A 438,279-nucleotide genomic window follows, 5' to 3' on the forward strand; every position below is an offset into this window, starting at 1 on the left:
ATTCCTTCTCTCAGGTTGCTGAGCCCTGGGGTGGGGTGGATGAGTGGGCCGCATAAGTGTGGGGGAATTTCCAAGGGTGTTGGGGAGAGCAAGAACATGGAAGGCGCCCCTTCCTTTCCATTCCCTCTTTGCCCACCCCACTTATTTGATGAAAGTGCCCCAGGTGGGGGCCTACTTCCTAGAACAAGGATTCTGCAGAAAGCCTGTCGCCACAAACCCTAGCTCCTCTCATCCTTCACCATTTTTGTACACTCCCATCTTCCTGGGTTCAGGTGCAATACTAGATTCTGCTTCTCTTCATACTTGGCCCAAACCTCTCTCCTCTGCCTTTTTAGCTTTTTGGTCATTTGGTTCACCTGTGTTGTAGCTTGTATTCAAAGCCCCAGATGCCAATCACACCTCACTTAAGGGTACCCGTAGAAACCATTCTCCTCCATGAGCTGAGGGGGGATCCCTTCTCAGGAATCTCCTCTGTTACTCTGCTCAGGACCCCTACCCGCAGCTCCCCAGGGAGGATCAAAACTGGCTTAAGGGAAGTGGATGGAATTTGAGCCCAAGACGGAGTAGTCAGCCCAAACCCTGAGAAGCCTAAGATCCAGCATGCTGCTGACCTGGCCTGTTCTATCAGAACTGAGATCGAGCAGATCCTACATGGTGTATTACCCAGCATGAATGTTTTATGAGTTTTCTCTTCATTACTGAGGGCTGATGCAGAAGCTGGGAGAGGGAGGGGGTAGAGAAAGCCCAGGAGAGACTGGGCAGAGGTGAGTTGAGATGGAGTGGAATGTTTGTTATGATGGGATTTCTCTGTGGAAAAAAATTAATGGGATTAAAAACAGGGGTGATCTACCACTTAATTTATATCCCCAGCCCTTTTTACTTTTTATCTTGAGACAGGACCTCTCTAAGTTGCTGAGACTGGCCTCAAACTTGGGATCCTCCTGCCTTAGCCGCTTGAGTCGCTGGAATTATAGGCCTGTGTCACCACAACCAGCTCATGAAGAAAGATTTTGCAGGATTTGGTGATATTTGTCAAATTAAAACAATTGAGACTGGAGATTCGACTTAGTGGTAGGTAGACCATATGCCTAGAATCCTCAAGGCTCTAAATTTAATCCCCAGCACAGGAAAAAAAAAAAAAAAAAAAAAAAAAGCAACAGTTGAGTTCAGAGGCTGGAAACAGGGAAGAGTCCACAATGGTAAAGGATTCAAAACATGGGTTGGGTGTTGGGAGCCATGTGCATGTGGGTAGACAGAGAGACAGCTGTAATTTGGTGGTGGCCCTGGCCACTTCCACCCTTGAAAGTCACTGACTGGTTCTCCAGGCAGCTGCCCTGAATCTCAGGACCAACGTATCATGGCTCCTTACAGGCTCGCTGTTTTGTGATTCCTAGGCCTTGGACTTAGGTGTTTATCAACCCTCTGGGCTCAAGGAAAGGGGTGGCTGCAAACCAAGAAGAGCTCTGTCCAGGCTTTTCGTTACTTGAGTTCAGGTCTGGTCCCTTATTCTGAGCACCTCCAGCCAGGTCCTAAGCATGGTCCTTTACAACTGGGGGCCTGACCATGATCTCCAGATGCTAATGCTAGGGAACTTATTCAGCATCTTCTCCTCCCTCTGTGTTCCCCCCTCCCACCATACACAGCTAAGGAAAGAAAGGAAAAGAAATACCAGCCCAAGGGCTCCAGTTTGTTTCACTATTGCTGAGAGAGGGACTGAGGGAGGAGTCAGTCTGCAGGACAGAGCCAGAACTTTGCTCAGCATCTGCCAGCCAGTGTAGGGGGATGGGGCAGGGGCACCTCATGAAGGGTCAGCTCTGGGGCCTGCCCAGATGGACAGCTACTTCTTGAGGGTCAGCAAGAGATCCAGATGGGGAAGAGGGGCAACCAAAGAGACCTTATTGGCACAACCCTCCAGAGTAACATGACTTGGGGATCCCCCTGGAGTTCCTGCCAGCTCCCCATCTGTTTTGCTACCAGTTACTCCTCCTCTCTCCTCTGCTCTCTCTGGCTCTTAATTCCCCTTCACTCTCTCCTTTGAAGTCCCCTGGTTGCCATAGAAACCCAGAGGCAGCAAGGGAAGCAGAATTTGGGGAGGTTCTGAGATGTCCAGCCCAACAAGTCCTGCTTAGATGTCCATTTGTCCAGGCTTGGGAGACTTTTACTGCAGCTTGAGAAAACAGACCTTGGGCCTTCTTGAGTGAGTGAGTGGATGGGCTAATCCTGCCTGTCTCTGGATACCAAGTACTCCCAACGTGCCCTCTCCACTGAACAGCTTCAGCATCATTCTTACTTTATCCACTGATTATGGAAAGGGGATGCTTTCCCTGACTGCCCACAATGTGCTCTGTGCTGTTCCTCAGGGAGCAAGTTACACAAGCTTTCTCCTTTCTTGGAAGGTAGAGCAGACAGACCAGAAGACAGTAAATCAATAAAAACCAAGAAAATATCAGGCAGTGGTGAGGATAATATAGAAAATAAAACAGAGTGACAACAGAGAGTCCCATCGGGTAGTCAGCCATCCACTGATCTAGAGGAAAAAGAATTCCAAGTGTGGAGAACATCAAGTGCAAGGGCTCTGAGGCACAGATGGGCAGATACAAGCTGGGAACAGGTGTCAGAGTGCAGCAGGAGACAGGGAGAGTGGGTGAGCAGTGAGGCTGGATGGGCAGACCAGAGCCAGTGCATGCAGAAGACCATCTAGGTGTGGTGGGAGTAACTCAGTCAGATCTGTGTTTTGAAAAGTCTGGCTCCTGAGTGTGGAATGGATTGTGAGAAGGGTATGAAGGGAAAAAGGGGGAGTATGTTGGTGCAGGGGCTACTTGCCTAAGTAGATGACAACTTACATTGGCTTGGAGCAGGAAGGAAGCAGCACATAAGTAGGGCAGCAAATGGCCTAGACTGAAGAGATGTTCTGGAAGAGAAGCCAGCAAGACTTGCTGGCAAGAGGCAGGGGTGGGACTGAGGGAAGAATCCAAGAGGCTCCCAGGTTAAACCAACTCTTGTTTTTTGGCAACTTCCTCTTGGCCCTGGGGCTGGTGGTGGGGAAGACAGATGATGATAGTAAAACATGTCCCTAAGCCTACTTATAGCTGCAGGCTCAGAAATTGTTCTTTCTCCTATGTTGTCAGGATATAGAACTCGCCTAGTTTTCCTTCCCTCTCTGGGCCACACTTCCTCCAATCTTTGCCAGGGCTTCCCTTCCCTCTAATTTTTAAATGTTTTGAGCACATCAAGGCTTAAGTGTGGATCTCTTCTCTCCTCTAACTCCACCCCCTCCCTAGGGAATTCATTCTCTTTCCTGGCTTGAAAACCACCTGTGTGCTGAACACTTTCAAATTTGTATCTTATAAGACCTCATCTTTGGCTGGGGATGTGGCTCAAGCGGTAGCGCGCTCGCCTGGCATGCGTGCGGCCCGGGTTCGATCCTCAGCACCACATACCAACAAAGATGTTGTGTCCGCCGAGAACTAAAAAATAAATATTAAAAATTCTCTCTCTCTCTCTCTCTCTCTCTCTCTCTCTCCCCTCTCTCACTCTCTCTTTAAAAAAAAAAAAAAAAAACCTCATCTTTGAATTTCAGATCCAAACAACTACCCACTTACCACCTCCTCTTGAATAATTTTTTTTTTAGTTGTAGATGGACACAATATCTTTATTTTTATGTGGTGCTGAGAATTGAACCCAGTGCCTCACATGTGTGAGGCAAGTGCTCTACCACTGAGCCACAGCCCTGGCCCTCCTCTTGAATATTTAATCAGCTCAGACTTCACATGTTCAAAACCAAACTCCCATTTCACTCCTCTACATCTGCTCTCCTAAAATCTTCTTCACTTTAGCAAATGACATCTTCATTCTTTGGTTGCTCAAGCAAGAAACCTTGGAAATCCCTAGACTCCTTTCTTTTCCACATCCCAACCCATTAGCAAATCATATCACCTTTGCCTGCAAAAAAAAAAAAATGTCCAAAATTCTAATCTGCTCTCACTACTCCCAATCACTAGCATCTCTCACTATTCCAGTTACTTTATAACTAAAAAAATAATCTGTGGGCCAGGTGTGGTGGCATATGCCTGTAATCCCAGAGGCTCAGGAGGCTGAGGCAGGAGGATTTCAAGTTCAAAGCCAGCCTAAGCAAAAAGCAAGGAGCTAAACAACTCAGTGAGACCTTGTCTCTAAATAAAATATTTAAAAAGGGCTGGGGGGGCTGGGGATGTGGCTCAAGCGGTAGCGCGCTCACCTGGCATGCGTGCGGCCCGGGTTCGATCCTCAGCACCACATACAAACAAAGATGTTGTGTCCGCCGAAAACTAAAATAAATATTTTAAAAAAAAATAAATAAATAAAAAGGGCTGGGGATGTGGCTCAGTGGTTAAGCGCCCCTGGGTTCAATCCCCAGTACAAAAAAAAAGTGTGTGTGGGGGGGGTGGTGCTGCTATCTTACTGAGAGGCAAAGCTGAAATCTTTTTAAGGGCCCTGTATGATCTGCCCTTCACCACCACCTCTGCCACCTCTTTGGCCTCACCTCAGCTTCTAGCCTCCTCCACCTTGTCCCCCAAAACTACCCCACCATCCTCCCTTCACTTTGCTTCAGCCACACTGGCCTCCTTCCAAGTCCACAAATGCAATAAGCCTTTGCACCTGCTGTTCCCTCTACCTGGGTTGTCCCTGCCCGTATCCGAACGCCTCACCTCCATCAGGTGTCTGCTTCAACACAAAGCTATTATGGAGGCTTCTGTGATTACCTGATTTTAAACAGCTGCTGCCCTTCATCTTCATTCTCTTCTCCGAATTTCTCTGTAGTGACTATCAGTGTCTGACACTGTATTCTACTGGCTCTACACCTCCCCCTTTCTACTAGAGGAGCACCATAATAACAGGAATTTTTGTCCTTTATTGTCTGCTCTGTCATCTCTGCCCAGCACAGAGCCTGACACATAAGAGACACTCAAGAAAGATTTACTAAATGAATAAACAAATTAATAGAATTAGGGTGAGACGTACAGTCTTTTAGAGGCAGCCTGGGGGGGCTGGGGTTGTGGCTTAGTGGTAGAGCACTTGCCTAGCATGTGCGAGGCCCTGGATTCGATCCTCAGCACCACATAAAAATAAATAAAATAAAGGTATTGTGGATATTGTGTCCAACTACAACTATTATACACACACACACACACACACACACACACACACACAGCCTGGATCTGGAGATCTGACTTCTAGTACTAGATATGACACTAGTTATGTGACTTCTAGGCCACATGTTGTCCATCTGTAAAGGGTAGAGAACTGAGGTCCTTTACTGCAATAGCAACATTCTAGAATGATGTTCCACCATGGCCACACCTGCTTTCATTTGGCTGAGAACACGAGGGATGGACAGGAGCTATTGCTGCGGAAGGAGAGAACTCTCATCCTTCTAGTTGAGACCTAAATTGGATCTTTGCTGGCTTTGAAATAACAATAATTTTTTTGGTTTGACTTGGCAATGTTCTAGGAGTCCTGGGTGAGGAGTCCAGCCTCACCTGCTGGGTGGAGACAAGTAGAAGTCTGACCACCAGAGCTGGGCTCCTTCCTGTGGGGAGTCAAGGCTGTGAGGGAATCCTGAGGAGCACCAGGAGAGGCCAGGCAGGAATTATAGAGAAGGGTGGGCTAGAGAGGGGCTTCTACCCAGAAGAACTGCCCGCACAGAGCCCTTGAGGATGCTGGGTGGTCAAGCCTCCTTGTGGACCACAGCTGGCCCCCAGGCCTTCTAAACCAGCACCAACTCAGGACACAGTGGCCAGCCTTTTGGCTGAGGGCAGCCGGGTCCTCCTCCCTTTTCTGGGTCTTGCCACAGCTCCCTGCTTGTTTTCCCCGAAATAAATGGGCTGAGCATATTGGGCCGGCAATAACCCCTTGAAATCAGTTGTTATCACAGTTAACAACCAGTTTGGCTTCAGTTCAGGCTGTTAACTATCAAACCACTAAGTGCCGGTAATGATTGATTCTTGGCCAGTTGCAGCTTGAGTGGGCTGTAAAACCCCATTAGCGAGGGCTCTGTGGAGGCAGCAACTCAAAGATAAACAAGTTGGTGGGTGCCTTGTCCCACTGCTCTAGGCTCAACTCTCATGGGTTCTGGCATGGGGACCTGCTGGAGTCATTCCCAATGCCTCTGGCCACCATAAGGACCCGATCTCTACCTCCAGTCTACCTCTCCTGCCCCCTCTCTGGAAGGCAGGTCTGTTTTTCTGCACAGCCCATCTCTTCTTCCTAAATGCAAACATGGCATGATCCTATTCCACAACACCCAAGGACTCAGGACTCCCAGCTTGGGAGCTAAAGGTTTAGCTTTGGCCTAGCCAGTGACCAGCCTTGGCCCAGTCCAACCCCACTTTGTGGCCAGGATCACAGGCAGAGAGCCTGACATTCCACCCCCATTCACCCCCCCACCATCCCCGCCCCAGACTCCCTCCTACCCTGTAGCTTCCCCCAGGAATTGCTCCCAAACAAATGAAATGTGGGTAATTACTGGGCTGGGGGCTGGACAGGCGACCCGTGCAGATGAAAGCGTTTCCTGGACGGTCTCTCCATTTGCATGGCATCAGAAGCTGCTCAGAAGGTGTGACTTTTCCCACAGTGAGACCCTAGCTCCTTGCACAATAAAGCCAGGCTGCTCACCCAGAATTAATTAAAGGGGGAGGGGAGCAGAGGAGGAAGCACCAAGAGCTGAGGGAGCTGGTCCAGAGATGTCTAGAGCCCACTCCCCACATCCCCAATGTCTATGAACCAGGAGAACCCTACTCTATTGAAAGCCCCTCACCCTTTCCTGCAGGCCAGAGGAGGGGTGGGCAGAGCCCAAATCTTTCCAGTGAGCCCTAGAATTCCTGTTCCATTTGGATGGGTCAAATCTGGGACTTAGACTGTACCTCTAGGAGGCCCACCTGGCCAGGAAGTCTTGGGATGCCCCCACCCATACCAAGTGAGTTATTAAAGAACAGGTATATAGGGAGGAGTTTCCAGACTAGCCTAGTAGGTGGGCCATGGGTGCAGACCAGGGGCATTGTCAGAGAAGGCAATTGAAACAGCCAAAATGGAAGGTCTCAATTGTGAACCCTGGGCTGGCTCTGGGCTTCAGACCTGCTTCTGGGCCTGGACTTTCCTTAGGTATGTTGTGATGCCAGCTCACTGCTCCACATACGAATATATCACATGTCCCTTCCCACCATGGGCCAGTCCTGCCTACATGGTGACCTGCATCTCTGCTACCATGGCGCAACCTGTCCTTTTTAGAGCTGTCCTCTCTGATGGCCTTGTCCTTTCAATATGGCTGATGCTTCTTCTTCAGGCCATGACTGGCTTGAGTTCTATTCTAGCCCATGAGCCTCCTTTCTGGTCCTCCCCCTGGACCAGTTTCTCTCCTGTTAGGCCCATCTTTCTGAGACCCACAGCCTCTACCTGCCCTGGGCTGGGCAGCCCCTGAGTGCAGTACTTTCTGTTTTCAGTTCTCTACCCTGATCTCCCAAAGAAAACCCTTGTTCCAGATCCAAAGTGCCAGCAAAAGCTGTGGTTGCCCCTCAATATGCCCTTTCCTTAGGCCACAGCAGCTGTCTTTATTTCTTTTCTTTTTTTTTTTAAGCTTGATTCTCAAAGAGAACCAGTTCTGGAATCTGGGACCCGTCTCACACGGTCTAGGCACACAGGCACATCCTCAAAGACTTGTATCTGGATTGCCTTGCTGGTCCTAGCCTGTCCATCATTTCTGACTCTGAGGTGACCTAGGGAAGTGTTAGCAGTTACTCCTGTGAAGAGCTGGGCAGCCCCTGTCCAAGAGCTTCCAGAACCAGCCAAGAGCCTTTTCCACCTCTTTTCCTGCTTCTATGCTCCCAGGAAACCACTCCAGTGACAGTGATGGGAATGGCTGACAGGCAGGGGTCTGCTGGAGGGAGGCTGCAGTCAGAGCTGGTGCCTGACTTGCTGTGTTCCCCAGTCACACTGGTCAGCTGGGGCAGCACAGGGGGAGAGGTCAACCCTGCCAGATTCACTCTATCATATTGCTAATATGCAAGTTAAATTAATATTTCAATCATTTAATAGCAACTAATATACAACTACCCCCAATGCCACCCACCACCATGCTAGGTGACCTATACTGCACCTTTTTGCTCCCTGACCCAACCTGGAGGTGCAGGGGGTCCCGGCTGCCCTGCCAGTTGCTCTGCAGGTGCTGGAACCTCAGGAGTACTTCCCCCAGATTAGAGAGCCCTCCACCCCAGGGAGCCCTGATTAGAACCCAGTCTGCGCTGGCCTTTAATGGACCTTCTTGAGAGGTAAGAATACAGACGTCACAGCCAGTGGAATACAAAAATAGAGCCTCTTTTTTGTTAAAAAAAATAAAACAAAACAAACAAACAACAACAACAACAACAACAACAACAAAAACCCAACAGCAAACAATATCAACAACTAGAACGCGGGCTCCGCCAGCACCTCCCCCGCCCTTGCGGCGCAGCTCTCAGCTGACAGAGCTGCTCTCCAGTGTCCCCGGCGGTGACTGTGGGAGGGGCCAGGCAGGCGCCTATCGGGGCTCGGGGGCCCAAGTCCTCTGGCTGCCGCGCAGGCTGCGCGTGAAGGGCGGGTAGTTGAGGAACTCGAAGCGCAGGCTCTGCTCAGTGGTGTGGTGGCCACGGGGCAGCCGCTTCATGAAATGGACCTCGCGCTGGTGCTGTCGCGTCTTGGAGCCCTTGCGGGGCCGGCCCTTGCGGGTGAAGGCCATGTACCAGCCCTCATACTTGGCATTCTGCAGGGCTGTGTAGTTGTTCTCCAGCACGATCTCCGTGAAGACACAATCCTTGCCTTTGCCGTTGCTCTGCAGGTAGGGGGGCAGATGCGGTGTTATGAGCCCCCCATGTGAGGCAGAGGGCCAACGGACCCAGACAGCAGGTGGGCACCCCAGCAGATGGTGATGGGGGCAGAAGCCCAGCCCCACCTCCTGCCCAGGCACCCGCTCTCTAATCCCTCACAACCAGCAGCCCACCCGGCAACTTCCTGTCCTCCTGGGCAGCAGTGACACATGGCTGTCTACAGAGGGGCTGGACCCAGGACAGAGAGGCAGAGTGAGGGGCCCAGAGCCTGCCTGCTCTGGCCTCCTGCCCACCAGTCTGGCCTGGGCTGCATGCGCTTCCCCACCTGCTTGCCTCAGCCCCACAGGACTCCAGCTCCCAGCCTAGGGCAACCACCCTATGGGGGAGGGGAGCCTGGGAGGAGACTGAGTCCCAAGCCCCAAGCCTAGGAAGCTGGGGAGCTCGAGGCTGGAGAGGAGCCGTGACTAATGGGGCCATTTCAGAGCTCGGCTGAGGGGGCCGGGCCTGCGGCTTACTGAACATTCCAAATGCTGGTACCATGTAATTGGACATAATAGCAAAGCAATTTGGCGATTTGTTAAAAAGATATATGGAATTTACCAACCCCCCCCCAGCACCTTCCCTAGGCTTCCCCCTTGTCTTTATAGTTTTTCCTCTCTTAAGCAGTTTCCTTCTTCCTTACCCCCCACCCCACACCCAATCATTAGGTAACCCCAAGGTGGCTACGTTTCTCTGCACACTTTGTTGAGATCACAGCACAAGAATGTCCTTAGAGGAGCTAAACCAGCCCAGGCTGCCCCTCAGGCCCAGGGCCCACCTCCCTCCAAATACCTCACCTTGGCAATCAGCTTCCCCTTCTTATTCATGCAGATGTAAAGACCTGTCTCTGCTCCACGGACTCGAACCCGGCTCCCAAAGGTATCTGTTTCCACGATGAGCTTTGCTATCAGAGAAGGTGTGGGAAGGTCACTGAAAAGCCCCTGACCCCACCCCACCCCCAGAATCCATAGCCTCCCCCTCTCTGGTCCAAGGACTTGTCACATCCCAGCAGCAACTGCTGGGCCAGACAGGCCAGGCACTCAAAACATGGGCTCCAGCCCCAGCCCGGCTACTGACATGCTGTATATCCCTGAGATCTCTTGAGTTGAGAAGGGATGGGATAAGCGTACAAACTGGGTTCCACAGAAGGGACTGGGACCATCGAATTGAAAAAGGTGCATCTCTATTCCTTCCATTGTCTTTTCAAACCAGACTGTGATAACTTGTATGTTAAGGTTCCAAGTAAAATTTAATCTGACCAGAGTTCCTTGGCTAATCAAAAGATCCCTAAGGATCCCTCCAACTTAGATTATTTTGTGTACATGCCTCAAGGTTATTATGTGAACATCCAGGTGTAGTGGTGACCTCCAGTCCTGAAGCCAAAGGTAAAAGCATCCTCTCCTGTTCCTGGCATGTTGGTTGGAACTCACAGGCTTGATTACCCCTGCCTCAACCCTTTGGGCAGCCCTGCTCTGCTAAGAGATGAGAACAGTTCTCCCTACACACAGCCCAAAGCAGATTTTCAGAACCTCAAACACCAGCTGGGAGGATTTTGCCGGCATCTTTCAGCTTCCCAGCCACCAGACCACAGCCCCAAGTTCCAGACAGCAACAACTCAATCTTTTCTCTTTCAACCTCCATCATTACTGGGCTTCACACCCCTGTGACCAAATTCTTTCTGGGGGTGAAGAGGAGAGAGACTCAGGCAGAGCTACTTGCAGTCTAGACAGCCAGAAGCAGGGTCTGACTTCTGTGCCTTGTTCCCCACCCCTTCTCCCCTTAGAGAGCCAACTTACCCCAGAACCCATCCACATTATCTTTTCATGCAACTGCTCTCTTAGAAGCTATCCAAAAAGAGAGCAAGGGCTGACCTTGCTGATGGGACAGAAGGGGCTGGATCTTCTGCCCTTCCTATGGCAGAGTCCAGCCTTTTGTGACATGGCTCATTCTCTGTTCCTGAAACCAGTACCAGAGGTGGGGGAGCACTGAGGTTAGCAAGGCAACTCTCCCTGCCTTCACTATGACTATACACCTCTTCACATAGACATAGAGCTGGGAACCAACCAGTGGCCAAAGTCCCCAGTCTGGTCCCAAGTCAGCTAGGAAATCAGCTGTCATCTCCTTCTGACCACTTCCTCTTCAACCTTGCCAGTCTGCTCATGCCTCTTTGGGTCTGCCTTGCAGAGGCAGGAACATCTGCTTTTTAGGGAAGGATACTGGCTGGAGAAGGGATAGAGGAAACCACTCTGAAGATTCTGGCTAAATGGGGTAGATAGGAACAGAGTGGGTGCCTTTATCCCCTCCTAAACCTCTAATGAAGTAATTGGGATCTCTCCATTATTCTTCCCAGACTCTTCTTTTTTTTTTTTTTTTAAAGAGAGAGTGAGAGAGGAGAGAGAGAGAGAGAGAGAGAGAGAGAGAGAGAGAGAGAGAGAGAATTTTTAATATTTATTTTTTAGTTCTCGGCGGACACAACATCTTTGTTGGTATGTGGTGCTGAGGATCGAACCCGGGCCGCACGCATGCCAGGTGAGCGCGCTACCGCTTGAGCCACATCCCCAGCCCCCAGACTCTTCTTTCACCTTTTTCTATATCTTGGCTCTTGGGACTTCCCATTCCTACTCCTCCCTTGCAGGCAGGAACCAGAGAACCATGGGTCTAACGAGAGAGTAAATGGGCAGCAGACTTCCTTGATGTCTGATTGGCCTTCCCTCCCCAAAATCCAAGGATGCTGGGCCATTTGCTCCAATGGAGTAAGCCCTGAAGGAGCCAGGCATTCGTACCCTTCCTTGGAAGCTGAGAAGGGCAGCAAGCAGCCAATTTGGAGGGACAAAAGGCCCGTAGGCCAGCTCTACCAGCCCAGCAGGGGAGCTTGGCCACCGGGCAGGCTGCCCCCACCCCCACCAAGAAAGCCCTCACTCTCCTTCCCGAATGGATCTGGAAGCCGGGCTGCAGTTCACATCGACTTTCCCAACTGAGCTTTTGGAAAGCTTAACATTTTCAAACCTATTCTTCCACCCCAGTGACAGATTTATCCCAGGAAAATTATGTCTCCTCCTCCAGCTTTGAAGGGAAGTCAGCTACGTTGATGCAGAAAAAATGCAGCGAGACATACTCGATCCCCCAAACTGGCTCGAGAAGAGGAGAAAGTATTCAGGAAATGTTAAAAAAGGTGAAAGTAAGAAGAGTTTTAATCGCTCTGCCAGACGCGGGGGTCTCTCCAGAGATTCATAGAGAACAATCTTGAACCTCTTTTTTACATTTACAGACTTGCAACTCCTTTCAAACTCCACATCTGAAAAAAGGCTGGTTCTTTTTCTGTTTTATATCATTCTTCATTTTTCTTCTTAGCTCTTAAAATGCCTCACCTTTTTATTACATTTTAATAGAGTCTTCCTCTCTCCTTTCATGCTTGTTTAACTTGGTCATTATTTAAAGGTTTTTAAACTCACAATAATCACTCTCTAAAAACAACACCAGCCGCCCAGAGGGCTTGCTTTTCTCTTGGTACATCCAGGACTCTGGAAATTGGCTACGTTTCAAGGCAGGAATATTGAATGTTTTAGAAATCAATCAGTCCTCAGTCTCTCTGCCGGCAGTAGCTCCCTCTACTCACCACCCAACAGGGAGTAGGGAACCCTGGCCATAGTCCACCGCCACCCGCTGCCTGCTGCCCCACAGCCTGCCTGGGTTCTCCGCAAGTGGAGCAAGGAAGGCCCCTTTCCAGGCTTAGCCCCCAATGTGTAATTGACCCTTCTGATCAAAGTATTTAATGGTTCACAGTATCTCCCTTTTCTGAGCTAGGAGAGCTAGAGGGATTTCTCTCCCTTCTCTCTCCCACTCTCCTTTTGTGGGCCCTGGCGACATATCCTCTTTCAAGAGCTTCCCTTAAACGTGGGCCCCCTCCCCCTGAACCCCCAGCCTCCACCTGCATCTGGGGAGGGGTGCATAAAGGGGGAGGTGTAAGGGAAACTCTTGAATTCATTCATCCGCTGGGCAGGGAAGGGGGCACCTGTGGGCTAAGTCCTCCCCAGGGTCCCTTCCCCAACACTGTCTCTCCAGCTGACCCACAAGACACCCTTTGGTTCTAACCCCTACAAGCCAGCCTCTGGCCAGTACAGCTGGGGTCACCACCTTCCACAAGCTACTTTCATTGAGGTGGTGCCACCAAAAAGTCTTACCAAAAGGATCCCCGTCTTCTGCCATGGCGTTGATGCGCTTGTTGGCCAGGACCTGCACGTGCTTCCCGCTGGTGCGGCTGTAGAGCTGGTAGGTCCGAATGAGGCGGCGGCTGAGCTGATCCGTCACCAGGCTCTGCTCCCTCACATGCTGTGTAAAATTAGGTGAGGACTGAACAGTTACCTTTAGGAAATTGAAAAATACACAACACGCCATTATAATGCTACTCCGCCCAGGGGCCCCGGTGGCCCCCACACCCCGGCATCCCCCTCCTGCTGCACCAGGCAGCCAGCAGAAGCTGGGGGGATCCCCCCCAAATGCCGGCTCAGGCCACCAACCCCCACCCGGGAAAGTCACCCAGACCCAGCCCGGGATGGGGTAGAATCTGGACCCACCTGTTGGGAAACACCCTGGGGCTCCCGGCCAGCTCGGAGCAGGGAAGCGGGCACCCTGCCCAGCGCAGGCCCCCCGCCCGGGCCTTCCTAGAGGAGCAGGGTGCTTTTAAGTATGGAGGCAGCGCTACCCGACCGGTGACATTTATAAAGACAAATTTACAGAGCAAATATTGAGCGCACAGGGCCTAGGCACCCCATCATTGGGCCAAACCAACCACAAGTCTCCCCAGAGGGCCGCCGAGAGGGTCCTTGCTGGATTCACCTGGACTTCCCTGACAACAAGCGTCCCCTGGCTCCAGCTGTCCCCTTCTTCAGAGGTCAGGTGTGGCTTCCAGTAGAGTTCCCGTCCACCCAATCTGGCTAGCGTATGTGTAAGACAGTTCTATACTCAAAAAATCTTGGGTTCCAGCCTTGCCACTCACTAGCTGTGTGACATTAGACAGGACACTACCACTCTGTTCCTTAGCTCCCTCCTCGGGCTAGTTCGGGGCTGGATTTCTAATGTTTCTTCCATCCCTGAAGCGCTGGTCTTGCCCCTGCCCGACTTTGCCAGTCGGGTTCCCCGCCAGCCCGCCTGGCCCCCGCCTCTGCGCTGCGCTCCTTACCTGGGCTTGGAGGCAGAGAACCAGCAAGTGCAACAGCCTGTGGGAGACAAAAGCGGGCGGGAGAGAGGCGCAGGGTGAGCGGAGAGCGCGCGGCGGGCGCAGGCCAGGCTGGGGACGCGGGGGCGGCGGCGGTACTCACAGGCAGCTCAGCGCGGAGCGGGGGCTGCCCATGGCGCGCGGCCCCGGGAGCACCGAGAGCCCTGACCGGATCACGCCGTCCCGTGGGCGGTCGCGGGGGACGTGCCGAAGGGGCGGAGGCCGAGGAAGTTTAGGGTGCGGGAGCTCAGCTGCGATCCCGACGTGGCTCCGCGGGTCCCGTGGAATGTCTTGCTCGCCGCGCCGCGTTAAGTCGCTCTGAGCCGCTGCCGGAGCCGGTGACCGCTGGCTGCTCAGGAGCCGGAGCAGGCGGGAGGGTAACGGGCCGGCGGGGTGGGTGGGTAGGTGGGAAGGGAGGGGGAGGGGTGGGGCGGGGGGCGCCGCACCGGGAGCGAGGGGGGAGTGCGGGGCGGGCGGCCGGAGCCCGCAGCTCCCGGCTGGGAGCTGGGGCCGGGTCGCAGCCCCGGGCGGGGGCGGGGCAGACTGGGGCGGGGCAGCCCACCGGTCTGGGATTGGGGGTCTGGACTAGGGGAGGGGTCTGGGGACCCGCCAGAGGGGCGGGGGAGGCTAGTGTGGGCGCCTCCCACTATCCCCTCGCGCTCTCCTGGGGCATGGATGCGCTGGGATGGGGGCGCCCAGGGCAGCCTCCTAGTTGGGGTTCCTAGGCCCTGGGCTTGGCCCTCCTGGACTACCCGGTGCGTACGAGCCTGGTCTGCTTATACCTCTGGCTTCACGTCTTGTCAATAAGCCACCTACTGTGTGCAGCGACCAGGCTTGCTCTTTAGGAGAGGCCGCTAATAGCGGAATGAATGGTTGTGTGCCCATCTCTAGTAAAAGAACATGTTTCTGTGACTGGGGGCCTGGCTCTTGCATCTTTCTGCTGTGCATACAGCCAGTCTCACCAGTTTTTCTCAATCTCCAAGAGGCCTTAGAGAGAGAAATGCCTTCCCCTACCCCATTATCACCATCACCCCCCCACCACCAGCAGCCTGAAACTTGAGAGGAACCAGGGGACACCTACATGGAAGGAGGATCCCAGAGGTTCCCAGCAGTACTCACAGCCACTGCCCCCCACCTAAAACTCAACAGGCACCGGGGGCAAAGGACTATTCTCAGTAGCATTTCATGGGGAAAGGGACTTAGATGAAGGCTACCCAGCCCTTTCCCCCTTCAAGTTCCATTATTTCATTTAGCAGGTATTTACACTTCTGTACTAGGCAAGGACTGGTGTCTTGTGTCAACTGAGGGGTCGTGTGTGTGTGTGTGTGTGTGTGTGTGTGTGTGTGTGAGAGAGAGAGAGAGAGAGAGAGAGAGAGAGAGAGAGAGAGACTTGTCTAAGCCTTTCCCAGTTCCTCACCTCATTGCTTCCCTCCTGGGACTTCTGAAAACCCTGATCCACCATTCTGTTTCTGTGGGAGCAGCCTGGGTGGGCAGAGGTGCCCTGAGGAGCAGGTGGAGCCATTGATCTCCTACCCAGCTGCTGTCTTTATCCACAGCCTCCTCCCCACTGGCCCTCCATGACCCTGTGGGTAGGGCTGGAGGGGTTGGGGTGGTCCTAGGAGGCCATCAGGCTAGAGGGAGGCAGGTGGGCCCTTGTCCAAGCACAGCCAGGTTCTGCCTATAACCTTTTTTTTCTGTGTCCCACATTTCCCCATTCCCAGTCATACATGCAAACACTGAGAAATATATAGAACAGAAAAGAGAGAGGTTCATTTTTTTTAAACTTCTTTTTTTTTAGAGAGAGTGAGAGAGGAGAGAGAGAGAGAATTTTTAATATTTATTTTTTAGTTCTCGGCGGACACAACATCTTTGTTGGTATGTGGTGCTGAGGATCGAACCCTGGCCGCACGCATGCCAGGCGAGCGCGCCACCGCTTGAGCCACATCCCCAGCCCAAGAGAGAGGTTCATTTTAATACCTCATCCCTCCTCAGAGAAATAGGCTTCCCTAGCCCGCTTGTTATTCCCATGTAGGAGTCTGTTCACTCAGTTCTTGTTCCCACAAATCCAAAGGCAAGGACCATGTCTTACTAGCTAAGAAAGCTCATGGCAGAGCTTGGCAGAGTTGTTCTGCAGTTAGTGTTCACTGCATGAATGAATGAATAATGAGGAAACTGGCTGAGTATTTAGACTTCAGCCCATAGGCAACTTCCCAAGGAGACTTGCCTCCTCACCCCCACCAATAGAAAATAATCATGAGCACCAACATTTACTGAGCACTTGTATCTTCTAAGATCTTGGCAGGCACTGTCTCCTTTAAATCTCACTAGGAAGTGGGCACATTAGGGGGTGGATAAATCAGATGGGGCTCTAAGGCCCACAACCCAGGTTGGCCCTTTTCTTTCACTGTGCTTGGTCTAGGGACCATGACTTCTTGTCTGCCTCCCTATCTGTGTTGCTCAGAGCAGGCAAGGGAGATGTCTGATCAGTCTTAATACTACTCTGAGTACATAGTAGGCCCTTAAAAGTGTTTATGCATATGTATTAGTGAATGAATGGAGAAACAGGGAGCAAGGGATGGCATTTTCTGAAAATGCCTCCTTCCCACTATGAACTCAGTCTGAGAAAAGAGCAGGAAGCAGCAAACAGAATCCAGGTTGGGGTCATGGCAGCCAGCCCACTTAGTAGTGTGTACATTGTCCTAGAGTCAAAACCAAAATCATTCTGAGTACCTGCCCTCCATGAAGTGGAGGCAGAGCATCTGGCTCAGATCAGCATTACGCCCAGATTTTGGAGACCCCAGAAGGATATTTATTTTTGTGGTGCTGGGTATGGAACCTGGGGCCTTGAGCACGCTAGGCAAGAACTTGATGGCTGACCTACACCAGTACCCAACCTTGCAGAAGGTTCTGAAAGCTAGACGGAACCTCAATGATCTTCACCTATCTTCTTTCTTCTCCCCTAGAGGAGATGGGCATCCTGGGTCCTAGAGAGTCCCAGGTTAGGTTTTAGTACCACTCCTAACCTCTCCTACCTCCTGTTGAAGGACCAAATTCCTTTACATTTGGAAACTCTCTTGCATCCAATTCATGGTGATTCCTCTCATCTCCCAGAAAGTTTGTGTCTTTGGGGACAGGGGCAGAAGGGTTATTCCTGTAGCAGGCACCCTGTTACCCTGTTAGGCTGGGGCACACCCTTTGACTGACAGATGCAAATGTTCCACTGCCTCCCCCCCCCCCCCCCAGGCCGCTCTCTCCCTCCCTTCCTTGCAGGCCTCCCAGCCAGCTCCCTCCTTCCTTTATCTTATCAAAGCCCCGTAATTACAATTGCTATTTTGTTTCCTCGAATCTGCAATCAGAGCTCCCGGGTCCAGAGGAGGGAGCGCCTGTCAACCTGATCGCTGAGTGACAGCCTGGTCACCTTTCCCCCGCAGCCCCCACACTCTGCAAACAAAAACACACACACGAGCGTGAGCATGCTCTCTCACACACGCTCACACACTCCCTCTCCCGAAAACACAAACACACTCTTTGCCAACATGAATGACTCCTCTCCACAACCCGTTCTCTTCGTCCTCTTCAGTACCCAAATGCACCCCTTGCCCTGCGACTGGCTCCAGGGCCCTTCACACCAGCCATGTGGGCGGCCTGGAGTGCCAAAGATTCAAATGCAAATCACCGAGACAGTGTCTTGTGCTTTGCAAGTCCCCTGGGAGGCTTAGCTTGTCCTCTAGGAGTGGCACACCTTCACTCCCCAAATACAGGGCTGGCCTTTCAGCCGTCTGCAAACACAGGTACATTTTCACATTTTCATCCCCTAACCCCCAGCGCTCTGCTCTGGCATGATGCAGGTACAGAAAAAGGGAATTGAGAGGCGGGGAGCAGGAGAAAAAACAATTCCCAGCACCATCTGTGAAGTGCCAGATCAGGCTGGGGAAACTCCACGACTAAGAGGATGTGGATTGGGCCCCTACTGAGGGCAGGAAGGTGCTAAGAGCCCTTCCCCATTCTCCACCCCAGACCTACCAGCAAAACATGGGAGAAATACAATGGGTGATGAGCTGTCCTTGCAGGGGCGGGAGCAGGACCAAGATCACAGCAGGGGGTGGATGGGTCAGCTTGGGAAGCTTCCTCCACCCCAAGAAATGACTTGGTGTTGCCCTCAGCCAGTCTCCAACCAAGCACCCGCTGAGGACTTTGAGGTTGGAGCCCAGAGAAGGGAAAGAAGGAAATGTTGCCACCCAGCCCAATTCCTCTACTCTAGCACAAGCACTTCAAGTGAATGAATGAATGTATGTATGCATGCAAGCCTTAGTTATTTATTCTCTCGCCTTCAGCCTAAAATTCGGCTGCCCAGACAGCCCACAGGATTAATAGGGCCCGCACCATGCTGCACACCTAGAGCCTATAGAGGCAGCTTGGGGAGTGGGTACGCCATAAAGTTTCGACCTTGTCCACCAGAGGGCACCAGTTCTACTTTCCCAGTTCTCACCAGACCCTAGTCTGCCTACTGGGGTGGCAGCACTTTATAAGGTCATCCCCCGGGGAAAAAGGAGGCTGAGACCCTAATCACAGCAACAGACAAGACAGCTTCCTTTATTCTTAACCTGAGGCAGGGAGGGTGAAATCAGGATCCCTAACTCCTCAACACAGCAGGGATGTGTGTGTGTGTGTGTGTGGTGGTGTTCTCTAAGAATGTGAAGAGGGGCTGCTTTTCTGTATTGTGGGAACTTTCCTCAAAGTCAATCTCACCTGCCCTAATAACAACACCTTTGTTTTACTTATCTGAGGAACCCTTCCCCAAGCCTACTCACTAGCCCAGCAGCTGGTGTGGGAATAAGCCTGACCCCCCTCAGGCCCTGTTCTCTGTCCATCCTCGGCTTGTCTGGCCTCATGCTGTCTGGAGAGGTAATGTTTTGTTTGTTTGTGGGGCAATGACACCCCCTCATCAACACAGCTGCTGAACTGCTGACCCCAGAGCTGGTAACATATATCTTCACACTCATATAAGTACATCCCTTTCTCTCCTAGCACAGAAAGTCAAAGCCCAGAACCACCTGAGTTCGGGCACCAGAGATCCCTACACCAGGCGGTATGCTAGGGGATAGGAACCCCTTAGCCTAGGAGGATGATTCCCAGAGGCCCTTTTCTGTCCCCATATGCCAGGCCACCCGGATTCTGGTTTCCCTGTCACCCAATCTGGCTAGTTCCCTCCATCTGGCCCTGGGAATCAGGTTTCTAAGGGCCAGCCCTGCTCAACCTGCCTGAAAGACTGAAAGAGGAGCAAAGACTAGTCTCCACCCCAACCCTCAAAAGCCCTCTCTGGGTCTGAGTTCCCTCATGGGGCTAGGGATGCACATTCCTCAGGCTGCTTAAGCCTGCTTATCAGCCCCCCTTCCCATCAGCCTGAGTGCTGACAGAGGCCCAGACCCCTTGTTTGGATGTTGATAACCTCCTGTGATGGCCCTCCCCCACCTGCAGAGGCTGGGAATGGGCTGGCTGTTGGGAGATCCCTCTTGGCAAGGCAGTTGAGACCTAGACATGGTCCTGGCGCAGGGTTCTGGGGATAGCAGGATCCCACATAGCTCCCCACCCCAGGCCCAGGGCCACCCTTTGTGCTGCCACAGTGCCACCTGGTGGTCCCTAGGGAAATGTCACTGGCAAGGGAAGAAGCCACACAGAGCAGTTGCAAAAAACCCCACACCACTTTATTTCAATCTTTATCTAAAAATGTAAAAAGTGTTACAAATGTGTAGTTCTGAGATTCAGATAATAACCTTTAATCGTCACAGGCAGGTGGGGACATAGAGTCAGCATAAAAGTTCAAAATTCCCCTTATGCCTATAGGAAAGGGAAGCCCCAGACATGGTACAGGACCAGAACACCAGGACCCTAAGGAGAATGCCTCTCTCCTAGCACCAGCACAAGACCCTTCTACCCAACCCATGCCCCAAACTCTCCTCTTCAATGGAGAAGAAACATTTAAAATTCTTGAAACTTGTCCACGAACATGGTGCATGGTGATGCAGCAGGTAGTTACCTGACCTGAGAACAAAAAATAAGCAGTCAGCATCTAGGCTCTCACTTGCTCCTCCTGCCCCCTCAGAACCTTCTGGGCAGCCTTCCCTTCCTACTCACCAAAGGCTAGCGCCTACTCCCCTGCTTTTTGGCAGGAAGGATGGGGCACAATTCAGCTTCCTCCTCTACATTATCCTCTTCTTCACTCTCCTCTTCCTCAGAAACATCATTGCTTATAGTAACTGGTAGAAACACAAGCTGTATAAGGAGGAGGTTAAAAACAGACCCCTGTCATACCACGTCACTTGTTCATACACTCTGGTGCTAGGCTGGCCTCCCAGACCTCATGGTCGAGGTGAAAGAAGCCTCGGACACTAAACTAGGTGAGAAGAAACTAAATGAGTCCACATCACTTGAGCTGGTAAAGATGGGACAGGCTGCATGGATTAGGCAGGCTTGAGTGGGACAGCGAATGGAGGGGACATCATGCCAAGGGACATAGCTTGGGAAGGCATGCAGGTCAGATTGAGCTACACTGGGAGATGAGGCTGAATGGTGCAGGAATTTGGAGTGTGGGAAGCGCGGATGCAGAGCCCATTGCAGGCAAAGGAGAGGGCCCTCCCCTCCTCTCACCAATCTGGTGCCGCCCAGTGATTCGCACAGGGCCAGAGCCCGACTTCAGGCGGAAGGTTACAGGTGGTTGAAGCTGGAAGTCATCTAGACTGAGCTGGGAGGAAGACAAGGATGAAGGCCTGGACTACTCCTAGCCCATCTCATCTTGAGATGAGCACTGATGTCCTCAATCCCCATCCCACCCAACCCAAGACATGGCTGGGGAACTCACCATGGGCTGGCAAGACAACTTGAGGTTGGCCACAGGAACTGCAATCTCCTGGTGGTCATGGTTTCGGGCTACAACTTCCACTACATTACACTCGTCCTTGGCCCCCTCGGTGAGGCAGAGCTGGGAAGGATATACAGGGCCTCAGGATCTCCCCAAGACAGGTTGATACCACAAGTAGAGGCACCTACCCTAGAACTTGCCTGGTCTCAAAGGTCCCTATATCAGGGAACCAGGGGAGCAGTCTATGACTCCTAATAAAGGAGTAGCAAGGCAATTAGGTTGCCAGCCCCCTCTACCGCCCCTCACCATGGTCAACGCCAGCACGTGCTCTGCATTATCCTCTTCCTCTACTTTGAAAGTGAAGGAGCGGGTGTGGCCAGAGAGCTCACAGCCTGAAAGAGATATCGTGGTAAGTTTGAGTGTTGTGTGCAGAAGCGGTGGGGTGCGGTGGCGTTTCACTAACCCATCACGCATAGTCATGGACTAATTGGCCATTTAACACGCCTACCAGACATCCCCTCAGAAAACCTCGGTAACTAAACCCTGGGCCTGGCCCAGCACGTCTGGGGCATGGGTCTCAGCGCCCGCTTCGGCTTTAGCGTGCTAGGGCCCACCTGTCCGCCGCGAATAGTGAGAATCCCTTCCGCCCACATCCACATCGTGCAACCATCCACATTCCAGTTCTTCATCCCTACCTCTTCCTCCCCCAGGGCCACCCTCAGCACCTTTCCCCAATACCGAAAAAGAAACTGTCCATAGTAACCGGGGCCGGGACTCGCAGACCCCCGACACCCCCGGCCCGGGATAGGCTCTCTTGACTCAAATAAACTAAAGCGGCGGCAGTGCCGGCGGCCATGCTGCAAGGGCCGTCTCGGAGCTCCGCCCCCAGCACGTAAGGAGCGTGGCACCCTTGGCCAGTTCCGGCCCCGCCTATTAAAGGAGACACTCCTCTCAGGGAGAGGAAAGGCGCCCGGATTGCAAATCTAGGGTTTCTCCTGCCCCTCGCTCTGTAAACCGCAGCTCCTGCTAGCACCCGGCAGGACTTCAGAGGAAGTAACTTCACATAAAAGCATAGATTTAGCCTTAACGTTAACGTTTTTGCTAACTTACACGGCCATGAGCGCGCCCATTCTCTCCGATTCATCGCCCCATATATTGTCTCCCTTCCAACCCAGAGTAAACTTTCGTTGAAAAACTTTCTATTTCCCCTCCTACAGAGATGGGATTCAGAGCGGCACTTTTCTTATAAAAATACTCTGGAAGGGCGTAAAGGAAGTTTCAGCTCCAGGAACTTCCGCCCACCATTCCGTCCTGTTTCTCTTCTGCATATTCTTTCCAAACGCTGCAATTCACTATCCAGATGGTCTATCTTCCTTAAACTTTAGGTGACAGGACGCGGATGCTTGCTACCAGAGGACTAAACAGCTCAGCTGGGAGATTCAACTGCTGCTCCTGGCGGATCCGCTATTTTTTTTTTTTTTTTAAGTTGAACACAATACCCTTATTTATGTGATGCTGAGGATCTATTCCAGTTGCTAGGCGAGCACTCTACCGCTGAGCCACAACCCCAGCCCGGGATCCGCACTTTTTAAGGGCTTCTAATTCTCAACCCAGGTACATACTTGTACTTTGTTTGGATCCCCTTCCCTTCTTCTGTAACTGGGATTCAACTCAAGGGGTGCCCTACACGGAACTAATCTCTAGCTGAGGTTAGCCTTGAACTTGAGCCTCCTGCCTAGATTCCTGAGTGGCAATTCCTTTTTCTATCTCAAACTGCATTTCTATCCCGTTACTTGAGAGAATATGAGCAGGTTATAATTGTAGTAAGCTTTGCTAAAAACTAGTCTACTACTTTTGCCTTGAGGAAAATCTGGAAGGAAGAGTTTTACTGGAGATGGGAGTAGGGGAGGGCTGCCTTTAAGAACCAGTCTCTAACTTGGAAGAGCTGTGGAGAGAAGTTCGGTGTGCCTCCTTGCTCTAAGGCAAGGCATTATATTTCAGAGTGTGGTGGTGGTGCGGGGAGTGGCAGACAGAAGTAGGTGCACGCAGTAGACACCACACACATTCACTTCAAGTTTTATTTAGCCTCTTGCATGGTCTTCAGATAGTTTTACAGTTCGTTTTCTACAGGAACTGAGTTGTGATCTAAACAATCAATGAAATGTCATTCCAACCTTAATAAATATTCATAACCATGGAAGATAGCATAGCACTTTATGATCCTATAATGAAGAAGGTATAGACCTGGACATCTATTGCACAGTTAGCACGTGTGACCAGAGGCCAGCCAAAGGGATTACTAAAAGCCAGGATAAAACCAAAAGCACTTGTTTTAAAATCCTGATTCCGTGAGGATAACTCCAAAATCCTCCAGATAAAATGCTTGAGATGTCAAAGAGAAGACTAACATTCAACTGTCTTAATATTTAGTAGGGATCTTACCTTCACCTCAGCCCTCAAAAATGCAAATTTGTTTTCAGCTTGCCAACACATTACATTTTATCAGTTAAAAGAGTTCTATCCTAAGAACAAAGAGACTTCCTTCCTCCTCACCCACAGGGCACACACTTGGGCCTCCACTGGAAGTCACTAGATACCACTACATACAATGCTTTTAAGAGTCACTCAAAGCCCACACTAGTGGAGATCTACCAAGGCAACCAAGGCAAATCTGTTTCTAGTTTCCTTCTTTATCCCTCCCTCTCCCCCGATTCAGCTGAAAGTTAAATAGCTGATGCAAAACTGCTGGGAAGCAAGATAACAAAAATACTGTTATGAATCTATGGAGAAGTCAGCCAGCCATGATGAAAAAAATGAGTCCTGCAGAGATTACCTGCCAGCCTCATGCACAGAACCCTTAAAAACACCAATTCTAAATTAAAATACATGAAGCTTTCAGAACCTGTGATTAAAGGAAAAACAGGGGTAGCCATAAATCATTGGTTAAAGTGTGCTCATTCTTTTAAAAATTAGATAAAATCATGCAAATATTAAAGACTGATTTAAATCAGTAGTAACAAGTCTTGAGATTAAAGGACAACTGATCTAGGCAAAAACCATTCAGTCTTCTTACCCTATTTGACAGATGTCAAAACGAACATTTCACATGCTGATTTCCAGAAGTGACTGCATTTTGCAACAGATCTAAGAAATTAGGCTCTCGTACCCAAAAAGGTTATGGCCTAGCCCTAAGTGGGAGGCACTTTAAAACTTATTATGGTGTGGGGGGGAAGGAAAATTCACCTTCCATTGATTTGCTAATTCAAAGTGCCATCCTAAACACCTTTTCATTTTAAAAAAACAAAACAAAAATTACCAAAAACAATAAACAAAAGGATAGTCAAGTTACAGCTAGTTTATATACAAATTTACAAGTTTGTCAGTTTTAGGCTTTTACACAAACAACTGCACATTTGTCCCTACAAAGTACAACATGCCTGAACCAATGGTTACTACAGGAGACAATCGGCCATAGCTTTACAAAAAGCAGAAAAACTGCCCCAAATTGAAATCATTTATTCATCTTAAACTAATGCCAAAACCATCCCACCTGGAAAATCAACCCTGAAGGCTCTGAAACCCACTAAAATCTTTCTCAACTCTGCATGTCTCCAAAGAATGAGACATTTCATTCAATAAACCAAAGAGGATGCCAGAAGTGATTTTGATTACTCTTAGGTGAGAAATGCAACACTGGATACAGAAAAATAGTGCTGACTACATTTATTGAAGACCCTCCCTATAAGCCCACCTAAGGTGTCTTGGCACCTAACACAAGACCCAGAAGAAGGGACCCACATCTCTGTTTCATACAGAATTTGCAGCAGTATACTATCTTCTTCCAACCAGTAAGGAGTCTGAAAGTGTGATGGGTGAGTTTTACAAAGTTGTCTTTGTTTTCAATTCAAATGGACTGATATGTTGCTGCTCCAGACGCAGAACCGTATGAAGACCCCAACCACCAACCACAAGGTGGAGTTAAGAGTTTTGGACAGTTCATGGTGCCAACAGTGTCACAGGCTCCGACCAAGTATAACCACATCCTTTGGAAATCCTTCCATTTTTGCAATTTCAAAACAGCCTAACTTGCTGTAAAATTCCAGAATTCTTTTATCATCTGGTCTCACTTCACAGAAAGCCCCCCGGGAGCCTAAAAATGAAATTCCAAAACATAAATAAGTCACTTATGAGGAAAATTATGGATATAAATTAGAAATAATCATTAATGCATTTACTACAAATGATAAGCTTGTTTATACCAGTCCCTAAATTTCATACAATTTTTAAAATTCTTTTTTTAAAAAAATCTTTATTTTATTTATTTTTATGTTGTGCTGAGGATCAAACCCAGCGCCTCGCACATGCTAGGCAAGTACTCTACCACTAAGCCACAGCCCCATGCCCTAAAATTCTTAATAATAATATTCAACAGTGAGTGAAACTTGTCCCAAAATCTTTTAGGGAACAAGGTATAAGAAACCTCAAGACTGAGTCAAACATGGTGATGCACACCTGAAATCCCACTAGGGAGGCTGAAGGATTCTAAATATAAGACCAAAACTAGACAATACCATAAGACCCTATAGCAAAATTTTAAAGAAAGGGTTGAGTGTATTTCTGTGGTGGAATACATGCCTATCATGCACAAGGGGTTTGATCCCTAGTACTACCAAAATTGAATTCCTAAAGGAACTTTCTCCTTTAGATTAATTTTGAACCATTACTTATGATTCACTCCTCCTTTAATTGGGGATCAAAATAAGTGTTCATAGTAATAAAAGAAGAGTAGTATTTTTCAATGAGTAATATACATGGAATTCTTACACACTAATAATTCAGAAAATAAGTCATGAGTTAAAAATAATAGCAAGTGGCTATAGTCTCAGGTACTCTGTAGGCTGAGGCAGGAAGACTGCTTCAGCCCAAGAATTGCAGGTCAACATAGTGAGAAAGACCCCATCTCTCTCTCTCTCTCTCTCTCTCTCTCTCTCTCTCTCTCTCTCTCTCTCTCACACACACACACACACACACACGAAACAGTAAGAGAGTACAGATTAACAATTCACTTCTTTCCCTTTCTAAAATTCCCTTGCCCAAACAATGCCAACTCCACAAATATGTACTCACCATTAGCTTTCAGTGAAGACAGGAGGCAAGCCATCATACTCTTGGCTACACTTGGGTCAGTTACTTTTTTGTGAATATCCATCTTGATCAGAGAAGGGAAGTTGGCGAGGAAAGTTTCTGGCAACACTTCCTGTTCTTCATGGAAACTCAACATTATTTTCTGCAAAAATTAGAATCTTTTCACTTCCAATTTCAAAACATTATGTATCTATATCCTAGAACTCACCAACAGGAAAATGACAATATTTAGTAACTCTTACAGACATTACAAAATTATCACACACAGAATTTGTTAGCTTTCGATTCCAGCTGAAGCATTTTCATGTTCAAAGCTTTCTAGGGAGTTGGGGGGAATAGCTCAGTGGTACAGCACTTGCCTATCATCAAACAAAAGCCCTGAGTTCAATCCCTAGCACCACCAACTGCAATACAAAAAGGAAATTAGTGGAAAAAGTGGTGAATAAAATGGTACACACCTGTAATCCCAGTGACTCAGGAGGCTGAGACAGGAGTATTAAAAGTTTGAGACCAGCCTCAGCAACTTAGTGAGACCTTACTCTCAAAATAAAAAGGATATAGCTCAGATAAAGCCCCCTGGTTCAATCCCTAGTTAAAAAAAAAAAATTATATATATATATATATATATATATATATATTCTTCACCTTATGATGGGAGCTATAAATTCAAAGTATTGCAACTCACAAAGGAGTTTTTGCTAAGTTGGCAGAGTGCTTGCCTCTCATGCACAAGTCCCTGGGGTTCTATCCCAGCTATACATACACACACACACACACACACACACACACACACACACCCCAATTAGGGTGCCTGGTGTGGTGGCACACACACCCAGCTACTTGTAAGGTGGAGGCAGGGAAACACAGTAAAACCTGGTCTCAAAATGTAAAATTTGGAGTGGGTGGGGGTTTCTGTACAGATCTTTTCGCTTGTTATTATTCCCTAAACAATATAGCATTTACATTGCATTAGGTATTAGTAAGTAGAGACAATTTAGAAGTGTATGGGAGGAAACTGGGTGTTTTTTCTGATCCTAGTAATGTACTTACCTGTAAATTCATTTTTCTATTTTGTATTTTGGGTTATTTTAGCACTTCACTCATTGGTGTGCTATATTTTCCATACCCCCTACTCACTTAAACCAAGGGTGGGAGGAAGCCACACACACATTAACTAGGCAGCATATGGGAGGGATATATGTGGATTACATGCAAAAACACCATTTGATATAGTGAGCTTAAGCATCAACAGATTTTGGTATCCTATGGGTATGGTATGGTTGGAGTAGTCCTGGAACCAATTCTCTGTGGATACTAATGAATGACCATACATTTTGAAGTATCAGTTGTTTTCCATCCTTCATCAGGTGACTAAAACCTGTGGCTTGCAGCTACCGCCTAGCTTCATGATAGCATATCAAACTGTTTATTGGTAGCTAGGAAAAGATCAAAGTTCAAAACTGAAGTATTATTTCTACTGAGTGTATATTGCTTTTGTACCATAAAGTTAAAACAACAACAACAAAAACATCAGACTATTATCAGTTGGGGCCATCCGTATGTAATACACTCTCAGAAAACTGTACTCCACTCACATTCTATAGTAAATCTATTCTTTTATTTCTTCCACCTATCTTTCCCCCACCCCCACAAAATGAGATCACTCTGCCTTATCTTTCTGAGTTCCTGGGATTACAGGCATGCACCACTGCATCTGGCCCCATTCCCTATTTTACATAAGGTAATTGATAATATGTACACAAGCACACTGCCAATAGTATGCCTGTGTAAACTGCAATGGTGTGCTCAAGTAAATTGCCAATGGTATATTTTGATTGACCTCAAATGGAGATCGGATGGGAAAAAATATTGGTTTTATAAAAAAATAAACCCTTTCTCCATTACTGGCAGGCTCACATTTAGCTCATCTTTAAATTCCAGTAAGTTGTTTTGCTCAAACAACAAAAACATAAAAATCTTTTTTTTTATAATTTTTAAAAATATTTATTTTTTAGTTGTAGTTGGACACAATCCCTTTACTTATATATAGTTTTTAATGTGGTGCTGAGGATGGAACCCAGGGCCTCACACGTGCTACGTGAGCACCCTACCGCTGAGCCCAACCCCTCATATATCATTTTTAAGCCAAGGGCAATTTTTACATATAGAGCAATCTAAGTAGATAGATTATACTAAAAAAAAAAAAAAAAAAAAAAAAAAATTCTTAGTTTTTCCAAAGCTAGCATCTTGTTTAAACTTCTTGTTTAAATTTTTTAAAAAGTACTAATATTTCTGTAAGAAATTAACTTGAAGAGTACTGAGATTTTATAACTCATCCCTTCATTCACTCAGGCACAGTTCTGGAGCTTGAACCCCCAGGAGTACTGTACCACTGAGCTTTAGAAGCCACCACACCAGGCTTACTTTTATATTTTATGGAAAAAATAAAACAAGCCAGGCACAATGGTGCATACCCATAATCCCAGTGACTCAGGAGGCTAGGCAGGAGGATCCCAAGTTCAAGATCAGCCTAGGAAACTTAGCAAGATCTTGTTGCCAAAAAAAAAAAAAGGGGGGGGGGAGGGAATGTGGGGCTGGGAATGTGGCTCAGTGGTAGAGCGCTCATCTAGCATGCATGAGGCCCTGAGTTCAATTCCCAGGAAACATACACAAACACAAGGGGTGTGGAATAGGGAAAGAATGCTCAGTAGCACACACATGACACACCGGGTACAATCCCTACTATTGCAAAGTAAACAAAACAACTATCACCATAGTATAATTCTAAACCAATACATTACCTCAGCCTCTGAGAGTTCTTTGTCACCATTTGGCTTTGTGTACTTCTCCTGCATGAATGGAATCCAGGAAATTTTACATTTTTTAATGAAGGGGGTCACATCTACAGTGCCCAAGGCATAACCACATATACCATCTTCATCTTCTAGGACAAAACAGTAATCCAGGCTGAGGGAAAGCAGTCCTCCTACTAATCTGCTCAGAAGGAAAGAGGACAGAGTGAGCTTGTTACGTGACTAATACAAAATTCAGAATATACTTGAATGATCTTATTTCCAGAAACTACATTTGGTATAAAAGCAAATAGAAACTCATACATACTGATTTTCAGATTTTACTAAAACTAAATTAAAAAAAAATTTTTTTTCCAGTCATTACCTCCCCTCAACCAGATAAACCTGATCATAAAATGTCTACTCCCAAATCCAAATAGTCACCACATACTTGTCTCCAATAAGGTCAGGTTGACTTTGAAAAGGCAAACCCACTCCATCATCATACATTTCTCTGCAAATCTTGTACACGGAAGCCTGAAAATATAATCTAGTTAAGCAACACATCAAGAAAAATGGCAATAGAATCTATCAACAATATGATTTATATGTCAGTCTGGGGAGGGAGTGACAAAATGTCTGTCCTGTCAGAAATATCACCTGTGCTTCATTAAATAAAGATTTATTCTTTGGTTCAGACCTCTAAGACCAGTAAAAAACAGCATGGTTTTAGTAAACTATGAAAACTGTTTTGCAGGAGATGGTTTTGGGTAGTAAACTGTAGATTTAAAAGCCAGCAAAATCCAAGCAACTTGGAGGAATGAAGCAGGAGGACCCCAAGTTCCAGGCCAGTCTTAGCAACTGAACAAGACTCTGTCTCAAAAGAAAAAAAAAAAAAAAAATAACTAGGGATGTAGCTCGGGAGGTTAAGTAAAGTACTCCTGGATGTAATCCCCAATATTAAAACAAAAACAAAAAAAACCCCAGCATATTTTGAGTTTGTGTCTCTCAACTTTCTAAAACATAAGAACAGTTCTTATTTTTAAGCAATGAAATGTTACTGTTTTAATATTGCTATCTTTAAGCAGGCTTGCTTTTCCCCACAGATGGTTGTCAACCACCTACAGGTACAATAGAAAATTACAATAGAAAATTACTTAATATTCAGTCAAGGATTAACAGTCATTTAGACATAGCTGCGGTGCTGGCACATGCCTACAGTAACAGCAACTCAGGAGACTGAGGCAAGAGAATCACAAGTTTGAGGCCAATTTCAGCTTGGTGAGACCCTGGCCAACTTAGCAAGCTCTTGTCTCAAAAAAAGAAAAAAGGGGTGGGGACATAGCTAAGTGGCCCCTGGGTTCAATCCCCACTACCTACCCCCCTAAAAAAAAAAACAAAAAAACAAAAAAAAAACCAGATATTAACCGTTTAGTAATTCTGATGTTACCTGTTTTGTCATTCCAACTTTTAATACATTTCATTTGACTTTTTTACAGGAGGAATTAAAGGACTGAGCACAAGATGACAGGAGTCCTTAACTTAACTCCTTAGGTTTTGCCTCAAATTTCTCTTAGCTTTCCTCCTCAGGTGTTCATTATTTTATTTAACTTCCCCATGTAAAATTTGTACTTTAAGGGTTAGGGGTATGGCTCAGTGGTATAGTGCCTGAACAAAGCTCTGGGTTTGATCCCTAGCACCACAAAATACAAAGTACTTATTTTAAGACAGAAGAGATTTTTTTTTTCTTAACTAGGAAAGTTGTGAGCATATAACCACCATTCACCAAGTTGATAGGCAGACAATTACCTCATCTTTAGGAAAATATGGTCTGATAGTATAAACTTTGGAGGTAGGAGTCAGTGGGGGTGGTTGGAAAAATAGATCATTTGCCCCATCAATTGGCAGCAAACGCTGTGGAAGGAAAAAAAAAGGAGATGGATTAGCGTTGGGAAGATATCCATTTATTTAAATGAGTGTGCACTGCAGATTACCAACTTAACATTAACTGGCTACTGCAGGCAGACCTAAAGAAGAGGGGTGTACTATGCTTTACTAATATAAACACCTCTTTGCTGGGGTAGGGGAGTGCTTCTGCACAGAAATTACCCAAACTGACTTATACAGCTTTTAGTGGCATAGTAATGGGAATTTAAATTTACAATAAAAAACAACAACAAAAAACTATTCTAATTACAACTATGTTTTTTTTTAAACCAATCTTAAATAGACCATCTTCCTATTAAAAGATGGCAGAACAGAATGTCAGGAGGAGAGGTTTGGTCTGAAGAGGGTTATCTGTCCAGGAGACGCTTTATCCCCAAAGCAATGCGCTTCAGTTTGCTGTGCGCAGCAGAGCACCTGTTGGGGGGAGAAAAGTAGAGCACCTGAAAAGTCCATGAACAAATTCCAACAGCAAAAAAATGTTCCTATTTTGTTCAAATTTTCACTAACAGACTATTCTTTCAAACACATTATATTTATAAACTAACTGGAAAATTATCCAAAAGCCCTTTCACTTTTTACACATGCATAATTATCTTTTTTTGCTCATGGAGTTTTCACTGGCAGACAAGCATGCGCGCATTGTGCATTGCGGGCGCAGATTAAAATGCTGTGCGACCTGCAAAGAAACAATGTGAAGTGTATACCTAGAGCCGCTGCGCTTCGCAGGCGCGGGGGGGATTGGCAGCATCTCCTTCAGAAATTACTGTGAAAGAGGAGGAAAATTTGATTTAAAATCCAGCTATGTAACTAAATTGAATTTGGGACTAGAAAGCCTTCGGCAGACCAATCCTTCCAGCCATCTGATGCGCAACATAAGGTTTCTCATAAAACAAAGAAAATGTCAATTCAGTTGTGAATTCATATTGATACCTGGAACTCTCCTGCTAGACCACCTCTAAAGGCCCAGGGTTCTTGGTCTCCAATTAAGAACTGTGCTGAAGAATGACTACGACACCCTGTTGAGATCAGATCCAAGCGGAGAACGTTACGAGAAAGGGGATTTCCTGGGGTCTCAAATGTCCAACAAACTAACAAACACTGTGGAAATAGCTCTCTAACAATAATATTCCAGGGTTTCAGGGCAAGGCTGTGATAATAATTATAACAATTTTTAATGGAATTTCAATACCTTTATTGATGTTCCTTCCTCTGGTTAATAAAAAAGTGTTGCCAGTTCTATTTGATGCTTAATTACTAGAAGGAAAATTAAGTCCCAAGTTTGTCTGGGTCAAGTTTGAAACTATTTCGATAGTTATATAAATCAAGCCATCTGACATTAAAGTAACCGTAAACTGAAATGAACGATAGATTATTTTATTATCACAGCCCATGAAGGAATTAAACCTGTCTGAAGTCACATTTTACATTTTGAGGAAGGGTACAGGAAAAGGAAGGGGGGGGTAATCTTGTCAGAAAACTAAGGTTAGCAGAATAAATAAAAGAAATTGTTATTAAGTTGACAAAATAAAACATGATGAAGAAAAAAAAACTTTTTGGACAAGGATCATCTAAATTTAGACACGGCTAGTTATAATACTAGTCAGGCAGGTATTGAAAAATGAGAGCCAATTAAAGCTCCTAATTTGTCCAGTGTTAAAAACATTCTTTTCTTAAAAATATGACACTTTCTGGTTCCTCTGGTCAGCCATTATCATCTTTATAATGCACTGAACACATGAATGAAATGGCAGACTTTGAGGTCCAGAAATCAGTTGTTTAAGGCCACCACTTAATCAACTTTATTTAAAAGATAATAAAGGCAAAAGTTTGGAAGCCAAATCAAAATCATCTGCCTAGTCTTCTGACAAAATAAGCAGCGCAATATAGTTCTTTTCCATTGGAAGACAGCATTCTACCTCCTGTTCAAGTTAACAGTCTCATCAGTACAAGATACAGTGTGCTAGTCAGACAGTCCCAAAGCAAACCAAATTTTTAGTTGACAATTCAGCCCATTAAGAGATTATATCTGTTTGTCATGTTTTAAGGGTAGGGGTATTTAAAAAAAAAAAAAAAACACAGAATATTTGTAAAATAAATATGAAATAGGGCCAAAATTTAGACTATAGAGAACTTGCCCTATTCAGTAACTCAGTGTGATTTACACTGCAGGGAAAAAATCTATACTTCTCAAACTTTAAATTCAGCCAATTTCCCCTACCCCCAACTTTGAGACTACAACATAACTAGCACTTCCAACTATTACAATAAAAAAGCTGCATGTACGAAGAGCTGTGTAAATGAAAACATGGTTAATGCCTCAGTCGCTGCGCAAACGTGACTTCAGTTCATGCCTAATGCCCTTAAATCTACCTGAACTACCTCACAGATAGAACCTTTCAATTTAAACTAATTAATCATGACGCGCTGTGAACATCTGCCGCTGTCCATCCAATAGTAGTAGACACTTGTGCTGAGGATTCTCCCATCTGTACACAATGGGGAAGAAGATAATAGAAGTCGTTAGTAATCAAAAGTACTGCATAGCCACATTCTTTAAAGGACTGAATGCCAGCTGGACTGGAGAGCAAGAAAACAAAGGGTTCTAATCATTAATCCCCTGAAGTTACTATAGAACCGTAAAGATATTCTCCCTGTTGTGAGCTTTTTTAGAGCTATGTTAATACCAAGATGGTTACTGAAAACTTTTAAGAGGCTCTGACCTTGAGACTGTACACCACTCTCTATAAACTGGGAAAGTTATCCTAATAATTGCATAACACAGAGATAAAGCCTGAGAAGAAAAATAAATGGTACTGTACATACTCAAGAATTAAATTTTTAATAATTCTTGAATTAAATGAAAAACATTTAAAATCATATATTCTTTAAGCTCAATAGTCTATACTTAAGGTTCAAAATTCGTAAGTGCCTTGGAAATTTTTAGATTTAAATTCCTATAAGGATTAATTGTAACTCCCTGGCTAGAAGCCTAGAAGGCAAATGCTGTCATTCAACAACTAATACAGAGGATTTTCCTGAGCCTAAGGGTATACATCTCCTACCTACAATAGGTATCCTAGAGTCTTATAACAAGAGATTTAAAAATTTTTTTCCTACTTATTGCACTAATTTATATTCAACAACCCAAAGTAAGTCCTATATTGCCAAATAAACTTTTAGAAACTCAATTTTTTAAAAGTATTTTTTTAGTTGTAGATGGACATAATACTTTATTTTATTTATGTGGGGTTGAGGATTGAACCCAGTGCCTCACATGTGTTAGGCAAGCACTCCACCACTAAGCCATAATCCCAGCCCCAAGAGAAAGACTTAATTTTTAACAGTCCATTACATAACAAGAAAACTGTTTTACTTTTTAACAGCCCAAAGGTTTATGGGCAGAAAATGAGACATCTCACACTACTACCTGTTAATCTAAGCTCACAGTGTTTCAGACCATCTATTTCATAACTAAGACCATGATACCCATCATAGTATTTGTGACTACTATGAAAACTATGACATGTCAGTCAGCTTTGCTGCCTGCTGTGTGCCATATGTAAGTTCATTACATATTCCTTATAGCTGGCTGAAACCTGGAAATGAAATGAGGTCCCTGGAGAAACTTGGCCATGCTGGTGCTTTTTACCAAGTTTTGAGAATTTCCAGAACAAACATCACTGTTTTCAATGGAGACATATGAAAGTCTAGTGAATGACGGAGAGTTTTTAGGGGACTATAATTTCTATCCCCTGCTAAAACCAATTACTTGGTAGAAGGATAAAGAAAAAGTCATGTGAAATAATACTGAGTAGCACCAGAATAGCCTTCCACTAAAGCTCGCATGCGCACAGGGCTGGGAGGATGGCTTCCTCTTGCCAAGCCCCTCGGGTCATTTCAGCAATTGTTCTATTAGACAGAGCATTAATGTTACAGAAGACACAGCAAGCAGCAGAAAGCTTAGAGAGTCACATTTCATAGTGTCTCATCTCCAAATCAGACAGTAGTAGTATATGGGGTCCCATCCAGGAAGCATTCAGTCAGAGCAAGTTAAAGTCAGTACTTTCTAACATATTTTCAATATATTTATGTTGAATTAGCCCAAGGGAGAAAAATTAGTGTGCTCGATATATAACGAGACATTTCTCCAACAAATGCCTACCTTTGAAAGAAACCTAGATAAAGAATTAAACAAGATTTGGAAATTCACCAATTCCCTAAAATGTTTTTCTCCCTGTGGGATAATTTTTTATATATATGTATATATTTTAAGGGACAATATATTTTAGGAGAAGATACTATTCCTGGTGCACCTACCTAACCACTGTACAAAAGACTTCACCATAGACATTATACTCTTGATATCCCAAACATAGGAGTACATGTCATAAAGGATTGTCCTGTTGGCACAATTGGAAAGCCGAGTAAACATTCCCATCACTAGTCCACACATCTCTTCAAACTTGGCCGCTCGAGACCTCCATTCTTCAATCTATAGAAGATGAACAAAAATACTTAAAAAATTGTAAGCTTAACAAAATAATCTAAGACTGATACAAACTAAATTATTTGTTGTCAGGTACCTGGAATTTATTCTAAACATTAAAGAATCCCTGGCTTAAACTCTAGATAAACAATTATATAGTCGGTCTCTCCAAACTGACAAACATGCCTAAAAAAATCATCACTGACATTCTTTCATTCCTAACTAAAACGTCAAACTATGAAACAACATTTCAGATTCAGCAGAGTCCCTGTCAAAAACTTTTTTTTCTTTTCTTTTTTTGGTACCAGGGATTTAACAGAGGGGTGTTTAAACCACTAAGTCACATACCCAGTCCTTTTTATTTTTTATTTTAGAGACAGGGGTTCACTAAGTTGCTGAGGCTGGCTTTGAACATTCGATCCTCCTTCCTCAGCCTCCTGAGCTGCTGGGACTACAGGCATATACCACAGCGTCCAGCTCAAAAACAGATGCTTAAAAACAACAACAAACCTCCCCACATATTTTATTTATTTATTTTTTGAAAGTTACCAATATACTCATTTAAGAAACTGAACCTCCCCCATGTTACCAGCACAGGAACCAGATTGGCTAGAAAAGAAGGTAAATTATGTATGCTTACTTTTTCAGAGTCTTTGCCTTTGCAATTGACACTAACAACACTGCTATTTGCTCGAAGCCACTGGAATTCCCGTAACATTTGTGCTCCTTTAGGTCCATGCTCATAAGGTAGGTAGAACAGATCAGCAAGTAACTGCAAATCTTCTAGAGTCACTGGTTCTGCAGTGTACAAAGGCTTTTCATTTGGACCTGGCACAAACTGCTCCTTGTTTGTCTGTTCATCAGTCTGCATAGGAGCAATATCACTAATACAATCTTCTTGCATAGACATCTCTGGGGATTTTGATTCAGCTATGCTTTCTTTATCAGTATCCATCGGTTTCAATTCCTCCGCCATTTTAGCTTCAACAATTTCAGTTAGTATTTGATTGTCATTCTTGTGATCTGTTTCTTCTTGTTTCTCTACTACCATGTCCATGGGTTCCTCATCTAGCTGTTTCTTTTCTTCTTCCTTGGTCAGAGGTGTAGGTTCACCACCCAGAGCTGCTCCCTGACTCATAATGGGCTCCTGATAAACTGTTGTAACTACTGTTGTGGCATTTAAAGAGGGAGCTGCGACTAAGGGAGCCCCATCAACTACACTTGCTTTAGCTCCACTGTGTGCAACTTGCCTACCTACAAAAAAAGAAAAAAGAGATTAACTGGAATCTCAATTTGAGTTCCAAACACTTTGAAAAACCCCAAGAAAAGTGAAATTTCTCTAAACTACCAAGGAGGCAGGGAAGAAAGGACAGTGGGGAAGAAACAGGTAATAAACACCCTTAAACATGTAACAACTATTATCTTCTCTTTTTAAGATCTATACTTAAAGGCAAACATTTCAAATTAGCATTTCATCAAGACTAAAAAGATTTTAATATTAAAAAATTCTCTCTCTCTCTCACTCTCTCCCCCCTCTCTCTTAAAAAAAAATAAATAAAAAATAAAAATAAGATTTTAAAACACATACTCTCTAGATCCCTAAATTTCATTTAATTTTACTATTACTGGTCCTAAGGTAAGGAAAAGAACAGTGTTCTTCACTCCTGATTCAACCCAGTGATCCAATCCCCTTACAAAGAATGACCAAACTCACTGCTATACTGATGAGGTACACCGAACTCTTGCAACCATTCTGTTAAAGCTAGCTTTAGAGCCATCTGAGGACTATAGAGTACATCAGTTTCAATATCTTCATCACTGCCTTCATTTTCTAACTTTATCTGGATTGATACAGTACTGTCTTCACTGTCAGCTGAAAAACAACAACAACAACACAAAGTAGTATTTATTACAAAAGCCTTTTGACAAGGGGGAGGCGAAAAAGCAACTACTAAGGGGAGAGGAGCAAAAGGGGAAGGGAAAAGGGAGAACTGTGAGCTGAAATCAAATTCCATGCATTTATAATTTTTGTCCATATGAAACCAACTACTATGTGTAACTATAAAGCTCTAATAAAAAATAAAATTGGAAAAAGCAACTAGCTGTTGTAGTACAACCACAGAAGCAAAGAACAACAAACCTTAAATGTAAAATGTAAAAATGCAAACACAAGTAAGACCATTTCACCTAAATAGTCATCTAAATGTACTGTTAAATGTAAAATCCCAATTGAAATAGTAGTTATTTTAGAATCATTAGAAAAACTTATCACAAATATCCATTAAGTATCAATTATTTGGTATGCAAGGTTAAAGGCATCACGATTTCCATAAAAAAACAACATTCCCTAGTCTTCAGGAACTTATAACTTCATTATTAATAAATACATGGAGGAAGGAAGAATAGAAAAATCAACAAAGCCCTCACATAAATACAGATAAAGCAATGAGCTCAAAAACAGTAGAACCAGGTAGAAAAAATGAACTCTTTGGGTTGGTATTCAAACATCCCTTATTCTTAGTTTTCTGTATTTCCCTGCACATAGTCCAGTTCAGCTAGTGTCTACTGCTCCTTAGCATGCTCTATTCTTTTAGCTTCATCTCTTAAGGCAAAGAAATGTCCTAAATACAGAAGGAATTGTGGTCTTAATCCTAATTTTATTTTTTATTGGGAAGAGGGGAACAACAATGACTGAACATAAATGGAAATACTGATTCAATAAACAACTGCAAATAGGAGTACAGAATGGAGAGACCACAATAACATACAACCAAGTATCATGATACTTCAATACCCCAAATGGGCCAAAATTCAGATAACTTTAAAATTTCAATGTCCAGCACTTTCCCCTCCAGCCCATGATGAGCCATTAATGCCCAACAAACTACGCTTGTACTTCAACCCAGCTTAAACATTCATGAAATTGTTTTCTGTGCTAAAGATCAAACCTAGGGGCTGGGGATGTGGCTCAAGCGGTAGCGCGCTCGCCTGGCATGCGTGCAGCCCGGGTTCGATCCTCAGCACCACGTACCAACAAAGATGTTGTGTCCGCCAAGAACTAACAAATAAATAAATAAATAAATATTTAAAAAAAAAAAAAAAAAAAAGATCAAACCTAGGAACTTTAGTATGCTAGGTAAGCACTCTACCACCAAGTTACAACTCCAGTCTTTGTTTATTTATTTATTTTTTACTACTACTACTACTTGCTAAACTGCCCAGCCTAGCTTTGAACTTGCCGATTCTCTTGTCTCAGCCTTCCAAATAGCTGTGATTACAGGTATGCACCACCCTAGTAATGTGAAATTACTTCTTAACACCATTCTTCATTTTTCTAGTGGTAATAAGGATTGAACCCAAGGGCATCATCCTATCACTAAGCTACATCCCCAATCTTTTTTATTTTTAATTGTAGATGGACATAATTTTATTTATTTTTACATGATGCTGAGGACTGAAACCAGTGCCTCACACATGCCAGACAAGTGCTCTACCACTAAGCCACATTTTAAAAACAAAGAACCTCAGCTCCCCCTTTTTATTTTCCAAGACATGGTCTTACTAAATTGCCTAGGCTTATCCTTCTGCCTCAGCCCTCTGAAGAGCTGGGATTATAGGCATACAACTACCACATCCTCTTCTTTCTTACTGGACACTCTAGTTTAACAGAAGTGACCACTCCCTTCTCTGTGTTCTCTCAGCATTTATAGATAACTTACAACGCAACACACTACAGTACAACTGCCTATATGCCTTATACAACCCAGAGACTGATTTTTCAAAAGACCAAGACTTTACTCCTCTTTGGGTCCTCAGTGCCCAAAAAGATGTACCTACCACATAATAGTCATTAAAATATAAATGAACAGTAAGCATTCTCTTAGAATTCTATTAGGAATTTCATAAATAAAAAATTAGTAAGCCAATGTCAAAGTGTAAATGTGTTCCACAAATCTAAGCTGAATGTAAATGATATATGAAGTAACTCAGAATATTTAGTTATCTAGAATATCCCATTTTAAGAAAACTGCCTGAGCCAGGTGCAGTGGCAGGAGGCTGAGGCAGAAGGATCCTGAGTTCAAAGCCAGCCTCAGCAAAACAAGCCAGGCGCTAAGCAACTCAGTGAGACCCTGTCTCTAAATAAAATAAAATACAAAATAGGGCTGGGAGTGTGGTCCTGAGTTCGAGTGACCCTGAGTTCGATCCCTCGTACCATCCCCCAACAAAAAAAGGAAAAAAACTGCTTGAAAATACAAATAAAATGAAAATTATTCTAGGAATAATAGGAATATAAATGACTCTCTTATCTGGTACTCAGACTTCAAAAGATTGAGACACATTTTAAAAACAAAGAACTAAGGCCAATAGATTAAGTGACTTAAGGTCACTTAAGGTCACTCACCCTTTCTTCTCATTAATAGAAATGAGCATTTCTTAATAAAACCTTTCTTTTCCTTTTTTGAGATGGGGTCTTCCAATGTTGCCCAATCCTAGAATTTGTGAAACTTCTGCCTCAGTTTCCCAAGTAGCAAGGATTACAGGTATACCCCACTGCCCACCTGCTTAATACAACCTCTTAAAACTAATAAGGAATAAATTATTTGCCAAAGGTTCTATTTAACCCCACCTTCCAAGGTCAAAGATCAAGTATAAGCTACTTACTCATCACTACATCTTTTCTCACTCCATTCATGTTTGATTTGTACCAAGTAGCAAGGGTGTGGATAGCAACATAGTTGGCTTCAAATTCACAATTTGGATTAGTCAGGACTCCTTTTAACCGTGGGATGAGTTCTGTAGATCTTCCTTTGTATGGGCCCAGAAATAACCTCTTCTGATCATAATCATTAGCATGAATGTTATCCCAGATTACTGGAGCTCTCTTAATAATCTTAGAAACCTCTTCAATAGACTCTACTGGAATTTCTTTAGAAACAACTTTGGGACCTACAAATAATGATAATCATTTGTTAAAAGAATTTTCTTTAAAAACTGCTATATATAAAACTCTTTATTGTACTTTCCTTTATATACACTTTATAACAATTTGCAGTGTTGAGGTTCAAATGCAGGGCCTCATGCTTATTAAGCAAGTGCTCTACCACTGAACTAAACACTCCCAAGCCCCAATTTTTCTTTTTAAACTAACATAGCAATATATATGTCTTTTTACTTATTTATTTCTTTCATTCACAAAACATAAGTTTTCTAGGGCTACGATCAATATCTCTAGCCCAGTTCCACAAACCTTTATTGAAATATTCACAGTAACAGATAATTAGTCTTGACAAAAATCTTTCAAGATTTTTCCTTTTTTGAGGTACTGGGGATTGTACCCAGGGCTTCACATATGGTAGGCAAGAGATGTACCACTGAGCTATATCCCTAGCCCTTTTTATTTTGAGACAGGGTCTTGCTAAATTGCCCAGGCTAGCCTTGAACTTAGGATCTTCCTGACTCAGCCTACCAAATAGCTAACCAGGATTATAGGTATAGACCACCACACCTGGTTTTTAAGGTGTTTTTTACATGTCTGTAATCACTCATTCAAGAGGCAGAAACAGGAGAAACATCTGAGTTCATAAATTTAAGACTACCTTGGGCAACACAATGAGACCCTGTCTCAAAAAAAATCTTTTTATGTATGGACAAAGATCAAAAGAAGAGTTGCCAGTTTGAAGAAAGTTCTTTTTCAACAGACTTTATTTGAACTGTAAACCAGATTTAAAAAACAGACTTAGAAACTTTGGGAAATTTGATGTGCATGGGGAGATAGGTCATTTATTGAATAAAGAACACAGAATCGTGTATGTATATATTATATTTATACATGTATATATGTAAAAGAATTACCTGTCCAAAGGACCTCAATTCCAGGTAGAAGCTTTTCACCCACAGTCCTTAAATAAGGAGACTGAGACACATTTGGATAACAGAAAGTGCCACAATATTCTGAATGTAAAGAGAAAAAATTAGGTACAACAGTCATGGACTTTACAATGGGAAAAAATGCCTACCAATTCTAAATTCTTTTCATCCTAGTGATAAAAGGCTTCGATATCATACCTAAAAGGGTGTAAACTCAAGTAGGTAATTCACTTAAGAACCAATCAATTCATAAAAGTTGATAATCTCCCTCCAACAGTAGTACCAATCAATCCTTACGATTTTATAGTCACTAGAAATATAGGATTACTAAAGTAACAACAACTAGAATATTATCATTTTCTACATAATCCCCTACATTTTAAATTCACAGAGGTCAAACAGAATAATTGATAATAAAATAAAACAAATATGACAATGGCTTAATATTCAACTATACTTTAAATTATGACTTAGTGAATTAACCACCCCCCCTTTTTTTAACCAGGGATTGAACCAAGGGGCATTTAGCATTGAGCTACATCCCTAGCCCTTTTTATGTTTTACTTTGAGACAATATCTTGCTACCTTGCTAAGGAAGGTCTTGAACTTGGGATCTTCTTGCCTCAGCTTCCCAAATTGCTGGGATTATAGGCCTGCACCAGTACACCTGGCTCCCAGTATCTTATTAAAAATAACATCTGAATATTCATGTAGTATCAGACCATTAAAATACAGTTCATGGCTCACAATAGATATACACAAAATTAAGTATATCTGTTCCAGAACAAAAATAGTGTCTGGGAAAAGAAGCAACTAAAAGAGACTAAAACATTTTCAATGGAAGAAAACTGGAGGAGGGGAATGAAGAAAATGAGAAAATTAAGCTTTCTATGCTGACTACTGTAAATAAGAGCCCAGATGGGAGTGGGAGGAGTGAAAAAAGGAACAGATATACATGGGCAGAAAAAAGAGAACAAGTAGGAGGAAATGAAAAGTGACTAAGTTAAAAGCAATGTAAATTTGTTTTTTCCCCAGTTTTCATTTCAATAATACCATTTCTCCTTAAATCCCAACAATGTAATTTTTTTTTAAAGAGAGAGTGAGAGAGGAGAGAGAGAGAGAGAGAGAGAGAGAATATTTTTAATATTTATTGTTTAGTTCTCGGCGGACACAACATCTTTGTTGGTATGTGGTTCTGAGGATCGAACCCGGGCCGCACGCATGCCAGGCAAGCGCGCTACTGCTTGAGCCACATCCCCAGCCCAACAATGTAATGTTTATATATTTTCATTACTAAATACATTTTTTGCCTGTCCATTGTCATTTATAAGCTCCTAATTTTCTCTAAGATCTTGAGAAATATTTTCCAGAAAAAGGATTCCTACTTTTATACAATAAGGAAAGGGTATAACAAGGCTTATACAAAGGGTCCTTTGGAAGTTACATATTTCAAAACTAGTTAAATATAAAGATATTATATACAATACCTGTAGGACAGAAGAGGAAAGTTTCTGGCTCTCCTAGATACTGATAAATTTCATTTGTGATGGAGACTTGTGCATGAGCAAAAGAACTGAATACCTCTTTGTCTGCTGCACACATATTATGGTCAATATCATCAAAAAGCAAAGCAAATGACCTGCATCCAAACTGAGAAACCTGGGGTGAGGGAATCAAGATGCTTATCAGAGCTCATTTTAGAGTTAAAACAAACAAACAAAAAAAAAAAAACCCAAAGGATTTCAAATAAAGTATATTCTCAGTGATTATACTTTTCCCCTTGGTACTGGGGATTGAACCATGTGGCTATATTCCCCAGTCCTCCTTACTTTGAGACAGAATCCTGCCAAGTTGCTGAGGCTGGTCTTGAACTTGCAATTCTCCTGTGTCAAGCCTCCTTAGTTGCTGGGATTACAAGCCAGGTGTGCACCACTGCACTGAGCTTAGTATACTTAAGTAAATATCTTCCTTATAACTGTTCAAAGCCTGACCTATTGTTACATTTTTTTTTTTGGGGGGGGGGTACCAGGGATTGAGCTAAGGGGCACTCAACCACTGAGCCACATCCCCAGCCCCTGACTTTTTTTTAAAACTTTATTTATTTATTTTTATGCGGTGCTGAGGATCAAACCTAGGGCCTTGCACATGCGAGGCGAGCGCTCTACTGTTCAGCCATAATCCCAGCGCTTCCGACATTTTTTAGATATATTTTTTAGTTGTCAATGGATCTTTATTTTGTTTATGTATATGTGGTGCTGAGAATCGAACCCACTGCTCACACGGGCTAGGCAAGCACTCTGCCACTGAGCCACAACTCCAGCCCCCCACCCTTTTTTTGTATTTTATTTACAGACAGGGTCTCACTGAGTTACTTAGTGCCTTGCCATTGCTGAGGCTGACTTTGAACTCATGATCCTCCTGTCTCAGCCTCCCAAGCTGCTAGGATTACAGTCATGTGCCATGGCGCCCAGCTTATTTTTTTTTTTTTTTTTACGTTTTCAATGGAAGACATTCTAAGTTAAATACTAGACAGTTTTGGAGCCTGTTTTTTCCTTTGGGTTTAAATACAATAAAAAATATGTTCCAACAAACTTTCTACCTCCTTGGCTGCTGCTTATAAAAAATTCCCCCCCCGAAAAATACAGAAACTGGGCTGGGGTTGTGGCTCTGGTAGAATGCTCACCTAGCATGTGTGGGGCACTGGGTTCGATCCTCAGCACCACGAAAATATTAAAAAATAAAGATATTGTATCCACCTAAAACTAAAAAATTCATATTAAAAAAATATATAGAAACACCAATAAGTAAACTCAAGACTCGAAAAATCCAGGATCTGTTCTAGTCCCAAAAGACACATTGATCCTAAGTATTACCTTTGCAGATAGATTTAACTAGACATGAATCACAAAGCACACAACAGAATTTGATAAAATAGGGAAATAACCTCTTAAAAGTTGTTGGGGTACCAGGGACTGACCCAGTGGCACTTACCCACCAAGCCACATTCTCAGCCCTTTTTATTATTTTGAGATAGGGTCTTCCTAAGTTGCTACAGGGCTTGCTAAATTGCTGAGGCTGGTTTTGAACTTGCAATCCTCCTGCCTCAGCTGAGTCACCATGTTTGGCCCATTCATAAACATTTTTAACTACTTTAAAATTTTATTCATTCATTCATTCATTCATTCATTTATTGTTTTTGGTGCTGGGGAAACACAGGGCCTCATACACGCTAACCACACATACCCCTGAACAACACTCCCAGCTACACCTTAAAATTTTTATTAGCTATTTTAATGTCACTAATATAAACCTTTGCCTAAAGAAACACTATACTTATTTAGAAAAATCAACACACTTAAAAAAAAATAATGGGAAAGCTGGGCATGGTGGTGCATGCCTATAATCCCAGCTATTTGGGAGGCTAAAACAGGAGAATCACAAGCTCAAGACCAACCTGGTAACATAGTGAGACCCTATTTCAAAATAAAAGTGAAATAAAATGGGTTATAGCTCAGAAGTGGCATACTCTTGTGCTCAATCCCCGGTACTGCCAAAACACTCCCAAAATCAATCAACAAAAAGAACCCTAAACCCAGAAACGGGGAAATGGAAGGACTACACTTTATCAAACAAGACGTACAGCTTTCATGTTAAGTACAATTTAGGCCTAAATCAGGTTCACCAAGAACTTATGTGTTTACCTTGTCTAGTTTTCTTCTCATCTTGGTAAACTATCCATTTCCAAACAGAAGTATACCTATCAATCATGAATTCAGAGAAGCACCCAAAGGTATGCACAGTTTCCCAAAACATGGTGAAGGATGATCCCTAATTACCTTGTTTGTGGTCCCTACTCCATATCAAAATTCTTTTAAGAATCATTTCTAGCCAGGCATAGCGGCACATGGCTGTAATCCCAGTGGCTCAGGAGGAGGATTGCAAGTTCAAAGCCAGCCTCAGCAACTTAACAAGGCCCTAAGCAACCAAGCAAGACCCTGTCTCTAAATAAAATATAAAAAAAGGGCGGGGATGTGGCTCAGTGGTTAAGTGCCTCTGGGTTCAATCCCTTGTACCAATAAACAAACAAACAAACAAATAACTTCTAAGTATCCCTAAATCCCCAGGGCCTTGCACATGCTAGGCAAGTGCTTTACCACTGAGTCATCCCTAGCTCCAGCATTCTCATAAGGCAACTAACTCTATGCAAACTAAAATTTGAGATTGGTATCTCTAGTAAAGTTCTTTTGACTTACAGAAACAAAGTACAAAGATGAATTCCTTTTAACATAATAAAAGCAATTCTGAAAACTTATTAGTTTAAGCACTAAACCAGAAAAAAAAAAAAAAAAAAGTAAGGAATTACCTGGTCCAATTTGCGTTTTAATGTAGATACTTCCTTAGGGTTAGAAAAAGTGATATCCAATCCAGGTGAGATAGCATAGATGAACTCTATCTCATATTCCCGGGCAGCAGAGATGAGAGTCATAAGTTGCTCTAAAAAACAGAGTCCACATTTTTAAAAAGCAAATAAGAATCTTCACTTTCCAAATGAAGAAATCAATTGTTCTAATTTACAAGAAAAGTTTATTTTGAAAATTATCATATTCAATGTGATAACAGGCCATACAAAATGGCACAAGCCTAAAGTGATTTAATGTCAAATTTGAAAAAAAAAAAAATAAGTTTCATTTTTTTTTTTTTGGTACTGGAGTTGAATTCAAGGGCACTCTACCATTAAGCACACTCCACCACACCTTTTTTATTTTTAGACAGTCCCTCCTTACTATGTTGCCCTAATTTGCTGTGACTGGACTAGAACTTGGGCTCCAAATGCCTCAGCCTCCCAAGCTGCTGGTAATATAGGTATGCACTACAGTGCCCAGTTAAGTTCCCACTTTTTTGATTTGAATCAAAAGAAAATAAGGTCCTTCCTTCTCACTTCCAAATAACTTTTTATCCTTTTTGGGAAACAAGTTAAAATCAATAAAGTATTTTTTCATTGCCTTTTGTTGAAAATCTTGTATTATCAAGTTTCTTAATGAACATAAACCATTTATACTCAACAGTGTTTGAAAGGTGTATCTCATCTTCAAGAAAACATTCATTACAGATTTAAGCCTTTAAAAAATATGTCAGGCTGGGGCTCTGGCTCAGTGGTAGAGCGCTCGCCTAGCATGCATGAGGCACTGGGTTCGATCGCTCAGCACCACATAAAAATAAAAAATAATAATAAAAAAAATAAAGATATTGTGTTCACCTATAACTAAAAAATACATATTTTTAAAAAATATGATAGGCAATTTTCCTAAGTGATTTACTATATTATATGCTTTAGGATTTTTTTGGGAGGGGGCATGCTGGGGAATGAACCCAGGGGCGCTTTACCACACTGAGCTACATTCCCCGTCCTTTTAAAATTTATTTTGAGGCAGGGTCTCACTAAGTTGCTGAGGCTGGCCTCAAACTTATGATTCTCCTGCCTCAGCCTCCACAGGTGTGCACCCCCACACTCAGCCAGGATATATTTCTGAATGAAGTTCAGTTATACCTAAAGTTTGACTATATCTTGATAATTGATCACATTAAACTTCATTACCAGCATCAACAGAAAACAATTTAAGTTAAAGGCACACTTAAATTACATAATTTAAACAACACTATACAGAGATAGTAAACAACACTATACAGAGATAGGTAAGTTTTACTTGCTTCTTCATAATTTAAGAAAACTCTCTGCCTGGGCAGAACTCTATAACCAAGTATCTTATTAATTACATGTGTTACATGTGTATACTATTTAATTCTAAACATGAAAATGTCTCCCCACTCACTAAATCACCTCCCCAAAAGCACCATTTGGTCAGACAAGGTGGCACACAGCAACTTGGGAAGCTAAGACCAAAGGATCACAAGTTTAAGGCTAACCTCAACAACTTAAGTGAGGCCCTCAAGAACTTCCTAATGCCTGGTCTCAAAATAATAAATAAAAAGAACTGGGGAGGGCTGGCATTGTGGCTCAGCAGTAGAGCACTTCCTTGGCATGTGTGAGGCCCTAGGATCAATCCTCAGCACCACAAACAAATAAATAAAAGATGTGTTGATAACTTAAAAAAAAAAAAAATGTTTTTTTAAGGATTGGGGATGTAGCTCAATGGTAAAACAGCCTGAGATCAATTCCCAGTACCAAAACAACAACAACAAAAAAATCCCACCTGTCTGATATACAGGGAGGTTCTATGATATAGTACTAACTTATGAACTAATATAATTAATTCAACATAACAATACACATAGCTAGGACAATTTTTATGGACTTCCACTTCACTGGATAGGATAAGATCTTTATTTTAAATAAAGACAGGATCACTAATAGTGGTCAAAACTAAGCAACGAAGGCTGGGGTTGTGGCTTAGTGGTAGAGCACTCGCCTAGCACATGTGAGGTACTCGGTTCGATCCTCAGTACCACATAAAAAAATACATAAACAAAAATAAAGTTAAAAAAATTATTTAAAAAAGACTAAGCCATGAGAGAGCCTGAAGCAGAAAGAATAATCAGTAATATAATCTTTACTTAAAATTTTAGTATTTCTTTCATCATGAATTTTTTGTAGAAATTTTGGTTTTTTTAAAAAAATATTGCATAGTTGGGTACAGAACACATGTCTTTAATCCCAGCAATTCAAAAAGCTGAGGTGGGAGGTTCTCAGGTTTGAGGGCAGCCTCTACTACTTAATAAATACTTACCCTGTCTCAATGGACCGAGGACATAGATTAACAGTAAAGCATTCCTGGGCTCAATTCCCAGTACCATTAAAAAACAAAAAAGTGCAAAACATCATTTATCCCGATTTTTCCTGGAATCATATATTCAATCTATATTAGCTCATAGAGTAAATGGTTAGTATATAAAAGGAAACTACCTTTAAAGTGGAAACAAAATACTTAAAATATAGCTCTTTTCTTCATATAGTCTGAATTTATACAATAGAAAGAAAATGATTACCAGCTTCCTCCACTGAATACATTTCTCTCCAAAACATCCTATGTTTATAGTCATCTTTTGGAGCATACAAGTATGTATTCAATTCCCATTTCTGGAGCCTAAGGGGAAAGAAAATCATATTTAAGTAGGCTACATTTATAGGTAACAAATCTCAATTTTCCCCCTTTCTTTTTTCTCCATTTCATGCAAAACTAATAATATTCTAAGATAACAGCTTTTAAATTTAAAAAATTAACATTGCGAAGTATGTCAACATGTTAAAGTCCTGAATAAAACTCAATTCTGGTGAGGTAGGTAAAACTCCAAAACTATTCAGCTCACCCAAGGAAAGTTTGAAAACCACTGGCTTAAAAGATAAAAGATCAAAGTAAAATTACTTCTATAACTAAGAAACTATACTTCTTTAACTAAGAAACTAGGGCTGGGCTGGGGATGTGGCTCAAGTGGTAGCGTGCTCGCCTAGCATGCGTGCGGCCCGGGTTCGATCCTCAGCACCACATACAAAGATGTTGTGTCCGCCGATAACTAAAAAATAAATATTAAAAAAAAAAAAAAGAAACTAGGGCTATTCAGTGTCAGTATTTTTTTTTTCAAATAAAAGGAAATGTCCAGGGCTTAAAGGTCTCCTCTCTACTTCTTTACTTCATATGATAAAAATTACCTTCTAAAGAGTTCTTTTCTCTGTTCCATAACCCAAGGTCTTCCATAAAATCCTGGATTTAAGGTAAAAACAGAAGTATTTTCAAGTTTCAAATATGGTAACATTTATTGAGAACAGCAAATTACAAAACATACAATTACATGTTAAAAAACGTGTACAGTACACCCAAATCTGAAGAGCATTAGTAAAACATTAAGATTTGCTTAGGGGCTGGGGATGTGGCTCAAGCGGTAGCGCGCTCGCCTGGCATGTGTGCGGCCCGGGTTCAATCCTCAGCACCACATACAAACAAAGATGTTGTGCCTGCCAAAAACTAAAAAATAAATATTAAAATTCTTTCTCTCTCTCTTAAAAAATAAAAAAAAAAAGATTTTTGCTTACCTTTGTATAATGACATTAAAGGTGACTTTCATTCCTTTTTTGCTCAGATAAATTTATAATACAGTGACATTTATTACTTACGTGGTAGTTATTTAAAAATAGCTAAACCTAAAATCTCTTTTTACTGTCAATAAAAACCAAATACACTTAAATCTAACTTTTTTTTGTCTTGAGCAGGCTAGGCCCTTTACCACTGAGCAATACCCTCAGTCCAAATCTAGTACCTCAATTTTACAATATCAAAGAGAAGTCAAGAAATCCAAATTGCTAATAATAACAATTAATATGTAGAAGGGGGATAAACTGCTTCCTCAGGGGTGAGGTAAGGTAACTCAGGGTTAGAATTAGAAAAGAATCTGACAACTTAATGATTGGCCTGAACTGCAAACTCGAAAACCATCATTAATTTCCAATGCCAAGATTTCAACATCAGAAAATTTAAAAACATGACTGATTTGCCCCAGAATGTCCACTGCAGGAAACAAGCCTTGCAGACTAATGTCCTAAATTGATGTAAAAGAACAAAACTGGTATTTGGAGTTCCCTAGTATGCTAATCATAGCTCTACTACACAAAACCTTACAGCCTGCCCAACCTTTACTTTCCACCTATTTCAGTCTAATCATCAGCAAGAGACAAGGACAACCACTTAAGAATGCCATGAAGAGGTCAATAAAAGCATTATGAGGGCTGGGGATGTGGCTCAAGCGGTAGCACGCTCGCCTGGCATGCGGCGGCCTGGGTTCGATCCTCAGCACCACATACCAACAAAGATGTTGTGTCCGCCGATAACTAAAAATAAATATTAAAAAATTCTCTCTCTCTCTCCCCCCCTCTATCTTTAAAAAAAAAAAAAAAGCATTATGAACACAAAATGGCCTCCTCTCTAGGCAGAATGATTAATGTGCATCACAAGAAAGAACAATGGCAAATTAAAGTAAAATTCATTACTTACCAATGTTACCAAGCTGGAGCATTTTGTCTTTTTTTGTTTTGCAGTACTGGGTACTCACACATGCTAGGCAAGAGCTCTCTCTGCCAATGAGCTACATCATTTCATTTTGAGACAGGGCCTTATGAAGTTGCCTAGGCTCAATTCTAAGATCCCCCTGTCTCAGCCTCTGTACCATGCCCAGGATAGCACTTTCATTTTTGACAAATCAGTATTTACTTCTTATACGTGGTTTTAAAATATTCTTGTTTTAATATTTATTTTTTAGTTTTCGGCGGACACAACATCTTTGTTTGTATGTGGTGCTGAGGATCAAACCCGGGCCACACACATGCCAGGTGAGCAGGTGAGCGCGCTACCGCTTGAGCCCCAGCCCCTAAAATAGTCTTTTTTTTTTTTTTTTTTTTTTTTTAAAGAGAGAGTGAGAGAGGGGAAAGAGAGAATTTTTTTAATATTTATTTTTTAGTTCTCGGCGGACACAACATCTTTGTTGGTATGTGGTGCTGAGGATCGAACCCGGGCTGCACGCATGCCAGGCGAGCGCGCTACCGCTTGAGCCACATCCCCAGCCCCCTAAAATATTCTTGATATGGTAAAATTTTTACAAGTCTTACTTAGCTTTCTTACAACCCTGAGCATTACTTTCCCCCCCTGGGCATTAGGGCTGGGGCTACAGCTCAGTGGCAGAGCGCTTGCCTAGCATGTGCAAGGCACTGGGTTCAATCCTTAGCACCATATACAAATAAAATAAATGCATACTATCCATCTACAACTACAAAAAAAAAAAAAAAAAAAAAAAAAGGAGTAGGCATTAAGGCTGGAAGTTGTGGCTTACACCTGTAATCCCAGTTATTCCAGAAGCTATGGCAGAGGATTCTAAGTAGGAGACACACCTTAGCAACTTAGAGACTTGTTTAAAAAAGGAAAAAAGTCTGGTGCATGCCTGATGATCTGACTCAGAGGTTCAATGTTCCTGGGTTCAATCCCCAGTACATATACATTAGGATTTAGCTATGCTCCAATTAAATAAATTAAAAAAAAGATTCTTTCAAATGTCTAACATGAACATTTTAATCTTCAGAAATCCTAACCTGGTTCTTTCAGAGTCAGGTTTATGGTTTTGGTTGGTTGGCACCACAAAAAAGAAGGCAGTGCTATTAACACAGTAAATGCAAAAAACAAAAAAGGAATCTTGGCAGCAACTATAATGTGTTTCCGATCCTCCTCCATTTTAGGAATGGTACCAACAAAGAATGAAGGAAGGAAGGAAGGAATAAATGTGTGCTGGCTCAGGTGTTCAGTTATCAATAAACTATACAAAAGAATGGGAGAAGGAAGAACAAAAGAATTAAAGACTCCTTTTTCCATACTATGCAAAACAAACCAGTTTTAACCACAGCAAGTTTTCTTCATTAATTACTGAAAGTATAATGGATTGGCAAATTTCCTTAGATTCATTCCAGTATAGGTATGAAATTTGGATTTCCCCCATCACTCCTTCCTCACCTTCCACCCCAAGATCACTGATAACAATATACAGATTGTTTTTCTAAATCTCCCTGAGCTCGAAGAAGCCCAATAAATACATCAACACATAAGTCACACAAAACAATCATGTTTTCATAAACACTGACTCCAACAGAATATGGTCTTCAAGGCAATTTTGCTAAATTGTTTCATGACTTACTAAGCTGTAAAGTAGCATGTTCTCCCCTGCAATTAAACTTTATCTAAAATACCATAATCACCACCTGTTTCAAAAGAATACATTAATATGGTGAACACGCTGGAAAAGCTGATGCTCTCAATCAAGAGAATAAATAACTCTCCTTTGCTTTTTCCTTATCTTAGTTGTTTTGTTTTGGGATCAGGGTCTCACTGTTGCTGGTCTCCAAGTTCCTGGGTTCAAATGACCCTCCTGCCTCAACCTCCCATAGGTGTGCATCACCAACCTTTTTAGCTTTTTTCCCAGAGTCATTTTTATACTCCTATCCGCACCATTACATAATAGGAGACAATAAGACCCGCAACTAGAAAACCCTGGGTAGACCATATTAATTAAAAAATTGAAATACATGTTGCACTCAAGCAAAGAGCACTAAAGTAACTGATTGGAACTCTGTAAAATTACTCGTGGTAATTTTCCCTCACTACCAAAATGTCCACTCATTCCTTTTATTCTCGCATATTTAAGCCTCATCTTCAGTCCCTAAATTCAGATTCCATATCTTCCAAAATGTTATTGTAGTCAAAACTTTATCCTTGGAAGACAAAATGCAGTAGTTGAAAAGCAGACAATTTTCTAGGCTGCAAATTAATCTTCAGAGAGGGAGAAGAAGTTTGCTGGCCAGCCAAAAATCTAAAACGGAAGGTAACTGTTAAATACTGTAAGCCTTAGGAGGCGGAGGCAGGAGGATTGCGAGTTCAAAGCCAGGCTTAGCGAAAGTGAGGCGCTAAGCAACTCAGTGAGACCCTATTTCTAAATAAAACACAAAAAATAGGGCTGGGGATGTGGCTCAGTGGTCGAATGCCCGAGTTCAATCTCGGATACCACCCTCCCCCCCCCAAAAAAAAACACCAATGGCCAACTACACTATTCTTCACTTCAGAAGCACAACAAGCACGTCTGTATGGGTTCCCCCACTCCAAAGGATAGGACGGGGGCACTTTTTTTTTTTTTTTTTTTTTAATGGAGACAGGGATGCTGACGCTGACCTACAACTTGATATACCTGCCTAGGTCTCCCGAGTCTTGGGATTACAGGAGTGCGCCACCGCTCCCGGCTTCATACATATTTTTCCATTAAAAAGCAGACGACTCTACAGAATAAGATCCCAATGTATAAAGACTCAGAGCCTAACAGCAGGCTCTTTACCACCGCCTCCTCGGGAGTCGACCTGGCTCCATGCCCAAACCGGGTGGGGTTAGGCACGTTAGTAGCCAGAGGGGAATCGGACGCCGTTTAAGGACGTGAGAAGGGAAAATTAGTCCACCGCCTCACCTCCCCACCCCTCATTGTTATCAAGTTTCGGACCCCAGGGAGTAACAGCCTTTTAGAGCCCCCTGAACCCCCCCCCATTCCCTTCCTGAAGAGAGAACATATTAATACCGGGGCGTGACGGGAAGGAACGCTCACCTTCCACCACGCCACACAAGAACCTCCGAGCCCCTCCTGCCGCCCCGGTCACTGCCGCTCCCCCAGCCCCGGTTCCTGGGTTGTCTTCCCCAGGGGCTGGAGCTGCCGGCGGCTCCAACGATGCGCCCGCAGAGGCGGCTGGGTTAGAACTGAGTTCATTCTCCCGCTCCTCCAGCGCCGCCTGGCTCTCCTTCTGCACCATCCTCCTGCCACCGGCCGCCGCCACCTCTGCGGGTCCTCTTCGGCTTCCGTCCGTTGGGCCACGGGACTGGAACCCTGGAGAGGGCCTAAGCTCCAAGCACGCGACCCTCCGGCTCCTTCCCCTCCCCCTCAGCCCTTCCCCCTCCCTCTCCGCAGGGGCCCGATTGCCCGGATGAGAAGGGCGGCGGCACCGGCGCGAGCCCTTTGTCAGCCGCTGCCTTAGCCTAAGCTGGGAAGCCGAAAACCTAAGCAGAGAAGAGAGCGAAACCGCGACTTCTCGTTCACTGGAAGCCGATGGCCAAGGCTCCTCTTCTCGCGCTCGGTGTCTGCTGCCCTCTTAATAATCTTAAGCCTTTCCGCTGCTGCCCCCGAAGCCCCTAGTTCTACTCTGCCGCAGCCTCTAGGACCCGCTTCCTGTTTATCCGCACTGCGCCTGCGCCGCAGACCGGCTCAGACCGGTCCTCTCTGCCCCCCTCCCCCTCCTTCTTTGGGGCCAGCCTATTACGTTTCATTCAGTAGGGGGAAATAGAACATAGGAAACGCGAAAAGCTGGAGGTAATGCAGGCGGTGGAATGTACCATTTTATGCTTGCCACCCTCCAGAAAGAGCCCAACACCTTGGTACGGACCATTACTCCACCAGTAGAAGGGGAGTATGGGAGGAGGCTACCGCCTTTTGGGGCAATTAGGCGAAGGTGGGTGGGTGTAAAGGAAAGGAGTTTACTCTCTCAAAGCGCAAGCGCGGAAACGAAGCCTCTGGTTCTTAAAGAGACAGGAAGGAACTGACCTACTTTCTATGGAGATTTTTGTAATAGTTTGGCTAATTACATTCACCTGACCAGGCTCGGTTCTGTGACTACACCATTCCAAGGAGTTCAGCTCATCCCTCTGCCTTGAATCATTTTTCCCTATCCACTTTGGAAGCTAACTTCATTTAACGATGCAATCATTTGTTCATTCCTTCACGCAGCAGGCACCGATTGAGCTTGCCTGGTTCTGGGCTCACCGGCCACTATGAGCTCACAGTATGGTGGTAGGCAAGCAAGTACACACAGAATTCCTTCATGATGTACCCAAGTGTTTCAGGAAGTCAGAAAAGGTAATAACTAACTCCTACTTTGGGGAGAGGCTGTGGATGTGGTTCCCTTTTGGCTGTGCTGGGGGATTGAACTCCAGCCCTGGGTTTACTAGGCAGGTACTTTACTACTGAGGTACCCTTACCCCGTGGCTTTATTTCTGAGCTGGATTATAAAGGATGAGTAGAAGTTAGCTAGAATAGGTGGTAAGAGAAGTCAGCACTTCTTAAACAACAGAGTCTAAAAGTAGGGAAGGCTTGAAAGGACTGGTTTGTTTCGAAATGGGGAGTACCCAGTGAATGTGTGTTATGGTTTAGATTTTTAATATTCTCCCCCAAATCTCATATATTCACACAACATGGTTCAGAAGTGAGGTTTTTAAGCAATGACTAGATCATGCGGGCTATAACCTCATCAATAGATTAATGAATTATATTGGTTAATAGTTTGGACTACTGGGTGATAATTGTAGGCAGGTGGGGGAGCTGGAGGAAGTAGGTTAGTGGGGATGTGTCCTTGGATTATATCTTGTCCCTGGCTCTCTTCCCACCCCTCACTACTTTCTCAATGCCATTAGTAGAGAGTGCCTTTCTTCCACCATGCTATTCCTCCAGAGCAAAGGCGCTTCCCAACCGTGGACTGAAACCTCTGAAACCATGAGTTCAAAATAAAACTGCCCAGCGCAGTGGGGCATGCCTATAATTCCAGTGGCTCAGGAGGCTGAGATGGGAGGATCACAAATTCAAAGCCAACCTCAGCAATGGCCAGGTGCTAAGCAATTCAGTGAGAATCCTATCTCTAAATAAAATACAAAACAGGGCTGGGGAAGAGGCTAAGTGGTCAAGTGCCCCTGAGTTTAAAACCCTGGTACCAAAAAATAAAATAAACCTTTGGTTTTCTAAGTTGTTCTTGTCAGGTATTTTGGAAAGCTAACACAGTGAGTGAGGAGGCATGGGATCCCTTGAGCTTCAGCATCAACATTTTATGAAGAAACCTTCCCTAAACTCTAGTTCAGCGAGTTCCCTTTACTGTATGCTCCCAGAGCTATAGTCCTATCATAATGTATTTCACATTTGTGTGGGTTGAGAAATGTTTCAACTTGTAAGGAATAAATACCTCATTCTCCTATTAAAACAGTACTGTAGCTCCAGGGACTGTTACAGTCTTCCTTCTTTTTAGTCCTGGAGCAAGAATTTTCAATATGGAACATTTCACAAACTTACACAAGGGCCAACCTAATCTTGTCTATATCAATCCAATTTTAGTTTATGTACTGATAAATCAAGCACAGAGCAGGCATTTTCTTAGGGGACCTCCTGTGAGGCCAGCTGGGGATCATAAGCAGTTTCACTGGATATTGTTGTCCCTTGGAGAACTCAGGGGCTGTCATTCTAGTTGACCCTAGCTCTTAGTCTCATGACATTTTTTTTTCTCTTTGTTTCATACTTCACACTGTCACAACTGGCAGAAAGTCAGCAGTTTCATCTATTCTTCACAGTCCAGACTCTAGATCCTGTGCTCCAAAATGTCAACATTCTGTTTCAAACTCAAAGGGTTCTTGTTACACAATTGCTACACATTTCTTTCCACATCACACCTCTCCCCCTGCTCCTAATCAGTGCTTAGTAGCTCCTTAATAAATGTGGAAAGAGAGACACCGTTTACATTTTGGTTGGAGAAACTGACAATAATAAATTCAGTATGTTATGGTTTGGATCTGGAATGTCCCCCCAAAGGCTCATGGTTGAAGGATTAATCCCCAGTGAAGCAATGCTCAGAGGAAGAGCTTTGGGCAAGTGATTGGATCATGAGGGCTCTGATCTCATCAGTGGATTTATAATTTGATGGCATTTTTTGGTGGTGGAACCTGTAGGAGGGGGAACACAGTTAAAGGAGTAGATCCTTGGTGTGTGTGGGGGGGTGTCCTTGGGGACTATGTCTTGTCTCTGGCCCCTTCTCCCCACCTCCTCTGCTCCCTGGATGTCATGAGGTGAGCAGCTTTGCTCATCTTCCCACGATATAACACCTCACTGCAGGCCCAAAATGAATGGAACAGAACCAGCCAACCATGAACTGAAACCTCTAAAACTGTGAGCCAAAAATAAATCTTTATTCCTAAGTTGTTTCTTCTCAGGTATTTTGTCACAGCAACAAAAAGCTGACTAACAGGGTTCTTACACAGGAAGTCTGTGATAAATGTTTTAAGGGGGGAAATCTAGTGATAGGATGAATAGTAAATGCAATAAGGAAGAGCTACTTTATATGGATTAATAATTAGTAACTTAGGTGAGTGATTATGGTGGCTTAGACTAGGGAAGAGATCATCAGTGGTGGAACTGGAGGACTAATAAAACAGGGGGAAAGAGAGTGAAGGAGAGGAACAAGACTAAAAAAAAATGTTATTCAGTACTGGAGATTGAACCCAGGGGTGCTCTCTACTACTGAAATACATCCCCAGTCTTTTTTTTTTTTTTTTTTTTGGGGGGGGGGGAGTACTTGAGCAAAGCTGCTCAGAGGCACTCAACTACTAAGCCACATTCCTGACCTTATTTTATATTTTACTTAGACACAGAGTCTCACTGAGTTGCTTAGCAACTCACTTTTGCTGACTGAACTTGCAATCCTCCTGTCTCAGTCTCCTGAGCCACTGGGATTACAGGCGTGCACCACCACACTTGGCCATCACCAGCCATTTTTAGTTTTTATTTTGAGACAGGATCTTGTTAAATTGTTGAGGCTGGTCTCAAACTTGGCAATCCTTAGCTTGTAAGCTTCAGCTTCCCACGTAGCGAGGATTACAGGTGTGTGCCAATTCACTTGGCTAAAGCTCTTAAACACTGAAGGGCTTGGAATGTAGCTTAATGGTAGAGCACTTACCTAGTATTTGTGATTTGTGGAACACTGAATTCAATCCCCAGCACTGAAAAAAGAAAAAAAAAAAAAAAAAAAAAAGAAAAAGAAAGGAAAATAATAAACTAATTCAAGGGAACTCCCCTCAAGCACTTTGTGATTAACTACATTTGTAAATTAGAAATTCTTAGAAATCAGAAATTCTAAATGTCTGCCAAAGCACAGCTTTCTTGGCATATTCTTTGAGTCATCAACATCTTGTCCTTCCTTGTCCCCTTGCAGGATATGGGAGAGTCCTGTAGGGACCAAAGGTCAGGTGGGTTTCCACCTATTCCAGAATCTGAGTCTTGGTCTCCTGCCAATGAATGGCTGGACTCAAAAAGACAGGCACTTTCTTGGGGATCTTTTTTAAGTTATAGATGGACACAATACTATTATTTTATTTTATGTAGTGCTGAGGATTGAACCCAGTGCCTCACACGTGCTAAGGAAGCACTCTACCTACCACTAAGCTATACCCCCAGCCTTTTCTTGGGGATATAAAAGGCTGCAGGCACATGAGTTTTGGATCAGGCAGTATTTGTGGGGTAGGAAGGACAAAAAGGCAGAGACAGCAGCCTATGCATAGCCATTGTGTTTTATTGAATCTGGTGTATTTGTTATTTTACAAAATATACAGAAGAGTCAAAAATGCAAAGCAGTCAGCAGTGTCTGATGGGACAGGGAGGTCCCTGGGGGCCCTTCCCCTCAGATTCTGGCTGACTGGGAGGGTGAGCTGAATGGGACAAGCAGATATATTATGGAGTAGCAGCATGGCAGGAGTGCTGATGATGAGGTGGGACAACCTGGGTCCTATCGTCCCTGCACTCTCAGTGTGCTAAATGGCATCTCTGGGTGGGCTGAGTAGAGGAAAAGGAGACTCCGGGAGTTAAGGAGGCTAGATAAGGGTTTGGGGTGCAGCCTGGTTGATCAAAGGTTCTAATATATGCCCCCCCCCCCACTGGGTTCAAATATTATGCCTGCCTTCCTCCTTTGTTCTCCCTCTAAGGCATCCACTGGGAGGGGTGATGGGATCCATGTTCAGGAAAGTCCCTGATTCACTCCATGCCTCCAAATTTAGAGGATATGGCAGGTGAAAACTCAAGTCATAGCCATCATAACAGGCAATGAGCAGGAAGAGCAAGCTGAAACTTTGTTACGCATCAACTAAGACATCTCCCACCCACAATCCCTACCACCACTACCATACAAGCAGGAAGGAGGGAGAGGAAGGAATTTCAGGGATAAGCCAGATATCTGGTTCCCAAGATATCTGGTATCCTATGATACTGGAAGTGTATGGAAAATTTCTGGGACATAAGGCCTTCTGAAAACTTTGGAAATGCTAGTGGCCTGGAGTAGCATTCTGTGTGACTTGAAGCTTTAGCCCAACATGCCTGAGCTCTAATGCTCTTCCATGGTCTTTCTGTTCTTCACTCCAGTCAGATTAGGAACAAACCACTGGCTCAGGACCAAGATTTCTCCCTTAGTATTCTGTTTCCCTCCCACAAGGCTCTCAAAGGCGGTATGAAAAGCCAGCCAGTACGCCAAGGACAGAGCATTCTCTGAGAAGGGAGTCTTAGGGGAAGTGTTTGTGAGATCAGGGATGGGGAAGCACCATAGCAGGAAACATTCTGTCTAGTGTTGTGGTTTCTTAGAATTGGGGTGGGAGGTGGGCAATCATTCATTTCCTATAGCAGAGGCACCCTTAGCACTGGGTGTCAGGCAAAAAGGGGGTAAAAGCTGTTGGGAGTTGGGAACTCCTACCAGATGTACTTTGCCCACTCTCTGGCCCCTTCAAATCCAGGGTTCTAGACTACCGAAGCCCCAGGCTTTTCAATCCCTATAGCCCGCAGGGTAGGGCTTGGATGAGGATAGACCTGGGAAGAGAAGGGTGAGGTCTGCCTGAACTAGGACTAGAGCATGGTGCCCCCAGGACACACTAACTCCCTCTTCTGGGGAGCTAGATGACATTGTCAAAGAGCTGCATGGACCTCATGATGTTCTCATCCTGTGGCCATGGTGTGAGTAAAGCAGATTGGAGAGAAGGCGAGAGAGAGAGAAAAAAAAGAGACATTGTCAGGAAGAAGGACACTGAATCAGAGATGGGAACATTCAGAGGCAGAGAGGAGGGAGATACCCAGATAGAGATGGGGAAGGGATAAGACATCCCTTATCATGAAGGAACAGGATTGGGGAATGGGGGGGGTGAGATAGGGAGGAGGCACTCTGACCAAAGAAACTTTTTTGTTTTTTGGTACTAGGGATTGAACTCAGGGACACTCAACCACTGAGCCATATCCCCAGCCCTATTTTGTATTTTATTTAGAGACAAGGTCTCACTGAGTTGCTTAGAACCTTGCTTTTGCTGAGGCTGGCTTTGAACTCATGATCCTCCTGTCTCAGCCTCCCGAGCCACTGGGATTACAGGCGTGCACCACTGCGCCCGGCCAAAGTAAATCATTCATACATCACTGATTCAGGCCCTGAGTCCAGACCAGGGAAATGTAGAGGGCAGGGCCTGTACCTTTTGACAAGATTCAATGAATTCCTCAATGGTCACCACACCATCCTTGTTTCTGTCCATCTTCTACAAGAAGGTGGTCGGGCAGGGAGAACAATAGGGATGGCAGGAGAAAGGCATGCAGAATTCAGGTAAGTTCCCGTGTTGGTTCCTGGTCTCCTTCCCTTCACTCCGGCCCTCCAGCCTACCCAGTCCCAGGCACCTGGAAGAAGCTCTCCACATGTTCCCTTGGGGCCTCCTCTCGGAGTGCAGGGTATGTGTACTTGCCCATCATGTCATAAATGGACTTCATGATATCAAGCATTTCCTGTTAGGCCAAAAGAGAAGAAGATCCCTCTTCAGAGCCTCCAGATTCCAAACCAAGAGGCTGATGGCCTATGTAGATTTTACCCTCTTGCTGGTGATACATATATGGGTCGTTTTTTTCCCATGGCCCTTTGTACCCCACAACCCACCCCCACATAACCCTTCAGTTGCCCTGCACCTCCTTGGTGATACAGCCATCTTTGTTGAGGTCATATAGGTTGAAGGCCCAATTCAACCTGTCATCTATGGTTCCCCGAAGAATCACCGACAAACCAGCAACAAAATCCTAAGAAGGGAATAAAGAAGAACTGTGACTTCGGGTACCCGTCACCCAATCCTTTCTTTGGATATGACCTGGAGATTCTGATATGTAAACCCAAGGAAGTAGGCTTCTCTGACCTACCTCCCCAGCTCACCTCAAAACTGACAGAGCCATCATGGTTGGTGTCGAAGGCGTTGAAGAGAAAAGTAGCGTAAGTGCTGGAGTCTGTAGGATAAATGTGGGGAAGTGAGCCTGGCTTCCAGATGGGAGAGGACTTCCTACCTCTATGAAGCTTCCCCAAATCCTTCATGGCAATCCCAGCCCTTCAGCACCCTCTCTCCCCACTCAGCATAACAAAGAACAGCTGCTTTCTCTTGGGCCTAGTTTGCTCACCTCCTTGAGGAAAGAACTGGGAGTAAATTTGCTTGAAGTTCTCCTCATTGACAATTCCGCTGGGACATTCCTGGGAGGAAGGAGAGAACCATACTGAGGGCAAAGACAAAACCCACATTCTTTTCACTGCCCTTTCTCCACCCTCCATGGCCACCCTTCCAGAAAGGAAAAGTCATCATGCCTCCAGGGGGCTCACCACTTAGATCTTGGTATGGCAGGCAAGACTTCTTCCCCAGTACACAAATGAAAAGCATATAACTAAATCCCAGTCTACAGGATCAGAGTACATCTATTTTGGCCCCAGGCCAAAACTTCAGGCTAGAAGTTGGTCTCTGGGGCTATAGCCCTCAACCTCAAAGCATCTAGGCATTACTTTCTATCAGCTGGTGCCCTCCTGCTCCCCCACCCCCTTACCCAGTTTGGCCTCGCCTTCACTCACGTTCTTGAAGCCCCGGTACAGGACCTGCAACTCCTTGCGCGTAAACTTGGTCTGCTCTTGCAGCTGCTCCAGACCTTCCGGTCGGTGACACACAGTGGACAGTTCAAATTCATCCTCTACGCTGTCTGTGGGGAGCGGTGGGGGGTGGGGGAGGGACAGCCTCGCCTCAGGCCCGGCCCCCTGCAAACCCTGCAACAGCTTTTCAAAATCACCGACCCCAACACCCTCCTCCCTGTCCCATCTTCGGCGCCGAAGACTGCCTGCCAGTTCTCTGGACCCAGAGCCGAGGACATCCACGCGAGAAGAGAAGACGCTGGTCCGTTTATCAGCGAGCCAAAGCCACGCCTGGCCGGGCCCGGCCCGGCCCCAAAGACTGAGGTCGGACTCAGCCCTTGACTCTGGGCCTTTAATGCCTGGTTGCAGAAGAAGACCCCAACCTGCATCTTCATTTCAGAGAGGGAGGAGTGGGAAAAGCTGGTTCGAAAGCCGGTGTCTGAGGTTGGGCGCTCCGGTCGTTTTTTGACCTTCTCAGATGTGCCCCACCCCATCCTTGCCAAGCCCAGATCTTCCCCTCCCCCAACTGCGCTGTGCCCATCCCAGCCATGCCTGAGCCATGCTCCGCCCTGCTCCAGCCAATCTCCATCCAGACCCCAACCCAGGCTCCATCTCCCGCCCCACCTCAGTCCCGCCTGTTAACCAATGTTCAGCCCCCAGGCAAATGCCCCCACCCACACTCTCAAAGTCCCCCCCCCCAGGAGAGTAAGTCACCTGGGTCCAGCGGGCGGGGTCTGTGGGGGCGGAGGGAGGCTGGGGCGGCTAATGCTGAAGGGAGTGAACTGTCACCGAGAAAGCTGAAGACCCAGCCCAAAGCAGACACTCACCTCGCTTCTCACACACAGCAAATCTCACAGACCTGTATACAATGCACATACCCCAAACCCGCAGCAAAAGCACACGTAAAGAGCAGACATACACGAAACGGATCCCATGCACACAACCATGTCCCTGTTTTTCAAACCTACCCCGTGAAAGGACCTATCAGAATCAAACATCATGACAGTTACAAAAGGGGACTTCATAGCTTGCAAAATTCAGTATGATCCTATGAAGTGGGCACAGGGAGACTTAGGGACAAGAGATCCTCTCGAGGTTACTTGGGGACCAGGCTAAGACTGAAAACCCAAATATTGCCGGGCCAGTGGCAAACGCCTGTAATTCTAGTGACCCAGGAGGTTAAGGCAGGAGGATTCCAAGTTTGAGACCAGCTTTGGCAACTTAGCGAGACCCCTTCTCAAAACTAAAAAGGGCTGGGGATGTTGCTCAATGGTAGAGCGTCCCTGCATCACCCCCCCCCCAACAACAACAACAACAAAAAAAAAGGATAAAAGAAAACCCAAGTATCCTGGCATCTGGAGTAAGGCAATCTCCACTCTCTAAACCTGCAACCATCCTGTTGTGGCCACGGGCGAAATATATAGCTAAGCCCAAAACATACACAGTGACAGGCAGTCCACACAGTCACAAACACTAAGCCTGCTTTAGACCTGCTTAGTGGCCTGGTCCCGACCCCTCCACTGGCCAGGTGTCGGCCTGGGCATGGGCCCCACCACTCTGGTCATGCCCAAAGGCTCTATTTCTTAGACCAGTGATGCTCACAGGCACTCGGGACACCACATACATACCAGCTTCTTCAAGCACACCAGCCAGCCCCCCCACTCCGACCCCCACCCCACCAGCCCAACTGGCCACGCCAACGTCACTCTACCACAATGCCACACGCTCGGGCCCCGCCCCCGGAAGCACAGGAGAGGCACTTGCTTTCACTGACTGAGGGCAGGGCTTGGGGCCCGCAGCAAGGCAGCAGCTTGAGGAACCGCTGCTTCAGCGCTTTTTTAGTGGGCCCTGGAGGGTGGCCTAGGAAGAGAGAAGACCCCAGGAAGGCACGTTAACTTCCACTTTTCCCTCCATTCCCTGTCCCCTTCAGTCACAAGTCAAGCCTGGCTGGAGGAGGGCTAGAAAAGGAATGAATGGGGCGGAAGGCGGGCAAGGATAATTGGGGCCGGGTTAGGAAGCCTACTGGTTCTCACATGCATGCAGAGTGCATCAAGCAAGGCTGGGGTACTTAATATAACGGGATAGGGCCCAGCGACAATGAGGCAGCAAAGAGAGAGGTCGTACTGGCCTCAGTGTCTTTGCTCACCCAGTGCCCTTGGCTTGAGTGCCATAGCTGGACCTCAGGGTAATGTCCAACCTAAGGATTGCTAGGTAGAATCTCTCTTCCTTTCTCTCTCACTCTCTCCCTCCCTCTCTCAGACACACACATACACAAATATGCATGTATAGGGACACAGAATGATAAGTAAGACAGGTGCCAGTGACAGCTTGATCAACTTGGGAGGCTGAGACAGGAGGACCACAAGTTCGAGGCCCACCTCAGCCAGCAACTTAGTGAGGCCTTGTACCAAAATAAAAAATAAAAAGGGTTGGGGATGTAAGCACCCCTGGATTCAATCCTCCAAACTAAGAAAGCAAAATAAAGCAAAAACACCACACAATGACCCTGGAACACCATAACACTGTGTGTTAAGAATACCATGACACACATCCATATCATATTGTGAGCTAGATCCTCTATAGCAGACAGACACCTAAGGTTGCACCTTACCCACAGAAGCTTCATCTGTCCTGGGTACATCTACTTTTCTTTTCTGTTACTTCTTTTTTTTTAATATTTATTTATTAGAAGTAGTTGGACACAATACCTTAATTCTGTTTATTTATTTAATGTGGTGCTGAGGATCGAACCCAGGACCTTGCACGTGCTAGACAAGTGCTCTACCGCTGAGCCACAATCCCAGCCCCCTGTTACTTCTTATTTCAAGGCACCCAGAATCTTCCTGAGAAGGAGGGTTCCTTATCATCTAACATCTACACCATTAAGTGTGGCTGTTTCCCAGTCCTTTCTAGTGTGGTTGATTGCTCTTTGAAGGTGAAATGATAGTGGACTTTGAAGCAATAAAAATCTTGGAGATCAATATTTTGGTGTCCTGTGGGGTTATTTAAGGCCCAATGATCATAGCTCCTCTTTCTCCCCCCACCCTTTATTTCTGCATATATCTTATAGCTCTAATTGTACACCAGGAGGACCCTTAGCATTATTGTGTCTCCAAGCTGCAAACACCTCCAGATCCCTGGGCCAGAGCTCGCCAGACCTGACACACTGACTAAAGTTTGCCTCAGTACATTCCTGGAGGGGCCCAACTTCCTTCAGTCATTCCCCCATCCCAGTACCCCAACCCACCTCGCCCCCCCACACCAGACTCTACCCTCCAGACCAAGAGGTAACTGTGTGAGGTTATCACCTCTTTGAACCTCATCTCTCTCCCTCCCCAACCCACTCCAGGAGCTATAGAGAGATAAGGAGGCAGTGGGCCAGGTTGGTGGGGGTGGGGTGTGGGAATCGATGGTGGCCTGGCCCCTAGCCCAGGGTTCCATTACCCTGGACTCTGTTTTCCCAAAGCCAGATTGTGCCTGGGGCCTGTGGTGGTGTAGTCTGTGGGGTGGGGAGTGAGGTACAGAGCTCTCCTCCTGCCTTGCCTACTAGGTCCCTGCCTACTCTCAAGCCTTAATCTCCTCTAGGCCCCCTTAAAGGTAGAAGAGAAATCCTCTGCCTTTAGACTACAGGATATTGCAGCTTCCCAGAGTCCCACCCGAAAGTCAGTAGGGAAAATGCTACTGGAGGTGGAGAGGGAAACATTTCTGTCTCTTCCATCTCCCTCAGAGTTTTGATTTCCCTCTTCTCTTCACAAGAACCGTGCAGCTCCATGGCACAGCTGTTTCCTCTCTTCTCACCAAATAGTCTAAAGCATTTTCTTAGAGCCAGTTTCTTCCCTTTTTTCCCTCCCATTGCGATACTGGGGATCAAACCCAGGGCTAGGCAAGTGCACTATCACTGAGCCACGTCCACAACCCAAGTTAGAGTCAGCTTATTTCATCTTTTCCATAATGAATGAGAACCAGCTCAAACCAGTCTCCTAAGTCTAACTCCCAGTCTACAGCAGAGGATGAAGGGTGCTCTTACTGAAGGAACCCTAGAGCAGGCAATTCATGAATCTTCCTCTGACACCAGCTTCCTTCACATCTTTCCAGTTCTCCCAGGTGTCTAACCAATAGCCCCTGCTCCCACCCCCAGCCCCATCATGGTTCTTGCCTATCTTGCCTGCCTCCCCTGGTGCAACTGGGACTCTAGAACCACTCCAATTCCAAGTCTTGAACATATCCTCAGGGAATTGGGAACAGCTTCATTTAGCCTTATACCCAAAAAGGCTCAGCCACTCACCTTGTCCAGCTTAGGCATGATCATATCCACCATTACACAAGCCACCAATCCTATCATGATACATGTGATCATATATCTGTCATATACACAGGCTCACATAGTCACATATTGTCCTCGCTCACACACATGAGCACACACTCATATTCCATGTCACACTGAGTCCATATACACACCCTGTAACCTACACCTATACACATGGAGGTATGGAGAGTCACCCACATCCTTGAACTCTAAAAGGGACTCCCCTGAAATCTAGTATTATCTCAGGAACCTTAGAAATTTCCTCCTCTACTCCATATACCCCTTGCCTGCCTCCCCACCTGGTATCCTTCATATTCCCCTCACCTCACCTTTACACCCCAGTCCTCCCATGCTGCACCCTTTATTACTTCCCCAAATCCCCTCCTCCCCTTCCCCAAACCAACTCCTTAAGGCCCCCTCTTAATCTATCCCAGCTGTCTTGTCTCCCAGGCTGTGCTTTTACCTCCCCAGCTGCCAATCTCATCACTCACCTGCTCACCCTTTCCCCCAGTCATGAAGATGGCACAAGGCCCTCCCCAAAACTGCAGGGTGGCTGATCCTCCAACCAGCAGTTCAGACATGCCCAGACACCTGGGTTACCTTCCAAGGAGACAGGCTCGAAGAGGCCAAACTGCTCCAGGACCTTGACAAACAGAGCGAGGACTACAAGCACGGCGACCATCTCTAGCCCTTCCAGGTTCATGGCGGGTCCCAGGCATGGCCCCTATCCGGCTGAGACTGGGAGACACCGCAGGCAGCCTCAATCCACCTCCCCCTCAGGCTCCCCAGCCAGAGTAGGATCACCCGCAGCCCTCCCTCCGATTCTCCAGCCCTGGGTCTCCTCCCTCTCTCCCTCCCTCTCCTCTGCCCTACAAGCCTCCTAGCCACAGCCGCCGCCTCTTCCTCTTCATGGGGCCACCTCCCAGAGTCCCTGAGAATGCTTCCCCCAAACACCCTGTGACCATTCTGGGCCACAGGGATAGGGCAGCAGGAAAGAAGATGGCAGGGAAGAGCAGAGTGCATGTATTACAGAAACTACAATCAGCATATGGGTGATAGATGCCCAGATAGCTGGGTTACCTCCCAAGAAGATATGTTCAAAGAGGCCAAACTGCTTCAAGACCTTGACTGACAGCAAGGACTACAAGCACAGTGACCGTTTCCGGCCCTCCCAAGTTCGTGGTATGGGATAGAATATATTATAGGTGTATGGGTGTTTTTCTTTGGGTTTGCTGGTATGGAAGTATGTGTGTCCCCTCATACATGTGTCTGTGCACTTACACAAAAGTTTGTGTTTGTGTATCATTTGTGTGGGGTCTGGCTGTCTGTGGATGCATGTGTGAATGTGTGGGAGTATTTCTGAGTATGTATGCAGGAAGGTGTGTTTAGTAGAGTTGTAGGATGTGGATCTGAAATTTGGTAGGCATGGCTATGTTGTATAATGGGTCTATAGTTGTGTAATTGTATTAACAAGGACTATATGAGAATATAAGGAGGTGGAGAAGGTGGCAGTGACCTCTCAGGATGTCAGACACAACTGACATCGATTGCGGTTGCCATGGAGACTGAGGCGGGAAGCACTCTCTTCCCACAGGCCTCAGACAGTGAAACTGAGGCCCAAGGGAGGGAGGATTAGGTCCAATATCCTGGCCAGGAAAAAGGCAGCTTATCCACTTCATGACCCTCTCTGGAGAGGACTTATTGCAGCTGCCTTAGGGACTAAGAGATCTAAGTTTCTTGAGGAGAGAGGGGACTGTGTGCTTCTCTTCCTTCCAGGAGATGCCAAATCCCTTCCTGCTCTTCAGAAATTGCTGTTATTGTTGATGGAGAAGCCTAGGGTAGGAAGGAGATCTGAGCCCTCTCACCTCCATCCTCTGGATTCCCTCCCTTCTCTTCCTTGCTCCTTTCTGGTGATATAGGTATATGTAAAAGACTGGGGGAAGCCTGCAGAGCCAGTGAGCCACAAGACAAGGGCCCATGAGTTAATAACACCTGACATCATGACTACTACTGCTGCCTGACAGTGATTGAGCACTCACTAAGTGCTAGATGATGTGCTGCTATATGCTTACTGATGTTATCACTCTGAGTTTGTTAAATACACCTATTAAGGCAGTAATATGATCCTCATGTCAGTGAAGCTAAATCAAAGGTTAAGTAAATCTCTAAGATAAGAGCTTCAGTTTTTTTTTTTTTTTTGAGAGAGAGAGAGAGAATTTTTATTTTTATTTTTTTAGTTTTCAGCGAACACAACATTCTTTGTTTTAGGGGCTGGGGATGTGGCTCAAGCGGTAGTGTGCTCGCCTGGCTTGCGAGCGGCCCAGGTTCGATCCTCAGCACTACATACAAAAAATAAAGATGTTGTGTCCACCGAAAACTAAAAAACAAATATTAAAAATTCTCTCTCAAAAAAAAAAAAATCTTTGTATGTGGTGCTGAGGATCGAACCCGGGCCACACGCATGCCAGGCGAGCACACTACCGCTTGAGCCACATCCCCAGCCCGAGAGCTTCAGTTTTAATCCAGTCTGACCAGATCTGAGCTTACACTCTTAAACCACATATATACTTGCTCTCTTCTTAGAAAGCTTGCCCACCAAGGAGATAGATCCCTTTTAGGAGAATTGATCCCAGAGGGAGACCTCCCTCTCATCTAGTTCTGGAATGAGTGTGTCCTAATCCTAACTGTGGAGGTGGTGGCCTGGCAGTCTCTACAGCTCCAGTTGAGGTTCACTGGTCTGCAGTTCTCTACGACCACCACTGGGGGTCAGGCGACTATCTTACACCATATCTTATCCCTTCTCTCTTCCCCAACTCCCCCAAGTAGCAGGGTAGATGCAAGAAGAAGGTATGCCTCTTGCATGATGGGTGCTCTGCTTGCCCACCTCTTCTGAGGTTGCGGAGCCAATTCTCATACTCTGTGTATCCAGCAGATTTCTCCCTCTCTTCAAATTCCATCCTGGAATTTAATATCCTTCCTCTGCCTTCATCAACAGATTCCTTTGTTTTTTGTTTTTGTTTTGTTTTTAAGAGAGAGAGAGAGAATTTTAATATTTATTTTTTAGTTATCAGCGAACACAACATCTTTGTTTGTATGTGGTGCTGAGGATCGAACCCAGGCCACACGCATGCCAGGCGAGCGTGCTACTGCTTGAGCCACATCCCCAGCCCCAGATTCCTTTGTTTCACTTTGTTTCAGTCACCTCACTGTCTCCCAAACACAAACTCAGTTCTATCTCTCTGTCTTTGTTCCTGTCTGTCTGGGATGCCCCTCCTTTCTGCTTTCCCTCTATACTATAGTGTTGTGTTGTGTTGTGTTTTGTTTTGTTTTAATTAGTGATGCTGGAGATTGAACCCAGAGACACTTTACCACTGAGCTACATCCCCAGCCTGTTTTAATTTTTATTTTGAGACAGAGTCTTGCTAAGTTACTTAGGGCCTCACTAAGTTGCTGAGGCTGGCTTTGAAATTGGGATACTCCTGCCTCTGCCTCTTAAATCCCTGGGATTACAGGCATGTTCCACTGCCCCCTACTTCCTACAGTTCTTATCTATCCTTTAGAGGTGCTTAAATTCCTCTTCCTTTCAGAGGATCCTTTCAGAGCCTCCAGCCTACAGTGGTCTATCAGTTACCTGAATTCCTACAGAATTCAGCCTCAAAACTCAGCACTAAATTCTATAATGTTAATTAGATGGAACTGTAAACAGAAGTAGTGTAGCATGGGAATTAGTAGCATAAAGCAAGGTGCCAGAGTCCTTGAATTCACGAGGACCTAGCTTTTTTTATGGTACTGGGGATAAAACCCAGGGCTGCATGCATGCTAGGCAAGTGCTCTACCACCAAGCTACATACCTGGTCCTTTTTAAAATTTTCAGTTTGAAAATGGGTGCAATGGTACATGCTTGTAATCCCAGTAACTCAGAGGCTGAGGCAGGAGGACTGCAAGTTCAAGGCCAGCCTGGAAAACTTAGTGAGACCCTGCCTCAAAATTAAAAAGGGCTAAGGGACATAGCTTAGTGGTAGAACACTCCTGGGTTCGACCCCCAGTACTACAAATAAATAAATTCTTAAGTATTTTTGGTGGAGGCACAGGGGATTGAACTCATGGCCACTGAGCCACATCCCCAGCCCTATTTTATATTTAGAGAGAGGGTCTCACTGAATTGCTTAGTGCCTCACTTTTGCTGAGGCTGACGTTAAACTTGGAATCCTCCTGCCTCAGCCTCCCAGGTAGCTGAGGTTATAGGTGTACACCTCTGCACCTGGCTAACTGAGTGCTTTACCTCTGTGTGCCTCAATGGTTGCAGGGGGGAACAAATGAACTAATGCATGAAAAGATGTTGTAATAATGCCTGGCAAGGAATAACTGCTAAATGAGTGTTATCATTATAAATAATATAACACTGCCCCTCCCCCATATTTCTATAGCTCTTGACAATTTACAAAGCATTTCCACAAACATTATTATCTTTTTTTTTTCTTTTCTTTTTTTTTTTTTTGGTATGAGAATTGAACTCAGGGGCACTCACTGAGCCACATCCCCAGCCCAATTTTGTATTTTATTTAGAGACAGAGTCTCACTGAGTTGCTTAGGACCTAGCTAAACTGCTAAGGCTGGCTTTGAACTCGTGATCCTTCTGCCTCTGCCTCCCAAGCAGCTGGGATTACAGGCATGCATCACCATGCCAGGCCCACAAACATTATTATCTTGATAAAGTCTCATGACTACCACACGGGTAGGCAGTGAATAGTATTATGCCCATTTCACTGATGAGGTAAACTGAGGCCGGGGATATAAAGACGTTTACTTAGCTTGGAGCAGTGGTCCACACTTGTAATCCCAGCTACTCAGGAGGCTGAAACAGGAAAATTGCAAGTTCAAGGTCAGCCTCAGCAACTCATAGAGATCCAGTCTCAAAATAAAAATTAAACAGTGGGGGGATTGGGGATATGGTTTAGTGGTAGAGCGCTTGCCTAGCATGTGTGAGGCCCTGGGTTTGATCCTCAGCACCACATAAAAATAAATTAATCCTTAGCACCACACAAATAAAATAAAATAAATAAATAAATAGAAAAGGCTGAAGATTTACCTCAGTGGCAAAGTGCCCCTGGGTTCAACTCCCAGTGCCAGAAAAACAAAAACTTGCTAAAGATTACCCAGATAAGAGGGAATAATGCAGAGATATGAACCCAGATCTCTTTGGGTCAGTTCTGTTTCCTTAACTAAATCCCAAGCTCCTGGAGGGTAAAGATGTTAAAAAATTGTATTTACACAAACAGAATGCCAAGTGTGGAACAAAGGTGAACCAAACAGTTCTACCTCTTACTATCCCTTGCTCCTCTTCTGTCAGGGATCATGCTCCTTAACAGAACTATAAAGCATCTATTAATTTAAAAATAATTGTTTTATGCCTTCTCTGTGATAGAAACTATCCTAGGCAAGGTATGAAATGAGCTATAGGGGAGGCCAGAGAAACTTGGAGAGGTACCTTTTGAGTAGTTCTTTTAAATTTTTAAAAAATTCTATTTATTTATTATTGATTGATTGATAATTAGGATTGAACCCAAGGGCACTTTAACACTGAGCTATATCCCTAGTCCTTTTTATTTTGAGACAAGATCTTGCTCAGTTGCTCAGGGCCTCACTAAATTGCTGAGGCTGGCCTCGAACTTGTGATCTTCCTGTCTCAGTTTCCCAAGTCCCTGGGATTACAGGGACCACCAGCACCAGCACCACCATCCCCAGCAAGCCCTTTTTATTTTGAGTCAGGGTCTTGCAAATTGCTGAGGCTAGCCTCAAATTTGGGATCCTCCTGAGTAACTACTATTATAAGCGCACGATAAGTGCATGCCACTGTGCTGGCTGGGACCCTCCTTTTCCTCTTTGCTCCCCCACTTTCAATTCTCAAAGACCTCGACCCAGCTGCATAGGGATTCAAGGGCCTAAACCAATCAGGGGTCTGGTGGGAAGCTCTGTTAGAAGTGTAGTGGTGTATTCCTGTAATTCAGCTACTAGGGAAGCTGAGGCAGTAGAATTGCAAGTTAGAGGTCAGCCTGGGCAGGTTAATGAGACCTTGTCTCAAAAAAAAAAATTCTAAAAAATTTTTTTAAAAGGGTTGTGGATGTAGTTCAATGGTAGAGTGCAACTGGGTTCAATGCCCAGTACTGTAAAATTCAAAACAAAACAAAACAAAAAAGTGAAAGAATAAGTTGTTTCTTAGGCTCTCCCTTCCCCCTCAGAGCCTTCTCAAGTCTTTAGGGCTCTGTGCCACTGATATTAGCTCTTCTTCACCCAAGGGCGTGAAATCTTAATGGAAGCACTTCAATGAGAACTTAAGGCAGAACTGTCTTAGAGCATTAGTTTGGCCCTTCCCATGTCCCTTAAATCTCACCACAAAGATACTGCTATTATTTAGATGTTTACCTCCCACAGTACAAACCTGGAATAATATTGCCTTGTGGAGGAATCCACCCTATATACAACCCTTTTTAAAAAAAAAATTTTTTTTTTGAGACAAGGTCTCATTAACCTGCCCAGGCTGACCTCTAACTTGCAATTCTACTGCCTCAGCTTCCCTAGTAGCTGAATTACAGGAATACATCACTACACTTCTAACAGAGCTTCCCACCAGACCCCTAATTGGTTTAGGCCCTATACCATGTTATCCAGTCAGCGAAGACCCCAAAGCCCTTCTCTCAGTCCCCCAAACCCATTCCAACTCCAGCTAAATCAAAAGACACTGCAGCCCCCATCTGCATCAGGTGATTAATGACCTTCCTAGATGTTGGGGCTATTTTGGGTCTGGAAGTCATGCCTGCAATGATTGAGAGCTGGCCCTGCCTGGCTCTGGAGCCATCTGTCACTGGAGACAAGACCAAGGAGGAGGTTTGGGGGATGCATGCTCCCCAAGAGACTTCTAAGCATGTCTCTGGCTCAGCCCCAACTCCCCTCCTTCAGGGGGCACATGGCAAGAAGTGGCCATATACCCTGCCTGTACTCAAAGGGTTCAAGTAGGTAACCAAAGAGAGAGCTAGAGAACTACAGATCCTAAAATGCTATGGGGCCAGGTTGTTTCAGTCTCTTTGAGGCCCAATAGAGAAGGGATTCTGGATTCATAGGACTTGTGCACCTTGTCTGTGGACCACTTCCAGGTGGAAGTGTGCACGAATCTCAGCAGGACTATATGATACAATCCATACATCATAAACTCCACAAATGTCACACCAATGTACAACCTCATAAAAGCTGTACAAGTAACCTAGTGATTCAGGAACCCCCAACCAAACCCTACAGCATAACACTCTAGGTGATCCGAGGGATATGTAACCCCAGGATGCACAGCCCCAGTGATCACAATCACAGGGACACATAGCCTTAACAATGTACAATTTAGTAATGCACCATCCCATTAATACAGATTGCCAGAGATGGATAAAACATGGATAGACAATCTTCATGCCATACAAGTCTATCCATCCTGTCATACATGAGCTCACTGAGTTCATATTCTAGTCCTATCTCAGGCTTTTTTTCTTTTTTCTTTTTTTCATTGATCCTTCATCTTAAGGCTCCCTTAACCTAAGCAATGTAATAAAGAGCTGTATGTACTTTTCCCTAGCTCAGCTGCAAGCTTCCTTTTTGCATGTCTGTGTCCTGTCCCTTACTTGAGCCTCCCCCAGTACCTCCAATAAGAAGCCCTGTCCTCTCCACCATCATGAGGGACCATGATGCCCCCTTCTCTTTTCTTCTTTGAAGAGCCCTATCTCTTCTTCCTGCTCCATAAGGAATCCTATCCCTTGCTCCACTTCTGTCAGGGATCTTGCTCCTTAAACCTTTAAACCCTTTTCTTTGAGGGGTCCCGCTCCCTCCATTTCTGTGAGTGCCCTTTATCCTCCCCACTTCTATAAGACTCTCATCTCACTTCACTTTTTGAGAAGGCCTGCCTGCTCCCTTCCCTTCACCATACCTGGGGACAGGGACCCAGTCACCAGCTGGTAGAGGGATCTTGCTGCTTGCCCCAACGGGCTCCGGCACCTGCGGGGGCAGCGGTTCATGATACTGCAGGAGAGCTTTGTGGCCAAGCTCCGCCCTCAAAGCCCGGGGGCGGTCTGGGCTGTCTCAGCCACCACCCAAGTGGGTTCTGTGTGGGCGGAGCAGGAGGACAGGACTGGCAGAGGTTCTCAGACCCTAGGACTCTCCCCGCCTTCCCCTGGCTGTGGTAGAATGCTGGCCTCCCATTTGAAGGACCCACCCCTAAAGTTCCTAGAGCAGGTAAGGGCAGAGGGGCAGTACAAACTCCCCATAACCTTCTTTTGAAACATTTTGTGGAATCCTGGCAAGAAAGCCGGGTATGCAAGGGTTTGGAAAATGATCTGGTCAGGGAATAGACCTTTCATTGCCTCTTTTCAGCTCCTCCTCCTCCTGCGCCCCCAACCCCCATTTTGCTAAGGGTAAGAGAACAGAGTTGTCATGGCAACTCCCCACACTTCCACACTTCCTAAACCAACAGGAGAAAAAGCAGGAGGAAGGAGAGAGGCCGGTGAGTTTATCCGAAGGTAAAGAGGAGGTGGCAGGGCTTTGCATCCACTTGGTATTTGCACCTAAATCCAAATAGGACTTCACTCACATTTTTTTTTTTTTAACTGTGTGGTACTAGGGATTGAACCCAGGATTGAACTATGTCCCTAGCTCCACCCCTTTTATTTTATTATTTTTTGGGACAGGATTTTTCTAAGTTGCCTAAGCTGGCCTCGAATTTGCAATCCTTCCAGGATCCGAAAATACCTTCAAACTCCTAGGAAAACCTACAGAAGAGATATAGTCCCAGTGCTCTGACACATTTTTAGGGGGATTGAAATCATTATTTTTAGGTATTGGGGATTAACTAAAGGGCACTTTACCTCCGAGCTACATCTCCAGCCCTTAATTAATTAATTAATTATTGGTACTGGGGATTGAGCCCGGCGGCCCTTTACCACTGAGCTATGTCCCCAGCTCTTTTTTCAATTTTACATTTTGAGACAGAGTCTTGCAAAGTTGCTGAGGCTGGCCTTAAACTTTCAATCGTCCTGCCTCAGCCTCCGGAGTCACTGGGATTACAGGCATACGCCACCATGCCTGGCAGAAAACCCTATATTTAAGAGGAGAGAATTACTTCTGAATTCTGTCCAGACCTTGCTCATTCAGGATATAGTTCCCGCTCCACAAGCATGGTTCCTCTAAGACACACGGGGGCGCCCTACTCCCGGGAACGATACTCAGGGCCAGAGGCCCAGGAGCTTAGACCTGGCGGGTCAGGTCCCAACTCTTTCCTCATCTTATACTGTCCTGCATCTGCTTCTGCACTGACTGGGCTGTGCCTATCGCAGACTTTTCCACTCTGCGTCATTGCCAAACGGTTCCTCTGAGCCCAGAAGACCGGAAGTATTAGGTGGTATATGGGGTAGAACTCGGATTTTCTTCCCCCTAAAAAGGTTCTCCCAGTTCTGAGCTTGGGAAGGAATGGGGAAAGATGGCAATTGGGGGTACCCAAGACGCCTTGAAGCACAAGTTTAGGGCCGCTTCTGGCAGTCTGATCAGCCAGGATAATGTGGAGGAGGACAGGAGACTACTCCCACATCTGATCTCAAGAATACCTACTGGAAATCCCTTTGGGAAAGAGGCCTGGAGCACTTCAGCACCGCGGACAAGGTCTCCTTTCAGGCTGCAGGGAATACTCAGAGCCACCAGTCAAGGTTAACATTAGTGTCCCCGACTCATTTGACACTCATTATAAATCCTCCTTCAAGCCAAGTGCAGTGGTGCACACAAGTAAGTCCAGAAACTTGGTAAGCTGAGGCAGGAGGATCACAAGTTCAAAGCCAGCCCCAGCAACTTGAGACCTGGTCTCAAAAAGGGCTGGGGATGTAGCTCAATGGTTAAACTTCCCTGGGTTCAATTCCCGGTACCAAAAAATAATAAGCTCTCCTTTGAGAGGCAAGGCCCCTGGTAGTCCTATTTCTACTTCTCAAGTCATGTGTGTAGTGCTCTAAAATGAGGATGACCTTAACAGGATTCTAGAGGCTCATCAGAACTTGATCTTTTTTTATTTCTCTTGGGAGGCTGGCAAGTAGGCAGTCAGGAAGTTGTCCTACCCCCTTTTTGGCAGTCTGGGATTTAAACCTGGGGGCACTTTACCACCTAGCTATGTCCCCAGCCCTGTCCGCCTTTTAACTATTGAGACAGGGTCCTGCTGAGTTGCCAAGACTGGCCTCAAATCAGTGATTCTCCTGTTTCACCTCCTGAGCAGCTGGGATTACAGGCATGAACCACCATGCCTAACTAGTATTCCTACTGTACAGGTGAGAAAAGTGAGGGCCAGAGAGCGAAAGTCACATAGTACATTTCCATTCCTGACAGACTGTTATGGTTTGGATATGAGGTATCCCCCTCAGACTCCTCTTAATGCAGGAATTTTCAGAGGTGAAATGATTAAATTATATGAGGACTGTAACCTACTCAGTCCATGCTAGTTTGAATGGACTGACTACTGGGGCATGCCTGAAGATGAGTGACTGGGGGTATCCCCTGAAAGGGCACATCTTGTCTGCAGCCCTTTCCCCCTCTCTGCTTCCTCACCTTACCATAAACTGATCTATTTTCCTCAGCTGGGCTCTTCCCTCCATGATGTGCTGCTAACCTTAAGCCCAGAGGAATGGAGTCAGCTGTTTATGGACTGAGACCTCTGAAACTGTGAGCCCTAAATAAACTTTTCCTCTGGGGCTGGGGATGTGGCTCAAGCGGTAGCGCGCTCGCCTGGCATGCGTGCGGCCCGGGTTCGATCCTCAGCACCACATACCAACAAAGATGTTGTGTCCGCCGAGAACTAAAAAATAAATATTAAAAATTCTCTCTCTCTCTCTCCTCTCTCACTCTCTCTTTAAAAAAAACAAAAACAAAAAAACCCACTTTTCCTCCCTGAGTTGTTTTTGTCAGGTGTTTTGGTCACAGCTATGCAAAAGCTGACTAACACTGACCTAACTAAGGCTCTACCTTCAAATCCAAGTGCTTCTCCACCTCCACCCAAAGTGGAAAATCAAGGCATGAAACAAACCCTAATGTGTTAATGAGGGTCTTGAGCCATTACAATTCTCAAAGATCCTGAACTGGCAGTGGAAACTGAGTTCATAATAGAACTGGATAGCTGAACTTTCAGAGCCATCCAAATCTGAAGCACATCTGGGAGAGGCACATGTGTCATTGTCCAACTCTGGGGCCTAAGTGAAGGATGCCCCTTCTGTGATGTTTTGATATTACAACTAGGTCCTCCCCAGGGACAAAGAGCAGAGGAGACACTTATCCTTAAGGTATTACATCCTAGTTCCCTCCCTCCTATTCAAAGGTCTTAATCTGAGCTCATAAGGAAGGACAAAGATCATGGCTTCCCCCTAATTCCCTGCTCAGAAGGAACAGCCTCCCTCCTCCCATTCTCAGTTGGAGTTCTTAAACAGGCTGCACAATGAGAGAAACACACATATATGGAAACGTACACAAGGTGACACAGTCACCTACACAAGCACATGGATCTACCTATCAAACACAGGAATGCATACAAGCACAGATGTCCTGGTCTCACATTACTCCCCAAAGTGAGAAAGAGAAGTCTGGGCAGCAGAATGGTTTTGACGGATTTAAGAGGGGACATGTAGCACTTCCCAGGCCTAGAGTTTCTATCCCTGGTTCTGGAAGGAGGCAAGAGGATGTATTTTCTCTGGGGTTCTGGTGAATTTCTCAAAGGGCTGTTGGGGATTATGGGATTTTCATTTGTAAGAGTGATCTGAGTAATGGCGGGAGGGGGCTGATCCAGCACTAACCAAAGCCTCCCTATGGATGCCAGGTGCTAGAAACATAGGGTACACCTGGGTGTGAGTGTGGGCAGCTGCACACTAGAATCTCTCCTTGGGTCCACCTGGGCTATTTGCAGGAAACTTGGGGAAGCAGTGAGGTGCACTAAAGACTCCCTTCTGCTACAGGAAGCCAGAGAGGCAGCAGGATAAGGAACGGCATGGACATTCAGAGAGCCCCACAGCAGCCATCACACATGAAAGTACACAATCAGCACCAAATGTTAAAATAATCCACATAATCTCACAATCACAAAATATACAACAACCCACTTTAACAACTGTTCATTCCAGGAGGTTCACAGTCCATAGTCTTATAAAGAGACATACCACCGTAAATGAAGCCCTAATATATTCTGGTTGTCACATGTCACCTCACACAGAATCATACACTCAAAGCCTATAGTTGCACATACAACAAAGACACAAGGTCAAAACAACTTAAGTACAACCAGGGTCCTACATAGCCTCATTCAAACATCAGACAAGATCATAAATTGCACTGCCACATGCACTCACACTCATCCTGGTTGTCACCAAGCCCAAGGCACATGGCAACCAGCTGTGGGAGGTACACACACATACATAAAGCAGACACACATAGGAATGATAAGCGCTCACTCACGTAACACCTCCCACTCCAGACACACTCCCAGCCCTGTGTCACACACGCCCACACCTGCTGCCTCTCCACACCTGCCCCACTTGCCCCTCCACCCCTATGGAACTCAAGGCTTTGAACCCCAGTATCCAGTTGCCTAGACCAGCTGGGAGAGTGCCTGGGAATGGGATAGAGAGCAGGTATGGAACAAGTCAGGGTAGGAGAGGTGGAAGGATCTGGGGGGATGGAATCCACCCTCCCTCCCGTGACCCCTGCGCCACTGACTCACCCGTGAGCTGGTCATAAGAGCCGTCCAGATCTCGGGAATCGGACAAACTCTCCTTGCGGCCCTGGCCCCGCATGGCCCCCGGCGCCCCACTCCCGCTTGGGCTGTGGGAGGGGGCGCCGGGTAGCCGGGATAGGGCGCTCACACGGCGCCCCCTGGCGGCCTAGGGCACCGTTGGGGCTGGGGACCGGGAGAGCCAAAGGTTGGGGGGCTAGTCTGGGGACCAGAGGGGTTCTAGGCCCAAACTAGGGGGTCCCGGGGCAGGAGCAGGAGCAGGAGGCTTGGGCGGCAAATGAGCGCAGAGCCAGAGGTAGAGTGGAGCTGAGCTCTGAGCAGGAGCGATCCGCCTCTCTCCTCCCGCCCCCTCCCCGCGGCTGTCACTGCCGCCTCCCCTCTTTGGCGCTGCTGGGATTGGCTCCCCCTACCTCCGCCCCCCACCCTCTTCAGCTCGGGGGAGGCTCCGGTGAAAGGGTGAACTGCAAAGTGCAGGGAGGGAGACCATCTCTCAGCAACACCACCTCTCAACCTCAAGCCACCGATGTTGGGGTGCAAGAGAGAGCGGGGCCAGAGACCCCACTGTGAGGAAACCTCGCCCACAATTTTCAGACACCCTCTTCCCCTACCATCAGCACTGTCTGGTGGAGTCAGAGCCTGGGTTATGCCTCTGGGTCCCCTGTTCGTTTCTCCATGTCAGCCCCTATTTTGTTTGTTCCTCCTGCCAGTTCCAGCCAGTCCCCCGTCTCCACCCTGCTTCTCTCTGCTTCAAGTGGGAAGAGAATGCAGAGAAAAGTCCACCCGTTCTTGGATACAGGCGCTGTGGACAATTTTTTGTTGCCTCAAGTTCCAGCAGGATGCCACTCTCACTTAGGGCCCCCTGTCTGGATATCATCCATTCCCAGTGGGCCTTCTTCCCTGATCTAATAATGACCCCCCTCTGCCATCCATGAAGATAGGAAAAACAGTGAACCAGGTCAGTTTCTCAAGACTTCCTTGTTCTTTTGTTTCTTTTTTCCTTTCAACTTTTCTGCCCTTCTCTTTTGTCATCTACCCTATCTTAGATTCCTTGTTTTCCAGCAGATTTAGGGAGGTAGTGAAGGGTTTGGGGATCTGGGTGAGGACAGAGTGGACAAGTAATGCCCCTTTATGAAGCCCTCTCCACTTAAGATTATTAGCTCCTATTCTGAAAGCAGGGACAGCACAGAGCTGGGCTCCCTTAGTCTCAATGTGTCTGAATTGCCCCCAGGATACTTCCTGGGCTCCTAGCCAAGAACAAGTCTCTGCCCACAAACCCTGCCATAAGAATGGGTGGATGGTGTTTGGTGGGTCTTGAGAAGTGGCCTGCTGAGAACAAAAGCTTCAGCTAAAGTGACCCCAGCACATTTAATCTCTTCAACAGGATTTAATTTCCAACCATTTGTTTCAATCAACCCAGCAGGAATTGTCTTTTGGGAGCAATACCCTGCTCGTGGCTCTCCTCTGACTCTGCAGAAGCCTCCAAATACCTGGCACAGAGGCTGGGCATGGGCAACTCTTTTTGAGGTTGATTTCTGGGAGAGAATGGGAACTCCTGTTTGGAGTTCTTGGAATAGGTGTATGTGAAGAAACAAGGTCAAGAGATGGACTGTATCAAGGGAAGGCAAAGAGTCCTCTGCTTCGTGACCCATGTCCTAGACCTGCCTTTTTTCACTTTATACAAAATGCTGGCAGGAGTCCAGAAGGAGCCCAAAGGACTTGCTGACCTCAACACCATGAAGTTTGGAGATAAGGGAATTGTATTCTGCCTTCTTCCATCCAGAAAGCAAGGGAGGCTACAAGTGTCTGAGCTCAACTGTCCTCTACTAACGCCATGACACTCAGGAGGAGAGTCTGTTAAGGAAAGGCAGGGGTCTCCTAGCCAGATGGGACCAATACCTGGGAGATCACCTTAACTCTGTCTCTGAGAATTGAGTCTGGGCCACATAGATTATGGGGGTGGGGGACACTAAGAAGATTGTCCCACACAGATAAATTTTTAATAACTTCAATTTTCCACCAGCTCTAGATCCAGCTGTTCTGGGGTTTATCACCTTGGAAAATACTAATGTCACAGGCTGAGCTATCCATACAGTGATCAGTGATCAGAGAAGACCCAGTCCATGATCTCTTTAGATCATACATCTAGGCATGGGAGTTTGTTGATGGATTCTCTGAAACTAATGCTTATCTGCTCAGAGTTGGAGCCAAAACTCTGGTTCCCAGGGAGGGCAAGTATACCAAAGAGATACAGGGCTAAATGGATAACAGCTAGGGAGGTCTCACACCTGTTCTCACACCTGGATTTCTGCACTTTATCCAATTATTTCTGTGCCTGCTTGCTCCTTGCCATCCTAAGGGCTTTAGAAAGGGAGAGTCTTATAGCAGCAGCTATTTTGGAGGTAGCTATGGAGTTTAAAAAAAAACAAAAAACAAACCTACAATGGTCCTGTGGAGGCTATACAAAGGAGGAACCACAGACTGACTTCCTGAAGATCAGGAGATTTGCCCATGGTCCCACCCAGAATATGGGTAGATAGGATGAAGGCCCTATACATAATGCTCACCTGTCCTTTTTCAGATGGAGGGCACCCTGCTCCCAGCAGGTTCTCTCCATCCCAGGCACCAGACCATAGCAGGAACAGATTCCTCCCCAGAGGAAATTCTTAAGCAGGCTGGATGTAAACAACAGCAGGGTGAGGGGGTGGAACATGTGGAGGGGAGCTCAGCAGAGGCAGGAGAGGCCCCCAGTGGGAGGGGGTGGCTGAGAAGATGGGAAAACTGCTGGAAAGGGAACCAGCAAATAGGCACTTTAAGGGCTCCAGAAAACCTGTCAATGTTTATTTTGTGCACACCCTAAAGACAGTTTAAACCAAACTAAAAATGCAAAGCTAAGGTTGTAAGCCTTTTATGCTGATGAGTCAATGGGCTGGAAGGCAAGGGAAAGCTAACAGGTATTTCTGGTGCCAAAACTAAAATCCAGAAAGTGGTGGCCAGACAAAGTGAGCATTGATTCCAGCCTCCAGTTTCTTAGAGGAATCGACTTTGAATTGGGAAAAAAAAAAGTGCCCCACTCCTATCCTATCCTATCCTAAGCCTGACCTGAGGGTCCTAATGACTGGACAGAGTCCTAGCAGGGTAGGGACACAGATGTCAAACCCAGCTCAGCTCCAAGCTTAAAGGGAACAGGATATGGCTCCTGGTATGTCTGAAAGTTGATCTATTTTCAGAATACAAGGAAAGCCATTGGCCTTCAGGGTCCTGGCCTCTCCTGAGGCTTGCCCCACCAGCTTCTGAAAATCAGCCAGAAGTCACAACTTGTAAAGCTAATTGGAAATGTGAGGGGGTGTCCAGGGGACCCACCTAGAAGTCCCCATGTTCTTGGATGTCTCTCCTTTTGCCCACCCATTCCTCCCCAAATAAGATCATCCCTGGCTTGCCCCTGCTGTCCAAGCTTCACTGAAGTGTGGCCTTCACCAGGAGAACTCAGTATCTGTTTCTCTCCAGTCTTGGAGGCAGCCCCCTCTCCCCTTGCACCCCTCCAGCTCAGGAGCCTCATGAGTAAGGGCAGTCAGTGGCTGTCAGGTGGGCATGGCCTCAGGAGATAGTGGAGAACTCCTTTAGCAGGACCTCCTGGCTGAGTGTGTGGAAGGCCAGGTTCCTCCGGACATTGGTGCTAATGGATCGAACCTGGGAAAGGGTAGGGGTAAGGTGGGAAGGCACAGAAAGAGAGAAAACAGGACATAGTCAGTTACAAAGAGCAGACAGCAGTGCCTGTGGCACAGTGATAAGGAAGTATCCACCATGCCATCAGGGGAAAGACCTATGGAGAACAGCTGAGAGGGCCAAACTCTCTATTATGAGAGGGTTCCACAAGGAATCTAGCAGACTCTGCAAGGAGGTTCATCCATGTGTATGTTTATGAGAAACAAAAGGGTCGGGGGAGGAGATAGTGTGTGTCCTGAGCCCTAAAATCTGCTTTGTTGTAGAAAAGTTAATAAAGTTGTTAGGTAGGAAACAGGAAAGAACAGCGTGGCAAACAGCAAGCAACTCAAGTTCATTAACTCCCAACTGGACCAGACTCACTTTGCATCCCTGTGCCAGAAGTGCAAACAGGAGAGCTGAGTAAGGCAGAGGCTACCACCAAAGAGCCTAAAGACAGAGCTCCTCTAATTCTCCTTCACAATCTTTTTCATCTCCCAATAGTTAATTGCTGGTCCCCAGTAATTCCCCAACATGGACATAAAGACTCATCAACTACCCCATAAAAATACTCTTACTTGCTATATCCTTACACTATTGGCTTCTCTGTTCCCAACTAACTCACACCAGAGAAATCCTGAGGAGGTCATATCAGGGTCAGATTTGGGCTGTGTTTAGCACAAGACATGATCTAAAATCTAGCACCTTCACTGTGGATGGATGTGGTGTGGGGAAGTAAAAGCTAGGCCACTGGAAGTTATACTCCAGCAGAGGGAAGTCTAAAGACATGGGAAGTAGGTACAGAGGCCTCAGTGTCCTGGTCTTAGTTCCCAGCCAGAAAGTTTATGTAAACCAAGCAGGTGGTGTGGTAGGACTATAGGGAGGCTGAATTTTTCCTGAGAGCAGCTCTGATCACAGGGCAGAAAAGGGACAATTAATAGGGAGAGATCAGTTTTGTGGAGATGCTGACTGGGAGGTGGAGTAGGAGGCAGAGAAAATGCTTACTGGCTCTGGGTAGCCAAGGGTGGGGACTGTAGGAAGCTGAGTGATTGGAGAGTAGGAGTGGGTGTAGGGAGTAAAAACCTGAGAACTATATTAGGAGGGCACTCAGACTAGGAACCAGTTAGGAATTTAGGAAGAAGTGAATTATTGATTCTCATTATCCTCATTAGTTGCTCTGAGGCCTTGATAAGGAGCAATGAGCCAGAACTACCACTGGGAACACACGTCAAAACCCAGGCCCAGTTGGAGCTGTGCAAGGGCTGTCTCCATGGCTGCAGAGGAGGTACTGCACTGGGAATATTTTCTTCTCTCACTGCCTCCTCTTGAACTGTTTTGGTAGAGAAGTTTTATATTGGATCCCAGCAGACCCTTCTAGTCTTAGCCTGTGGCAAATTGCAGCTGTTCCCTAAATGTCCACCTACAAACAGAACCTAGTAGCTGGGAATGGGCCCCCAAGAAACATAGGCAGAGCCAGGGGCAGAATACTCACCAGCTCTTTGAAGAAGGCAGCTTCCTTATGCTGCTCTGAGTAGCGCTCATACTGGTCCAGGCCATCCTGCAGCTTCAGTGTGAGTGTGTCATAGTTGGCTCGTACTACCTCTAGCACCTGAGGGAGGTAAAGAGCAGGGCATGGACCATGTAAATCATGGGCCTTAGCCCCACATTGCTACCTTATTGGGTTGGATTCAGTCTAGGGTGATACCTCCAAAAGACCCTGGCTCACTACTTATCATCCAGAAAAAAGCCAGGCCACAGGGAACATTACTTCCTAATCGCTTCTATTCCCCTCCTTTCCTTACCAACCTAGCCTGGCCACCAAGGATGTTTACTCTGGGTATGATAAAAGAACATGAGAAGAAGTAACAGAACTGTGAATGCCTGAGGTCACTCATATTCCTGATACTATAATTTTTCTCTCATCCTCATCCTGAAGCTTTCTCTGGCCAGGTTGTCAGTGTCAGACTTTGCCAGTGTCTTCTTGCTTCTCCCTTTCTGGGAACTACATTTCTTCAGTCCTGGGATATTCCTTAGCACCACTTGCCACTTGTTTTTAATCTCTTGATGCCAACTCAGCCTTCCTACCCATTGTGTGGATGAAACTTTTGGACATCCAAGCCTTTGGGTATAGGGCATACTTTCAAGACTGAGCTATAGTTTCTGTTTTGATGAGAGATCTCTCTCTTCAACAATGTCAGAAAGACATTGTTGAATGTCAGGGGGAGGATTCAGACTTCAGCTGACTCTGGGAAGCTTGGGTACCACTGGTTAAGAAGGAAAGGACTACTATAGCTAGGCCTGATATGACTTCAACTTATAAGACCATCAAATAAAGGCAAGGTCTGACAGGGGAGAGGCACTACATCAAGTAGGCAGAAGTGAGTTGAGCAGAAAAGAATTACCAGGAGAGGGAATGACTATTCACTTTGGTAGTTTAAGGGCACTTATCTGACCTGTATGAAAGCCTATGACATCATGGAGAACTCCCTGCTCAGGAGGGAGCTTGAGGAGAAGAAATGAGTGATGAGGGACTATTAGCTCTGCAGGGTGATAGAGAATAAGCCAGAGTCAGGGTAGGTCAGAGGGATTGAGGATAGATTCCAAAGGAGTACAAAGGTACTTCTGGACTGTTCCTTTACCATTCTAAATTTGTGTTTGGGCTGACTTTACTTGGTAACAAACACTTCTGTCTGCCAAGAATTCCTGAGGAAAGAGATGAGCTGGAGAGCACTGGTAAAACTTGTGTCCCTAAGGGAGAGTTCTCTGAGTTTCAGTTCAGAAGGAAGGGACAGCTAGGGCACAGCTCTGGACCAGTTTTCTTCCTTCCAGACATTCTCAACTCCATAAAATAATTTTGTTGGCTCTTTCCCACAGACCCTAATACAAGCTGGTTCCTTTGCTTCTAATTCCAATTGTCAGCTCTGTAGGTAGGTAGACCACAGCCCAGCAAGAGCAGTCACAAAATAATCCAGTCTTACCAAGAACATGGGCTATATACTTGAGCCAGAGTCTTGGCTCAGAAGTGAATGGCTCAAACCCACAAAAAGGCAAAATTTTCTCCAAGATGGAAACATCCCCCAGGAACCAAGCAAAATAAAGTAATACATGTTTTCCTAAGTCCTGAAACATGGGCAGCCTCAGCAATGCCTATGACCCAGCAACCTGGGCTTGGCTTTCCTTAAAAAGGTGTCAGGTACTAAAAGACAAAAACCACGTCAAAGCCAATTTCTGAGAAAAAGGTGCAGTATGTTAAGAGATGTCTCTACCTTCTAACTATGCCCCAAGAGTCTAAGGCCTCCAAGACTCCCTTGATCACCTAGACATTCTCCTCTTGCCAGGGAAGAATGGAATGTCTAAGGTCTTACTTAACAGGGAATTTTCCTTTCTCAGTAAGGCGGGCTTTTCAAAGTATACCCTAGTACAGTTTGTTACAGGAAGTTCAAAGCAGAAAAGGCTCCTGAGCTACTAGCTCCTTAGAAGGAAACCAGAAGCCTGGCTGGATCATTACGCAGTGCATGATTACGGCTCCACTCTTATCTGGATATTGCCCAGTGCTGCCTCCTCCTTCCCTGGTCTTTCATGTGGGCTTCTTTCCTTTCTTTCTATTTTACCTAGCAAAAAGTTGCCCATCAGCTCATCTAGACTACTGTCTCCTGCCCTCATCACCTCTCAATTACTTGCAAGAGAACACACTCTAAGCTCAGGTCTGGGCCTCAACTCATTCAGCACTTCAGAGCACTTGCCAAGTCTGGGATTTTGCTTTCTGGAGCTAAAGACTTTAGGAACATGTGCCATTTGAGCTTCAACTCTGGATTGAGGTGTGGCAAGAGCAATTTCTCAGATTGTGTTTAAAGGCCTTAGGCTTTATTGGGCCCGGTGGTGCATTCCTATAATTCTAGCAACTTGGAAGGCTGAGGGCCTAAGCAACTTAGCCAGGCCCTGTCTGAAAAATAAAAAAATAAAAAGGGTAGGGGCTGTAGCTCAGTGGTAAAGCACTCCTGGGTTCAATCCCTAGGGGGAAAAAGAAAAAAGAAAAAGAAAAAGACCTTAGACTTTACCCTAATTTACAGCTTTGGGATCTGGCTTCCTGGTAACTCCAATTGCCCCTATCAGGTTGAGATCCCTTCCCAATTCATCAGGTAACAGTCTAGTCCCCAAGCACATACAAACCCTCTTTCATCAGCTGTTGGGCTTGTGGGATTCCTAGAACTAGGCCCACTACCTTAGCTCAAATAGCTTCAAAGTCAGAAATCACCTACAAGACATAATTAATCTTTAAGGAACCCTTACATCTCCACTTATGACCCTTAGTAGACAGGAACTTGGGTCCTGGTAAGAGCCTGATAGAAAAATAACTTACTTGAGCCAAGAATGGTAGCACATGCCTGTAATTTTAGCAATTTGGGAGGCTGAGGCAGAAGGATCAAGGCCAGCCTTAGCAACTTAGTAAGACCCTGTCTCAAAATTTAAAAAAAGGACTGGGGATGTGGTTCAGTAGTGAAGCATCTCTGGGTTCTATCTCCAGGACCAAGAAAAGAGAGAAGAAAGAGAAAGGAAGGAAACAAACTGAATTGGAGTTCCACTCTGTGTGTATATGTGCTACTGGGGGTTGAATCCAGGGCCTTGTACATGCTTGGCAAGCACTTATTAACCAGGTAAATTTATGTAATTTTATGTAATTTTCTTTATTTTTTTGAGTTTCAGTTTTTATATCTGTAAAAGGGGATAGCACTACCTTAAAAGAATGATGTGAAGATGAATGAGATAAGGATTGTCCAATGGCTGGCACATAATGAATAGTCAATAAGTGGTTCTAATTTTATAATTACTAATGGTGTTTGGAAGTTCTGATTGTCTCCAGATAGTTCTAATCATAAGCCAAGAGCTAGGGTTTCACACATCTTCACTTAGCCAATGTCAGATTCTGGTGAAGCAGAAACATTTCTATTTGATGTGAAAGGAAGCCTGTAATAAGGACCACACTGTCCTAAGTATAACTAACAATGCATGAGCCGGAAGACAGAGTGCCCAGTATGCAATACTAACCTTTACAACTTTGGTAGTGCACAGGACTACAGGTTATATCAAAGAAAAATGAGCAAAGAGGCTCCTAAAGACTCAACTTCACATGATACAGACTGTGAGGCTCTTGGCCACATCAGGATTAAGATGTCATCAATGATGTAAAGTAGATGATATTCCAGTGCATTAGGTTAGTTCAAAATTGTTGATGAGGTTTAAGACACATGTACTCCTTGGGGCTGTGGTTGTAGCTCAGTGGTAGAGTGTTTGCCTCACATGTGTGAGGTACTGGATTTGATCCTCAGCACTACATACAAATAAAAAATAAAATACAGGTATTGGGAAGGGAGAGGGCATAGGGGTAGGAAAGATGGTGGAATGAGATGGACATCATTACCCTAAGTATATGTATGAAGACATGAATGGTGTGACTCTACTTTGTGTACAACAGGAGATATGAAAAATTGTGCTCTGTATGTGTACTATGAATTGAAATGCATTCTGCTGTCATGTATAACAAATTAGAATAAATAAATAAATTTAATAAAGGTAGTGTGTTCACCTACAACTAAAAAACATTAAAAAAAAAAGACACACTCCTTTCCCTGAGAACATTCAATATGCATTCTTTAGACTGTTCAGTATCCAATGTATCAATGCTCTAGCACCAGGCTCTATCCTCAGTCCTTAAAAATAAAATAAAATAGAGAGAGAGAGAGAGAGAGAGAGAGAGAGAGAGAGAGAGATAGGCACAATATCTCTATTTTTTATTTTTAGATGGTGCTTGGGATCGAACCCAGTGCCTCACGCATGCTAGGCAAATGCTCTGCCTCTGAGCCACAACCCCAGCCTTCCCTCAGTCCTTTTTTACATTTTATTTTGACACAGGGTCTCACTAAATTGCCCAACCTGACCTCAAACTTGCAATCTTCCTGACTTAACCTCCTGAATATCTGGGATTATGGGTATCTGCCACCAGGCCCACCCCACTACCTCCTGCCTTTTTTTCCCCCCAAAATAGGACCTTTGAAACAGGAAATATCTTCTAGCCTGAAGACAGCCACAAACAAGAATTCCCAAGTTGAAAAGTTTCTGGTGATGGCTATCCAATCTTGATGCCAGAAGGCTTTGCTCTGGGCCTGAAAAACTGCTAATTCTCAAATTTACTGGCCTGAATTCCCAGCAGAGAAGGACAACTAAGTAATAGGATGTGTCCTATCAGCAAACTTGTTTTCATTATCTTCTCTCAATTTAAACTAACATCTAAAGTATGACTTATTTCTCAATCAGGGCAACATGTATGGTCTGCCCTAGAAGCCAGACTGCCAAATAAAGATGAGCCCACGAATAGCAACAGAAAAGACTTCCTTTTTAGAATAGGAAATACACATAGGCCAGGAAGATGGCAGTGGAGGTAATGAAAAGAGATTATAAGATCAGAAATCTAGATTCAAACTTGACCTGACTTTTAGTCCTTAACTATGAAAAAGTCATAATATTTTCTTATAATATTTTAAAGATTAGAGATAATATATAAAAATAAATGTAAAAATATAAATGAAAGGATCTAATAAATAGAAGGTGCCAAGTGAATAAAGGCAATTAAGAAAACAAAAGAACAGAAAAAAGAAAAATGGAAATAGAAAGTATATGATACATTCAAATAAGATGAATCAGCTGGTTAAATGGTGGCCAGAAGAACATTAATTTTCCTAGCATGTAAGGAAAGTGACATGGAAGGCAGCCACACTTTTTTATGCCAAAGTGTTACCATAGGGACAGAACAACAGAAATAATAGTTCCAGAAGGAACCTTTGAAATTGCATACTAGTTCATGGCCCTCATTTCACAGAAGAAGAAATAGATGTCTAGAAATATTACAATTTCCCAAAGTCACAAAACAGGATTAGACAACCAATTCAGTGTTCTATTTGTATTAGCAGGCTAGTCTAATCTGGAACATGTTCTGGGACATGTTCTTGGATTTATAGATTAAAGGTGTTCTTCAGAGGAGGCTGGGGTTGTAACTCAGTGGTAGAGCGCTTGCCTAGCATGTGTGAGGCTCTGGGTTCGAACCTCAGCACCACATATAAATAAAATAAAAGGCACATTGACAACTTGGAAAAAAAAAAAAGGCGGTTTTTCAGAGACCAAAGATTCAAGGAATTCAAACTCACTCCTTTTAAGAAATAGGAAGTCTAAATCTGTGGAGAGCTGGGAAGAAGGCCTGGTTTCATGTTTGAGCTTTAATGATGACTAGGCTCCTCAGAGTTCTAGGACTTGTTAATTTCTGCCAGTAGCCACTGAAGATCCACTCAACCCTGTTGATAGTTGGTATAAACCACGAGCAAAAGTTTAAAACTCATAATTAGCAAAATCTGATTTGGGTTGCTATTTTTTTTTCAAATATTTTTTAGTTGTTGATGGACCTTTATTTTATTTATTTGTATGTGATGCTGAGAATCAAACGCCTTATCGCATGGTAGGCAAGCGCTCTACCACTGAACCACAACCTCAGCCCTTGGGTTGCTATCTTAATTATGCAATACTCATTTATGTTTTATTTTTATGTTTTGCAGTGCTGGGGATTGAACACAGGGCCGGGTACATGCCAGGGAAGTACTCTATCACTGAGCTGTACCCCCAGTCCTTTTTTTTTTTTAATTTAAATCAACTCTGAAACCTTAAACAAGAACATTATCATGTGTAAGTCTAAATCATGCCCTTGCTTCACTTAATTTAGCCTCCAAGTAAGTAGCTGCAGGTAGTTTTTGTGGTAAATGCACTGGGGTTTTCTTATTATCTGCAGAGGAATAATATAACAAGTCAAATATACCCCTCTCTCTTACTGAGGAATGAACCCAGAGACTCTGCACATACTAGGTAAGCAATCTATCATTGAGCTTCTTCCTCAGCCCTTTTTAAAATTTTATTTTGAAATAAGGTTTCACTAAATTACCAAGGTTGGCATTCAATTTGCAAATCTTCCTACCTCAGCCTCCCAAAGAGCTGAAATTATAGGCATGTGCAACCACACCCAGCACAATATTCATTTAGAAGCATGAAATTCAAGGGTCATAAATCTTCAGTTGGACTTTTGGGGCCACAGCCATCCTGGACTTCATACTTGGGGTAAGTGTTAAAAGGATTTAATAAATTCCTTCTATAATGAATGCTCATACTTCAAGGCTAAACTTCTATTCTCCCAAAGAGACTGTAATCATTCTGTTCTACTTCCATGTAGTTCTGTTTGAATCCTGTCAAACATAATCAAAGAAAAATTTATGTCTGGATGGTATGACATAGGGCTGGGGATATAGCTCAGTTGGTAGTGTGCTTGCCTTGCATGCACAAGGCCATGGGTTCAATCCCCAGCACCATGCACACAAGCACGCGCACACACAAGACATGTATGGTTTGATACAGATATAAGAGGGAATTAAGAGGAATAAAAGATAAAAAGGCTTTTTAGAAAATTTTCATGATAAACTTTGACTATCTCTCCCACTGAAGATGGATCAACTCTGAAACCTTAAACAAGAACATTATCATGTGTAAGTCTGGATCATGCCCTTGCTTCTCTCTCCCATCAGTTAAAAAGGGCCAAGCAGATATTGCATGTTCTACAAGTTGATGATAGAGACATAATGAAAAAATTTAGTCTAAGGCAGGGGAAATGTCTTTCCTCATGATGGTTCAGGATTTTGGATGCACCCATCCTGGCACCCATAGAACCAAGGTCTGGATATTCAGATTTGCTCTCTAGCACACCCCTAAAAAATATTCACTGTTCTGACCTCTTGGTCATATCATAATGTCCCATCCCTAAAAGAAACAGTGCCGAGTGCACAGTAGGTCTTCATAAATGGTCAGTAGCTTATCCACTGGCCTGCACCCAAATAGACTGCTATAAAGAAGAAGAAGGTCTAAGTAGCTACAGGTAGTTTTTGTGGTAAATGCACTGGGGTTTTCTTATCATCTGCAGAGAAATAATATAACAAGTCAAATATACCTACCATTTCTTAGCAAGGAAAGATAAAGCCTTTCTTCTTTTAATACCCAGTAATCTTCCTCCAACTTAAAGGAAATTACCTTTTCCTATAAAAATGAGAATGACCTACTTAACTTGCTCAACTTTCTTCACTGGATTTGTTATAGGGCTGAAATAATCTATACTTTGTCAAGAGACTGAAAGAAAAATAGAAGGTCCGATCTTTCATTTCCTTTGAAAATACTTAATTTAGCCTCCCACCCTTCCTTTACTTTCCTAAATCCAGACCTTCCCCAGACTGTTAATATCTCCCAATGAGGAGCAGCTCTGTTTTCTCACAGAAAGTACAAAAGGTCTGTATTAACCTTGTAATTTCACCAGCCTAAGGACAGCCTCTCAGTGGCATGATCACAACTAAGTTAAGTGGTAGCCAGGTGCTGGACAGCTTGGAAGAGGAATTCTGATCAGAGAGAAGCAAAAACCGATTGTTTTTCCATAATCCATACTTACTGTTCTAAATTCAGGACTATAGCTAGATAAGAAGCACTGTAAAGACATTATGTAAGCAAGACCCTAGCTGTTAGGTCTACTTGTACCTGGGTGCTAAAAAAAAGTTTTATCCAATAGCTAGTATTTCCAAAACAACATAGTGGTTAAGAGTATGGATGGAGCTGGATGTGGTGGCACATGCCTATAATCCCAATGATTTGTGAGGCTGAGGCAGGAGGATCGCAAGTTTGAGGTCAGCCTGCACAATTTAATGAGACCCTCAATAACTTAGTGAAACTCTGCCTCAAAATACAAAATAAAAAGAACTAGTAATGTAGCTCAGTGGTGGAGTACCCCTGAGTTCAATCCCCAGTAAAAGAAAGAAAGAAAGGGCTGGGGTTATGGCTTAGTGGTAGAGTGCTTGCCTAGTATGCATGAGGCATTGGGTTTGATCCTCAGAACCACATAAATGTAAAATAAAGATATTGTGTCCAACTAAAACTAAAAAATAAATATTAAAAAAAAAGAAAGAGAGGGAGGGGGTAGAGGGAGGAAGAAAAGAGTACAGCTTAAGAGCTATTCTTCCTGGACTCATATCCCATCTTCACCATTTACCAGCTGGGGGAGCCTGTTTCTTTATCTTTAAAATGGGCATAACAATATTTTAAACATATAGAGCTAGTTCTGAGGACTAAATAGGCAATGAATACGAGGTGCCAAGTGTAGTGCCTGATATACAGAAAGTGTTTAAGAACTGTAGCTGTTACTATTATTATTTTCTTTCACCCTGATATGACCCTATGACTATTTTTTAGGACCTGAAATTGGGAAAACTGGCCTGTTTTCATAGCTTCTCTGCTAACTCCTGCCATAAACAAGCAAGCTCTCCCATCTCCCCTTTCTAGAAGATATCTGTATCCTACAGGCTTTCTATGGAGGAATTTACTTTGGAGAAAAGAACACAACTGCCCTAGAGCTTGTGCACTAGCAGGTGTAGGCAGGTATAGTGGCAGACTCTCTTCTGGAGAAACATTCTACTACTACTACTCTACTACTACTACTACTACTACTACTACTACTACTACTGATTTCCTCACTGAAATTTGTCATAGTTAGATGCTTATCACCCTAAAGGAAGTGACCCTGTGTTACATTATAGATTTTTTATAATACCTAATAGAGTCCTAAGAAATAGTAAACACTTAACATTGTGGACTAATTTAGTAACACAGGGTCAACCAAAAAGGAAAGGAATCTCTCATAAAGGTCACATGGTAAGATTAGAGATAGACCTTGACAGTCTAACACTAAGCACTGTTCTTAGCACCCTGATAGGTCTCTAAAGCACTCAGAGTCAATACTGCCTTTATTAAGCAATATAAATCACCATGAATAGGGTAATTGAAGAATCAAGATAAAAAACCATGAATAGGCACACAAAACACGTAAACACATACAGGGGCACCAACAGCACTACACATGGTTTCAGCATAACCAAACAGTGAATGAGCAGAGAGGTTGAAACAGTGTCACAATTTTTAAGACAGAGACAATTAAGGAAGCCAGATGTCTTTTGTCTCCTACTTCTTCCACTTTCTGGGAGCTAAATCTGAGTACAAAACTCTCCACTAATATAGTAGAACCTTTGAGACAGCAGCTGTAAGGACTACCAGAGCCAATCACCTGAAAGGCAGATCATTTGGGCTCAATACTGACACTAGGGAAAAAAAAAAAAGTCCCGTAGAAAGGATGAACAAAAGATGGGAAAGAATATCATTTTACTTCCCTAACATACAAACTATAGGTTTACTTCCTCAGAAATGATGCATTCTGAAATGCCCTTCTGCAGTGGGTTCAATTTAGAGACAAATTTTAACTACTTAAGTTCACCTCATCTTTAATATCTATGCAGTATATTCATTAGCTAACTGTCCAAAACAATCTAAGCAGACACACATAGTGATCTTTCAGCACACAAGTTCAAAGTCTTGCTAAGCTATTTTTAGTACCTGTTCAGCATAGCAACCAAAAGATTCGTACCTCAGAAGACAAGAAGAAACAATCAGATCTATGAGCTCCAAGTGTAACTAGCCCAGGGGAGACTATAAACTTCCTTTAGATGCTGTCTGTTTACTCTTATACAGGACAATGCTTGGTCCATGTCCTCATGGACAGTGAGTATTGGCACATGCCTCTAATCCCAGTGACTTGGGAGGCTGAGACAGGTGGGTAGTGAGTTTGAGTCCAGCCTGAGCAACTTAGTGTGCCCCTAAGTAACTTAGTAACCCTGTTTTAAAATAAAAAATAATAAGGGCTGGGGGTATAACTCAGTAAGAAAGTGCCCCTGAATTCAGTCCCAAGTGCCAAAAAAGGAAAAAAGTGACAGTTGAAAGGACAAAATAGTAGAGACTATGTTGCAAAAAAAACAAAAAACAAAAAACAAACAAACAAACAAACAAAAAACCCATTCACGCTCACATATATATGTGGGGTTTTTTTTTTTGTGTGTGTGTGTGTACTGGGGGTTAACTCAGTGACCTTTTAAAAGACATAAAAATAGCTGGGTGTGGTGATACACACCTATAACTTCAGGCTACTCAGAGGCAGGATGACTACAAGTTCAAGGTCTCCCTAGGTAATTTAGTGAGGTCACATCTCACTACTGTGTGTGCATTTGTGTGTGTGTGTGTGTGTGTGTGTGTGTAGAGTTTCTAATATACATTCAAGATTTTCTCTTGTAGAAACTAGAAAAAGAAGGAAGAAAGAGAATGAAGTAGGAAAAGACAAAATAAATAGTTAATGCAAGGGAGAGTTCTCCAAAAGTGTATATGGAATTTTAAAAAATTCAGCTGGGTAATTCAGGGAATATTGAAATACTTTAAAGTAGTTTAGGAGTTCCACTTCAGTCATGCTGGAGTAACTGATAACTGGAAATGAACCAACTGTTTTTAGACACTGGATAGCAGACAGTACAGGACAGGAATTCTGAGAAAAAGAAAACAAGGCAAGCATGAAGTTCTGGCTGGGCTAAAGAGGTGTATGACTTTGGAGAGAGAAAGGAAGCTGAAATCTGTGACATAGATCATAAGAGAGGAAGGAGATAGAGAAAAAGCTTCTAAATTTTGCATACTGTTTCTCTTGGAACCATTGGTAAATAATGACTATATACATGTAGAGTCTAATTCAATCAGGTCAGACCAAAAAATTTTTAAAAAATTTTAAAAAGACTGAAGGTCTATAAGCTGAACAATTCTCAGAGTTCATAAAGGACTGGGAGATACCTGAATTGTGACCAACCAGAATGGAGAGCACTTGACTAGGGAATCAAAAGAGACACCATGGTACAATAATTGCCCAGCATGTAATGTATAAGACCCTGGTTTAATCAATCCTTAGCTCAGCAATAAACACAAACAAATAAATCGAGAGAGACAGAGAGAGAGACAGAGACACAGACACACCCAAGACCAATCACATCTTAGTAGTAGCACTAAACTAGCCCTATGGCAAAGGCTACTCTAAACTTACCCCAATGAAGATTAAGAAGTTTTGAAAGGATTATGCTGTTTCACAAACAACTGAGCTGCTTTCCAAGGTTAAGTCCAACACTATTTGAAGAAAGACAACAAAATCTAACACTTAACTACATAACAATTACAAAGTTCAGTATCCAATAAAAAAATTACCAGATATATCAAGAAGCAGAAAAATGTGATATATAACCAAGAGAAACATCAGTCAATAGAAGCAAACTCAGAAATGAGAGAGATGATGGAATTACCAACAAGAATATTTTTTAAAGAGTTATCATAAAAATGTCCAACTATTTACAGAAAACCATTAACATAATGAACTGTAAAATGGTAGATAAAAGGCACATATCATAAAATTGATGAAAACCAGATTTAAAGAGAAAATATTAAATGCAGCTAGAGGAACATTATATACAGAGGAACAAAATGAGAATTCACATTTCTTGACAGGAAGTATGCAAGCCAGAAAACAATGAAATGATATCCAATAAAACTGTTAACTTAGAATTCAGCAAAAAATATCCATCAGATAGCTGAGTTAATGGTACATGCCTGTAATCAATCCCAGTAACTTGAGAGGCTGAGGCAGGAGGACTCCAAGTTCAAAGCCAGCTTCAGGAACTTAGCAAGGCCTTCAGCAACTTATAAATTGAAGAGCTTTCTAGTGTCATGTACAACTGATTAGAGTAATAATAGTAATAATAATAAAAGGAACATTCATAAGTTTTAAACAACAACAACAAAAAAATTCAAAAATTAAAAGGACTGGAAATGTAGCTCAGGGGTAAAGCACCAATGGTTCAATTCCTGGTACCAAACACACAAACAAATCCATCAGAAAGGAGGATGAAATGCAGACCTTTTCAAACACTCCAAGAGAATGTGTTGCCAATGGTCCCTGCACTACAGAGAGGTTAAAAAAAGTTCTTCTGGCAGAAGAAAAATTATATTATCTAGATCTATAAGCAGGAGCTAAAGCACTAGAAATGATAAATATATGGGTAAATAGAAAAAACAAGAAAAAAGACAATTGATATTTTAAAACAAAAAAGAATAACAATGTATTGTGAAATTTACCAAATTCATAGAAGAAAAATACATGACAATAACATAAGGGGGGAAATGGAAATATACTACTGCAAGGTTATTACATGTTATAAAAGCATATAACATTAGTTTGAATTCACAAAACAAAAAGTTGGTTCTTTGAAAAAAATGAATAAAATTGATAAACTCTTTAGCCATGCTAACAAAGAGAAGGAGAGAGAAAACTCAAATTACTGACATCCATGATGAAAAAGAAATTATCATGACAGACTCTACAGAAATACAGAAGATAATTAGAAATTATTTTGAAAATTTGTACTCCAATAAAATAGAAAATACTGAAGACATCGACGAATTTCTAGTTATATGATTTGCCCAAATTGAACCAGGATGAACTCAAGTTAAACAGATCAATTTCAAGCAATGAAATAGAAGATACAATCAGAAGCCTACCAACCAAGAAAAGCCCAGGACCAGATGGATACACAGCTTAGTTCTATAAGACCTTCAAAGCAGAACTAATACCAATACTCCTCAAATTATTTCATGAAATAGAAAAAGAGGAAAACTTCCAAACTTATTTTATGAGACCAATCTCACCCTGATTCCAAAACCAGGCAAAGACACATCAAAGAAAGAAAACTTCAGACCAATATCTTTAATGAACATAGATACAAAAATTCTCAATAAAATTCTGGCAAATCAAATTAAAAAACATATAAAAAAGATAGTGTACCACGATCAAGTGGGGTTCATCCCAGGGACGCAAGGTTGGTTCAACATGTGGAAATAAATAAATGTAATTCATCACATCGATAGACTTAAAGATAAGAATCAACATAATTCTAAATGGAGAAAATTTAAAAGCATTCCCTCTAAAAACTGGAACAAGACAGGGATGCCCTCTTTCATCACTTCTATTTAACACAGTCCTTGAAACTCTAGACAGAGCAATTAGAAGAAAGAAATTAAAGGGACACGGATAGAAAAAGAAGAACTCAAACTATCACTATTTGCCAACAATATGATTCTATACCTAGAAGATCCAAAAATTTCTACCAGAAAACTTCTAGAGCTAATAAATAAATTCAGCAAAGTAGCAGGATATAAAATCAACACCCATAAATCAAAGGCATTTTTGTACATCAGTGATAAATCCTCTAAAAAAGAAAGTAGGAAAACTACCCCATTTATGATAGCCTCAAAAAAAAAAATACTTGGGAATCAACTTAATGAAAAAGGTGAAAGTCCTCTACAATGAAACTATGGAAGACTAAAGAAAGAAATTCAAGAAGACCTTAGAAGATGGAAAGATCTCCCTTGTCCTTTAATAGGCAAAATTAATATTGTCAAAATGACCATAGTATCATAATCACTATACAGATTTAATGCAATTCCAATCAAAATCCCAATGACATTCCTCATAGAAAAAGAAAAAGCAGTCATGAAATTCATCTGGAAAAATAAGAGACCCAGAATAGCTAAAGCAATCCTTAGCAAGAAGAGTGAAGCAGGTGGCATCACTATACCAGACCTTAAACTATACTACAGAGCAATAGTAACAAAAACAGCATGGTATTGGCACCAAAATAGACTTGTAGACCAATGGTACAGAATAGAAGACGCAGACACAAACCCACATAAATACAGTTATTTTATATTAGACAAAGGCGCCAAAAACATATATTGGAGAAAAGATAGCCTCTTCAACAAATGGTGCTGGGAATACTGGAAATCCATATGCAACAAAATGAAATCCATATGCACAAAACTCAACTTAAAGTGGATCAAGGACCTAGGAATTAAACCAGAGACCCTGCACATAATAGAAGAAAAAGTAGACCCAAATCTCCATCATGTCGGATTAGGCCTGACTTCCTTAATAAGATTCCTACAGTATAAGAAATAAAATCAAGTTTTAATAAATAGGATGAATTCAAACTAAAAAGCTTCTCAGCAAAAGAAACAATCAGTTAGATGAATAGAGAGTCTAAAGATTGGGAGCAAGTTTTTACTACACGAACATCAGATAGAGCTCTAATTTCTAGGATATATAAAGAACTCAATGGGCTGGGGATGTGGCATTTGCCTGGCATGCGTGCAGCCCAGGTTCGATCCTTAGCACCATATACAAAAAACAAAACAAAACAAAACAAAGATGTTGTGTCCGCTAAAAACTAAAAAAAATAAATATTAAAAAATTCTCTCTCTTAAAAAAAAGAACTCAAAAATCTTAACACCATAAATAAAAAGCAAAAAAAACAAAACAAAACAACAAAAAAAAAACAATCAATAAATGGGCCAAGAAACTGAACAGAAATTTCTCAGAAGATGATATACAATCAATCAACAAATATATGAAAAAATGTTCAGCATCTCTAGCAATTAGAGAAATGCAAATCAAAACTACTCTGAGATTTCATCTATAGCCAGAATGGTAGCTGTTAAGAATTTTAAAAAGGAATGTAGATGTATGTAGCTAAGTGGTAGAATGCTTACCTAGCATGTGCAAGGCCATGAGTCCAATTCCTAGTACTGAAGAAAAAAAAATATATTCTATAAACCCTAGAGGAGTCACTAAAAAATAAATAAATAAATAAAATAAAGGAGGATAGCTAAAAAAAAATAGAGTAGAGCTGGGTGTGGTGGTACCTGAAATCCCAACAGCTCCAGAAGCTGAGGCAGGAGGATCGCAAGTTCAAAGCCAGCCTCAGCAATTTAGCAAGGCCCTAAACAACTCAGTGAGACCCTGTCTCAGAGTAAAATATAAAAAAGGGTTGGGGATGTGGCTCAGTGGTTAAGTACCGCTGGGTTCAATCTCCGATACCAAAAAATAAATAAATAAAATAAAAATAAAGTGGACATAAAATGGAATCATTAAAAAAAAAAAACACAACAAAACAATAAGAAATACTGGAGAAATAGTGAAAAGCAGATAGGTCAATTTTAACTCAGCTATATTGTAAATAAATATAATACTCCAATTAAAAAGCAAAGATTGTCAGACTGGATTAATAAAATCAAGACTCTATCCACCCCCCCCCCTTTTTGATACTGGGTATTTAACCCATGGCTGATCTATCACTGAACTACATCTGCAGCCTTTTTATTTTTTATTTTGAGAGAGAGTCTCTCTAAGTTGCTGAGGTTGGATTAGAACCTGTGATCCTCTTGTTTCAGCCTCCCAAATCAAGACATTACTATTGCTGTCTAAAAGTAATCCACTAAAATAAACCAAATTAGTACATCTAAAATATAAACATACAAGTTGAAACTAAAAATATGTAAAAAGAATCACAGTAACTCTATACCATGTATGACCACAAGAATGAGAACTTAAATAGAATAAGTTATACTCTATGTATGTATATTCTGCCAAAATACATTCTACTATCATGTATAACTAAAAACCAAAAAAAAAAAAAAAAGATATGGTATACAAATACTAATTAAAAGACAGGAGGAGGGGCTGGGGATATAGCTTGGTAGATATAGTTCTGTGGTAGAGTATATGCCTAGCATGCTCATTAAACCCTGGGTTTAATCCCCATTACTGCAACAACAACAATAAAAACAAAAAAGGAAGTAAAATTGCTATATCAATTTCTGACAAAGACGACTTAAAATAAGGAACAGGTTGGGTGCGGTGGAGCCTGTACTCTCAATAGCTCGGGAGGCTGAGACAGGAGGATCAAGGGTTCAAAACCAGCCTCAGCAACAGGGAGGCACTAAGTAACTAAGTGAGACCCTGTCTCTAATAAAATACTAAAAAACTGGGCTGGGGATATGGCTCAGTGGTCGAGTGCCCCCTGAGTTCAATCCCTGGTACACTCCCCTAAAAAAAAAAAAAAGTTACAGTGTCAGGCATAAAGAGTAAAATTTATCAATAATTGGGTCAATTCATTATGCAGACATAACAAGCCAATATGTATCTGTACCTTATATTTATGTGAGCTTCAGAACTCTGAATGAAGCAAAACTGACAGGCCAAAAGAAGAAAAAGAAAAATCTACAATTATAGTTGAAAGTTTCAATACTACTCTCAGTAACTGATAGGACAAGCAGACAGAAAGTCAGTAGAGAGATTTAAACACTATCAACCCAACTTGACCTAAAAGGTATTTATAGAAACTCTACTCAACAATAGCAGAATACATATTTTTCAAGTACACATAGAACATTCAACCAGAAGACTCTATGTGGAACCAGAACCAAATCTCAATAAGTTTCTAAAAATTGGAATCACATCAAGGTCTGACCACCAGGGAATTCAATAAATCAGTAACAGAGAGGTGTGATGACACACAACTGTAATCCCAACAGCTTGAGAGATTGAGGCAGGACTATCCCAAATTCAAAGCCAGTTTCAGCAACTTAGTGGGGCCCTAAGCAACTCAGTGAGACCCTGTCTCACAATAAAAAATAAAAAGGGCTAAGATATAGCTTAGTGGTAAATACCAATAACAAAACAAAACAAAACAAAAAAATCAGTAAGAGAAATATATCTGGAAAACCCCCAAACAATGGAAATAAACAATGCATTTCTAAATATCACAAGATAAATCAAAACATATTTTGAACTGAATGAAAATGAAAACAAAACATATTAAAACTTATGTGATGGGTTGGGGCTGTGGCTCAGCGGTAGAGCACTTGCCTAGCAGGTACAAGGCCCTGGGTTCGATCCTCAGCACCACATAAAAATAAATAAATAAAGGTATTATGTCCAACTACAACTTAAAAAAATAAACATTAAACAAATTAAAAAAAACTTATGTGATGCTATTAACATGGGAAATTCACAGCACTAAATTTTTATATTAGAAAATAAGAAAGATCTCAAATCAATGACCTAAATTTTTACTTTAAGAAGTTAGAAAAAGGCAGGCATGGTAGCACACACATTTAATCCCAGCAAATCAGGTAGTTTAGGCAGAAAGATCACAAATTCGAGGCCAGCCTTGGCAACTTAGTGAAACCCTGTCTCAAAATAAAATAATTAAATAGGGCTGAAGATGTAGCTCAGTGGGTTAAGCACCCTTGGGTTCAATTTTCAGCATACACACACACACACACAAAGGTTTGGTTTTTGAAAGACATCATGAAGAAAATGCAAATGGGAGCTCTTGACCCGGAGAACATATCTGCAATACAATATATACAGCAAAGAACTTGTATCCACAGTACACAAAAACTCATGAATGACAATAAAAAAAATAATCAAATTTCAAAAATAGGCAAATGGTCTGGACACTTCAGATAATCTATGGGTTCAAAAGAAGATATATAATGGCCTTATGTATGAAAAGCTGCTTATGGTACCAGCCATCATGCCAATTAAAACTAATAATAGCTGGGAGCTGAAGTGCATGCCTGTAATCCCAGAGGTCTGGGAGGCTGAGGCAGGAGGATACTCGGGTTCAAAGACAGCCTCCACAATTTAGCAATTGTGACTACATCAGCCCCCACCTGATCAGCCTAAGGAGGAAAAATACACCTCCTTTTTCTCCTTTGAACCTCCAGTGAAATATTATCTCATTACAAATCCATAAACAATTGTCTAATGACCCTTATTTAGAGTGTGTTCCCTCTAAGACAGCCATTATCATCTCATATTAATCTTGTATCTAAATAAAATATAAAAAAGGACTGGGGATGTGGCTCAATGGTTGAATACCCCTGGGTTCAATCCCTGGTACTCGCCACTGCCCCCCACAGAAAGAAAGAGAGAGAGAGAGAGAGAGAGAGAGAGAGAGAGAGAGAGAGGGAGGGAGAGAGGGAGAGGGAGGGAGAGGGAGGGAGAGGGAGGGAGGGAGGAGAGAGAACTAATAATAAAAAAATGTAGGGGGGGGCTCAGGTTGTGGCTCACTGGTAGAATGCTCACTAGCATGCATGAAGCACTGGGTTCGATCCTCAGTACCACATAAAAATAAAATAAAGATATTGTGTCCACCTAAAACTAAAAAATAAATATTTAAAAAATTATTTTAAAAATGTAGGGCTGGGGATATAGTTCAGTTGGTAGAGTGCTTGCCTTGCATGCACAAGGTCCTGGGTTCGATCCCTAGCACCATGGGGGGGGGGAAGTAATGGCCAGAACACAGTGGCCCATGCCTATAATCCCAACGATTTGGGAGGCTGAGGCAGGAGGATTGCAAGTTCAAAGCTAGCCTCAGTAATTTAGCAAGATCCTAAGGAATTTAGCAAGACTCTGTCTCTAAATAAATATTAAAAAGGGCTGGGGATGTGGCTCCATGGTTGAGTACCCCTGGTTCAATTCCTAAAACCAAAAACAAAACTGTAATGAATGTATGTACTACATGCCTATTAGAATGGATAAAATTAAAAGACTCATAATTCCAAGTGTGACAAGGATATGAAGTAGTTGGAAACACTATATGCTATTGAGTGGAATGAAAAATGGTATAACCACTTTTGAAAACAGTTTTGACAGGTTTTTTTCCTTTTAGAACTTTCATAAAGGTATAATTTACATATCATAAAGTCATTCATTAGTTTATTTATTTTGGTATTGGGGACTGGACCCAGGGCCTCACACATGCTAGGCAAGCCCTAGATTACATCCAATTTCTTTTCTAAATTTTATTTTGAGATAAAACCTCACTAAATTGCTGAGGCTGGTGTGTGATTCTCCTGCCTCAACTTCTTGAGTTGCTAGGACTATATGCACCACCATGCATATAGTCCTATGAACATTTTTTAGTTCATAGAACTTAGTTTTTACCTGGACCTTCTGACAAATTTAATCATTTGTAAAGCTCAGGGACTTGATTCCTGCCTTTGCTAATATTCCTAATGATGGTTCTCCTTTTCCTTCTTCATGAAAGATTAATATGAGATGATAATGGCTCTCTTAGAGGAAACACACTCTAAATAATGGTCATTAGACAATTGTTTATGGATTTGTAATGAGATAATATTTCACTGGAGGTTCAAAGGAGAAAAAGGAGGTGTATTTTTCCTCCTTAGGCTGATCAGGTGGGGGCTGATGTAGTCACTCCAAATACACCAGTTGAGAGATATCTACAAGAGCACATAAAAACAAAATAAAGATACCGTGTCCACCTAAAACTAATCTACAGGCCCAGTAGAACTGGTTCTTTTTCAGAACACTTTAGCTCAATGTGGCTTAAAAAACAAACAAAAACCATCAAAAGAACACAGCAGTGGTGGGGCACAGCTGTAATCCCAGGAGTTCAGGAGGCTGAGACAGGAAGATCTCAAGTTCAAGGCCAGCCTCAGCAATTTAGTGAGGCCCTAAGCAACTTAGTGAGACCCCATCTCAAAATAAAAGACAAAAAGGGTTGGAGGTATGGCTAAGTGATTAAGCAATCCTGAGCTTAATTCCCACCACCACCAAGAAACAAAATAAACAAAACAAACAAACAAAAAACCCAAAATATAGCCAACAGCACAGGAAGTAGAATAAATAGCAACCTGTAACAAAACAACAGACTTGCACTGAGTGAGTATCTCTCCCTCCACTGGATGTTTACAGTGACTTCTTATCCAAGGTAACCTGAATCTTTCTCCTGAATCTTTCACCACTGGATATAATTGTTTGGAAACAATGATCCAAAAGGTAAACATAAACCTCAGATTCCAGAAAGACGATCTGCTATTGGTGATTAAAACCAAGGTCTCATGCTATTAGGCAAGTGGGCTACCACTGAGAGATATCCCCAGTATCCCTCCCCGATTATTTTTCACAGTACTAGGGACTGCATTCATGGTGCTCTACCACCAAGCTATATCACAGCCCTTTTAAAAATTTTATTTTGTGACAGGTCTTGCTAAATTCCCCAGAAAGCCTTGAACTTGCAAGGCTCCTGTCTCAGCTTCCTGAGTGGTTGGGATTATAGGTATGTGTGGTCATACCTGGTGATGACCTGCTTTTTAAAAGGTAGCTGTTTCTTCTATATAGCTTCTCTGCATACAATATGCAGAAGTGTGTGTGCATGTGTGCGTGTAGAGGGGTGTTTTTCTTTCCCCTTTCTATTTTCATCTCTTATACTTCAGGACCAAACCCAATTTTCCGAACCAATTTAAGCTGGCCAGTTCTCTCAGTTCAGGCCAGTTATCACAGAGCTCTCTACTGCCCTGAGATTTATTGATCTGACAGGCAAGCTTTGCCCCTCAGCAAGGCAGACCAGATAATGAACCTCACAGTGGGTAATTAGTGAGAGGCTATCAGTTGGTTCAAGGAGTAGTAACAGTGACTTTCTTTAATTTCCCTGGGCTGTCACCCCCTACCCCAACCTTATTTGGTTGAAGCCCGAGACACCCCTTGTGAAGTTTTTCTTTACACTAATTACAGATCCAACACACACTGGGCCCTAACTTGTACAACAAAGGCATCCGATCACACTAAATGGCAACCAAGGTAATAGGAAACACGACACATACAAATTCATATCAGACCCTTTCCTTCTCCGACTTATTGCAGGCAGGGCACTCTGCCTAGCTCCAATCAAGAGGCTAATGTCTCTGCACTCTCCACCTGAGGTTTCTTTCCTTGGAAACATATCACATCTCAGAGAGGGAGAGTAGAAACACTATCTCTGATGCTAACTCACTAGCAACTCAACATGAAGTCTCTGCCTCCTCTCCAGGCCTCATTTACCTATCCCTCCCTAACAAACAGGATCCTTAACAGAAATCCCATTTGTGGGCTATGAATAGCTTCGTTTTTTAGCTGGGTAGGTCATTTCAAGATTGCAACATCCTTCAAGCAGGATCACTATGAAAAGTCAAAATACTGTTATGGTACTTAGCAAAAAACATTTTCACAAAGCTTATAAGAGAGATAAAAGTTTGCACAGTGATACTAGAGCCTGATATTACCACAGATGGCAAACCATGCTTTTGCAACCACATCTTAATTTGAGCCACTTCTTGAGAAGAGATTGTAGTGGAAATAAAACAAACTTTCCAAAGATCTATTGGAAGAAAAGAGGTGGCTAAAAAACAAACTGAAAAGAGAAGTCCTACTTGAATATGCCTATCTAATAGGAACAAAAAGTCTAAGCAAGAAAGCAAAGACTGCCATCTCCTATAACCTCTTCAAAAGCTGAAAAGTACCTACTGGAATTCCTACTAGTTTTAACACTGTTCTTCCTGTGTGCTCCCAATGAAACTTCACAGTTGCCTGGAGATCAGAAGTTCATGTGACAGTCATTTCAAAACTCCTACCTAATTGGAGAAAATGCTAACAATGACAGAGATGAATAATAAGCTGACCTCTTCTCCACCAGTGACCTCTGTATTCATTCTGCTTGACAATGAAACATTAATTGTGAGAGTTTTTGCCTCATGAACAAAATGGACCTACTACTTTAAAAACAATTAAAATCCAATCTCGAACCATATATTATCTATTAAGTAAAAATTTAAAAAGAAAAAAGTCACCACGTCCCTTTGGTGTGTAGGAAAAGCTTTACTTCTCACAATGCCCTTTCTGAGATATTTGGATGGAATAAAAAGACTATTCTCTTACTTAGTAAAGTTATCATACTGTGCCAGGATCCTCTTCTCAGGCATTTCTGCCCAGCTGGCAGGCAAACTCTCCAGGCCTGTGTTTGGTACTTTCTGTTCTCAACTGAATGGGCCTGTCTCAATCTAGGACCTTACCCCATCCCCCAGGAATAAGCCCTGTTATCTTCTCTCTCTGCTTGTTTTTCTGCTTTCCTGGCTTACTACTTCCTTCAGAATATTAGACAGACTCACATTGTCACACATGACTCTGCCTGATAAAATGGCTTTGGGAGTCAGACTGACCAAGGTTCTCATTATTTTAACACTAGCAGCTGTGTGACCCTGGGCAAACTGTTCAGTCTATTTAGTGTCCTCAGCTATAAAATGATAATCACACCTGTCCCAAATAGACAATGTAAAAATTAAGTAAATAAATCATATAAATTTGCCTACTTTGTAATTATGAATTGTTTCATTTATTGGCATCTGTTTCAAATCCAAGATACTTTCTCCCCTAAGGTCCCTGATAGTGCAGCTGACCTTGTCTAAGTAAGAAAGGTCAACCTAGCAGCACATAAATCAGCTGACCCTCTTATGTGGACCTTCTCAAGATGCTGACATAAAGTTCATTAGAAGGATAAGTAGCTTACAGGAAAACACCTCTGACATTGTTTCTTTCTTGCTTTAACAAATCTAGGGAACAAACAACTAATGCCATTTTTTTTTCCTGCTAAACAGCTCAATTGAAATTGCCCATTGTGGTGGCACATTCCTGTAATGCCAGCTACTCTGAAGGCTGAAGCAGGTGGATTGCAAGTTTGAGGCCAGTCGGGACAATTTAGTAAGACCCTGTCTCAAAATAAAAAATAAAAAGGCTGGGATAGGGGCTAGGGATGTGGCTCAAGCGGTAGCGCGCTCGCCTGGCATGCGTGCGGCCCGGGTTCGATCCTCAGCACCACATACCAACAAAGATGTTGTGTCCGCCGAGAACTAAAAAATAAATATTAAAAATTCTCTCTCTCTCTCTCTCTCCCCTCTCACTCTCTCTTTAAAAAAAAAAAAAAAGGCTGGGATATAGCTCTGTGGTGGAGCACCCTTGGATTCCACTCCCAATACCATGAAAATAAAAAAAAAAGAAGAAGAAGAAGAAGAAAGAAATGCCAGAATCTAAACAAATACAACAAGGAAGGCAGGGGGCAGGATCAGTCAGTCAACACTTGTGTCATGTGCTCACACTCAATTGGCATTCCCACAACAACAATCACACATGGCTACGGATAGATAGTTCAGGACCACAGACTGTTGTTGAAAAATGTGATGCCAAGTACAGGAAACTGAGTTACAGCCATCATGGGAGTCTTTAAATCTCTGCCCTCTAGCGTATGTCTCTTCTAAGGCAGTCTTACATGATGGTAAGGGACCTCTTCTAAAATGAGAAAACATCACAGGGGCTCTCAGAGTGGGCTGCTCACAGGCCTCAATCCTATTTAAGATCCAAAGTAAACCTGAAGATACTTTTTATAGAGGTGGCTCCAGTGAAAAAAGTAAACTATATTCACTTTCTGCTCAGAAAACCCTGCCACACAGTGTCACAGACCTTCTCCCAGCTTCCTTAACAACAAGTAGTGTGCTGGAGCTGGCTCACACAGGCTTGGTTTATGAGAACTGACTGTTCATGTGAAAGCCAGCTGGCTTCACATTAGCCATAGTGGTGGGAACACAAATACCCAACACTACCCATCAGCCCCCCTCTCAACACTCACCCTCCCTAGTGCTTGTTAAACATTTACTAACACACCAAGGGCCAACATCTCTAAAGCTGAAGCCTCAGGCTCACTTTTCCTCATAAAACTTTTTTTTGTCTCGATGTACAGTGCTGAGGATGAAAACCAGGGCTTCATGCATATTAGGCAAGCACTCTACCACTGAGCTACATCCCTAACTCCCTCATAAGGCTTTAAGCTCTTAGGATTTTCCCCCAAGATCTTTGTGCATTTTTTTCTACAGTAGTGAATGCCACCCAGAACACCTAACAATGTTGTGCTTCACAAACTAGGGTTTTCCTCTTATTGGTATCTCACTCATCCCTTAGAAAATAAAGTGAGGTTTCATTTAGATCTCCAACACCCAACAGTGATTTGTAATGGCTCTTAGGATCAGGATAAAATAAAAAGATGTAGGAAGATTACTAATAGATGGAAATAAATAATATTTAGCAGCTTTCAACAATATCCTGCATTGCCATAATACTTATGAAGATATGCCCTTTGTTATACAACAGGCCTCCTCTGTATCCAAAGTGCAAATTCTAGTGAGGGAGGAAATTTAAAAGAAACAAAGGGAAGTAAAACTCCATCAAAATCCCTAATGTAGAAAACTTGGAATCTGGTTGCGCTGTCCTATGGTCCTATGACATATGGTCGAGGGGGAGGGTACCAGCAGAACATTGTTCTGATCTTCACAAAAAAATTACTAAATTTATATGTAAAAAAGTTTTTAGTAATATCTGGGTTTGGTGGCACATGCCTGTAATCCCAGCTGCTCAGGAGGCTGAGGCAGCAGGATCATGAGTTCAAAGCCAGCTTCAGCAAAAGCATCTCAGTGAGACCCTGTCTCTAAATAAAACACAAAATATGGCTGGGGAAGTTGCTCAGTGGTCCAGGGCTCCCGAGTTCAATCCCTGGTACCACCAAAAAAGAAAAAAAAAAAAAGTTTTAGCAAGCTCCGGGACTATTGAGTTGAAAGGAAAACTAGCTTCAAGATAGATTTGTACACTCTTACAAAGTGAAATACTGGTTGCCAGGGCAGAAAGAGGAACAGGGAAAGGGAGTTATTCAGTGAGTATAGGGTTTCAGTTCTGCAGGATGGAAAAATCCTAGAGAGCTGAGGCACAGCCATGTGTGTGCTGTAAGTCTACTGTACTATACGGTAAAAAAATGGTTTTGATGGTAAATTTTGATGTGATGTGTGTGTGTGTGTGTGTGTGTTTAACCACAATTTAAAAAGCAAGCTTGCCTCTTATGTCTCATCACTTGGCTAGCAAGCTAGCAATGAGGTTGGCTCAGGCTAGGCCCTTAATAAATGGAACCAGAAGGAAAGCAGACCTAGGAATGGAAGGAATCAATGTAGACTCAAAGTTCCTTATGTAGAGAACCACTGATATTGCCATGCATTCCAAATATTCCAATCTTAGCTTAGCTTTATTGTTTTAGGAATCCTTATTCCTTGATGATCAGGTTTGCCTGGCATACCAAGACAAACTAGATAGGGATGGACACTTATCATTCTTTTTTTTTTTTTTTTTAAGAGAGAGTTAGAGAGAGAGAGAGAATTTTTTAATATTTATTTTCTAGTTTTCGGCGGACACAACATCTTTGTTTGTATGTGGTGCTGAGGATCGAACCCGGGCCGCACACATGCCAGGCAAGCGCGCTACGGCTTGAGTCACATCCCCAGCCCCGGATGGACACTTATCAATGAGCCATATAGAGAGAGAAAGGAGCTAAATCTTAGTTGAGAGTGAGAAAATGGCCTGAAGGACATTTTTTTTCCCTTTTTTTTTTTTTTTTTTTTTTTTGTGGTTCTGATCTGAGGACTGAACCCAGGGCTTCTCATACAGCTATACCACCAACCCCTGAAGGTCCACTTTTTAAAAGATGTGGTAGAAACAAGCCAAATCCAGTAGGGTAAAACTGAGAGTAGTTTCATAGTTCTTGGAAAAGTTCTTAATCATTTTTTCTCTTAATCTTTTCTCATAAAGATATGTTAAATATAAGCACAGGTCAAAATGTCCTTACATAGGGCAACATAGGGCAAAAGTTTCATGACCCCAGATTTGGCAATGATTTTTTGGATATTAAACCAAAGTACAGGCAACAAAAGAAAAAAAAAACAGACAAGTTGAACTTCCTTGAAAATTTTAAAAATTATTATTCATAATAGCTAGAAAGATGGGCTGGGGATGTAGCTCAGCGGTAAAGTGCTTGCCTACCAATGTGAGGCCCTGGGTTCAATCCCTAAGACTGCAGCAGCGGCTAGGAGCTAGAAGATGGAAACAAGCCATACACAATGTTGCATACCTACAATAAAAGCTACTCAGGAGGCTAAGGCAAGAAGATTACAAGTTAGAGGTCAACCTCAGCAATTTAAATCCTATCTTAGGCTGCGATTGTAGTTCAGTGGTGGAACACTTGCCTGGCAAGTGTGAGGCACTGGGTTCAATTCTCAGAACCACATAAAAATATAGATATTGTGTCCATCTACAACTAAAAACATTAAAAGGAAGAAAGATTCCATCTCAAAATTGAAAAAATAATGGAAAGGGCTGGGATGTAGTTCAGTGGTAGAATGCCCTAGATTCAATCCCTAGTACCTAAATAAATAAATAAATAAATAAATGGTGGAAACAACCTACATGTCCATCAATGCAATGAATAAATTATTATTCAGTCTTAAAAAAATAAATTCTGATACATGCAACAACACGGAAGAACCTTGAATACACTATGCTACAAGAAATAAGAAGTCACAAAATATATGATTCCACTAAGACACCTAGCATAGTCAAATTGTTTAATGGCAACAGTGGCTACCTGTTGAGGATCATAAAGAATGGTGTTTATTATTTGATGACTAAAGAGTTTCAGTACACAAGGATGAGAAAGTTCTAGAGAGACAAATAGTGATGGCTGCACAATGGTGTAAATATATTTAATGCCACTGAACGTATTCTTAAAATTTTTAAAATGGTAAATTTCTTGTCGTGTACATTTTAGCACATGTAAAAAAAAACAAGTCAAAATGAAAAAGCTTTACAGACAAATAAAATGTCTGCATATACACTATAAAAATGCTTGCAGTTTATTATGCTAGAAAATGCATGACTATTGAGTCATACTAAGGGCATTAACTCATTAAAAAAAAATTTGCACTCCTTGAAGTCAATGAAAACTGACAGAAAACTGTTCTCTCTCTTCTGGATGTTTGAAAAGAAAGCCTACTGTGAGAGACTGGGCTTTATTTAATCAGCAATAATGTATAGCCTTTGATGTCTTAGAAGAGAGGCTAAATGTATCTGGGGTCATCAGGAATCAAGAATAAACAAATCTCTTGCAAGAAGAAAACGGCAAGCTGGGCAGGCATATGTTTTTAAAAAGCCCTATATTGTCTACTAGCTAAGTGCTATAAATTCCAGTTAACACCTATCCATGGTCTTTAGGTTTTATTTTAGGAGTACTTTAGAATCTACTAGGAATAAAATTCTTAATTTTTTTCTTACTCATTCTGTGGCTAACAGCTGCAGGGCCCTACTACATGCCAAAGCCAGCTCTTTGAAAAGCTGCGAATACTCTTAACATTAAGTGACATTAGCATTAATGTTCATAAGTGAAGGGAGAGAAGTGCTCCAATAATGTTGGAGATAAGCAAGGCAGTCAAATAACTCTAATCTGATGGTGCTGAGAATAAAAACAAGTACACTATAATGCTGTCTGTCATTCAGCACTCTTCAAAGACAGTTAGGGAACAGAAGCAACAGCTATTTTAAGGGTGGTTTTGAAAAGGGTCCCAGAATAGTGTCACCCTCCCTGCCCCAACCCCCAAGTGAAAAGGAATGTTAAAAGGAGGTTTACCTAAGTATACAAAAACTCCATGACAGAAAGAACTATACTTATTCATTGTTGATCCCTACTACCCAGCACCATATCTTGTATTACAGCAGGCAAGTAATTATTATCAGTTGATTTACTTTCCCATTCTTTTATAGGTCCTCTTCCTCTCCACAGGACTCACTTCATCTCTGGCTCATGGACTCTTTTTGAGAGGCACTTTCATCACTTCATTTAACTTTGAAAGAAGTTGGAGGAGGGTGAGGACATGTGCTTGCTAATCATCCTTTTCCAGATTGTCTCATGCACCAGAATGAGCTTTTATTATTGGTCTGTGGCTGCTTCTGCTGGAGAAAGATTTCAGCCTGACCTTCCCAAGCTGCTAGGGATGAATGCTGCACGTGGCTGACAGTGAAAATGTGTCTTCCTATTTTTTAAAAAAGCTTTTAGGCTAACCAGAGCTCACTGATGTAGGAAAGTCATCCCTTTTCTCACTGTTCAGAATTCAAGGTGTTGCATTCTTCTGCATAAAAAATGACATAGAAACTGACACAAATGGGTCCAAGAGAAAAAGATAGCAGCATCAGGAAGCACCTCACAGAGAGCACAGCATCAAAGAATAGGACTCCGGACTGCTCCATAGGCAGAAAGGAAAAAAATAAAAAAAAATAAAAGCCATTTATAACAGAGTTTTAAATGTGAGGATGGATTCGCACAGCTGGCCTCACAAAAGAGAACAAATATGTCAAAGGGAACAACTGACAGACTAATAGAGTACTAGCCATCTGGCTGAGGAAAGAAGCACTGGGGAATACTGAGAAGGCTGTCTGTTAGGAAAAAACTTGCCTTGTGCTTCACTGGGTGAACTGAATAGCTTTTAGGAACACTGAACACATGGTCATACCATAGCTGCTGGCTGGTCCTGTCAGGAAGAAGCTCAGAAAAGGGGTACAATGATGCATTGGCAAGCAAGGGAGAAAGGAGCATATGTGGTCTTCTTATTGGCTTGGAATCCATACCCTGGCCCCTCCAACTTGGGAGAAGGATGAGAAGAAAGGAAGGGGAATCATGTGAAGAAGATATCTTATTTTCTGCTTTTAAAAATGGACTCAAGTGTCTCAGAATGAAACATCAGGTTCAACCCTATGCCATGCTAATGCCCCATCTGTACTTTTATATAATGTAGAGCTGAGTGCAGGCACTTTGGGAGAAGGGGAAATCAGGCCAGATTCAAGTAAAGCAAAACACAAGCTCTCTGCATTTCCATCTCAGTCCATACCATAAAACAGCCTGCTCAGAAAATAATTGCTCAAGGCAAAGGGAACTCAATTACTAAGGAAAATCTGTCCCAAAAAGGGCTCATGTTTTAACAAGCCCAAAAGCTTCAAATTAAGCTGAACTAAGGGTTTTTCTAATTGGCAGTTTTATACATTTCTAAGATCTCATTTCTTACTTTCAAAAATCAAAAATGACTCTAAGATTTTAAAAAGTAATGATTTATCACCCACTCTAAAACAATAATTCACCAAATTTTCAACCATATTTCTCCTATGTAATTAAACAAACCGTGCAGATGGCACAAATGCAGAAGATATTACTTGCTATTTTAAGTACTATCAAGCAATCCTGTACTAATTCCTCTCAAACGGCCTGGCTCTTGCCATTCCCCATTCCCGTTCAGTCACAGAATCACCTGCCACCATAGAGAAGGCAACTGATTGATCCTAGCCACCAACTAGGTCACTCTGAGAAGAGTAATGGCTTACCTGCTCCTCGGACAGTTGGGATATGTGATTCACAGCAGCATAGGACTCAATTTTGGGGTTAAAGTGGTTGATGATGGCTCTGAAACAAAGAATTAAAATTAATATAGTACCAGATGGGAGAAGAGGATAAACTGGTTAAAAATAAGGATTGAGTACCTTCTGGTTTAGAGTACTAGATACTAGATCATGGGAGTGATTGTCAGAAGGTAATTGTCTTCTTACTAATCATGAGATTACAAATGGAAGTGAATTAACAACTTTGAATAGGAAGAGTTTAATAATTTTTTAGAGGACAGAATCAAGCATCTCCGCTATGCAAATGAAGCAGAAAAATCCACCACCAAACAAGCTAAACAAAGAAAAACCATGTGAGTCCTTCAGATAAGAAACAGGACCAAGGGTGCTGGCTGCCAGAGGGCCCTTATGTTTCAATAAAAAAGGGAAGTTGTGAGGGGAGTGAAAGAAGGGGTGGGGCAGTGGGGATGGGAAGGACAGTGGAATGAGACAATACATTATTACCCTATATACATGTATGATTACACTACTGGAGTGATCTGCACCATGTACAGCCAGAGGAATGAGAAGTATGCTCCATTTGTGTACAATATGTCAAAATGCATTCTACTGTAAAAAAATACATAATAAACTTTTTCTCTTTACAAAAAAAAAAAAAAAAAAGAAGAAGAAAAGAAAAGAAAGGGAAGTTGTTTTTCTCAGCTCTGACTTGGGAGAACAAGACTCTGAGAATGTTGGTTCAATATATAGGCTAAATACAATCTCTCAAGAAACTTACCTTCATCAAGGCTACAAACAATGTTCACACTTTTTAGTATATAGTTTTTTTTTTTTTAAAGAGAGAGTGAGAGAGGAGAGAGAGAGAGAAAGAGAGAGAGAGAGAGAGAGAGAGAGAGAATTTCTTTTTTAATATTTATTTTTTTTAGTTCTCGGCGGACACAACATCTTTGTTGGTATGTGGTGCTGAGGATCGAACCCGGGCCGCACGCATGCCAGGCGAGCGCGCTACCGCTTGAGCCACATCCCCAGCCCCTAGTATATAGTTTTAATCTCTGTTTTCCACCCCCTTGGTCATTACTAGGGATTGAACCCAAGGTATTCCACCACTGAAGTACATTCACAGTCCTTTTTATCTATCTATCTATCTATCTATCTATCTATTTTTTTTAGTTGTAGATGGCCACAATCTCTTTATTTATTTATTTTTATGTGGTGCTGAGAATTGAACCCAGATCCTCACAGGCGCGAGGCAAGGGCTCTACCACTGAACTACAACCCCAGCCCAAGTCCTTTTTATTTTTTTTAATATTTATTTTTTAGTTGTAGTTGGACACAAAGGTATTGTACCTTTATTATTATTATTTTTATTTTTTTATTTTATTTTATTTTTATTTTACTTTTTTACCATACGATTTATTTTTTTTAGTCATACATGACAGCAGAATGTATTTTGACATATAATACACACATGGAATGTACATACATCCATCATATTGTCTATTCTATTCTGTTGCCCTTCCTATCCTTCCTACTCCTCCCCTCCTCTCCCATCCTTTCTCTCTATCCAATCAATTATTATTTTTTTTTAAAGAGAGAGAGAGAGAGAGAGAGAGAGAGAGAGAGAATTTTATTTATTTTTTAGCTTTTTCGGTGGACACAACATCTTTCTTTGTATGTGGTGCTGAGGATCGAACCCGGGCCACACGCATGCCAGGCGAGCGCGCTACCACTTGAGCCACATCTCCAGCCCCTCAATTATTATTTTTAATTATATTTTTAGGTGGTGCTGAGGATCGAACCCGGGGCCTCACATAGCACTCTACCGCTGAGCCACAACCCCAGCCCCCCTTTTTATTTTTTATATTGAGATGTGGTCTCATTAAATTGTTGAGGCTGGCTTCAAATCTGTGATTCTCATTGCCTTAGATTCCAGAGTAGTCAGGATTAGAGGTGTGCACTACTGCATTCAGTTCAACCCCAAATTTTAATCCCAACCATTCAACCCAAAATCTGAGTTATCATTTTTCAAACACTCCTGCTGCATCGCTCCCTAGCTTCCAAGGTTACCAAGTCTTATCAGCCCCACCTCAAAAATGTCTAAAATCTGAAATAAATATATTTCCCTGAAACCAATATCTTGGGATAAATTCTTGTCATTTCTAGCCAGGTGCAGCAGAAAGAATATTGGGTTTTAAATCAAGGTTTCACAGGAGTTCATACTGATATAAATAAATGATTAAGAAAATGGGTAAAAGAACCAAGTCTTTCTCTCTCTCTCTCAATCTCTGTACTGGGGATTGAGCACAAGGCCTTGCAAATGCTAGGCAAACACTCTACCTCTGAGCTACGTCCCCAACCCAAACCAAATCCTTCTAATATAATAATTCAAGTAACATGTGTAGATATTCTCTCCTATAGGAGGTAAAGTTTAAATTCCACCCTTAAGGAAGAGCTAGATTTAGTGCCTTATTTAGGATAGCAAAAGGACAAAACAGTAATTTTACAGTAAAGAAACCTAGCAAATGCTAATTTAATCAAATGATAAAGGTTAACATCACCAGTGATATCATGGGAATTTCACATAACCCCTATTATAATATCATGAGAAGGGCACTTCACCTCTGCTGTTTTCTTCCAAAAGCTATAACCCTAATCTAAACATAAGAAAAATATCAGACAAATCCAGGCAGGGGACATTCCACAGCATCTCAGTCCTCCTTAAGATTGTGAATGTCCTGAAAAATAAGACTTGAGAAATTGTCACAGACTAGAGGACACTGGGGAGATATAACAACTAAATACAGCATGATACCCTGGACTGGATCCTGTACATAGAAATAGAATATTAATAAATAAACTGGTGAAGTCTAAGTAAAATACAGAGTTTTAGTTAACAGTGATGTAACAATGCAGTTTCTTTTGTTGACAGATATACTATGTTAATGTAAGATGAGTAAAAGTAGACCGGGGGTACATAGGAACTCTGTACACTATCATTGCACTTTTTTTTTTGAGAGTACTTATTATATTTTATTTTGCATGCTCACAAATTGCGGGAATGTTTTTAACAAAAAATGTAGTAAAACACTCATGAAATAGATGTGTGGTATTTTTAAAAATTTTAAAAATAAAGTACATGAAGTATAGTATCAATTTCTTTTTCTTTATAAATCTAAAATTATTCCAAAAGAAAAAGTTTATTAAAATGTGTGTGCATGGGGCTGGGGATGTGGCTCAAGCGGTAGCGCGCTCGCCTGGCATGCGTGCGGCCAGGGTTCGATCCTCAGCACCACATACCAACAAAGATGTTGTGTCCGCCGAGAACTAAAAAATAAATATTAAAAAAAAATTCTCTCTCTCTCTCTCTCTCTCTCTCTCTCTCTCTCTCTCTCTCCTCTCTCACTCTCTCTTAAAAAAAAAAATGTGGGGCTGGGGATGTGGCTCAAGCGGTAGCGCGCTCGCCTGGCATGCGTGCAGCCCGGGTTCAATCTTCAGCACCACATACAAATAAAGATGTTGTGTCCGCCGAAAACTAAAAGAATAAATAAATATTTAAAAAAATGTGTGTGCATGCCAGTGGCACACATCCCAGCAGCTTTGGAGGCTGAGATGGGAGGATTGAGAGTTCAAAGTCAGCCTCAGCAACAGCTAGGCGTGAAGCAACTAAGTGAGACTCTGTCTCTAAATAAAATACAAAATGGGCTGGGGATGTGGCTCAGTGGTCCTGAGTTCACTACCTGGTACCCTCCTCCGTAAAAAAAAAAAAAAAAAAAAAAAAAAAAAAAATGTGTGTGCATGACAGAGCATAACAGAAATCAACATTTCCTTTTAATATGATATCCATTGATAGTAAAAAAATTATAGACCCATTTTATATAATGCAAGTAATAATAGTAATAAGGCAGAAGCTTAAAAAATATCATAGCTTGTTATTTTATTTTATTTTCACAATAAGACATGGTCTTATTATGTTGCCTGGGCTGGTGTTGAACTCCTGGGAAATCCTTCCATCTCAACCTCACAAGTAGTTGGGACTATAGGTGTGCACCACCATGCCTGAAAAATAATAATTTGGCTGGTTGACCATTTGTTATTCTGATTCTTGGCAAACCATGTATCTCACCAAAGGAAAAAGTGGTAACAATCACACTTAGCATAGTATCTGGGAATAGTACATTATAGGCATATAATAAAGGTATGCTGAAAGAAGCTGGGAGCAATGGTACACTCCTATAATCCCAGCTACTCAGAAAGCTGAAGCAGAAACTTCGAGTTCAAGGCCAGCCTGGACAATTCAGCAAAACCCTATCCCAAAATAAAAAATAAAAAGGGCTGAGGATATAGCTCAGTGGCAGAGCATCAAGGTTCAATTGAAACCTAAAAAAGTATTGGGGGAAAAAAAAGTTTGCTGAAAGAATGACTAAACTTTGAGAGGGTTCTTACAATATTTATATGATATATAAAATAAATATATAACATTTATGTAACTGTATATACTATAATAAAAACCTGGAAAAGCAATGTCAAATGTTTGGCACACAGCTGGTGCTCAATAAATATTCAATGAGTGAATAAATCAAACAGGATAGAAATGGGTCAGGAGAAGAGTTCTGAAAACTAATTTTTCTAGAGAATAACAAGAGGAGCAGACATAATATCTGTCTGTTAAGACTGAGGCTTGGGGGTGCTGGGTTGTGGCTCAGTGGTAGAGCACTTGCCTCCCATGTATGAGGCACTGGGTTGGATCTTTAGCATCACATAAAAAAATGAATAAAATAAAGATATTGTGTCCAACTAAAAAAAAATATTAGAAAAAAAAAGATTGAGGCTTGGGGGCTGGGGCTGTAGCTCAGTGGCAGAGTGCTTGCCTAGCACGCGTGACCACTGGGTTTGATCCTCAGCACCATATATTTGTTATTATAAAAGTAAACAAATAAAATAAAGGCATTCTATCCATCTACAACTACAAAAAATATTTTTAAAAAAGAAAAGAAAAAAGATTGAAGCTTGGTGTAAATCCAAGGTGGAAAAGAATTTTATAACCAAACATTTTGTCAAATATGTTTTTCACTCAGAGAAACACTCAGAGGGTGAAGTTTGAGTTTACTGTCAGGGATGACCACAGCCTAGAAGCAAATGAACCTGATTGATGCTTCAAAATAAAAAGTGATCTATTTGGACTTCGTTGAGTTTAAAAGATTTTGTGTGGCAAAAACCCATCAAGAAAGTGAAAAGAGGACCTACAGAATAGGAGAAAATATTTGCAAGTCCATTGTTTGATAAGAAATTTAAAGCCAGAATATATAAAGAATTCCTACAATTCAACAATAAAAAGGAAAGTAACCTAATTATTTAAAGGAGGAAAAGATTTGATATATGTGAAAATACGCTCAACAACATTAGTCATTAAGGATTTTAAATGCAAATCAAAACCATAAGATAGCCAGGCATAAGGCCATTGCAAATCTGCCCCAGAGGCAGAGGCGGAGGCAGGAGGATCTTGAATTCAAAGCCAGCCTCAGCAATTTAGCTAGGTGTTAAGCAACTTAGTGAGACTCTGTCTCAAAATAAAGTACTAAAATAGGGCTGGGGATATGGCTCAGTGGTTGAGTACCCCTGGGTTCAATCCCTGGTCCTGAAAAAACAAACAAACACCAAAACCCATAAGATACCATTTCATACCCACCGGACACTAGCATAGTGAAAAAAAAAAAAAATAGTAGGTGTTAGCAAGGATTTGGAGAAATTAGCATCTCCTATATGACTGGTGGAATTGTAAAATGACACAGCTTCTTTGGAAAGTGGCTCAGCAGTTCCACAAATGTTAAACAGAGTTATCACATGACCTAGTCCATCCCTAGGAATATATCCAAAAGAATAAAAATATATGTCCACACACAAAACTTGTACATAAATGTTCAAAGCATCATTATTCCTAATAGCCAAAATATGGAAATAACACAAATGTCCATCAACTGAGGAGCAGATCAACAACAATGTTATAGAAAAAATAAAAAAGAAGGGGGACTAGGGGTGTAACTCAGTGGTAAAGTACTTGCCTCACATGCAACAGGAAGCCCTGGGAGGAAGAGGAAGAGGAGGAAGGAGGAGGAGGAGGAAGAAGAGGAAGAGGAGGAAGGAGGAGGAAGAGGAAGAAGAAGAGGAGGAGGAGGAGGAAGAGGAGGAAAAAGAGGAGGAGGAGGAGGAGGAAGAGGAAGAAGAAGAGGAGGAGGAAGATGAAGAAGAAGAGGAGGAAGAGGAAGAGGAGGAAGAGGAGGAAGAGGAAGAAGAAGAGGAGAAGAGAAAGAAGAAAAGGAAGATGAAGAAGAGGAAGAGGAGGAAGAGGAAGAGGAGGAAGAGGAAGAGGAGGAAGAGGAAGAAGGGAGGAAGAAGAAGAGGAGAAGAGAAAGAAGAAAAGGAAGATGAAGAAGAGGAGGAGGAAGAGGAAGAGGAGGAAGAGGAAGAGGAGGAAGAGGAGGAAGAGGAAGAAGGGAGGAAGAAGAAGAGGAGAAGAGAAAAGAAAAGGAAGATGAAGAAGAGGAGGAGGAAGAGGAGGAAGAGGAAGAGGAAGAGGAGGAAGAGGAAGAGGAGGAAGAGGAGGAAGAGGAAGAAGAGGAGGAAGAAGAAGAGGAAGAGGAAGAAGAGGAGGAGGAAGAGGAGGAGGAAGATGAAGAAGAGGAGGAGGAGGAAGATGAAGAAGAGGAGGAGGAAGAGGAGGAGGAAGATGAAGAAGAGGAGGAGGAAGAGGAGGAGGAAGATGAAGAAGAGGAGGAGGAAGAGGAGGAGGAAGATGAAGAAGAGGAGGAGGAAGAGGAGGAGGAAGATGAAGAAGAGGAGGAGGAAGAGGAGGAGGAAGATGAAGAAGAGGAGGAAGAGGAGGAGGAGGAAGGTGGAAGAAGAAGAGGAGGAAGAGGAGGAAGGAGGAGGAGAAAGAGGAAGGAGGAGGAAGAGGAGAAAAAAGAGGAAGAAGAAGAGAAAGAAGAAGAGGAAGAGGAGGAATAGGAGGAAGAGAGGAAGAGTAAGAAGGGGAAAAGAGGAGGAGGAAGAGGAGGAAGAGAAAGGAGGAGAAGGAAGAGGAGAAAGAGGCAGAGGAAGAAGAGGAGGAAGAGGAAGAGAAAGGAGAAGAGAAGGAAGAGGAAGAAGAAGAGGAGGAAGAGGAAGAGAAAGGAGGAGGAGGAATAAGATGAAGAGGATGAGGAGGAAGAGGAAGAGAAAGGAGGAGAAGAGAAGGAAGAGGAAGAAGAAGAGGAGGAGGAGGAGGAAGAGAAGGAAGAGGAAGAGAAAGGAGGAGGAGGAGTAAGATGAAGAGGATGAGGAGGAAGAGGAAGGAGGAGGAGGAAGATGAAGAGGAAGAGGAAGAAGAAGAGAAGGAAGAGGAAGAATAAGAAGAGGAGGAAGAGGAAGAAGGGGAGGAGGAAGAGAAAGAGGAAGAAGAAGAAGAGGAAGAAGAAGAGGAGGAGGAGAAGGTATGGGTAAAAAGGAATGAAATACTAAAACATGCATAAATCCTGAAACCATGAAAAGAAGCCAGATATATACATGTAACTTACAGATCTTAGGGTAATATAATCACCATGGGAACTTCTTTTTAAAATTTAAATTAAAAAACTGGGGGTATATGGGGAATATAACCCAAGGGTACTCTACCACTGAGTTACACCCCAGTCTCTCTTTATTTTGAGATGGGCTGTCACTAAGCTGCTGAGGCTGGCCTTGAAATTGTAACTTTATGCCTTAGCTCCTGAGTGACTGGGAGTGCTACCATGTGCTACCATGCCAGTGCCAAATGCTGAACTTTTTTTTTTTTTTTTTTTTTGTGTGGTGCTGGAGATTGAACCCAAGGCTTTGTGCATGTGAGGCAAGCACTCTACCAACTAAGCTATATCATCAGCCCTGAACTTTTAATTTAAGGAAATTTCCCCCAGTTCTCAGAGTGGGGGGAAAAAAGCTCAGCATGTGCAAAAGATGTCAAGTTTTGGTTCTTGGAATAGAACGCTGGGGGTAAACTTAGTGGGAGGAAAAAAAATGAGGGAGGAAGAAAGGAAGATTGGTTCTAATTATTCTCAACACCCTTGACTTCTTTTTTTTTTTTTAAACATGAGGTGTCACTATATTGTCTAGGCATGTACCACCACACCTGGCTAGCTTCCTTGTTTTTTGTTTTGGGTTTTTTTTTTTAAAGCAGTCATTGGTGCTGTCCACATTATTCAGAAAGCCAACCATCCAGCATTACGAAGAGAACTTAAAAATACAAATAACAAGGCCCAAAGAAAAGCTCAAGGGGGGCTGGGACTATAGCTCAGCAGTAGAGTGCTTGCCTAGCACATGTGAGACCCTGGGTTCAATCTTCATCACCATATACAAAGGAATAAATAGAATAAATGTATTTAAAAAACAAAAAGAAAAAAAAAGAAAGGCCCAAGGAAAATACTGAAGTAGAACTTATTGAGAAACAGAATATAAATTCTAGCCAAATCTCCAGCTTTCCTAAACCTGGGACTAAAAGCTCCATGAGATCAGGGACCAAGTTTATTTTGCTCATCAATATATTCTTAGGTCTTCAGCAAAATGCTTGGCACATCAGGAGATTCAATTTTACAAACTGAAGGAAGGATAAACAAAAGTCTACAAAGGTTTCTGTCTAGTCTTATAAAATTAAGCTTTTGCTTCTGAAGATCCATGATCATCAGCTAGTCTCCCACACTAAGAAAACAACAATAATATTTTATCTTCATCCTAGGAGATAAGGTGGTTCAGAAGTGAACAACAATGCTCCAAAGAAGGAACAGAACTGTCCCTGAAGACAGTAAGGTTTTTTCTTCTTCTTTTTTAAAGTCATATGTCATACCAGGGGGCTAAAGGAAAGCTTTCTGGTTCTTTTTATTTTTTATTTCTTTAGTAATCTAATGTCTTCTAAAAATAAACCTTGGCTTTTATTTATTTGTTATTTGGGGGTAGAAAGGATGAGGTAAGAAATAAAAGAGTGTATTATGTATTGGTACTGGATCTCCTAATCCTAATGCTACTGAATTAGAAAGTCCTACAGGGAAAGGGACAATGTCATAGTAAAGGGAAATTGCTAAAACCAGCCACAGTGAAGGATGGCTCTGAGCCCAAAGCATCTTTAAGGGCAGGAATCTGGGCCACCTTCCAATGCTAATGTCAACTTCTGACTGCTGAAGACAGGGGTCACTTATACAAACTGAAATAAAATGAAGTGGACAGATGGACTAGCAAGACTGAGTAGCAAACTAGCTGGAGATTTCTTGGTCCATTTTTAACTTATTCTCTTGACTCATGATTCTGCAAAACACTTCTTTTTTCCCAAGTGTTGGGTAGTTGATAGCTGAGGCAGGGATGTTCCACTTGATCAAGGTGTGTGTGTGTGTGTGTGTGTGTGTGTGTAACCTTTAAAATGTAAGCAATAGAGCTTAAGAGAAAAGTGAAGATTTAAAATGTAAGCAATAGAGCTTTAAAAGTGAAGATTCTTCCTTATAACCAATACACATCTATAGCAAATCTTCCAAAGATGCAATTTTTCATGATCTGAGTGATATCTTATGGACAGAGGCATCTAAAGGTCTTTAATGAAACAATAAATAAATAATAGTTTCATCTGGAAAACCAGAACATAGTGACTGTTTCATTCATGAGATATCTGCAGGAGGCAGTCTATAAAGTCTGCTATGTAAATTCTTCAGGCAGAAGTGGGGGAAAAGGTAAAGTTTGTTTATAGAAAAAAAGTTTCTAGTAGTTCTCATTTCAAGGAAGAAGGAAATATGACTGGTATAGTCATCATGGCATAAACTGGCAAGATAAAATCTTAGAACATTTCACCCTAAACTTATTCCTTGAAGGCTACCAGAATTACATTAAAGAATCTGATTAGGCCTGGTAAAAAGTTCGGGTCTTTTTAAAAATTTTTTTTGACATTTTATTTTTTAGTGGTAGTTGGACACAATACCTTTATTTAATTTATTTATTTTTATGTGGTGCTGAGGATTGAACCCAGGACCTCTCATGTGCTAGAAGAGTGCTCTATTGCTGAGCCACAACCCCAGCCCAAAGTCTGGGTCTTAAGTTCTAACCTCATGAGAATCTATTATTCTCAAATGGGTGTTAAACATGTTAAGTTGGATTTTTTTTCCTTTTTGTTTTTTGCAGTACTCATGATTGAACCCAGGGTCACTCTACCACTGAGCTAAATCACCATTCCTTTTCATATTATGAGACAGGGTCTTGATAAGTTGCTGAGACTAGCCTCAAAATTGGAATCCTGAGGGCATATGCCTGTACTCCCAGTGGCTCAGGAGGCTGAGACAGGAGGATCGAGAGTTCAAAGCCAGCCTTAGCAACAGTGAGGCACAAAGCAACTCAGTGAGACCTGTCTCTAAATAAAATACAAAATAGGGCTGGGGACAGGAGGGGAGGGGAGAGGAGAAGGTCGAGTGCCACTGAATTCAACCCCCCATACCCCGCACCCCCCTACACACACAAAAAAAGGAATCCTGCCTCAGACTCCTGAGTAGCTGGGATTCCAGATGCCCAGCCTAAGGTGTCTTGGTTTTGTTTACCAAGTTGTCTTCACATAGGATGCTATTTCTCTTCACATAGAATACTATTTCTCTTCACCACTAAAAAGCCTAAGACTTACCTTTCCTTGAAGGTCCAGTTAAAATACTATTGCTTTCATGAATTGTAACATTTTTTTTTGCATGTATAATAGGAAAAGCAAGGAAATAGGTAAAATCCTGAGGTAAAATCCTGATCCTTCCCTTACTAGCTATATGGCTTTGGGCAAAAGACTAACCTCTTTCTGAGTACCAGTTTCTTTATCTGTTGCATTTCCTCTGTAAAACTTTCCTCTTTGTTTTCCTACATACTATCTAATTTGCCCTAAAAATATTTTTTTGGGGGGGCACCAGGGATTGAACTCAGGGGTACTTGTCCACTGAGCCACATTCCCAGACCTATATTGTATTTTTATCAGATACAGGGTCTCAATGAGTTGCTTAGCACCTGGCTTTTGCTGAGACTGACTTTGAACTTGTGATTCTCCTGTCTCAGCCTCCCTAGCCACTGTGATTAGAGGCGTGCGCCACCACACCTGGCCTAAAGGAACTTTTTTAAAGCAACTTTTTCTTTTTCTTTCTTTCTTTTTTTTTTTTTTTGATATTTATTATTTAGTTTTAGGTGGACACAATATCTTTATTTTATTTTTATGTGGTGCTGAGAATCGAACCCAGTGCCTCACGCATGCCAGGTGAGTGCGCTACCACTTGAGCCACATGCCCAGCCCCAACTTTTTCTTTTTTTAGACAATTTCAGTAATATACTACATAATACACTACAGAGTATATTCTCAGGTATCTAGGGATTAAAGACAAAAAACTATCATAATTGTTTTTATTGAAGGGGAAACCTTCAAACATACTGGCTTCTGAGAAGGGGTAAAGGTATGACTGAGTGGTATGTGGCAGTGGTGTAATGTCATCTGAGGTTGCATTATTTAATTTTACACTAACATTTCTTTTCATCTTCAGAACTGCCTCACATACTCCCATTTCACACAGTAGTAAAGCTTTCTTCTTCATGGAGCCAATGAATCTTCAGCCCAACCAATTCAAAAAACAAAAAAAGCAATTTCCCTTGATGTCTGTTAACAGCAGTGCATTACAAGCCTCAGAGACTGTGCTGATTAACATTTAACAAAATAAAACCTCAAATAAGAATTCCTTCTAACCTTTTCACTTTGAAACTATCTATTCAAAACTTTATCAACTAGCAGGACAGAGTGTCTGTAATCCTAGTTCTGGAGATTGAGGCAGGAGGATCACAAATTCAAGGTCAGTTTTAGCAATTTAGCAAGATCCTCAAAAACTTAGAACTTAAGGAAGGGAGGGAAGGAAGGAACAGAGGGAGGGAGGGAAGGAGGGGACGAGAGGGGAGGGGAGAGGAGGGGAAAGGAGAAGGAAAGAAAAGAAAGAAAAACAGACAAGAGATGTAGCTCAGTGGTAGAGCAACCCTGGATTCAATCCCCAGTACAAAAAAAAAAAAAAAAAACACTGACCTGTTAGGGTGTTCCTCTAATTTATTCTATAAGTCCTAGGTCTCACCCCTTTCGTGCCAATTAAAATTCCCTTTATTATACTACTATTCCTGTAGCCATTCTTTTCAGGACCAAAGACACAAAAATGGAACCTTATTATAGGGGGGCATTTTGACAACCACCCAGAAGGGTGAGCAACTTACTACTAGCCGGTGTATCCTAGTTGCTTGCTTTACTCAATGATCCAATTTTGTAAACTGGCTTAAGAAAATACTAAAGAAAATTTGATTCATTTGTGCATAACTTTTCTGGTTGAAGGGAATGAATGAATGATCACTAACTACATCTTAAGAGCCTTGGTATTTTAACACAGAAATAATTTGAGTTAGTGTTCCCTTTGATTTTTAGGAGAAAAACACATGTCACACCTGATAAGTTATTTACCTACTCGACTACATTTTCATAAAGGCTCTGCATTAGATGGATAAAGGTTCATAATTCATTAAATTAGAGAGGAATAGGAGAGGGTTACAGTGTATGAAATGTACAAGAACATGGCCTGAGAAGAAGCTGACTCCTTTTCTGAACCTGTGTGCATGAATATGTATTTTGGCAATATGGGATTCCTACCTTGATGCCTTATTCTGCCCAATGTAGGTTTCTATCTCATCACCTACTGAAAATTAAGCAATTGGTGATAGCTACTTTACTTGAAAAACAAACTAATGCCTTTTTTTTTCCTATTGTTTTGAGACACTGTCTTACTATATTACCTAGACTGGTTTTAACCTTCTGGACTCCAGTGATTCTCCCACTCAGCCTTCCCAGTAGCTGGGACTACAGGTGCATACCATCACACTGCCCTAAAAATAAGCTAATTTCTAGTTACTGTGGGCCAAATCATAGATTCGAGCCAAGTAAAATGCCAAGAGTTTTGCACTTTGGTTAAATTAGCCTTCCCTGAACTGCCACAAGAGAGGAATAGAATTTCTTCCTCGTTTAGGACACCAGTCTGACATTTTTTCAGTCCAACAAATATAAAGGGAGAATGGACCACAGGAATTGAAAGAACCACAAAAAGTGATCGGGGCACACCTGTAATCCCAGCTACTCAGGAGACTGAGGCAGGAGACCACAAGTTCAAGACCAGCCTGGGCAACTTAGGGAGACCCTGTCTCAAAACAAAATTTAAACAAATGCCTGAAGTTAGCTCAGTGGTAGAGCAAGTACTTCAAGTAGCATGCAGTAAGCCCTGGGTTCAATTCCTAGTACCAGAAAAATAAAGAAAGAACCACAAAAGTAAAATGAACCAGCTACATTCCATAAAAGGCATGACTTAATGTATCCCCCTTGATATGTCTGCTTTTTATTAAATATTTCTCTCAGTGAATGAACAGAAGCTCCAAAAGTTTCCTAAAGACACAATATCCATACCTACCCATGCACAGATTCCATTACTGTGTGCTTCAGATTCCCTTTTCCCTGTCTATAGTGGAGGTCAGAAATTGCTGATAGAGTTCCTGGGACTACAAAATGAAAACTTTTGGCATTGGTTTGGCCCAGGGTTTTCTATCTCCAGAAGCAAGGTCCCTCTACACTCTCAGAAACACCTAGAGAATATAAAGGAATAAAAGAGGTCATGTGAAAAAATGGGTATTAGATTTTTCTGCCCCTCTTCAGGACACAAGAAAATCCTAATGCATACCTAGGAAGAATTCTAAAGCGGTGGAGATCTGCTTGAAATCTCAAGAAGTAATCTAATCTTAATTAATGAGAAACATTTCTATATCTTGAATATGACTTGGAAACTTCATGAGAGTCTGGTGCAGTGGCACATGCCTTTAATCCCAGTGGCTTGGGAGGCTGAGGCAGGAGGATCACGAGTTCAAAGCCAGTCTCAGCAGAAGCTAGGTGCTAAGCAACTCAGTGGGACCCTGTCTCTAAATAAAATATAAAAAAAATAGGGCTGGAGATGTGGCTCAGTGGTCGAGTGCTCCTGAGTTCAATCCCTGGTACCAAAAAAAAACTGGCATGAGAAAAACTGGAAATATTTTAAATACATCTCATTCTCATTAGCCCAATTAATCAACTTATTTACATTTAAGATAAACATTTAAAATGTTTTATCATTTACGTTTAAGCATAGGAAGGATAGAAGGGCAAAACTTTTTCTATCAATTCAAAAACTGAGGCAAATTTTTAGTGGATCACACACTAGACTGGGAAGGAAAGGAAATATTTTGTAGATCTCATACCAGCCAGATATAAAGGTATACGGATCCCACACACACTAAATTAGTAGAACCACACATATACTTCAGTGGTAGAGAAGAAGAGATAAGGATCTTGTGTGCACAAAAGGTGGCTGCCAAGAGTTCTGAGTGGTCCAGTATGGGAAATACAGATCCCATACGAAACAGGAATGGCCCTGATGTTCATGCACAGGAGAGATAGGCCATATGGATCATGTACTGCTTTTCAAGTAGTCCAAGAAAAGAATGAAATTAAAAGACATGGAAAGAGGTTTATCCTCCATCCCAAGGGAATCTTTAAGAACTCCTCAGGAAAGGCAATCAGCAAGACTGCCAAAGCAATTAAGCAGGCGAACATTTACCATAAAGTCCACATCAGTTAAGTGAACAGAGATGAATCTTATTACAGTGCACTGTTAGCTCTGAGCCTGCAGGTGCTAACCACTGAGATGTGGTATTGCTGGGCCCTGGCTGCTTGCCTGCCCACTGTGATTGAGAGCATCACCATTCTTGTCAGCTTTGAAAATATAGGCTGCTTTCACTTGCTCTGGCAATGACCTATATTGTTCTGAGACCTAAGACAAGTGTTTTCCTATAAGAACTTGGTGTGTGGCTACTGAGAGCAGGTAGTGAGGTTGGCTAGAGAAAGAACCCTTAAGGGAGGAGAGGATGGATGTGGTAAAAAACAGGGGAGCTGAGTTAGTTCCATTAGTAAGGTAAAGAGAATGGGACAGTTTACTAAATAAAAAATTAAATATTTTGCCTTAGTGAAATTGATGGTCTCTCCTCAAAATGGTAAAACTTCACTTCTCTTCAGTAAAAGAAATATTACCAAGGAATGATGCTTTTCCAATGTTAAGGGCATCCTTAGTATCAGTTTTATTAATGAGTTAGCATCAAGGCTAAAGGGTAAGATTTTCTTAACAATCTAGTCAGTATCTATTATTTAACAATATCTACTGTTTGAGGAAATGGATATTTATCCTAAGATTTACAAATAGCTCCTGAGCACCTTTGGGCCCCATTTCTTTCTGCAAGTAATTTCAAAAGACAAAATGAAATTCCCAAACTGACTAAATGCTAACCTACTAAGTCAGAGACCCAGAGAGTGTTTATTCAACCAAACATTCACAAGGGGAAGGGTGTAAGAATAGCTGTGGAGCTGGGTGGCACATACCTGTAATCCCAGCAGCTCAGGAGATGGAAGCAGGAGGATCAAAGCCAATCTCAGCCTCAGACACTAAGCAACTCAGCAAGACCCTATCTCTAAATAAAATATTAAAAAGAACTGGGGATGTGGCTCAGTGGTTAAACACCCCTGGGTTCAATCCCTGGTACCAAAAAAAAAGTAAAAACAAAAAAAAAAAAAAAAGAGTAGCTGTGGAGACAAATTCAAAAATTATATAAGTTATTTTAAAAACTCATCAAGCTGGGCGAAGTGGCACATGCCTTAATCCCAGCGGCTCGGGAGTCTGAGACAGGAGAATCATGAGTTCAAAGCCAGCCTCATCAATGGTGAGGTGCTAAGCAACCCAGTGAGACCTTGCTCTAAATAAAATATAAAATAGGGCTGGGGATGTGGCTCAGTGGTTGAGTACCCCTAGGTTCAATCCCCAGCACAAAAATCAATCAATCAATCAATCCTCATCATATACCACATTCTATCACTCCAAGGAGAAGATAAGAATAGACAGAAGGGGGGCTGGGGATGTGGCTCAAGCGGTAGCGCGCTTGCCTGGCATGCGTGCGGCCCGGGTTCGATCCTCAGCACCACATACCAACAAAGATGTTGTGTCCGCCGAGAACTAAAAAATAAATATTAAAAATTCATTCTCTCTCTCTCCCCCCCACTCTCTCTTAAAAAAAAAAAAAGAAGAATAGACAGAAGGGGCTGGGGATGTGGCTCAAGCGGTAGCGTGCTCGCCTGGCATGCGTGCGGCCCGGGTTCGATCCTCAGCACCACATACCAACAAAGATGTTGTGTCCGCCGAGAACTAAAAAAAAAAAAAAAAAAAAAAAAAAGAATAGACAGAAGCAGGTAAGGCTCCTCCTGAGTCCAGAAACCAATACATTTCTAACTCATTACAGAGGGGATATCCTGAAGATATTGATGGGTGACAGCCATACTTGGCCAATTAAAGAAGTGCCACAGAGGGCTGGGGCTGTAGCTCAGTGGTAGAGAGCTTGCCTTGCAAGGGTGGGGCACTGGGTTTGACCCTCAGCATCACATTAAAAATAAATAAATACATATTGTGTCCATCTACAACTAGAAAAATATTTTTAAAAAAGAAGAAGTATAAGTGACACAAAATAGGCCTGCCACTGAAATTGCCAGAGGTTTTATAGAACATGTATTCACAGGCCCTTCTCTGGAGGACTAGAAGAAAGCAAACAAAGAGCTGTGGTAGAAAGTGATTTTCAACTGTACTTTCTCCCACAGCTCTTTGTTTGCAACAGGACCTGCAGTTCCCTTCCATTCAAGGGCAGTGGGAGGTGAGAAAAGGAGGGGTTTGAAACTAGATGGCTACTACTCAGAACCAAACAGTGCTGCCCAGGAGAGGACTTAATGGGAGGAGAAATTTGGGGCCCAATTCTTTGACAGCACCTCCAGTAATAGCTAGTAAAGCAGGGGGTGAGAGCCAGCCCCAATCATTCATCATAATAGTGCAACAAGATGAAGGTCTTTAAGGGAGAGTCTATGAAATTCCAGAATAAGAAAATGAAACCCGTGTGGAGGGTGAGGCAGTGGCTCTAGTAGACTGTCTCTACAGGAGGCTGCATCTGATTGTTTTATGCTCACAAAGAAGTTATTAGTTGCTTTGTCTCCAATATACTAGAAAGAGTCATAAGTTTCCCCCCCCCCCCGCCCTGAAAAGGTGATGTTACAAAAGGAAAAATCTGAAGTGATTACAGAACTTTGTTTATCCTATAAATGCCCTTTAGAAAAGAGAATTTCCATATTTTCTCTTCTTTCCTTACTCTGAAACGTGACTTATTTCTCATATAGTCAAGGAACATTGTGTTTCCAGAAGAGAGTCCTATGGTATCTTAAGTGATAGGTTTGCCAGCACCACCTATGACTCTTGATAATTCAGGTTGTTTGACAAACATCTGAATACCTGTCATATGCAGGCATTATGCCAGACAATGGGGAAGATGAATAAAATGGGATCCTAGATATAAAGGAGCTTATAAATTAGCAGAACAGACATTACCACAGATATAATTTCATTATGAAATGGGAAGGACTAAGACGAAGAATAGATAAAGGTTGCCAAGGAGACACAGAGGAAGGGTACTCAGCCCAAGCTGGGTGCTCAGGGAAGGTATTTCAAAGATGGTGCTTGAGAGTTTGAAATATCAATGGCTTTAATCAGGCAAGTAAAGAAATGTACTGGCACATTTTCTTACAGAGATGGAGACTAATATCCACAATTCACTAATTATACAAACGAAGTATACTAGTTAATTAGGTTCATTCATTAAATAAACAGCTAAAACTTTCCAGTAACTAAAGCAAAAAGGTACATCTCCTTTTCTAGGGTTTCATTTTACATTTTTTTTCTGGCTAAAGGGGAAACAGGACAACCTTTGTTACTGTTGGTGTCCTGTCTGCTCACGCTGACTCAAAGATGCTTCTGGAGAGAGACTAAGGCAGGTTCTGTATCCCTTCTCCCTCTAAACACAATGTAAACAGGAAGTAGTTTTCTTAGTTGAAGGCAGGCCTTTAGGTCTCCCAGGGGAGTAGAGGGATCTCACCTGTGCTGTGCAGAACTCTGCCGTGTCAGTCTCTAGCTGGTGATGCAGCTGCCTCACTGAAAGCCACACTAGTCTCTGATCGCCACCAAACACATTGAAGGTACTAAATGGCTCTGCTTTGCAGCTGCTTGTTATTTATAAGAGTTTCTTTGGTTCTCTTTTGGCTTATAAGATAATAATATCCATTTGGGAAGATCCTCAGCGAGAAACACAGAAAAGAACCTTTAATCCCACAAAGGGGCCTTAGCAAAACACCTTACTGCCAAGAGCTGTAAGACATGTAAACACCTACTCCAATGGGGAGTGAAACAGCATCAAAATGCAAAAGTTCTTTCAGCAGGGCTTCTAGTTTACATAAATGACAGCAGTCCACCATTCAGCCAATGAGAAGGTTTTTAAAGGCATCCTTAATGTCACTTATAATTCAGTAAATTTGCAAGGATAAAAAAACAGCATTAATTGCTGAGACTTGTTACAAAAGAAAGAAAGGAAGGAAGGAAGGAAGGAAGGAAGGAAGGAAGGAAGGAAGGAAGGAAGGAAGGAAGGGCATAAAGCTATCAATAATTCACTTCTAAGTGGCTTTAGTTATCTCAAAATCCCATTTTGGATAATTAAAGTCTTTTGGCTATCCTCCTATTATTTTGAAGAGAATTAGAAATCAGTAAATTCTACTGTTTGGGGATAAACAATTAAATTCATCATTGAGAAAAGGGATTCTGGTAATAAATAATTCCAAACCATACTTCCTGATTACACTAGGTTAATCTAGGAGCTGCTGACACTGTACTTCCTATTGTCTCCTAAGATCTGAAGCAGGGCTAGGGACGTAGCTCAGTGTTAGAGGGCTTGCCCACCCTGTGCAATGTCCTGGGTTCAATCCCTGGTACTAAGAGAACCAAAAAAAAAAAAAAAAAAAAAAAAGATCTAAAGCAGACTTCTTTTTTTAAAAGCAATTTTTTTAAGTTGTTGATGGATCTTTCTTTTATTCATTTATTTATATGCAGTGCTGAGAATCGAACCCAGTGCCTCACATTGAGCTACAACCCCAGCCCCTGAAGCAGACTTTTATGATGGGACTCTGTAGACACATTGGGGTGCACGATCAGAGGGGAAGACCTTTAAGTACTTCTCAGACATCTCAATATCCAACTCCCTAGTTTACAGCCTCAGGTCAGGTGATAATTCTGGAAGACAGTGATGGTACTATAAAGGTCTTGTTAGATTAAATTATGCAGTCCAGCTATCCATTCATCCACTCATCATTTATTGTACTGTACTGTACTATGCCAGGGGCAGAGATTACAGAAGTTTAAAAAAAAATCATAGTCCCTGTTCTTAGACCTTACTATTTATGATAAAAGAAAAAAAAAGGTAAACAACTATACCACAATGTGATAAGTGATGTGAATGAGAAGTGTTGAAAGTCTTGTGGTAATGCAGGTATGAATCATTCTGCCTCAAAGAATCCAGGAAATGTTCAAGGAAGGTGATATTTGAGCTAAATTTTGAAACATAAATGGAAATTTGCTAGGTGAAAAGTGGAAATTTGCTAGGTGAAAACTCAGGCACAGTGGCACACTCCTATTAATGCCAGCTACTTGGAAGGCTGAGGAGGAATAAGTGTGAGTTTGAGGCTAGAGTGGGCAAGTTAATGAAATCCCAGCTCAAGTAAGAAGAAAAAAAGGAGAGAATAAAGAAAAAACATAAAGGAAAATCCTGGATATTATCCAATGATAGGGAATGAAGCAAGATTAAAATCTGTGGTTTTCCTACTAAAATATTTAAGATGTACAAAAAGGTATAGAAAAAAATATACTGAATGCTGTGTATCTACCATTCAACTGAAGAAAGCGTTAACTACCTTTGAAACCTGCCCTGATCCTTTTTTTTTTTTAATATTTATTTTTTAGTTTTCGGCGGACACAACATCTTTGTTGGTATGTGGTGCTGAGGATCGAACCCGGGCCGCACGCATGCCAAGCGAGCGCGCTACCACTTGAGCCACATCCCCAGCCCTGCCCTGATCCTTTTGTTAGTTGTCCCTCTTTTACCAAAAGTAAACATTCTTCTGAATTTGATATTTATCACTTACATATGCCTTTATTCTTTTATTATCTATAAACATGTTTCTAAATACCACATGTATCAATTTTGGGGTCTTTAAACATTATGTATATGTTACTTTACCTTCACCTCGCTCTTTTATTGAGTATTAAATTTGTGAGGTTTATATTTATTTGTATAGTGGTAGTCCCATTTTTTTTGGTGTCATATAATAATTTATTATATAAATGTAATATATAGTCTAGTCCATTGTAAGTGGTTTTTATTTTTGGTAATATAAATAATACTACAACAAATGTTCTTCTTTTTACATCCTTTTTTTTTTTTAAAAGAAATGGTAGCTATTGGGCTGGGGATGTGGCTCAAGCGGTAGCGCACTCGCCTGGCATGCGTTTGGCCCGGGTTCGATCCTCAGCACCACATACCAACAAAGATGTTGTGTCCGCCGAAAACTAAAAAATAAATATTAAAAAAAAAAAGAAGAAATGGTAGCCAAGCCTCCATTTCACCAGTCTTTCTTTCTTTCTTTCTTTCTTTAATATTTTATTTACATTTTAGTTTTCAGCAGACACAACATCTTTGTATGTGGTGCTGAGGATCGAACCCAGGCCGTACCCATGCCAGAAGAGTGCGCTACCGCTTGAGCCACATTCCCAGCCCTGATTTATTTATTTTTTAGTTGTAGTTGGACACGATATCTTTATTTATTTATTTTTATGTAGTGTTGAGGATCGAACCCAGAGCCTTGCCCGTGCTAGGTGAGCGCTCTACTGCTGAGCCACGACCCCAGCCCTTTACATCCTTGTTTGGTAAAGTTTCTCAAAAGAAATACACCTGGGATTGAAATTATTGGGTCATAAGGTTTGGGCAAATTTTGATTTTATGAGCTATTGCCCAACTGCCCTCAAAGTGACGCTACCTACCAATAACCAATAGATACTCCTACCAGCAGTGTAAAGGGTTACACTTCTGAAATCCAACTCTAATAACTGAATAAACTGAAGAGTGGTTGGGCACAATGGTGCATGCTAGTAAATCCCAGTCATCTGGGATGCTGAGGCAGAAGGATCACAAGTTCAAGGCCAGCCCTAGCAAAAGTAACCTTGTGAGACCCTGTTTTAAAAATGGAAAAAAAAAAAAAAAAAGTTGGGGATATAGTTCAGTGGTAGAGGGCCCCTGGGTTCAATCCCCAACACCACAGTACTGCAAAAAAGGGGTGGGAAGGAATAGTGGCTGCTGTTAAGGGCAAAATATGAAGGTGGAACAGTTAGGAGGTGCTTATAATATGAATGCAACACCCTGAGCTAAGATAATGGTTGTGGGAATGGAGGGGAAAATTAACTTAGGGAATATTTAGAAGGTAGACCTGAAAGAACACTGACTAGGTGGGTGATAAAGAAGAATCTAAAGCAACTTTGAGATTTCTACTTTAAGCAACTGTGAGATAGCCAACACAGGAGGAAAGGCTCTTAAACTGCAGGGGTGAAGGTAGTAATCAGGCCTATTATTCAGAATGTCAAGTTTGAGGTGCTTGTGGGACTTTAAGTAGTATATGAAGTTCAAGGGGCAAGACCATTCTGGTAGCAAAAACTGTGAAGCTTGTTCACCTGGAGAGTTACAAAGAATGAGATATGTAGACTCAAAACAGTGAAGGACAAAGTAGAACAGCACTTTCTACCAGTTAATACTTATTTCTCTATTTCAGGGGGTTAAAAAAAAATACCCAGCCAGTTACATGCCCCATGATACAGGTACCGTCCCCTTGAACTAATTCTGTATCTGTCTTTCTGCCTGTCTAGACTAATGCCTTCAACTTAAACTGGAATAAGCAGGGATGAAAGAAGACAATTTCATAACACTAGACCTCACAGAGCTACCAAGCTGTGCTTTAAATGTCTACCAACAGGGAGAGTCTGACATCCTGTTTGAAAAAGGAAATAAGCCTTGGTTCCTCTAACTGTATTCTACCAAGATACACTTAAATATTTCTATAATTTACTGTATTTTGAATTTCTTGCTCTTCTAGATCAATGGGAAGGTGCTTTTTAAGCAAGAAGGAAGTATAAAAAATCTGATGTTGGAAAACATAAAAAGTTATGGTGGCTACTTGGTTTTGTTTGATGGAGGTGTTCTCACTATGTTGCCCAGGCTGACTTCAAACTCTAGGGTTCAAGAGATTCTCCTGCATAATCCTCCCAAGTGAATGGGTCTATAGGCATGTACCACCATGCTTAGCTATGGTGAATACTATTCCTATTCTTAATTTCAATAACATGTGCTCCGGAACTGGGAAAATACTTTTGATCCTGTAGTTTTATTTTAATGGTATACAGGAATACTTAGGCATCTATTACACTACCAGTGTCAAGCCTGTTTCTCAGCAACAACTGATGTTGAAAAACACAAGGTTAAAAACCCAGAGATATATTCTAATAAAACAATGTGTTGCTCTCTCTACTGTGAGAAATCAAACAGAAATAATGGTTTTGGAAATCAGGCTTACATGCAATATTTCAAATCTTAAAGTGAATGGGGCACAGTAGTGCATGCCTGTAATCCCAGCAACTCAAGAGGCTAAGACAGGAGGATCACAAGATTGAACCAGCCTGGACAATTTGGCAAAAACTTTTTTCAAAGTAAAAAAACAAAAACAAAAAGGTCAGGGCTGGGACTGCAGCTCAGTGGCAGAGCACTTGCCTAGCAAGTATGAGGCACTGGATTTGATCCTTAGCACCACATAAAAAATAAACAAATAAAATAAAGTCATTCTGTCCATCTACAACGAAGGAAGGAAGGAAGGAAGGAAGGGAGGAAGGGAGGGAGGGAGGGAGGGAAAAGGGATTATAGCTCAGTGGTACAACACTCCTGAGTTCAATCCCCAGCATTGATAGATTAGATTAGATAGATTTTAAAAAATGAAGGCACAGTGTTGATACAGAATTGAATAGATATCCAAAAGATAATATTATGTTCAGAACAGTAAATTAAGAGAGAAAAAAGAGAGAGAGACTGGAAGAAGATAAGTGGTAGTTTCATGATGAACAACAATTGCAATTTTGTTTTAGCATGGCAAAATGAAATGGCTGCATAGTATGTAAAACCATGTTTTTATGCATTACTATCTTATGTTTTAAGAGAAAAATAAACTATATAAAAATATTTTTGGAGCCAGGAGTGGTGGTGCATGTCTATAATCCCAGTGGCTCAGGAGGCTGAGGCAGGAGGACTGCAGGTTTGAACCCAGCCTCAGCAATTGTAAGCAACCTAGTGAAACCCGTCTCAAAAAAAAAAAAAGGCTGGGATGTAATTTAGTGAGAGAGTACTTTCCCTGGGTTTGATCCTTAGCACCACAAACAAAACATTTCACTCAATAAAAATGAATTTAATGAAAAGTTTTTTCTTAACATTTAAAATGAATTACAAATGTTTGAAATCAGAATTAAATGTCCAACAAAAAAAATAATGATTTTTAATAGGATCTGAGCTTGTATCTTTCATTACTATAATCACTTGTAGTGGGAGACATGGTAAAAGAAATTATTATTTCAGTTATGGATCTTTTGTCAAGAAGTAAGATTTTAAAAGATACTTTATAAAAAGTGAAAGACCTTCAATTAAGCCACCAAAAAACTGCCCATAAAATAGAAGACATTTCTGGAAGGTCACTATGGGGTGGCCATGGATCAGTTAAGCAGCTTGGAGTTCCATTCTGCCTCCTCAAAAAGAACACAGAATCAAAGAAAATCTTCCTCCAAGCAGTGACAGCAAGAAGGTAAGACCATCTGCTCCACCAACCTCAACTGCTCAGTGATTGCAGACATGAGGCACTAAAGCTCTGAGTCCTGCCTAGATGTGCTGTTCAGAGGGGTAATGCCTGATTATGCACAGTGCTCACCTCACCACATCCAGACCTGGGGCCCAAGAGGGGAGAGGGAACAAGCCAGACACTGGTACTCAGTGCTGACACAGAAAAAAGACTAACAAGTAGATTTTGAATGGGAACTATGACCCTTAAGCATGACTTAATCATTCAAGTCACTATCTGGAGAGCCATGGAGCAGGGTGGGGTTGGGGAGCCTGCCACTACAATGTTTCTGGAATAAGACAAGATGAGGTGGAGAGAGTTTTGAAGGAACTTAATTTTTTTCTCTTTCTTATCATGACTTACTGCTTAACCCTGTCTTCATTACTTAAGGTACTGTGTAATCTTACTTACCAAACTAGTCCTGTTTTCTCAATGCTTAGTTTTCTATCTCAGTAGTTTTTTCTACTCTTAATTCACTTCCTTGTGGAATGTTGGCCCCTCCTGAGTTTTTTCCCCCCTCTGAACCATAAAGGCATATATACTACTCTCATGTTTTTTTTTTCTTCTTCCCATGGCATCCCATCCTTTGTCATAACTTGAACTGTCTTTTCTGGAATAAAGCCCTACATTTCTCTTTGTTTTGAATTCTAATTTCTATATTATAGAAGGTTACCTACTATCAGCTTCCTCCAAATGCTACCTACACATCCTTTGTCTAAAATAGAACTAATGCCAGATGGGGCTGGGGTTGTGGTTCAGTGGTAGAGTGCTTAACTAGCACGTGTGAGGCCCTGGATTTGATCCTTAGCATCTCATAAAGATAAATAAACATTTAAAAAAAGAACTGATGCCTGACAAGGTGGCTCACACCTGAAATCCCAGTAACTGGGAAGGCTGAGGCAGGAGGATTCAAAGTTTGAGGCCAGCCTTGTCAACTTAAATGAGACTCTTGTCTCAAAATAAAAAATACAAAGGGCTGGGGATGTGGCTCAGTGGTAAACCTTTCTTGGGTTCAATCCCTAGTACCAAAAAAAAAAAAAAAAGAATCAATGATTTTATGTACACATACCTGTGCCTTCTTCCCTGACTTCCCTATTCCTGTTAAAGACACTTTATCTGCTCAGTCTCCTGGGTTGGAAAACAGTGATACCTCTCCTTTTTCCTTTTTCTTTCTCCCTTTTCCTGAATTCCCAATCAATTCAGAATATTCTGTCTTTTAAAAAGGCTCCACGGGGCTGGGGATGTGGCTCAAGCAGTAAGTAGCGCGCTTGCCTGGCATGCGTGAGGCCCGGGTTTGATTCTCAGCACCACATACAAACAAAAATGTAGTGTCCACCAAACACTAAAAAATAAATATTAAAAAAAAAAAAGGCTCCTGAACCAGGCCCAGAGGCACATCCCTATAATCTCAGCAATTCAGGAGGCTAAGGCAGGAGAAATACAAATTCCTCGCCAGCAATTTAGTGGGACCATGTCTCAAAAATGACTGGGATGGAGCTTAATGGTAGTGTCCCTGGGTTCGATCCCATGTATGTATGTATGTATATATGTATGTATGTATAAATAATAAAAAGCTCCTGAAATGAACTCTCCATTCTCACTTATTCCTTTGTACCACTACTGCATTCTCCTGCCTCATCTCCTTTTTCCTAATCACTTTTGCTGCTACTTCATTTTATTCTCCCAAAGCACATGACTACTTATTTCCCACCACTACCTGTTTCAGAAAACTTACCTGAAGTAGTCTTATATACTGGATTAACACTTATCAGTGTGGATAATGAAATCAATTTAGTGGATTAAGTCAGCTTGTTTAGAAAAGTAAAATAAATTATCAGAGTGCATGTCACATGGAAAAAAAGAATACATTTATAATGGTATCAAAAGTTAACCGATTAAAAATTTTAATATTTCCTTTAGAGTCTTCAGATTTAAATGGTGCTACCTAACTAGTATTTCAAGTGCATTCTTTTTTATTTTATTGGTTCTTTTTAGTTATACATGATAGTAGATTCCATTTTGATATAATTATACAAGCATGAAATATATCTTATTCTAATTAGAATCCCAGTCTTGTGGATGCCCACTATGGTGAGATTCACTGTGTTTTATTCATATATGTACATAGGAAAGAAAGTTTTGTTAAATTCATTCCACTCTTTCCTTTTCTTACTGCCACCCTCCTTTCCCTTCATTCCCCTTTGTCTAATCCAATGAACTTCTACTCTTCCCCTCCCCCATTAGGTACATTCTTTAGGTATAATATCTCTCAAAGGACTTTTGAATACACAAAGAAAATTTGACAGGAGCCTAAAAACCTGAACTCACAGCACTAATAATTTTGAGCTTTTTCTATTGTTGCAGTGAACTTAGGGATGTTCTTCCACTGAGCTACATCTGCTGTCCTTTTCTATTTTATTTAAAGACAGGGTCTTGGGCTGGGGATGTGGCTCAAGCGGTAGCGCACTCGCCTGGCATGCGTGCGACCCGGGTTCGATCCTCAGCACCACATACCAACAAAGATGTTGTGTCCGCCGAGAACTAAAAAATAAAAAAAATCTCTCTCTCTCTCTCTCTCTCTCTCTCTCTCTCTCCTCTCTCTCTTTAAATAAATAAATAAATAAATAAAGACAGGGTCTTGCTAAGTTTCCCAGGCTGGTCTCAAACTTGCAATCCTCATTCCTAAGCCTCCCAAACCTATGGAATTATGTATTTTTGAATCATATACATCTGCCAAAACTGGGCATATAGATCAAAGGTACAGTACTTGCCTAGCATGCCCAAGGCCCTAGCAGGCCCAAGGCAAAACAAAACAAAAACATTTCTACATGTGCCAATGAAGAATTTAACAAGATATAAAATTTTCTGTCGCATGATTGGTATTCTAGCTATATTAAGCCAGAGATTCAGATTTATTGGGATTTTAAAATAAGACTGATGTTCCACTCCTGCTTCATTATACTACCTGGTACATACAAAAATATTTGTGCACAGTGTTTTGAAGTAGACTCTGAAGTGTCATGAATACATTTACTAAAATCATTTGGTATATACCTGCAAATTATATGAACATCACCAGTGTATGTAGTGGTTAAAAAAATTATAAGACAATAAATCCAATGAATCCTGAGTTTTCTGCTACTCCTCATTGGTTGAGTTATGAAAGTTTATAAAAATTTGCTATATGTTGGGCTGGGGATGTGGCTCAAGCAGTAGCGCGCTCACCTGGCCTGCGCAGGGCACTGGGTTCGATCCTCAGCACCACATAAAAATAAAAAATAAAGATGTTGCATCCACACAAAAAAATAAAAAAATAAATATTTAAAAAAATTTGCTGTATGTTATCAGAACTCAAGATTTTCTTGAAATAAAAGAAATGCCAGGCAGGCACGGTGGTGCACGCCTGTAATCCAGCAGCTCAAGAGGCTGAGATAGGAGGATCGCAAATTCAAAGCCAGCCTTAGCAAAAGTGAGGTGCTAAGCAGCTCAGTGAGACCCTGTCTCTAAATAAAATACAAAACAGGGCTGGGGATGTGGCTCAGTGATTGAATGCCCCTGAGTTCAATCCCTGGAATCCCTCCCTGAAAAAAAGGAATGCCTGCCAATATTCAAGACAAAAATATCAAATGTTCCAATATCAAAGACACAATATTTAAGAATCAAGCAAATATATAACAAAACAGCTTTTCTCATCTGTATTATACCACATATAAATGTTATATTTGAAGTCCCAAGGAAAGAAAACCTTATTTGTGGCCATTTATGCTGAAATTGAAACTTTCTATAATATCAATTGCTGAGGGCCATTACCAAGTAGGAAATTTCCTTGCCAGCGTACCCCATGTTAATTTCGCTGTTGACATTGCATGTTAGGTGACCCTGCCCAAGGACGAGGGTGGATCCAGGATTAGGGTGTATCCTGCAGTTTGAGGAAGTATCCCGGTCCTTGGGTTTAGGGCGTTCCCAGTTTAAGACAAGCTTAAGGGCGTTCCCAGTTTAAGACCTTGGATTTTAGGGAAGTTCGATGTTGAGGATTATTGCTGCTGGAATTAGGGCGTTCCTGCTGCCTGAGCTCTCATTGAGTTCTCGTGAGATTCAGAGAGGATTTTGGGAAAAAAGCCTCGTGGAGTAGGTGAATTGGGTGGCAGCAGAACTGGGATTGCCCCAGAACGTGTGTGGAGGCCGGTGTGAGTTCGGGAATAAAGAATTGCTGTTTGAATCTACAAAGCTGTGTGGTGGCTCGTGATTCTGTGCCCAGCCAAGACTGCGGCATTTGGTGGCCCGTACGCGGGATGTCTGAAGCTTGGGGGTAAGTGAATTTGCTCGCTCCTGAAGGAGAGCAAAAAAATGGGTGACTATTTCGAAAAACAATGTGTTCTTGTTTTGATTTATTTTGTTTTTGTTTCAAGTTGCCTGTTCCTAGAACTTTCTCAGGCAAACTGGGGAAAATGGTTGACTCGAGGTTTGAAGTTGTTCGCCTCCGAGGAAGAGAAATTGTTAGAGAAAGGAGGCACCCCAGTGAGACCAAGAACAGTTAGGGCATATGTTGATACAATACAAAAATGTAGCCCATGGCTTTTTAAAGACGAGTTATTAAGTCTATCAATGGGCCCATCATGGTATCCTGTAGAAGGATTTTTCTTCAACAAGAAAGAGATGCTAGTTCTGTTTACTATACTTGTCTAAGATCTTGGTTTTTACAGACATCTGATTAATTTACAAAGCTAAAGTGTTAAAATATCAACCACTAAATATAAAATCAAGTGCTCTTTACTTATTAAGTTCCATAAAGTAATATATTTAAACATTATGTGTGTTTTCATAAATTAGTAAATGGAAAAAAGTTTAATATTGCTTTGGTCTGTGTCTTTGCTGAAACAAGGTTACTAAGTCTTAAGATTCTATCGTGTAGTTTATATACAAAGAGTATAAGAAGTTTCAGTTGGGTTTCAATTACAATATTATAGTACCTTAAAAAACATGAAAGTATTTCATCTTATTAAAGTGGAGTAATTTGTCTAAATTCAAAAATTTTATAAGGGTTGTTTCAGAATGTGAATTTATAAAAAGGGTTAATGGTTGAAAAAGATATAAAAGGATTCAAGATGTGGAAATATATTTTAATATAAAAGGTTAAAGGAAAAAGAAATGTTTTTAGATGAGATAATCTCTGTGTGGTAAAGTAAAAAGTTGTAAAATGCCATTTAAAAAGATTTTGAGGAAACTAGACTTAATTTAAAAGCTTGAGAATGGTAGAAAGAAGAGAAAGATATTTGTACATGGCAGATTGAGACAAAGCTTCTTAATGAAAAAAAAAAAAGCCTTTGGTTGAAGGGCAGCCATGTAAACTAACATTAAGTGATTTAAACAGAATCAAAGCCTCATTTAAAAGAGTAAAGCTGTAGGTGGTGAAAAGGTACATTTAAAAGTACAGTATAGATGATAATTGGAAGGCTTTAAAAGGTTAAATTGAAGGTGGTCGAGATACCTTCATGGCGGAAAAAAGATTGCTTTACTCATCAAACTATTACTTATTAAACCAAAAAGAGGGAGATGAGATAATCTTTGTGGTAAAGTAAAAAGTTGTAAAATGTCTAAATAAGTTGCAAAAGGCTTTAAAAGGTTAAATTGAAGGTGGTTAAGATGCCTTCATTATGGGAAAAAAAAACCATGAAAATGGGAAGATAATAAGAAAAGATATTTAGATAAAGAAGATTAAAAATTTGAAGTGAAAAACTTTAAAAACAGAAGTACAGAAAGGTAAAAAAAAGAGAGAAGAGGTAGAAAGATAAAAAAGATATAGGAAGATAAAAAAGATGTAGAAAGACAAGAATTTTAAACCCACAAAATAGGAAACAAAAGAAAACTAGGAGAGAAAAAAGCAACTAAGGGTAAATATAAAAACCTTAGAAGAAAACTAGAAGATAGAAATAAGATAGAAAATGGTTGAAAATGTCAAGTAAAGGTATTTCAGATAGAAAATGCAAGAGGCTAAGACAACTATGGTTTAAAACCACATCAAAAATTAAAAGGACTAAAGTAATTCTAAAAACTAAGGCAGAATGCTTTTGAATGACTTAAATTTAAAAGGATCTTATAGGGGTATATATCCCCCAAAGATAAAATAACCCTTTTTACTCTAAACTTTTTAAATTTGGATTCATCAGGACTTAGTGCTGCGGAAAGACATATGTATCCGAAAAATGTACATAAGCCTAAGGTACTTTGGAAAGATATTCTAACAGGACAATGGAAAGGTCCCGACCCAGTTATTGTCTGGAAGCGGGGTTCCGTTTGTGTTTGTTTCCACAGGGAGAACAGCAGCCGATTTGGATTCCAGAGAGATTAACTAAAGCAATTTCTACAGAAAAAGAAGATGATTTGACTCAAATCCATAACAGCTGATATCCGGAGCTCCAGCTTGGCTATTCTTACATCTGCGACAGTGATTAACCAAGGATAATGTCTCTTTAGCATCATTGCCAGAATTCCCATCTCCATCCCAGTGCCGTTGAAGACTAAGATAAAACCAAACTACAGCTTCTATGATAGTCATCCCAGTAAACTGCATAAACTGATGCATCAATGAATATAACTCAACAAGTTATGCTCAATCAAGGACTCGATTTACTTTGGGAGGAAATGGACATATTGATAGACTCCTCCGATTTGAACTGCCTGCAGAACTTGCCTGGACTATATATCAGTTGCATGCATTGTGAAATATCATCTGATGCAGCGAATTGTGGTACTGCTGGCATATCTTTGCTGATGGTGTCACCAGTGATGCAATTTCCTTGCCAGCGCACCCCATGTTAATTGTGGTAATGCTGGCATATCTTTGCTGATGGTGTCACCAGTGACGCAATTTTTCCAAAGGAGCCGTCAATTGGCTTGGTGTCGTGGCATTTCTGTATCCTCCTCCCTTCTACTAGTGATGGTCTAAAATTTGGGGGCCAGCAGAGGTGAGGCAAGAACCTCACCCCCCCACTGGCACCAAGGATATTTGGGGGCCAACAGAGGTGAGGCAAGAAACCTCACCCCCCCACTGGTGCATAGGCCTTTCCACAAGCTTGGCTGAATGCTGGACCGGTAGTCAGTGACGGGTTGATCTGATTGCAGTGGATTCAACCTAAGACAGGAGGCTGACGCCTAAAGGTCAGTTTTCCCATGACGGGTAAGAACCATATGTTGAATTGGACAACCTACCAGGCACGGTCCTTAAGCCACATTGCTTGTTGTTTAATTAATCAGAAGGGGGGAGATGCTGAGGGCCATTACCAAGTAGGAAATTTCCTTGCCAGCGTACCCCATGTTAATTTCGCTGTTGACATTGCATGTTAGGTGACCCTGCCCAAGGACGAGGGTGGATCCAGGATTAGGGTGTATCCTGCAGTTTGAGGAAGTATCCCGGTCCTTGGGTTTAGGGCGTTCCCAGTTTAAGACAAGCTTAAGGGCGTTCCCAGTTTAAGACCTTGGATTTTAGGGAAGTTCGATGTTGAGGATTATTGCTGCTGGAATTAGGGCGTTCCTGCTGCCTGAGCTCTCATTGAGTTCTCGTGAGATTCAGAGAGGATTTTGGGAAAAAAGCCTCGTGGAGTAGGTGAATTGGGTGGCAGCAGAACTGGGATTGCCCCAGAACGTGTGTGGAGGCCGGTGTGAGTTCGGGAATAAAGAATTGCTGTTTGAATCTACAAAGCTGTGTGGTGGCTCGTGATTCTGTGCCCAGCCAAGACTGCGGCAATCAATAATAATACATTTTTCTTTGTGAATCAACATGTAGATTTTAAATGTTGCTGACAATATAATGTGAAACAGCTACAAAAATTACAAGTAATTTTTGACAAATGCTTTTTTGGTATTCATAAATTTAGAGTTGCTATGTCATACCTCTTTGAATTTGATGTTGACACAAGAATCAGTGAATTTACTTAACCTGGAAAGAGGTAGCTTTGAAACTAATATTCTTTTGCTTCAAAGTCAAATTAATTCTAGAAAAAAAACATGAATCAGTTTTATCAATGTGGAGCAAATGTTAAAGGAAATTTTTTGGGGGGCGGTATTCAATGCAGTACTGGAAATCTTTTAAGTATGTTTGGAATAACTAGGGTATATTATTCTTTTTCAACTATAATTTTTATGAAACCTAAATATACATTATTTTCAATAAAAATTTATTATGTGAATTGAGATGTAGTAAAAGTAAAAAATATCTCCTTGATTTTAAAAAGAATGCAAATGTTTCTTTTAATAATGTTTTGTTTCAATTAGATGTTAGAGCAATAATATTTTAGGTACTTTGGGTTAAATAAAATTGATTTCACCTGTTTGAAAATAAAGTTATATGTGACTCAAAATATATTTCTATTGAACCTGCTATTTAGACCTTGTTACAAATATTTTCCCTTTTATTGGTCCACCTGCTTTTCCTGTAGAACATAATGTAAGAAATCATTACAATGATAGAGCCCTGGTAAGTTAAAAACACTAGAGACTGAAATGATCTTCAAAATGCCCAGTCCTTGGTGAATAAATGTTGTTTCTGACTGCCTGTTTCTGACACCAGAAGGAAGAATTATAATCAAACTGACTGTCATCCCTGAAATTTATTACTGAGAGAGAATAAGCTTCTCTTCTCTAATACCCACTGTTTGATAATCTAGCTACCCGAAATGCAGCCTTCCAGCACTGAAATGGAAAAATAAATATTAAAGTTAGCATTCATGTTGTGCACTTCTTTTCTACTTCACTTCATGTACATTTTGAAACAAGAGCATATAACCTCAAGATTAAATACAAGAAAGGTGATTTTCTGTCCATTCAGGTCAAGACCAAGTCCATGTCTACACATTTTCATAAAACAAAAATAATAAGATAACAGTTCCTTTTTGGTGGTGGGGATGGGGTGGGGGTAATGAATGAGAATCTGATCAAAATTACAGATCCAGTCCTCAGAAAATGAGTGTGTACAGAGTTTTGGGTATAATTTCAGGGGATTTATTACAGACACTGTGAAGGCTGTGTATGGGCATCAGTTTACATTCTCTCTCTCTCTCTCTTTTTTTTTTTTTTTTAGCACTGGGGATTGAACTCAGGGCCTTGTGCATGCGAGGCAAGCACTCTACTAACTGAGCTATATCCCCAGCCCCCCAGTTTACATTCTCTACTCTACTGTTAAAAATAGGGCTGGGGTACCCTTTCATGATAAAAACATTGTGAAAATTAGGAATAGAAGAAAACTATCTCAATATGATAAAGGCTGTATATGAAAACCCAGAGCCAATCTCATAGTAAATGGGGAAAAACTAAAAGTATATTCTTTAAAATCTGGAACAAGACAAGGATGTCCACTCTCATCACTCTTCTTTTTTTGGATGGTGCTATAAGGATTGAACCCATAGCCTTATACATGTGAGGCAAGCACTCTACCAACTGAGCTATATCCCCAGCCCCAACTCTCACCACTTTTATTTAATATAGTTCTAGAAATTCTAGCCAGAGCAATTAGGCAAGAGAAGAAAATAAAAGAGATACAAATAAGAAGTCAAATTATCACTGTTTGCAGATGAGGTAGAAAATCCAAAAAACTCTACAAAACACTGCTAGAGCTAATAAACAAGTTCAGCAAAGTAACAGGTTACAAAATCAGCATACAAAAATCAATACCTAACCGGGTATGGTGGTGTATACATATAATCTCAGTGCTGGACGCTGAGACAGGAGGATCGCAAGTTCAAGACCAGCCTCAGCAACTTAGTGAGGCCCTAAGCATCTTAGTGAGAACCTGTCTCAAAATACAAAATAAAATGGGCTGGGGATATAGCTCAGTGGTAAGGCACCTCTGGGTTTAATCCCTAGGACCAAAAAATAATAATAATAAAATTCATTTGGCAGAATATAAGACTCAAAATAGACAAGCAATTCTAAGCCAAAAACCCAATGCTGGAGGCATCACAATATCTGAAATGAAATTATACTGCAGAGCTATAGTAATGATAACTGCAAGGTATTGGCATAAAAATAGATACACAGACCAATGGAGACAAATCCACACAGATACAGTCATCTGATTCTTGACAAAGTTGTCAAAAACATACAATGTTAAAAAGACAGCCTTTTACATAAATGGTGCTAGGAAACCTGGTTACCCAGATGCAGAAGAATGAGACTAGATCCTTATCTCTCACCCTGCACAAAAATCAACACTAAATGGATGAAAGACCTAGGAATTAGGCCAGAAACTATGCAACTCCTAGAGGAAAACATAGGGTCAATACTCCAGCATAGAGCTGGAACTGTATAGCTCAGTTGCAGAGTGCTTACCTAGCTCGTGTGAGGCACTGGTTCGCATAAAAATAAACAAATAAAATCAAGGCATTCTGTCCATCTACAACTACAAAATTAAAAAAAAAAATACTCCAGCATACAGGCACAAGCATTGGCTTTCCCAATAGGACCCTAAAAGCTCAGGAAATAATGTCAAAGGTTAATAAATGGGATGGTATCATATTAAAAAGCTTCTAAACAGCAAAGGAAACAAGAATGTGAAGACAGAACTTACAGAATGGGAAAAAATCTTTGCTACCTACTCTTCTGACAGAGAATTCATATGTAGAATGTATAAAAACACCACCAAAAAACCAATAATTCGGGCTGGGGATGTGGCTCAAGCGGTAGCGCGCTCGCCTGGGATGCGTGCGGCCCAGGTTTGATCCTCAGCACCACATACCAACAAAGATGTTGTGTCCGCCGAGAACTAAAAAATAAATAAAGATTAGAAAATTCTCTCTCTCCCTCTCTCACTCTCTCTTTAAAAAAAAAAAAAACCAATAATTCAATTAATAAATGGACAAATGAGTTAAATAGACACTTCTCAAAAGAAGAAATACAAATGGCCAATGAATGTTCAACATCATTAATAATCAGGGAAATGCAAATCAAAACTATACTGAGATTTCAGCACTAGTCAAAAGGCAGTCATCAAGAATATAAACAATAATAAATACTGGAGAGGATGCAGAGAAAAAGGAACACTTTTAAAACTTTTGATGGGATTGTAAATTAGGATGACCACTATGGAAATCAGCACAGAGGTTCCTTAAAAGATTAAGAATGGCTGGGTGAGCTGGGGTTGTAACTCAGGAGTACAGTACTTACCTCACACATGTAAGACCCTGGTTCAATCCTCAGCACCACATAAAAATAAATAAATAAATAAGTGAATAAAATAAAGATATGTGTACATCTACAACTAAAAAAAAATGGCTGGGCAAGGTGGCACATTCCTGTAACCCCAGTGGCTTGGGAGGTTGAGGCAGAAGGATTGCGAGTACAAAGCTAGCCTCAGCAACTCAGCAAGACTCTGGCTCTAAATAAAATATAAAAAGGCTGGGGATATGGCTCAGTGGTTAAGTGCCCCTGGATTCAATCTGCAGTATCGAAAAAAAGAAAAGAAAAAAAGACTAGTAATGGAACCACTACATGACCCAGCTATACTACTCCTCAGTATTTATCCTAAAGAATCAAAGTCATCATACTAGTGATATATGCATACCCAAGTTTATAGCAGCAAAATTCATACCCAAACTATGGAAACAAGCCTAGGTGTCTATCAACACATAAATGAATAAAGAAAATGTGTTATAAATACCCAATGTAGTTTTATTCAGCCATAATTAAAAATGAAATTATTTCATTTGCAAGAATATGGATAGAACTTGAGACCACTATGTTAAGCAAAACAAGCCAAACTCAGAAGGTCAAGGGTCATCGTAAGTTTTCTCTCATGTGGAATCTAGAGAAGAAAAAGGAAAAGAAAAATCAGAGTGGAGGGTTATCACAAAAATTAAAGGGAGATAAGCAGGGACCAGAGGGTGGGAGGAAGGAAGGGAGTGGGGAATTGCAGGGGAGTAATATTGGCCAATTTGTATTGTTATATTATGTTCATGTATGAATATGTAACAACAAATCCTACCATATGTACAACTATAATGCACCAATAAAAAAAAATGTGGGAAACAAATAATGCCAGGGGTAACTTAGTGGTAGAGTGTGTGATACCATGAGAAAGGTTCTGGGTCAAGTCCCCCTACAGAAGAAGGGAGGGAAGAAGAAAAAAATGAAGGGAAGGAGGGAGGGAGAAAGGAAGAAAGGAAGAGCCCTCACTAGTAAAAGGAACCAGGGCTTCACGAAGAAATATTTGATTCTGCTGGGTGCAGTAGCACACACCTATAATCCCAGTGACTCAGGAGGGAAGAGTGCAAATCAAAGTCAGCTTTAGCAATTTACTGAATCCTTATCTCAAAATAAAAAAAAATAGAAGGGGAAGGGCTAGGGACATAACTCCATGGTAAAATACCCCTTGGTTTGATCCTCAGTAACAACAACAACAACAAAAAAATTCATTCCATGTCTGGAATAGGAAAAGCAGAAGATAATCCTGGGACATTTTATGCCCCAAAGCAAGAAAAAAGACATAGAATCCACATTAATCCACGAAATGTCTAAGAGGACAATCTGAGTACCAGCCTATTATAAACTGAAAAACATTAATATATAAAATGCTGAGTTCATACTGTTACCAAATATAGAGAAAAAATCATTAGATAAAATTTCTGATTGTTTATTGCTAGACTACACATACAAATATTCCTTCACGTTCTCTACATAATTATGTTGCCTGCGAGTAAACACAGTTTACATCTGTTTTCAATCTAGATGCCTTCTCTTTTTCCTGCCTGATTACACTGTTTAGAACCTGAATAATGCTGAATTGAGGTGTGTGAACATACACCTTGTCCCTGATCTTAGGGAAAAGCATTCAGTCTTTCACCATTAAGTATGATAGCTTGTGGGTTTTTCATTGATACCCTTTATCAGGTTGAAGAAGCTCTCCTCTATTTCTAGTATGCTGATAATTTTTATCAAGAATACATGTTGGCTTTTGCAGTTCCCAGATGATTGATAAATACAAACAATAAAACACACTTCCATATATATGCATGATCTCTGGAAGGATACTAAAGATGGGATGGGATTCTTGCTCTAGGAATCAGCTCTTGCTTTAAAAGACAGAAGAAAGCACATTGTTTGACCAGAGTCAAAGGCCACCAGACTCTAGTGGGTAAATATTTTCAGCAGACCTATTTTATTTAGTGCTAACAGCAGCCTCCTCCTTCCAGTGCTGCCATGATTGGGACTCAATCCCTTTTGGGTTGACAGGCACACAAAGACAGGATTAAGATATAATACACTGATGATATGAGCCTTTATATTATAGTGTTCCATTATTTTCTATTTGACCAGTCAAAAATTTAAAATGCCATCTTATAGCTTATTTACCTACTAAAACTTATGATTTTTACAAGGCTAATTTCAGCTTTTAAATTATTATTTGCACCAAGTGTGGTGGCACATGCCTGTAATCCCAGCAACTCAGGAGGCTGAAGCAGGAGGATCCCAAGTTCAAAACCAGCCTCAGCAACTTAAGCAAGGCTCTAAGCAACTTAGCAAGACCCTGTCTCAAAATAAAAAATAAAACAGGGCTGGGGATGTGGATCAGTTGACCACCTGACCAGTGCCCTGGGTTCAATCCCTAGTACCCCCCCAAAAAAAAATTGTTTGCTAGACACTATAAGTATTGGTGAACATGCTGAGTTAGGATAAGAAAATAATAAACCAGCTGGGTATGGTGAGTCATGCTTGTAATCCTAGGGACTCAGGAGGTTGAGGCAGGAGGATCACCAGTTTGAGGACAACCTTGGCAAGTAATGTACTAATACTACCACCATATAAATCCCACCCATCTCAAAAAATAAAAAGGGCTGGGGCGTAAATCAGGGATAAAGTACCCCTGGGTTCAATCTCCAGTACCAAAAAAAAAAAAAAAAACAAACAAAGAAAGAAAAAAAGGAAGGAAGGAAGGAAGGGAGGGAGGGAGGGAGGGAATAATATGCCACTTGATATATACTACTATTTGAGAAAGTTCCATTTCTGATAAAATTAGTTTAGCTCAATCTTGAGCAATAGGGTTAAAAATCCTGCTCCAACAGCAGACTCATCTAGTACATCTGCCTTATTTGTCACACTAGAAGGAAGAGAAGGGACTGATTTTTATAATCAGAAACACAAGTCAATATGAGATTTAACAGATGGGGTGTTGGTTGGGGGCCACAGCAGCCTCTTCAGGTCCAATGATAAAAATCATTCAACTGAAAACACTGAAAGACCCAGGGATATTTGTTTGACATCTCACTCAGGGAATCAGTATCTTGTTAAATGTAATCCCAGCAGTCTGGACCAGAGTGATGGTCACATCTGTTCAGGGTAGTTAGTATAATAAGCTATTGCCAAAGAACTATATTCAATGTTACTACTGCAAGTAATGCACTAATACTACCACCATATAAATCCCACCACCCTGAGCTATTTTTAGAAACTGAATAGAGATCACAGGGCATTCAGGGAGGTGCTTTAAATTGAACATGAGAAACAAGCAGCATTTACACACAATTCAAATCACTGGAGATGTGGAAAGGTAAGAAAGAGGCACAATGGCTATCAGCAATGGATTAGTATTTGTGATTCACCTATCCTTGGGTCCCTGACATTGTACAAATTCATCTTACAAGTCTTAGTGTGACTAAGCTGTTCCAGTCCAAGCAGAGGGGCATAGAAGTTATCTCTGAGATTAGTTCTGGAACAGAAATACCTTTTGGCACTACACCAGGTCTACAACAAAGTGGGAAGGCCCAGACACTACAAATAAACTAAGGTTTAAAACAAAAACTAAACCACAGAATCCAAATAATTGAATTCAACTAATAAATTGGGGATAGCATTCACTCATCTAATCTGATGGCTATCAATAAGGTCCAAGAGCTCCTTAACTGTGTTTTCTTTTTCAAAATAATCCTCTCACTGTACATAGGTTTACATAATGCTGACACCCAAGGAAAACCATCAGCAACCTACCCTCTCACCCCTATTCCCACTTAAAAACAAAACCTTGGAATTTGGAAAGAACATGAAGAAAGTCCAAATCCTCCAATTCTAACTCCTGCCACTCATGTTATTTCAAAAGTTAGTCAAGCATCAAGCATGGATGTGATAGTTAGAAGTCAAGTCTCCTTACCTTTCCCTGTGAAGGTCTATTTTTCTTTTCTGATTTAAAAAATTAAGGTATAATTTTCAGATAAGTAAAATTTACTCATTCTACTACTGTGATGGTTTATGTTATACGTCAATTCGACTCAGTTAAAGGATATTCAAATAACTGGTAAATTATTATTTCTGGGTGTGTCTGATTAGTGTTTCTGGAAGAGAGATTAAATTTGACTCCATAGACCAAGTAAAGAAGATCCATCCACCCTCACCAATCTACCTGAATACAACAAAAGGTAGAGAAAGGGCAAATTCTGTCTCCTTCCTCTTGAGCTAAATATTCCATCTTTTCCTACCTTTGCACATAGGGAGCTCCTGGCTCTTTGATCTTTGAATTCTAGGATTTTATCAATAGCCCTTGGGTTCTCAGGCCTTCAGCCTTGGACTAGCTCCTCAGACTTTTGAATTGGGGCTGAATTATACCACTGACTTTCCTGATTTTCCAGGTTATAGCTGACTATTTATCATGGGCCTTTTCAGCCACCATAATCAAATGAATGAATTCCTGTAATAAATCTCCTTTTGCACATCTATATATTTCTTATTGGTCTGTTTCTCTGGAAAATACTGACTAATGTAAGTGCATAGTTCTGCAAGTTTTGAAAAATGCATACCCTAATGTAATCACCACCACAATCAAGAATAGAATAGTTCCTTCACCCAAAAGTTCTCCTGCGCCCCTTTGTAGGCAACCACTCCTTCATCTCCAGCCCTGGCAAAACCTGATCTGAATTCTGTCCCTACAAATTTGCCATTTCCAGAATGTCATATAAATAGATCATATAGCATATAGCTTTTTTTATTCTGGATTTCTTTAACATACATAATGCAACCGAATTAATCCATGTTTTTGCATGAACCAGTAGCTTGTTCTTTTTTATTGCTAAGTAGTATTTAATATGGATATACCGTAGTTCAATTATCTAATTCCCTAGCTGGAGGCACCTAAATTCTTTCCAGTTTTGACAGTATATGAAAAAAGCCACTGTAAACATTTGTCCAAGCCAAGTTTTCATTTCACTTGGATAAATACTTGCAAGTAGACTTCTAGAAAATATCTTATTTTGGAACATATCTGCCTGAATTTATTCATGCTATTTTTATATTGCAGAGATGCATTTTCCCAAGGGAATAGTGGAGTTATTTTCTGTGATGCTTCTCTTCCTGCTCCATTTGTATCACTTCTCTGTCCTCCTAGGTGTAGAAAACATCTCCAAATCTGTATCACAAACTTCATTCACATTTTGTGTACTTTTAGTCCTAGATAATGAATAAAAATATTAAATATGTCTGACTTCCCAATCAGCACCTTGCAGCATCCTAGGAAACAATACTTTCTCCCATCTCAAATGTACTCTTTTTTTTTAATATTTATTTTTTTTTAGTTTTCGGCGGACACAACATCTTTATTTGTATGTGGTGCTGAGGATCGAACCCGGGCCGCACGCAAGCAAGGCAAGCCCGCTACCGCTTGAGCCACATCCCCAGCCCTCAAATGTACTCTTAACATTTAGCTTTATATATACACATTTTACAGCTCATTCTGCACCAATAGCTACTCTTCTATATTTTAATTAATTAATTTTTCCAAGAATCTTCAGTAAATCATTTTTCCTCTCAGAGCTGAGGCCTAAACTCAGGGTCTTGTGTGTGCTAGGCAAGCACTCTGCCAGTGAGCTAAATCCCCCAACCTCCCTGTATATCATTTTTAATAACTGTAGGAAAACTAAATGGAACTTTTCCCAATTCACTGGCACTTAGCATACTCCCTGAAAATCATGGATACACAAAGGACCAATACAGAGTACACTCAGAAAATTTGAAGTTTTAATCTCAAACACCAGCTTAAAAGCAATGCTGGGCTTTGTTACCCCTAAAACAGGCAATATCCTGTCCTAAAAAAGTCTTTCAAGTAAATGCTGTATTAATTAAACTACAGAAAAGGAAAAAAAATCAGCATAATTAACATACAAAGCAACAGTATGGCCTAATTAATCACCATGAAGAGCAATCGAATAAAATACTACGCATTTTTTTGAAGCAATTCAATCTGGCAAGTAATTAATCACAGAAACACTAAGCAAAACAAATGGATTTCCCTTTAAAGAAGTCACATTTATCATCTCTAATGTATCCCAAACTCTAATTTGTTATCCCAACTCGAAATTGTCTAGGATACAATGAATCCTCAGCCTTAGTAGAACACTGATTTCTGATGAAAAAGAACTTTGAGCTTTTTAAATCAAGTTGTAGTCCCAAAGCACCCAAAAAGCTAAGGGTTTGGGGGCAGAGGTCTGGGGCAGTAGGTGTGGAGGTCTTACCCTCAAGAGTCCTAAATCTATGTCAGCTCAGAGAAGTCCATAAATAACTGCTAAATGATTCACGAAGAGAAAACACTAACTATTAGGAATGACAATTATAGGTCACAGACATTACCAAAAACCCCAAAGGAAGGACCCGCAGCAGAGGGAAATGGCTTTGATTTTCAGATCAAGAACGGGGAGAGGGACAGATTAATGCAGTACAATTTAACTCAGAGAAATTCTTCCTTCCTTCATTTCTCCCTTTCTGTTTCAAACAATGACCCATTTCCCCTGAGCCCCAACAGCCTTACCAATTTGAAAAACACCAACAGGTTGATTTTTTGAATGGCCTCAATGTTCAAGGACATAGTGACACATATTATCTAAGAAGGTCTAAAAAACTATCTTCATACTTCCTACTTCCCAGCTGCCCCCTCTGAGTAGCTAAATATGAGACTAAATGAACTGCCCTTTCTTTGCCAAGGAAGCTCATGGTTCTAACAAGACTTTCCTTAAATATTCCCATGTTTTGGGGCTGGGGTTGTGGCTCAGAGGTAGAGTGCTTACTTGGCACACGTGAGGCACTGGGTTTGATCCTCAGCACCTCATAAAAATAAAGATATTGTATCCACCTATAACTGAAAAATGAACATTAAAAAAAATTCCCATGTTTTGATGACTTTTTTCGTTCTGTACTGATCTTAAAGTGCTTTCCTTTTCTCTTAGCATACTCCTATAGACTGAGGTACCTGGCAGAGTCTCAGGCTTCTGCTGGCTACAACCACTGGGGTTTTCCTTTAACTGACCTGCTCAAACTCTAACGCTGGATCCTATGAAATAGTCAATACTTATTAAACTGCACAGGGAAAACTGTGCTTTTCACACTTTCACAATTTGAGAAAAGCTGTTACAGATATACTATTTGTCCCAGACCATTTTTCTCTAGATTTTAATCCTTACCCCTTTCTTCAAACTTCCTTTTGCTAATCTCTCTAATTTGTACCACTGCCTTGACCTAGATTAGAATGACAGAAGATTCTGCAGGGCCCTTCAGACCATTTCTGTTTGGAGTATCTGCCTGGCATTTTTATTTAGACTTTCTCTGAGCTATAATCTCTGAACCTTCCTTATTGCCTCCCTCTATCAGCCCAACATCTGAAGAACCATTTCTCCTTACTCATTCCAGATCAGGCCTGGTCAGTATCTTGAATCCCTACTTTCTAAGACAGAGGAACTCTATGTCAACCTACTATGCTCAACAATAACAACAACAAAAAATCACTAAACGCCAGGACTGTGTTTCTAAGGTGAATAAGACATGGATGCCACCTATCTTCAAAAGTTTTACAGACTAGTAAAGAAGACAACAGATAAGTGGATATTCACTACTATTGTATAGCCAGGCCTGGTTCTAAGGATGAGACAATGCTCAAGATACACTATTTCAAGAGACAAGCTGACAAATTGGGGAAGGACAGTCCAGGCAGGGAGGAGACATATACAAAGGACCAGAAGTATTAATAAGACAATTGTCCAGAGAACTACAGACATCTCTGGTTGTTCCAAAGAACTCTGGGTGGTCTGGTATAGCTGCAGTGAGATGACTTATCCTATTTATTTTTCCTAGAATATTAAAAATGACAATGTGTGTCATACTTCAGAGCTTACATTTTATTCTGCAGGTGGAAAGGGGGCAAATGAAGGGGACAAGCACTGGAAAGAGAATGAAACAAAGAAAGTGACAGAAAAATGATAAGTTGAGATCAGAGGCTTAGAGAATCCAGTAGAAAGAGAAATAGGGAGAATAATTAAACATTGGTATGGAGTTTTTATGCAATAACAAAACATTGCTCAGTAATAAAAAGGAATTAATTACTAGTTGCTTGCACACCCACATTCAGAGCAGCATTATTCATAACAGCCAAAAAAAGGCAGAAGCAAACCAAGTGCCCATCAACAGATGAATGGATAAATGAAATATAATGTACCAATACAATGAAATATTATTCAGCCTTAAGTAGGAAATTCTGACACAGGATATAACACAGAGAGAATATTAAGCTAAGGGAAAAGAACCCATTACAAAAAGATATTTTATGTTTTTACTTATATAAGGCAATTAAAATAGTCAAATTCATAGATATAGAAAGTAAAATGGTGGTTGGCAGGGACTGAGGAAAGAGGGTCACTGAAGTTGTTTAATGGGTAAGAGTTTCAGTTTTGCAAGATAAAAATTTTCTAGCAATCTATTCCACAACAGTGTGAATACACTTAACACTACTGAACTGTACACTTAAAAATGGTTAAGATGGGGGCTGGGGTTGTGGCTCAGTGGTAGAGCGCTCACCTAGCACGTGCGAGGCCCTGGGTTTGATCCTCAGAACTACATAAAAATAAATAAAGTAAAGGTATTGCGTCCATCTACAACTAAAAAAATAAAGAAATAAATATTTCTTAAAAATGGTTAAGATGGTAAATTTCCCATTATATACATTTTTTTTAAGAGAAAGTGAGAGAGGGAGGGGGGGGGAGAGAGAGAGAGAGAGAGAGAGAGAGAGAGAGAGAGAGAGAGAATTTTAATCTTTTATTTTTTTTAGTTTTCGGCGGGCACAACGTCTTTGTTGGTATGTGGTGCTGAGGATTGAACCGGGCCGCATGCATGCCAGGCGAGCATGCTACTTTTTGAGTCACATCCCCAGCCCCTATATACATTTTTATAATTAAAATCTTAAATTTCTTTTAAAAATGGAATTAATTAACTATGAATATACACCGAAAAGTGGATAAATCTCAAAAACCTTAGAAAATGCCAGAACTAGTGGTACACATTTATAATCTCAGAGACTCAGGAGGCTTAAGCAGGAGGATCAGCCTGGACAGGAAGACCAGCCTGGGGATTTAGCAAGGCCCTGTCTCATGGGGTGGGATTGTAGCTCAGTGGTTAAGCATTTGTCTAATATGTGTGAGGCACTGGGTTCAATCCTAAGCACCACATAAAAATAAATAAATAAAATAAAGGTATTGGTTCATCTACAACTTAAAAAAAAAAAAAAACTCTGTCTCAAAATAAAAAGGGCTAGGGCTGGGGATGTGGCTCAAGGGGTAGCGCTCGCCTGGCATGCGTGTGGCCCGGGTTCGATCCTCAGCACCACATACCAACAAAGACGTTGTGCCCGCCGAAAACTAAAAAAAATAAAAGATTAAAATTCTCTCTCTCGGGCTGGGGATGTGGCTCAAGTGGTAGCGCGCTCGCCTGGCGTGCGTGCGGCCTGGGTTCGATCCTCAGCACCACATACCAACAAAGATGTTGTGTCCGCCGAGAACTAAAAAATAAATATTAAAAATTCTCTCTCTCTCTCTCTCTCTCTCTCTCTCTTTCTCTCCTCTCTCTCTCTTTAAAAAAAATTCTCTCTCTCTCTCAAAAAAATAAAAAATAAAATAAAATAAAAAGGGCTAGAGATGCAGCTAGCTCAGTGTAGAGCACCCCTGAGTTCAATCCTTAGTACCAGGAAAAGAAAAAAAAAAGCTTAAGATCAAAGAGAATATACTATATGATTCAATTCAAGATTAGGCAAGGGACTTGAGGTATGGATCAGTCACAAGAGCTTGTCTAGCACCATATGAAACCAAACCTGCAAAATAAGAAAAAGATAAAATAATTTATGGTGAGAGAAGTCAGAAAAGGGCATAGTTCTGGGGAAAGGGTCTACTGACAGAAAAAGGAGGGTCACGAAGGAACTTTGTGAAGCAACAGATATGATCTGGCTGGTGATTTATACAGATGATATATTAAAAGTCCAGTTACACACCTACTATGTTACATTTTACCATACATAAATAATACCTCAATTAAAAGGAAACATAGATGAGGTACAGTCAATCCCTGGTCAGTAATCTTGGGCCCTCTGCTACCCTGAGTGAATTCCAACTACGGAGGCTACTCCAGGTGCCTTTTCACAAAGATGAATGTGTGAGAGGAGATACCAGTGGAAACCAACTCTCTTTGGAGTTTCCTTGAGACTGAGAATTCTTATCATATAAAAATAGTGTCCAATAATAGAGAAATTAATGTTCTTTGGTGTTCAGAGTAGCAAAAACGCATTAGCACACCCTGCTTGACATCCTACTCACATGTTATTGGTTTAAAAAGAAATTATATAGAAACCAATTAGAACAAAAATATCATTAAACCTCTTAATACAGGAGCCTACTTTGCTAAAGTATGCACAATATCTGAATTCCAGGGAGACATGTATAATCAGGGTAAAATTAATCAAAACCTCCATAAAAAGTACAGCAAGAGACAGCGTAAGAAGAAAAATCTTTCCTTAGAGTTGAAAATTTCTAAAGTCTGATCACTGAGTACATAATTTTGTTTATTTTTATCTTTTACTATGTAACACTATATTTATAATTAGGTTAATATCACAGTAAAATGACAGTAAAATGCAGACACAATTCATTTAACAATTAATCTACTGGAGCTAAAAATTCTTACCATGCCATTAATTGCCTGCTTAAAACACTGCTTCAGTTTCAGTTTCAGATTATCATATACCTCCTTTAAACACTCAGGGAAATGCAAACACACAGCAAAGGTTGTTTAGAGAAAAACTAGCTAGCAGCAGTGAGTTTTACATTTTTCCATCTATAAGGATCCCAACTTGGAAGAGCCTTTATTGTAACCAGTGAGCTTACTACTTATTAAAAGGGAAAAAATAATAAAGAGCATCAGACTTTTCAGTAAAGCTCTCTCATCCAGCCTCACTACACCCTCACAGTTGTTGTTGTCTGCAGTACTGGGGACTGAATCCAGGACCCTGTGCTTGCTGTAGGTAAGTGCTCTATCACTGAACTATATTTTTATTTTTAGACAGGGTCTTACTAAATTGCCCAGTCTGGACTGAAAGTTGCAATCCTCCTGCCTCAGCCTGCCGAGTAGCTAGGATTACAGGCATGTGCCATGGCACATGACCAAAACTGTTTATATATATGCAGTGCTGAGGATCAAACCCAGTACCTCACACATGCTAGGCAAGCACTCTACCACTGAGCTACAACCCCAGTCCCCAGACTGTTTTTTTTTTTTATTGCCTATTGCCCTTTATCTGTACATTTTTTCTCATTTCTTAATGAGAAAAAGGCATAGTGACACAAGGCATAGTGACAATGGCAGGAAGAAGCAGGAGAATGGCATGTTAAAGAACAACCTGGAGGGGCTGGGGTTGTGAGGTACTGGATTTGATCCTCAGCACCACATAAAAATTAATAAATAAATAAAATTAACAAATAAAATAAAGGCATTCTGTCCATCTATAACTACAAAATTTTTTTAAAAAAGGTTTAAGATTTTAGATGAACCTACTTTACTTTGTTCTTTTCATTTTCTGTATTAAATGTTTTTACAATAAGCAGGTAATGTTAAAATATCAGTATCACAATGCAAGAAAAATATTACTACCAACTGAACAAGTATAGAATGGGAGAAGGCTGATTTGAGAGCAAGTCACTCTAAAAAAATTGGAAGGTTTTTATTGGACCCCAAGTGTGCTATGAATTAATGGTGTGGTTTAGCTGCCAAATAATCTAAAGCAGTTAAAGGTTGTAAATAAAATATGTCCGATTCATGGGTGCTACAAGTCTCCTTATAATCTGAGCACATATCTAGATCCAGTTCTAGGTGTCCTTTATTCCAATAAACATTTGCTTGATTATTTATTTGGTAACTCTAATGCCATGCTTTAGGAGGTAAATTAATAAATCAAAATATTTCTAAAGGACAATCACAGCAAGCCAGAAGATTCTGAAGCCATGTCATATGAAGAATAATTGAGGGAAGAAAGGATATCTTCTCTATCAAAGAGCAGTACTACCTATAAGTCCTTTGAAGAAGTTAACATTTAGAAGACAGAATAAATTGTTTGGTGCTGAATCTGAAAGGAGAAATAGAACCAATCAGTTTATGTTGTAAAGAGTTAGATTCTAAACTGGGGCTGTAGCCCAGTGGCAGAGCACTTGCCTCACACAAGTGAGGCACTAGGATCGATCCTCAGCACCACAAAAAAATAAATAAATAAAAAGTCATCTCCAGCTACAAAAAAAAAGAGAGAGATTCTGTGTATCAGCAGTGAAACTCCCTATCATGTACAACCACAAGAATGAGATTCTAATTAGAATAAGTTATACTCCATGTATGTATAATATGTGAAAATACATTCTACTGTCATGTATATCTAAAACGAACAAATTAAAAAAAAATAAAGAAACAATAAAGTAGTGAATCAAATATTGGTGACAGGACATTAAAGTCAGTATTTTCTACCTCCTCTGACATCCTGGATGGACATGTTTGAATGATACACCTTGAGCCATTTCACTATGGTCATATGAAAAGTTAATCCTAAGGAAGCAGTCTGAATTCAGGCACATTACTAATCACAAGAGAAGAAAGAGGACCATGCCTGGATGGTTAGTTTCCACATGTTACAGAAAGATTTCTTTCCAGGTGCAATTCCAGGTGCAATCCATAAGTCTATAAAGAAGGCAGACATCACTGATAGATCCTCTCTCTCTCAGACACACAAATGGACATTTGCTTATTCTTCAATAGTGAACATTTGCTTATATATTATGAGAAGTGTCTGAATGAGTTTAATCACTCTAAATTCTCAGGTTCATACTAGAAGATTTCAGATTTCAGGTATCAGATTTCTTTTCTGTAGGTCTTTGACCTTGAAGGCTCTGTGTGCTCTAGGCACTATTAACCTTCAAGGTCAAAGTCCAGTGGAAATGAAAGGTCTGATGGCCATTCTAGTATAAACCTGAGAATTTAAAGTGATTAAACTCATAGGGATATTTCTCATATTGTTCACAATAATCCAAAAAAACTTTAAGTTGGCATTTGTTGAAGAAATGTCTGCTTGTGTCTGCTGAGTGGTAAAGCATGCCTGGGTTCAAAATTCCAAGTACCAAAATAAAACTTTAAAAAACAAAGCAAGCAAGAATAAAAACAAACAAGCAACAACAAAAGCCAGGCACCATGGTGTATGCCTATAATCCCAATGGATAGGGAGGCTGAGACAGGAGAATTGCGAGTTCAACGCTAGCCTCAGCAACAGCGAGGCGCTAAGCAACTCAGAGACCCTGTCTCTAAACAAAATACAAAATAGGGCTAAATAAAATACAAAATAGGGCTAGGGATGTGGCTCAGTTGTCAAGAACCCCTGAGTTTAATCTGGTACCAAAATAAAAAAAGAAAAAAGAAAAAAATTGAAAACAAAAACAAGCAAGAAAGAATGGAATAAGACTGTGGACCTAAAAAGAGGGGAAAGGGACTGGGGTGTAGTTCAGTGGCAGATCATATTGCTTAGCATGCACAAGGCTCTGGGATTAATCTCAGCACCAGAAAAAAAAAAAGCGGGGTAGAATTCATTCTCCTGACACATAGAAGTCATTTACTCTCACACCTGGGACTAAGAAACTTTAAGCTGGCATTGTTGAAGAAATGTCTGTGTCTGCTGAGTGGAAAAGCATGCCTGGGTTCAAAAGAACATTCTGGAATAAACTGACAATCATCATTTTGCTTCCACTGCTCTCAGCAATTTCATCTACAACTGTGTGCTCAATAATATCCCTTTCAATTTAGGTCAAAGCCTAGGACACTCAATTACTTGTAATCACCAGTAGCAACTATTCTTTTTTTTTTTTTTTTTTTTTTTTGAGGTGGAGCGGGGGTTGCAACTACTCTATTAAAGACACCAAAGCAATACCCTCCCAATCACCTCCAAAAGGCTCAAGAAAATATTTGACATAATTCATAATAAGAAAATATCAGTGCAATTAATAAGCAAAAAGATTATCTGTATGCTAAAACAACAAAGTAGGTCATTAGATACATACAAGATCTCTCCCAACTGACTCACAATGACAATAAAATGTTCTTAACAAGGTTCCTCAAGTTGGCTGTTCACACTGACTTTATATAAAGAATAAGACCCCACACCTACAGGGCTTCAAGTGAGGCTCTGAGAGCATGTACCTGGAACCCACCGAACAGATCCTTCTATTTCACAGTGCAGTAGTTTGATTGAGGACAGAGGGCTGAGCTCAAGATTGACTCCTTTTCCTCCCAGGAGTAATACTCCAGAAATAGCCCCTCATTTGAGCCAGTAAAAACAAGCTACAATCAGCAGCCCCTACATTACTAGAAGAAAATGAGATGCAAGAGACAAAGCATGTATCAAGATTATCTTCCACAAACTAATACAGACTCCAGACATAAAAAAAAGCACAGTTAAAAAGTCCTTCAGTCATTCCACATCAAAGCAGTATGTCCTCTTTAAATGTTATGCCCCTCAAACAAATGTTCATCAATTAGCCCTACTTTTTGTACCTATACTTTTCCTTTGTTATAAAGTTTAACATAAGGGCGTCAAAAGCCAATGAGCTGGTTGGGGTTGTGGCTCAGCGGTGGAGCACTTGCCCAGCATGTGCGAGGCTCTGGATTCGATCCTCAGCACCACATAAACGAACAAACAAATAAATTAATTAAAATAAAGGTATTGTGTTCAACTACAACTAAAAATAAATAAATAAATATGCCAATGAGCTCTGACTGCTTATATCTAGATATAGGAAAAGAAATAGCTGTGGGCTATTAGCTCACCAGGGAATAGTGCAAGATCTAAAATGCTGTGTTTACTACCTATATGTAAGAAAATCTCCCACAACAGATATATATATATATATATATATATATATATACAATCTAAACACAGACTTTTACCCCATTATCAAATATTCCTCAATACAGATATGAAAAAGTGGACAAAAGTAGAGTACTATTTCTGATAAGTACTCACTTTCTCGGAAAATATAAGGAATTTCCCATTTTAGTTTTTGGGTTTTTTTGCAAAGAAAGTGTATTGAGGGGCTGGGGCTGTAGCTCAGCAGCAGAGCGCTTGGCTAGCATGTGTGAGGCACTGGGTTCGATCCTTAGCACCACATAAAAATAAATAAAGGAATTCTGTCCATCTACAACTACAAAACTATTTTTTAAAAAGTTTATTGTGCATCTATGTTATTTAGAGCTTCAAAGGAATAATGTTTCTATATGTCCCTGAAATTAAATTATTATAAATCTGGGTCAGGTATGGTATTATGTGCCTGTAATCCCAGCTACTGAGGCTGGAGACTGAGGCTGGAGACTGAGGCAAGAGGATCATTTGAGCTCAGGAACTGAAGGCCAGTATGGGCAACATGGGCAATAGACTGTTTAAAATCAATCAATCAATCTGAGTCCAATAAATCAAGGTGCATATAGTAAGCCCTAGAGCAACTATTAGGGAAATAACTTTTTAAAAATTAGTGGAAAAAAACTTATTAAATAAAAACACTACATTAGGGGCTGGGGATGTGGCTCAAGCGGTAGCGCGCTCGTCTGGCATGCGTGTGGCCTGGGCACCACATACAAACAAAGATGTTGTGTCCGCCAAATACTAAAAAAAATAAATAAATATTAAAATTCTCTAAAAAAAATACTACGTTAGAAAATACTTAATGCAAAAGAAAGCAGTAGAGAAGGAACAGAGGAACAAAAAGGACACCAGATATATCAAAAAGGAAATAGCAGATGTAAATCCAACTGTATCATTAATAACATTAAATTTGGATGGAATAAACAATCCAATAAAAAGTCAGAGATTGTCAGACTGGATTAAGAAAGAATTATCCAACTACATACCAAAAATACATTTTAGATTCAAAGATACAAATAGATTAAAAAGTAAAAGTGTAGAAAATGTGGTATATATACATAATGGAGTTTTACTTAGTCATAAAAAAGAATGAAATTATGGCATTTGCTGGTAAATGGACAGAAATGGAGAAAATCTTGCTAAGTGAAATAAGCCAGACTCAGAAAATCAAGGGTCAAATGTTTTCTCTCATATGTGGAAGCTACAGCAAAATAAAGGAAAGAAGGTGGTGATAGGGGATCCAATATCATAAATATATAGGGAAAATCAGTGGAGTAGAAGGAGGAAAATGAGAGTGATGGGGGAAGAAAAGGAAAGGGGAAGAAATGTGGAAAGAATTTAAGAAAATCCTGTTATATGCATAAAGTACCAAGGGAATTTCACCTTTATGTATATGTAAAAAGTACCAATCAAATAAATAAAAGAGTGAAAGGAAGATAGGTAGAGTAGACAAAGGAGAATAAGGGGACAGAGGGGGAGAAGAAAATGAACCCGAATATTATGTATAATTGCAATGCTCTAATAAAAAAATTAAATAAAAGAATGAAAAAAATGACAGATTAACAAAGAAATGGAAGACCTGAACAACATTATAAAGCAATTAGACCTAACAGACTTTCACAGAACACTCCATCCACAATAGCAGAATATTCATTTTCCTCAAATGCATACGAATACTCTCTAAGATCATATGTGAGGCCATAAAACAAACCTCAATAAACTTACATCCCCCTTTTTTTTTTGGTGTGTGTGTGTGTGTGTGTGTGTGTGTGTGTGGTACTAGGAATTGAACTAAAGGCCTTGAACATGCTAGGCAAGCACTCTACCACTGAGCTCTATCACCAGCCCTACCTCAATAAATTTAAAACAACACAAACAATATAAAATATGTTCTCCAAATTTCTTTCTGTTGTTGATTTCTAAGTTCATTCCATTATGTTCAGAATTAATTAAATTTAATGAGTTTTTTTTTTTTTTAAATAGAAGATCAAATTAAGGGGCTGGGGTTGTGGCTCAGCGGTAGAGCTTTTGCCTAGCATGTGCACGGCCCTGGGTTCGATCCTCAGCACCACATAAAAATAAACAAAACAAAGGTACGGCATCCAACTACCACTAACAAATAAATATTAAAGAAATCAAATTAAGTCTAAAGAAAGCAGAAGGAAAGAAATAATAAAGACTATAGTAGAAATTAATGAAACAACAAAAAAAGAAAAATCAGTGAAGATGTTGTGTCCGCCGAGAACTAAAAAATAAATAAATATTAAAAATTCTCTCTCTCTCTCTCTCTCTTCTCTCTTTAAAAAAAATCAGTGAAACAACACTATTTCTTTGAGAAGATCAATAAAAATGGAATAATAAATTAGCTAGACCGGCAAAGAAAAGGAGAAGAAACTCTAATTATTAGAATCAGAAATCAAAGAAAAAATACTATACTATAAATAAGCATAAAGTAATACTATAAATGACTGTGCCAATAAATTAAGACAATTTAGATGAAATGAAAAAATACTTAGGATGACACAAATACCAAAGATAACGCAAAAAAAAAATAGACAATCTGAATAGAACTATAACATGTCTATGTCCATACCACCGTGAATGTGCCCGATCTCTTCTTCATAGAACTATAACAAAGAAATTGAACTAATAAAAGAAAAAAAAAACTGAAAAAAAAAAGCCCAGGCTCTAATAGATTCCACCATACATTTAAAGAACAATGAGTACAAATCCACAAATTATTTATGAGAAAAGTCTCAACCAACAAGGAATAGAATGGAACATTCTCAATTTGATAAAACATCATCTACAAAATGAATGGCAACCCATGGAATGGAAGAAAATATCTGCAAGTCAATAAAGGATTGATCTAGAGGGCTGGGGTCAGGTTCAGTGGTAGAGCACTCGCCTAGCATGTGCAAGGCCTGGGTTCGATCCTTAGCACCACATAAAAATAAATAAAATAAAGATGATATTATGTCCAACTAAAAAATAAATATTAAAAAAAGACTGATCTAGAGTACATAAAGAAAACCTAAAATTATAATATGAAAAATAAACAAATCAATTAAAAAATTAGAAAAGGACTTGAATAGACATTTCTCCAAGAAAGATACACAAATAGCCAAGAAATATATTGAAAAAATGCTCAACATTTACTAAAGTCATAGAGAAATTAAAACCACAAAGAGATAACACTTCACACTCACTAGGATAACTAGTACCAAAAAAAAAAAGGAAACAAGAGTTGGCAAGAATATGGAGAAATTGGAATGTAAAATGGTGTAGCCCTTTGACAAACAGCCTGGCAGCCAGGCACAGTGGCACATGCCTGTAATCCCAGCAACTCGGAGACTGAGGCAGGAAGATTGCACCTGGAGGCCAACTCAAAAACATATATAAACAAATAAAAAAGGATGGGGATGTTGCTGTGGTAAATTGCCCCTAGGTTCAATCCCCAGAATTGCCAGAAGGAAAGCGAGAGAAAGAGAGAGAGAGAGAGAGAGAAAGAGAGAGAGAGAGAGAGAGAGAGAGAGAGAGAGAGAGAAATGTCCTGACAGTTACTAAGAATGTTATACAGCTGGAGTTGTGGCCTAGTAGTAGAGCACTTGCCTAGCATGCATGAGGCACTGGGTTCGATTCTCAGCACCACATAAAAATAAATAAATAAAATAAAGGGTTTTTTTAAAAATTTTTTTTAGTTTTTTTTCGGTGGACAAACATCTTTCTTTGTATGTGGTGCTGAGGATCGAACCCGGGCCGCACGCATGCCAGGCGGGCGCGCTACCTCTCGAGCCACATCCCCAGCCCCAAATAAAGGTATTGTGTCCATCTACAACTTAAAAAATATTTTTTAAATGTTATACAAAGAATTGTCAAATGATCTAACAATTTCATTTCTGTGTATAAATCCAAAAGAAATTAAAGCAAGGTCCTCAATACAACAACAGAGAAACAAAATGTATACATACGATGGAATATTACTCATCCATTAAAAGGAAAGTCTGATACATGCTACAGCATGGATGAAGTCTGAGGACATAATATTAAGAGAAATAAACCAGTCACAAAGGACAAATATTACATGATTGTTCTTATATTAAGTTCCTAGGGTAGTCAAATAGAAACAAAAAATAGAATGATAGTTGCCAGGAGCTGGAGTGAAGAGGGAATAGGGAGTTAGAGTGTTATGTGAAGAAGAAAAAGCTTTGGAGACAGATGGTGGTGATAGTCACACAACAATGTGAATGTACTTAATACCACTGAACTGTACACTTAAAAATAGTTAAGATGGTAAAGGGAAGAGGTACGTAGAGTGTAAAAAAACTTCCAGGGAATTTCAGGATGAGTTCAAGATGGGTTTTATATGCTAAAGTCACCTAAAATCATAGCAGTCCCCAAATAAAAATCTTAGTATTTCATTACAAATATCTGTGTCTCCTAAACTAAGACTTCTTTATTTCATAGCAAATCACCAGGCCTAGCTATGAGCTAAAGCAAAACCTGAAGATGTAGCATAAGCCAAGCTAAAGCAGATCAGATGATTAATCACATGGGATTCAGCATTGGCTTTTTGTTTCTATCTGTAGTCTTAAGAGATTAGGGAAGAGCCATTATTAGGATAGTAAGTAATGCTCCCAGTCACTGAGCAAACAAGATTAGAGCAGCTTCATTTTGGTGCTTTATTGTAATCTACATAATGCTTTTCATTCTCTCTAATGGAAGATCAGCAGAATCTGATTAACAAAACAAAAAGGGGGAAAAAAAGGTCACTATTGATAAATTCTACCTAGAGTGACAATCTAAGCCTACCTACCACAATAGGGCAGACAACTAGAATAGGTTATGTTCACAAACTTGTCACTAGTTAAGAGTCATCAACTCAATGCCTTTGCTTCTATCCTTAATCACATTAATTTATATTTACTTCTCACTAGAGTAAGTTGCATCCTTCTGTTGAACTGCCTGGTATCAAACTACTCTTCTTCTCAACTCACTGGTATTCATTTTGATAAGAGAACTGTGGCTATGAGGCAAATATTGTAGCCCAAAGAGGATCATGGGCAAGAAGAGCCAGGGAGATTTTAGTTGGCTGAGAACTCACATTCTCTTCCCAACTCTAACTTTACTGTCATCAACAGTGATTACTGTCTGAAGTCAAACTTTCTGTGACATTCAAAATTTTATACACAGCTTATTCCAAAAGGTGATTAAATGAATACCCTTATCTAGAGACAGCTAAAAGCTACTCTTATTTCTTAGTAGTATACAGTTAAAGTTTATTTATTTATTTATTGATGGTCAAGGAAAACAACTAAATAAGCACATAAGCAGCAGGAAGGGTGCTAAAACCACTTCATCATTTGAATAAAAAGATCATGCAGGGGCTGGGGCTATAGCTCAGTGGTAGAGCACTGCTTTGTATATGTAAGGCACTGGATTCGATCCTCAGCACCACATAAAAATGAATAAATATATTATGTCCCTCTAAAACTATATATATATATATATATATATAAATAAATAAAAATGCAGTGAACCAGGGAGACAGGAGGCAAACTTACTACATGAACAATTAAGAAACTTATAATAAAGAAATGCACTAAATTCACATTCCATTCCATCCCCCAGGTTTGTAACTAACTACAACAATATCTAAAAAGTAATTCTGAAGCCAAGTGTGGTGGTGCATACCTATAATGCCAACAAGTTGGGAAGGTGAGGCAGGAATATCACAAGTTTGAGGCCAACCTCAGGGTCTCAGCAATTTAGTGAGACTCTGTCTGAAAATTTAAAAAATAAATAAAAAGATTTGGGAGTAAAGCGCCCTTGTATTCAATCCCCAGTACAAAGGTGGGGGGGGGGAAGAAAGAAGGAAAAAAAGAAAATTACAAATCAAGAGAAACACCTATTTGCAGAGATTCAGCCACTCTTTCTGTGAGCAGAGAACAGATTTTGAAACTGATACTAATAAAATGCTCATTAAATGAAAAGCACTTAAATATTAACTTGGAGAGATATTCATTAAGAGCCTCAAATTACTTGTCTTGAAGTTGTTTGGTCAGACAAAGGTCAGATTTTAGTATAACATTCTTCCTTTCCTCTTTGACTAATTAGATTAATAATCAACAAACATGGGCTGGGGTTGTGGTAGAGTGGTTGCCTCACATTTATGAGGCACTGGGTTTGATCCTCAGCCCCACATAAAAAATAAATATATAAAATAAAGGTATTGTGTCCATCTACAACTAAAAAATATTTAAAAAAAATAATCAACAAACGTCTTCCTAAAATACAAGACCTCCTTGGAATAGCCTGCAGGAAATATTTAGTACAGAAGTCTCCAAGCAAAACTTCCCAAACATCTTCCTTCCAGCCCTGCACATGACCCCCTCAAAGTATTCTTCCTTGTGAATTGTTAGATATGTAGAGGAAGCTGAAGCTAAAATTCCAAAAGTGGAATTTTAAAGGTAAAAAGTAGGCCGTGCCCCATGACACATGCCTGTAATCCCAGCAATTTGGGAGGATAAGGCAGGAGGATCTCAAGTTCCAGGCCAGTCTCATAAACTTAGGAACCTATTGGGGGTGTGGGGGAACGGCATAGCAAGTGTCATAGCTTAAGGATAAAGAGAGTGTCCCTATGGCTAGGGTTATAGCTCAGTTGTAGAGCACTTGGCTAGCATGTATGAGACACTGAATTTGATCATCAGCACCACATATAAATAAACAAATAAAAGGTCCAAAAAAATGAGAGAGTGTCTCCCTGGGTACTCCCTAGTATCTTAAAAAAAAAAAAAAGGTAGAGCACTATATTTTATTTTATATCAAAGCAACAAAACAACTCTCTTATAGGGAGGGAAGGAAAAACACAGGGCCCTGTTTGTTGGTGACATCAGGTGTTCCAATAAAAATAGCAGTTTCTAAGCAGTTGCATTTTAAGAATCTCACTGAAGGATCAAACAGGAAGAGAGAGAAATTGTTTAAACGCAAATAACTTCAACAATTAAATAACTGGCATGACTAAGCCAGAAAAACAAGTGAAAAGCAAAGAGACTGACATTTGAGCAATTTAAACCCTCCAAGCATGTGGAAGTACTTTTAATTTCCACTGCTACAATCTAAGTTCCAAAGAACAGAACAGTTTGCAGGCTTCCTGCTTCCCTTCACCTGCTGGGGACACTATGTGAAGATAGTTATTAGATGCACTACATTCTAGGCAATCCCAAAAACATAGTATGAAGCTGTCATCAACTTGCAAAACCGTCTGGGAGGCCACTCAGCTGTTAAATGTCTAAGTTTCAGATGCAATTCAATCCCTTCCCATGGCTATCAATGAACATACTATAAGATACTCTGCGTAAGAAATTCTTTCCAATTATGGGATTAAGACAAATAAACTTTATTGAAGAGCAGAAACAAGTTAAGCACACTATCACAATTTTCCTGTCAAACCTTTACATCCTTTATCTTTGATAACCAACTTAGTGACCAATAGTTAAATGTCCCACAGTATCCCTAGGAAACTTACAGGTCCGATTTTCTTCTTTTTTTTTTTTTTTTATAAAGAGAGAGGGAGAGAGGAGGGAGGGAGGGGGAGAGAGAAAAAGAGAGAGAGAGAGAGGGAGAATTTTTAATATTTATTTTTTAGTTCTCGGCGATACAACATCTTTGTTGGTATGTGGTGCTGAGGATCGAACCCGGGCCGCACGCATGCCAGGCGAGCGCGCTACCGCTTGAGCCACATCCCCAGCCCACAGGTCCGATTTTCTGACAGAGGCTCCTGTTTTCTCACTCACCCAAAGTTAATAGTGACATGGATATACAACATAAGCCCTTAGAGGATCTAGACAAAGGAGTATAAGGCAGCCCTCATAACGTGGCTCACTGTATTGGAGACTGCTCAGGCATACTATTTCTTTTGCCCTCAGCTAAGAGAACTCCCTGAACTATTCTCAGGTCCACCTACAAGGAAAAGCACAACATCTTTTAAGGTTAATATCTTAACTTTTACAGAACGGAAAAATGAAAATGTACTTAGGAAACACTCTAAGGAATGCTTGAAATGCTAAACCTAAAAAACACTGTAGGGTTGGGAATGTGCCTCAGTGATAAGAGTACTTGGCTAGCATGCTCAAGGCCCTGGCTTTAATTCCCGGCACTCCCAGTGGTAGAGTGCTCACCTAGCAGCACTGCAAAAACAACAACAAGCTGGAGATATAGCTCAGCTGGCAGAGTTCGTGCTTTGCATGCACAAGGCCCCAGATTCAATCCTCAGCACCAGAAAACACCAACAACGTAACAAATACAGGACTATCATATGATCCCGCAATTCTTATTCTGGGTAGATGCCAAAAAGAAGCAAAAGTGGCATTATGTGCAACAAAGAAAAAGTAGAGCTGGGCACAGTGGCACACACCTGTAATCCCAAGCATTTGGGAAGCTGAGGCAGGAGGATCTTAAGTTCCAGGACAGCCTCAGCAATTTAGCAAGACCCTGTCTCAAAATAAAAAGCAGAAAAAGACTAGGGTTGTAGTTCGGTGGTAGAGCAACCCTGGGTTCAATTCAAAGTATCCACTCACCCACTCCTCTAAAGAAAAGGAAAAGGAAAAAGACAATGAAAGGGGAACTACAACTAAAGTGTCCACCAACAGATAAACTGATAAACAAAATGTGGCACATAAACAAAATGGGAAATTATGTGGCCTTAAAAGGAAGGAATTCTGACACATGCTACAAGACAGATGAAACCTGAAGACACTGTGCTAAGTAAAATGACCAAAATTTTGTAGTTTCCTAAGAGGTTTTGTTTTGTTTTTTTTTATTGTAGTGGGGACTAAACCCAGAGGTGCTCTCCACTGGGTTACATCCCCGGCCCTTTTTATTTTATTTTGAGACAGGGTCTCATTAAGTTGCCCAGGCTGCCCTCAAATATATGATCTTTCTGCCTTGGTCTCCTAAATTGCTGGGCATGTGCCCCTGCACCTAGCAATAAGAGCTTTAATAGATATAATATAAATTTTACCACCCCTATCCTGTGAAATAGTTCATATCATCATCACTCCTGTTTTATAGATGATAGAAAGAGGTCCAGAATGGCTGGGGATACAGCTCAGTTGGTAGAGTGCTTGCCTCGCATACACAAGGCCCTGGGTTCAATCCCAGTACCACAAAAAAAAAAAAAAAAAAAAAAAAAGAGGTCCAGAAAAACTAAAACTAAGTAATTTGTTCAAGGTCATGTAGTGAATGGTAAAGACAAAAATTAGAACTCTAGTTTTTCTAATTCAAATTTCCATGCTTCTTTCATGATGTGTTCTCTATTTACCTCCATAGTAGCTTTTGCTGTAACTCTAAAAGAAGGAGGTATTATGGTATGGAAGAAAGAGCTCTAGGCTTAGAGTTGGATGGCCTACTATTATCTGTTTTACCACAATTCAAGATCTATAGGCTCAGTTTCCTCAGTGGGAAAAAGTATATTTTAAGAAACATATGACAAGGGCTGGAGTTGTGGCTCAGTGGTAGAGTGCTCACCTAGCATGCACGAGGCACTGGGTTCGATCGTCAGCACCACATAAATGTAAAATAAAGATATAGTGTCCACCTAAAACTTACAAAAAATATTAAAAAAAGAAACATATGACATAATCTATAGAGTTTGAAGATTAAAAAGATAGTATATGGGGCTGGGGATGTGGCTCAAGTGGTAGCGCGCTCGCCTGGCATGCGTGCGGCCCGAGTTCGACCCTCAGCACCACATACCAACAAAGATGTTGTGTCTGCCGAGAACTGAAAAATAAATATTAAAAATTCTCTCTCTCTCTCTCTCTCTCTCTCTCTCTCTCTCTCCCCCCCCCCTCTCTCTCTCTCTCTCTCCCCTCTCTCACTCTCTCTTTAAAAAAAAAAAAAAAAAAGATAGTATATGAAAGGGCAGCACAAAGTCTGGCAATGATAAAAACAGATGTTAGAAAGAAAAAAAGGTAAACTTCTGTGCTTAGTATTTTCCATGATCTAGACTCAGTGTGATAAATTCAAATATATCTTTCCAGTAATCTCTTGAGAAAAGTGATAGGTCTCTTTTTTTTTTTTTTTTTTTTTTTTTTTGCTACTTTAGGCATACATTCTAATTCATTAGCAACAATGAAAATGATGTGATTATTCTCTGCAGCAAGCTCATCAGAGAAGTTGGAGGAATGAAAATAAAAGTAGAGGCCTGACAGAGTGATGCAAAGCAAAAGAAGAGGTCATGGTTAGGGCGTTTTCCCCCAAGGTTTAGCCCAATTTTATCTCCATTATTCAGAAAAAGGAGAGGTCAGCCAGGTGTGGTGATGCACACCTATAATCCCAGCTACTCAAGAGGCTGAGGCAGGAGGATCACAAGTTCAAGACTAGCCTCAGAAACTCAGTGAGACCCTATCTCAAAATAAAAAATAAAAACGTCTGGAGATGTACTTTGGTGGGAAAGCGCCCTGGGTTCAATACCCAGTATCCCACCCCACCCTCAACAACAACAACAACAACAAAAAAAAAAAAAAAAGGAAAGAAAAAAGGAGAGACCCGGAGCTTTAACCATCAAGCAAACTGTTTGATGGGTCGGTGGAGAGAATAAGGACAGCAGCCAACCCAGAAACCACTGAAAGGAAAGCTAGAGATAAAGCAAGCATAGAGGAATGTGATCAAGGAAATAGGCCCCAAATGAAAAGAAGCTGCCAGAAAAGCCTATGTAAATACACAACATAAATTATACCCATATGCACTTCATTCTCTAGCACAGAACTTTGTGCTTCCTTCAAACACCCACATTTGTCATACTGCCCTTGGGGTCACAAAGAAATATTTGGAAGAAGACAGTTTATAGTTCCTGATTCTTACTGAAATTCACATTTATCATAAGACTTCACCACAGTGTCTAGATTATTTGCTAGATATAGATATGCATTTATTTGTGAGATTTATAAAATTGTGTTTGCTGCAAAATGTCTCTGGGGACAGGTAAGGAGTCCAACCTTCATTGCAATCTTGTTAGCACATCTCACCCCCTGCTCCCTCAGCCCAGCCCTCCTCACACACAAATTTTACACTTCTTCTTTTATTCTCAGAAGTGCCAAGCACTGTAGTAAATAACTGCAGGGACAGGACATTTTACCTTAAAAAAAAAAAAAAAAAAAAAGAGAGAGAAAGGAAAAATAAATATACAGAAACAAACATCACACCCCAGCTCTGTCACATTAGAATCTATAACCAAGTTGTAAATGTGCATTACTATTATGGGAATTTCTGGAAAGGCTTACATCTGGAGCTAAATCAAGTTCCCCATCTGTTGGATTTGCCTCTTTTACTCAACATTAATTTTTTTAATTGTTTGTAAAAATGATTTAATAACTATTGAGAAATGGAAAATCATAGGCACAAAGGGAAGAAGGAAGAAAAGTCAGATTTAGGTCTCATGATAGCAAAAGCACTTTCTCCTCTCCACTTATTGGCAGCTCACTCCTGTGAGTAAAATGCTTCTTCAAGACTGTGACCACATCTGACATAATTTCATCCAACATATACAGTACCATGTAACTGCCTTGCTGTTTCATAAGGAATCTAAAATCACTTAGCCCTATGTCCAGACTCCATTTGCTTCTCTTTACCACAAATAGAAACAGCACATATAGTAAAATGTCAAAGTTCTAGATCCCTATGAGTCATCCACTAAAGTCATAAAGAACAGCAGAAGAAATCTTCAGAAAAAAACTTTCAGATGACTTATACACAGAAAATACTTTGGCAGCTAAGATGCCTGAAAAGGGCTTGCAACCATCTCTTGGTAGAAAATTCACAGAACAGCCAGCACTTCGAGCTGTTTCAATATGATCAAATGAAAACCTCATGTACTCCTGCTTTTCTTGATCAAGTACCACAATTTCTTCCACTCCTACAGACACCAGAGCTTAAAATAGCAGTAGTGTTCAATGCATTCTACTTAGAAAGGTACAATAAACCTCAGAATGAGTCAAGAACTCTGAAAGAAAAAAATTTTCATTTCTTACCTGATATTAACCAATGCATGGGTCACCTTGCTAGCTGCTTCCTTCCATTGGCCTGCATTAGTAGAAAGCCTCAGGACTGTAAAGAAGCAAAGAACACAGATCTGTCAAACCCCTGATATAAAACACAAATATGAGGAATGAAAACAAATCTCAAAATAGCACTATTAGAATAACCAAACAAAGCCTGTGCCAATCTTCTGTTACAAACATCCTCAGCCTAGAGAAAAATATAAGGGCTTATAGAATCCTTTCAGCTATATTCTTTACAAATTTTCTTCTCTAACTTCTTATTTTCTATCAAAATACTCTAGCCAATCTGTCTTGGGTTGCACTCCATCTGCCACTCCATAATAACAGGGTTCCAGTAGTTTTTTTGGGGTTTTTTTTTGATGGGGCCGGGGGGGGGGGGGAAATGGGGTTAACTGGGGATTGGATTGAACTCAGGAGAACTTTAACTCTGAAACTCTGAACTACATCCCCAAAACTTTATTTTTTATTTTGAAACAGGGGTCTCACTAAGTTGCTGAGGGTCTCACTAAATTTCTGAGGGTAGCCTCAAACTTGTGATCCTCTGCCTCCCATCTCTCAGTTCTCTGGGATAATAGGCATATGCCACTGCACCCAGCTCCAAAACTTAGTTTTTATTTTCTTTTAAAATATAGTCTGGAGTGATAATTTGAGGGTAAACTGGCTTCCATACTTGTCATTTCTCTAGTGGCATGGGCTAATTTAGTGGAACTGGCTAAGTTGGTGTTCCCTCCAGCTCCAGGTATATCTTTCCAAACCTAAAGGCATACCCTCAAACAGGGAAAATAAATTTTCCAGATAGAGGGCAGTCATGTTTCAATCAAGGAATACTTTTTTTTTTGGTAAGTCTGACTTAATTGTGTGACCCGTAGAATGAATCAACAGGAAGATTCTTCCTTACCTGATTAAACTCTCTCTCTTTCCCAAACTCACCCATGGGAGAAAAAAAATAACAGAAATACAAAACTAAACATATCCTATGCCAGCTATTCTCTTCAGAGTCACATATTGAAGTATGCAACTTAGAAAAAAGACAAAACAGCTCAAGTGCTCCTTTTAAAATAACAAGAACTTGCTAGGTACTTCAATTATATATTTTAATGAATGACTCACTAAAAAGAAGTAAATAAAGAATTTACTACATGCCAGACACTGGACAAAGTTAGATTGTATGCAATATGACAAACAGATAAGGAAACTGAGATTCACAGGAAACAAGTAATTGAGATCCTTCACACAAATTGCAAGTGATAGAGGTAGAATTTGAACCTAGAGGGAATTACTCTAGAACCAGTGTTTATGCAGAGAAATTAGTAGTTAAAAAGCATGATCTCTGGGGCTGAGATTGTAGCTCAGTGGTAGAGCACTTGCCTAGCATGTGTAAGGCACTGGGTTCAATTCTCAGCACCACATATAAATAAATAAAAAATAAAGGTCCATTGACAACATATATATATATACACACACACACACACACACACACATATATATATATGTTCATATATATACACATATACATATGAAGAATTAAGTGAGCTAATACCTATAAAGTTCTTAGATTAGTGACTGCCATAGAGCCCTGAAAGTTTTAGACATTGTTGATTTCAATAGACTGCCTCCCAAATGAATGAATGAATGAATGAATGAATCTACCTAAGACTTTCCAAAGGAAGGAAGGAAAGAAAGAGGGCCTAACATTAAGAAATGTGTGATCAAGTAGTAGACACCTATAACCCTTCAACTTGGGAGGCTGCGGCAGGAGGATTAAATTTGAGGCCAGCCTCAGCAATTTGGCAAGACCCTATCTCAAAGTAAAAAATAAAAAGGACTGGGAATGTAACTCAGGGTTTTAAAGTGTTGCTGGGTTCAATCAAAAAGGAGAAAGAAAGAAATGTATGATCAGTTTGCATAGGAATGTCATACTGAATACCATCACCATATGCTCCTGATCCAGGATCCCAAGCAAGAAGAATAGCAGCAGTAGCTCTATCAGAGGGAAGGCCTGGGGCTGTGATCAGTTAACAAAACTCATCTGGCTGTTCTGCATCTGTTCTATCAATGCCTCCATTTTATAAATACATGTAATTTTATAAAAGAGAAGACAAGATGGAAGCCTTAATAAAACATTATCAGAGTGCTGCTTTTCTAATTTATACGGCTGACTGCAAGAAAAATTGGGATAGTTTCAAGTTAGGGTTCTCCATTCCGAATTCAGGTTCCACTTATTGTATATGCAAATTTATTCATGAAATGAACCACATTGCTTCAACAGGTCAGACATGTCTTTTTCAACTCAAATGTGAAGATTACTTAGATGCATTGATTTTTTTTTACTAGATCATAAGTTTTCTGATTATAGGGACCTAAACATATATGGAATTGTAGTACACACCTATAACCTTATATGAATATATATGAACTGAATTGTCCCTCTTCAAATTTTAAGAGGTGTTTAACTTGCCCACAAATTATTTCTCCAAAATATCCTGTCAGCTCTGTTCCTTAGTGGATGGGCAACCATATGACCTCACCATGAAATTCTTTTAGTAATGCCATTAGGTTTTTTGGGGGGTGGGGAGGAGAGTATCAGGGATTGAACTCAGGGGCATTCTACCATTGAGCCACATCCCTAACCCTATTTTGTATTTTATTAGAGACAGGGTCTCACTGAGTTGCTTAGCTCCTCACTAAATTGCTAAGGCTACTTTTGAACTCGAGATCCTCCTGCCTCAGCCTCCCGAGTCGCTGGGGTTACAAGCATGCACCACCGAGCCCAAATGCCATTGGTTTCTATGTTCTCTACTAAATGTAAAAAAGAAAATTATTTCAAAATGCCTTAAATGCCTCGGACTAAAGCAATCATTTGTGTAGTAAATTATGTTATACAAAAATTACATATTATGTAGCCATTAAAACAGAGACTTAGGGCTGGGGATGTGGCTCAAGCGGTAGTGCGCTCGCCTGGCATGCGTGCGGCCCGGGTTCGATCCTCAGCACCACATACCAACAAAGATGCTGTGTCCGCTGAGAACTGAAAAATAAATGTTGAAAATTCTCTCTCTCTCTCCCCTCTCTCTTAAAAAAAAAAACACAGAGACTTAAAAAATAAGTAAGGGAGTTGTGGGGTTAAGCATTGGCTTGGCTAGCATGATTTCAATCTCTGGTACAGCAACAAAAAAAAAAAAAAAGGAGGAGGAGAAGAAGAAGGTGGAGAAGAAGCAGGAGAAGGAGGAGGAGGTAGAGGGGAGGAGGAGGAGTAGGAAGAGAAGAAGGAGGAGGAAGAGGAGGAGGAGAAGGAGGAGGAAGAGAAGGAGGAGAAGGAGGAAGAAGAGAGAGAAAGAGGAGGAGGAAAAGGCAGAGGGAAGAAGAAGAGGCAAGAGAAGGAGGGGAGGAGGAGAAGAAAAAGAGGAAGAGGAGGAGGAAGAAAAAGAAGGGGAAGAGAAGGAGGAAGAAAAAGAAGGGGGAGGAGGGAAGGGGGAAGAGGAAGAGTAGTATTTAAGTTAAAAACACAAAATTTAAAAAATAAAGCCAGAATGATGGCACACACCTATAATCCCAGCAACTCACGAGGCTAAGGCAGGAGGACTGCAAATTGGAGCTCAGCCTCAGCTGAGACCCTGTCTCAAAATAAAAAATAAAAAGGACAGGGGATGTAGCTTAATGATAAAATGGCTCTGGATTCAATCCCCACTATCAAAAAAACCCACAAAATAATATATTATGATTACAACTATATTAAACTATGTGTGCATGTGAAGCAATATACAACATGAAAATTATTACATAATAGTACTAGAATCAGGGGCTGGGGTTGTGGCTCAGTGGTAGAGTGCTCATCTAGCATGCACAAGGCACTGGGTTTGATCCTCAGCACCACATAAATGTAAAATAAAGATATTGTGTCTACCTAAAACTAAAAAAAAAAATAAAATATTTTAAAAAATAATACTAGAATCAAAGGTTTAAAAGATTTAAAAATTTTTCCTGTGTTCTTTCTTTAGTATTGGTAATTATCCCTCTTTGTAAAAATGGGGAAAAAAAAAGGTTCAAAACAGGATGCGATTTATGGTTCAGGCCAGCTCCTATAGAAGTCCTTCCTATTACAGTAGACTGCAATAAAATAATACCATAGGGGGCTGGGATTGTAGTTCAGTGGTAGAGTGCTTGCCTAGCACACATGAGGCACTAGTTTCAATCCTCACCACCACATAAAAATAAATAAAATAAAGGTATTGTGTCCACCTACAACTGAAAAAAAAATTTTTAATAATACCATAAGAACATTAAGCAAGTGCCTTTATCAAAAATATCTCAGTAATGCCAGGCATGGTGGTACATGCCTGTAATCCCAGCAGCTTGGGAGGCTGAGACAGGAGGACTGAAAGTCCAAAGTCAGCCTCAGCAACATCAAGGCCCTAAGCAATTCAGTGAGATCCTGTCTCTAATAAAATACAAAATAGGGCTAGGGATGTGGCTAAGTGGTTGAGTGCTCCTGAGTTCAATCCTTGGTATACACACACACACACACACACACACACACACACACACACACCAAAAAAAAAAAAAGGTATCAGTAAACTGTGTTCTGCTAGCCATGATGAGATCACAAGACACAATTTACCCTCCTCCCTTAAAACACTGGGCAAAATATATGAAACAATGGTTATCAGACACTGGAAAACAGGCAAGATGGAGCTGTGATACCTGACAGATGGAAAACAAACATGCACCCTATGATTATCCCAACTAATTACATGGAGAAGTTTCCAAGTAGCAGGGAGGAGGAACCTAAACAGAAACCAGAAGTCTTGCCAAATTGAAGACAGAGATCAGCCTTTGGAAAGGACAAGGCATCTAGAAAGTATGGGGCAAAGAGCTGGCAAGGAGGGATTTTGACAGAAAGCTCTAGAGATCTGTGGACAAGTTACTTATGTCTCTTGCTGAGCCCTAATGTGTACATATGGAAAAGGAAACTACCCAAGGCTGAGGACAAACCATGGGAAAGGAGGGATTGGGGAGCTCATGGCAGGCTCCACCAGCAGGAGTGAAAAGACCTACTAATATATGGAGTATCAATCAGGTAGACTCTGCAAACGGGTACTGCATTAGTAACGGAGTCAAGTTATCCTACATTAAAAGTTGTTCTTGACCTGCCCTCAACCCTTAAAAACAAACCTTGAAAGAATCAAACTGTTTCCACATCACATAACCACATTCCAGAACAATGCCCAACATTAAAGTAACAATAAAATCCAGCATCCGTATCACAAAAATCACAATGTTTATGACCCAAAACAGGAGAAGAATCAAGCAACAGAAAACAGATTTGTGGTTGTTAGGGGTTGAGAGTTGACCTCATAAGAGCACAAGGGAAATATTTGGAATGATGAAACACTTATATTTGATTTTAGTGATAATTATACTACTAAATGCATTTGTTAAAATTTAGAACTGTACGTTAAAAAGGGTGAATTTTATCCCAGTGGCTCAGGTGGCTGAGATAGGAGGATTGTGAGTTCAAAGTCAGCTTCAGCAGCTTAGTGAGACCCTGTGTCTAAATAAAATATGAATAAGGGTTAGGGACGTGACTGAGTGGTTAAGTGCCCTGGGTTCAATCCTTGGTACAAATAAAAAAGTGAATTTTACTGTCTATATAAATTATACTTCAAGAAACTTAACTTAAAAAAACTTTTTTTTCTACCACAAGTTTTACCACATTTTAACATGAAATGGGAAGCACTGTTAACAAAATATCGATGGTACTTCAATTAGTAATGTTTTTCCCCCAGTGCTGGGGATAAAACCCAGGGGCACCCTACCACTGAACTACATCCTTAACCCTTTTTTATTTTATTTTTTGGGGTGTCAGGGATTGAACTCAGGGGCAGTCGACCACTGAGCCACATCCCCATCCCTATTTTGTATTTTATTTAGAGACAGGATCTCACTGAGTTGCTTAGGGCCTCGCTAAGTTGCTGAGGCTAGCTTTGAATTTGAGATCCTCCTCTCTCAGCCTCCCAAACTGCTGGGACTACAGGCATGCACTGCCATGTTCGGCTATTTTTTTATTTTGAAACAAGATCTCTAAATTGCCTAGGCTAGCCTCAAACTTGCCATTTCCTGCCTCCTGAGTAGCTTTGATTACAGATGTACATCACTGCACCCAGCGGTTAATGAAAAGTTTTACTTTGCTATTTGTGCTTCCTAATTAAATTTTCATTCCATTGGTAAATGTGGGAATTCATAGATATCATCTCTATCTTGTAGCTGAAGCTACACAAGGGCTTATCCCATTTGACTGGAAAAATGGCCAAGTTGGGCAGGTATGTGAGGCTTTCAAAAAATATCTCTTCCAAACTCACCCTTCCTTTCCTCACTGAAAGTCATTTTTATTCATCTACAGATGAATGCCAAAGCCTCTGAAGCAGTTCTTCAACCTTAGAAAATCCTACATTTTCAGAAAACAAGGATTTTGGTAAAGCCAAGCAGATACAAACCACAACAAGGTACACTGAGCACATCTGGCCAATGAGAAGTCAGTTGAAGGGTTCTCAAAGATGACTTCCTATCTCCTAAAAAAAGAGATGTATCTTGACATTACAACCAAAACTTGCTGTTTTGAGGGGAACTGACTTGATGCTAAAGCTCTTACTTTGAGAATGAGAGAGCAGAGAAATAGAAAAACCTGGGTTCTTGCAGACATTGCTGAGCAACTGATCATACCATTCTAGAATTCTTTCTTTCTTTTTTTGGTATTGGAGATTGAACCCAGGGGCGCTTAACCACTGAGCCACATACCCAGCCCTTTTTATTTTTTATTTTGAGACAGGGTCTCACTAAGTTGCTTAGGGCCTCACTAAGTTGCTAAGGCTGGCTTTGAACTCGTGATCTTACCTCAGCCTCCTGAATTGCTGGCAGGCATGCACCACTGTGCCCACTCACCATTCAAGAATTCTTACAGGTATGATAATTTTTGTTCCTTAGAGTTATTATAAGGTACAATAATTCTCCTATTGTTTGAGATAGTTTAAATCAGAATTTTCTGACACTTGAAGTTGAAACCAACCTACGAATAGCTCAGTTGGTAGAATGCTTGCCTTGCATGCACAAGGCCCTGGGTTCAATCCTCCACACCACTTAAAAAAAAAAAAAAATTCCTCTACTACTCCTCTAAAAGCTAAAGTCTATTATAGAAAAAAATCCTCTCAAGACAACTCATCTTTTCTGCTATTTGCTTCTATTCTTTTTCTTGGTACTTGTTCTAAATCCTCTCTACTTTTCTTATTATGTAGAAGTTCCAAGGCTGGAGTTTTTACAAATATTCTCATCATGAGGGATGAAGCAAACTAATACATAGTGACAGAAAAGAGATCCATGGCTGCCAAGGGATGGGACACAGCAGGTACTGGTAGGGAAAGGAACATTAGAGAAGGGACACAAGGAAGCAAGGACACAAGGAAGGCAATGAATGAACATAATGAATAAAATAATAAATGAAATAATGAACATAATGAATATGTTCATTATCTCAATCACTATGATAATTTCACATATATCAAAATTTATCAAAATATGTATATTTTAAATGTGCAACATTTATTATATATGTTATACATCAATAAAGCTAGTGTCAGGATTTTTAAAATAAGATAGTTTTACTGAGTGGCTTTCTGTTTTTGTCTACAAATATCTTTCCTTACCTTTCAAACTCCAGTTAGGATTCACTAGGCCTTTTTCCCAAATTTGCAGATACATTACCTTATACTCACTGTGGCTGTAAATTTTTAGCGAGCCAATTACTAAAAGCTTTACAAAAAAATGATATTTATCCAATGCCCACTCCTTCTTTAAGTAATACTAAAAATAAAAATACAAAGGTACAGTAAGATTCCTTAAAACTCTGTACTTTCTCAAAGGTGTTATCAGTGGTATGCAAATCGCCATCTCTTACTGGCTTGCAATATACAATATTCCTCTGGAATCCAAGCTCTTCTATTTGCTGGTATCAAATCCCACCCACTCTTTAACCCCCATTTCACCTGCATTTGCTGAATCCAAGACCCTCTTTATCCTCCCTTTCATAGACATCAACAAAATGCTGATAACCAGCTTTGCACTGAGATGAAATCTGAGTTCTAAAGGCAAAATAGCCCACGTGTAGTTTCCTATTGCCTAAGAAGAGGAAACCACTGTACTTCTATGCTGACCAAAGGCATCAACCCACTGGAGTGCAATCTTTTATAATATTTCCCTTTTATTCGCCAAAAAACAGACAGGAAATGGAGAAAGCAGAGCAAACAAAACAAAACAGAAAAATATAGCTTACCCATGGAGTAGAGGTTGTCAAAGCTCTGATGCATGCGGATAATCTCATAGTAAAGTTCATCATAGCTGCTGGGGGTTGGTAGGAATGTGTCGCCATATGTGATAAACATATTAAATAAGTTCACAATCTAAAAAAGAAGCAATAGCCCATATAGAGGCATCAGGCTATGAAGATCAGAAAGGTATTATCAGTGGTATGCAAATCGCCATCTCTTACTGGCTTGCAAGAGCTGACAGTCAAATTTTCAGGGACTGTAAACTGGTTGTAAAACACAGCAATTTATATTAAGAATTCATTCATATAAATGTACAATTAAATAAATTATATTAAAATGAATAAATAATATAAACTTATCACTTCCTAATTATTTTCTTTTACTATGACTTATGATCTTGAGATTAATTTACATCTCTTATAATCTGAGTGGTGAGAATACCATATAATGGTGTGCTACAGTACATATCTTCTCAACTCTGTATGACTCTAATGTCATGTAGATAGCTTGAAATTGGCCATGGTGGGTACAATTCTACAATGGAAATTAGCTTAGTCTACAGATCAGGACTTTTCCCCTTTAAATGTTGAATATCCATAAACAAATAGAGATAGTCAAAAGACATAATGGTATTCTTGTACCCAAAATAACCAACAAACAGGTATTTGTAATGTCCCTCAGAAACCCAGCACAGCCATGACAGAAACACTCATCTGGCTGGGACACCTCTAAATGCTTTGTTATTTACCAATGTAGAGACTACAGTAGTGAAATAAAGTCTCTCAGCTGGAATCAGGCTCACTATTCATACACAGAAATCTGACCTACCCCCATAGCTGCCAGGCAATATACTCTCATGAAGGAAAAAAGAGTTCTATGTTTGTCAAATACATAGGTAAGAGTAGGACACTAGTCTATAGAGATTCTGATCCACAAGGAAAATATATCCAAATTCTCGCTACAGCTCAGTCCCCAGACTACCAACTCCTGTTTCAAATCAGCCCATTTCTGACTTAGAATATGGCTTTCAAAACAGAAATTTTGTATTACTCACCATAAGGGCTAATGTAAAAATGTTGTGTTTGGCCAAAAGTACAGTTTCATTTGACATAAGGAACTTCAGCAAATTTATCAAGGCTTTAAGGGGGGGAAAAAAAAAGATATCAACAAACTATGCAAACCATGATCAATAAAGTTAAATGAAAGCACAGTAGATCTATAGATGTCCCTGTTGTTAGCATGAGTAAGCCTTAGCCACCACGGTGTTTTGTTTTGATTAACAAGTAATAATTATATATATTTATGGGGTACAGTGTGCTATTTCAACTCCAAAGACAGTGTGTACCAATCAGGGTAACCGGCATTTCTATCTCCTTATTATTATTTCTTTGAAGCTTTAGAGCTCCTTTCTTCTAATACTTAACAAGTTATTTTAATCACTCCATTGTGCCACCAAACACTGGAACTTATTCCTTCCATCTGTCTTTGGACTCTTTATACAATGACCCTCTGTCTTTCCCACATCCACTTCTCAACTTCTAGTAACTGCTACTCCACATTTGGATTGACTTTTTAAAACTTTTGTATATCTGAGAGAAGATGTAGTATTTGTCTTTCTGTGCCTGGCTTATTTCATTCAACTGTCCTCCAGTTCCATCCATTTTGCTGCAAATGAAAGGACTTCATTCTTTTTAAGGCTTAATAATAAGTCCATTGTGTATATATAACACATTTTAAAAATCCATTCAACTGGTAATGGGCACTTAAGTTGATTCCATATCTTGACTACTGTGAATAGTGCTGCAATAACATGAGAGTACTTTGGGTTTTTTTGGTGCCAGGGATTAAACTCAGGGGCACTCAAACCCTGAGCCACATCCCCAGCCCTATTTTGTATTTTGTTTAGAGATAGGGTCTCACTGAGTTGCTTAGCACCTCACCATTGCAGAGGCTGGCTTTGAACTCGATTCTCCTGTCTCAGCCTCCCAAGCTGCTGGGATTACTGGCATGTGCCACTGCACCTGGCTACAGGTTATCTTTTTGATAATGACAATTTAATTTCCATTGGACATATACCCAGAAGTAAGACAGTTGGTAGATCTATTTTCAGGTTTTTTTTTTTTTTTTGTAGTTGTAAATGGACAGAATGCCTTCGTTTATTTTTGATGTGGTGCTGAGGATCGAACCCAGTGCCTCACACATGCTAGGCAAGCGCTCTGCCACTGAGCCACAGCCCCAACCCCTATTTTCAGTTTTTTGAGGAACTCTCATATGATCCTCCATAATGGCTATACTAATTTACATTACCCCACAGTGTATACTAATTTACATTATCCCACCCCTCTTGTCCACATCCTCCCACCATTTGTTATTTTTTTCCTTTTGATAGAAGTTATTCTAATTGGAATGAGATATCTCATTGTGATTTTTGATTTGCATTTCTCTGATGGCTAATGTAACTGCGCATTTTTCATATATTTGTTGATCATTTGTATTTCTTCTTTTGTGAAATGTCTATTCAAATCATTTGCTCTTTGTTTTTTTAATTTGTTTTTTGCTGCTAGGAACTGAACCCAGGGCCTGGTGTATTCATGTTCTACCACTGAATTACACCCTTAGTCCCCTGTGCATTTTTTAACTGAATTACTTTATTGTTATTAAGGTTTTTGTTTGTTTCATTTTGTTGTTAGTTCCTTATCAATTCTGAATATCAATCCTTAACAAATGAATAGTTTGCAAATATTTTCTCCCATTTTGTAGGCTATCTCTTTATCAACTGATCATTTCCTTCTTAGTTTAACATAATCCCATCTGTCCATTATGCTTTTGTTGCTTATGATTTGGGGGTCTATTATCTCAAGTCTTTTAAAGAGCAGATTAAGGACTGGGGGGTATAGCTCAGCAAAAGACTGTTTGACTAGCATATGCAAAGCCTGATTAATCCCTAGCAACAACCAAAAAATAGATAACGTTGGTATAAAGTAAGCACTAACCTCCCCAGGCCCACATCTGCTTATCTGCTCATATAAAGTTTTAAAAAACCTACTTCGTTTCACCATTTCTTAAGTAGCAATTAAGCTCAGAAATCTGACTATAAAACTGACATCTCAGTGTTCCAAATTTACTCCTACACAGTGATTTCCTCATCAAATTTCCTCAATTTACAGGTAAAAATGAGGGTCCTCTTACACCTCAAGCTGCTAAGCATCTAATGTTAAAAAGTTTTAGTCATATTATCTGTTTCAAACATCATTGCTATCCATTCTAACTGGTCACCATATATGGTAACAATACTTAGAACTTCCACTCTAAGTGGTAAGGTAGCTAATGAAGAAAAAAAAAGTACTTAAGTGTTAAGCTATTCAAATAGAAGTGAAGTTTGCTCTATCTCTCTTGACAGTGAAAATATTGACTGAAAATATTTCCTCTGCCTTGCAACCCTTAGTGAGGGGAAGGGATTGCTAAAACTGAGTAATCTCAGTAAAGAAAATGACTTCAAGTCCCTAGGTTAACAGTACAGTTTTAAAGACATTTTTGCAAACAAGTGCTAAACATAAAGCAAATTCTCAGTTGCCTTACATTCATTCACCTAGGACATCTGTCCATGGAATGAATCCTGCTTCTGAACCTATCTTGACTAATGCTACTGTACATATTCCCCTTCTTGATAGGACACAATTCAGAAGGGGGTCAGCAACTTAAAGCATTCTGTGGTCTGTTTTCTTGTCCTCATACCTCCCTCCTTCCACAGATGAAAAAAAAAAAAAAACCTGATCTCTCCTTTTCTAAAACCATATCTATTTCTTTGCCAGCAAAAAATTCCATTCTCTGGGCTGGGGATGTGGCTCAAGCGGTAGCCTGGCATGCGTGCGGCTTGGGATCGATCCTCAGCACCACATACAGACAAAGATGTTGTGTCCGCCAAAAACTAAAAAATAAATATTAAAAAAAAATTCTCTCTCTCTCTCTCTCTCTCTAAAAATAAAAATATTAAAAAAAAATTCCATTCTCCCATGCTGCCTGAGCTTTGTTTTAAGTTAACTACTCTTAGAGATGTGTGCTTTGATTTGGAACAGCAGGGAAGGATCAGTAGGAGTAAGACTCCATAGACATTGCTGCCCATCATACAACAATTCTCTCCCCTAGTTACCTAACAGCACAGGTATAATAAACAAACAGCAGGCTGGCCAGTTATGATAGCACATGCCCGTAATCCTAGCTACTCAGGAGGCTAAGGCAGGAAGATCACAAAATTGAGGCAGCCTGGACAACTTAGCAAAACACTGTCTCAACATAAAATTTTAAAACAAAGGGCTGGGGATACATCTCAGAGATACAGTGATTGTCTAACATATGCAAGGCCTTGAGTTCAATCCCAGTACTTAAAACAAAGGAGAGAAAAAATATATATATCAGGCAAGGAAAGTACAAGAGTCTGGTTGTACCTACCTTCTGTTTCTAAAGCCTAAATTTTCCCCTCAAATGAAATAGGACATGCTAGAATTGAAGGAGGCAGGCATCCTCCTTTACGAACTTTTTACCCCTGCCCTGATGTAAGTTCTCTATGATTTTATGATCAGGCAAATGACAGACAGCTGCCCTTTTTTTTTTTTTTTCTTTTCAGTCCTGGGGATTGAACCCAAGGCCTCAAGCATGCTAGGCAGGCACTCTTAACACTGAGCTACAGCCCCAGTTGGCATTTTTATGGTATCTGTTAACAAGTGATCTTGTTAGATGAACTGCAAAAAAGAAAAAAGAAAGAAAGGGGGAAAAAAGGCTCCACAGGAATCCATTCTGGTTCACACATAGCTTGCTTAGCCTGGAGCAGGGAAATGAAGATAGATAGTTAAGAATCCACATAAAAATGACTATCCCTAGCTCAAATGTCTCTCCTGATGAAGATCACCTTGCTGAGTGAGTTAGGGGCTACTACTTTACCCCCTTAACCCAATGTTCTGACAAACTCTCTGAATCAGACTCCATAAACTCACAGGCACAGAGAAAGGGCTGGGTAGCTCACAGAGAAAGGGCTGGGTAGCACACACGGCTTTTGTCCTCAGCACGCACACAGAACAAAGATGCAGGCTCAGCAGTAGATATGTGGTAATTAAGGGGCAGGAAACCTGGAGAAAAGGAAGCAGAAGTAATGATTTATTACTCCTCTGCTTGCCTACTGTTAGTCTTGATCTCTGGGATTCAGAGTCAGAAATGACAAAGTGATAAATATGAGGAGGAGAAGAGAGCAATTTTGGCACAGGTCAAATGGCAACCTGTGTCCCAATGGCCAGAGACATCAGCAGAGTCAAAGAGTCTTGAGGAGGATCCAGCACTGTGATTCTCTAAGAGTCAATACTGTGGGACTTGTGTTCTGTGCCTGATAACTCAGGCCAGACACCACTACCCCTAAAAGCCACCTGGAAATAGTAACACTCTAGAGGGATTTCAACAGGAAGCTAAAATCACACACAAACACACACACACACACACACACACACACACACAAATTATCTTCAAGAGAGAATGCCCCCCAAATATTCTACAAAACAGTGCTTTTCTCTTTCATTTTCTCCCTCATTCACACTCATGATCATATCAACTGTTCAGTATCCTATATGCTACTATACATATTCCCTCCCTCCCTCCCTCCCTCCCTCTTGCTCTCTCTCTCTCTCTCTCTCTCTCTCTCTCTCTCTCTCTCTCTCTCTCTCTCTTCCCACTCTGACCTGATGATACAACAGAAGTTCTAATTCTGTGAAGCTCTGACAGCTGAGTATGGATTTTTAGAATTAGACCTTAGAGGTCATTCAATCCAATTTCCTCATTTTTGGATAAGAAAACCCCATACCTCATTACACTCCACCTCATCCTTGCTAGTGACTAAGCTGGGATTAAAAATTGGCTTCTTGTTTATAGTATTCTCTCTACCCTTTCCATTAAGAATAAATAAACACATTGGGGATATGGCTCAAGTGGTAGCACGCTCGCCTGGCATGCGTGAGGCACTGAGTTTGATCCTCAGCACCACATAAAAATAAAGATATTGTATCCACCTAAAAAAAAACCTAAAAAATATTTTAAAAAAGAATAAATAAACAAGGGTACTAGATCAAGTTGAATATAAAAACAGCTTATTATAAATGGTGTGCTCCAGGTTATTATCATGTTCTTGGTTCCTCTTTTCTGCTTATTAAATCACAGGTGTTTATTACCTTCCTACTACTGTCAACACTGGAGAACACCTAGTAGCTTAGCTCAGCAGGAGCCACTTCAGCAGGCCCTCTCATTTTTATGAGCCCTGTCTCATCTGTACATCTCCCCTTTCACACATCTCTTTCCCCTTCTTTGTCTATCTTTTGTTTAAGTACATAATTACCAACTAAAACTAGTCTTAATTTGCAAACTCCAGGGTTGCCATCTTCAAAATTATATGATGCACCCAGAATGTGACTGGATATGGGCTTTACAGGGAGCCTGATTCCCTCTTTTTTATGCAAAATCAGAAACAAAAGAAAAACAAAATGCATTTTAGCAATTCCTAACCAGGTTTATTCATAAGCTATTATACAGAGCTTTGCACAAGGCTTAGACAGCAGGTCAAAGAAGAATATGCCCTCGTGTCAGGGACAGTTTCAAGGACAGCAGAGAACTGACACTCAGGCTCTCAGTGGTGCCAACACACAAGCAAGACAAAACTCATGCTGGCTTGCTCCTGGCTCACCCTCCTCCACACAGACACATTTTTATAAAACTGCCCTTGATCAGTTTGTCCACTTAATGCCATGTGGGCACATGACCAGCCAAACTGTTTCAAGGATAGTCACAGAAGTAGCATTACACAGAGGCAAGAGTTAAGATAACTATAAAAGATAAGGTGTTAGTTGTATAAACATAGTATTGTTAGTCAAATGTCTGTAAGAATTTGCTATCAAGTACAGTACATGTTGTAGCCATTAAGAAGATATGAGGTGGGCTGGGGATGTGACTCAAGCGGTAGCGCGCTCGCCTGGCATGCGTGCGGCCCGGGTTCGATCCTCAGCACCACATACAAACAAAGATGTTGTGTCTGCCAATAACTAAAAACTAAATATTAAAAAATTCTCTCTCTCACTCTCTCTCTCACTCTCTCTTTAAAAAAAAAAAAGAAGATATGAGGTACAAGATGTACTTTCATTCTCTCTCTTTAACACTTTGTTTATCATGTTTCTCACTATTAAGTAATAGTTTTTTTTAAAAATCAGGAGGCTAGGGATATAGCTCAGTGGTAGGACTTGCCTAGCAAGCACAAGGCTCTGGGTTCAATCTCCAAAAAGGATAAAATAAATAAATCAAAGGAAGCAGTAGCTAAGGGGGTGAAACCTCTTCTCCACCAAAGGCCTGACTCTTTTCAAAGGAGGACTTTATGTTACAGGAACTCAATACTGGGTAAACAATTTGGTTCAATGGTGATAACTCCTCAAAAAAGAATGGCATAACTTATGGAAAACATTCTTTTGGATAAGAATGAGCTTATTGAATCTCATTATGGATAAGATCATCAAAGCTCTAAGAGACAATGTCCATAGGCCCCATATTCCATAGCCTAGGGAGTGGACTGCCTCCAAATACCAATGCCAGACAGATCAATCCTATAGGAATGCATTATTTCCTCCCAGAGCGACAACCAGGGTTAATAACTTCCAGAAGTCCACAAAGAATATCTCAAACCTTGTTCCTTTCTACTGCCTTCTACTGCCTACTTTAAAGAGACACTTAAAATCACCTGCTTTAGGGCTGGGGCTATAGCTCAGTGGCAGAGCGCTTATACCTAGCATGTGTGAGACACTGAGTTTGATCCTTATCACCACATAAAAATGAAACAAATTAAATAATGGCATGCTGTCCATCTACAACTACAAAAAAAATCACCTGCTTTAAAGTGCATTCATCTCTTCAAAGTAAGAAATATGGTTATAAATGATAAGAAAGGTAACATTTATTAGGTACCTCCTGGGAACTGGGCATTATATAAAGCACTTGAAGTACACTATTGTCACTGAACCTTCTAACTATCTGATGAAGTAGATATTATCATTCCCATTTTAAAGATGAGCAAACTGGAATTCAGAAAGGTTAAATAACAGTCTAACAGCTTGGGGAGTAGAGGCAGGAGGATGGCGAGTTCAAAGTCAGACTCAACAACTTAGCAAGGCCCTAAGCAATGTAATGAGCCTCTGTCTTTAAATAAAATATAAAAATGGGTTGAGTATGTGGCTCAGTGGGTTAGGCACCCCTGGGTTTAATCCCTGGTACCAAATAAAGAAAGAAAGGTTGGTGCTAAATCACATTAAAGGGGCTGGGGATGTGGCTCAAGCCGTAGTGCGCTCGCCTGGCAAGCATGCGGCCTGGGTTCGATCCTCAACACCACATACAAACAAAGATGTTGTGTCCACCGAAAACTAAAAAATAAATATTAAAAAATTCTCTCTCTCACTCTCTCTTTAAAAAAAAGTTACAAAAAAATAAATCACATTAAAGGCAACACACTGAGGAGAAGGTTGAAGACTTCTACTGAGGTCTGTGAAATTGTACTGGTTCCACTTAAACTTCAATTAAAAATTTTTTTGTTGTTGTTGGGAAAGGGTAAGTTAGCTATCTAGGGCCAATACTTACTTTGCTATCACAAAAACCATCATTTGTTCAGAATTCCACCAATCAGTCCCCTGCATATAAAAGTGGCCAAGAGAAAAATCCTATGAGCTCTGCATTCATCTCTTCCCTAAGTGTCTCAGGATTTCACTCCACTGGCCTGCAATACTTTAACCTCACACTCTCAAAATACATGAAGTAGAATGCAAGGACTCAGACAGACATTCTGTATACCTGTATTTATAACAGAATTATTCACCATAGCCAAAATAACCTAAGTGTCCATCAATAGATGAATGGATAAACAAAATAGGGTATTTATATTATATATAACAGAATATTATTCAGCCTTAAAAAAGTAAGGAAATTCTGACAATATGCTACAATATGGATGAACCTTAAAGATGTGATGAGTAAAATAAGCCAGTCTCAAGAGGATGATTATCGTACGGGTCCACTTATAAGAAGTATTGAGAATAGTTAAATTCATAGAGACAGAGAATAGAATGGTGTTACCAGGGGGTAGGGGAAGAAAACAATGGAGCATTAGTATTTAGTGGATAGAGTTTCAGTTTGGGATGATGAAAAAGTCCTGAAAATAGAAGTTGGTAGTGTTGCACAACAATGTAAATGTATTAAATGTCACTGAATTGTATGGTTAAATGCAGCTACACTGGAAATTTTTATAGTATGTTTATTTTGGTAATTTTTTTTTTAAAGTCAATGTTTTGCTTTCTTTTTTTTTTTTTTTTTTTTTTTAGAGGAGAGAGAGAGAGAGAGAGAGAGAGAGAATTTTTAATATTTATTTTTTAGTTCTCGGCGGACACAACATCTTTGTTGGTATGTGGTGCTGAGGATCGAACCCGGACCGCACGCATGCCAGGCAAACGCGCTACCACTTGAGCCACATCCCCAGCCCCAATGTTTTGCTTTCTAACAACACTATCTTAAGTCCCACAAAAATTTTAACCCAACTTTATATAACCTCTGTATATTGGCTGGCTGATACATCATGGTACACTGTACTGAGTATAAGGCCAAACAAAGTACTTCCTTATTGATAATATATTCAATCAAAGAGAGTCCATGGACTCTTGGGCAAGAATGCAACTCAAATGAACCCTGGCAAGGCAATATTATTATTATTCAGAATAATAATCCAAGCTCACAATCAAAGATAACAATGTTCTAAATACCAATGATACCCTATAAAATTCTCCAGATTGACTCCTTTTTGTTTTTAATATTTTTTTAAATGTTGATGAACCTTTATTTTATTAATTTATTTATATGCAGTGGTGAGAACGGAACCCAGTGCCTCACAAATGCTAGGCAAGCACTCTACCACTGAGCCACAACCCCAGCCTGGGATTGACTCTTAATCCTTGCTGTTCTCATCTACTGAATGAGGTCCCAGATAATTGACTCCAAATATTCTTATCCTGAACTGAGTGAAAAATAGAGAAGTTTTTGCAGTAAAATATTTCAGTTATTATATTAGCCATTAAATATGATAAAGTTGTAGGAAGTGTTTCATAAGTACTCATTTTGTATTTGTTCTAATTATTTACACATGATAGTAGAATGCATTTTGACACATAAATGGAGTATAACTTCTCATTCTTCTGTACATGGTATAGAGTTACACTGGTCGTGTAATCACATATGCACATAGGGTAATAATGTCCACTTCATTCTATTATCTTTCCTACCCCCATACCCTCTCCCCTCCCTTTACTCCCCTTTGTCTAACCCAAAGTACCTCAATTCTTCCCTAGTCAACCCCATTGTAATTTTGCATCTGCATATCAGAGAAAACATTCGACCTTTGGTTTTTTGGGATTGGCTTATTTTGCTTAGCATGATATTCTCCAGCTCCACTCATTTACTGGCAAATGCCATAATTTCATTCTTCTTTAAGGCTGAGTAACATTCCATTATGTATATGTACCACATTTTCTTCATCCATTCATCTGTTGAAAGTCACCTAGGTTGGTTCCATAGTTTAGCTATTGTGAACTGAGCTGCTATAAACATTGATGTGGCTGCATCACTATAGTTCATATACACTCATTTCTTCATGGAAAGTCTTCTCTACCAGGCCCTATGAAATCTTAGTTTCTGAATTTTTTGTCAAGTACTGCAAAGTGACTACAACTGCTGCCTATTTTGACTCTGTTCTAGAGGCAATTATAATCCCAGTGACTCAGGTGGCTGAGGCAGAAGGATTGCCAAGTTTAAGGCCAAACTCAACAACTTAGCAAGGCCTTAAGCAACTGAGAAAGACTCTGTCTCAAAATAAAAAATCAAAAGGTATGGGGATGTGGCTCAGTGGTTAAGCACCCCTGGGTTCAATCCCTAGTACCAAAATAAAAAGAAAGAAATAGTATGACAGCATTGTGTAGAAATTCAGACTTTTCTGCAAGCAAATGCAAGTGATATCGTATGTAGTGTCTAGGTTCTGGGAAGCTGAGCCAGGACAAAGTACCTTGATGGTTCCTTAAGTCCCAAGTGAATCCCCAGAAGCAGTCAATCTAATTTTCAAATAGAAAGAATTCAAGCTGGGTACAATGGAACATGCCTGTAGTCTCAGCTACCCTACAGCTGAAGCAGAAGGATCACTTACGCTCAGAAATTTAAGACCACCTAGGCAACATAGTGAAGCCCCATCTCAAAACAAAACAAACAAAAGAGTTCATTCAGTATCATCCGCCTCAGGAGTCCTGCCACCTTATACAGGCTCCCCTCATCCCACAAAGAATCTTGTTTGTTGAGCTGTTCCTAGCATTAAGATATCCTACAAAATAAGGAATTCCCCCATTTTTTTCTATCCTGCTTTGAATTGAGGAGGAGGGAAAGAAGGTAGCAACAAAGTGTGTTACCATGTAGGAGTAGAATGAATAATGGATATGGGAACTTCTCCAGGACTAAAACACGTACCCTCCACCTCGAGGTAAACCAGGTGCAGGGAGGAACAAGCCAACCACAGAAAGATGCAATTAAGTGGTAACTCAGGTGCCTGCCTCAGAGAGCAGAGGGAGGCTTAATTACAAAATCAAATGAATTATATTTAAATAAGATTAAAAACAGGAAGGAGGGGCTGGGGCTGGGGCTCAGTGGTAGTGCACTTGCCTGGTTTGAGTGAGGCACTGGATATGATTCTCAGCACCATGTATAAATAAATAAAAATAAAGGTCTATGAACAACTAAAACAATATTTAAAAAATAACAGGAGGGAGGCAGAAAGGTCAAAGAGATCTGTTTGTTTAAGTAGTTTTTATATACTGTAATGAGAAAGAGAAAGCAAATGCAAGACTCAGCCAGATCCTATTTTGTGGCCTAGCATGAAGCTGGAATGAGGTGCCACAGAACCCAAATCAAAACCTGCTCATTAGGGGAGATGGATAACTTTACAGTGACTGATAGAAGAGAAGTATTAGCATCTCACTTGCATAGGAGAGAGAAGTCAAGGAACTCAAAGGACAAGCTGGAAACAGTACAAGTATATTAAGGTAATGCCACCAAAACCCCAGAGGCACTATAAATTCCAGCCAATTCCAGAATCTCCGGACAAAATCATCAATTACCCAGGGACAATGCCAGCAATCAGCAGCTTATTGTCAACCAGCAGAGTGGTACAGAAAGGACTCAGAAGCCAATACCTGCCAGGAGAATCATTTAAAAATACACTATGTGGCTTCTCAGAATACAAACATCTGTCTGGTTGCAAACTTAAGCACCTCACTTACACAGAAGCCAATGAATCAAACAAGAAAATGAAATGACTTTGGTTATATATTCTGAGCTTCTCTAGGTGAACAGAGCAGACAAGTCAGTATGTCAACAGTCTACGCTAACTAATGGTCTCATACCCCACTAAATGAACCAAAAAAAAAGAATAAATCCTTTCTTTGAGTAGAAGGCAGGTTTTGCCCTTACCATTTTCCTTGCTGTTGATGTGTTTCTACTAAAAGAAAAGTTAATGTTCTCAATCATCTCCCTTTCCCCATTTACTTAAGGACAAAATGATCCTCTTTTTTCATTACCCATCCTTTTCTTTAGCATGAAAATGAGCTTTTACATGAAAATTCTCAGATCTATAGTTTGGAAATATAGGATCCTTGTGCTGCTGTCTATAACTAAACATGCTCAGCAGTCACTGCCTTCTTCTAAGGCCCTATACCGCCTGCTTATTTTTTTCAACATTGTCCAAATGAGTAAAAGCCAATCACTTCCCTTTCCTCACCTTCTGATGCTGGGTATTAAACTCAGGGCACTCTACCTATATACTACACCCCCAACCCTTTTTATTTTTTATTTTAAGGCAGGGTCTCACTAAAGTAAGCCTAGGCCAGTCTCAAACTTGCAAACCTCCTGCCTAGCCTTCTGAGTCGTCAGGATTGCAGGTGTGCCCCACAGGACCCAGGCAAAAATCACCCTTTAAGAAATCTAACGGTCGTTGGGCAAGGTGGCACATACCTGTAATCCCAGCAGCTTGGGAGGCTGGGCAGGATGATCATGAGTTCAAAACCAGCCTCAGCAATTTAGCAAGGCCCTAAGCAACTTAGCAAGACCCTGTCTCAAAACAACACATAAGGGCTAGGGCTTTAGCTCAGTGGCAGAGTGCTTGCCTTGCACATGTGAGGCACTGGATTTGACCTTCAGCACCATATAAAAATTAACAAATAAAATAAAGGCATGCTGTCCATGTACAACTACCAAAAAAAAAAAAAAATGAAAAGGGCTGGGAGCTGGGCACCATGGCACATGCCCATAATCCCAGTGGCTCAGGAGGCTGAGATAGGAGGATTGCAAGTTCAAAGCCAGCCTCAGCAACAGAGAGAGGCTAAGCAACTCAGTGAGACCCTGTCTCTAAATAAAAATACAAAATAGGGCTAGGGATGTGACTTAGTGATAGAGAGCCCCTGAGTTCAATCCCCCGTACCAAAAAAAAAAAAAAAGGGGGGGGGGCAGGGGGATGGGGATGTGGCTCAGTGATAAAGCACCCCTGGATTCAATCAACAGAAAAAAAGAAATCTAGTGATCAAAGTGACCATGTCTACATCAACCATATGAACTGACAACTTTACTTTCTGTCAAACTGAAAAAAGACCAATAACAAACCTGTTTGCTCACTAGAGACTCAGGGAAGGATGATACCTTCTCAAACCAAACTATATGTCCCTAGTATAGGCAAAGCAAAGAAAGCATGGCTACTCCTTCCCTCACCCCTTTTACCTGACAAGAGGCTGATGGGCCTATGAAAGTTGACACTTCTATGGAAAGGAAGTGACTTCATGTGCAGAGAAAAGAACAAAGAGCAATTTTTCACTTTTAGGAGCTTTTATGTGGGAATCTTCTTCTCCCTCTAAAGGCTAAAGCTGTTTGAGATTCTTATCTTTTGCCTCTGCCAAGTTTCTGAGAGAATGAAAGAGTTAGAATAGTATAAATTTTGGATTTGCCAAATGTAGTGATCTGAAGTGGAAAAAACTTCGTGGCATCCTTTTTCAGTCTTTGGACTTTCTATACTGCCATACAAAATCTTTCATAACTAAATTACAGAAAAGCTCCTATAATAGAACATTCTAACTTTCAGAAGAATTAATTAACCACAGCAGAAAACAGTATTTGTTTTTCTGCACATAGAAGCTAACTAATCTTAATCTTATTAATGTAATCTTAATCAAATTCATCAAGCCTAATCTATATCTTGTAACATACTTCCCTAAATCAGAAAATTTAGGGAATAAGAAATAATAATTTGAAAAGCAATTTTAAAAACAAGAAAGTAACAGCAGCTGCCCAAATTCCTTTTCCCATCTACCCTATCCAGCATTTTACTGCTCTGTTCTTTCTCACCTAGATATCCTTTTCTAAACTAAAAGAAGCAATATTGTGGTTATATAAGATATTACCCTTGGAGGAAGCTGGGTGAAGGGTATATGAAACTCTATTACTATTTTTGTCTACTACTATTTTTGCAACTTCCTGTTAAGTCTATAATTACATCAAAATTAAAAGTTTAAAAAAAGAAACTAAACTAGCTGGGTGTGGTGGTGCACACCTATAATCCCAGTGAATGGCTGAGGCAGAAAGATCACAAGTTTAAGACCAGCTGGGCAATTTAGTGAGATCTGTCTCAAAATTTTTTTAAAAAGCAGGAGTGGAGGGGCTGTGGATTTGGCTCAGTGATAGAACATCCCTGAGTTCAATCCACAGTGCCACAAGAACAAAGTAAAGAAGAAACTAAACTAAAAAAAGTAGATAATCAAAGGATAGTTTCTCAAAATGAAGAGGGGCTGCCAAATTGCCAAAGCTACAACTATATAAGAATTGCCAGATAAATTCATGGCTCAAGTCAGCCTTTCTCTTGAAAAATTTCAATCCTATATAATGCTTGCAGTATAACAAGCTTCCAATGAAAGGCTCTCAATTCCCAGTCTCGGAGTGTACCTAACCATGAAGACACAGGCTTCTGCCAGTGATGGGAGAGCCAGCTGGATCCAGAAAGCTGTGATACTCTCTGGATTTTCCATTTTTCCCAGTAGGTTTCTAAAAGGTCAAACCATGTACAATTCCTCTATTTTTCACAAAGCTGAGAATGCTTTGGATGCTATTCTGCACAGTGAAGCTGAACAGATTGTTTTGGGGGCTTTGGGGACCTTTCTTCCCGCAGGGAGGCATGTTGCCTAGTGATCTGCATCTGAGCAGAGGAGTCAAAAACTCTAAGTGCTAATTATGACTGTTGAGTGTCTGGGTTCATGATCCTCAGCAAGTCATTTAACCCTTCTATATCTCTACTCCCCCAACAAACAGGTAAAAATAATGACTTACCACCTAGGGATATGACAGAGTGAAAGAACGACTGTGATCCACAGATAAATGTCGAGTAAAAAATGTCAGTATAAATCCACTTTTAAATCAAACCATGTGCTGGGCATGATGGTGCATGCCTATAATCCCAGCACTCAAGGTTTAGAGGAGGATCTCAAATTCAAGGTCAGCATCAGCAACTTAGTGAAACTCTATCTTGAAATAGAAGTTTTTAAAAAAGCACTAGAGATGTAGTTCAGTGGCAGAGTACCCCTGGGTTCACTCCCCACTAACCGCCCCTCCCACACAGATACATGAACACACACAAATCAACCCATGTTTTCAAACCTTGAAAGTCATACTATTTAAATGCTGGCTGCCTCTCCAATATCCCTTCTGCCTCTAGTGGAAGTAAAATAATATAAACCCATGAGGCTCTGTTCAAGTAGTTCCCTTTCCAACAATTGCAGGCTTCTCTAAATAGTCTGCTCATTCTTTGGCTCAATGGCTTAGAACTCATCAAAGTTTCCATTTTTACTTGGTTGAAAGCAATCCCATGCATCTGTGGATAAATTTATAAAGTGACAAAGAAAAAACGGATTATGTACCCCTCACTTTCACAACAACAACTCAAATAAAACTAAGTTTGATGATTCGTCCTATCAAAAGTGATGAAATCAGCTCATCAGAAACATGACAACAACCATACTACTGGGTTCTGTTATGGGTATTTCCCTACATACTCAGATTCTATGGTGACAAGCATCATATAAATAGACAGGAGGCAGTAAGGAGTAGGTCAGGGCTTTATATTTGTAAAACAGTAGGAAAAACACATCAAGCAAGATTGAATCTCCAACTAATACAGCTACTTCCTCCTCATCCACAGATCACTCCTGGGAATTCATTATGGGAACCTGGGGAAACTCTGGCTATCTTTTCTAATAATGAAGAACAACTGTAGTCAAATAACAATGGAATATACACCAGCACTTGAAGTATACTGACACTAAATGTCCAATTCCAAATAAAAAAAGGCATCTGGATACTGGCTGATTGTATCCTAGACATCAAAGGGCTCCTATGTTTCCAATCTAACACATGGCTACTGTTTTATTTATAAATAAAATTCAGTTATAGTTTGCAGCACATGTATGGGCAAGCATATACCCACATGAGCATATTTTCCATGATGAATTTCACATACCTCCCTCAAATCCAAAAGTCTAGAAGGCAAAGAAAGAATAAAACATGGGTATTCCAACATAAGAGGGGTAGTTCCAGCCAAGCAGTGGGTGGATCCACCACAGCCACACTTGTATTCACTGAATGCAATATTATACATTACTTTGGGCTCTGATTGAAGTGGATGCAATGTTGTACTTTTCGGCTTTCATTAACACCTGCTGCTCTTTATCTCACTGTACATTCCTCGTATGAATACAGAGAACCAAGATTCCAGGATGGCTCACTCTGTTTATATAGGAAAAGAAGCTAACCTCTTTGGGCAGAGAACTCTATTTCAAGTATCTATGCCTTAGGAACAAGCAGTCACCGAGGCCTCACTAATGACATTCATATACACATCCCATCAACCCTTCAAAGGTCTTAGAATGCAAACTAATTAGTTCCGAGATAGCACATGACTACAAACAGCACTGAACATGAGGGAAGTTGTCCAAGACAAGTCAACCAACCAGCACAGGATAAAGGATGGTCATCTTCACAAGTTACTAGCCAAAATGGCAAAATGCTAAGAGTCAGAAAAGATAAATATAGGGGCTGAGGTTGTGGCTCAGTGGCACAGGGGGAGTGGTAAAATTGACACTGTCTGTAAACAGTAATAATGCCAGATGTAACAAAAAGAACAGGATTCCCCCCATCTCTCCACCCCCATCCCCACCCCCTCTTCCTATGACATTTCTCTTGAGATTACTCATCTTTTTTTTTTTTTTTTTTTTTTTATTGGTTGTTCACAACATTACAAAGCTCTTGACAGGAAACACACACTCGCCTAGCATGCATGAGGATGGAAAAAGAAAGGGATAATCATCTAGCTGTCAAATGCCTTTAATATCAGTTACTCAGGAAACTGAGGCAAGAGGATCACAAGTTTGAGGCCACCCTTGACAACCTAGCAAGACCCTATCTCAAAATAAAGAGGGCTGGGATTGTAGCTCAGTGGTAGAGTGCTTACCTAGCATGCCCAAGGCCCTACGTTCAATCCCCAGTACCAAATAAATAAATAATAACAGATAATAATCGGTTTCAGCAAAAATGATAGTAATGCACTCTGGAGTTTATGACACTTATACAAAGTAAAATGTATGAAGACCATAGCGTGAAGGAAAGGAAATATGGTTCACAATGATAAAAACTTCAATTTATCAAGGGGTCAGAGAATATAAGATGGAAGTTGGAGAATAACAGGAAGCCTTGGGAACTTCAGGGGGACAGAACAGGGCAATATGGAATAGTATGGAATAGGACAATGAGAAAGAGGACAATGGACAATGAGGATGGGAGAAATGTCAGAGAGATCACAGGGATCAGAGTTAGGATAGTCAGAACAGAAAGGAAAGAAAATAGGAAAAAAGAGAAAATAAAACCAGAAGGGACTCAGCAGCAGCAAGCAGAAATAATTACTTCCACCAATTGTTGCATACTACAACAATGTATAACTTCATCTCAGTTACAGATATAAACTATTTACATTTGCTTTAAGTCCTATGACTATACCAAATACACAGATTTGGATCATTTGTGTGCTTTCTCTTTCATTCTAGACTTTTAGAGCCAATCATATTATTATCTACAGGCAACAATAGGAGCCCTTTATATAAAAAAGAAATATTGGCCAGGTGCAGTGGCACACACCTATAATCCCTGCTGAGGCAGGAGGATTGAGAGTTCAAAGCCAGCCTCAGCAACAGTGAGGCATTAAGCAACTCAGTGAGACCTGTTTCTAAATAAAATATAAAATAGGGCTTAGGGAGGGGCGGGTGTTGTGGCTCAGCATGTGCGAGGCACTGGGTTCAATCCTCAGCACCACCAAAAATAAATAAATAAAATAAAGGTATTGTTTCCAACTACAACTAAAAAATAAATATTTTTTAAAAATTAGGGCTGGGATGTGGTTTTAGAGATCGAGTCCCCTGAGTTCATTCCGGATACCAAAAAATGAAAAAAAAAAAAAAAAAGAAGAAGAAGAAATACTGCTAAGAAACTCTACTAACTTAAGTCTTTTCAATCTCTCTTGATAGCTCTTCAGTACTTCTGACATCTCAATCTCAAACTTTCACACAATCTTACTTCTCCCTCCTAAAACACCAAAAGAATACGACTGCCAATTAGTATGATTCTCCTGTTCCTCTCCCCCTCTTCACCACCACAGGCAATAACTGCAAAACTTTGCTAATCCATTAATTAAAGATCTCTATTTCCCATTATGGAAGACTAAATTTAGATAGCCAAATTGGGTTGGGAGGAAAGCATGTGTCACAACAAATGAGATGAATTCCATGGAAGGGGGCTGAGTTACTGGCCTGTTTCTTATAAAGCCTCTGACATTAACATGCCCTCTTCTGCTTAGAATACAGAGAAACTCCCCCATGGGTGGGGCAACCATTCATCACTACTATCATCTAAAGACGTCTATTGTACCATTAGGTCACAAAAGCCACAGGACTATCAGCAAGTGACTACTTCAGAGAACATGTCTTCTCTGCTTTTCTGAAACCTCCAATTTAATCACACAAAAGAAAGGGTGGTAAGCCAGCATTAATTGCACCCTTAGAGAAGAGCCACTTCCCGCCTGCAGAGATGGCAGTGACTTTACTGGGCTACCAAATGGATATAAAGACAAAAGTAAACACTGTAATTTGCTGTTTTGTCTCTGGCACAGGGGGAGTGGTAAAATTGACACTGTCTGTAAACAGTAATAATGCCAGATGTAACAAAAAGAACAGGATTCCCCCCATCTCTCCACCCCCATCCCCACCCCATCTTCCTATGACATTTCTCTTGAGATTACTCATCTTTTTTTTTTTTTTTTTTTTTTAATTGGTTGTTCACAACATTACAAAGCTCTTGACAGGAAACACACAGAAGATTCCCTATAGTCCATATGCTGCTACCAAATGGAACAGAGTAAGAATCCAAGTTTACACTGACTCTTCATTTCTTACACAAAGGAAGAATCATTGGAATTCAGGAAATATTCAATGGTTTTTACCAGCTGACCAAAAAAAAAAAAAAAGAAGAGGAAGAAGAAGGAGAAGGAAGAGGAGAGAAAGTGTGGAATAAAGGGGAGGGGGGGATAGTAGGGGATAGGAAAGGTAGCAGAATACAACAATTACTAATAGGGCATTATGTAAAATTGTGAATGTGTAACCGACGTGATTCTGCAATCTGCATTTGGGGTAAAATTGGGAGTTCATAACCCACTTCAATCTAATGTATGAAATATGATATGTCAAGAGCTTTGTAATGTTGTGAACAACCAATAAAAAAAAAAGAAAGTGTGGAATAAATATGTGACATGCTTAGATCTGGATTTGAAAAATAAAAATGACAAAAAGGATAAATGAAAATAGAAGCATCCTAAATAAAGTACAATGTTATTAATAAAAAAATGTGCCTTAAGCCCAGTCCAGGTACTCATAAAACGCACAGGAAAAAAGGATGAAATCAAGGGAAGGTTACCTGACCAGAGTTCCCGCCAGGTGTAATGAAGGCGAACTCGACACTTCTTCTGATAACAAAGCAGTTTATGTACAACCTGAATGCAGCGTCTGGAACCAAGAAAGAAAAAAACTGAGGTAAACCTGAGAATACAGTGCAATTCACCACAGACACTATTTCTTTCTCTTTTTAAAAAAAAAAAAAATTTATTTTTTTAATTATAGGTGGACACAATATCTTTATTTTATTTTATGTGGTGCCGAGGATCGAACCCAGTGCCTCCTGCATGCTAGGGGAACGCTCTACCTCTGAGCCACAAACCCAGCCCAACAGACACCATCTCTCTAGTGGAGCAACTTTGCTAGGGCCACTAAAGACAATGGATATGAATAAGTACACATGCAAAAGAAAAGAACATACACGTTCAACTCTTCTGGTAAATAAATCTCAATCTTAATCTCTCTCATTCATGCTTGCGTTCTCTCTCTCTCTCTCTCTCTCACACACACACACACACACACACACACACAAGAAATGCTTGTGCAACCCATTTCCCTTATCAATGGGAAAAGGGGGCTACAACCACTTAGATGTCAACAGTCCTAAGTGACTACTCAGGCACCACCAATACTTTTCAATTGAGCATCATTCCAGAAAGAAAAGGGAAGAAGAATGTATCATCATTACTCTTTTGAAAGTGGCAGACACAGAATGCAAAAACAAAAAATTAAAGACTTTAAGTCTATAGATCTAATTAAATATTTTAAATAAAATTTAAATTAGTTATAATTAAATTTTACTTACATTAAAAGTAAAGTTGAATATTCATTTCCTCAGTTGTATTAACCACAAAACAAGTTTTCAACAGCCACCTGTTGCTAATGGCTACAACACTGGACAGCACAGATATATATAGAACTTTTCTATTTTTCTTTGAGGTAGAATCTTCCTATGTTGCCCAGGCTGAACTTCAACTCCTGGGCTCAAGTAATTCTCCTACCTCAGCCTGCCAAGTATCTGGGACTACAGTGCCATGCTAAGAACTTTCTATCATCACAAAAGTTCTTTTCAATATTCAAAGTTGGGGCTGGGGATGTGGCTCAAGCGGTGCCCGGGTTCGATCCTCAGCACCACATACCAACAAAGATGTTGTGTCCACCGAGAAATAAAAAATAAATATTAAAAATTCTCTCTCTCTCCTCTCTCACTCTCTCTTAAAAAAAAAGAATATTCAAAGTTATTCACAACCAAATTATATATTCTTTTGAGAGTATTTCAAAATTGTAAGCAATTAATAAGTTAAGAATAAGATGAAAGAAATTTTTAAGAATTAGATATCTAGTAAAAATATCTTTTTCATCTTTGATAATTCTGAAGCTTTATATTCAAAGATTATAATGCACCAATATATTTTAAAATAGAAGTAACTAATTTTTTTTAAAAAAAAGCTTAAAAGCTACAGATAAAATTAGAAAGGAAAATACTGATAGCCCTTACTTCCTAAAAATACAACCTTTTCTCCGATTAAAAAAAAACTTTAACAATTAAAAGTAAAAGGTGGGCTGGAGTTGTGGCTCAGTGGTAGAGCGCTCGCCTTGCACGTGCGAGACCCTGGGTTCGATCCTCAGTACCACATAAATGAATGAATAAAATAAAGGTATTGTGTCCAGCTACAACTAAAACTATAAATATTAAAAAAAAGTAAAAGGCAAGTTTGTATAAATATGTCAGAACTGACTCTATTGTCATGTATAACTAAAAAGAACGACAACAACAAAAAAAAGTAAAAGGCAAACAGCTAGGTGAGGTGGCACATTCTATAAAGCAATGCAGGAATCTGAGGCAGGAGGCTTATAAGTTCAAGGCCAGCCTGGGCAATTTATCGAGACCCTGTCTCAAAGTAAAAAGTAAAAAGAGATTGAGAATGCAGTTTAGTGGTAAAGGACCCTAGGCTCAATCCCCAGTACAATCAATCAATCAATGGCAAACAATAAGTCAGGTATGGTGGTGAATGCCTAGAATCCCAGCTACTGGGAAAGTAGGGCAGGAGGATCACAAGTTTGAGATCGGCCCTTGCAAAATTTAGCAAGAACCTGTCTCAAAATAATTTTTTAATTAATTAATTAAAAAGGCTGGGAATTTAGCTCAGTGATACAGCCCTTCTCTATTCATGAGGTGCTGGGTTCAATCCCCAGTACAGGGGGAAAAAAAAGAGGCAAACAATATGGGACATGACATTTATAACAATTCATAATAATTCACGATCCAAGGGAAATTGGTTACCAAATCATTTGTTGATTTTTAGAAATTGGGCTGCCATCTCCTGTTTGATGCAGTCATCATTGGCTAAATGATGCTGTTATTTGAGCTATGATTTGCTCAGTATTCTACAAACTTTTCTATCAATTTCCCCATGAAACTGACCATTATTGGGTCCCCAGTGCTATAACTTTATTGCAGCCACTAAGGGTGGCTAAATGCTGCCCACACATGATGACCCATGCACAGTACATCCCTGAGTGCCAGGTCTTCTCACATAGCAAGAATCTAGACATCCTATACCTTGGCTCCTGTTGATAATGCCATCTGACATCACTAAGCCACTCCAGAGCAGCAATGAGGTGCTAACCTATATCCACCACTTTCATTCACAGCCAATCCAACACTATTCCTAAACTCTGTTCCTGTCACCGGTTTCCCAAATGATGCCATCATTAGCCTTTTGGTCTCAGTAACTTAAACTATTTGCCAAGCAGAATAAAAAATATATATATTTTAATGAACTTAACATTTATTTTTTATTTATTTGTTTTTTATGTGGTTCCAAAGATTGAACCCAGTGCCTCACCTATGCTAGGCAAGGTCTCTACCACTGAACTGCAACCCCAGCTTGGAATGAAAATTTTAATAATTGTTATGTCCTTAAAAATACATACCAGGTACTCCCACTTTCTCCTGAAATCTTCTTCTAGGACCTACTGAAAAATGTTCCTCTCTTTTGGGAATATCTGACTTAAAAAGAGTCTAAGTTGTCCACATAGGAGTAACTTTAAGAATGCTTGGGCTGGGGATGTGGCTCAAGCGGTAGCACGCTCGCCTGGCATGTGTGCGGCCCAGTTTCGATCCTCAGCACCACATACAAACAAAGATGTTGTGTCCGTCAAAAACTGAAAAATAAATATTAATAAATTCATATTCTCTCTTTCTCTCTCTCTCTCTCTCTCTCTTTAAAAAAAAAAAAAGAGGCTAGACAAGTGCAGAGGTGCATGCTTATAACCTCAGCAACTGGGTAGGCTGAGGCAGGAGGATAGCAAATTCAAGACCAGCCTCAACAACTTAAGCCAGACCCTATGTCAAAATAAAAAATAAAAAGGGCTGGGGATGTCACTCAGTGGTAAAGCACTCTTGGGTTCAATCACCAGTATTGCCCTCTCTCTAAAAAAAGAAGAGTTTATTCTCCCTAAAGGCTATTTCTCACTCCCAAATCCTGAGGTAGCAATAACAATCAAGGAGTACAGTCAGGATTGGAAATTAATTGGCTAGGTTTTTTTTACCTCTTACTGCTCCAGGCAAGACTTTATTTCCTTCTTTCTTTATTTTGTATAAGCACCTTCCCTCATCATTACTTTACCTACAGCATTCATATACTGATATAAAATTGATTCACTTCTGACCCAGAGTCTGGCTCTAAGTATTAAGTCTTTCCATACTCCATATTTCTTCATATTTCACCAGGAGGATTACAAACTTATTTGAAATGGTAGGCATTTATTTTTGCTTTAAATTTATCATTCTACTGTATGCTGCTCAGAAGCTGTGCATAATGAGAAGTGAAAGCAGCAACCTGGCCTGATGCCTAGCTAGGAGCAGAGAAGTTCACCTAAAAAGGACTTGATACTCCAAATTCCAAAAACTGGAAAGGAAACTGGAAGTAGGGGAAGGAATATCTGGAAACAAGCCCATGGTATAATGAAGAAAATAAATTCAACCTGAAGGTGGGACCTTTTGCCTAGCCTCTGTCAATTTGATGCCTCATTATCTTCTCCATCTTCCCTAACCTCAGGATATTCCATTAGAAAACAGGTGGAAAAACCACCTAAGAAAGCAAGGTAATACAAAAACTTTTGAAGGTGAAGTCAGGAACTAAGGGGCAGAGGCTGGAGTACAGGACATTTAGTACAGGTTCACTGGCTAGAAATGTAAGGGTTGGGTAGACAGTTATCTATATCTCTACAGTACTAAACATACAATCCTGTCATGTCGTCCTTACCTTCAACTGTTCCCTATCTCAGGCAAATTTCTTTCTACTGTTACCCTTCCTGCATGCACACTACACTCTTATCAGCCAGAATCACTTTCTATTCTCCAAACATACACACTGTTAAGCTTCTAAGCCCCTGAACATGCTCATGCTGTTCCTACTTGGTATGTCCTTCCCTAACTGCACACAGAAAACTCTAGTGTTTCTTCATGACTCAGGTCTCTGATATCTTCTCTGATGGCCCATCAGCACAGCCACTCTATACAAATCTTTCCTTTGTTGTTTATCCCAAAAGTGCTTAAGAGTAAGCCTCTAAGGTTAGAGAGAAATGAGTATGAATCTTGGTTATACAATTTACTAGCTGTGCAACTATGGTACCAGCCTGAAAGATGTCCCCCAACAATCCTGACCTTCTGATATTTGCATCCATTGTCTCAGTATGTTTTGTGTTGCCACACAGAATATCACAGACAGGATAATTTATAAAGAAATAAATTTATTTCTCACAGTTATAGAAGTTGTGAAGTCTGATATCAAGATGCCAACATATGCAAAGGACCTTCAATGCATCATTCTATTGTGAAAGATGAAAAGGCAAGAGCATGCACACACAGAGATGAATGCACATACAGAAATATACATGAAAGAACAAGAGAGGAGGAGGAACAGAAAGAGACAAAGAGAAGGGGACAGAGGGAAAAAGTAAATGAATTCACTTTCAAGCCCTTTTATAATCAGCATTAATCCATTCATATAGGGGGAGCCTCATGACCTAAACACTTCTCATTAGGACCCACCTCCCTACACTGTTGCATTGGGGATTAAGTTTCCAACATATGACCTTAGGGAGACACATTCAAACCATAGCACACTCGTAGAGTCCCTTCCCAAATGTATCAAGAGTTGGTCCATATGACTCAAAGAAATGATATATCATGTAGGAGTAAATTAGAAAAGATACTTTGGCTTTCCATCTTGGGCTCTCACACTCCTTTTCTTTCTCTCTTGGATTACTTGCTTTGAAGAAAGCCAGCTACCATGTTGAAAAACCCAACAGAGAGGTTCCAGGTGGTGAAGAACTGAGGCCTGCCAATAACTATTAAATGAGCTTGAAAGCAGTTTCTCCAGACCAGAAAAACCTCAGATGACTATAGCCCCAGCTAACACTTTGATTCAAACACTATAAAAGACTCTGTGCCAAGCCTCTCTATCTAAACTTCTGGATTGCTAAACCACTGAAACAGTAAGACAGTGAACATTTGTTTTAAACCACTAGGTTTTTAGGATAGTCTGTTACACAGCAGTAGCTAACTAATACTCTTGGAAAGAATGGTAACAGCCCAAGAAAATTTGGTTCAAGTTCAGGCAATGGTGCTTACTAACAGAAGACCCCTGGGAAAAACACCTAATCTCCTGAGCCACAGTTTCCTACTTGTACAATGAGAAAACTGGAGCTACAGTGATCTAACCTACAAAGTAAATAGCATATCCTAAAACTAGAACATAAGCTAATCTCCAGGCATAGCGACACAAACATAATCATAACAACTTGGGAGGCTAAGGCAAAATGATCAAAAGTTCAAGGTCAGCCTCAGCAACTTAGTGAGACCCTATCTCAAAATAAAAAATCAAATGGGCTGGGGATGTAGCTCAGTGGTAAAGTGCCCCTATTTTCAATCCCCAGAATAAAAAGGAAGGAAAAAAAAAGGTAATCAAAAGAGGAATAAAGTTTACAGCAAAAATAAAGCTACTCCTTAAGAAACTAAGGTTCATCTAAATAAGTAGTAAGTTCTCCAGGTAAATGTTATAAAATAAATAAATAAAAGCTTCCTTGGTCTTTGAATTGAAATTAAGGACCAGACTTACTACTACTACTACTACTACTACTTCTTTTTAAGTCGTAGATGGACACAATTCTTTATTTATTTTTATGTGGTATTAAGAATTGAACCCAGTGCCTCACATGTGGTAAGCAAGCACTCTACCACTGAGCTACAACCCCAGCCCCAGACTTACCCAAAACACGTGGAAAAAATGCAAAATGCAAAATACTTATCTAAAAGTAAAATTTATATCATTACTCTAAAACTAGTAAAACAAGTCTATACAGTCTACATGTAATCTAAAAAAATGGAGATCTGCTCTATATAAACCCCTTTATATCTCTCTCTAGATCCTAGACCTGGCACAGGAATAGTACACAGAACTTGAGAGCCATGTGTGGTGGTGCTTGCCTGTAATCCCAGTGACTTGACAGGCTGAAACAGGAAGATAGAAAGTTCCAGGCCAGCCTCAGCAACTAAATAATACTGTTCTCAAATAAAAAAAATAATGTGGGTAAAAGGAATACAGCTCAGTGGTCGAGTGTCCCTGGGTTCAATCCCGAGTACCAAATAAAAATTTAAAAAGATATAAAAAACTTACTATGCACCAAATTGCTCTCTTTCCTCCCCAAACCAGAGGTTCCAACCCCATGTCAGACTCAACTAAGATGGTTTAGAAAGAAGAAAAAAATACACATATTTGGAGATACAATGTGACATATCATAAAGAAGAATGTAGAAGTAGCAAAGTACAGACAAAACTTAAAGACTTTAACTTTATTAAACTATGATGATTTTCAATTGCCTCCATCCAGCTGTCCTCATTGTAAAGAAATGTGATAGACAATCAGATCAGGACTCTCCCAGACAAGCCTAGGTAGTAAGAGAGGCAGGACAATGTAGGCTAAGAATGAACCAGAAACCCTCCCTTGACTTATTCCTATCTTAGTTCTATTTACCACTGACTACTCTAATGTTAATGCCCTGAGACAACTAAATCATCAGCTGGTATTACATATCTTTAGATTAAAACAGCACCCTATGTTCACTGCTTTAAGGCATCAGGCCAGGTCCCTACACAACGTGCCTAAAAGTGATTATGAAGATATGTGCAGAATCCTAACTGTGGTCTGTACTTTTTCGCCCTCTGAAAAGATACATAAAATGTTCCCTAACAATTCACATATAAATTTGTTTTTCTTCCTTTTTTTTAAACAGAATTCTTTTTTTAACTTTATTTATTTATTTTTATGTGGTGCTGAGGATTGAACCCAGTGCCTCACACGTGTTAGGCAAGTGCTCTACCACTGAGCCCCAGCCCCAGCCCTAAATTTGTTTTTCTTAAGAAAATATACATGGGCTGGGGATGTGGCTCAAGCGGTAGCGCGCTCGCCTGGCGTGCGTGCGGCCCGGGTTCGATCCTCAGCACCACATACAAACAAAGATGTTGTGTCCGCCGAGAACTAAGAAAAAATAAATAAATATTAAAAATTCTCTCTCTCTCTCTCTCTCTCTCTCTGTCCCCCACTCTCTCTTTAAAAAAAAAAAAAGAAAATATACATAACCATAAATTTCCCAACACTTGATTCTTTAAAATAGATGTGCACTCATTAAATAAATCATGGTACTTACACATAGAGATCCATAGGAAACTCCTTCATCATGTGTGTTACAATAAACTCTACCATCAAGTCTAAAAGGGGAAAGGAGAAAAACTAGATGAATTAGAATAAATGCATTCTTTGCCTCTGACTTGGGGCAAAAAATGTTTCTGAGTACCGTACACCTTCAATTCATGCTGAATGGTATCCTCTACCCACATCTGCAATCACACACGCCTAAATTTATTTTGTATAAGACACTTTTTGCAACACTGTTCACCATCTGCCACTTGTAAATTAACAACAACAACAACAAAAATAGTTTACTTTCTTAACTGGGGATACAGCTCAGTTGAGAGAGTGCTTGCCTCCTATGCACAAGACCCTGGGTTCAATCCCTGGCATCACAAAAAAAAAAAAAAAAAAAAAAGTTCACTTTCCTACTCCCTGAATAAATCAAATACACAGGAAATTTCATTGTACAGATAAAATTTATATCATTACTCCAGAACGAGGAAACCAATGGCACTAATACAATGCAAGAGGGAAGTCATACTAGAGAGTAGAGTAATAAGACAAGCAGAAGAAGAAATTATAGATCACACTGTGTAACCAGTCTCAGTTCTAAAACTATGTCTATCCCATCTCATTATCACATTGTTTGATGGATATCAACTGAAATAATCTGTGAAGCTCTGGTTCAACAAAAGTTTATTATATAATGCTTATTACATAGTCTTTTTTTTTTAATATTTATTTTTTAGTTCTCGGCGGACACAACATCTTTGTTTGTATGTGGTGCTGAGGATCGAACCCGGGCCGCACGCATGCCAGGCGAGCGCGCTACCGCTTGAGCCACATCCCCAGCCCTTATTACATAGTCTTAACAACGGTTTCTAAAATCAAGATTTTGAAAGAGTTCTACTGCTACGAGGCTGAGGCAAGAGGATCTCAAGTTCAAAGCCAGCCTCAGCAACTTATACAGGTCCTAAGCAACTTAGCGAGACCCTGTCTCTAAATAAAATATAAAAAGGGGGCTGGGTATATGTCTCAGTGGTTGAGCACCCCTGAGTTCAATCCCTGGTACAAAAAAAAAAAAAAAAGTTCTATTGCTAAGTATGGTGGCATATGCCTGTAATTCCAGTTACTCAAGAGGCTGAGGCAACAGAATCAAAACACTGGGCAATTCAGGGAGACCCTGCCTCAAAATAAAAAATGAAAAGGGCTGAGGGATGCTGAGTAGTACAACACTCCTGGGTACAATCCCCAGTATCTATCTATCTATCTATCTCTCTCTCTCTCTCTCTCTCTCACACACACACACACACACACACACACACACACACACACACAAAGAGTTCTGCTAATTCCCTTAAGGAAAATACAAGATTCTAGGCAGATAAAATTACCTGTCAGCTCTGTCAACCCCTTCTCAGCCTCATTTACTTAGGGGAAGTTTTGTATATGCCTGAACTTTAAACTTCAAGACTCCTGATCACCTGACACATCAATGTGGACCATGAAAAAAAGGGAAGAATTTTGAAATCTTGATCAAGAGTAAGATATTTTATAAACTTAAATCATGTATAAAGTTTAAACATAGTCATTTGTTTCCCTGGAAAAGCCTTTCTTTGAACAACAGCACCCTTTATTGAGTACTCTATTCACTAGGATTGCTATCAATCACACAATAAACATGGTTTCTAATGCCAGTGAAGAAACATAACTAATAACTTCTCTGAAAAAGAAACATATCAACCAGGATCTTATTCATGAAAATCTATCATTGCCTTAAAAAAAAATGCCAATTTTGATGATACTCACTCACCTAGTACCGCACATACTAAAGGACGGCAGGGAAGGTTCTTGTCTGCTGCCTTCTTCCTGTGTCTCATAGGCTTCACACACACAAAAAGAAAAAAGGAAATTAGACAAATGAACTGATATCCAATGTTTTATCACATATGTTTCTAATAAAATAAAATCACTTCTGCAGAGATGCTACCTTTTCTTTCTCTTTTTCTAGTGGTGGAGGTGGGAACAGGGAAGACTTGTAAATGCTTCTCAGTTACCAGCAAAAGTGGGTGACAAAAATACAATTCACAGCAAGGCAACAGTCCTAAAGGGCACTGATGCACACCAAATAGAAAAGTTGCTGTTTTTACTTTTATTCTATTGATACCACATGAACGGTATTATTAACATCAAAAGAGGTACACTTGTAATTTTCTTTGATAAAAAAATAATTAGGGCTGGGGCTGTGGCTACAGTGCTCGTCTCACATGTATGTATCTCACTGGGTTTGATCCTCAGCACCACATAAAAATAAACAAATAAATAAAGGTATTGTGTCCATCTACAACTAAAAAATAATTTAAATAATAATAATAATTAAGCAAAGAAGAGGAGGTGATGGTGGTGGTTATAGATGCAACAATGGTACCAAATGCAAAAACAAAAGTTTCAAATCTAAACCTCAAAGCAATATTTTTTAAACATACCTACAAGCTTGAGGATAGTACCTGATCTTCCATATTCTATTTGTCCCATCTTTCAGATGAATAAAATCATTAAGCACCTAGTCTTGGCCAATCTAAGATCACACTACATTTTGAAAACATAGGCTGAGACCCATCACTTGGTTGAAACTGGAACGTTACTGACACATTCTGATAACAATGCAGTGTCTCTATGGTTGTGGCTCTTTCTATCCTCTCTAGAGCAAGAAACAGTTCTCTGATGCACAAAAGTCCCAAAGATAGGCATGAGTCTACTGAACACAGTCATGCAAGAATCTTTTGGTACAATTTCCCATCCTTTCTTGTTCTAGTAGAATTAATTTCATGCCAACAAAAAATATTCTCTGAGAAAATAAGAAACAAAAGTAACACCTACCATTCTATGTAAATTCACTCGAAAATTCATATTGTCATCATGCAAAAATGCATTGGCATACTGATCCTGATAAAAATCAAGAAAAAGTAAGGAGTAAGAGCTATATTTAAGAAATTCAGTATAATCTATCACACCTTCTACAAATCCCTAGATTTAAAGAACAACTTTGGCCAGACATGGTAAGGCAGAAAGAGGAGTGCAAGTTCAAGGACAATCTGGACAATTTAACAAAACACTGTCTCAAAAATAATGGCAGAGGGAGGGGAGAACATGGGTGTTACTCAGTGGTAGAGGGCTCCTGGGTTCAATCCCCAATACAAAAAGAAAAAAAAAACAAAATCTATTTTCACAAATCAGTTGGAAAGCTAATGGGATCAGCCCACTAGAGCCTTTACATCAAACCCTATTTGAGTCATGAGATTTTATATCTTTTTTTTCCCCAGTATATTTTTAACTGGTAAAAAAATCTCTTAAAAAATTAAAACAATAAAAATTAAGACCCAAAGACTTAAGGCAAATACTAAGAAGAAACTGTTTTCCTATTCCCTTTTCCTTCCCATATGCCCAAGGAGTCAGCTGTTTATGACAGCTTGAAGGTTTTCTTAGGGGCTGCAGGATGCATGCACAGGCTCCTCATGAGACTCTAGGAATAAGCAGAAAGGTCTGTGCTCTACTAGGAATGAGCTCAGCATAGCAGGAGAAAAGTGCTACACAGGCAGTGTGGAAGCAGGTAAGACCTTTCTACTTCTGGCTTTGACTGATAGAAAATCAAAAACTTCTCACCAAGGATTGGTAATAAACATCCTTGGCCTTTTCCCAACACCTCTTCTGAAGATTTGACATGCTTACAGACTCCAATTACTGGGAACTGTTGCAACTTGTTAAAAACAACTTCTTTAAAGATTTTCTTCGAAAGATTTTTGAAAAGCAATTACACCAGGCCCACTGCTAATAAGCAGCACTTCTATAACCAGCTTTCTGTAGCCTGGTGAAAGGAGGTCATCTTCCCACAGAGAACATAAATAAGGAAACTATGAGAGATTGCTATTCCATGTGGACCACCTTGACTATTTTTCTTAAGAGAGAAAAGAGTAAGGAATAATGAAAGGGAGAGGTTGAAGCTATAAATTTAGCTCAAAACTGACTCAGGTTCTGCCACAGCTGTATATCACTAAGATCCACGATGAGTTAGAGCCTAATTAATCCAATCCAAAGTGCCTCTTCACAAACCATAAGCACCTCTTCCTTTTTTCCCCTCAGTCTTGTTCTTCACCAAACTGCAATCACTCCCCACTCTGGATATTTTCTCTACTCCTTTGTCCCCAGGAAATCCAAACTCCTCTTTTATACTGCTAAATGCAAGAGACCCAAAAAGAGCAGCTTCAAAGAGATAAGATTATTCTTTCTAAAGAGTTATAACTCCCTTGTTTAAAATTCCTTAAACAAAAAAAAAAAAAAAATCCAGAATCTTCTAGTTCTCAACTATAGCAGTTACCATATCACAATTCATTGTTAATGCATCTAGTAAATGCTGGTTGAACCTCTACCATATGCCTGATATAGAGAATAAAGTGTAAAAAGATGCCGGGCATGGTAACGTACACCTGTAATCCCAGCAACTCGGGAGGCTAAGAAAAAAGTTAGCTTTAGCAACTTGGTGAGGTCCTAAGCAACTGAGCAAAATCCTGTCTCTAAATAAAGTATAAAAAAGGGCTCTGGATGTGGCTCAGTGGTTAAAGTACCCCTGGGTTCAATCCCCGGTACCAAAAAAAAAAAAAAAATTGAAAAGACAACAAAGACCCTGTTGTTGGAGTTTACTTTCTAGTGGGAAGGAACAGACAATACAGAGAGGGAAGATTTTCTCTCCCAAGCATTAGGACCCTAAAAGTCGTGAAAAAGGAAGCAAGAGACAGGGCAAGGAAAAACAGCACTTTGTAAGAGACAAACCAATACCAGAAGGAAGGCTGTTGAGACCTACCTCTGCAATACACGTAAGGATGATCAGACAGAGCTTGCCACTGTGAAGCCTGTGTTCATCTGTGAACAAAAATACACCATTCTCTGTCCATCACACAGATCACATTTTAACAGAGAATAAAGGTATACATCATTAAAAGTAACATTCACAACTCTCTTTCCCCACAAAATTCATGAATGAAAATCAACATACTACTAGAATATATCTACCTTCCCTCCCAGGCAAGAGAATTCCCACAGAAAACCTCCTTTTTTTTCCTCCTTAAATATCCTGGTAGTATGTTAAACACTTTCCTGAGAGTCATCTAACCCTTGTAATGGCTCCTTATCGTCCTAAGACAACTCACTCTCTCCCTTCAGAACGTCCTCTTTTCCCTTTTCCTATCCCTTCAAATAACTTCATGCCTGCTACTCTGAGACATATCTGAAATCTTTCCAACGTGACCCAAGAACTGGTAAGAGAGGACTGCCCTGTAACCTTATCATGGGCCATTGCCTTTGTGTCCAAACCAGCCCTTTGCTTCTGAATAGTCAGATCCAGTCCCTTTCCCACTCCCTTGTCTACCACCTATAAGCACCATCATTTATACTACCTACCACAAAATCTAGAAAGGTTTCATGACTGTTCATAGTAAACCAACAATGAAATCAGAAAGAAATTAACTGGAGAACCAGGGTCCAGTCCATACTTCTCCTTGCACTGTGCACATTATTTATGACCTGGAAAGATATGAACTCTTAAAGATTTTTAAGAGTGGCACAGTACCATATGCCTATAATCCAGCAGTTTGGGAGGCTAAAGCAGGAGGACCACAAGTTCAAAGCCAGCCTCAGCAGTTTAATGAGGTCCTAAGCAACTCAGTGAGACCCTGTCTCTAAACAAAACATAAAAAAAACTGGGGATGTGGTTCAGTGGCAAATGCCCTTGGGTTCAATCCCTGGTACAAAAAGGCAAAAACAAAAAAAAGATTTTAACTCCTAACAAAGTTATTCATTCAACAACTATTTATTTAGCACCTACTATGTAGCAGGCACTGTACTAGGCACTAGAAATATAGTACTGATCTAACAAAGGTCTCCAGCTCCCAGAGCTCACATTCTAATCATTTAAAAAGAAAGCAAAGGGTGGAGGGGTAACTCAGTGGTGGAATGCTTGCCAACCATGTGCAAGGCCCTGAATTTAATCCCGAACACAGAAAAGAAGAAGAAAAGAAGAAGAATAGAAGGCAGTAACCTCCATAACAGAGCTCTAGGCCCACATACAAATGACCAAAAAAGACAGTGCCACAGTGCTTGCCTAGTGTGTACAAAGCCCTGGATTCAATCCCCAGTACCTGGGGAAAAAATTACTTCATCACTGCCAATTACCAAAACCATGAAAACTTTCTTCCAAGAACTTTGTAAGAGAGTGAAATGGAGGTAAGAAGAGGGCAATGCCTGTGCATCCAAAAAAAATAGCTCATGATTTTCATATTTGCTTTAATAAGACCCAGATCAAAATCCATTCTGGAGAGACCTCTTGACAGATTGCAGCGCCACAGAAGTTAGCTAATATTACTCTTCTTGACATTAACCGGCTTTTTCCTCAAAGACAGAACCTATCAATTAAAACTTAACAATTAGAAGGTATAATGGGGTTTGCAGTCCTCTTCTCAGAGACAGGCAGTGCAAAAAAAGTGCTAATAATCCCTATCTGATTCCCTATAGCTGGCAGTAGAGCCCTCAAGCAGTCAGGAGAGCAATACCATTGCCTATGCAAAGCTAGTTTCAGGACACTCTTCTAACTTGTAGCCATTTTTCCACTTAAATTAAAAAAAAAAAAAAAAAAAAAAACAGTTTCTGAATACAAAAATAAGGCAGGCAGGCTGGGATTATAGCTCAGTGGTAGAGCACTTGCCTCGCTAAAATAAAGGTATTGTATCCATATACAACTTAAAAAAAATGGGGGGCTGGGTTTGTGGCTCAGAGGTAGAGCACTCGCCTAGCATGGCCAGGGCCCGGGTTCGATCCTCAGCACCACATAAAAATAAAGGCATTGTGTTGTGTCCATCTACACCTAAAAAAATAAATAAGAGTTTTTTTTTTTTAATGTAAGATACATTTCAATATAGACATGTTTTAAACTCAAGAAAACAAAAAACTCCCAACAAAACCAAGTTTAAAACTATCAAAACTTCAGTGAAGCAACTTTAAGTCTATGTTAAAAAAATTTTTTCCTATGTCCATGTGTGCACAGGTGTGCTGGAGATTAAATTCAAAGCCTTGAACATGACAGCCAAGTGTGCTGACATTGAGCCAGAACTCCAGCACTAATGTCCATTTTTTTTTAACTAATGTCCATTTTAAAGGTACATCAGGTGCTCACTTCAGCAGCACATATACTAAAACTGAAACGATACAGAGAAGATTAGCATGGCCTCTCGCATGGATGACATGCAAATTTGTGAAGTGTCCCATATTTTTTTTTAAAAGAGAGGAGAGAGAGAGAGAGAGAGAGAGAGAGAGAGAGAGAGAGAGAGAGGGAGAGAATGAGAATTTTTTAATATTTATTTTTTTTAGTTCTCGGCGGACACAACATCTTTGTTGGTATGTGGTGCTGAGGATCGAACCTGGGCCAGACGCATGCCAGGCGAGCGCGCTACCGCTTGAGCCACATCCCCAGCTCTCTCTCTCTCTCTCTCTCTCTCTCTCTCTCTCTCTCTCCCCCCCCCACTCTCTCTTTAAAAAAAATTAAAAATAAATAAAATAAAAATAAAAGGGGCTGGGGATGTGGCTCAAGCGGTAGCGCGCTCGCCTAGCGTGCGTGCGGCCGGGGTTCGATCCTCAGCACCACATACCAACAAAGATGTTGTGTCCGCCGAGAATTAAAAAAATAAATAAATAAATATTAAAATTCTCTCTCTCTCTCTGTCCCCCTCTCTCTCACTCTCTCTTTAAAAAAAATAAATAAATAAATAAATAAAAATAAAAATAAAAAATAAAATAAAATAAAGGTACATCAGATGCTCCTTTGAGGTAGCAACACAAAAATCAGAAAGGGTTAAAAAGCAGAATCAAATCAAGGTAATGATAAACATGAAAGGCACAGACAGAAGTTTATTTAGGAAAGTAGATATACATTCAAGGGAGAATGGGGACAGCAACTACAAAAGAAAGATGCCTTTGGGATAAAGCAAGGACTAGGCATTCAAGGGAGAAAGTGGAATATCTCCAGAGGGAAAGAACCTTCAACAGCATTAATAGTGTTCTACTTTTTTAAGTTGAATGGTAAGTTCACATGTTTGTTTTATTATTATACTTTGCAACATGCTATTTATTACAGATTTTATAGCTTTTGTTTTGTTACTGGAATTGAAAACAGGGGCATTCTATCACTGAACAATATTGCCAGTTTTATTATGTTTTTAGAAGCTTTTTCTTGGCTCTGTCCATACCCCAGGATATTATTTTATTTATTTATTTTCTTACTTACTTACTTATTCATTCAGTACTGGAGTGTTTTAGTCAGCTTTTTCCCTGCTGTGACTAAAGGACCTGACCAGAACAATTGCAGAGGAGGAAAGTTTATTTGAGGGCTCATGGTGTCAAAGGTGTTGGTCCATAGAAGGCGGGCTACTTTCCTTGGGGCTCAAGGTGAGGCTGAACATCATAGCAGGAGAGTGTGGCAGAGGAAAGCAACTCAAACTGTAAGCAGGAAGCAGAGAGAATCTACTAGCCAGATACAAACATATACTCAAAGCCAATTCCCACCTCCTCCAGCCACACCCTACCACTTCAGTTACCACTCAGTTAATCCCTATCAGGGAATTAAATCACTGATTGGGTTAAGAATCTTACAACCGGGCTGGGGATGTGGCTCAAGCGGTAGAGCGCTCGCCTGGCATGCGTGCGGCCCGGGTTCGATCCTCAGCACCACATACCAACAAAGATGTTGTGTCCGCCGAGAACTAAAAAAAAATAAATATTAAAAAAAAAAATTCTCTCTCTCTCTCTCTCCTCTCTCCTCTCTCGCTCTCTCTTTAAAAAAAAAAAAAAAAAAAGAATCTTACAACCCAATCATTTCTCCACTGAACCTTCTTGCACTGTCTCATCCGTGAGCTTTTGGGGGACACCTCACATCCAAACCATAACACAGGGATTGAACTCAGGAGTGCTTAACCATTGAGCCACATCCCCAACCCTTTTAATTTTTTATTTTGAGACAGGATCTCACTTAGTTGCTTAGGACCTCACTAATTCACTGAAGTTGGCTCAAACTTGCAATCCTCCTGCCTCAGCCTCCCAAATTGCTGAGCTTACAGATATTTCATTTACTTATTTATTTTTAAATTTTGAAACAAGGTCTTGCTAAATTTCTAAGGCTTGAACTTGTGAGTTTCTGGGATTACAGCTGTGCCCTACTGTGCCCAGATTATACTATACAATTTATATTTATCTATTAAAAGTATCTTCTTATAAATATCAAGGGATAGATACATAATAAAGAAAAACATAATATGCTAGGTGGGGAACAGGTATAGAGCTGAGAAAAAGTTGCCTCTAAGAACATAATATGATCCTGTTAGCCAGAGAATGACACAATAGGTCAAGGATTAAGACCAGAAGAGAGCTAGGCCAATGAAGTTCACAGTGACCATTTTTCAAATTAACTCTTCATCATACCTAACCTTGCCCTTTATCATATTTAGTCTCCCTGTAACGCAGCCTGAGTTTAGAAACACTGAGACCACCCATATTGCAATTAATTTGCCCTAAATTTTGGCTTCTATTCTGCAGACAGTGAAGTGACCAGGACAAAGAGGGTTATATAATGATTGACAGCTAAAAATGAGTTCCAACACAGCCTCAATTCACTGAGTTACATCAAGCAAAGCTGAAAGTTCATTTTCTGGGTTACATTCATGCAATTTCTCTCTTCTATGTTTCCTTCAATATTTCAAGAGAAAGAAAGATGTTACCCATTTCCATAAAGAAACAACAGCCTCAGGAAATTCATATATAAGAGTCTTGTTATCCTTGCTTGCCAGGTCTCATTTGCCAAGTCTCAAGATTCAGCCACCTTGGCAGTTCTCAATGGACTATTCTATGTTAGGCATTTGTGATATGGAATATCTGCATCTATCTCACCGTGTGTGTAGCTCTCCTTTATTTGAGGGGGCGGGGTGTACTAGAGATTGACCCACCCCAGGGGTACTTAACCACTGAGCCACATGCTCAGCCATTTTTATTTTTTATTTTGAGACGAACTCTCACTATATTGCTTAGGGCCTTGTTAAATTCCTGAGGCAGGTTTTGAACTTGGGATCCTCCTGTCTCAGGCTCCCAAATCACTGAGATTACAGGCAAGAGCCACCATGCCCAGTAGCTCTCACTCTTGAAAGAGCACAATCATAACACATAAGAGAAAAAAGTCTAAATTTGCAAGGTATAAATCTCCAAGAGCTAATGCAAATATGTCTGAATATAACATGGCTCAGACTCACCAACCTGCTCTGGCAAGTCTTCATTTCCCATATTTGTCTTTTACTCTCCTACCTCTATCTACCAATGTTTCCTTCTCACTCCAAAAGCCCCTGAAACTGGTCCTCCCCTTCTATACCACTCTTGCTTTTCAGCTACATTCTAGATTCCCAAAACCCTCATACAAGCACCTGTTCAGTTCACTTTGCAAATAAAAGCCTTCAAAAGTATACTAAATGGGGCTGGGCTTATGGTTCAGTGGTACAGAGTTTGCCTAGCACGTGCATGGTGCTGGGTTCAATCCTCAGCACCACATAAAAATAAATAAAGGTATTGTGTCCAACTACAACTAAAAAAAAAAAAAAGTATACTAAATGCCTGCAAGAACCTTAAACCATCCATAAGGTATTAATCTCTTTTCACATAAAGTAAGATAGCAAAAATAATTATGTTTTAAAAATTGTGCCTCTACCATGAAAATGGCTTTTTTGATATCTGGGACTCTGAAGTTAGTCCACAGACCACAATTTAAGAACTCCAACCTTGTTCTGGGGACGTAGCTCAGTGATAAAGTGCTTTCCTAGCATGCATGAGGCCCTGAATTCAATCCCCACTACTATAAAAACAAAACAAAACAAAACAAAACAAATAATCTCTTAACTTTATTTACTAAGCAGTCAGTTCCTAAAATAGGATTTAAAGATCCATACAGGGAAGGTTTCAAAGGAAAAATAAAATATATGTCAATTTGTTAAGAGTGATTGATTTTGTTACGAAGACCTTAGAAGATAGAAAGATCTTCCATGTTCATGGAAAGGCAGAATTAATATTGCCCAAACGGCCATACTACCAAAAGCGCTATACAGATTTAATGCAATTCCTATTAAAATTCCAATGATGTTCTTCATAGAAATAGAAAAAAGCAGTCATAAAACTCATTTGGAAAAACCAGAGGTCCAGAATAGCCAAAGCAATCCTTCCTTAGCAAGAAAAGTGAAGCAGGAGGCATCACAATATCAGACCTTAAATTATACTATAGCACTATAGTAACAAAAACAGCATGGCATTTGCACCAAAACAGATATGAAGACCAATGGTACAGAACATAAAACAGAGATAAACCCACATAAATACAGTTATCCCATAGTAGACAAAGGTGCAATAAACATATACTGGAGAAAAGATAGCCTCTTCAACAAATGGTGCTGGGAAAACTAGAAATCCATACATAGCAAAATGAAATTAAACCCCTCTTACCTTACACAAATCTCAAAGTAAAATAGCAAGGACCTAGGCATTAGACCAGAGACCCTGAGCCTACTAGAAAAAAAAGTAGGCCCAATGCTCCATCACGTCTGCTTTGGAACCAAATTCCTCAACAAGACTTGTAAAGTGCAAGAAGTAAAATCAAGAATCAAAGCTGGGAGCACAGGCTCATGCCTCTAATCCCAGCAGCTCAGAAGTCTGAGGCAGGAGAATCACAAGTTCAAAGCTAGTCTCAACAATTTAGCAAGGCCCTAAGCAACTCAGTGAAACCCTGTCTCTATATAAAATACAAAAAAGGGCTGGGTATATGGTTCAGTGGTTGAGTGCCCCTGAGTTCAATCCCTAGTACCAAAAAAAAAAAAAAAACAAATGGGATGATACTAAAAAACTAAAAAGCTTTTTCACAGCAAAAGAAATAATAAAGAACATGAAAAGAGGGGCTGGGGTTGTGGCTCAGTGGTAGAGCACTTGCCTGGCATGTGTGAGGCACTGGGTTCAATCCCCAGCACTATATAAAAAAACAAATAAATATAGGATATAGGTATTGTGTCCATCTACAACATATGTATATCTCTGTGTGTGTGTATGTGTGTGTGTGTGTGTGTGTGTGTGAGAGAGAGAGGGAGAGAAAGAGAGAGAACATGAAGAGAGAGCCTACAGAATGGAAGAAAATCTTTGCCAACTGCACCTCAGATACAGCATTAATCTCCAGATATATAAGGAACTAAAAAAACTTAACACCAAAAAAAACAACCCAACCAATAAATGGGCAAAGGAACTTCACAGAAGAAATATGAATGATCAGCAAATAAATATATGAAAAAGTATTCAACATCTCTAGCAATTAGAGAAATTCAAATTAAAAACTACACTGAAATTTCATCTCATTCCAGTCAGAATGGCAATTATCAAGAATACAAGTAATGGGGCTGGGGAGATAGCTCAGTTGGTGGAGTGCTTCCTTGCCTCACATGCACAGGCCCTGGGTTCAATCCTCAGCACCACTGGAAAAAAAAAAAAAGAATACAAGTAACAATAAATGTTGGTGAGGATATGGGGACAAGAGTACACTCTCATACATTGCTGGTGGGACTGCAAATTGGTGCAACCCCTAGGGAAAGTTGTGTGGAGATTCCTCAGAAAACTTGAAATAGAACCACCCAGCTGACCTATTTATATTTGGGTTCATAACAAGACACATACATAACAGTTATATTTGGTATACACACACACGCACACAAAGGAGTGTCTTGGTATGTACCTAAAAGTCTTAAAATCAGCATACTACAGTGACATCAATGTTTATAGCAGTTCAAGTCACAATAGCTAAGCTACAGAATCAACGTAGGTGGCCTTCAACAGACGAATGAATAAAGAAAATATGGTACATATACACAATGGAATATTATTCAGCCATAAAGAAAAATGAAATTATGGCATTCGCTGGTAAATGGATGAAACTGGAGACTATCATGTTAAGTGAAATATGCCAATCCCGTAAAACCAAAGGCTGAATGTTCTCTCTTATATGTGGATGCTCACACACAATAAGGAGGTGTGAGGGAAGAATAGATGTTCTTTGGATTAGACAAAGAGGAATAAAAGGGGGACATAGAAATAGGAAAGACAGTAGAATAAATCGGACATAATTTTCCTATGTTCATATATGAATACATGACCAATGTAGCTCCACATCATGTACAACTACAAGAATGGGAAGTTATACTCCATGAATGTATGTCAAAATACACTCTACTGCCATGTATATCTAAAAAAAAAAAAAAAGGACTGATTGATTTTGGAAAACTTAGTTGAAAGCACTTTTACTTTCTAAATTAACTATTGCTACAAAGTTTTAATATTTAAAAAGTAAAACTTCAATTACTTTCTAATTAGACAAACAAATCCTTCTAAATGAAAGAAGCCACTGGATCAACCTGTAAAAAAAACGTTCATTAAAATGCTAGATATGGGGCTGGGGTTGTGACTCAGAGGTAGAGCGGAGGCCTAGCATGTGTCAGGCACTGGGTTCCATCCTCAGCATCACATAAAAATAAACAAAAGTTTTGTGTCCATCCACAACTAAAAAAAAAAAATAATAATTAAAAATAAATACAATAAAGTCATTCTGTTCATCCACAACTACAAAAAAAGAAAGAAAGAAAAGTTAGGTGTGGCACTCACTCCTGTAATCCCAGTAGCTTAGGAGGCTTAGCGAGGCCATAAGCAACTCAGTGAGACTCTGACTCTAAAATACAAAAAAGGGCTAGGGATGTGGCTCAGTGTTTAAGCACCCATGGGTTCAATCCTAGCTAGGTGTGGCAGGCATGGTGGCATGCACCTATACTCAGGAGGATCACAAGTTAGGGGCAAGCCTCTGCAATTTAGCAAAGCCCTGAACAACTGAATAAGACCCTGTCTCAAAGTGAAAAATTAAAAGGCTTGGGGATACAGCTCAGTGGTAAAGAGCCCCTAGCTTTGATTCCGAGTACCAAAAAAAAAGGAGAAAAAATGCTAGCTCAGTGCTGGGGGTGTAGCTTAGTGGTCAAATTCTTGCCTAGTATGCAAGAAATGCAAGAGGCCTTGGGTTCCCTTCCCAGCACCAGACTGAGGTGGGGCGGACAGTGGGTAGTTCAATGTTACAATAGAATAAAAGGCCTATTTCCTAGAAATGTTAAAACTGGGATAAATTGTACTTATATATAGTACCTAGAGTAGTCAATTCATATAGACAGAAAGCAGAATGGAGATTTCCAGAGACTCAGGGATAAGGAGAATGGGGTCTTAGTGTTTAATAGGTACACGGATTCAGTTTTAAAAGAGTTCTGGAAATGGATAGTGATGATGGTTGCACAGGAACATAAATGCTCTTAATGCCTAACTGTACACTTAAAAATGGTACACACCTATAGCCCTAGCACACAGGATGCTGTGGGAGCATCCCCTGAGACCAGGAGTTCAAAACCAACCTAGGCAACATGGTGAGACCCCATCTCAAATTTTAAAAGGTTACAAGGGTAAATTTTATGTATGTAAAGAAAAAACACTAAATAGGAAAAAAAAAACTGGCATATATATTGGATAGAATTTGTTAAGTCTCAAATTCATTCCGACTCTAAGCTCAAGTAGTCTGCTAAGCTACAGGGAATTAAAAGGCCATAGCAAAATCATAAGCAAAGAAAGAATGGGAAGTCAAACAGATAAAAACTCAAAAACTTTTCCAACAATCCTCTCCCACTCTGCATTTCTAGGGTGAGTGTTGACACTTCTATTTTAAGTGTTAAGGAAACAGTCCCTCTGAATCTCACCTCTTCCTACTCTGCACAACAGTCCTCTAATTCTCACAAGCTGATACTTTCAGTTCTTGTCCTCAAAAGGGAATTCCCTGAAGCATGTTAATCCCCCCAACTTCCCACACAGAAGAGTGCATCTACTTACCAAGATTTGCTAAGACAGTTGCTAGTTTTTATAGAGACCAAATTTTTTCCTGTTCTATTTGTTAAAACTTCCCTTCAGTTTCAGGTTTTCCCAACATCACCTATTTCCACCTTGCTGTGAGAAATCACTGTTTTCCAGAAATCACAACCATCACCCTGAACAGGAGGCCCCAATGGTTCATCTTGTCAAAACCTCAAAATATTAATGCTGCTCATTGATTCTAGCTGTCTGCCACACCTCCTGCTTCCTGTGCCCCCAAAGTAGCATACCTTACCTTTGGTGTCCTGCATGACAATTGAGCTATACTTTAGGAAGGTTATCAGCAGATTACTGGTCTGTACATCTGCATCCAGTGGGAGTTCCACAGAACTTATAACTGGAATAGAACACATAAAATGCACTTAGCCCATAACATATTCCATCTAACACTCTACCCACATAGCCAATTTGCCAGCAGGCAAGAAAATGACTAAATATACTTTTCCTGCAACAGAAGGAGAACCAAGTACTTACCATAAAACTTGTATTTACTCTTCCTAGGTCTCTAGAGCCGTACCTACTCCCCAGATTAAGCCCAATAACCTCTCCTATATACAGTCAGTCTCCAGGAATAGTACTTTTCTCCCAAAATCCTAAGAAGAGCTGATTCTACTTCCAGCCCCACATAACCCTAAAGGGTTCAGAGTCCTTCTTAAAAGCACTGTAATTTCTACCTAAAGGAAAGATAAGTATTAAGTATAAATGAGCTTTGCTTTGATGAGTCTCTTGCTTAAAATAAATGAAGATTCCTTCCAAATAAGGAGAAATTTTGCTCAATTTTGAGAACAAGCCTTTAGACTGGAAGTATGCAACACAAAAGGGGGGAAATAACAGGCAAAACTACATCAAAATTCTATCCCATAATTCTTGCCCCATGAAAGGGAACCTGAAAAAAATAGCAGACTGAAAATAGGTAGATATAACTGATTAGTACAACCTAGGAACTGTTTCATATATCCAGCTGCTGTATCTGTTTTGTTTTCCTTTTTTGGTATCAGGGATTGAACCCAGGGATGCTTAACTACTGAGCCACATTCCCACCCCTTTTTTTTATTTTGAGACAGGATCTCACTATGTGTTTAGAACCCCATTAAATTGTTGAAACTGGCCTCAAACTTGCCATCCTCCTGACTCAGCCTCCCAAGTCAATGGGATTACATGCATGTGCCACTATGCCCAGCTATCCAGCTGTCATTTCTTTTTTTTTTTTTTTATTGTTGGTCGTTCAAAACATTACATAGTTCTTAATATATCATATTTCACAGTTTGATTCAAGTGGGTTATGAACTCCCATTTTTTACCCCGTATACAGATTGCTGTATCACATCAGTTACACTTCCATTGATTTACATATTGCCATTCTAGTGTCTGATGTATTCTGCTGTCTATCCTATTCTCTACTATCCCCCCTCCCCTCCCCTCCCCTCCCCTCCCCATTTCTCTCTCTACCCCCTCTACTGTAAATCATTTCTTCCACTTGTATTATTCTTCTCTTACCCCTCATTTCCTCTTATATGTAATTTTGTAAAACCCTGAGGATCACCTTCCATTTCCATACGATTTCCCTTCTCACTCCCTTTCCCTCCCACCTCTCATCCCTGTTTAATGTTAATCTTCTTCTCAAGCTCTTCGTCCCTACCCTGTCCTTGATTACTCCCCTTATATCAAAGCAGTCATTTGGCATTTGTTTTTTAAGGATTGGCTAGCTTCACTTAGCATAATCTCCAGCTGTCATTTCTGAAAAAGCCTCACATATACACTGAATCACAGTTCTGATGAACAATGAGGGGCCAGACCAGGACTGACCCACATAGGACAGTCTTAAGGTAGACTTCCAAGATTCTACAACTTCAAATTAGAATTAGTCAACTTGTTAAGTGCTTTCACACTAAGATATAATATAAAAACAAAAGGAGTCTCATGATGGCTCACATAAGCTGGAGAATCTATAGCTTTGTACTATATCTTCAGCCATGAACACTCAGCTGAGTTTAGGATATCATTTATAATATGTATTCATAACTATAATGGATCCCACTGGAGTTATTACAACGTATATAGAAAACATTTATTAACAATGGGAAACATTTGCATATTATGGATACATAATACACAACAAGCACAGCAAAAAGCCTTATGAGAGGAAATTGGTATGCCTAACCCTTAGCTGTTTTCCCATAGTTCACCCCCAAAAAAATTACAAAAAGATAAATATATTTTTATGTTGAAATACTAAAAGGTCTTAATTCATGTTATAAGTTAATGACCTGAGACTGTCATTTTAAACCACAGCTTATTTTTGAAGCTCAGAGCCCATAATCATTCCTTTATCCAATACAAACAGGAATCTAAATAGTAAGTGGGACTTTTTTTTCTGGTTCACACACAGCAATAACTGGAAAACTATCTTATATAATATGTAGAAATATAGAAGTATATGTATTTTTAGTTTACCAGAAAGTCCTCTCATGCCAAGGCGGAGTTGTCAAATGTCAAGTCTGAACTGAGAACAAATGTAACTGCTAAACTGCTGGCTTTTAAAAATAATGGCTCCAGTGACATACCTTTAAATATAACTGGGCTACTGAGCAGCACTATAATTAAAAACCAAAAATTTTTAAAATAAGGTTATAATACTTAGGACCCCTGCAGAAAGGAAATGAGTTAGGAGAGCAAAACAAGAACAAACAGAACAGACAGAATAAAATTCCTCACAAATTAAAATCTCCTTCCTAAGGAAGTACCATTCCTTTGATCTTTGGCTTCATAATTCTTCCCAGCAGATTTTTGTCAAGAGTGAAAGTCATCTCAAAGTGGGCTGACTTGATCTTCCCACTAGAAAAATAAAAGCTCACTAGTTGTAGGTAAGCAAGCACAAATCCTGCCATTGCATAATCAAGTGTGTGGGTGGAAGTGTTCACAATGAACAGTTTGAAAGGCAGTTCTCTGAAAGTATCCAAATCCCAACATTACATGGAACTGAGGTGTGTGTGTGTGTGTGTGTGTGTGTGTGTGTGTGTGGTTTTTGATATCCATGGTAACCAGGCAGGCTTCATCCTTAAAGAGAAAGTACATTATTTTCATTGGCTTATTCAGTGACCTGAATAAACAGATAAATAGGCAATCCTCACTACTTGCTTCTTCTCATTAAGATATTTTAGAATTTGGCTATAAAGTTGAAACAGATCCCATTTGCTATCACAGACCTGAATATCAATGGCACCTCCCTGCCTTACTCCTGTACTACTTATATCATCTTAAAACACTACTGGCACAAATTCAATATGTAGCTCAGTGAGAGATTGCTTACTTAGTATGCATGAAGCCCTGGGTTTGATCCCCAGCACCCCACCAAAAATAAAGTTAAAGAAGAAAAAGCACAATAAAGGAGGTCATTTCACAACCAAACAGGAGGGAAATAGAAAAAAAAGAATAAAAAGTGGATTTCCTGTACTTCTTTACACAAAATTAGGTCAACATTTGAGATATAACATCAATATAAATGTAGATTATTTTTAGGTTAAAGAATTCCATCGAACACACTAAGCCTACAATGGAATGAATTCAGGTAAGACAAAGATATCTGGGCAAAGGTCATAATTTATTTTTCCTAATTTATTTTAATGGATCCATAATAACATAAAAATCATACATACTTATGGGGTACAATATACTTTGATACATACATTGTGTAATATTTAAATTAAGTTACACATATCTAGCTCCTCAACCATACCTTTTTCTTAGGTTGTTATCTTTTTCTTATGTTATAAAGTAAAAATTTATTTTCTTGTTTTTAGGGGAAGAAGTCTTAAATATCTACCAAACTCCCAAATGTAATACACTTAAATCCTGGTCATTTCCATCTCTGAGTGGCCAGCAGACACTTAACAGTGAGCAAATCGCAGGTTCACTACCTCATTAGTTTGTTCAACAATTATGTACTAAGCTATAACCATGCTAGGACTATGTTTGGGCAAACTAGACACAGTCCCTGCCCTGATTACATATTTTAGTTCTTAGTTTCTACTCTCACAAACCTTTACTCTCAATAAACTGCTTCATTTCTCTGGCCTCAATTCCTTCCTTATCTGTCAAATGGTTGGATGACATAACACTACTATTTTACATTTATTTTAGTATATATTCATATAGTAGTACATTGCATAAAATATATAACTCTTACAAGTACCTGAGAATTTAGCAGAACAGGCAATACTGAACCCTGAGGTCCCTTTCAGAGCTGGCATTTCATTATTCCTGTCAATTCCCTGACAAGGACAAGCTAGAGTTACAGTGCTTCTTACTCAAAGAAAAAGCACTTGGCTATCTTTTCCAACGTTTTGGAACTGCAGAAGTACTGAAAGGAATATTATATGCAAATTTCTTTTTTTATTTTTATCTTGTTATGATGCCTTACCTGGTCTTGAACTCCTGGATTTAAGTATTCTCCTGCCTTAGCCTCCCTGGTAGGAATACAAGTGCATACCACTGTGCCCAGCTTACATTAATTTCTTACTGAACGAATTAACTACTGTGTTCCTTGTTTTACAGCTATGCTCACCCTGAAAGATCTAAGATCATATTAATCAATAACATAAAGGAGGTGATGGGCTCACCATCAGAGGAGGGTGGCGTGGTCCCAAGTGGTGTGACTGGGGTTGTTGGGGCAGGACTGACAGGGGTTGTCACCAAGCCCATTTCTGGATGACTCTGAAAGAAGACACAGATTGGTAAGAAAATAGAAATAGAGTTCTTCCTGAAAGTTCAATGAGGAGGGACTTCTACATTTAGTTCCAATGAATGACTGACTAATAAGAAACTCTGTGGGCCAGGTTTCTTTAAGCAACTATGTTCCTATTACATAAGTTTTTCTGCAGAACCATACAAATAAAAAATCTGGAGTAAACAAATTATTCAGGTGAATTCACTTGAAAGAGGGCATTTGCAGTTCTATCCAGACCGGAGAAGGGACTACTCTCATTGGATCAACCTAATATACACCTACAGACTGTTCTAATGACCATAAAATTGACTAATAGATATAAGTAAACAAAGGAGTACTAGATACCACAAAAAGAGCTATGCCATTAGGAGCTTTCCTGACCCACAAGAAATAAAAGTGTATTGGGTGCAGAGGCAGAGAGACATAGGAAGACATCAAGTAAAAACTAAAACAGATGACTTTTCTGTTTGACTTTCCTCAGCCATCCCTGCCACATCAACTCTTAAGAAGTAAGCTGAGTGGTGGCTCTTTTTAATCGTCCTTCTCTTCTCCACTAACTTTACCAGTCTATTACCTTCAATATCTCTTCGTTTAAAATTAGTCATAGAATTTATTTTTTTTAAAGAGAGAGAGAGAGAGAGGAGAGAGGGGAGAGAGAGAGAGAGAGAGAGAGAGAGAGAGAGAGAGAATTTTAATATTTTTTTTTTTCTTTTTAGTTTTTGGCGGACACAACATCTTTGTATGTGGTGCTGAGGATCGAACCCGGGCGGCACAGCATGCCAGGCGAGCGCGCTACTGCTTGAGCCACATCCCCAGCCCCTAGTCATAGAATTTAGAGAGCAGACAAGAAATAATGAGAATGGTAGATAAAATCTCTTATGGTATGTCATGAAAACTAATAAGCATCCTCCAAATCAGAGCCCAAACATGAGCATACTACTTTTAAAACATGACTTTATTTATTTTTTTTAGTTAAAACTCAAATCAGGGCTGGGGATGTGGCTCAAGCGGCAGCGCGCTCGCCTGGCATGCGTGCAGCCAGGGTTCGATCCTCAGCACCACATCCAAAGATGTTGTGTCTGCCGAAAACTAAAAAATAAATAAATATTAAAAAAATATATAAATTTAAAAAAAAAAACTCAAATCAGCAGTTGGCTATGGTAGTACAAGCCTATAATCCCAGAAACTCTGGAGGCTGAGGCAAGAGGATGGCAAGTTTGAGGCCAGCCTGAATGACTTAGTGAGATTCTGTCTCAAAATAAAATAAAAAGGGATGGGGATGTAGCTCAGTGGGATAGTGGCCCAGGGTTCTATCCTCAGTACTGGGGCGGGGGGGGACCTCAAACAGTAGATTCCATACACATCTTGAGAAAAAAAACACAAGCAAAGTTTTCTTTAATAGAAACCTAAAGTGGATGCATTAGTATAATCCCAGCTACTTGGAACACTGAGGCAGGAGGATTACAAATTCAGGGCTAGTCTAGACAACTTAAAAAGGGTTGGGGATGTAGTTTATGGTAGAGTGCCCATATGTGAGATCCTAAAGTAGGAAGGAAGGAGGAAAAGAAAGGAAAGAAAGAAAGAAACCCACATATATATTTTAAAGAGTCTGGCTAGAAGATAAAAACACTTTTTATCAATTTTTTAACATAGCTTTCATGAACTTGAGTTCTCAGCCTATTTTAGTATCCTTCTGTCCCAACCACTGAGGATATCACTTAGGCACAGTAAAGAGGTAGCTTGCTCCTTACCACTTACCAATGCAAAGTAGAGTTTAAACAGATATACCAGGTAGCCTTATTAATGAAATGAATCTGTATGAAATTCAGGGGAAAAAAGGAATTGGGATATTTAAAGTAACCAACCTGAGCTAATACTGTGATGAAGTTTCGATTTAAATGAACAGCTTCATAAAGTGCCAGAAGAATGGCCTCATTGGTTCTAAAGAAAAAGAGAACAAATTGGAGTAGGCTCTTAAAGTGGAGAAGTTAAAATATTATACCCATCAAGACAAGATTTCACCATAGTTCTCTATTACCAATCCCTTTGAGTTTCAAATGTTCCCTTTTACTTTCCTTTTGGGAATATGCAAAAGTGTACAGGTAAAAACCCTAATTCCCATGACCATTTCTATTTTTTTAAATTTTTTTAGCTGTAGATGGACACAATACCTTTATTTTACTTATTTACTTAATTTTATGTGGTGCTGAGGATAAAACCAGTGCCTCACAAGTGCTAGGCAAGCGCTTTATGACAGAGCTACACCCCCAGTCTGACCATTTCTTATTCTAGTTCATTCACTACCTTCCCTCTTGCTTTTCTACCCCAACAGTTAAATCCTTAACTACCTCAGATACCCAGCCCCTTTTCCTTTAATTCCAGAGAGAAATGAGAATAGTTTTTCAGTTTGGGAAGCTCTATACATATAAGACCAAAGCAGATATTTCCAAGGGTCCATTACTTAAAACCCAGCCAGAGCCATGCATAGTGGCATATGCTGTAATCCCAGCAAATTGATGGTTGAGGCAAGAGGCTTGCAAGTTCAAGACCAGCCTCAGCAACTTAGTGACAGCCTATCTCAAAATAAAAAAGGGCAAGGGATATGGCTCAGCAGTTAAGCACATTTGGGTTCATTCCCCAGAATCAAAAAATAAAAATAAATAGAAAAATAAAACCCAATCTCGGGCTGGGGATGTGGCTCAAGCGGTAGCACGCTCGCCTGGCATGCGTGCGGCCCGGGTTCGATCCTCAGCACCACATACAAACAAAGATGTTGTGTCCGCTGATAACTAAAAAATAAATATTAAAATTCTCTCTCTCTCCCCCTCTCTCACTCTCTCTTAAAAAAAAAAAAAACCCAATCTCAACTAAGGAGGCTAAGACAGGAGGTTCAACAAATTCGAGATCATCCTGAGCAATTTAGCGAGGATGATCCTTTCTCAAAAAAAAGGGCTGGGGAACCAGGCACAGTGGCACATGCCTGCAATCCCAGCAGCTCAGGAGGCTGAGGCAGGAAGATCAAGAGTTCAAAGCCAGCCTCAGCAACAGAAAGGTGCTAAGCAACTCAGTGAGACCCTATCTCTATATAAAATACAAAATAGGGCTGGGGATGTGACTCAGTGGTCAAGTGCCCCTGAGTTCAATCCCTGGTACACCCCCACACACAAAAAAAGGGGGAAATAGCTATAACTATTTAGCTACAGTACTTAGCATGCACAACATCCCTGGGTTCAATTCCAGCATCAAAACCAAGCAGAAAGCAAAAAAAGAGACATTAGATAAACCACCCAAAAAAAGTTTGAAAAAGATTAGTAAGAGGTAACCTTTTCCACTCTCATAACCAGCAAGATAGCCTACACTAAAATTCAAGTCACTGCACAAGAATGTCAAGACACTTACTGTACTGAGATTTTCTCATGGGCATCTGCTATGAACATGCTGCCCACCTGTGGAAGAAAAGGAGAATTGCAGACTTTATACAGTAGGATGCAAGAAAAAGTTATGTGCCTAGGAAGCCTTTAAATTAGTGTAAAATCAAATTCTTTCCAGCAGGAAAAGACTTAGAACTTTGGATCATCAGCCACACACACAACACCAGTTCACTTTGAAGATCTCAAAAGATTTATAAGTAATAAATGAAGAGAATCCAACTGAATCAGATTGTCTCAAAGGACTTTTTTAAAAATCCCAGTATTTATATATATGTAGTCCTTCTTTCTTCCAGTGTGTAATTTAGCCACTGTCAACTAAAAAGACATACAATTCCTTATCACTCTGCATCTTTCCTATAAGTTGCTTATTTGCAATCACAAACTAACCCATAAAGAATGTCAAGGAAGCCAGGCACGGTAGCACACCCCTGTAATCCCAGCAGCTCAGAAGGCTGAGGCAGGAGGATCACAAGTTCAAACCAGGCTCACCAAAAGCGAAGCACTAAGCAATTCAGAGAGACCCTGTGTCAAAATATTAAATAAAACAGGCTGGGGATGTGGCTCAATAACCAAGTGCTCCTGAGTTCAATCCCTGGTACCCCCCACCCAAAAAAAGAAAATGTCAAAGAAAGCATGCTGATTACATCCAACTAGATATTTAGGGGATATATGCATTTCAGGAAAGAACTGTGTGAGATCCATGCTTATCCTTCAGATCACAAAAATCTTAGTTTGTAACAGCAGGCAAATAGGTAAAAGGCATAAATTGCCTCTCATATGTGTGATTTCAGAGGCATGTAGAAGATGCTCACCCCCTAAAAATGCCACAAAACTTTTTCTCCTTGACTAAAAGTTGAAGATCCCTGTGAGCAACATAATTAGATCTAATTTGTATAATCAAACACCAATACAAAACTCATACTTCTCTTGCCTCTGAGAGATTTCACTCATTCATGCCTCAGAGTTTAGCAGGTTCTTTCCTGAGAGCAGGCTCTGAGAAGAAAGATGGGAAGACACTGGGGGAAAAAATTGCATCTTTGTGTGGGAGGAGATAGGGCAACTGTTTCTTGCAATAAACTAAGTAACAATCTTGCTCTAGAGCTGATTACTTGGATACTAATGCCTAAGAAGACAGACTTTGTGAATCTGCCTAAATTCTAGAACCTCCTAGATTTCTCTCTTAAAAATTAGCCCCATATTATCTGATCCAAAATGCCAATGCTTCCAAAGTTATGAAACCTTACTCTGGAGTATTGCAAGCTAGACCAATATCTTTTCCTAAACCTTGGACCTCTCTGCCCAGACCCTAACTAAGCCTTTAGAGGAGTAGCTCACATCCACTATACTGTGACCCTTTGACCACAGTTCCAGCTATTAGGGATCACATGGCCACAGGAGACTATAAAAGAGCATTTGGGGTGGGGGGTAGGGAGGACTCAGATCTAAACTCTCCTATTTTTTTAAAACTTTTTTAGATGTTGATAGACCTTTATTTTATTCATTTATTTATATGTGGTTCTGAGAATCCAGTCCACTGCCTCACACATGCTAGGCAAGTGCTCTATCACTGAGCCACAACCCCAGCCCCTAAACTCTCCTATTCTTTGTTCCAAGGGTCAGTCTGCAATCAGGGTCAACACTTACAAAAGCAAAAGTCTTCCTATGCACCTTTTCTTCAGCAATCAATTAATTAGGAAAAAATGAATCCAAGAAGAGTCAAAGCTCCCCTCTCCCCATCTTATCTAGTTTTGGAACTCAATAACAGAGACAAAGTTCCAAATAAAATCTGCTCTGAGTAGCCTCTCTCATGCCATGATGATGGCCCTTCATCATTCTATCACCTCAAACATCTGAATATCTGATGCCAGATTTACCTAACCCTGCATTTCTGAGCAGGAGAAAAAAATAAGTAGGACTTACCATATTTGTTAAAGCAGAGAAAAAGCCACTCTGGTGTTCTTCTTCCTTGTCTTTATACTGTCTAAACAAAAAAAGAACTAAATTCAACTTTAGGATTACTTATGAAATACATCTTTGTCCTCAACATTCTAGATAATCAGGGCAGAGCTCTCTGAATTCTCTAACTTCAGAAGACCAAAGCATTATGACAATGCCACTGCAGTTCCCCCACAAGCTAGAGGCACCCATCTGTTCCTGAAGTAGTGTGTACCAAAATGCCTGGCTACTTTGGGAGAGACTTAGAAAGCAAGCTGGAAAAGTGTGAAACTGCTCTAACATATGGCTGATCCAGTTATTTCCCAAACAGACTATTACTTGAAAAGTGTAACAGTGAAATTACTTCAAGGCTGTAACAGTGAAAATCTTGTTTGTTTCTGAAGGAAAAGGAGGAAAACCAGAGAGCTAAAACATGTGGAGATGGGACAGATTTGAAATCCTGACACCAACTGTGTGTAAGGAAAGTCTGGAAAGAAGCAAGAAAAATCCTTCATGGCCTTTGCAGGGATTAGAGATATTTCAGGTTTTCAATCGTGGAATACCATATCCTTCCCCTATGCACAGCTAGAGGAAAAACAAATATCAATGAAGAGAGCCCCCAGAGTAAAGAGGGACACTGGGAAGGTGAGGGTGATCACTAGTAAAAAAGAAACATAGCTCAAACATGTGGTAGAGCACATGCTTAGCATGCATGAGGCCCTGAGTTCAATCTGCAGGAGAGAGGGAGGTGAGTGGGAGGGAAGTGAGATAGATCTGTCGAAGCTGATTTAACTCAATACACTTTCTACCTTTTATTTATTTAGGTACTGGGGATTGAACCCAAGGATACTTTACCAATAAGCTACAGTCCCAGTCCCTTTTTTTTTTTTTTTTTGGTAGTTGTAGATGGATACAATACCTTTATTTTATTAATTTATTTGTATGGTACTGAGGATTGAACCCAGGGCCTCACATGTACTAGGCAAGCACTCTACAACCCCAGTCCAGTCCCAGTCCTTTTTATTTTTTATATTGAGACAAGACTCCCTAAGTTGCTTGAGAGTCTTGCTAAGTTGCTAAGGCAGGTCTCATACTTCCTATCCTCCTGCCTAGCCTCCCAAGTCACTAAGTTTACAGGCATGCACCACCATGCCCAGTTTCCTTTATTTTTTTTTTTAAGAGTACAAAAAAGTGGTACGTCACAAACTTTTTTATATTAGAAAATAATATTTGTATGACACATGGGCTGAATGAAATAGACTGCTTAAAATGGGAAAACTAGTAAAAATGTTCTGCAAAAAAATACCCATAAACTGCAAAAGAATGTTCCTATTTGCTTTAACCAAAGATGGATACTAATCTGGTGGCTACTTTTATCCTGGTTTTAAAAACAACCCCTGCTCTGTGAGGTGTGGTGTTGCAAACCTATAATCCCAGCAACTCAGGAGGCTAAGGCAGGAGAGTTCAAGTTCAAGGCCAGTCTCAGCAAGGTCTTGTTAACAAGGCCCTAACCAACTTAGTGAGAACCCTGTCTCAAAATAAAAAATAAAAAAGGGCTGGGAAGGTAAAGTGGTAAAGCATACCTAGGTTCATCCCCAGTACCAAAAATTAAAAATAAATAAATAAATAAATAACAATGCCTGCTACTACCATCAAGCTGAGCTGGAGCAAACTGATTTTATACCTCTGAATACTCTTTTGGGATAGGTCCAGGGAATTTAACCTAAGAACTATAACAACCCTGTTCCCTACACAACTAATTCAAATAAAAATTGGACTTTTCCCTTCTGGAAAGATTGACTTACCTATTATACTCAGATAAAGCCTGAGCAATTACAAGCCCCATTCCCTGAAAGAGAAAAGATAGTTCAGATGAAATAAATGAGTAGCCTTTGTGGGTTGGTGGTGATGTTATGACTCAGCCATGAAAAACACTAAACCCCCATGGACCATGCCCATGAAGTTCTGTCTAAAAGTTGGCAACAATCACAGAAATTTTGAAAGGTACTATCAAACCAAGAGGGAAAAAACTCTTTGGAAATATTTTTTCTTATCTAATTAATGTTCTTAGATACAATTTAAAATAAAGTAATGTTCCCAGATACAATTTAAAATAAAGTAACAAGGGCTGAAACAGACCAACTCAGATTACTGACAATTTCACTGGGATCATTTTCATTCAGAAAAGAAGACTAAGCTAGAATATTCAAACAAAAAGCCCTCATTTACCTTCAAAACAGCCACAATAAAAGGGACAATGAGTCCCATGCTAAATGAAGGTGCATATAGATGAGCCATTCACTCAGGCCACAAGAAAACAGCAATAAAAAGGAAAGAGGCATCCAATAAATGTTAAAGTAACTTATCAACTTTCCTGGACAACCTGTAAAACCTAATACAAAGATCAATTGAGGATGCAAGGATGAATCGTGTGTACATTTTTTTCATAAGGGAAATTGAAGAAAATAGGACAGAAAGGAAATAAAGTCAGACACCTGGCCATCTTCTTCCCTCCATATTCAGAGACCAGATATATTATCTCACACACTTTCAAGAACATATATAGCAAATATATATCATCCTTCATGTTTCAGCTTCACCAAATCAGGCTCTTTATATCATCTAGCTTGTTCCAAAGAAGGAATCTCCCATCATTAAGTCACCTAAGCTATCTTACTCCTGGATGTATAACTTATTGACTTTATAGGAAGTCAAACTCAGCACACTACAACATGAAAATAAGTAGCCACTTCATCATGAATAGTAAGCAAAAAATGTCCCCTCAAACCTTTCTTCCATGACACTAAGAAGACGACTCTAAAAATACCGATTCCCTCTTTCTAGCCAAAGAAATCAACACAATACCTCTCTGCTCTCTTGTTCTAAATGTCCACTGAAAATAAGGCCACTGAATTCAAGTAAGACAATACACCAAGATCCAGATACTCACATTGAGTGTGGCCTCGTCATCCACAATAGACAGCTTCACAATATAAGGATTCACAGACTGTAAACAACAGAAGAGAGTCAAGGTGAGTGTGACCTAGTTAAAAAAGCCCTTCAGCTATTTAAGAAAGTATTAACAGGGGGCCGAGGATATAGCTGAGTGGGAAAGTGCTTGCCTGCCATGAGTGAGGCCCTGGGTTCCATTCCTAGTACCACCAAAAAAAAAAAAAAAAAAGTGCTTGTTTAAGGCCTTTTTCTCTACAGTGATATTACCAAAACCCAGCCCCAAACCTCTTGAGTGCCGACTCCCCTAATTTCCAGAAAATTTCTCAGCACATATGGGCGTTTATCAAATGCAGAGATGTACATGAATACACGTACATACACACAGGTCAGTTCTGTTCTACCCACATTTTCCTCTAGGCTGAATTAGCTCAAGCCTATGTCTATAAATTCGCCCACCTTTCCTTCTTACTTGTTTCTAAAAAGTAAGTGAACATTCCACAAAACTCACTTTGTCCTACCATCCCAAGTCCTTAGGGATATTGTCTTAGGAGACAGAAAAGCTTCCCTGCCATAAGGCACATATGTAAGTTATTAACTTACATTCTCAATCCAAAGGCTCCCTAACCATTTCACAAACTATATACAAGGACTGATTCACCCACTCTTAAAACAAAGCCATCTTGGGGGTAGAAAGTGGCAGCTGCTTAACAGCTAGAGAGGCCATTTATGGAAATCTGATTCCCAAATAACACTGCAGGGGAGCTGGAAAAAAAAAAGATGTAATTACACAAGCAATAATCTGGTTAGGACACTGGGATTTAATGATTGTCCCATCACTTATAGCACTGAAAGATTTCTTGAGTTTTTAGTGACCCAATTTCAGCTGGGAAACATATGGAAATGGACATATATTTAAACTTATTAGACAACTGAGCCATCTCCTACAAGTGATACAGGAACCAATGACCTGCTCACCTTGAAAATATCCCACACATAGTATGTATAGAAAGACCTCATACAGATCAGGCACCAACTCTAGCCCAAGGGAAGCTAGTAACAATAGTCTCAGACTAGCAGTTTTTATAGCTACAAGAAAACTCATTAGGAAGAAACTTGAAAACCCAATTGAAAGGCTAACCACCCCCCCACCACCCCCCACAGACAGCTCATTTAATCAAGATTCTGAGAGCATCTTTTGCATTGTCAACTGGGACAGAAAAAGAGAGCTTTGCTTAACAGTCCAAATGTTTATAAAGTTTTACATAATGTAACTCAAAGAGGTAGAACTCACTCCATTTGTTATTTGTTTTGACTATAGTAAGACTCTCAATACATCTTCCTGTAACCAACAGTCAAATTCCACTGATATAACAAACATCAGGAAAGATCCAATGCATGTAGATCCTTGGAAAAGACAATCTGCTCTTGACAAATCATATTTCATAGCTTTGTAATGTTGTGAACATCCAATAAATAAAAAAAAAAAAAAAAAGAAAAAAGAAAAGACAATCTGCACTTAGCTGATCTAGAGATGTCACCAGGATGACAGCAACATTAGAAAGAGCAGACCACCAAGGCACAATGGTGCAGGTCTATAAACCCAGCAACTTAGAAGGCTGAGGCAGGACAATCACAAGTTCAAGGCCAGCCTCAGCAATTTAGCAAGGCTCTAAGCAACTTCGTGAAACCGTCTCAACATTAAAAAATAAAAAGCATTGGGGCTATAGCTTAGTGATAAAGTGCCCCTGGGTTCAATCCCCAATAAAGGAAAGACAGAAAAAGGAGGGAACGAAGGGAAGGAAAAAAAGAAGAATAGACCATAGCCAGGTGCAGTAGCCCATGCCTATAACCCCAGCAACTTGGGAGACTGAGGCAAGAGAATCACAAGTTGAAGCCAGCATGGACAATTTTGCAAGACCCTGTCTCAAAACAAAAAATAAAAATGGCAGGGATAAAGTTCAGTGATAGAGTGTCCCTGAATTCAATCTCCAATACCCTAATAAAAATGAATAAATTAATTAATTAATTAATTTTAAAAAGGAAAGAAAGGATAGACCAAGAGACCACTGTTTCTTGGCAAAATTTTTCCATGTCCTAGTCACTCAGCTCCCAAAATTAGGCAGTGTTAGGTAACAGAAAGAATCATCTGATTACTAAGACCAGCATATGCTTCAGCAGCAGCTGAGGAAAAGGGAAAGCAGCTAAAAGCAAAGGTCTGAGTTCCAATTCCTCTTCTTATTAATTATGACAAGTTCACATTAATTAACCTAAGTTTCAATTTCTTCAACTATAAAATGGGGATATTTTTTATCCTGGGACTGCTAAAATACTTTAATTAAATAAAACATGTAAAATCCTTAACATATATCTGGCATATAGTTAGAGCTTAATAATTGGTAGCTGGGTTGGGGCTGTAGCTCAGTGGCAGAGTACTTGCCTAGCATGCATGAGGCACTGAGTTCGATTCTCAGCACTGCATAAAAGAAATAAACAAATAAAATAAAGGCATTCTGAAGAATTGTAATGCAAAATAAATAAATAAATAAAAATCATTAAAAAAATAAAGGCATTATGTCCATCTACAACTACAGAAATAAAAATTAAAAAAAAAAACTGGCTTGGATTGTGGCTCAGTGGTACAGTGCTCGCCTAGCATGCATGAGGCACTGGGTTTGGTCTTCAGCATCACATAGAAATAAAATAAAGATATTAGGCCTACCTAAAACTAAAAAATCAAATATTAAAAAATAATAATAATTGGTAGCTGTTATTTTTTCCCCTTTAATATTATTAGCATTCAAAAAAAAGTTCTTTAGAAAAAAGAGAGAAGGGAAAAAAAAAGAAAAGGAACAACTTCCAAGTAGATGTAATAAACAATTTTGTGATTTCTGTGATATACCATGCTCAGGATAGCAGTTGGATCTGTGTCACTTCATCTCAAATGACTTGACCAGCCTAGAAGGCCAGGATCTTGATGGTGTGAAAATTTCTATTCTTCTAGACACTGATTATCATTAATACTGAACCTGTTGTGCTGGTCACTTTTTTTTCCCCAAACTGATCAATAATTTATTCATATCAATAAAAAATCACCACCTGTGATCTTGTTGAATTAAATGAGGAGTGCAGGGACACACAGGCATATCAAAATCATTTCGAGAACACCAACTGTAGAAGTCTATCAATGCCCTCAGATATAACCCCATTACTCCTAAAAAGAGAAGCATTCCAAGTCAAGCACTGACCAAGTTAGAGGTTTTATAAATCATTTGGCCTTGGGGCTCCATCAATACCAGTCACAACACAAGTCTGATTAGAAGGGGGTCCAGGAGGTTCAACTAAGCATGAGAACTAAGCCCCATATCCTAAAGGAAGTTAGTAAGTTTACCTGGACCTAGAGTCACCAGAGGTTCTCCTGAGGTGATAACCAGTTGATCAAAAGCAGTTTGAAGAGATGTACCATCTTCAGTCTTCTAGAACAGCCATAACTAGAACAGATGACCCCTTATGCCTTCAGAGGGAAGGGCAATCTCTTGCTAGTGATTTCCATCTTTGTAGAGGGAAGCATAACCCAGGTGTAGATAACCCCCACTCTGGGAGCTTACTCATGTTGTACTGGTCATTTTTAAAACTAGAGGTAGGCTGGGACTGTGGCTCAGCTGTGGCACACCTGCCTGCCATGTGTGAGACACTGGGTTTAATTCTCAGCACCGCATATAAATAAATAAAATAAAGGTCTATCAACAACAAATATATATATATATATATATATATATATATATATATATATATATATATATGTATATATTTCTTAAAATGATTAAAAAAAAATACTAGAGGGAATCTACTTTTTTACCCACTGGACAGAATTACAAATTCAGTGAGCCTTCACAGAATCATTCCAATGGGATCCTGCCTTTATTTGACCTAAGTTTTTGTTTTTGTTTTGCAACCAGGGATTGAACTCAGAGGCACACGACCACTGAGCCACATTCCCAACCCTATTTTGTATTTTATTTAGAGACAGGGTCTCACTGAGTTGCTTAGCACCTTGCCCATTGCTGAGGCTGGCTTTGAACTCAGGATTCTCCTGTCTCAGCCTCCCTGCTGGGATTACAGGTATGTGCCACGGCACCCAGCTGATCTAAGTTTTACTTGTTATTTTCATTATTCTTCCCTAGACCTTTTTGTTTATTGGTTAGTTGATTTGGGGCCTCCTCTACCTCTTTAGATGATAAATATTAACTACATGGCATCTTTTCCATGATTTCTATCCCTTATGTCCAATACCTCATTTACTTTCTTAGTTGGGTATCTAGGTTGTCTAATAACCTCTATACCTTTCTAGAACTCATTTTTATTCTTCTGGTCATGGGATCAACTCTGGCAATAGCTAGAATGCTATTCTCCCTAGTACACCTTCTTCTACTTATGAAAACTACTAGTTTACTACTAGTTTTCATAAGATTTCACCAGCTTTTGGTTTTGATATGCTCATCTGAAATTCCTCGTGTTCCTGTCAAAAACCTTCCTGCTCTTCAGTCCCCAGACATCCTTAATGGTTTCTGTTGAGTGACTTATAACAAAAGCTGCAAAGCCCAGATAAATTATGCCCACCAGCTTGCCCCTGCCTACTATATTAATTCTTCTGGGGGCATCTGACAGACCAAAGATGCATACTTCACTCCAGAAATGTGATTTTCTCCAGTTCCTTGGCCAGGTCCAATTTTTCAGGCTGACATTTCAGAAAGCCCTACTGAGCTAAGCCTGGGTTCAGTTTACAGTTAGAAAAGCCAAACTATTGCCTCAGAATAGCCTGCATCCACCAGAATGTTCTGAAAATATTCATTACTGATGATGATGCATTCCTGTCACATAACTCAACTCTCTTTAACTATCCTCAGCACTTTTCCTCAGCTATTTTTCTTGTTGTTGTAATAAGGCTCCAGAGGCATTCACACATGACAGAGATCACAATGGCTACCATGCCAGTCCCTTCAGATCACCAGTACAACAGGTATTGGTGATAAATTATATATTTGCTAGTAGTTGTATGCCCCATTCGTCAGGTCCTCCAAGATAATAAAAATGAACAACTCCTAGGATTTATAACACATTAACATTTTTCCATATTCCAGTCCCTCTTTAATTATTTCCTTCTTACAGCCTTTCCTTCTTCCATATCCCTCCTTATAAGAATAAGCTCCACAGGCTGAGGATGTGGCTCAGCAACAGAACACTCGCCTAGCACTTGCGAGGCACTTGGTTCAATTCTCAGCACCATATAAAAATAAATAAAATAAAAGATATTGTGTCCAACTACAAGTAAAAAATATTAAAAAAAAAAAAAGAAAGAAAGAAAGAAAAGAATAAGCTCCAGGGCTGAGGATATAGCTCAGTTGGTAGAGTGCTTGCCTTGCATGTACAAGGCCCTAGGTTCAATCCCCAGCACCACCAAAAAAAAAAAAAAAAGAATAAGCTCCAGCTGGGCTTGGTGGCACCCACCTGTAATCCCAGCTGCTCAGGAGGCTGAGGCAGGAAGATCGCAAGTTCAAAGCCAGCCTCAGCTACAGCAAAGTGCTAAGCAACTCAATGAGACCCTATCTCTAAATAAAATACAAAATAGGGATGGGGATGTGGCTCAGTGGTCAGGTGCCTCTGAGTTTAATCCCCAGTACCAAAAAAAAAAAAAAAAAAAAAGAAGCAGCAGCAGCAGCTCCAGATTTTGTGTTACCCCTCACTTTGAACCTGCCCAAATAAATTCTAAGTAGGAATCATATCAAAAATCACTAAGAGCCAGAAGCTCAGAAGAGAAAATCTTCTCTCCAACTGGCCCATTTCTCATAGTCCTGCTGCTACTTATTAAGGGGAGAAAGTCAGGTTGCCTCAAGTAATACATGACTTCCTGGTTTAGTAAAGTACTCCTGTTGTCTAGGACTATATGTAAAAAACTTCCTTGTCCTTAAAAGGAATCCCCAATGGAGGCCCTGGTCTTCCCTGAGTATTCTCCTTCCTTTTCGGTGTATTCTGCCTTCTGAAAGGAACCAAGTACATATATCAAACCCACACATTGATCTCTGGGATCTGTTCTTCATTTCAAAAATCTGTACCCTAATTAATTCAGGGGCAAAGACAACTCCAGAACTGATATGGGTAAGGCCCTGCCTTCAACTTTTTCATTAAAATCAGAAAAAGTTTTCAAACCATCAGTAATACTTATACAAACAGACTTTATTAAGGAAATATAATAAAAATAAGAATCTTTCAAACCAAATGCACTAAGTCAGTGGTTCCCAATCCTGACTAATCAACCTACTGAACTAGGGATTTCTAAAATAATAATAATGTTGGGGTTTTTTTTTGTTTTTTTTGTTTTTGTTTTTTTGGTTTTTTGTGGGTTTTTTTTAGTTATAGGTGGCCACAATGTCTTTATTTTATATTTATGCGGTGCTGAGGATCAAACCAAGTGCCTCACACATGCTAGGCGAGCGTTCTACCTCTGAGCCACAATCCCAGCCCAATAATAATGTTTTTAAAAAGATTCACAGCTCCCCTCCCACAAAATTCTACATCAGTGTGGTATGTCCAAATTAAAGTCCAAAACTTTTTTCTTTTTAACAAATTCGTAAGTCACTCTATTAAGTGCATTTAGAAGCCACTACATTAAGAGATACTTCATTAGAAACTATACTACAGAGAGCTGGGTATGGTGGCACACACCTGTAATCCCAGAGCTCAGAGGCTGAGGCAGGAGGATTGAAAGTTCAAAGTCAGCCTCAGCAACTTAGCAAAGCCCTAAGCAACTCAGCGAGACCCTGACTCTAAATAAAATATAAAAAGAATTGGGGATGTGACTCAGTGGTTATACTAAAAGATTCATTTAAACAACTATATTCTCTGCCCCATGCATTTAGTTATTGCATTTGAAGAATTTGGTTTATCAAAATTAATCTTCACACTATCTACCAAGAACATATCTTCCACATTTAAGAGGCGCCACATGTAGGAAGATTATGAAAAGAACAACTGCCCTTCAGGGTCCCCTTACCTCATATTTTCTGTAGTTTACCAGCAAAGCCAAGAGGACAACAGCATCATACCCATGCTCTCTACGACTTGGGGGATGGGAGAGTATCTGTAACAAGAACCAAAAATACGTAACTCCTGACTGCTAACTCCTGGCACCTGAGTTAACAGACCAATAACATTTGAGGAGATGATCTATCCAAAAGACAAAGAGGTGACAAAGCTACCTGTAAAATTGCTTCAAATATGCTGTTGATCATTACATACTCCAGGATAGTGTTCTGGCTGATGTTGTCTGTCACCTGAATGGAATAAAAAGCCTTTTAAGTCTGTTTTAAGGCACTTGATATCTCATGTATATCTCCTACCCTAATGTCTAAGTGAAATGGAAATGTAGAAACACTCTACTAGATACTTAGTAGACCTTTAACAAGCATAAGCACCCCAAAGCTACCAGAGCCTGAATAGGCAGTCACTATGAAGGTAGGAAATTAGCAAATTAAAACTTCCTAAATCTGAACTTATTATTTCTCTCATGCTCTCACAAGCATTTGCTTAATAGTTTCCTGGGTTTCATTCCTTAAATATACAGGAAGACATTCACAAATCCAAAAGTCTTCAAGAGGTGGGAGGAAAAGGGAAGTACCTGAAGTATATAAACAACATCTCACCCTCCTTCCACTAAGGAGTAGAGGCAAGTGTCTAGTTATAAAATCAAAACCATGGCTGGGGTTGTGGCTCAGCGGTAGAGCACTTGCCTAGCACATGCAAGACCCTGGGTTTGATCCTCAGCACCACATAAAGATAAATAAATAAAAGATATTGTGTCCAACTACAACTAAAAAATATTTTTAAAAAATAAGGGCTGGGCTGGGGATGTGGCTCAAGCGGTAGCGCGCTCGCCTGGCATGCGTGCGACCCGGGTTCGATCCTCAGCACCACATACAAACAAAGATGTTGTGTCCGCCGAGAACTAAAAAATAAATATTAAAAATTCTCTCTCTCTCTCTCTCTCTCTCTCTCTCTCACACTCTCTATTTAAAAAAAAAAAAAATAAGGGCTGGGGATGTGGCTCAAGCAGTAGCACGCTCGCCTGGCGTGCACAGGGCGCTGGGTTTAATCCTCAGCACCACATAAAAATAAAATAAAGATGTTGTGTCCACCAAAAACTAAAAAATAAATATTAAAAAATTCTCTCTCTCTCTCTCTTAAAAAAAATTTAAAAAAAATAAAATAAAAGCCAGACCATATAAAAATATTCAGAATCACAAGAGCCATTTTCAAGTGAAACCTGATGAGGACAAACCTGACAATCTAGAAGATTGTAGTTCTCCTAAAATGGTCCTTCTATTTTTTTTTTTTTTTTTTTGAGAGAGAGAGAGAGAGAGAGAGAGAGAGAGAGAGAGAGAATTTTTTGTTGTTGTTTTGTTTTGTTTTCGGCGGACACAACATCTTTGTTTGTATGTGGTGCTGAGGATCGAACCCGGGCCGCACGCATGCCAGGCGAGCACGCTACCGCTTGAGCCACATCCCCAGCCCCTAAAATGGTCCTTCTAAAATGATAAGTATCACATCATCTGCAGGCTAAAAATTCTAGCAGTTACTCCAAAGAATAACTTCCAGGAAGCAAAAGTCCAGGCAACTACTACCTTACATACATACATTCAGATAAGAGGAAGTGATGCAATACCCCAGTAGAGAATTTTTTTTTTTTCCTCTTTTCACTTCTAATTTTGGGCTCAAGTATTCAAATAAGCTTGCCTCTGCTGTCAGTTAATACCCTTGACAAACATATAAATGGATTACTTACAGTCACTAAGCAAAGTAGTAATTTCAGACATAAACTCTTCAGACTTTCAGAACCTTCTGCACAAAGCAGTGAATCCAAACTCTCCATCAAGTTCTGAGAAAGAGAACCATTAAATATTAAGCCATACCACTGAACACCTACATCCCATCTTTGCCCAACTCTGGGTTATGTTACACAGGGTAATGTGAATAATGCACCATGAAGCAACTATATCGTTCCCCTAGGCCTAGCCGTTGCAAAATCAAAGAAAAAGAAGGTTTCAAAGTCTAGCTATTTGGGGGGAAATGCTTGAGAACAATTCCACAAAACAATGAAGAATTTACTCTTCTACCAAATGAATGTTTGCAGCCTGTCATCCATATTTAAATCTTCAGATTAGAATGGGGTAAGTTGAAAAAGGAAAACCTAATGATTAAATAACTGTATATAGAGATATCATCACTTGATTTAGTATACTGAAGAAATGACAAAGGGACAATATCACTACTGGCATCACTGGCCATAAGTACTAACAAAGATGTGTCCATCCTGGTCAAATTCCTTGACAATGTGATTTGAGTTTATTTCTTGCACTAAAAATCAGCTTTTAGACTCAAACTAATCAAAAGATGAAACTTGCCAGGTGCGGTGGTACACATGTGTAATACCAGCAGCTCAGGTGGTACATGCATGTAATACCAGCAGCTTATTTGAATACTTGAGGCAGGAGGATTGCAAGTTCAAAGCTAGCCTCAGCAACTTAGTGAGGCCCTAAGCAACTTAGTGAGACCCTGTCTCTAAATAAAATATTATTTAGATATTGGGATGTGGCTCAGTGGTTAAGCACCCCTGGGTTCAATCCCTGGTATCAAAAAAAAAAAAAAAGATAAAACTTTTATATACTGGGGGCTGGGGATGTGGCTCAAGCGGTACCGCGCTCGCCTGGCATGCGTGCGGCCCGGGTTCGATCCTCAGCACCACATACAAACAAAGATGTTGTGTCCGCCAAATACTAAAAAATAAATATTAAAAAAAAAACTTTTATATACTATAACAGATGGAAGAAGAAAGGAAATATTCTAGTTAAATAGAGGAGAAAATTGAATAGAGAATAAGTTCAAAATAAGCTTCTTCAGTTCAAGTCAATAAATGTGTAAGCATCTACTATGATAGTGTACTTTCAAAGAGTATAAGAAAAAATAACTGGTGACCCTTGCTTTCGAGGTGCTTTTAGTCTAATGGGAGAGAAAAATAAGCAAACAATATCAATTCAAAGTTAACAATGACAGAAATATACATGGAAGAAGAGTAGTAGCTCAAAAGTCACCTATTCCAGCTGGGTGCGGTGGTACACACCTGTAATGCCAGCAACTCAGGAAGCTGAGGCAGGAGGATTGTGAGTTCAAAGCAATTTAGCAAGGCCCTAAGCAACTTAGTGAGACCCTATCTCAAAATAAAATGTAAGAAAGGGGTGGGATTATGGCTCAGAAGTTAAGCATACACACACACACAAAAAAAAAAAAAAAATCATCTATTCCAGGACTCCTCAGAGGTTAGTCTGATTTTGCAAAATCAGTAGGAATTAATTAAAACTTGAGGAGGAAAGAGATTCCTGACAGGCATTATCATGATCAAAGACACATGAGGAATGAAATGGCCCTGGGCATGGGGATGGAATACAAGTAGTTTGTTATTAGAGCAGTATGAAGAATGAGGCTGAGGCACAGAGGTGAGAGACGAGACTGGAGAAATAAATATGGTACAGGTATGAAAGTTTTATAAGGCTAACTACGGAGTTTTCTTTATCCTATTAGTAATAAAAAGACTAATAGAGGATTTTAAGCAGAAAAGATCTGAGTATAAGTTACATCACTCTGGTATCAGAGTGGATGAGAGGTTTAAAGATGGTAAGCCTGGAGGAAGGAAGACCAAAGAGAACAAATCTATCAATTTCCTCAGCCATGTCTTATTTACCTCTGCATCCCCAGTGCCTAGCAAAGTGCTAACATATAGGAGCTCAAAAAATGTTTGTCAAAAAAGTCCAACTACAACTAAAAAATAAATATTAAAAAAAAAAAAGAATGAATAAGCTGGGGCTAAGGTTGTGGCTCAGTGGCAGAGCGCTTTCCTAGCATATGTGAGGCATTAGGTTCAACCCTGAGCACTACATAACAAATAAAATAAAGGCATTCTGTCCATCTACAACTACAAAATAAAAAATAAAAAAAAAGAATGAATAAGCTGGGCACAGTGGCAATGCCTGTAATACCTGAAATTCAGGATGCTGAGGAGGAAAATCACAAATTTAAGCACAGCCTCAGCAAATTTGGAAGCCCACAGCAATTCAGAGAGATCCTATTTCAAAATAAAAACTAAAAAGGGTGGGGGACATGGCTCAGTGGTAAAGCACCCCTGGGTTCAAACCTTAGTTTGAAAAAAAAAAAAAAAGAGGAAGAAATAAAGACATCACTATAATAGTTAAGGTGAGATATAAAAGAGCAGTGGCAATAGGGGAAGAAAAGAGATTTGAGAAAAATCTACTGAGGTAAAACTAGCTGTAGTGATCATTTGGAGATAAAAATGAGGGAAAGGCAGGCTGAGGTTGTGGCTCAGTGGTACAGCACTCTCCTGGCATGGGTGAGGCACTGGGTTCAAACCTCAGCACCACATAAAATAAATAAATAAACAAACAAAATAAAGATATTGTGTCCACTTCCAACTAAAAAAAAAAAAAAAAAAGATGGAAAGGAAAAAAAAATCAAGCATGACTCCCAGGTTTTTGGCTTGGGGCCTGAGAAGACAGGTGCCCACTCTAAAAGAAAAGGAATGAGAAAAACAGGTACAGGAGAAACAATAAGTTTAATTTTGGAAATGTCAACCAAGAGGTATCTATGGGATATGTGAGAGAGAATATCCAGCAAGCACTTACAAAAGCTCAAGAAGAAATGTTAAACCTAGATAGAGACAGCATCAAAATATACAGACAAGCTGGGGTTGTGGCTTAGTGACAAGAGAGGTTGCCTAGCATGCGTGAGGCACTGGGTTCAATCCCCTGCACCATATAAAAATAAATAAATAAAATAAAGGTATTGTGTCCATCTGCAACTAAAAAAATATTTTTAAAAAAGTATATAGGCGGGGGCTGAGGTTGTGGCTCGCTTGCCCCTCATGTGTGAGGCACTGAGTTCAAACCTCAGCATCACATAAAACAATAAATAAACAAAATAAAGATATTGTGTCCATATACAACTTAAAAAAAAAGATATCTTAAAAAAAAAAAAAAAGCATAGCTGGGCACAGCGGCACACACCTGTAACTCCAGCAGCTCGGGAAGCTGAGACGGGAGAATCGTGAGTTCAAAGCCATCCTCAGCAATGGTGAGGTGCTAAGCAACTCAGTGAGACCCTGTCTCTCAATAAAATACAAAATAGGGTTGGGGATGTGGCTCAGTGGTCTAGTGCCCCTGAGTTCAATCCAGTACCAAAAAAAAAAAAAAAAAAAAAAAGCATATAGGCAATAATTAGAACAAGAACTGGGCACAATGATACATGCCTATAATCCCAACAACTCAAGAGACTGAGACAGGAGGATTGCAAATTCAAGGTCAACCTAATGGGCTGGGGATGTGGCTCAAGCGGTAGCGCGCTCGCCTGGCATGCGTGCGGCCCAGGTTCGATCCTCAGCACCACATACAAAAACAAAGATGTTGTGTCCACCGAGAACTAAAAAAATAAATATTAAAAAAAAAAAAATTAAAAAAAAAAAAATTAAAAAAAAAAAAAAAAGGTCAACCTAACAACTTACTGAGACCCTGTTTCAAAACAAAAAATAAAAAGTACTAGAGATGTAGCTCAGTGTAAAAGCAACCCTGGGTTCAATCCCAGTACTGGGGGTGGTGGGGAGAACTATAAGTATGAAGAAGGGATCTGAGATTTTACCATAACACATATATAAATAAACTGTAATAATCCAGAGTTTTAAAATGATACTTACTACTAATCTTTGTATATTCACAATTGTATATACATAATTTCCAGTAACCTCACCATTATAAAAATTATTTGGAACAAATTCTTAACTCAAGCCCAGTGTAGTGGCATATGCTTAAAATCTCAGCTACTCTAGAGTCTGAGGCAAGAGGATTGCCAAGTTTGAGGCCAACCTCAGCAAGTGAGATCTTGTCGTGAAATAAAAAATAAAAGGGCTGGGGGTATAGTTCAGTAGTAGAGTGCTCCTGGGGTTCAATTCCTAGTACTAGGGGTAAGGAGGAATTTCTTAATTTAAATTTAGTGAGTGACAGGAGAGGAACTATCAAATACTGCAAATCATATATCTGATAAGGAACTAATATATCCAGAATATGCAAAGAACTCTTACAACTCAATAATGAAAAAAAAAACCAATCTGGAAACTGACAAAGCATTTTAATAGACATTTCTCAAAAAAATAAAAATTAAAAAATAGAAGGCAGACAAAAACAATAGTTAATATGGAGAAACTGAAACTACCATATATTGCTGGTGATACTATAAAATGGAACAGTTAATAAGAAAAAAATGCTTTAGACCAGGCATGGTGGCACATACCTGTAATCCTAGAGATTTAGGAGGCTGAAGGAGAAGAATCACAAATTTGAGGCCAGTCTCAGCAATTTAGCCAGGTCCTAAGAAACTTAGCAAGACCCTACCTCCCTCAAAATAAAAAAAGATTGGGAATGTGACTCAAGGGTTAAGCACTCCTGGGTTCAATCCCCAGTACCAAAAAAAAAAAAAAAAAGAAAAAAATGGTTTGGCAACTCATCAAATATAGAGTTATCATTTATGACCCAACAATTCTACTCCTAGATACTCAAAAAAACTGAAAGCATACATCCACACAAAACCTTATACATATGTTCAGAACAGCAATGTTCATAATAGCCAAAATGTTGAAACAAACCAATGTCTCTCATATGAGCAATGAAATAAACAGAATATTGTATATCTGTCCAGGGAAGTATTATTTAGCAACAAAAAATGAATGAAGTATTCCTATGTCCTATAACAAGAATGAACTTTAAAAACTTGGCACTGAGGGGCTGGGGTTGTGACTCAGTGGTAGCGTGCTCGCCTAGCACACATGGGACACTGGGTTCGATCCTCAGCACCACATAAAAATTAGGTAAAGATTGTGTGTCCAACCACAATTAAAAAATAGGGGGCTGGGGATGTGGCTCGCCTGGCATGCGTGCGGCCCGGGTTCGATCCTCAGCACCACATACCAACAAAGATGTTGTGTCCGCCGAGAACTAAAAAATAAATATTAAAAAAAAAAATTCTCTCTCTCTCTCTCTCTCTCTCTCCCCCCCTCTCTCACTTTCTCTTAAAAAAATAAATAAATAAATAAATAAATATTTTTTTAAAAACATGGTGCTGAGCCAAGTGTGGTAGCACATGCCTATAATTCTAGTGGCTCAGAGGCTGAGGCAGAAGAATCTCAAGTTCAAAGTCAGCCTCAGCAACTGAGTGAGGCCCTACGCAACTTACTGAGACCCTGTCTCAAAATAAAAAGATGTGGCTTAGTGGTTAAGCGCCCTGGGTTTAATCCCCATTACCAAAAAAAAAAAATGGTGATGGGCACATTGGCACATGTTTATAATCCCAGCAACTCTAGAGGCTGAGACAGGAGGATCGCAAACAAGGCCAGCCCCTGGGCAACTTAGCAAGATTCTGTCTCAAAACAAAAAATAAAAATAACTGGGGCTGGGGATGTGGCTCAGCGGTAGCGCGCTCGCCTGGCATGCGTGCAGCCGGGGTTCCATCCTCAGCACCACATACAAACTAAGATGTTGTGTCCGCCGAGAACTAAAAAATAAATATTAAAAATTCTCTCTCTCTCTCTCTCTCTCTCTCTTTCTCTCTCTCTTTAAAAAAAAAAAATAACTGAGGATGTAGTTCATTGATAGCATCTCTGGATTCAATCCCCAGTACCTTTCCCCACCCCCAAAAAAAGCTACATATGATTATGATTTCATTTATATGAGGTGTCCAGAATGGAGAAATACATAGAAACTAATGGCTGGGTGTGGTAGCACATGCCTGTGATCATGGCAGCACACGTCTGTGATCCTAGTGGCTCAGGAGGCTAACACAGGAGTATCACAAGTTCAAAGCCAGCCTCAGCAACTTAGCAAGGCCCTAAGAAATTTAGCAAGACCCTGTCTCTAACATAAAAATATATAAAAGGGCTGGGGCTGGGGCTCAGTAGTTAAGCGCCTCCTGGGTTCAATCCCTGGTACCAAAAAATAAAATAAAAAATAAAAAAGCAAGCTAATGATTTTTAGTGGCTGGGGAGAAGAGATAATAAGGAATAATGGAATAATTGCTAACAGGTATAGGGTTTTTTTCAAAGGTAATGAAATGGGTTCTGAAATTTATAGTGGAGATAGTTGTTCAATTCTGTGATTATACTAAAATCCACTAGATTATATACTTTTTTGTGAAGTGGGGGCTGGGGTTTGGCTCAGCGGTAAAGCGCTCAACTCGCATGTGCGAGACCCTGGGTTCGATCTTCAGCACCACATAAAAATAAATTAGTGAAATAAAGGTATTGTGTCCAACTACAACTAAAAAATAAATATTTAAAAAAAAAAGAGTGCAGGCTGGGGATGTGGCTCAAGCGGTAGCGCGCTCGCCTGGCATGCGTGCGGCCCGGGTTCGATCCTCAGCACCATATACAAACAAAGATGCTGTGCCTGACGAAAACTAAAAAAATAAATAAATATTTAAAAATTCTCTCTCTCTCTTTAACACACACACACAAAAAAAATAGCAGCATTCCCAAACCTACCTTAAAATAAATAAATAATTTTTAAAAAGAGTGAACTGTAAGAAACACGAATCGAGAAGCTATCATGAGGGGCTGGGGTTGTGACTCAGGGGTATAATGCTTGCCTAGCATGTGGAGGCACTGGGTTCAAACCACAGCATCACATAAGAAAATAAATAAAATAAAGTTACAAAAAAGAAGAAGAAGCTGCTATCATTAAAAGAAGATAGTGCCAAAAAGTAGATAACAAAAAAAAATTCTGAGCCAGGCATGGTGGTACATGCCTATGATCCAAGCTACTTAGGAGCTCAAGCCCAGGAGTTCAAGAGAAGCCTAGGCAACATGGTGAGACACCATTTCAAAAAAAAAGAAAAAAAAAAGAGAGAAAAAAACACCCTGATAAGGGTTGGGGTTGTAGCTCAGTGGCAGACTGCTTGCCTAGCAGGTGCCAATACCCTAGTTTTGATCCCCAAAGTTTCAAAAAATAAAATAAAATAAAAATTACCCTTGTATATTCATTTGTTATATTTTTATTTAAATTCATAATGTTCACACAAATACATAATACAATAATAAACTGTTCAATCTTTATCCTGTAGAAAAAGGATTTTTAATTCAATTTTTTTTTTTTGCGGGGGGCGGGGGGGGGTACTAGGAATTGAACTCAGGGGCACTCTACCACTGAGCCACACCCCCAGCCCTATTTTGTATTTTATTTAGAGACAGGCCTCACTGAGTTGCTTAGAACCTTGCTTTTTGCTGAGGCTGGCTTTGAACTCACAATCCTCCTGTCTCAGCCTCCCGTGTCGCTGGGATATAGGCACGCACCACTATGCCCGGCTGCCTTAATTCAAATTTAAAGTTAAATTTTTCCTTGATTCAGATAAACAAAATCTATTAAATAAAAATATCTGGGTTGAGGACATAGCTCAGTTGGTAGAGTGCTTGTCTCACATACACAAGGCCCTAGGTTCAATCCCCAGCACCACACACACACACACACACACAAAAAGTCCAAGGCCAAATTTAATCATATATAGCTATGAGAATCCAAATCTTCTAGTACAACTTTCTGCAGATGACACTCATGAACAACTGTTAGAAGCAGTCATTCATAGGCACATCGGCAGCTTATGTCTCACCTTCATGCAAAGCTCCGCCTTGTCAAAACCCATCAGCATGTTGATAATATCAAACCCAGAGGTAGACTTATTCTTTTGATGGACTCCTCGAATAAGTGCACACAAGGTCTGCAGAAGTAAAAGAAAGAATTGTTTCTAGAGAGGAAGTCTCCAAACTAGAAGGGCGCTCACTACATCTGTAGCCTCACATTATAACCTCAGAACCACCTTCTTACATAGATAATTTCTCAGTTACTCTGAGCTCCAAAATACAGTCTGAATCTTAACATGTGCAAAATCCATAAATTAAAAGAGGAACAGCAACAAAGACTGTTGTCATCTTCCATTTTTTGCCTCCTTCTTGTTTTAGGGCCATTCTCAATAATCAAAAAAGGGATAGGGATGCAGTCCAATGTTAAAGCACCCCTGGTTCAATCCCCAGTAAAGAAAGAAAGAAAGAAAGAAAGAAAGAAAGAAAGAAAGAAAGAGGGAGGGAGGGAGGGAGAGAGAGAGAAAAGGAAAAGAAGAAAAAGAAGAGTCATCCCTGAAGTTTTGTATTAACTATTATAATAATGTACTATACTTTAGGGGGTCATCAAGTAGCTTAAGATCAACTTATTTCTGCCCTCATAATGAGCCATTGTAATTACTACACATATAATTCCAACTTTTATTTCACTTACATTGAGCCCCTACTGGACAACTCAAATGTTAAATACATTGTGCCAAAGGTCAAGGCTCTAGGATAAACATAGGCCTTCTTTCTAGGGCATCAATTCAAGAGGTAATTATTCTACCCATTCTACACAGATGAGAAAACTGGGGCTCACAAAAAGATTTTCAAAACTAGTAAATTAGAAATTTAAATCCTGTCTACCAAAAATTCCAACAAAATCCTTTATTATATTATAAATTCCTGGGCTGGGGATGTGGCTCAAGCGGTAGCGCGCTCGCCTGGCATGCGTGCAGCCCGGGTTCGATCCTCAGCACCACACACCAACAAAGATGTTGTGTCTGCCAAAGACTAAAAAAATAAATATTAAAAAATTTAAGGGGCTGGGAATGTGGCTCAAGCGGTAGCGCGCTAGCCTGGCATGCATGCAGCCCGGGTTCGATCCTCAGCACCACATACAAAGATGTTGTGTCCGCCGATAACTAAAAAATAAATATTAAAATTCTCTCTCTCTCTCTCTCTCTCTCTCTCTCTCTCTCTCTCTCTCTCTCACTCTCTCTTAAAAAAAAAAACCTAAAAAAAATTTTAAAATAAATAAATAAATTCTTTATAATCTAAGCTTGTCAATTACTGTCCTAAGTACATACTCCCAATCTAGGGTATACTGGATCCTACAGACTACAAACTTTAGAAACTTTGTCTTCCATTCATTCAGTAGAAATTTATTTCTATAATACCAACTATGTGCTGGACATTGTTATATGTACTAAAAACAAAGTATTGAATGAAAGTGTCAAAATCTCTGCCTTAAAGAAGCCAAGTGTGGGCGGAGATTGTGATTCAATGGTAGAGAGCTTGCCTAGCATTTAATTCTCAGCATCACATAAAAATAACTAAAATAAGGTATTGTGTCCATCTACATCCAAAAATAAATAAATAAATGTTTTAAAAGAAAAAAAAAAGGAGAAGCCAAGTGTATGGCCAGGCACAGTGGTTCATGCTTACAATCCCAGCAGCTAAGGCGGCTGAGACAGAGGGATCAAAGTTCAAACCCAGCCTCAGAAACTTACTGAGGCCCTAAGCAACTTAATGAAACCCTGTCTCAAAATAAAAAATAAATTTAAAAAGACTGGTGGGGCTGGGGTTGTGGCTCTGTGGTAGAGCGCTCACCTAGCACAGGTGAGACACTAGGTTTGATCCTCAGCACCACATAAAAATAAATAAATAAAAATAAAGGCATTGTGTCCACCTATAACTAAAAAAATTAAAACAAACAAACAAAAAAAAGGACTGGAGATGTGGCTCAGTTGTTAAAGTGCTCCTGGGTTCAATCCCTGGTACCAAAAAAAAGAAGCTAAGCATATCCCCCAGCACAACACTCTGTCCAATGTTTAACACACAGCAGTTGTTCAATGAGTAGCTGTTGAGATGAGTACAGGGTACATGCCTCAGCTACTCGGGAGGCTAAGACAAGAGTATTCCAAATTTTAGGCCAGCCTTGGCAATTTAGCAAGATCCTGTCTCACATAAAAAATAAAAAGTTCTGGGAACTAACTCAGTAGTAAAGAGTCCCTAGGTTCAATCCCCAGGCGCAGATGGGGGGACCTCATACCTAAAGACAATTCTAGGTTCCTCAGGTCCCAATGGGAAATTATAATTCCTTTCTCTGATAAACAAGAACCCCCAACAGGGTCCTAGCCTTGTACCTGCAATGCATTGACAACACGAATTGGATGTTCCTCTCCCAGAGCCTGGATGCAATGTTGAAATAAGCAATTAATATTGTCCTTGATCTTCATTAACTCCTCACCATCAAGAGATTCCAATTTGCCTTCTAGGTACTCTAAATTCACCTGCCAATGAAACAATAAGGGCCTGAGCACATTTTTAGTGTAGCAAGTAGAACATAAAATATGGCCATCTTAGTTACCAGGAAAACCAACAGAGGCCATCAAGTCTTACCTTCATAAGGAAAAGCTCTTCCCAAAACCGAGGACTACACTTACTGGGGTCCTCTGTCTGAAACCAGAAGATAAACATTTTCAACTTTCCCAGCTAACACCAAAAGAATTAAGAATGCTACATATAGTCAACCTTACCTTTCAAAATTAACTTTGAAAATGCTGCTTATCCTAACTGCTGTAATAGATAAGAGAACATTTTATTCTTAAGTTTATTTTTCCTAATGGAATGCATTGTGCATAGAGATACATTCCCTGAAACAAAAGTTAAGTAATGACTCAAAAAATTTCCTTCAAGGACTGGGGTTGTGGCTCAGTGGTAGAGCACTCGCCTAGCATATGCGAGGTCCTGGGTTCAATCCTCAGCACCACATAAAAATAAATAAACTAAAAAAAAATTTCCTTCAAATAATTCTCTTCTAGTAAGAAGTGAACATAAAAATATGAATAAATAAGTCACATTACAATGTCCCCTTGTATTTGTATGGTGGTTTTAACTCCATTTAAAAATAAAATACAGAGGCTGGGGCTGTGATTCAGTGGTAGAGCACTTGCCTAGCACGTGTGAGGCACTGGAATCGATCCTCAGCACCATATAAAAAAAATAAATACATAAAATAAAGGTATTGTGTCCAACTACAACTTCAAAAAATTAAAAAATAAAATACAACTAGCCAGTAAGACAGGACAAATTATTATCATTTGTCCTCCTTTCAAGAAAGAGGGTCCATGGACTGGGGATGTGGCTCAAGTGGTAGCGCGCTCGCCTGGTATGCATGCGGCCCGGGTTCGATCCTCAGCACCACATACAAACAAAGATGTTGTATCCGCCGAGAACTAAAAATAAATAAATATAAAAAAAAAAAAAAAAGAAAGAGGGTCCACAAAGTTAAGTGACTAACAGAAGGGTAAGAGTTAGAACACAGGTGATCTAAGTAATATTGCAATGTTTTTTCATATTATCTATGTTGACTGTTTCTACTTGCCCTACAATACACATTTAGTCCTCTATACAGAGATTTTAACTTTTTTTTTCAATACTGAGGGTTGAACCTAGGAGTCCTCTATACAGAGATTTTTTTTTAATATTTATTTCTTAGCTGTACACAATACTTTACTTTGTTTATTTATTTTTATGTGTGCTGAGGATCGAATCAGGGCCTCGCACGTGCTAGGCGAGTGCTCTACCGCTGAGCCACAATTCCAGCCCCCCCAGAGATTTTTTTTTAAATACTTTTTTTCGTAGTGGATGGACACATACTTTTATTTTTATATGGTGCTAAAGCCAAACCCAGTACCTCACACATGCTAAGCAAGCACTCTACCACTGAGCTACAACCCAAGCCCCTTTATACAGAGATTTTAATGTGCTCTTTCCTTAATTCAAATTGGTCCAAAAGATTAGCAAAACTAGGGTACTAAAGCCAAAAATTTGTTAGCAATAATTTTCAAACAGAAATTCTATAAGTCAGAAATTTCTAGTTAACAAGTAATCCCAGTGAAGGCTGAAACAAGAGGATGGCAAGTTCAAGGCCCGCCTGGGCAACTTAGTGAGACTCTGTCCCAAAATAAAAAATAAAAAGGGCTGGGGATGTAGCTCAGTGGTAGAGCACCCCTGGGTTAAATCCCCAATACTGCAACATAATCACTACTATTGAGAGCTTGCTCTTGTCCTTTGGTTTGCTGCTTCCTTCCCACCCCTTCCTTTCTCACCCCACACTCTTAAGGAACTTGAAGGTGGCAGACAGACATAAGGTTGTTTCTCATTGAGCTAAGAAACTAAGAAGTCAGGCTATACAGTATGAAGGGCTCCAGGACTTACCATAAAGATCTCATCATACATCAGCACCACTTTTTCCTTTAGTGGTTTTTTGGAGGCTGAAGATTTCCTGAGCAAACCGCCCCGTTTTTCTACCTGTGCCATGGTTAGAGAATCTGTGGGAAAAAAGCCAAATTTACAGCAATGAAAATAATCTATATCTATCGTAATGGTGAATATGTCATTATGCATTTTTTCAAACTCATGGAATATATAATAGCAACAGTGTATCCTAATGTAAATGTGTACTTTGGATGATAATGATGTGTAAGTAAATGCTGATTCATCAACTATAACAAATATTCCTATGGTAGGAATATTTAACAGGGAAGGCTGTAGATATATAGAGGCAGGGAACATATGAGATATCTTGGGCTATTTTTGTACCTGTCTCTCAAATTTTCTGTGAATATAAAATGACTGAAAAAACAGATTTTTTGCAGGACACAATGGTGCACACCTGTAATTTCAGCAACTCAGGTAAATGATGCAGAAAGTTCAAAGTTTGAGGCCAACCTCAGCAACTTAACTTATTTTATTCAAAATAAAAAATACGGGCTGAGGGTATAGCTCAGTTGGTAGAATGCTTGCCTCCCATGCACAAGGCCCTGGGTTCAATCCTCAGCACCAAAAAATAAATTAAAAAATAAGTAAATAAAGGACTGGGAGCTAGGCACAGTGGTGCACACTTAGTGAGACCCTGTCTCAAAATAAAAAAATAAAAATGGCTAGGGATGTGGTTCAGTATAAAGCATCTCTGGGGGCTGGGGATGTGGCTCAAGTGGTAGCGCGCTCGCCTGGCATGCGTGCGGCCCGGGTTCGATCCTCAGCACCACATACAAACAAAGATGTTGTGTCAGCTGAAAACTAAAAAATAAATATTAAAAATTCTCTCTGTCTCTCTCTCTCTCACCTCTCTCTTTAAAAAAAAAAAAAAGCACCTCTGGGTTCAATCCCCAGTACCAAAAATTAAAAATAAAAAATAAATAAATAAAGGGATAGAGATGTAGCTCAGTGAAAAAGCACTTGCCTAGTATGCCCCAGGCCCTGAGTTCAATCTCCAGCACAACTAAATAAATAAATAAACGTAAATAAAATTTAAAAGTGCTGGGGGTAGGGCTGGGGATATGGCTCAAGTGGTAGCGTGCTCGCCTGGCTTGCGTGCGGCCCGGGTTCAATCCTCAGCACCACATACAAACAAAAGATGTTGTGTCCGCCGAAAACTAAAAAAATAAAAATAAATTTTAAAAAAAAAGTGCTGGGGGTAGAACACCTTTGGGTTAAATAAATAAATAAAATATTTTTAAAAAGAAAACAAAGCCACAGTCAGTACCAGAATGCTCTCCAAGACGCTGGAAAATCTATTGAAATGTCTCTCAATGGAAAAATATTTTAGGAAGAAGAAATGATAAACAACCATACTACAGATCTATCCAACACCCCCATCCCAGTCCAGGTTATGTCAAGATTTAAATCATTACTTGGCCTAAAGCACAACACATTTTACATCCTTAAAATGTGCCAATGGACAAGGCTTAAAGCAGTTCCAAAACCAAACAGGAAAGTGTAACTAGCTCCATCTATAATAGGTCTGGCCATATATTTGAGGTTGATAGAAGGAAGGCTGCAAAGCACACACTTCCCACAGACTGATGATGAAGTTAAATTTCAAATATTGATCGAGCTTAGGACCATTAAGGCAAGAAGTGTGCTGCAGACTGATGTGCTCCATCGATTTCCCCAAAGTAAGTAGGTTCTCGTCAGTGCAAAATACTTGGCCTTCACTGCCTCATAAATCACACTGCACTTGACTGTCTTCAGAAATTCCTCTGAAAAGAGACCCAAGGCAGAAAATAGCAGTTAAGAGGGTAAAAATTAAATTTAACTTCAAAATAACTGAATATAATACTATACTACTTTCAAATTTAATTGTATATATTTGTAATACTTTGCAGATCAAACTTCAATGTATTTTCAATTCTATATAAAAGCAGTTCCATGAATCACACCCCAATTTTCCAATCTTGCTTCAAGGAAGTCTCAACTTTTCTTTAACAGAGAACTTGAAATGCCACAGTTCTCCACTGTGGATTTACACATCTTCCCTCATTTCCCAGATTAATTATATTATACTAACAAAGTTCCCCTGTCTCTCATAAATCCTAATATGTAGGTATGAAATTAAAGGTCATCCAATGACAAGCATGGAAGGTAAAGAGAAGGCTGATTTTACTTCCAGACAAATTCAAAGCAGCAGAACTAATTTTGCTCAATAAGTTTTGAAAAGTATGCATTTACCTTTCAAATCAAAATTCTGTATAAGGAAGAGATGCACCCAATAGTATTCTATCTCAGACATCTGATTTCTCTAATACATGCAGTCAGAAAAGGAAATTTATCTTTGAACAAACATCAAAACACAGAAAATCTCCTCAACTTGATATTAAATGTATTTAGCAGTAGGACTACAACTTATACTTTTTCTATTATAAGCTCATGGCAAACACTCAGCAGAGCTGTTCACTGACTGGCTCTAAAGTTAATAGGAAAAATTCCTCCAAAGTCCCCATCTGACCCAAAATTTTAGTAAGATCTATCTCTATTAAGGTTTCACTAAGCCTTCAAATTATTTTATAGTCTAGAGAAGACTGAAGAAAAAAATAACAACAAAAAGAGAAGATTCTTTTAGACAATTTACATTATATTGATTATAGCTCTGCCTTAAAGCGTGAAATACAGCCTCTGTTCAAAACATTCCTGTGTCTTTTAAACAGGTTGTCAAGAGAAAGATGCCCTTATCTTGGGAAAATAAATTGGAAATCAAGAGGATCCTATTAAATTAAATCAAAAGCAATGCAATTCTAAGCTTAGTGGATATAGATCTTGCGTGTGCTCAGCTTCAACCAGTTATTAGCAGGAACAACAGGAACCATGAGTTCCTGGATGAAAAGTACATGTTTACAAACATACCCCTCTGAGGATTTATAATTGGGTTACAGCTAATCAATGTCCACCCCAAATCTAATAAACTCACTCTATTTCAGAATCAATACTTTCTAATAAGCAAAAGGGAATAGGAGAAGAGGGGAAAACAATTCCAATCCAAACTACCAAATTTCCTAAGAAATTAAATTCTTTTCTTTGCTATTATTCCATTTGGAGCAGAGGGAAATTCAGACAAAGGCCCCAACTAATTACTCTCTGTCATCATCACAGGCAACTGGAATTTACCACCCAAGCTGCCTGAAATGTGACTGGAAACTGACAATCAAAAGTCCATTACTCCTGGGCTGGGGATGTGGCTCAAGCGGTAGCGCGCTCGCCTGGCATGCGTGCCGCCCGGGTTCGATCCTCAGCACCACATACCAACAAAGATGTTGTGTCCGCCAAGAACTAAAAAATAAATATTAAAAAAAAATTCTCTCTCTCTCTCTCTCTCTCTCTCTCTCTCTCTCTCTCTCTCTCTCTCTCTCTCCCCCCCCCGCCCTCTCTCACTCTCTCAAAAAAAAAAAAAAAAAAAAAAAGTCCATTACTCCTGAGCTGGGGTTGTGGCTCAGAGGTAAAGCATCGCCTGGCATCCATGAGGCACTGGATTCAATCCTCAGTATCACATAAAAATAAAATAAAGGTACTATGTCCATCTACAACCAAAAAACTAAATATTAAAAAAAAAAAAAGTCCATTACTCCTACCAGCACTCTGAATCATGGAACACAGCAAACAAGAGTTGCTGGAGTGGTAGACAAGGACAAGTATAGAACTCTTACAAACACAAGGTTTTCTTCAGGTCTTACAAGTTAAACCTGAACTCCTAAATTTGAAAATAAAATATCTAATTGGTAGCGCGTAGTAAATTATAGCACTTCAGCAATGTGAGTGTAATCTGTTTCTACCTACTCAGTGTTTTTTTCTTTTCTACAACTTTTCCCCATTGAGGAACAACCAATGGAACAACCAATCAGCAGAACTGAGACTAGACTAAGCCAACTAGGCAACATTGACTAAATCACTGTAATTCTCAATTTCCCACAAGTAAAAGAAGGGAACTGGACTAGACTATTATCTAATGGTTCCCTCGGCATCACTGAAATATTGCAAATATATAAGAAGCACCTAAATACTGTCAATTTAGGCAACATGAGGTTGCAGAGAGGAAATTCCTGACCTGATCTTCTGGAAGCTCACAATCTACTAGCAGAAACAGACACATAATGACCCATAGCACAAGGCAAAGTATGAGAAATAAATGGAGTAGAGGAACAAAGAAAATGCTATGGGACCATATGACAGGGAAAGCAGCAGCATTCAACAGCTCTGCTATCACACCTGTCAATTCCAGCTTTTAAATCCTTCTGGAGAAGAAACAAACATGGTAAAGGCACAGTAATCTCACAGAAAAGTCAGTCTAGGTTTTAACATCATTTTTCAGCAACAAGACAGGTGAAATACCAAAAAAGTCAGGCGACTTTTCAGTACTAACTTCATCTACTATCAAACTAGGAATGGCATCAAATTCTCTCAATTGAATCATAAATCAATGAAGCCTTTTAATCCTAGACCTGGGAACCTGCTGGTCTCAAGACCCACAGCACAACTTCCCTCTAGAAGACCCAATTTTATAAGATCTATATCTTAAAGCAATCCCACCACATACTTCTTAAAGTCACATCCTTTAAAAAGGAAGTGGCCAAATGTTAAGATTTTAAAACCTAAAACCAAACTCTTCCACTGTCAAATTTGGAAGGAATGTTGGTTACATGTAGCCAGTTGGTTGGTTGGCTGGTTATTTATTTATGTATTTATTTATTTATTTATTTGTCTTCTTAGGTAGCACACATGCAAACTTTAAGACCAGAAAACGAACTTAATAGAAATTCACTCTGGGCTGGGGATGTGGCTCAAGCGGTAGCACACTCGCCTAGCATGCGTGCGGCCCAGGTTCGATCCTCAGCACCACATACTAACAAAGATGTTGTGTCCGCCGAAAACTAAAAAATATTTAAAAAATTCTCTCTCTCTTTAAAAAAAATTGAATATTAAAATCTTAAAAAAAAAAAAAAAAAAGAAAGAAATTCACTCTGATTTCCATAGAGTTGACACAGTTAATCCACCAAAATCTGGGGTGTTCTGGTCTCCACTTATATACTCTCTTTCTAGAACTATTAGTTTCTTTTCCTCCCTGGGCCTCAATTTGCCAATCTGTAAAAAGAAGCCATGAGACAACTTTCTGTGGGCTTCCAAATTTAATGGTCTAGGAATCTAGGTGCACCTTTGTAAAGGACTGTTACCAAGTATCTGTTCTTGACTCCAAAACATTCACATAACCAATGTTAAGGTAAGCATCCTAAAACACTTCAACCAGTATATAAGAAAACGATATGGAGGAGAATGAAATTTTTTAAATGTTTTTTAGTTATACATGGATACAATATCTTGATTTTGTATATTTATTTTTATGTGGTGCTGAGAATTGAATCCAGTGCCTTACATGTGCAAGGCAAGCACTCTGCCACTTAGTCACAACCCCAGCCCCAAGAGTGAAATTTTTTAAAAATAAATATATGTGTCCATAATTTACAAAGAAAAAAAACCTACCTACAGATCAGGTATTCATTCATTCAACAAATATACACTGAAGACCTTTTAGGTGCCAGGCATTAGGGATGTAGCAGTGAACAAGACAGAAAAGATGCCTACTCCCATAGAATTGTCATTGTTGCAGAGAGAAGACAACCTGAAACAGTGATAAATGCCTTGAAGACAAATTGCCAAGGGAGGCTACTTTAGATTGGGAGACTAAAGTTGTCCTGAGAATACCTGGCGGAGATCAAGAATAACAGGAAGGAACAAGCCATGTGAAAAATCTTGAAAAAAGTGTTCCAGATAGAGGAAATGATGAGTGTAAAGACCCCCAAAATTTGACACATTGGTATATTCCAGAGACAAAAATGCCAGAGTCTTAGACATAAACATTCCCTTTTTGAGATGTTTTGTAAAGTTTATTGAAGTATTCTATGTTTGTTTTTTAAATATATAAAGAGAATTCAAATATCCATCAGAATAGAAAAATTACATTGTATTTATACAAAAGAATGCCATACAGAAATTTAAAAGAACAATTACTGATACGTGAAACAACATGGGAAAATCTTACAGAAAATGTTGATTAAAAAAAAATACAAAATTGCTGGTTATGGTGATGCACAAGTATAATCCCAACAACTCACAGGCTGCAGCAGGAGAATGGCAAATTTGAGTCTAGCTTAAGCAAGTTGGCAATAACCTGTCTCAAAATAACAAATAAAAAAGGACAAGGGATGTATCTCAGTGGTAAAGCTCCCCTAAATTCAATCCCAAGTACCAAAAAAAAAAAACAAAACAAAAAAGAGTATAACCTGATGATTTCATTCATATGATGTTCAAAAAAGGCAAAATTAGCCAGGCGCACTGGCACATGCCCTTAATCCCAGTCACTTGCCTAGCAGGAGACTGAGGCAGAAAGATGCAAATTTGAAGTCAGCCTTAGCAACTTAGCAAGGCCCCCAGTAACTTAATGAGACCCTTTCTCAAAATAAAAAATTAAAAGGGCTAGGGATGTAGTCAGTGGCAAAGTGCGCCTGGGTTCAACCAGAAAAAAAAAAAGGCAAAATTAATCCATGGTGACAAAGGATACAATAGTTGTGGTGAGATAAGCAGGAGGAAGCACGAGGAACCTTCTGAGATACAAAGAATTTAATCAATATTGATGTGAGCGGAGATCACATAAATGGGTACATACGTTGAAAAACCATGAACTTGAGGCTGGGGATGTGGCTCAGTGGTAGACCACTTGCCTAGTATGTGTGAGGCACATTGCGTTCAATTCCCAGCACTGCATGTAAATAATTGCCAACTAAAAAATATTTTTAAAAAACAAACTTCACATTTTGTAAATTATTCCTTAATCTAAAAAAAAAAAAAAAAAAAAAAGTAGGGACTGGGGTTGTGGCTCAGTGGTAGAATACTTGCCTAGCATGTGTGAGGCACTGGGTTTGATACTCAGCACCCAATTTGAATGAATAAATAAAATAATGATATTGTGTCCATCAACAACTAAAAATATATATTTTTTTAAAAGTACGTGTGTTCACATGTATATGAAAATTTAACAGCATCCATGAGAACACTAGAATAGAGATTAGAAGGGACACCAGGCTTGAACACTCAGGAGATCAATCTAAAATAACATCTAGGGGCCAAGGTTGTAGCTCAGTGGCAGAGCACTTGCCTATCACATGTGAGGCAGAGTTCAATCCTTAGCACCACATAAAAATAAATAAATAAAATATATTGTGTCCATATACAATTAAAAATATTTTTTTAAAAAAGAAGTTTAGTGAGAACCTATCTCTAAATTAAATACAAAATAGGGATAGGGATGTGGCTCAGTGGTCAAGTGCCCCTGAATTCAATCGCTGGTACCCCCCCACCCAAAAAAAAAGTTAAAAAAATAAAATAAAATAACAGCTGGGTTGGATGCAGTAGAACACACCTTTAATCCCAGCCTCTCAGTAGACAGGGAGAATTGCAAATTGAAAGCCAGTCTCAGCAATTTAGCAAGACCCTATCTCAAAAATAAAAATAAAAAAAGGCTGGGGGGCTGAGGTTCTGGCTCAGCAGTATAGTGCTTGCCTAGCACGTGTGAGGCGCTGGGTTCGATGCTCAGCACCACATAAAAAATATATAACATAAAGTTATTGAAAAAAATAAAAAGAAAGAAATTTTAAAAGGTTGGGGATAGAGCTCAGTGGTGAGGCACCCCTGGTTTTGATTCCCCAAAACAATAAATAAAAAAAATAATAGTTGGGCCTAGTGGTGCATATATATAATCCCAACTACTTAGGAGGCTGAGGCAGGAAGATTGCCAAGTTCAAAATTAGCCTGGACAACACAGTGAGACCCTATCTTTAAAAAAGTAAAATAAAAAAATGAGGGCTGGGGATGTGGCTCAAGCGGTAGCGCGCTCGCCTGGTGTGCGTGCGGCCAGGGTTTGATCCTCAGCACCACATACAAACAAAGATGTTGTATCCACCAAAAAATAAATAAATATTTAAAAATTCTCTCCCTCCCTCCCTCCCTCCCTCCCTCTCTCTCTTCCTCCCCCCCCCTCTCTCTCTCTCTCTCTCTCTCTCTTTAAAAAAAGTGAATAAACAAAAATAAAATAACAACCAAAGAGCTAACACTAATTTGGCATATACTATGTTCCAGGCATGGCACTTTATACACATCAATTCATTTTATCCTCACAACAACCTTATGATCCAGGAAGTTTACAATGAGAAAACTGAAACATAAAGTGAATTTAAAAAATAAAACAAAAACAAAAAAAAAAGCACCAGGCACAACAGCACATGTCTGTAATACCAGTGATTCTAGAGGCTGAGACAGGTCACAAGTTCAAAGCCAGGGCTGGGGATGTGGCTCAAGCGGTATCGCGCTCACCTGGCATGCGTGCCGCCCGGGTTCGATCCTCAGCACCACATACAAACAAAGATGTTGTGTCCGCCGAAAACTAAAAAATAAATATTAAAAAATTCTCTCTCTCTCTTAAAAAAAATTAAGTTGAAACTATTTAGCATTTGTGTGCTGCATTAGGTGCTTTAAAAAAAAAAAAAAAAACAAGTTCAAAGCCAACCTCAGTGACTAAGAGAGACCTAGTCTCAAAATAAAAATAAAAAGAACTGGGAAAGTTAGGGGTTGTGGCTCAGTGATAGAGCACTTGCCTAGCACGTGTGAGGCACTGGGTTCGATCCTCAGTACCACATAAAAATAAATAATATAAAGGTATTGTATCCATCTACAACTGGAAAAAAGAAATTGAGAATATAGCTCACTGGTAAAGTGCCTCTGGAATCAATCCCCAGTACCAGGGGAAAAAAAAAATTTGTCCATATAAGTGAGAGTAAGGATGGGCAATAACCTGCACAAAAAACAAAGCAGAGATCCTCCAGAGAAATTGAAGTTTCAGGAGAGTGAATGAGTGAGGCCTTAATGAAAAAACTGTGGAAAGTCTAGTATCTTGAGTTTCATCACTCTGGTTGGTTGGTGGGTAAAGATGCCATGATAGAAAAATAAAAGATAACTGATCTATGTATCAACATATAAATATAGGTAATAGTGAAATGAAACAGAGGGGAATAGACAAATTAATGGAATGGGGGAAAACTTAGAAGGGAAAACTGGAGAACCTGAGCGTCTAGTCAAGTTGATATATTATCCAATGTTGTAATTTTTTTTTAAAAAAAAAAGGTTGAAACACTGATCTTTTTAAGGATTTAATTAACACTATCTTAATTGAAACTTGACAGTCCTCTAAGGATAATTCTCCATCTAAACTTGATAATGAAAGGAAAAAAATTATTATAAAACAAGAGAGAGATAAAAACAAGTATGAGTCTATACAGCTCTCAGCTGGGAGGAGAGAATGCTTTAGTGCTTACAGACCTTTGATCACCTGTGTCAGAATCTTTCAGGGTCCCTCCTAAACATGTAGACTCCTAAACCCCTCTACCCCTCTATTGAATAAGATTGCTCAAGATAAAGAATATAATTTTCTTCTTCTTTTCCCCCCAGTGCTGGGGGTGAATCCAGTGTATTATTTAGGGTAGGCAAGTATTCTCCCACTGACCAACATTTCCAACTCAGAGACCTTTTTTTTTTTTTTTTTTGTACTGAGGATTGAATCCAGGGTGCTTTACCACTGAGCTACATCACCAGTCCTTTTTTTTTTGAGAGTCTCACTAAATTGCTAAAACTGGCCTCAAACTTACTATCCTCCTTCCTCAGCTTCCCAAATAGCTGGGATTACAGGCATTTATCACTGTGTTGGGTAAGGAAAATCTTCATTTTTTTAAAATGCTTTTTTAGTTGTAGATGAACACAATACCTGTATGTTATTTATTTTTTTTTTAAAGAGAGAGAGAGAGAGAGAGAGAATTTTTTAATATTTATTTTTTAGTTCTCGGCAGACACAACATCTTTGTTGGTATGTGGTGCTGAGGATCGAACCCGGGCCGCACGCATGCCAGGCGAGCACGCTACCGCTTGAGCCACATCTCCAGCCCCTGTTATTTATTTTTAAGTGGTGCTGAGGTTCAAACCCAGTGCTTCACTCGGGCTAGGCAAGCACTCTACCACTGAGCCACAACCCCAGCCCAGGGAAATCTACATTTTTAAGGATCACTCCAGGTCTTTGGTTCTCAAATATGGCAATTTTACCCCCAGGGACACTTGTCGGTGTCTGGAGTCATTTTTGGTTGTCACAACTGGGAAGAGAAGTATCAATTGCATCTACTGAGTAGAAGTCAAGAATGCTGCTACACACCCTACAATGTCACCCACAACAAAGAATTGCCCTGCCCAATATGTCAATAGTGACAAGGTTGAAAAATTCTGCTCGATGTAATTGTGATACCCACTATACATCAAGAAATATTCATTTAAACTGGGTGTGATGGTACATCCCTGTAATCCCAGCAGCTCAAGAGGCCAACATAGGACGATCACAACTTCAAAGCCAGCAACCTGGAGAGGCCCTAAACAACTCAGTGAGACCCTGTCTCTATAAATAAAATATAAAAAGGCTAAGCACCCCTAAATTCAATCCCCAGTACCAAAAAAAAAAGTAAAGGAAATGATTATATGGACAGAAGAGGATACTGAGAAGATGGATAAAACTTAGGCATTCTTTAGAAAAAACACTGGAGTGACCCTCACCTTCCCACATCTTATTCTTCCCACTTATCCTAACCAGTGGGTTCCTTTTGACATCTAAGGTCCAGTTTGCCCATCTGTAAAATAATCAGATGAAATATGTACTACCACCCTGATTTTATGAAGATTTTATTTTGCCTAAAGTAACACAGCTAGGAATAAGTAAAGTCACTAAATCTTTCTCTCTGGTAGCCCTTCTCCCTGTGAGAATGTACTGTAAGTAAAAAAAAAAAAAAAAAAAAAAAAAAGTCCTATTCACTTATTCACTAATAGAATATTAAAAACCAGATTCAGGAGCCAGGCATGGCATGTATGCCTGTAATCGCAGAGGCTCAGGAGATTGAGGCAGGAGGATCAAGAGTTCAAGGCAAGCCTCAGCAAAAGCAAGGCACTAAGCAACTCAGTAAGACCCTGATAAAATACAAAGTAGGGCTGGGGATGTGGCTCAGTAGACGAGTGCCCATGAGTTCAATCCCTGGTAACCAACACACACACACAAAAGATTCAGTTAAAGTTACAATTCTAGGCTGAGGCTGTGGCTCAGTGGTAGAGCGCTTGCCTAGCATGTGTGAGGCATCAGGTTTGATCCTCAGCACCACATATAAAATAAATGAATAAAATAAAGGTCCATACATATGAAAAATATTTTTTTAAAGACAGAGTGAGAGAGGAGAGAGAGAGAGAGAATTTTTAATATTTATTTTTTTTAGTTCTCAGCGGACACAACATCTTTGTTGGTATGTGGTGCTGAGGATCGAACCCGGGCCGCACGCATGCCAGGCGAGCGTGCTACTGCTTGAGCCACATCCCCAGCCCCCAAAAAATATTTTTTTTAAAAAGTTACAATTCTGGGGCTGGGGATGTGGCTCAAGCGGTAGCGCGCTCGCCTGGCATGCGTGCAGCCCGGGTTCGATCCTCAGCACCACATACCAACAAAGATGTTATGTCCGCCGAGAACTAAAAATAAATAAATAAATATTAAAAATTTAAAAAAAAAAAAAAAAAAAAGTTACAATTCTATGGAAATTCCAAACTTGTCCACACTATCAATCTTCCCACTTCATCCAAGAAAAGTCAATAGACGCAGGATATCACCCCGACAAGAATTATCACTATTTTCTAGATGCTAAGCCAGAACCAAACTGATTAAATAAGCCACCTGAGCCATTATTAGGCAAGGTCCTATCTTGTATGTGCTATGGACAGTGTTCACCTCAGAGTGGTATTTAGCCTATACTTAAAAGTGGAAGTGGCCAGGTGTGGTGGTGCACATCTGTAATCCCAGCTATCTGGGAAGCTAAGGCAAGAGGATCACAAGTTCAAAGCCAGGCTCAACAACTTACCAAGGCCCTAAGCAACTTAGTAAGACCCTGTCTCAAAGCAAAAAATAAAAAAGGCTGAGATGGGGAGTCTAGGATTGCGGCTCAGTGGTACAGCACTTGCCTAGTATGTGTGAGGCACTGTCAATCCCTGACAAAAAAGTTTAATAACTTTTATCAAGACCTTATAACATAAAAAATAAATAAGGGGTCAGGGTTGTGGCTCAGTGGGAGAGCGCTTGCCTAGCATGCGTGAGGCACTGGGTTCAATCCCTGGCACCACATAAATTAAAAAAAAAAAATTAATAAAGGTATTGTGTCCATCTATAACTAACAAATATATAAATAAATAAAGGTATTTTAAAAAAAGGCTGGGGGGCTGGGGATGTGGCTCAAGCAGTAGCGCGCTCGCCTGGCATGCGTGCGGCCCGGGTTCGAGCCTCAGCACCACATACCAACAAAGATGTTGTGTCCGCCGAAAACTAAAAAATAAATATTAAAAAAAAAAGGCTGGGATGGGGTTCAGCGGTTAAGCACCTCTGGATTCAATATCCCTAGTACCAAAAAAAAAAAAAAAGAAAGAAAAAAAATATCACATTTTTTCTGGCATCTCCCAGAATGAGAATTCATCACAAGATCCTCTTCTCAATGAGCAGGAACCTCTTAAAAATTAATACTATCTCCCACTCAAGCTCCAAACTTCCCCAAGCAGTACAACACCCCCCCCCATCTTCTCATTTTCCTTCCTGGTGAACCATACAAGCCCCATGAATACCACCCAAAGTATAAAATGAAATTACAGGATACAGGACTGGGGGCATAAATCAGTGGTTCAGTGCTTACCTAGCAAGAGTGAGGCACTGAGTTTGACAAGAAGCACCACAAGAAGCGGGGGTGGGGGCAGAGTAGAGAAAGAGAAAAAAAAAAAAGACACATTACCGTATCTTAAAGGAAGTCCAAAAGGTAATTGCAATCTTATAAAATCAATTGACTTCCTGCTAGTTTAATAACTTTTATCAAGACCTTATAATATTAAAAAACAAGCACAGGGCTGGGGCTCAACTGTAGCCCACTTGCCTGACATGTGTGAGGCACTGGGTTCGATTCTCAACACCACATATTAATAAATAAAATAAAGGTCTATCAACAACTAAAAAAACATTAAGCACAGTATAAGCCGAAAAGGGACCAAAAAATTACTAAGTTATGGTTCCTGTCTTAAGCAGCTCACCATTAAGTGAAAGAAGTGCACATCCTGACAATTCCAAATAAACATTTAAACAAAATAAACATTTTCCCCAAAGATTTTTCTCATATATGCCCTCACTTATTGAGAACTATTGCCAAGCTATGAAGCTTACTAGGCCTCCTTACTTCCAGCTGCCTACAAACATCTCCATCTACACATCCCACAGGTAACTTTACCTCAGCATATCAGACTGTCTTCCCTAACCTCTTTTTTTTTTTTTTTTTTGGTAGTACTGGCATCTCCCAGAATGAGAATTCATCACAATCCTCTTCTCAATGAGCAGGGACCCCTTTTTTTTAATATTTATTTTTTAGGTGTAGATGGACACAACACAATGCTTTATTTTTATGTGGTGCTGGGGATCGAACCCAGGTCCCGAGCGTGCTAGGTGAGTGCTCTGCCGCTGAGCCACAATCCCAGCCCCCTTTTTTTTTTAACCATAGGATTTATTGTTATTTATTAGTCATACATGACAGCAGAATGTATTTTGACATATAATACACACATGGAAGGTACATACATCAATCATATTGTCTATTCTATTCTGCTGCCTAGCAGGAACCTCTTAAAAATTAATACTATTTCCCACTCAAGCTCCAAACTTCCCCAAGCAGTACAGCACCCCCCCCCAATCTTCTCATTGTACCCAAGGATACTCTACCACTGAGCCACATCCCCAGCCCTAAGTTGCCGAGGCTGACCTCAAACTTGCAACCATGTCTTTGCATATGCTGTTTTCTGTAACTGGAATATTTTTTCTTTCTTGTGCAAGCTCCTATTCATCCTTCAAAGCCCACCTCAAGTGTCTTTTCCCTACAAAGATCTCCCTACCCCTAGGTGATAACAATATTCCTTTTTTTTTTTTTTGTACAAATGTCTTTATACGGATTTACAACATAGAGTAGTACAAAATTTCATCAAAATATGTGTTGGATGTCCTTGAGGAAAGATATTATTTCTAACCCAGTACCAGTTATATAGTAAGTGCTAAATAAATGAGTAAACAGTTCACCTTCATATATCCTGGATCAATTTAGTTGGCAATTTTCTCCAAATCTTATGAATTCCTAAATTATGCTGTATGTGAAATTCCAAATTTCATAACAACTGCTTTTGGGTTTTCAAGTTTGTTTAATTATATAAAGGTTGAACGAGTAAATTATGACTGAAAATCTATTGAAAACATATTAAAGACTTCCTTATTCATTAAGGAAGTCTTTAATGAAAATTCCCTTTATAATTCTAAAGAGGAATCTACCCTTCCCTAGACTCTGATACCCTGAAAGCCTTCACATAGAAGTCAGTAAGCAGTATTACCATGAAGTCCAACAGAAGACATACCCAAAATAATTCCAAGCAATCCTAAATTAAAGGGAGGGACACAAATCATCTTTATCTTGGTGTACCAAACAAACAAACAAACAAAAACTTTTAAGTTCAAGTTTTTCTGGAAAAGAGGAACCGGGGACGATTTGATGATCCAGAAACATTTATTCAGGCCCGGGCCAAATTTCTACTGTCCCCATCGCAAGGTGCAGCACTCCTCAATTTCTGATAGCTCTCCTTCCCCCAGGGAACCTGTTCTCTCATTTCTTTCCCCACTGCCTTTGAAAAGGTTAGTAACCCGAGTAACTTTCTATGTAAAAGGTGAGCTTAAGGCAGTCGGTGGGAAGACGGGCGCAGTGCTGTACACCTGTAATCCCAGCCACTTGGAGACTGACGCTGGAGGATTGAGAGTTCGAGGCCGGTCTCGGCAATTTAGAGATCCTCTCTCAAATTTTCAAAAAAGGATCAGGGATATAGCTCAGTGGTAAAGGAAATCAGTCGGCCGGAGACTCAAGAGGTTAGATAGTGTCCCTTCCGGGACACCTGAAGACTTCGGACAGACTCGCCTTCCTCTATTCCTTCTCAGAGGTCTAGCCCCTGACCCTCACCACACAGCCACGCAGAAGCTGGGAGGACAGGCTTTCCCGGCAGGGGTCGAGGTCTGCCCCGCGCAGGGGTCAAAGGTCAGGGCCTCAGCTGCCCAGTGGCCCCTGCAAGGGCGGGACAGGGAAAGAACTAGGCCAGAACCGGGTGGTCAGAAGAACGAGCCGCTGGAAAAGAGAAGCTGCGTCTCGCTCGCTCAGCCACCCCCCGGGCCAGCCCTCCCCGCGGCACGCAGCCTCAGCTGCGGTCCTCCCTCCTCTCCCCCCGTCACCCCCGTCGTCCCCGCAGCAAGCGCAGGCCCCGCCCCCAGAGCCGCCTCTGGGCCGAGGCCTACGGTGGCAGGACCCGCGGGGGTTGGCCAGATTCGAGGACCCGACCAGGCCGGCGCTGCTTACCGAGCCCCCGGCTCCTCCTCCACCACCCGCGCCGCTCCCGGGCCCGCTCGCTCCCGACACCACCGACGCCGCCGCTGCTCCGAGCCACGGGCGCGCTCCCGACCTCCCCGACCCCAGTGCCCCGCGGGGTCCTAAAGCCCGCTTTGAGATAGGTTCTTCCACGCCCGCTTCCTGAAGCTGACCTCAGACCACAATTCCCAGCAAACATTGCAAAGACTACAACTCCCGAAAAGCATCGCGAGAAAGAAATTGGCAAACATCCATAGAAGGGCTCCTGGTTTACCAATTGCAGTAGTGGTTTTTTGAAACATGGCCGACTTTGAATTCAGCAGTTCCTTCTAGGAATAAATATATTTAGAAACACTGGCAAGGTTTGAAAACATGTATGTTTCAAGATATTTATTGTAGCTTTGTAAGTGAAACATTGGAAACACATTCATTCAACAAATAAATAGATATGTTGCCAGAGGTGGTGGCACAGCCTGTAAGCCCAGCTACATAGGAGGCTGAAGCAGGAAGATCACTAAGCGGTAACTTAGTGAGACCCTATCTCAAAATAATCATCATAAAATAAATTTGAGTAAATTGTCGTTTAAAGTTGTGCTTTTTTTTCCAGTACTAGTGGGATTGAATGAATCCAAGGCTCTTTTACCACTGAACTACATCCCCATACCTTTTTATCTTTTTTTTTTTTTCCATTTTGAGACAGTCTTCATTAAATTGCTGAGGCTGATCTCAAACTTGTAATCCTGCCTCAGTTGCCCAGATTATAGGCCTGCACCACTGTGCTCCACCTCAAGTAAACTCTGTGATCTTCATATTTCTCATATGCAGAAAAAAGATTAAAAGATGCACTTGTAGGGCTGGGGATATAGCTCAATTGGTAAAGTGCTTGCCTTGTATGCACAAAGCCCCTGAGTTCAATCCCCAGCACCACAAAAAAAAAAAAAAAAAAGCATGGGGGGGGGGGGTGCCGGTTCTGAGTGATTAGCTTGTTTAGAATTAGTAAGAGGAGAATAATTTGAACCCAGGTCCATCAGGAAAGAACTGGGGACAGAAATATGCTGGGTATGGAACCGGGAAAGAAGTGAGGGGCTCGGGGCTGGGGATGTGGCTCAAGCGGTAGCGCGCTCGCCTGGCATGCGTGCGGCCCCGGTTCGATCCTCAGCACCACATACCAACAAAGATGTTGTGTCCGCCGAGAACTAAAAAATAAATATTAAAAATTCTCTCTCAAAAAAAAAAAAAAAAAAGAAGTGAGGGGCTAAACTCTAATAGAATATAAATAAGAATGAAGAGGAAGCCAGGCAATAGCAAAAGCCTGTAATCCTAGCAGGGTCGGGAGGCTGAGGCAGGAAGATATGGAGACAGCCTCAGCAAAAGCGAGGCACCAAGCAACTAAGGGAGACCCTGTCCACAAAATAGGGCTGGAAATGTGGCTCAGTAGTCAGAGTGCCCCTGAGTTCAATCCCCAGTACCAAAAAAATAAAAGAGTGATGAGGGGTAAGAGGAGGATTTGTCATGAAGCAAATCCTAATAGTTCTGGAACACCAGTTAGAAACCCTCTTTCCAGCCTGGATGAGGCAGGAGGATGGCAAGTTTGAGGCCAATCTGGAAACCTAACTAGACCCTGTCTCAAAATAAAAATCAGGGGCTGGGGTTGTGGCTCAGTGATAGAGTGCTTGCCTAGCATGTGTGAGGCCCTGGGTTCGATCCACATAAAAATAAATAAGTAAGGGCTGGGGATGTGGCTCAAGCGGTAGCGCGCTCGCCTGGCATGCGTGCGGCCCGGGTTCGAGCCTCAGCACCACATACAAAGATGTTGTGTCCGCGGAAAACTAAAAAATAAATAAATAAATTCTCTCTAAAAAAAATATAAATAAATAAAATAAAGTTATAAACATAAAAAAATTAAAAGATAAAAATAAAATGGGTTCAGTTCCCACCACTGAAAAAAGAAAAACAGTAGCCCTCTGTCCAACTGAAAGAATGAAAGAACAGAGTTCCATACCTGATTTCCTTTCAATAAAACTTTGTTTTACACCTACTGACTACCCAACTGGTGAGTAGTAAAAAGAAATAAAGCAAGCTATGATTCTAAAATTATATTGTTGGGCTGGGGATGTGGCTCAAGCGATAGCGCGCTCGCCTGGCATGCGTGCGGCCCGGGTTCGATCCTCAGCACCACATACCAACAAAGATGTTGTGTCCGCCGAGAACTAAAAAATAAATATTAAAAATTCTCTCTCCCTCTCTCTCTCCTCTCTCACTCTCTCTTTAAAAAATAAATAAATAAATAAATAAAATTATCTTGTAACAAAGTGGTAGATACACACTCACACACACACACACACACACACACACACATATACCATATATATACTTTTGTGTGTGTGTGTATGTGAGGGGAGGTGGGTACTGGGGATTGAACCCAGGGGCACTTTACCACTTAGCCACATTCCCCGCCCCTTTTATTTTTTATTTTGAGACAGGGTCTCCCTAAGATGCTGAAACTGGCCTCAAACTTGTGATCTTCCTGACTCAGCCTGCCTTCACTGGGTTACAGGTATGGGCTGCCACACCGGGTTACTCTTAAATGTTTTAATTTTTTTTTTTAAGAGAGAGTGAGAGAGTGAGAGAGGAGAGAGAGAGAGAGAGAATTTTTAATATTTATTTTTCAGTTCTCGGCGGACACAACATCTTTGTTGGTATGTGGTGCTGAGGATCGAACCCGGGTCGCACGCATGCCAGGCAAGCGCGCTACCGCTTGAGCCACATCCCCAGCCCCCTCTTAAATGTTTTAAATAGCAGAGAGTGAATTATCAAGGGCAAACTTACAAAGGGCTCAAGTTGTAAATGCCCTGAAAATTTACAGAAGGGAAAATTTTATGTCAACTTCCAAAGACTTCCTGGAGAAGGTGAAGATGAAGTGAGGTGGAAGAGGAGAAAAGAAAAGAAAGGGAGAAGGTATGAGAGTGAAGCAACATAATACACTGCCCACACTTATGTCAGGAAGTAAATTCAATACATATTCACACTAGGGTAAATTTAGGAGATCATATACTAAGTTTAGCACACAACCTCTGGAACATTGTAGAAATGGATCCTAGGTCAGCTACCTTCTAACCGTATGACTTTGTACAATTACTTAAGCTCCCTGTGCCTAGTGTCCTCATTTGAAAAATGAGAATAATAAGGCCTGTGTCATATTGGTTTGGTTATCTGGCAGAGCTCTTCCCTTCTTATTCTGAAGAATTCTTTGGACTCTTAGGCTAGACTAAATGGAAAAACATGCCCTGAACAGTCGGAGTTAAGTAAAGGCACATTATCTGATTCTGGCCAATAGCTATAGCCTCCAAGAACTTTGGCTTTTGATCAAGAGATGCAGAGATGAAAGGATGATCAGAATTTATTCATAACAGGTTCTATCCTCTAGTGCAGCATGTAAGTCATGTAGCACCAAGGACCACGTTACCCTGATTAGATGGTCCCCACTGAAAAACAATCATGCTTCCTATTTCTTGATCTTCAGTGAGTGTCTTAATTACTGCTCATTGTTCAATCCTGTTCTTCCTTTCTTCAGCAGATGCTGTAAGTTTCTTATGTTCTTCTAATTAATAGCACTTTAACTTAAAATAGCCATGAGCTATTTCTGTAACTTTTAACCAAAAGATTCCCAAATGATATCACACACACAAACATGTGCCCACACAAGCTTACTCATTCCTTCAGCAAACATCAATTGAGGTTTTTCTGCCAGACTCTACTCTAAAAATGAAGATAGGGTACAAAATGAAATAAATCCTATGGCAACTAGAAGCAACTGGAGGAGGAGTAATTTGGGACAGGAAGATGATGTTTAGGATATGTTGAGATTAAAGTGTGAGACATCCAAGAAGAAATATTTAGTAGACGTTTAGATACCCTTTATTGGAACTCAACAGATATCTGTGCTATAGATAAATATTTTGGAGTCGTTGGCTTCCATGGAATGGATCAAGCCATAAGGAAGGAAAGAGGATAGAGAGACAGATCAAAATGTTATTGGGGAATGGAAGGAGGAGTGCTAACGTTTAATGTGGTGACACACACCTGTAATCGCAGTAACTCAGGAGGCTGAGGCAGGAGGATAAAGGATTCAAAACCAGCCTCAGCAAAAGTGAGGTGCTAAGCAACACAGTGAGACCCTGTCTCTAAATAAAATACAAAGTAGGGCTGGGGACGTGGTTCAGTGGTCAAGTACCCCTGAATTCAATCCCTGGTACCAAAAAAAAAAAAAAAAAAAAAAAAGATAGTGCAATATAAAAAAAGGAAGAAACCCAGAGGTAAAAGATGTGCAGTGGAACCCACAGGAGAAACTTTCAATAAGGAGGTTGTCAAGCAGGGCACAAGCCTGTAGACCCAGCAACTGGGAAGGCTGAGACAGGAGGATTGTAAGTCCTAGGCCAGCCTGGGCAAGACTTTGTCTCAAAAGGTGGGTTTGGGAATGTAACTCAGTAGAGTGTTCCTGGGTTCAATCCCCAATACTGAAAAAAATATATAAGAATTTAAAAATCTAAATTTGTAGGTGTTGCTGAAGAGATGACAAAAAGACTCTGCCTCTAAACATGTTGTTGTTGTTGTTGTTTTCTTAGCAAACTCCTGGTTTTGGGTGATAGAGTAAAATGGCTTGGCACACTGACTCTGGAGCCAGAATGCCTGTGGTTGAAATCCCACCTCCACTGCTTAATACCTGTGTAATTTTTTTTTTTTGGGGGGGATGGGTAGCTAGGGATTGAACCCAAGGCCTTGTGCATATGAAACAAGCACTCTACCAACTAAGCTATATCCCCAGCCTAATACCTATATAATCTTAATCAAAGTTACTTAACCTCTGTGCTTCATTTTCCTTATCTGCAAAAACGAGGGATGGGAGCAGGTCTGTCCCATGATGTCTACTATGGAAACATTAACTATTATTATTTTCCACTAGATTATCAATCTCCATGAGGTTGAAGTTTTTTGTTTGGTACCAGGGATTGAACCCAGGGGCACTTAGCCATTTAGCCATATCCCCAGCCCTTTTTATTTTTCATTTTGAGACAGGGTCTCACTAAGTTGCTTAGGGCCTCACTAAATTGCTCAGGCTGGCTTTGAACTTGTGATCCTCCTGCCTTAGCCTCCTGAGCCGCTGAGGATTACAGGTGAGGTTGAAGTTTTTCTATTTTGTTCGGGGTCTACTACTCAAAGCCTGCCATGAATTAGATGCTCAATAAAACTTTCAAAAATAAATGAGTAGATTTGGGGTAAAAATGGGAGTTCATAACCCACTTGATTCTAATGTATGAAATATGATTTGTCAAGAGCTTTGTAATGTTGTGAACATCCAATAAAAAATAAATAAATAAATAAATAAATGAGTAGTTGGGGATGTAGCTCAGTGATATAGAGTGCTTGCCCAGACTCTGTGAGGCTGTGGGGCTCAATGCCTAGTACCGGGAAAAGAGAGAGAGAGAGAGAGAGAGAGAGAGAGAGAGAGAGAGAGAGAGAGAGAGAGGGAGGGAGGGAGGGAGGGAGGGGGAGGATGAGAATATGAATGAATATAAATGAGTAAACTGGACTCAAAGAACGAAGCTTAGAAAAGAAAAGCCTTAGGAGATGGACGCTCTTAGGGGCTCAGTGGAGCCCAAATCAGGACTAGACTGAACTACACTGCGGCTAGGGGAAGCCGGCCTGAGAAGTCAGAGGTTGAAACCTTTGGGAGCTGCGGAGGCTCCTCCCCCTGCGGGCGGGTCGCGCCAGCCGGGCGTGCACTAGAGCAAAGCCGAAGCTCCCCTAGCGGGGCGGGGTGGAGTCTACACTCAGGCCTGTCCTCGGCCCACCCCATCCACGCGGGACGGAAGTCTCAGTGCGGCTCTCGACTTCCCGGAGGACGGCGCACCGAGAGCCGGGCCTCGCTCCACCGGGTGGCTGGGCCTAACGTGCTACGGCGCGGGCGGCACGATGAAGCGTGCGGGGACTCTGCGCCTGCTCTTGGACCTTAGCAACTTCAGCGGCGCGGCCCGGCTCCGGGAGTTGCTAGCTGGGGACCCAGCTGTCCGAGTCCGCTGCAGCCCAGACGGCCGCCACCTGCTGCTGCTGCGACCCCCGGGGGCGCCAACCCCGCAACTGCTGGTCGCCGTACGTGGATCCGGCGCGGAACTGGAGCGGGCCTGGCCCGAGGACCACCCTTCACCGCTAGACGCCTTCTTCCTGCCTTGGCCAGCGCGACCCGCGCTGGTTCTAGTGTGGGAAAGTGGCATAACCGAGGTGTGGGGAGCGGGGATGGAGCTTGGCTGGCGACTGCTGCAGAGCACCGAGCTCTGTCCAGGCGGTGAGGCCCGCGTGGTGGCCGTGGCGGCTGTCCGAGGCCGCCTGGTGTGGTGCGAGGAGCTTCAGTCTGGCACTGAGGACCCTATAGAGCGGCCTGCAGCCGCTTTCAACTATCGCGTGTGCGTCAGGACCCTGGAGCCCAGCGGGGAGGCAGGCACAAACCTGGGCCGCACTCGCGTCCTGCTGCACCACTGCCCTCCTTTTGGCCTGCTGGCCTCCCGCAAGGATCTCTTCCTGGTGCCCACTGCCACCACCTGGCCTGGTGTAGCCCACATTCTGCTCATCTGGAGCCCAAGCAAGGGCAAAGTGATAGTGTCTGCCCCATGCCTTGGCCTCTCCCACAGTAAAATCCTGAATCCCAGACAAGGGGACACCTGGGACTTCAGGACCCTGCTCCGGGGCCTTCCTGGGTTGCTGTCCCCCAGAAAGCCATTGGCTGTACATACCTGGGCCCCAGCTCCTCAGGGTCTTCTGTTGCTTGATTTCGGGGGCACTGTGAGCTTAGTGCAGTCCCACGGTGGTACTCGTGCTGTGGGCACCTTGCAGGAGGCACCTGCAGGCCCGGAGGGGTCTGCAGCCCTGGGAATATTCCATGGCACTCTGGCCTGTGTGCTGGGCAACACGTTGGAACTGCTGGACATGAGCAGTGGGCAGCTGCTGGAAAGGAAGGTTCTAAGTACAGACAGAGTATATTTGCTGGAACCTCCAGCCCCTGGCGTGAAGGATGAGGAAGAGATGGATATTGGAGGAGGTCTTCGCATGCTTTCAGCCTTGGGTCTGTTTTGTGTAGGTTGGGAAGCCCCCCAGGGCCTTGAGCTGCCTTCAGCCAAGGACCTGGTATTTGAGGAGGCCTGTATATACTACCAGCGGCGGAGCCTACGGGGTGCCCAGCTCACCCCAGAGGAACTGAGACACGACAGTACCTTCCGAGCACCTCAAGCCTTGGCCTCCATCCTCCAAGGCCACCTGCCACCATCTACACTGTTGACTACACTGAGGGCCGAGCTTAGGGATTACAGGGGTTTAGAGCAGCTCAAGACCCAGCTGGTGGCTGGGGATGATGAGGAGGCTGGCTGGACTGAGTTGGCAGAGCACGAAGTAGCACGCCTGCTGAGGACTGAGTTAACAGGAGACCAGCTGGTCCAGCTCAACACCATTTTCCAAGCCCTTCCTACAGCAGCCTGGGGTGCCACTCTTCGGGCCCTGCAGCTCCAGCCAGATGGAAATGGCAGGCTGAGGTCCCAAGCTCCCCCTGATGTGTGGAAGAAGGTGCTAGGGGATACAACAGCTGGAAAGGAAACACCCAATGGGATACTGCCCCCCTTTGAACTCCTTTGCCAATGCCTTTGCCAGCTGGAGCCACGATGGCTACCCCCATTTGTGGAACTGGCACAGCAGCAGGGTGGGCCAGGGTGGGGGGCTGGAGGCCCTGGGCTGCCTTTGTATCGACGAGCCCTGGCAGTGATAGGTGAGGAGGGGAGCAGGCCTGAGACACTGGAGCTGGAGCTGCTTTTGGGCAGTGGGCGGCCCAAAGCTGTGCTGCAAGCTGTGAGTCAGCTGGTGCAAAAGGAGCAATGGGAGCGGGCTCTGGAGGCTGGCCTGGCCCTTGGCCCCTCCAGCCCCTTGCTTCGAAGTGAGATCTTCAAACTGCTTCTAGCCCAGTTTGCCCAGCACCGCCAGCTCGATGCTCACCTCCCCCTCCTTTGTCGCCTGTGCCCACCAGAACTAGCTCCAGATGAGCTCCTACTTCTACTGAAGACACATCTCCCAGATGAAGTGGGACCTCCTACCCCATTTCCTGAGCCTGGGTCAGAACCCCCTCTCACAGTGGGTTTGCTCAAAGCCCTGCTGGAGCAAACTGGAGCTCAAGGACGGCCCTCAGGCCCAGTTCTAAGCCTTTATGAGGACATCCTATGGGACCCAGGCACTCCACCCCCGACCCCACCTCGGGGACCTATGTCTACCCTTCAGGTATCAGATCACCCAGGACTGGAAGTGTGGGCAACATCTGGACAGGGCCTCTGTGTGACTGACACGGGAAATCATTTGTAGGACACGGTGATCAGGGTAGGGTACCTAGGAGTTAGAGGGGGCCAGGGTAGGACCTCTGTGTGCAATATTCTTCTGTCTTCTGGAGCAATTAAAAAAAAAAAATATATATATATATATATATATATCCAATTTATACATAGTTTGTGTTTTTTGAACAGCTGAGGGTCTCAGAGGGTTGTGGGTTACAGAGGGAGTAGATGAATCTGTATCTCTTGACTGAAGCAGTTACTTTCAATCGTGAAGATAATTGACATTATGAGTATTTTATATGTGCCAGGTACTCTGCTGGTCTTTACATAATCCCTCTTCCTCACTAGAAAAGTACTGATATTTATCGCTATTTTCCAGGTGAAGAAATAGAATCTAGAAAGACTGAATGACTTGACCAAGCAAGTCAACTAGAAAATAGCAGCTGTCACATTTACTTGCCTCACTGTATGGCCCAGTACCTCTGGCCTCTTTGGGCTTGAATCTGCTCCTCATCCCTGAATCAATACTGGACTCTAGACCATGGTAGAGAGTGGACTCGGCAGACCTACACCTCTTTTCCCTGGGACTCTTCCAAGTAAGAACTGTGATGGGCCCTAAGGCCACGCCTGTTTCCCCCAGGATTCCATGAGCAGCCCCTGATTTTAAGGAAAATATGATACAGTCAGAGAGCTACCTCAGAGCCCTCTGAGTCAATAATGAGTCACTGGGAGCACAGCTACTTGGAGGGCCTCACATTTTCACTGACTCCTTAAACCAAGAAATAAGAGCATCTGCAGCACAGATTTCTACTTGTCTGGACTAGATGTCCAAAGACTTCTTGTCCATTTCTACCTGTGACCCCTCTGCCTAGTTCTGGATTAGGGTAGGCCCTGCCACTCAACATCATCCTAGGCCCCTGGCAGGGACTAGGGTAACAACTACCACTTAGCTTTGTCCTCAGCTAGGACCTTAGATTCTGCTCTGCCTCATCCTGGGCTTAACAGTAGATTCAAGTTCATATGGGTCTGTGGATGGTTTTTTAGATTGTCAGGGGGAGAGGAGTAGCCCTACAGTCTTGCCCATGATTATTGTTATTTCCCCAGCCTTGTGGAGGTCCCAAGGTGGCTCATCCGGATGGCCAAATCTGAGATGGCTTCTTAGCCTCACTGAAGTCCTAGAATGACAATTTAGTCTTATCCAAGGCTTGAATGGCCCTTGTCCTGGGACTCAAGCTAGCCTGTCTACCAACACCTGTAGTTCAGCTATTAGCCTTAAAGCTGCTGCTTCTCCCTCAGCTGTCACCTAGCCCCTTCCTAGTATGGGAGGGGTTCCTCCCCTTCTTGGTCTTGAAGCTGGGAAGTTGAAGGTGGCACAATGCTGGAAGCTGTTTTCCTGTTCATGATCCTACTGAAATATGTTTGCTTCTCAGCCTGAGATTTGTCTTGGGCCTCCTGCTGTGCCAGGAGGAGAAGGAATTATACTCAGTGGGCCCCTGGAGGCATAGGGAAAGGGCCAAGCTTTTCTTTGAGGAAATTCCTCTGAGTCACCCATCAGCAAGGCCTCAGCTTGGACACTGCCCAGCCTGGCAGCTCAGAGGGGAGCTGGTGGCCTTGAATGGCTGGTAGCTTTTATTCTACCTTTACAGGCTGCTATTGGATTATGCTGGTCCTTGCTCATCCTCCACCTCCAGTGTGGAGGATGCCAATGATCCCAAACCATACCTTGGGACTTTGTAGAACTCTAGGGTTGCAAATATGGTCTGAATGGGTTTGGGTGGAGCATGTGAGAGGGCCATCAAAGTGATGATTCATTGTGGTCTTCCTGAGTGAAAGTCTGAATAGGTAGATAGAGATCCCAAGTCTGAGGTCTTTGGTTGAAAGGGTGGATCCCAAGACAAGACTTGTGCTCACTTCAGCAGCACATATACTAAAACTAGAACAATACAGAGAAGATTAGCATGGGGTCTATGCAAGGATGACACAGATTCATGAAGCATTCCATAAATTTTTAGTTCATTTATTTTGACTGTGATTTATTTGGAGTGGAGGCTCCTGTTTTTTAAGAAAACGTGTCAGGGCTGGGGATATGGCTCAAGCGGGTAGCGTGCTTGCCTGGCATGCATGCGGCCCGGGTTTAATCCTCAGCACCACATACAAACAAAGATGTTGTGTCCGCCGAAAACTAAAAAATAAACAAAATAAACATTAAAATTCTCTCTCTCTCTCTCTCTCTCAAAAAAAAAAAGAAAGAAAGAAAGAAAGAAAACATGTCAGGTAGGTTGTCTAAAAATAAAGTGGATTTTAAAAAAAAGATGTTGGAGCCTATGGAATGCAAAATCTAGGAACTGAGGTCCTTGACCTTGGGTACCTGAGAAAAGGGTGGCATTCTGGGGCTACAAGTTTTGAGTGGTCCCATTGGCTTAAGGAGGCTGAGTCAGGAAGATCATGAATTTAAAGACAGCCTCAGCAACTTAGCGAAACCCTAAGCAACTCAATGAGACCCTCTCTCTAAATAAAATACAAAAAAAAAAAAAACGCTGGGGATGTGGCTCAGTGATTAAGTGCCCTTGAGTTCAATTCCCAGAACAAACAAACAAAAAAAAAATTTTAGTAGTGGGCAAGGCTTCAGATCCAAGGTCCCTGTACAAAAGAAAGTAGGTTCACATGGAGAACCTCATGGAGCTCAGAGGTGAGGTACAACTGAGAATGCTTTCCTGCTCTCAGGCCTGCCTACAGTCCTCCCTGTCACCTACCCAGGAAACTCAGACCCTTTTCCCTTCTCTACCATCCTACAAGGGTCAGAGGTCAGAGCCCCACCCCTTCTTCCACCTGTGGCCTGAAAAAAAAGTAACAAGGACAATTCCTGCTCTCGTCCCAAACCCCAACCCAGCCTTCTGCCTAAATGTGGCCACCTGTCACTGAGAGTTATAGTAGCTTTCTAATTGATATTTCTATATCCTCAAGTCTAACCTTGATTACCCAGTGTTTTAGTCAGCTTTTTACTGCTGCTTAGAGTCATAGGACCTGTCAAGAACAATTAGAGGAGGAAAAGTTTATTTGGGGGCTCACAGTTTCAGAAGTCTCAGTTCAGAGATGGCCAACTCCATTCCTAAGGGCTAAAAGTGAGGCTGAACATCATGGTAGAAGAGTGTGGTGAAGAAATGCAGCTCAAGACATCACACCAAGCAGCAGAGAAAGAGAAAGATCTCCTCCAGGACAAAATATAAACCCCAAGGGCACACCCCCATGGACGCACCTCCTCCAGCCACACCCTACCTGCCACTCAGTTAATTAATCCCTATCAGGAGATTAATTTACTGATTATGTTAAGGCTCTCATAACTGAATCATTTCACCTCTAAACTGTCTTGCATTGTCTCACATGTGAGATTAGGAGACACTTAAACTATAACACCCAGAGTATTTATAACAGCAAATAGGACTAAGATCAGAATCTACTTCGGTATTCAGATTAGAGGTCAAACTCCTACAAGGGTATTCCTTCCTTTGTGTCTAGTCCTGCCTTTCTTTCCAGTCTTCTTTCCAGCCTTTCTTTTTTTTTTTTTTTTTTTTTTTAAGAGAGAGTGAGAGAGGGGAGAGAGAGAGAGAGAGAATTTTTAATATTCATTTCTTAGTTCTCGGCGGACACAACATCTTTGTTGGTATGTGGTGCTGAGGATCGAACCCGGCCGCACGCATGCCAGGCGAGATACCGCTTGAGCCACATCCCCAGCCCAGCCTTTCTTCTTTGATATTGAGATCACCTAGTTATTTGTTTGTCTTCCTAATTAGCATTCAAGTTCCTTGAGGGCAGAGAACATGGTTATTTGTATTTTTGTAACCTCAGCCTGTATCACAAGGCCAAGTTTATTATAGGTTCAGTTAACGTGGATCTGACTGGTTCCTACTGCCTGGGTGAGAAAAAGGAAATAGGCTCTGGGCTTTATAGATTTTTAGGATTTCCTCCCTTTTAACCATAGACAGACTGACTGTTTGGTTGATATAGACCTGAAACTGATAGAAAGCAGATGGATCTGAAAAAAGAAACAGGCCAGACAGGCGGGATGGTGGATGCCTGTAATCCCAGGACCTCAGGAGGCTGGGGCAGGAGGATGGCAGTTTCAAAGCCAGCCTCTGCAAAAGCGAAGTGCTAAGCAACTCAATGAGACCCTGTCTCTAAATAAAATACAAAATAGGACTGGGGATGTGGTTTAGTGGTTGAGTGCCCATCTTCAATCCCCAGTACCAAAAAGAAAAAGAAAGAAAAAGAAAGAAACAAGCCATCTAGAGCAGTGGTGGGGGCAGAAAAGCCCCCAGGACCATTCTTGGAAGTTGGGGTAGAAGAAAGGAACATAACTGGTACTACCCAGGGCCCCACATCCCCAAACTAGGAGAGAAAAAGGAATAGGAAAGCCTGAATGAACGGAGATGCAGGGAAAGGATGGGCAGCAGAAACTATTGGAAATTGTAGTTGAAGTCAAGCACTAAAAGATTGATCCTCACATTGACTCTGATCCTCAGGGAACCTATCCTTAGGAAGTGTTCCACGTTATACAGTTGCACAAGAGTATGGTTCACACTGACCTGTGATAAGGAAAAAAGAGGAACAGTTAGGCATGGAGGCAGCTCTAGATTCCCAACTCCATAGGGAGCCACCTCACACTGGAATGCTTGTCACACTTACTTCATCAGGATGGGAGTGAGTGTAGTGGTGTGGGAAGGCCTCAAAAATCCTCAGAGTGGCTCCATAATTGTCCAGGGCCATCTCAGCCTCTTCTTAGGCACAGGCTCCCCCTGGTGGTCACTCTTGACACTGCCAGCTCCATTAATCATGCAATTACTACCCTTCTCAAGCAAGGACAGAGGAAGTCTCTAGAGGTAGTAAGTAAATCAAGGTTCTCTGAGGACACAGAGAAGTCAGTAGAGAGTTCAAGAAGCAGAACCATGAAAAGGGGAAGGGATCCAGATCTTGAACTAAGAAAGTTTCATCTAGAAGAAAAGAAACCTGAGCTGCCTGGATTCTTTTCTCCAAGATTGAAAGTGGGGAGGAAGTCAAGGACACAGAAGTTTCCTGGGAGGGCACAATGAGGCCACATTTTCTATGAATTTTAAATACAAGAATGTCAAGACTTATTCAAAAATCAATAAAGTCTTATTTTATGCACAAAATATGAAATGAAGGTGAATCTCCCTTGAATAAGGGAGGGCTAGGGAGGGAGCTTAATGGCAGAGCCCTTGCATAGATAGCATTCCTAAAGACCTAGATTTGACCTCCAGCATCACAATAATTTTTTTTTTTTTTTTGAGAATCACAACTCCAAGGCTAGTGGGCCATTTGAACTATAAGCTGCACTATTATTGTGTGAGACCACAACTTAGCTGGTAAACAAAAATTAAGGTGGGAAAAGAGGCTGAACGAAGCCATAAGGTAAGGGCTGAGGGAACAGAATCACTCACCAGTTATAAAGAAAAACTTAACATTGTTTCTCCCCTAATTCCCCAAGGGAGGGCTTAGGCCTGGTCCTGGCTCCAGAGGTCTCTACACAGGACACAAGCAAGAACAAAGGCAAGGAGAGTTGGAATCAGAGATGCCTAGGATGGAACTGGACCAGGAACAGAGAAGGAGAGGAGATAAATTGGAATGGGGACAAGGGTCTGGAAGGGAAAGGCAAGGAAACGTGTTTGCTCTGAGGAGCAGAGGAGGCTCTCAGTGTAAATGTTGGGAGAAAGGGGCAAAAAGGGTGTCGCCCTGAGATCTCTCACCAGAATTATAGCCAATATATAGAGCCCATAGACCAGCTGGATTAGCTCACATCTCCCAGAAGTTTCTATTTTTCTAGGAAATAGAAGACAAGGGAAGGAGGGGTTTTTTGTTTGTTGTTTTGGTACTGGGGATTGAACTCAGGGGGCACTCAACCACTGAGCCACATCCCCAGCCCTATCTGAGTTGCTAAGCGCCTTGCCATTGCTGAGGCTGGTTTTGAACTTGGGACCCTCCTGTCTCAGACTCCTGGGTTGCTGGGATTACAGGCGTGGGCCACCACGCCCAGCAAAGGAAGGAATTATGAGAAGCTAAGGAAGCAGGAGTGAGATGGTGGCCTCCACTGTGAATGAGGACAGTCCACCTCATTCTGGGCCTCCCTGAGCCTCTGGGACCTTCTAGAGGTTCTGGTGCTGCAGACTCTTCAGGTCTTCAAGTTGTCAATGGACCTTTATTTTATTTATGTATATGTGGTGCTGAGAATCGAACCCAGCACTTCACACATTCCAGGCAAGCACTCTACCTTTACCACTGAGCCACAATCCCAGCCCTCTTCAGGTTTTATATTGGTTTTAGTTTCCTGGGATTTAGCAATCATCCAAATTCCAAGATGATATACAGTCTTTTTAACTTCTATTATTTTTGTTTAATTCTGGAGAAAAGTGGGAAGAGCTAAGCATTTCCCTCACCCTTAACATCCCCAGGCAGGTTCTAAGAATAACAAGGAGCCTCAGATTTGCAGGGCAGGTCTTCTCCAGAAGAGGTGAGCAGAGTCTTGATGTTGAGGGATGAATAGGGTTCTAGGAGTCACAGTGGGGAGAAAGAAGGGAAGACTGAGGGCAAGAATTGAGGAGGAACTCAGAGATAAGCAGACGAGGCCCTGGGCCAAAGGTGGGGGCAGGATGTCTTAGACCTGGATATCTAAAATAGTTGCCCAGAGGGAAAATTAGGTGACTGCTCATCAAAGACTAGATTGGCTCATTCTCAGAACTCCTTCAGAGATAATGGAGGGTCCATATGGGGTAGGAGATTTATGGGGAGTTTGGTCAGATCCTAGTGAGTTCTGTAGGAAGTAGGACTCGGTAAATGTTGGGAAAGGGAAAGACATTATCTATCCTTTGCTGTGTTTGAGGGAAGGGCTGCTTTGAAAGAGGAGATGAGAACAGTTCCAGTGTAGAGAGGTTTGAGGCGAAGTCAGAAAGAGCAAAGAAGACTGATTAGATTTCTTAAATCTTTGTGGTGTCACCAATAAAGGAAATAAGTTGTTATAGAATGTACATCTTCCCAGTTGGTTCCAGGAGAAATTTAACCAGAGCTGGGAATGAATTCTTGACTCCATGTTTTTCACTTTTTCTTTCTTTCTTTTCTTTTCTTTCTTTCTTTCTTTCTTTCTTTCTTTTTTCTTTTTTTTTTTTTTTTTTTTTGGATACTGGGGATTGAACTCAGGGGTACTCAACCACTGAGCCACATCCCCAGCCCTATTTTGTATTTTATTGAGAGACAGAGTCTCACTGAGTTGCTTAGCACCTCCCTGTTGCTGAGGCTGGCTTTGAACTCATGATCCTCCTGCCTCAGCCTCTGAGAGAGCTGCTGGGATTACAGGCATGCACCACCAAGCCCAGCATGGTTCTCACTTTTTTAATTTTTTTTTTTTTTTATTTTTTTTTTAAACTTTTTTTGATATTTATTTTTCAGTTTTTGGCGGACACAACATCTTTGTTTGTATGTGGTGCTGAGGATCGAACCCGGGCCGCACACATGCCAGGCGAGTGCACTACCGCTTGAGCCACATCCCCAGCCCCTGGTTCTCACTTTTGATAGCTTTGTCTATTACCAAATCCTGACCTTTTTATCTTTTTTTGGTACTGGGAATTGGATTCAACAGTGCTTTACCACTGAGCTATAGCCCCAGTTTTTAATTTTTTTTATTTTGAGACACGGTCTTGCTCAGTTGCTTAAGTACCTTGCTACATTACTGAGACTGGCCTCAAACCTGCTATCCTCCTGCCTCAGCCTTCCAAGTCACTGGCATTACAGACGTGCACCACTGTGCCTGACTCAACTCCTTAATTTTCAGTAGTTAGATACTTAATACAAAGAAGGTTTATGTGCTTCACATGAGTGAACACCAGGAAGAGAAACTACAGTCAACCTGTCTTTCTCTATGAGTAGTTTTTTTGAACTAGCTCCAAGGGGTCATGCAAGTGGGGACAGCTGAGAAAAAAATTCAAGAAAACAAAAGAGAGGGCTAGAGATGTGGCTCAGCGGTAGAAAGTTTGCCTAAGCATGTGTGAGGCCCTGGATTTGATCCCCAGCGCCGCTTCTCTGCTCCCATTCCACCCCTGAAAAAAAAAGGAACAAGTCTCAGTCACAAATCTTTCCTTCATCTCCCAGCTCTGTCCCCTACCTTCAATTCCTTGCCACCACTCTGTTAAGCCCCAGTCATCACTTTCCATTTCTCTTATCTGTCTCTGGTCAGTGCCCAAAGTGATGGATTCTGAGTTTGCTTTCCCTAAGAATGCTGTACTTGGGGCTGGGGTTGTGGCTAGTTGTAGAGCACTTACCTAGCAAGTGTGAGCCACTGGGTTTGATCCTCAGCACTACATAAAAATAAATAAATAAATGTTTTGTGTCCATCATTTTATATATATACACCTTCCTGGGGCTGAGGAAATATACAGGTGAGAATAACCAGTTGGGTTACACACTGTAATTCCAGTGACTCTGGAGGCTGAGGCAGGAGAATCACAAGTTTCAGATCAGCCTCAGCAATTTAGCAAGGCCCTAAGCAACTTAGCATGACCCTGTCTCTAAATTATATATAAAAAGGGCTGGGGAGTGGATTAGTGGTTAAACATTCCTGTTGTTAAAAAAAAAAGAAAAGAAAAGAAAAGAAAAAGGGCCAGGGTTGTAACTCAGATGTAGATCACCCTTGGGTTCAATTCCCAAGACAGATAGATAAGTAAGTAGGTAGGTAGGTAGGTAGGTAGGTAGGTAGGTAGGTAGGTAGATAGATAGATAGATATTTAAAAAGATTCCTGAGGACCAGAATGGGAATCAAGGTCTTCTCCATCATAAAGGGGCTCTTTCTCTTCTCTTTCCTTCTCCTCTCCTTCCCCCTTTCCTCTCTCCTCCTTCTTCTTTTTCTTCTTTCAGTGCTGGGTATCAAACCCAGAGACAAATGGGGCTTCTTAAAGGAGGGCATGTCTCTCCTCTAGGACTCAGGGATTCTTCAACAATGGGGTGGATCTCCATCATCAAACTGGAAACTCTAGGCTGGGGATATAGTTCAGTGGTAGATTGTGTACAATAGCATGTGTAAGGTCATGGATTTGATCCCCATCACCACAAAAAAATTAATAATAATAATAATTTGAATTGCCTTATAGCAGATTGAGTTGTGACTTGCAAAAGACATGTCTACCCAGAACCTCAGAATGTGATCTTGTTTTGAATAAGGGTGATTGCAGGTATAATTAAGGTAAGGAATCTCTTCTTGACAGAAGAGATCATCCTGGGCCAGATGCAGTGGCCATACCTGTAATACCAGTGACTCCGGAGGCTGAGACAAGAGGATCTCAAGCTCAAAGCCAGTCTCTGCAACTTAGTGAGGCCCTAAGCAACTCAGCAAGACCCTGTCTTTATTTATTTATTTATTTTTTTAGTTCTCGGCGGACACAACATCTTTGTTGGTATGTGGTGCTGAGGATCGAACCCGGGCCGCACGCATGCCAGGCAAGCGCGCTACCGCTTGAGCCACATCCCCAGCCCCAAGACCCTGTCTTTAAATAAAATACAAAAAAGGGCTAGGGATGTTGCTCAGTGGTTAAGTGCCCCTGGGTTCAATCCCTAATAATCAATCAATCAATCAATCAATCAATCAATCATCCTGGATTCACGTGAGCCCTAAATTCAATAATGAGTATAAGGATACTGAAAAGGAGAAAACACATAGACATGGAAGGAGGTGGCCATGTGAGGACAGAGACAGATATTGGAGGGATAGGTCTACAATCCAAGCACCACCAAGGATTGTTGACAGTCAACAGAAGCTAGGAAAGAGTCATAGGATGGGTTCCCCTTTGGAGCCTCCAGAATAAGCCAAAACTGCTAACAACATTGGTTTTGGACTTCTGGTCTATGCAACTATGAGAGAACAAGCTTGGAGCTTATAGAAATTTGCCAGGTATGATAATGTACATCTCTTAACCTCAGCAACTCAGGAGGCAAAGGCAGGAGGACTGCAAATTCAAGGTCAGCCTGAGCAACTATAATAAGGTCCTAAGCAACTCAGTGAGACCCTGTCTCAAAATAAAAAATTAAAAACGACTAAGGCCAGGCATGGTAGTGTATCCCTGTAATCTTGGGAGGCTGAGGCAGGAAGATCACAAGTTGGAAACCATCTTTTTTTTTTAATTTTATTTTTTTTTATTGGTTGTTCACAACATTACAAAGCTCTTGACATATCATATTTCATACATTAGATTGAAGTGGGTTATGAACCCCCAATTTTACCCCAAATGCAGATTGCAGAATCATGTCGGTTACACATCCACAATTTTACATAATGCCCTATTAGTAATTGTTGTATTCTGCTACCTTTCCTATCCCCTACTATCCCCCCTCCCCTCCCCTCCCATCTTCTCTCTCTACCCCATCTACTGTAATTCATTTCTCTCCTTGTTTATTTTCCCATTCCCCTCACAACCTCTTATATGTAATTTTGTATAGCAATGAGGGTCTCCCTTCATTTCCATGCAATTTCCCTTTTCTCTCCCTTTCCCTCCCATCTCATGTCTCTGTTTAATGTTAATCTTTTCTTCCTGCTCTTCCTCCCTGCTCTGTTCATAGTTGCTCTCATTATATCAAAGAAGACATTTGGTATTTGTTTTTTAGGGATTGGCTAGCTTCACTAAGCATAATCTGCTCTAGTGCCATCCATTTCCCTGCAAATTCTATGATTTTGTCATTTTTTATTGCTGCATAGTACTCCATTGTGTATAGATGCCACATTTTTTTTATCCATTCATCTATTGAAGGGCATCTGGGTTGGTTCCACAGTCTAGCTATTATGAATTGTGCTGCTATGAACATCGATGTGGCAGTATCCCTGTAGCATGCTCTTTTAAGGTCTTCAGGGAATAGTCCGAGAAGGGCAATAGCAGGGTCAAATGGTGGTTCCATTCCCATCTTTCCCAGGAATCTCCAAACTGCTTTCCAAATTGGTCGCACCAATTTGCAGTCCCACCAGCAATGTACAAGTGTACCCTTTTCTCCACATCCTCGCCAGCACTTGTTGTTGTTTGACTTCATAGTGGCTGCCAATCTTATTGGAGTGAGATGGTATCTTAGGGTGGTTTTGATTTGGAAACCATCTTTAGCAATGGCAATGTGCTAAGCAACTCAGTAAGATCCTGTCTCTAAATAAAATACAAAATAGGGCTGGGGATGTGGCTCAGTGGTTGAGTGCACTGAGTTCAACCTCTGGTACCCTACCCCCCAAAAAAAATTAAAAAAAAAAAACTAGTAATGTTGCTCAGTGGTAAAGCACTCCCAGTTCAACAATACCCCAGTAAGGGTGGAGGAATTGTGGCAATTTATTATGTCAGCTCTAGGAAACTAAGATACTACACAAGAGTAAGGAAGTCTCCCATACAGGAATGCAGTTCCCTGAGGATGAGGTATACAATTTGCATAAAAGCTGTCTTTTCTGGGCTGGGCTCAGAACAGCAGTAATGTTGGAGGGTCTCAGGAGGTCCCTCACCAGGCTCACACTGAGGTTGAGCCTTGGGCCATGAACTTGAATTTGCTTGCAGAATTCCTTTGACTTTGCCCAGGGTGGTCTGGATGTTGCTGCCCAAAACCTAAAGTTCTTGGTTCAACTGATTCCTTTTCCTAGTGTGCTAAGGGGCAAAGAAGTCAATGCTCTGCAGAACTTTCTTCAAAGGCTTGATAGATACGAGAGGAGTCAGGAACAACAAATTGAGCCCAGACACTGACATTGATAATGGAAAGAGGACCTGGTTTTGACTCCAGTCCAGGAAGGTACTGCTGTTTCAGGCCAAGTCCAGGCCACAGTCTGGGGACTCCTTGTATAATTTCTACTCTCCTCCCTTCCACAGACACACTAAAAAGCATTTCATACCTCACAGGACCTCCCTATCAGTCACTTCATTTGAACCTTTTACTCTCTGAAGCAGGGGCAGGGGTTATGTTGTCCATATTGCAAATGAAAACCCAGCTGCAGACAGGCAAGAAGGCTCCTTAGGTGGCAGATGAGAGTAGGTTCAGAAAGGAGACAGATCTGCAAGCTTTACACTGCTCAATTTCCCTAGGGCCCTATCGAATACCTGTTAGCTTCAGGATAGAACACCCAACTATGGCTGGATAACATAGCTTCAGGATTTTAACTTTGAACTTTGGTGTGGGAGACAGATGTGTGATCAATGAACTGAGAGTAGTAAAACTTAAAAAAGTGAAGGAGGAAGCTTGTTGAACCACAACCAAGAAAAGACCACCAACTCCAATATTTTAAATTGAACCCAGTGCCTCACACATGCTAGGCAAGCGCTCTACCACTGAGCTACAATCCTAGCCCCAGATTTTTTTTTCCCCATTATTGGGACAAATCATTGTTTCAGTGGTTGAGCACCAGGTTCAGAAGAAGTCTTTTTGCTTGTAGGGTCCATGTTAAATGAAAAACACTTGACTATTTGCTCCCAATCTGCCAGGACAAGGTCCCAGCATGGGTTTTTGATGCCCAGAAGGAAAACCTAGCTTTTGGAGAAGACAGGATGACACTAGAGAGCTCCATCTTCCCAGCCTTCCCAGTAGTCCAGGCTATTTCCACCTCACCTAGCAGGTTGGATTGGATTCTTCCGATGGGCTCCCAACCATAGACAGCATATACCAGGAGGAAGGGAACATCTGAAGGAAGGAGGTTTCTTGCAAGAAATGATCCTAGGGAAAAGGGACAGAGAGATGAGGTTGGACAGGCTGAGGTTTGTGTCTGGGACACTGGTGCCTGGAATCCACCACTCCCAGGGGTGGAAACCCAAATGCTCCGGTAGGCTGGGATTCTGGAGTGAGTTGGAGATAGGGACCCAGAGAGAAATTCCTAGGGGCGGAGGGAGAGTTGAGTCTGCTCTGTGCCTTAAAGAAAGGATGAGGTGTCTCAGTTGGCTGACGCAGGAAGATCTCAAGTTGAAGCCAGCCTCAGCTACTTAGCGAGGCCATAAGCAATTCAGAAAAACCCTGTCTCTAAATAAAATATTAAAAAAGGGCGGGGAAGTAGCTCAGTGGTAAAGTGCCCCTGGGTTCAATTCCAAGAAAGGGGGTGGGGGGAGAAAACAAAGGAGATTGTACATGTCATTTCTGAGAGTATAACCATTGTAGGAAATGGCCTCATGTATCTGATCATTGCTTATAAAATTGCTGATGTTCTAGCCCATGGAGAGGTGAGTGTCAGACTGCAGAGAGAGTCAGGAAAGAAGATTGGGGTAGGAGATAGGTAGAGGTATGGAAGTTAGGAGGGGATGGATGGAGGTGAGAGGAGGAGGAGGTCACAATTAAAAGAGGAAAATGTAAGAGGGTTCAGGACCAGAGATGGAGGAGGCAGAGTATGGAAAAGTTCTGAGTTGAAAGGGGTCAGTTCTAGGAGAGCTGGGGCCAAAATGGTTCAAGTGGGAAAGAAATTACATAAATGTAGAGGGGACTCTATGTGCATGTATGATTGCACAAATGGTGTGACTCTGCATCGTGTAAAAACAGAGAAATGAAAAGTTGTGCTCCGTTTGTATATAATGAGTCAAAATGCATTCTGACAGAGTATATAACTAATTAGAACAAATAATTAGAAAAAATAAATTAAAAAAAAATAAGTAAATGTGGAGAGGGTCCCAGGTAAGGCTGAGCTCTTTCCCTGAGGAGACCATAGGTGGCTGCTGTCCTTTCAGAGATAAGGAATGGTCATCAGGCAGGACAAGGGCAAGATATAAGAGGAGTATGGTCACAGCCATCAGAAAACAGGCAGGTAGTGCTGGGAAGTAGGCTAATGGAACTGAGTCCCTGTAGAAGCTGCATGGGTGGCAGCAGAACAGGTTAGGGCTGGAGTAGCAGAACACCAGAGTTGAGATGAAGGCACGCACTGGGCATGTTATGTAGTCAGGGAATGTGTCCCAGGTTTCAGCTAGACATTGGATAGTTTCTCACAGACTCATCTCCTGAGTGTGCAGGGGTGCAAGGGGAGGTGACAGGGGATGTTGCTAGAGGCCAGACTTGCAAACAGGGCTCCTTCTAATCTGTCTCACTATTCTCTCTCTCTCTCTCTCTCTCTCTCTCTCTCTCTCTCTCTCTCTCTCTCTCTCTGCCTCACATCAACAGAAAACGTCCTGATTCACTGACATGGAACCAGAGGGCTCTTATAGAGTGCTTCAGGGCCTCTGCTTTGCTGTTAACCTGGCCTACTTAATTTGAAATTTTTTACAAGTTAGTTTCTAATCCTACCCCATTTCCCCTCTCCAATCCTCCTACACAACCCATTTTAAGGTCCCCCCATTCCTACTCGTGTGGACTTTGGATCATCCCATGGGTTACCTTCTGGTAGTGAGCTAAGTGAGGGAGGTTAGGTGAAGGAACTATTTTTGGTCTGACAGGTGGCTAGGGACAGAGAGGTACTAGCTTCTGATCTCCAAGGGCTGCTGGTCACATCAAAAGTTAATTTTTATTGAAAGTTTATGCCACACCAGGCACCTTCTAAACTCTACATATCAATTCATCCTCCTAACAACACTAAAAGACAAATGCTATTATTATCCCCTGTTGTTAATGCCCTTATTAGAAATGGGGAAACAAGGGTTGGGGATGTGGCTCAAGCAGTAGCGCGCTCGCCGGTCATGCGTGCGGCCTGGGTTCGATCCTCAGCACCACATACCAACAAAGATGTTGTGTCTGCCGAGAACTAAAAAATAAATATTAAAAATCACAATTATTAAAAAAAAAAAAAAGAAATGGGGAAACAAGCTCAAAGAGGATAAATAATTTGCTCAGGGTTAACAATCTCTAAGTGGTTGGGCCAGGATTCAAAACACAGATGAATATTGCAGGAGTCTATGCTCTGAACCACTGTGCTGTGATTCCTCCAGGGATCCCCAGTTTCTCCAAAGGAACCAATGCTCCCCAAATGTGAGCATTGCCTCCACCCTGCCCATTCACTCACCACCCATAATTCTGTAAGCAACCATTTTGAACCTATTCTTCCCTTCCAGGTTCTACCATGAATGCCCTAATTCACACCTTTGTTACTTCCCACCAGGATTCTTTCTCTTTTATAGTTAGTATTTGTTTTTATAAAGGTAGCTTGAGCACAGTAGAGGAAATCTGAAAAATAATGAGAAAAAAAATCTACCTAGGATCCAATAATTCTTATTTATTTATTTGTTTGTTTGTTTATTTATTTATTTATGTGCTGGGGAAGGAGAATTCAATCAGCTTATTGCAAACATTGTCCAATATTGTTCTTTCTTCCCGCCTATTTTTTCTATGCATAGATTCTTTAATATAATTGCAGTAATTTTGCATGATACTTTTTAAGTTTCTATGTTTTGTTTGTTATTATTTTATTGTTCTTTTCCCAGAAGAAAAGAGGCAGAGTGGAAGACAGAGAGGTTTAATCCTATGGAAAGTTTCTGGGACTCACTTGCTCTATTCTTTTCCTTGAGAATCCTTTAGAGCCCTCCACTGGGGGACTGACTGACAGATGTGTCCTACTGCAGATTGGACAGACATCCAGGAGAAAAACATTCCAATTCCCCAACCCTGTCACATATCATGTCCTGCCGCCCTTGTTTGGAGAAGGTAGGACAGCCCTTTGTCCCTTGTGTCCTGGGCTGACTTTCAATAGATCAAAGCGAGGGGGCTGTTCTGCTACCTTTGAAACCCTCACCCAGAAGCAGGTACTCTATGAATGGTTTAGCGCAGCCAGGTTCCCCACAAACTTGAGTTGAGAGGACAGCCCCTTTTTCTGCTGCACCGTGTTTCCCAGGACCAAGGGCTCTCCTTGCCCAACTCAGTCCCAGCTGCCAGCTGACTGTCCCCACCCGCAGACGTGAGGCGGCCAGAGGGCACAGGACCAGCTCCCCAGGGCCAATCAAGACTCTTGCATATGTGATTCTGCAATCTGTATTTGGGGTAAAAATGGAAATTCATAACCCACTTGAATCTAAAGTATGAAATATGATATGTCAAGAGCTTTGTAATGTTTTGAACAACCAATAAAAAAAAAAGACTCTTGCATGATCTTTTTCTCCTATTTTTTCAGTTAACATTTATCATAAGTTTTTGTTGTTGTTTTCCATATTCTCTTTTTTTCTTCTTTTGGGGTACTGGGTATTGAACCCCAAGGACGTTTTACCACTGAGCTATATCCTCAGGTTTTTTTTTTTTTAATCTTGAGACAAGGTCTCCCTAAATTGCTGATGCAGGGATCCTCCTGCCTCAGCCTCCGGAGTCACTGGAAAGATTTGCCTGCACTGCTGTGTCTGGCATATATATATATATATATATATATATATATATATATATATATATATATATTCCCCCCCCACTAGTGACAACTTATCTATTGGCAGCACACAGAACAAATATTAATTAAGCCAGAATTCCATCTATGTATAAGTGGGCATTTGTGCCATTCTATGGGGAACTGTGTGCATTTAATCATTATGTTTTAGATGTTTGATCTTCTTATGTGGCTCAATTTCTTTCTGCAGATGTTCAATCTCCTTATGATGACAAACGATCTTATCTTTGTGGTGTTTCTTCAAGGCTGCCAGTCATTCTCAAGTTTTCTCAACTGTTTTCTCTTTCTGAAGTCCCCACTGGATTCCTGGAAAGAGCCAGTGCCTTTATCCAGATTCTGCAACTGGTCCTAGCCAAGCCTTGAAACATCCCAGGCTTTCATAATTTCCCTCCCCGGTATTGGAGATTGAATCCAGGGGTTTTCTCAACTGAGCTACATTCCCAGTCCTTTTCATTTTTTATTTTGAGACAGGGTCTCTCTAAATTGCTGAGACTGGTCTCCAGCGTGTGATCTTCCTGCCTCAGCCTCCCCAGTCACTGGGATTACACGTGCCACTGTACTCTGCTCCATATGCGGGTTTTTTTTTTCCTTTTTTTTTTGGTATCGGGATTGAACTCAGGGGCACTTGACCACTGAGCCACATCCCGACCCTACTTTGTTTTTTATTTAGAGACAGTGTCTCACTGAGTTGCTTAGCACCTTGCCTGTCTTAGCTTCCTGAGCCGCTGGGATTACAGGTGTGTTCCACTGTGCCCGGGTTCCATATGCTTTTTTTTTTTTTTTTTTTAGAGTGAGAGAGGATTTTTTTTTTAAAGAGAGAGTGAGAGAGGGAGGGAGAGAGAGAGAGAGAGAGAGAGAGAGAGAGAGAGAGAGAATTTTTTTTTAAAGAGAGAGTGAGAGAGGGGAGAGAGAGGAGAGAGAGCAACATCTTTGTTGGTATGTGGTGCTGAGGATCGAACCCCGGCCGCACGCATGCCAGGCGAGCAGGCTACCGCTTGAGCCACATCCCCAGCCCTCCATATGCTTTTAACCTCTTGGTAAACATCATTTTGATGGCTATATAACATTCCATTTTTAGGATGTCCTATAGTTTACCAAACCATTCCCCTATCCATCTCTTTGTGGAGTTTCCAAATTCTCTATAAATAATGCTTATAATATGTAATTAGATAAGTAATGCTGTGATTCCCGGAAATGGAATCACTGGATCAAAAATTGTATGCATTAATATGAGTTTTTGTGAGAGAAAAACTAAACTATTCATTTAGTTTATTCAAAATGTATGAGATTCCAAACTCTTTGAATCCTTCCTAGCATTGGGAAGTATAATTGAAAATTTGCCTATTTAGTATGATTCCACTTATATTCTCTAAAAACAAGTAAAACTGCTGGCACACCTATAATCTCAACTGCTTTGGAAGCTGGGGCATGAGAGTCACAAATTTGAGGCCAGTCTTGGCAATTTAGCAATATCCTGTCTCAAAATAAAATAAATAAATAAATAAATAAAATGAAAGGGTCTAGGAATATAGCTCAATGGTAAAGGGATCCTAGGTTTGATCTCCAGTACTGAGAAACAAAAAAAAGAATCCACCAGGCAAAATCAATCATGGGAAGGACACAGTGGCACATGCTTATAATCCCAGCACTTGGGAGGCTAATGCAGAAAAATTGCAAGTCTGAGGCCAGCCTCAACAATTTAGTGAGGCCCTAAGCAACTTAGACCCTGTCATAAAAAGAAAAAAATAAAAAATTATGGGGATGTGGCTCAGCTGTAAAGCAACTCTGGGTTCAATTCCCAGTACAAACAAACAAACAAAAAACCCTAAACCAATCATGGTATTAAAAAGTGATTGCCCTTGGAGGGGAAAAGTGGTGGGGAAGGGTCATGAGAAGAATTTCTGGGATATTGAGACTGTTCTGCTTTTTGATCTATCTTGGTGCTGGTTACAGGGTATGTTCAGTGTCAGAAACATTGTCAAGTAACACATTTATTTAGTTGTTTTTTTCCCCAGTACTTGGAATCAAAACCAGGGGCACTTTACCACTGAGTATATCCCCACCCCTTTTTATTTTTTGAGACAGGATATTGCTAGTTGCTGAGGCTGGCCTTGAACTTGTGATATTCCTGTCTCAGCCTCTAGAGCCGCTGGGATTACAGGCATGCTGTGTAGTACCCAGCAAATTATACATTTATGACATATGTGTACTTTTTGTAAAAAGTTTACTAAATACACCAAAAGCACAAGCAAGAATGCCGCAGTCTGGCTGGGCACCAAATAACCGAGCCACCACAAGCCTTGTAGATTCCAACAGCAACTCTTTATTCTCGAACTCTCACCGAACTCTACACACATGTTCTGGGGAAAATTACACTTCCTCCACCGGGCTCTTCGTACCAAAATACCCTCTGAATCCCGCGCAAGAACTCAACGGGAACTCAAGGAGCCGGAGCCTGAGGCAGCAGGATACGCCCTATTCCCAGCAGGATCCACCCTAAACCCGATTGCCCTAAACCCGGATCTGCCCTAATCCCTGAGCAAGATCACCTTTCATGCAATGTCACTGCAAATGACCTGGGTCCAAGGCAAGCCCATTTCCACAATGGACAGTCCTCCCTCTAAGCAACATTGGGTAGGCTGACAAGGAAATTGCCATGCGTCATTCCTACTTGGCTATGGCTCTCAGCACAAGAAAAGAAAAAATAGGGAAATTTAGATCTCACCAAAATTAAAAACATCTGTGTTTAAAAGGACCCCATGCAGAGTTAGGCACCATAGCCAGGTGTGGTAGCACCCACATGTGATCCCAGCAACTCAGGAGGCTAAGGCAGGAGGATCACAAGTTTAAGGATAGCCTCATCAATTTAACGAGACCCTGTCTCAAAATTTTAAAAAATAAAATAAAAAAGGGCTAGAGATGTAGCTCATTGGTAAAGTGCCCTTGGGTTCAATCCCTAGTACCAAAATAAATTAAATGAGGGCAGGACATATAGTTATTGATAGAGTACCCCTGAGTTTCATCCCCAGTACCAAAAGAAAGTGGGTCTGGGGGACTGGAATAGACATTTCACCAAAAGGATACAGAAATGGCCAGTAAGCTCAAAATCTTTAGTCATTAAGGAAATGCAAATCAAAACCACAATGAGATAACACTTCATGTACTGTTGGGGAACTATAATAAAAAAGATGGACAATAGGCCTGGGGTTGCAGTTCAGGGGTAGAGCACTTGCCTAGCATTCAGCACTACGTATAAATAAGTTAAATAAATGTCCATCAACAACTAATAAATATTAAAAAAGAAAAGATGGACAATAAAAAATGTTAGCAAGGATATAGATAAATTAGAGCTGATGGTAATATAAAATGATCAGCTCGTTGGAAAGCTGTCTGCCAGTTTCTCAGAAGGGTAAACATAAAGTTATCATATGACCCAGCAATTCCACTCCTAAGTACATACCCAACAGGCTTGGGAATGGGAGTGCAGTGGCCATTGCCTGTAATTCTAGCATCTCTGTATCCCAAGGCAAGAAGATCACCAACCACAAACTATTTTAAATCTTTCAGTCATAGTTCATTACATTTGGATGAAAATTTAAATCCTTGCTAGTTCTGTGACCATAGGCAAGTTGCTTAGCTTTTCTGACCCTAAGTTTCTTTGTGTAAATAAAATGGGATATAACAGGGGCTGGGGTGGTGGCTCAGTGGTAGAGCATTTGCCTAGCATGTGTGGGGCACTGGGTTCGACTCTCAGCACCACATATAAATAAACAAATAAAATAAAGGTCCATCAACTTCTAAAAAAATTTTTTTTAAATGGGATATAACAATACCTACACATATAGTTAAAAAAAGAAAATGGTAGCTGGGCTGCAGTTGCTCTCTTGCAACCCCAGTGTCTCAGGAGGCTGAGGCAGGAAGAGTGCAAGTTCAAGACCAGCCTCAGCAATTCAGTGAGGCCCTAAGCAATTTAGGGAGATCCTTTTTTTTTTTTTAATATTTATTTTTTTTGGGCTGGGGATGTGGCTCAAGCAGTAGTGCGCTCGCCTGGTATGCGTGCAGCCCGGGTTCGATCCTCAGCACCACATATCAACAAAGATGTTGTGTCCGCCGAGAACTAAAAAATAAATATTAAAAATTCTCTCTCTCTCTCTCTCCTCTCTCACTCTCTCTTTAAAAAAAAATATTTATTTTTTAGTTGTAGTTGAACACAGTATCTTTAATTTGTTTATTTATTTTTATGTGGTGCTGAGGATCAAACCCAGGGTCTTGCCTGTACTAGGCGGGCACTCTACCACTGAGCCACAACCCCCAGCAGACCCTTTCTTAAAACAAACAAATAAAAAAAAATTAAAAGGGGATGGGGGGCTGGAATTGTGGCTCAGTGGTAGAGCACTTGCCTAGGATGGGAGGGACCTGGGTTCTATTCTCAGTACCACATAAAAATAAAGGCATTGTGTTGTGTCCATCTACAAAAAAAAAAAAAAAAAAAAGATTCATTCTCTCTCTTTAAAAAAAAAGGTGGGGGGATGGGGGTGTGACTTAGTGGTTAATCACCCCTAGGTTCCATCCCCAGTACCAAAAATTAAATAAATAGTAATACGTGAAAAAATTGGTCGGCTTTTAATGAGATAATTGATATAATGGGTTCTTATGGACTTGGAACATAATGAATATTAATTGCTATCATTATCATTGTCACCATTAACACAATAGCATTGTTCCATCTGGCCCCAGCTTCTCATTCCTGCCACTATTTGACCTTGTTCTAGTTAGGTTCACAACTCCCCAGGTTTTCTTCTGTTATTTCAACAACAAGGACTGTTTCTGAGGGCTGAAGTTGTAGCTCATGGTACAGCACTTGCCTATATGTGTGAGGCACTGGGTTCGATCCTCTGCATAACATAAAAATAAATAAATAAAATAAAGGTATTGTATCCACCTACAACTAAAATGTTAAAAACAAAACAAACAAACAAACAAACAAAAAACCTGTTTCTGCTCTCTGAAACCCTCTGCTCCATACTTTTTACCTGGCTGTCTTCCTCATTTTCAAGTCTTAGATGAAACATCACTTTCTCAGACAGCCCTTCCTTAATATGTCATTTAATTAAGGTCTTCTGCTGGACATGGTGGTCCAGTCCTATAATCCCAGCTCAGGAGATAGAGACAGCAGGATCACAAGTTCAAAGCCATCCTCAGCAACTTAGCAAGGCTGTAGGTAACTTAGTGAGACCCTGTCTCAAAATAAAAAATAAGAAAGGACTGAGAATAAGGTTAAGTGCCCATGGGTTCAAACCTGGGTACAAAAAAAAAAAAAAAAGAAAAAGAAAAAGAAAAAAAGAAAGTGCTCCCCATAATGGCAAAAACCAAGAAACAACCCAAATATCCAGTGACAAGAGAAAGAGTAATAGTAGTAGAAGCCCAAAATATTTAAAAGTCCTCAAAAAAAGAGTGGATTGAAGCTGGGGTTATGGCTCAGTGGTAGAGCACTTGCCTAGCATAGGTGAGGCACTGGGATCAATCCTCAGCACCACATAAAAATAAATAAGTAAAGGTATGGTGTCTATCTACAACTAAAATATATTAAAAAAGAAAAAAAAAAGAGTGGATTGCCAGTTCTGCTGACAGCCATTGCCAATTAGGAATGACGCATCAGCATCGAAATTTCCTTGCCAGCGTACCCCATGTTGCTTAGAGGAAGGACTCATGGAAATGGACTTGCCTTGGACATTTGCTGTGACTTTGCATGTATGTTTGAGAAAGGTGACCCTGCTCAAGGACCAGGGTGGATCCGGGTTTAGGGAGGATCCTACTGGATTAGGGCGGATCAGGTTTTAGGGAGTATCCCGTCCTTGGGTTTAGGGCGGTTCCAGGTTTAAGGTGTACCCTGCCGGGAATAGGGCGTATCCTGCTGCCTCAGGCACGCCCCAGATCCTTGAGTTCCGTTGAGTTCTCATGGGATTAAAAAAAAGTATGTGGCTCAAGCGGTAGCGCACTCGCCTGGCATGCGTGTGGCCCAGGTTCAATCCTCAGCACCACATACAAACAAAGATGTTGTGTCCGCCGATAACTAAAAAATAAATGTTGAAATTCTCTCTCTCTCTCTCTCTCTCTCTCTCTTTAAAGAAAAAAAAGTATTTGGGATTCAAAGCCTGGAGGAGTACGTGAATTTTGCGGCAGAACGTGGATTCCCTAGAACGTGTTTGTAGAGGGCCGGTGTGAGTTCGGGAATAAAGAATTGCTGTTTGAATCTACAAAGCTGTGAGTGGCTCGTGATTCTGTGCCCAGCCAGACTGCGGCACAGTTCACCGTGGTGCATGCCTGTAATCCCAATGGCTCAGGAGGATGAGGCGGGAGGATTGTAAATTTGAGACCAGCCTGGACAACTTAGTGAGTGTCTCTAAATAAATAAATAAATAGATAGATAGATAGATAGATAGATAGATAGATAGATAGCAAAGTCTGGGGATGGGTTGTAGCTCAGTGGTAGAGTGCCCTTGAATTCAATCTCCAGTACCACAAAAAAAAAAAAAAAAAAAGGAAAACAAGAAAATGATGGATATGTTGGGAATTTTCTCCCCTGAGAGAGGAATGACCACATTAGCAGATTTAGTTATTTTCAAGGTCCTAGCTTTCAGAATGATGATGATGAGTTGTTGTGACAGTACTATAAGTAAACAAATGTGTGCTATGTATGGCTGCAATGATGAGAGTGTGTCATGAACCAAGGTTATGATTAATGTAGTTCTGTGTTCCTAAGGTCCATTAAAAGACAGGGAAAGAAATTATGCCTGCCCATAATTATGCTGCCCATATAGCCTTACTTGTTGGAAATGATAGGGAAAAGATTCTTCTCCCTATACTCTCTGTGACTTTTCTCCAGGAGAGTCAAGTTGGTAACACAGAACTGGGACAACACGGAGGGAGTAATTGAAAATTTAGCTACCTCAGGATTTTGGATTAGACAGAGGGGAGTGAAGGGAGGAGATGGGGCATGGGGGTAGGAATGATAATATAATGAATCAGGCATTGTTATCCTATGTGCATATATAGGATATATAATTACGTGATCAGGTCATGTAATCATCATGTACAATCAGATGAATGAGAGTTATACTCCATTTATGTATGATGTGTCAAAATGCATTCTACTGTCATGTATAACTAATTAGAACAACAACAACAAAAAGATTTAGCTACCTCAGGATATGGGTACTGAAATCTGTGGGAAAATGGCCCCATCCAGAGGCTGGAAAAGGAATATGGTGATGTGGGTCAGCTTCTAATTACACTTACTTTCCCCCACTCTCTTAAGAACTGCAGGGTGCAAAATCTCCCACCCATTTCCTGTGCCTGATTCAGGGTGGGGTTGGGAGGAACTACAGAGGTGTGTCCTGAGAAAATGGAACTCTGGTTACATGGATAACAATTGTAGACAACTGTAAACATTAGGGATACTAGGAAACCAGGGAAAACAGCAGGGGCAAAACAAACATCTTTGAAATCTCGCTTGGAAATAGGCCCCTGACTCAAAACTACATTTTTGCATTGTCTTCCTTTCTGCCTAGCCCAGAGTACACCTGGGCCACCCTCAGAATCTCTGGTCCCTGTATCCTCCCCCTTCCCCTCTTCCAGGCTATAGCTCCAAACCTACCTTCTTGTCTACTTCTACCAATTCCCAAGATAAGGCCCTACTAAGTGAAAGAGGGCTGGGGGTGGGGGGGTGGGGAGAGATCCTGGGAAGGCTGCTTAGTTTTTCATCTTAGGGAAAGTGGCTTGAGGGTGCTGGGGATGTGGCTCAAGCGGTAGCGCGCTCTCCTGGCATACATGCGGCCCGGGTTCAATCCTCAGCACCACATACAAACAAAGATGTTGTGTCCGCCGAAAACTAAAAAATAAATATTAAAAAAAAAAGAAGAAAAAGAAAGAAAGTGGCTTGAGGAAGGGGCTGACTGGAGTCCTCCCTTTGAAGACAGGTTAGAAGTCAGGCTGGGCTGGACTGAAGCTATCAAAAGAGCTGGAGGTTGTGCTGGACTAGATGAGAGTACTAGGAAAGTGGGTGGAGGTCAGGCAGTATGTACTAGACCAGGAAACATAGGGAGGGAGCTCGGGTCAGGCTGAGCTGGACATCCGGTGGAAGGGAAAGAAGCTTGGAGTTGGGTTCTAGGCCAAGACTTTTAGGCTTCAGGGACCCTGGCTAGGGTTCACAGTCTGAAACAAGTTTTTCAGTGGCAAGCTGGGGCCTGATCGAGAATGGACCCATGCCTGCACCTGGAAATAGAGGGCATGAGGGCCTTGGAGGGTTTCTTCCTCCCTTTACCCCATCAATTACTCTTCACCAGGGGCTTTCCCTACAGGGCCCACTGGGAGAAAATGAGGAGGAGCCAGATCTGGAGCTCCAGAGGAAGTGGCTGGCCACTGTGTTTCCTGAGTTTAAATAGTGGGTTCCTCTGTCTCTCTAGCCAACTCTCTTCCCTGAAACAGGGCAGGGCAATCTACCTTTTCCCATGACCACCCCCTACAAATACACATACAGGATGTGAACCTGGAAATGCCCAGCCCAGTCACACAACTACTGCCCCAGTGGCCAATAACCCAACACAGTCTGACTGCCGAGCAATACATTAAACAATGCATCCTCTTGTACTTAAAGCCTTTCCTCTGCCTTGTTCAATATCATACCCCCAGTATCTAGAATTAGGCCTGGTGTGTATATAGATAGAGAGATAGATAGATATAGATAGAGAGAGCGCTTATAATACTAAGCAATTGCATAAATTTAGCATCTACATAAACACACATAGAGGCATGCCCACATATACATTCTGACATGTATACCCTCTGTTAGATGAAAGCAGGCCCTCGCCCAGCTCAGTAGTCATGAACATACATACACTGGCACATATTCAGAACAAAAGGCCAGCTGTGCTCCCAATGACATGGACCCACTGCAGTGTTACCTGGCACTCTTAGGGTGAGTTGGTGGTAGCGTCTGGCTGGTCAATGTCCTTGCCAGGCCAGGGTTAGAGGAGGATGTATGTGAAAATGCAGTTCTTTGGTACCAAGGCACTGGGGATATGAGAAGTTGGGCTGGCAGCAGGATAGGACCAAGGTAACTGTGCAGGTTGGAGGATGGGGGGGGGGGGGTAGCCAGGCAGTCCTTTCCTCCACTGTATTCCCACCAGATGGAGAGGTGAGGTGGAGGTACAGGTCTATCAGGATCTGCTTCAGATTCAGAGACCTTAGTGATAGAATGGTCTAAAGTCTCAGCTACCTGCCTGGGATGAAAATGAAGGATACTGGCTAGGGGACTTAATATATGCTAATACTTTTTTTTTTTTTCCAGTACCAGGTATCCACATTTTTATTATCTTGAGACAGGGTATACTAAGTGGCTCAGCTGGCCTAGACCTTGAAATCCTCCTACCTCAGCCTCCAGAGAAGTGGGGATTACAGGCATGTGCCACCATGCCTAGCCTTGGCAACGGCATTTAATGGTGAAGAGAGGGGACTTGGAAAGAGTAGCACTACCTGCTAGAGTCTGAAAAGGGCTCTATTTCTCCTCCATATAGGTGTCCTCCTCCCTCAGTGCCCACATTAAAAGTCAACAATAGAAAACAATCCTGTTCCTTTCAATCTCCTATCCAGGGACCTCAGCATCAGGGGGCTAGTTTAAGATCTCAGATCTGCTGCTATGCTGGGGGTGGGTAAAGATAGAAAATAGGAAAGCACAGTTCAGGAACAATAACCACCCTAAGATCCTCCAACCCAAAACCCCTTCTTGGCAAGGACCTTTTCCTCACCCCTCCCTCAACAGTCTAACCTTGGGCTCTATCCCCAGGAACCCTGCCTCAGGAAGACCACCTATCTGACAACCTCATGACACCTAGGGGTAAGGGACAACAGTTGGGAGGGCAGGGGTGAAGTTAACTTCTAAGGAAGATGGGGCCAGGCTGGAATACCTGGGGACAAATTTTGGGGTTAGGGTAAAGGATAGGCATGACTCAGGGTAACAACTCCATAGATTGAAGGAAAATGTGTCCCATTCATAACCTTTCTCTCAAATATTCTTAGGAAAGATTGTTTTGAAAGGAATAATTAATATGCATCAATAACCAACCAGGACACTCTCAAACCAAAAAGTCTGTTTATTGATTGGTACCATACATGACTCAAATGGCCCAAAAAAAAAAAAAAAAAAAAAAAAAGGCATTACAGTTGGGGTGGGACATCCACCTTCCTCACCCTTTCCCTCAGCTCCTGACACAGTACCCTCCCCAAAGTGGCAGTTGGAGTGAAGGAAACAGGGCACGGGAACTCCATAATCCAGAGGGAAGAGTGAGGAGAGAGGTGGCGCTGAAACTTCCTGGGACTGGCCACAGGAAAAGGCAGCAAAACCAGGATCTGGGCGGGACCCTTGCCCTAATCCTCCATATGTCCAAGTATGAATAGGAGCTGAGGATCCTGCCCCCTCCTCCCTTCAATAAGGAAGGGGAGGTGTTGGGAGATGACCCTCTACCTCAGCTTGGAGAAGGAGGCCTTTCTCCTTGGTGGGCTTAGAGCTGGGATATATCCTTAATGGCTCCTTCCCCTCTGAGGGGAGGCTAGGGTGAGATATGCAGTTTGAGGGATCAGGGGAAGACAAGAGGGTTCTGGTAAAGAGTGGATAAGCCCCTCTCCCATCCCATGCCTGCCCAATGGAGACAAAACAAAAAATACAGTGACAAAGAAGGCTGCTCCCTTCCCTCCATATTCCCTGAGGAAGGGAGCCTCCCCTCCCCTCATCCAAATCAGCTGCTCTAGTGGAGGACTGGTAAAAATACACACCATGGATGGGGTGGGGTAGGACAGAGGGAGTCACAAGCACTGGAGGGCAGGCTAGAGTCCTGGAGGATGGGGAGACAGAGACAATAGCAGGGGGTTGTCAAAAGATGTGGCCATCTATGCCCCACCCCCACCCATGGCATGCCTTCCCCAACTCCAGTCACCCCAGAGGAAAAGGGAAGAGAGATGGCAAAGTGTCTCCTTGGTCTGAAGCTCTTGAACTATATAAAATGGTATGCATACCTCCACCCATACTCTTACCTCCACCTAGGCCCTAGGCTCGCCCATCTACCAGGAGGAGGGAGGTAGCTAGACTTTAATAAGGGGAAGAGGGGGAACATGAGTAATTTTTTTTTAAACTTACATTTTTAATAATATTATTCTTTAAAAAACTTGTTGGAGCTGGGATAAGTGGCAGAAAGGAACAAGGAGCCCAGAGCTTCACCCCTCTAATACCAGCCACCTAGGGGAAGGGGCATTCAACCAAGCCCCATGACCTTAACCCCTAAGTGCTGTGGGTATGGACAGCCCCAGTCTTGAAGGAGATAAGCCAGGACAATGGGGAACCCAGAACTTGGGGTAAAGATGGAGGCAAATGCCCTGGGGGGATGGTCAAGACATTTCTCAGAGGTCCAGGGTCCACTAGGCATCCACATGAGTAACCCCTTCCCCCAAAAGGCTCTGCAGGGGCCAGGCCCAGCCCAGGGCCACTGGGGAGCACATCTTGGCACCTGCCCCCAGCGAGTCCAGTTCCTCCCTGAAGTGGGTGGATGGAGGCTGCCCATTTTAGATGCTCAGTCTCTTCTTCTGTCTTCTGCTCCCTGGGGCTACGAGGGGTGGGGCAGGCAGGCAGAACACTGGGTGACCAAGGCAGGGCCTTTATTGGGAGGCCTGTGACGTGGGGTTCTCCGATTTGCTTTCTTGGCTGGACGGAGGCTTGCTGTTCCAAGGGCTGTTGGCGCCCAGTGCAGGGGAGTTGTTAAAGCTGTCCTCGTCGTCAATGCCGTTGGCCGCGTCAAACTGGGTGTTCTCCAGCCGGGTGATGAGCCTCTCGTCCTCGTCCCCGAACTCCCCGCCCATCAGGGTGGGCTCCCCCACCACCATCACATCCTGAGAGTGGCGGAGGTCCCCAAACATAATCGGGGCAGGGGCTCGCCCGGCCCAGGGCAGCATATACCCCCAGAACCCCCATGCCCACCCTGGAAGTTCAACACACCCCACCCCCTCCTGAAACCCAAGTTTAAAAACCCAACTCCTCTGACACCCTCAGCTCCTGGAATCCTTCCCACCAGAGCATCAAAGCCTTTAGCCCATATTCATCAGATTCCAGCAGAAACATCAATCCTCTAGCTTCCTAATTCATCTCCCCCAGAATTTAAGGGGACTCCTAAACTTCTGTTCACATGTAAGAGGAAGCAGATCAAAAACATGAGGAAGGGAAATGTGTGTGTGTACATGTGCATGTGTGTGTATTTTAGATCTGCAAACATTCAAGTCTGTGTGTCCCTCTATCAGTGTTTGAGTATATATTTCTGATAGTGTGTGTCCCAAGCTGTCTGCCCTGAATGTCCATGTTTTCAAGGCTATCACCATTCCTGTATGTTCCATGTGCCTGTGGCTGACTCTGTGTGATCACCACCATGCATGTGCCTGCAAGGATTCTCTCATCAGTGAAAGCAGTCAGTTCATGCTGGCAAAATATATGGTAAAAATATATTTGTTTCTATGCCTGCTATTGAGCTCAAGCTTGGACAGGGGTCAAGGGTGAGTGGTGGGGCAGCCCAGAAGAGAGAAGAAAGCCGAGATGCTTACAGGTACCTGGCTGGAGAGGGCGAAGGTGCTGGCTGGGCTCTTCTTCTTACTGTTGCTGTTGTTAGTGTTGCCACCCCCTGAACTCATGGTGCTGCCCCCTGACATCTTCCGTTTCCGCCGTTTGCTGGGCTGTTGCCGTGCAGGCTCCGCTGTGTCAGGGAAAGGAGACTCAGGTGGGAGAGGGCTCTGGGGGCCCCTGTCCTCCATGTGGCTACTCAAGAGACTGAGCCAATACTGTCCCCAATCTTGCAGACCCAAGAGCAAGGAAGGGCCAGAGGGAACTTCATAAGGAGATAAAGATACAGTCTTGGGGACTTGTGTTAGGGCATGATAAGAGCAGGTACAAGCCACTCACCGGGGGGTGCTACCATGCGCTGCCACTTCTGGAAAAGGCAGGTCTTGAGGCAGTCTCGGGGGCTGAGGCTGTAGGTCTTGTGGCGGGACATGAGCTCCTGCATGGGCTCAAGTATCACACAGAGCTGGGGGTAGACCAGAAGGTAGGTGTCAGGGGAAAAGACTTGGAACCCAGATCAAATGGATGGGGCAGAAACAGGGTGATCAGAGACTCACTCGGAGGTAGTTGAGAGTGGAATTGGATAATCCACACCGGGTGATATTTTTAGAGAGCTGATCCAACATCTGGGGGTCCTGGGCCTAGAGGAGAGAAAGACAAGAACACTGGTTTTGGGGTTGCATCTGCTCACTGGCCCTATCATCTGAGCATTGATAATATTCCTGAGAGAAAAGAGGGGCTAGCATTACACCAGTTTTTTTTTTAATTCCTTTATTTTACTTACTTATTTTTATGTAGTACTGAGGATTGAACCCAGAGCCTCACACATGCTAGGTGAACATTCTACCACTGAGTCACAACCCCAGCCCCTAAACCCATTTTTTTTTAAAGTATTCATTTTATAGTTGGACACAATACCTCTATTTCACTCATTTATTTTTTTACATGGTGCTGAGGATGGAACCCAGGGTCCCGTGCGTGTGAGATGAGTGCTCTACTGCTGAGCCACAACCCCAGCCCTAAACCCATTTTTTAAGTTACCTCTAAGGCCACAGCCAGGACATGGCAGACCCTGTTCCACCCTTCCTGCTGCCTGCTTTCCCCCTTGCATCTTGTCCTGCCCACAACTCACATGCATGGCAAGGATGCTCCGGGGGATGAGCTCTCGGTGCTGCCGAATGCTGAAGTGCCACGTCTTTATCCGCATCATGTCATCAAACATGAATTCCAGGTACAACCGGCCCTCCACACACACCTGGGGACAGGCTTGTCACAACCTTGTCCCATCCCCATATACAAGAAAATGTGCCTGTTACAGTTCTCCTGTTTGTTCACAACTATATATACATAAACACATTTATGTTACCTGCATAAATCTGGGTGTATAACTGTCACAGCAACCCCCTATCCCATATACATATCACACCTGGCCTTCACACATACACACACACACACACACACACATTAAGAAAGTATAAGAGATCCTTGTCCTTTCCCCATACAACCAGTAATACACCTATCAGCTACAAGCTTTATGAGGGCAGGTTCTTGTTCACTGTTTAACTTTGGGACCCCCAAAAATATCATATACAAAGCTGATAAATGTTTGCTGAATGCTGCAGCATGCCCACTTTCCCTTCTCATTTTGCCATTTCCATTATGCCTACCTGGTGAACAGCTGTGAGTACGTGTTGGAAGAAAGGAAATCAAACCCAAAGACCCCAGTGTTCCACATCCTACTGGGTTGCTAACCTGGGTAAACATGGGTTTGCCGTGCTGGGTCACCATGCTGCCCTGGTCACAGTCGAGGGACACAAAGTTGCTGTGGAATGCCTCCTTGGGATGCTTAAGCACATAATACAGCTCCGTAGCACCCCCCTCAAAAATGCTGCGGAAGTAGCGTGGGATCAAGGTCCGGCCAATGGCTGTAGAGATGGGACAAACTTCAGGACTGAGGGACTTCAAAAAAGATCAGGCAGATGCTTCCCCTGCCAAGACAGACCCCTTGGCATTTCCAGGCTTAGAATACACAGGAGATAAATACCCTCACAGCAAGAACCCCAAGGCCACTCACTGTATCTCTTTGGTCCATCCTCCAGGCAGAAAGTGATGGTCAACATGGCATCATCCTCAAAGAACTCAGTCGTGAAAGCATCCCACCAGAGATTGTCACACTCCTAGGGAGCACAGGGAAGGGTGTGTGTATAAGTGTCATAAGATATTCCAGGGGTGCCCAGATGAACCTTCTACTCTCAGTCTCTTTTCCTTTTGTCATACCTCTGTCCAGTTCTGAAGCCGTTTGTTAAGCTCGAATATTCTGTAGTCAGTTTGGTTACCATATGGTGTGTGCCTCCTGGGGAAGTGAAGGGAAGTCAGTAGGAGCAGAGTCATACTATCCCCACTTCTCCCTTCCTGATAAAGTCTACTTACCCAATCCCAGGTTCCAGGTATGTAGGTGGGTACATGGGAGTTGGGCTGTGTAAGGGAAGAGGCTATGAGAATGGGGGTGGAAGACAGGAATTACTGAGGGGGGGGGGAGTCCACTCCCTCCCCTTTATAGGCAGGCTCCCATCTAAAGAAAGGTTAGGAAATTGGCAAGGGACTCACCCCACATCCCGATCCAGCATGGTGCCGGGATGAAAGGGAGGGAAGGCGTTGCCGTTCGGGGGCTCCTTCGGTGAGTACAGCTTGAATGACTTTGAGGAACAACCTAAGAAAGAGAAAGGAAGAACCCCTTGAACCACTCCTGGGAGATGTCCTGGAAGCCTGCTGGATCATGTGGAAAGGGACTATCTTTTAGAGCCCTCTGCCCAGGTTACTGTGAATGGTGAACTGGTGTAGGGACTACTCTAGGGAGCATCTATCATTTTAATATGGCTCCAGCCTTGTTTAATTAAGAAGCTGGGAGGCTGGGGTATAGCTCACTGATAGAGTGTTTGCCTAGCAAACACTGGGTTCGGCCTGGCACTGTGGCAGATGCCTGTATTCCTAGTAATTTAGGAGGCTGAGGCAGGAGAATCCCAAGTTTGAGGTCAGCCTCAGCAACCTAGAAGGCCCTTTCTCAAAATAAAAAATAAGAAAAAGGCCTGGAGATGTTAGCTAGTGATAAAGCATCTCTGGATTCAATCTCAGTACAAAAAAAAAAAAAAAAAAGGGAAAACAAACAACAACAACAACAACAACAACAACAAAAAAAAACCCTAAAATAAAGAAACCAAGATTATTCAGCCTAATCCCAGCCCATATTCAATCTGCATGATTTTTTCATTTGGCTGAGCCCTGAATAGCAGAAGAGAAACTGAAGCTGGGAAGAAATGTTAATATCAGAATAAGTAAATATCTAAATATTAAATCCCAGCTATTCAGAAGGCTGAGAAAGAAGGATCTCAAATTTGAGGCCAGCCCATGCAACTTAGCAAGATTGTGTCTCAAAATAAAAAATGTTAGGGATGTAGCTCAGTAGTAAAGTGTCCCTGAGTTCAATTCTCCAGTGTTGGAAAAAAAAAAAAAAAAGAAAGAAAGAAAGAAACACTAGAATTTAATTTTGATAACTCCCTTTTTATCTACATAGTTTCATTCAATCATCACAACAACCTAGCAAGGTAGTAGAGTTAACAGTAAAATTCCAATTCTACAGATGAAGCAACTGAAGGTTCAAAGGTACTTGCCAAGATTATGAGGATAATATAATAATAAGCTAAAACCTGAGCCCAGATATTCTGATTTCCATATCCTATGCTATTTGTATGATCTTATCCCTTTATTGCCCTTTAGAGAGAGACCAAGACTTGGGGGGAGAAGGGCCTTTTGGGAACTCTCTGCCCCTCCTCCATCCCCAGGATCCCAGGAGGGTAGGGGATAGAAAGATAAAGGGGGGTTTGCCTGTTGAGTGTTACCCACCAGATAACCAGTTGGACCTTCTGCCTTCCCCATCAGCCACTCCTTATCAGCCCAGCCCCCACACCCACCATGGGTAGAGTATTGTCTCCCAAGGAGACACCCAAAGCCTCAACCCCTTCTCTCTTGAGACTTGTAGTGGGGGAGGGAAGCAGATGAGCCTCCACACTACTTAGGAATGGAACACAGGAGGCCTGGTAAGGAGTGTGGGTTCCAGAAGGCTCAGTCTAGGAGGCAAATGGTAACTTAAAAAAAAAGTCTCTCATATATCTGGGCATGTACACATGGTAGCCACTCTTCCACCTCATCTAGCAGCATAAATAGTTGCTGGCATACTATTTCCTGACTGTAAGTGTTAAATTCGTAGTTGGGTAGGTAACCAGGTAACCATACAACTCTACTCTTCCCCCTCCTCACCAAATGTGAAACTGAAGCATAGCCCCAAAGGTTCTAGCCTTGGTCATATAAACTTTCTTAGGTCCCCAAAACTTGACGACATTTGGAAAGTTAGCTGTATTGTCTGCCCCCTCCTCGATTTAAATACAATGTTCCTGGGGGGGGGGGGTGAGAGACAAAGGAAGACCCTGTGCCAACATGTGTCATTTAATTCTCTCCCCAAGGGCCCCTTCTCATAATGTGGGCAAAAGAAGGGTCCCACAGGGGCCCAGAACGCACAGTCCCCCGAAGGTGCCAAGAATCAGAGCCTGTGTGTGCCTTCACACATGTGTGCCTCCATCCTGCCTAGCAGGCTTCCACCCTCAACTCGTCCCAACATGCCCACCAAGGCTGGAACCCAGCAGCCCCAGGTAGGATCAGGGTGCCCACAACAGGCCCTCACCCCATGCAAGCTCTCATGGGCCACATCCACATGATACAAACAGCACACACTGCCTCTGCATGCCAGTGTTGTACTAAGCCTGTGTTTCAGGAAAGAGTCCCTACTCAGCCCCCAAGACTCTCAACTCTACAGAGGTAAACTAAGACAATACAGGAAGCCCAGGCTCATGAAATCCACCAGATACCAAGGCCTGGGCAATGAACCCAAGAGTCTAGATTCTCAGGACTGGCCCCCATCTCCTAATTAGGCCATCCTTTCCTCAAAAGCAGAACTACTCTTGTCCCTTTAGTTTCAGTGCCACTTTTTTGAAATGCACCAGTTCAAGAACCTGCAGAGAAGAGTAGCAGAACACCTGGGTTCCACTCCAATTTCAAAAAAAGTCTCAGAGCCTTAGTTTCTCTCTCTAGAGAAAGAATAGGCATTTCCTGGAATTGGGTAATAGTTCTGAAGAGCTGAAGCTCATTGCTCTGGAGCCTCTATTTACACCTCCAGTGAATGGACACAAATTCAGCATCTCTCCAGAGCCACAGCAACTCCCACTAGACCCAGCACAAGGGGATGGGAGTGAGAGAAGGGGAGGGACCGTCGCCCAGACCATCTGTCCCTGTTGCTGCCTGTCCCCAGCAGCAGGAGTAGAGGGAGAAAGGTGGGGGTGAAGGGAATGTGTCATCCTGCTCTGAACTCGGATACCCCATTCCCAGCAAACTGGGAGCCTTCAGGAAGGAGAAGGGAATAAGAGTCCAGAACTAGCAAAGTTTTCTCAGAATGGAAGCTGCATCCTGGGGCTGTGGAGGGTACCTCCAGCGGGGCATTCCCATGGTAACCAGTATGACCCGGGAGCAGGCCCCCTCCTTTTGGGGGCTGACCGCAGGTCAGCAGGCCAGCAGTCCCGGGCTCTCTGATCTGGGGCACCTCTCCCCAGGCCTGGGCCAGAGAGAGGGCCTTGCGCCCACCCCCAACAAGCTTGCAGGGTGCCCAGACTTACCTGGGAGAACTGAGGGGGCCAGGAGAGGTGCGGGGAGCGTCTGGAAGCCCAGAGGGTCCCAGGCGGGGGTGAGGACTGAGGTGGGACCAACTTCAGCCGCTCATGTCCCGAGTGGGACAGGCGGGCCTGGCTGGGAGCTCCACTCCGCCAGCCGCACAAAGACTGGCACGCACAGCCTCCGCTAGCCCCGTGGCGGCCACAGCCCCGGGGGAAAGTTACAATGGCCACTGGGCCAGGGGACCGGGGCCAGGGGGCTGGTCTGGGGGGCGGGGGGCAGCAGGGAGTCCGGAGCCTCCTTTGTTTGCAAGGTTTCCCTCAACAATGGCTGCTCCGCTCTTTCCTCTCTACTCCTCCTCCTCCTCCTCCTCCTCGGCTCTCTCCGCCGCCGCCTCTCGCTGCCTCTGCCTCCAAGCAGCCCGCCCGCCCTCCCCAGGCCACCCAACCCCTCTGCTGGGGGAAGCAGGAGAGGCAGAGCCCAGCACTCACACTCACTCACACTCGCACACTCAGACACACGCAGCGCCCGCCGGCTCCTTCCTTTCTCCCTTTCTCTCCCTCCTCCTCCCTCTCCTCCCCGCTCGCTCTCTGAGCCTCTCTCCGAATGAGGCCCCAGGGCGGGCGGAGGGTGGAGCTGCCCCGCCGGCCCCGCCCCCTCCCTGCGAGCGAGGAGGAAGAGTGAAGAGAGAGGGAGGAGGGACTGCTGAGAAAAACAAAAGAGAGACAGAGATCGGAGACTGGGGCCCGAACCGACCGGCCTGGGAGAGACCTGGATGGCGAGAAGACCTACAGGGCCAGCAGCAAAATACACCCCACCAGCCCCAAGCGTGGTTCTCAGGAGTGGGCAGGGGTGCCAAGGCTTCAGACAGAGATGGAGGAGGATGCTGGCCTCTCTACAGACTTTCAATATTTTCAACCCGCCTGCCAAACCTCCCCCAAATCTCTCTTACTCACCCCTGTGATCTCTCAGGTTGAAGACTAGCCTGGGCTTCCACCCTGGTCTCCTCGGATGAAATCCCAGAGCAGCTGGGGGAAGGCCCCGGGGGTTATTTTTGACAGAGACACATTCTGATTTCAGACTATACACACTGATTGAAGGAAGGGGCGTGGGGGGGTCACTCTAGGCTTCCCTGCTCTCAACCCAGATAGGTTCCAACCCCTGGCTTAGATCCCTTAACAGGAATCACCCTTCCCCACCACCACCCTTGAAACCACATGGGTGTTAGTAAAAGACATTGTCAGGAGCTAGGGAAGGCAAACTTGCTCATCCCAGTGCCTCCAGAAGGGGCTGCTAACTCCTCCCCACCATCCCATATCTAAAAAGGTATGTGATTAATGGAGGTGGAGTCTGTTCTCTAGTCCCACAGGAGGTATCCCAAGGAAGGAGTCACTTCTGAAACTTGGATAGCCATTTAGGCCCTATTACCTAGACAGTTAGGAAAAAGTCAATCTTTCTCTCTCCCTCCTCCCCCAGAGAGGGAGCTCCTACTTTCATTCTTAGCAATTTGAATGTTTTCTCTACTTCCCACCTCTCCCAACTATATTCACACATAATCCCAAGGACTAGATTTCTTATGACACACTGGTTGACTGCAGTAATATTGTACCTGGCTCTGTGAACATCCTCCACACATAAATAACATCTCCCACTTTCACATAAATCAGTACCTAATACACACTTTAACCTGTCATACACCTTAAATCCTAAATATACCAAAACCCTGGACACAGACATGCAGATTCATATATAGTCTGACCCCAATATACACACCAACATTGGGTTATGCCCCTTAAGCCTGTGACTATCACACACAGAGCAGCTGGGCGGGGGGAGGAACTTCAGGGTTGTTTGTTGTTGTTTGAACTCACAATTCTACTGCCTCAGCCTTACAAGTGACTGGGATCACAGGTGTGCAACACTGCAACCAGCCAGGGGGATATTTTTAATGAATGTTTGTTATTCAGGGACTTACTCATAAATGGGTTCCCTGAAATCTGCACAACATTCCCCAATGCAGCCTGGCCATGATACATCCTAGCTTTCACAAACATTGAATTCTGTAACATTTAACCAGACCCTGTGACATATAGCCTACCACCTTGACTTAAGACATCCCTACTGACTTCCAATCTAATTCTAAAATAGCCACATTCCTCCCTTACTGACAGGACAATTCCTGTAATTTGTTTCCTGCCTTATTTATTTGTTTATTTATTTGGTACTGGAGATTGAACCCAGGGTCTTTTAACCACTGAGCTACATCCACAGCCCTTTTTATTTTGAGACAGGGTCTCAGTAAGTCTATGAGGCTGGTTTTGAACTTGGGATCCTTCTGCTTTATCCTCCTGAGTCGCTGGAATTGTAGGTGTGTGCCACTGTTTCCTACCTTTAAACTTTTCAAAATGCTCTGACAGGCAGTATCTAAAGTAATCCTTACAGCACACACAAACACACTTGTCAAAATCCTAACTTGAATAGACCACAGTGAGACAGGAGGACCTGATGTTGGAATCCTGGACTTCTAACCCCACTTGATACAAGTTGAGTCTTGGGGCATTGTAGCCATTTCTATTCCCTTCCCCCTCCAGGCTTCAAATGACTGTCCACATGGGGAGGAAGAAGGGGTCAGTGCTCTAGCTTCTGCCCTCAGTCCATAGCTCAGAACCGGCACCCAGAATGTCTCCTCAGAGAGAAGCCACATGAGCCTGCCCTCTCACTGTGGGGAAGGGCCCCTAAATGCTAAGACACTTCAAGACTCCGGCATTTCATTCAAAACAGGTTCTCTCCCAGTTCCCCTTCTCCAGCAAGTCTGCTCCTGCTCTGACACCGCCCCTCATCCCCACCCTCACACACAGGGCAGAAGAGGTGCAGCTAAAGGGATCAAATCTGAGTTAAAACCACCTAAAATTGGTAGTGGTGGGAGCAGCAAAGAATGACAAAGATGATGAAGGAGAGAAGCTGGAGAGTACTCCTACTGGAGGGGGACTCAAAGGACAGTAGCCAGGCCCCAGCCCACAGAATGAGGGGTACCAGCACTGCCCCCTGCCCAGGCCCCTGACCCAGGCCTCCAGTGTGCCTGCCCCCCTTCCTTTGTCTGTGCCCGGCCTCCCGTTGGCCTGGCGCTCTGCCATCCTCCTCTCCTGGCTTCCAGCCGCCACCACTGCTGCCTCCTCCCCTCCCCCTACTCCTCCCAGCCTTAACCCTTCTGAGCCACATGCTGCCCCAGACAAGCCTGGCTCCCTAGCATCCTGCCCAGGGAGATGCCCTTTAGCAGGGCTTCTCCCCGCTTCTGGTAATTTCAGCCCCAGAAGCTGTTCTCTACCCCAACAGTACTATGGGATACTATGTGTGTATCTTGTGGTGTTTCCGCATGTGCATGTGTGTGGGTCTGCGTGCTCTGGCTTCCTTCAGTCACATGTGTGGGGCATGTGCTGTCTCTGCTGGGCTGGGGGAGGAGGAGGAGCCGGGAGACAGCAGAGCACAAAGGAGAGACTCAGACAGGCAAGGAGACAGGCAGCAGGAGGCCTACCAGGGCGCCTGGGCCCTCACCCCAGGGCTGTTCAAAGTGGTGGTGGGGGTCTTTGGGCCTGAACTGCCTCCTGCTGCCAGGATGCTCTTATGTTTAAGCATGTGCTCTCCCATCCACCCATGCAAGCTTGGTTCCCTCTCTTACTCAAATTCCTACCATTCTCCACCTCCAGGCCTACCCTCAAGCCCCTCCCCACGTGGTTCTCCTTGAAGTCTAACCTCCATCCACAATCTACTTCACAAACAGGAAGATGACTCCCTACTGTCAGCCATGTTTTTGCCCCACTCCATCAGCCAGGCCATCAGACACACAAAAGGAACTTGCCTTTTGGGGTACTAACTGAAGTTGCCTCCCGCTTTATACGCCCCCCCCCACACACACACACCAGGCATGGGCCTTTTCCTGTCCCCATGCTACTCACAGAGACTGAGGGGGAAACTTTCTCCTCCTTCCACTGGACCCCAGCCACCCTTCCCCAACTTTAGGCCAAGCTCCCATCCACCTTCAGTTTGACAACCCCACCACACACATTTCCTACGTCACTACTTGTAGTAACTAAGAATCAAAATTTAAGACTCAACCCTTTAGCTCATTTATTCAGAGCCTTAGTTTCTGCTCTGCTTTTGTGTGTTGATGGAGGGTCACAACCCTGGGGTAGGCTTGGAGTATGGATAGATCTGAACTGGGATGCCCAGTACAGGGAAAAAACACAAACACTAACATACGCACCAAGCTGGTAGGAGGAAGGATGATGGCGCCAGGCAGGATTCCAGCTTGGCAAGGTCTTCCCTTTCCTCCTCTCCCCCACCCTCTGCAGGAGCCAAGGGTTCCCATAATCAGATAGTCCAGGATCCTCAGGCTCTCCTAGTTCTTACTCTGGGTCCCAAGACCCTTAAATGTCAACCTCAGCAGGCACTTTAGGTGTGTGCCCAACCCAGCTTGGCCTGGGTCACAATGATTTTCAAGGAAGTTTCAACACTGGCAGCTCTCCTTGGGGGGGAGTGTGCATTTGTGCTTGGAGGGGGGGCAGTCATCAAGTTGTAGAGTGTGGATCTCCCAGAGAACAGGGCAAAGGGTCCAAACCACGATAGGTTCAGAGGCACTGACTTCCAGGAAAAAGCTGACTCCTTGAGACATGAGGGCCAATTTGAAGACCCACAGTCCTGGGAATGGAGAAAATGTTCTGAGGCCCTGCATAAACTACTTCTCCAGTCACATGGCTCTTCTTTTTCCTCCTGGCAGTTGAGGTTGAGCCTACCCCCACACCCCTAGGAAGACACAGGCTGTCCCTGGCAAGAGCTGACATGTGTTTTGGGGAGGTAATGATCTGAGCTGAGCCTTGGTCCTCTAACAAGTTCTCACTTTGGGGGTTAAGAATTACTACCTCAAACTCAATTCTTTCCAAATCACTCTATTTTCCTAGCTTTCCTGGGTCTGCCACATTCTCTCTTCCACTAAGGCAAAGATGCCAGACCCAAGGGCCTAATTATCTGGCACCCACAAGGAGTACCTCCTGTCCCTCAGGAGAGCCAACCTTCCCTGGCAACAGGCAGAAAAAGTTGGAGGGGGGCAAGACAGGCCCCAATCAATCCCTCCCCTCAAACAGTGTCCTCAGAAATGGCTTGAGGGGTGGGTGTCACAGGATATGTAAAAGGAAATAGGCAGCAAAGTAGGGGGGGGCAACCCAAAACAGCCAATCACAACTCTTTAATGACCTAAGGGAGGGGGTCAAAAGTCCAGAGTCACTTCTGATTGGCTAACACCCTGGAATTCTGGGAATTTCAGTCCCCCCCCAGCCCTTCCCCAATTAGCTACCTCCCAAAAAAAAAAAAAAAAAAAAAAAAACCCAAAACCATATACATACACAAGCTTTCCCCAGCGCCTCCTCCCCGTACCTCTGGGCTGCTGCGCATTTGCACAGTTGAAAAAGCCTTTCTCGGCTTAAGGCCCCACTTACCCCTCAACAGCTCCAGACACCCCCATGCCTTCGATGCCCTCCACGCAAGTTCTCCCCAAACAAGGGGTAAGGGGCTCATAGGGAAGGTTAGGAAGGGAGGGGCCAGGCAGCCGCGCAACCCACTCACCAGGACAGGCACAGCCCACTGACATCTTCACATCGCCCGCCGCTGGGGGCCCAGCCGAGTCACGGTGCCCGCCCCTCGCAGGGACAGGCCGGGCATGAGCCGCTGCCGCCGCCCGCGACCCCCGCTGCCCTCGCAGCCGGCCCGGCCTGGCCTCGGCCCGGCCTCGACCCGGTGCGGGCGGCCCCTGGCTGCAGCGAGGGGCCTGTCAGGCGCCGAGCGGACAGGAAGGAAGCCAGGCAGGAAGGCGAGCTGCCTCTCCGTGTGTGCGCGCGGGTGTGCGTCCCCGGAGTGTGTGTCCGTGTGTGCGCGTGTGCGTGTGCGTGTCTGTGCGCTCCCGCCGCCGCCGCCGCCGTTCGCCCCCCTCGCCCTCGCTCTCGCGCTCGCGCTCTGCCTCTCGCAGGCGCCGGCTCTCCAGCCCCAGCCGGGCTGGGCCGGGCTTTATTAATATGCTAATTGTCCTGCTAGTGGGAGGGGAGAGCCGTGTCAAAGTGACCCAGGCGAGCGCGCTGCGAGCTACGACGTGCGTGCGCCGCGCGGCGGGCGGGCTGCTGAGGCCCGGGAGCGTTCAAGGGAACGGCATGCATGTGACGCAGCTTTTAAAAAAGGGAGACGGAGGCAGAGACCCCAGAAAGAGAGGGCGAAGGGGAGCAGTGGGAGGCGAAGCCTCGCACTTGGTGTCGGTCCTCCGGGTACCGCCGGGTTGGGAGCGGAGCTGAGCTGGAGCGGGAACGGGAACGAGAGTCTGGACTGGGGGAGGCGGAGCCAGGGTGGGCTGTGAGGTGTAGCTTTCTTTCCACTCGAGGCCGCGCTCCACGAGAGGAAAAGGACTGCTGACCCCAACCGGCGCGAGACCCCTTGTTGCGCGCTCACCCCAACCTGCCTGGGAAAAGTACAATCCTAATTTTTGTAGCAACCTTTCAACTCACCCCCTCTTTAAATTAAACATTCCTCCCTAGCCTGCTAATCCAGTTGGAACTGGAGCTGGAAGGGTTAATTAAGTGGGGTCCCCACCCTTCCTCGTCTAAGAGTCTGGGATTCACGTTTTACTGGGGGAGAGGGGCTGCGGGATGACCACCAGGTTGGACGAGGGAGGGGTGACGCGCAAGCCATCCTTCCCCCCTTTGCAGGCTCTGACGCACCAGTCAAGACTTCCCTTCCCCCCTTCTCTATCCAGCCTCCGCGCCTTCTCTCCCCGCCCTCCGCCCCCTGCCTGGAAGCTGCTCTCTTTCCGTGGGCTTCAGAGACTCAGAACAGGAAGCTGACCCCTCCAGTGCCCTCTACCCATAGGGGCAGAGTCTCTATATGTGTATTTTCCATGTAAAACACTTTTCTAGGGAGGCTCCCAACCTTCAGGAACTCTTCAAGGACTCCCCTACCCAACCCTAGGAGGGAGAGGTTCCATCTCCATCCCTTCCCCAAAAGCCCAGCCCTGGCTGCCTCATAAACAGGAAATACCTATTAGCAGGGAGAAGGGAGGAGAGTGGCGCTCTGTGGAGGATAGAGTTCCTGGGGGTCCCCAGATGCTGGCTTCAGGGTGGGTTCTAGGGGACCTGGGCTAGTGTCCCCTCCCTAGGGCATTTGGCCCAGACTGGGGAGGAGGTCCCCTCCTTTGTTACATAGAGGGGGATTGGTTGAGAAGGTTGTTTGGTTCCCTTACTCTGGCTCAAGGAGGGTTACAGATGTGGAGTCTGAAGTGTTTATGAGACCCCTTCTCCCACCTGAGATTTTTGCTGAGAGGGAACGAAATAATGGAAAAATGCAGAATCTAGGGCTTGAAAATAGGGCCTGTTTAGGAATAGGGACACCCACTTCCTGTATGATTAAAAAGGGGAAGCTCCACATTGTGGATTATCCCACCTTTAGCTCCCCCCCAACCCCCCAGGGAGGGCGTGAAGGGACACTATTGAAGCCATCCACACTCACAAGTATTTCCTTGAGCCAAACAGGGTGGCACTCACTTGTAATCCCAGCAATTGGTGATCTCTAGCTGAATGACCTGGGACAACTGACTCTAAACCCCACTCTAAACTACTCCAGATTTACCCTCTATAATTGGTACATGCAGCTTGATGAGACTAAAAACAGTGTCTACCCAGTCACATAATCAGTATGAGAGAACCCCATATAGTAAGGACTCAATAGACATTAGTGCCTTTCTGATTTTTTTTTTTTTTTTTTTTGGCGGGAGGGTACTGGGGATTGAATTCAGGGAAACTCAATCACTGAGCCCCATCCCCAGTCCTATTTTTTGTATTTTATTTAGAGACAGGGTCTCACTGCGTTGTTAACCATCTTGCTTTTTGCTGCTGCTGGCTTTGAACTCACAATCCTCCTCCCTCAGCCTCCCTTCTGTAGTCAGCTGGGATTACAGGCATGCTCCACTTTGCCTGGCATCCTTTATGATTTTGTGTGTGTGTGTGTGTGTGTGTGTGTGTGTGTGTGCTGGGGATTGAACCCAGGGCCTTGTACATGTGAGGCAAGCACTTTACCAACTGAGCTATATCCTCACACTCCTTTTTCATTTTTTTGAGGTTGTTATTCCGAGAGTGTCAGGAGGAGGTTGGTTTGGCTTGATGTTGTCAGGTAGACAAAGGAAGACAAATACCTACCTTGACCCTCTTCTCTCTACTGCTCATGAATTTGCCTTTTCTCAATTTTGTGACCACTTAACCCTAAGGTTATTCATTCCAAACAACTAGCTTGGCCAGATTCCATGGTGATCACTATCACTTGGGTGGACAATGAATATTACAACCTACCCTACAGAGTTCTTTGTGTCCTCTGAATCTGAGATTCCTTTCTAGACTATGCAAGGTGGAAAGCAAGGAAGAAAGAAAAAAAAAACTTCATTGTTGAAGATGCACAATGTGCCAGTCACTGTGCTAGTTATGTTATAGCTGTGGTCTTCTTCATGAAGACCTTTGGAAGAAGGTGAATTTTTTTTAAGTTTTTTTGGGGGACAGGTGGTATGGAGATTGAACTAAGGGGTCACTTGACCACTGAGCCACATCCCCAGTCCTATTTTGTATTGTATTTAGAGATAGGATCTCAATGTGGTGCTCAACACCTCACTTTTGCTGAGTCTGGGTTTGAACTCGTGGTCCTCCTGCCTCAGCCTCCTGAGTCACTGGAATTACAGGCATGCACCATGATGCCTGGCAATTTTTTTTTTTTCAGTTTTAGAGATTAATCCCAGACCCTTGCACATAACCCTACTACTGAGCTATATCCTCAGGCTTTTTTTTTAATTATTATTTTTAGAGAGGGTCTCACTAAGATGCCAGGCCAGCTTTGAATTTTAGATCCTCCTTATTCTTGAAAAGCTGGGATTACAAGTGTGTACCGCCACACCTGGCTACAAAGTGCTATTGAACAAGCAAGAAAACTGAGGTTCAGCCAGGCATGATGGCTTATACCTGTAAACTCAGTGACTTAGGAGGCTGATGCAGGAGGGTCCCAAGTTCAAGGCCAACCACAGCAATTTAGGGAAAACCTTGTCTCAAAATATAAAATACAAAAGGGCTGAGAAGTGATTCAATGTTCAAGTACCCCTGGGTTCAGGCCCTGGTACAAAAAAAAAAAAAAAAAAAGAGAAAGGGTCTCACTAAATTGCTTAGGGTTTAGTTGCTAAGTTGCTGGGGCTAGCTTTGAACTCAAGATTCTCCAGCCTCAGCCTCCTGAGCCGTTGGGATTACAGGTGCACCCCACTGTACCTGGCTCAGTTTTGGGGATTGTGGTACTGGCAAAAATGGAAAAGGAGGCTATAGATGCCTGGGAAATATACTTGGGATATGGGGGCAGAAGGGTTGAGCCTATGTTGAAGGTTTTTAACTTAATGACAATGTCCCTGAGGACAGGAAACTTAGCTGATTTGAATAAATAGATATAAACATCCAGTGTTCTTTTGTATGTGTGAGATGAAATTCACCTAAGATTAATGCTTTTAAAAAAATGGAATTCTGGGCTGGGGATGTGGCTCAAGTGGTAGCGCGCTTGCCTGGGTTCGATCCTCAGCAACACATACAAAGATGTTGTGTCCGCCGAAAACTAGAGACAGGTCTCACTTGAGTTGCTAAGTGCCTTGCCATTGCTGAGGCTGGTTTTGATGAACTTAGGATCCTCCTGTCTCAGCCTCCTGAGCCACTGGGATTACAGGCATGTGCCACCGAGCCTGGCTCAAAAGCAATTTCTTAAGGTGGCACAGGCCTGTAATTCATCTACTAGAGAAGCAAAGGCAGAATGATTAAGTTTGACGCTGTCTCAAAATTTTTAAAAAATATATATTTTTTGGTACTGGGGGTTGAATCCAGGGGTACTCTGTCACTGAGCTGTATTCCCATCCCTTTTTATTTTTCTATTATTTATTTATTTATTTATTTATTTTAGTTATAGAGGGACACACAATATCTTTGTTTATTATTTTACTTCTTATTTGGTCCTGAGGATCAAACCAGTGCCTCACACATGCTAGGCAAGCACTCTGTCACTGAGCTCCAGCTCCAGCCCCTATTCCCAGCTCTTTTTATTTTTTATTTTGAGACAGGGTCTTGCTAGGTTGCTAGGGCTGGCCTTGAATTTGAGATCCTCCCACTTCAGCCTCCTGAGTTACTGGGATTACAGGTGTGTGCCACCATACCTTGTCTTTTTTTCCTTCTAATTTTTTAGTTGTTAACAGATCTTTATTTTATTTATTTATATGGGATGCTGAGAATCAAACCCAGTGTCTCACACATGCTAGGAAAGCGCTCTACCATGGAATCACAAACCCAGCTCCACCTTTTTTCTTTTTTTAATTTTTTTTTAGTTGTAGTTGGACACAAAACCTTATTTTATTTATTTGTTTTTATGTGATATTGAGGATCCAACCCAGCACCTTGCTCCTGCTAGGCGAGTGCTCTACCGCTGAGCCACAACCCCAGCTCCCCCACTTTTTCTTTTGAGACAGTCTGTGTTTATTTATTTATTTATTTGGTACTGCCACATCCCCAACCTTTAAAAAAATTTTTTGAGACAGTCTATTGCTAAACTGCTGAGGCTAGCTTTGAACTTGTTCTACTGCCTCATGCCTCCATTGTCACCACCATGCCCAGCCATTTTCACTATGTTGCCTGGCTTGCCTCAAATTCCTGAGCTCAACTGATCCTTCTGCTTCAGCCTCCTGAGTAGTTGGGACTACAGACCCACACCACTGTGTCTTTCTTGCAAGAGCATTTTTTAGAATATGTTTTTCCTCAAAGGAAACATTGTGCCATATTGTATTGTTCTTACTGGTTTCTTATAAGCAGTTTATTTCCAAGTTTATTGGAACTAAACTTTATTGTTGCCCCTCATCTGACTATAGAGAAAAAAAATGATTCTAAATTTGTGGCTTCTAAAATTTATTTTGGAACATAAAACTAACTCACCTGAAAGATTAAGAAATAACTAAAAGAAAGTTCTTTCTTCTCTTGAACTTTTAGTGGGAAGTGTATATGGATGCAACATTCCAAAAAGGTAATTTGGCACTACATTTTAACTCAGCAATTGAATTATTAATATTGTTTTTTTTTTTCTTTTGAAATTCTTCTTCTTCTTCTTTTTTTTTTTTTTTTTGCACTAGGGATTGAACCCAGGGGCCCTTAACCAGTGAGCCACATCCCCAGACCTTTTTACCTTTTTTTTTTTTTTTTTTTTAAAGAGAGAGTGAGAGAGGAGAGAGAGAGAGAGAAAGAGAGAGAGAGAGAGAGAGAGAGAGAGAGAGAATTTTTAATATTTATTTTTTTAGGGCTGTGGTTGTGGCTCAGCGGTGGAGCACTCATCTAGCATGTGCAAGACCCTGGGTTCAATCCTTAGCACCACATAATAATAAATAAATAAAATAAAAGTGTTGTATCCAACTACAACTAAAAAATAAAAATATAAAAAAAATATTTATGTTTTTAGTTCTCGGCAGACACAACATCTTTGTTGGTATGTGGTGCTGAGGATCTAACCCGGGCCGCACGCATGCCAGGCGAGCGCGCTACCACTTGAGCCACATCCCCAGCCCCTTTTTGTTTTTGTTTTTTTAAGATTTTTTTTTTTTAGTTGTAGATGGACATAATACCTTTATTTTGTTTATTTATTTTTTTATGTGATGCTGAGGATCTAACCCAGTGCCTCACACATGCTAGGTGAGTGCATGTGTCACAATTCCAGTCCCTCAGACCTTTTTGTATTTTATTTAGAGACAGGGTCTTCCTGTGGTGCTCTGGGTCTTGTTAAATTGCTGAAGCTAACCTTGAACTCCCTCCCAAGCCTCCAGAGCTGCTGGGATTATAGGCATGTGCCACCATGCCCAGCTAATTATTATTATTATTATTTTGGTACTGGGGATTTAATCCAAGAGCAGTTTGCCACTGAGCTACATCCCCTGATCTTTTTATTTTATTTTATTTTGTATTTCGAGACAGGGTCTCACTAAATTGCTGAAGCTGGCTGGTTTTGAACTTTTTCAAACTTCTGGTTCTCTGCCTCCTGAGTCACTGGGATCAGAGGTATGTGCCACCAGGCCCAGCTTCCCCAGCTGTTTTTTTTTGTTTTGTTTTTGTTTTTTAAATGAGGCTTCATTTAAAACACACACACACACACACACACACACACATATATATATATACACTGTAACAAGCTATCACAAACTTCATATGCTTTTTTTAAAAAAATACTTTTTAGCTATAGATGGACACAATACCTTTGTTTTATGTATTTATTATATTTTTATGTGGTGCTGAGGATTGAACCCAGGGCCTTGCTCCTGCTAGGTGAGTGCACTACTGCTGAGCCACAACCCCAGCCCAAACTGGGTGGTTTTAAGCCAAAACAAAAAAATTAAATTCAGACAGGGTCTTCTACATTGTTGTCCAGGCTGACTTTGAACTTTTAGATCCTTCTACTTCAGCCTCCCAATATATTTATATAATGGAACTGTTACTCAGAGTTTAGGAAATGTTTGGCTAGTGAATAAATTAACATGAAAGAAGCAAGTATGAATCATACATACAGGGGCTAGGGATGTACTTCAGTTGATAGAATGTTTGCCTTATATGCACAAGGCCCTGGGTTCTAATCCCCAACATGAAAACAGAAACACTAAAACGACACATACAGCATGATTTTTTTTTTTTTTTTTTTTTTTTTTTTTTTGCAGTGCTGGGGATTGAACCCAGGACCTCACATATGCAAGTCACTGACCTATATCCCCAACCCTTTTTTTGAGCTAGGGTCTTGCTTAAGTTGCCCAGGTTGGCCTAGAACTCTGTAGCTGGGAATACAGGTGAGAGTCACTCCTCCTGGCTACATCTTTATATCCAAGATAAAGTGTGTGCATGAATACACAGTAAAGGTAACAAAGGCTAAATCTGGGAAGTAGAACTGGAATTTGCAGGTCAAGTATATGCAGATATTTATTTATTTATTCATTGTACTGGCGATTGATCCCAGGGGTGCTTTTACCTCTAAGCTACTTCCCCAGTACTTTTCATTTTTGTGGTACTAGGGAGTTGAACCCAGAGCTTTGCAAATGTTAGGCAAGTGCTATACCCAGCCTTTTTTTTTTTTTTTTTTTTTTTTTTTGAGAGAGAGAGAGGGAAAGAGAGAATTTTTTAAAATATTTGTTTATTTATTTTTGTAGTTGTCGGCGGACACAACATCTCTGTTTGTATGTGGTGCTGAGGATCCAACCGGGCCCCCGCACGCTACTGCTCGAGCCAATCCCCAGCCCCCAGCTCCCAGCCTTTTATTTTTTATTTTTATTTTTTCATTTTGAGCCAGGTTTTACTAAACTGCTGAAGCTGTCCTTGAATTTGCCACCCTTCTGCCTCAGCCTCCTGAGCTGCTGGGATTACAGGCATGTGCCAGGCTCCCAGCATATATTTTTGTACTATTTGAACCAATTGTTATGCTTTTGTAAACACACACACACCCAAGAAAACAATATAAAGAAGTTGATAGGTGGAAAATGAGTTAATAATAGAGACAGCGATGGACGGTAAGAAAGAGAGATCACGTTGTTTTGCTTTTGGGATAATCAAAAGGCTTTCCTAGATTAAATTAGGAATGAAAGATGTTTAAGTGTTTTGAGTATTCCAGGTGGAAAAACAAAGGTAGGAGAACTTTTTTTTGTCTTTGGAGGACAGAAAGATCTGGAGCAGTGGGACGTAGACTTGGCAATGGAAACCCAATGTGAGTTTCTGTGTAACAGCTGAGAAAGAGCAAAAGAACGGAGAATGCGGTATTTTAAAAGTAAATTTGCCGTATTGCAGCAGTGTGAGATTAGGTGAGGATTAGTGCCTAGAGATCCGATGTCCACTAGGAGGTGCTATTTCAAAACAGGCCCAACTCGGACTAAGGTGAAAGGAACGCAGAGCAGGTAGAATGTCAGTCAGACAAAGAGGGCGTTCCAACAGTTGGTCGAATTAACGCATATAAATGGTACGCAAATATTAATTATCACCATTACCGCGTGCTCGCTAACTGATTTGGTCTTCCGGAGTAACCCAAATCGAAGCACTAGAACTCTTGGCACACGGCCTTCATTCGAAGCGACTACTTCTCCCAGGAACCCTCGCGCGAGGCCAGGCCTTCTTCCTGAGTGCAAGTGAGTCTCGCCCAACGGCCTTCTGGGATTCGTAGTCTTGCAAGCAGTGTCTTTCGGGACTTGTAGTTCCCTTTCCACAATCTGCTGGGCGAGGCGGCGCCGGCGATCAGAGCAGCGCTGGGTGTTTAGGGGCCAAGATGGCGGCGCGCCGGGGACGGAGAGACGGAGTCGCGCCGTCCCCGACTGGGGGCCCTGGCCCTGACCCCGGTGGTGGAGTCCGCGGCAGCGGTTGGGGGAGTCGGAACCAAGCGCCGCATGGGACCGTGGGCACAGTGAGCTGTGGGGAGCAGGTGAGAGGCTGGCGGGCGGCCGGCGCCTGGCAGCAAAGCGGCGTGTGCCGGGCGGTGACACGTGGACGCCACAGGAAAGGGAGGAAGCGCTTAGGAGTCGATGCCGGGTTGCCACCGGAGTCGGACCAGGCCGGGCCGAGGGAACCTAAGCGATTTGCTGGGGGTCCGCTGGCAGAGGTAGAGTACGTATGTCCATTCCTGGGAACGCCGGAGTGGCAGAGCCGGGTGTCGGAAACAGGGCCTGCAGTTGGAGAGATCAGGGATTCGGAATTGAAGTTGAATGTTAAGACCTTTTTATGAGGATGCCGAGGAGGGCTACATGAGCCAGGCGCCGCCGTTCCCCTTTTGGAGCACGTGGGATGGGGGAGAGCTATTTTCCCGGGAGAACTTGTCTGTCTCCCCTCCCCCTCTAGGCGGCCGGAGCACCCACGTGGGTTGGTTGGGCTCCGGAGGTGGGGAGGGCGCGGGTCCACGTGGGGGCGGGGAAGGGTTGTCCACGTGGCTCGCGTCCGGGGCTATCCGGCATCTAGTAGCCGCGCTGAAGCGGCACTGCTGGGAACTGGGTGTGTCAACTGGTCCCGCCATCCCGGGCCGGGGCTGGGGGCCCCTGGCTAGAAAGGAAGGTAGAGGTTGCTAGACACAACTTTGCAGGAGCTTTGGAGTTTTTCCTCTATTACGTTGGTCTGTAGTGCCTTTCAACAGCGGATGGTGGACTTTCCAGATGTTGGAGGAGTCTCTTCCCTGCAGATGGCAATGTGATGTGGAGGGTAAAAGATTGTGGAGGAGTGAGCTTGTGGAGGCTTCTGTCTGACCGGCTTGGGGTGGGTTGTGAGTCACTGGCACTGGCGTTTTGGTTGCCTGCATTTCTGCCCCATTTGTGATTCAAGGGGAATGGGGAGTGAAATACACCCGGGACCAAACTTTAAAAAAGGGAGAAGGAATCCTTCCCTCCTAAATTTTTCCTCTAGAATCTATTTTGAGGAAGTAATTAAGATCTGCCCTGTGAACTGACACAAACCAAGGGTGGTTTGTTTATATCTGTATTTTAGGCTTTCTGGAATTTTTGCTGGGATTGGGAAAGTTGGAGGTAGTGTGAGACCTATTCAGTATTTAACACCAGTTGAACATTTATTGGATGTGGGAGAGTTTTTCTGATCAGATTATATTTCCTTGGCCTTGAGTTCTCCACACTTATAAAGTATTACTGTCTAACAGGACTTCTTAAAAGTTCCCACCTAGAGGTGGCAGTGGGTGGGAAAGCTGAGTCCTTGATGGAATTTTTCTCATCCTAGGCAGAAGTTGGGCTTCATGGTTCCTGATAGTACCAGGTCCAGCAGACAAATCTAGTTCCTTCCCTGGGAGAATGGCTTCTAAATTTGGGAATGGCTTCATGAATTTGGGAGCAACCCACCCCTTCTCCCTCATCTTTTCAGAGATCATAGCTTCTGTGGGTGGTGCTCCCTATCCTCAGAAGGAGAGATGAGGGATCCAGCTGTAATACAAGTTAGATGGTTATTTGGGGTTGAACAGTCTCATGGAGAGATCAACTCACTCCAACAAAAAGAGGTGTGTGTGTAAGCTAGTTAGTCCAACCAGCTAGTTACTGAGATACCATTATGTTCATGCACAGGGGATAGAGATAAACTCCACCAATGTAATCCTTGTTCTTCAGGATTTTATGTTTAATCAGGATAGACAGATAATAAATGATGATGTATGGGGAGAAAGGAAAATGAGGGATATTTGGGATTATATAATTAGCTATAATAATCTATTTTGTAGGGTCAGGGAAATGACATGTTAAACTGAGACCCCAAGTTTATATGTGTGTACAAAACTTTCATCGGAGGGAATAATGTGTGAGAGGCCTTGAGGGGAGCAAACATGGCTTATAGGAGGAATTGAGATACTTGTATGGTAGAGGAGGAGGTGGGGACAAGCTGAAGCAGAATAGTGTAATAGGGATTAGCACCTCTGTAAGCCACATTAAGGAGTTTAATATTAAGAGCAGTTGGGCTGGGGTTGTGGTCCAGTGGTAGAGCGCTTGCTTGGCATGGTGAGCACCACATAAAAATAAACAAAGTAAAAAATCCACTGGCAACTAAAAAAATATTAAAAAAAGACAGTAAGATGCTATTGAAGATTTGCAGGGGCTCTCAGGAAGTGATCATGCATTTTAAAAAGTTTCTGGCTGATTTTGAACTCTGGAAGAACAAGATTCTCTCAGTTGTGAGGTCATTGAAGATGGAAGTGCTGGTGGCTGGCATACTTAGCTTGGGCTTAGCCCTTGGGTGATCTTGGTCCGATGGGAACCATGCTATTTGGGAATCAAGAGATGGGTGAGGTCATGTAAGGGGAGGTGTCTGTGACCAGATCTCCTGTACCTGTCTAATGGAGGTGGAGATTAATAGTTTGCAGAACTAGGCATCATCTTGAGATTCTGGCCTGGCCACTGGGGCTCTGGTAGGGAGGTGGCAGGGCAAGCAGAGATGCAGGTTTCTTGCTCACCTAGGATTGTTTGCTGAGCCAGCTGCTATTCACAGCTGCTGGTTGTAATTACAGGATTGTAAAGGCCTGGGAGGGGATAGTGCCTAAAACATGCTACCTTTCACTTCATCTCTGGACCTGGCCTCCCAAAGTATCCCTAAGCAGCCCTTCCTTTCCCTGGGCCCTGGAACTCCAGCTCTTTTAGGAGGTTGTGTGTATGGGAGGATTATAGTCATACCTGTTGCTTTTTTCTTTTAGAGGTGAAGTGCCCAAGTTTCCCTTTGATGAAGAAGGGGGGGCAGTCTGCCTTATCTGTGTTTGATCCTGTTCTCAGGCCTTTGCACCAGGTTTCTAATAATGGAGATAGCTGGGGTTCTGTCCTATCCTCAAAATCCCATTCTAGCCACTTCTGGCCCTGCCCACACCCACTCTCTTGACAGGTTTGGGCTGGCAGCTTCCTGTCTCCTAACAAGGCTGAAGATAGCTCTCAGAGAAGTGTGGGGCAGGGCCTCTTCACTTGCAGAATCAAGCTTTCTCTTTTTTTGGCTCTCACCTGGAAGAAAGAGGTGGGGAAGAGATTCTGTCCTTGGAAATACCATGAGAAATTGGATAACACATTGTTGAGGCTGGGGTTGTAGCTCAGTGATAGAATGTGTGCTCAGCATGTACAAGGCCCTGGGTTCAATCCTGAAAATGGTGGGGAGAAGGCATTTGAGTATAAGGTACTGTTGGGTATCATGGGTAATTGGGAAGTATAAGCACATTTAACTTCTGAGAGGGAAGAAAAATATAGGCTAATAGAATGTAGAGTTATATGTCCCAAAGGAACTTAGAATCCAGTTTTCACTGAGAAGGGGAGAAATGTCATGGAATTGGGGGGCAGGATGTGATTGTCATAAAAGTACATTCTTCAGAAAAGTGTGTGAATTAGTGTGAGGAGAGATATTGGGAAAGGTATCTTTGAGAAGGTAAAATTTGAGCTTAGCAGAAAACTGAGGCCCTAAGTGGAAGCTGAGGTAGGCCAGGTTGTTATAGCTCAACTGTCTCTTGACTGACTTCTTTTCCTTTGGTGTACCCCTCAGACTGACATCCTACCCACTGCTAGCAGATGAATTCTGAACAATCTTGATCTTTTTGGTATTTTTGCTTACTAGTTTAATAATCTGTGGTTCTACCTGTTTCTTGATGGAGTCCAGACTCTTTTATGCCCAGAATACTGTCATCCTGATTGGTGCTTTTGCTCATGGGTTGTACTTCTCTGCTTAATTAACTCAGAGGTTTGGTGATGGTGGGACTGCTGCTGAGTATGGGTTCATTTATGGGGGACTGGATAGAGGATTTATCGTGCATATCCTTCAGTTGTCCCCAGAGTGCCCATGCCCTTTTGACTCTCCCCTCTTTTGCTCCAGGTGCTGCTACATGAAGAGGTGGATGATTCTGGCTTTGTCAATCTGTCTCGGCTGGGCCCATCTCTGAGGGACAAAGATCTGGAAATGGAGGAGTTGTTGCTACAAGATGAGACACTACTGGGGACCATGCAGAGTTACATGGATGCCTCTCTTATTTCTCTCATTGAGGATTTTGGGAGCCTTGGAGAGGTGAGCTGGAGCTGGACTTAGCTTTGCTTGGGAGGCTCTATCTGAGATCCTTGGAGTTGTTTTAGGCATGGCTCAGTTCTCCCAGGTTCTTGGCTTCTGCATGCCTAACCTGAGTTCTTAAAAGTGTTTTTTGTCTCTAGGTGGGAGTTAAGCTGCAGGCTGCCATGTGAGGGTAGCATATTAGGATGTCCTAGCTAGCTAAGAATATAGTCCAAGGCCTTTCCCTTTATCTGAGCTATTGATCTCTGTTTTTGAGCCCCATTCTAACCTAGCCAAGGGTCCTTTGTTGAGCATCCTACATTTTACCTGAAAGTGGAGAGTGTGTAAAATCCAAGCTTAAGACATAAGTTTAACAGGTCTCTGTTGGCACTAGGGAGGTGGTGGATTGTAAATGAGATTGGAACCTATGCCTCCTGGTATTCACATCCTTCTTGCTGGCAGATTGAGCTACACTGATCCTGGGAGGCTAATTTTCTTTGCATCCAGTCTTTTAAGTGGTCCAGTTATTTCATTAGAGATGTTGGTGGGACTTTTCTGGGTTTTTTTGTTTTTTTTTTTTTTTGGAGCAGAGCAGGTTATCTCTGGAGGAACAGAATGAAGTGTCACTGCTGACAGCCCTGACGGAGATCTTGGACAATGCAGATTCTGAGAACCTGTCCCCATTTGACAGCATTCCTGACTCTGAGCTGCTTGTATCACCGCGGGAGGGCTCTTCTGTGAGTGAGGGACTAGGGAGAGGGGACATGTGGCTATTGAAAAGGTTATAGCTACATCTATGGGTCTGTTCACATAGCTCTGGAGCACTAACTGATCTCAGGTATTTCTCTCCTCTTAGCTGCATAAGCTGCTCAGTCTCTCTCGGACACCCCCAGAACGTGACCTGATCACCCCAATTGACCCATTGGGACCCAGCACAGGCAGTAGTAGAGTAAGTGGGGTAAGCCTGGTCTTGGGTCCTTCAGGAACTTGTAGGCGGGTAATATGTGGGACAGGTCTGAAAAGGACTTCACTGAAGAAAACTCCTGCTGAGTCTTATCTTCTCTCCTACAGGTTGAGATGTCTCTTGCAGATCCCTCTTGGGACTTCCCCCCACCTTCTTTCTTGGAGACCTCTTCTCCCAAGCTGCCTAGCTGGAGACCCCCAAGATCAAGACCTCGCTGGGGCCAGTCCCCTCCCCCCCAGCAGCGTAGTGATGGAGAAGAGGAGGAAGAGGCAGCCAGCTTCAGTGGCCAGATGCTTGCTGGGGAGCTTGACAACTCTATGAGCACCGTCCTAGACTTCCCCATGTATTTGGCCTGCCCTGAGGAAGAAGATAAGGCAACAGCAGCAGAGGTGGCAGTGCCAGCAACTGGTGATGAAAGCATCTCTTCCTTGAGTGAGTTGGTACGGGCCATGCACCCCTACTGCTTGCCCAACCTCGCCCACATGGCATCACTTGAGGATGAGCTTCAGGAACAGCCAGATGATTTGACACTGTCTGAGGGTTGTGTGGTGCTGGAGATTGTGGGTCAGGCAGCTACAACTGGTGATGACCTGGAGATTCCAGTTGTAGTGCGGCAGATTCCTACTGGACCCCAGTCTGTGCTCCTGGATGACTCACTAGAGGCCAGTCCTGCCTTGCAGCTACTTATGCCCACACTTGAATCAGAACCAGAGACTGCTATACCCAAGATAGCCCCCTGCCCTGAGAAAGAGGGGTTGTCATTGGACTCGGCATCCTTATTGGAGCCGAAGGAGGTTGTGGAGCCACTGGTGTCCAAGGGACTAAAGAACCCACCTGCCAATGCAGTGCTGGGTTCCCAGAGAACTCGAAAGAGCAGGAGGAAGAAGAGCAAGGAGCAGCAATCAGCCTGTGTGGAAGGTTATGCCAGGAGGCTGAGGTCATCGTCTCGTGGTCAATCTATTGTGGCTAAAGAAGTGACCTCTCAGGCAGGCAGCTTGCAGAAACTGCCTCAGGAGGAACTTAAGAGAGAGGGTGGGCTTTCCCAGGGTAGGGGGAAGCCACAGGCTTGGGCTCGGGCCTGGGCAACTGCCTTGGAGAAGCCTAGCTGTGGGAACTTGGAGAGAAGTGCTGGACAAGGTAGTCCCATTGAAGAAAGGTCTCTAGATCTCTACTCCAAGCTGGTTGATACTGTCCAAGCCAACCCTCTTTCACCCCATCTCTCATTGGTTGACTCTCCTCAAGCCAACCCCATGCCATTTGACTCTGTTGAAACTAATACTACTGCAGTTGACCCTGCTGTGACTGACTCTGTACCTCTTGACCTGGCTTCATCGGGTTCAGAGCTGGTTGACCCTCTCCGAGCTGACCCAGTGTTGACTGACCCAGCCCTGGCTGACTCGGCAGCAGTTGACCCTGCAGTAGATGTTCCTATCTCAGATAATTCGTCATCAGTTGAAGCTGTCCTAGCTGACCCTGTGCCAGTTGACTCTGTTCCCAGGGACCTGGCTCCAGTTGATTCTGTGCTGGTTAAGTCCCGACCAACAGACCCCAGGCGTGGTGCAATATCATCAGCCCAGGGAAGTCCAGCTGCTCAGCTCCTCCTGGATTCAGAGTCCTCAGAGCCCCCAAAGACCATCACCCCTGAAGTCAAGGAGGTTGTAGGTACTCTGAAGGTGGAAAATGGTACTAATGCCACAGCCCAGGAAGCCAGACCACGGCCACTCAGCCTATCTGAATACCGACGACGAAGACAGCAACGGCAAGCAGAGGCAGAAGAGAAGAGTTCCCAGCCTCCAGTTGGGAAGTGGCCCAGCCTCCCAGAGACCCCCACAGGACTGGCAGATATACCTTGTCTTGTCATCCCACCAGCCCCAGCCAAGAAGACAACTCCGCAGATAAGTCCTGACGCTCCTCCTGAGGCTTGCTTTGGGCCTCTGGGTCCCAGCCCTGCTTCTCCTAGTCCTGAGCCATCTGCAAACAAGCCTATGGTTTTAACTTCCAGTGAACAGGTGGTGCCATCCCAAGAGATGCCACTGCCTGCAAGACCTCCTCCTCCTGTGCAGTCCATGTCTTCTGCTGGGCCCATGCCTCACACAGTGCTCACTTCTTTGCCTTTCCCCCGAGGTGGGCTGGGTATGCCCCCCATGCTGCCTCTTCCTGCAAGTGGACAAAGGGTCCCCAATATTCCCCCACCTCCTTTGCCACCTCCTGGTCTTCCAGGGTCTGTGGGACCAGTGCCACGTGATCCCTATACTCATTATGGTCCTGTGCCACCCTGGCCTTGCTATCCCCCTGTGTCCCCTTCTGGGTATCCTTGCCTGCCTCCCCCACCAACGGTGCCCCTAGTGTCTGGTACTCCTGGCACCTATGCTGTGCCTCCTGCTTGCAATGTGCCTTGGATACCCCCTCCAGCCCCTGTCTCACCTTACAACTCCAGTTGTACTTATGGGCCCATGGGATGGGGCCCAGGGCTACAACACCCTCCATTCTGGTCTGCTGTACCCCCACCTCCTTTGCCTCCAGCTCCTGTTGGGAGAGCTGTTCTCCAACCTAAGGTGGAGCCCAGTAGCATTCCAGCTGGTCCTCCTGAAAATGTACCTCCTGCACCTATGGCTCCATCCCTCAGTCTTGGGCCAGCTGGCCATGGAGCTCCACAAATAGAACCCACCAAGGTGGAGGTCAAGCCAGTTCCTGCATCTCCCCATCTGAAGCACAAGGTGTCCCTGGTGCAGAGCCCCGGGATCAAGGCTCCACCATGTCTGTCTCCTGAGTGTGTGGCTATTGAGGAGCCTGCATCAGAGAGGCTAAAGCCCGAGACCCAGGAGACCAGGCCTAGGGAAAAGCCCCCCTCTTCTGCTATTAAGGCTGTTCCCTTACCAAGGCAGAGCATTGTCCCCAAGCTGCCTGCTGTCCACCCAGCCCGTCTAAGGAAACTATCCTTCCTGCCCACCCCACGTACCCAGGGTCCTGAGGATGTGGTACAGGCTTTCATCAGTGAGATTGGTGAGTGGCACACAGTGCAGTTGGTGTGAAAGGGTACAGGGGTTTGCCTGGGAGTATTTGTAGAACAGGATAAACCATCTTGATGAGGTAGCTTTGTTGGTATCTTTGGAGGGTTTTCAGAAGTAGAGCTCTGGGTTGGTTTCACTCATTTAAGCTTTGTGCTGTTCCTTGGATCACTTAGTATAGTGGGCAAGGGGCATGTAAAGGGAGAAGTGGAGTGATTGGGGTCTTCTTGGGACTTGAATTTGTAGGACCTGTTTTTAATTCTTGATTGTGTGCCTCCACAGGAATTGAGGCATCAGACTTGTCCAGTCTGTTGGAGCAGTTTGAAAAATCAGAAGGTGAGGGAACCTGGATAGTTTGGTTCTTACTCTTTTTTATTATTACTTCCTTTGGGTTCAGCCTTGTTGCTTCAATTAGATTGGATGGGAGCAGTAGTCTCAGCTACTACAGCAGCCCCCTATTTGGAATGGGGAGATAATTTTCAACAATGACAGTAATCTTAAGCTAGGGATAATGGTGGTACGCATGGCAAATATTAAAGAGTAGATGGAGGGGGCTGGGGTGTAGCTCAGTGCTAATGTTCACCTGACATGCCCTGGATTTGATTCCTAGCACAACAAAACAAAAAAAGGCCAGATAGCGAGTTCCAGGTTGGTTAGGATTATTTGGGGATGTAGTTCTAGAGGGAAGTAGCTCTCAAGTTGACCCTTGAAAAACAGAATTTCATAGAATACACATGGTGAATAAAGGCAGGGAGAGGAGGTAAAAGAAAATTTCTGTATGGTAGTGTGTGTTTATGTTTTGGTACCAGGGATTGAATCTACAGGCACTTTACCACTGAGCTACATTCCTTTTCATTTTATTTTTTGAGACAGGGTTGCTAAGTTGCTTAGGGCCTTGCTAAAATTGTTGAGGCTGGCCTCAAACTTGTGATCCTCTTGTCTGAAGCTCCCAAGTCAGTGTGATGATAGGCATGTACCACCATGCTCGGCTGCACAGTGTATTTGGAAGGCATGGCTCTAGGTGCTGTGGAGGCTTCTGTTTGCAAGGAGCTTATGGTCTAATTGGGGAGAAGAATATGCAGATATGACTACTGAGTTAGTACCAAATACCTATAATACAAGGCAAAATAGAAAATACAAGTGTGGGACAAGAGTAGGCTATGAACTAGGGATGTAGTTTAGTTGGAGAATATGTGTTTTTAACATACACAAGGCCCTGGGTTTAATCCCCACCACAACCCACACACAAAGTAGGCTATGCTGCTAGGAATTTAGGCAGGTTATGTAGAACCTTTAATGGTAAGCTTATAAATTTGGACTATGTATTTCTTTTTATTTTTTTTTTTTAAAGAGAGAGAGAGGTAGAGAGAGAGAGAGAATTTTAATATTTATTTTTTAGTTATCGGCGGGCACAACATCTTTGTTGGTATGTGGTGCTGAGGATCGAACCCAGGCCACACGCATTCCAGGCAAGCGCGCTACCGCTTGAGCCACATCCCCAGCCCTGGACTATGTATTTCTTTTCCTTTTTTTTTTTTTTTTTTTTTTTGTACTAGGGGTTGAACCCAAGAGGCACTTAATTTTTATTGAGCCACATCCCCAGCCATTTTTATTTTTTATTTTGAGTCAGGGTCTCACTTGCTTATAGCCTTAATAAGTTGCTGAGGCTGTCTTTGACCTTGCCGTCCTCCTGTCTCAGCCTCCTGAGTTGCTGGGATTATAGGTGTGTGCCACTGTGCCTGGTGAAATGTGTATTTCTGAGCAGAGAACAGATTAAACACAGTACCTTGGTACCCAGTAGAGGAGACTGAATCTTTGGAGAGAGCCCATCAAGGAGCAGACAAAGTAGACTTTTTATTTTTTGTTTTTGATTTTGGGTACCAGGGGCACTCGGCCACTGAGCCGTATCCCCAGTCCTGTTGTATATTTTATTTAGAAACAGAGTCTCACTGAGTTGCTTAGCGCCTCGCTGTTGCTGAGGTTGGCTTTGAACTTGAGATCCTCCCATCTTAGCCTCCTGAGCTGCTGGGATATAGGTGTGCGCCACTGCTCCCAGCACAAAGTAGACTTTCTTTGGGCCTCAGAGTAAACCCTTCTTTGCCACTTTAGTCTGGAACAGCTGGTTGGGCTTTTTAACTAGTTTGGTTTTTTTGCAGCCAAAAAGGAGTGCCCTCCTCCAGTTCCTGCTGACACCTTGGCTGTAGGAAACTCAGGGTAAGTATGGAGACATGTGAATTAACCCTATAGCTATTGGTCAGCATTCTGGCCAGTGCTCGAGGACCATCGGCTGGATACCTCTTTTTCAGGGACATTAAATCAGCTCTACCCTCTTCCTTGTTTTTCCACCCCCTGCCCTGTTTTTTTGTGACCAGGACTGTCTTGGGTAGTGCTGAGTGGGAGGGTGTGTACTGTCCACCAGCTGATTCAAATTGGGGATTCCAGGTGCTTTTTTAATCATCATCTGGCAAGTTATGCCTTTTGGGATTTCTTTCTTGCATTTAATAGACTTTTTAAGCTTGCTCAGTGCTGGTGAGGGAATAATTTAAAGTGGGGGGAGGTATTAATGACTATGGCTTCCCTGACTCCTTGGAGAAGTCTTCCAGAAATGAGAGTCCTTTTTCATTTTTCATGTACATGGTATACCATCCTGTTTTGCCAAGTGTGTTCCCCTCTGTTGGTTTTAGATTGGTTTGAGCTGGGTAGGCAAGTATCCTGATTTGAAGAAGATATGGGGGTATTCAAGGTCATAGTCAGCCTGCCTCCTGGAATTGGACAGAGCTGAGTTAAAATTCAATGTACGGTTCAGTCACTAAAGACCCCTTTTGTGTTGGAAGAGGATGAATGGGGGCAATTTGTGCATCCTGTTCTTCTCTGCACTCACCCTCTCCTCTTGCTTTGTGAGGAAAGCAGATGTACAAAATATTGAGGAGGCAATGAACCAGGCTCTCCCTTTTCCCCCCTGCCAGCAGCGTTGACACTCCCCAGGAGAAGAGACCCCTAGACCGGTTACAAGCCCCAGAACTGGCCAACGTGGCAGGTGGGTTCAGGTTGGGGAACTCTGCCTATGACTAGTTTGTACAACAAACATGTGCAGTGTCTGTTCTGCATCAAGTGTATATAGGCATGGAGGATACAGAGATGTGATATCCATCTTTGAGGTGCTCACAGTCTAGGTAGGAGTCAGATATGTAAACAAATGAGCATGTTGAGTATCCAAGGTGATATGTGAAAGAAGCCTGTGGTTTTCAGTGAGAACTGAGGTGGGCATTCAGGGAAGGGTTATATAGAAAGTTATCTCTTGAGCTCAGGCTTGAGAGTATCATTGATATCAATCAGGTGTAGATTTAGGAGACAAGGCTGTCTAAGCAAATGGAATAGCTGGAGTGAATTGAAGAATCAGAACCAGCCTGCCATGCTTTGGGGAATTGTGAATGGCTCAGTTTCACCTGAATCATAGTGGATGATCAAGGTAGTGGGTAGAGCAAAAGCAAGAGATGAAGCTGGAGTGGTAAATAGGAGATTGATTTTGGGAATTTTGAATGCCATGTTAAGTTTGGACTTTATCCTGTGTATTGAAGAAATAATATATTAGTTTTTGGATGGTATGTCCAGCAGGATTGTAGAAGGGTGGGCAGGTATGAGGCTGGAAACAGAGAGATAAGGTTATTTCATGAGTTCAAGCAAGATGCAGCCTAGAAGTTAGGCAGTGCTGGGTGGAGGAGGTGGATCTAAGGATGGAGAGGCAGGTCAGATAAAACCTGGTCACCAGCTACATTTGGGTAGTTGAAAGCATGAGGGATTTAGGAAGACCTGGGCTATCTGGGTTTTCAATTGCTGGTTCCCAAGATGGGGAACATGGGGTAAGGAGCAGTTGAAACAATGGGAGAATTTGGGCTGTTGACCATCCTTTGTGTACTTTTGTGAGAAGTGGGGTCTCTGGAGCCTAGAGATGGTATCTGGAAGTGTAGAATCGGATCTCACCTTGCTATCTCCATCCTCCCTCCCCCCCCACAGGGCTCACCCCTCCAGCTACCCCTCCCCATCAGTTATGGAAGCCCTTGGCTGCCGTCTCACTGCTGGCCAAAGCCAAATCTCCTAAGTCCACCGCCCAGGAGGGAACCCTGAAGCCTGAAGGAGTTACAGAGGCCAAACATCCAGCTGCAGCCTGCCTCCAAGATGGGGTCCATGGCCCTAGTCCAGTCCATGTGGGCTCTGGGGACCATGACTATTGTGTCCGGAGCAGGACACCCCCAAAAAAGATGCCTGCCCTAGTCATTCCAGAGGTGGGCTCCCGATGGAATGTCAAACGACATCAGGATATCACCATCAAACCTGTCTTATCCCTGGGCCCAGTTGCTCCCCTCTTCCCATGCATAACTGCCTCCCAGGAGCCACTTGATCACAGGACTAGCAATGAGCAGGCAGATCCCTCAGCGCCTTGCCTTGCCCCATCTGCCTTGCTGTCTCCTGAGGCCTCACCCTGCCGGAATGACATGAACACTAGGACTCCCCCTGAGCCCTCAACCAAGCAGCGGTCATTGCGCTGTTACCGAAAAGCCTGCAGGTCAGCCAGTCCCCCAAGCCGGGGCTGGCAGGGCCGTCGTGGCCGCAGCAGCCGTTCTGTCAGCTCTGGGTCCAACCGGACCAGTGAAGCATCTTCCTCATCGTCGTCTTCCTCATCCCGATCCCGGTCCAGGTCCCTCTCCCCCCCACACAAGAGGTGGCGAAGGTGAGCTCTGATGGCCTGTTAGGTCCTCTCCATTTAGGAAGTTCATGCACTGTCTTCTCTGGTTTACTTTGAAAGTTTTTACACATTGGCTTGGGTACTTTCAGGCACAAAGTCTTCTATTTCTGTCTTTGGCCTTTGTCTTCTCTCCTTTTGTGGGTTGTTGAAAGAGGAAAGCTATGAAACTATAGCTTCTATCCCCTGTAGGAGTTTGGGGTATTCCTCAGTCTCCTATTTTCCTTGAGACATGCCTTGGGGAGACTTAGGGTTTGATCTTGACTATATCTTTCTTCACATACTGTTATGAGTCCTCATTTGTGGTATTTTCTTGGTGGTACATGGGATAAAGGGCTAATTGTTAATGGGAAACATTTCTTCATTTAATCATCTGTTGAGGACAGTGTCTGGGACAGTTCCTTGGGATGTCACTGTAGCCTCATTTATTTCCTGGCAGTATCTTTTTTTTTTTTTTTTTCTCAGTAACAGATCCAAGTTTTCTACTTACTCAATAAAGAATTCTTGGGTTTTGGCAGTGATCACATCTCCAGAAATGGCCCCTACTATAGGTCTAACACAGTCATCTCCCTTTAAGTCATGGTCACAGAATTCCTGAGACATGGTTGGGAAGCATTTATCACTCAGAGACCCCGGCCAGGTTTCAGCACCACAGATAAAGCTGGTTATGAGAACTAGGGCCAGACCTTTATCTTCTTGAGTCTCCTGTTATTTTTCTTCCTCTTTCTGATTTGTTAAATGTTTTTCAGGGGCTAGAGTTGTGGCTTAGTGGCAGAGTGCTTGCCCAGCATATTCGAGCCGCTGGGTTTGATACTCAGCACCACGTTAAAAAAAAACAAAATAAAACAAAAACAAAGATCGTGTCCAATTGCAACTAAAAAAATATTTAAAAAAAATGTTTTTTCAGTTTTCTGTTGCATAGTTGAAAATAAACATGATGTTTGACAAAACACACTCAAACATTCCAGATTTTGTAAAGTTCCGTGAAGGACCTCTGTTTTTTCATCCATGATCTAGACTCCTCTGCTCTGCTTTATCTTTGTTCCTGAGCTTCCTGACAGAGGCAGGGCTGGGGCCTGGCTGAGGTAAATGGACTATACTTGTACCACTCCTAGCATTTCCATGTGCCCTTTAATTCTCTAGGTCCAGCTGCAGTTCCTCTGGACGTTCCAGAAGATGCTCTTCCTCTTCATCATCATCATCATCATCTTCGTCTTCCTCATCCTCATCATCTAGTTCCCGAAGCCGCTCTCGCTCCCCATCCCCCCGCCGGAGAAGTGACAGGAGGCGGCGGTGAGCATGTTTCCTGAGGCAGTGACTCTGGGATGCAGATGCCTAAAAGTTCTGAGTCTTGAGTTGTCTTGTGTTTGGAAGGCTGACAACATCTTCTCTTGTCAGGTACAGCTCTTACCGTTCACATGACCATTACCAAAGGCAGAGAGTGCTGCAGAAGGAACGTGCAATAGTGAGTAGAGGAGCAGGTCATGGGAGAAGAGGGCTTGTCCTGAGCCAAGAGCTCAGAGAACCATCTGTGCTACAGCTCTTGCTCACTCTGTCACTTTCCTTGATACCCAATACAGGAAGAAAGAAGGGTAGTCTTCATTGGGAAGATACCTGGCCGCATGACTCGGTCAGAGCTGAAACAGAGGTTTTCTGTTTTTGGGGAGATTGAGGAGTGCACCATCCATTTCCGAGTCCAAGGGTAAGTTTGGGTCCAAGGTCAGGATATCCTTACTGTCCCATTTGTCTACCTTAATGTTTCTTGTCTTGCTTCCTTGTTCTGGTGTGCTGGCAATATGGGGCTCCTTTATTTCTACTATCAGAGGGCTATTGGGCAATGAGAACCACCTATATTCTTGGGTACTATGTCTTTTTTTAAAAAAAATATTTTATGTTTTGAGTTTTAGGTGGACATAATATCTTTATTTTATTTTTATGTGGTGCTGAGGATCAAATCAGTGCCTCATGCATGCTAGGCAACCACTATATCTCTGAGCCACAACCCCAGTCCTACTATGTCTTCTTAATGTGCCCAAATGGCTCTCCCCACCAGTGATAACTATGGCTTCGTCACTTATCGCTATGCTGAGGAGGCATTTGCAGCCATCGAGAGTGGCCATAAGCTGCGCCAAGCAGATGAGCAGCCCTTTGATCTCTGTTTTGGGGGCCGCAGGCAGTTCTGCAAAAGGAGCTATTCTGATCTTGGTGAGTAAAGGGAGGGCCTGAAGTTTTGGCATACATACTATACCTGTTCCCCAAAAGGGTTCCTAGCCTTGAGAGTGGACCTAGGCAGACTTCTCATTGGACGTACAAATAACCTAAGGATTGGGGTGAGGGAAGAAGTGAGGGCTCTCCTTTACCTCTTTGATTTAAAATTGGGGCCATTTTAGCCCCATTCACTATTTGGATATGTGATGGCTGGCATTGAGAACCCTGTGGTTGGGAAGTATGGTCAGCGATCTTGATCTTCATCTCTCTCTACTTTTGTAGACTCCAACCGGGAAGACTTTGACCCTGCTCCTGTAAAGAGTAAATTTGACTCTCTTGACTTTGACACATTGTTGAAACAGGCCCAGAAGAACCTCCGGAGGTAACCCTGGGCTCTTCCCCCCTTCCCTTTTTCTTTGGAGGTGCCCAACCTCCTCCACCCACCTCCCCCACTCTAGGGGAGAGAGCTGCTAGTGAGGAGATGACTGTTTTATAAAGAAATGGAAAAAAGTGAAATAAAAAAATGTGTTAAATCAATTTTTTAAAGGGGTATTTGTTTTTTTCTTTTTATAACAGGTGTTGAAACAAGTTAATTTGCATTCCTATGTCAGATGGTTGGGACTGAGGGGTTCCCCAAGTGTTTGGAACATCTTAATCACTATGCAGACTAATAAATATGAACTAGAGAGAACTCCCAAGCGTTATTGTGCTTCTTTCTATGGTGCTAGTGCCACATGGTATTCACTTTTCCTGTGAACACAGTCAGGGATCTGCTTACCTCCATTGAATTCCTAGGACTTCTTTCTGGTGAGGTGCAAAATCCCACTGGATTTGAAAGTGGCTCCTGGGGTGTATTGTCTAATAAGTCAGGACAGTGCTTCTTAAAATTTGAAAGGACACTTGAATCACATGGTGATCTTTTTAGAATGCAGATTCTGGTTTCTTGAGATTCTGCATTTCAGTCAGTTTTCTGGGCACACACCAATAATCGCAGTTACAGGAGGCTGAGGCAGAAGGATTACAAGTTCCTGGCCAACTTGGGCAATTTAACAGAACCCTCTCAAAAAATAAAAGGGCTGGGGCTGTAGTTCAGTGGCAGAATGCCCTGAGTTCAATCCCTAGTAACAACCCCCCCCCCACCCCCCGCAAAAAAAAGATTGTGTATTCAAAGCAGGTATGATTATAGTAGTCCATGAAGGGATTTTTTTTTAAACAGGGATTGAACCCAGAGGCACTTAACCATTGAGCCAAATCCCCAGCAGTACCCCCCCCCCCTTTTTTTTTAGCATTTTGCTAAATTGTTAAGGCTGGCTTTGAATTTGTAATCCTCCTGCCTCAGCCTCCCAAGCTGCTGGGATTACAGACATGTGTCACCTTGCCAGGCCACAAAGGAATCTTGATAGAAAGGATTTAGAAGAAAGTTCACACACGTTGCAAATAAAGACTTTCTAAATGGGCTTGTGTGAACGTTTCATTCTTTTCAGCCAAGTTCACCATAAAGCTTGAGCACAATGCTGGGCACATTGCAGATACTTGAATGTATTATTTATTTTGGGGGGGTGCTGAGGATTGAACTTGGGCACTCAACCACTGAGCCACATGCCCAGCCCTATTATTTTTAGTTAGAGACAGAGTCTTGCTTAATTGCTTAGTACCTTGCCCTTGCTGAGGCTAGCTGTGAACTCAGATCTTCCTTGTTTCAGCCTCCAGAGCCACTGGGGTCATAAGTGTACGCCACCATGCCTGGCATGTTGTTGTTTCTTGAGGTACTGGGGATCTGGTACAGATCCAGAGACTTGTTCATATTAGGCAAATATGTTCACTTTATTTTTTGAGACAAGGCCTCAGCTGGGCATGATTGAGCAAGGCTTTAAGCAATTTGGCAGGACCCTGTCTCAAAATAAGAAATAAGAAAAAGTCTGGGGAGGAAGAAGTGCCTCTGGGTTCAAACCCCGCTACTAAGCAACAACCATAAAAGGGACAAGGTCTCATTAAGTTTCCCAGGTTGGCCCAGAACTTGCCATCCTCCTGCCTCAGCCTCTTTAGTAGCTGGAATTGCAGGCATGCACTACTGTGCCCAGCCAGAGTCACTCTTTAAATAGTTAAAACAGTGTTAACTCTGGATTCAAGGGAGTATATTATTTTGATATAAATAATAAGATGGTCTTCAGGCCAGATTTGGTGCATAGGCCTGTAAACCCAGACAGGCAGAAGGATCACAAATTCAAAGCCAACCTCGGCAATTTAGGCCCTAAGCTACTTAGTGAGACCCTATCTCAAAACAAAGCTGGAGATGTGACTCAGTGAAATGCCCCTGGGTTCAATCAGGCCTTTAGGGAAGATTAATTATTAAAGTGCTGATTGAATTTTTTAACTTTTTTAAAATTTTTATTTTTATTTTTAAAAATTTTTATTTTTGGTACTAGGATGGAACCCAGGGATGCTTTTATCACCAGATATGCCCCCAGTCCGTTTTTTTTTTAAATGTAATTGTAGATGGACAGAATGCCTTTATTTTACTTATTTTTATGTGGCTCTGAGGATTGAACCCAGTGCCTCACGAATGCTAGGCAAGCACTCTTAACACTGAGCTACAGCCCCAACCTCCCACCCCTAGTCCTTTTTTTTTTTTTTTTTTAAGAGAGAATTTTTTAATATTTATTTTTTAGTTTTCGGTGGACACAACATCTTTGTTTTATTTTTTTATGTGGTGCTGAGGATCGAACCCAGCGATCCTTGCATACCAGGTGAGCTTGCTACCACTTGAGCCACATCCGACCCCTCCCCCCACCCTGTCCTTTTTTAAATGTTGAGACAGGGCATCAGTTCCTGGGGACTTCCATCAGTTCTTGAGGCTGTGCTTAAACATGCAGTCCTCCTCAGCCTCCTGAGTGACAGGGATTACAGGCATGTATCATCATTCATGAATGCTTGAATGTTTTAAAGAACACATGTGGTTAAAAATTTTCTCAGAGGGATGCAGGAGATGTAGGGATTCTCTCCAGGAGAGGGGAGTTCCTGTTTGGAGAAAGGCAAAGAAGGGTGACCCACGAAGAAATGGTTCCTTATCCTTCCTGGGGAATATTAATGGGAAAGTGGGTAAGATTGAATAGGTCGTTGACTGCTTGCTAATGTGACCTGAAAAATGGCTGATGGACACTGTTATCACCTAAAGGGAAAGGTCAGTGTGAACTCTGATACATACACAAGGGAGTTGAATTGGATTATTGTGATATTCAAGTTTGCTGCGTGACCCCTCTGCCTTCTTTGAACTGAATTAAGGATGAATAAATGAAGGGGGATAGGGTTGTTTTATAGGCAAATAATGACTGAGGGAGGAGCAGCTTTGGGAATAAAACTTTTGGGTAGTAACTCTCGATGCTCCTCTGTAACATAGGCAGGAGTCTGGAAGCGGGGGTGGTGTGTCATACAGGATCTCCTGGGTTGGAGCGGGAATGGAAGCTGTTAGGAGACATTGTGACCACAAGAGAGGCCAAGGACTGACCTCCGATCCATTAATTACTTAAATCCGAATCGCAGCTGGGGCGTGAGAAACCGTTGTTGCCAGCCGGGCGCAAAGGCCCTAGGCTGTAATCCCAGCAACTCAGGTTGAAGTCGGAGGATCGCAAGTTCAAGACCGGCCTGGGTAATTTAGCGAAACTAAAAAAGGGCTGGAGGTGCAGCTCAACGACTCATTCCCCACTACCGAAAAAAGAAAGTACAAAAAGTACTTTCAGCAAAGAACGCGCGGGAAGTCCGGAGTTTTCCCGCCACGGTCAAGAGCAAGACCAGTGACGTCAGAGCTCCGCCTCCATGAAGACACTACAGTTGGGCTCCGCCCTTACCAACATGGCGGCAGGCATGGGACCCGAAATAGCTTTCGCTTTGACTCTACTTCCGGGGTGAAGGTGAGACTACCCTGTAGATCCCCACCTCTTCCGCAGACGCCCGCGCGTAGCAGGGAGGTTACTGGACTCTTCGTTCCGCCCCTCTTCCCCCGTAGAGTTCCTGAGTTCCTGAGGCGTGCTGCGTCGGCAACGGTAGTGACGCGCTTTGCCGGGAGAATGGCGGACTCCAGCATGCGCCGCGTGATTCCCAGCGACCTGTATCCCCTAGTGCTAGGCTTTCTGCGTGATAACCAACTCTCGGAGGTGGCAAATAAGTTCGCCAAAGCGACAGGAGCTGTAAGTTCTTGGCTTGGGGCACGTTCTGGGGTGGGATGACCCCAAGGCTTCAGGCCCTGACATGGTTTAGGTTTTCGGGGAGGTCGGTTGGGTCCGCCAGACCAGTTGTCTACGAGACTTGTGTCGACCTATCCAGAGTGATGGGAGAAAGCCGGGGGCATCGACGCCTTCTAACTAGATAGTGCAGAGTCCTATTGCTTTTTCCTGGTGATTCGGGCAGTGGCGGCAGCGTGGGTCACGCGTGGCCTAGGTCACATGGCTGGCAGAGTGCGGAGAGGAGCTAGCGATGCGTCCCACAGCGGGCATGGACTTTGTGGGGGACTTTGTGTTCGCCTAACAAAACATGGTTTGACCTTACCCTCGATGGCACTTAGCTGGGACTTGGGAATAAAATGAAATTGCTTCAAAAATGAAGGCTAGGATTTTCGTTACAATCTAGGTTTAGGACTAGAACTGTCACTTTTTAGATCTATAATCCTGGCCACTCGCTAAACCTTTCTTAGTCTGTTTTTTTTTTTTTTTTTTTTTCCTACAGAAATGTCCTCCACTTTTTAGGATTTTTGCAAGTTTCAGTAAGATTAATATACAAAGTAACAGCCCCAGTTCTTGTGCACAGAAAGTAGGGAGTGAGTGACAACTGTTATCCTAGTTACGGCAATTTATGGTGCTCCAAACACCTGTGAGAACAAGATGATCAGGAATATGAAAGACTTGTAATCTACATCTCAAAAAAAATGAGTTATGCTTGCATGAGGAACACCTTGAGGAGCATAGAGTAGAATTCCTGGGAATGATAGGATAACTAAAAGTAAACTTGTCCTTTTGAAACAGAATCAGGCTGCAAAAGTAGAGGATCAAATTAGTGTATAAAGGACTACCTTAATCTGGAATCCATTCTATGTAATCTAACTGCTTTCATATTGGAACTGTTTTGACTGTTAGGGAGTGTGCATGGAATTGGGCATTTTGGAGTTAGTATTCCTTTTGTTGGGGGAGGGGTTACCCAGGGATTGAACTGAGGGGCACTCAACCACATCCCCAGCCCTATTTTGTATTTTATTTTAAAGACAGGGTCTCACTGAGTTGCTTAGAGCCTCTCTGTTGCTGAGGCTGACTTTGGACCGAAATCCTCCTGCCCAGCCTTGTGCCAGCTGGAGTTAGTTTTTGTCACTAACTTTATGAAGGACTTACTAAAAGCCAGATGCTGTTTCTCACTGGGCTTGGTGGCGCATGCCTGTAATCCCAGCAGCATAGGAGGCTGGGATAGGAGGATCAAGAATTCAAATCCAGGGCTGGGATTGTGGCTCAGCCATAGAGCACTCCAAATTCAGGGCTGGGGATGTGGCTCAAGCCCTAGCACGCTCGCCTGTCATGCGTGCGACCCAGGTTCGATCCTCAGCACCGAAAATTAGAAAATAAATATGGAAAAATTATCTCTCTCTCCCTCTCTCTCTCTCACACTCTCTCTTAAAAAAAAAAAAAATACAATACTGCCTTAACCCTGGCAATTGAGGAAAACCTAAACTCCATCTCAGAAATTCCATTGCTTTATTAAAACCCTTAAAAAAAAATTCAAAGCCAGCCTCAGCAAGGCCAGGTGCTAAGTAACTCAGCGAGACCCTGTCTCTAAATAAAATACAAAAAAGGGCTTGGGGATGTGGCTGAATGTTTGAGTGCCCCAGAGTTCCATTCCTGGTACAAAAAAAGAAAGAAAAAATCCAGATACTGTTTCTGGATGCTAAGCCCTTTCTATGTATTATTGCATAGTCTCCCAACAATTTAATAAGATGTGTAGTACTATCTCCTTTTTATGGAGAAGAAAAGAGTCCGAGAGATTAATTTGCTGAGAGTAATATAGTAATAACTACAGAGGTGAGTTCATCTCTACCTGGCTGTCACTAAGCCTGTACTTTTTTTTTCTTTTGATGCTGGGTATTGAACTGAGGCCTTTTCACAGTCTATCTACCATTGAATTATATCCCTAGCCTATGAGATTTACTTATTTGCATACTGTAAAACCTTGCCATTTTTTGCAGTTATCAGTTTAATTAATAACTGAATAAAATTATTTGTTTTAGCAGTATTGGGGATGGAATCCAGGGCCTCCCATATGCTGTGTAAGCACTCAACCTCTAAGCTACATCCTCAGACCTTAAATTTTATTTGGGGACAAATCTCACTAAGTTGCCTAGGCTGACCTCTAGTGATTCTGCTGTCTCGGCCTCCTGAGTAGCTTGAATTATAGGTACGTAATACCATGCCCACCTTTAAATGCAGTTCTTTTTGGGAGGGGGGGTTGAATTCAAGGGCGTTTGACCACTGAGCCACATCCTCAGCCTTATTTTGTATTTTAGTTGCTTAGAGCCTCACCGTTGCTGAGGCTGGCTTTGAACTAGCTCGATCCTCCTGCCTCAGCCTCCCCAAGTTGATGGGATTACAGGCGTCTGCCACCTCGCCCAGCTGAATGCAGTTCTTTACTGAATATATCACACCACTCTTCTCTGGGAGGCTTATTTCTAGTGGTTTGGTATGAGTAATCCACATTGTACCAGATACCACCTTGTATCAGTGTTTGTGCCCCTGTTTCAGTGTAAGATTAAATTCTTAGATTTAAATGCAACATTAAAGTAAAAGGAATGAACATTTGGAAAGACTTTGATAGTGCCAGGCATGGTGGTGCACTCCTTTAATCCCATCAACTTTGGAGGCTGAGAGGATTGCAAGTTTGAGGCCAGCCTCAGCAACTTAGAAGGAGATGTGGCTCAGTATAAAGCACCCCTGGATTCAATCCCCAATACCAAAAAAAAAAAAAAAAGACATAACTATGGATTGGCAGGCAGGGAGTAGGTGGTGCTACAAACTTCAGGAATATATTTCTCCTAATTTGTGCAAGTGGGAAACGTTTTGTGAAAATTTAACATTTCAGAGTGAATAAATAGATACATAACAAGTCACATTTAATGAAAGTGTAACTCGAAATCTGACTTCTCTTTGAGTAACTAGGATAATGTTTTCTTACCCAGCTCTTTCTTCTCTACAGACACAGCAAGATGCCAATGCCTCTTCCCTCTTGGACATCTATAGCTTCTGGCTGAAGTAAGCCTTCCTTGTTCTAGCTGGGCTCTCTTCTTCCCCCAGGTGGGCTGGGCTGTGTTCCTTGGTTTGAGAAGGTCCCAAATCCCCCAGAAGTTAGCCTAATCTTCCTTAGTAGGTCAACCAAGGCCCCAAAGCGGAAGTTACAGACAAATGGACCAGTGACGAAGAAGGCTAAGAAGAAGAGCTCATCAAGTGACAGCAGTGAGGACAGTAGTGAGGAGGAAGAGAAGAAAGTTCAAGGGCCTCCAGCTAAGAGGGCTGGTAAGGGGGTTGAGCGTGGTGGCTCCAGGAAGATAGTTTGCTTCTTGTCTGAACCACATGATGATTCTTACTGGGACCTGTACTTTCATTCAGCTGTACCTGGCAAGCAGGCCAGTCTGCCTCAGCGTCCTGGAAAGGCTGTGGCCAAAGCTTCAGAGAGTAGCAGTAGTGAAGAATCCAGTGATGATGATGAGGAGGAGGAAGAGGAAGACAAAAAGAAAAAGGCTCCCCAGGTTTGCAGCTTTATGCAAAAAGGCAATTGCTTAAGGGTTTGAAAAGGAAGGAACCTAAAATTGGCCTGTTACTTGTGACCAACTGGGGTGATAATGACTGTTTAGTAGGTTATTATGGGGAAGAAAAGGGATTTTTCATGGAAATTTGAAAATCTGGAAAGAATGTGAAGTTGAAGTTGGGCTTTGAATCTAAGGGAATTCAAATCTGCTTGAGTGGTTTGGGTTCTTCTGGGACACTGTTTAGGTTTCCAGGAATAACAATGTATTTTGTTAGAAGTTGTTAGCGGGATATAGCATAGACAAGGCCAGTATATCAGTGACCAAACTTTTTGTGTCTTTTACTGAGTGTTTTATTCTTGTCATATTCTGCCCTGCTTGGACTTCTCTCATCTGTAGTGTTCCATAAGACCCCTAAAGAATAAAAGGAGGGGTTGAGGATTTAGTTCAGTGGCAGAGTGCTTGCCTAGTATATACAAGGCCCTGAGTTCACTCCTCAGCCCTTGAAAAAAATAAATAAGTAAATTATAAAAAAAAAAAAAAAAGGAAACTTGGATGCCCTTAAGGCACCCAGAAACTCTTACTGATTCCTCTCCTGTGTTTTCTAATAGAAGGGAGTTAAATCCCAAGTCAAGGCAGCCAGAGCTGCTCCTAAGAAAGCCAAGAGCTCTGAGTCTGATTCTGACTCAAGCTCAGAGGATGAGGCACCAAAGAACCAGAAGACAAAGACAACACCTGTGGCAGTGAAAACTCAGGCGAAAGCCCCACCCAAACCAGGTACTGTTTTTGTTCTCAAGATATTGGGTGTGGATGGTTTGGGAGGTTGAGGCAGGAGGATCATGAGTTCAAAATGAGCTTCTTCAACTTACCGAGTCCCTAAGCAACTTGGTGAGACCCTGTCTCAAAATAAAAAGGGCTAGGGATGTGGCCCAGTGTTAAACACCCCAGTACCCCCCGCCCCCCCCCAAAAAAAAAAAAAGGCCAGGGGCCAGAGTGCCCTGGGGACTGGTATTAAAATTGCTCATTAGACACCAGATTGAAATGGTATTGGTTATTGAACTAGAGGAGGTGATCATGAACAGTGTGGGGTTTTTTTGTTTGTTTTTTAAAGAAGACTTCTATAGTTTTCTTTATGATAAAGGTTAGGTTATATTTATAAGAGCTTGTCTGAATAGAGGCTGAGATGAAAGACTTCAGAGGATTTATTTAAATGATTCTTCTCAGGCATACCAACTCGAGTAGATCCTAAAGTAACCAATGGCAAAGCAGCCAGCAGCAGTAGCAGCAGCAGCAGCAGCAGTAGCAGTGATGACTCAGAGGAGGAGAAGGCAACAGCCATCACCAAGAAGGTGATATACCTTTTCTGGGCTCTAACTTTTCTCAGGGAAGAAGTGGCCAGGGGGATGGGAAAAGTCTTCATTCTCAAGCAGAATTGTTTTGGCTCAGTATTTTCCTCTGGTTATCAATTTTTCTCTCGATACAGACTGTACTTAAAAAGCAAGTTGTAGCCAAAGTCCCAGTGAAAACAGCTGTCACCCCTGCACAGAAGAGCTCTAGCAGTGAAGATTCCTCCAGTGAGGAAGAAGAGGAGGAGAAAAAACCCATTAAGAAAAAACCAGGTGATTGGACTTGGGAATTCAAGCTTTATGACTGGCCAGTGCTTAGTTGCAGTCACCACATGGACCTTTCCTTAGAGCTACTTGAGTGCCTTCATGACATGACAGCTAGCTTCTTCCAGAGCTAGGAATCTAAGAAAGTAAGGAGGATGTCACAGTGCTGTGTATAACCTAGACTCGGGATTGAGCCAAGGTCCTTGTGCATGCTAGGCAAGTGTTATGCCTGAGTCAGCCCTTGTATATATCATGTTTTAAACAGGTCCCTACAGTTCAGTCCCCCCACCTTCTGCTCCACCACTGAAGAAATCCCTGGGAACCCAGCCACCCAAGAAAGCTGTGGAGAAGGTACAGCCTGTGGAAAGCAGTGAAGACAGTAGTGATGAATCTGGTGAGTCAGAGATGCTGCTTCCCCCTAAAAATGGGTCTGGGGAGGTTAAAAGAATTAGGAAAATAAAGTTGGGTGTGATGGCACATGAGTGTAATACTAACAGCTCAGGGGGCTGAGGCAGGAGGATTGGGAGTTCAAAGCCATCCTCAGACAGTTTCAGCAAAAGTGAAGCACTGAGCAACTCAGTGAGACCCTGTCTCTTAAAAAAACAAAAACAAAAAAGGGCTGGGGATGTGGCTCACTGGTCAAGTGCCCCCAAGTTCTCTCCTGGTTGGGTTGGGATTCTGGACCCAGCATAATGCCAGTTATTTCTTCCTAGATTCAAGTTCTGAAGAAGAGAAGAAACCCCTAGCTAAGGCAGTCATCTCCAAAGCAACCACAAAACCAAATCCAGCGAAAAAGGCAGGAGGAAGCTCTTCAGATAGCTCAGGTAAGGCATACAGAGGCCCTCAGTGCAGCCGCTATAAGGCTCCCTGAATTTGATTTGGGGAGCTGTTCATTCTGTTTTCCTCTGTCTAGACACTGACAGCTCTGAGAATGAAGCTCCTGCCCAGCCAGCTAGTACCATCAAGAATTCCAAAAGTAAGCCAGCTGCCACTCCCAAGCCACCTGTGGCTAAGCCAGCTACAAATACTAAGCAACCTGCAGGCAGTGGCCAGAAGCCTCTGACCAGAAAGGCGGATAGTAGCTCCAGTGAGGAGGAGAGCAGTTCCAGTGAGGAGGACAATACAAAGAAGACTGTGGTCACCCCTAAGTCCAAGGTGACTGCCAAAACAGCACCGTCTCTCCTTGCTAAACAGGCTCCTCAGAGTGGTGGGGACAGCTCTGATTCAGACAGTTCCAGCAGTGAGGAGGAAGAGGAGAAGACATCTAAATCCCCAGTTAAGAAGAAGCCCCAGAAGGCAGCAGGAGCTATAACGCCTTCTAAGACAGCCTCTGTAAAGAAAGTCAAGGCTGAGAGCAGCAGTAGCTCTTCCTCTGATGACTCCAGTGAGGAAGAGGAAGAAAAACCCAAGAGCAAGGGCACTCCAAAACAACAAGCCCTCAAGGCCAATGGCACCTCAGCATTGACTGCCCAGAATGGAAAATTAAGCAAGGACAGTGAGGAAGAAGAGGAGGAAGAGAAGAAAAAGGCAACAGTGGCAGTTTCCAAGCCAGGTCTGTATCTAGAGAACCTGTCCTCAGTTTTGTTCCCCATGTCTGACAGGATAATACTTTTGCATGTTGGGCAGTGAGAGAAGGCCTAACAGTTTTCTGTTGTGGACCCTCAAAGCCAGCCTCAGCAAAAGCGAAGTACTAAGCAACTCAGTGAAACCCTGTCTCTTAGTTAAAAAATACAAAAAGGACTGGGGATGTGGCTCAGTGCTCAAGTTCAATCCCCGGTACCAAAAAAAAAAAGGAAAGAAAAAATTAGTAAGAAATCTCTGTTTTTTCATTGCTTTTGGCTAAAGTGAAACAGGGCCAACGCATTGTGTGTTTTCTTACTGTTTCTATTGCTTTCCTGGTTGGGTTAGGACCTGGGCCCAGCATAATTTCTGAGGAGGAATGGGAAACTACTATTGAGTCTGGCTTTTTCTTTTGTAGGTTCAGGAAAGAAACGGAAGCAGAATGGGGCAACCAAGGAGACAGCAACTCCTGAAGCCAAGAAGATTAAGCTTCAGACTCCGAATACATTTCCGAAAAGGAAGAAAGTAAGTTGTCTTGTTTTCTTCTCGGGAGCCAGTCTTTAAAAGGAAAATATGCTATCATCTTTACAGTTTGTCCTGGCACCATTCAGCCGCTAAATGACCACATCTTTAATTTCCTACATAATTCTTTAGGGAGAAAAAAGATCATCTTCCCCATTCCGAAGGGTCAGAGAGGAAGAAATTGAGGTGGATTCACGAGTGGCAGATAACTCCTTTGATGCCAAGGTGAGAGGGGATGGTGTTTACCATTCTTGGGAAGTGGGGGAGGCTCAAGGAAGCATTTGAAGCCCTCCAGGTTCAGTTTGTCTTGGGTAGGGAGTAGAAAGAGAAGACATGGGGGCCCTGGCATTGTCCTGTGTGTGTTAATTACCTCTCTCTCCTTACCAGCGAGGCGCAGCTGGAGACTGGGGGGAGCGAGCCAATCAGGTTTTGAAGTTCACCAAAGGCAAATCCTTCCGGCATGAGAAAACCAAGAAGAAACGGGGCAGCTACCGGGGAGGTTCTATTTCTGTCCAGGTCAATTCTGTCAAGTTTGACAGTGAGTGACCTGGGGTCACCTTAGGTAAAACAAGGATGATGATGGGAAGCCACTCATCTTCTCAAGTGGACCTGGAAACCCTCAGCACTGTTAGTGGAGGACAGAAGGTTAGAGTAGGTCCTAAGACTTTGCAACATTAACGTCCTCTCTGGTCCTTTTCTTTGTTCCTAGTTTTGTACAGATTTGTTTTTGAGTGAGTATCAGGGACAACGTAAGAAGAATGTTGTTTTTTTAAGAAAATCATTTTAGTTGTTCCAGTCTTCCTGTTCTGTGGAAGTCCTCATACTAAGAAATTTGTACATTTTATATTAAATCATTTCTTATTGATTTTTGTTGTGATTTTCAGAGGTGATTTCCCACAGATAAAATCTTAATTATTGCTCAAGACATGGTAAAAGGTCACATGAATTTTTATAATTGAAGACTTCTGCCCATGTGAGTGTACATGACCACATTCACCCCTACTTTCCTCAGAGCCCTAATAAGGGGAATTTAAAGAATGGTTAATATATATGTATAGTCTGTTGAGCATGCATTCTAGTTCATTCTCATTCATGTGTCTGGGACTGAAGCTTTCAGCCAGCATGAACCTACCCAATATTTTGGGATAAAATTCACTGTTCTGTTACAGGCAGAATTTTAGTGTGGTGTGAATGCCATGGATCAATTTAAATATTATGTTTTCTGTGATTTTGTCGTTTGCAATACATTTGTTTTTTGTTTGAAAGCAAACTTTTGTATGGTTGAACGGTATTTTTCAACAACTTGACCCTTACTAATGTTATACAAAGTGGAAGACTACATCTTCTCCTGTTTTTACATTGTTGAAAAAAAAATCACATGAATTTTATGTGAAAAGCACATTTTACTTGGTATTTCTGCCTTGGTAGCAGTGGTGACCCAGAATTGATTTAATTAATTCCTACATGGTGGAGAATTACTGATCAAGAATGTTGAAAAAAAAACAACAACAACTGTGATTAAAAACCTCAGTCCTCAGTACAGGTAGATTACATCAGGTGAACCCAGAGGCAACTTTTACATGTTCTCACATAGGTGGAAAAGAACTGTTGCAAAACAGATGATCTGATAAAATTAAGTAGAGTGGGATTGGGAAATCCTAATAGATTATTGTGTCTTCATGTTGGTACATAGGAGCAACTGATTTGTTCAGTTCAGAAACTTAACACTGAAGTTAATAAAAAAACCGGTGAGCAGATCAGGGCCTCTCAGCGTCACCAGTTGCTATGTGTGCTCTTGGAGGACCGAGCTAGCTCGCAATAAACACCTCTTTGCTGCTTACATCAAAAAAAAAAAAAAAAAAAAGGTGAGAAGAGCTGGGGGTGTACCTCAGTGGTATATTTAGCACTTGCTTAGCATGTGCGAGGTCCTAGGTTCAATCCCTACCACCATGAAAAATAACTAGTGAGCAGAGACATGATTACTATCTAAGAAAACTGATTGTAAGACTGAGGTGACCAATGCTGAGTTAGAGCATGGGGGAGGAAAGAATCATTGAGCTTTCTGGAGGTTGGGCAGTTTCTTTCTCGAGAACATGTGCCCCAGCTTTCATTGATGCATTTAGGTCTTTTGTTTGAATTCCATACTCACTAAATAACCTGATAAAATCTGGTTTTCAGTATAACTGCTCTAAGAAGAAATGCACTGTTCATGCTGACATACATATTTCAGTCTGCATGGCAAAAGTTCTACATCTTACCACAAAATAATAAACTGGTTTATAATGTGCCTTGGGAGTCCTATTATTGAATCTGAACCCATCCTGCTCAAATCAGAACAACTTTGGTGCAAAATAGAGCCAGGGTCCACACTTGTGGGTTCACTCCAGAGTCTTTTTGGCAGCACATTCCTGATTCTTGGTCACACCTGGTCTCCTAGTGCCTTTTCAAGGCTTTATTTCCGCTAAACTAGGGGTTGGTAAAATGGCCTGTAGCCAAATTCAGTCCATGGCTGGTTGTTAAAAATTTTAAGTAGGAGTTAAGAATGTTTTTGTATTACCTAGGTTTTTTACATTTTTAAAGGTATCTTCAAACTATAGGGCTGCATGAGGTGGCACATGTGGCGCAAGCCTGTAATCGCAGTGTCTCTGGAGACTGAGGCAGGAGGATTGCAAGATCAAAGCCAGCCTAAGCAACTCGGGGAGACCCTGTCTCAAAATATAAAAAAAGGGCTGGGGATGTGGCTTGGTAGTTAAGTGCTGGGTTCCTAAATGCCTTTTTAAATTTTTTTTTCCCCTTTTAATACTGGGGATTGAACCCAGGGCCTCACATGCTAGGTGGACCCTCTTATCATTGAGCTACATGCTCAGCCCTTTATTATTTTGGGGGGGGTGTGGGCACCAGGGTATGCCAACATGCCTAGGAGCCTAAAATATTCAAAATGTAGCCCATGACGGAACTGATTTTTCCAACTCCTGGTTTAAATCTGTGCCTCATAATACCGACTGAACATAAGAATTATCTGAGAGCTTAAAAACTGTTCCTGTCCCCAGGTCTGTTGAGTGCTCCTTTGTGGGGGGAGGGGTGTGATAGTTAGAAATTGATAAATCTCCCTGGTGAGTCCAATGAGCAAGCAGAATTGAGAACCACTCACCTAAGGGTATTTGAAAATGAATGAACCAGTCTTGGTGGTGCATGCCTAAAATCCCAGCCACTGGGGAGGCTGAGGCAGGAGGATTACAAATTGTAGGCCAGCCTCAACAACCTAGTGAGACCCTGTCTCAAAAAAAAAAAAAAAAAAAAAAAAAAGATGTAACTAAGTGGGGTAAAGTGCCCTTGGGTTCAATTCCTAGTACAAAAGAAAAAAAAAATTGGAGTGTTGGGGGTATAGCTCCAGAGGTAGAGCACTTGCCTGAGGCCTTGTGTTCCAGCACAGGAAAAAAAAAAAAAATAAAGGTATTGTGTCTATCTACAACTAAATAGGTGGGCATGGTGGTGCACACTAACAATCTCAGCAACTCCAGAGGCTGAGGCAAGAAGACTGCAAGTTTGAGGCCAGCCTCAGCAATTTAGTGAGAACCTGTCTCAAAAATAGCTGGGGAGGGCTGGGGTTGTATCAGTGGTAGAGCGTTTGCCTTGCACATGTTAGGCCCTGGGTTCGGTTCTCAACACCACATTAAATAAGTAAATAAATGAAAACAAAGATATATTAAAAAAAAATAGCTGGGGATGTAGATCAGTGGTAGAGCTCCCCTGGGTTCAATCCCCAATACCAATAAAGGATTTAAAAAATTTCCATCTCAGCCCCATTTTCTGGAACTTATGTCTCCTTCTAGAGTTTCTGTATATAGTTATCCCTCATTATCTAAAGGATATGGGTTCTAGGACCCCTAAACCCAATCTCTGAAAATACCAAAATCTGTAATGCTCAAGTTCCATTTATAAATGGCTCCATATTTTGGTATACCTACATGCATACAAATTTAAATCATCTCTACATTGCTTACAATACCTAATACATGCCAGTTCTAGGATATGTGCATTTAACTTTTTTTTTTTTTTTGGCAGTGCTGGGCATTGAACCCAATGTCTCAGGAATGCTTGGCAAGGTTCTACCACCAACCTGCACCAATTGTACATTTAACATGTTGATCATTATTGCCCTATAAAACCATCCTAAATTGTAGTTCTAGCAACAATGCATAAAAGTGCCTCTGCTTGCCTTCTAACCAACATTACTTACCATGTTAATGTCTGCTACTTGGATAAATGAAAATATTATCATGTTATTGGTTTGTTTATGGTTGTTTGTTTTGTGGTAAAACATTAAGTTTACCATCTTAAATATTTTTAAGTGTTAGAGGTGTCAAGTATATTCACATTGTGCAGAGATTTCTAAAACTTTTTCATTTTATAAAACTGAAACTATATCCATCAAACTGTTAATCCTCCCCCAGCCTTGGCAACCATTCTACTTTGTTTTTATGATTTTTGACTACTTTAGATACTTGATATGAGTGGAATCAATAGTATTTGGCTTTTTGTAACTGGTTTATTTAATTTAGCATAATATCCTCTATGTTGTAGCAAATTGCATAATATTCCATTGTATGCATCTACCATATTTGTTTATCCATGTCATTGCTGTTTGTATTGGGTGTACATTTCTCTTATACATTTAATCATTGGTATTTCTTTTCTATCTAGTGTAGCCAGCTCTGTACCTTATTTCAATGAATTTATATTTTTCTTAACGATTTGTGCTTTTTGATATATTAAGCAGATTAGCCATCTATCATGGATTGCAAATATTTGGTTTTCTGGTATTTGCATTTTATAATTGAATACAATGTACATCTATCAGTTTTCTCCCCAGATGAATCAGTTGTGATCTTACTGTTTAAAAACCATAGCCTACCTTATTTTCCTGGTGGTGGTGGTGTTTTGTAGTTGGGGTTGAACCCAGGGATACTTTATCACTGAACTACATCCCCAGGCTTTTATATTTTTTATTTTTGGGAACGTTCTCACTAAGTTGCTCAGGCTGTCCTCCTACTTGGAATCCTGCCTCAGCCTCCCAAATTGCTGCAATTACAGGCATGCACCACCATGTCCAGCTTCTAGGTCTTTTTGAGATGGGGTCTGTGTTACCCAGACTGGCCTCAAATTTGTAATCCTCTTGCCTCAGCCTAATGAGCTGGAATTATAGGCATAAACCACTATGCCCAGCCGCTTGTTTTTCTTTTGCATTTTATGAACATATCTGGAAACTTTTCTTATCTTATTTGCTTTTTTTCTTTGATTTGCCACAGTGGGGATGGAACCCAGGGTCTTATGCATGCTGGACAAGCTCTTCACCACTGAGTTACATCCTAACACTTTTGTGTGTATGAGTGTGTGTGTCTTGGGGTTTGTTTTTTTATAGCAGACTTCTTTTCCTTTTAGGCCTTGCAAAACTAAACTTGTTCATTATCTGCAGCTGATGTGTTACATTAATGAAGCAGTTTAGCAAATTCTCTAACAACATTCACTAGGAAGGTAACCCTAACCTAATCCTAACCCTAACCTCTGTCTTCTGTTTTGTCATATGTAAAATGAGAGTACCCTGTCATCTCAGAGGGTGGTTATTGTAAGTACTGAGAATTTTTCTAATGAATTTAGCATAGTCCCTTTTATTGTAGGCACTATGTCACTGCCACTTGCTCAATAAAAGGATTTTTTTTTTTCTTTCTTGGTGGATTGTAGTTCAATGCTAATATGGCTGTCAGGAAAACAACATTTCTAGGTGACCACTGAATTTTCAGATCCCTCTTGCTCCACGAGTTTGCTTATGCTGTCTGCAGTTACTGAGGTAGCCAGTAGGTGGGGGCTCTTGCTCACTGCATAGGGAGCTAGAGAATATTAATTGAAGAATTAGTTGAGAATACTAGTTGAACCCTTAACAAAAGTTCCATTTAAAAGCTTCAGGAATCACAGCAAGAGAATCTGCTTGTATGTATTCCCTGTGTTCTTTGAGTGAGAGTGAGAACTGGATACAAAAAGAATAAGACACACACACCCTCGTTTGAAACTCCTTGGTTCTGGAGAGTGGTGAAGCCTTCTGATCTTTAGTCTGTACTGGTTATCCATGAGGTAGTACATCTGTTACATTAAAGCTAGTTGCAGGCAACATGGCTTGTACGAGCGATAATGTTCACCGAAGAACCTCCAGCCCTTACAAGATAAAGACACAGAAGGAAAAGGAAGCGATTCCAATCAAGATGAAAATACTTGTTGCCTTTAGCAAGGAGGAAAAAGAGTTGATGATTAGGAGTGGCATAAAAGCAATTTCCTTGAGTTGAGCAGTGATTTAGGTTAATTCATTAAGTTGCACTTCTATCCTTCTATTTCATCTTTTTTTTTTTTTTAAGGAGGTGCTGTATTTCCTTGGGATAGGTAAGATGGAAAGAAATCTAGAAGAAAGTGAGGGTTGGAGCAAAGGGAGATTTCTGAGGAATACAAAAACAAAGTAGAAAGAGTGGCTGGGGGCCAAGGACCCTGAGAAAGTGTTCCTTGGGCTGGGGATGTAGCTCAGTGGTAATGTGTGTTTAAGCCTCAGTACTAGAAAAAGAAGAGGAGGAAGAGGTTGAGGAGGAGGAGAAGGTGTTCCCAAGGCTGTTTGCAAAGTAAGGCCAAATCTCTCATCTGCAAGCCCCAGCAGTTAACTAGGCTCTAGAAAGCAGCCCCAGGAGCAACAATGGTGAGGAGCTAACTACAGAAATACAAAAGGTAGTGTCCATTATTGTACTTCTACTACTTTTTCAAGGTCTTCCCACTCCAGCTGAAGTGACTTCCAGAGATATAAAGAGTTAATACTTGGGCTGGGGATGTGGCTCAAGCGGTAGCGCGTGCGGCCTGGGTTCAATCCTCAGCACCACATACAGACAAAGATGTGTCTGCTGAAAACTAAAAAATAAATATTAAAAAATTCTCTCTCTCTCTCTCTCTCTCTCTTAAAAAAAAAGAGTTAATACTCTTTCCTCCCCTTTTATTTTTCTCTTTTCCCTTTTTTTTAAATACATGTATTATTTAATATTTTTAATAAATTTATTTATTTTTTTAATGAGGTGCTAAGGATCGAACCCAGAGCCTTAACCATGCTAGGCAAATGCTCTACCACTGAGCAATAGCCCCAGCCCCCAAAACATGTATTTAGTTGTAGATGAACACACAGTATCTTGATTTATTTTTATGTGGTGCTGAGGATTAAATCCAGTGCCTCATACATATGAGGCCAAGCACTTTACCACTGAGCTACAGCCTCAGCCCCTCTTTTCCCTTTTTTTGGGAGCCAGATATTAAATACAAGAGCATTCAAAAACAACTGCATATACAGGGAAAATTACTCTCAGTGCATGCCCAGGGTTAAGAAAGAAATTACATGAAGGACTAGGTTTGTAGCTCAGTGATACAGTACTTGCCTACCATGTATTTTTTTTTAAGAGAGAGAGAGAATTTTAATATTTATTTTTCAGTTTTTTCGGCAGACACAACATCTTTGTATGTGGTGCTGAGGATCGAACCTGGGCCGCATGCATGGTAGGCGAGTGCGCTACTGCTTGAGCCACATCCCCAGCCCTTGCCTACCATGTATGAGGCACTCTGTTCAATCCTCAGCACCACATAGAAATAAATAAATAGATTAATCAATTAATTAACCAAAAATATTAAAAAAGAAATTACGGGCTGGGGATGTGGCTCAAGCGGTAGTGCGCTCGCCTGGCATGCATGGGGCCCGGGCTCAATCCTCAGCACCACATACAAACAAAGATGTTGTGTCCGCCAAGTACTGAAAAATAAATATTAAAAAATTCTCTCTCTCTCTCTCTCTCTCTCTCTCTCTCTCTCTCTCTCTCTCTCTCTTTAAAAAAAAAAAGAAAGAAATTACATGAGAAGAACTTAAATTTGTACCTTGGACTGACTGTTGGCACATATACAACTATGACAATTTTTTTTCTTTTTGAAATAGGGTTGCTATCAGACTGGTATCAAATTTGTGATCCTCCAGCCTTAGCCTCCTGGGTAGCTGGGAATACAGGCATGTGCCACTGCACCTGGCTAAACTATACAACTTTTTTTTTCTCCCCTTGCAGTGCTAGAAATTGAACCCAGGAACTCCTATATATATATTAGGCATGTACTATGCTACTAAGCTATATACCCCACAACAATTTTACCTGCCACCCCCAATAACAACATAATGACAAAACCTTGGGGAAGGAGAGAATCAGATTTCCAGAGTTACATTATTAGTTTCAAATGAATGGGGTTTGGTTTTTGTTTTGTTTTGTTTTGTTTTTGCTTTTTTCTTTTTATTGGGGATTGAATCCAGTGCTGGATTCAATTGGGGTGGTTATACTACTCTCTCTCCCTTTTCCCCTTGTTGATACTGAAGATCCAACCCAGGATCCAGTGCTAGATTCAATCTCCAGTACTGCCAAACAAAAACAAACTACATTCATGGTTCTAATTTGTAATTTATTATTATTATTGTTATTTTTTGTGGTATTGAGGGAACTATTCTACTGAGTTACATCTCCAACTATTTATTTATTTATTTTAATGTCTTTATTTATTTTTATGTGGTGCTGAGGATGGAACCCAGGACTTCACATGTGCAAGGCAAGCATTCTACCACTGAGCTATGGCCCCTGCCCCTCCAACTATTTATTTAGTTATGTATTTATGTATTTATTTTGTTTCAAGATAAGGTCTTACTAAGTTGCTGAGGCTGGCCTTGAACTTTGATCCTCCTGCCTCAGGCTTCCAAGTAGCTGAGATTACAGGCATTTGTGCCACCATGCCTGGCTTCAAATGTCTAGTTTTTAGTGAAAAGATTATAAATCAGGCAAAGAAACAGGAAAGTGAGGCATATTCAAAGGAAAAATAATAAATATAGAGAGCCATCCCTGAAAAAGACCTCATAGCAGATCTAGTTAGATAAAGACTTTAAAATGACTGTTTGGGTTTTTAAAATAACTGTTTTAAAGGCAACTCAAAGAACTAAAGGAAGATATAGAGTAAGTCACATTTATGTATGAACAAAGTGGATATATCAACTAAGTCATATAAAACCTAAAAAAAAAGGATATTGAGTTGAAAGGAATAATAACTGAATCAAAAAATTCACCAAGTGACAAGGCTTTGTGGTGGCTCAGTTATTTGTGCCCAGCCAGACTGCAGCATTTGGTGGCCTGTTCGGGGAACACCTGAAGCTTGGAGGGAGAACAGCAGCCGATTTGGATTCCAGAGAGACTAACCAAAGCGATTTCTACAGACCAAAAAGAAGATGATTTGACTCAAATCCATAACAGCTTATATTCAGAACTCCAGTTTAGCTATTCTTACATCTGTGACAGTGATTCTCCCACACCTGGAGGCTAATGAATAATGAACACCATTAAAGCCTATTTCAAATGTAAGAAACCTTGTGGCTCACTTGTGGGAATACCTTCAGACTCATATGCAAGTTACAGGAAGAAGGATGGGATATCCAAAGAAGAGTCAAACCCAGGTGGTAACCAGGATGCCTTTTTCAATATCTATTTTATTATTGCCCCTTCCCACATCATAAAGTTCTATTTTATTTTTTGAGCTCACACAGACCTAGGTTAATGTTTTTCTGATCAGTTCTATTTTTTGACTGTGGAGTTTTTAAATATTGCAATGGAGATTTCACCTGTGTAAAGCTACAAGGCCTTTACTATTGTCTTATATGTTATATGTTATGTGTGCACATTTGTGTTTTGTGTTGTATGTCTGTATGAGCGTATGTCCATATATCATATATGAGGAGTGCTCATGAAAAAAATGGATCCAAATATTTTTATTATTCACGTGATTTAAATGGTTTAATTTAAATTGGATAAACAGCTGTTGAGGATTGTTTTATTTATTTATTTATTTATTTAGAGAGAGAGAGAATTTTTTTTAATATTTATTTTTTAGTTCTCGGCGAACACAACATCTTTGTTTGTATGTGGTGCTGAGGATTGAACCCGGGCCGCACGCATGCCAGGCGAGTACACTACTGCTTGAGCCACATCCCCAGCCCCTGAGGATTGTTTTAATATGTGAACAAATAAGGAGGTTAACAGATCTGTTTGTTTACTTTCACCTTTCCTTTTCATTATATCTAATTCTATTCAGGATACTAAATTATTTAGAAAATTGCTTTCTTTTAGTGCCTGCTGGAATGTTACATAAGTTTTTTTTAGCCATCATTGCCAGAATTCCTATCTTCATCCCAGTGCCAGTGAAGACAAAGATAAAACCAAACTACAGCTTCTTCAATAGCTATCACAGTAAACTGTATAAACTGATGCATCAATGAATAATAACTCAACAAGTGATGCTCAATCAAGGAGTCGATTTACTTTGGGGGGATATGGACATATTAATGGATTCCTCTGCTTTGAACTGCTTGCAAAACTTGCCTGGACTATGTATCACTTACATGCATTGTGAACTATCTGTTGGTGCAGTGAATTGTGGTATTGCTGGGGTATCTTTGCTGATGGTGTCATTCCAAAAAGAGCTGTCATTTGGCTTGGTGCTGTGGCATTTTGCATCCTCCTCCCTTTCTGCTTGTGATGGTCTAAAATTTGGGGGCCAACAGAGGTGAGGCAAAGAACCTCACCCCCCACACACACTGGCACCAAGGCCAAATTTGGGGGCCAACAGAGGTGAGGCAAAGAACCTCACCCCCCACTGGTGTAAATGCCTATCCACAAGTATGGTTGTATGCTGGACCGGTAGCCAATGATGGGTAAGATCCAATTACAATGGTACCAACCTAAGACAGGAGGCTGACGTCTTGAGGTCAGCTCATCCGATGACGGGTAAGGACCATATGTAGTATTGGACAACCTAAGACAGGCACGGTCTCTAAGCCACATACTTGTTGTTTAATTAAACAGAAGGGGGGAGATGTTAAGAGCCAGTTTAGTCAGAATGACACCTGGCATTTTTGCCAGAGGGAATGGTTGAAAGGTGACCCTGCTCAGGGATTAGGGCGGCTCCGGATTAGGGCTTATCCTGCTGGGAATAGGGTGGCTCCAGGATTAGGGCATATCCTGCTGCTTCGGGTGCCCTCTACTTTGAAGTTCTGGTTGAGTTGTTGTGGGGTTCTGAGAGAATTGGCACACGGAGCCCGGTGGAGGCAGTGTGTTCCTGGGAAGTGTGTGTAGAGTGCTGGTGAGAGTTCGGGAATAAAGGTTGCTGTTTGAATCTACAAAAAAAAAAAAAAATTCACCAAGTAATATAAAGACAGATTGAACAGGTAGAGGGAAGAATCCATGAACTTGAAGATAGAAAAAAGGAAATTTATAGGTCTGAGAAAGAGAAAGAAAAAGAATTGAAGAGAGAAAGGCTGAGAGAATATTTGAAGAAATAATGGCTGAAAACTTCCCGTGCAAGGTAAGTGTTCTGCTGAGCTATATCCCTAACCCATGTGCATAATCTCATAATCTTTTTTGTTTATTCCTTTCTTATGCTTTTTATGTGCTTGTCAATTCTTACTGTGCAGCTTAACATCTCCCAGTACAAAACTGGAAGTGGTTATACTACTCTCACTCTCTTTTTCCCTTGTTGATTCTAAAGATCCAACACAGGGCCCTGTGCAAGGCAAGCACTCTACCACTGAACTATACCCTAGCCCTAGGTATCTACTCTCAAAGGGTAGACTTTCAATATTTCATTAGTATATATAATGTTTGGCATAAGTGTTTTCATTTATTTATAAAAACTTTGACAGAATATTGGAGTTCTGCCGCAGTCTGGCTGGGCACAAAATCACGAGCCACTCAAGCAGGAACAAACTTTATTTTTTGAAACTGCTGCCAATGCCCCATATGCCCCCCGGGAACAATCCCGATCGACCCATGCTGTGTTGTCCCAGAGCAAGTTCCTCCCCGGGAATTCCCTCCTACTGTACTTCCCCAACCAATGGGAACTCTCCAGGAGTCCAATATCCATATGAATGCAAATCTTAACATAATCATATCATCTCAATGGCTAGCTGGTGTCACCTTTCAACCAAAAATGCCATGCATCATATTACTTGGCTGTGGCTCTTAGCAGAGTTCCATTCATAGTTTATTGCAAATTCCTTTTCTTTCTCCCCCCCCCTCCTCTATTTTTTTTTTTTTTTTGGTTGTACTGGAGAATTGAATGCAGGGGTGCTTTATCACTGAGCTACATCCCCAGTGCCCCCCCTTTTTAAAATTTTGATACAGGGTCTTGCTAAGTTGCTTAGGGCCTCTATAAATTGCTGAGGCTGGGCTTACACTTGCAATCCTTCTGCTTTAGCCTCTAGATTTGCTGGGATTACAGGTGTTTGCCACCACTTCTGGCCAAATTGGCTTATATTTTGACTACTTTATTGCCGCAGTCTGGCTGGGCACAATTCAGGAGCCACTTGTCAAAAGAAACTAACTTTATTTTTAGAACCACACATGCCAAACAAAACAGCTCCTCAAGAAAAACCCTCAGAGCCCAACTGCCACCACCGGCTTCCCACAATCCTCTCACCCACAAGCCTCTCCACCTCCCCCAATCCTCCTGCTCTTGAGGCAGATTGGCTGGGTCACATGGGCAGAGCCAAAGAAGTCCCCCAATGAGCAGCTCCGTGGTCTGAAAGGGCAGGGAAACAGCCCAATGAGCATCACCGCAGAGGAGCCAATCAGCTAGATGTTGCTGGGGCCACTGTGAGCCAATCATCAGCTGGCAGTCTGAAGGGCGGGGAAACAGCCCAATGAACATCACCGCAGAGGAGCCAATCAGCTAGATGTTGCTGGGGCCGCTGTGAGCCAATCATCAGCCGGCAGCTGGAAGTTTGCTGGCAGCTGGAAGTTTGCTGGGGCCCCTTTGGCTGTGGCTCTCAACATCTCCCCCTCTCTGTTTAAACAATAAGCATGTGGCTTAGGGACCGTGCCTGCCTTAGGTTGTCCAATACTACATATGGTCCTTACCCGTCATCGGATGAGCTGACCTCAGGGCGTCAGCCTCCTGTCTTAGGTTGATACCATTGCAATTGGATCTTACCTGTCACTGACTACCGGTCTAGTATACAGCCACACCTGTGGAGAGGTCTTTGTACAGCAGGGGGGTGAGGTTCTTTGCCTCACCTCTGTTGGCCCCCAAATTTTAGCTGAACGATCATGACAAGCAGAAGGGAGGAAGATACACCAAGCCAATTGATGGCTCCTTTTAGAAAATTTGTACCACCGATGACATCATCAGCAAAAATACCCCAACACTACCACAAGTCGCTGCACCAACAGATAGTTCACAATGCATACAAGTGAGTTCACAATGCATACAAGCGACACATAGTCTAGGCAAGTTCTGCAAGCAGTTCGGTGATGGCTATTGCAGAAGCTGTAGATTGGTTTTATCTTTGTCTTCACCGGCACTGGGATGAAGATAGGAATTCTGGTAATAATGGTTAAAGAAAAAATTGTGTAACATTCCAGAAGGCACTAAAAGAAAACAATTTTCTTAACAATTTACATTATCTTGAAGAGAATTATTAAATATAATGAAAAGGAAAGGTGAAAGTAAACAAACAGATCTGTTAACCTCCTTTTTTGTTCATATATTAAAACAATCCTCAACAGTTGTTTACCCAATTTAAATTAAACCATTTAAATCACGTGAATAAAAAAAAAATTTGGATCCATTTTTTTTATGAGCGCTCATCATATATGATATATGGACATACGTACATTCAAACATATAACACAAAACACAAGTGTGCACACATAATATAATACATACAACACATAACATAATAGTAAAGGCCTTATAACTTTTTACAGGTGAAATCTCCATTGCAATGTTTAAAAACTGTATAGTCAAAAAATAGAACTGATCAGCAAAATATTAACCTAGGTCTGTATGAGCTCAAAAAACAAAATAGAACTTCATGATATGGGAAAGGGCAATAATAAAATAGATATTGAAAAACGCATCCTGGTTCTGTTGCAGATGTAAGAATAGCCAAACTGGAGTTTTGGATATCAGCTGTTATGTATTTGAGCCAAATCATCTTCTTTTTGGTCTGTAGAAATCGATTTAGTTAATCTCTCTGGAATCCAAATCGGCTGCTGTTCTCCCTGTGGAAACACACAAACAGGCCCCTGACTCCAGACATTCACTGGGTCAGGACCTTGGTTAATCTCTCTGGAATCCAAATCGGCTGCTGTTCTTCCTGTGGAAACACACAAACAGACCCCCGACTCCAGACAATTACTGGGTCAGGACCTTTCCTAGCATGTGACCTAGCATGGTCAGGACCTTTCCTAGCATGTGTGAGGCACTGGGTTCGATTCTCAGCACCACATATAAATAAATAAAATAAAGGTCCATAAACAACCAAAAACATAAATAAATAAATAAGTAGATAAATTCTAAAAAAAAAGAAAAGAAGAAAATAAAAAAAGGACTGGGTATGTAGCTCAGTGGTACAGTGCCCCTGATGTTAATTCCTAGAAGAATAAGAATAAGAATAGAAGGAGGAGGAAGAAAAATGGTAATGATGTCCCTGATTTTTGCTCTCTCATCCTTTGCATTATTTATTTATTTATTTGTCGCGGCCTGCGCAGTGGTTTCATTAATGAGGTTCTGGCATTCAGTTAGTTAGAAGAGATCAAAATAAAACACACAGACAGTACCTTATTTTAATGCTAGGTCCAAGACGGCTCGCCTCCGTTTCCCTGCCTCCAGCCGCCCAGCAGGGCAGCGAGGATTACTCTGGGCTAGCAGGAGAGAGAGAGAGCGAACACGCCGGGGATCAGCCTTTTATTTGGGGGAAACAAGAGATTCAGGGGAGAATTCCATCCAATGAAGGTTGAGGGGGGGCTGTACTCCAAGGTCAGGGTCAGTGATTGGGTCTCCAGGGTCAGTGGTTACGCACACCCCCACACGGATGGGCTCTCTCATCAGGAAAGGGTCGGGATAACTCCGACACAGCCAGAGTGCCTCAGGCCCTTAACGGGAGTCACCCAATCACGTGTCAGAATGGCTCCCCACAATGATGTCCCTGATTTTTGCTCTCTCATCCTTTGCATTATTTATTTATTTATTTGTGGTGCTGAGGAGTAGCTAGGATTTTGCTGATCATAAACCTTTCCATTTTAACCAAATTTTTCTTGTGTGGTTCTGGGGTTTGAACCCAGGGCCACATGCCAGACAAATATTCCAATACTAGACTTAGTCCCCAGACCCAGCCATATTTTTTTTTTAAATTTATGTATTTGTTCTAACTTGTTATACATGACAGCAGAATGCATTTCAATTCATAGGACACAAATGGAGCACAATTTTTCATTTCTCTGGTATTTCGAGGGGAAGACAACCAGCGTCTCATTGGAATGTTCTTCTACCCAGAGGAATCCAAGCCACCCTAAATAGTCACTCTAAATGTTAATATCACAAATAATTAAGCCACCGTAAGTCTTATTATCTCAAATAATTAACAAATACTAAAACACACTTAGAAATATATTTACAAAAGCGAAGCCCCTGATAGATCTAGTCCACATGGGTTCTTGAACTAGACAAAGACAAAATGACTCCAGTGGTTTATTTAAGGGGTACATCAAAGACAGGGATAAGGTTTTAAGAGTGGAGTCTTGTTTGGGGATGTTTAGCAGTCAAGTTGATTGAGATCTTGGCAGGTCACACCCATCTCAGGTGCTATGTGGGATTTTAGGCAGAGCTTGACGGGGAGGTTCACCTTCATCAGGTGATCAATCCCTGAGGGGGTGCTACAGGGAGTTTGCAATGGCAGACCTATCCCCTCAGGAGGCTACTATGCGCAACAGTCCACACATAGCCCATGGACAGCTCGTGACACTGGTAAAAAAATAAAATAAAAAAATTTGTGGTGCTGTAGATCGAACCCAGGGCCTGTGCATGCAAGGGAAGCCAGCCCTAACTGATTCTAAGTGCACAATTCAGTGGCATTCTTTACAATGCCACAATTCAGTGACATTTCCATTACAATGTTCACCATGATTTCTATCTAATTCCAAAACTTTTTCTTCAAACAAAACTTTGTACACCTGAAGCAACACTACCCATTGCCCTTTTCCTTCTACTCCTAATAACCGCTAATCTACTTTCTGTGCCTATGAATTTGCCTGTTTTAGATATTTCATTATAAGTAGAGTCATACAATATTCATCCTTTTGTTTCTCCTTTTTTTTCACTTAGCATCATATTTTCAAGGTTTATCTGTCTTGTGCATGTATAAGAACTTCATTCCTCTATGTGGATGATATATTGTATGTATATGCCACATTCTGTTTATCCACTTACAGTTGACAGACATATTAGTATTTCTACTTTTCAGCTACTTTGAATAATACTGCAATGAACATGGATGTACAAGTGTCTGTTAGAGTTCCTATTTTCAATTCTTTTGATAATATACATATGTGTAGACTTATTGGGTCATATGGTAATTCTATGCTTAACTTTTTGAGGAACTAGGCCTTTATTTTTTAATAATAGTTTTGCCAGGTAAATAATTTTATGTTGACTTTTTTTTTAAAGAGAGAGTGAGAGAGGAGAGAGAGAGAGAGAGAGAGAGAGAGAGAGAGAGAGAGAGAGAGAGAGAATTTTTAATATTTTTTTTTATTTTTTAGTTCTCGGCGGACACATCTTTGTTGGTATGTGGTGCTGAGGATCGAACCCGGGCCGCACGCATGCCAGGCGAGCGCGCTACTGCTTGAGCCACATCCCCAGCCCTTATGTTGACTTTTTTGTCAGTACTTTAAAGATATTTTTCCTTGCTTGCTGAGAGCCATTGCCAAGTAGGAATGACGCATGGCAGGACCCAGGTCATTTGCAGTGACATTGCATGTATGCTTGAGTAAGGTGACCTTGCTCAAGGACCAGGGCAGACCCGGGTTTAGGGACCTGGGTTTAGGGCCGATCAGGTTTTAGGGAGTATCCTGCTCCTTGGATTTAGGGCGGTTCCAGGTTTAAGGTGTACCCTGCTGGGAATAGGGCGTATCCTGCTGCTCCAAGCGCCTGCCTGCTCCTTGAGTTTCCGTTGAGTTCTCGTGGGATTCAGAGAGTGTTTTTGGGATACAGAGCCGAGTGGAAGTGTGGATTTTGCCCAGAACATGGATTTTCCCAGAACGTGTGTGTATAGAGTGCCCGTGTGAGTTCGGGAATAAAGAATTGCTGTTTGAATCTACAAGGCTGTGAGTGGCTCGTGATTTTGTGCCCAGCCAGACTGCGGCACTTTCTGGTTTGCATAGTTTTTGATAGAGTCTATTGTCATTCTTCTATTTATTCTTCTGTAAGTAATGTGTCTTGTTTTTCTGGTTGCTTGTCTCTCTAGTTTTTCTGAAAAAAATATTTATTTTCTTTTTATCACTGATTTCAGTTTTTTCACTATGAAAAAACTTGGTTTGATTTTCTTTTGATTAATCTCTTTGGGATTCATTAAGCTCCAAATCTGTGGATTTATAACTTTCAGCAATTTTGGAAAATTTTGTGACCATTTTTTCTTTAAATATTTTTTTATTTATCTTTTAAAAAATTTTTTTTCTAAACCTCTTTCCAACCATCTTCTTTCATTCAGGGATCCTGTTTTATATATATCCATTTTGCTTTCCATTCCATATGTAAATGGTACTTTGTTCTTTTTTATTCTAATTGTGTTTCATTTTGGTTAATTTCTTCTTCTTTTCTTTGAAATACTGGTGATGAAACCCAGGAGCATTTTACCACTGAGCTATATCCCCACCCCTTTACAATTTTTTTTGAGACAGTGTCTAACTAAGTTGCCAAAGTTAGCCTTGAACTTGTGATCCTCCTGCCTCAGTCTCCAGAGTAGATGGAATTATAGGCATGCATGACCATGCCTGGCTCTATTGTTATTTCTTCAAGCTCACTGATTTTTTTCTTTAGCACCTGCTTCTGTTCATCTAGCATATTTTCCATTTCAGTTATTGTATTTTTCATATCTAGAAATTTCATTTGTTCATTCATATATCTTTCATTTCTCCCATCATCGTAGTCATATATTCCTCTACTTTTCTGAACATGGCATATTTTTATTAACTGCTTTGATGTCTTTGTTAGTTCTATCATCATTGCAATTTATAGATATTGTGGGATGCCTAGCACCCCACCAAGGTTGACATTGAAGTTGCAGTCCTCCTGCCTCAGCCTCTTGGAGTCACTGGGATTATAGATATCAGCCACTATATCAGCTAGTGATATGCTTGTAAGGATTAGAATCACACACACACACACACACACACACACACACACACTCACACACAGAGAGAGAGAGAGAGCCAGAAATAAAAAGATAAATATTATAATGATTTCTTATAATACAATACCTAGAATAAGCAAATGCCAAAAAAAAAAAAAAAACACAAACAAACAAAAAAAAAAAAAAAAAAAAAACAAACGTAGGAGTTACCAAGAAGCTGACTAGAAGGGTCAATGGGTAGTTGTTGCTTAATGGATACAGTTTTTATTAGGGTGATGAAAAAGTTTTGGAAATAGTAGTCATGATTACAAAACACTATGAGTGTGGGCTGGGGATATAGCTCTTTGGTAGAGTGCTTGCTAGCATCCTGGAGGCTCTGGGTTCAATCCCTGCCCTGTAAAACAAATAAACCACTATGAATATAATTAATGCCACTGAGTTTTAACCACTGAAAAATGGTTAAAGTGGCAATTTTTGTTTTACATGTTTTTTTAAACACATATTTAAAAAAAAAAAAGACTGTGATGGCAGTTATACAGAACCAGGCTATCAGTTAAGTTTACTGAAATAATGCAGGTTAAAGATCATCTTCTGTTTGCTTTCCAGGTGCATTTCTTCTCCACCCTGCTCTGTGCACCTTCTGACCTGCGCTGACTGACTAACGGGCTCCTAGGCCCTGTGGCTTCTGGATGAATTTTGCCAGTGTCACAAATAATCAGAGGGTGAGAGATGAGTGAGATCAGCATATTGGTGTATTTCCCTCCTCTCAATCTTCAGGTTGTTGTAGGCTGCTATATCCTTTAACCAAAAGTCAGAGCTCCTATCAAGTAGCCTCTCCACTAAGTTCTTCCTTTCTTTCCATTTCCACAAAGTGGCCCCCTTCTGCATTGTTGTTTTGCACTAGACTAATTTATTTGTTTAATAATTAAGGTTTTCCATGAATTACCTAATTTGAATGTACTATGAATACCTTGCCTTAGAACAGGGTGGGCATACCAGAGAGAGAAGAATCTATTTGGTTGAGGTGCAAATAGATTGGATATTGTGGCAGGCCATGGCCCTTGGAACTGAGAAAATTTCTTATCCATATTTATGTAGCCTCTATATCTATATATTTTCAGATGGGTTCTTGCTATGTTGCTCAGGCTGGCTTTTAACTACAGGGTTCAAGTGATCCTTCTGCTTCAGCCTCCCAAGTAGCTGAGGCTATAGGTGTGTACCACCATGCGTGGATTTAGAAAATTTCTTATAAATTGGGAGAGACAACACATACTGCCTAGAAAAAAACATAAGGTTGATACTCAACTAATAGTAAATTCATCTATAAACTCAAGGTCCAAAAAGTGGGAAACAGGAGATAGGCAAAGTGGCACACACCTGTAATCCCAGTAGCTGGGGTGTCTGAGGCAGGAGGATCACAAGTTCAAAGCCAGCCTCAGCAACTTAAGGAGGCCCTAAGCAACTCAGTGAAACCCTATCTCTAAATAAAATACCCAAAGGGCTGGGGATGTGGCCCAGTGGTTAAGTGCCTTTGGGTTCAATTGCTGATACCAAAGCAAACAAACAAATAAAACAACAACAAAAAAAATGTTGGAAAGTGGTATCTACTCCAAGTACGAATCCATCTATTTCCCTATCTTGGGAACAGAATATACTGTTTTCCAAATTCTCAGATATGCAGGAAGGAGGTTGGAGGGAATGAACTGGTTTTTACAGAGTAAACCAGAAAACAAGTATCTCAAGGAAGTAGTAGAAATAGGGGTTCTTGGAAATGATCCCAGAAGACAGGTGTAACTGATTGGGTGAAATGTCAGGATATATAGAGTGAGATGCAATGACTCATGTTCTCAGCCAGTGATCCAGAAATAAATGAGAACAGGAGGTCATGCTGGCACCCAAGCCTCAAGGCTTATGAAGCAACACCCTGTTACATTATTTGCAGCTGTCCTCCTATACCCATTTCCTCCCTGAAGCCATGTGCAGAGTGAAAAAGGGAAGATTTCTCCATCATGTAACCCCCAACAATTTCCACATTTTCCCTCATTTTCCTAAAGGCTTCTCTCCCTCCCTGGTTCTCCTAGCTGCTAAAAGTCACACATCAAACTACACCCCTGGCAGGAGACAGAATATCTGTCCTAGAGGTATTACCAGACTTCCTAGGTCAGACTGGAAACACTTTGTGGCCTGCCTGATTTATTTCCCTTTGTTTCAACCCGGGAAACTGATTAGGATTTAACTCCTACAGCATGATCCTTAGGTTTTGGACCACTGGATCCTTCTCTGGGGCCTTTTAGTTGCTTCAGACTTTCAGACCAAGGCCTCTTGAATGGGTATGGCCAATATAATAGTACATTTTCTCTTTTCACACTGACTTTACTCCTACAAGAGGCTCCTACAAGATGTGCTCCATCTTCTATTTTCTTCCATGCTGCCAGGATCCAGGCACTCCTTAGGCTGTCACAGCTTCTGGCTAGCTGTGTGTCTGAGACAGATAACCAAACTTGTGTGTGCTTTAACTTGTTATTATCAAGTTCTTAGACAATGCCAGGCACATGGCCAAACTCAGTAAAAGTTAAATATTGCTATTTTTATATTTTAAAAGTACCAGTATGTTCATGTAACTGGCATGACCTGTTTCACCAAATTTAAGTCTAAAAAACGGTCACATTTTTCTCTTTCTTTTTAACATTCTAAGTCAAAATTCATTTTATTCATTTATTTATTTATTTATTTTTGCAGTACTAGAGATTGGTCCCATGAATGTTCTATCACTGAGCTAAATCCCCAGTTCTTTTTATTTTTTGTTTCGAAACAGAATCTTGCTGAATTGTCAAGGCTGGCCTGGAACTTGGGATCCTCCTTCCTCAGTATCCTGAGTACCTGGGATTATAGATGTGTGCTACTGCACCTAGCTTCAGTTTATTTTTATATTGGTTTTATTCTACTTAGTCATATATTCCTTAAATAGGTGATATGGACACCCATAAAAATTCTAGGGAAATTAAAAGGCCCACCACTTCTCCCAGCTATATAATTTCCCTCTGTATGGCCAGCCTTCTTCCTAATTACTTCCATAAATTTAAGTGATAATCAATGCAACTAGAGATACTAACAGGTTTTTTTTCTTGTACAAAACTAATTGTAATAATATATGTTTGAGAGTTTTTCAAGTCAGTCCTTTACATTGCCTAATTCTTCCATTTGTTTATTTATTTATTTATGTTTTATTTTTTGGTATTGGGGATTGAACCCAGGAACCCTTTACCACTGAGCTACATCCCCATCCATTTTTATTTTTATTTATTTATTTATTTGGGGGTACTGGGAATTGAAATCAGGGGCACTCGACCACTGAGCCACATTCTCAGCCCTATTTTGTATTTTATTTAGAGACAGGATCTCACTGAGTTGCTTAGTGCCTTGCCATTGCTGAGGCTGGCTTTGAACCAGATCCTCCTGACTCAGCCTCCTGAGCTACTGGGATTACAGGCATGTGCCACCGTACCCAGCCCATTTTGAGAGAGGGTATTGCTAAGTTGCTGAGGTTGGCCTCTTAACTTGAGATCTGCCTGCTTCAGTCTCCCCAGTTACTGGGATGATAGGCTATGCCACCACAGCTGGCAGTTCTTCCTTAAAAAAAGAAATTTCCCAGGGCCGGGGTTGTGGCTCAGTGGCAGAGCACTTGCCTGTCATGTGTGAGGTACTGAGTTCAATTTTCAGCACCACATATAAATAAATAAATTAAATTAAAGTCCACCGACAACTAAAAAAAGAAGGCTTAAAACATTTCCTGTAAGTCTATTTAGGTATAATTGTCATAAAATAAAATCCAGGGCTGGGGATGTGGCTCAAGCGGTAGCGCGCTCGCCTGGCATGCGTGCGGCCCGGGTTCGATCCTCAGCACCACATACCAACAAAAGATGTTGTGTCCGCCGAGAACTAAAAAAAAATTTAAAAAAATAAAATAAAATCCATTCATGGCACTAGAGCAGATTATGCTTAGTGAAGCTAGCCAATCCCTAAAAAACAAATACCAAATGTCTCCTTTGATATAATGAGAGCAACTAAGAACAGAAAAGGGAGGAAGAGCAGGAAGAAAAGATTAACATTAAACAGAGACATGAGGCGGGAGGGAAAGGGAGAAAAAAAGGAAAATCACATGGAAATGGAGGGAGACCCTCATTGTTATACAAAATTACATATAAGAGTTTATGAGGGGAATGGGATAACAAACATGGAGGGAAATGAATTACAGTGGATGGGGTAGGGAGAGAAGATGGGAGGGGAGGGGAGGGGGGATAGTAGAGGATAGGAAAGGTAGCAGAATACAACAGTTACTAATATAGCAGTATGTAAAAATGTGGATGTGTAACCGATGTGATTCTGCAATCTGTATTTGAGGTAAAAATGGGAGTTCATAACCCACTTGATTCTAATGTATGAAATATGATTTGTCAAGAGCTTTGTAATGTTGTGAACATCCAATAAAAAAAAATAAAATAAAATCCATTCATTTTAGATGTACAGTTTGATAAGCTGTATAATGTCACATAACCCCCACAACAATAAAAATAAAAAATGTGGGCTGGAATTGTGGCTCAGCAGTAGAGCACTTGCCTAGCATGTGCGAAGCCCTGGGTTTGATCCTCAGCACCACATTAAAAAATAAATAAATAAATAAAAGATATTATGTCTAGGGACTGGGGTTGTGGCTCAGAGGTAGATCACTCGCCCAGCATGCATGAGGCACTGGGTTCTATCCTCAGCACCACATAAATATAAAATACAGTATTGTGTCTAACTACAACTAAAAAGTAAATATTAAAAAATTTTTAAAAATAAAATAAAAATGTTTCCATCATCCTAAGAAGTTTCCTTTTGCCCCAATCATTTTCTTACACTTATTCCCAAAATAGTACTTGACTTTACAAAAATCTGACCTGCCACAAATACAAGGAAAAAGTATGTTCAAGGTAACTAAGCACCTTTTACACTTAGCTCTAGTAACCATTGACCTGCTTTCTGCCACTATGGCTATGTTTTTCTAGAATTTCATATAAAAGTAATCATACAATATGTTGTCATTTTTTGCTTTACTTCTTTCACTTAACCTAATGTTTTGGAGTTTCATTCATGTTGTTGCAAGAAAAATATCTCATTCCTATTTAGTGCAAAGTAGTAACTGATTGTAAAGAAATTGTTCTTTCCAGTTGCAGGATATTTTGGTTGGTTTATAGTTAGGGCCTATTATAAATAATGTATCCATTAGTCTTTGTGTGGCATATGTTCTCATTTGTTCTTGGGTACATACGTAAGAGTGGAACTGCTGAGTCATATGCTAAGTGCATGTTTACTTTTATAAGGCACTGCCAAAATGTTTCCCAAGTGCTTATACCATTTTGCAATCTCACCTACAATGTATTGGTGTTCCAGTTTCCTTATTCTCTTCCTGCCCTTATTCTTTTCAAAAGATGGAATGTAATTACTGGTCAAAAAGAGCAATTGAGCAAATATGTCAACTGTTGACAATTGGTGAATATGAATAAAGAATACTGATGTTCATTTTATTATTATTTTCATGAACTGGTGTGGTAGAGCATATTTGTATTCCCAGCTACTCAGAAGGCTCAAACCTAGGAGTTCCAGGTCAGCATGGGCAACATAGTGAGACTTCCCATATCACTGATAATAGCATGTTATACTATTATTTCCTTTTTTTTTTTTTTTTTGCACTACTCGGGATTGAACCCATAGTCTTGTGCATTGTAGGCATACACTTAACCACTGAGCTACATCCACAGCCTTCCTTTTTTTTTTTTTTTTTTTTTTTTGGTACTGGGGATTAAACTCAGGCCCATCCCTATTTTGTATTTTATTTAGAGACAGGGTCTCACTGAGTTGCTTAGTGCTTTGCCATTGCTGAGGCTATCTTTGAACTTGCAATCCTCCTGCCTCAGCCTCCAGAGCTGCTGGGATTATAGGCTTGTGCCACCATGCCTCACAAGTGCAACTTTCTTTGGTTGTTTTGTATTAGGGTTCATCTAAACTCAGCTACCTCCACTATGCTACCAAAGTTTGACCTCCAACAGGATCAAAGTCATATACCTGAGATGTACCAGTGACAAAATAAGTGCCACCTCTACTCTGGCACCCAAGATTGGCTCTGTGTGTCTGTCTCCAAAAAGGCTGGTGATGACATTGCCAAGGTACCGATAACTACAGGAATCTGAGGATGACAGTGAAACTGATCATTCAGAATAGACAGGCCCAGATGGAGGTGGTACTGTAAGGGTCCGGCGAAACGTTGGAGGAAGAGACCACAAGAGACTGTTTTATGCAACAGCAGAAGGGAGGGTTTATTTGGAGACCAGCATGCTAGGGCCCAGAGCTCTCTATAGCAAAGAGAGATAGAGCCCTGAGAACAGCTTAAGCAGAGCTTATATACTTTCCTTGGAGAGGGCAGGGAGAGAAGTTACATTTTGTAGTTTGGCAGTTGGGGACAGCTCATTCTGGGAACAAGATTAGTAAACAGTGTTTTGTTAAGCATATAGAAAAACAGAGTGACAAGTACCTATTTTATTAACCTTTCATTCCCCACTTCTTCTGGCTACTTTTAATCATAAAAGTGATCATTGGGGGGTGTCACATTTTATGTCTGTTAGTGGGGTATATTGTTGTCTGATTACCATAAGTTTGATTTGTCTAATTTGGGGCTTGGAGAAAGGAAACTACACGGTTGAGCAAACAGGGTCCTAGAGTTAGCAACAATATAAGAATTATTAGAGGACCGGCCAGGGCTGATAAAAGCGTAGTTAACCAGGGGGACTGTGTGAACCAAGACTCATACCACCCTTTTTGGGTCTCTCTCTCTCTCTGACGCTCTTCAAGGCGTCTTCTTAGTTTACTCATAGATTCTTTTACAACTCCAGTATGGTCGGCATAAAAACAACATTCTTCCCTCAATGCAGCACAAAGGCCCTCTTCTCTCATGAAGAGGAGGTCCAACCCTCACCTGTTCTGTAAAACAACTACAGAGAGAGAGGTTAAAGATTCCTGCAAAGCTGTGATGGAGGTTTCTAATATCTTTAAGTTTTGGTCCATTGCTGTTTCTAATTGGGTCATTTGTTGTGTCCCACGGACCAGGGCAGTGGTCCCTGTGCCCACCCCTGCAGCAATTCCCATTCCTAATAAGATGACTAAAGTGAGGGATATAGGTTCCCGGCGGAACCAGGTTATATGTCCCCTTATTTGATCTTTAAATGAACCTGCGTCATGATAGAGCACTCTGGGAAACATCTGTACCATTATACAATTAATCACATCTGTTGACCATTTTATGAAAACATAAATAACGTTTAAGTATATAGAGAATTATACTGTTGTAGGGACGGACAAGGCAAGGCACCTCAGATAGCACTGAAGACAGGGAAACAGTCCTATTTGGTTGCAACCAGATTCAGAGGGCATTGCTTCTGTTGTAATCAATTAATCCCCTGAACCCCAAGTTTAGGTAGTTTCAGAATTTTGTACTCAACATATAAGGGAAGGGGCTCAGAAGTTCACAGTCTGCAGAAGTTTACAAAAAGCAGTTTTTGTTTCTGTTTTTTTTTTTTTTTTTTTCTGTTCTGGGCAAGTTAACTTTTCAAGGACACCTGGGAGGGGGAGAATTTTTTTTTTTTTCTTGCCAGCTGTTACCATGGAGCCCAGTTGATAACTTTTTTTATCTTGGAAATGTAGCCATCTCTGTGAAGCCCCAGCTCAAGGCCAGAGGACCTGTTCACATATTTTGTGAAAAACTAGTAAGGGGGTGTCTAGTTTAGGAGTGCTGATTTTTCCAGCCAGTGGCCAAGTAGAACAGGGCAACGTGAAAAGAGGAAGTTTATCTATACTGAACTCTTTTATAGGGACTCTTTTGCTGAAAGTCCTAAAGTCAGCCATGGTGAAGACTTCTGGAGAAGGTCAGTTAAGACTTTTCTGTGGGCCTGGTACAGAGGGGGATGACGGGGAAGGCGGTGCTGAGAGCAGTTCCGTGGATTTGAGAATGAGGAAGGATAGATGTAAAAGAATAATGGGAAAGGGGTTTGGGATTTTCCTAGCAACAAAAACTTGAGTGGTAGAACAGGTAGAGTAGAGGGGAAGACTGGAGTGAGTATCCCAAAAAGCCTGTGAGGGACTTTAAATATTTAGTAACCTGTTTTCAGTGATGACAAAGCAACTTTAAAGGCCATTTTCATTACATCTTGGATAGGGGTCTGAGGGCTCTCCTCAGCTGGTTTGAGCTTTGGGTTAGCTGGTAAGAGGACCTGGTGGGACCCGTGTGGACACTGACAGGAGAAGAGAGGAGTGAATGGGTGGAGAGATACCTCAGTACCTGTTATTTTAGCAAGGGGGCAATGGTCTGAGAACTGGCGGAGGTTTGGGTTCCATCAGGTAGCCCCTGTATGTTTACATCCTTATGACTTACAGGAGAAGTCGGTTTTTCCCCCACACAGCCGTGACTGTTTGTGGCTTTGATAGTCCGCCGGGCAAACATAGTAATCTAGGTTAGCCAACCTACATCTGGCTCGCGTGTCCCTACATCCATAATGTTTGTTTCTATTATCTATGGTATGGAAGGGATTTAATGGAATTTTAGTGGGATCTTCTTCATCAGGGATACCCAATAGGAAAGACCTATAGCCAGCTGACAAATGTCTGGGTGGAGAGATGGCCACCAGGTCCCTAAGGGGGCTGTATGTGAGATAGATCATACTTTTTGTCCAGTAGGATTTGTGATTAGCCATCGCTGCTGTATGGGCTGATGAGGGTTAGGACTACTGGTGGTCAAGGGGAGAGTCCATAGCCTTATCCACACGGCAAATACGCAATTTGAGAGGGTTACCAGTCTTTTCCAATTTTCAGCCAGAGTCTGGACAGGGCGTAGGCTTGAGATGAGAGGCATGGATCCAGGAAGTGATTCCGTTTACCTTTACCGCTGTAGGTGTTATAAGTAGCACCTGGTATGGTCCTTTCCAGCGGGGTTCTAGGGATGACACCTGATGTTGTCTTATGTAGATGAAGTTTCCCACTTGATATTGGTGTGGAGTCCCTTCGTCCCCAGGTTGGTAGGCAGTGGCCAGCTGTTTCCACAGGTATCACTGAGTTTTTTTTTTTTAAAGCTTTAAGTCTGTCAAGCAAGGGGGTGTGGAAGGAATTGTTAGGTCTTAGAGTTGGGGTTAGGTCCCTTACTGGAGGAGGGGCACCATAGAGAATTTCACAGGGGGTGAGGTTACACAAAGAAACAGAGGGAGTATTTCTTGTATGAAACAGTGTATAAGGCAGGAGCATAGTCCAATCTTTTATGCCGGTCTCTAAGCTTAATTTCGCTAAGGTCTCTTTAATGGTTCTATTTATTTTTTCTATCTGTCCTGAGCTCTGGGGTCTATAAGCACAATGTAACTTTTAATTAATCCCCAGGGTCCTGGTTAGCCCCTGACTTACCTGGGCCACGAACGCCGGTCCATTATCAGACCCTATTACCTTAGGCAGGCCGTATCTTGGAAAAATATCTTCCAGGATCTTCTTGACCACCATTTGCGCCGGTTTTTTTTTTTTTTTTTTTTTGGGGGGGGGGGAAGGCTTCAATCCATCCTGAAAATGTATCTACAAAGATTAGGAGATATTTAAGTCCATACCTTGCTGGCTTAATTTCAGTAAAGTCCACTTCCCAAAATTGTCCTGGTCTGGTTCCTTGAAGGTGCCTTCCTGCAGGAAGCTTGGAAGGGTAAGCATTAACCAATCAATAGACCCGACAGGCTTTTGTTACCCGTTCAGCTATTTCCTTTCGCTGTGAGCCGGTTAGTGGAAAACTCTGTTCTTTTTTTTTTTTTTTTTTTAAAGAGAGAGTGAGAGAGGAGAGAGAGAGAGAGAGAGAGAGAGAGAGAGAGAGAGAGAGAGAGAGAATTCTTAATATTTATTTTCTAGTTCTCGGCGGACACAACATCTTTGTTGGTATGTGGTGCTGAGGATCGAACCCGGGCCGCACGCATGCCAGGCGAGCGCGCTACCGCTTGAGCCACATCCCCAGCCCCGAAAACTCTGTTCTTGATCCTTCAGGAATGCCTGCAATTTCTTTGAACCAAGGTGAGTGAGTTGATGTACATTTTTAATGTAGTGTAAGGCTTTCTGAAATTGCAGGCTGGGCTCAGTAAAGTCGAGGAGTTCAGTGTCTGTGTCCTTATGTTCCCCCGGTGTGGAAAGTGTTAACATGGTTACTCCATTTAGGGCTGCCAATTTAGCCTCTTCATTTGCCCTCTTGTTAGATGGGGGTGGTGTCTGCACAATGGTTTGTTTTCTGGGCTCAGTGAGCCATCGTTTATCGCCCCTGAGGGAATAGCCCAGGAAGATTACTTCTTGCTGGCAAATTTGGGCCTTTTTGGCAGAAGCTCTATACCCGAGTTGAGCAAGCTCAGATAATAGTGCTTGGGTCCCAGACTCACAGTTTTCCTTGGTATTGGCTGCCAGTAGCAGGTCATCCACATATTGAAGCAGGGTGACTTCGGGGTGCGTAGTTCTGAAGTTGTTGAGATCTCTGTGGAGGGCTTCATCAAAGAGAGTGGGGGAGTTTTTGAACCCCTGTGGGAGTCTGGTCCAAGTTAGTTGACCAGTCGTTCCGGTTTCTGGGTTTACCCATTTGAAAGCAAACAGCAACTGACTATCTTTGTGCAGAGGCAAGCAAAAGAAAGCATCTTTTAAGTCCAGAACAGTATACCATTTTCGCTCAGGGTTCAGGGTGCTAAGCAGATTGTACGGATTAGGTACTGTGGGGTGAATGTCCTGCACTCTGTTGTTGGTCTCTCTTAGGTCTTGAATGGGGCGATAGTCCCCGGTTCCTGGCTTTTTTACTGGTAGCAGGGGAGTGTTCCAGGCCGATTGACAGGGCCTTAGGACCCCTAAGGCCAGATATTTCTGAATATGGGGCCTTATCTCATTTTTAGTTTTTTTTTTTTTTTTTGCTCAGAGGATATTGTTTAATATTAATTGGGGAGGCTGAGGTTTTTAACTCCACTGTTATTGGAGGTTGTTTTACGGCTAGGCCTAACCCAGCAGTTTCTGCCCAGGCATCTGGGTAATCTGTTATCCATTTCTGGGATAGCTTGCCTGTTTGATCAGTCTTGGGGGGTGTGAAGAGTTGATGTTCATCTTTTACTGACATAGTTAAAGCCATGACTATAGGAGTTTTTACTGAAGGATTTAGAAATTTCATTTGGGGGCCTTCAGGGTTAAAAGTTATTCTGGCCCGGAGTTTGGTGAGCAGATTTCTGCCCATCAATGGGGCCAGGCATTCTGGGATCACTAGGAAGGAGTGATGGACTTTTCCTTTCCCCAGGTCCATGGTCCTCTTAGTTGTCCAAGCCCGATATTTACTGCCGTTAGCCCCTTGAACTAGAGACCTTTTAGTTGATAGAGGGCCCAATGGGGCCTTAAGGGCTGAGTATACTGCCCCTGTATCCACTTCAAAGTTTACTGGGGTCCCCTCCACTTTAAAAGTTACCCTGAGCTCGGGGAGGGGATCCGAGCCCCAACTTTCTTAGTCATCCTCCAGAGTTAGAATGGCTGGCTGGCGTGGCTGTTTCTTTCTAGGGCACTTTTTGGCCCAGTGTCCTTTTTCTCTACAGTAGGCACATTGATCTGAGGCCAGAGGTGGCTTCTGGCGTGGGCCCAGGTATCCCTTTCTGTCTCCCTGTCTCTTAACTTTTGGCCTATTTGTTGTTGTAACCAGGACCTTAGTCAATGCCTCAGTCTGTCTTTTGCTTCTTTCATCCTCCCTTTGCTCCCTTTCTTTCTCCCTCCTTTGTTCCTTCTTTTCCTCAGTTTCTCTCTTATAGTATACCTTCTCGGCTTCTCTGACTAAATCAAAGTCATATCTTTTTTTTTTATAATTTTATTTTTTTATTGGTTGTTCACAACATTACAAAGCTCTTGACATATCATATTTCATACATTAGATTGAAGTGGGTTATGAACTCCCAATTTTACCCCAAATGCAGATTGCAGAATCACGTCGGTTACACATCCACATTTTTACATACTGCCATATTAGTGACTGTTGTATTCTGCTACCTTTCCTATCCTCTACTATCCCCCCTCCCCTTCCCTCCCATCTTCTCTCTCTACCCCATCTACTGTAATTCATTTCTCTCCTTGTTAATTTTCCCATTCCCCTCACAACCTCTTATATGTAATTTTGTATAGCAGTGAGGGTCTCCCTTCATTTCCATGCAATTTCCCTTTTCTCTCTCTTTCCCTCCCATCTCATGTCTCTGTTTAAAGTTAATCTTTTCTTCCTGCTCTTCCTCCCTACTCTGTTCATAGTTGCTCTCATTATATCAAAGAAGACATTTGGTATTTGTTTTTTAGGGATTGGCTAGCTTCACTAAGCATAATCTGCTCTAGTGCCATCCATTTCCCTGCAAATTCTATGATTTTGTCATTTTTTATTGCTGCGTAGTACTCCATTGTGTATAGATGCCACATTTTTTTTTATCCATTCATCTATTGAAGGGCATCTGGGTTGGTTCCACAGTCTAGCTATTGTGAATTGTGCTGCTATGAACATCGATGTGGCAGTATCCCTGTAGCATGCTCTTTTAAGGTCTTCAGGGAATAGTCCGAGAAGGGCAATAGCAGGGTCAAATGGTGGTTCCATTCCCATCTTTCCCAGGAATCTCCAAACTGCTTTCCAAATTGGCCACACCAATTTGCAGTCCCACCAGCAATGTACAAGTGTACCCTTTTCTCCACATCCTTGCCAGCACTTGTTGTTGTTTGACTTCATAGTGGCTGCCAATCTTACTGGAGTGAGATGGTATCTTAGGGTGGTTTTGATTTGCATTTCTCTGACTGCTAGAGATGGAGAGCATTTTTTCATGTACTTGTTGATTGATTGTATATCCTCCTCTGAGAAGTGTCTTTCAGGTCCTTGGCCCATTTGTTGATTGGGTTATTTGTTATCTTATTGTCTAATTTTTTGAGTTCTTTGTATACTCTGGATATCAGGGCTCTATCTGAAGTGTAAGGAGTAAAAATTTGTTCCCAGGATGTAGGCTCCCTATTTACTCTCTTATTGTTTCTCTTGCTGAGAAAAAACTTTTTAGTTTAAGTAAGTCCCATTTGTTGATTCTTGTTATTAACTCTTGTGCTATGGGTGTCCTATTAAGGAATTTGGAGCCCAACCCCACAATATGTAGATCGGAGCCAACTTTTTCTTCTATCAGACACTGTGTCTCTGATTTGATATCAAGCTCCTTGATCCATTTTGAGTTAACTTTTGTGCATGGCAAGATAAAGGGATTCAGTTTCATTTTGTTGCATATGGATTTCCAGTTTTCCCAACACCATTTGTTGAAGATGCTATCCTTCCTCCATTGCATGCTTTTAGCCCCTTTATCAAATATAAGATAGTTGTAACTTTGTGGATTAGTCTCTGTGTCCTCTATTCTATACCATTGGTCCACCCGCCTGTTTTGGTACCAGTACCATGCTGTTTTTGTCACTATTGCTCTGCAATATAGTTTGAAATCTGGTATTGCTATACCACCTGATTCACACTTCCTGCTTAGAATTGCTTTTGCTATTCTGGGTCTTTTATTTTTCCATATGAATTTCATGATTGCTTTATCTATTTCTACAAGAAATGCCATTGGGATTTTGATTGGTATTGCATTAAACCTATAGAGAACTTTTGGTAATATCGCCATTTTGATAATGTTAGTTCTGCCTATCCATGAACAGGGTATATTTTTCCATCTTCTAAGATCTTCTTCTACTTCTCTCTTTAGGGTTTTGTAGTTTTCATTGTATAAATCTTTCACCTCTTTTGTTAGGTTGATTCCCAAGTATTTTATTTTTTTTGAGGATATTGTGAATGGAGTGTTTTTCCTCATTTCCGTTTCAGAAGTTTTGTCACTGATATACAGAAATGCCTTTGATTTATGCGTGTTGATTTTATATCCTGCCACTTTGCTGAATTCATTTATTAGTTCTAGTAGTTTCTTTGTAGATCCTTTTGGGTCTTCTAGGTATAGAATCATGTCATCCACAAATAGTGATAATTTAAGTTCTTCTTTTCCTATTTTTATGCCTTTAATTTCTTTTGTCTGTCTAATTGCTCTGGCTAGTATTTCAAGGACTAAATTAAATAGAAGTGGTAAGAGAGGGCATCCCTGTCTTGTTCCAGATTTTAGAGGGAATGCCTTCAACTTTTGTCCATTCAGAATGATGCTAGCCTGAGGCTTAGCATAGATAGCTTTTACAATGTCAAGGTAAGTTCATGTTATCCCTAGTTTTTCTAATGTTTTGAACATAAAGGGATGCTGTACTTTGTCGAATGCTTTCTCTGCATCTATCGAGATGATCATATGGTTCTTATCTTTAAGTCTATTGATGTGGTGAATAACATTTATTGATTTCCGTATATTGAACCATCCTTGCATCCCAGGGATGAATCCTACTTGATCATGGTGCACGATTTTTTTGATGTGTTTTTGTATTCGATTCACCAGAATTTTATTGAGGATTTTTGCATCTAGGTTCATTAGAGATATTGGTCTGTAGTTTTCTTTCTTTGAGGTGTCTTTGTCTGGTTTCGGAATCAGGGTGATGTTGGCCTCATAGAATGAATTTGGAAGAGCTCCCTCTTTTTCTATTTCCTGAAATAACTTGAAAAGTATTGGTATTAATTCTTCTTTAAAGGTTTTGTAAAACTCCACTGTATACCCATCCGGTCCTGGGCTTTTCTTGGTTGGTAGTCTTTTGATTGCTTCTTCAATTTCATCCATTGATATTGGTCTGTTCAAATTGTGTGTATCCTCCTGACTCAGTCTGGGCAAATCATATGACTTAAGAAATTTATTGATGTCTTCACTATCTTCTATTTTATTGGAATATAGGCTTTCAAAATAATTTCTAATTGTCTTCTGTATTTCTGTAGCATCTGTTGTGATATTGCCTTTTTCATCCCGTATGTTAGTAATTTGAGTTCTCTCTCTTCTTCTCTTCGTTAGCATGGCTAAAGGTCTGTCGATCTTATTTATTTTTTCGAAGAACCAACTTTTAGTTTTGTTAATTTTTTCAGTAGTTTCTTTTGTTTCAATTTCATTGATTTCTGCTCTGATTTTAATTATTTCTTGCCTTCTGCTACATTTGCTGTTGTTTTGCTCTTCCTTTTCTAGGGCTTTGAGATGAAGTGTGAGCTCATTTATTTGTTGGTTTTTTCTTTTTTTGAGGAATGACCACCAGGCGATGAATTTCCCTCTTAAAACTGCTTTCATTGTGTCCCATAGATTCCGATATGTTGTGTCTGTATTTTCATTTATCTCTAAGAATTTTTTGATTTTTGGGCTGGGGATGTGGCTCAAGCGGTAGCGCGCTCGCCTGGCATGCGTGCGGCCCAGGTTCAATCCTCAGCACCACATACCAACAAAGATGTTGTGTCTGCCGAGAACTAAAAAATAAATATTAAAAATTCTCTTTAAAAAAAAAAAAAGAAAAAAAAAAGAATTTTTTGATTTCCTCCTTTATGTCTTCTGTAACCCATTGATCATTCAGTAACATATTGTTCATTTTCCATGTGATGTAGAATTTTTCCTTCCTTCTTTTATCATTGATTTCCAGTTCCATTCCATTATGATCAGATAAAATGCATGGTATTATCTCCACCCCTTTATATTTACAGAGGGTTGCCCTATGGCATAATATATGGTCTATTTTTGAGAAGGATCCATGTGCTGCTGAGAAAAAAGTATATCCATTTGATGATGGTTGATATATTCTATATATGTCAGTTAAGTCTAGGTTATTGATTGTGGTATTGAGTTCTATAGTTTCTTTATTCAACTTTTGTTTGGAGGATCTGTCCAATGGTGAGAGAGGTGTGTTGAAGTCACCCATAATTATTGTGTTGTGGTCTATTTGATTCTTGAACTTGAGGAGAATTTGTTTTATGAATGTCGCAGCACCATTATTTGGTGCATAAATATTGATAATTGTTATGTCTTGTTGGTGAATGGTTCCTTTTAACAGTATATAATGTCCTTCCTTATCCCTTTTGATTAACTTAGCCTTGAAATCGATTTTATTCGATATGAGGATGGCCACCCCTGCTTGCTTACGAGGACTGTTTGCGTGGTATATTTTTTCCCATCCTTTCACCTTCAGCCTGTGTATGTCTTTTCCAATCAGATGTGTCTCCTGGAGGCAGCATATTGTTGGATTTGTTTTTTTAATCCATGATACCAGCCTATGTCGCTTTATTGGAGAGTTTAAGCCATTAACATTCAGAGTTACTATTGATATATGGTTTGTACTTCCAGCCATGTTTGATTATTTATCCTTTTTTTTAAAAAATGTAGTTTGTTTCTCCATGATTATCTTTCCCCTCGCCCTCTGTCTTTACCGAGGCACTTCCCACTGATGGTTTTGGTTATTGTTTTTCATTTCTTCCTCGTGTAGTGTTTTGCTCAAAATGCTTTGCAATGCTGGTTTTCTGGCTGCAAATTCTTTTAACTTTTGTTTATCATGAAAGATTTTTATTTCGTTGTCATACCTGAAGCTTAATTTTGCTGGATATAGAATTCTTGGTTGGCATCCATTGTCTTTCAGTGTTTGAAATACGTTGTTCCAGGATCTTCTCGCTTTCAGCATCTGTGATAAAAAATCCGTTGTTAACCTTATTGGTTTACCCCTGAATGTAATCTGCCTCCTTTCTCTTGTAGCTTTTAATATTTTCTCTTTGTTCTGTATATTGGATATCTTCATAACAATGTGTCTTGGCGTTGGTCTACTGTGATTTTGTGTGCTCGGTGTCCTGTATGCATCTTCAATTTGTATATCTGTTTCCTTTTTTATTTCTGGAAAGTTTTCTGTAATTATTTCATTCAGCAGGTTACTCATTCCCTTGGTTTGAATCTCTGTACCTTCTTCTATCCCGATGACTCGTAAGTTTGGATTTTTTGTGTTATCCCATAACTCTTGGATGTTTTTCTCATGATTTTTTACCAGCCTTTCTGAGTTGGCTAGACTCTTTTCAAGATGATATATTTTGTCTTCATTATCTGACGTTCTGGCTTCTACTTGCTCCACTATGTTAGTGATACTCTCAATTGAGTTTTTAATTTGGTTTACAGTTTCCTTCATTTCTAGAATTATTGTTTGATTATTTTTTATAATCTCTATCTCCTGATAAAGATGCTTAACTTCTTCTTTTATCTGTTTATGTAATTCATTCTCAATGTGTTCTTTCGCTGCTTGAATTTGCTGTCTCATATCCTCTTTAAGGTTCAATTCCATCTGTCTAAGGTGTTCCTTGAGTTCTTTATATGACCATTTTTCTGATGACTCTAGGTCCTCCTGAATATTTAGGCTGTCTTGCATTGTTTGTACTCCTTTTCTTCCTTGCTTTTTCAAGTTGCTCATGTTACTTCTTGTTCTGTTTGACTGCTGAGTTACTGTTTACTCTTATAAATTTATTTGATGCTTGGGAGGAAAGGTATTAGAAGGGAAGGGAAGAAGTCACTAAAGAGAATGAGAGTAAGCAGGTAGAATTCAAGGAAGGGGGAATAAGAAAATTGAAAAGAAATGAAAAGACAAAAGAAGAAAAAAAATAGGAAATAAAAATAAATAAATAAATAAATAAATAATAATAACAAAAAAATTAACATTAAAATTAGAAGAAAAAAATTTTTTTAAAAAATGTAAAAAAAATTTTAAAAACAACAAGAAAGAAAAATGAAAATGAAAGAAAAAACCCAAATCAAAAAAAAGAGAAAAAAAAAACTAATAAATGCAGTCTTAGAGTTTGATTAACTTCTCTTCCAGTAGGTGGCGCTGTGCCCACCAGGTCAAGTTTCTCCTGTCAATACGCGGGAACCAATCACTGTGCAGCAGCTCCTCCTCCCAGACTGTGCGAGTCTCCAATCCTGAGTGCCTAGGGCCTCCTCTTGTGTCTAGTCACTTCCCCACTTTTCCTCTAGCCAGGCCCCTCTTACGGGTGCTGCTCACCACAATACTGGCTACACGCCAGGTCTGCTGCTCCTGGGAGCCCTGTTTTCATGGACAACTGGGCACACTCTCCCAGTTTGCCATTCCCTCAGACCCTAAGTTTGTAGAGCTTGGGGCTGAGAATCCTCAGCGAATTTTACTTGCCCTCCGGTAGCCACGCCCCCGGTAGCTGGTGCAAGAGACCTCAGTTGTCAGCACTGGTGGGAGCGGTAGCCAGGAGTTCCGTGCCGCGGGTCCCGTGCCACGTCTGATTCCCTCGGTCTGGCTATCGCGCTCACAGGAGAGCTGGGAGGGGCCCTTACAGGAGAGCTGGGAGGGGCCCTTAAGGTTTCCCTGATGTGTGGACAGGGGAGGCTAGGGGATTACACACCTGTAGCCGCTGGTTTCAATGAAGTTATCTCCTCATCCTCAGTCTGGTGACATCAGTTCTCTGCCATGGTGGTATCTCTTGCAAATGGTGACAGTTCGTTTCCCTTTGCCGGGTCTCTTCCAAGCCCTGTTTCAAACCTGTGGCCACTACCTATGAAGGCTCGGTTGGCATTTACCTCCGTAGGAACAGAAGGGCCGACCAGTTGTTTCAGCCGGATGGATTAGTGCTGAGTCACAGCTGTTTGTCTGCGGGAAGCAGGCGAACGGGAGCTTGAATCCAGCCGATCCGGGCTCAGTGTGTGTTCTGAGAGGCCCAGACTGGTCACCCCAGATCCACGTCAGTTCAGCATTGCCTAGTGATCCTCCAAGCTTCAGACATTCCCCGTATGGGCCACCAAATGCCACAGTCTGGCTGGACACAAAATAACTGAGCCACCACAAAAACTTGTAGATTCCAACAGCAATTCTTTATTCCTGAACTCTCACCGGCACTCTACACGCATCTCAAAGTCATATCTTGTAATCCATCTAAGTGTTGTAATTTTCTTTTAATATGCAGGGCAGCTTGCCCAACAAAGGCCATCGTAACAGATACCTTTTGATCCTCTGCCTGAGGATCAAAAGGAGTATATTTCCTATATGCCTCCATAATTTTTTCCAGAAACATAGAGGGAGATTCATTAGGTCCTTGAATAATCTTTCTTACCTTGGCCAAATTAGTTGGCCGTCTAGTGGCTGTTTGGAGATCCGCTATTAGAGCCCGGTGATAAGTGGACAGATGCTCCCTACCTTTAAAGGTGTTGGGGTCCCAGTTGGGTCGGTTCAAGGGGAAGTTGTGTCGGTCGCCCATCTGGTCCGAGGATATTTTTTTCTAGCTTCTAGGAGGATTCTCTCTCATTCCTCTGTCATGAAGAGAGTCCCTAGGAGTTGTTGGCAGTCATCCCAAGTAGGCTGGTGTGAAAACGTCGGCGGGTTCTTTGAGTTCTTTTAGCTGGGCCAGTTTCTTCCGGGGAAGAGGGGCTGTGTGTGCCATGGGGGAGTCATCTGGAGGGCACTGGGCCAGCTCAGCTTCCTCCAATGGTGGAGAGGCTGAGTCAGCAGCAGGGGAATCACTTAGAGGGTGTTGGGGGTTGGGGGACGAGGGCAGGGGATAAGGAGGGGGAGGAGAGTCCAGTAGAGTCAAATCTTGAGATTTAGGGAGAACAGAGGGTGGAGGAGGAGGAGGAGCAGAGGGTTTGAGAGACAGAATCGTGGGGGAAGGAGTAGGAGCGGGGGCAGGGACAAGGAAAGGCTTCATCCATGGAAGAGGAGATTTGCAGAGGTCTTGCCAAGTTAAGATATATGGCTGTTGATCTGGATGGCTATGTGGTCCCGGCTGAAAGACAAAGACAATATCTCTGACTTTTCAAATTAGTGGGAAGTAGAAAGATCCTTCTGGGGGCCATCCGACTCCAAAGGTGGGCCATTCTGAGGCACAGAGAGTCTGCCAGGTCCGGTGTTTTACTGAAAAAGAAAGATTTTAAGTCCTTAAGCGGACTTCAGTCCAGTGATCAAGGGTCAGGGACAGAGGCGTGGAATGGTTCTGTCCCATAATGAAAGTTACTTGAACAAAGACAGGGACAATATAAACGTGACACAAGCACGGACACACACAGTAAACGTGTAACACAAGTTCAAAGGCAAAGATTAAAAACAGACAGTGAATTCAACCTGAGAGAAAGGATTGCCGGCATGACCAGATGGGTTGGCAGCAGAATATACCAGATGAGGGCACTTCCGTCCCTCCCAGATGAGAGCACCTTCGTCTCTTTTAGAGTCTCTCAAGGCGTCCCTTGAAAGATGTGGTCTGTGGCTTCAGGGACATGTCTGTCCACCATCGCCAGGGGAGCTCACGCTCTCCGCTGACAACCACACTCTGCCAACCCAAACCAAAAAACCAGAAGGCTCTGAGAGCTCATGCTCTCTGCTGAGCCAAAAACCAGACTCTGAGCGATCGCAAAGGAAAAACAAGGAGGAGAAGAAGGAGGAGGAGAAGAAGAAGAAAAGGTGCCTTATTTACCCCCCTAAAGGAATCTTGTTGAGGTCTCCCTGTCTGGTGATGCGCAGTTCCCGGCCAACGCACCAAATGTAAGGGTCCGGCGAAACGTCAGAGAAAGAGCCCACAAGAGACTGTCTTATGCAACAGCAGAAGGGAGGGTTTATTTGGAGACCAGCATGCTAGGGCCCAGAGCTCTCTATAGCAAAGAGAGATAGAGCCCTGAGAACAGCTTAAGTAGAGCTTATATACTTTCCTTGGAGAGGGCAGGGAGAGAAGTTACATTTTGTAGTTTGGCAGTTGGGGACAGCTCATTCTGGGAACAAGATTAGCAAACAGTTCACAGTTGGGGACAGCACATCCTGGGAACAAGATTAGTAAACAGTGTTTTGTTAAGCATATAGAAAAACGGAGTGACAAGTACCTATTTTATTAACCTTTCAGTACCTTCTGTCTCTTCTCTGATCTTCAAAATCCTCTAGGAACCATCATGAGGAAGAAATAAAAACATTAGACACAGTGGAAATATCACTTTCAATGAGATTGTGAACATTGCTGGACAGATGCTGTCCAATCTTTAGAGAACATGAAACCATTAAAGATATCTTTGGTACTGCTCAGTCTACAGGTGGCAATGTTGATAGATGCCCCTTCATGATATCTTATGACATCAACAATGATGTAGAGGAATTCAGCTAGTTGAGAAGAGCAAAGGAAAGTATTTTAGAGGGCTACTGACATAGCTCAGTTGGTGGAGTGCTTGCCTTCCCATGCACAAAGCTCTTGGTTCAATCCCAGCATCACAACAATAACAAAAAAAGAAAAAAAGTATTTCAATAAGAGAACCCCTGACAACCAATAAATAAATAAAACAGCAAACTCACAATTATGTATGCCTGCTGTATTAGCATGTTCTGGCATGGTTATTCTGTCCTTAACACCCTTAATTCCAGTAAGTGCTTTCTTAGCAGTATTCTGTCTTTCTGGGGCAATAATGCAAAACAGTGATGTTCATCAGTTCTATTGATTTGTTTCAGAATCAGATTTTCATCAGTATTGAACCTGGCAAACTCTTCACTGAATTCCTCTGCTGCTTCGTGATTGGCAGATACTTTCATGCCCCAAATATTTAAAAACGTAATGTCGTTTCTTAAATTTCTGCAACTTGCCTGTTGAATGTTCATTGTTCTTAAATTTTTAGTTCATCATGTCAGATCTTTGCTTGTTTTGTACTTCCGATTCTGTCCTACCCAATACTGGTGAGAAGGAAATCTAAGAGCTGTTTCAACCAGATTCAGTTTTAGGTCATTCCAGGTAGCATTCAATGAGCAACACACAAAAAAGGAAGTGATTAACAATCACCAGACCTTCTGCATATGTGTGCACTCTGGTGTGCTCATTCCCCCTCTCCCCATAGCCCAAGAAGAAATGAAAAGAAGGACAGTTGAGCAAAGACAATGATCATCCATCCTTTTTTTAAAAAAATGTTTATTAGTTATCGATGGACCTTTATTTATTTGTTTGTTTATACATGGTGCTGAGAATTGAACCCAGTGCCTCACACATGCTAGGCAAGTGCTCTATCACTGAACCACAACCCCAGCCCTGATCATCCTTATCAAGACTGTTTTGAAACAGTTTTGACCAGCTTAGTGACAATTCTTTTATTTTTCATTGAGAATCTTTTTTCCTTATTTATTTATTTATTTGGATGTATGTTCTTGCTGTGTTGATTGGCACCTGGATACATACATACATACATATACACACACACACTTGTTTCTTTTTTCTCATTTTTAGCATTTTTTATGATAGTTATTTTTCCTTATCTTTTGAGGGTTAGGGATTTTTTAAAAAATAGAACTCACATTTCTTTTTCTTTTTCTTTTTTTAGTTGTAGGTGAACCACAGTATCTTTATTTCATTTTTATGTGGTGCTGAGGATTAAACCCAGTGCCCTCACGCATGCTAGTCTAGCACTCTACCACTGAGCCATAACCCCAGCCCCAGGTTAGGAATTTTTAAAAATTTGGTTTTGCTTTGTTTCTGTGTTTATTTCCCTTGATTTTCTTTCTTTCCTTTCTTCTCCCATTAACAGCTAAATTCTCTTCTCTCTCTCTCTCCCTTTACTTTGTTTTTTTTAAATTTATTTTTCCCTTCCATCTTTATAGCCACCACCACTTGCTATATTTCTTCTGCATTCTCTTTGTTCATATTTTGAACATTCTAAACTTCTTTGACCTTCCTATCACATTTCTTTCCTTTTTTTTTTTTTTTAAAGAGAGAGTGAGGGGGGGAGAGAGAGAGAGAGAGAGAGAGAGAGAATTTTTAATATTTATTTTTTAGTTATCGGCGGACACAACATCTTTGTTGGTATGTGGTGCTGAGGATCGAACCCGGGTCGCACGCATGCCAGGCAAGCGCGCTACCGCTTGAGCCACATCCCCAGCCCACATTTCTTTCCTTTTAATGAATTGTGTTCTTACCGTCTTTTAGAACTATTTGGTTTGTATAACTCCATTCCTGTTGTTGCAGTTATTAGTGTTATAAATGGTGTAGTTAACACCCACTGTTTACTTTAATGCCAGGTGTAGTTAATGGATGTTTATTGCATTGTAGTTGGCAATTGCAGACCCCCACCACTACTGTTTTTGTGATAATTAGTGTTGTAGATGTCATAGTAGGCACTGGGTATTTATTTTAATATTGTATATTGGTTGCATTGCTTGTTGCTACTGTTTCCCTCTTTTCTGTGAGGTGCTGACAATCTATAGGAACACTACAGGTTCACAGGGTAGAGACCCTGTTGTTGATCTAAACCCAACCAAGAGACAGCTCACTTTGCTGCACACACAAACTAATCACATTCAAACTTCAGCAAAAACTTTAATACAAAGAATAGAAGACACAAAATCCCATGGCAAGAGAAGACTGTGCCCTAAAAAGGCCCACATAGAAAAGTGGACAAGAAATCCATTCCAACAGATACATAAAACCTAACACAGGAATACAAGAAATATAAAAAATCAAGGTAACATGACACCTCCGTAAGTTCACAATTCATCAGTAACTACTCCAAAAATAATGAAGTGGATGACATATCAAATAAAGAATTTAAAAGAATGACTACAAATAAATTCCAGAAGAACACAGAAAAATAACTAAATGAATTAAGGAAGTCAGTACAGGTAAGAACGAGAAATTCAATAAGAATATAAAGCTATTGAAAAAGAACCAAAAAGAAATCTTGGAAATGGAAGACACAATGAATCAAATATAATGTTCAGTTGAAAGTCCCTTAATAGACCCTGCTAAAGACTGAATCTCAGGGCCAGAAAACCCAGTGACTGACTTTGAACATTCAGACAGTATTAAAGAAGAGAAAGCAAGTAAAAATGACCATAATAGGGCTGGGATTGTGGCTCAGTGGTAGAGCGCTCCCCTAGCATGGGAGGGACCCTGGTTCAATCCTCAGCACTACATAAAAATAAAGGCATTGTGTTGTGTCCATCCACCCCTAAAAAATAAATATTAAAAAAATGATCAGAATATACAAGAACTTTGGGACATTAGGAAACAAAGTTAAGAATTATTGGAATTGAAGAGGGTTGGGAGAGGCAGGCTAATAGCATTGATAACCTCTTCAGCAAAATAATAACAGAAATTTTTGTGTACCTTGAGAATGAGATACATTTAGAACCCCAAATAAAAAGATCCCAAAAGAACATTCTCACAACACATTACCATTAAAATTTCTAACATATAGAACAAGAATAGAATTTTAGAAAGCTTAAGAGAATAATGTCAGGTCACATTTATATGCAAGCCAATCTGAAGTTTGTTTTCTTTTTTTCTCAGTACAAATTCTAAAATCCAGGAAGATTTAGAGTGATGTATTCCAAGCCCAGAAAAAAATAACTGTTAACCAAGATTGCTAGAAGAAAGAAAAATCTTCCAAAATAAGCAGAAACTAAAATAAATCATGACTACTAACATGGAACTACAGAAAATACAAAAAAAAAACAAAAAGAACTCCAGAGCTCACAAATGGACAAATAATATAATTTGAAGAGTAGCTAAGAAACAGAAACAGGGCCAAATTCAACATTAGAAATTAACAAATGTGGGAGGCCAACCTTACGGGTGACTGAGTTACACTCCCCAGCTGAGTGCTGAGGCGCTCAGTTTCAGAAATGGGTGTGTCTTGCTACAGCCCCATGGGTGAAGCTATGCTCACCTGTTCCTTTGTAATATAACCCCTTGCCCTGTTTAGGATAGAATCTTCCATGGAAGTGCCTTGTGTGTGTCCCCTCCTCTTACTGTGCCCTTGGGTGTGGCCTACCCAGGTGTCAGTCAACCTGACAGTGGACATCATGAAGATAGACTCAGCCCCCGAAACCTGACCCCTTGTCTCCTTTGAATAGCTTCTCCTCAATAAAAGGGGTCAGCGCGTGCTTTCTCGCTCTCTCTCTTTCTGTGGACCCTTAAGGTCAGAGGAGCCGTCACAGTGACCACAGAGAAAAAGGTATTTGTGTCTCTTGTGTGGTTATGTCGTGCAGCCCAGTTAGCCCAGTTTAACTAGAGTGACCCCTGAGCCTTTTAGTCGCAAGAACAGAAACCTGGCAAACAAAATGTCAGGAAGTAATAAACATCTCTTTATAATAACATTACATGTAAATGGTTTCAACTGAAAGACACAATCTGACAGAATGGATTAAAAAGTAAGACCCAACTCTATGTAGTTTGAAAGAGACTCACCTTACAGGTAAAGATAGCCACAGGCTGAAAGGAAAAGGATGGAAATTGATATTTCATGAAAATAGAGCCTGAAAACAAGCAGGAGTAGCTACTCCCATATCTAATAAAGCAGACTTCAAACCAAAATTAATCAGAAGAGACAAAGAAGGTCACATCTTACTGGTAAAGGAAACAACCCAACAAGAAGATATAGTCATGGTAAAATTTATGCTTAGCATTGGTGCATCTAATTATATAAAACAGGCGCTACTTGAGTTGAAGGCTCAGATACACCACAGTACCTTTAAACACCTCTCTCACCAGTAGATAGGTCATCTAGATATAAAATTAGTAAAGATTGCTCAGACTCCAAAATATTATAAATCAAATGATCTTAACAGACATCTATAGAATATTTCATCGAACAACGCTAAATATACTTTATCCTAATGGAATCTTCTCCAAAATAGACCATATTTTAGGCCACAAAGCAACTCTTAGCAAATAAAAAAAAAGTTCTAATTCCTTGCACCTTATCTTATCACAATGGAATGAAATTAGAAATCAACAATTTAAAAACTTACAGAAAGTACACAAACCCATGGAGATTAAACAATACATTTAAGAAAATTTAGTTGTCAATGGACATTTATTTTTTATTTATTTGTATGCAGCGCTAAGAATCAAAACACAGTGCCTCATTCAAGGCAAACACTCTACTACTGAGCTACAACCCCAGCCCCATGAACAATACATTTAAAAAAAATTGTAGTTGTGTATGAACAGCATACCTTTATTTTATTTTATTTTTTATTTTTATGCTGAGGATCAAACTCAGTGCCTCACACATGCTAGGCAAGTGCTCTGCCACTGAGCTACAGCCCCAACCCCAAAATACATTTTTGAATGATGAATCAGTAATAGAAAAAACTCAGGGTAGAAATTTAAAAAGTCTTAGGATTAAATAAGAATAGTGATACAACCTACCAGAATCTCTAGGACACTAGGCAATTCTAAGAGGAAAGTATATATGTATAAGTGCCTACATAAGAAAAAAAAAAAGATCCCAAATAAACCTAATACTGCATCTTGAAGAATAAGAACAAAGCAATTCCAAAACCAGTAGAAGGAAGGAAATAATTAATATCACAGCTGAAGTTGGTAAAATGGAGAATAAAAATATACACAGGATCAATGAAACAGAGATCAGGCTCTTTGAGAAGATAAACGAGTTTGATAAAACCTTATAAAACTAATCAAAAGAAAAAGAAGACTCAAATGAGTAAAATTGAGATGAAAAGGAGAAATCACACACATCACAGAAATCCAAACATTAGGGACAATTTTGAAAACTTCTATTCCAATAAATTGTAAAACAGGAGAAATAGATGTATTTCCAGTTATATATGAGCTGCCAAAATTGAGCCAAGAGGGGCTCAATTAAAAAAACCTAAAACAGGGGTTGGGGTGTGGCTCTGTGGCAGAGCTCTTGCCTAACAAGTGTGAGGCTCAGGGTTCGATCCTCAGCACCACATAAAAATAAATAAATAAACAAACAAATAAATAAAATGTGTTGTGTACATCTACAACTAAAAAAAAAAAATAAAACAAAAACCTAAACAGGAGGATCCAAAATGGCGGGCCAGAGGGAGGCAGCATTCTGTGTCCCTCCATGACCTGGGACCCAAGAAGTGAGAATACTACTTCTCTGCAAGCAATATTCCTGCTTCCTCACAGGAATCATGGCCACTGTGCCTGTCCAGGGCTCCAGGCCTCAGCATCAGAGTAGTTCTCCCAACTACTTGCCCACAAAGGCCTACTGGGGCCCAAGAGGGACCATTGGCATCAGCACCCGCACAAAACTTTCAGCCACTCACCCAAGCAGAAATCCTTGAATGAGAAACAATAAACCAAATTAAAAGTTCAATTGAAAGCATCACCAACATATTAGACCACTTGGAAGACAGGATCTCAGACAATGAAGACAAAATATATTATCTTGAAAAAAAATGTAGACCACACAGTGAAAATGGTAAGAAACCATGAGCAGAACATTCAAGAAATATGAGATAGCATTAAAAGACCAAATTTAAGAGTTCTTGGGATAGAGGAAGGCATAGAGTTCCAAACCAAAGGAATGAACAATCTATTCAATGAAATAATATCAGAAAATTTTCCAAACATGAAGAACAAATTGGAAAACCAAATTCAAGATGCTTACAGGACACCAAATGTACAAAATAACAACAGATCCACCCCGAGGCACATTATAATGAAAATGCCTAACATATAGAATAAGGAGAGAATATTAAAAGCCATAAGAGAAAAGAGTCAGATTATATATATAGGGGGAAACCAATTAGGTTATGTGCAGATTTTTCAACCCAGACCCTGAAAGCTAGAAGATCTTGGAACAACATATATCAAGCTCTGAAAGAAAATGGATGCCAACCAAGAATCTTGTATCCAGCAATATTAAACTTCAGATTTGATGATGAAATAAAAACTTTCCATGATAAACAAAAGTTAAAAGAATTTACAGCTAGAAAACCTGCTCTAGGGCTGGGGATGTGGCTCAAGCGGTAGCGCGCTCGCCTGGCATGCGTGCGGCCCAGGTTCGATCCTCAGCACCACATACCAACAAAGATGTTGTGTCCGCCAAGAACTAAAAATAAATAAATAAATAAATAAATAAATATTTAAAAAAAAGAAAAGAATCTTTAAAAAAAAAAAAAAAGAAAACCTGCTCTACAGAACATCCTTGGCAAAATATTCTATGAAGAGGAAATGAAAAACAACAATGAAAATCAGCAGAGGGAAGTATTACACTAAAGGGAAAACTGATCGAAGGAGAAAACAAGTCAAGTTAAATAACAAAAATGGCTGGGAATGCAAATCATGTCTTAATAATAACACTGAATGTTTTTTTTTTTTTAAGAGAGAGTGAGAGAGGAGAGAGAGAGAGAGAGAGAGGGAGAGAGAGAGAGAATTTTTAATATTTATTTTTTAGTTCTCGGCGGACACAACATCTTTGTTGGTATGTGGTGCTGAGGATCGAACCCGGGCCGCACGCATGCCAGGTGAGCGCGCTACCGCTTGAGCCACATCCCCAGCCCAACACTGAATGTTAATGGCCTAAACTCACCAATCAAAAGACATAGGCTAGCTGATTGGATTAAAAGACTTAATAATATGCTGCCTTCAAGAAACTCACCTCACAGGAAAATACATACACAGACTGAAGGTGAAAAGTTGGGAAAAATCATACCACTCACATGGAATGTGGAAGCAAGCAAGGGTTTCCATCTTTTTATCAAATAGAGTAGACTTTAAGCTAAAGTTAATCAAAAGGGATAAAGAAGAACTTTTCATACTGCTTAAGGGAACCATACACCAACAAGATATAACAATTATAAATATATAAGCCCCAAACAATGGAGCATCTATGATCATCAAACAAACTCTTCTTAAGTTCAAGAGTCAAACAGACCACAATACAATAATTCTGGGTATTTTAACACACCTCTTTCACCACTGGCTATATCTTCCAAACAAAAGCTGAACAGAGAAACTATAGAACTCAATAATACAATCTTTAACTTAGACTTAACTGATATATATAGAATATTTCATCCCTCAATGAGATAATACACTTTCTTCTCAGCAGCACATGGATCCTTCTCTAAAATAGACCATATATCATGCCACATCTCTTAATAAATACAAAGAAGTGGAGATACTACTCTGCATTCTATTAGACCACAGTAGAATGAAATTAGAAATCAATGATAAAATAAAAAATAAAAACTACTCCAATAGCTGGAAACTAAATATATGCTACTGAATGAACAAAGAGTTGCAAAAGACATCAAGGAGGAGATTAAAAATTCTTAGAGGTAAATGAGAACACAAATACAACATATGGAAATCTCTGGGACACTATGAAGGCAGTACTAAGAGGAAAGTTCATTGCATGGAGTTCATTCCTTAAAAAAAAAAAGTCAACAAATAAATGACCTAAAATTACATCTCAAAGCCCTAGAAAAAGAAGAACAAATCAATACCAAAAGCAGTAGAAGACAGGAAATAATTAAAATCAGAGCTGAAATCAATGAAATTGAAATGAAAGAAACAATTGAAAAAATTGACAAAACAAAAAGTTGATTCTTCAAAAAAATAAAATTGACAAACCTTTAGCCATGCTAACAAAAAGGAGAGAGAAAACTTATATTGCTAACATACGTGATGAAAAAGAAAATATCACAACAGACACTACAGAAATACAGAAGATAATTAGAAATTGTTTTGAAAACTTTTACTCCAATAAAACAGAGAATATTGAAGGCATCAATAAATTTCTGAAGTCATATGATTTTCCCAAATTGAATCAGGATGATATACATACTTTAAATAGGTCAATTTCAGGTGATGAAACAGAAGATGTCATCAGAAGCCTACCAATCAAGAAAAGCCCAGAACCAGATGGATACACAGCTGAATTCTACAAGACCTATAAAGAAAAACTAATACCTATACTTTTCAAATTATTTCATGAAATAGAAAAAAGAGGAAGCATTTCCAAACTCATTCTATGAGGCCAGTACCATCCTGATTCCAAAATGAGGCACAGACACATTAAAGAAAGAAAACTTCAGACCAATATCTCTAATGATCATAAATGCAAAAATTGTCAATAAAATTCTGGCAAACCGAATACAAAAACATATCGAAAAGATAGTGCACCACGATCAAGTGTGGTTCATCCCAGGGATGCAAGGTTGGTTCAACATATGGAAATCAATAAAAAGAGGCGGCCACTCCGCCTCTTCCCTCCCTCCGTCCCTTCCTCCTCTCCCTCTTCCTTCCTCCTTCCCCTCCTCAACGCCGCTGCCCAGGACCGCCGGCTGGGGGACGAGCTCGGGGCAGCAGCCAGGAGTTTCCTAACCACATAACCTCTCAGAACTGAGCAAAACAACATTGTTCCTGGAACGCCCTCTTTAAGAAAGCATAACTCCTACTGTTCAACTAAATGCACTGTGCATGAAACTTGGAAAAAAACCAATGTATAAGCCTGTTGACCCTTACTCTGGATGCAGTCCACCTACAACTACAACATGAGAGGAGGTGTTTATCCCCCGAGGTACTTTTACCCATTTCCAGTTCCACCCTTACTTTATCAAGTTGAACTTTCTGTGGGAGGGCAGCAATTCAATGGGAAAGGAAAGACGAGACAGGCTGCGAAACATGATGCTGCTGCTAAAGCCTTGAGGATCTTGCAGAACGAGCCTCCGCCTGAGAGACTGGAGATGAATGGAAGAGAATCAGAAGAAGAAAATCTCAATAAATCTGAAATAAGTCAAGTGTTTGAGATTGCACTTAAATGGAACTTGCCTGTGAATTTCGAGTCTTTCCCTCTGACACAGGTGGCCCGGGAAAGTGGCCCACCCCACATGAAGAGCTTCGTGACCAGGGTTTCGGTTGGGGAGTTCGTGGGGGAAGGGGAAGGGAAGAGCAAGAAGATTTCCAAGAAGAACGCGGCCCGTGCTGTACTCGAGGAGCTCAGGAAGCTGCCCCCTCTGCCTGCCATGGAGTGTGTGAAGCCCAGGATCAAAAGGAAAAACCAAGCCCACAGGCAAGCTACAGACAAGCCCAGAGTATGGCCAAGGGATGAATTCCATCAGCAGACTGGCCCAGATCCAGCAGGCCAAGAAGGAGAAGGAGCCAGAGTACACGCTGCTCACCGAGCGAGGCCTCCCCCGACGCAGGGAGTTCGTGATGCAGGTGAAGGTGGGAAACCACACTGCAGAAGGAACGGGCACCAATAAGAAGGTGGCCAAACGCAACACAGCTGAGAACATGCTGGAGATCCTTGGTTTTAAAGTCCCACAGGCCCAGCCCACCAAACCTGCGCTCAAGTCAGAGGAGAAGACACCAATAAAGAAACCAGGGGATGGAAGAAAAGTAACCTTTTTTGAACCTGGCTCTGGGGACGAAAATGGGACTAGTAATAAAGAGGACGAATTTAGGATGCCTTATCTCAGTCATCAGCAGCTGCCTGCTGGGATTCTTCCCATGGTGCCCGAGGTCGCCCAGGCCGTAGGAGTTAGTCAAGGACATCACACCAAAGATTTCACCAGGGCAGCTCCAAATCCTGCCAAGGCCACGGTAACTGCCATGATAGCCCGAGAATTGTTGTACGGGGGCACTTCACCCACAGCCGAGACCATTTTAAAGAATAACATCTCTTCAGGCCACGTACCCCATGGACCTCTCACAAGACCCTCTGAGCAACTGGACTATCTTTCCAGAGCCCAGGGATTCCAGGTTGAATACAAAGACTTCCCCAAAAACAACAAGAATGAATTTGTATCTCTCATCAATTGCTCCTCTCAGCCATCTCTGATCAGCCACGGTATCGGCAAGGACGTGGAGTCCTGCCATGATATGGCTGCGCTGAATATTTTAAAGTTGCTGTCGGAGTTGGACCAACAAAGTACAGAGACGCCAAGAATAGGCAACCGGCCAGCGTCCATGTGTGGGAGGTGCTGAACATTTTCTGGCCGTGAACCATTTTGAAACCCAACATATATACTGAACACACTGAAACTGCTTTGAAAATTTGGAATTTCTGATACGTCCAGTGGGCTGAGAGATGTGGTGGGTCAGAGGCAGGCGGCAGCATGGAGACCACAGCGACCGGAGGTGGCCAGCGGATGAGGCAGCTGCGGGGGGAGAGGCTTGTGGGGATCCAGCGGCGGCTCGGTGCTCGGCCTTTTTTTTTTTTTTTTTTCCTTTTTGTCTCTCTTTGCTGTGTAAAAAAGTAACAAAACATGAACGTTCTTGTCCTGGTGACTCAGACACTTTGGGACAACCCTGGACAGCCACGCTGGAGAGAGGCCCTAGACTGGCCCCAGAGCTAACAGCACCAGAGAAAATCCAATGCTTCCTCCTCAGCTGACCTACCTTCCTAGCAGGCCGGCCACCCACCGCCTACATTGTGCCCACCCTGAACACCACTTCCTCCCCAGTGAGGCGTACTCTTCTTCGTTTCATTATTTTCTTTTGATTGATATGACACTATATAAAGGTTTCATTTGAGAGTTTCTCAATTGTATCTAGTTATATAGCACAGTTTAGAAACTTGTCTGAGACTGACTTTATCAGTACCTAACCGGCAAAGATCATATCCATGTGTGTGGTTATGCGTTCCTATGTCATTGGACTAACCCAGGACCCTTTCAGTAGTGCAGGTTGTGGCCCTCTGGTTTAGCTGAAAAAGTCCTGGACTTCTCAGAAAACTTGATGAAGTCTCCCACAGTTGTATAAATTGGACAATTTAGGAATTTTAAACTTTAGATGATCATTTGGTCCTTTTCTATTTTATTTTTATTTTTGTTAATGCAACAGGACTTAAATAAATGAACTTTGATCTTTGTTTTAAAGATTATAAAAAAAATTGTGTCTATCCATCTGGCTCTTGAGGACGTTTAGCTTTCACCACACTGCAGGGTCTCGCACACGGCCTGAAGCTGACTCTCCTTGAGCGCTTGATACTATTAATGACATCTCTCTGTTGGGCTGAGAAGAACGACCGTTTGTATATACAGCTGTGTTGCTTTTGATGCTGTGCTGTTGTACACACAGATGTGTGCACAGAGGTCTGCTCTGTCCTGGTGAAAAGCGCGTGCCCTGTCGGTTCAGTATTGCTTCTACCCGTTGTTCACGCTGGAACTTTCTCCCCATGGAATGTAAGTAAAGCTTAGTGTTTGTCACCAATAAATGGTCATACTAAATTTTTTTAAAATTTATTTTCAAATGCCAGTAGGTTAGGTTGGTCTCCTTCCAAGTCATCCCTCCCCTTTTTTATTTTTAAGAAAAAATGATTTGTAATGCTTGTGATTCCCTCTGGGCAAAAGCTGAAGATCTGAGATAACTTTATATCAAACCATTGATCAATAAACAGCTACTAATGAAAAAAAAAAAGACTCCTATAGTCCAAGAATGAAAATCAAGAATCAATAAATGAGATGGATTCAAACTAGAAAGATTCTTCTCAGCAAAATAAACAATCTGTGAGGTGAATAGAGAGCCTACATTTGGGGAACAAATTTTTACCACCTGCACATCAGATAAAGCACTAATTTCTAGGTATGTAAAGAACTCAAAAAGCTAATCACCAAAAAAACAAATAGCCCAATCAACAAATGGGCCAAGGACCTGAACTAACACTTCTCAGAAGATGATATACAGTCAGTCAACAAATATATGAAAAAATGTTCAACATCTCTAGCCATTAGAGAAATGCAAATCAAAACTACTCTAAGATTTCATCTCACTCCAGTCAAAATGGCAGCTATTAAAAATACAAACAACAATAAATGTTGGTGAGGATGTGGGGGAATAGGCACATTCATACATTGCTGGTGGGGATGAAAATTGATGCAGCCAATATGGAAAGCAGTATGGAGATTCCTTGGGAAGCTGGGAATGGAACCACCATTTGACCCAGTTATCCCACTCCTCCATCTATACCCAAAGGACCTAAAAACAGCATACTACAGGGACACAGCCACATCAATGTTTATAGTAGCACAATTCACAATAGTTAAACTGTGGGACCAACCTAGATGCCCTTCAATAGATGAATGGGTAAAGAAAATGTGGTATACAGGGCTGGGGATGTGGCTCAAGCGGTAGCGCACTTGCCTGGCATGCGTGCAGCCCGGGTTCAATCCTCAGCACCACATACAAACAAAGATGTTGTGTCCGCCGAAAACTAAAATATAAATATTAAAAAAAAACTCTCTCTCTCTCTCTCTCTCCCTCCCCCTCTCTCTCTCTCTCTCTCTCTCTCTCTCTCTCTCTCTCTCTCTCTCTCTCTCTTTCTCTTTAAAAAAAAGAAAATGTGGTATACATATAAATGGAATATTATTCAGCACTAAAAATAAAGAATAAAATCATGGCATTTGCGGGTAAATGGATGGAGCTGGAGAATATAATGCTAAGTGAAGTTAGCCAATCCCCAAAACCCAAATGCCAAATGTGTTCTCTGATTTAAGGATGCTGATTCATAATGTGGATGGTGGTGGGGGGCATGGGAGGATTAGATGAATTCTAAATAGGGCAAAGGAGAGTGTGAGGAAGGGTATGAGGGTAGGAAGATGGTGGAATGAGATAGACGTCATTACCCTAAGTACATGTATGAAGACATGAATAGTGTGACTCTACTTTGTGTACAACCAGAGATATGAAAAATTGTATTCTCTATGTGTAATATGAATTTGAATACATTCTGCTGTCATATATAACAAATTGGAATAAAAATTTTAAAAAAAACTAAACAGACCAATAACTAGCAATGAGATAGGAGCATAATAAAAAGCTATCCAACAAGAAAAGCCCAGGACCATGTAGAGTCTAGGCTAAATCCCACCAGACCTTTGAAGAAGGACTAATACCAATACTCCTCAAACCATTCCATGAAGTACAAAGGGATAGAATACTTCCCAATTAATTCTATGAAGCCAGTCTTACACTCATACCAAAGCCAGATAAGGACACATCAAGGAAAGAAAATTATAGATTCATATCCCTGATAAACTTAGATGCAAAAATTCTTAATAAAATATTAGCAAATTGCACTCAACAACATAGTAAGAAGACTTGTACATCATGTCCAAACTGGTTTTATCCCAGGGATGCAAGGATGGTTTAATATATACAAATTAATAAATGTAATTCACCACATAAGTAGAATCAAGGACAAAAAAATCACATAGTCATCTCAACAGATGCAGACAAAGCCTTTTACAAAATCCAGCACCATTCATGATAAAAACACTGAAAAAAAATAAAGATAGAAGGAATTTACCACAAAATCATGAAGGCTCTGTATGACAAGTCCAAAGCCAATCTCATAATAAATAGGGAAAAACTGAAAGCATTTTCTTTAAAGTCCTGAACAATACAGTACTAGAAATTCTATCCAGAGCAATTAGGTAAGAGAAATAAAGTAAAATGGATAAAAATAGAAAAGCAAGAAGTCAAATTATCACTGCTGTTGATATGATCCCATATTTACAAAATCCAAAAAACCCTCCTAGAAGCTGTTAGAGCTAATAAATTCAGCAAAATAGCAGGTATCAAAATAACAATAAAAATCAGTAGCTTTCCTATATACCAATGATGAATCTGCTGAGGGAAAAAAATCAGGAAAACAATCCCATTCACAATAGCCTTAAAAACAAAAATAAAAACAAACAAAAAAAAAGTAGGAATAAATCGAATCAAGGAGGTGAAAGAGGACTGGGGATGTGGCTCAAGCGGTAGCGCACTCGCCTGGCATGCACGGGACACTGGGTTCGATCCTCAGCACCACATAAAAATAAAATAAAGATGTTGTGTCCACCGAAAACTAAAAAATAAGTATTTAAAAAAGGAGGTGAAAGACCTCTATAATGAAAACTACGGAAGATTAAAAAAGGAAATTGAAGACACAGATGTTAAGATATCCCAAGTTCATGGACAGGCAGAGTTAATATTGTTTAAATGGCCATATTACTAAAATATGCAGATTCCACACAATCCCCATCAAAACACCAGTGAAATTCTTCACAGAACTATAAAAAGACAGTCATAAAGTACATTTGGAAAAACAAAAGACCCAAAATAGCCAAAGAAATTCTAAGCCAAAAAAAGCCATGCTGGAAGCATCAAAATACCTGACTTCAAACTATACTATAAAGCTATAGTAACAAAACCTGTATGGTGCTGTCCTAAAAACAGACACATAGACCAATGGAAAAAAATAAAATACATAGATACAGTTCTATGATCCTTGGAAAAGTTGCCCAAAACATACATTGGTGAAAATACAGCCTTTTTAACAAATGGTGCTGGGAAAACTGGTTGTCCATATGTAGAAGAATGAGACTAGACCTTTATTTCTCACTCTGTACAAGTCAACTCAAAATGGATAAAAGACCTAGGAATTAGACCAGAAACTATGAAACTCCTAGAAGAGAAAATAGGGTCAATAGTCCAATATAGGCATAGACAATGACTTTCTCAATAGAACCCATAAAATTTAAGGAATAATGCCAAGAGTAAACAAATGGAATGACATCAAATTAAAAGTTTCTGCACAACAAAGGAAACAAGAATGTGAAGAGTGAACCTATAAAACAGGAGAAATTATTTGCTATTCTTCTGACAGAGGATTCAGATCCAGAATACATAAAGAACTCAAAAAACTACACACACACACACACACACACACACACACACACACACACTAATAATAACCAAAAAGTAACAGAAGAGGGCTATGAGCATAGCATAATCAGTGAAAAGCACAGGCTGAGTCTTTGTGAGGCCCTAGATTCAATTCCCAGCAATAACAACCAAAATGAAACAAAAAGAAATACTGTAAGTCTTCAGAGAATTTTGGGGGACTTAATTTTGGCATGCCTTTAATCCCAGAGAATCAGGAGGCTGAAAGTGAAGGATCACAAGTTTGAGGCCAGCAAGCTCCTGTCTCAAAAATTAAAAGAGCTGGGGATGTAGTTAAGTAGTAAAGTGTCCCTGGGTCCAATCCCCAGTAGGGCGAGGATAAAAAAGTAACCCGATTAATTAATGGGCAAATGAATTAAACAGACACTTCACAAAAGAAGAAATAAAAATGGCCAAAAATATATGAAAAAAATGTTTAACATAATTAGCAATTAGAGAAATTAAATAAAAACTACATTAAGATTTCATCTCGGGCTGGGGTTGTGGCTCAGCGGTAGAGTGCTCACCTAGCAGGTGCAAGACCCTGGGTTTGATCCTCAGCACCACACAAAAATAAATAAATAAAATAAAGATATTGTGTCCAACTACAACTAAAAAATAAATATATTTTTTTTAAAAAGATGTCATCTCGGGCTGGGGATGTGGCTCAAGCGGTAGCGCGCTCACCTGGCATGCTTGTGGCCCGGGTTCAATCCTCAGCACCACATACCAACAAAGATGTTGTGTCCGCCGAGAACTAAAAAATAAATATTAAAAAAATTCTCTCTCTCTCTCTCTCTCTCTCTCTCTCTCTCTCTCTCTCCCCTCTCTCACTTTCTCTTAAAAAAAAAAGATGTCATCTCACTCTAATTAGAATGGCTATCAAGAATACAAACAATAATAAATGCTGGAGAAGATGTGGAGGAAAAGGACTACTTTTGCACTATTGGTGGGACTGTATATGAATACAGCCACTATGGAAATCAATATGGAGTTTCTTATGAAAGACTAGCAATGGAACCACCATATAACTTGACTATATCACTTCTCAGTGTCTATCCTAAAGAATTAAAATCAGCATACTACAGAAATCCATGCATACCCATGTTTATAGCAGCACGATTTACAATAGGAGAAGGTCTTCACAACAGGCCTAGGTGTCTGTTAATGGATAAATAGATAAAGAATGTGTGTGTGTGTGTGTGTGTGTGTGTGTGTGTGTGTGTGTGTGTTTTGGTCAGCTTTTTGCTCCTGTGACTCGACAAGAACAACTTTAGAGGAGGAACTATTATTTGGTGCTCATGATTTCAGAGATCTCAGTCCACAGATGTTCAATTCCATTGCTCTGAACCTGAGGTGAGGCAGAAGATCACAGAGAAGCAGTGTGGAGGAGGAAAGCAGCTCAAGACATGGCAATCAGAAAGCAGAAATGGAACTGAGCTCACTAGGGACAAAATATGAACCCTAAAGTCACACCCCAGTGACCTACCTCCTCCAACCACACCCCACCTGCCTACAGTTACCATACAGTTAATCCATATAAAGGGATTAATCCTTGATTAGATTAAGGTTCTCATAACCCAATCATTTCACATCTTAAAAATCTTGCATTGCTGGGTGCGGTTATGAACGTCATAATATGAGCAGTTTGGGAGGCTGAGGCAGGAGGATTGTGAGTTCAAAGCCAGCCTCAGCAATGGTAAGGCACTAAGCAACTCAGTTAGATCCTGTCTCTAACTAAAATACAAAATAGGCTGGGGATGTGGCCCAGTGGTGGAGTGTCCCTGAGTTCAATCTCCAATACCAAAAAAGAAAAGAAAAGAAAAAATTCTTGCATTGTCTAACACATGAGTTTGGGGGAACACCTATGTCTAAACCATAACAATGCACAATGGAGTTTTATTCAGTCATAAAGAATGAAATTATGTGGGCTGGGGTTGTGGCTTAGCTGTAGAGCGCTCCCTGGCACATGCGAGGCCCTGGGTTCAATCCTCAGCACCACATAAAATAAAGGTATTGTGTTCAACTATAACTAAAAAATAAATTAAAAAATAATGAAATTATGTAATTTGCAGGGAAATGGGTGAAACTTGAAGATATTACGTTAAGCTAAATAAACCAATTTCAATAAATCAGGGGTCATATGTTTTCTCTCATATGTGGACGCTAGAGAGGAAAAAGGAAATGAAAGATGGGGGAATCTTATGAAAATGGAAAGGTGATCAGTAGAATAGAGGAAAGAGACCCGGGCAAAGATGGAGAGGAGAGAAAGAGGAAATATAGTGAATGATATTGTCCAAATTATATTGTAATGTTGTGTGTATGTACAAATATTAATAACAAACTCCAGCATTATGTACAACTATTATGCATCAATAAAAATATGGAAAAAATAAAAGCAGAACAACTTTGTTAATGACATTGTATATTGCAAATCTTGTTTTTAATATTTTTTTTAGGTGTAGATGGACACAATTCCTTTATTTTATTTATTTATTTTTATGTGGTGCTGAGGGTTGAACCAAGTGGTCCACACTTGCTAGGCAAGCTCTCTACCACTGAGCCAAAACTCCAGCCCCCACACCTTGTTTTATTTTATTTTAATATTTGTTTTTCGGTTTTAGGTGGACACAATGTCTTTATTTTTATTTTTATGTGGTGCTGAGAATAGAACCCCGTGTCTCATGCATGCTAGGCGAGCGAACTACCACTTAAGCCACATCCCCAGCCCCCATACCTTGTTTTAATAATGTTGTCAGCTATTGATGATATTTTCCTAGACCCATTAATTGATTAGGTTACCAACTGTGATGTTTTAATTTTATTATTTCTTTTTTCTTTTTTTTAAGAGAGAGTTAGAGAGAGAGAGAGAGAGAGAGAGAGAATTTTTCAATATTTATTTTCTAGTTTTCAGCGGACACAACATCTTCGTTTGTTTGTGGTGCTGAGGATCGTACCTGGGCCGCATGCATGCCAGGCGAGTGCGCCACCACTTGAGCCACATCCCCAGCCCCTAATTTTATTATTTCTAATTTGCTTATTAGCTGGAATATTTCTGTAAGGAGAAAGTTTCCCTTAGCACCTATTCGGTTACTGTGAGACACAGTTAATATAGGTAAAGCATAAGAAATATTGATTTATTTGCTTTCTTTACCAATTTTCAAAATAATGAGTTGGTCCCCTAGCATCCTTCTAAGGTGACCAAATAAAGTTGGTTTTGTACCAATAAAGTGGGAGTGTAGTTCAGTGGTAGAAGGCTTGTCTTGAATGAGCAAGGCCCTGGTTTCCATCCCCAACAATAAAATAACTAACTAACTAAATAAATAAATAAATAGATTATGAATAAATAGATTTAATCCACTTGATGTATTTCAATCCATTATAGCTATTACTCTCATTGATTTTCTAATGGTATACCTTTTTTTTTTTTTTTTTTGCCAATGTGTTTATTTAGGTTGGCTCTCAGTCTTTTGTGTGTATGTGAATGTGCATGTGTATGTATGTCTGCATAGTACTGAGGATTGAACCCAGGGCCTCACACATGCTAGGCAAGTGCTCTAGCACTGAGTTAATCCTACCTCCTTTTATTTCATTTCATTTTGAGAGAGAATCTTGCTAAATTGCACAGGCTGGTCTCAAACTTGTGATCCTCCTGCCTCAGCCTCCAAGTAGCTGAGATTACAGGCCTTCACCACCCAGTCCAGAGTCTCCTGAGTCTTTTTTTTTCCCACATTTTATATTGGTACTTTATAGTTGTACATAATGATGGGATCTGTTCTTACATATTAGTACATGCACACAGTATCCTGAATCTTTCTGACGAACCAGTAGTTTTTGTTAATTTTCTTTCTTCCTGATATGATGATATATTTTAGGCTTCTCTATATTTCTTGCCGTAGACATGGAGTCAGCCACCTCTAAGAAGCCCGGATTACTTTGTTTTTAAATTTTATTTTGTAGTTGTATATGGATAGAATGCCTTTATTTTGTTTTATTTTTATATGGCCCTAAGGACTGAACTCAGTGCCTCACACATGCTAGGCAAGCGCTCTACCACTGAGCCACAACCTCAGCCCCTTATTGTTGTTGTTGTTTTTTAAATATTTTTTTCAATATTTTTTTAGTTGTAGTTGGATACAATATCTTTAATTAACTTATTTATTTTTATGTGATGCTGAGGATGGAACCCAGGGCCTCAAAATGACATCTTAGCAAGATGCAGTGGAACACACCTATAATCCCAATGATTTGGGAGGCTGAAGCAAGAGGATCCCAAGTCTCAGGCCAGCCTCAGCAACTTATCAAGGTCATAAGCAACTTAGTGATACACTGTCTCAAAATAAAAAATAAAAAAGGGACTGGGGTTGTGGTTCATTTGTAGAGTGCTTGCCTAGCACATGTGGGGCACTGGGTTTGATTCTCAGCACCACATAAATAAAGTTATTAAAAATAATAAATAAATAAATAAATACATACATAAATACATAATAAATAAAAAGGTATGGGGATGTACTTTGGTGGTAAAGTACTCCTGGGTTCAATCCCCAGTACCAAAAATAAATAAATAATATGCTTAAGTGTCATATTTTGGGGGTATTTATCCTGATTGGTGTTTGAGCTTCCTGGCTCCATGGTTTCATATCCGACATTAATTTGGGGAAATTCTTGCTAACTATTGTTCAATATTTCTTTTTTTTGAGAGAGAGAGAGAGAGAGAGAGAGAGAGAGAGAGAGAGAGAATTTTTAATATTTATTTTTTAGTTCTCGGCGGACACAACATCTTTGTTGGTATGTGGTGCTGAGGATCGAACCCAGGCCGCACGCATGCCAGGTGAGCGTGCTACCGCTTGAGCCACATCCCCAGCCCCTCAATATTCCTTTGTTCCTTTTTCTCTCTTCTCCTTATGATATTCTCATTGCAAATATTTATACTGTTTTGCCATTGTTCGTGAATATTCTGTTTATATCAATCTTTATCCTTTGTTTTTTAATTTGGAGATGTGTATGTGTGTGTGTGTGTGTGTATGTGTGTGTGTGTGTGTGCCGGGAACCATCTATGAACTGTGCATGAATTAAAACAATGCTGAAGCCATTAGACAGGAAAGCCTGGTGTCAGGAACTCTCAGCAGCAACCCTGCTGGTTTGAGAACACCTGGTTCAGGTGGCTTCCTACCTACTCCATCACAAGATCAGCACAGCATTAGAGATGGGGGACCCGCTGGAGCCACACAGCCTCTCAGAGTTGGGTTGTCTTGCCAAAATGCCAATCAACCTGTTTACTGCAAGACCACTGCCACACCCACTAAGAAGCAAGCACTGAACCAAGACTCCTTCCACTGAAACCTTATCCCTGCCTTTGATGTACTCCCCTTAAATAAAGACTTGGGGCCATTTTTCAGTTGTTCAGTTTCAGCTCCTAATAGGGCTGGAAGACCTATCACACACTTTGCTTTTTATATCTTATTTCTGGCTTTGTCTCTATTTCTTACTAATTATTTCAAACTTTTCATTGCAGCTCACACCTCCTGAGCAGAAACCTACCCTGGCAGGGTGCTGGCCACTGCACTGTGTGTGTGTGTGTGTGTGTGTGTGTGTGTGTGTTTATTTGTATGAGTACGCACGCATGCATATATGCTGGTGATCAAACCCTGGGTCTTTTTCATGCTAAGCTTGTGCTCTACCACTGAGCCACATCCCCAGACCTCAGATTTGGAGGTTTCTTTCGAAGTATCATCAAGTTTAAAGTTTCTTTCCTTAGTTGTATCCAATTCACTAATAAGCCCATCAAAGGTATTCTTCAATTCTGTGACATTTCTAGCATTTCTTTTTGCTTCTTTTTTTAAGAATTTCTGTCTACTTACAATTCTCATCTGTTCTGCATGCTATCTACTTTATCCATTAGCGCTCTTAATATAGTGAACACAATTGTTTTAAATTCCTGGTCTAATAACTCCAACATCCCTGCCATGCCTGGTTCTGATGCTTGTTTTGTTTCTTCAAACTGTGTTTATTGCCTTTTAGTATGCCTTGTAGTTTTTCTTGATAGCCAGACATGATGTACTGGTTAAAAGCATTTGTTATAAGCAGGACTTTAGTAATACGGTGTAAGGTATGGAAGGAGAAGCATATGCTAATCCTATGTTTAGGTCTCAGTCTTTTAGTGAGCCTGGGCTTCTGGACTGTGAACTTCATAAGTGTTTCTCAGGGATTTTGTTTGTTTGTTTTGTTTTGTTGTTGTTGTTGCTCCCTCCTTAGGTGAGACAGGATGGCTAGAGTCGCTTAGAGTTGGATAGCTTCCTTCTTCCATGTGGAGGATTAGAGCTGGCTGGAATGATTTCCTTTTCCCCACGTCAGTTAGGCTCTGATAAAACTCAAACAGGTTAGGCTATGGTTAACTAGTTTCTCTTGAGGATAGGTCTTGGTTAAAGAAACAGAGTGTTTTTTTTTTTGTTTTTTTTTTTTGGTACCTGGGATTGAACTCAGAGGAACTCAGCCACTGAGCCACATCCCAAGCCCTATTTTGTATTCCTTTAGTGACAGGGTCTCACTAAGTTGCCTAGTGCCTCACTTTTGCTGAGGCTAGCTTGGAACTCTTGATCTTCCTGTCTCAGTCTCCCAAAATGCTGGGATTACAGGTAAGTGCCACCACACCCAGTCAGGGTGTTCTGATATACAAATGTTCCTTGACTTAGGGAATTACATCCTGACAAACCCATTCTAAGTTAAAAATTATTAAGTTGGAAATGCACTTGATACACATAACCTCCTGAACATCATAGTTTAGAAACAATACACTATAGTATATTGGTTGTTTACCCTTACTGGCCTGTGGCTCCCTGGGAATTTCAGCTTCCTACAGGTGCTCAGCATCCTGAGAGTGTATTGTACTGTGTCTCAATAGCCTGAGAAAAATAATAAAATTTAAAATCACAATACGGTTTCTACTGAATATTCTTTGCTTATATTCATAACATTTGAAATCTTAAAGCATTGTAAATTGAGGACTCATATTTCAAAATACTTCTATGTTATCCAGTTTTCTGTTACTGAAACAAAATACCTAAGATAATCAACTTAAAAAAAAAAAAACTTTGGAAAGGGTTTTTTGGCTCACAGTTTTGGAGGTTTCAGTCACCTGGTCCCATTGATTTTGGACCTGTGGTGAGGCAGTAAAACATTGTGGGAGTCTTGCTGAAGGAAGCTGCTTACTTCATGGCAGCCAAGAAGCAGAGAGGAAGAGACCAGAATCCCACAATCTTCTTTTGAGGACACACCCCCAGTGACCTAAAATCTTCCATTAAGCCTCACCTCTTAAAGGTGTGTACCACCTTCATTATTGTCAACCTGAGGATCATGCTTTTAATATATGGGCTTTTAGGAGACATTTTAAGATCCAAACTATAACAGGTTATTTTTCCCCTTCTCTTCAAGGACCACAATGGGAGTTTTCGTCTATCTTTACTGTGAGAGTCTAGTTGAGCTTCTGGAGGTAAAACTCAAAAATCATGGGAGACCCTCCAAGATGAGATTCCCCCTGGATTTGTGGGTGGTGGTGGGGTATTAAACCTAGAGCCTGATGCCTTTTGACAAGCACTTTACCAATAAGCCATATCCCCAGCCTCTTCCTGAGTTTTTTTAAAGAGAGAGAGAGAGAGAGAGAGAGTTTTTTTAATATTTATTTTTTAGTTTTTGGCAGACACAACAATATCTTTGTTTGTATGTGGTGCTGAGGATGGAACCCGGGACGCATGCATGCCAGGCGAGCACGCTACCGCTTGAGCCACATCCCCAGCCCCTCCTCCTGGATTTTTAAAATTCTTGTACTTATGCATACCTATCATGTGGACTAGCACCTAGTTCAGGTTCTCCTACCTCACTGGTTTCCCTTAGAGATCTCTTCTCTGGTATGTTATAATTCTCTGTATTTGCCCCTCTGCCTCTCCAGTTTGGGAGGATTTCGATTTGCTCCATGACCTTATTTGTTTTACAGAACTAAGAAGAGATGTTGGTTTGATGCTCTGTTGTTGCTGTCTTAAAATTCTTTTTTTCTTTCTTTCTTTCTTTATGGTTCTGTGTCATGTCATCCAGTTACATCCCCTGTGCCCGCCTCCCACAGGCTAGTCTCACCCTCTTGGCCTCAAGTGATCCTCCCACCTCAGTCTCCAGGATAGCTGGGTTCAACCCCCAGCACCAAAGAAAAAAGAAAGAGGTAGGAAGAAGAAAAAGACTTAAATTCAAGAAATTTCAATAATTTATTTATTATTAGTTTTGAGCATTTACTGATTGTAAAACTAAATTTAAAAATTCTACCATCCAGAGGCAAAGTCTATTAGCATTTTGGTGCATTTCTGTCTAATCTTCTTTCTCTACATTGTTTTCTTCAATATTTTTCTCAACAAAAATTTTACAAATATTCTTTCCCTTTAAGTGGCCCAACCCCGGCCATGGGGTGCTGCTACAGCAGCGAAAAAGGAGGACCAGGACCGAGAGGAGCGAGAGGAGCGGAAGCTGCTATTGTCCGCCCCCACCCCGCACCAAAGCCCTCAATGGAGCTGAGCCCAACTACCACAGCCTGCCTTCGCACAGATGAGCAGGCCCTGCTCTCTTCCATCCTTGCAAAAACAGCTAGCAACATCATCATGTGTCTGCTGCAGACTCCCAGGGCATGGAACAGCATGAATACATGGACCGGGCAAGGCAGTACAGCATTGGAAGAAGCTGCCACCGCTGCCATCTCTCACCAGCCAGCCCCACCAAGTGCTGGCCAGCGAGCCTATCCCCTTCTCTGACTTGCAGCAGGTCTCCAGGATAGCTTATGCCTACAGTGCACTTTCTTAGATCCGTGTAGATGCAAAAGAGGAGCTGGTTGTACAATTTGGGATCCCATGAAGAGAAGGGTCTTTGGACAGCTCTTCTCCTCTCTTCACCTGTCTCCATCCCACTTCCCAAGGCCCCCAGCTTCACTTAAGGCTTATACAGTACCCCAACCTGCTACTAATCACTGAGAAGAATGTGGAGGAGGAGAAGAGCAAGACTAGAAGCCTGAGCAAGTGAGAATGGAGCAAGGGAGGGTAGGACCATTCAGGACTGGCCTTCAAAGCCATGGCTGGGGTGGGGTGGAAGCCAAGAGGACAGGGACTGGAAGGTCTTCACAGTCATTGGAAGGTGGATATACCACTGTGGGAGTGAACACCAAGGGACCTAGGGAGATGCCCTTCCCACCCTTTCTCTTGGCCTCAGATTCACTCCTGTCCCCCTTTATCTGACTTGGTGCCCCCCTGCACCTCACTAGGGTTTGCACCCAGGGTCTGGATGAGCTTGAATTTGAATGAATTGAGTTTGTATTTCCAGTACCCTGGGTTTTTACATGTTTGGTCTTTTTTTCTTTTCTTTCTTTCTTTTTTTTTTTTTTTTTGTCACCCTTGATAAAGAAAGTGTATTCAGGGGCTGGGGATGTGGCTCAAGCGGTAGCGCGCTGGCCTAGCATGCGTGCGGTCCGGGTTCGATCCTCAGCACCACATACAAACAACGATGTTGTGTCCGCCAATAACTAAAAAATAAATATTAAAAAAAAGAAAGTGTATTCATTTGAAAATATATATATATATATATATTTTCTTTCCCTCTAAGAGCCCATACTATAATATAGCCTCGTGTTCTGCATTTAAAAACTTAACTTTACATCTTGAGAATTTCCTGTCATTAAAAGCACTTTTGCCAGGTGTGGTGACATGCACCTGTAGTATCATCTACTCAGGAGAGTGAGGGAGGAGGATCACTTGAGTCCAGGAATTTAAAGCCAGCCTGGGCAACATAGGGAGACCCCATCTCAAAAATAAAAATAAAACAAAATAAAAAATAAAGCATTATTTCTGGAATGCCTAGCATTCCAAAATATTATGACATCAACATAAAAACATCATGAAAAGGGCTGAGGTTGTAGCTCAGTGGTAGAGGGCTTGCCTAACATGTGTGAGGCAATGGATTTGATTCTCACCACCACATGAATAAATGAATGAATGAATGAATGAATAAAGGTATTGTGTCTATCTACAAATATAAGAAAACATCATGAGGGCTGGGGCTGTAGCTTAATGGCAGAGTGCATGTGTGAGGCACTGGGTTCGAACCTTAGCACTGCATAAAAATAAACAAGTAGATGGGAGGGGAGGGGAGGGAGGATAGTAGAGGATAGGAAAGGTAGCAGAATACAACAGTTACTAATAGGGCATTATGTAAAAATGTGGATGTGTAACTGATGTGATTCTGCAATCTGTATTTGGGGTAAAAATGGGAGTTCATAACCCACTTGAATCTAATGTATGAAATATGATATGTCAAGAGCTTTGTAATGTTTTGAACAACCAATAAAAAAATAAAATAAACAAGTAAAATAAAGGCATATTGTACATATACAACTACAATTTTTTTTAAAAAAAGAAAACATGAAAAGAAATTTAAAATACCTATAAGTTTTGGCCTATACCTCACCCACCCCATCAAATTATTTCACATTTTAGAGTTTATTTTCAACTTTCACCTTTACAGACATCATAACTTTTAGATAATTGAGGTAATATAGTAGATATGGATTTAAATATTGTTTTTATTTCATATTATTTTATAAATATAGTTTCATGTTTCTACATTCTGGTGGATATAAGGTGTTCTGTGACATTAGTATTAAATAATTTAATCATCCATTTGTGGATTGATTCCAGTTCTGTATTATTTTAAGTTCCACTGGCATAAGTATTTTAATACATATAAACTCTCTTTTCTTTTTTGTTTACTTCACTGGGTTAAAACCAGCTGGCTCCTGCTAAGTATTACCTAAATGTGTTTTCAGAAGGATTGTATCAATTAACCTGGCTACTAGCCAAGTTTTAATAAATCTGTTCCTCAGTGCTTTGAACAGCATTCAGTATTTAATTTTTGTTTCATTTAATAGCTGTTAATCAGGAACATACTATACGTAGTCCATAATTTGCATTCCCTTAATTACTAAGGAAGTTGAGTCTTTTTTTTTCTCTCAATACTAGGAACATTAAGTTATGTGCTTTGCAAGTGTACCTTTATGGCAGCAAATGAGCAGTACATTTGAAGGCACTGGAGCACATAAAATGAGCCTGTTTGTGTCCTTAGCCATGTATCAAAGGTTATAGGTGAGACTATAAATAAGCTTTTTGTGTAATATGTACATTTAACTCTTTATCTTTCCTATTTAAAACTATACACTTATTTTGTGACTCTCCCTTGAAATATTTTTAAAATTGTAGTTATAGATACATAATATAAAATTTACCATCTCTATCCTTTTTTTCCCCTGATACTGGGAAATGAACCTAAGGGCACCCTATCATTGAACTATGTCTCCAGCCCTTTTATTTTTTATTTTGAAACAGGGTCTCACTAAGTTGTCAAGGCTGGCCTCAAATTTGCCATCTTCCTGCTTCAGCCTCCAGAGTAGTTGGGATTACATGCTGCACCACTTCACCCAGCTTGCATAGAGACATCCTAATGACCAGGCCACTTCTAGAAGAAATGATAGAACTTTGTGTCATATGGAAGAATACAAAACATAATTCCTGGGCTGGGGATGTGGCTCAAGCAGTAGCGTGCTCGCCTGGCATGCGTGTGGCCCGGGTTCGATCCTCAGCACCACACACCAACAAAGATATTGTGTCCGCCGAGAACTAAAAAATAAATATTAAAAATTCTCTCTCTCTCTCTCTCTCTCTCTCTCTCTCTCTCTCTCTCTTTAAAAGAAAAAACATAATTCCTAACCTGGGAGATTAGATAAATGGTAGTTGGGAAGAATAGCCTAAATCAATGGGGCCAGCTGACTGGAACCTTCAAAACAACATCTTTAAAATGGAGGTAATAAATACTATTATTCATTTTGCTGAGAATGCTACCAAAATATACTGGAGATGTCAAATTAACGTTTTTCTTTTCTTTTTGCAGTACTAGGGATCAAACCAAGGGCCAGGCAAACACTCTATCACTGAGCCACACTCCCAACCCTCAAATAAATGTTTGAAAATGGGGAAAGAAGTTGGACTGAGAATACATAGACATAGTAGGCAGCTATTTCGCATCACCTAATATGTTAAGTGACTAGTATTATGTAAACTTCCAAAGCCATACCCTGAGTTGTCCATCTTGCTTGCACCATGCTGTGGTTACCAATTCTTCCTTTCTGCTGACTCTTTCAGGAGAAGATGAGCTTGGAATATTTATCCTGGAAAAACAAAGAGTATCACCCAGATTTTCCAACTGAGGATTTCTTCCATAAAATCTCTCATGCAATGAACCAACCTTCCTTCCTTTCTTTCTTTCTTTCTTTCTTTCTTTCTTTCTTTCTTTCTTTCTTTCTTTCTTTCTTTCTCTAGGAATTTAACCCAGACAATATTTACTACTGAGCCACATCCCTAGCCTTTATATATATAATTTTTTTTTTGACACAGGGTCTCACAAAGTTGCTTTGGGCCTTGCTAAATTTTCTGAGCCAGGCCTTGAACTTGAATCCTCCAGTCTCAACCTACTGAGTTCCTGGGATTCCAGATGTGAACCACTGTACCTGACACAACTAATATTTCTTGAATATACACTATGTGCCTAGTGTTAGGAGAATGATGTTAAGTAAAAATGGAAATATCCTTTCCATTCATGGATCTCAAGGACTAGTAGAGAAAACTGGCATTGATCAATAAATCACTAAAACAACTAAGTAATTTTAAATTATCATTGAAAGAAAGAAATAGCATGCTATGAAAGCAGTAATAGGGGTACCAAAACAAGTTCAAAGGTTAGGGAAGGTTTCTGAAAATTTTTCCTTTTTTTCCCTTCTTCCACACACACCTCCCCCAAGCCTCATCATTAAACTTCACACAAGAAAAGGTAAAACAGTTTTATTCGAGAGAAATCCAAGACTGAGTACCTTTTCTCTATGCATTTGTAAACTTCCAACTTCCATGTGTCTAGTCCAGAATATCTTGTCACTGACATTATCTGAATTGGAAACTGATACCAACCTTGGTAGGCAAGCAAGTGTAACTATTTGCATTTTGCTGTTGAAGGATATTTAATCTGAGAGTTTAGGTAACTTGCCTAAAATCATATAGCCAATAGTTAATGGTAGCACTGGGACTTGAACTCAGATCTCATAACAAGTAGACTGTTATTATGGTTTGAATATTGTTGAGTGTGTCTTCCAGAAATTCATTTGCTAGGAGCATGGTATCCCCATGTAATGGTATTGAGGTCGTGGGGGTCTTTAAGAGATGATTAGATCATGGGGGCCCTTGATAGAGATTAATGTAGTTCTTGCAGAGCTTGGTTAGTTCCCACAAGAGTTGATTGTTATAAAAGAGTGAGCCTGGCCCCTCCGCATTCTTTTGCTTCTTCTCTCACTATGTGGTCACTCTCAGATGTGCCCCTATCATGAGATGCCATTCACCGTGTTATGGCGCAGCCAGAATAACCTCTGGCATGGCTGTCAGATCTTGGTTGTTTTTCATTTATCAAGTACCCAGCCTCAGGCATTTTGTTATAGCAACACAAAACAATTAATTAATGGTGCAATCAGGAGCCACTGAAGCCACTGAAAAGCAGCATGACCTAGTTTAGGTTTTAGTCAATCATTTTCTGGATAATAGGACAGAAAGTGTTGGTTATCAAAGTATTGTCTGGGATTATCTATGGAGTCAGAATTTCTTGGGTAGGGGCTCAGGAATCTGGTAATCAGCTGGGTTTGGGAACTTTTTTTTCTGATTTCAGTGCAATAAAAAGAGAAGCACTGTATTAAAGGAGGCAGTGGTACAGCCAGTTAAGGTAACTACAGTGGTGGTTGCAGTAATCAGGTTAAAGGGGATGAGTTGCAGAGAGAAAGGAATGTACATTTGGGTCAATTAAATGGCATGGACAGAATTTTCTACTCCACCCTTCCATAGATAGGGAAGTGGAATTAGATCTCTACCTGGCTCCCATGGTTCCAGAGTCTTTGGGCTTTACTGTACATAGTTGCTTATTTACATATCTTGATTTTAACTATTTTGTATTTATTTTTCTTAGCACTTGTCTTGCAAATTTCCATCTTATCTCTAACTGCCTCAAGTCTTGTAGTTCTCTTTTGTTTTCATAAAGTGTAGGAGAGAACTAAGGAATAGCCAGGTAAGCTCTTAAAAGTTTTAAAACATTTCTTTCTTTTGGACTGGGCACATAGGGGGAAAAGAATTAGATTTTATTAGACAAGCACAGACTGAAGAGAGAAAACAGCAGTTGGGGAGATGCACTAGATCTCTGGTTCCTTGAACCCTAGGAGACCTTTGGGAAACCCAAACACAACAATTTCAGAAGCCCAGGGGGTGACCCCATTTCCTCTGCAAGGTTATTACTGGGTGTCAGACAGGAGCAGTTCAGGAATTCAGGAAACTATAAAGAAACCATAACAGCTTCAACAACCGCCTCCTCAAACGGCAACATCAACAACCTCAATAATGAAATTGATTAAAGTTCATCTCCCTCCACCCACAACCAGAGATCCAAAGCTCGGAGGCAGAAGGGACTACAGGAGCTCTTCATTACCCAGCCTAGTTCTTCCTCATCCCACGCCTATTTTTCCCATTATCTCAAAGATCCTGGAAACTGCCTCCCCCATCTCTGGGTGAGGGCACCATGGCCAAGGACACTTCCACTTTATTCTCACTGCCAAGAAGGTTAAGATTAAAGCAAGCTGAGTCAAAGGTTACGGCCGGCAGGGCTGAATTCTCTGCGAGGCGGTGGAGGATGAGCCAAGCAGGCGCAGTGGAAGTGATGATGGAGAAAAGGGTGGCAAAGTGGGCGGGGCCAGGGCTCACTACAGGATTCGGAGCCTCGCGGGGCGGGGCGGGGCCCTCAGGGATGATGGATGCAGGGAAGGGTGCGGCCCAGAGGCGGGACCAGGGCGTATCTCGGCCAAGATTGGATAACGGCCGAGCGCGGGGAGGGGGCCGAGCACAGTCAGGCCCTCAGTTCAGCAATTCGCGTTATATACTGCGGCGGCGGCGGCGGCGGCGCGAGCCGGCTGGACTGTAGCTCCCACCCGGTTCCGAGCCCCTCCTGCCTCTCCCAGGAATTTTCTTTCTGTCCTGGCTGCGTTCGGTCCCGCTCTGAGGTTCATTTTGTCCTCGGCCCCGCAGTCTCTTTATCAGCCCTCCAAGCCCTGGACCTGGACGCCTGCAGAATCAAATGGTCACAGCTATGAATGTTTCGCACGAAGTGGGGCAACTGTTCCAGCCCTATAACTTCGAGACGTTCCAGGATTTAAGGCCCTTTTTAGAAGAATACTGGTGAGACCTGGGAATGGGGAAGGGCCAGATGTGTGTGTGTGCGGTGGGCAGACCCTACTGTTTGGTCCCGGCGAGGGTCCGGGCGAGGGGTAGGCTGAAGGCCAGCAATGATTTTCTTAAAGAGCAAAGTTATAGGATCCCTCATACTAGCTCCAACCCATCGTTGTCCAAGATGCAGGTAGTGTGGCACCTCGAAGAGATAAGAGCTAGAAGAAAGGATGCAGAAATGAGTATGGGGAGCAGGGTGTGGGAGGAGACAGAAGCCAAAGAAAGAGTGTAGAGAGAACGGGTAGTTGAAGAATGAGGTTGATTAGAACCCCTCCAACCTGCTCTACTTAATTATCATGCTCCCTAAAAGCCCCATCATCTTTTCTGTGGAGACTGAAGCAAAACCAGGGAGTTCTTCCAAGATTCCCCCGGGCTCTCTGGCTTAGCCCTAAAGCTACCCCAGAGGTGTCTTTGGGCTGACTTTGTGCTCAAGCCAATTTGCCACAAACCAACCAATGCAGAAGCTATTGCCACATTCTTACACCACAGCCCTGGGTCATGGGCCAATGGTCATCAGTCTCCAGCCTAATAAAGAATGCAATAATTACCTTGGATATAGCCTCTACCCTGTGTTATAATTAACATGGTTAGGAGAGGACCTCCCTCCCACCACCTTTACAAATAAGAAAACCAAAATATCACATGGCTAGTAAGTGGCAGAGTTGGAACTCTAATCTAGACATTAACCTGGAGAGATGAGTGGGCATTTCTCTGACCAACAGCCACCTTTTAGCCCATCTCTGCCTTCTGCCTGCCAGGACAACCTCATTCTTCATAGTTCTGATATACCTGCTGCTCATTGTTGTGGGGCAGAACTACATGAAGGATCGGAAAGGCTTCAACCTGCAGGGACCTCTCATCCTCTGGTCCTTCTGCCTTGCAATCTTCAGGTAAGGTAGTCCCTCCTCCTACCTAGTATTTAGACCTCCATTCCGTCCCTTAAAACTTTCCAGAAACTCAGTTTTATTGACTCCCAACTTTTACCTTCTTCTATATTGCCCTCTTTTCCTTCTTTTCTAGACCCCAACCTGGCAATTTCTGCTCCATCCCTTTTGCACTCATGGAATCTGTACTTCCAAATCTCTCTAGCCTCAGCAGGGCATAGTGACACATGCCTGTAATCCCAAAGATTTAGGAGGCAGAGGCAGAAGAATCACATGTTCAAAGCCAGCCTTGGCAACTTATTGAGGCCCTAAGCAACTTAGCGAAATCTTCTCTCAAGATGAAAAATAAAAAGGTCTGGGATGTACCTCAGTGGCTAAGCACCCCTCAGTTCAATTACCTGTACCAAAAAAAAGTATGTGTATGTATGTATGTATATATATATATATATATATATATATATATATATATATATATATATAATTCTCCAGCCTCTAATACTGTCAGCAACTAACACCCTCTTCCAATACTGTCCCAGTCCTTCCTTCCCATGTTTTCTTCCCCTAAATCCTTTGATTTTCCCAAAACTGCTACTCACTTCTTAGGCTTCCACCCCATCCCAAGAACACTAACTCTACTTTCAGTCTCAGCTCCCTTCACATTCCCTGGTATTTTCCAACCCTCATTTCCTGTGGAATACTGGATGAATCTATCAAATTGGCTCCAGGATCTCAGAATCTGTGATCTATTCCCCCTGCAAGGGTAAGGAGGTGATGGAGCACAAGACTTAGTGACCTTGTCAAGCTAGGGGAAAGGGTGGATTGATGCCTTACACTCTCTTTCTCTGTTCCATTTCAGTATCCTGGGGGCAGTGAGAACATGGGGCTTTATGGGGACTGTGCTACTTAGGGGGGGCCTGAAGCAAACTGTGTGCTTCACCAACTACATTGAAAATGCCACAATCAGATTCTGGTCCTGTGTCTTTCTTCTCAGCAAGATCATTGAACTTGGTGAGTGACAAGACTTTGTCTCTCTGGTGCCCAGTGAATCGCACCCTTCCTCAGAGCCCTCCCCTCACTCATCATATGGAGAATACCTTCCCCACCCCTAGGTCCTAACAACACATGTTACCTAAGCCCTTCTTCAGGTTCTCTGCCACGAAAACTCCTCCCCACCCTGAGAATTCCTCCTGGGCCCCTACAGCCAATGTAGAGGATGGTCCCAGCACTGGAAGGTTTGCCAGCTATGACTTCTTATCTCCCAGGAGACACAGCCTTCATCATCCTGCGCAAGCGACCACTCATCTTTGTGCACTGGTACCACCACAGCACAGTGCTACTATTCACAAGCTTTGGATACAAGAACAAAGTACCTTCAGGTGGTTGGTTCATGACCATGAACTTCGGTGTACATGCCATTATGTACACTTATTACACTCTGAAGGCTGCCAAAGTGAAGTGCCCCAGGATGCTTTCAATGCTCATCACCAGCCTGCAGATCCTGCAGATGTTTATAGGAGCCATCATTGGCATCCTGACTTTCATCTGGAGGCAGGAACAAGGGTGCTACATCACAGTGGAAGAATTTGCCTGGTCCTTTGTCTTGTATGCCACCTATTTCATCATATTTGCCCACTTCTTCCGACAAACCTACTTCAGGCCCAAGGTCAAAGCCAGGGCCAAAAGTCAGTGAAGGATTGGAGAGAAAGTGCCTCAGATTTCCTCTTCCAAAAGGGCACTAAGGGGCTGGGCTTAGGTTTGGGAGAATGATTAGGGAGATTTCCCTGCATTATTTCCCCATGGGAAATGTGCGCCAAAGTGGCAGGAAGTTATCACAGACAAGAGGTGTCACCCCTGGGGTAAGGGTGTGGTCTAGTACTTTAATGAATGAGTGAAGGCCAAGGAGGCCCTGGGAAGGCACTAGGACTGGATGGGCTCCGAGAGCTGAGTTATTTATATTTCTATCCAGAAATCTTTCTCCTTTTTGTTCTATTTTTAAATTAAGCATGCAAACCAGATGGAAGATGGAGCTTAGGGATTTGGAGGAAGAAGTGGGCTCCTGTGATGGGAGAAGGCTGCTGGTAATACGGTGATCTGCAGGTGGGAGGCTTGAGGGGTGTGAGGAAGGATGAGGCACACACACAGACAATAACAATCCTAGGCCTGTAGGCACTTAATAAATGTCTGTTACAGACCATAATTTTATTGCTGTTAGAGGCTCAAGCCCCTCTTAGGAACAGTGAAAAACGGGTGCAGAAAGGCGGAGTAACGTTATCTCAAAGTCTTAAGCTTCCTAAGTTGCAGAATTGACCCTTGCAAACTTTGGAAAGACCTACCAGCTGTTCTCCCTGAGACCACGAAGTGGCGCCGCAGCACCAGCTTTGACCGATGCCAGCGAAGTAGCTGGCTCAACTCCACACACGCGTGCACACCTTTGCTCCAGGAGTCCTGGTTTCCCCATTCTTTAGGGGAGTGAATGGGACTGAAGCCCCAGAAGCCTGGACCTTCACCTCCTTCCTCTGCATCCAGATTTCTTTTAGACAATGGGGGAGGTTGAAGGGATGAGGGCTCAACCGCAACTCTGAATCATCAGGCCTTTGACAGTCCGCGCACATTTATTTCATTTATCTTTGAAAACGGAGTAGAGGGAGTCTGGAGAAGGCGGGATGGGCCAAGGGTGAGTTGGCCCAGGGGGGCGCTGGTCCCTATTCCAGGACTTAGTCCCAGGGTCGTGATCTGCCTGTAGGGCCCAGTTCACCCCTTAGAGCCGTGAAGGGGATGGAGTGCTCCTGAGCTATCCGCCTCCCAGCTGCCCGTGAACCCCTCTCAGACACTGGGGCGGGGGCAAACCAGTCTAGACGACCCCAGTTCGGGGAAGCTGTGAATTATTGACCCCGCCCAAAGGGATGATCCACCCGCCCGTCGCTCATACAGGCCGTTCCACGGCGTACTGGCACGGACTGAGGTTGGCAGCCGGGGGTGGCCCGGGCACAGCGGGGTAGCTGAAAGAAGCGTGTTGTTTGGCTTTGAGCCGCAGGCTGGCCAGGCTCGAGTTACACGGGTCCCGATATACGTAGGGAGAAGAGGCGGCTGCAGCCGCGGCTGCTGCGGCCGAGGCGTAAGGACAGGACACTGCCCCAGAGGACACGGCTCCCGGAGCCAGCCCGGGAGGGGCCCCGCCCAGGCCCTGTAGGGCCCCGGAGCCTGGTACAGTGCCCGGGGCAGCTGCGGCTGAGGGCACCATGGAGGCGGCGATGGAGCTGGGTGGCGAGAAAACGGGCTGTGATGCCAGAGGCCCCACGTTGACAGAGTTGAAGGCGAACGGGAAGGTCTTGGCGGCGAGCGGCGGGGCGAGCGCCTTGGGTGGCCAGTTGCCATACGAGTAGCCGGGGTACACTTCCTCATAGGGCGGCACCAACCCCCCCAGCGGCGCTGCGAAGCCGCCCTTGCACAGCTCTGCCTGCTGGCTGCGCTCGCGCTTCCGCCACTTGGCGCGTCGGTTCTTGAACCACACCTGCGGGCGTGGGAGAAAAGCTATTAGGATTCAGGGTAGGATGGGGCTGGGGGCCAGCCAAGTGGTTGATAAGTGGAGCACCCAGGCGGGGATTGAGGTCCCAGCCGGAGCCGTGCGGAGGATAAACGAAACGAGGTGGCTGGGGACAGGTTGAAAGCGCACGGGGCCAGGCACCCGAGAACAGAAACTGTGGGTGGTAGAACACAGTTAGCAGCCTCAGGGTCTGGGGGGACAGTAAGATGGATCAAAGATGGGTAAGGAAAGAAACAAAGAGATCGGGTCGGGGAAGAAGCAACACGCGCTCGCCAGTGGTAGAGAACGGTAAAAGCAGAGACTGAAGGTTGGAGGGCAGGAATGGGGGTGTCCCGATTCCGAACACGGGGTGTCGGGTGTTGGCCTCGAGGTGGAGCAGGCAGGGCTTCAGAACCACAGCTGCGGAGGGGATTGGAGGAGGGAGGCCCAGGCTAGTGAGGGTTGAGGGTCAGGTAGGCAGTACCCGCACGCGGGCCTCGGTGAGGTTGGTCCACACTGCGATCTCTTCGCGCGTGCTCATGTCAGGGTAGCGGTTCCTCTGGAAGGTCGCTTCCAGCTCCTGCAGCTGCTGGCTGGTGAAATGCGTGCGCTGCCGTCGCTGCTTCTTCTTCAGCGAGCCGTCCTCGGGAGAGCCACTGGGCAGCGAGACAGAGGCCTTCTCCGAGTCTGGGGATGGCGGGGGAGAGTAAGGTCACAGGGCGTCCAGGCCTGAGAGAATTGTAGGGTTTTGGAACCTCCTCAACCGCCCGCTTGCTCCCACCCAGGCGGCCACGCAGGCTCACACCCGATTAGAAGCTGAGTTGTTATGTCCTACATCCCCAGGAGGGGGCGTGCTCACCGCTGTGCTCTTGGCCTTTGCAGCCGTGTTCTGGGAGCGAAGGATGGGGAGTGCCGGCGTCTGACAGCGACAGGGCAGGGCTCCGGGCCTCTGCCTCGCTGAGCAGCCCGAACTCCATGGAGCCAGGGCTCTGGAGGGAAGAGAAAGCACACATCAAGTTAATGGGAATAAAATCATGGGATAAGCCGGTTCCTTGTAGGGTTCCCCACAAATTTCCTGGCCCTTTCTTGGTCACTGACAAAGAGCTACCCCTGACTAGCGTGCCTAGGATAGAAAAGGGAGACAGGGCCCAAGGAGAAAAGGGTGTATACTGAGAGGTTTTATGCACACATATACACTATACTTTGTTAACTGATGAGCACATAGAAGTGTGCCTGGTGCACATTTGTTGTTCAATATTTATATTCAAAATGCATGCTGTGACACACCACATCCCCTATACTGCATCCCTCCAAAAGTCACTTTCTTCTCACCTGAATGTTCCTTATCCCCATATGGTCAAACATGTCCCTCAGCCAATCACACTTGAGGAACAACCTGAACCTCTGTTATTCATCTTCCTTAGGACAGATGTTATTTTGAACCAGGTATGATATTTCATCCTTAAGAATAATCACTGCTATCACTTATTTTAACTGTCTCTCCTCTCACAAGAATACATCAAGATTAAGTAGCTAATATTATAGTTGAGTATCCCTTATCCTGAATGCTTGGGACTAGAGGTGTTTCAGATTTCAGAGTTTTGTTTTTTTACTTTGGAATATATTTTTTTTTTAAAGAGAGAGAGAGAGAGAGAGAGAGAGAGAGAGAGAGAGAATTTTTTTAATATTTATTTTTTAGTTTTCAGCGGACACAACATCTTTGTTTGTATGTGGTGCTGAGGATCGAACCTGGGCCGCACGCAGGCCAGCAAGCGCACTACTGCTTGAGCCACATCCCCAGCCCTGACTTTGGGATATTTGCTTAGATATATCAGTTGAGCATACCCTTATCCAAAAAATCAGAAATCTAAAATGTACCATAATTTCAGATCACTTTAGATTTAAAAATTTTTAGATTAGGGATGCTCAACCCCTGTCATCCCTTTTCCAGATGAGGAAGCTGAAACCTGAAGTAACTTAAAGGTCAAAGAGCTTGTAAGCAGTAGAATTAGGATCTGAACCAGGTCTGTGGGATTCCTGAACTAATACTTTTTCTTCATTTGCTTTTTAAAATTGTGTTCTTTGGGGCCCTTGGGGATTCAGCTAGAACTCCATTCTGGCCATGCTTGAGTCAGCTTCAACTAGGGAAGCTCTGCTTTTGTCTGTTTCATTTATAATTTCTGAAGAGATTTAATTTGGATAAAGGGTTCCAAGATCAAAAATGAGTTTGAAAACAACAGGACTCTTGGGCCCTGTCCACTCTTTTGCATGCTCAAACACATCTCACATACCACTAGTCATACTTCTATTTCATGCTTAGCTTTTACCAAGCCCACTCCAAGGAGTACACATGGTTTCCTTAAGACCCCCTTCTTGTTGGCATTTCCTATCCCAAATCTAACCTGATAGTGCCCAGGAACCTGCCTCTCCAAGTTTCCCTTGCAGGGTCCCTATCTTGCTGGCTCTTCTGGGACCCTTATAATGGGAAAGGGGCACTAATAGGGCTCAAGAATCTGGATGCTTCTTACAGGAGAACAGAAGGAATCTAAGGATAGAAGGAAGAATAGAGATATGGGTGGGAGGGGTCTTTCTGTCCCCAACACCATTAACAGAGGCTTCACAGGTGACATTAAGAGGGTGGATTAGCCCAGATTGAGAAGTGTCACTTGGTTCTGAATTTATTAGGAGCCTTTCCCAAGGAGGTACAGATGGGCAGCAGCCTGTATTTGCACATGCTAATGCCCCTTCAACCAGCTCCAAGAATGCAACTGTGCCCCACCCAAGCCAGGGACAGAGGTCAAGGAAAGAGGTTGAGAAACAGTTCCTGTTCTTTCCACAGTCAGATGGGTCTAGACCTTGGACCTGTCACTGAAGTTGGAGAGGCAGAGCTAGAGGGAACCCAGGAAAGAAGGACAGATTCAGGACAGGAGTGGAGGTGTGTTCAGCTCACTTTACTTTCCAATTTTGAGGTCAGGAGCCAGAGGCTTGGAGCTGGAAAACTTGGGCCCAGCAATTCTCCATCGGAAGGGAGATGTCCTTGGGAAGGATCTATGGCGACGCTGATCAGTAGCTTTTCCCAAATAGCTGGGAAGATGAGAGAAAAAGGCTTAGAACTAAGAGCTGTAAAAGGGGTGCTCTGAAGTCCGCTCTTTCTTCAGACCCAAGATGATCTTGAAATGCAAACCATGTCCCTCATTTTTCTAG

General features: G+C 41.8%; 12 protein-coding genes, 1 long non-coding RNA gene and 1 pseudogene across 42 annotated transcripts in view; 6 read left to right on the forward strand and 8 right to left on the reverse strand.

Moving 5' to 3' along the window:
- Window positions 1-8,551: 8,551 nt before the first annotated feature.
- Window positions 8,552-14,226, reverse strand: FGF8 (fibroblast growth factor 8; the record flags this gene model as incomplete). 4 transcript variants are annotated; one of them, XM_081267733.1, is made up of 6 exons in its annotated part: window positions 8,552-8,842; window positions 9,674-9,780; window positions 13,058-13,205; window positions 13,451-13,537; window positions 14,056-14,092; window positions 14,195-14,226. In XM_081267733.1, the coding sequence occupies 6 exons, from the start codon at window positions 14,224-14,226 to the stop codon at window positions 8,552-8,554; spliced, it is 702 nt and encodes a 233-aa protein (XP_081123859.1). The 4 variants fall into 4 exon arrangements, with proteins under 4 accessions (XP_081123859.1, XP_081123858.1, XP_081123861.1 ...); XM_081267732.1 differs by having other exon boundaries at window positions 13,058-13,238; XM_081267735.1 differs by lacking the exon at window positions 13,451-13,537.
- Window positions 14,227-19,774: 5,548 nt separating this feature from the next.
- Window positions 19,775-21,843, reverse strand: NPM3 (nucleophosmin/nucleoplasmin 3). The gene is made up of 6 exons (XM_081268106.1): window positions 21,689-21,843; window positions 21,257-21,342; window positions 20,951-21,070; window positions 20,740-20,833; window positions 20,227-20,348; window positions 19,775-20,133 (listed from the first exon to the last, which is right to left on the reverse strand). Exons 1-5 carry the CDS (start codon window positions 21,804-21,806, stop codon window positions 20,233-20,235), a joined length of 534 nt encoding a protein of 177 aa, XP_081124232.1. The 5' UTR covers window positions 21,807-21,843; the 3' UTR covers window positions 19,775-20,133; window positions 20,227-20,232.
- Window positions 21,844-23,010: 1,167 nt separating this feature from the next.
- OGA (O-GlcNAcase) lies at window positions 23,011-53,853 on the reverse strand. Its single transcript, XM_081267900.1, has 16 exons — window positions 53,324-53,853; window positions 48,855-48,906; window positions 48,194-48,291; window positions 45,552-45,682; window positions 42,676-42,847; window positions 41,174-41,272; window positions 39,983-40,267; window positions 37,035-37,193; window positions 35,961-36,574; window positions 35,152-35,326; window positions 31,765-31,850; window positions 30,697-30,801; window positions 29,339-29,424; window positions 28,897-29,089; window positions 26,078-26,237; window positions 23,011-25,100 (listed from the first exon to the last, which is right to left on the reverse strand). The coding sequence occupies exons 1-16, from the start codon at window positions 53,523-53,525 to the stop codon at window positions 24,964-24,966; spliced, it is 2,754 nt and encodes a 917-aa protein (XP_081124026.1). The 5' UTR covers window positions 53,526-53,853; the 3' UTR covers window positions 23,011-24,963.
- Window positions 53,854-56,824: 2,971 nt separating this feature from the next.
- KCNIP2 (potassium voltage-gated channel interacting protein 2) lies at window positions 56,825-78,679 on the reverse strand. 9 transcript variants are annotated; one of them, XM_081268327.1, is made up of 10 exons: window positions 78,545-78,674; window positions 63,231-63,326; window positions 62,181-62,234; window positions 61,413-61,537; window positions 60,974-61,043; window positions 60,735-60,805; window positions 60,497-60,604; window positions 60,215-60,319; window positions 60,016-60,078; window positions 56,826-57,519 (listed from the first exon to the last, which is right to left on the reverse strand). In XM_081268327.1, exons 1-10 carry the CDS (start codon window positions 78,615-78,617, stop codon window positions 57,430-57,432), a joined length of 855 nt encoding a protein of 284 aa, XP_081124453.1. In that variant the 5' UTR covers window positions 78,618-78,674; the 3' UTR covers window positions 56,826-57,429. The 9 variants fall into 9 exon arrangements, with proteins under 9 accessions (XP_081124455.1, XP_081124453.1, XP_081124456.1 ...); XM_081268332.1 differs by lacking the exon at window positions 56,826-57,519 and adding an exon at window positions 58,493-59,499 and having other exon boundaries at window positions 62,181-62,288; window positions 63,237-63,326; XM_081268328.1 differs by lacking the exon at window positions 56,826-57,519 and adding an exon at window positions 58,493-59,499.
- A 3,427-nt stretch (window positions 78,680-82,106) lies between these two features.
- ARMH3 (armadillo like helical domain containing 3) lies at window positions 82,107-276,670 on the reverse strand. The gene is made up of 26 exons (XM_081268320.1): window positions 276,515-276,670; window positions 260,874-260,986; window positions 259,053-259,109; window positions 258,797-258,943; window positions 256,439-256,546; window positions 248,511-248,603; window positions 246,928-247,002; window positions 246,723-246,809; window positions 239,673-239,729; window positions 238,528-238,571; window positions 236,708-236,768; window positions 234,756-234,802; window positions 233,222-233,297; window positions 231,250-231,343; window positions 226,866-226,967; window positions 216,429-216,487; window positions 214,451-214,516; window positions 213,384-213,453; window positions 211,587-211,647; window positions 203,892-203,980; window positions 184,804-184,886; window positions 183,755-183,881; window positions 175,402-175,477; window positions 113,205-113,283; window positions 83,748-83,864; window positions 82,107-82,243 (listed from the first exon to the last, which is right to left on the reverse strand). Exons 2-26 carry the CDS (start codon window positions 260,973-260,975, stop codon window positions 82,151-82,153), a joined length of 2,070 nt encoding a protein of 689 aa, XP_081124446.1. The 5' UTR covers window positions 260,976-260,986; window positions 276,515-276,670; the 3' UTR covers window positions 82,107-82,150.
- Window positions 276,671-282,304: 5,634 nt separating this feature from the next.
- On the forward strand, window positions 282,305-285,039 carry HPS6 (HPS6 biogenesis of lysosomal organelles complex 2 subunit 3). The gene has a single exon (XM_081268169.1). It carries the CDS (start codon window positions 282,497-282,499, stop codon window positions 284,915-284,917), a length of 2,421 nt encoding a protein of 806 aa, XP_081124295.1. The 5' UTR covers window positions 282,305-282,496; the 3' UTR covers window positions 284,918-285,039.
- A 12,445-nt stretch (window positions 285,040-297,484) lies between these two features.
- LDB1 (LIM domain binding 1) lies at window positions 297,485-325,637 on the reverse strand. 5 transcript variants are annotated; one of them, XM_081268323.1, is made up of 11 exons: window positions 325,209-325,637; window positions 316,485-316,587; window positions 316,308-316,352; window positions 316,155-316,230; window positions 315,952-316,054; window positions 315,630-315,802; window positions 315,010-315,132; window positions 314,435-314,518; window positions 314,220-314,343; window positions 313,865-314,013; window positions 297,485-297,606 (listed from the first exon to the last, which is right to left on the reverse strand). In XM_081268323.1, the coding sequence occupies exons 1-11, from the start codon at window positions 325,231-325,233 to the stop codon at window positions 297,502-297,504; spliced, it is 1,110 nt and encodes a 369-aa protein (XP_081124449.1). In that variant the 5' UTR covers window positions 325,234-325,637; the 3' UTR covers window positions 297,485-297,501. The 5 variants fall into 5 exon arrangements, with proteins under 5 accessions (XP_081124449.1, XP_081124450.1, XP_081124448.1 ...); XM_081268324.1 differs by having other exon boundaries at window positions 297,487-297,606; window positions 313,871-314,013; XM_081268322.1 differs by lacking the exon at window positions 297,485-297,606 and adding an exon at window positions 311,359-313,162 and having other exon boundaries at window positions 313,871-314,013; window positions 325,209-325,635.
- An 8,223-nt stretch (window positions 325,638-333,860) lies between these two features.
- Window positions 333,861-349,765, forward strand: PPRC1 (PPARG related coactivator 1). Of its 11 annotated transcripts, none has more exons than XM_081268593.1 (15): window positions 333,865-334,112; window positions 338,009-338,197; window positions 338,767-338,913; window positions 339,033-339,134; window positions 339,248-342,143; window positions 342,431-342,484; window positions 344,305-344,362; window positions 345,115-345,185; window positions 346,163-346,877; window positions 348,033-348,182; window positions 348,294-348,354; window positions 348,470-348,591; window positions 348,943-349,094; window positions 349,380-349,479; window positions 349,674-349,764. In XM_081268593.1, exons 1-15 carry the CDS (start codon window positions 333,960-333,962, stop codon window positions 349,678-349,680), a joined length of 4,977 nt encoding a protein of 1,658 aa, XP_081124719.1. In that variant the 5' UTR covers window positions 333,865-333,959; the 3' UTR covers window positions 349,681-349,764. The 11 variants fall into 11 exon arrangements, with proteins under 11 accessions (XP_081124723.1, XP_081124714.1, XP_081124719.1 ...); XM_081268591.1 differs by having other exon boundaries at window positions 333,866-334,112; window positions 345,118-345,185; window positions 348,288-348,354; XM_081268587.1 differs by having other exon boundaries at window positions 333,867-334,112; window positions 348,288-348,354.
- Window positions 349,766-353,068: 3,303 nt separating this feature from the next.
- On the forward strand, window positions 353,069-362,848 carry NOLC1 (nucleolar and coiled-body phosphoprotein 1). Of its 3 annotated transcripts, none has more exons than XM_081268862.1 (13): window positions 353,069-353,281; window positions 356,322-356,377; window positions 356,490-356,638; window positions 356,732-356,871; window positions 357,480-357,645; window positions 358,093-358,217; window positions 358,352-358,487; window positions 358,744-358,872; window positions 359,192-359,302; window positions 359,392-360,030; window positions 360,457-360,575; window positions 360,704-360,785; window positions 360,948-361,084. In XM_081268862.1, the coding sequence occupies exons 1-12, from the start codon at window positions 353,162-353,164 to the stop codon at window positions 360,743-360,745; spliced, it is 1,932 nt and encodes a 643-aa protein (XP_081124988.1). In that variant the 5' UTR covers window positions 353,069-353,161; the 3' UTR covers window positions 360,746-360,785; window positions 360,948-361,084. The 3 variants fall into 3 exon arrangements, with proteins under 3 accessions (XP_081124988.1, XP_081124986.1, XP_081124987.1); XM_081268860.1 differs by having other exon boundaries at window positions 353,070-353,281; window positions 360,457-360,563; window positions 360,693-360,785; window positions 360,948-362,848; XM_081268861.1 differs by having other exon boundaries at window positions 353,070-353,281; window positions 356,493-356,638; window positions 360,457-360,563; window positions 360,693-360,785; window positions 360,948-362,848.
- Window positions 362,849-398,363: 35,515 nt separating this feature from the next.
- On the reverse strand, window positions 398,364-399,435 carry LOC308634312. The gene is made up of 2 exons (XR_014018995.1): window positions 399,305-399,435; window positions 398,364-398,748 (listed from the first exon to the last, which is right to left on the reverse strand). It is a non-coding gene; the product is annotated as an uncharacterized lncRNA (long non-coding RNA).
- Window positions 399,436-408,846: 9,411 nt separating this feature from the next.
- On the forward strand, window positions 408,847-411,480 carry LOC308634785 (double-stranded RNA-binding protein Staufen homolog 1-like). The gene is given in 3 exon segments (XM_081268863.1): window positions 408,847-409,103; window positions 409,106-409,632; window positions 409,634-411,480. Coding segments are annotated over 3 exon segments (1,506 nt in total). The 5' UTR covers window positions 408,847-409,057; the 3' UTR covers window positions 410,567-411,480.
- A 12,252-nt stretch (window positions 411,481-423,732) lies between these two features.
- LOC308634368 (ragulator complex protein LAMTOR1-like) lies at window positions 423,733-424,177 on the forward strand (annotated as a pseudogene). Its single transcript has one exon. The product of its transcript is annotated as a ragulator complex protein LAMTOR1-like (transcript).
- Window positions 424,178-430,347: 6,170 nt separating this feature from the next.
- Window positions 430,348-433,511, forward strand: ELOVL3 (ELOVL fatty acid elongase 3). Its single transcript, XM_081267951.1, has 4 exons — window positions 430,348-430,620; window positions 431,427-431,558; window positions 432,409-432,560; window positions 432,815-433,511. The coding sequence occupies exons 1-4, from the start codon at window positions 430,520-430,522 to the stop codon at window positions 433,240-433,242; spliced, it is 813 nt and encodes a 270-aa protein (XP_081124077.1). The 5' UTR covers window positions 430,348-430,519; the 3' UTR covers window positions 433,243-433,511.
- A 254-nt stretch (window positions 433,512-433,765) lies between these two features.
- Window positions 433,766-438,279, reverse strand: part of PITX3 (paired like homeodomain 3) — an 11,980-nt gene continuing 7,466 nt past the window's right edge. The window contains exons 2-5 of one of the 2 annotated variants that reach the window (XM_081267947.1): window positions 438,026-438,159; window positions 435,935-436,064; window positions 435,560-435,762; window positions 433,766-435,063 (exon numbers count right to left, since the gene is read on the reverse strand). In XM_081267947.1, the coding sequence (XP_081124073.1) occupies window positions 434,476-435,063; window positions 435,560-435,762; window positions 435,935-436,052 (909 nt within the window). In that variant the 5' untranslated portion in view covers window positions 436,053-436,064; window positions 438,026-438,159 and the 3' untranslated portion in view covers window positions 433,766-434,475. The remainder of the gene's footprint in view (window positions 435,064-435,559; window positions 435,763-435,934; window positions 436,065-438,025; window positions 438,160-438,279) is intronic. The other variant, XM_081267946.1, reaches the window with a different exon arrangement.

The sequence above is a fragment of the Spermophilus citellus genome (genome assembly GCF_964194105.1).
Source record: "Spermophilus citellus genome assembly, chromosome: 15".
In the NCBI taxonomy this organism is placed as follows: Eukaryota; Metazoa; Chordata; class Mammalia; order Rodentia; family Sciuridae; genus Spermophilus; species Spermophilus citellus.

Coding starts and splice junctions, on each gene's coding strand:
- NPM3 (XM_081268106.1), bottom strand. CDS start 21,806: ATGGCCGCCGGCACTGCCGCCGCTTTAGTTTATTTGAGTCAAGAGAGC. Junction 21,343..21,688: donor TATGGACAGTTTCTTTTTCG/GTATTGGGGAAA, acceptor TATCTCTTTCAG/GCTGTGAGCTCTCTGGCCAC. Junction 20,834..20,950: donor AGTTGTCTTGCCAGCCCATG/GTGAGTTCCCCA, acceptor TCTTCCTCCCAG/CTCAGTCTAGATGACTTCCA.
- OGA (XM_081267900.1), bottom strand. CDS start 53,525: ATGGTGCAGAAGGAGAGCCAGGCGGCGCTGGAGGAGCGGGAGAATGAA. Junction 30,802..31,764: donor GTCTAGCAGGAGAGTTCCAG/GTATCAATATGA, acceptor TTCCTTCCACAG/CGTTTGCTGCCAATTGATGG. Junction 29,425..30,696: donor CATATTTTCCTAAAGATGAG/GTAATTGTCTGC, acceptor TTATATTTTCAG/GCTTCCGTGTACAAGATTTG.
- KCNIP2 (XM_081268326.1), bottom strand. CDS start 78,617: ATGCGGGGCCAGGGCCGCAAGGAGAGTTTGTCCGATTCCCGAGATCTG. Junction 63,327..78,544: donor CTCTTATGACCAGCTCACGG/GTGAGTCAGTGG, acceptor CTCTCTTCCTAG/GCCACCCTCCAGGGCCCACT. Junction 61,856..62,180: donor ACCCCGCCCGCTGGACCCAG/GTGACTTACTCT, acceptor TCTGAAATGAAG/ATGCAGGTTGGGGTCTTCTT.
- ARMH3 (XM_081268320.1), bottom strand. CDS start 260,975: ATGGCACAGGTAGAAAAACGGGGCGGTTTGCTCAGGAAATCTTCAGCC. Junction 247,003..248,510: donor TACTACTTTGCTTAGTGACT/GTAAGTAATCCA, acceptor TATTCCATTCAG/GTGACAGACAACATCAGCCA. Junction 213,454..214,450: donor GAGTGAATTTACATAGAATG/GTAGGTGTTACT, acceptor GTGTGTGTGAAG/CCTATGAGACACAGGAAGAA.
- HPS6 (XM_081268169.1), top strand. CDS start 282,497: ATGAAGCGTGCGGGGACTCTGCGCCTGCTCTTGGACCTTAGCAACTTC.
- LDB1 (XM_081268321.1), bottom strand. CDS start 325,233: ATGTCAGTGGGCTGTGCCTGTCCTG. Junction 315,133..315,629: donor GCAAACCCATGTTTACCCAG/GTTAGCAACCCA, acceptor GCCTGTCCCCAG/GTGTGTGTGGAGGGCCGGTT. Junction 313,163..313,864: donor CCCTCTCCAGCCAGGTACCT/GTAAGCATCTCG, acceptor CGCCACTCTCAG/GATGTGATGGTGGTGGGGGA.
- PPRC1 (XM_081268587.1), top strand. CDS start 333,960: ATGGCGGCGCGCCGGGGACGGAGAGACGGAGTCGCGCCGTCCCCGACT. Junction 342,485..344,304: donor GCAGTTTGAAAAATCAGAAG/GTGAGGGAACCT, acceptor GTTTTTTTGCAG/CCAAAAAGGAGTGCCCTCCT. Junction 348,183..348,287: donor AGAAGTGACAGGAGGCGGCG/GTGAGCATGTTT, acceptor TTCTCTTGTCAG/GTACAGCTCTTACCGTTCAC.
- NOLC1 (XM_081268860.1), top strand. CDS start 353,162: ATGGCGGACTCCAGCATGCGCCGCGTGATTCCCAGCGACCTGTATCCC. Junction 356,872..357,479: donor AAAAGAAAAAGGCTCCCCAG/GTTTGCAGCTTT, acceptor GTTTTCTAATAG/AAGGGAGTTAAATCCCAAGT. Junction 360,564..360,692: donor CATTTCCGAAAAGGAAGAAA/GTAAGTTGTCTT, acceptor ATAATTCTTTAG/GGAGAAAAAAGATCATCTTC.
- ELOVL3 (XM_081267951.1), top strand. CDS start 430,520: ATGGTCACAGCTATGAATGTTTCGCACGAAGTGGGGCAACTGTTCCAG. Junction 430,621..431,426: donor CCCTTTTTAGAAGAATACTG/GTGAGACCTGGG, acceptor TCTGCCTGCCAG/GACAACCTCATTCTTCATAG. Junction 432,561..432,814: donor CAGCAAGATCATTGAACTTG/GTGAGTGACAAG, acceptor CTTATCTCCCAG/GAGACACAGCCTTCATCATC.